Source organism: Homo sapiens, chromosome 8 (genome assembly GCF_000001405.40).
Source record: "Homo sapiens chromosome 8, GRCh38.p14 Primary Assembly".
Taxonomy (NCBI): Eukaryota; Metazoa; Chordata; class Mammalia; order Primates; family Hominidae; genus Homo; species Homo sapiens.
The window spans coordinates 37,366,146-37,855,573 of NC_000008.11; the positions used below are offsets into that span (position 1 = coordinate 37,366,146).

At 46.7% G+C, this 489,428-nt stretch overlaps 5 protein-coding genes, 11 long non-coding RNA genes and 2 pseudogenes across 41 annotated transcripts, besides 65 other annotated features; 9 read left to right on the forward strand and 9 right to left on the reverse strand.

The window, feature by feature from the left end:
• Positions 25,931-27,519: an enhancer, noted in NCBI's record as "VISTA enhancer hs302". NCBI's record gives its function as "enhancer in: limb[8/11]" and the evidence as "EXISTENCE:transgenic organism evidence [ECO:0001131][PMID:17130149]".
• LINC01605 (long intergenic non-protein coding RNA 1605) lies at positions 37,371-233,694 on the reverse strand. Of its 11 annotated transcripts, none has more exons than NR_170191.1 (7): positions 127,293-127,721; positions 109,697-109,867; positions 106,933-107,065; positions 55,196-55,424; positions 46,497-46,623; positions 44,202-44,268; positions 40,485-40,874 (listed from the first exon to the last, which is right to left on the reverse strand). It is a non-coding gene; the product is annotated as a long intergenic non-protein coding RNA 1605 (long non-coding RNA). The 11 variants fall into 11 exon arrangements; NR_121620.2 differs by lacking the exons at positions 44,202-44,268; positions 46,497-46,623 and adding exons at positions 64,987-65,031; positions 65,604-65,642; NR_170187.1 differs by lacking the exons at positions 40,485-40,874; positions 44,202-44,268; positions 46,497-46,623; ... (2 more) ...; positions 109,697-109,867; positions 127,293-127,721 and adding exons at positions 150,261-150,555; positions 150,658-150,811; positions 155,163-155,231; ... (2 more) ...; positions 187,877-188,012; positions 232,916-233,694.
• Positions 50,710-50,789: an enhancer, noted in NCBI's record as "active region_27225". NCBI's record gives its function as "activates an Ori minimal core promoter by ATAC-STARR-seq in GM12878 lymphoblastoid cells {active_cell/tissue: GM12878}" and the evidence as "EXISTENCE:reporter gene assay evidence [ECO:0000049][PMID:35858748]".
• Positions 86,984-87,561: an enhancer, noted in NCBI's record as "H3K4me1 hESC enhancer chr8:37310647-37311224 (GRCh37/hg19 assembly coordinates)". NCBI's record gives its function as "activates a minimal SCP1, AML or CMV promoter by ChIP-STARR-seq in naive H9 embryonic stem cells {active_cell/tissue: H9 hESC(naive)}" and the evidence as "EXISTENCE:reporter gene assay evidence [ECO:0000049][PMID:30033119]".
• Positions 151,217-151,737: an enhancer, noted in NCBI's record as "H3K4me1 hESC enhancer chr8:37374880-37375400 (GRCh37/hg19 assembly coordinates)". NCBI's record gives its function as "activates a minimal SCP1, AML or CMV promoter by ChIP-STARR-seq in primed H9 embryonic stem cells {active_cell/tissue: H9 hESC(primed)}" and the evidence as "EXISTENCE:reporter gene assay evidence [ECO:0000049][PMID:30033119]".
• Positions 151,738-152,256: an enhancer, noted in NCBI's record as "H3K4me1 hESC enhancer chr8:37375401-37375919 (GRCh37/hg19 assembly coordinates)". NCBI's record gives its function as "activates a minimal SCP1, AML or CMV promoter by ChIP-STARR-seq in primed H9 embryonic stem cells {active_cell/tissue: H9 hESC(primed)}" and the evidence as "EXISTENCE:reporter gene assay evidence [ECO:0000049][PMID:30033119]".
• Positions 155,019-156,218: an enhancer, noted in NCBI's record as "P300/CBP strongly-dependent group 1 enhancer chr8:37378682-37379881 (GRCh37/hg19 assembly coordinates)". NCBI's record gives its function as "activates an origin of replication core promoter dependent on BRD2, BRD4, P300/CBP, MED14 and CDK7 cofactors, with strong dependence on P300/CBP, by STARR-seq in HCT116 cells {active_cell/tissue: HCT116}" and the evidence as "EXISTENCE:reporter gene assay evidence [ECO:0000049][PMID:35650434]".
• Positions 163,656-163,868: a silencer, noted in NCBI's record as "fragment chr8:37387319-37387531 (GRCh37/hg19 assembly coordinates)". NCBI's record gives its function as "represses an EF-1alpha promoter that drives an FKBP-Casp9 reporter gene in an ReSE screen in K562 erythroleukemia cells {active_cell/tissue: K562}" and the evidence as "EXISTENCE:reporter gene assay evidence [ECO:0000049][PMID:32094911]".
• Positions 177,324-177,824: an enhancer, noted in NCBI's record as "H3K4me1 hESC enhancer chr8:37400987-37401487 (GRCh37/hg19 assembly coordinates)". NCBI's record gives its function as "activates a minimal SCP1, AML or CMV promoter by ChIP-STARR-seq in primed H9 embryonic stem cells {active_cell/tissue: H9 hESC(primed)}" and the evidence as "EXISTENCE:reporter gene assay evidence [ECO:0000049][PMID:30033119]".
• Positions 181,022-181,556: an enhancer, noted in NCBI's record as "H3K4me1 hESC enhancer chr8:37404685-37405219 (GRCh37/hg19 assembly coordinates)". NCBI's record gives its function as "activates a minimal SCP1, AML or CMV promoter by ChIP-STARR-seq in naive H9 embryonic stem cells {active_cell/tissue: H9 hESC(naive)}" and the evidence as "EXISTENCE:reporter gene assay evidence [ECO:0000049][PMID:30033119]".
• Positions 181,672-182,173: an enhancer, noted in NCBI's record as "H3K4me1 hESC enhancer chr8:37405335-37405836 (GRCh37/hg19 assembly coordinates)". NCBI's record gives its function as "activates a minimal SCP1, AML or CMV promoter by ChIP-STARR-seq in naive and primed H9 embryonic stem cells {active_cell/tissue: H9 hESC(naive and primed)}" and the evidence as "EXISTENCE:reporter gene assay evidence [ECO:0000049][PMID:30033119]".
• Positions 182,174-182,673: an enhancer, noted in NCBI's record as "H3K4me1 hESC enhancer chr8:37405837-37406336 (GRCh37/hg19 assembly coordinates)". NCBI's record gives its function as "activates a minimal SCP1, AML or CMV promoter by ChIP-STARR-seq in primed H9 embryonic stem cells {active_cell/tissue: H9 hESC(primed)}" and the evidence as "EXISTENCE:reporter gene assay evidence [ECO:0000049][PMID:30033119]".
• Positions 189,657-190,257: an enhancer, noted in NCBI's record as "H3K4me1 hESC enhancer chr8:37413320-37413920 (GRCh37/hg19 assembly coordinates)". NCBI's record gives its function as "activates a minimal SCP1, AML or CMV promoter by ChIP-STARR-seq in naive H9 embryonic stem cells {active_cell/tissue: H9 hESC(naive)}" and the evidence as "EXISTENCE:reporter gene assay evidence [ECO:0000049][PMID:30033119]".
• Positions 193,884-199,248, forward strand: LOC105379379 (uncharacterized). Of its 2 annotated transcripts, NR_188158.1 has the most exons (4): positions 193,884-193,942; positions 194,111-194,481; positions 198,536-198,627; positions 198,739-199,248. It is a non-coding gene; the product is annotated as an uncharacterized LOC105379379 (long non-coding RNA). The 2 variants fall into 2 exon arrangements; NR_188159.1 differs by lacking the exon at positions 198,536-198,627.
• Positions 193,886-194,387: an enhancer, noted in NCBI's record as "H3K27ac hESC enhancer chr8:37417549-37418050 (GRCh37/hg19 assembly coordinates)". NCBI's record gives its function as "activates a minimal SCP1, AML or CMV promoter by ChIP-STARR-seq in primed H9 embryonic stem cells {active_cell/tissue: H9 hESC(primed)}" and the evidence as "EXISTENCE:reporter gene assay evidence [ECO:0000049][PMID:30033119]".
• Positions 194,388-194,887: an enhancer, noted in NCBI's record as "H3K27ac hESC enhancer chr8:37418051-37418550 (GRCh37/hg19 assembly coordinates)". NCBI's record gives its function as "activates a minimal SCP1, AML or CMV promoter by ChIP-STARR-seq in primed H9 embryonic stem cells {active_cell/tissue: H9 hESC(primed)}" and the evidence as "EXISTENCE:reporter gene assay evidence [ECO:0000049][PMID:30033119]".
• Positions 208,581-208,630: an enhancer, noted in NCBI's record as "active region_27226". NCBI's record gives its function as "activates an Ori minimal core promoter by ATAC-STARR-seq in GM12878 lymphoblastoid cells {active_cell/tissue: GM12878}" and the evidence as "EXISTENCE:reporter gene assay evidence [ECO:0000049][PMID:35858748]".
• Positions 214,920-215,519: an enhancer, noted in NCBI's record as "H3K4me1 hESC enhancer chr8:37438583-37439182 (GRCh37/hg19 assembly coordinates)". NCBI's record gives its function as "activates a minimal SCP1, AML or CMV promoter by ChIP-STARR-seq in primed H9 embryonic stem cells {active_cell/tissue: H9 hESC(primed)}" and the evidence as "EXISTENCE:reporter gene assay evidence [ECO:0000049][PMID:30033119]".
• Positions 215,421-218,714, forward strand: LOC105379378 (uncharacterized). The gene is made up of 3 exons (XR_949681.3): positions 215,421-215,507; positions 215,633-215,690; positions 216,612-218,714. It is a non-coding gene; the product is annotated as an uncharacterized LOC105379378 (long non-coding RNA).
• Positions 215,520-216,119: an enhancer, noted in NCBI's record as "H3K4me1 hESC enhancer chr8:37439183-37439782 (GRCh37/hg19 assembly coordinates)". NCBI's record gives its function as "activates a minimal SCP1, AML or CMV promoter by ChIP-STARR-seq in primed H9 embryonic stem cells {active_cell/tissue: H9 hESC(primed)}" and the evidence as "EXISTENCE:reporter gene assay evidence [ECO:0000049][PMID:30033119]".
• Positions 228,590-229,511: an enhancer, noted in NCBI's record as "H3K27ac-H3K4me1 hESC enhancer chr8:37452253-37453174 (GRCh37/hg19 assembly coordinates)". NCBI's record gives its function as "activates a minimal SCP1, AML or CMV promoter by ChIP-STARR-seq in naive H9 embryonic stem cells {active_cell/tissue: H9 hESC(naive)}" and the evidence as "EXISTENCE:reporter gene assay evidence [ECO:0000049][PMID:30033119]".
• Positions 233,695-236,761: 3,067 nt separating the features above from the next.
• LOC105379380 (uncharacterized) lies at positions 236,762-292,440 on the reverse strand. The gene is made up of 3 exons (XR_949685.3): positions 292,170-292,440; positions 237,197-237,274; positions 236,762-236,901 (listed from the first exon to the last, which is right to left on the reverse strand). It is a non-coding gene; the product is annotated as an uncharacterized LOC105379380 (long non-coding RNA).
• Positions 238,823-239,333: an enhancer, noted in NCBI's record as "H3K4me1 hESC enhancer chr8:37462486-37462996 (GRCh37/hg19 assembly coordinates)". NCBI's record gives its function as "activates a minimal SCP1, AML or CMV promoter by ChIP-STARR-seq in primed H9 embryonic stem cells {active_cell/tissue: H9 hESC(primed)}" and the evidence as "EXISTENCE:reporter gene assay evidence [ECO:0000049][PMID:30033119]".
• Positions 244,210-244,759: an enhancer, noted in NCBI's record as "H3K4me1 hESC enhancer chr8:37467873-37468422 (GRCh37/hg19 assembly coordinates)". NCBI's record gives its function as "activates a minimal SCP1, AML or CMV promoter by ChIP-STARR-seq in primed H9 embryonic stem cells {active_cell/tissue: H9 hESC(primed)}" and the evidence as "EXISTENCE:reporter gene assay evidence [ECO:0000049][PMID:30033119]".
• Positions 244,760-245,309: an enhancer, noted in NCBI's record as "H3K4me1 hESC enhancer chr8:37468423-37468972 (GRCh37/hg19 assembly coordinates)". NCBI's record gives its function as "activates a minimal SCP1, AML or CMV promoter by ChIP-STARR-seq in primed H9 embryonic stem cells {active_cell/tissue: H9 hESC(primed)}" and the evidence as "EXISTENCE:reporter gene assay evidence [ECO:0000049][PMID:30033119]".
• Positions 265,530-265,579: an enhancer, noted in NCBI's record as "active region_27227". NCBI's record gives its function as "activates an Ori minimal core promoter by ATAC-STARR-seq in GM12878 lymphoblastoid cells {active_cell/tissue: GM12878}" and the evidence as "EXISTENCE:reporter gene assay evidence [ECO:0000049][PMID:35858748]".
• Positions 266,510-272,633, reverse strand: LOC124901931 (uncharacterized). The gene is made up of 2 exons (XR_007060886.1): positions 272,567-272,633; positions 266,510-267,206 (listed from the first exon to the last, which is right to left on the reverse strand). It is a non-coding gene; the product is annotated as an uncharacterized LOC124901931 (long non-coding RNA).
• Positions 271,006-271,530: an enhancer, noted in NCBI's record as "H3K27ac-H3K4me1 hESC enhancer chr8:37494669-37495193 (GRCh37/hg19 assembly coordinates)". NCBI's record gives its function as "activates a minimal SCP1, AML or CMV promoter by ChIP-STARR-seq in primed H9 embryonic stem cells {active_cell/tissue: H9 hESC(primed)}" and the evidence as "EXISTENCE:reporter gene assay evidence [ECO:0000049][PMID:30033119]".
• Positions 271,646-272,541: an enhancer, noted in NCBI's record as "VISTA enhancer hs834". NCBI's record gives its function as "enhancer in: limb[6/7] | other[6/7]" and the evidence as "EXISTENCE:transgenic organism evidence [ECO:0001131][PMID:17130149]".
• Positions 272,782-272,989: a silencer, noted in NCBI's record as "fragment chr8:37496445-37496652 (GRCh37/hg19 assembly coordinates)". NCBI's record gives its function as "represses an EF-1alpha promoter that drives an FKBP-Casp9 reporter gene in an ReSE screen in K562 erythroleukemia cells {active_cell/tissue: K562}" and the evidence as "EXISTENCE:reporter gene assay evidence [ECO:0000049][PMID:32094911]".
• On the forward strand, positions 302,753-302,860 carry RNU6-607P (RNA, U6 small nuclear 607, pseudogene; annotated as a pseudogene).
• Positions 309,037-309,537: an enhancer, noted in NCBI's record as "NANOG-H3K27ac hESC enhancer chr8:37532700-37533200 (GRCh37/hg19 assembly coordinates)". NCBI's record gives its function as "activates a minimal SCP1, AML or CMV promoter by ChIP-STARR-seq in primed H9 embryonic stem cells {active_cell/tissue: H9 hESC(primed)}" and the evidence as "EXISTENCE:reporter gene assay evidence [ECO:0000049][PMID:30033119]".
• Positions 309,538-310,038: an enhancer, noted in NCBI's record as "NANOG-H3K27ac hESC enhancer chr8:37533201-37533701 (GRCh37/hg19 assembly coordinates)". NCBI's record gives its function as "activates a minimal SCP1, AML or CMV promoter by ChIP-STARR-seq in primed H9 embryonic stem cells {active_cell/tissue: H9 hESC(primed)}" and the evidence as "EXISTENCE:reporter gene assay evidence [ECO:0000049][PMID:30033119]".
• Positions 323,986-324,280: a silencer, noted in NCBI's record as "tiled region #5217; K562 Repressive DNase matched - State 9:DNaseU". NCBI's record gives its function as "represses a minimal TATA promoter and a strong SV40 promoter by Sharpr-MPRA in K562 cells {active_cell/tissue: K562}" and the evidence as "EXISTENCE:reporter gene assay evidence [ECO:0000049][PMID:27701403]".
• On the forward strand, positions 327,785-328,638 carry LOC124901932 (uncharacterized). The gene is made up of 2 exons (XR_007060887.1): positions 327,785-327,855; positions 328,270-328,638. It is a non-coding gene; the product is annotated as an uncharacterized LOC124901932 (long non-coding RNA).
• Positions 328,276-328,460: a silencer, noted in NCBI's record as "fragment chr8:37551939-37552123 (GRCh37/hg19 assembly coordinates)". NCBI's record gives its function as "represses an EF-1alpha promoter that drives an FKBP-Casp9 reporter gene in an ReSE screen in HepG2 liver carcinoma cells {active_cell/tissue: HepG2}" and the evidence as "EXISTENCE:reporter gene assay evidence [ECO:0000049][PMID:32094911]".
• On the reverse strand, positions 328,600-329,536 carry LOC124901933 (uncharacterized). Its single transcript, XR_007060888.1, has 2 exons — positions 329,295-329,536; positions 328,600-328,838 (listed from the first exon to the last, which is right to left on the reverse strand). It is a non-coding gene; the product is annotated as an uncharacterized LOC124901933 (long non-coding RNA).
• Positions 329,248-329,597: a silencer, noted in NCBI's record as "silent region_19106". NCBI's record gives its function as "represses an Ori minimal core promoter by ATAC-STARR-seq in GM12878 lymphoblastoid cells {active_cell/tissue: GM12878}" and the evidence as "EXISTENCE:reporter gene assay evidence [ECO:0000049][PMID:35858748]".
• Positions 329,248-330,025: a biological region, named in NCBI's record as "OCT4-NANOG-H3K27ac hESC enhancer GRCh37_chr8:37553145-37553688".
• Positions 329,482-330,025: an enhancer, noted in NCBI's record as "OCT4-NANOG-H3K27ac hESC enhancer chr8:37553145-37553688 (GRCh37/hg19 assembly coordinates)". NCBI's record gives its function as "activates a minimal SCP1, AML or CMV promoter by ChIP-STARR-seq in naive H9 embryonic stem cells {active_cell/tissue: H9 hESC(naive)}" and the evidence as "EXISTENCE:reporter gene assay evidence [ECO:0000049][PMID:30033119]".
• ZNF703 (zinc finger protein 703) lies at positions 329,637-333,874 on the forward strand. Its single transcript, NM_025069.3, has 2 exons — positions 329,637-330,077; positions 331,000-333,874. Exons 1-2 carry the CDS (start codon positions 329,835-329,837, stop codon positions 332,527-332,529), a joined length of 1,773 nt encoding a protein of 590 aa, NP_079345.1. The 5' UTR covers positions 329,637-329,834; the 3' UTR covers positions 332,530-333,874.
• Positions 329,648-329,747: a silencer, noted in NCBI's record as "silent region_19107". NCBI's record gives its function as "represses an Ori minimal core promoter by ATAC-STARR-seq in GM12878 lymphoblastoid cells {active_cell/tissue: GM12878}" and the evidence as "EXISTENCE:reporter gene assay evidence [ECO:0000049][PMID:35858748]".
• Positions 330,026-330,568: an enhancer, noted in NCBI's record as "H3K27ac hESC enhancer chr8:37553689-37554231 (GRCh37/hg19 assembly coordinates)". NCBI's record gives its function as "activates a minimal SCP1, AML or CMV promoter by ChIP-STARR-seq in primed H9 embryonic stem cells {active_cell/tissue: H9 hESC(primed)}" and the evidence as "EXISTENCE:reporter gene assay evidence [ECO:0000049][PMID:30033119]".
• Positions 333,002-333,513: an enhancer, noted in NCBI's record as "H3K4me1 hESC enhancer chr8:37556665-37557176 (GRCh37/hg19 assembly coordinates)". NCBI's record gives its function as "activates a minimal SCP1, AML or CMV promoter by ChIP-STARR-seq in naive H9 embryonic stem cells {active_cell/tissue: H9 hESC(naive)}" and the evidence as "EXISTENCE:reporter gene assay evidence [ECO:0000049][PMID:30033119]".
• A 17,559-nt stretch (positions 333,875-351,433) lies between the features above and the next one.
• On the forward strand, positions 351,434-367,348 carry LOC101929622 (uncharacterized). Its single transcript, NR_125820.1, has 3 exons — positions 351,434-351,851; positions 361,015-361,145; positions 366,933-367,348. It is a non-coding gene; the product is annotated as an uncharacterized LOC101929622 (long non-coding RNA).
• Positions 368,616-371,281, reverse strand: LOC102723701 (uncharacterized). The gene is made up of 2 exons (NR_125821.1): positions 371,234-371,281; positions 368,616-370,653 (listed from the first exon to the last, which is right to left on the reverse strand). It is a non-coding gene; the product is annotated as an uncharacterized LOC102723701 (long non-coding RNA).
• Positions 370,362-370,571: an enhancer, noted in NCBI's record as "active region_27228". NCBI's record gives its function as "activates an Ori minimal core promoter by ATAC-STARR-seq in GM12878 lymphoblastoid cells {active_cell/tissue: GM12878}" and the evidence as "EXISTENCE:reporter gene assay evidence [ECO:0000049][PMID:35858748]".
• Positions 370,489-392,277, forward strand: ERLIN2 (ER lipid raft associated 2). Of its 7 annotated transcripts, XM_047421307.1 has the most exons (13): positions 370,489-370,862; positions 371,186-371,283; positions 371,763-371,884; positions 374,220-374,301; positions 375,627-375,673; positions 378,210-378,271; positions 378,426-378,551; positions 383,414-383,487; positions 383,649-383,707; positions 384,250-384,341; positions 385,481-385,570; positions 387,305-387,384; positions 387,770-392,277. In XM_047421307.1, exons 3-13 carry the CDS (start codon positions 371,778-371,780, stop codon positions 387,968-387,970), a joined length of 1,020 nt encoding a protein of 339 aa, XP_047277263.1. In that variant the 5' UTR covers positions 370,489-370,862; positions 371,186-371,283; positions 371,763-371,777; the 3' UTR covers positions 387,971-392,277. The 7 variants fall into 7 exon arrangements, with proteins under 7 accessions (XP_047277263.1, NP_001349807.1, NP_009106.1 ...); NM_001362878.2 differs by lacking the exon at positions 371,186-371,283; NM_007175.8 differs by lacking the exon at positions 371,186-371,283 and having other exon boundaries at positions 370,489-370,533.
• Positions 371,051-371,843: an enhancer, noted in NCBI's record as "H3K27ac hESC enhancer chr8:37594714-37595506 (GRCh37/hg19 assembly coordinates)". NCBI's record gives its function as "activates a minimal SCP1, AML or CMV promoter by ChIP-STARR-seq in primed H9 embryonic stem cells {active_cell/tissue: H9 hESC(primed)}" and the evidence as "EXISTENCE:reporter gene assay evidence [ECO:0000049][PMID:30033119]".
• On the reverse strand, positions 380,409-381,901 carry LOC728024 (STING1 ER exit protein 1 pseudogene; annotated as a pseudogene). Its single transcript, NR_003671.2, has one exon. The product of NR_003671.2 is annotated as an STING1 ER exit protein 1 pseudogene (transcript).
• Positions 391,516-397,119, reverse strand: LOC124901934 (uncharacterized). The gene is made up of 2 exons (XR_007060889.1): positions 396,782-397,119; positions 391,516-396,668 (listed from the first exon to the last, which is right to left on the reverse strand). It is a non-coding gene; the product is annotated as an uncharacterized LOC124901934 (long non-coding RNA).
• Positions 396,049-396,128: an enhancer, noted in NCBI's record as "active region_27229". NCBI's record gives its function as "activates an Ori minimal core promoter by ATAC-STARR-seq in GM12878 lymphoblastoid cells {active_cell/tissue: GM12878}" and the evidence as "EXISTENCE:reporter gene assay evidence [ECO:0000049][PMID:35858748]".
• Positions 396,188-396,508: a silencer, noted in NCBI's record as "fragment chr8:37619851-37620171 (GRCh37/hg19 assembly coordinates)". NCBI's record gives its function as "represses an EF-1alpha promoter that drives an FKBP-Casp9 reporter gene in an ReSE screen in phorbol 12-myristate 13-acetate-treated (for megakaryocytic differentiation) K562 erythroleukemia cells {active_cell/tissue: K562(+PMA)}" and the evidence as "EXISTENCE:reporter gene assay evidence [ECO:0000049][PMID:32094911]".
• Positions 396,188-396,688: a biological region, named in NCBI's record as "Sharpr-MPRA regulatory region 13802".
• Positions 396,229-396,688: an enhancer, noted in NCBI's record as "active region_27230". NCBI's record gives its function as "activates an Ori minimal core promoter by ATAC-STARR-seq in GM12878 lymphoblastoid cells {active_cell/tissue: GM12878}" and the evidence as "EXISTENCE:reporter gene assay evidence [ECO:0000049][PMID:35858748]".
• Positions 396,266-396,560: an enhancer, noted in NCBI's record as "tiled region #13802; HepG2 Activating DNase unmatched - State 1:Tss, and K562 Activating DNase unmatched - State 1:Tss". NCBI's record gives its function as "activates a minimal TATA promoter and a strong SV40 promoter by Sharpr-MPRA in HepG2 and K562 cells {active_cell/tissue: HepG2 | K562}" and the evidence as "EXISTENCE:reporter gene assay evidence [ECO:0000049][PMID:27701403]".
• Positions 396,401-413,623, forward strand: PLPBP (pyridoxal phosphate binding protein). 5 transcript variants are annotated; one of them, NM_001349346.2, is made up of 8 exons: positions 396,500-396,613; positions 399,381-399,488; positions 399,566-399,601; positions 400,135-400,210; positions 406,610-406,744; positions 409,164-409,336; positions 409,773-409,871; positions 411,828-413,623. In NM_001349346.2, the coding sequence occupies exons 1-8, from the start codon at positions 396,515-396,517 to the stop codon at positions 411,957-411,959; spliced, it is 858 nt and encodes a 285-aa protein (NP_001336275.1). In that variant the 5' UTR covers positions 396,500-396,514; the 3' UTR covers positions 411,960-413,623. The 5 variants fall into 5 exon arrangements, with proteins under 5 accessions (NP_001336278.1, NP_001336275.1, NP_009129.1 ...); NM_007198.4 differs by having other exon boundaries at positions 409,194-409,336; NM_001349347.2 differs by having other exon boundaries at positions 399,572-399,601; positions 409,194-409,336.
• Positions 396,869-396,928: an enhancer, noted in NCBI's record as "active region_27231". NCBI's record gives its function as "activates an Ori minimal core promoter by ATAC-STARR-seq in GM12878 lymphoblastoid cells {active_cell/tissue: GM12878}" and the evidence as "EXISTENCE:reporter gene assay evidence [ECO:0000049][PMID:35858748]".
• Positions 414,344-414,844: an enhancer, noted in NCBI's record as "H3K27ac hESC enhancer chr8:37638007-37638507 (GRCh37/hg19 assembly coordinates)". NCBI's record gives its function as "activates a minimal SCP1, AML or CMV promoter by ChIP-STARR-seq in primed H9 embryonic stem cells {active_cell/tissue: H9 hESC(primed)}" and the evidence as "EXISTENCE:reporter gene assay evidence [ECO:0000049][PMID:30033119]".
• Positions 414,344-415,984: a biological region, named in NCBI's record as "BRD4-independent group 4 enhancer GRCh37_chr8:37638448-37639647".
• Positions 414,785-415,984: an enhancer, noted in NCBI's record as "BRD4-independent group 4 enhancer chr8:37638448-37639647 (GRCh37/hg19 assembly coordinates)". NCBI's record gives its function as "activates an origin of replication core promoter dependent on BRD2, P300/CBP, MED14 and CDK7 cofactors, and independent of BRD4, by STARR-seq in HCT116 cells {active_cell/tissue: HCT116}" and the evidence as "EXISTENCE:reporter gene assay evidence [ECO:0000049][PMID:35650434]".
• On the reverse strand, positions 417,823-425,102 carry LOC105379381 (uncharacterized). The gene is made up of 3 exons (XR_949686.3): positions 424,686-425,102; positions 422,021-424,341; positions 417,823-418,138 (listed from the first exon to the last, which is right to left on the reverse strand). It is a non-coding gene; the product is annotated as an uncharacterized LOC105379381 (long non-coding RNA).
• Positions 420,375-420,444: an enhancer, noted in NCBI's record as "active region_27232". NCBI's record gives its function as "activates an Ori minimal core promoter by ATAC-STARR-seq in GM12878 lymphoblastoid cells {active_cell/tissue: GM12878}" and the evidence as "EXISTENCE:reporter gene assay evidence [ECO:0000049][PMID:35858748]".
• Positions 421,603-422,111: an enhancer, noted in NCBI's record as "H3K4me1 hESC enhancer chr8:37645266-37645774 (GRCh37/hg19 assembly coordinates)". NCBI's record gives its function as "activates a minimal SCP1, AML or CMV promoter by ChIP-STARR-seq in naive H9 embryonic stem cells {active_cell/tissue: H9 hESC(naive)}" and the evidence as "EXISTENCE:reporter gene assay evidence [ECO:0000049][PMID:30033119]".
• Positions 429,168-429,733: an enhancer, noted in NCBI's record as "H3K4me1 hESC enhancer chr8:37652831-37653396 (GRCh37/hg19 assembly coordinates)". NCBI's record gives its function as "activates a minimal SCP1, AML or CMV promoter by ChIP-STARR-seq in naive H9 embryonic stem cells {active_cell/tissue: H9 hESC(naive)}" and the evidence as "EXISTENCE:reporter gene assay evidence [ECO:0000049][PMID:30033119]".
• Positions 429,734-430,299: an enhancer, noted in NCBI's record as "H3K27ac-H3K4me1 hESC enhancer chr8:37653397-37653962 (GRCh37/hg19 assembly coordinates)". NCBI's record gives its function as "activates a minimal SCP1, AML or CMV promoter by ChIP-STARR-seq in naive H9 embryonic stem cells {active_cell/tissue: H9 hESC(naive)}" and the evidence as "EXISTENCE:reporter gene assay evidence [ECO:0000049][PMID:30033119]".
• Positions 430,563-430,802: a silencer, noted in NCBI's record as "silent region_19108". NCBI's record gives its function as "represses an Ori minimal core promoter by ATAC-STARR-seq in GM12878 lymphoblastoid cells {active_cell/tissue: GM12878}" and the evidence as "EXISTENCE:reporter gene assay evidence [ECO:0000049][PMID:35858748]".
• ADGRA2 (adhesion G protein-coupled receptor A2) lies at positions 430,738-478,751 on the forward strand. 4 transcript variants are annotated; one of them, XM_011544481.3, is made up of 19 exons: positions 430,738-431,389; positions 448,751-448,822; positions 462,743-462,814; positions 463,116-463,187; positions 463,343-463,414; positions 463,706-463,869; positions 464,565-464,778; positions 465,278-465,442; positions 466,865-467,063; positions 467,543-467,692; positions 467,822-467,983; positions 469,029-469,253; positions 469,409-469,625; positions 471,586-471,794; positions 472,811-472,938; positions 473,354-473,477; positions 473,976-474,190; positions 474,615-474,704; positions 474,941-478,751. In XM_011544481.3, exons 1-19 carry the CDS (start codon positions 431,124-431,126, stop codon positions 476,208-476,210), a joined length of 4,086 nt encoding a protein of 1,361 aa, XP_011542783.1. In that variant the 5' UTR covers positions 430,738-431,123; the 3' UTR covers positions 476,211-478,751. The 4 variants fall into 4 exon arrangements, with proteins under 4 accessions (XP_011542783.1, NP_116166.9, XP_011542785.1 ...); NM_032777.10 differs by having other exon boundaries at positions 473,976-474,121; XM_011544483.3 differs by lacking the exon at positions 474,615-474,704 and having other exon boundaries at positions 473,976-474,121.
• Positions 430,813-430,982: a silencer, noted in NCBI's record as "silent region_19109". NCBI's record gives its function as "represses an Ori minimal core promoter by ATAC-STARR-seq in GM12878 lymphoblastoid cells {active_cell/tissue: GM12878}" and the evidence as "EXISTENCE:reporter gene assay evidence [ECO:0000049][PMID:35858748]".
• Positions 431,263-431,352: a silencer, noted in NCBI's record as "silent region_19110". NCBI's record gives its function as "represses an Ori minimal core promoter by ATAC-STARR-seq in GM12878 lymphoblastoid cells {active_cell/tissue: GM12878}" and the evidence as "EXISTENCE:reporter gene assay evidence [ECO:0000049][PMID:35858748]".
• Positions 438,389-438,488: an enhancer, noted in NCBI's record as "active region_27233". NCBI's record gives its function as "activates an Ori minimal core promoter by ATAC-STARR-seq in GM12878 lymphoblastoid cells {active_cell/tissue: GM12878}" and the evidence as "EXISTENCE:reporter gene assay evidence [ECO:0000049][PMID:35858748]".
• Positions 443,371-443,593: a silencer, noted in NCBI's record as "fragment chr8:37667034-37667256 (GRCh37/hg19 assembly coordinates)". NCBI's record gives its function as "represses an EF-1alpha promoter that drives an FKBP-Casp9 reporter gene in an ReSE screen in K562 erythroleukemia cells {active_cell/tissue: K562}" and the evidence as "EXISTENCE:reporter gene assay evidence [ECO:0000049][PMID:32094911]".
• Positions 447,938-448,703: an enhancer, noted in NCBI's record as "H3K27ac-H3K4me1 hESC enhancer chr8:37671601-37672366 (GRCh37/hg19 assembly coordinates)". NCBI's record gives its function as "activates a minimal SCP1, AML or CMV promoter by ChIP-STARR-seq in naive H9 embryonic stem cells {active_cell/tissue: H9 hESC(naive)}" and the evidence as "EXISTENCE:reporter gene assay evidence [ECO:0000049][PMID:30033119]".
• Positions 448,704-449,469: an enhancer, noted in NCBI's record as "H3K4me1 hESC enhancer chr8:37672367-37673132 (GRCh37/hg19 assembly coordinates)". NCBI's record gives its function as "activates a minimal SCP1, AML or CMV promoter by ChIP-STARR-seq in naive H9 embryonic stem cells {active_cell/tissue: H9 hESC(naive)}" and the evidence as "EXISTENCE:reporter gene assay evidence [ECO:0000049][PMID:30033119]".
• Positions 449,470-450,235: an enhancer, noted in NCBI's record as "H3K4me1 hESC enhancer chr8:37673133-37673898 (GRCh37/hg19 assembly coordinates)". NCBI's record gives its function as "activates a minimal SCP1, AML or CMV promoter by ChIP-STARR-seq in naive H9 embryonic stem cells {active_cell/tissue: H9 hESC(naive)}" and the evidence as "EXISTENCE:reporter gene assay evidence [ECO:0000049][PMID:30033119]".
• Positions 455,662-456,235: an enhancer, noted in NCBI's record as "H3K4me1 hESC enhancer chr8:37679325-37679898 (GRCh37/hg19 assembly coordinates)". NCBI's record gives its function as "activates a minimal SCP1, AML or CMV promoter by ChIP-STARR-seq in primed H9 embryonic stem cells {active_cell/tissue: H9 hESC(primed)}" and the evidence as "EXISTENCE:reporter gene assay evidence [ECO:0000049][PMID:30033119]".
• Positions 459,427-461,684: an enhancer, noted in NCBI's record as "VISTA enhancer hs1665". NCBI's record gives its function as "enhancer in: heart[5/7] | blood vessels[7/7]" and the evidence as "EXISTENCE:transgenic organism evidence [ECO:0001131][PMID:17130149]".
• Positions 462,001-462,969: an enhancer, noted in NCBI's record as "H3K4me1 hESC enhancer chr8:37685664-37686632 (GRCh37/hg19 assembly coordinates)". NCBI's record gives its function as "activates a minimal SCP1, AML or CMV promoter by ChIP-STARR-seq in naive H9 embryonic stem cells {active_cell/tissue: H9 hESC(naive)}" and the evidence as "EXISTENCE:reporter gene assay evidence [ECO:0000049][PMID:30033119]".
• Positions 473,210-473,347: a silencer, noted in NCBI's record as "fragment chr8:37696873-37697010 (GRCh37/hg19 assembly coordinates)". NCBI's record gives its function as "represses an EF-1alpha promoter that drives an FKBP-Casp9 reporter gene in an ReSE screen in K562 erythroleukemia cells {active_cell/tissue: K562}" and the evidence as "EXISTENCE:reporter gene assay evidence [ECO:0000049][PMID:32094911]".
• Positions 475,565-476,265: an enhancer, noted in NCBI's record as "H3K27ac-H3K4me1 hESC enhancer chr8:37699228-37699928 (GRCh37/hg19 assembly coordinates)". NCBI's record gives its function as "activates a minimal SCP1, AML or CMV promoter by ChIP-STARR-seq in naive H9 embryonic stem cells {active_cell/tissue: H9 hESC(naive)}" and the evidence as "EXISTENCE:reporter gene assay evidence [ECO:0000049][PMID:30033119]".
• BRF2 (BRF2 general transcription factor IIIB subunit) lies at positions 477,123-483,716 on the reverse strand. The gene is made up of 4 exons (NM_018310.4): positions 483,485-483,716; positions 482,451-482,510; positions 480,709-481,030; positions 477,123-479,068 (listed from the first exon to the last, which is right to left on the reverse strand). The coding sequence occupies exons 1-4, from the start codon at positions 483,636-483,638 to the stop codon at positions 478,345-478,347; spliced, it is 1,260 nt and encodes a 419-aa protein (NP_060780.2). The 5' UTR covers positions 483,639-483,716; the 3' UTR covers positions 477,123-478,344.
• Positions 483,392-483,531: an enhancer, noted in NCBI's record as "active region_27234". NCBI's record gives its function as "activates an Ori minimal core promoter by ATAC-STARR-seq in GM12878 lymphoblastoid cells {active_cell/tissue: GM12878}" and the evidence as "EXISTENCE:reporter gene assay evidence [ECO:0000049][PMID:35858748]".
• Positions 483,572-483,921: an enhancer, noted in NCBI's record as "active region_27235". NCBI's record gives its function as "activates an Ori minimal core promoter by ATAC-STARR-seq in GM12878 lymphoblastoid cells {active_cell/tissue: GM12878}" and the evidence as "EXISTENCE:reporter gene assay evidence [ECO:0000049][PMID:35858748]".

Below are 489,428 nucleotides of genomic sequence, written 5' to 3' on the forward strand. Positions count from 1 at the left end.
CCTAGGAGACTTGGTCAGATGGGGCAGCAGGCACTGAATGGTACCCACTAATTTGCACAGTGCTGAAGTACTGGTAGTCTGTCTGCAGCCACTGGCTGCTTTGGGGTTTGTTTCAGGCAGAAAGAAAACAACCGGGGCCAGATTATATGCTTTAATCATTAAATACAATGATAAAGCCAGGGGTCTTTTTAATTATCCAGGTCTCTTTATTGTACAGGTGAAAACTAAGGGCCCAGAGAGATTAGGAGGCTTGGCTATGTCACACAGCCACTTAGAGAAGAGCTGGAAGTACATCTTGGTCTCCATTTTTCCTTTATCAACCTCAAGACAACCTTTTTGGACAGATCCAAATGAGGAAATTTTTCTCAAGAAATAGGATCACAGCCCAATAGGGAGAGAATGCAGAGACAAAGCACTCCCGAGCTCATGAGCACTTAAACAAGAGTCTCAGAAGAAGCCAATGATCTGATCCTCCCACTCCTCCTCCTCCCCAACTGTCTTTTTATGTATAACTCAATCCAGGTATTTCATCACATTAACTATTTTCTATCACTTTATATTAGCACTGGTATTTCAATAACTTTTATTTTTTTGACATGATCTGAGAGCTACTGATATGATTACACTCTAATTGCATTATATTAACTAAAATAAATACTAATAGGGTGTGAACCTAACATAATAAGATAGCAAATTGCTATCACAGTGCCAGGGCAGGCAAGAGAGAAAACTGCTGATTCACTCAACAAACACATATTAAGGTCCTGTTATGTGTGGAGCACTAAGGCAACTTCCTTTTTTCTCATCATCTCCAAAAACTAACTTGGTACAATAACAGAAAGTGAGGTGTCAAAGCCTCCTTGAATCTATGAATCCTTCAACCTCCATGTTTTGACTGAACAGCAAGAATCATTACCCATATATAACAGCAAGGGGGAGAATAAACGTCTCTCCCAGGAGCTCAGTGAAGTAAATGTCTAGTAACTCATCATTGCCCTCACCCTTCAGACACATAGATCCACCTTCATCCTGGAGGCCAGATAAACCCACAAGGGTCGCTGCAGCTCCCAAGTATCAGGCATGTAGAACCCGGTTGAGACAAAAGGTAGAAACTTCTCTCCCCTGCTCTCTCGCTGAGGCTCCCACCAAGGCTCTGACATCATGGTGGAGAAATTGGACACCATTTTCCACAAGTTATAATGTTTATGAGTCCAAATGTCATCTTTTTCTGAAATCATCAAACTGAATTCATGGTTGTGTAGATTAGAGAAATAATCTTGTTAAATCACAATAGTTCTAGATGTTCTACCCAATTTCCCAATGGCACTACTGTCCACATGTTTATAGAATATTACAAAATTTCTATTTTCAGCCATGCAAGATAGTAGTATCAACTATGAATCATGCTTAAGCACCATATAGATCCACTGTCTCAAGTAAATAAGTTAATATATATGTAAAGTGTTTAAGAGTGCCTGTTTGGAGGCTGAGGCAAGAGGATTGGACTGCTTGAGCCCCGGGGATAAAAAATACAGTGAGCCATGTTCACTCCAGCCTGGGTGACAGATCAAGACCCTGTCTCAAAAAGAAAAAAAAAAAGAGTGCCTGGAACATAGTAAAGGCTCAACAAACATTAGCAGTTACTACTGTTGGCTACTATGTAAAGCCTGATACCAAATGTGATCAAAATCAGTCTATAATTTCCCACACAAAATCATAATAGAAATACAGTAAGTTCAATCACTGAAATGAAACCAATGTAACGTAATGTGTTCAGTAACTCTCTAAATTGTCAACACTTTACCATGAGAGTATATCTACATGTGTGTATCCGTGATATGATACATAGAAACAATTTCTGTGAGGGGCTAATACAGTTGATCCGTCACTACCATCCTTGCCTTCAACAAGGGCAGAATATCCAGAATAGGTCTTCAGCCCATCAGCAAGATGCACTTTTCTCCACCAAGGCTCCAATAGTCTACCATGGGTTCCCTCTGATTCTTTTCATTCCTCTGCTCTGAACTCAGTTGCTCTCAACATTTTTTGAGCATTTTCAACGTGCCACGAACATGGAGATGCAAAGAAGAATAGCATCCCTGCCCTGAAGCAACCAAAAGACAAGGGCCAAAGAGCTAACAGGAATACAAGGTAGTAAGTGCTACATCCCCTAGACTGTGAATGGAGGATGGAAGAGAAGGGGAGGAGGCAAAGGGAGGCGCTTCCTAGACTGCGCAAGCACAGCCGAGGAGCCATTATTCCTGCCTAGCAAAAGGGAACACCACCCAGGAGGTAACATTTGAACTACAACTAGAGCTAGCTTACCAATGTGTGGGCTAACCACTTGTTTAAGGAACCCACAAAGCAGAAACATGGAGGAGGGAGAGAGAGGAAGAATGAGAGGGAGGAAGGATAGTTCAGCTTTGATGACTTAGAAATTTAACTAGAAAATTGGGAGGGGGGTTAATTTCAGCATGTGTACGTTTAATGTCATATCAGAAAACTTTTTTAAAAGTGTTAGTAACATATTAACAGGTGGGCATTAATACTGAGGGCCTAGAAAAGAATTCAAGTATTCAAACTGAATTTTATAAAGCAGACATGGAAGGAGGGTCAAAGAGAATGCAAACATAGAACGTCAGGGCCTGAAGAAGCACAGAGATCTCATTAGGCCAGTCTCCTGCTTTGAAGCTTGCCTCAAACTATCCAAGCAGATTACTAGCTCTTGACTTCACTCCCAGGAGCCTTTTTCCAATATTTGAAGAAGGAGTTACATCTCTTAGGGGAGCACCTTATAGCTGAGAGGCATTTGGGAAAAAAAAAAAAAAAAAAAAGAAAAAATTGGGGAAAAGCCCAGACACTAAGCTCAAGTGACCCTGTAGCTTACGATCAGGAGAGAATAGCAATTTCTTACTGTAGCTGCTTTCTTTTTCTGGCTCCTGAAATCCCATAAAGATGCTATTGAGCCTCACTGCCTGTTGGTATCTCAGACAAAGAGCTGTCACCTGAACAGAATGATTTTCCTTCCCTTGACAGTGGACTTTCTTTGGAGGGCAAGGGGAAATGGTAAAGGGATGTTCTTTGGTTTTAAGTGGGACTCTTTCAATGGAGCATTACCTTTCCATCTTGTTTTACTTTTTATCTTTATCTCTAAGTTTTTATCATCATTCTATTTCTTCTTTGTTTTTCTAGCTTCGTTGGGTCCCTAAGCCCTCCTGGCTCACAGTATCAGAACAGTCAACAGTGTTCTGACCCATCCTTCCTTCCTGCCCCAAGTCAAGCCATTGGAGTCACATTACAAAGGTGGAAGAGTTTTCTGCATCATTCCATATGATGAATCTGGAACCCCAGAAGCAGCAATTCAGATTTTCTCAGGGGCTCAGGGCTCCTCTGTTTCTCCCAGGAATCCTTTGGTTAAAGTAGGTAGGGGTGAGAGGTCAGAACTAAATTCCCATCCAGCAGGTTTGACAGGTACATAGCATGTAGCAAGACTAAAAGCCCCAATTCCACTCCCTAATTAAAAACATTTTTCATTCCAAACCTATAAAAGGCAGATGTGCTGCATTCCCTCAACCACAGATCGCTGCTCTATATTGAGTGCGGCAGCTCCAATCCTTCTTTCCCAGGGCTTGAAAATAGAAGGCCATCAAAGCAGCGTAATCGGTGTTTCTTCCTCCACCTCCTCCTCACCCCCTCTATTTCCTCTTTTGCCGAAAAATATTCATTTCCATCTTTGCAGGGGTTATGTGTTTTAAGCTTCTTACGACACCTCCATGCTGAAATGGAGTGGGATGGTAGCCCATCTTCCAGGATAGACAGAAGGCAGCTCTTATACTTTATTATTCTAAAATGCCTTTTAACCTGGATTTTTTTTTAAACAAAAAAGAAGTTCAGGCAGCAGACCTGGCTTCATCAGCCGTACCGTGAATTTATTCAGGCCCTCTTCAGTTCAGGCATCTAGAAGCCAACTCTTGGGAAGAAGAATGAGTGAAGCGCTTGCCAAGAGGTGGTCAGAAAAATGAAATAAACACTTGCTTATAGTGTTTTTCTACCTTCGATGACTCCTTTACTCCTGAAACGCCTGGAGTTAAGACACTCAGTGTGATTACCTGGTACTGAAAGTTGCAAGTCAAATTCAGAGCATGCTGCCAATGTTTATTTGTAAATCAGCTCTCAGAACCTCTGTTTGAGTAGAGGGAGGGAGAGGATCCTATATCCATTTGTTTTTGTTCATCTGTTTCCTTAAAGGGTTCTCAAACGCCTTTTGTTTGGGATCTTCTCTGCTTTACTCCCAATGATTCTCTATATTACTCAAGGACAGGATCGCCAAGCATTCCTTCAGAACTGTTTCTCCACTGGGTCCAGCGAATGCCCTGAATTCAAAGTCAACCACAAGGAGAAGGTTTTTGGTGGATAAATGTGAGGCTTTCCACTGGCTTGGGCCTCTTGCCATAGTTGAGGTGCTCTCTCGTTTTGTGCACTTTTTCTGGGTTCCAACCAAATGGTCTTATTAAATGTTAAAAAAAAAAATTGCAGTTGTGAGTGATATCAAATACAATCAATAAACCTGAAGGAAAAGAGATCCCAAGGCATTCACAAGACACTTTTAAGATTTAATTGTTCCACAGAATTTTAAGCAAGTAGTAATAAGAAACTAAATTGCATGAAACCAAATATTTTGCTCTAGGCTTCTAATTCATCTCACTTGCTGGTTCCCAAGGGCTGGTGCCAGCACTGTGCAGCCCGGGACTTTCCAGTACAGACAGGGATTGTGCTTCATGCAAGCTAAAGAACTTCCCTGTCTCTTTGAAATGCGGCAGTTGATCAAAGTCTTCCTTACGATGAAAACGCCTGGGATCAAGGACCTAGCTGGCTGAACAGGCTGAAAGATATATTTTACTAAATACAGGGCCCACTTTCTTGTTTATTTCTTAAAAGTGAAAGATCTTGAGGGTTTCTGGAAAAGTCATGGGGGAGGGGAATCTGGTACCAAGAATGAGAGCTGCATCCAGGCATTAGCAGGCACTGAGAAGCAGTGTCAGTTGCTCCAGGGAGGTGCAGCGCAGTCCTAGCAGCTGCAGAGTCTGGAAGCCTCAGGCTGCTTCCCTGTACTTCTCAAAGGTTGAGAGGACCTGTTAATGAGGCGTATCTGCTTCCTCTTGGCTAGACCACTTGGGATAGAAGGAATCCCTCAATTCCCTAAGAAAAGCCTGCCACAAACACTCTACAGACACACAGGCAAAGCACAGGCAAGAGCCCCTCCCCTCCTATCACAGTTCAAAGGATCTTTTGTCCGTTCTGACCAGGGATACCATATCACAAAACAAGAAGACACTTCACCATAGGGCTAGCAGCCGGGGGGCCATGTTTAGTACTGGCTGTGACTTTTAGAACTGTATTGCTCCCAGCACTCTGGGAGACTGAGGCAGAAGGATTGCTTGAGTCCGAGAGTTTGAGACCAGCCTGGGCAACATGGTGAAACCTCATCTCTGCAAAAAATACAAAAATTAGCTGGGCATGGTGGTGCACACCTGTAGTCCCAGCTACTTGGGAAGCTGAGGTGGGAGGATCACTTGAGCCCGGGAGGCAGAGGTGGAGGCTGCAGTGAGCTGTTATCATGCCATTGCATTCCAGTCTGGGTGACAGAGCAAGACCTTGTCAGAAAGAAGAAAAGAGAATAAAAAAAAAGAAAGAAAAGAGAAAGAAATGTATTGCTGCAGAGGTTTAGATGAGGGGAGATGGGCGGTTAGGGATGTGAGATTTGAGATTTGAGGAGCTGAGTGCTTGAGAATAGTAGGCAGTTGAGTCTGGTAAAACAAGCACAGGCTCTAGGGTTGAGAAGACTTTTACATCCTAATCTTGGGAAAGCTTACTTTCTCTAAGCCTCAGTTTCCTTATCTGTAAACAGAAACAGCAATAGTTCCTACTCCATAAAGACAGTGTGGTAGTAGTGAATAAAGAGCCCAAGCAAAGTAGCTTGGGCTATCCCTGGCACTTAGTAGGTGCTCAGTAAATAGTATATATTACTTTAATAATAATTCACAATTATGGGCTGGAATGCAATAGCATATAGAGGGAGGGCATCTGGCCCGGGGTTCAACGGTCTTGAGTGCATTAAAGGAAAGTGAGGGTCCAGTCTCCTGCCAAGAGGAGCCTCTGTGACTGAAGAGCCTCCCAGCCCCCACACCCCCCATGTAACTCTTCCCAGTGGGGCTTTTGCTTGAGTCCAAACTTGGTCTTGGCGCCTTTCCAGAGGCTCAATTCAAGAGAACATTATAGTAATAATATAGCTCCCTATTATACATCAGCATTTAGATAAAGAAGAAAAATGTCCTGTGGGTCTAAACCTAAAGTATTTCAGAAAATTGCTGCCACTAGGTGCTCAGAGATCCTGCCACGAAAACGAATGTACACGTTTCTGGTCAATACAACAATCATGCTGCAACTTCATAAAATTAACATAGATGGCTCCAAAATAACACAGCGGAATAGTGGACACCTCCGGCCTGTGGAGCACAGCAGCCCTTAGACAAGCCAGGCACCATCCCCAACCACCTGTGTGGCCTTGAGCAGAAGTACAGTTTGATGTGGAATTAGAAGAGAAGCTTGTGGAGCACTTCTCAGATTGCTTGGCACATAGTAAGTGCTTAAGCTCATGTCTGTAATCCCAGCACTGTGGAAGACCAAGGAAAGAGGATCACTTGAGGACAGGCATTCAAGATGAGCCTGAACAACAGAGAGAGATCCCAACTCTACAAAAAAATTAAAAATTAGCTGGGTGTGGTGGTGGGCACCTGTAGTCCCAGTTGCTCAGGAGGCTGAGGTGGAAGGATCGCTTGAGCCCAGGAGTTCAAGCCTGCAGTGAGCTATGATCATGCCACTGCACTCCAGCTTGGGTGACAGAGCAAGATCCTGCCTCTATTAAAAAAAAAAAAAAAAGATTGCTTTGTGTATTAGTCCATACTGTCTGAGGCTGGGTAATTTATAAACAAAGGAGGTTTAACTGACTTACAGTTCCACATGGCTGTGGAGGCCTCTAGAAACTTACAATCATGGTGGAAGGGGAAGCAGGCACAAGGCGGCAGGAGAGAGAGCAAGCAAGAGCAGGGAAAACTGCCTTATAAAACCATCAGGTCGCCTGTAATCCCAGCACTATGGGAGGCTGAGGCAGGCAGATCACGAGGTCAAGAGATTGAGACCATCCTGGCCAACATGGTGAAACCCTGTCTCTACTAAAAATACAAAAATTAGCTGGGTGTGGTAGTGGGTGTCAGTAGTCCCCGCTACTTGGGAGGCTGAGGCAGGAGAATCGCTTGAACCTGGGAGGCAGAGGTTGCAGTAAGTCGAGTTCGCGCCACTGCACTCCAGTCTGGCAATGGAGCAAGACTCCATCTACCAAAAAAAAAAACAGGTCTCGTGAGAACTCACTCACTACCGTGAGTATAATGCGGGGGAAACCCCATGATCCAATCACCTTCCTCCCTCAACATGTGGGGATTACAATTTGAGATGAGATTTGGGTGGGGACACAAAGCCAAACCATACCACTTTGTCACTGTTGTCCATTGTTATTATCATGACTGCTGTGGTCCCACTTCAAGAATATTGACATGTAAGCAAGCCTATATCAATAACAGACTTTTCAGCTCTAGAAAAAGAAACAAATAGGAGACACCACTGAGCAGGGGGATTCCATGAGCAGCATTACTGGATGTTCCTCCTTCTTCCCTGCCTTGGGATTTTGTCTGAAAGGTTTGATGTCACTGCAGAGTTGTACTTTGAAGTGTAGCACATTTCCAGTGCGATCATGATGTATTATGGTATAAATAATAAATTATAGGGGGCCTGGGTTTTGCAAGAACCCGGCGAAGCATCCTTCTACATACACACACACACACACACACACACACACACACACACACCCCACTTTGGTAAGTGCTGCTAGGACAAGAATTCCACAGAGGTTTCATTTAGAAATCATCCGCCCCCTAAGGCCACTCTCCACCCTAACTCCTTACACCGAGGTTCCGCACGATGAAGCTCCTGGATGACCTGACAAGGTCCAACCTGGGAGGGGTGCACTCTCCAGCACAGCCCAGGCTCTCAGCACCCAGCCAGAAAGCAGCTCCTCAGGCCCTCCCCTAAGTACTGCATGAAGCACAAAGCCCAAAGCCAGAGGCCCCTGCTCTCAGAGGGTCCACAATCATGCCAGAGAGGAAAGTGCACGATACAAGGCCAAGTGTATTTTAATACTGAAGAGGGCAGGCCATCTCCAAGTTCAGGCAGCATTTCTGTGCTGCTTAAAGCAGACAGGCAGGGTGCTAGAAAGCCTCTCTCCTAAAGCCAGTACTTTGTAATAATAGCACTGATGGATTCCAGTGGATTTTGAACTCAGTTATCCAGGGCTCACTTGTATCATGCCTGCATCTCTTACGCATCTGAGGAGCATGGCTGCGCTTGGCTAATTTAACATGGAGCATTCAACAAAGCCTGTTAGAAATGGGCCCCCCACAGGACCACCCATTAGGCTGCAGCCCGCAGCTGCCCTCCACCGCCCACCCCACAACTTGTGCTGAGTGAGTCGCTCCTCTCGTGCCCACCTCTGCTGTAACCTGTTCCCCAATGCCACCAGCCATTTTCCAGATCACTGAGGAGCTGATGACTTGTTCATGTCACATGATAGTGGTGCTTTCAGCTCCTGTTTTCATTGACTCCTGGTCTTCCAGGACAACTAGAAAGGAACAGATCTGTTTGCCAAGAGCCACGGCTTGGCTAGGTCCTTCCAACACCGGGATCCCTCCCGGATTTGCAGGTGGAAGGATGAATAACTTCAGAGAGAGCCTCGTGGGGTGGGAGGGGCTGGCAGGGGCGTGGGATTGCCACGTCTTCATTCCTTTGAGGATGAGAGAGTGAGAATTCCAGGCTGTGATTGTTGTCTCAGCTGTGGGAAGAAAAGAGGAGGGCCTCTCAGGCACCTGGATACACTGGCCTTCACATTTCAGAGCCGCCAGCCTGGGTCACAGGGGACCTGCCCCTCTTTCCCACCTACATGTTATTCCAGCCATAAATCCAAGTGACAAGCTTGAACTTTCCTCAATTGACATGTTTACAAGGGAAGTCCACATTTGACAGGAAAATTAAGCCTATCAATCACTTAACGAGCTCGTTAATGAATGGTTCTCTGATCTCCTCTGGTAGCTGGGTTTATTGATTAGGGAGGGGGCAGCCCAGCCCCCATCCCTTTCTCCCTATGCCCACCTCCCACCCATCCTTCCCTCTGCCAGATGTTGCTGCCCTCTGACCTCCCTCCACCACCCCCAGGCCCCCTCTCCTCCCTGAAGCTCGGCAGAGGGTTCTGGTTCAGGGTTTATCGGGAGGTCAGACCCCCTCCTAGCTCTGTTCTCTGACAGAACAAAGGGAACAGATGCAGGCTCCGGCCTGTAAGCACCCACCCAGCATATGGAAGCCATCTCCTTGGTCTCCGTAATTACCCAGGAGCTTGCTTCTTCAATGGCGTTGTTTTTTTATTGCTCAGAAACCAACCTATTCCCCAACATAAAACACTTTAATGGTGTCTCCCTCAGGGGTTTCTGGGAGAGGTCCTGTCAGGTATAAAATGTGCAGAACCCCTCTGACAGCCCACAGAGCCTTCCACAGTTAAAAGGGGGGACGGGGCCAGGGGAGGCGAGTTGCATGGTGGCAAATGGAGTCAGGGTCCTATTGCATTTGGAAGGCCCCATAGTGTTCCTGTAGAGCTTTCTAGAGTGTTATCAGTCAGGAAGAAGAGCTAGAACTGGTTAAAAACACAACCAGTCTCCTCCTGTTTCCAGCACACATGGAGGTAGGGCCTAAAGTGCAGGTCAGACACCAAGCATTGGTAGAGTAACTATTTTGTGTAAGAATAGATGATTAATGTCAATTACAAAAAAGCCTGCCACTTAGTATGCATTAAGTTAATAGAAGCAATACAGCTCTGATCTTGATGCTGTCTCCAGGGTGTCAGATCTTACAGGCTCACTGAAGGGTAGAAACTTGGAGATAGGAATTGAACAACAGAATAAGGGAGGAAATGAGCTTCTGGTTGGAAATGGATGGATCTCCAACCCAACAAACCCCTAAGCTCATGCCTCAAAAGTGAGATAATGGAGGCCTTCCTGGGTTTCTTCTCTGAAGTGTGTGCTGGGCCTCTTAGTGGAGGTTGGCAGAGCCTATGTGATCTGAACACAAGGATTAACTTCCTGGGGTGGCCACAACAAATTATTACAAACTGGGTGGCTGAAAACAACAGAAATTTATTCTCTCCCAGTTCTAGGGGCTAGAAGACTGGAATCAAGTTGTTGGCAGGACTTGTTTTCTCTGAAGGCTCCAGGGAGAATCCGTCCTCGCCTCTTCTCTCTGCCAAGGCTTCCAACAAGCCTTGGTGTCCTTGGCTGGTGGCCACCTCACTCCATCTCTGCCTCCGTTTTCCCACGGCCGTCCTCCCCACGTGTCTGTGAGTCCTCTCCTCTTCTTATATGAATACCAGTGATTAGATTCAGGGACCACCCTGATCCTGTATGACTTCAAATGCTTGCTGGCCTGTTTGTAAATATCATGTGGCTGGGGCAGCGGAACCCCTTTGACACGCCAGTGTTAGGCACCTAGAACATGGCACATTACAACTAATTACATCACCAAAGATCCTATTTCCCAGCAATGTCATATTCTGAGATTCTGAATGGACACAGATTTTCAGAAGATCGCTATTCAACCCGGTACAGAGGGCAGAACAATGGAGGAGAGAGAACACTCTGGACATTGGGGTGAAACGTTTGCTGGCCTCTTGGTGCAAGCTGGAGAAAGGCTGGAGCCTGGAGCCCTTCCAAAGAGCAGGAGGAAAGCCCGAGGAGTGAGGGAAGTGCTGAGGAAGACAGGAAAGGAATTGTACCCAGGTAAATTGCAAATACTAAAAAATATGGAGATGGCAATTTCAGTGTTTAAAATGTGCTCTGGGTAATTCCAAACAAATTTTAAGGCCATTTTCAGACCATAAAATTCTCCGGTCTAAATCAGGGACTCCCAGGCAGGCCAGGGTGCTCGGGCTGCAGACATCCCCCAGATGGCAACCGGCGGGTTTGGGAGGCTCCCACTAATCTGGCAAATGAGCGATGATTCTTCCCAATGATTGCAGAACGGCCCTTCTCAATTTCTGTAGGTACCTGATCTACTTACGGACTGATTTGCTGTACTTTTTCTTCTTTCTCTGGGGTTCTTTCCCAGAGGGTGGCTCAGTCACAGGAAACACAAAAATGACAAGCCTCACCCAATGACATGCCCCACCTTGTTAGCCAAAGGCTACTTCTCTGGGCCTCTACTTTCCAATCTCCTTCTAGCCAAGACAGCAAAGAGCAATGTGAAACCTGTTCGTAAGTATCATGTGGCTGGGGCAGTGGAACCGCTTTGACATGACAGCATTAAGCACCTAGAACATGGCACCTTGCAAAACTCCTGGGCTTCATGCTGTTCATCATCACTTCGGATGGCCTCTACCTGTGCTGCGGGGGGCATAAGAAGAGGGCCCAGGGCAGGGCAGGATCACATCAGAGCCTGAGGATACAAACATGCTCCACCTGAGTATCAAGAAATTGATTGTTTAGTAAGTTCCTATGTCATAAAAATAATTCTTGAGGATCAAGAGAAGGAGCCTAGTATTTGCATCAGATAGATCCTGTTCTTAAACCCAGCCCCATCACTTACTGGCTCAGCGAACTTGGGCTTTTATTTTATGTCTCAGAGCCTTAGTGTCCTCATAGGTAAAGTGAGAATTACAACAAATAATGTTTGTACTGTGCAGGCCAGACTAGGCCTCGATAAGGTGAATTCCCTTCTTTCCCTGCAGCTACCTGTGTTGAATACTCTACTTTATATGTGTAAATTGTCTCTATTTTCTCATGGGATGGAGTAGGTAGAAGAGCCAATGGCCACCTGGAGAATAGCTCATCAACATGTAACTGACTCTCCCTGCCATGGTGCAGTGATGGATTTCCTGGAACCATTGTACGTAAACCGGGTTTTGGAGAACTGAACTGCATTTCACAAGTTTGCCATGTCAGTGAGCCTTGTGCCATATCATTCCCTAAACACAGAAGCAGACAGCACTTCTTATATCTTGGATGTTGTATTAGTCAGGGTTCTCCAGACAGACAGAATCTATATATATGTGGAAGGGAGTTTATTAGGGAGAATTGACTCACACGATTACAAGGCGAAGTCCCATGATAGGCCATCTGCAAGCTGGGGAAAGAGAAAAGCTGATAGTGTCTCAGTCCAAGTCCTAAAGCTTCAAAACCAGGGAAGCCAACAGTGCAGCCTTTAGTCTATGGCTGAAGGCCCAAGAGCCGCTGGTGCAAGTCCCAGAGTCCAAAGGCCAAAGAACCTGGAGTCTGATGTCCAAGGGCAGGAGGGGAGGAAGCATCCAGCCCAGGGAGAAGAAAGAGAGCCAGAAGACCCAGCAAGCCAGCTTATCCCATCTGCTTCCACCTGCCTTGTTCCTGCCACGCTAGCGACTGACTGGATGGTGCCCACCCACACTGAGAGTGGGCCCTCCTCTCCCAGTCCACCGACCCAGATGTAATCTCCTCTGCCAGCACCCTCACAGACATACCCAAAAACAGTCCTTCACCAGCCATCCAGGCATCTCTCAGTCCAATCAAGTTGCCACCTAATATTCACCATCACTGATGCAAATTTTTCTTGTGTGCCTGAAAACTGAAGACGTGGTCCATGAAAAGATAGTTCAACACTGATCACAGTGGGTTCTGCTCAGAAATTTCCTCCAGGAGACCCCTTCCCCACTGCTGAGCTCAAGGAGGGCCTAAAGGGCATTTGCTCTAAGAGGCTTATGGCCACCTGGAGTAGGGTACAGCGCCGCCCCAAGTAGACCACGCTCCCGTTCATCCTCGCAGCCCCTGCTCCTGACCAGCTCCCTTCCCCTGAAGGCCTGGACTGGCCTCCCTCCTGCCTGATCTCTGGTTTCCAGTTTACTCCCACACCTCTCCACCCTATGCCTTCCACCACATCCCTGCTTCCAAAGGATTTCCTGTAAGCACAGGTCTGATGGTGACATGCAAGGCTCAAAATATACTCAATGATGCCCCATTGCCTACAGGATAAACACGAGCTCCTTAGGAAACATGGAAGAGTTTTCTCCACTTATCCCCAGGTGACCCCTATAGCTCAGCGTCGTGTCTCTCCCTAAACCCACCCACACAGCCATGTCACACTCATATCGCTATCATTTCACTCTGCAGTATGCTCTGCCTCCACCCCCTTCCTACCTTGCCCATGTTCACAGCTCCTTGTCTGCAGAGCTTCCCACATGCCCAGAAGGAAGTGATCACCTTCCTTCTGAACTCCGTGGGTTCATTTATTCTTCTCTGGTGACACCTAGACCATTAGTGACTTGTCTGTGTGGCTTTTCTCCTCGACTAGTCTATAAACTCCAGAAGGGCAGGGACCAAGTTATATTCATGTTTGTTTCCCCCTCAATACTCAGCAGGCTGGGGAGAGATGAAGTTTGTGAGCTCATGTATAAAGCAGAACCCCAGAAGACGAACAGAAATTTTGGTCATTTGAGATCTAAATGACTTAGAGAGGCAAAGAAAGGAATAACAGAGTCTGAGTCACACAGGAGAACACAGGGATTCTAGGGAGCCAGCAGAGCTGAGAGAAGCCCCGCCCAGCCCAAGGAAGGGAGCCTGGATTTGGATCTAAGAAGCAGGAATCCATTTGGGGAGAGCAAGTGAGATGAAAGGGTGATAAAATAGACCCCGGGCTGGGCATGCTGGCCACATGCCTATAATCCCAGAGGCTCAGACTCAGGAGTCCGAGGGAGGAAGATCCCTTGAGCCCAAGAGTTCAAGACCAGCCTGGGCAACAAAGCAAAACCTTGTCTCTACAAAAATAAAATTAGCCAGGAGCGGTGGTGCATGCCTGTAGTCCCAGCTACTCAGGAGGCTGGGGCAGGAGGACTACTTGAACCCAGGAGCTTAAGGCTGCAGCAAGCTAGGATCATGCCACTGCACTCCAGCCTGGGTGACAGAGTGAAATCTTATCTCAAAACAAAACAAAACAAATAAACCCAGGCATCCGATTCATCCTAGATATTTATAGACTAGCTCCTCTAAAATGAAGAAACAGTATGTAATCTCCCCAGCTCCCCACTCGTGCTCCTTCTGAGAGGCCATAAGTGAAAGGTCCCCAAGTAAGTCCACGCTCTCCCCGGCCTTTACCTATATCTCCCTCTCTTTCCTCAAATCTCTTTCTGTTTCTAGGCAACGGAGCTGCTGTCTGGTCTTTCTGCAAAAAGTCCATAATGCAGGTGCTGGACTGGGTGTGTCACGTTCCACCAGCACCGTGACACTGGAGCACAAGCAGAAGCAGCCCCTGAGGACCAGGAAGCCTCTCCATGGGCCTCCTGCAGCTCAGGACCCCCGCCCTGTTCTTGGGGAGACCGTCTCTCACTTGTTCTTTTCTCTTCCTCTTGAGCCCCTCTTTTTTTCTCCCCACCCTTTTTCCACCTTTCACCAAACAGATGTAACTATTTATTCCTTATGTCCTAGTTTTCCTGTAATTTCATAAAGTGCAAATTTGCTGTCCTGCTCCCAAATGCCGAGTCGGTGGTTTGTCATAACAGTCATCAGTAACTGTCGCTTTCTGCCGCGGGCTTAATTAACCCACTCTCTCATTAGCATGTCCGTGCACTTGTAAGGAATGAAAGCCTGATTATTTTCTACAACAGTCGCAGCCAATTACTGCATCCAAATGGAACCACATTAATCAAATCTTTAGTACGGTGGCAAATTCAGAGATATCAGATTGCAAAAGACTGCAAAACTAATATGTCACTGTCAGCGGGGCTGCGCAGGCATTTAGCGAATTGCATTAAATAGATGGCTTCGCTGAAACCGCATGAATTTAATATGTGATGGGATCTGGAAGCTATTAGTGTGACATGGCAAAGGAGTGGGAGCTTTGGCAGCTCTGGACTTTATCCATGAACTCAGGAAACTAATATGAAAACTTCTGTGTATGTGTGTGTGTGCACGTGTCTGTGCATGCGTGTGTGTGTGTGTGTGTGTGTGTATGCGCACACCCCAGCTTCAGTGCACGCATGCGCTTCCTGGGGTGTGTGCAACAAATAGGAAGTCTTATAGGTTGTAGAACAGCAACCACTGTTTTATTTGCTCAAGCTCAAATTAAAACAGAAGAAATGTAGAAGAGGACTGAGGTGACAGCAAGTATGGCCCTGATGAAGTACTTTCAACATCACTTGCAAAGCGGCCTCTCAGAAGTTCAGACCACAGGCTGCTGAGTCCCAGGGCAAGAGCATAGACTAGAAGCCAAGACTCCTGGTGTGGTCCTCGTTGCTGCCAGGCATAGGGCCATGGGACCCTGGGCTGCCACTGAACAGGCCTCAATTATTCTATCTGTAAAAGTGAAGAAAGGTCATTAGGATATAGCATACAGCTATATTAGTATTCAGCATATAGTATATAGTCCATAGTATATAGTATATAGCTGTTGACGGAAAGCAGCATTATTCTCAGAAAGCAGGAACTTTCTAAAGTGTCAATCAACGTGGATCCATTCACCTCCCTCTCTCCATCAGCTTAGTGCCTCCCCGGACTTCCCAGCCACTGTGCTCATTGAAGTGTTCACTCACCAGCACAGTGCCCACACTGCTGTAGAACTCTTACTGCGGAGATCAGGAAATACCAAGACACAAAGGATACCTCCTCCCCAATACAACTAAAAATAGTAGACTTGGGTTAGCTTTTAAGAAGGTCCTGCCCTAAATACACAACAAAAGAAAGGGATCTCTCTGTAAGGCTATTGAACTTGGGTTAATAAAGAAAGTGACTCTCCTGTAAGAAATAAATCCACTTATTTAGTAAGTAATGCTGATCATCAGAAAAGTTACGTCCACCTTAATGACTTGAGCTGCTCCCAAGAACCGTGACAGCCATAGCACTCAATCTTACATCAAGTACCTATGCACTTCTTAGGTGTCAGAAGGACTCACTTCACAGGTAAGAAGATAAAGGCAATTCCCTCACTATAATCACCACAACTTCATCATATATTTGTCCATTTTACTAGTATTTACAATTGCACACAGTGTGGTATAAGAGGTGGACTCATATACTTTATCTTGGAGTGGATTTGGAAAGGTTAGTAGTTGTTGTTGCTTTTAAAGGAAGAGAAGGGCCAGGTATGGTGGCTCATGCCTATAATCCCAGCACTTTGGGAGGCCAAGGAGGGAGATCTCTTGAAGCCGGGAGTTGGAGACCAGCCGGGACAACAGAGTGAGACCCTCTCTACAAAAAATATAAAACTTAGCCAGGCTTGGTGGTGTACACCTGTAGTCCTAGCTATTCAGTGAGCTTAGGTGGGATGATGGCTTGAGCTCCAGAGGTCAAGTTTGCTGTGAGCTATGATCACATCATTCTACTCCAGCCTAGGTGACAGAGAGAGACCCTGTCTCTAAAAAACAAATTAAATTAAAAACTGAAAAACAAAGGAAGGGAGATAGAGTGGGGGTGTACAATGAGACTTTATTTAGTGTGTACCTGAGTGCGTGTGTGTGTGTGTGTCTGTGTATGTGTATATGAGTGCATGTGTGTCTATGTGTGTACGTGAATGCATGTGTTTCTGTGTGTCTGTGTCTATGCGTGTGTGTGTGTGTGTGTGTGTGTGTGTGTGTAAAGGGAATCAAAGAGGAGCAAAGCCACAAAATTGAGTCAAACACTGGAGGGGAGAATTCAAGACTAGTAAAGAATGGCTTTTTAGACACCAACCCTTGTCACTGTATATACCAGTAACACGTATATCGTTAATGCTGTGTCTAGATCAGAGAACTGGAAGCTGAAAAGGCCTGAAGGCCACGTGAGTCTTCACACACTGCCTCCTGCACCTGCCAGCACCCAGAGGCATGGGCACACCATGGTTTCCAGGGAGGAGCTCTTGTGGGTTTTTTTTTTTATTTTTATGGATACATAATAGTTGTACATATATATGGGGTACATGTGATACTTGGATGTGAGTATACAATGTGTAATGATCCAGTCTTGGTAATTGGGATATCCATCACCTCAAATATTGATCATTTCTTTGTATTGGGTACATTCCAAATCTACTCTTTGAGTTATTTTGAAATATACAGTAAATTATTGTTAACTATAGTCTCCCTATTGTGTGGCTGATCACTAGATCTTACTGCTTCTATTTTTGCACCCGTTGATTGAGATGTTTACCAAAGATGAGTGGTGGTCAAGAAGGGTACCTCCCACTTTTGCTTCCACTTGCTCCAGGAAGGCTCTCACTCTCCGTGGCTCCAAAGGCACATTGGAGAGGTAATGTCTAGGCCAGGCCATTCAGCAAATAGAAGACAAGCAAAAACAACAGACCTTATCAGCGCCTCTCCTAACTCCCCTAGCCTGGGAAGCTCTGCCTCTGAGGCTCAGTGAGCCTGGATTTGCATGGAGGAAGGAGGAAGGGAAGGGAGGGAGCCACAAGGAGCCCAGGGCAGCTTGCCTGCTGCACAGGCAGCCAGGGAGAAAGTGACAACAGAGACAGATGAGCCCGGCAGCTAGGGCCTGCTCTTACACAAACTGCCTTCATCAGCAACTTGCCGCTACCATCAGTCAATCCTCTTGCAAAGGTACATTTGTACATTTCCTTTCCCAGTAACCCAATCTACCATCTCCTTTATGCATACATGCTCTGAGGTTTTTTAGGGGATGGCACTGGAGGTGGTGTACTCACCGGGAACCAATCTACCCAGCTATGTACTACAGCTGAATTTAAATATAGGAGGATTCCTTGCATTAGACCCAGTGAAAGAACACCAGCCAATCATTCCCTCTCATCCCCTCTCTTGTGTAAAAAAAAAAAAAAAGAGGATCAGCAATACAAGGAATTAAATGGACTCAAAATTATATATAGGTGGATATGTAGATAGAGACAGCCTATTATTAGAAATAATATGTAATTAATTAAGACATATACAGTTTTTCTGCAACTGTATAATCTCTAGATAATTTACCCAATTCATTTTAGTTCCAACAGAAATAGAACCAGAAGGGTTGTGGGGTGAAAGACAACTCTCTATTTATAACCTGCCTCCAAACACACAGCACACAACACACACACACACCTCTTACTAAATGTTTTTGGAATAGGTCCGATCCTGTTAACTTGCATTTTTAAAAAAAACTATTTGGTGATAATATTTTCTAATAATGAAAACCTTTTTCTGTTCCCAGACTACAAAGACAGATTTTTGAAGCTGACTGAGACAGGCATATTGGCAAAAACATGAACACAACACTCATTCATACAAACACAGACCTCCACACTCCCACGCAGCCACCCACCAAGCCCCACGTGCTCCATGTGCCCAAACAGAAACAAAAAGATACAAACATGCTGACATCACCAAAAAGCCTAGGATGTGTTTCCTACAGTGTTAACTGCTGTGTCCTGAATGTTTCCAATCTTGGAATTTTCTAGCATCCTTGGGCAGATGAAGAATTTCTGTGGGATTTCTCTGCTGACCAGGGGAAAGTAAGCATAGTTAGGTACGAAGAACTGAAATGGGAAGGGCAGGTTGACTGTGGCCCACCCTCCTCCTGTAGCCCAAATTCCCTGCAAAACACATCTGTCCTGAGCCCCATTCCCTCAGAACCCTGTGTTAGCTGACTGATTGCCTACCTAAACATGGTGAAACCCCATCTCTACTAAAAACACAAAAATTAGCCTGCATAGTGGCATGCTCCTGTAATCCCAGCTACTCGGGAGGCTGAGATAGGAGAATCCTTTGAAGCTGGGAGGTGGAGGTTGCAGTGAGCCAAGATCGTGCCATTGCACTCCAGCCTGGGCAACAAGAGCGAAACTCCATCTTAAAGAAAAAAAAAAGAAAAGAAAAAAGAAAAAAAGAGTTAAGAAGCTGTGCATAAGCATCCTACTGAGCACAAGGGCCTTATGCAGAGTGTGTTTTAATGCAAAAAGGAAATTTTCATAGCAGAGATTTTAAACCACATCAAAGGTCTTTGGGAGGAGATATTTTTGGTGGATGCTGCATCCCCTTCTGCATCTGTGGTCTCCACCATATAACTTCGCAGGGCTCTTCCCCACTTTGGATCCTATTTTTCCACTTCTTGGCTTGGCCATGTAATTTGCTTTGGCCAATAAACCATTAATATTTCCATTTGTTGTACCCTTGCTCTTTGGGCACTGCCATGAGAAGGACATGTCCAAGCTAGTCCACTAGTCGCAGGAGGAAGATTAGAGATGTTAGAGCAGAACCGAGGAGGCCTAGCCCCAGCTAACCCCAGAACTGCAGTGTGGTGACAATAAGTGATGGTTCTATTAAGCCACTCATTTGGGGTGTTTATTGCACAGTGTTTTTTGGCATTGGCTGACCATTGCAAGAGCCTTCTGGTATCTTTCAAAACATACCCCAAAGGTGGAGTTCACTGTCCTACAAGCATGATCAGCCTCAAAGAGCCCACCTCCTTCCGCAGTGGCATTCCACAGTGGAAAGAGACAGCAGGTAGCCAGCAGGCCCTGGGCATCCAGAGAGAGAGGGAGCTGGGGCAAGAGGATTTAACACAAGACAACCTTTGCATCTATATTTCTTGCTACAACCCTTACCCATGACCCACATGTAGCCAGAATCTAGGAACCTCATGTACCCGTCTCCCCAACCCCCGTTTACATGCATGGCTCCTGGAAACCATGCAAAACTGAGTCCAGGCCAGGTGAGTCACCCTTCTCACCACACCCCTCAGTGTATACCAGGAGCTAGGATCTTTCATCACTGGGTCCTGTTGTACCAGACCACACCTGCCTGTCCCTCAACACTACCCGCCTCGAGATAGAGACAGGACTAGGGCCAAGAAGAAAGAGAAGCTCAAGTTACAAAACCAAAATCTGACCTGAGATAAATCCCCTGGCCAGCCCTCCCTTAGGGGCATGGTGGAGGGGAATTGGGGGGTATGCAGAAATCCATCCAAGGTAACATCCTTGTGAAAGGCACACAGTGGGTTTCCTATAGCAGCAGTGGGATGCCCAGGAGAGGAGGGCCCTGTGGCACCTGGAGCACCAGCCCTGTCTTCCAGACTCAGCTCTCAGGGCATGCATCTGGCCTCAAACTCTTTTTCCTCAACACTTAGGGCCCCATCTGCACACACCAGCAGGGCAAGGGCAAGTCTTCATTAGGGACACTGGAGACTCAAGATGGTTTGTCTTCTCTGCTCTTTTAACTTAATTAACAATGTGATGGCAAAAGAGGGATAAGGGAGCTAGGGGTCCATGTTGGAGGGAAGAGGAGTCATTACCAAGCTCCTTTCAGCTGGAGCCCTTCCCGGTGGGCTAACCCCAGGGGCTAGCAGGTGCAGGGAGTCTGGCTCCTTCTTTCTACCCCACCCTCCTGGGCCACCATGAAAGGGATAAGGATTTTCTTTCTGGTGACTGAAGCCAGCTTCCCACCTTTCCCAAAGGGATGCAGCCACACCAGCGGTCAGCTTGGCACAAGACAAGCAGGGGCCATTCAAAAGATCAGGGCATTATTTGAGACGAGTCAGTCAAAATTGGACTCCAGTTAGCAGGGCAAGCCCAAGAATGGAAAGAAAGTGGCATTCAAAGGGACTTCAGAGGGACTGTTCCCCCTACTTATAGACTGAATGCTTGGATTCCCCCACAAAATGCATTTGTTGAACCTCCACTGTGGCTATATTAGGAGACGGGGTCTCTAAGGAAATAACTAAGGTTCAACGAGGTTAAAAGGGTGGGCACTGATCAAATAGAATTAGTGTCCTCATAAGAATAGACATGGAAGAGCTCACTCTCTCCCCCATAGGAGAAGCCAGCAAGAAGGCAGCCATCCACACGCCAGGAAGAGAGCCCTCACCAGGAACCCCATTTGCCCACACCTTGATCTTGGACATCCAGCCTTCAGAACTGTGAGAAACAAGTGTCTGTTGTTTAAGCCACCCAGTCTGAGGTATTTTGTTATGACAGCCCGAGCTGACTAATACACCCACACACCCCCAAATTCCATGTTTTGCTTTTTCTTTGCACTATCTCAACACCTGAATCCTTTAGCCCTTTGAGTTCCTTGTTTTGAACAGGCCAAAAAAGCTCCAGCAGCTCCCCTGCAAACTGCTTACAGGACCTTCAGAAATGGGATTTGTCCAATCTTGAATGAAAAAGCTAGAGGAAAACCTTGAAAATGAGTATGAGATTCTTAATGAGAAAACAAAGGGTGTGCTCTGGCAGAAGATATTGCAAGTTTGTCTAAAGATTGGCCAGACAGCACTTTCTAGAGCAATGAACACACCAGAGAGAAAGTTTCTTTAGAACAAATACTTGGAGAGAAACAGTCAGCATGGCCAAACCTGGCCAGAAACTCATCTGCAGTCTGTCTTGTGTGAAAAGTGTCAACTTGTCTTCAACAGAGTATGGTTTTGGTCTTTCTGTATGCTCTAAGATACAAGTGTCTTTAGATGACTCAACTAAATGAAGACTTTTTTTCCCAAAAAAAAAAAAATGTAATGAGTATTTACATGGCTTACAAGAGATGGATTCTGTGTTTTAATTTATACACTAGATTTTGTAACAAGGACATAACAATATTTTATAAACCAAAACATGCAAACTACTATCCACAGGCCAAGACCATTCCACTGTCAGTTTTTGCGTGACCCGTGAACTGAAAAATAGTTTTTCTATTTTTAAGTGGTTGGGAAAAATCAAAATAATATACTTTGTGACATGCAAAAATTATGTAAAAGTCACATTTCACTGTCCATAAATAAAGGTTTATTGGAACATAGCCCTGTTAGTTCATTCATGCTTTGGCTATGATTGTTTTTGCACTATCATGCAGTAATTGAATAGCTATGAAAAACACCAAGTATGAATAATCCTTTTCTAAGGCGAACAACTCTAGTTCACTTTGGCTCTTGCATTCTGTTAAAATAAGGTATCCCTGTATTTGTGACTCATTTTTCACTGTCCATAAATAAAGGTTTATTGGAACATAGCCCTGTTAGTTCATTCATGCTTTGGCTATGATTGTTTTTGCACTATCATGCAGTAATTGAATAGCTATGAAAAACACCAAGTATGAATAACCCTTTTCTAAGGTGAACAACTCTAGTTCACTTTGGCTCTTGCATTCTGTTAAAATAAGGTATCCCTGTATTTGTGACTCATTTCCCATCCACAGTGACTGGATAGTTTGGCTCTAACCTATTGGGAAAGAAGCTTGGGTGCAAAATCATTGTGTCTACTGTCTTTGCAGTAAAGATCAGCCCTGCGTTCCAGGTAGGGAGTGGAGAGGGAGTTCCTGGGTGGTCATTCACAAGAGCAGTAGTTGTTAAGTGAAATGCACCACCCATGCCTGCCTTCTTGAATGTCAAGAAAAGGAGTAACATCTGTTGAGACTGTTTGGAAATTCATCATGGTAGAATGGAAAACACACATGCTCTGTAGTCAAGCACATCTAAGTGCCTCTTCCATCACTTACTGTCTGCATGACCATAAATCAGTCTGTCTGAGCCTCAGTTTTCTCATCCACCAAATGAAAGTAACACCTGACTCATGGAGTTTTCCTGCTGATGATATAATGAGATGAGGTATGTGAACGAAGCACATGGTTTATTAAATGTGTCATGGCAGTTTCACTGTCTTGGGTGGTATGGGAAGGTAGATGAGAGTCCAGGCTCCAGGACAGACAGAATGGGTTCAGCTCTGCCACTTACCGGTTGTATGACCTCAGGCAAGCCACCCTGCCTGTCTGTGCTGTAGTTTCTTTCTTGGTGAAATGAACATGATAATGGATCTACTCTCTAAGTTGACTGTAAAGATTTAGTGAAGCAATTAGGAAGTGGTAGGCCCAGAAAGAGTGTTCAATAAATATCAGTTGTGATCATGACCTTTTGCTGGGGTTGCATAGATGATGCTCTGGTTAGCAGGAATACACTGGCCCTGAGTGGAGACTTCCAGCTCCCCCGACCCTGATACATCAAAACAAACTCACTTATCCAAAGGGACACTGCCCACCTTGACCACAAACCCTCAGGGTCTCCTTCAGGAGGTCAGACATTCACAAGACTTTCTTCTGGAACTAATGAATTGGCAGATAGGTAAGACCCAATAGAACTTCCTATTCTGTCTGCTCCTTGGACCCTTGGATTTGAAGAACAATGTCTAGGCAACTGAGCAGCTAGAGATTTACTGGTATTTAACTCAACTTCTGCCTGCCTGTGACCTTACCTAAGAGCAAATAAGAGAATATTTTGACCCTTACACCATCAGGACCAGTTTGACTTTCCCATACACTAAGTCATTCAGCTCTCTCTTTGTTCATGCTGTGCCACCTGCCAGAAATGTCATCCCCCATCTTCTACACCTGAGACAAAATGCTATTCATCTTTCAATCCTCAGCTTAAATAGTATCCTGCCCTAGAAACCTTCCCTCTTTCTTCTATAAGGCATCTCCTCCTCTCCTACAGAATTTTGTTCAGACTTTGATCCTACGGTAGTTTTCACATTGTGCTAAAGTTAAGGGAGTTTGTGTCTGTGTCCTTCATCTACTCAATGTGTCTTAAGAGCAGGGCCAATTTGTTCTTTGTTATCAATCTCAGCACCTAGCATAATGCCTGGCACATAATAAAGATGCATCAAACATTTGATGATTAAATGAACCCATGAATGAACAAAACATTTATTAGCAAGCAACTGGGAAGAATGTGAAGGCAATTTTTTAAAATTCAGTATGACCGAACATCTCTTGGGTACCACACAGGGACCAATGTGGTTTTAACATGCTTCCTTGAAACCTCATGCCTTCAAGATGGGTGTGTTGGCTATTTGGTTTTTGCTTCAGGTCCTCATTATCGGCTGCCCAAGTCACCTGGCACTTCCAACTTAGACCTGGAGCATTTCCCCATCATGCTCCCGTTAATGTAAATGATCTGTCATCTTGACCAGCAAGGTTAAAGCAAGGTACCTGCTAAAAGAAGGATATGAAGAGCCACAGAGTAGCATGGAGAGTTCAAGTATAATTGTTTTATATGAGAGGTCATGTTCACCTTGTGTCGGGCACTTGGGCTAACAGTTACCAATTAAAAGAGACAATACCATAAATTGTGCTAGCTTTTAAACCCCTGCTATGCCTCCCACTCCCCACCCCCTTTGATCTTAAAAACTTATCTAGACCTCTGAGAATGTGGACTCCTTTGAATTTCTTCTTTTGCCACACAGCACACACTGTGTTGGGTGTTTTTTCTGATTCTGCCAAGTGCTTCCCTAATAAGGTTCATCTGCAGACAGCCACCTGGGTCCACCCCAAAGGTGATGGGGTTTTGTTTTTGTTTTTGTTTTGCATTTCCTATCTTGAGAATAGGAAAAAAAAAAAAAAAAGCAACATAGCTGCAGTGTGCCTCTGGGCCAGAAGGGGGAGGCTGAAGGAAGTGGATTCCTGTAGGTCTGCAAAAAAAGTACATTATGGCGGGAGAAGGAGATGGTGAGGCGAGAGGGGTGGTTAGAAATGCAAAGGGGAGAAGAAAGAGGTGGTGAAATCAAAATAATTTTAATAAAATAATAATTGCAGCTATCATTTTAGTGTGCTCAGTGCTTTACATATGTAGCTGCATTTAATCCTCACAACAACTCCAGGAGGTAGGTACTAATATCCCCATTTTTCAGATGAGGAAATCAAAATGACAAAAAGGAAACCCTTCAAACTTCCAATTTGTACACTAATTTTCAGGCAGTTGGATTGCTGGGCTATAACCAAGGCAGTTCATAAGTAAATACTGGCGGCTTGAGTTTTTTTTTGTTGTTGTTTTTTTATTTTTAATGTTCACTATTCCAGGCCCCAGGTCAGTAACCGAATATGTGGGAAGCCTTAAAAATACCAATGAGAGCATTTGAAATAGCACAGCTGAAAACCACTACTTTTCACACTGGGCTCCATTCAGAGTTCAAGGTTGGACATTTCTCTCCCACACAAATTCAACAGAACAAGAAACCACAAGAATTGAGTGTTTTCCAAGTCTGAACTGGGGAATATGAACTTCAGAAAAAGGCATGAAGATAAATTTATTTGAAAGCACTTCTCTGAATACGTTTGCACCTCAGTTTCCTGGCTTCAAGGCCCTTGGATAGCCCTAGATATTTAACATAGACCAAATCACTGATGACATTCAGTAAATATTCAACAATATGCAGATTGTGGTCAATTTCCTGGTGGGGGTCTAACACTTGTTAGAATTTTCCAGATGGGCTGGGTGCGATGGCTCATGCCTGTAATCCCAGCACTTTGGGAGGCCGAGGCAGACAGATCATCTGAGGTCGGGAGTTCGAGACCAGCCTGACAAACATGAAGAAACCCCGTCTCTCCTAAAAATACAAAATTAGCCGGGCATGGTGGTGCATGCCTGTAATTCCAGCTACTCAGAAAGGCTGAAGCAGGAGAATTGCTTGAACCAGGGAGGCAGAGGTTGTGGCGAGCCAAGATTGCACCATTGCACTCCAGCCTGGGCAAAAAGAGTGAAACTTCGTCTCAAAAAAAAAAAGAAAAGAATTTTCCAGATGAATCACTTCTGTTTTATCCAGATTCCATACCATCACCAACTCCATATCTGCCCTCCCAATGAACTCCATGGATATTAGCTGATAGGTTAAACTTTCTTAGAATGTCCCAAACTGTAGTCATTTTTCAGTCTGATATATCTCTACTACCCGATTGCATGTACCCCTCCATCCAAGGTGTGTCCGACAAAGATTCTCATATGGTAAGGATGTATTCAGTGTTGCTGAAAGAAATAAATAAATGAACTTCAGCAAACTGTCTATCTCTGTATTTAGATTTGCTTTCAGCATGAGGATTTGGGATTTTTTTGGAGAGGGGGGATAGGAGTTTTTATCCTTTTTTCCCATTATATTTCAAATGAATTTGTCAAGAGGCTTAGAGTTTTATTTTTCCAACATGAATCACTGATGATCTAACAAATTAATTACCCATCCATCCTGCCTTAGTGGGTGAGGTCATGGGAGAACGGATGGGTTCAGCTGACCTCCCCTGGACTGTAGTGTCGTGGCCCCCATTTAAGAACTTGAGTTCAATGCCAAAATTGCCAGTTTAGGTTAGATTCAGACCTAAATGTATCTTATTATACACAGAGGCACACAAATGCAATATGTCATCTTTAATGGTTCAGAACAAAGCCTAAAAAAAATAGTGTCCTAGCACAGATGAATTTTATAACCTTTGATATATGGGTTTCATTATTAACAATAATTTCTGTAACTGCATCCAAATTCGGGAAGACACCCAATGAATATTAATTTTATTTTTGATTTATTTTCTCCTCCTGGTTGTTCCCTCTAGGGCAGACCTGCCTTCCCAGCGTCCCTTTGGCCCTGTGATCTTACATCCTCCAGAGTGAAATTCTCATAGTTCTGGGGACAGCCTGATTCCAGGAATATTGCACTTGAGGTTTTGCTATTCTGCTGGAAAATAAGGATTTTTTCCCCATTGCATTTTCTTACCTCTTTATATTTTACAAAGATTTCCCCCACACACCCTTTGTCATTATATTTAAACCTAATTGCAAGACAACTCTCCTCACCTAAGTCATCAACAAAGCCCAATTATTTCTAATGCATGCAGAAGGGGGAAAAAGTGCCAAACAATAAAAAGGCATGCAGTAACCTAAGCCTTTTTCACAGTCAGGCTTCAAGTTCACATGTGAATTTATGCCAGTTTTGACATTAGCCGAAAAAATTAACAGTTCTCAAAAATGAAACTCTCACAAAAGGGGTTTTGTGTTTCAAGCAGAATAAATTATAGTGTGATGTTATTAAAACACTTAGTTGTTAAGTTGCCAAGAAAATCCAGTATATTCACACAGACTCGAGGACCTGTCTCCATGCAAAGTAATTAAATTAGATTTATGGGCTGCATTACATCAGTGTTTGATAGTTCATTTTTCCTTTCTTCATATTTTGCCCTGCTTTGTTAGAGCATGTGACAGATGGTAAAAATAGTGTGAAGTTTCTTGGCCCTGTGCTAAATCCCCTTTCGGTAGTATATCTCTCTTCTGTCAGTTCTCCCCAGCGATGATAAATTAACCTCTCTCTTTGTATCCCAAGTGTGGCAGTAAAGCTCTCTTTGACACAGCACTATCACTTTATCTTAATCTGTGCTGTTTCGAGGGGAGAGGGAGATGATGCAATCGCTACCCTGAGTTTAAAGAGAAGATTTATTGTGTCAGAAAAAGAGAGGATGATTAATATAATATGCATCATTATATTTTTCATTTTGTCTCATTTGTCGTCTTCTTCTCTTGGAAGGCAAGGAGTTCGCCAGGGTGGGCCAACCTCTGGACCGCCTTTCACCTGGAGCCGGCTGAACCCGGGGGCTGGTAGGTTGGGGGAGGTCGGTTCCTTCTCTCTACCCCACCCCGCCCACCCCGCCCCTGGGCCACCATGGGAGGGGTGGGGTTTTTCTTTCTGGTGACTGAAGCCAGCTTCCCACCCTTCCCAAAGCGAGGCAGCCACACATGGGGTCAGCTTGGCATGGGACTCCCCTTTGGATGGAAGATATTCGAAAGGTCTCAGGGCACGATTTGAGGTGGGTCAGTCAAAATATGCCCTAAATCTAAATAGAACTTGGGGTCATCCAGCCCGCAAGAGACACTGTTGGCAGGACCAGAAGTAGTGCCATATATAATGTTTCTGCAGGAAGGGACATATTACTATGATTATTTCCCTCATTTATAATAAAGCTATATTCTCCTTAAGCTGCTCCTTGGCTATGAATTTCTTATATCTGGGAACTGACTTTATTCATTCTGCTCAATAAGCATTCATTAGTATCAATACGTAGCAGGCATCGGATGGATATAAAGGTGTCTAGAGGACCTATTCCTGCCCTCAGGAAGCTCACATTTCAACCAGCAGGCAGCCATTGGCCAACTGCGATGAGCATCTCTCCCTCCTGGGTCCTCCCAGCATGGAGGGTGCCGGGCCTGGGTTGGGCCCTGGGTTGGGCCCAGGGTGGGACCCTGAATCCCACTAAAGGAAGTTCCCCAAATTAAGGGTGCATTACAGATAAGATGGGCATAATTAGAAACCTAATGGGAAAGCGTCACTGAGAGCTGAAAGGGATTGTGGTTTATCTGTTTCACGAAGTGAGTAGTCACAAGCCAGTTTCTCTGCTTTCAAAATTGGGATTTTTCAAGAGTTACCGAAAGTGGGATACCTTATAGAATCCCAAACAACTGGAGTCTTTTCACCCAGTTTTCCTCACAGACTCTGAAAGAAGCAAATGGCAGGTGGCCTGTCCTAGCCATTCTCACTCACCTGTTGAATTCACTCTTTTTCTCCTTTCCTAGGACTGACCCCAACTCCCTCGCCACTCCAACCCTCCCACCCAGGAGGGGCACCAGCAGCCATGTCTGTGCTTACACAGTGCAACCCCACAGGTTCTCTCTCTCCCAGGAATTTGGAATTGAGGTAGAATAACAGCCAGTAGACTGGAAAATGAATGAGAGCACTCAAGATGCTGCGGGCAACTGAAGAAGTTAGCTCTGCAGAGGAATGAAGACAAGAGATGCCGTGAGAACTTCCTGGATCCAGACACAATTTTCCATGCACCACTGTCCTTGAGGCCCATGACATCCCTTTATATCCTTCAAATAAATTCCCCTTTTTTCTTAAAATAGATCAGATTGGTTTTTTTGCTCCCTACAACCAAAAGAGTCTTAAAACACCTCTACTTTCTACAACTCCCTAATACAGTGCTTCTATTCAAGTCAAGCTAATTTCTTTTGTTGTCCTGCAACCATGAGCCTTGCTCATTTCTACATTGTTACATTTGCTCCAGTTGATTATTTCACCGGAGATGCCCTCTCGATTCCCGTAACCTATCCTCCTCCCAACACAAGTGCCTCCTTCATCATGAAAACTGCTCCAGCCCTTCTGATAATCTCTCCCTTAGGTTTCTCCTTATATTCTCTGCCAAAAAATTTAGCAATCAATTGTATTTTGTCATGTACGCTGTACTGTAATGCTAATCTTGTCTCCGCAAAGAGATTGTGAGCTCCTTGCGGGCAACAACATGACTTCTAAGACTTTCTCATATCTCTTAGTACCAGCACTTGGTTTAACTGAAGCACCTTTCCCCAGATGAATCCATGACCATCCAGCAAAGCTGAATAGATGGAATGAAAGAAGAGGAGAACCTAAGTTTAGACAGAGCCAGAAGTGTTTCTTGGTTGCTGCTTCTCCCCAGCATGGTAGAGGTTCTTCACCATCTTGGACAGGGAATGGGACCCCATTTTCAGCAGGCTGAGAGAGGAAAAATACTGCCCTGGGATGTGGAAAAGGTGATGCCATTTGCAGGACAGCCAAATTTATTGCTGCCAGAAAAAGTAGGGTCAACTAGCAGAGATACGGGATGATGTGTATCAACCAAACTTTGGATGAACTAAGCATCCTTTCAACTTAATTTTGGAAATCTAAATATATGGAATGCATTAGCTGATTTTATTTTTGGCAGCAGACTTAACCATTCTAATCATGTTTTGCTCTAGAGAATTTTAAAATTAGTTTGCATTTCCTAAGCACACATCAGCTGGGTGAGGGCTGAGGGAGGGAAAAGAGGGAGAGGGAGATGCTAGGAGAAAGCTTGGTTAGGATTAAAACTTTCCTGGCAGATGCCTCATTAAGTGGATAATCCACATGCAGATATATGAAAGCTGACTAACATTGAGTCCTGGGGCCTAGGAGAATGTGGGAGCACAAACAGGCACCTGTCCACCAAGCCAAGATAATTATAAATATGATGCAGGAGGTAAAAAAAAAAAAAAAAGAAAGAAAAAAAAGAAAGAAAGAAAGAAGAAAAAAGAAGAAAGAAAGAAAGAAAGAAAGAAAGAAAGAAAGAAAGAAAGAAAGAAAGAAAGAAAGAAAGAAAGAAAAAGAGAAGAGCTATTTATTTACTGTTTGCATATTTTCTGGGAGAAGAACATAGCTGCAAAAACAAAATTTCTGAGTGATAGTAAATTTACTCTACTATTTGTAGAGTTGGTCAATATGTTATTAACCAACATGGTGGCAATATTAAATGACAGTGAAATCCTGGCATCCTCTCAGGGTTCAGTGTGCTTTGCAAGCATCCTTTCTTTCTTTATCCTCAGCTGGATGTGGGAGGTGATATGGTCTCCACTTCTTAGGAAAGGTGTACAAAGGCTTTTCCAAAATTCATCCTCACCCTCAAAGATATAATCATCATAGTGATTACAATTTGTGGGATCCCCTACTATGTGCTAGAAAATTACACATTATATATGACATCTTCACCACAACCCTGCAAGTTTGGTTGAATAGATATTCCCACTTCACAGATGAGAAACAGAGTCACAACATGGTTAAATAAATTTGATGCACTCACACAGCCAGAAAGTGGCTCAGCTGAAATTGCAACCCAAGGTTCTGTTCCCAGAACCTGCGTTTATTTGACAATGCCACCTCTCAAGAAATACAAGACCATGCTTCAGACTGAAGAGTGAATCACTAACAGCTCACTGTCCAATCCCCTTCTAGGTGAGGTGGGGGTTGAAGAATGCTGGGGATGGCACACCACCCAGGGCTCCTGGGACTTTTGTACTAGTCTTAGCCAAACTGCCCTGGGTTGTCAAAAAATACTGCCCTCGATGGGCCACTGTCCCTTGATGGGAGCACAGCTCTCTGGGATCCAACAAAGGGCTGATGGAGTCCAGGCATGCACAGAGCTGTTCTGGCCTTGAGCCTGAGAGCCACCACTGCCCTTGCTCAGTAGCCAGTTTGGAGAGAAAAAAGGAAATATGCAAGTTAAGACACTCTGGCCTTTGTCTCCATTAGATTCTGCCTTAACAGACAGGCTTTGGGAATCTGTAAGCCAATGGTGGGCAGAAGTTGCTGGAGGACTGAGAAAAGATAGTCAAAGGGGCTCATAAAGGCAGAAGATCCTTTAAAGAAATTATACATGATAAAACCAACATTAAATTAAGGACTATTTAAAAGAAAAAGGCAGTAGCTGTATCAGTCAGGTTCTCCAGAAAAACAGAACCAACAGAAGGTAAGTGTGTGTGTGTGTGTGTGTGTGTGTGTGTAATATATACATATACATATGAAATAAAGATGTTTATTTTAAGGAACTGGCTCACACAAGTCCAAAATCCAAAGACAGCCCAGGAGGCTGCAGCAGGAGCTGATGCTGTAGTCTTTGAAAAAAAATTTTAGATTCAGGGAGTACATGTGCAGGTTTGTTACAAGAGCATACTGCCTGATGCTGAAGTTTGGGCTTCTATTGGTCCCATCACTCAGATAGTGAACAGAGTACCCAATAGGGAGTTTTTCAACCCTTGTCCCCCTCCCTTCTTCCCCCTTTTGGAGTCCTATCTTTATGTCCATGTGTACTCAATGTTTAGCTCTCACTTATAGGTGAGAATATGTGATATTTTGTTTTCTGTTTCTGCATTAATTCACTTAGGAAAACGGCCTTCATCTGCATCCACGTCGATGCAAAAGACATGGTTTCATTCTTTTTTATGGCTGTGTAGTATTTTATGGTGTACATGTACCACATTTTCTTTATCCAATCCACCATTGGTAGGCACCTGGGTTCATTCTATGTCTTTGCTATTGTGACTAGTGCTGATGCTACAGCCTTCAGGGAGAATTTCTTATTCAGGAAACCTCAGTGTCTTCCCTTAAGGCCTTCCAGCTGATTGGATGAGGCCCACCCGCATTACCCAGGGACCTCTCCTTTACATAAGATCAACTGATGGAAGATGTCAACCACATCTACAAAATACCTGCACAGCAATATCTAGATTAATGTTTAACTAAATCATTGGGACTATAACCTGGCCAAGTTGAAATAAAACTGAATATCATATTAGGATTACCCTAACACAATTATTTTCACTCTTTTGTGTTCTCTACTAATAATTACGTATTTTACATAGTTATAAAAACTATATTACAAGAATTTACTACTTTTATTATACATATAATACATGTTCATTATAGAAAATTTGTATACATAAAAATTTGCCATTCTAATTTCTTAGGTAAGTTGTAAACCCTTTTTCATGTTTATAAGGCTATCTCCTCCATGGGATTACAGGAACCATAAGAACAGAGGCCAAGGTCCCATCTGTGTTTTTATGCCTGTCATTAATTATGGTGCCTGGCATATGTTAGGTGCTCAATATATATTGTTTAAAAGAATGGGTTTTCTTTTTTTAAATATATTTTCCACCTTTTATTTCCATCGGTATCATCCATTTAAAAAGAATAACAGGAAGATTCCCATCAGTCTAAACTGGACCACCCATGCTTTATGAAAAAGTTGGAGCATTTCAGCCGGCCCCACATGACCCACCCTGCCTTCAGTTAGAGGAGCTTCTAGTGCCTTCTGGAAGGGAGGAAAAGTCTCGGATCCACCTGGCACTCAATCCACTCAGCACTTGGCTGCTGCTGCCGTCCTGGGGCCGGAGGGAACTCCCACTGAATGCACTTCTACAGAGGAGTGTGTGGTGCAGTGAGGATGGTTACTGCTGGAGCCAACACACAGTGAACTACATACTTTTAGAAAGAGCCTCTGTCACATAGATAGAACCAAAAGAAAACCCAGAAAAAACCTTGAGAAAATATATTTAAATCTCTGATAGGTCTCTTAGCTAGCAGTGAGTTCAGTATGACAGCATAGAGTCTAAAAATATTAATTAAAAATAAGTTGCTTTGGTTAGCATTTAATCCTTCCCCAAGAATGGGTTTTCTTATGTAACACCAACACTAATTATTTGTGATAAATACATAAGAGTCTAAGTAATATACTAAAATTATCCTAGTTCATCACCTATTATTAAACATTCAGGTTCTTTTCAGGTGTGGTTTTGGGGGTTTTTTTCTGTGAAAAGTTTTACTGCTAGAGACTTCTTTTTCAAATAGAATTTTCTCTTATTTGAATAATTCAAAAAAACTTATTTACACGTTTTCCCTTGGGGCATGTTGGCCTTAAATGATCACACTGATTAGTCAAACTACTAATTAATTTAGAAGAGAGTATAAGTCAAAATGATTGTTTGGCAGATCCATTAAGACTTGAACAATAGCCTCATAATAATAGCTAGTAATATGTAGCTCTTTACAAAACTGCCCCAAGCCAAAACTGAGCTTTGTTAAGCATGGTCCCATAACTTCCCTCTATAATAATGGGGCTGGAAGTCTGAAAACTACATTTCCCAGATCTCTTTGGCAGTTGGCTTCCAGTTAAGTTTTGTCTAACTGGCAGGAAAATCAAGACAAGAGAGGAAGGGAGATGTCTTTGTTTCTCTCTCTCTCTCTCTCTCTCTTTCTCTCTCTGTCTCTCTCTCTTCTCCTGCTTCTCTCCTTTCTTCTTCTGATAGTGTTTCTTCCACCATCTCAGCTTTTTACTTCTTTTGAGACAGGGTCTTGGTCTGTCACTCAGGCTGGAGTGCAGTGGTGTGATCATGGCTCACTGAAGCCTCAACCTCCCCAGGCTCTAGTGATCTTCCCATCTCAGCCTCCCAAGTAGCTGGCACTACAGGCACACATCACCACCATCACGCTTTTGAGGCTGTAATCCACTTTCTGTGCTCTTAGGTTCTGGAAACCCCATCACCATTCTTTTGTTCCTCCAGCCCTAGATAATATCTGATTTACCTTAATTTCCCCTTTTTTGCTCTTTGACTGTCTAAGATCGTTGTAGCCTATTGCCTGTATTAAATATCCTCTGTATGAAATACATAGGTTGGTTTCTTTTTCTGACTAGACTGTGATTGATACAATAAAAACAAAATTTTTTAATGAGGAATTGCTCATCTTACTTGGTTTTTGCCCACTTTGGTCTCCAAAATCTAGACTTTTGAAGTCAATCAGGGTACACTCATCCAAAATATCCCTGTATCACTGTATTGATTGTGTTTTTGTATTTTTTACATTTTGTGATGTTTTGACATCTTAAAAAGCTTTCTGACCAAGGGGAGACTGTTCCTTCCTGGCCAGTCCCTTCTTAGTCTCAGTAAAAGACTCAGCAAGGAGTATGTTTCTTATGTACAAACAAACCAATCCCACATCTCTAGCCTCAACCACCTCCTTCTATAACTCTCACATATCAAGCCAATATTTCCTCTGTCCTAAATCATCCCAGTGCCAGGTACCAGGCAACTAGAGACCACTGCTATAGCTCAAAGCCCACCAGAATTATTCAAACTAGTCAGCCCTAATCTGTCCACTCTGCCCTGCCTTGCGTTTCCCGCAGAAACCCCAGCTCTATCTCAGGCTCTCCCCGCACTCTTGTCTTCTGCCACCTGACCCAAACCTGGTGCTTCTCCTGTGGCCCAGTATGGCATGTGGCGAATTCCTCTCTGGGATCTGTGAGTATAATCAACTTTTTCTTTTCAAGCTTTATTCTCATTCCCTCTTGCGGTCATGCCAACTTTACCACACCATAGCCCACATGAACATTCTTAGAATAATAACAGTGTTTCCTAAGCTCTATTCCTCATATTATTTGTGTCCAGAAGGATTTTAATAGGTGCTCATTAAAAAAAAAGGTTTCATAGTTAGGCCAGGCACAGTGGCTCACGCCTGTAATCCCAACACCTTGGGAGGCCAAGGAGGGTGGATCACTTGAGGTCAGGAGTTCAAGACCAGCCTGGCCAACATGGTGAAACCCCGTCTCTACTAAAAATACAAAAATTAGCTGGTCATGGTGGCAGGTGGCTATAATCCCAGCTACTTTGGAGGCTGAGGCAGGAGAGTCACTTGAACCCAGGAGGCAGATGTTGCAGTGAGCCAAGACCGCACCACTGCACTCCAGCATGGGCGAAAATAGTTAAATGAATTTGGGGCATGCTGGGTTAAAGTTCAACAAGCTTCTTCACTGAAGGACTTCTCAGAGCCTTTAATATACAAATGTGCATTTTGAATCTCCAAGAGTGTTTCCCAATTTTTTTAACCAACTAGTCTTTTATCACACAAAGTACAGTTATATATCTAGAGATGATAGCCTTTCAAGGAACACTATTTGGGAAGTGCTAGTCTACAGTAATATTTCAAAAATTATTTTAGTGTCTGTATGAAGAAGATATTAAGAGGTTAAGAATGGCTAAAGTCATATTTTGTATAAAAATCAAAGAGTACCAAAATATTGATATGCATCTGACTATACAGATTACAGAATTATTATATGTCTTCAGCTGCTCTTCTTTAGGGATGTGGCAATAACCTTTATTCCACCAGCTAAGGGAATGGTTATGGTCCAGGAAAAATGTTCTTCTGCTTTTATTCCTTGCTGTCAGGCTAGAATGTCAAGCCTCTTATTACAAGAACACTGTTACTAAATCTCAGCCTTTGCTTATTCCCTGTGAATATGGCAGTCTTTAAGTAGAAAATAGTTATCATTCTACTTCGTTTTCTTTCTTTTCTCAGGAGATTAAAAAGGGATTAGCTGTAAGAATATAAGCGGAACCTTAAAAGGAAGTTCATGGAAACCCACAAAGTAGAACACTAGCTCAGCAAGGCCTCATAAGAACTGGAATAGAGAACTCAAAGGCATCGTGAACTAAGTGTGTGCCCTCTTCTCCTCCTTCTCTCTGTCTCTGTCTCTATCTTCCTCTGTGCCTCTCTCCCTCCCTCCTCATGCCATATCTACTTCTTTCAGAGGTTGCTGCCTTGTTTTCCCCTCCCCACTGCCTGGGCTCTGTTTAACCTCAGCATGAACATGGATCACAGGGGCTGTCCCTGTCTCAACTGGCACAATTGCCACCTGCGGTCCCCAAGGGCCCCATCTCTCAGTTTTATCACTGCATGATTTCTATGGGCAGTTTCACTTCCTCCTGTGCTCAGCAAAACGCTGACTGTGAGCTGTGTGATAATAAAACTCTCCTTCTCGAACCTGAAGTTTGCATTTTCTCTCTGAGGAAAAGTATTCTGAATACTGGATAATGGGAGGAGGGTTTTAAATCTCTTTTTGCAAAAACAGAATTTTCCTTCCTTCCTAACAAAAGTTGGCTTAAAGTCCAAAATTATAAAGGCTTCTTGTTGACATGATCTGTCCCTGCTTCACCCCTTCCCCAACCTTAGACTCTCTAAGGCTCCCCCTCAGTCTTTCTGGCCCACCTACCACAGCCTTGCTGCATTCTCTTAGATTTGCACATTTACATATTCTGCCCTTTCTACCTGGAACTCACTCTCCCTTTTCACCTGGTTAATTCCGACTCATCCTTGAGATCTCAACTCTGTTGTCACTCCCCTAGGGAAGCTCTGCCTGACCCCCCTAATCATCTCATCATCAAACCCAGTCTGAAATTGGTTGGTGTGGTTATTGTACAAATTCCTTTCTTACTTATTAGTATGTGAGTCCAGAGGCCATGTCTGGTTTTGTCCATTATTGTATCCCCTGCATCAGATAGCAGAGAGCACCTGGTGGGCTTTAATAAAAATTTGATTGAATCCATTCTGTTCCTTAGTAATCATATGGTTCATCTTTAAGCTCTTTAACTAGTCTCATATAAAACAATTTTGGGCTGGGTACAGTGGCTCATGCCTGTAATCCCAGCACTTTGGGAAGCCGAGGCAGAAAGATCACTTGAAACCAGAAGTTTAAGACCAGCATGGGCAGCATAGCAAGATCCTATTTTTACACACACACACACACACACACACACACACACACACACACACATACACAATGTTAATTAGCTGAGCATCATAGCATGTGCCTGTACTCCTAGCTCTTTGGGAAGCTGAGGCGGGAGGATTGTCCAGGAGTTCAAGGCTGCAGTGAGCTATGATCACGCCATTCACTGCACTCCACACTAAGCAACAGAGTGAGACCCTATCAAAAAAAAAAAAAAAAAAAACTGTCCTTGTTTTATAATTTCCTATTCTTCTTTCATGCATATAATGCCCTCTTTTATCTATTTAAAGATATTAAATATAATTGCTTTTCTTTTAAAGGCCTGTGCTGATGGCTCTATTATCTATGTTTCCTTGATTATAAGAACTTGTCTTGTTTATTTCATTTTAATGGGTTTCCTCAGATGTTTGGCAATTTTTCATTGAGTGTTCATGTTCTCTGGCAGAAGATTTTCACATGTGGCCTGTGAGGCAGCTTTCCGCTGTAGTCTCAGGACAGAGTCACTGTTTACTCACTTCACGCTTAAAATTTTGTAACATTTTTCTCTAACACGGTTTACTTCAGTTTGTCTTGACAAAAACTCTAGATGGTAGACAGAGCATGTAATATCATTATCTTTATTTTACAACTAAATAAAATTCTGAGAAATTGTGTCTTCCCCAAAATGATGCGGTTGATATAATATCAGAGCCAAACTCAGACTCAACCATCTGAGTGCCTATCCCAGCATCATCACACCACACCACAGCTGCCCATGCAGTTGATATAATATCAGAGCCAAACTCAGACTCAACCATCTGAGTGCCTATCCCAGCATCATCACACCACACCACAGCTGCCCATGCAGTTGATATAATATCAGAGCCAAACTCAGACTCAACCATCTGAGTGCCTATCCCAGCATCATCACACCACACCACAGCTGCCCATGCAGTTGATATAATATCAGAGCCAAACTCAGACTCAACCATCTGAGTGCCTATCCCAGCATCATCACACCACACCACAGCTGCCCCTCACGTGGGTCTGCTCAGAGGTCAGCATTATCGTCAGCGTTTCCAGTTCCAAGCGACAAAAACCCAGCCCACGCTGTTCACTTGTGTTTAGGAACTTGTGTGTTTCGTTTATTTCATTTTGATGGCTTTCCTCAGATGTTTGGTGATTTTTCATTGAGTGTTCATCTTCTAACAGAAGCAAGCAAGAAAGAAAGGTAAACAACTTAAGGACGGTAGAACTCGGCCTTGACAATGGCTGGACCCAGGGACCTTCAGGCTCTCAGGATTCTCCTTCTCCATCTCCTGACTCTGCTTCTCTGTGTGCTGGCTCCCTTCTCTCCTTCTGCAGGATGTATTCTTTACATGGTGGAGGACAGGACTTCCAGAATCCCTGGATCCACATCCCAACAGCTCTGCCTACCCACCACCTTCATCCCGTTCCCCAGAAGAAAAGAGAGAATTTTTCTCTCCTACCTTCAGTTTCTAAAATCCTCAAGAAGGACTCAGGTTGGGCCAGCTTACCTGCCTGACCCTCCCCGCTGGACCAGCCACTACAGTCACGGAGATAATCATCATTGGCCTGATCTAGGTTATGGGATCCCCTCTGGGGCTGGAGAGCAGGGCCTAAATGTCAGCCCACCAACAAAATTACAAATAACTTCTCAAAAGGAGAGTACTACTGTTCTACCCTTATTACAGGAAGCCATCTAGTAGGGCTTGTGGTGAATGGCTGCCCTGTAAGGTATGCACATACAAGAACATTGGTTAGCAAAAGATATGGAGACATAGTTGTATGTTATGAACACTGGCCATGCTTCAACCTAATGTGGTGAACAGCATCTGGACTTAGGAGTCAGATAGATTCCAGGTTCAAATCCTGAAGCTGTTGTTTAAGAGCTGTGTGACCTTAGACAATATACTTAACAAGAACACTAGAATATTTGTTATTCCCTTGGGCAATATATTTAAGTTGGCAGATAATAAGCACTCAGTGGTTGCAACTATATCTCTCTAACAGCTGTACTAAGTGTATTTCCTTCTCAACTGTCCAGAAAGCAGGGATTCTCAGCCAGGATTTTGTAGAAGCTCCAGGAAAATCTTCACTTACTTCAAAATTTGTCACAAGCATCTCAAAATAATTTTTAATAAAAATCAGTTTTGTTCCTTTCACTTAGAAAGTAATTCTATTCATGAAGTTCTTTAGGAAAAGGAAGGCATGACACCAAATAAACAGAATCAAGCAACCAAAAAGGGATTTTATGGGCTGAACTGGATTGCCCCAAAATTTATATGTTGAAGCCCTAATACACAGTACCTCAGGATGTGACTGTATTTGAAGTTAGGGCCTTACAATATGTAATTAAGTTTAAATGAGGTCGTATGGGTACACTTCAATCCAATAGAACTAGTGTCACTATAAGATAAGAAAGAGTCCCCAGGGGCACACATGCAGAGGGACAGTCACATGAAGAGACAGCAAGAGGACACCCATCTGAAAACCAAGGAGAGAGGCTTCAGAGGAAACCCAACTCTGTCGTCACCTTGATCTTGGACTTCCAGCCTCCAGAATTACAGGAAAATGAATTTCTGTTGTTTAAGCCAACCAATGTGTGGTATTTTGTTATGATAGCCCAAGCTGACTAACTCATGGGTATCACAACTCTACAAAAAAAAAAAATGTAGGAGTCACTACCTTTGCTCAAGAAGGCCATCTCTATGCAAACTCTGTCACCTTGAAGCCAGATTCTGCCCTTCGCTACCCACCAAACCCATTTCGAATTCTTCAGTTGCAGAAAAAATTACAATAGCAGGCTACCTAAGCTACATGTGGCTTCCTCCATCCACAGCCAGGTGGCTTCAGAACAGCTCCTTTTCAACTCTTCTTGTCCTCGCCTTGTCTTTTCAACACCCATAGAGGTCTTTCCCTACAATGTCATGGCCAAGGAATTGCCCTTCAGGTACCAGGCCCAAGTCTCTTTACCAAGCTCTAGCAAGCTGCTGCTGTGCCATCAAGAGCCCCGGTGTCTTGAGAAATGTAACTCAGGGTTGCTGCTCTTCCGTTTGCTCATTTAATTCTCCTAGAGGTGAGTAATTTGAAAACAATGCAATTACTTGGTGCTTCTGTGTGTGTTTTACATCCATTCAACTTGAGTGACGTGAACTGAATTGACAGCTTCTGCCGGGTACATACAGATGAGTGGTGTACCCACTCACCATGCACCCCAGGAGGAGGAGCTGCCAGCCCTTGGGCAGGGGCAAAGCAGATTTGCTCCCCTGTCACATCCTACTTTCATTAGGATGGAACTCTGAAGTGTCAGCTTCTGTTTACAAATCTGTAAAATGGGGATAATAGTATTTCTTTTAGGCCGGGTGCAGTAGCGCATACCTTTAATCCCAATATTTTGGAAGTCCAAGGCAGGAGGATCACTTGAGCCCGGGAGTTCAAGACCAGCCTGGGCAACATAGCGAGACCCATCTTTACAAATAAATAAATGAATAAATAATATTTATTTTATACAATTGTTATGAGGACTAAATAAATATGTGAGAGACCTAGCAAACCTAATGTTTAATACAAACCAATTCACTTCCCATCAGTTTCTTCATCTGACAAAAAAAAGAAGAAAACAAAAAGGAAAAGAATAAACCCCCCACCATTGCAAAACGATCCAATGACGTCATATGCGGGAGATATGTATATGCATAATATCATCTGCATGGAAAGTCTAATGGTGATCACTTTTATTTATGTAATCAATAGACAGCACTTACCACATAGCACTTACCATGTGCCAAACGCTGTTCAAAGCACTTTATAAACATGAATTAATTTAATTCCTACAACAACCTTGAGGTGGCTCCTAATCTTAGACCATTTTTACAGATGAGGAATCCTGCACGGAGAAGTCAAGTGATTTTCCCAAGGTCACATGGCTAGTAAAAGGCAGAGCCAGGATCCAAGCACAGTCCCAGAAAGTTTCCACGTGCAGACATGTGACTGCCTAACCCCATTGTCTAAGTCCCGCTGGGAGGTCTGGAGGTGAAGGCTGCTTCTTTGAGGAGGGTCTTCTGCTTCCTCTCCTGGTCTTCTCCAGGCACTGCTGAGGAATCTGCAAGGAGAAACCATGACCCTGTCAGTGTCCTCAGCTGGGCTGCCATGAAACCACAGCAAGATGGGCTACTAGGGCCACAGCAGGGGAGAACAGGAGAGGGAAAAGTTGGGTGTGCCACCTGCCAACCCTGCCATCAGTCAGAGACCCTTTCTCTCTTCCCTTCTCAGCCCAAGCTCAGCTTTCAGGCACCCACTGGGGCCTCTCAGCCCCGAACCATAACTAAACAGCACCACATTTGTCACAGGCAGGGAGATCATTGCTTCTTGTTGTTGCTCAAGACTGTTTTCCCCAGGCCTTTTTTCTACCAGTCAGCATGCAAGAAAGAAGGGCAGAGTGGGAATAGCTGCTGTTATTCCACGTACTACTTCCCTCCCTCTGTGCAAAGGTGTGAGCACCCATATGCACAGAGGGCTTCACATCTGCAAGAAGAGAAACGAACACAAGAGGAGCACCAGGGCAGCACAACTGAAAGGGTGCTGGAGTTGAAGTCCGATTTCTTTTACTGGTTTGTTTATTCATTCACTCTGCAAAGATCTACTGAGTCTACGTAGTGCCAGGCCCTCCTCTCAACCTTACAAGTGTGGCAGTCAACAAGATACAGCCCTTGCCTTCCTAGAGTTTATCATTCTTAAACAAATAAGGGAATCTCAGAGAGCAATGAGCACTACACAGAAAATAAAGCAGGCCAGGTGTGAGTGGTGTCTCATGCCTGTAATCCCAGCTACTTAGGAGGCTGAGGCAGGAGGATCAATTGAACCCAGGAGTTCAAGGCCAGCCTAAGCAATACAGCAAGACTTCATCTCTAAAAGTAAAGTCTGTGTGTGTGTGTGTGTGTGTGTGTGTGTGTTTGTTTTGTTTTTTGTTATTTTTTTTTTAAAGGAAAGAAAAGAAAGCAGAGCATTGGCTAGGTGCGGTAGCTCATGCCTGTAATCCCAGCTCTTTGGGAGGCTGAGGCTGGTGGATCACTTGAGGTCAGGAGTTCAAAAGCCAGCCTGGCCAACATGGCAAAACCCTGTCTTTACTAAAATTACAAAAATAATTAGCCCGGCATGGTGATGGGTGCCTGTAATCCCAGCTACCCGGAAGGCTGAGACAGGAGAACTGTTTGAACCCGGGAGGCAGAGGTTGCAGGGAGCCAAGATCATGCCACTGTACTCCAGCCTGGGCAACAGAGCAAGACTCCTACAAAAAAAAAAAAAAAAAAAAAAAAAAAAAACAGAAAGCAGAACATTGAGACAGAGAGTGACTGAGGAGTTGCTAGGTGCAGCCACCTGAAGACCTAGAAAGAAGAGTGTGTCAGGCAGAGGTAACTCCAAGTGCAAAGACCCTGGGCTGGAAGCGCTAAGTATGTTCGAGAGATACTGTGGTTAGTGTAATTGTAGTTTAATAAACAACGGGGAAAGTCCTAGGAGATGAGGTCAAATGTCCATCTATAGAAGGCATCAAAGGCCTTTTGGTCAATAGATGTTTGCCAGTTGGTAAATTATTTACATTGAAAAATAATAGAAAACTGTTGTCCCCAGTCCTGGAGCCAGTGTGGTGGAGTGGGAAGAATTCCACACTGGGAGTCAGGAGGCTTCTAGTTAGTTATCTGGTCAGATCAATTAACATCATGAGCCTTCATCTTCTCATCAGAAAGTGGAAAAAAGACCCTGCTTTAGAGGTGCTGGTGAGAATCAACTGCAGCAGTGGCCAGGCGCGGTGGCTCATGCCTGTAATCCTACCACTTTGGGAGGCCGAAGCAGGTGGATTACCTGAGGTCAGGAGTTCAAGACCAGCCTGGCCAACATGGTGAAACCCTATCTCTACTAAAAATGCAAAAATTAGTTGGGCATGGTGGTGCAAGCCTGTAATTCCAGCTACTCAGGAGGCTGAGGCAGGAGAATCACTAGAACCTGGGAGGCGGAGGTTGCAGCGAGCTGAGATCCAACACTGCACTCCAGCCTGGGTGACAGAGTGAGACTCCATCTCAAAAAAAGAAAAAGAAAAAAATGCAGCAGTGTACACAAACAGTGGCAGCATATTATTTGGCACATGAGGTGGTCAAAAACTGAGGGGTGTTGGTATTTCTAGCCTGAGCATTATGGGACCTTGGGCAAGTTTCTTAAGAAAAAAAGGACCGATATCATCTATTGAGTAGCTACAAGGGGCAGGCCCCTGCACTGGGCAGTGTTCATGGGTTACACCTCCTTCCCGATTTATGCTGTGAGGAGGCAGGACCCAGTGATACCCAAGATTCCATAAGCTTAGACATTTTCCATGCGACCACCAATCCAGGAGAGACAAAGGATGTCATTCCAAGGAGAACTAGGACAAGAGCAGTGCCAGGCAAGGCCTGAGGAACAGGGATCTGCAAGAGTTTCCAGAAGTCCACAGGGCCTCCATGATGGTTAATATGAGGTGCTGGCTTAACTGAATTGAGGGATGCCTAGATGGCCGGTGAGGCATCGTTTCCAGGCACCTCTATGAGGGTGTTTGGGAGGAGATTGGTGGGCGAGTCAGTGGACTGAGAGACAAAGACCTGCCCTCAGTGTGGGGGGCAGCATCCCATAGGCTGTGGGTCCCAGCTGGTAGATCACAGGTGAAAGAGAGGGGATACTCAGCTCCCTCTTGCTTCCTCTCTGTGTCTCAGAGCAGGATGTCTTTTTCTCCTCCTGCCTTTGGACATCACACTCCAGGTTCTCAAGGGGATTCAGTGCATCCTGAGCTTAGGACAAGAAAAGACCTTCACCTTCCCCTCCTAGCAAAATATTTTCTTGTTTGTGAAAAAAATGTTACAAACTCAGCCCAAGTCATTAGCCTTCATTCTGTCTTTGTCTTTCCCACTGAAGACAATGCTCCTGCCCCTGCTGGAAGTTCTGAAACTTTCTCACCAGAAGAAATCATTCCCTTCTTTCTTCCCCGCCTCTTTCCTTCTTCTTTCCCTCCCTCCCTCTCTTTCTTTCTTCCTCCCAGGCTCCCTCCCTGTCCTCCCACCGCCAGAACTCTCCTTGGCTTCATCTCTACAGGAAACCTGGAGACCACGGCAGGGAAATTCTTCCAGCAGCTCTGCTCTCCTCAAACCTGGGGAGACTGATTTTCCTCCTCACCCCTCGAGGGCTTCTCTCCTGCTCTGGCACTTCCCCAGCCTTCACAAAAGAGGCTGCGGGTGAGGGTTTTTCCATTTAATTTCATTTTTCATCATTTTTACCCTTTTTGGATGGTTCACATTTGAGGGTCTTGGTGGATTAACTGGCCAATCAGATTTCATTATGAGCCCAAGTAGTTCTTATCATTAAACCTGTAATTTATTTCTTCTGTGTTTCATAAAATGTGAAATATTACCATTCTCCAGCAGCTTGAAGAGTGCAGAGATGCTCCATTAAGTTCAACACTGCTCCTCCATAAGAGGCTGTAATTATATGCGGATTTTTTTTTAACAGCTAAGTTTCTACTTGCAGATGCTAACAAAAGAAATAAGCTTTTAATCCAAACATAATTAATATGAATTACCTCCCTGGTACACCCTGGCTTTGCACCATTAAGCTTAATTTTTGTTTTGCATGATAATTGTGTTATCATTACCGTTTATAGGAGAACTCAGGGACCCTCACTTTGTTTTCAGTCAAGACCAATGGGACTGGGAATGACTTCCCTCCCCTCTGCCAGCCAGACGCCTGTCCGCCAGCCTTCCTGAGCCATCCCTCCCAGCCCCTGTGGCCTAGGGAGGCTGGGGTCACGGGCTGCATTGCCAGCCAGAGACCTTACTCCAATGAAAAAAGGAAACAGATTCCTACTTACACATTGGAGGATTTGCCACCCTAGAGACAGGCTCAGCCAGAGCTGCTGCTTAATCATCAGCATCAGCATCATCATCATCATCATCATCATCATCATTATTATCATAATTGCTATTATTGTTCCTAACAGTAATGAGTACTACACAATTTCTCTGCAGCATGCTCCAGCTACCCTGCTAGTGGTTATTTCTCACAACTATCTGGGGATCCTGGACTCTGGATTAGTTAAGCAAAGCCCCAGAAAATCTTAGATTGAGGTCCAAACCCTGGGTCTTATTAAGGATTCTGTTCAGGACTCTGTTCAAGACCAGTTGATTCTCTCTCGCCTCTGTGTGCCTCAGTCTACCTCTTTGCCTCCCACTCCATGAAAAACATTTATGGTTTTTGAATCTGAGAAGGAAACTGAAAATGATACTCTTTCTTTAATCAAAGAGTTACTAAATACCTATGGACTAGACAGTAGGTAGATAGATGGATAAATAGATAGATAATAGATATAGATAGATAGGTGATAGATGATAGACAGACAGATGATAGATTAAAGATTGATAGATAGCTATAGATGGATAGACATCCCATGACCCCTGTCATCTAGGAATTTACAATCTAGTCGAAGGAGGAATATAGACACTCAAATGTTTAAGAAAAGGAGGAATTAAATGACAACACAAAACAATACCAAAAATGACAAATGGAGCTCCTGAGAGTGTGAGCACTCATGGAAGAGGAGATTGCAAAAGTGCTCAGGGAAGACTTGGAATAGGAGCAAGAGCTTGGGCTGGACTCTGTGCATGGGGAGAATTTATGGAGGTGACTCCGTGGAGCAGAAGCTGCAGGGAGGGTGAGCACAGGCCTGGAAGAGGGAACACTCTGGGCACGGCCTTGAGGGAACCAACCCGGCTACAGCAAGATCTCCCAGCAGAGGCACAGGAGATGGGCTGGAAAGGTAACCTGGAATCAGAACATGAAGAGCGCTGAGTGCCAGACCAGGTCATGGAGAGACATGGAATAATCTCAAATGACAGGGAGGCCTTCGTGGAAGTGGTGTCATCCACTGGTCAGCCTGGGGCACGTGGCAGGTGGGTTAGACAAGGAAGAGGCCTAGGCCAGGAAGGCAGGAAACCATGGCAACCGTGGGCAGCAATGAGAGCTCAACTTGTGTGGGAGAAGAGGACTAAAAAAAAGAAATAGCTAAAAGAGAGTCCATGGTACTTACTAAGGGAAAGCAAAGAGAGAACAGAGGATGGAATGCCTGGTAACTCACATTATTTAACAGAAATGATCACTCTAGGTGCTCTGCGGTACAGAACACTCAAAACATAACACTAGGTGCCTAACACAAAGTTAGCACTCATGACTACTGGCTCCTGCTACCTATTAGTATTAGTATTAGTATTAATAATAATTAGTATTAATTTGTATTATAATAATTCAAATGCTATACTATTTTGTCCTCCCAGTGTCTCTGTACAATTGTACAGGATACTGTCTTACATACATTATATATTTGGGTAAAGGAAATTCACTAAGAAATTAAGGAATTATCAAAATGTGATTTATTTTTCAGTGGCCAAGCGACAACCATGGGTCTTCAGATTCTTTCCTCAACAATGTCACTTAAAAAATTAGATGATAATAATAAGCAGTGCCCAGCCCAGGCCCCCACATCAGTCACAAAGCCAAGAGAGTTCTCCTACATGGGAATTACATCACTCAAGGGCCGTTTGTTCACAACCCTCTCTCCCTCCTCTAGGGGGTGAAAGGAGGAATTAAAATATTTATCATTTTTCAAGCACGCTGGACCCTGAGGAGCTGAAGGCTACTGTTGAAGATCCTTTACCATGATATTGGCCCCATTTTTCTGGTCAATCTAGCCTCCAGCAGCTTGAATAGTGTATTGCTTGAAGAGAGGTTTTGCTGTAGCAAAGACTCTTCTATGAAATCCAGTCTCACCAATGACCCAGAAACTGTAAATAGGGAATAAATTTTAATTAGAAGATCAATTCGGCAAACTGGGCTCTTGGTCCAAAATAGACCAAATGAAATTTAGTGATACAATCAGTATAAAGTTTTAACCCATGAGGAAGGGAGATATGATACCATTAAGTAAATGGATAAGAATAAAAAAGTAGAAAAGCATGAAAGAATAAAATCTAACAGGAAGAGACCCACAAAGGCAGAGTGAATCACAAGGTAAACATGAAGGAGCAGGAAGAGCCGAATGCTTTGCAGTGTGGTGGGACTGTGCCTGCTATGTGTTGTGTCTTTTGAAAACAGTCAGCATGAGGGTAGAATGAGAAACTATGGGCAAGCAACACAACAGAGACCCAGCAAGGAACCATCCCATGAGATTCGAGAGTTGACCCCAACTCGGCACTGCACCCTCTTTGGAGCCAAACAGCTAACTTGGAAATGTGAATGGAGAAGTGATACAAAGAGTTGGAGAGGAGGGCCTATGAAACAACTGCAGGGCCCAGAATTAATTAGTCCAGAGTGGGAAAGTCTAGGAGAGAGGATGAATTGATTTAACTGTAGGCTTCAAGCCAATGGTAGGCTGTCTTGACCTCCAAGAATGGTGCCAACTGGTCCTCTCCAAGTCACTTGAGGATAAAAGAGCAAGGAATGGACATGCCAAACCCAGATTTATCTCTTTGTAATCCTTGGCTTTAAAACCTATGATGGTGGATGATGGGAGATTGCTTGGTGGGTACAATGTGCGTTGCTCCAGTGATGGAGGCACTGAAGGCCCTGACTTTACCACAATGCAACATACGTGTTATGGTTTGGATGTGTGTCCCCTCCAAATCTCATGTGAAATGTGACCTCCAATGTTGCATTGAAGAAGAGTGGGCTCAGCAGGAGGTGGGCCTAGTGGGAGGTGTTTGGTTCTCGGGGGCAGATTCCCCATGAATGGCTTGGTGTCCTCCCCATGGTAATGAGTGGTAATGGATGATTAATGAGTTCACAGGGGTGCCGGTTGTTTAAGAGAGGCTCGGACCTCCCTCCCCTCTCTCTTGCTCCCTGACTCACCATGTGACACGTCCACTCCCCCTTCACCTTCTGCCATGAGTAAAAGCATCCTGAGGCTTCCCTGGAAGTCAAGCAGATGCTGGTGCCCTGCTTCCTGTACAGCCTGCAGAACTGTGAGCCAAATAAACCTCTTTTCTGTGTAAATTACCCAGCCTCAGGTATTTCTTTATAGCAGCACAAGAACAGACTAACACAATATCAATGTAGCAAAGTTACAGTTGTACCCCATAAATATATACTAATTTTAAAAAAGAAAAAACAAAATAAAATAAAACCTATGAAGAGCAGCTTCTTTGCTCCTGTTTCCTTAGCCTTCCTGCCTCTGTCTCTCACACCCAGGAGTAGCCCATTTCTAGATGGTAATTTGGCTAGCCACATTCTTCCGACACCTGATATCCAAAACATCCCAGAGTACAGAGGATGGAAGTGACCTTGAGTGGCCCTTTAGCTCATCCTCTGCCTCTGGGTACCTCAAGTGTATAAGCAGGTTTCTAAACTTACTTGATATTACCAGGTAAGCATCACAGCCCATCTAAAGTATAATCTGGTCCAAAAACATCATTGTGAAAGACACCCTACAATGGCCTCTTATAACAACCTCTTAAAGAAAAATTTAAAACTAAAAGGTGTATAAAGAAACATTTAAAAAAAAAGAAAAAAGAAGATGTTCTGGAAGAAATACACAGGATTCCTCACCAGAGTCCACAGAAACAGCTAGAGAAGCAAGGCTACCTCTTGGGCCCTTGGAGGCCAGAAGTGGGACTCATACCCCCTCCTCCTCTAGTCTGCACCCTCTTTACCTTCTCACCTACTAGAGGATATGGCCAGAGGACATGAGGGGCCTGTGTGGTTCCAGCTTACCAACCCCAGAGGAAAGGGCTCTGTCACTCTCACAGGCAAGAATGGTTTGGGATCTAGGTTAAATCAGCAGCTGTGAAATCCTGCCTGCTGATGTGGTGGAATCACTGGCTCCCTAAGTAGGAGGCAGCACTGGGTACTCATCAGAATCTGGTCTCTAGAGATGGAGGACTTGGAACTGAGCATGTCACCTAACCTCCCTGTGGCTAAGTTTACTCATCTGTAAAATGACAGTGATCATACTACCTACCTACCTCATGCAGTTGCTGAGAGGATTAAATAAGTTAATGTGTATAAAGTGATCTGTATAGTGCCTGGCACACCTTTAACTATTAGTTGTTTACTAGTTCTTAAAAGACTCTTTCTTTTTGGTTGTCATGAAGTAGGCTGTTCCCAAGTCCAAATTCACACTCTGAAATTGTCATCATGGTAGAATAAATACTATTATTTATTACATAGTATTAACAGGCCATCAGACTCTTATCAAATATCCTACTGGGTTATATGGATATTTTATCCATTAGGCAGAAAGCGCAAATTCTGAAACTTATATGTTATAAACTGAATAAAAATACAAACTTATTTAGACCAAGACCTTTATAAAATTATTTAATAAAATAATCTATGCATATCAAATAATTTCTGGCAGATGCATGAAAAAAGAAAGATTTATTAAATAATCTTTTTACGTCATTGCTACCCATGGTCTCTACTTGAATTTTGTTATATTTTTCTTCCAGCTATTTCTCTATATTCTAGTGGAATTTTAACCTAATTATAACCATTCTATGTGTCATCATTTCCCAAAACATTCTCCCGCAGAACACCAATGTTCAAAGATAGTAATAGATGTTGGTTGGATAAAGGACTCCAGAGTGAAACAAGTTCAAGAAGCAATAGGTTAAGCCACAACACTTCTCAGAACCTTCAGTGCTGATGAGCATCATGAAGTCTTGAGAGGGGCGTGTGATACCAAGTATTTCCAAATATATTTGACATGGGAGTAGTGTTCCAAAAAACATGCTTGGAAAAATGCTACTCTACAATTTTGTATTCTTCTTATCACAAACATTTCTATATTTTTTCATAAACTTCCTTCACTTCTATATTAGTCCATTCTCAAGCTGCTAATAAAGACATATTCAAGACTAGGTACTTTATAAAGGAAAGAGGTTTAATTGACTCACAATTCAGCATGGCTGGGGAGGCTTCAGGAAACTTACAATCATGGTGGAAGGGGAGGCAAACACATCCTTCTTCATATGGAGGCAAGAAGGAGAAGTGCCGAGCAAAGAGGGAAAAGCCCCTTATAAAATCATTAGACCTTGTGAGAACTCACTCAGTATCTGGAGAACAGCAGCATGGGGGTAACCACCTTTATGATTTAATTACCACCCACCGAGTCCCTCCCACGACAAGTGGGGATTATGGGAACTACAATCCAAGATGAGATTTGGGTGGGGACACAGCCAAACTGTATCAACATCCTTTTAAATCACTGCATAATAATCTACTAAGAAGATATGCCATTAGTTATTTAACCATTCCGCTATACTTAGACATTTCAATTAATTTCAACTTTTGGCTAATATAAATAAAACTGCAGCTAACATCTTTTGGCATTGTAGTTTTAAAAAAAATAGACACGTGTTTAGGTTTGATTTCTTAAGACAGACTCCCAGAAGGAGAATTACTGGGTCAAAGGGTACAAATGTTTTAAGTTCATGGAACATGATTCCAATTTGTTTTTCAGCAGGTCCATATCCATTTTCACTACCCGGCAGCATGTGACAGAGCCCACATGACACACCCAGAGCAAGGCAAGTGGGCAGAAGGCTAAGAGTGGGGCCCCTGATGGCTAGTTTCAGCAGCCTGTGCAGCTGTCAGAGCAAGTGCCAACCCTCTCCTCTCTTTCACCTGCGTCTCTCTCCCTCAGTTCTTAAAACACAGACTCATCAGGGGCTCCAGTTTGTGCAATTTCTGAGCTAATCCCACAGAGTAAAGCACACACCAGTGTCCCTTGTCACTAAATCTACAGGCCACAAAAAGAGGTCCTGCTCCCAGTGGAGCACTGGTAAATGTTTAACACCCAGCAACTCAAGGGGAAAAACACCCTGATTTGTAGCATTTGCCACTTCCTGTGGTGTAAATACTCTCATCACAGCTGGTTTCTAGCTAACAACTTACCAGCATAATGTCACAGAACTTGGAACTGGACAGACATGTGCATAACAGGCTCTTGTAAGCTAGTGGGGTCAGCCTCAGACATCACTGCCTGTTTGTCTCTGGACCATTGAATTTTTCTCTCTTCTCCTCCATACTTGATTCCCCCCACCCCCCATATGTATTCTCCTCCACATCTGACCACATGCAAGATCCAGAATAGCAGAGGCCTGCTCTGGGTGCTCCCATATCCCTGAACCACAATACTGTCACACTCATACGACACTTTCGCTGCAGCTCGATTCACTAGAGAGGTCAGTGGGATTGAAATGCCAAATACCCTCGCCCACAGACAACTGAACCCTGTGGCATCAACTCAGGCTGCCCTGCTGTGCAGCTGTTCCCCCTCCTCCAGCCTCTCTGTTCTCACTACAGAGTCTTAGACTGTCTTTCTTCACACCCCTGCTCGCTGGCTCCTCACCTTCCACTCCACTTTGAGATTTACCAAGCTCCTGATCTTTCCTTTGCCTCCAGTTTCCCAGCCAGCATTCACCCCATGGATCTGATGACAAATTCCATTTTCACATGAGTGAACAAAATCGGGTGAGATTTTAAAATTACTCTTTTTCTCTCTGGCTATTCCAGAAACTCCCTTTGCCAACCCCCTGAAACCCCATGAACATGTATTCACCCACGGAGGATTGAACAGCCCCTCCACTCTGTGAGTGAGTGGACCCTGCTACCCTGCCAGCCCCCAACCCCAATACCAGATACTATTCCTGTATAGTATAGATACTATACTACCAGATCTTGCTGGGTGTTCCATCCATCTGACTCGATCACCCATGCCACCTATTCCAAAATCACAGCTGGGAATCACTCTGGCCCCTTGAGAAATCCCAGCTGTCACCCAAGCCATGCCCTGTGGGACAAGTGGAGCCTGCCATTCCTAGTGTCAGGAATCTCCATGAGAAAGCACCCTCCCCACTGCATACACACAATGTTGTCCTGAGTGCAGCTTATCTGTCCCTACTGCCTCCTTTCCCTCTCACAGTCAGTAGGGACAGCCTTATTGTTCTCTTGTGTCGGTCTCAGCTGGGAAGAGGAAGCTGGGATTGCAGAAGAGGGCAGAAGCGAAAAATGCAAGAGGAAAAGGAAAAGGAGAAAATGCTATGGCCAAATGGAAAGGAACCATCGAAGGTACTGGGATGATGGAATGTGCTATGGTCTCCAACATTCCATTGGGAGTTGCAGACCCTAAAGAACATAAATGATGTCTTTTACCTAAAAATAGAGAAATCAACGGATCACTTTTAAGATCCCTACCAGGATCTTAAGATTCCATTCCAGCTAAGAGCGTTGTTGCCCCATCCAAACACGTGTATGAAATAGTTAACAGCAATATTCTCGAGTTAAATCAGGGAGGATGCCTCACAGTGTTACAGGGAAGCATATGGATCCCCATATTTTTTACCCAAGGCATTCTATTCTAAGCTTGGGCTCAATCTGGAAGTTACTCTTCCCCCAAAATGAGTCTAGCTCAAACACCTTCACCCTATCAGAGTGTAGGGCACTGTGGTGAATATGGGGCAGCTGTCAGGGAGTAGGCATCAAGAAACAGAAAGCCAGGATCATTCAAATCCAAATCCCATGGAAAGTAAAGCTGGCAGTCGGGATTTGACTGATCAGATTAGAGGAAGCCCTTTCCTACGTATCCCAGGTAAAGATTGTTTACTTCAAGAAACCTAGAGGATTTACTTAAACACAGATAATTTTCTGTGGTTAGTAAGGAGGACCTTGATGCAAGGAACGCCATATCCCAACCAGAACCACTGGAGGAAAAAATACATCTTGCTCATCCTGTGCACAAAGCACAGAGAAAAAAATAGCCTAACGTGGAAGAAGAAAAATACAGAGTAAATCATAATAAAAATGACCCCCTCCTCCTCCTCACCCCAGCCACACATGGTTTGGTTAATTCCTTAATGAGGATGGAGTGTAATTAATATCGGAACTCCACTGTATAATTACTGCATATAATTATGCTTGAGTTAACTGTAAAGCAAATCATATATAGTTTGCATTCTATAAGTTTTCAATTCATCTTTTTGGGGGGAAGCTGGGGGGGATTTTATAATATTCTTCAATAAAGAACACCTCTAGGAATAGATATATCAGACGAATCCCTTTGGACATTTCATTCTAGACTGAGATGCCCAGAATTGCCTAATCTAGCAGCTGCACAACCTACAGAATTCTGCCTTTAAAGGCTTATTCCTGCCTGGTAGACCAGCCCAGGGAATGAGCAGCTCACAGGGACACATAAGCGACGACAGGCTAATCGGAACCTGCCTCAGAATTAAGGTCCCCTCATGGTGGCCCAGCTGCTGAGTTCTTGTGTGGCCTCTGCAGGCTGTGTCTGTGTATCCCTGGCCCTTCACCTCAAAACAGTGCATGTCCTCAACCTGGGTGTTTCTCTGTTGTCCCAGGCTCTCCACCCATCCCCAAGGACCTGAACGCTCTTTCTACTGCCTTCCTGGTTCTCAGAGTATAATCTATTACATTCAATAGAGGAAGGAATACAGCCCTCCAACTGCTCTAAAATGCAAACCACATGTGGTTAATGAAACTAGGCCTCCATATGATGATGCACTTTTCGTTTTGTGCAAGCGAGTGAGAGAGACAGAGAGACGAAGAGATCTGGATGGTGGTCTATAGAAGAATCCTAGAGAATTTGGGATGGAGAGAGTTAGCCAAATTGCAGGAGACATTTTCCCCGGCTCCCACTTTCTTCCCACTAACCACCCCCACCACGCAGGTGCTTCTTATGTGGGCCCTTTCCACAGTCTTGGAATATCTGCTCACTCCACCAGGTGCTGCTCTCACTCCCAGCACCACCCTCCCCTCACCCCCACATTCCATTCCCTGGAGTGGCTGCAAGAATCTTTTCCAGGAGCATAAGCCTTTATCTCAGGTGAGAAGACTGCTTGAAAGCTAAACTAATTAATTAATGTTGAAGAAACCTCTAATTCTCCCTTATCAACTCAACTCAATGTCTGAGGGCCCTTCCTTTCTTTGCCCTCGGAAGTGCCTCTCCCCTGTCCATCATTGGACCCTTCATCCATGAGCTTTCTTGCCCCAAATCCCTCCCTCCACTCCTGGGCTTCCTACAGCACTGGGTCTGAGTGGCTGAGCCTTTAAGCTCAGATGTCCAGGCCTGCGTCTTCTGCTGCTGATCAGGAACCCAAGCAGTGAACTCCTGACACCTTCCCTCTAGCCTCCTCACCTCTAGAACAGGGTCTAAAGATTTGACCTCCTTCAAGAATCTCTCAGGCAAGCAGTGCCCCCTCCCACACCTCAAACTCTGCAGGGAGTCAAGAGGGCTTGGAGGGCAGCCAGGTACACTGCTCACCTGTGCAGCCACCACTCCCTCCCCTCCAGCAGCCCCTAGCACCTCCATGAGGACTTACCAGATCCAGAGAAAGGGACAGAACCATCCCCATATGCCCCGCAGTCCCCCCGCCTCCTGTCCCCGCAGTCAGCCTTCAAAGGCCACCCTTAGCCAGAGTAAGTGACACTAAAAACAACGATCCCCCAGCTTCCACACGCCCCCCCTCCCCCGCCTGCCCACTGATAATAATGGGCCAAGACACTTTTATTATCATTATTAATTAGCACTTTCAAGCAATGGAATTAAATCAATATGGTGGACTGAAACTAATTTTAACAAGCCATTGAGATCAATCATTGGGACTTTTATCTACATAAATGCCACTAAACTCAGCTCGTTAGTGTAACATTAGCTGGGAAGAAAAAGAAGGGAGACTGGCGGGGTTTTAATTAGGAAGACATAAACTGAGCCACAATTTTCCTTCTTTGATTTGCTTTTAATCTCGTCTGCAAAGCTCTTCTGGTGCTGCCCAGGCTGATTCTCAGTCCCAGGCCACTTGGGCAGAAAGAGGAGGGGATGAAGTGATGAGAGTTGAGGGGTGAGTGGCTGGGAACACCCCAACATGAGTGGGGCTATCACCCTGCTGATCCTGAGCCCTGGATCCTCACAGTCAGCGCTGACCACTGCTTCCTTTATATTCACCTTTGTTTAGCATTTATTCATTTATGCATTACATGAAATTTATTTATGTTTATTGATTCATTCAATGAACAACAGACGAGCACTTAATATGTGCCAGTCACCCGCTCACTGTTCTCAGAGAATTAAAGTTAAAATGAGCAAGACGTGGTTCTACTCCCACAAAAAAACCTGCAGTCTAGTCTTATTTGCTCCTAGATTGACAGGCTGGAGAGCAAGGACAATGACTCATCTGTCTGTGTGCCCCTCCCCATCTGGCTCTGCAGAAGCCCAGAAATGCTTGGGGTGTGTGGTTAAGAAACCTCCTTCCCTCCCCACCCTTCATTTCTCTCTGTGCCCAGCACCCTGCTCCCTGCTGCCACACCTTCCCTGTTTTGTGGGTACCCAAGCCTACCTACCTCTGGTCTTACTCAGTCTCATAACATTTTTCCAGCCTGATTCCCTGACAAGCTGTGGCTTCTTATTCTTCAAGACTCCGTTCTAGGGCCACGATGTGGAGGGAGCTGGGTGGCTGGCTGCCTGGGCTTCCTCCCGGCTGCTCATTTCTGCCTGTGGGACAGCCATCCCCATGTGTCGCTGTGGTCTTCTCTCTGGTCCTGCTGGCCTCCTGGACCAAGCTGCAAGCATCTGGAAGGCAGAGACTGAACGTGAGCCACATTTCTGTCCTCAACATCTCCTAGGATGCCTGGTGCAGAGCTGGCACTCAATTCAGACCTGTAGACAAGCATGACACCATCTATGTTTACCAAAGACTGGGATAAAACCGCAACTCAGCATTTGAGGTCCACCCTGAGCACTGGAGGTTCTCCAAGTACTTCCTCCTTCTGCCTCTCAGTACAGATCGCGTCTTCTAGGTGTGCTGTGCACATTCCATCACCCACCTTCTGGCTCATCGCACTTGCTCTGCTTCCAGTGAGTCTCACCTTCCCAAATCCTACTCATGCATCCAGGCCTATCTCAAGCCTTCCTCATCCACTAATGCAGACTTCTCTGATTCCGTGAGCCTTTCCTGCCCTCTTCTTGCTTGGCCACCCATAGGGGCCTTATCACAAACTACTTTCTGCTGCTAGCTATATGCTGCACCCTGACTTTTCCCTCTGAATTTGGAATCGAAATCTTCCTATGTGGTGCTGCCTATGGGAAGCAAATCAACCCTCAGTGGAGCAGAGTGCCTGGGGTCAAATTCCAGCTCTACTGCTTATTACATTCACCGCCTTGGGTAAGTTGCTTAACCTTGCTATATCTCCGTTTCCTCACCCGTAACATGGGAACAAAACAGTACCTGCTAGGATTACTGTAGAAATTAGATGCAATAGTTCACATAAATCATTATGCCTGGCACTTAGTAGTTGGTCAGTGTGTTGGTCATTACTACTATCATAGCTGTAATTGTTACTACTATTACCAATTCGTGTGCTCTGATTTCATCTCCATCAAGCAAGCTATTGATTATAATTTGGCTTCCCTACAAGAAAAGACCCTGCTGATCTGTTAAAAGGAGGTTCAATCTACTTATTAGATGTTTCTCATTATAAATTCATAAATTGACATCCTAGATTGCATCTATCAGTCTCTTATAAGTTAGATTTAGATTAAATTAACTCATAAGTCCAGTTCACACTTGTGTATACTAGCAATCAAATTTCTGAGGCTGAGGTCCTAGATCTTGGCAACCAAACCAAGGTACCGCCAACTTGGGGCTTTGTCTGTGCAGCCAGTGTGGCTTCAGGGGCCATATGTCCTTTAGTCTCATTGTTTCACCTCTGTAAGCAAGTTACTGAAAACCTCCAAGCTTCAGTTTCCTCATCTGTAAAACATAGAAAATAGAAAAACATCTGCATCCAATGGGTGCAGTTAACGGTTAGACGAACCAATGAATGGAAAGCACTTGACCATTGCCTTCACAGCTAGGTGCTCAATAAGCATGAACTCTAGGCGCACTTAATTATCCTACTGCCTCACCATACATTTTTTATGCTTACAGTTTAAACAGTACTTTCTATTTACAAAGCCCTTTCATAGGTGTTATCTTACTTCTCATGACAACCACTCCCACCTAATAATAGAGAAGGAACTAGGAACAAACTAAGTCACTTTCCTGAATGGTGGCTGCCAGGGACTGGGGGCAGGGGAAGGGGAGATGTTGGTCAAAAGGTACAGAATTTCAGTTAGATAGGGTAAGTTCTGGAGATCTATTGTACAGCATTGTGACTATAGTTAATAATAATATAGTGTATACTTGAAAATCCCTAAGAGAGTAGATCTTAAATATTCACATCAAAAAACAAAAATAACTACATGAGGTGTTAGGTATGTAAATTAGCTTGATTGCAGTAATCATTTTACTATGTACACTTACATTAAAGCAACATGTTATACATTATAAATACATAAAATTTTTATTTGTCAATTATACCACAATAAAGCCGGAAAAAATTAAATAAAGTCACTTTGTTAAGATCACAGTTTGTAAGTTATGAGACCAGGACTCACACCCAGCTCTTCCAGGTCTTCTTCCCCTGTCTAGTGTCCTCTCTTTATAAAATATCTGCCTATTCAATAAATGAACAACAACAAAACCCCTCTGTTTTGTTTAATTACACTTTAAAACTAGTTTGAAATTTTGGCATTACTCTAAAGTCCCTTCCATGTCCTGGCATCTGTGGCCTTATTAGTCATACTAACAAGCTACCCTAGTTCTAGAGGCCGTGGACAAAAAAAAAACTGATTCACTTGCACTGTGATGACTGTGAAATGTGGGCCATGAATCTGAGAACAGACCAGATTTTCTACATCCTTTGGGCATTTTGCTGGGTGCCTCGCCTTGGGGTCATCCATCACTACAGCATCTCCTGACAAACAGCGAGACAGGTTGTGGGAGAACAGAGGAGCCCCAGGCCCCAAAGGGAGCATCTGGGATGCCTCCCTTTGTCTTTGCGGCTGCTTGTCTGTCTCGTGTAGTTAGACAAGTTCTCCAGCCACAGAAGCTTGGGGGAAAGCAAGTTTACTTCATATTTCATAGTCACAGATCTGGTAGCCTATGTACTGTGAAGTAGCTTAAACTAGAGAATTTCCTTTCTGGAGAGTCCCTACATCTGGCAGCCCCCGAAAACACATGGTGGATGGTGCAGGCCTTGATGGTAGAATCCTTGAGACAGGTGGGACTGCAGCCCCTCAGTGCTCCAGCAAGCTGTCCAGGCACATAGATCCATGGGAAGTCCCATCACTGCCTTGCAGTTCCAACTTTCATCCCAGCACTGTATTTTTACTTAGAAACTAGACGTTTCAATTGCTCTCAAGACTCAAGACTTCTTCTTAAACCAAATTTCTCACCATCCCAATCCCTCATCATCTCCCGGCCCCAAACAAAAATGTCCTGACTTCTTAGTGTCTAACAATGAAACCACCATTCTCAGGGTCGCTCAGACTCAAGACCCTGCCATTGTTTTTTTAAATTCCTTTACCATAATTCTCTAAACTCAAAAAAATAGCTGTAGATGTAGACTAGGTACTAGGTATAGACCTCAGTCACGGCTCCTCTCATCTCAGATTTGGAAATCTACAGCAGTTCCCAAATTTGTCTCCTCGATAATAGGGTCCTTCCCGATCAGTTCTACTAAATCAGGGGATGGCAAACTTCTGGAAAGGGAAAGATAGTAAATATTTTAGGCTTTGTGTCTGTACTACAAATATTACAGGCTCTGTTGCAACTACTCGGTCAGGTGTTGCAGTATAATAGCAGCCAGAGACATAAATGAATGTGCGTGGCTGTAGTATAATAAAGCTTTATTTACAAAAACAGGTGGCAGGCTGGATTTAGCCCAGGGGTTATTATATGCCAACTTCTGTTCTATATTATTCTCATATTAATCTTAAACACCATAGTCCCTATCATTTTGTAGTGTTTGCATAAGTGTAATTAGGTCAAGAAATAAGACACAAACTCCAGTCTACAGCAGACATTGTTGACACCTTGCCTCATAGTCCTTAGTCCACTGCTGAGTTTACCTGTAGCCTCAGGGTGCAGCTCCCAGGAGCACTGAGAGCTTCTGAGCTATACCCACACTCTCTGTTTCACTGCCTGAGGGCTTTCTCTAATACCTTGGAAACTGCTCAGCTCCTGTGCAAGGCAGGCCAGAAATAACCAGGAATTCAACACCATCAAGAACATCCCTCACCAGTAGGAAATGTGAACTGATGTATACATATTACACTTCCCCATCCCTTAGGAAGACAATTCTACTTTTTAAATTTTTTTTAGTTTATTTATTTATTTATTTATTTATTTATTTTTGAGATGGAGTCTCGCTCTGTCACCCAGGCTGGAGTCAGTGGCGCGATCTCAGCTCACTGCAACCTCTGCCTCCCGGGTTCAAGTAATTCTCCTGCCTCAGCCTCCTGAGTAGCTGGGTCTACAGGCACGTGCCACCATGCCCGGCTAATTTTTTTGTATTTTTAGTAGGGACAGTGTTTCATCATATTGGCCAGGCTGGTCTCAAGCTCCTGACCTCATGATCCACCCACCTTGGCCTCCCAAAGTCCTGGGATTACAGGTATGAGCCACCGTGCCCGGCCCAAGGAAGACAATTCTGAGGCACATTCTAGATGGATCCACAGAGAGTCCCAGCAGGGTTGAGAATCAATCCCAAAGCAGAAACCTGTTGGTTCAGGTATCCTCCTCAGCTTCTCTTCCACAGCTGTCACATTTTCTCACCCCCTCACATGCTTCCTAACAACGAAACCATCATTCTCAGGGTATCTAGGAGATTTGTCTCTGAGTCTGAATTCAGGGTAACTAAACTAAGACCTCTTCTGACTCTTAATTCAGGACTCCTTTTTTCCCTGTTAACTTCCTTCAAAGAGTCTACAATGGCACTTTTACTTCTGATAATATAGCAGGCTGAGCATTCTGAAAATATCTTCTGATCCTAACATTTAGGTACTGGATAAATCATGCAAACACTTTTAAATACATTTCTGTGTTTTCAAGGAAGTAAGGAAAGTCAACAAGGGCCACATACTTACATACACAAGCAAAGAGTGAGTGGAAACAGGAGTGGTAAGTGATACCCTGGAAGCAAATGTCAAAAACCCAGAGTTTTGGAGATTAATGTGTGTGATGGTTAGTGCCGAGTGTCAACCTGATTGGATTGAAGGCTGCAAAGTATTGTTCCTGGGTAGGTCTGTGAGGATGTTGCCAAAGGAGATTAACATTTGAGTCAGTAGACTGGGAAAGGCAGACCCACCCTCAATCTGGGTGGGCACAATCTACTCAGCTGCCACCATGGCCAGAATAAAAGCAGGCAGAAGAACGTGGAAAGACTAGACTGGCTAAGTCTTCTGGCCTCTGTCTTTCTTTTGTGCTGGATGCCTCCTGACCTCAAACATCAGACTTCAAGCTCTTCAGCTTTTGGACTCTTGGACCTACACCAGTGGTTTGCCAGGGGCTTTCAGGCCTTTGGCCACAGACTGAAGGCTGCACTGTCAGCTTCCCTACTTTCGAGGTTTTGGGACTTGGACTGACTTCCTTGCTCCTCAGCCTGCAGACGACCTATTGTGGGACTTCACCTTGTGATCGTGTGAGTCAATACTCCTTAATAAACTCCCTTTCATATACACATCTATCCTATTAGTCCTGTCCCTCTAGAGAACCCTGATACAATGTGGCTTTGATGTGAATGGGAAATGGGAGGCCAGGCTTTGGCCTCATGCAAGGTCAAGGAACTAAACTTACTAAGTCCTCCGCATAAATATATATCCTCATTGAAAGGGCTAACTGAAAAAAAGCAGCCTTCTAGCAAAGGAAAACTGTCTCTGTGGTAGCTCTAGATGGAAATATATATAAATAGTCTTCCCTTATAATGTGTAACCTAGATCTGTTCTCACTGGGACATCAGAAGTTTGAATTTGTACTGCTCATATGGAAAAAAATGCCAATCTGAGAAATTGAAGTCTACCTGGTTTAATAGTGCTCCCAATTTCAAACAGAAGCAGATTTTTTAAGGGGAAAAATAAAAACCACAAAGTCCTCAAATCAGATCCCACAAATTACGTTCAATCAAACAAGAGCCCAAGTAAAAATTTAAGAAGTGAAAAAAGTAACAAGCTAACAGAAGCCAGCATCAGTAGAAATGGCAAAGATCAAAGTTATGCCCACCAACAGATTTGAATACTGGGTTATCAGAGAGTGAATACAACTAATTATTAAATTATTTAAAGAAAAGAGATAAAATTGGGAAAATGGACAAAGTGCCAGAGAGTATCAAAACATGGCAAGACAAATTTTTTAATTAAAATGAAAGATACAATCATTGAAATTAAAAACTTCAAGAAAGGTTTTAACATCATTTTAGACACCATTGAGAAATAAATTTATGAAGTGGAAAAGAGCTGACAAGTTATATAGAACTCAGCATAGAGAGGAGGGGGTAGAAAATAGGAAGGAAGGTGAAGTCAAGAAACATGAAGGATAGAATTAGAATTTATATAGCACATATGTAACTGAAGTTACAGAAATAGTCAATGGGATAGAGGCAATATTCAAAGGAATAATTGAAAGAAAAATAATAAGAAATTGCCAAAATTTGTGAAAGATATGCATTCATATAAAAAACAAAATTATATGAAGTAGTATAAATAAAATATAATGCACTCCTATAAACTTTGTAGTTAAACTGCAGAAGAGCAAAGAAAATAAGAATATTTTTAAACACACAAAAGACTGATTGCCAAAAATAAAAATGCAAAAAAGAAATCAATAACTAGACTAACAACAGACTTCTCACTTGTGACAATGGAAGTCAGAATATAATGGAATAATATCTACGATGTGCCAGGAAAAAGGAACTGTCAACTATGGACAGTCTATCCAGAAAACCCACATTTCAAGTTCCTATCAGATTAAAAAATAAAATAAAATAGTTTACCACAAAGATATCCTCACTAAGGAATTTAGCAGAAGATTAGCAATGCAGGAAGAAACTATGAACAATGAAAATGTAACATGTATACAAATCTAACAAATATTGACAAAGTAAAACAAAAGTAATAATATCTATTTTGTGTATTTTAAAACAAAATAACTGGACAATGCTGAAGAGGACAGGGGTAATACAAAATAAAGCATTCCAAGATCCTTGTACTTGAGAAAATTGTAGTTAAGATTCTAATAGATTTTAGACTGTTAAAGTGCACATAATAAAATGTAAATGTTTATCTTTAAATAAATATTAATGGAGTGAATAATTTCCAAGCCAGTAAAAGGAAACCAAAATGAACAACAAACAACCCCAAAGAAGGCAAGAAGGGTGGCGGAGAAATAAAACATAGAAAAAGTAAGGTTAATAGCCTGAAACAACAGGAAGAAATTAATCTATATATAATTTAAAATTATATGAAACTTAGTATATACATAGTAAAATTAAACCTAAAGGCAAGAGAATAATGAATATATAATTCAGAACAATGATCACTCTTGGGGAATAGGAAACACAGAATTGGAAACATATGGAAGAGGAACACAAAAGGAATTCAAAAGTATTGGCTATGTTCTAATTCTTAAGTGGAATAGAGAGCACACAGGTGTTTGTTTTATTCTTCATTTGTTATATTCACATATATATGTATGTTTGCATAAATGAAATATTTCACTAGAAGGTTTTACATTTTAAACAATATCTGCAGTATTTCCATGTTGCCCTATGAAGCTTAAACTCATGGGCCTGGCAATTTAAGTCCTCCACCAGCTGGGCACACCTTCTTGCTCACTTCTGCCCAGCACAGAACATTCCCTCTCATGGGAATTCTTTGTTGTCATTTCTTTGCTCTGCATTTCCACTACCAGATTCACTCACATTTCCAATATTTTATTCATTCTGTTCCCCTCATCTTTCCTTCAATCTACAAAGCAAACGCTATAGTTCCTAGAAGGAAAAAAATAATAAAACATTATTCTCTCTTGGATGAAGACTACCTGAGTTTACCTCAGGGCACAGTTATGTCACAATGATGTGAAATAGTCCCAGGACTAGTGAACTCAGTCAGCTACTGGTGTTCACTGGAGGAGGTGTTCATTGCAGGGGGAGAGGGAGAGTCTTGTCCCTCAACTAGGCAATAAGCTCTTTGAGAACAAAGGCAGTGTCTAAGCTTCTCTTTATCTCTCACTACCTCTTTCCTAGCACCGAAGTCATAAAATGCACTCAAACAACAGCCACTGAAGAAAGGATGGCATGAGAAGAATTCTAAATTCTCATTAACAGACCTTGAGAACCTGGATCTTGAGTCTTTCAGTTGTATCCAGCCATGCATACCTTTCCTACTTAAGCCATTTCTTAAGCCTGTTCAAATTGCTTCCTGCTACTTTTTAGCCATACAGTTCTCATTAAGAAATGTGTATCCAAGACTCAAGGCAGCTCAAATTCAAGCCTCAACAAAAATGACAAATTATATCACACACCATGCACCTTCAAAGTTGTTCACAAACAATAAATTTGTGAATGGCAAAGATGTACTGGGTTGAATTAGGTACTCAAGGCCCACAATTAGATCTCTGCATGGTCAAAACTGGGATCTAAGTCTCTTGACACTCCAGGGTTCTTCTCACTCCCCGACATGCTCAGGGATGTTGCTATATAGAGGTTATAAGGTTATCTTCTCTGCTGGAACCTCATAAAGAGGCTCCTGATAACATAGAAAGAGTTTACACAGAACATGGTGGGAAGAGGCTGTTGTCCTAAAACACCAAATTGGTGGGAACTGAAAAGAAGAAGGTGAGTGTGAACTTGAGGTGGAGGAAGATCTAAAAATTCTTACCATGGCCCACTCCAAGGAGAAAGTGGGAATTATTCTCTGCTAACTCTAGATGTCCATGTGGTCCTAATGACCAGATTATCCATTAAACAATACCTTTTGCCAATAGATAGCTGGAAACCATGGCATTCGATGAAAATTTATTGAGTGTCTACTATGTGTCAGGCATTGTCCTAGGTACTAGGGTCATATCAGTAAACAAAACAGACAAAATCTGCCCTTATAGGGTTTACATTCTAGTAAGGAGATACTTGACAATGAAGTAAACAGGTCAAATGTGTGTTTTTTATTTGCTTGTTTGTTTTCTATTTTTTTGGTTTTTTTTTTTTTGAGACAGAGTCTCATTCTGTCACCCATGCTGGAGTGCAGTGGTGTGATCTTGGCTCACTGCAATCTCCGCCTCCTGGGTTCAAGTGATTCTCCTGCCTCAGACTCCCAGGTAGCTGGGATTACAGGTGTGCACCACTTCGCCTGGCTAATTTTTGTGTTTTTAGTAGAGACAAGGTTTCACCATGTTGGCCAGGCTGGTCTTGAACTCCTCAGGTGATTCACCCACCTCAGCCTCCCAAAGTGCTGGGATTATAGGAGTGAACCACCGCACCCAGCCCAAATGTGTTTTATATCAAAAGTTGATACATGCTATGGAGAAGAATATGGAAGAAAGGACATTAGGAGTGTTAGGAGGTCAGGGTAGACAAATAAGCCTTCCTTAATAAGACAATACTTGAGCACAGGCTGAAATAAAAGAAACAATAAAGAACAAATGCAAAGCAAGTTTCCAGTAGCTCCTAGACGGCCCTCCAGGCCTGATTTGTTGAGCTTTTCCTTAAACCAAGAAGATAACAAAAATGAAGAGCTGGCAAGGCTCTCTACCAAGGCAAAGTCACAGGACTGGCAGAACCTGGCATTAGCAGGCTAAAATGGTAGCTAACAAATCCTGCCTCTCAGGAAGGATAAAGGCCTCCAGGGCCAGAACTCCCCACTTTTATAGCAGAACTTTAAATTCCTTTGCTTCTTTCTTTCTCATATAGATATCACACACTACATAACACACACACACACACACCAGTTTTTAATGGAATAACTGACAACAAAACACTTCCTCACTCCTTTTGGAAGCTTGGAGGCAAACTCTTAGAATGTCTATGATTTCACCAAGTTACTCATGGGATAAATCTATCAAAGCCAAAGAAATTGGTTGGAAAGTGAAGGTTTGAACATAAGCAGTATAACACTCTCTTCTACTGAAACAAAAGGTTAAAAAAATAGTCCCATCAAATTAGCTAGCCATTCTCAGAGTTAAGTCTGTTTCTGGAAGTAAGCCAGATCCCTGTGATGCCCTTAGGAAGTTCGAGACACTAATGTGACTGTGATATCTCACCTCTCATTCATCCTCTGAATCAACATGGGCCTCCTCTTGTATGTTCTATGGAAAAAGCAAGGGGTTTTGGGGTTAGATATGGGTTCTGGGTTCAAATTATCCCAGCTCCGTGTTTTACAGAAACTTGCTTTTTGGCTTAATTTTCTTATTTTTTCTTTCTTCACTCACAATCTCCCCCACCTAGTGCATATCCCCAAGAAAAGATCTGTTTTTCTTGAATGTATTATTGTATTAACCTCCTCATGAGACCTCCAAGGGACATTCTGGAGTAACAGTGGACGGGCCCACACTGTTTTATAAGAGCTTTCTGTTCCTCTGTCTACCCTTCCTTTACACAGCTTTTAAAACCCTGTCCTCCCACGAAATTCAGCTCTGCCTCAACTTGTATAGCATGTTCAGCAAAACAGAAGACTCAATAATTCTACTTCCATATCCTAGCTAATGATGTCCACTCTCCAGGCCATCTCAGGATCCAAGACAGCTGTGGAGCTCAAGCCATCACATCTGTATTCTAGGCCAGGAAGAGAAGAGGCAGCAAGACAAGAAGAGTGCCTCCAAGCTGACCCACCTCCCTTCAAGAAGCCTGCCCAGAAGCCCCACACAATATTTCCACTTACCTCTCACTGGCTAACACTTAGTAACAAGACCACACATGGCTGCAAGAGAGACAACAAAAGTGCCTTGTAAAACATGAGGACCTGTTATTACAAAGGAAGGCAAGAACAGATGTTTGGGTGGGCCACAAATGATCTCTACCAAAAGAGTATAACAAAGAGAACAGGCATGGACATGGGAGGTCATCCAGATGTGGATCCCACACAGAATGAGGATCTCACCCCCTCCTGCTCTCATGGCTTTTCACCTTTGCCCATGCCCACCACCAGCCTGGAGGCTCTTCTGCCCTTCTTTATACTTTTTTTTAAGATGCAACTAATATGACAACTCCAGGAAATCATCCTTCACCATCACCCAGTGCCCTACCCCTCAAACCTCTGTGTTTTTGCATATTATTGTGCTTTTCTCACTTCTTATAATTAGGTCTTTACTGATTTATCAGAATAAGATCCAGAATAAGAATACATCCTTGCACTTTATTAAGTGCTACTCATTTATTCCTATTATTTCTCTTTTTTTCCTTTGTCTTTCTTACTGTCACTTTTCCATATTTTTCTTTCTCTCATTCCCTCACCTGTTCATTGGACCTAACAGGAACATTTAAGGTAGGTCACCATTCAGCTCCACTGATGGTCTATAAAGTCAAAGAGGATTCTGATCTTGAATCTATTATATTAAAGGTTCAAAGTTAAATGGGTCGTTTAGGTCCATTACACCTAAAAAGTCAATACCGCTCCAAGCTGTCTTAAGATACTCTTAGGAAATAGTTAATGCTCTAGGAGAATCTGGTCCAAATTAAGCCATTTCAGTGTCCTTGACCCTAAGAAATGACAGAGCTCCCCTTATAGAATACCATGACAAAGAGTGTGGCAAGGCACAAAAACATCTTTTGCAGGGTGTGTGTAGATTTATGTGAGTTGTGTGAGTTCTCGAGTTACATTAAGATAGCTTTTCCTAACCGAGTCTTCGAGATCACACCCCCATGGTTGGGGAAGATTGAGGAACTGGGAAGACCCTAGTCAGGAGGGAGCAGGTGGGATGCAGGCTTCCTTTCCATAAGCCCTTTGTATCCAAAGGTCTCTGCTTGTCTCTCAGCTTCATATCTTGGAGGTGGGCTACAACAGGGATTGTGGCAGAGGTGGTAAATGCATGGATGAGCTTTCTAGGAGATGAGAGCTAGCTTCAGGCATTCCACAAAAAGGGCCAAGAAGCATGAGGGAGAAATTCCCCAAGAGCAAGGCCTAAAGCCATGGAGTGCAAGCCATTTCTTACAAAGCAAATTATCAAATTTCTTATAAACTTTTAGATTGATCTCCTTTTTACGATCTTCTGTTTTTTAGTAAAGACATGTTTAAATGTCCCATATGTACCTTTATGGGCTACACAGTATAAAGAGAGACATCGCAGGTCAACACTTGCCCTAGGGGTTAAAAAGAAAAAAATTTATTCTTCCTCCTTCTCATCCTTCCTGTTCTCAGTAGTAGCTGAAATTATAATTGCCAAAGAGACAAAAATAATTTACTTTTTCTAAGAAAAGGTAATATTTAAAGTATAAGAAAAATTTTTAAATTTCCTGCCAAAAAAAAAAACTAACCAGGGCAAAATGGGAAACATCTAACATTTCGGGCTTGGACTCCTGTTCTGCCAAGTACTGAGTGACCCCAAACCAGCCACTTAACGTTCCCAAACGTCAGTTTCCTCAGCTATAAAAGAGAGATCTTAAAATCTACTTCACAGTAATGTCATGAAGATTGAAGATTTTAGACTATAAATATAAATTGCATGTCTTGCATTAAGAGTAGATTTCAATAAACGCTTTTCTGAATTTGGCAGACCCTAGAAGGCAAATATCAGAGATTTATGTTTCTTTCCCATAGCCAGATACCTTTCCCTCTATCTAAAAGAGCAGTCTGTCTTCCACTCACCCCACAAGTTAGTTACTTCTCCTAAATGCTTCAAGAAATTGGCATGGTTCACAAAATTACTACCAATAAATTTGTATTGAATAACTAATACTAAAGCACTCCCCCAAAGGTTAGGGAAAAATGGAGTCAGCTAAGTGAGGTTTACCATTCTCTGGAGCTTCCAGTTTATTTGAGGAGACAAGACCAAACCACAGAGATGGTTGGCAAACAATAGCCCTCATTCCAAGTCACTGGATATATCTATGCCATTTATATATTCTGGAGCTGGATGGGGAAGGACTACAGGGAGGGTCTATGGATCCACTGAGTCCTGTAGGAGATGAATTTGTTCCAACACTTCATTTATCACCTGATCACCAGAAGTTCCCACTTTGATTAGTGGGTCACAGTAGCATTTGGGGTCCCTAATGTCAATTCAGAGCCAATTCAGTATCTAGTAAATCCCTGAAAAGTCTGAAGATTTCCTTTCCCCCAGTGCACAGTAACCCTAGTAAATAGCTAAAGGCAACTTTGGGGAAGACTCGAAGGAATATTTACAGAATATAGTTATAGCAGTGTTGCACGTTCTTACTCAAGGGAGCCAGCCTCCCCTTCAATCAAGGGCCTCAGGTCTATGATCTGGCTTATGCCTGGACATTAATTAGGAAGCTAAGACACTCCACTGTGTCCACTCAAATTAAGATCCTAGACATCAGACCTAGAGTATTTCTGTCATGCAAAAGAAGTAATATTGTAATAGGCTGCATATTTATTTCATTCCCAATAATACAGTAATCAATTAGGCACTGCCAAAGATCCCAGCAGGTCATTCCACTTACCTCTTCTTCCTTGCTGTCCATTACAGTAATTGTGTTGACCTTGCCTCTAGTGGTAAAGAACTACTCTTAGCCACTAACTTTCCAGGATCCCCATGGAAATCAGGAAGCACAACTAGTAGCTGCGTCTCTCTGTGTGTACAAAGGAAGTCACCATAATGCTTTTCAAAGATGTTGATGCTCCCTAACATGGTTTGACTCTATGTCCCCACCCAAATCTCATCTTGAATTGTACTCCCATAATTCCCACATGTTGTGGGAAGGACCCAGTGAAAGATAATTTGAATCATGGAGGTGGTTTCCCCCATACTGTTCTCATAGTAGTGAATAAGTTTCACGATATCTGATGGGTTTATCAGGGGATTCCACTTTTGCTTCTTTCTCATTTTCTCTTGCTGCCACCATGAAAGAAGTGCCTTTCACCTTCTGCCATGATTCTGAGGTCTCCCCAGCCATGTGGAACTGTAAGTCCAATTAAACCTCTTTTTCTTCCCAATCTTGGGTATATCTTTATCAACAGCAGGAAATGGACTAATATACTCCCATCACTAATACATACTATTTCCCAATTTTTCCTCTTAAAAAAGGTACTATGTTCTAGGGCTTTTTGGTGTATATAAAGGGGATGGGGAAGAAGGGTATACAATTTGCATATGATAATTCCATCCCAATATTCCTATCTTGTCAAGTCTTGGAGTTAATCTTGAACATTGTGCCTCAACCTCACTGAATTCATGAATTCAGGCCATGTGGAGTCCAAGTTTCAATCAAGCAACCAGGCAAACTAATTTTCAGAACCACTTCTAGCATTAGATCCACCATCTCTGGTAAGTACACATATAAAATCAGCTTGGCTCAATCCAGTTTTATATTCTGTCCTTTTTGTTCTAACAGCCTTAGAATCCAATCCCACACGTTTCCCCCATATTTGTACTGAAAAAAATTAGCAACATCTTGCATTTATTTTGAAGTATAAACTTTTTTTTATTCAGGTCAGACAGAGACAACCAAGGATGGGGACTTAGAAGCTTGAGAAAAATAGGCATCCCTTCACAAGGGAGCTGGTCTAGGTGGGGTTGTTACTGGGAAATAACAGAAAGAGAAAACTAATATCATAATATCATCAGTTAGAGGGGTTGCTTCCTCTAGCAAGGGAGGCTTTAGGCTTTGGAGTTCAAGATGCTCAGTTTCAAACAAGTCAAGGTGAAGATGTGGTATGTCTGTGAATTTAAATTGTTGTCATTCTGCAACCCACACACTGAATTCCAGGTTTAATTTTCTTTTTTAATTTTTTACTTTTAATTTCTGTGGGTACATGGTAGGTGTATATATTTATGGGGTACATGAGATGTTTTGATACAGATATGCAATGCATAATAATCACATTATGGAAATGGGGTATCCATCCCCTCAAGCATTTATCCCTTATGTTACAAACAATCTAATTATACTCTTTTAGTTATTTTTTAAATGTACAATTAAATTATTATTGATTATAGTCACCCTGTTGTGCTATCATATACTAGATCTTATTCATTCTTTGTAACTTTTTTGGTACCCATTAAGCAACCCCACCTCTTCCCCATCCCCACCCCCACTACCCTTCCCAGCATTTGGTAACAATCCTTCTGCTATTTCCATGAGTTCAATTGTTTCTGATTTTTAGATCCCACAAATAAGTGAGAACATGCGATATTTTTCTTTGTATGCCTGACTTATTTCACTTAGCATAATGACCTCCAGTTCCATCCATGTTGTTGCAAATGACAGGATCTTATTCTTTTTTATGGCCAAATAGTCCTCCATTGTGTATAAGTACCATATTTTCTTTATCCATTTCTCTGTTGATAGACACTTAGGTTGCTTCCAAATCTTGGTTATTGTGAACAATGCTGCAAAAAACATGAGGGTGCAGATATCTCTTCAATATACTGATTTCCTTTCTCTTGGGTACTACCCAGCAGTGGGATTGCTGGATCAAATGGTAGCTTATTTTTAGTTTTCTGAGGAACCTCCAAACTGTTCTCCATAGTGGTTGTACTAATTTATATTCCCACCAACAGTGTACAAGGGTTCCCTTTTCTCCACATTCTTACTAGTATTTGCTATTGCCTGTCTTTTGAATATAAGCCATTTTAACTGGAGTGAGACATCTCAATCTCATTGTAGTTTGGTTTGCATTTCTCTGATGATCAATGATGTTGAGCACCTGTTCATATGCCTGTCTGCCATTTGTATGTCTTCTTTTGAGAAATGTCTATGCAAATCTTTTGTCCATTTTTTTAATTGGATTATTAGATTTTTCCTATAGAGTTGCTTGAGCTCCTTATGTATTCTTGTTATTAATCTCTTGTTGGATGGGTAGTTTGCAAATATTTTCTCCAACAACTAATTTTGTTGATTGTTTTCTTTGCTGTGAAGAAGCTTTTTAACTTGATATGATCCCATTTGTTCATATTTGCTTTGATTGCCAGTGCTTATGGGGTATTACTCGAGAAATTTTTGCCCAGACCAGTGTCCTGGAGAATTTCCTTAAAGTTTTTTTTGTAGTAGTTTCATAGTTTGAGGTCTTAGATTCAAGTCTTTAATCCATTTTAGTTTGATTTTTTTAAATGGCGAGAGGTAGGGGTCTGCTTTCATTCTTCTACACATGGATATCCAATTTTCCCAGAACCATTTGTTAAAGAGACTGTCTTTTCCCCAGTGTATGTTCTTAGCACCTTTGCTGAAAATGAGTTTACTATAGGTGTGTGAATTTGTTTCTGCATTCTCTATTCTATATCATTGGTCTATGTGTCTAACAGTACTATGCTGTTTTGGTTATTATAGCTCTGTAGTATAATTTGAAGTCAGGTAATGTGATTCCTCCAGTTTTGTTCTTTTTGCTTAGAATGGCTTTGGCTATTCTGGGTCTTTTGTGGTTCCATGTCAATTTTGGGATTGTTTTTTCTATTTCTGTGAAGAATGTCTTTAGTATTTTGATAGGAATTGCATTGAATCTGTAGATTACTTTGGGTAGATGGATATTATAATTATATTGATTCTTCCAGTCAATGAACATCATCTTATATTAGGATGCTGAATTTTATCATGCTTTTTCAGCATCAATTTAAGTGATCATATGGATTTTGTCCTTCATTCTATTGATATGATGTATCACATTGATTAATTTGTGTATGTTAAACCATCCTTGCATCCCAGGGATAAATCCCACTTGGTCATGATGAATGATCTTTTAAATGTATCATTGAATTTGGTTTGCTATTAATAGTATTTTGTCGAGAATTTTTGCACCAATATTCATCAAGGATATTGACCTATAGTTTTCTTTTTTTAAATGTGTCTTTGTCTCTTTTTGGTTTCAAGGTAATGCTGGCCTCATAGAATAAGTTTGGAATATTCCCACTTCCTCTATTTTTCAGAATAATTTGGGTAGGATTGGTATTAGTTCTTTAAATGTTTGGTAGAATGCAGCAGTGTATCTACCATCAAGTCCTGGGCTTTTCTCTCCAGGGAGACTTTTATCATGGCTTTCATCTTTTTACTTGTTATTGGTCTGTGCACGTTTTGGATTTCTTTATGGTCAATCTTGGTAAGTTGTATGTGTCCAGGAATTTGTCCATTTCTTCTAGATTTTCCAATTTATTGGCATACAGTTGTTCATGGCAGCCACTAATGAGCCTTTGAATTTCTGCAGTATCAGGTGTAATGTCTCCTTTTTCATCTCTGATTTTATTTATCTGGATCTTTTCTCTTTTTTCTTAGTCTGCCTAAAGGTTTGTCAATCTTGTTTAACTTTTCGAAAAACCAACTTTTTGTTTCATTAATCTTTTGCATTGTTTTCTTCTTTTCAATTTATTTATTCTCTAGTCTCTATTATTTCTTTTCTTCCACTAATTTTGAGTTTGGCTTGCTCTTGCTTTTAGTCTTTAAGGTGCATTATTAGGTTATTTATTTGAGGTTTTTTATTTTTTTTGATGTAGGCACTTATAGCTATAAGCTTTTCTCTTAGTACTGCTTTTACTGTATCACATAGGTTTTGGTATGTTGCATTTTCTATTATTATTTGTTCCAAGAAATTTTTCAATTTCCTTCTTAATTTCTTCTTTGACCCACTGGTCATTCAGGAGTATATTGTTTAATTTCCATGTGTTTGTATAGTTTCCAAAATTATTCTTATTATTGATTTCTAGTTTTATTCCATCGTGGTCAGAGAAGATGCTGGATATTATTGCAAATTTTTAAAATGTTTTAAGACTTGTTTTGTGACCTAACATATGGTCTATCCTTGAGCATGATCTCTATGTGCTGAGAAAAAGAATGTTTATTCTGCAGCTGTTGAATGAAATGTTCTGTATAATATCTATTAGGTCTACTTTGTATATAATGCAGATTAAATCTCATATTTCTTTGTAGATTTTCTGTCTAGAAGATCTGTCCAATGCTGAAAGTGGAGTGTGAAAGTCTCCAGCTATTATTGTATTAGAGTCTGTCTCTCTCTTTAGCTCTAATAATATTTACTTTATATGTCTAGGTGCTCCAGTGTTGGGTGCATATATATTTTAAATTATTACATCCTCTTACTGAATTGACCCCTTTATCATTATATAGTTACCTTCTTTGTCTCTTCTTATAGTTTCCATCTTGAAAGCTATTTTGTCTGATAGAAGTAAGTATAGCAACTCATGCTCTTTTTCATTGCCATTGGCATGGAATATTTTTTTCCATCCCTTTATTTTCAGTCTGTGTGTCTTTATAGGTGAAGTGTGTTTCTTGCAGGCAACAGATCAATGGGTCTTGGGTTTTTTATTGGTGGTGGTGGGTTTTTTTGTTTTGTTTTTTGGGTTTTTGTTTTTTGTTTTTTGTTTTTGTCCATTCAGCCACTCTATATCTTTTGATTGGAGTATTTAGACTATTTACATTCAATGTTATTATTGATAAGTAAGGACTCAGTCCTGCCATCTTGTTATTTGTTTTCTGGCTATTTTGTGGTCTTCTCTTCCTTATTTCTGTCATTCCTGGCTTCCTTTTAGTGAAGGTAATTTTCTCTGCTGATATGATTTAGTTTCTTGTGTTTTTTATTTTTATCTGTTGTATGTTTTTTTGTTTGAGGGTAACTTGAGGCTTGTAAATACTATCTTATAGCCCATTATTTTAGGCTGATAACAACACTGTTTGCATAAACAAACAAACAAACTAATAAAGATGCTATGCCTTAACTTTGTCTCACCCCCCACTTTTTTAACTTGTTATTGCTTCTATTTATGTCTTATTGTACTGTCTATGTCTTGAAAAGTCATTGTAGTTAATATCTTTAATTGGTTCATCATTTAGCCTTTCTATTTAAGATGAGAACAGTTTACACATCACAGTTACAATGTTATAATATTGTGTTTTTCTATGTACTTACTATTACCAGTGAGTTTTATACCTTCAGATGATTTCTTACTGTTCATTAATGTCCTTTTCTTTCCAATTGAAGTACTCCCCTTAGCATTTCTTGTAGCACAGTTCTGGTGTTGATGAAATCCCTCAGCTTTTGTTTGTCTGGGAAAGTATTTCTCCTTCATATTTGAAGGATATTTCCATTGAATATACTGTTCTAGGGTGAAATATTTTTGCCTTCAGCACTTTAAATATGTCATACCACTTTCTCTTGGCCTGTATGGTTTCCACTGAAAACTCTGCTGCCAGACATATTGGATCATCATTATATGTTATTCGTTTCTCTTCTCTTGCTGATTTTAGGACATTTTATTTATCCTTGACCTTTAGGAGTTTAATTATTACATGCTTTGAGGTGGTCTCCTTTGGGTTAAATCTGCTTGGTGTTCTATAACCTTCTTGTACCTGGATATTGATAACTTCCTCTAGGTTTGGGAAGTTCTCTGTTATTATCTCTTTGAATAAATTTTCTACCCCCATATCTTTCTCTACCTCTTCTTTAAGGCCAATAACTCTTAGATTTGTCCTTTTGAGACTATTTTCTATATCCTGTAGGCATGCTTCATTGTTTTTTATGATTTGTTCTTTTGTCTCCTCTGACTGTGTATTTTCAAATAACTTGTCTTCAAGCTCACTAATTCTTCCTTATGCTTGATCAATTCTGCTATTTAAAAAACTCTGATGCATTCTTTGGTGTTCTAATTGCATTTTTCGGCTTGAGAATTTATGCTTGATTCATTTCAATTATTTTAATCTCTTTGTTAAATGTATCTGATAGAATTCTAAATTCCTTCTCTGTGTTATCTCAAATTTCTTTGAGTTTCCTCAAAGCAGCTGTTTTAATTTTTTTCTGTCTGAAAAGTCTGTTATCTCTTTTTTTCTAGGATTGATCCCTGGTGCCTTATTTAGTTCATTTTGTGAGCTCACGTTTTCCTGGATGGTCTTGATACCTGTAGCTGTCCATCTTTGTCTGGGCATTGAAGATTTAGATATTTATTGTAGTCTTTGCAGCCTGGGTTTGTTTGTACCCATCCTTCTTGGGAAAGTTTAGATACTTGGAAGGACTTGGGTGTTGTCATCTGAGCTGTGTCTGCTTTAGGGGACACCCTAAGCCCAGTAATACTGTGATTCTTTCAGCCTCATAGAGATACTGCCATGATGGTCTTAGACAAGATCTGGAAGAGTTCTAGTTTGAACCAGTTTTGCTTTCTGCTACAGTAGTGCAGCACTGGGTTCAATGCCTCATAATTGCTGCACTCTCCCGCTCCCCGGCACATAGAAATGCTCTCTACACCACACCACTGCTGCCTGGGGATGGGGGAGGGGTGGCATCTGTGATTCAAGCCTGTTTTTCTGACCTCTTTAGTGCCTCTTTCAGTGAATGAAGTTAAAACCATGTACTGTGAATGCTTACCTGATTTTTGGTTTTTATGAAGTTGCTTTTTTTGTGTAGATAGCTGTTAAATTGGTGTCCTTCTGGGACAGACAATTGGTTGAGGCTTCTGTTCTACCATCTTGCTCTGCCCCCTCCTTCCAGATTTAATCTTTATCAAGATTGTTCCCGTACATTGAAAGAGATTCTTCTAGGGTCTCTGTAGAAGCACCTTAGTCGTCTGAACATTGAGATGAAAGTTTAAAGACTTGATCTCATTGTCATCTGTTTCAAGTTCTCCAGTGTATTTAGAAGCAGCCATTGCATACCAGGATTCTTGTAGACATTACTATTATTGCCATATTCATCAACTACCGTAGCTATTTGGTTCCCAAAGCATTGGTACAATAAGTAGTTACCACAAGCAATCATAGGTGACAATTTGTCATGTTACCACTGCATGCTATGAATTAGCAGTAGCTCATTTGCCATTGGCAAGGAGTTCAGCATTGTGTTCAAGGGTCCAAAGAAAACTAAACTAAGTCCATACAGTTTTGAGGGTCTTTTTCCTGTGACTACTTCCATTCTCAAGTATTGTACCAGTCAATGTCCAATCAGGAAAATAGACCATGGTAGGTATATCAGTAGAAAAAAATACAGACCATTGGTTATACAAGTATTGAAGGGCTAATGAAGAAAAAAAACAGTGAACTATCATAGAGATAATAACTATAGAAAAACAGCTACTACAGCAAAAGCTGAAGGAAAAAGAGAAGAGTTTAAGGTTACCAGAACTAAAAGCTTAAAGTATAAATCTCAAGATGCAGGGCTTATACTACGGAGGACAGGGCATACTTGATTGCTGCTAGTTCCTTAAGAGTTCATAAGAGGAAGCCCAGAGAGCTGAGACTTATGCCTCAGAAGAGGGGTCATTGCCTAGCTGCTGGTGGTACCTCTGATGGGTCATAATGAGCTGGTTTAGGAATGCTGAAAGAAGCTGAAGGATAGAACTAATTGCTGCATCCAGGGTGAAATATTCTCAATGAGCATTATGGATAAGTACAGAAGCAAATAAGAAAGCAGAAGTACCTTCTTCCCTCCTGTCTTCCATCTCCTTCTAGAGTCCCCAACTGCAGAACCCACCAGGAGGCCAGACAATAAAGGAGAAAGATTGTTTGCAGACTCCCAGCACTGGCAGCACAGAGCAGAAGCTACAAGGATGTACTTGAAAATAAAAGGCAAGAGCCTAATAACCAGTACAAATATGTCTTACAAAAACTGAAACAAGAAAGGTAGAAAATGTATGTTTTGATCATTAAATTTTTCACGAAAGAGGACTCAAAAATCTTTCTCCAGTCTAGGCACGGTGGATCACACCTGCAATCCCAGCACTTTGCGAGGCTGAGGAGGACAGATTGCTTGAGCCCAGGAGTTTCAGACCACCCTGAAAATATGGTGAAACCCTGTCTCTATAATAAATACAAAAAATTAGGCAGGCGTGGTGGTGTGCCTGTGGTCCCAGCTACCTGGGAGACTAAAATGGGAGGATCATCTGAGCCCTGGAAGTCGAGGCTACAGTGAGCTGTGGTTGTGCCACTGCACTCCAGCCCGGGTGACAATGCAAGAGCCTTTCAAAAAAAAAAAAAAAAAAACAGTGCCTCACCTCACATCTGTAATCCCAGGACTTCGGAAGCCTGAGGTGGGCAGATCAAGAGGTCAGGAGTTCAAGATCAGCCTGACCAATATGGTGAAACCCCGTCTTTACTAAAAATACAAAAATTAGCCTGGCGTGGTGGTGTGCACCTGGAGTCCCAGCTACTCTGGAGGCTGAGGCAGGAGAATTGCTCAAACCTGGGAGGCGGAGGTTGCAGTGAGCCAAGATTGCACCACTGCACTCCAGCCTGGGTGACAGAGCAAGACTCCGTTTCAAGAAAAAAAACTCTTTCACCATCGCAGCCTATCAAAGACAAATGGCTTCTCCAAGAGGTTCTACCAATTATTCAAGAGGGAGAAAATAATTTCAATCATACACAACCTCTACCTAACAGACAACATGAGGTTAGCATTACCTTTATATCAAACTCAACAAGGATAGATATTCTAATCCCACTCATAAACATAGATGCAAAAATCGTAAACAAAATACTAGCAAAATGAATGCAGCAATATATAAAAAAGGATAATAAATCTTACCAAATTGGATTTATTGCAAGAATGTAAAGTTGATTACGTTAGTAAATAAATTGTTGTAATCTTACATACTAAGATATTAGAGAAAACAACATTTGAACATTTCAATACATGAAGAAAAAAGCTTGATATAATTTAATATCCATTCATATATTTTTAAAAAATACTTCTAGTGCTAAGAAATAGAAGTAATTTACCTAGCATGATAAATTTTATCTATTTAAAAATTATAGAAAATATAATATTCAATAAACTTTGAAAGCTTTCCTTCTGACACATGAAACAAATCTACCTCCATTTCTTCTCAACCCTTTACTAGAGATGCCAGTCCATGCAGTAAGACAAAACACAGAAATAAAAGGGATATTGAATGAAAAAGAAGAAATAATACTGTCATTATACACCAATAATATAATTGTACACATTAAAAATCTAGAAGAATCTACAAGTGAATTATTTGAATTTGTAAAAACATTTCAAGATAGATAGACAGATATACTAAGTACCACTCTATGATAAGACAGAGTAATCTGTATTGAACTAACACTCTCACAGATAATATGTATAATATGTATATTTTTTAAACAACTATTTGGAAGTACTGAAGATCAACAAAAAGCAGTCAGAAACTGGTGAAGAGTCAAATATGAAAGAGAGAAACTGTCCAGGATATGTATTTGCCCAAGGATACTCTATGGCGCACATGGCGTGAGTCAGCTAGGACTCAAACAGAAAGGTTATGGCTTACTAGCTTAAGGAGCCAAAAAAATGGGCAGTCAAAAATAACCAGAGCAGCTGCGTAGTAAGAGGTGAAATCCTGGAGAAGAGTAAGTAATGAAGAGGGCCCCCGAATTGATGTATAATTTCACCCAAAACCCTGACCAACTCCTGAACTGCACATATGTCAGGGAGATCCGGAGAACAATGGGAAACAACAACCATAAGGCTAGGCTGAAAGAACAAGCAAGGATTTAAACTATTGCCTATTCCAGGAAGGTGGTTTAAAGCTGAGCCCAGCCAAGTTAACTACTTGCTGAAATAAAAATTAACATTCTTCAGAAAAAGATAACAAAATCCAGAATCTCTATGTCTTATCAGCAATGTCTGGTATATGTAAAATATTATTATATATGGGGGATAATTTAAAAAATGTAACCTAGAGTCAAGAAAAAAAAATTTAATGTTGTCTATAGAAACCAACCACCAGATGACCCAGATGTTAGCATTAGCAGACAAGAACTTAAAGAAACCATTAAAAATACGTTCAAGGACTTTAAGAAATTAATGTCATAATGAACAAATAGATAGGAATCTCAACAGAGAAATGAAAACTATAGAAAAGGTCCAAATGAGAATTTTAGAATTGAAAATTGCAATATCTGAAATGAAAAGATGATTAGATAGACTTAAAAGCACATTGGAGACAATGAAAGATGAGGCCAGCAAGCTTGCTGGTAACTCATTAGAAACTATCCAATTTGGACAAAAAGAAGGAAAAGTCTTCTAAGGAAGGAACAGAACCTCAATCACCTGCAGGACAATGTTAAGATATCTAACATATGGATAATTAGAGTTCCAGAAGGCAAGGAGAGAAAGAATGGGGAAACATAAATATTCAAAGACATATGGTAAAATTTTTCCAAATTTATGTGAAAAACATAAGGATCTAAGGAGTTCAGCAAACCCTTGGAAGGTTAGTTACAATGAAAACCACATGTTGACAAGTTATAATAAAACTGTTGAAAACTAATGATAAATAGATAATATTGAAAGCAGTCAGAGGAAAATGGTATATTACGTACAGAGAACCAACAATAGAAATTACGGCTGAGCGTCATGTAAAAAAAAAAAAAAAAAAAAAAAAAAACAGTGAAAGCCAGAAGACAGTGGAAAGATATATTTAAAGCTCCAAAAGGAAAAGAAAAACTATCATCCCAAAATTCTATATCAAATGAAAATGTATTTCAAAAATGATGGTTTGGATCAAAGAAAACTTCCACATATATGCACATTTAATATATGATAAAGGTGTCACTGCAGATTAATGAGAAAGCAATATATTTGTCAATAAATGATCTGAAGAACTACATATACATTTGGTGGAAAAAAAGAAATTGGATCCCTAACTCACACCATACACAAAAACCAATTCAGGATGGATTAAAGACCTAAGTATAAAAAGCAAAGCAATAGAGAGTTTCACACAGGATATAAAACCATCAGTCCCAAACTACTCACTGAGGTTCCCCCAGGACATCGTGTTGAACTCACAGCGGTGCCATGGGATATTTTAAATTTTTGAAGAAAACACAGGGATCCTTGACCCCTGTCAGACACTGAATAAATGATTAGCTCTAGACAGTTTCAATATTAAATCGAGCAACGGTCCCCTCAATGGCATTAAGTCTTTGCAAAATTAGGCTTTCAGCAGTTGCTATAATAAGAAACAAACATCCCATAAAAATCAATATGAAATAGGAAATCAGAATGGTAATATCCAGTCATATTCTAAAACTTGAGAAGTTGTACATCCCCTTAGTAAGTAAATGCAATCATTTAAGGATGAAAAAATTCATTGTTTTTCTTTCAATCAATTTGTATTATTTTTTCAAATGACTACCAAGTTGTTAGAAGATAAATGCTTATTAAGTTGCTTGGAACTAACTACCTAATAAATGGAAATTTTGGGTATTTCTTTTGGCCTAGGCCTTCCATGAAAAAATAACTGACACACAAGGGTATCATGAACTGAGAAAGTTGAGAAGCTCTGATATCGGAGAATATATATGTGACCTCAGGGTGGGAAAGAATTTCTTAAACAGGGGACAGAAAGTACTAATCATGAAAGAACTAAAACATAAATTAAAATTCCTTAAAATTAAGAACTTCTATTCACTAAATGACATCATAAAGATATTAAAAAGGCAAGTCGCAGAGTGGGAAAAAATATAAATCATGAATAAAACTGACAAAAGACTCTCTCCAGAATATATAACAATTCCTAAAAATCAGTAAGGGAAAGAAAACTTTACAGAAAACGGGCAAAAGGCTTAGACACATCATAAAATAGGAAATCTATATGACAAATAAACATGAAAAGTGCTCCTTTTCATCAGAAATCAGGAAAATACAAATTCAAACCACAATAAGAAATATAAAACTATAAAATTTCTAGAAGAAAACATAAGAAAAAGTCTTCATAATTTGGGGTAAGTGAATAACTTTTAGATAAGGCACAAAAAACTCAAAGCATAAAAAAATGATAAATTGGTCTTTATCAAAATTTAAAACTTTTTTTTTCTTTTCTTTTTTTTTTTTTTTTTTTGGTAGAGATGGGGCTTCACCATGTTGCCCAGGTTGGTCTCAAACTCCTGGCCTCAAGAAATTCTCCTGCCTCAGTATCCCAAAATGCTGGGATTATAGACATGAGCCATCATGTAAGGGAAAAACTTCTCTTCAAAAGACACTCTTAAGAAAATAAAACTACAAGCCATGGACTGGAAGAAACTATTTGCAAAATACATATCTGATAAAGAATTTGTATCCAGAATATATAAAGAATTTTTATCAATTCTAAGTAAACAATTCAATTTAAAAATGGGTAAAAGATTTAAACAGATACTTTACCAAAGAAGACATACAAATGGCCAATAAGCAAATGAAAAGATGCTCGACATCATTAGCCACCATTTTGCATTATTTAAATGTAAATTAAAATATGAGCTACCACTGCACAAAGGCACACACACACAAGAATAGCTAAAAATTTAAAAGACTGACAATACCAAGCATTGGAAAGAATGTGAAGCAACCAGAACCCTCACAGACTGCTGATATGTAAAATTTAAAATGATAAAATAAAAAAAAAACACTTTGGAAAACCACTGGTGATTTCTTATTAAGTTAAAATTACACCCTATGACCCAGCAATGCCACTCCTACACATTTATTAAAGAGTAATGAAAAATATATCAACAAAAAGACTCACTGTATGCTTTAGAAGCTTTGTTCATCATTACCCAAAACTGGAATCATTCCAAAAGCCCAACAACAAGAGAATGGATAAACTGATTTGTGTATGCAATGAAATACAACTCTGCAATGAAAAGGAACAAACTGCCAATCCATGCAGCAATATGGATGCATCTCAAAAGCAGTCCACTAAGTGAAAGAAACAAGACACAAAAGAGTGTGTTCTAGTTGGTTCCACCGGAAGAAAAGGCAAAGCTATAGTGACAGAAAGCAGATCAGTGACAGGAGCAGGGGACTGACTGCAAAGAGGCATGAAGGAACTTTTTGGGCGATATAAATGCATCTGATTATGGTGGTGACTGTATGACAGCATACAGTTGTGAAAACTCATCCAACTGTGCACTTCAAAAGGGGGATTATTTTACTGTTTTTCGTCTATACCTCAATAATTGTAAAGGCTTAAAATATTTAATTAAGGATTTAATTTTTAAATTTTTAATTAAGGAAAAAACCACAATGAGCTACCCTTAAATACCCACCAGATTAGCGATACATTTTTAAAGTCTGTTGATATCAAACACTGGCAAGGATAGAGTCCAGTAACCGTTGCAGTTTGAGTTCCCAGGAAGCAAGCTCTGAGACAGAGTTTGGTGTAGGAAGTGTTTATTAGGGATCAGCTCCTATGAAAGGAGGGGAGGAGCAGGAAGAGGCAGAGGAGCCCAGATAGACCACACTCCGGAGCCAGTGCTGCCCATCAGAATCATCCCACAGTGGTACACAGTGGCCAAGCCTTCCCACCTCCACCCCACACAGCCGTGACAATGACAATTCGAATATGTATGTCTTAGAAGCTTTGTTCTTCATTACCAAAAACTGGAAACAGTCCAAAAGCCGATCAACAAGAGAATGGATAAACTGTGATTTGTGTATGCAATGGAATACTACTTCAATGAAAAGGAACAAATTGTCAGGCTGTCCCAGGCAGGGCAAGACCCTGGGAAAGGCTGCTCTGCAGTGGAGGTAGGCTCTGCAGGAGCTGAGTTGGGCAGCAAGTCTTTCTGGAAGGGAAATCTGCACAGCACACCTTTGGGTGTACCACGGAAACATGCCTACTCTGCTGATGGCATTGTAATGTAACACAAGCATTTTGGACCCCAGTTTGGTAAAGGTGAGGATGCATGTGACCTATTACTCAGCATTCTGCTCCTAGGTATGCATCCTAGTGAAATGCAAGCCCATGTACACTGAGATAAATATTCATCACAGTACTGTCCATAAGGGCCCCAAACTGGAAACAGCTCAAAAGTTCATCAGTGATAGAACACATTACATAAATTATGGTACATTTATATCATGGAATAATCAATAAAGAAGCACAGGTCAATAAAAGTACATCTACATATACATATAAAATGTACAGAACTTTATGGATCAGTAAAAAATGAACTAGCTACACCAGTAAGCAAAAACATGGATAAATCACATTAACATAACATTGAGCAAAAAAAAAAAAAAGGCACAAAAGTGTACATATAGGATGATGTCACCCATGTATAGATTTAAAATGGGCAAACCATATGGTTTGGAAATGAATATATAAATTAGAAATCTATGAGGAAAAGCAATGGAATGATTTGCACAGAAATCAGAAGAGTGGTTACTTTGGAGGGAGTGGGTGTTCTGATTCGGGTCATAGCTCCAGGTAAAACCACCCATTTTAGCCATCCCTGGGTGTCCACTTTCTGAATATGAATCAAGCCACCTATATAGGTTTGGAGTATTTTTATTTGCATTTATTTCCCAAAAAGAAGGAGACATGTCACATATGTAATTGTTAGAGGAACTGGGCATGTTTAGCCTGAAAAAAAGAGAAGGCTTAGGGGCCATATAACGGTTGTCAATTACCTAGAGAAAAGAAAGTACACTTACCACCTGCTTCTCCACAGGGCACAGCTCAAACCTTGGAGAGAGAATTTTTTTTTGTTGTTTTGGTTTTACGTTTGTAGAGATGGGATCTTGCTATGTTGCCCAGGCTTGTCTCAAACTCCTGGCCTCAAGCTATCCTCCCACCTCAGCCTCCCAAAGTGCCGGGATTACAGGTGTGAGCCATCGCACCCACTCATTTTTTTTAAAAGTGTCTGATGATCCAAATACAGGAAATGGTACTCCAAGCTCAGCAGTCCATCCACTGGCCTGTTTCATCTGAGGCTGAAGTTAAGTTTAGTGGCTTCAACCTCTCTTCCAGTTCTGCAGCCTCAAGGTACAAAGAACTAGCCTGGAAGAGGATGGGCTGATGGGAGTCAGGAAGCCGTTCCACATATAACAGCAAAGAATGAAGGAGGACATGTTTTTGTTTTTGGATTTTGGAGGTTTTTTTTAGACAGAGTCTTGTTCTGTCGCCCAGGCTGGAGTGCAGTGGCTTGATCTCGGCTCACTGCAACCTCTGCCTCCCAGGTTCAAGCGATTCTTCTGCCTCAGCCTCCCGAGTAGCTGAGACAGATGCATGTCACCACCCCTGGCTAACTTTTGTATTTTTTGTAGAGGTGGGGTTTCACCATGTTGCCCAGGCTGGTCTTGAATTCCTGACCTCAAGTGATCCACCCACCTCAGCCTCCCAAATTGCTGGGATTACAGGCGTGTTTATTTTTTAAAATAAATGTCAGTTAATGGGCCCTTACCGTGTGAGCTCCACCCACCTGGCCATTTCTATCTGGGAAACTCCTGTTGCATTCAGTTAGGCAGTGTGCAGCTCCCAGGTGAACATGTTCTGCTACAGTCCTTCAGGCCAGGCCCTCAGGAGGCCCAGCATCTCCCTCAGAATAAGAACAGTCCTGGGGCTGCTGACTGTGGTTCCCAGCCACCCTGAAGTCCACCAGAGACAGTGCAGGGTCTTGTCTTCCAAGAACTGCCCAGGTGGATGCCCTCCCGGAAAGATGAAGAGCATTGACGCAAGGCAGGGGGTGCCAGTGCCACCGTTCCCGATGGTCACAAGGACAGGCCATGGGTTCACGGGCGTTGTCTCTTTTTTGGTTGTTTCGTGTGCCAGTGCTTTATTAGGGAATGCCGTCTCAGGAAAGCAGGAGTGGGAGAAAAGGAAGGAGCTGGGAAGAAGGGAGAGTCAGGAGAAGAGGGGACCCTGGCTGAGTGGGGCACGGCTTTATGGAAACTGATTGCTTGGTGTCAAAGGATATCTTCAAAGAGGCCGAGGGAAGCCACTCCATCTTCAAAGAGTCCACGCAGGGGAGAAAAGGAGAACAATTTACCCACTGGTGGCCGTCTCCTATTGGTCAAAGTATGTTCCCCGCCCAGGGTGTTAACCCCAGTGTGCTTCAAGGATGCACGTGCCCAAGTGCTAAGTGGGAGCCGCAGTGTTCACTTCATGCCTAAACAGCAACAGAAAACTCCAGGGTAAGAGGCAAAGGACAAGATGCATGGGCAAGAGCAAGGCATGTGTGCATCTGTTGTACTCAGGGACCCTGTGAGGAACTAGAAGAAGCCACGACAGCAGGCTCCTCGGGCAGCTGTGGCTCCAGCAGCAGCAGCAGAAGCAGCAATGGAAGCCAGCTCCAGGCTTCAAAGATCAGCACAGGCATTTTCCAGGGCCCCTCTGGCAGGACAAGTGTTCCCTCCCACTGTGATGCAGAGACAGCAGGAACTGCATGCAGCCCACAGCCCAAGCCAGGAGTCACCCTTGACTTTCTCCTTTCCGGGCTCCACATCCTTTAGTGTCTACATTATCTCATTTAAACAATCAAGCTCAATTTAAGCCTTCAACCCACATTGCTACAATCACCATGACTCAGAAGATTAATCCACCCACGTTTACCATTAGCAATGAGAGACTGTTCTGGCAGAAGGTGAGCTCACCTCAGTTTGGACAGGCTGCAGGGTGTGGGTACAAGTGATCAGGTTCTTATTCCAGACTAAGTGGAGGAGCCTGCTGTCTCCCACTGCCAGTCACCTTTCATTTCTTTGTCTGCCATCTCCCTTGCTTATAAATGATAACCTTTCCCACTGATCCCCAGGTAATAAGTAGCATTAAATTTGCCTCTCCTATGGATGAGACATGGAACTGGAAGTTTTGCCGACTTATTTAATTTATTCATCTTATCACCGTTTTACTGATAAGCAAAGCAAAGCTCGGAGTATTGAGGTAGACTACACAAGGTCACACAGCTATTTAGTAAAAAAGAGCAAGAAAGAACTCATACCACCTCAGATAACCAACTGAGTTCTCCTCCAACCTTCCACTTTTACGCCAAGGCCTTCCTCCATGGAGAAGCTGACTTGCTACTTCCTCAAGAAAAGGCCCACCTGACCGTCCAGGTCTAACTTCTTGCCTATTAAGACCCATCGCCCTCCCCAAGTTCCTCAATAAAACCAAGAGTTTTTCTCCATTATACCCCAAAACAAATACTTCTTACATGTTGAAAAATGTAAGTCACTCCATCCTCCCTACTCTTTTTTCTGCTTAATTTTTGTGATGCCCTCGCTGGTAACAGAGTATGAGGCTCAATCCGTCCTTATTTATGTATTTGCCGAGGAAGCACTGGATGGAGCTTGGTGGCTGAAGGTTTTGCGGGTGAAATCCATAAAAACTCAGCAAGTCTGATGACTTGGGAAAAGACTATTTTCGAGAGGGCATGATGTTCTGGACTTTTCAGCTCCAAGGAACCGGGTCAGCGTGCAAGCAAAGGACACAGGTCAGCTGTACGCACTCGGGGTGTAGCCCACCAAGCTCTCTCAGGCTGGGGACATAATCCCACCAGGGCCCACTGAGCATGCCCGATCCCCAGGCCCCCTCCAGAAGCACAAGTTCATATTCACCGAGATTGCCACCGCACCAGTCAAGCCCTGAATCACGCGTGTGACTCACTTGTCAGCCGATTTCTCTGCAGAAAGCTCTTAGCAGTTAATTTCTGGCTAATTTATTATCCTTCAGCTTAGCCCTACAGCGCCATTAGCTAGGAGCCTGCCACGACTGAGTGAAATATTGTCTAATTTATTATCTTATTACTCCTCTGGAACAGGATCAATTAATTACCCATTAAAGTATTTCAACTGCGGAGATTTATTAGGGGCCCTCTGCATTTTAACAGATGATTAGTTATACATGTTTGTTTGCTTGAAGAGCAGAGACTAGCAAATGAATAGAGGCAATGGGAAGAAAGAGAGAGGGAGCGAGGGAGAGAGGGAGACGGTGCGGCAGGGGGCGGCTAATGGATCTCCTCTAACTCCGTGAAAATGGAGCAGTCAATGACAAGAATTATCGACTCATTCACTTGCGGTTTTGAGATAACCATATGTACAGGGGAAGGGGAGGAGGGGGAGAAAAACCCTCACTCAACTGCTTTTTCCATTCAATAAATTCGCTTCAGAATATATTGGATTGGGGTTTGATGGCTATTTCGTGTTTTGCAGAGTGCTGACACTGGTATGATTCAGTAATTATTGTTTCTTTTAAGTTATTGCTGTAATTTTGCTCTCTAAGATCCCAATCAATTTCTGCCTCTCAAGGGCACGCTTGAAAAGCGATATTTGAAAACAGCCCTCTGATAGATTGTGCTGCTAGACAGTGGCTGAGACAAATAGCCTAATCTGGCACAAATTAGCTTGGCTTCCACAGATAGTTTTATACAGCAATGTAAATTATATTGTCAGGCCGAGTCACTTTCCTGCTTAGAGAGCAGCTAACAAGAAACCATGGAGACGTTATTGGTGCTGCCGTGCACTCCCAGGGCCGCTGCAAAGGCATTTGTAAGGAGAGGGGGAGACGAGAAGAGAGAGAGAGAGACTTTGAGTAACAAAAGCAAGGTAGTCAAGCAGAAGTGAGTTAGAACAAGGAGGCGTGGATCAGGTTCTCCAGTTCTCTTGGTTGGACTGAACTAAGCCCTGGGAAGGGGAGGCTGCTGAGTGTGCGACGGGCCAGTCCATGCCATAGGGGACCGCACGCTCCACTTGCAGGGCTGAAAGCAGGAGAGGCAGTGCTCTGAAAGCAGCCGTGAAGAGATGATCTGAACCCAATACTCCTCTCTGCCTGGAGAATTGGTTTGCACTGGACTGAGCCGGGGGAGGGATGAGGAGATGTGCTAAGCCCAGCAGAAGTAACAACGCGCTGAGAAGAGCTGGAGGAAAACCAGCTGAGCAGAATGTGCTGGCTGGGCTGCACTGCCCATCCTTGGAAGGGCCTGGCAGGATGCTCCGACCAACCCGGAGCAGGCTCCTTGTGCGGGGACGAGGCCCCAAAAGCCAGGCGGGCACTCAGCAGCGCCTGCATCCTCCACTGCTGGCTCCTCCTTCCTCTGGCTGTGGAGAGATCTCCCCTTCTCTGTGCTTCTTGACTTCCGCCCTCAGTTCAAACCCTGCCTCAGCCCCTGCTGCTGGGCCCACCCTTGAGGAACACTGCCTTGGGGCTATGTGACAGCTGCCTAATCAGATTCCAAGTTCTCAGAGGCCTGCCCTGCACACCATTGTGCTGGCAGGCCCAGCCCCCAGGGCAGAAAACATTGCTAACCTACCCAGGGGCCACAGAACCCGCTCTGGGTATCTGCCTAGGCTGGCCTGATGACACAAACGCAAGGAAGAGTCAGTGTTAGGTGGCAACAAGGTACCAGAGGTGAGCAAAGAGACGTCCCCTCCACCCATCCCAAGGCCTTGCCTGGTGGGCTACGGGGAAGGTGCTTTCTTACTGCCCTGAGCCCTTGGACCTACGTGATTGCTGGGTTTGGTTTTTTGGAGATGGTCACACAGTCCTTCATCCTTTCAGTTCCAAGCCTGCCCTGAAGCTGTAATTGATGGTCAAAGACCCATCTTTGTCAGTGACTGAATATACACTTCTAACTGAATGTGTCACATGCGTTTTAAGTAAGGGCACTCAACAGAAAGATTTCTTAAGGGAAAACAGCTTCTCCTCAAACTCCTTGTCTGATAATGGTCCAACAACATTTGCTCCTTTCAAGAAAGATTTTGTTTTGAGTTTCATTTAGTCTCACCTGCCCCATCCAGTTATCATCTGATGTTTCTGGAATACTCTCAGCCACAGCTTTCACATTCCTGCTGAGTAGTCACTTATTTCTCAATGACTCTAGGAGGGCGGTTGGTATTACTACCTCTGCTTGGCTTATTTGGGAAATGAGAGTCGCATGTGTAGATGACAAAAATACAACATAAGCAAGAATGATGTCAACTCCTCATCCAATCTGATAAAAATATCCTCGTCAGGCAGAAGGGCACTTTTATTTATTTAACCCTGCCATGTGACAGATAACACGCCAGATGCTTTACGTAATTTGTGCTTTCTAAATGAACAGGGTAACGCTGTAAAAAAAAAAAAAAACCCCAAAATGTATGACAGCTCTAGCACAATAGAAATGCATTTGTCACTCATGCTTATTCTAAAACGGCATCTGTAGGAGTGGGGTAGCTCTGCTCCAGGTAGTAACTAAGGGCCCCAGCAGCCTTGAACCTTGTGGCTCTACCATCTCCAACATGTGGCTTCCAAGCTTGTTGTGCTCTTGCTGTGTGCCAGGTCTGAAGGGGAAAGAACATGGAGGTTTGTCGAGGAAAGGGCTTTGTGGGGAGGGGGCTGCCCTGTAAGTAGACTGCATCAGCTTCTGCTCACGTTGGATTGATGAGAATTAATCATAGACACACTCCCAGATGCAATTCCTTGGCACTAGCTGAGCAGCTTCCAGAAACTATAGAAGAGAAGCAAGACTCTTTGGTGGACAGCTGGTCCTCTGTGCCATACAATCTAAGCATTATTATCCCCGTGAGATAGAGGAGAAAACTGAAGTATACTATCCAAGGTCACATACCTAGTGAGTGCAGAGCTAGAATTTAAACCAAAGCCTATGCATATTCCACTCTATCAAATTAAATCCTACAGGAAAACAAAATTGAATCAAGAACATAAACTTCCGAGTAAATGTCTTCAGTCATTCTGCCCAAGACTCAAGTTGGAGAATTGGTTTCAGAACACCTACTTCTACGTGATTTTAAAATATTGCATGTGGACCCCTGAGCCAAACTGACCTTGGAACCCAGGAAACAGATCTAGATTTACCTCTTTTAAGAGCAATGGCAGAGATTACTAGCCGGTTTTGCAATTGATGAAACTGAGGCTTAGAGAGTGTAAGTGAATTGTGTTAAGTCACGCAGCTGAGCAAGCAGTAGGTAGGACTGGAACCTCGTCTTCTCACTCTGAGTCAAGGGCATAAACCTCAGCCTTCCAAACCTCCCATCTCATTGAGACCTTTCCCACTACAGCTAGAAAAGAAATCAGAGAACATCATCCTCTCCATGTAGAAAGTCTGCTTAGAGCACCTATTACCTGAAGCTAGAAAGATGGGTGTTTTTGAGGCTCCCACTAACTCTTTCCCTAAATGGCCCCCAAAATGACAAGATTGAGGACTCCACCAGTGCAGAAGTCAGAAGAGTCTTCAGCAATTTATGCGGGAGAAGGACAAAGTTCCTCGAAGGCAAGGATTATGTGCTATTTTATTTATATCCTCAAAGCCTAGTACAGTGTCTGAAAATCTCAACACTGTGCAATAAATATCTATTGGATGGATACACATCTGAATGAATAGATGAAGGCATTCTTCAGTTTCCACTGACAACTAGTAATCAAGATGACTTTCAGACAGAGAGGGACAGGGAAAAATAAATCTCTTCTATGCATCTGTTGGCTTTTCTATAACTCATTGCATTATTTTTGTTTGTTTTTTCTAGTGATTATCATATACATTCTTAACTTTTCACAATCGACTAGAATTACTATTTTGCCTTTTCATGCGAAATATAAAAAGACCATGACTCTATAGGTCTGTTTCCCATCTCTGCCATCCTTTCTGCTGTTGCTGTCACTTGTGTCACATCTACTGTTATAAACCCCATAAGTTGATGCAATATTTTATGCTTTAAATGTGTCACATGCATTTTAAGGAAATAAATAAAAAAGGAGTATTTTATATTTACCTTTCTTTTTTTTTTTTTTCTTTTCAGACAGTGTCTCACTGTGTCACCCAGGCTGGAGTGCAGTGGCACAATCACGGCTCACTGCAGCCTCGACCTCCCCAGCCTCAAGTAATCCTCCCACGTCAGTCTCAGAATAGCTGGGACTACAGGTGTGCACCATCATGCCCAGCTAAATTTTTTTGTATTTTTGTAGAGATGGAGTTTCACCATGTTGCCCAGGCTGGTCTCGAACTCCTGGGCTCAAGAGATCCACCCACTTCGGCCTCCCAAAATGCTGGGATTACAGGTGTGAGCCAACATGCCCAGCTGTATTGCACAATTTTTATGCTCTTCATCCTTCCTGAAGATCCACTTTTCCATCTGATATCACTTCCTTTGAGCCTAAAGAACTTTCTTCAGCATTTTTTGTAGTGTGGGTCTGATGAACTCAGCTAGTTTTCTTTTATCTAAAAATGTCTCTTTTTTACTTGTATTCTTAAATAATATTTTCACTTGGATATAAATTCTGGGTGAGCAAGTCTTTTTCTTCTTTTATAATTTCGAAGGTGGTCCTTTATTATATTCTGTCCTCCATTGACTCATTGTCCTCCTGTATATACTGTGTCCTTTCTCTTGAGAATTTTTTTCATCTTTTAGGTTTTCAGCAGTTTGACTATGATGTGCCAAAGAACGATTTTCTTCATATTTATCCTGCTTGAGGCTTGCTAAGATTCTTGAATGTGTAAATTTATGTCTTTCATCACCTTTGGGAAATCAGTGAAGACTAATCTCTACTTGGTCAATATATTTCATTTTTCATATTTTATATTTTCATATTTTTCAGTATACTTTTGCTGATTATTTCTTCAAATTATTTTTTCCTACTCCATTCTCTCTCCTGTTTTGGAACTCTGTTAAACATATGTTAGATATTTCTATTTTGTCTCACAGGTATCTGAGATTCTATTCATTTGTTATTTGTTTGGGATTTTTTGTTGTTGTTGTTCTATTCTTAGGATTGCATACTTTTTATTGCTCTATCTTCAAGTTTACTGAGTCTTTCTGCTTCATCTCCATTCTGCTTTTAAATCCGTTAAGTGAATCTTCACTTCAGATATTCTACTTATCAGCTCTATTTGTTTTTTTAATAGTGTCTCTACTGAGATTTTTTTAAATTTATTTCAATCATATTTTCTCTGATGTTAATGAGTACATATAATAACTACTTTGAAATCTTATCTATGTATTCCAACATTCAGACCAAGTAGGGATCAGTCTTCAGTGATAGTGTTTTCTGTTGAAAATAGCTCACATTTTCCTGGATCTTTCTGTGTTGAATATTTTTGGATTATATTCTGGACATTGTGAATGTTGTGTTGTGGTTACTCCGGATTCTGTTATATTTCACAGAAGAGTGTTGAGTTGTTGTTATTGTTGTTGTTGTTGTTATAGTGGGTAATTAGCTTTGTTAGACTCAGATTGCAAACTGTCTCTTGGGTGTCAACTCAAATCTTAGTTCAATTCTTCTATCTTTAGCTGAGCTTCTTGGATTGTACTCCATACATGCTTGATTCAGGGTCACCAGAGATCTGCATGAAGTTTATATTTAGCAGCTGTCGTTGCCCGAATCTCTCATCTGGTTCTTCTGGCCAGAAAGACTGCAGGTTTTCTATAGAAGTTTTTAACTTCCCTATGTGGTGCTGACTGCAGCCAAAGGCCTCAGTAAGGGGAAAACTTATCCCATACTCTTCCTTCTTCCAAATATCAATATCCCTGGAGAATCTGCTCACCTTTGTTAACTCTGCAGTGCCTTTGGGTAGCTGGTATTTTAAACTTTTTCCCTAGAGTTTAAAGTTATTGCCTGTTTGTAGAGGGTTGGTCTGATAAGAGTCTGCTTAGCCATAAAGAAATTGAATTATCTCAATATATTTTGAGATGGGGCCAAAAAAGTCAGCTATTTCAACAAGACCTCTTCTCATAATTCCTTGTCCTACTGTGTTTCACAAAACTTTCACAGGTGAAAGAGCTGTATGTGGTGGGGGTGCAAAAGGACAGACTCCAATTATAAATTCAGACATTACTTGACCTTTAATATGGAACATTGCAACATCTTTAACACATTAAGAAGCACTTATCGAGTGTCCACTATATGCCAACCAGCGGTCCTAATGGATAGTACATGTCAAAGCTCTTCCAACTCTGGTTAATATGAATATATAGATTGTCCTGTACCACCTAAGGCACAATTAATAGTGATAGCTACTATTTTGAATGCCAAATGTGTGCCATGTGCTGACTCTAATCATCACAACAATTCAGCATTTTTGTCATCTCTATTTCACATAAGCAGTGTTATGAAGTGGAAAATAACCAGGTGTTGGAATCAGACAGACCTGGATTTAGCTCTAGCTTTGACATTAGCTAAATGACCACATCCTAAGGCAAATCACTAATGTCTCTGAGCCTCAGTTACCTTACCTATAAACTTGAGCATTCAAAGCTGCTATAATGCTAAGAAATAACAGGAATACAAGACCTAATAGAGAACCTCACTCAAAATGGCTACTGTTATTTTCATGGCTGGAAATAACTTAAGATTAGAATGTTTAACTTGCTCATGATCGGGAAGCTATGTTGCCACCTAATAAGTGTCAAAACTGGGTTTCAACCCATGTCCATGCACTTTCTTTATAGTTGGCTACATTATCTTCATAATTATAACCAATTATTGAGCACCTATTCATATTATGTTCAACAAATATACTAGGTGCTTTACATACCTGTAGCTAACCTTGAAACTAACCAAGAAAATTAAAAATGCAAGACCCTCAGATCAGGCAAATTTTCCCCTCTTAGAATTACCAGAATGGTAGGTCTTTAAGATAATTCTTACCTTCCCAGAGTTAAGGTCTCCCCTTGGGGGAATCAATGTTATTGATGGAGGTGCTGTCTACCCCAAAATACCCCACCCAGAGAAGGATATGCTATCTACCCCAAAATGCCCCACCCAGAGAAGGATATGCTATCTACCCCCAAATACCCCACCCAGAGAAGGATACACTGGCTATTCTGGAGAAGCTCTGTAGATGGCCACCTGGTACCCACTTTAGTCAAGAACACATTCCAATGCTCAGATGAGGTTAGAGAGAAAATGAAGTTTCAACAGAAGAATATTTAAGCCTTCCCAAGCCAGTGACAGAGACGGCAGCCTTCTGTTTCTTCCTGTGCATAAGGGAAAGTCAAACTGGGTATTATTCACACATTTTACACCTTGCATTTCAATCAAGTCCCAAGTTATAATAAAACCTCCTTTGTCAAGCCCGTCATCAGTGGTTTCAAGATTATTGAGATGTAGATATAGACCTCCCACACCCACATAGTTATTTAAAGTGATCTTTGAACTCACTTAAGAGCAATTACCTAGTCTGTTGGCCAGATTCCATCTCTCTCCTGTATAGTATAATGTATTTTATTATTTCTGTTTATTACTCCATAATTGTTGACTTACATGTTGGTGTAACATCGCAGTAATATTGTCAGATCTACTGGTATATCTATTTGTACATATATTTGTTCAACAAGTAATTATCAAATGCCTGCCTGTATCAGACACAGAAGCTAGAGATATGCATAGTTGTATTTCATATTCCCTGTCAGGCCTGACACAGTAGACAGGACTCTGGCTCTGAACTCAAGAGATCTGGACTCATGCTCTGGCTTCTTTATTGATTAAGTCAAGGACTTTGGTTAAATCTCTTAACTTCACCAAGCCTCAGTTTTTACACCTGTAAAGTGGAAATAATTCACCTGACATTTCCGACAGAGTCTCATGAGGATCAATAAAGTTATATAAATAGGAAGGGCAGCCAAGATGGCCAAATAGGAACAGCTCTGGTCTACAGCTCCCAGCGTGAGCGACGCAGAAGACGGGTGATTTCTGCATTTCCATCTGAGGTACCGGGTCCATCTCACTAGGGAGTGCCAGAGAGTGGGTGCAGGACAGTGGGTGCAGCGCACCGTGCATGAGCCAAAGCAGGGCGAGGCATTGCCTCACTCGGGAAGCACAAGGGGTCAGGGAGTTCCCTTTCCTAGTCAAAGAAAGGGGTGACAGACAGCACCTGGAAAACTGGGTCACTCCCACCCTAATACTGCACTTTTCCAACAGGCTTAAAAAATGGCGCACCAGGAGATTATATCCCACACCTGGCTCAGAGGGTCCTACGCCTACGGAGTCTCGCTGCTTGCTAGCACAGCAGTCTGAGATCAAACTGCAAGGTGGCAGCGAGGCTGGGGGAGGGGTGCTGGCCATTGCCCAGGCTTGCTTAGGTAAACAAAGCAGCCGGGAAGCTCGAACTGGGTGGAGCCCACCACAGCTCAAGGAGGCCTGCCAGCCTCTGTAGGCTCCACCTCTGGGGGCAGGGTGCAGACAAACAAAAAGACAGCAGTAACCTCTGCAGACTTAAATGTCCCTGTCTGACAGTTTTGAAGTGAGCAGTGGTTCTCCCAGCATGCAGCTGGAGATCTAAGAAAAGGCAGACTGCCTCCTCAAGTGGGTCCCTGACCCCTGACCCCCGAGCAGCCTAACTGGGAGGCACCCCGCAGTAGGGGCAGACTGACACCTCACACAGCCAGGTACTCCTCTGAGACAAAACTTCCAGAGAAACGATCAGCAGCAGCATTCGCAGTTCACGAAAATCCGCTGTTCTGCAGCCACCGCTGCTGGTACCCAGGCAAACAGGGTCTGGAGTGGACCTCTAGCAAACTCCAACAGACCTGCAGCTGAGGGTCCTGTCTGTTAGAAGGAAAACTAACAAACAGAAAGGACATCCACACCAAAAACCCATCTCTACATCACCGTCATCAAAGACCAAAAGTAGATAAAACCACAAAGATGGGGAAAAAACAGAGCAGAAAAACTGGAAACTCTAAAAAGCAGAGCGCCTCTCCTCCTCCAAAGGAACGCAGTTCCTCACCAGCAATGGAACAAAGCTGGACGGAGAATGACTTTGACGAGTTGAGAGAAGAAGACTTCAGACGATCAAACTACTCCGAGCTACAGGAGGAAATTCAAACCAAAGGCAAAGAAGTTAAAAACTTTGAAAAAAATTTAGACGAATATATAACTAGAATAACCAATACAGAGAAGTGCTTAAAGGAGCTGATGGAGCTGAAAGCCAAGGCTTGAGAACTACGTGAAGAATGCAGAAGCCTCAGGAGCCGATGCAATCAACTGGAAGAAAGGGTATCAGTGATGGAAGATGAAATGAATGAAATGAAGCGAGAACAGAAGTTTAGAGAAAAAAGAATAAAAAGAAATGAACAAAGCCTCCAAGAAATATGTGACTATGTGAAAAGACCAAATCTATGTCTGATTGGTGTACCTGAAAGTGACGGGGAGAATGAAACCAAGTTGGAAAACACTCTGCAGGATATTATCCAGGAGAACTTCCCCAATCTAGCAAGGCAGGCCAACGTTCAGATTCAGGAAATACAGAGAACACCACAAAGATACTCCTCGAGAAGAGCAACTCCAAGACACTTAATTGTCAGATTCACCAAAGTTGAAATGAAGGAAAAAATGTTAAGGGCAGAGAGAAAGGTCGGGTTACCCACAAAGGGAAGCCCATCAGACTAACAGCGGATCTCTTGGCAGAAACTCTACAAGCCAGAAGAGAGTGGGGGCCAATATTCAACATTTTTAAAGAAAAGAATTTTCAACCCAGAATTTCATATCCAGCCAAACTCAGCTTCATAAGTGAAGGAGAAATAAAATACTTTACAGACAAGCAAATGCTGAGAGATTTTGTCACCACCAGGCCTGCCCTAAAAGAGCTCCTGAAGGAAACACTAAACATGGAAAGGAACAACCAATACCAGCCACTGCAAAATCATGCCAAACTGTAAAGACCATCGAGGCTAGGAAGAAACTGCATCAACTAATGAGCAAAATAACCAGCTAACATCCTGTCATAATGACAGGATCAAATTCACACATAACAATATTAACTTTAAATGTAAATGGACTAAATGCTCCAATTAAAAGACACAGACTGGCAAATTGGATAAAGAGTCAAGACCCATCAGTGTGCTGTATTCAGGAAACCCATCTCACGTGCAGAGCTAAGCAAATGGAAAACAAAAAAAGGCAGGGGTTGCAATCCTAGTCTCTGATAAAACAGACTTTAAACCAACAAAGATCAAAAGAGACAAAGAAGGCCATTACATAATGGTAAAGGGATCAATTCAACAAGAAGAGCTAACTATCCTAAATATATATGCACCAAATACAGGAGCACCCAGATTCATAAAGCAAGTCCTGAGTGACCTACAAAGAGACTTAGACTCCCACACATTAATAATGGGAGACTTTAACACCCCACTGTCAACATTAGACAGATCAACGAGACAGAAAGTCAACAAGGATACCCAGGAATTGAACTCAGCTCTGCACCAAGTGGACCTAATAGACATCTACAGAACTCTCCACTCCAAATCAACAGAATACACATTTTTTTCAGCACCACACCACACCTATTCCAAAATTGACCACATAGTTGGAAGTAAAGCTCTTCTCAGCAAATGTAAAAGAACAGAATTAAAACAAACTGTCTCTCAGACCACGGTGCAATCAAATTAGAACTCAGGATTAAGAAACTCCCTCAAAACTGCTCAACTACATGGAAACTGAACAACCAGCTCCTGAATGACTACTGGGTACATAACGAAATGAAGGCAGAAATAAAGATGTTCTTTGAAACCAAAGAGAACGAAGACACAACATACCAGAATCTCTGGGACACATTCAAAGGAGTGTGTAGAGGGAAATTTATAGCACTAAATGCCCACAAGAGAAAGCAGGAAAGATCCAAAACTGACACCCTAACATCACAATTAAAAGAACTAGAAAAGCAAGAGCAAACACATTCAAAAGCTAGCAGAAGGCAAGAAATAACTAAAATCAGAGCAGAACTGAAGGAAATAGAGACACAAAATACCCTTCAAAAAATTATTGAATCCAGGAGCTGGTTTTTTGAAAGGATCAACAAAATTGATAGACCGCTAGCAAGACTAATAAAGAAGAAAAGAGAGAAGAATCAAATAGACGCAATAAAAAATGATAAAGGGGATATCACCACCAATCCCACAGAAATACAAACTACCATCAAAGAATACTAGAAACACCTCTATGCAAATAAACTAGAAAATCTAGAAGAAATGGATAAATTCCTCGACACATGCACCCTCCCAAGACTAAACCAGGAAGAAGTTGAATCTCTGAATAGACCAATAACAGGAGCTGAAATTGTGGCAATAATCAATAGCTTACCAACCAAAAAGAGTCCAGGACCAGATGGATTCACAGCCAAATTCTACCAGAGGTACAAGGAGGAACTGGTACCATTCCTTCTGAAACTACTCCAATCAATAGAAAAAGAGGGAATCCTCCCTAACTCATCTTATGAGGCCAGCATCATCCTGATACCAAAGCCTGGCAGAGACACAACCAAAAAAAGAGAATTTTAGACCAATATCCTTGATGAACATTGATGCAAAAATCCTCAATAAAATACTGGCAAACCGAATCCAGCAGCACATCAAAAAGCTTATCCACCATGATCAAGTGGGCTTCATTCCTGGGATGCAAGGCTGGTTCAATATACGCAAATCAATAAATGTAATCCAGCATATAAATAGAACCAAAGACAAAAACCACATGATTATCTCAATAGATGCAGAAAAGGCCTTTGACAAAATTCAACAACGCTTCATGCTAAAAACTCTCAATAAATTAGGTATTGATAGGACGTATCTCAAAATAATAAGAGCTATCTATCACAAACCCACAGCCAATATCATACTGAATGGGCAAAAACTGGAAGCATTCCCTTTGAAAACTGGCACAAGACAGGGATGCCCTCTCTCACCACTCCTATTCAACATAGTGTTGGAAGTTCTGGCCAGGGCAATAAGGCAGGAGAAGGAAATAAAGGGTATTCAATTAGGAAAAGAGGAAGTCAAATTGTCCCTGTTTGCAGATGACATGATAGTATATCTAGAAAATCCCATTGTCTCAACCCAAAATCTCCTTAAGCTGATAAGCAACTTCAGCAAAGTCTCAGGATACAAAATCAATGTACAAAAATCGCAAGCATTCTTATACACCAATAACAGACAGAGAGCCAAATCATGAGTGAACTCCCATTCACAATTGCTTCAAGGAGAATAAAATACTTAGGAATCCAACTTACAAGGGATGTGAAGGACCTCTTCAAGGAGAACTACAAACCACTGCTCAATGAAATAAAAGAGGATACAAAGAAATGGAAGAACATTCCATGCTCATGGGTAGGAAGAATCAATATCGTGAAAATGGCCATACTGCCCAAGGTAACTTATAGATTCAATGCCATCCCCATCAAGCTACCAATGACTTTCTTCACAGAATTGGAAAAAACTACTTTAAAGTTCATATGGAACCAAAAAAGAGCCCACATTGCCAAGTCAATCCTAAGCCAAAAGAACAAAGTTGGAGGCATCACGCTACCTGACTTCAAACTATACTACAAGGCTACAGTAACCAAAACAGCATGGTACTGGTACCAAAACAGAGATATAGATCAATGGAACAGAACACAGCCCTCAGAAATAACGCCGCATATCTACAACTATCTGATCTTTGACAAACCTGAGAAAAACAAGCAATGGAAAAAGGATTCCCTATTTAATAAATGGTGCTGGGAAAACTGGCTAGCAATATGTAGAAAGCTGAAACTGGATCCCTTCCGTACACCTTATACAAAAATTAATTCAAGATGGATTAAAGACATAAATGTTAGACCTAAAACCATAAAAACCCTAGAAGAAAACCTAGGCATTACCATTCAGGACATAGGTATGGGCAAGGACTTCATGTCTAAAACACCAAAAGCAATGGCAACAAAAGCCAAAATTGACAAATGGGATCTAATTAAACTAAAGAGCTTCTGTACAGCAAAAGAAACTACCATCAGAGTGAACAGGCAACCTACAAAATGGGAGAAAATTTTCGCAACCTACTCACCTGACAAAGGGCTAATATCCAGAATCTACAATGAACTCAAACAAATTTACAAGAAAAAAACAAACAACCCCATCAAAAAGTGGGTGAAGGACATGAACAGACACTTCTCAAAAGAAGACATTTATGCAGCCAAAAAACATGAAAAAATGCTCACCATCACTGGCCATCAGAGAAATGCAAATAAAAACCACAATGAGATACCATCTCACACCAGTTAGAATGGCAATCATTAAAAAGTCAGGAAACAACAGGTGCTGGAGAGGATGTGGAGAAATAGGAACACTTTTACACTGTTGGTGGGACTGTAAACTAGTTCAACCATTGTGGAAGTCAGTGTGGTGATTCCTCAGGGATCTAGAACTAGAAATATCATTTGACCCAGCCATCCCATTACTGGGTATATACCCAAAGGACTATAAATCATGCTGCTATAAAGACACATGCACACGTATGTTTATTGCGGCACTATTCACAATAGCAAAGACTTGGAACCAACCCAAATGTCCAACAATGATAGACTGGATTAAGAAAATGTGGCACGTATACACCATGGAATACTATGCAGCCACAAAAAATGATGAGTTCACGTCCTTTATAGGGACATGGATGAAATTGGAAATCATCATTCTCAGTAAACTATCACAAGAACAAAAAACCAAACACCGCATATTCTCACTCATAGGTGGGAATTGAACAATGAGAACACATGGACACAGGAAGGGGAACATCATACTCTGGGGACTGTTGTGGGGTGTGGGGAGAGGGGAGGGATAGCATTAGGAGATACACCTAATGCTAAATGACGAGTTAATGGGTGCAGCACACCAGCATGGCACATGTATACATATGTAACTAACCTGCACATTGTGCACATGTACCCTAAAACTTAAAGTATAATAATAATAAAATAAAATTTAAAAAAAGTTATGTAAGTAAAAGCATCACAATTATAAAATAGTATATATAAATGTGAGCTACTATTACAATTAAGTATTATATATCATTTCTGTTTATTACTAATTGTTTCTTTCACTGTACATTTGTAATAATTTTATGAACAGAAGCTGCTATTGTTATAATTGTAATACGTAAGCCATACATCATTATACAAAGACTTTGCTTAACGTAACAGTGGGTAAATAAATAAAGGAATTATTTGAAGGTAGCATGTTTTTACATATCTTATTAATCAAATAAAGAAGGTAACCCAGCCTTCTTGGAGCTTACAATACAGTCGCAAATACAGATCCCCGTCATTGAATTATTGGCTAGATCAGTGTTAGTAAAGATGAATGACAAGGGGCAGTAGGAGCACAGACCAAGGAGACGGCCCCAGCAGGAAGGAGGAAGGTCTCATTGAGAAAATCATCCCTAAACTCAGCTTTTAAATTAAATAGTAGTTAACAAGCAAGAGAGGGAGACAAGAAGAGTGCTCCAAAAGAGAGAGTAGTGTATTTGACAGAGCAGAATCAAGTGCTAACATTACTGACTGTAGGAACTGCAATCAACCCAGAGTGTTAGGACTGGAGAGAACCAAGGTCAGGGAGGCATGAGATAACCCTGGAGAGACTGGTAGAGGCCAGATCATGCGAGGTCCTCTAGAGCACATGAAGAATTTGAGGTTAAGGAAAAGCCACTGAAGGATATGAAACAGGAGGAATATGATCACGTTTCCATTTTTATAATGGAACTTTGACAATGAAATGGAAAATAGATCTGAAGGGTCAAGACTAAGTGTAGGAAGGTCAGTTAAGAACTTTTGCAATGATCCAAAAAACAGGAATGATGTCTTGGACTAAGCTGGTAACAACAAGGTAGACAGAAGTGTGTGAATCTACAAATATTTAAGACCAGGTGCAGTGGCACGCACCTGTAATCCCAGGACTTTGAGAGGCCGAGGCTAGAGGATCACTTCAGCCCAGAAGTTTGAGGCTGCAGTAAGCCATGATCACACCACTGCACTCCAGACTGGGTGACAGAGTGAGACCCTGTCTCAAAAAATAAATAAATAAAATAGAATAAAAAAAATTTCAGAGGTATGAGTGACTAGGGTTGGAGAAAGATTGGATATGCAGCAGTGAGGGAAAGAGAGAACTCAAGAATGATTCCAAGTTTCTGGTTTGAGCGACTGGGTATGTGATGAGGATACTTACTGAGAGTATGATCGAATCATAGAAGCAGCAGGTTTGAGGGGGAAAATAATGAGGTGAGTCTTGGAGATGTTAAGCGTGAGGTGCCTGTGGCAGAGGAAGCTAACCGTCCTCCCAATAATCATTCTGAGGGACTGCGGGTTATATGTGCTGTAGACACTCAGCTCACCTGAGTCTCTGTCTCCAACTTTCTATTAGGCAGTGCCACGTGGTTGCTTTGCAATACCAGAGACAATACACAATATAATGGCTCAAATAAGACTGAAGTGTACTTCTCTTGCACAGCATAGTCCTGAGTTTCTGGCCATGCCAGGGAGAGCAGGTGAGAAGGTGCAAAGAACCTTGGCCTTACAAGCCAATCAGACAAACTTCATCCCTGTCATTTTCCTTGGGTCATTTTAATAGATTTACTTAATTTCTTATTATTCTATCATTGGGTTGATAACGCCTAGGGCCTTCTATTTTTCATTTTCAAAATAGAACATCCCAGGTTTTAACTGACTACTCAGTCACCCAGGTAATACCACATTGCCTAACTTAGCTGTTGCCTAACTCAGCTGTTGGCCAGGCTGGTCTCGAACTCCTGACCTCAGGTGATCCACCCGCCTCAGCCTCCCAAAGTGCTGGGATTACAGGCATGAGCCACCACGCCCGGCCTACTGAGTCACTTTCTTAAGAGGAAGCGGATTGCCTTCAGCTTCCTCTCCCACTTTGAACGTGCTGGAAACAGTGCATTCAAGACATCTTTCTCTATGTGGAAAAGTGTAATACTTTAAATGGTGAAGTCACAAGACAAAAAAAAAAAAAACTAAATCTCTGGGCAACTTCATGGACCCACTTGGTCTCCCTGGAAAGCCCAGGAATTCTGGACTACGATGTGAAAGAAAACTAAACTAGTCTTAATTTGAACCATTGTACTGTGTATTCTCTTTGGTACGGCAAAGGAGTCAAGAAGAGCTGCCTAGTAGAAAGTTGGAGGAGAGGCTCATGAGAGTTGGAGAGTCTGCAGCCTTCAAAAGGCCATTGAAGTTGTGGCATGTAGACACATTGTCTAGACAAGGGGGAAAATAGAGAAAGGAGAGACTTGGTCAAAACCTTAAGGACTCCAACAAGGTGTCAGGGACCAAACCCCAAGCTAAAGAAGTAAACTGACAAGTGAACCAAAAGGCAAGCAGACCCCAGGAGAAAGTGATGTTCCAGAAGAGAGTGATCACATGCTAGCAAGGGGGCCCACAAGATGAGCACCTGTAAGATTTAGTGTCTTGCAGCTCTTTGGTGACCCTGGGGAACAATTTCAGAGACATTGGTAAAGGACAGAAGCCACATCCAAGTGGACTGCAAAGTACCTGCAGTGATGACTATGACACGGTCATTCAGAAAGTGTGGCTGGAAACAGATAGAAAGAGGTAGTAAATCTAGAGATTATGGCAGGAACATGATTTTTAAGATGGGAGCAGTTTGGCCATGTTTAAGTGCTAATGAGAAAGGAGAGCATGCGTGCAATCTGTAGTTCCAGATCACAAGGGGTGAGAAAGAATGGGATGATCTAGTGATCCAAAGTGGAGGAACTGGCCACAGAGAGGGTAAAAAAGATCACTTCTATCTTAACAGAGGGGAAGGAGTTTATCCAACTACGTATCCACTCCTCTAATCTGAGTGCAGATTAACAACTTCTTTTTTTAACTTTTATTTTAGGTTTAGGAGTACACATGCGGATTGATTATATAGGTAAATTTCATGTCACAGCAGTTTGGTGTACAATTATTTCATCAACTAGGTAATAAGAATAGTACCCAATAGGGCTTTTTCAAACCATACCCTCCTTCCGCCTTCCACCCTACAGCAGCCCCCAGTGTCTATCATTCTCTTATTTGTGTCCATGTGTGTACTCAACGTTTAGCCCCCACTTATAAGTGAGAACATGCAGGATTTGGTTTTCCGCTCTTGCGTTAGTTCTCTTAGGATAATGGTCTCCAGCCGCATCCATGTTGCTGCAAAGGACATGATCTCATTCTTTTTTATGGCTGCATAGTATTCCATAGTGTATATATACCGCATTTTCTTTATCCAGTCTACCATGGACGGGCATTTAGGCTCATTCTATGTCTTTGCTATTATGAATAGTGCTGCAATAAACATACACATGCATGTGTCTTTATGGTAGAACTATTTATATTCCTTTGAGTATATATCCAGTAATGGGATTGCTGAGTTGAATGGTAATTCTGTTTTAAGTTATTTGAGAAATTGCCATACTGCTTTTCACAATGGCTGAAGTAATTTACATTCCTAACAGCAGTGTATAAGCAAAAACCTTTTTTTTAATCTTCACTTTAGACAAGCTAGTTACCAAATCAGTCAAGTGGGACTAATAAGAGTTTTTGAACAAACATTTATAATAGTAAACTCTCTCTTATAGAATTTTGAAAACACCCTAATCAGTGGATGCTGGATGCTGAAACTGTCCACATTTTATTATCTATATTAATGTGTATATGCAAAATGCTTGCCATTCCCAATTCGACATTTAGATTAAGAGCCTCTTGAAGGCAAGAATTTGATAGTTTTTATCTGACTCCCGAGTACTTCATAGGTGCTCAATAAATATTTCAGGATTCAGTTAAAAACTAGAGACTTTACAAAGCTTTTTTATTTTTATTTTTATTTTTTTTAGATGTAGTTTCACTCTTGTCACCCAGGCTGGAGTGCCAAGGCACAATCTCAGCTCACTGCAACCTCTACCTCCCAGGTTCAAGTGATTCTCCTGCCTCAGCCTCCCAAGTAGCTGAGATTACAGGCATGTGCCACCATGACCAGCTAATTTTTATATTTTTAGTAGAGACAGGGTTTCGCCATGTTGGCCAGGCTGGTCTCAAACTCCTGACCACAGGTGATCCACCCGCCTCAGCCTCCCAAAGTGCTGGGATTACAGGCGTGAGCCACCGAGCCCAGCCAATTATTTTTCTTTGCCAAAGAATTCATCACTGGGTACCTTCAAATAGTCAGCAACCCTGGTGCATTTAAAATTTAATATAAACTTACATTCAAATTTGGGATATCAACTTGACATTTTGAATTGTTAGCATTTGAATTCTATGAATTATTACCATAGAATCCAGCCACTCTGATGTTTTAGGGGCATATCTATTAAGTAAAATCAAGAACCCAGAGCCTTTGTAGTCAGTGATAAGAGGTATAGGATTGAAAAAGATAGCAGTCAAAGAAATATTTCTGAAATTTCCAAAGCTAGGGATGGAGGGAAGATGCAAAGAACCCCAACCTGACCAGCCAGTTGGATAAGCCTTATCCCTGTGCCTCGAGTCATTTTAATAGATTCTTTTAATTTCTTATCATTCTATTGTGGGTTGACAAAGTCCAGGGCCCACCTATTTGTCTTGCCCCTGGAGTGAGTTTCTTTTTGAGGCCAAGAAGTGATTATGGGAAGGAAATATGCAGCTATGCATGCTCTGGTGCCAGTTTTTACTTAAGCTCTAAAAATCACCCTGCCATGCCTTTGGTTTCTGAATTATTAGTCTATTCACACTTTTTGCCCCCTGTCAGGAGATGGAACTAAGACACACTGACAGTTCCTGGAGAGCCGTGTTTCTCTCTTCTGGGTCACTGCAAGTCAACCTCAAGAACACAGCTCGGACGATGTGGTTGATGGGAACCCCAGTCTTCTGTCTTTATTTGCCTTCGGGAACAGAATAGGCAAGTGGCTGGGAGCATTAAAACATCACTTCTAGAGAATCACCATCCAGTCCAGTCCCATCATTTTGTAAACAAGGACACTGTGCCCCAAGATGGGGAAGCAATTTGCCCAAGGTCATGCAGCCACGTCAGCAGCAGGCTGAGGCTGGGATCTGAACTCCTGACTCCTGGGCCAAGGTTTCCCCTGGAGATCTCCAAATTAACACATTAACCCCTTTTCAAGTATTTGGTTCCAGCCATTTCTACCTTTCCTACATGTCTCTAAGAGGAGAAGAATGTACACATTCCTATCCACAGGCTCTATGTTTTTCTAAGACAAGTATTCAGTTGGGGCAGAATCTGTCCCTGAGTGACATGTACTTTCCATTTTTCCATCTTACTGTTTTCTACAAAGCCCCCAGGAGGTCACGGAGACTGGAGAACTCGCCTTAGTGCTCTGCCTTCCTTATTAGCGTCTTCACAGCACCCCTACTCCCTCTCCAAAACATTATTCCCAAATATCTAACCTGCCTGGCTCCTTTCCCATTTTGCAATGTCATCCTCTCAAAGCAAGGCATCTAGGACTGTGAGGTCTTCACAGTCCAAAGGCACATGTTGGCCAGGGAGTCAAGAGAGTCCTTGAAAGTAGCCTCTGAACTTGGAAGCAGAAGTCACACCTTTAGGGCCCCTTTGTGTCTTTCAGGCCCTTTCAAACGTGCATACACAGATAAATATGCACACACATACATAAACAAGCATGCATGTATGCAAACTCACACTTGAAAATGTGTATATACACAAAAGCATGCACACATGTATGCAACACACACGCACACACACACACACACACACACACACACACGGGACAGCTAAAAAGCCAAAACCAAACAAAACAAAACAAAAAAAGGCCCATGCAGGAGAGGAGAAAATGTCCCCTTTCTATCTGCAGGCTGCCTCCAGCAAAAGCATTCCTAAATACGATAGGTTAAATATATTGCTGCCATTACACTCTACAAGAAACACATTCCATAAAAACGAAGGTGCTGTAAATTATACAAATATGATGCTAACAAGCCAGGAAACGCGCTGCTAATGAGGTCAGCTACAGAACTCCCGCAGCGCTGCAAATCATATGCCAATCCTGCATATGAGGTACAAGAACGGCATTGGGTCAGCATTTTCTGAGTGTGTTTGTAACCTGCTGTTTGGTGTATGGTTACACAGGTAGATAAAAAGCCTCCACTTCTCCCCCCAGTGGCACCCCCACAACTTTGTTTATGTGTCAAATATCCAAGTCACCAGACGAGCACACTCTGCATTAATGTACCTGACTATTATGCCTATTGTTCTTCTGCTCAGAGTAGAGAATTAGTCACTCAGATGTGTAAATATTGGTTACAGTTTTGAAGCGTGCAAGCTTTGTGTTCCTATCAGCCCCATTCCTGGAGGAATTATGCATGCTGTTGGCACTGGGTTTTGTACACACTGTATTTGCTAAAGCTCTAAAAATCAAATAAACATGTTCTCGGCTCCTGAATTATTAGTCCATTCACCATCTTTCCCCGTTAGCGGGGGAAACAATAAACACACCAAAATATGGCATTTAGGAACTGCAACAAGATTTCTGCTTGGCATTTACAAGTTGGAGAACAATCGAAACACCCTTCCTCTGCCTTTGTCATGCAGCCTTCAGCACAGAGAGCCGAGACAGCTTTGAAGTCCCTCCTGACCTCTTAGCAAATGAGATCTTTACCTAGGGTCAATGTGCAGGCTCCATTTCCAGACAGGTGTCAGACAAGGGGTTCAGTGCTGCTCCCAGGGATGAGCCAGGGAGGGACTCAAGAATCTAGGCATTACCAGCTGGGCCATATAGCAAGACTCCATCTCTACAAAAAGAATTTAAAAACAGTATTAGCCAGGAGTGGTGGTACACACCTACAGTCCCCGCTATTCAAGAGGCTAAGGCAGGATTGTTTGAGCCAAGGAGTTCAAGGCTGCAGTGAATTATGATCATGCCACTGCAATCCAGCCTGGGTGACAGAGCAAGACTCTGTCTCTTAAAAAAAAAAAAGGGAAAAATAAAAGAATCTAGGCATCAAAGAAACCCACTCCACCCAAATTCAGAGGGTAGAGCCACATCTACCAAGAGCAGCCTGACTCCCCCCTCTTAGAGTTCTCTAACTCTGTACTCCCTGCCCAAGGTTGGGATTAGCAAAGTCACATGATACAGTTTAAAAGGCATTGTTCAAAATGGTTAGATTCACCCCATAAACCAAAGAACCCCCAGACTGGCAACTATTTGGAAGAAAAGAGGGCTGCCAGTTTCATAGGCCAATCCCATTGTTTCTTGGCACATTTTTTTCCAATACTAAGATCCAGGGCAGTTAAGGTTTAAAGCCATTGAGGGTGAGTGAATAGAAAAATTGCGAAGTTTATAGTGAGATGCTCAAAAGGATACAAGCGAACATTTAGCAGATAAATACGATCACAAAAATATCTCCTACCTCCCCCAACGCTAAGCAAGGTATTTATGGTAGAGCTTAAGTTTAGAGCCAACATCAGGGGTGGGGGGTATTTTTCTGAACCGCCTGGCCTAGCCCTAGTCTCAGACACCTGTTTATACTCCATCTCAAAGGTTTTATTGAGTCTGTGTTCTCCCCAGTCTAGGGGCCCTGCCGTGGATCTATTTGTATACACACATCACAGGTTTTGGAAAAAACTTCAGCACATAAATGCCATTATTTCCAACACAGTTGGTGTAAACCATATTTACTACCCAAACACTCAGCTAAAAATTGAGCTGCAAGGAAACAGTTGCAGCCACAGCAACAACAACAACAAAAAAGAAATCAGTGACAGCTACAAACCACAACCACAAATCAAACACATTTGTACAGTGGCCTTGAGGTGGGAAGCACAAAACAAAGGCGTAGCAAGATGGCAGGCAGCGGCGGCGGCGCTCCACACACTGGAAGGAAAATTCGATTAGTAATTCCCTACTCTAAATTAAATACAGACTGCCTGTGGGGAGCACACAGGGATGTAAAAAGGAGTGGGATAGGTGCAGAGGGAGGGGGACACAGTAAGAGAATCACTAGTTTTTTCTCACTACCATAAAATCTCAACAGTCTATGTGGTTACTACAAGGAAATCTCAGGGTCTATACAGAAAGTGCTGGGACTGTCACTGACATTCAACAGCCACCTAATATCCAGCGTCGTCCAAACAAGACGGGACATCCAACAGGCAGCATCTCTGCAAGTCAAGGCTAGACCCGTGCCCTGGAAGTGGGAATTGTCTTGCTTGTTACTCCAGTGAAGAAAGAGAAGGCCACAACATCAAAGCCACACCCACACCCCAAGTGGGAATTTTCATTCATTCCTTTTTTTTTTTTTTGACAAGCATTCACTAAGCACCTGTTTTGTAAACAGTAAAAATGATGTGTTTGGCACTGTAAAGGACAGAAATATAGGTAAGACCTCATAGTCTAATAGAGAAATAAGAAACATTCATAAGCTCAGCACAGTGACTCACACCTGTAGCCCCAGCACTTTGGAAGGCCAAGATGGGAGGATGGTTTGAGCCCAAGAGTTCAAGACCAGCCTGGGCAACATAGCAAGACCCATCTCTACAAAAGTACAAAATAATCAGCTGGGTGTAGTGGCATGCACCTGTAGTCCTGGCTACTTGGGAGTCTGAGGTGGGAGGATCACTTGAGCCCAGGAGGTCGAGGCTACAGTGAGCAGGGATCACGCCACTGCACTCCAGCCTGATCAACAGAGTGAGACCCCATCTCAAAAAATAAATTAATTAAATTAAATTAAAATAAAGGAAAATTATTTTAAGCAAAAAAGAAAATGACGGTTAAGTAGAAAAAAATGATAATAGCTTTTTTTAAACTGTCAAAAAAGCAGTATATGATTGACAACCCAGGAAGAGAATGATGTGAGCTGTAACTCCTGACTGAGTCCCAGGTAAAGAGAGAGTACTATAGGCTGGGGGCAATCCAGGAAGGTTTCAGGAGGAAGTGGACCTTGAAAGTAGACTGAACTGAGCTGGACAGAACAGAGTCAGGAGGAGCAGACTCAATGCAGGAAAATTACAGGTGTGAACAGCCAGGAGATGGGAACAAAAGTAGGCTGTCTGGGAAGTCTAAAGCGACCGTTTTGAAGGATGTGCAGATTTGTAAAGGGGAAGGGAGGCAGATAAAGTTGGAAAGGTTGTTTGTTTCTGCTGAACATTAACCAAGCTAATAACGTTGGAGATTTGATCATAGTTGAAAATTACCTGTAATAAACACTAGGCAGGCTTCAGTAGAAGATAACCCTTATTCCTGTATTCCTCATGTGTTTCCACAGAGGGAGAGGGAGTCACTGCAGAAGCAGGCACAGGACTGTGTGCAGGAGGATGGAGGCGTCTGTCTCCAGCCTGTGTGAGTCCGTCGTGAACACTTGAGCACTGGGGTCTTTCACGCCACCTCCCTTCTGGAAAGCACTAAGCCAGCGTAGTATACTTACCAACTGCCTCTGTCTCCTGTCAGGCAAAATGCATGTTCAGGGGAAGGCAGGTGAGGGCCAGTGGAAGAGGGAGACAGAGAGATATTGTTCTTCCAGGCCAGGCAGAAGGTACTTGAACTCGGTAGGAAGGTCGGCTGTTTGTAACGGGAATGAGTTGAAAATCGCCATCACCTAGAACAGACAAAGTGTGAAATATGCATTTTTCTCTTTTGTTTTATACCATTTTTATGAGACCTCTGTGTAGATGCAGCAAGCAAGCCCTTGGCTCGAGCCCTGCAGGGTTGGCAGATTTATTACTGAAGAAGAAAAAAAATGAAAACAGTTCAGCTGTCTGGCCAGGTAGAAGGGATTATCTCCACTTGAAAGAAATAGACAAAAAAAGACTTGCTGGGGTGGTGAGAAGGACCCTCGCCCTGTCCAAAGCTGTGCACCCTCCACTGCAGCTAAAATCTGCCACTAATTCTTCAAATGGTTCTTATTTCCACCTCCAACCTGGCTACGAAAACCAAACTGCCTCTCCTGCAAGTCCCCTCACTGGCTCTCTTTGTACCAAACCCTCTTGGTGCCTGTCCCAGCATGGTGGAGTTGCCAGCCTGATGCGGATGTTGATTCTTCTACCACCACCAAGGGGGTGGGCCCAGACCCGGAAAGTGCTCCCCAGCTGGGGCACCTGGTGGGACCTGGGTCTAGAGCAGCAAAGCACCACAAATTCCAGCTCCTGGAGAGGCCTCCAGTCAGGAACTTGGAGCACCTCCTCTACCTCCTTTGGCCTTTTCCGGGGCCCTACCCTACCCAGGGCTCAGCCCAGAATCAGTTCAGCCTTGAGTCAAATACCCCATCTTATTTTCAGAAATAGTAAGACTGTCAGAGTACCAAAAATGGCTGTTACAATTTACAAAATGCCCTTTCACTCACATTATCACATTCAATCAACTTTTCATTTTAACAAACTTCATTCTTACCATGTGCTAGGTACCATGCTAGGTACCAGGCATAGAAAGGGGTCATGACGACACAGCTCCAGCCCTCAGGACTCTCACAGACCAGTGGGCTGGCGTCTTAGTCCTCAGGCTGCTATAGCAAAATACCTTAGACTGGGTGCCTTATAAATAACAGAAATTTACTGCTCACAGTTTAGAGGCTGGGAAGTCCAAGATCAAGGTGTTGGCAGATTCAGTGTCTACCAAGGTTTTCCACTGCTTCATAGATGGTGCCTTCTTTCTATCTTCATGCAGCAGAAGGGGCAAAAGGGCTCCTTCAAGCCTCTTCCGTAAGGACATTGATCCTAGGCATGAGAGCTCTGCCACCTTCCAAAAAATCCTCACCTCCTAATACTATTGTACCAGGATTAGGTGTCAGCATACAAATTTGGGGATGGGAGGGGGGACATAAACATTCAGACCCTAGCAGCTGGCTTCTCCAAGCCCCCATTCAGGTAGGTGTGATTTTCATGCCTACTGCTTCCTGCTTCCTGTCCTCCCTTCCCCTCTCCAGCCCCTGCTTCCTGTCCTCCCTTCCCCTCTCCAGCCATCCTTGGAAGACACTTTTCCATCAGTTCTCTTCTCCCAGGAGCTCTATTGCTGCTCACCGTTATCAAAGGCCACACTCACCCAGAGGAGAAGAGGTAGATAAGAGAAAAGACACTTCCTACATCCCAGGACCTGAGCCTGGTGCCTTGTCCCTGGCTTCTTACTACTAGCTTTGTCTGGTCATGGAGAACTGGTTGGCTCTCCCCACTTCTGACTATACCTCCCAGTCCCCCAACCCTTGTCTGACCCCTAGAAACTGAGATCTTGAAGTCCCAGCTGGGGTTCCTTTTCTGAGACCATTGCAGACAAGGGAGGCTCAAGCCCTCACCCTCCCTCTTATCCATCAGCCTCACCCCCAGCACTGGCCTCTCCTGCACCACTGTCCTGCCAGACTCCACCTCCTTGCCCCAGACCCCTACCCTCTCTCCAGCCCCCAAAGAAGTGAGGGATGAGTGTTTGCAAAGTGCTGTGAGGAGGAAAGAAGCCAAGTACTTCCCATCCACAAGAAGAAAGCAATTTTAATTGAAAAACGGAATCGCAGATTACATGCAAATCTTTGTTGGCAAATTTCAATTACCGCCAAATTAAATGCATAGCTAAGCTAAGCATCTTCGGGACACTCCATTTAATGTTTTCCCGGGATGTGTCCACAGCAATCAGAGGCAGCATGATAGGTGTCCTTCTAAAGAATGAGCCCCCAGGGAAGAACTCCAGGATGCTCAAGCTCTAGCTGCATGGCGCCCATATTTGGACCTTCTACGAGGTTATCTCAGCTGGGAAGTGGCCCAGGAGGGAAGAAAAGAGAAGAGTTCTTCCTGGCTTTACCCCTCCAGCCTCCTGTCCTTCAAACAAAAGCAGGCACCAGCAAGGGAAAAAAGAGGAAGTATTCTAATAGTAATAATACTGAAAATTACCCTCCAAAAAATTGCCCTGTCTTGGCCTATTGTTTTACAAATGAGAAAACAGAGGCTAGAGCATACCTTGAGCAAGCTCAGGCAGCTCGCCACAGGGCCAGGACAGGAGCACAGGTTATCCATGCCCAGAAAAGGATTTCATTCCTAGATCACCCAGTTAACCCTAAAGAACAGGGCACACACTCTGCTATGGCCTGGGGATGATGATGCTGTTTTCATTCGGCTGTTTTTCATTTCACTCTCATACTCTACTTTGTATTGGCAACTGTATCAGGCACTTTGCCCCCTGCCACATGTCCCTCAATACAGTTCAACACACATACACTGGGTGCTTCTACACACCAGGCACTGTGCTAGGTACTGGGACTAGAAGACCAGAAACCCAACCACTCGTGCATCCCACAAAGCTGTAGGTCATATCCTGCAAGCACTGTGTCTTGCTGTGAGAGTGAACACTACAATCACCACATCTGAGACTTTGGTTTTAAGCTAGGCTCTCCAAGCAGATTGTAAATGCCTTAAGGAAACAACTGTGATCATTGATCTAAGCAACTCTACCCTCTAGGTCCAGCACCCTTTAGAACCTCCCATACCGTGCACTCACAGAAAGTAATACATATTGGAAAGAAATCTGTAAGATCATGGTAGTTGCTGCTCAAAAAACATGGGGATAGACATGTGAAGTATCGCCCTGCATTAAGAGGTGCCCCTTGATGCCTTCCATCCAAACAGTAAGCTACTTATCACTAAGAGATTGTTTGATGCTGGCCAATACTCATGTCTCTAGAACACACCAAGGAGCATTCACTTTGGCAATAGTCATGCCCATCACAGCACCTGTCTTGGCCTAGGGTACCCCTGCTCTGGCCTGGTGACAGACCCCAGGACCTTTTGGACACCTGGGTGTAGACAGTGTGAGAAGGAGGTGATCTGTAGGCCTGGCCCCAGAGTGGGAAGCCACACGGTTCAGGGAGCTGGAGCAGCTGCCCTCTCCAGGGCCCCCATCCTCAGTCTGATGAGATAAGCCAGGAAGAGTCTGACAGGCCAGGCTGCTGGAGAGAAAGAGAGTCCCCCTCAACAGGGCCTGGGGCTACCCAGCTAGGGCCGCCTCTCACTCTGACTCCGCCTCTGCAGAGCATGTGGGTTCTCATGGCCTTATCTGCCAGATGGCTCCCGGAGGGGATGATTTATTAGGTGCAGAAAGCTCGCTGATAAATTTTACTGCAAGTCCCCGGCAGAAGACTGGGGGTAGCAACAGCCCGGCGCAGGCAGCTCTAATGGAAAGTGCCGTCACCAAAGAGCAAAGCATTATTTATGACTGTCTGTAATGCCGTTCGGGGGAAATTCATCATCGCCTCCCTGCTCCTTGCACGCAGGGACAGCAGCACTGGGCGGGTGGCAGGGGGAGCACAGGACAGGTGGGGAACAGTCAGAGCTTCTCTGGGAATCTGCCAGTGGAGAGCAAGGCCATATTTTCCCTGGGTGACCCAACTCCCCTTGTCAAGTATCGACCTGCAATTCCCTTTACCTCCCCTCTTTTCTCCCCTACACTATTCTCAACCCCCGCCCCACTTCCACCACCAAAACACAGAGAAGAGAGAAAAAGAATAATGTTTCGCTGTTCTGCATATGGAGTGCAGATTCTTGCATGTCAGCACGGGTGAGGGCAGTCCTGCCCAGAAGCAGAGATCTAGACCAAATGACCACCCAGTTCCCTTTAAGCTCCGAGCAAGAAAGGGGATGTTCTCCCATTTTGCAGTGGCTAAAGAAGGCAAGACAGTGACCCAGCTATGCTCTCCCGCAGTCAGAGGCAAGGAGCTCACGAGGCTGGAGTCCCAACTGGACCAAGAAGCGTGTTCCCTGCCCCTTCAGCTGGATGGAGACATTTGGAGGGATGCCCTGCCCTAGCCCACCTCACTCTCACCATGTCAACAGGTGAGGTCTTAATCCCTGTACTCCCTTGTAGCACATATAGAGTAGTCATGGATTGCTATCTGCCTTACATTGGAATTATTTATGTCCAAGTCTGTCTTTATTATCAAATTAAGTGCTCCTTGAGGGCAGGGGCTGTATCTTACTACTCATTTTTATATTCATCTCAGCAGTAAGCAAAGCTCCTGCATGCACATGGTAGCCTTGATAAATGCGTGATAATAAAATTACACTGACAGGCTTAGGACATTCTGGGGCTGTGGCCTCATGTGTTCGCAGTCATCTGTCACCATGCTGGTATTCACAGCAATTTAAAGGAGTTCATCCCCCCCGCCTGTCAATCAGCATGGTATAATGGAAAGACCACTGGATTAAGAGTCAGGAGGAATGGGTTCTAGTGTTCAGTAACCCCAGACATTTTTTTAATACATAACATGGGCCAAGTCAGATTTTGCCACTAGCGCATGATTAAACGTGGGCAGCTCAGCTTACTCCTGTATGGGTTGGCGTTCTGCAGAGTAAAGGATGATAAAATCTGCTCATTCTAACTCATAGGACTTCTATGGAAATATGCGTATGATGAGAAGCAGATCTGAGTTCTAGAAAGGGAGGGAACAGCTTGTATCAAATGGTTCTCTATGCCAAGAAATGTGCTAAAGGGCTCTGTGTGTGCCATCTCATTTAAATACCTTCACAATAATTCTGTTGGGGTAGATTTTATTATTATGCTTACAATATAAATTTGAAAATGGGGTGTCAACTGCTTCACTAACTGGCTGGGTATCCTTGAGTTGAGTCATTTTCCCTCTTGGGGCTTCTTTCTCATCTGTGCAATAAAGTTGTTGGACTAGATGCTTGATAAGATCCCTTCAGGTTCAAATCCCTGTGAATCATCTAGTGATACTGTTGCCCAAGCAGCCCAGGCTGTTCTAGCCCATGGGAAGGGTGGGGTGTGATGGGTCACCAGCATTTCCAAAAGCAATGAGCTATGTATGAAGGGGTCTACTTAACTTTTTGCTTGAAGATTTCACCCCAACAAGAAATATCAAAGAATGTAGTACTACAATCCACTACAACTGTCTCCCGAGAAGAAAAGAATGTAACAACCTCAGGCCAGAAAGGAGGCAGGCCAGAGGTCAGGGGACAGTAGGCATCTCAGGAGCCCGGTCTGGGTTGCCCACCCTCTGACCATTCTGACCTGGTGAGGACATTGACAACAGTGCCACTGATGAGGCCCCATCGGTCTCTTTGCCAGCTCCCTGGCTAACGTTTTTTTCAAGAGTCATGACATATTAGATCAAGTAAATAACTTTATGGCCTCTAGTCCAAAAGATTTGCATGGAAACGGAGGCCTTCTAACTCACAGGACTTCTGTAGAAACATGAATATGGTGAGAAGCAGATCTGAGTTCTAGAAAGTGGGGAAACAGCTTGTATCAGATAGTTCTCCAAGAAATATGCTAAAGGGCTCTGTGTGTGCCGTCACACACAGAGATCATTTTGTCTTGGGTAAAATGACTTGCTCAAGATAACAGAGTTACTGAGTGGCAGAGCTACCAAGAAACCAAACCTCCTGACTACTCATCAGAGTTCCTTCCTTCCTTTCTTTCTTTCTTTCTTTCTTTCTTTCTTTCTTTTTCTTTCTTCCTTTCTCTCTTTCTTTCATTCTTTTTTCAGACAAAGTCATGCTCAGTCATCCATGCTGGAGTGCAGTGGCACAATCTCAGCTCCCTGCAACCTCCGCCTTCTCTGTTCCAGCGATTCTCGTGCCTCAGCCTCCCAGGCACACCACCACACCTGGCTAATTTTTGTATTTTTGATAGAGATGGGGGTTTCGCCATGTTGCCGAGGCTGGTCTCGAACTCCTGGCCTCAAGCAATCTGCCAACCTCGGCCTCCCAAAGTGCTGGGATTACAGGCATGAGCCACCGCATCTGGCCTAGCACTCTTTCATACACTGGACGATCATTCAGTCTAGTGGGCACCAGATGGGTCCTTTTCCATGTACGCTTCCCAGAATCCACTCTACAGGAGGAGTGGCCAGGTTGTTCCATGGAAACATGTTCGGTGGAACATGTGTTGCTCATACACATGGGAAGCCACATGTGTAAGAACCACATTGGTTGTTTTGGGGGCTTTTTTAACAACAGGGTAAGGAAGAGCCTTTAACTTTGCCAAAATATAAATTTGAGGACTGAAATTAATCCTAACACAGTTTAACATACTTTATACATAAAAAAGTAGACAAATAATAGGCCTAGTGCTAAACTTGATGAAATTCTATCAAGTCAATGAGAACACCAGAATTTAACAGACCACTACTACTACATCTAGTAAGCGTCCTTCTCAGTTATGTCTTGAAGTTTGCAACTAATTATGGAGCTTGATTTTGGTCCCAGCAATGTCACTAAACAGCGTATTTCTTGGAAACAGAATTTAGAATGTAGTAAATAAGAATAAACATTTTGGAGTCAGACAATTTTAAAGAATCACATCCATATCCTGTGTCTTTCAAGGAAAGTTACTTAAATTTTCTGAACCCAAATTTCCTCTTCTGGAAATAATGATCATTTCTTCATAGGATTATTTTAAAAACTGCTTTAGACAATGTATATCTTGTCCTAGTGAAGTGCCCAGTGCAGAATAGATGTACAATATATGATACTTATTATTATGACTCTAACTTTCCAAAAGTCAAGTAAACTCAAATATTGACCACATAACCAGTTCTATGGTTTGAATGTTTTTGTCCCCTCTCAAACTTACGTTGAAGCTTAGTCCCCAGTCCAGTACTATTGGAAGGTGGGGCCTAATGAGAAGTGCTTAGGTCATAAGGACTCCACCCTCATGAATGGATTCGTGCCACTATAAAAAGGGCTTGCAGGAGTGAGTTCACTTTCTTTTTCCCTTCTGCCATGTGAGGCCACAATGTTCAGCCCCACATGCCCTTCTACTGTCTGCCATATGAGGATGCAGCAAGAGAGGCCTCATCAGACACAAGATGCTGGTGTCATGATCTTGGACTTCCCAGACTCCGGAACTGTGAGAAATAAATCATATTTTTTATAAATTACCCAGCCTCAGGTATTCTGTTATAGCAGCACAAAATGAACAGAGACAACGAGAAATTTCAGGATAATTTATCTTCCTGGTCAACATAAACTACTTTTCTCTCTTCTTTAATTCTTAAAACCAAGCCCAAACAATATGGATGCAAGATAATTCAGACACATCCTAAAGATTGATCTCCATGAAGCATGACTTATGTTAATCCAAATGGCCAATCCCTTTGGAAATTGCAAACTCATTTCCAATATGCAAATGAATGCAGTTTTTCAGTATCTGGAACACCATGGAATGTAAGGTAGCTCAGCCATGGGAAATGAATATGGCATTTTTGGCCAACCATCCAAAGACGTAAACAAGGGCTGAAATATTTCTGTCATTTAAGTCTCTGGTTCCCAAACATAGGTTATTGGCTGGTCTCAGGAATAGTGCAGAAGAATTACTTAAGATGTTTGGTAAATATGGTGTTTCCAAGCTCCAAGACCAGAAATTCTGATTTAGTCTAAAATGGGGCCCAGGAATCTGCATTTTAAACAAGTGAGCAATTCAGATGTACATCCAGGTTGAGAACTGTTGATCTAAGCCAATGATTATTTTTCTGTGTGTATTTTATATTTCTTCACATATCTCCTGCCTCTTTCAACCTCATATTTATACTATTAAATCACAGGGAGGACAGGAGAGTGAGAACATCTTTATATTAGTCTTAAAGCCCCCTCCGCAACTTCCATTTATATTTAGAAATTCTCAAGGTGCTAGATGATACAAAATTTCTCCCTGCTTTAAGTCTTTGTATTTCATGAGAAAGCTACTTGGTATTTCAGATAGTAGTAAAGTTTTAAGACTTTAAACAGAAAATGGCAAAGAGGCTTCATCTGGTATAACACAACTGGCTGAATAGCAGGGACTGCCTGGAATACCTCAGGGCACTCTGTCTGACAAGAGGCCCAGCTCAGGGGGAAAGCATGCTGGGTTCAATTAGTGATGTCTGGCATGGGCAAGGACAAAGTCAAGAAAACATCACTTCCTTCCAGCTCCACTTCAAAGCACATTACCTTCAAAAGAGGAAGAGTATGAAAATTAATTTTTAAATGATATTTACATTTAAGGTTTCCAATCATCCTTCAGTTGAGCACTTCTTTTCCATTCTTATAATTTTTCTAGCTAAACTGAATGTGCATTTCAGAATCTGTATACTCTTGGTCCAGAGAAAGTAGGCAATAATGTGCAATGAGACCAGAAACCTCTAAGAGGTGCTGGGCCCTTTGGACAAGTGAGCACCAACCAGCACTTCCCTCCTCCCACCCCAGAATGCTTTGCAGGAAGCTGGCTTTTGTAGTTTATCTGTGTATGTGTTAACAAGGATGGACTTCAATGTGAATAAAGGAAACTTTCCCCTCTCGCTGCCTTGCCTTGAACTATTTCTTCTATCTTAAATGCCTTCCCCATCCTCTAATGTGTTTTTATTGCAACTATACCAATCATCTAAGGTCCAAATCAAGACCTAGCTATCTTCTAACAAAGATTTGATGAAATCTCTTTTCCAGTTGGAAGTATTCTCCCATCGTATTTAGGGACTTTATAAAAGCACCCCTGACCATCTGCCTTGTTATCTTAGTTAATTATATGTTTGTCTACCTCTCCTCCTAGATGGTGAGCCCCATTGAGTAGAGATAGGGACACAGTCATATTCATTGTGATAGCCTCACAGTGCTCAGTGTGGTGAGTTGCCTTTGTTAGCACTCAATTGAATTGAACTCAAAAGGCAGCTAGACTTTGTTTTGTTTCATAAAACTATAAAGGAAAATAAGGTATGGGTGAATTGTGCAAGGGAAAGTCTTCTTTGTGTTGTGTGTTCTTCCTGATGTGTCTGTGTACAGGGAAGCCTGCATGAGGAAATGCCCTAACTATTCACCCTCCAAGACTTTCCCTCTGCTTCTTGGGATAATGCAAAAGGAACACCAGCATTGGACTGCCCCTAGCTGAGGGCATGTTCAAGGAGATTTGGTTCCTCAGAAGACTTTACCAATCTGTATAGTGCACAGACTCTACTGCAAAGGATAACTTGCAGGGATTAGCAAAGTAGCTAATGACACACTTTCCCAAGACAGTGCTAGCCTGGAGATGTGGTCAGCAGAGCAGCCAGGGGGCTGTTTAGGGACATGAGGATGGGGAGATTAAAACTTCAGACTAAGGAAAGACAATGGAGGTAGCATGAGGCATATTAAAGGGAAACAGAACTCCAAGGGTTCTGGGGGAAATGAAGAACTGGGCAAGGGGAGGGCAGAACCCCATCTCAGGTCCAAGCAGCAGTTGGTTCACCACCATCCCATCTTCAGTTTGGGCAATGGAATGGAAGTGGAGTGATATGGTTTGGCTGTGTCCCCACCCAAAGACTTGGAATCAACCCAAATGTCCATCAATGATAGACTGGATTAAGAAAATGTGGCACATATACACCATGGAATACTATGCAGCCATAAAAAAAGATGAGTTCATGTCCTTTGTAGGGACATGTATGAAGCTGGAAACTATCATTCTCAGCAAACTATCGCAAGGACAAAAAACCAAACACCTCATGTTCTCACTCATAGGTGGGAATTGAACAATGAGAACACTTGGACACAGGAAGGGAAACATCACACACTGGGGCCTGTTGTAGGGTGGGGGGAGGGGGGAGGGATAGCATTAGGAGATATACCTAATGTAATGACAAGTTAATGGGTGCAGCACACCAACATGGCGCATGTATACATATGCAACTAACCTGCACGTTGTGCACATGTACCCTAGAACTTAAAGTATAATAAAAAAATTAAAATTAAAAAAAAAAAGAAACCTAATTTATTACTGTAAGGTAATAAACTTCCAAAATGGAAGTTCCATATATTAAATTCAATACTACAGTGCTCTTCTGGGGCTGTAGGGTGTGAATTTGGGTTTCTGATGCTTCTCCCTTAGTCTCCTCTCCCATTTTTTAACCAAATTAAATCAGTTGCCCTCAATTCTTTGTTATTATTGCATTTGCGCTGATCTTTTTTTAGTAAGATGTCTTTATTGTAATGAAAATAAAGTATTATTCTTACGACTTTTGGAATTGAAAAAATATATATATACTAATTATGAGTCACTAGCTTTTCCTCAATACAGTATAGGTAAGAAAATACATGATTTCTGACAAGACAATGACTAAAAAGATAAACCTATCCAAATTGTGTTATTTTCCCTCTTAGTTCTCAAAGTCATACTGGACAGAGAGTTTAGGTTTTACCAGAATAGAAAAATTAAATGAAGAAATTGAATGAACGTCTGTTGCATAACTATGTCCCATCCATTATGCCGGGCACATTTATATAGGTTATCCCATTTAGTCCTCACAAAATCCCAGAAAGGAGGATCAATTTCTCTTCTGTTCTAAAGGAGGAAATGAAGCTTCAGATGTTAAGAGACTGGCCCAAGAAGCAAATCTAACAAGTGGTAGAACCGGGATTTGAACTAGATCTTCTGATTCCCAGCCAGCATCTTTGCACTCTTTCATGGTGCCACTCTCTTGTAGGAATTTTGGCCTCTTGGGACCAAGGCAAGACAAAAGGGCAAGTCGGGGGCCAGTTAGTCAGGGTGATTTCCAAGAGCCATTCCCCTGTTCCACTGGCAGTGTCCTCTGCTCTACCCTGAGCCAAGCCTTTTAAGGGCTCCAGCCTCCGGGTGGCTGTAACTTACCCTGGAGCAATCTCCCTCTGCCTTATATTGACAGAGGGGAATATACAGAAGAGGGGGACAGAGGGCTTCCTCCTGGCCACACCCCAAAGGAGGATTGACTTACAGAGGCACAGAGAGAAGAGGTCTCCTCTCAGTGTTGTTCTAATGGGGCCCCCTCCCTTCCTTACAAGGATGCTATGAGGACAAATGAAGTAATATACCTGAAGTGTTCTGAGAGCTTCCTAAGTGCTACATAAATATAACAATGGAGTTGCTGATGCTGATCACAATAATAACTACAGTGATGATGAGCCTATACCCACAGTCATTATTTAAGGGAATATTTCAAGTGAGAAAACCCCACCAAAATCAATCCACTGAAGTTTATTTAGAAGAGAGGCTGCTAATAAAAATGTTATGGGAATGTGAGCTCTTGGGAAATAATGATGATTTTCTTCTATTAAAAGACTCATCAGATCCATTTCCAAAGTACAGCTCAGTTATTTGTGGGTCCTTTGCTGCTCCACAGAAGAAGTTCTCGTTTAAAGAGAAAGAGGAAGCTGCTCTCACTGAAGCTCCAGAATTTGGAGATACAACTGGCCTGTGTTTCTAGAGCCACTGCCAGCTATGCCCATTTACAGAGGAGCCTGCACCAGCAAAGCATCTGTTTTTTATTTTCTTCTTTCTTCTCTCATCTCCCATCCCCATCAGCAGCTGCTAAATAGCTTGAGTTTAGAGTCATTACTAATGGAACAATAATGGGCTGGTGCTGTCTTTTTCAGAGCTGGGTAAGGTTACACTACAAAGATAAATCTACCCACGTATGAAAACCCAGCATGGAGTGAACATGGAGTTACCCATTGCAGCAGCTGTCCGCTCCCACACAGTATGGGTCTGATCCCTGCTTGCTTGCATTACCCTGTTTAGAGACATAAGGATGGGGATATTAAAACTTCAGACTAAAGAAAGACAATGGAGGTAGCATGAGGCATATTAAAGGGAAACAGAACTCCAAGGGTTCTGAGGAAAATGAAGAACTGGGCAAGGGGAGGGCAGAATCCCATCTCAGGCCCAAGCAGCAGTTGGTTCACCACCATCCCATCTTCAGTTTGGGCAATGGAATGGAAGTGGAGTTATATGGTTTTGCTGTGTCCCCACCCAAATCTCATCTTGAATTGTAGCTCCCATAATTCCCAGGTGTTGTGGGTGGGACCTCATGGGAAATAATTGAATCATGGGGACAGTCCCCCTATACTGTTCTCATGGTAGTGAATAAATCTCACAAGATCTGATTATTTTATAAGGGATTTCCCCTTTGGCTTGGCTCTCATTCTCTGCTCTCTGCCGCCATATAAGACGTGCCTTTCACCTTCTGCCATGATTGTGTGTCCTCCCCAGTCATGTGGAACTGTGAGTCCATTAAACCTCTTTTTCTTTATAAATTACTCAGCAGTGTGAAAACGGGCTAATACATGGAGAGAAGACTATTCTAATGCCATTTCAATCCTGGACTTCTGAATCCCCCTGACCATGAGGCATCACCAGGAGAGAAAAAGATAACCATCAGCAGCATTTTGGAACTCAGTGATGAGTCTTGCTTCTGATTCCTTGCAAATGTCTCCAAAAAACACCATGAAGAAGTGGACTACAGGATAGGTGAGAGCTGAGATCGGCTGCAGAAGGAAACTCGCCACCATTATTTTCCTTCAAAGATGGAATTCGCCACTGAAAAAAGCTAGATAAGGAAGCCACATGGAGTGATGCTAGGCTATTTGTATTGTAGTGCCCACACTCTGGGGTTTACACAGTTGTGGGCTAAGGTGACCCAGCTTGGCCCTGGAATAAACACAAGGCAGTTTCCTGCTCACAGGTGAGGCCAAACCATGACAGGCAGACCTGGATCTTCACCAAGGCTCTGTGCACCTTGAATGTGCCATCTCCTGGTATTTGCAGCAAGAAAGGGAGGATTTTCAGGACATCTCTCCTTAGTTATCACCCTGACTCAATTCAAAAATTAGTGAAAAATGGTTGCCATTTTATTGATTCTCAGAAAGCAAAGAGACCTGCCCAATAACACCTCCTGCTCTTCTAAATTCAGCGTTCCAAGGTGGATTCAGTGCAGAACTGGATTTTTTCCCTTCAACTGAGCAAGCTAAGAAATATACATATACCATTATGTGTTTCCTGATGGTAATTTAAAACTTTTTTTATATTAAAATACAGATGTGTGATGATAGAGCATATAAAACATGGAAGAATTTTTAGCATTAAACACTAAACTTCAAATATTTAACACCTACACTGAGATGTTTCAGGCCAGGGAATCCCTGGGGACTAGTGTCCACCCCCTCTGCCCTCACTTGAGTGAAAAGGTTTCAGAAGCACTGTGCTGAGTTGAGTTCCCTGCTGCCTGTCCACTCTCTAGCTAAGGGATTCAATTTCATTATCTGTAGATGAAGCTGTAAAATCTTTAAAGTGTGGACATATTCTGTGGAGATTTGGTTCTGGAGCTTTTTCCCCAGAAGCCTTCAAGGAGAGAGGAGGCACACTTCGTTTAGAATGATTGAACCGTGGTCTGTATATCGCAGGAGGGAAAAAAAAAAAAAAAAAAAAAACCTGATTTCCAAAAGCCTCTTAACCTTGTTAATTCACAATGTTTCCTTTGCCCTATGCAAGACTTTCTCTACCTAGAAGGGTGCAATGATCGGTAGGTCCATCCCCTTCCCTTTTCCCTGTTCTCTTCATCTAAATGATGCTTTTCACTTCCACTCTCATCCCGTCTTAACAAGATATTAGGATTTCCTTCCCGAAGAAAATGAGGCCACTGTCTCTCCAGCTTCATTGTCACAGAAACCAAGCTCTTTACAAAGGCATCCACATGCAGGCACTACCACCCTCATCTTGCCAATGGGGACCCTGCCACCTTACTCTATGCTCCAAGTCCCCAAACTAGTGAATCCAGATGTCCAAGTCTGTCATGGAGTCAGAAAGACAGGGAGCCACTGGCCTGGAACTGCAACCTGATAACCAAAGAGAATCCTCCCATCCCCCATCCAGGCAGAATACAAGATGCCTGCATTGGGCAAATGCTGCTCACACTCGAAATATTTCAGAATGACTGCGGGAGGGGCCTTGTATTTCCTTAGCACTTGGGACTTTCCTAAATGCAGTGGCTAGTCTAAAATCATGTGCCTGGCTCTGCACAGTGGCACATGTTGATAATCCTAGCAGTTTGGCAGGCCGAGGCAGCAGGATCACTTGAGATCAGGTGTTGGAGACCAGTCTAGAAACATAGCAAGACCCCCATCTCTACAAAAAAATATGAAAAATTAGCTGGGTGTGGTGCCTTGTACCTGTACTTCCAGCTACTTGGGAGGCTGAAATGGAAAGATGGCTTGAGCCCAGGAGTTCAAGGTTGCGGTGATCATGCCACTGTGCTCCAGCCTGGGCAACAGAGCAAGACCCTGTCTCAACAAATAAATTATATATATATATATACACACACACACACACACACACACACACACATATATATATACACATATATATACACACACACATATATATATATATACACACATATATATATATGTGTGTCCCCAAAACCATTTCATCTGTACTTATTCAAGCCTATACCAGAGTGACCATTTGTTTAGCTAAGGGGAGTTTGGGTTTGCAGAGCAGAACATGACCTAAGTGCCATCCCTGGCTGGTGTTCAGCCAATCAGACTTTCACTGGGATTCTGATCTCATTCTGAGCTGGCCAAGTCATTCTCAAAAGAAATGGGGACTTCTCACTTATCTTTGACCCAACATCCTGGACTCAGAAACAATTTTGAACAAAAGAGAGGGAAGCTTTAAAAAGAAGCTTCAATAATGTTGGCATGCAGTGCAAATTGCCGTGTAGATGGCTTGTGCAAAGGGAATTCAATCTCATTTCCAACACTCTCAGATTAACACTGCTATGATTTATTCCTGAGCCCTAATATTATGTGTGAGGTGCTAAAGCATTTCGGTTGGGTGTCACATCCTGTCACCAGAAAGCTTAACTATTTTCAGGATAGTTCTTGAACCACAGACATGACTGTACTCAACCTTGCCCACAAAGTATGTATCCATACAATTCCATTGTCCTCAAGACAATGGAAAGAAAACATAAGATAAAGTTTTTTTAAAAACTTTTATTCACTCATTTATTTAAAAATTCTCACTGAGCTTATATTATCTGCGGACACTCGGCCTAAGATCTTTGGTCCCAGTGTGGGTCAGCAGAATGACCAGTAAAATATGCGTTTCTTATGTGAGACTTCAACTGCATTTTTGTTGTTGTTGTTTTTGAGACAGGGTTTCACTCTGTCACCCAGGCTGGAGTGTCATGGCATGATCTCAGCTCACTGCAACCTCTGCCTCCTAGGTCCAACCGATTCTCTCCCACCTCAGCCCCCCAAGTAGCTGGGACTACAGGCACACATGACCACGCCCAGCTAATTTTTGTATTTTTAGTAGAGACAGGGCTTTGCCATGTTGGCCAGGCTGGTCTTGAACTCCTGACCTCAAGTAAGCCGCCCACCTCGGCCTCCCAAAATGCTGGGATTATAGGCATGAGCCACACCGCCTGGCCGAGACTTCAGCTGAAGATGCACTGGGGCAATACACTGGAGTGACACCTTTGTTTCCTCCATCACTTTCACCATCTCCATCACCCCACCCCCATTAAACTAGACCTTACCCTTTACTCCCAGGGAAAGGACAACAGAATAGGAATGCTGACAAAAACAAACAAGAATTCTTCATTTTCCAGTTTCCAGGAGCAGCCCCTGCAATATAAGACTTCTCTGAAATACTTTTGACTTGACTGAATGCATCCCTCCAAGGTCTCACTCTGTCACCCAGGTTGAAATACAGTGGTGCGATCATAGCTCAATGTAACCTCAAACTCCTGGGCTCAAGCGATCCTCCCATCTCAGCCTCCCAAGTGTCTGGGATCACAGATGCGCGCCACCATATCTGGCTAATTTTCTACTTTTTTGTAGAGACAGGGTCTTGCTATGTTGCCCAGGCTAGTCTCAAACTCCTGGGCTCAAGCGAGCCTCTTGCCTCTCCACTGATTTTAGAAGGCAACACCTCAGTGAGATGGGACCTCACTGTATCTCCAGAAAGAGTTACTGTCTATAAACTACCCCAGGCTGAAAATCTAAGTGCAGAACCCCTACCTTCCCACTGGTGCGCACTACCCTTGTCCTCCTAAATGTGGCAAGGAGACCACATGGGAGCCTCTCCACTCACTTCCTTAAGCACAACCAGTAGAAGTCATTTTAAATGTTTAGCACCTAATCCTAGTCACACCTATAGTTAGGATAATGATTGCCTTTAGATGCAGTGGTTCCTCGGCAAGGCAGCTGTTCCCTTTCCATGAGCCCCCTTTCCCAATGAAAGAAATTTTCACCCTTCTGGCTGGAGGGTCTCAGATTCAAGCTTTTTAACCCTCTCCCCCAAACGCTATTACCCATAAGAATAGTAATCACATCACCCACAAAGTGTCTAGGAGATACTTTAGGACCCAAGAAGCTTCTGTTTCTAGGTGGTAAATCTATTTACTTTCAGCTAAGAGTCAGGTCACTCCCATATCTTCCATATACTCTGTCAGGGTATGGGGTATCTTAGACCTCAGTCTTCCCCTCTGCCAAATGGGTCGTGCAGCATAAATGGTATCCACGAGGAGACCCAGAGAGGCGAATCACAGTCTCAGAGAAGTGACCGGATGCCAGAAGTGATGATGTGCTTTAGCGATCATTAAACAGAAGGGAGCCCCAGAGAGCGGAAGGAACTCCCCCAAGTCACAGGCAGATCAGAACATAACCTAAGTGCCATCCCTGGCTGGTGTTCAGCCCATTCAGACTTTCACTGGGATTCTGATCTCATTCTGAGCTGGCCAAGTCATTCTCGAAAGAAGTGGGGACTTCTCACTTCTCTTTGACCCAACATCCTGGACTCAGAAACAATTTTGAATAAAAGAGATGGAAGCTCCTAGTTCTGCCCTGACGGAACTAGGAGCCCCGCCCCACCCCCTCCCGCAGTTACTAGATTCCCTGACCAGGGCTCTTTCCCCGACACAAAAACTCTTCAATACACAAATGCCTTCTAGTCCCATCAGGACCTGGGGATGAGAGTCCAGGGAGCCAGCACCGTCTTGCCCCATGCGGGGAGAGGGGTGGTGACACTTTCAGTCCGCCGCCAGCAGCCACTGGGGAGGCCCGGCTCCAGCACGCCCCTCCGTCCCCTGCCTGGATAGAGGCTTCCACTCCGCGTGTGTAACTCAGAGCCACATGACACTGAAATGCTAAGTGAAGAGCAATTAACTTTTGCTTCTGAAAACCCACTTTAGCTTTCCATAACTCTTCGGGGGCCATTTCAGCTCAGCCAAACCTCCCGCACATTCTCCCTAAGCAATAAATTACCTTCCTGGCTTTAATTAGCTGCTGGCGCGCAAGCGGGGCTGGGTGCTGACGTGCTGCTTTCCCACAGGTCCCATTCTGTCACACAGACTCCAGGAGAAGGCGGCGGCGGGGGGCGCTGGGCCCCCTCTGCGAGACCAGGCCTGTAGCAGACGCCTCACCTGCCCGCGGTGTGAGGGAGGAAGCCTGAAAGTCCAAGCCTCATGGAGGTTAAAGTCTAATGTAGACCAAGTCCAAGTTCGATGGAGAGCCTTAGACTCCTCCTTTAGGCCTCTTGACCCCTTAGCGATGTGCCCTCAGACCCATGTTCCCTCTCTCCAGCCTTCTCTTCCTTCAGTCGGCCCCCAAAACACACACGCATGCAGACACACCAGCCCTCAGATACCCGAGCTCTTCATCTTCCTCATTCTTGCTAGGGGAGAAATTACTGACAGAGCTTAACATATAAACCCTCCCAGGAGACTTTGCTGTATAATTGTGAGCTAAGCTTGAGTCAGAATGAATAAATCTCTAAGTACGGGGTTTAGTCACATCTGTGGGCCGAAATGTATTGGCTGAGGAAGAAAGAAGTAAAACAGCACCTTCAGAATCCCAGACACCATTCTAAGCCCAAGATTAAGATTTGGGGTGCAGCCAACCCTATCTCTAACTAGAAATGGGTCCCTCAGCAAGTCCCCTCCCTTCTTCAGTCCAGGTGCCCATGAGAAAGCTGTGACGGGTGAACCCAAGTGCCTCGGGGCCCTGCCGTACTGTGATTCCGGAGGTCGGGCATGTGCACACAAGAGTGTGAGTATGAGCGTGTGTGGGGGTTGGTGTATGAATGTGTGTGTCAGAGTGTGTGTGTGACTGTGAGTGTATGTGTGTGTCAGTGTGTGGGTGTGTGAATGTGTGTGTCAGAGAGTGTGAGCGTATGTGTCAGAGTGTGAGTGTGTCCAAAAGTGTGTGACTGCGTGTGTGTGCAGTTGTGTGTGTGTGTGTGAGACTGTAGGTGTGTGAGTGTGTGGGTGGGCATGTGAATATGTGTGTGTGTGAGTGTGTTAGGGTATGTGAGTGTGAGCTTGTGTGTGTGAGTGTGTCAGAGTGTGTGTAGTGTGTGAGTGTGATAGTGTCCGTGTGTGTGAAACTGTGTGTGTGCGTGTGTTAGGGTATGTGAGTGTGAGCTTGTGTGTGTGAGTGTGTCCGAGTGTGTGTAGTGTGAGTGAGTGTGATAGTGTCAGTGTGTGTGTGAAACTGTGTGTGCGTGTGAGTGTGTGTGAGTGTGTATAGGGGAGTGAGCAGGAAAGACGCATCCTAAAGTAGACCTTAGTGCATCCCTCCTGCTTTCTTCTAGAGACTGCAGCATCTGGGCTGAGGGGGCAGCACTCCTGGGGACCTGATTTCCAGGGGGCGGCCAGGCCAGCAGGAGCACCACCCGTGACAGCTGGCAGCCAAGGCACCCACGCTCTTCAACCCGGAGGCTCTCCCTGACCAGGAAGGGCCTGGGAGAAGTAAGCCTCTTTCTTGGTCTGCTACAGACATTTATGCTAATGGTGCTTCTCTTCCGGGCCTAGCTTTCACCTCCTCTGACAGGTAATGAACTCCCCAAGTCCAATTACAGGCCACCTCTTCCATCCTTCTTTTCTCAAGGAAAAAAAAAATTGAAAATAAAAAGTCCAAACACAGAAGGCCCACAGCCAGGCCCTGCATGTCAGGCCAGTGACAGGCAGGCTGGGCACAGCCTCCCTCTGATTAAGAGGATGAGCACCAAGCAGGCCTAGGAGCCCCAGCAAGTCCTCACTACAACTTCTCTCCACACCTCTCAATGAACAGGCAGCTTGTCAGGAACAAGGAGACGCCGGGCAGGCAGTGGGGCAAGATTGCAGGCAGGTACCCAGGCTGTCACCACCGCCAGACAGGGCCCGTGTCACCCCACCCTGCCTGCCAGCGCCTGCCCCTGCCGTCTACATCTTCCCCAGCCTTTCACACACCCCACATGGTGACAAGTGAGCACTTCCATCAGCCAAAGAGAGTGCAAGGACTGGGTGGCTTGTGCAACTTCCCTTCATCCTGCCCTGGAGTGGTCTGGTGCTAGAGGTGACCTGGAGTCCACCTTCCTCATCCCGTCTTCCCAAAATCAGTGATGCCCTCAAGAGATTTGTGGCAGGCGGACCCGGAGAGTCGCAGGGGCCTCCTAAATGGCCTGTGAGACAAACTGAGCTTTGGCTGGTACTTTGGGAATCATAGAAAATGAGCAACAGAGGCCTGCTCAGGTGCAGAAATTGACCAGGCTCTTTGAGTCAAATCACCCTGGCGCTCCTTGGACCAATTAACCACACACCTGCTCCTCCCTGCAGAGATTCTAGGCACCAGCAGAGATTCTAGGAGGGCCTCACGATTCCACTCCCGCCCCAGCATAATCCCATGCATTGAGATGTCTCACTCCAGGCCCCACAGGTAAGGCCCTTGGTGTCCTCCTGTAGGCTTGGCCTCCCTCAATCACAGGGACCAGGCTCACTCAGCCACGCCTCCCACAAAAGCCCAAGCCTTGCATGACTGAGTTGATCTCCATAACCGCTCCCTACTCGGTGATCTCAGTTAGCCTCTCCTTGCCAGTTTTCCTGGGAAATGCCCCACCTGTCACTGACTCCCTGTCTGTCTCAATAGGTGAGTGGTACTGGCTTTGAGGCCTCCCACAGGTGGAGAACCCACACACACCACACACAATTCCATGCCTTTTCCAGACCAGATGATGCCTTCTACACAGACAGCCACGTGAATTTTGCCGCTTGGAGTGGGGTAATGTTGTAGCCCCAACTCTTGCCTGACAACCAGGATTAAATTAATACTTATGTGCAACTACTGTGTACTCGGTACCTTTGGAAAAATGCCCCTTATCTTCTCCTGAGATTGGTCTAGAAGGAGACCTACTCTCCTTGGCATAGATTTGTGGCTTTGGCCATATCCAAAGAAGGCTGGGTAGAAGCCTATGTGTCCATCCCAGAGAGAAGTAAATCATCTGGGATGCCTTAAACTCAATGTGAGGTGGGAAGCGAGAAAGTGGACCACATTGACAAAGGCTGAAGGGTGAAGAATGATAGGTGAGGCAGGTTCCATAACTCCTAAAGGGAAGGGACTGCCTTGGTGGTCTTCCTGTTCCTCAAAAAAATATTTGCTGAATGAAGGAGACACAGGAATCAGGTTATATGGTGGCTCTCCTCACGTCTTCAGCACCAGAAAGACTTATTATGTGTCCTCTTTAGGGATCAATTCAACCCTCATCACCCCTAATGATTGCCCCCTAAGGAAAGAAGGCCACGAAGAAGAAAGATGCTGGGGAAATGAGATCAAGAATAAAGGATGGTGAGAGAACGCACTTGGGCCAAATCAAGAAACATGTTACTCCTCTCCACCTTACACCAGGAACTCTGGCCTGCTCAGCAATAGCCAAGCAGCTCTAGGAAGCCATCATGTGTTTCATAAATTGCAAAATTGGTACTAGAAAGAAGGAGAGAGGGAGGAAGAGAAGGAGAGTGAGAAAAATGATCCGCTCCCAACTACTCGCTAAGCTACAGAAGAACTCACAAATATATAACCTTTCATTTGCAATGTGGTAGCATCCCCCCTTGGAAAGGGGAATATAAAGTTATGGAGATGTAGATAAACAGAAACTAAATGCCAGCTCCCATCCATGACAAGGAAGAACATATATCAAATTCATTAATTATGATCCAGTTTGTGCTTGCACTGTGAAAGATAATCATTTACCATCAAAGAGATGCCCTTCCCTTATTAAAGCCGCTGAGACTCTCAGGAAGTGCTCAAGGGTTTGAAATTCTGTATTTGAATTTCACACATGCTCTTTACTGCTGGGACCAAAACTCAATCAACACTTGATAGTGCTGACACCAACATTCAAGCCACAGGGGTCTTCACTCCTTTACAACAGACCTACAGATTGGGTCTGGCTAATGCATTTGCTAATTTGTTCTCCTCTGGATTCGTGTGTGTGTGTGTGTGTGTGTGTGTGTGTGTGTATGCACGCATGTAACATATGCAAAAGCCTATATCTTTTTTCAAATGGAGTTGAGGTAGGAGTAAAAGAACCGAGGAACAACTAACTTCATCTCTCACATGCCCAAGGCCTGAGAGGAACCCAGCCGCCCAGTAGTGGAATCCATGTCTTCGCTTTCATCTCAAAGCCAAACCAACGTGAACAGGTTGCTTAGAGACCAGGCTCCTCTTTCAACTCTGGGCCCGAGCCTTTGGTCCATGCCCAGACAGGGCTTGAGTTAGAAGCTGGAGCTCAGAGGTTATTGCTCTTTCCTTCACAAGTTCTTTGGCAGTACCTTAATTCTGATTTGCCTTTTCCAAGCCTGTTTCTTGCTCTAGGATTCAGGCCGATCCAGAGAAAGTCATTGGGTTTCCTGACTCACGACACTAAGTGTTCAATGAAAGCATATTAAATGGTATTGATGCCATAGATGGACTGCAATGGACTGGAACAGATGGAATATAGTTTAGAAAGAGCCTACTGCCAACCAAAGAGACCTTTCCTTTCCTCAAGCTTCCCACTGAAAGCGTAGAGATTTCTACAGAGTCTATAGCATACTATAGCATACAGCACACATAGCCTAACATACACTATAACATATAACATAGTCTATAGCATATAGCACATGTAACATAGCACATACTATAGCATATGAATAGCCTATAGCATATAGCATACATAGCCTAACATATATTAGGTTGGTGCAAAAGCAATTGCAGTTTTTGCCATTGAAAGTAATGGCAGAATATAATATAGCATATGCTATATTACACATACTATATTGCTGTAGACCATGCTATATGGTATAGTATATGCTATGCTATGTATGCCAAATGCTATCGGCCATGCTATATGCCATAGTAATGGCAAAAACCGCAGTTACTTTTACATCAATCTAATACTATAGAATATAACATAGTCTATAGCATGTAGCACATGCAGCATAGCATATAGTATAGCATATAGCATGGTCTATAGCTGATAAGGTTTGGCTGTGTCCCCACCCAAATCTCATCTTGAATTGTAGTTCCCATAATCCCCACATGTCATGGGAGGGACCCAGTGGGAGGTAATTGAATCGTGGGGGCAGTTTCCCCCATGCTGTTCTCATGTTAGTGAGTAAGTTCTCATGAGAACTGATGGTTTTATAAGTGTCTGGCATTTCCCCCGCTGGCACTCATTCTCTCCCCTGCCACCCTGTGAAGAGGTGCCTTCTACCATGATTGTAAGTTCCCTGAGGTCTCCCCAGGCATGCAGAGCTGTGAGTCAATTAAACCTCTTTCTTTTATAAATTACCTAGTCCCAGGCAGTTCTTTATAGCAGCATGAGAATGGACTATAGCATATAGCACACGTAGCATAGCACATACTATAGCACACAACATAGTAACATAGTCTATCACATACACAGCCTAACATATACTATAGCATATAACATAGTCTATAGCATATAACACATGTAGCATAGCCTATACTGTAGCATGTAGCAAGTTCTATAGCATATAGCACATGTAGCATAGCACATACTCTAGTATGTAACATAGTCTATAACATAGAGCATTTATAGCATAGCTCATACTACAGCATATAGCATGGTCTATAGCATATAGCATGCATAGCCTAACATATACTATAGCATATAACATAGCCTGTAGTATATAGTGTATATAGCATAGCATATACTATAGCATATAAAGCATGGTATATACTGTGGCATATAGCATGGTCTATAGCATATAGCACACATAGCATAGCATATACTATAGCATATAGCATGGTCAATAGCATATAGAATTGTGATATAGCATAGCTCATACTATAGCATATAGCTTAATGTATAACGTATAGCATATAGCATACAGAGCATACTATATACTATAGCATATAACATAGTCTACAGCATATAGTGATAAGGTTTGGCTGTGTCCCCACCCAAATCTCACCTTGAATTGTAATAATCTCCACATGTCAAGAGTGGGGCCAGGTAGAGATAATTGAATCATGGGAGTGGTTTCCCCCATATTATTCTCATGGTAGTGAATATGTCTTACAAGATCTGATGGTTTTATAAATGGGAGTTCCCTTGCACAAGCTCTCTTGCCTGCCTCCCTGTAAGATGTGACTTTGCTCCTCATTTGCCTTCTGCCATGATTGTGAGACCTCCCCAGCCATGTAGAACTGTGAGTCCATTAAACCTCTTTCCATTAATAAATTACCCAGTTTCAGGTATGTCTTTATTAGCAGCATTAGAACAGATTATTACATAGAGCATATATAGCATAGCACATACTATAGCATATAAAGCATAGCATATACTATGGCATATAGTGTGGTCTATAGCATATAGGTTACATAGCATAAGATATGCTATAGCATATAGCATAGTCTACAGCATATAGCATATATAACATATAAGATATACTATAGCATATAGCATGGTCTATAGCATTTGGCATACACAGCATAGCATATACTATACCATATAGCATGGTCTATAGCAATATAGCATATATAACATAGCATAAGATATACTATAGCATATAGCATGCTCCATAGCATTTGGCATTCACAGCATACCATGTACTATAGCATATAGCATGCTCTATAGAAAACTATAGTCTATAGCCTTTTTGACCGTAGGCTGAGTGAGGTAAATCTGCCTTGAAATGAAATTTTTATGCAGTATCAAAGATAATAATAATAATGCTGAATCCTCTCACTGCCTAATGAGGTGCTGTTGTTATCTTCATTTCGCCATAAGAAACTCTGGCCAGAGAGGCGAGGTAACTTGCTCAAGGTCATACAGCTAAGAAGGGACAGAGAAGGAATTCAGAGCTGGCCCTCTGTGAATAAACTAGGTGTGGGCAGGCAGAAGGCCTGGCCCTCTGTGTGGAATATTATTTGTGTGGCACATCTTCCCAACCCCAGAGGACCCATAAGAGGCATGAATGCAACACACCCTCTTGAATTACTGACAGAGGGAATTCCTCCCTGCGATTTCTCTTGCTTTGGTATCAAGCACTGAGCTGTCCTTTTGGCTCTCTCGTGAACAGGCGAGGGCAGGTCTGACTGTGTTGAACAGAAGGGAAGGCTGAAGCACAGAGAGGTACAATACAGTGAGAAGTCCGAGGTCAGGCCCAGATTATAACTTGAGTCATCTGGCCCCATCCCCAGTCACTCCCAGCCCCAGGGCACAGCCCTGCCTCCTCCTCTCCCACCTGTGTCTGTGACCCGCCAGCCTGAGGCACTGGCAGCCTGAGGCATCAGGGATCAAGTCTTTCGGATAGAGTTCTTGACACCAGATGCTTTTGGAGTGGCCAGGCAGGGCAGGAAGGATGACTCTTGTAGGGGAAGGAAGGACACCATTTCCAAAAATAGAGTAAGAAAAGGCCGGAGGAGTAAGCAGTGTGCCCCAGAGACAAGAAGCGCCAGGTCCAGCGGGAGAGAGGGAGCTCAAAATACCACATCCAGAGAGCCCAAGGTTCCACTCGGGATCAACAAGCGCCCACTCCACCCCGAGTGCCAATTACTCACATTTTCCCACACAGCACCCAGATTTCCTCCTCCCGGCTTCATGACCTGGCCCCAAAGGCAATTTTTAAAAGGGGATTTCTATGCCTAGGCTGTGTTGTTATTTCTCCCTTCTTTCAACTCCCATCGAAGCTTCTTTCTGAAACTCTCTAAAGAAGAAAAAGTGAGATGTATAATTTACATATCCTAATGTGTATGATTCTAAAATATGACACTCTCCCTCTGCAGGGCCTCCTTCTAGCAAGCTGGTCCCTGGTCAATACCCTTGCTTGCCTCCCACCCTGAACATCTAACTGCACCTGCTACGTTCCAGACACCAGACTCAGCACTGACAGCAATACAAAGAAGTAGAAAACAAAGTTACTGCCCTAAAGAGAATTGAAGTCTAGGAAATTAAGAGTTCTTTTTCTGCCACTACAAACTCAGGCCAGTGATGACCTGTGCCTCAGTTGTCCCTCTGAGTCCTTTGGCAAACTGTGCTGTCCTCTCTCATAAAGACCAGGTAGCGGGAGCTAGCCACTCTTTCAGGGAATGATGATAGTGGATATTAAGTACCTACTCAGTGCCACGCACTGGGCAAGAAGTTTGACAAACATTCCTTAGGTCCCCAAGTGTACTCTTCAAGAGAGGTACTGTCATCTCCACTAAGAAGTCCTGCCTCTGGGAAGTCAAGCAAACTCTCCACAGTCCCCCAGCGAGTGAGGGCAGAGAGGGGATTTAAATCACACACCCCAGAACGTGGTGGAATCACCCCTGAATAGAGTGGGTAGTTGAATCACACTAATAATTGGATAAACTGTCAAGACCAACTTCCACGGCATTTACTGAACACATGCAAAAAAAACGCAATGTTTAGATTGATGGCATAAATGAGGACAACCTGGAAAGCAAATATAGCAATATCCATCAAACTTCTAAAGGCACAAATCCTACATACCAGAAATTTCATTTATGTGAATTTATCCCACTGTACAAAGATGCTCATTGAAGCACCGTTTGTAATAGAAAAAAAAGCTGGAATCAACCTAAGTGTCTATCAATAGGTAATAGGTTAAACTGGTTCATCCATAAAATGAAAGATTAATACTGTGCATTCATTAAAAAGAATGAGATATGCCTGCTGATACTATCATGAATGCATGTTTAAAAATGTTCTTTAATGAAAAAGCAAGTTTCAATATTATATGTACAGTATGATCCTGCTTACAGTTAAAAGCATTTTAGGCCGGGCAGGTTGGCTCACTCCTGTAATCCTAGCACTTTGGGAGGGTGAGGTGAGCAGATCACCTGAGGTCAGGAGTTCGAGACCAGCCTGGCCAATGTGGTGAAATCACGTCTCTACTAAAAATGCAAAAATTAGCTGGGCGTAGTGGCGGACGCTTGTAATCCCAACTACTCAGGAGGCTGAGGTAGAAGAATTGCTTGAACCCAGGAGACAGAGGTTGCAGTGAGCCGAGACTGCACCACTGCACTCCAGCCTGGGCAACAGAGCGAGACTCCATCTCAGAAAAAAAAAAAAAAAGCACTTTATATATAACATACATACATACATATACAATATATCACACTTAAAATGCCTAAAACAAGGTGACCCTTTCAACAAGCCCAGGAGGTGTCAAATGAGGAGACAAGAGCCTCCAGGAGACTAAGCCATTTCCCCAAAGTCATTCAACTGGTTCAGGGGACTCGAAGAGAAGTTTTCTGATGCTGAGCCCAGTGTTCCCCCCATCATGTGGACAGGGCTGGAGGGGCAGGCAAGGTTGAGTGAGAGTGCACGGGTCTTTCAGACTCACCACCAGCCCAGGTAGTATCTCCCAGGAGAAGGCAAGAGGGTGTAAGCCCCAGAAGTATCTGAGGCTGGAGGGCAAGGCTGAGTCACAGAAGCATGACAAGATGAGGAACAACAAAGGGGCTTCCAACAGCTTACTCAGGGGACAATCCAACGCCAGCCCCACCAACAGGCCTTGGACGCCAGCAAGGCTGAGGGCACTGAAAATTCCTACAGCCTTCTGAACTCTCAAGCAATGACTCCATCAATCTATGAATACTTGTTGAGCACCTATTCTGGAAAAGGCACAGGATGGAGCCTCAGAGGAGCCAGAAAAATGAGCCTGCTGAGCTCTCACTGTCTTCCGTGTGCTGCTGTGTCTCCTCCTAGGACTGTGTTTTCTCTGTGAGGAATGTGTAATCCCTCTTGTTGGGGAGAGAACATGCAAGTGCATAAAAATGTAATTAAACCCGCAGTAGGAGGGGCTAAGATCCCAGCGGAGTGCCAGGAATATGAGTTTTAGGTGCCCAGAGAGAGGAGGAAGGAGAGAATTCCAAATGGCTGGCAGAGCCAGGGAAGGGCATAGCCCTTCGTTCCATGGGGTTTTGAGCACAAAAGCAAAAAAAATTCTCCCTGTCTGCCAGCTATGACAGAGTGGAGTTAAAGCAGGATTTCACACTGGGGGTTGTGCCTCAATTAGGGGCGTCATTATCTGAATATTTAATTACATAACAGAAAACATCAGATTGCACCACATGTAGCAAAGGTAAGTCAACACAAAAACACAAGAAAAATGCGTGCATCCACAGATATACGTGTGTGTGTGTGTGTATGCTGGGCCACAGCGGAAAATATGTTTCTTGCTGTGGATTATGGTCCAAGTTTGAAATACACTGAAATAGAATGGAGAGGGAAATGGCCCTGGAGAAAGGTACTTCATTTAAGAAGGAAAGGAGTTAGCAAAGGTGAGGACTAAAGAAGAGAGAGAGCATGGCAACGATTCCTGGTCTCTAGCTCCCCTCCTGCTGGCGTCCTGCCCACATCCCTGGCCAGAGTATGTTCCCTCCATGCTGGCCTCCCCTATCCTCTCTGCACCCCCAGTCTGAATCCTTCCCTTCCTGCAAACTGGCAGTGATTATCCCATGGCCTTGGCTCCTCAGACCTCCCACATCTCCTAGCACCCCACACCAGGCATCTCATTCTTTAAGTGTTTCATGTGCAAGGCCAGAGAACCCTGGGCCTGGAGTAGCTGTGTGACTTTGGGAAAATCACTGAGCCTCTCTGAGCCTCTTAATCTGGCAGCTATGAATGATAACTGAATGCATCTTGTCTCTTTTATAATACCATAAACATCTCTCGAGGGAGAACCGTATCTTCCACTAATTTGGTAAACCACTGCCCATTGGTGTTGTGAGTAGTGCTAGACATATGTAGATACTTGATATTGTTACTTAACTTGGAAACTGTGCTGAGTAAAAGGAAAAAGAAATTAATTAACAAACACCAACACCATCACCTTCTATACTGGCATGATAGCAACAGCTGACACACACACAGAACAGAAGAGGCAGTTTATAAGCATGCAAGTTATATAGTTACACTGTACTCCCAACACACACTCAGAAATAAACCATGGTCTACTTGTCACCATCTTGAAATTCTTAATAATTTCTGAGCAAGAGACTCATATTTTCACTTTGCACTAAGCTTTGCAAATGCTGCAGTCTGTCTTAACCACATCTACAAAGACACACTAACAAATACATTTTGGGAATGTGTTGACTCCTTTAAAATTCTCCCTTCCAGGAGTTAGAACAGGTGGTGTTGACCTGTAAAGCGTGCATATAAAATTTCTCATCTGGCCAAGGGCAAGATTCCCATGTCAAGCAGCTGATCTCCCCTACAAGGGAGCTGCCAGACACTGGTTTGCAATGACAGGGCTTTGCTCCAACCGTGAAATTCATTTGTGTGCAATGAGTACTGAGCCCTGTCTAGTGGTTCTCACAGTGCCTCCTAGACCCACAGGAAAGCCAGCCTTTGAGATAAAATCTTAACCATCCTGCCCGCTAAAAAGAATCTACGCGAAAAGACGAAGGTGGTCCAAATCACTCCTGTTTCTCCCTACAAATACAGTCAAAGCAACACTAGATGAGCAGAAGCTAAAACACAAAGCTCGGGAGTGTTAAAAAAAAAAAAAAAAAAAAAAGGCTGAGCCTTGGTCCAGTCCTTTGCCCTCCAGAAAAGCCATGCTCAGATGGCTAAATAATACTGTTTAGTGGAGATAAGGACTCTAAGAGCTCAAATAAAAGGCAAATCGCTGCAGGAAAGGCTTGGACAGGAGGTGGAACTTCAGCTGTGCATGGAGGCAGCAGCATCAGCAACGGCTCCAAGGTGACCCCTGAACCTTGTCTGCAGGGAACACCCAGGAGAGTGGCTGCTGGAGCAGATGGAGCAAACAGAGGTGCTATGTGGGGAGTAGCAAGAAATATAAGGATTCCTCTGGGGGTTATTCTCATGATGGCCAAGGTGGCTGGACTTGATCTTATGGGTAATGAGAAAACAGATAGACACCAAGCCTGGTTCCACCTAGGGATAGAAAGCCCAAAGAAACCTACTGCAAGGCTGAACTCCCAGCAGAAAGGCCACCTGCTCCAGGAAGCAGCTCCTGCTCACCGTGTGCAAGGAGCCTGGTCCAGATTCACCACCTGAAGCCACACCAAGGGCCACACACATCCCACAGAAGGAGGGAGGCTGGGGGCAGAAAGGCCAGGTCTGCCTGTGAGAGATCCTTGCTCCACCCACCCTGGGCCTCTGCCCCTTCTGCCTGGCTTTCCAGATTCCAGCTGTCCTGCCTGGGAGGCTCCTCCAGCTGTGGCCAAATTAGTCACATCTGCCCTGGCCCCTCATTGGTTTCTCACCACATATGTATGGTACATTGCAATTTGCAAAGTGCTTGTCACAAAGATTGTCTCATTTAATCCTCAAGAGCCCTGGGAGGCTGGCTGGAGAAATGAGAATCAGGAATCCAGGACTGCAGGCATCTGATTCTAAACCCATATGCCTTTTTCAAGTATAGTGATTTCCCCTTTATTTGGGCTCATAGAGCCCTTATCTCCACCACAGTGTTATTTAGCTATCTAGGCATGGCTTTCGTGGAGGGCAAAAGACTAGACCAAGACTCAGCCTTTTTTTTTAAACACAAAAATCACAAAAAGAATCCTGGTTACTTAACTTCTGTATGCCTATGTCCTTATCTGTAAAGACCTGGGTCACTGTGATTAGAGTACTACGATTACTCTATCAGATTATTTCTTCATGTGCATCCCCACTACCTGTGATCTTGACAGTGATATGAGTCTTTGTCTACCCAGCACCTACCACATGACCCAGCATGGTTGGCCTACACATAGGCTGAGTGATGGGCTTACACCTGACATCCTTGCTCAATGGTGCAGATGGCATCAATTGCTGTCAGATGAATTTAAAAAGGAGAAAGGGAGGGAGGGAGGGAGGGGGGGAGGAAGAAGGAAGGAAGGAAGGAAGGAAGGAAGGAAGGGAGGGAGGGAGGAAGGGAGGAAGGAAGGAAGGGAGGGAGGGAGGAAGAAGGAAGGAAGGGAGGGAAAGAAGGAAGGGAGGGAAAGAAGGAAGGGAGGGAAAGAAGGAAGAGAGGGAAAGAAGGAAGAGAGGGAAAGAAGGAAGGGAGGGAAAGAAGGAAGGGAGGGAAAGAAGGAAGAGAGGGAAAGAAGGAAGAGAGGGAAAGAAGGAAGTGAGGGAAGGTAGGAGGGAGGGAGGAAGGAAAGAAGGAACGGAGAGAACGTAGGAGAGAGGCAAAAAGAGAGGAAGGAAGAGAGGGAGAGATGGAGAGAGGGAGAGAGGGAGGAGGGAAGGAAGGAAGGAAGAAAGAAAAGAGGAAGGGAGGGCATGAGGGAGGAAGAAAAGAAGGAAGGGAAAGAAGGAAGGAACAAATGAACAAAGGAAGGAAGGAATGAAGGAAGGAAAGAAAAGAAGAGGAGAAGAAGGGAGAGAGGGAAGGAGGAAGGAAGGAAGGAATGAAAAGCGGAAGAGAGAGAGAGGGAGGGAGGGAGCAGACTCCATTTTCTCCTTCGTTCCCTCTTTGCCCCATCCCAGGAGAACACAGTCCTTCTGACTTTCATGTACACTACGATGGTTATAATAGCAGTTTTACATGCTTCAAGGGACTGTGGTGCAGAGGACACAGGAATGGGTGGTGTGATCAAGTACTGTCTTAGCAAAGCACTGTGTGCAAATGAGACACTCAAGACAGCATCATTAGCATATGACAGTGCCATTTCTGGGCCATGGTCCACAAAACCTTAACAACAAGAACTGCAAGTGTGAGGACTGTGTGCAGAGAGGGTGACTCCCCAGCGGGAGGGCCAAGGGACCTCTTCTGACTTACAGAGCTGTGAAGCCCTAAGACCCCCTCCACACACACACACACACACACACACACAAACACTAACATTCTCCCTTCCCATCACCCCAGGTCAACTGCAAGACTGAAAAGTAGTGACAAAGTTCCTGCATAGGTTTCTTTTAATTAAGCTCACACACAAAAAGAACCGCTCTGGGTTTTGTCTGTTGTAACTTTTGTTCCCTGGTCTGTTTGTACTTATTCAGAAATTACATAATTTTTAAAAAAATATATTAAGTAAATATGCACATCAGCCTGTCAAGTTACCTGGGCTCACCTTCACTTGGGAACCACACTGACAGCCCCTTTATTTCTCTTACTTGTTTTTAAGCACAAAATATGTCACACCTGGAAGTAATTAGCATAATTTTTACTAATTTATAGCTAATTACACAATTACTTTTCTATGAAAGGTTCTGGAAAGACACTTGAAGTAAGTTTCACGAAATCTAGTGGCAAGAAATTGCTTGAAAACATTCTGTTAGCTTCAAACATTTAGGAGGAGGGAGGGGGAACGCCCAATAAAGTAATTCTCTCCTATTTCAGAGTGTTCAAATATGACAGGGATATAATTTCTCCAGTAATTTACAAAACAGAATGTCTAGATGTCTCTGCTAAGCCAACCTAATCAGAGACTGCTCTAGGGAAAGGCTCCAAAAAGAAGCATTGTCAAGAGCACCCAACACAGAACCTAAAAGGCACTGTTTTTTTTTTTTTTTACTGCAATTGGTTTCCTAGTAGAAATAAAACTTGGCAATGACTCTCCCTCCAGGAGTAAATCAACCTCTTGATAGAACGTGACCCCTGGCAGGTGCCTTGCTCAGCTCCTGAGAACAGGTGAGCAGGTAAGCTCAGAAGATCTGTCATGGATTCAAACCTTTGGAGCCAATAGACTGTCAAAGTGAAGTTCCAAGATGTCAAGCCTGAGTGAATACTTTTTAAAGAGTGCAAACAGAAACAAAAAATATTCTCCAGTTCAACTCATTCAACTCACATTTTTTTATTTCAATTGAAAATAATGTTTATTTTTTCAGATTATTACAGAAATATGTTTTCATTGTAGAAAATTTGGAAAACTGACCATTGGAAAGAAAGAGGAAAACTGGTACAAATCATATTACCAAAAGACTAATGTTGAAGTCCTGTCATATTTTAATCCAGTCCTTTTTTCTATGTGTGTAGATATTCCATATTTTGTTTAATCAACTCCTTACATTTGTATATTCAACTCATTTACTTTTTAAACTTTAATAAATAACAATATGATGAATATTTCTTATACATAAGTATGTGTGCTCAGCTGTGCTAGTTACCCTTTAAAATTAATATTATTTCTGTAATTTTTTGTTTTACTTATTCATTCTGTATTTGTATCATCTATCAATTTCATAGCATTTCTCTATGAAATTATAAATTATCTAGATATTATCTAGATATGTTATTATTTAACAAACATCATATCTGAGATATAGTATATCTTTCCATGACTTGGAAATTAATTTAGATTTGTAAGGCATTTTCATTTGCTGAGTGAGCTAACAGTTATTAAAGGCTTACCATGTGCCAGGCACTGCGCTCCATGCATTACACGTGATTAGTTAATTTATCATCAGTATTAAAGAGTGGTTAAGAGCATAGACCTGGAGGTGGACAGCATGCGTTCCAGTCATAGCTGTGCTACTCATTGGTTTTGGGACCTTGTGAAAATTACTTTATTGTTCTGTAGCTCAAGGATCCCCTCTGTAAATCCATATAGAGTGCTTGAAAAGACTAGCTAAAGAAAATCACAAACCTCCCAAAAACACACAAGATCAGCACTCTTATTTCCATTTTATAGATAAGAAAAACAAGGCTTAAAGATAAGTTGTTAAAGGTTCCATGAGAATAAATAGGAGTAGGCTTTCACCTCAGTGTGATTATAGAGCCCACCTGCTGAACCTCTGTGCTATCCCATCTCTCCATGTCTATGGGGGATCATTAAACTAGGTTCTTTTCTGCCTGTTTTTTTTTTCTTTTCTTTCTTTTTTTTTTCAGCATCATTTAGCTAGTTAGTGACAGAGCCAGGACCCAAACCCACTTCTTATTACTGAGTATTTTTACTAATGCACTGTGATATTGCCTTCCATCATCCCAACAGACCTTCTGTTATGGCTTATATTGGATTTTTCCTGTTCTTGCTGCTGAAGCTATCTTTCACTAGTTATCTTGCTTTTCCTCACTCATCTCTTTAGATTCATCATTGCCTAAACACTTATTTCATTATTTTCTCCTCTCTTTCACAAAAAATATAAGGTGGCTTATAGAAATATCTACAGGACAATATAAAATAAAATGAAACAGATCAGAGCAAACAAAAAGACAGAAACCTAGTTAAATAATCAGGATAATTCAACCATTATTGGCACTGAAACCAGAGACATATTTCTCCTATGGCCTTTTGTGGCCAAAGGTAGTAAGTGTCCTTAGAGAACAAGTTCAGGGGATTGTGTGGTAGCTGGTCACTTCAGAAAAAGCAGATCTACAGTGATGCTGATAGCAAGCATCTAGGTATGAAGGTCTTTGAAGCAGCACTGCCCCCTTTGGAGACACTTCCTTGATAATATGCAAGACAGTCAATATACAACTACGTTTTCCTGCTCAATATGCCAGTGGAGCCTTCTATAAGAAGGCCTGATAAGTAGACCGTGTCCTTCAGGCCACATTGCATATAAATTGCTTTTCTCGATGTAACACAGTCACTTCCAACTGGCAGTGATTAGGTGCAGGTCCAGCACTTCATCGGGTGCCTTCTGGCTCACCGTAGTAAGGACTCTTCTGCATGTCATGCTGAAGGATGCCTAATTTTCTAGTTTTTTGGCGGGAAGATGGGGTGGCAGTGGCATTGTGATGCTTCCTCTGAGCACATGTTCTTGCCTACCATGTAGAAAAAAATGCCCTGGAGAAGCTGAGCTGCACGCAGCTCCCGCCTAAGCAGTCAGGGCCATAGACAGGAGCTGTTTTCTCCCCAGGATGGGGCTCCAAGTTGTCCCCAAGCCACCGCGGTGCCCCCTCAAGCGGGTCCTGAAGGAACCAGAGCTGCTTTCCTTCTCATTGTGGATGCCATCTCAACTTACATTTTTTAAGCCCCTACTCAGTGCCTGGTACTTAATAAGAATATTTACAAAGGAAACCATTGCTGCTTTCCCTCTTGTGCTAGTCCATTTTGCATTGCTATAAAGAAATACCTGAGACTGGGTAATTTATAAAGAAAAGAGGTGTATTTAGCTCATGGTTCTGCAGACTGTATAAGAAGCATGGTGCAGGCCGGGCACAGTGGCTTACACCTGCAATCCCAGCACTTTGGGAGGCTAAGGTGGGTGGATCATTTGAGGTCAGGATTTTGAGACCAGCCTGGCCAACATCTCTCCTAAAAATTCAAACATTAGCCAAGCATGGTAGCAGATGCCTATAATCCCAGCTAATTCGGAGGCTGAAGCATGAGAATCGCTTGAACCTGGGAGGTAGCGGTTGCAGTGAGCCAAGATTGTGCCATTGCACTCCAGCCTGGATGACAGAGTGAGACTCCATCTCAAAAAAGAAAAAAGAAAAGAAGAAGATGCATGGTGCCAGCACCTGCTCCTGGTGAGGGCCTCAGGGAGCTTCCAATCATGGAGGAAGGGAAAGGGAGAGCCACAGTGTCACATGGGGAGAGAGAGTGTGTATTAGTCCATTTTTACACTGTTATAAAGATATTACCCAAGACTGGGTAGTTTATAAAGGAAAAGGGTTTAATTGGCTCACAGTTCTGCATGGCTGCAGAGGTCTCGGGGAACTTACAATCATGGTAGAAGGGGAAGCGGGCACATCTTACATGGTGGCAGGTGAGAGAGAGCATGTAAAGCGAGAATAGTCCCTTATAAAACCATCAGGTCAAATGAGAACTCACTCACTACCATGAGAACAGCATGGGGAAAACCGTCCTGATGGTCTGATCACCTCCCAACTGTAAATGGGGATTACAATTCAAGATGAGATTTGGGCAGGGACACAGAGCCAAACCATATAAGGGAGCAAGAGAGATGCCAGGCTCTTTTAAACAACCAGCTCCTTTGTGAACTCATTACAAAGGGAAGGGCGCCAAGCCATTCACAAAATATCTGCCTCCATGACCCAAACACCTCCCACTAGGCCCCACCTCCAACACTGGGGCTTACGTTTCAGCATGAGATTTGAAGAGACAAATATCCAAACCATATCACTTAGTCATGCTGAGAAGGCAAAAAGGATGCCAAACAACCAGTGAGTCTTTACTGAACCCTGATTTAGAAAGAGGGGAACGCGGGGCAAAAGGGCCAGATGCAGCCCCTGCCTTGAAGAAACTGACAAACTGGAGACCCAAGCCACACCCAGGAAGCACGTGGTCTAGCACAGCCTCAGTCCTCATCCAAGCAGTGTCCACGGGCAGCCTGGGCTCCACGTGCTGCTGACATGGAAAGACAGCACTTGGGAAGCAATAGCCCAGGAAGAGGTGATGGATCCCCAGCTCTGTATGATGGGCTGGGGGTGGGAACATTCAGTCAGGACCACACAAGGACACCGGGGAGGCAGGAAAGGTGACGATGGGTAAAGCGTTCCAAATTCCCTGGCAGGAAAAGGAGATTAGGGAGCCAGTAGCACCCTGAAAGCCATTAGACCCCTGGAAAAGCCCCCTAGAGTCCTGAGTTCTAGCCCATATCTGTCCCAGGGCTGGATATTTGGTAATAAGGAATCCACGCCACGAGACCTGTAGGAGAAGTTGTCTGAGGTCCGCAGAATTGGTGGAGAGGGGAGAAAGCCTGTGGTACTTGCCTGCGTTCACAACAGGGGTGGTAGCACGCCAACAGGGCGAAAGCTGGTTCTTGGGGGATTTTTAAAAACCTTAGCTATTGCAATGATTTGTGAGCCTTGAAAGGACCATGGAACATAGCAGGTACATGGGATAGATGTGTTAGTAAGATTTCATGTGGGGTGCGATCAGGGAATTGTCTAAATAGTCATCTGCAGAGCCAGCCACAGTGGCTCCCGCCTATAATCCCAGTGCTTTGGGAGGGCAAGGCAGAAGGATCGCTTGAAGTCAGGAGTTTGAGACAAGCCTGGGCAACGTGGTGAGACCTCATCTCTACAATTTAAAAAAAAAAAAATTAAGTGGTGCACGCATGTGGTCTCAGCTACTTGTGGGGGTAACGCAGGAGGATTGCTTGAGCCCAGGAGTTAGAGGCTGCACGGAGCTATGATTGCAACACTGCACTGCAGCCTGGGCAACAGAGTGAGACCCTGTCTCTAAGAAGAAAAAAAAAATTCAACTGTAGCAGTTAGGAGGAGGACAGCCAACAACGAAAAGACAAACACAGGTTTCTAGGAAACTTCTCCACCGAGAAGGCGGAGATTCACCTGCCAAGTAATCCTGCTGTCATCTCCCCATCTTCTTAAGGTTCACATTCCTTCCTCTCGATACCTACCCTTGCCTCTCCTGTTGCAGGTGTCCTCGTACTAAAATGTATCAGTCTGCAAGTCGGCCTTGCCTCCTGGATTGTGAGTTGGCTGAGGACCGAGGCCACAGGATACACCTTTGCTCTCCTGCCTCCTGGCACCCATCACACGGAGCAGACCCCCAGTAAACATGAGCAAAATGGAGCTGAATTGTTCTGCAACTGCGTGTCTTGCTTTGAAGACCCCTGTGTAAGTCGGTGGCAGTGAGGTATTTGGAAGATTTCCAGTTTCTGCCAGGCCCACCTCAAGGCTACTGAGACATTTTGGCAAAGGCACGTCCTCTGCCGCCCACAGGAGAGTAATGTTAATAGTTTGCACTTGGCATATTTCTTTTCACTTTTTCAAATTACTTTCACAGCTGCCGTCATTTGACCCTTGCAAAAACCCTATGAGGCAAGTAGAGGAAGTCATTAACGGCCACTCTTTTTGCAGGTTTCCTCATTCCGTCAACAGGTAGCCTTGAGAGAGCACCTGTGGCCTCGGCATTGAGCTGTTCCAACGCTGGAACGCAGAGGGGAACAGGATGTGAAAGGCCCTTCCCTCACCTTGAGTACAATCTCCGGAGACAAAACACACAAACAGCAAGATAGTTATGATCCTGATAAATGTTAGGGGGAAAAAAGGCAGGGTAGTCGTGGCTCATGCCTGTAATCCTAGCACTTTGGGAGGCTGAGCGCTATTTCCTAGCACTCCTTGAGCCTGGGAGTTCGAGGCTACAATGAGCTATGATTGCACCACTAAACTCCAGCATGGATGACAGAGTGAGACCGCGTCTCAAAAAGAAAAGAAAAAAAGTGCAGAATAATGAGAGAGCAGTATCATAGACTGTGTGGTCCAGAAACCTCTCCAAAGGCATGAAGTGGATGTGCAGAATGAACATGCATGGGTCATGTGAAGAGCTACAGAAAGCAACCAGGGTACCCAAGGCCAGGCTCACACCTCCAGTCCCAGCACTTTGGGAGCCGAGGCAGGAGGATCTCTTGAGGCCAGGAGTTCGAGACCAGCCTGGGCAAAAAAAATGAGACCCCATCTCTACAAAATTAAAAAAATATATATATCAGCCAGGCCTATTGCTGCGTGTCTGTAGTCCTAGCTTCGCAAGAAGCTGAGGCAGGAAGATCATTTGAGCCCAGAAGTTTGAGGCCGCAGTGAGTGGGTTATGATCATGCTGCTGCACTGCAGCCTGAGCGACACAGCCAGACCCTGTTTCTAAAATAAATAAAAGAGAAACCAAGACCCAAGGGGTCTAAATGACTCACCTGGTATCCCACTCCAAGTCTCTCATTTTCTAAGTAGAGACCTGGATTACAAGGGGGGGTATGGGAAATGTACACACATGCACACACATACACACAGAGACATACACAGACACATACACACAGAGACACACACAGATACACACACAGACACACACATGCACACACACACATACACAGACACACATGCACACAGACACAGAGATACACACAGATACACAGACACACACAGAGACACACACAGACACTCACATGGACACACACACAGACACACACGCATAGAGACACACACACAGAGACACAGAGACACACACAGACACACACACACACCTCCCACATCTGTCAACTCTAAAGGAAGCACCAGACAGAGAGGCAGGCAGAACTCATCATAGCCAAGGCACCTTAAGGACAACTGGAGAAGGCTGGGCCAACCCCGGTACCTGCTCTCCGGCAGCCCTGCCAGGTGCCTGGGACACAGCCAGGAAACCGCCTCTCTGAGGAGCACCAGGCCTCTTCCCAGGCTGACGTGACCAACTCGTCTGCCCCTGTGAGCAATGTTTATTATTCAACAGGGCATGATGAGACGGTTCTGAGATTTCAGAGTCGGCTGGCGGTTTCATTACAAGCAATCAGGGAAGCTTTGGACAATTAGTGGGAAGGTTTTGACAGAGAGAACGTGCACTAGCCTGGTAGCTCTCACCAGCGCCCAAGTCAAAGCGCTTTTCTTTCCTTTTTTTTTTCCTGCCACAGAAATCTGCATATTCATTCTTCTAAACATCCGGGTCGCTGGTGACTTGGTGGTCAGCCGTTCTCTCCTTCCACTCAACAGATGGTTAATTGATGCTCTAAGTCTCTCTGCCTTAGACATTCTCCTTGATCCTCTACTGGAACACTTCTCCCAACAGCCCACTTGCTGCCCCCCACGCCACACAGGCCATCACTGCATAGCCAGCCATCACCCACACTGTGAACTTGACAGTGGCTATGAAAGAAATGTAAGAGGTGGTCCTGGGGAGTCTCTGCATCTCCTAGCCCATACATTGAGTAAGGGGCTGAATTTTTGGTTTATGGCAGACCTACTACATGCATTAGAGCATTCTGGGGACTTAAACACATTCTATATTCCCCACTACAGACCTATAAGCAAACTATGATATTATAAATCCCCATTTTACAAGTAAAGACACGGAGACTGACAGTGTCTGCATCTAGGAAGTTCCTGCAACCACAAAGTTGCAGAGCTAAGATTCCAAACCCTCATCCATCTGACACAATATCTGGCATCTCCGTGTGACAGGGTGGTGCCTCTGCTCTTCTCAGCCTCCAGGCCTCAGGATGGCAGCCATGGAAATAAATGCTTCCAGAAGGAATGAATCTTGGCCACTCGAGCAAATGCACAAGGGCAAGGCGAAGGTCTCCTAGAGGTGCAGCAGGGGTCTAGGACCTGGAGGCAGGCAGGAGTGTCTCATCTTGCACAGGAAAGGCTATTTATGTCCAGGGCTTCTGTGCTGGATAGCTGGTGACCATGGCTGAGGCTAAAGCTGTATGCAAGCCGCTGCCAGCCATGATTCACTAAGGAAGCACTCCCTTCTTGATTCCAGAGCAGGGACCCTGAGCCCAAGGCATCACAGCTGGTGGAATGACTCACCCCAGAAAACCACCTGGTTTGAGGGCCCCTCCTGATTATGCTGAGAAAGGCCCTATTCACTCCGGGAAGGAGACTCGGTGCCCTCCACGACCTTTGCTTCACCAGGATGTGTTTTCCCATAGGTAAGAAAGTTGGTTTCGAGAACCGTCTGATTTTTCCATATGCCGTTGTGTGTACAGAAGAAGACACAATGGATTTTAAATCATGAAACCAGGCTCCCAGTTCCAGCCTTGCACCTAACTGACAGCAACACCTTAGGCAAGTCACTTCTCTCTGGCTCTCATTTCTCCAAGTGGCAGATGGGGGAAGTGGGGCGAAGAGAGTTGCAAGCTTCCAGCTCTGGAATTCTATCACTGCAAGCTGCTCCCGAACAGTGTTTCCCTCCAATACAAACACTGCCGTAGGTTATCAGAGGGCTGGGAGGTGACAGAGAGAGAAACATGGGAGACAGAGAAACAAGGGCACAGCCGGATGGACAGAGACAGATCGAAATAGGGGAGGCTACCTCGCCAGGGAAAGGGAGAACAGCCTGGTGGCGTGGAGAGAAAATTGGAGCCCCTGATGTAAGCAGACTCTTGCCAGAATTGCTGGAAACAAATAGTGACAGATTGCTAACACGTTACAGTGAAAATTACCAACACGATGGGACTTTTGCACCATAACTGGCACCTCTTGTTATCCCATTAACAAAGCTGATGAGACCAAATTGCTAATAGGAGAAAACGTTCATGTTGGATTATATCACTCTTGTCCTGCATAAATAACACGACCAAAGCACAGACCAGAGGCACACAGAAACCTCCCAAGAGCCAATTTATTTTAGGCACAATTGGGGAAAGCCCTGGTATGCCCCAGCCTCTTCCATGACATCCAGAAACAACCGCACCCACCACCGGCACCATGCAAGGTGTCTGTTCACATTGCTGAGCTGGGCGAGATCGTCTGTCAGTCATTACATAAAACAGGAGCCAGTGACCTTTGCGAAGTACACAAGGTACGCTGGCAGGGCCAGTGGCAGGAAGGGAGGGACAAGTGGACAGTGGTGTGTCTGAATTGTAGAGTGTTAGATTCCAGGTCATTCCCATCTGCTCCTAGAACAAACAAACACATCAGAACTCACCACTATTTACATTTTTACCACCCCCATCTGGCCACTTCCCACTATAGCCAGGCCAGAGAGAGCCCCGACTCACAATTCCATCAGCCGCAGAGTTCAAGCTGTCATCTAAGCCCAGGGAGGTGTAAGGAACAGGCCACATCTGGTTCTTGGAAGTATATGCCCAGGCATTTAAAGCGGATCTTTCCTCTTTGGGCCATGGGTGGATTTCCTGCTCAAGCAACCTTCATCTAGAGAGGGCAAGATGAGGAATGTATTTGATGCTCACTTCTCTCTCAGAAAAACCCTCCAGTTGCCCAAACCTCTCAATGCTTTACAGCAGTTTTTTTCTTCCCCCTAGGATAATCACTGACTACCCCAAGCCCCCTGCCACCACCCCCAGAGAATGCGACTGGCTGTGGGCTGTACGCCCCGGTAGTCATTCAGAGATGTAATTGGCCAAAGATTATTCTGAGTAATTGAATGGCAAGGGCTTTTACATACCAAACAGGGACTTGTCTTTGTCAAAAAAAGTCTTTACAAAGTACCCAAGTACTGGGTGTCAGACAGGACAAGTTTTTTAATCATGTTAAAATGATTTATTTAAACGTCAAGGCATGTCACCTCACTTCCTTTCATTTTTCAAACTGTTTGTGTTTTTTCTGGATGATAAATTTATCTTCAGACAGCCTCAATATGACTAATTAACTTTGAAATATAAGAACCAGATGTGTGAGTTGGAGAGTTTTCTGAACTCATGCCAGACGGGCTGATGGGTTTTTTCTTCTCCTCCTTCTTCCCTGCCTTTCACCCCCACGCGCCCCCGCCCCGCCACTCCCCCGACTCCGCATTCCCTCTCCCTGCTGGCCGCCCTGAAATTACCAAGCAGAGACACATTCAGGAAATAGAATCCCAGGACCCCAGCTAGCCATGAGCACCCACCGTTTCTGCTCTGGTTTTAGCCTTTCAGGGCCCCGTTCTCTCCCTTGGAAAGTAACCCCAGAGTGTAGGCAGCGCTGTCTTAAGAAGAGGGACAGGGAAAAGATCCCTTGCCCTTCCCCCACATAAAAGTCAGTCACGCCAAACCATGGCACACAGCAACTTCTCTTCGAGAAAGTCCTCCCCTGGTACGTGCTCCCCAGATCCGCCAGCTCCCTGCTGCCTTTCAATGAGCTCCACGCACAATGCCCAACTTGTGGGGACAGGAGAGGCAGGACTGAACCCATGGCTGAACCGTGCAGCTCCTAGGTGGAGCGCTTTTCAGCAGAGGCCAGTTTGGGGGCTAGAAGCTGCAGATGTGCGCCTGCATCTGCACACATGTGCATACATGTGTGTGCCTGTGTCTGTGTGTGTCTGTGTACTTCTGTGTGTATATACGTGTCTATATGTGCATGTGTGTCTGTATCTGTGTGTTTGTGTGTCTTTGTGCCTGTGTGTGTGCATCTGTGTATCTGGGTATATGTGTGCCTGTGTCTGTGTCTGTGTGTGCATCTGTGTGTATGTGTCTGTGTGTGCACAATCTCTGTGTGTCTGTGCGTGCATACGTGTATGTCTGTGTGTGTTTATGTCTGTGTGCGTGTGTGTGTCTGCGTGTTTGTGTGTGTGCATGTGTGCGTGTCTGTGTGTGTTTATGTCTGTATGTGTCTGTCTATGCGTGTGTCTGTGTGTTCATGTTTGTGTGTCTGTGTGTGCATGGGTGTCTGTGTGTTTATGTCTGTGTGTCTATGTGTGTGTGTGTGTTCGTGTCTGTGTCTGTGTGTGCATGTGTGTGTCTTTGTGTGTGTTTGTCTGTTTGTGTATATGTTTGTTTCAGTTGTGTGTGTTGATGTCTATGTGCATAGGTGTGTGTGTGTGTCTTTGTATGTGTCTGTGTGTGTCTGTGTGTGTGTGTGTGTCTTTGTGTGTGTCTTTGTATGTGTCTGTGTGTGTCTGTGTGTGTGTGTGTGTGTGTGTGTGTGCGCGCTTCGTTCTCAGGGACAGGATGGCAGCTGAAAATAATCCAGCGATGGCAAAAACGAGGATTCATTTTTCCAGGACTCACAGAGCAAAGCAAAAGGGACCGAGTGAAAGGCCTGAGCTCAGCGCCTCAGTTTCCCCCCAGGCTACTACAGCCTGTCCCACCGGATCTCTCTGCCAGAAGTAGGCTGGGATCATGTGAGATCACCAGTCTGGAAGTTCTTGGAGCCCTTTGAAAGCCCTTTGAAAGCCTTTGAAAGGCATGATCTCCATCCTGAGGGTTATTAGGATAATTGCTGCCGTGATTAGACCGTCGTGACCATTCTCCTTAGCATGCCTCTTAATGGCTGGGATGCCCCACCTGGGATCATCTCACTCACTTTCAAAGTCAGTAGACTTGCTCCCCACTCCAGGCCTCAAACAGGAGCATAAACAGCAGACTCAACTCCTCTCCTCTTGGGAAGAATGCCAACAGAGGCGCCCTCCTCGGCTCAGGGAGAAGAAAATCCCCCGCTTCATGCCTAAGACTCCAGGCTGCTGGTGGAAAATGACTCAGCCACCCACGAACCCCAAGCACTTGTGTTCTTGGGGGACAGGAGAAGGGGTCTGTGTGGAAGTCCCTTCCCTTCACTGCACAGCCCTCAGGGTCTTTCCACCACCCCTGCCCTCTGCAGTCCCTCCTGCCTCTATGGAGAGCCTGGCTCCCGGCTCTGTGGACAGGGGGAAGAGGTGACGGCAGGCAGGGCTCTTGGAACAGCAGGAGGTGGGCCAAGTTCCCTGGGGCCTCCTGCCCCACCTGCCTGGTAGCAGCCCTGCTTCCTTCCCACAAAATACTTCTCTTGCTTTCAGCAGGGTGTCACCTAATCCCCAGGAAGGAAGGAGTGCCACCCTTCCAAGAGGTATTTGCATTTGAGCAGGAGTTTCTGGAAACCTAGGAGGAAAAGGGACTGGAATAAAGGAGGAAGGGGGCAGAGATGGAGACAGCGAGCTCCACACTTCTCAAATCAAATCCTGCCTCATCCTGATTCCTGCCTCATCCTGATACTGAGACCCCACATCGCACAGGCAAACAGATGGACCAGCATGGGTGGCCATGGGCACTGAGGTCAGCAGTGGCTCCCAATGCCGTCCTGAGAAAGAGGCAGGGAGGACTGAACTACAGGGGAGGGGCCCTGAGCATTCACATCGGGGCACGCCACCGTCGTCCAGTGTCTGCGTCCTCCACACTGGACACAAACAGTGTAATGCCCCCAGAACCTCTTGGGGAGTGGGAGAGTGAGGTTGTAGGAATATTGAGCCCCACAGCTTTACTTGGCGTCTTCCAGCATCCCCGGGTAGCCACACAGATAGATGAGCAGACACCACCGCAATAAGCTAGTGTAAGCTTCCCCAGCCATCACTGTATCTCCAGTTCTGCAGTACAGTCCCCGCCTCCCAAGAGGGCATCTTCTCAGTACTAAATACCCATGCCACCAGGACACTTGCAGTCTGCCACCTGCAGAAAGTTATATGCGGGGCCCTGGTTGGGGGTCTTTCTCCTGCACTCCCCACTCCAGGGGAGAAATTCAGATAATTTTCTGACCATTAGTAACATTTCCTGCGATGTCAAACTAAGATAATTATGGAGCTTACCAAATCGTAGGCTCCTTAACTCACGGATGGCTGGGGAATGGGGAAGCCTGGAAAATTCGGGAAGCCCACAGGCCGGGAAATCGAGCCACGGGTGTGCTGGGACTGTCTTAGGACCGTGGCCTCCTAAGGCCTGCACCTGAGAGCATTTCTCCCTCCCTCCCCACCTCCCGGCTGCTTTTTCTCTCCAAGGGAACAAGGAGTTTGCATCTGTGGGCTGAAAGGTGACCCCTCATTCTGGCCGAGGGAGCCCAGGAGCACCCATCCACCCCCACAGACCCACCCAGTGTTTTTTGAAACTGAGAGATCTGGATTTGCTCTCCCTGCCTGTACAACCAAGCGAGCCCCCCTTGCCTTCTGCCACTAAATGAGCATAACAAGGAGAGAAACTAGACGCTGCAATCGACAGAAGCCATCGTTTGGGAGCTGTCAGACTTGATGTCTCAGAGACCCGGGATCCAAAGGCCCGTCCCCCTATACAGCTTGAGATATTTAATAAAGTAAAGCCTCGAGGATCAAGGGGCTGCAATCCTTCCCACTCCTTCCCGCAGCTCGTGCTGGAGTTCTTTAAAGCCTGCCTTGCGTCTGCCTTTCTCTCCAGAAAGCCTTTCATGCCGCCTCGCCAGACTGACACTTTGACAAGTTGCCACGAGTGACATCTGATTTGTACAAATTTCAAGACTAATAAATCTACCTGTCAAAGCGGAAACTTTAAAAGGAGCTAAGCCCAGCGGGTATAGTTTAACAGAACTCAAGTTGATGAAACTGTAGGATGAAGAAATTATATCTGTCACAATCCACCCACATTAGTTCTGCAGAAATGTTGGCAACTGAAACAAACGTCTTTCACGGGCGTTACCGAAAAAAAAAATTAAAAATTAAAAAAAAAATTTTAATCAAAAAAGGAGATTGTTAATACCCCGAGTAACAAGTAACAGTTCTATTTTGTAAACTAACACATTTTATTTATTTAATTTTTAATTTTGTTGCAGATGTTAGACGTGTTTCTCCTCCTACCTCTTAAGCTGTGTTGCTGGAATCTGGACTTTCCATTCAAGCTGGGGCCCATCAATCACTCGGCGGCTCCTGCTTGGAGAAGCAGAGGCAGTGCAGGCTGCAGGGTGAGGCAGGACTCATAGCCCACAGCCCTGTGTCCTGGGGGGGCCCTGCAGGGCCCCGCTTCCCCCCGTCCGTCCGCAGGCCCACAGCGCTGAATCATGTCCCCTTCACCCTCTGGCCTTGACCTGGACCCCAAAGTCTGGCTCCCACTCTGCGCAGGCCTGTGGGATTTTTAAGATTGTGGATATTTACGGGGAAGGGCAGCGGGGGATGACTAAGATGACAGGAACTCATAGGCCTGGCTAACTTGATTTTATTTTTATCTTCCCTTCCTGTCTCTGACAAGTCCACTTTTCTCCTGAATCATCATATCAGAAACGTTGGAGAAGCCAGAATTCACAGATCAGAGGAAGCAACTCGTGGGGGGGCGGGGGGCGGGGCTTCTGGGTGTTCCCCTATACCTAGGAAATCAAAGGACAGGAGAGTCCAAGACAAAACCCCTTGTGTTTCGCATCCTTCCCGCACACCACCTCACCCTGCAGTCAAAGAGGAGGGTCCGCTGCTCTCGCCTCCTGGAAGTGGCCTCAGTTACCCTTCAGGGTGAGCTGTTTTCTCTTTAATGGCAGCCCCAACAAGTCATAACCTCCAAATAATCACTGTTATTACTACTGCCTTCCTCCTGGGAGTTCAAAATGGGATCTCATTTGCCCTCTCACTCACACGGTTAAGAAGCAAGCAGGCAGGGACAGAAAAGAGCTTTTTTCTCAAGTTCACCTAGAGGCAGTGGCCTTGGGGTCACCCTGCAAGCTGACGATGGACCCCAGCACTTCGGGGTGGGGAGGAGGCCCTCGCTCACAGACCACAGGCTCTTTCCCCCCTTGCTCCCCATGGGGGCGGGCTTCCTCCCTTGAATCCTGGAGCTTCCGCTTAATTTTTATTTGGCAAGGACAATATCAGACACTAACACTTTCTTTTCTATCTCTTGGCCTGCTCGATATGTGAATGTGGTGATAATCAGGATAATGCCCTTAGGTGTGAGCTTTTTCTATTTCCTGATAACAATGAGGCTGGATCAGAGCTAAAGGGGGTCTTTCACTACCAATGGGGAAGAGCCCAGAAACCCAGAGCAGCTGTCTTTTAGGTCAGGACGCACAGTGCCAATCTTTCTGCAATGAACTGGGGTTACCACTAGTTCTGCCCAATTCAGTATTTCTCCCTGTCAATTAGCTATTTATTAAGCAGCTTTCATGTCTAAGACACCCTGCTCAGCATTGTGTGAATTACAGAGAAGTACAAAACACGATCCTCATCTTAAAAGAGCATGCAGTCCATATGGGGTGTTGAAATGGTGATGCAAACAAGATTAACACAGAACAAAATAGATCCTGACCAGGAACAAAGTGAGTGCAAGTACAGGAAGAAAGCATGGTGAGTGAAGGGGGCGTGAAACCCAGCCCTGCCACCAACTGTGGGGTCTCAGAAAGAACGTTCTCCCTAGAAACTGAGATGGTTGGCCAGATGATCAGAAGGCCCCTGCATTTCCTGTGGATTTTTTAGAAGAAGAGGAGCTGGGAGATTGTGAACCTAAAAACCCTTTATAAACTGTAAACAGTTCTGAGATTGCTAGTGCTGGTATTGTTGCTGTGGGCTGGGCTGATTAGGCCTGTCTTCACTGGGGGATCAGGTTATGATCCAGCACCGAACATAGCAGATGAAGGAGCAAATGAACACACAGATAAAGAAGCAAGCTGGGCCTTCAAAGAGGGATACAATTCAGTTGCACTTTGCTCACATTCTGCCTTTGGCACCCACAGCTTCAGCTCCATCTCCCAACCTCTCACCACCCCATGGTAAGCTCCAGGGCCTGCCTCATGCCAGCAGACAGCAGGCTGGGAAGGTGAGAATGCCTGGAGGCAACTCAAAGGAAAACACCGATATTGCTTTTCCAGGCCAGGGTGAAACAAAACCACAAATAAGGACAGCACATCTTGGGAGTGAGAGACCCTAGATCAGCCGGATAGAAACCCTGTGGTGGGACCAAAAGTCACCGAGCCATGGAACCTGCAAATAGCCAGGTTCACCAAGCTTACAACCCACAGGATTCGGAAAGGCATACAGGTCTGTTGACCTGTACAGATCGGTCCCAGGGGAGGAAATAGCTCTACTGAAATTTGTTAGGGAGACCATGTATTGGACACACCAAGGACACCCCATGTTCCTGCAACATAAGGATGCATCCATTATCTAACATGAATTATCAGGAGAGCCCCCAACTTATTTGATTCCTGTATTTGGATCAAGTCAGAGAAAACCCTTAAAGATGGTTATTAAGAAACCAAAGCAGGCCCATGCCTATAATTCCAGCACTTTGGGAGGCTGAGACAGGAGGATTACTTGAGGCCAGGAGTTTGATACCAGCCTGAGCAACATGGTGAAACCCCGTCTTTATGCAAAAATTTAAAAATTAGCTGGGTATGGTGGCATGTGCCTGAAATCACAGCTACTCAGGAGGCTGAGGCAGGAGGATGGCTTAAGCCCAGGACTGGAGGCTACAGTGAGCTAAGACTGCACCACTGCACTCTATCCTGGGTGACAGAGTGAGGCACTGTCTCTGGGGGGAAAAAAATGAACTTAAAGTAAAAGAAACTGGCCGGGTGCAGAGGCAGCCTGTAATCCCAACACTTTGGGAGGCCAAGGTGGGCGGATCACGAGGTCAGGAGATTGAGACCATCCTGACTAACACAGTGAAACCCCGTCTCTAATAAAAATACAAAATATAAGCCAGGTGTGGTGGCACACGCCTGTAGTTCCAGCTACTTGGGAGGCTGAGGCAGGAGAATCGTTTGAACCTGGGAGGCAGAGGTTGTAGCAAGCTGAAATCACACCACTGTACTCCAGCCTGGGCGACAGAGCGAGACTGTCTCAAAAAAAAGAAAGAAGAAGAAAAGAAAAAGAAACCAAAGCAGAGTGAGGTTTGGTGCCTTATGTACAATCACACAGCCAGCCAGCAGATTTAGAAACTGCTGGGTCGAGTTTTCCTCTGAGACAGTTGCTTTTTTTTTTCCTTCCCCTCAACAAGATGGTCCCTCCAGGGAAAGGTTCAGTTATACCAAATGTGACTAATAAAAAAAAATTGTTTAAAGGTTTTTCTGTAAAATCAACATTTCACTTTATATTTTATTGGATTAGTGTTTGCTAACCTCCAAAGTTTCTTGGCCAGCAAATTGGAGACCATTTCCCTTATATAATGAGCTTCTCCTGATTGGATGAGGTGACTCAAGTCTTAGGGAAGGCAGGAGCTCGCTGCATGACCTAGGTAGGGCCCCAGGGCAGGCCCAAAGGACTGAGGCCCAGCCTAGGAGCTGCAGGCTCATAGCACTGCCTTCTGCAACAAATGGAGGCAGGACGCTTTGCTCCCGGACACAGTCACTCCCTGGTGCAATGCTATAGCCCATTGCCTCCTATCTGGGGTCCATTACCCACCCGGCAGGAGGAACTTCAGTTTGAAAGGAGAATGGAGGCCCATCTCTTTCTACTGCCTCCAGGCAGCATTTTGGGTTTTGCAACCAAAGAGAAAAGAAAAAAATCTTGAACTGTTTTTCAAATGTTCTGGGTCTTGGCAAACCCCAAAATGCCTTTTGCCAAATGCTTTTTTCCCTCGATTTTTAAACCTCGGGTGTATTTCCAGAACAATCCAATCCATCTGCTTCTGATTCATTTACACTTAACTCATTAGGAGGCTGTTGCGTAAGGAGCAGTTTGACGTCCCCAAGATCCCGGGTGAGGGATTCTTCTTCCCCTTTTGAATCAGAGAGAGGAGACTTGCCAGTTGGGCATGAATCACAAACCCCCCAAAAAATGGAAGCCTGGCTTGAAACGCCGAGCCCCAGGGATGAGAACCAGCTTCTCTGCATCCCTACCCATCATCCATCCTTCTCTGCACTACCCATCAGATCATTCTCACTATTACAGCTGTTACTGTCATTAAGGACATAATCAACAGTCATAGATTATTGTGAGTGGTTTAGCATTGTAGTTCACTGTGTGCCATTCTTTATTCATCCACTCCAGAGTCATCTATTGAGGCATTAGACAAATGCTCCCAGACAACTGTGAACTACCAGCAGGGCCTAGGGTGGAGTATCAAATATGGGACTTACATCTAAACACCCATCTCATCTTGTTTTACTTTCTGCAAAGATTGTGAATGCTACCAGGAAAGTCCAAGGGAGGCGTGTGGGGAGAGAGAAGTTTATCAGGGTAGAAAGCAAAGCTCGAGAGAGTGAGGAAGGCCCAAACAGAAGCACAAAGAGAGAAAGCCTGCTGATTTCGGGGGCCATGAGTGACTGTTCAACCTAAGCTATAGGCTTGTGTTGCACCCGCGGGAACCTATGTATTGCATAGGCTTGCATTGTCACCCCCTTCTTTAGTGGAAAAGGGGTTCTTTTCTCCATCTTCCAGTTCTTCATTAGCATCATTCTCCAAACCACCTTTATTAAAAAAGAATGCAAAATGTGTTGAGTAACCAGCCATAAAAAGGAATGAATTAATGGCATTTGCAGCAACCTGGATAGGATTGGAGACTATTATTCTAAGTGAAGTAACTCAGGAATGGGAAACCAAACATCGTATGTTCTCTTTCATAAGTGGGAGCTAAGCTGTGAGGATGCAAAGGAATAAGAATGACACAATGGACTTTGGGGACTCAGGGGGAAAAAGGTGAGAGCGGATAAGGGATAAAAGACTGAAAACAGGGTGCAGTGGGTACTGCTTGGGTGATGGGTGCACCAAAATCTCACAAATCCCCACTAAAGAACTTACTCATGTAACCAAATACCACCTGTTCCCCAATAACCTATGGAAATAAAATTTTTTAATAGAAATATTGAGTAACAACTATATGTTCAGCCCTGCCCTATGCTGGGAACCATAGGGGACAGAAAAGGCAGATGAGGCGGTCTTCCCTTGAGGCCTTTGCACCCCATCTGGGGAAATGTGTCGTTTTCCATGACTGTATGTTTTTAGTAGGGCAGCCCTTGGCCAAATGGGTGAAGCACAGAGAAGGTATCAGAGATGTCCAGCAGGGAGAGAGGTCTCATGAGCTGAACTGGTCAGGAACAACCTCACGGAGGAAGTTGGTTTCAGAGAAGCCAGGCTGGAAGATGAGCCCTTGGCTATGCGGAGAGGAAGAGGAAGGCATATCCCTGGAAGAGGAGACAGGATGAAGGCTCTGCAGCAGGAAAGAGCATCGCAAGTTTGTGGGGTGATAAGACTCCAACTATGTGGAGGAACGAAGGCAAATCCATGGGGAAGTGGGTTGTAAGTGATTCTCCGAAGTCTGCATTTAATCGCAAAGAGCCAGCGTGAGTCACTGGAGGGTTTTGAGCAGGGAAGCATGATGGAGAAGGCATCATTTTAGGAGAGATAATCGAGTGCAAATGCACAGCGTGGACTGAGGTGAAGACAGACCGAAGGCGGGGAACCAGCTGGGAGTCTGTGGCAATCGCTTAAGCACATCACGTCAGGGATCTCAAACAAGGCGGTGACAGCAAGGAAGAAAATGAGGGAACAAATCAACTGAACTGGATGACTCAGTGGCTGAAGACCCTGAAGAAGGCAGAAGAGTTAAGGTGACACAAAAACCCAGGAGCCTCTGGAGAGAGGGCATTTTCAGCTCCAAAGGACATTGATGTAGCAGTGGCATACGTGCCAGGCAGAACTGAGTGTCTGGCATGAGTTACCTCACAATCCTTGCCACAGAAAGGCAAAGCAGGGGCTGGGTGCGGTGGCTCATGCCTGTAATCCCAGCACTTTGGGAGGCCAAGGCAGTCTAATCACCTGAGGTCAGGAGTTTGAGACAAGCCTGGCCAACATGGCGAAACCCCGTTTCTACTAAAAATACAAAAATTAGCTGGACGTGGTGGTAGGCGCCTATAATCCCAGCTACTCAGGAGACTGAGGCAGGAGAATCACTTGAACCTGGGAGGCAGAGGTTGCAGTCAGCTGAGATTGTGCCACTGCACTCCAGCCTGGGCAACAAGAGCAAGACTCTGTCTCAGAAAAAAAAACAAAAAAGGCAAAGCAGCCATTGTTATTACCCTTGCTTTACTGTTGAGGAACTGGGACATTGATGCGTTTATTAACTTGCCCCCAAATTCACCCACAGAACGTGTGGGACTCCAGCATTTAACCTCACCAATTGCTGCCCTGGCTCCCACCACTTCCCTGAGCCAAGCCTCCATTCCTCTCTCCCTCATCTCCTCACCTCTAATGTCTTAATCATCCTGAAATGCCTCTGCCGGCCGCATTACGTGCCTAAATCCAAATCATGCCTCGACTCTTTCCAGAACCCTCTGTCGCCATGCTAGCGTCCACAGACCTGCTCCCTTGAACACCTCCTCTGAGATTCACTGTCCACGCACTGTGCTTTTCCTGGCTTGGTCGGTTCCTGTGTTCACGTACTTCCTGGCTTTGCAGCTTGGCACTGGAGCTGAGTCTGAACCCCAGCCTTACCCTGAAGTAGTTACGTAGCCTTGGGCAAGTTACTCAACCTCTTCAAGTCTGTTTCCTCAACTGTCAGCTGGAGATAAAAGGGTTATTGTCAAAAGTAGATGAGAAAATGCCTGGAACATCGAAGACACTCCGTGAATGGTATCAATCAATATGATTACAGTTGTTTTATTAATAGTCTTGTGATGGACAATGTCATGTTCAAAGCTTTGGCTGTGGTAGTGTGGTAGAAATATTCTTCTGCTTGTTTTTTTATTGTTTCAACAGCTGTCTATAGCATTTTGGTATTCAGGGCTTAGAATCTGAGAATTATTACATTTATGTCACTGCATGGAGAACAAATGTGTCAGCTGAGGGAGTCTTGTCATGGTATGCTTTAGACAGTGATGTCCAGAGCAGGGCAGGGAGCTGTAGAAGCTGTACAGACACCCACAGCAGAGAGCCAGGCATGCTCAACCTCCCTAGGGAGAGGTGCCACCCACTCATCCCAATCTGGGTATATAGGACACAGCCCATGCAGACAGCTAGGCTAGTCCTGGCAACATCGCGTCCTCCCCAAACACTGCCCCTCACCTCACTAGCCCCTGAGAGGAAGATATGGAGAGGGAAAAAGAAACAGGTAGAGTTCATGATTGAAAATCAGGTCACCTTTTCCATCAGTGCCCTGTCTCCTCTCTGGGTCCCACTAAGCTCTCCCTCCCTGCCTTCCTTTTAGTCACCTGTGAGGCCAGTGTCTTGGGCACCCCTGAACAGCTCAGAGCACCTCCCCAGCAAGACAGCCCAGGCCATCTCTCTGCTGCTCCTGCAACCCCTTCAAACCCAGCTCCCACCAGCTGTGCATAGAAGATGACAACCCACAGTGAGATATGAATGCATGTTAGGCACTTAGAGCAAGAAAGACACATCCTTAACCCCCTCCCATACCCAAAAACCAATTACCAATGCAGAAAAGAAGTGAAGAAGACAAATTTTGCAGAGGAGAGGGGGCTGGTGTTTCAGCGAAAGGTATCTAAAGAAAACACCCTACTTTTGATTCTCTTTTATGGTTTTCAGATGCACATATTTCAACAAAATGCAACAAGGGGGCTCTGCAGGAGACAAATATGGAGACAGAAACAAAAAACTAGGGGGAAGGGCAAAGGGGGAGCCTCTGGGAGTGAAGAGCCCAAGCAGGCCATGAGGAGCTGCAAGGAACGTGTTCAGGGACAGGAGCCGAGGATGGGGAGAAGGTACCCACCTCCACATGACATCGAAACGCTTCCTGCAGCTCATCTGGGACGGAGTGGCCATTCACTGTCCCGGCACAGCCAGAACCCTGGCAGGACTGGCTACTGGAAGAGAGGAGACGAAAACTTGAGAATAGAGAAGGGATGCAGGACACACTTCCTGCAGCTCTATAGGGAGATGTGACCAGTGGAAGACAGAAACCCTTGAAGAGGTGACCTGGGGCCTTGTCCTTCCCCAAGCAGGACAATGAGTGAGTGAAACCTTCCTTTCCCCTGCAGCACCCCCGCCAGGGTGTTGGGGCTGCTCTCAGAGGAGAGAATCACTTGCGGATGGCTCTGCCTGCATTCAAGGGCAGCTAGCAGTGGGGACAGGTGGGCAGTTTTTCAGGCTCCATGAACTGCTCATTAATCCTTGGCCCTGGCAATTGACTTTCTTTTTCTTTTTAATGGGGATTCAAGGCCAAAAATCGGTACTCTCGCACACACACACACACATTTGAAGGGAGGGTGGCATGGGGAGTCAAACCCCAAAGCGCATCTCAGGCTTTAAACGGCACAGGCTGTGCTTGGGAAAATGTCACTGCTTGGCGGAGGCACGGGCAGCCTGGCAGGCTGGGAGAGGCAGAGAGCGGGAACCGAATTTAGGAGTGACTGGAAGGTCGACAAGAAAGAAAAGCCAACGTGCAGCGAATATACATAGAAACAAGGATGGCTTCCCAGCCGGGGCCCTTTCAGGGCACCCATGGGTGCCCCTGAGCTTGAAAAAGTGTCCCACATGTGTCCCCCCTGGATGCCATCCACACCAGGCTCATTCCTACTCCTGAGCCTATTTCTACTGATTCCGGTACTTGGAAAGTTGCTCTGCCACCCTCACTGAAACCACCATTACACACACAAATGCACACGTGCACGCACGCATGCACACACACACACACACACACGACCTATCCAATCTTCAAGGATAGGTACAGCCTCCATCTGCATTCAGACACTTTCCTGTCAAACAATATTGATCTTCCATCCTCTAGCCCTTTATGAATCTTGCCCACACCCCAGAATTTTTGAAAATTTGAGCCAAGTGTGACTTAGCGTTTGATCCTAATCTGCCCTTGTATTGTTTCCTAGAGGTTCACGTACATCTTGTGTCTCCCAGTAAAAACAGCGTGTCACCTGAGCTCAGGCACGTTGCCACCTGCTCCTCCTGCGTGGGTCGCTATGTCCAGCACATGTCAGGGCAAACACGGAAGGGCATGGGTGGTGGGCCGGCTCGATTCAGGACCTTGCGTTCCCGACTGGGCACCAAGGATTTGCATGACTGAGGACATCCCTGGCCCTGCCAAATACCCACATATCCCTCCTCCTCTCCTCTCTGGAGCAAAGCTTCTTTTCCATGTATTTTTTTTTCTACCCAAAGCTATTCTGCAGAGAGGCCCCTCTTTTCCAGGCTAGTCACTCTTCGCCTGATGCCTAATCAGATCCAGTGGCCCAGAGTTGACATTTTATATCAAAAGATGTCAAAAGCTTTATACTCAAAAAACCACAGCACATGGGGGATTAGACCAGGAGAATTTAACTCACTTAAGTGCGAGAAAGCCTGGTCAGGGAGATTACAGCTATTTACCCAAGAAGCAAATATCTCTGAACTCTGACTAGGCCATGAGGAACGGAGGGCTGGCCTGGTAATTTTATTATCTTGCAGGAAGAAAAAGGAGAGGAGAAAAGGGAGAATAAAAGATGAGAGGTGATAATCTCTGAAGCTGGGATCACTCTTGTGTTGCAGCACATGCCAGAAATAAAAGATAACCACTCTTGCAATCTTGCTGAGAGATGGCCCACTCAAACAGGAGGGCCGCCTGCCTGCTGCTCCGCAGACATGAGAGTCAAGGGGTGGCCTAGAGGGGAACACAGAGAGATAAATGTTCCAGGCAAAGAAAAATAGTGGGGGCAGGGGGAGGTTCCAGGAAAAGAGATGGGCAACTCAGAAAGGCTGCTTGTCTCCTCTCTTCCAGAATATATACATATATATATATATATATATATATATTCTAAGTCTCCAACAATCCTAAATGCAGAGAAAATTCTCAACTATCAAGTAAAGGGACCTCAAGAGTGGGCAATATGTCAGGTCAGAGGAAAGATCACCACATCACCCAGAAAGGCAGGTGGAGGAAGAGAGGAATGTGCAGTTTGAAAAAGCACATTTTGGCCGGGGAAAGTGGCTCATACCTGTAATCCCAGTAGGTTGGGTGGCAGGCAGATCACCTGAGGTCAAGAGTTCCAGAGCAGCCTAGCCAACGTGGCAAAATCTTTTCTCTACTAAAAAAAAAACAAAAATTAGTGGGGCATGGTGGTTCATGCCTGTAATCCCAGCTACTCAGGAGGCTAATGCAGGAGAATCTCTTGAATCCAGGAGGCAGAGGTTGCAGTGAGCCGAGATCGTGCCACTGCACTCCAGCCTGGGAGCCAGAGGGAGACTCCATCTCAAAAAAAAAGAAAAGGAGAGGAAAGGAAAGGAAAGGAGAGGAAAGGAGAGGAGAGGAGAGGAAAGAGAAAAAGCATATTTATGATTTACTTTGAAAATAAGAAAATTACTTGCTTTTTGAATATAAATTGCAGCAAGTAACACTCAACAAAATCTCCTTAGCTGATGGGGTATGATTTTTTTTAAAACAAGAATGAGTAGAAAACACTGATTCTAGTTTGTCTTCCCCATTTTCACAGACCGGAAAACTGAAGCCCAGGGAAGGCAAGTGACTTAGGCAAGATCACACAACTGCCTCCCAGGCAAACCAGGAAAAGAAACAAAATCACAGATACTTGTGCTACCAAAGAATTATTCTTGTTACCCCAAGTTTTGATATCCCGGAATGCCAAAGAGTTTTCCCCAAGAGCATCATTCCTGGGCTCAGCTTGCAGTTTGACCACCTGGATCCTGTCATCAGCATGACCCGGGGCCGTGGTCCTTCTTGGGAGGTGTCATGACATCACAGGGAAAAGCATAGGCTTCTGACGTCATGATATAATTCCTGGTTCCTCAGTTTACTAGCTGGATGACTTGAAAAACTGCTCAACCTCTCTCTGGCCTCTATGTTCTCATCTATAAAATGGAACCCACCTGACATGACAACCTCACAGAACTGTTGTGAGGAACTAATGAGATTATGTAACTAACATGCTTGCTATTTAGAAAGTGTTCCATTGTTTTGGCCAGGCACGGTGGCTCATGCCTGTAACAACACTTTGGGAGGCTGAGGTGGGTGGATCACTTGAGGTCAGGAGTTTGAGACCAGCCTGGCCAACATGGTGAAACCCCGTCTCTATTAAAAATACAAAAATTAGCCAGGCATGGTGCTGCACACTTGTAGTCCCCGCTATTCAACATACTGAGGCAGGAGAATCACTTGAACTCAGGAGGTGGAGACTACAGTCAGCCAAGATTGCATCACTGCACTCCAGCCTGAGCAACAGAGTGAAAAAAAAGAAAATGTTCCATTATTTTTCATTTCTCTTCTCCAGCATCATTTCTGAATACTTCAAATGATAAAACATCAAAGAGACCTCCTGAGGTCACTGGATGTTCATCTCATGGGTAAGAAAACTGAGGATGAGTGTGGGGAGTCCCAGCCTAACCTTCTGTCCCCAGAACATGCTGTATGGTGTGGCAGTGACTGCTAAGGGCTGACACCCGGCTCTGAACCTGCATCCCTGGGACCCTCCCCCACCTAACTACACACTTCAAGTTTAGAGGGTAATGCATAACCTGTGCCATTGCCTTTTAAAGATTGAATATTGATGGTGCTTTTATAGCCATCCTTACGGGAAACTGTTCTGGGGTCTTAGCAATCTTAGCGATTCTGTTCCTGGTGTCCTGAGGGAAGGGGCTTGAGCAACTGAACAAGAACTGTAGGCTAAAGGTAAGAAACGTTTTCTTCATGAGTCATGAGTGGAAAAGAGAAATCTGAATTAGTTTCCTACAGTTGCTGTAACAAAATACCACAAATGTGGTGGCTTAAAACCACAAGAATGTATTATCTTACTCTTGTGGAGGTCACAAATCTAAAATGGTTCCTAAATTCAGGGCTAAAATCAGGGGGTGGGCAGGGCTGTGTTTCTTTCTGGGGACTCAGGAGAAATCTGTTTCCTTGCCTTTTCCAAATTCTAGGGGCTGCCCACATTCCTTGACTCATGGCCCCTTCTGCCATCTTCAAAGCTCACAATGACCAGTCAAGTCTTTCTCACATGACATCACTGACTCTGGGTCTCTGGTCTCCCTTTCTTACTTATAAGGATCCCTATGATGACTTTGGACTCACACAGAAAATCAGGGTAATCTTCCCCTGTCAAGAGCAGCAAATTGGCAACCTTAATTCCATCTGCATCCTTAATCCCCACCCCCACCATGTAACATTCCATATTCTCAGGTTCCAGAGATGAAGACATGGATATCTTTGGAGAACTATTATTCTGCCTACCTGGTATTCAAACCTCCTCCCCATCCTTTTCCCCTTCGGGCTGACAGAGACATTGCTGCTTGATCAGAACACTCATTTCCTCCTCACATCCAGTCTCAGATTCCTTTCAAACACCATGCTTCCTCAGGCACCATGAATGCACTGGCCTTGGCATAGAAGCAGCATCCACTTGCTAGCCCTGAATTCAACATACAAAGCAAACCCTTGAACGCGGGTAGGGTGGTCTAGGAAATGCTGATCTTTGCAGGCCATCTCAGGGTTTTGGTGTAGCCCCAGCCAAAGACAGAGATGTGTAGAATCTTACGTCTCATCTCTGACATCAAAGGGACTCCACTGGCTACAAGGACCCATCCCAGCTCTCCATCTGGAACCACAGTTGATAGCAGGACATTTTCCTGGTCAGTTTTTCTTGGGAGATTTTTTGTCTGAGCACTAAGTTATTCCATGTGGGCAATTTTCCCACTTGTTTTGGGGTCACTGGACCATACTTCCTTCTGTCACTTTCTGCTTCTGCACAGAGCACCTGCAGTGACCTTATTCCTTGCAAGTAAAGAGATGCTTTTTCCACTGAGGGGCTCCTCCTGCTGGTCTCTGCAGAGAGAATGCAGAGTCCCTGAGGGTCAGTGAAAAGCTGTGTCTGTTTCCCTCGCCCTTAGAGGGTTAAAACCAAATGCACCTGACAACTGCTGGATAGTCCAAAACTCTACCATGCCTGACCATGAGAACATAATGGCTGCATTTGCCCAGACGTTGCAAGCCCCTGGCTCAGAAACAAACCCAACAACAGAAAAATAAAGGGTAAATAAATCTGGATGGGAATAAAAGAAAAAAACAGGGCCGTGTGTATTGAGTGAAGTCCTTGCTCTTCTCCTAACTGGACATAGAGTTGGGACAAGTCTCTTCAAGCCTTTGTGGGCCTTTCTTTCATGTAGCCTAAAAAAGAATGTTAGGCCAGATTAATTCTGAGATTTCTGAAAACCCTCATAGCAAACAGCTTTGGCTCTCACAGCCTGGAATGGTTTCAAAAGAGAGTAACAAGAATGGTGGAGGGCTCAGAATGGTCAGTTCAGAAAAGAGATTGAAAACACTGGGAATGTTCATCCAGGAAAAGAGAGGACGGGGGATGGTGATGGTCCTCTGGGTTTCAATCAGCCCATTTGCATGTGATCCCATTAGTGTAACTTTCTTTTTTTTTTTTTTTTTTTTTTTTTGAGACAGGGCCTTGCTCTGTTGCCCAGGCTGGAGTGCAGTGGCACAATCTCGGCTCTCTGCAACCTCTGCCTCCTGGACTCAAGTGATCTTCCTACCTCAGTCTCCCGAGTAGTTGGGACCACAGGCACATACCTTCATGCCCGGTTAATTTTTGGTATTTTTGGTAGAGACAGGGTTTCACCATGTTGCCCAGGCTGGTCTCGAACTCCTGACCTCAGGCAATCCACCCGCCTCAGCCTCCCAAAGTGCTGGGATTACAGGTGTGAGCCACCGCACCCAGCCAACAATGACTTAACTTTCACCAGCTCACTCAGAGCGGCAGCCTGTTTGCAAGTGTCCCCCAGTATTTCTAGAGTGACTTGGGGGTGCCTCATGTGTGCTCAACACACACAGCAGTTTTCTGGTCCCCATAGTTCTACTCTCATTGGCCTGATCCAGGCCTCTGCCAGGACACAGGGCGCTGCTACCTCTTGCTGGGGATCGCTGTCCTTGCCACCACAGAGATGCTCAAGACCAGAGAACCGCAGGCTCTGCAGTGCAGTGGAGGAGTGAGCCTCTCTCCCCGTTTCGTGTTAGTCTCAAGATGAGTCCCAGAGCTGGTTCCCCAGTGACTACCACATGTTAGTGTCAACCATTCTTTCCATTTTTGTGCATAGCTTTTTTGCTCTCCATAGATCTCTTAACGAAGTCCAATGGGGGCTGAGTAGTGAGACAGATTCTGCTGTGAGCTGTACACTGGGCCATGCTCAGAACCTCTCCTTTCCTGTCACAATTAAAGCTCAGTGACCAAGTTAGGTGTTAATGCCTGGTTCCTTCTTCCTTCAAGACGAGCTCCTTCCCAGGAGGCTCCATGATCTCTGGTGCACATAGGCTTCTAACAGGCCCATGCAGCAGTTCACCAGGCCTGCCCAGACCTGCCTGAACCAGGTCTGGGCCCCATTTGGGACTCCCTGCATATTTAATGTGTGGCAGCCTGCCATGTCAGAGAGGCACTGCGCTTAAGTTGCCCAGCGAAAAGAAGACCAGTAAGCAGAAGCTACACAATGACAGGGATTGTTTTCCTCAAATGTTGAGTAAAATCTAATAGATCTGTCTATTAGAGATTTCTCAGATGGTTGTGAGTGCCCTGTAATGTGACCCATTTAGACAGATGCCTGCAAAAGCCCTAACAGGGATGTCGTAGAGAAGATGTCCTGAGTGTCAGACATCCAGCCCTAGAAATCTGAACATCCTTCATGTTTCACTGCTGAGATGCTTGTTGGGAAAGTACCTCCTGAATTGTCCTAGAAATAGGCCCCAGGCTTCACCACCAGTTTCATTGCCCATGGAGAATAACCACCCCAAATTCCTCTTCTGAATCTTGTACCCAAGGCTGAGGCCCTCCCGGTTTGCAAATGGAAGAGTGTTGTATAATAGCCAGGACCTTCTGCAACATGGAAGGGTACTTCCACATGACTGGGTCCAAAGAAGACCCACTGGGCATCATCATACTTTTGGGAATCAAGTTTATGCAGGAGAAAAGATGATTTGGGGAGTACAGTAGCTACGCTCAAATATACTAGGGGCTGCATGAAGCAGAAATTTCATATTTTCAGCTTAGGGAAGTAAAAAATGCACAATAGGCTGGAGTCAAAACATTTAAGATTGAGCTATAGTCTCCCTGCATGCAAACTGTGGAATCCCAGACAAGTCACATGAACTCTCCAAGACTTTATTTCCTCACCTGTAAAACGAGCCTAATAACACACACATTGCAAAGTTGTTGTGATAATTATGTGAGAACATTGTGACCTGCAATTGGTATTCCCTAAGCTGAGCTTTTCAAGTGTGTCTTACCCAGCGCTCCACACCCAGTGCCTGGCATGTCACCTGCTATATATAATGCCAGCGTTCAGTAAATGGCCCTTGAATGAAATTGATGTTTCCTCAAAAGACAGAAGGCAGTCAATAGTTAAAGGTTCTAAGGAAGCTAAATCTCTCTTTAACTCAAGGAAGCTCTATCGAACAGCCAGAGCTGTCCACCAGGCTGATTCAGAGGCAGAGAGCTCTATTTCATGGAGGTATTCAATCCCAGAGCCTTGACCAGCTGCCAGAGATGCTCTAGAATGCACTCTCCCTGTAGAAAGATCCCCATAGGATGTGAGAAGCAGAGAGTAGCAAAGCCACATTAAGGTGTAGCTACAGCACTGAAAATCTGTCTCACTCACCAGGCAGGAATCTGCCTCACACACTGGCATCTCAGCACATGCGGTGCAAGCTCAGACCTCACCACAATCGCAAATTATGCCGTGAGCCTTAGGGACACTCACAAATTACAGCAAATATTAAAGCTACTCACACCAAGGTCTATTGAAAACCATGTTATCTGCCTAGACATCCCAATCCAACATGCTGCAGTGTTATGGCTCCTCACTTGTATGTTTGCAGCAGGTAAGAATCGGCATCACTCATTCATTCAACAAGCATCGATTGAGTATCTAATCTATGGCAGGCACTGCACTGGGGTGGGGAAGTGAGGGCAGTGGCTGAGTCAGGGACCAGGGATGAAAGCAGGAATAGGGTACAACCTTTCACACAACAGATTTGCTCTGCCTTAGAGACAAACATATCTATCAGGGACAGAGACATTCCATAGCAACCAAACAAATCAGGGTATAATTACAAACTGTAATAAGCAGCATGAAGGAAAAGTAAGAGGGATATTGAGGGACTATATAGAGGGCCAGTGTCAAGAAAAGGTTTCTCTGGGGAAGCAACATTTGACCTGAGAGCTGGACGCTGAGTCCACTTTAGCCAACTAAAGACTTGGGTGAAGCAGTTTGGAACAGCAGGAACAGCATTTGCAAAGGCCTGAGGCAGGAAAGTGAAGTTAGTCAAAGGACTGAGAGAAGGCGCATGTGGTTGGAAACTCTCAGCAAGTGAGGCAGAGGAGGAACTTGTTAGATATCTTTTCTATCTTATCCTAAATTCAAGAGATAACCAGCAAAGGATTTCCAGCAAAGAATGATGAGAACAGATTTGTGGCTTGAAAAGATCACCCAGAAGAAGAGAGTGGAAAGAGTGCAAGAGTGGAAGCATTTTAAAAACAATCATGGTCTCAGAATTTAGAAATAACTTAGGGTCACCATCAGAATATTGGGAGCTAGTAAAATTGAGTGTTTATATTACATTCTTCAAATTTCAGTAATAAAATGGATCCCAAAGTTGAAAAAAAAAAAACAATCATGGTCTGCCAGGTGCGGTGGCTCATGCCTGTAATCCCAGCACTTTGGGAGGCCAAGGCAGGTGGTCAGGAATCCAAGACCAGCCTGGCCAAAATGGTGAAACCCCGTCTCTACTAAAAATATAAAAATTAGCCGATTAGCCGGGCGTGATGGCTGGTGCCTGTAATCTCAGCTACCTGGGAGGCTGAGTCAGGAGAATTGCTTGAGCCCAGGAGGCGGAGGCTGCAGTGAGCCGAGATCGTGCCACTGCACTCCAGCCTGGATGACAGAGTGAGGACTCTGTCTCAGAAAATAAACAAACCAAATAATAATAATAATAACAATCCTGGTTGTCTGGAGGGGAGAGTGGTGACTTGCATGAAAGTAAGGTGGCAGCAGAGAGGTACTAACAAATACCGATTTCATTTGAGCTACCACTTACAGGAAAAGGTAAGAGAGCCAGGGGAAAAAACAATTCTGTGTGCTCAGGGAAAATTATGAGAATAAATTTCAAGGAATCCTAAAGTCTTACAGGGTCTGAAGACATATAATTAAAGCAAAAAGATAGATCTTAAGCACAGAACATTCACATAGCCTCAGGCTACTACTTAAAGAAGAAATAGAAGGAAATATACCAATATGTTAACGGCGGTTATCTCACATTAAGGGTGCTTTTTATTTCTATATTTGTGTGTTGCTGTTTTCCAAGTTTTCTACAATCATTTGTGTGTTTCTTATGTAATTAGGAAAAAGCAACCATGTTACTAATTTAAAAAATAATAATGTCATCTTTTCACTTTCTGGGCATGTCTACAGGAAAGACTTAAAACTATCCCCTGGAATTACACCTTCCTAGTGCGATCATGACCCTTCCTGGGGAAGAGGTAGAGGGGCATTCGGAAACAGTGATGGCCAATTCTCAGTCTCAGCCCCCACTGATCCTCAGGACAAAAACACATCCCTGTCATTGCTTTCTTCAATTTCCCTGATACAGTTCCTTTCTGTAGCTGACCTGCCTAGCGCTGCTCCAGAGCTGATTACATCAGAGACACATAACTGACTCACATTAAGACAACTGAATTTTCTCTTAGGAATTTGGGGTGGAGGCGATGAGACTAAGGTGGAGAATCATGAGCAGAGTTAAACAAGAATGGGATGGCGCAGCACTGGGACACAGGTGATGTGCAGCCAGCCAAAGCCACGAAGAAGCAAAAGCTAAGAATCTCCCTGAGGAAAGCCCTAGGCAGAGAACAGAACAGAAACCCAGCAGCAGTAAGAGGCCACACAGCTCCAGAAAAGCAGAGAATGCAGCTCTGGTGCGGGCTGCCCACTCCCCTTCCCCAGATGGTCTTTCTTTTCTTAGATGTCTGTGAAATGGACTGTTATGTCCTTTCAATAAATCTTGTTTACTTGAATTTGGGGAGTTTCTCTTCCTTAGAACCAAAGGAGCTTTGACTAGGAAATTTCCCTTCTATTCAACTAACAGCCCAACTTCTCATTATCTGCAAGCACACATGCATACAGAAGCCCACAGGCTAAAAACTTCCCTTTCCACAGTGCTCCCTCGATCCAAAGCCCCCCACCTTAAACCAGCCAGGTCAAGCCATGCTTCAGCTCCAAGATGGGTGCAGCTTCTCTGTACTCTCTACCTACAAGCCAAGTAAAGCAAGATCGGGCTATGGCCCCTGCCTTAAAGCCCATCCTGCATCTCCACCAAGAAACATGCAGCACCCGGTGACCTCATGCACTCTCCAAAGGCAGAAGTCTGCCCCTTGGGGAGAAGTCCCTGCAGGAGAGCCAAGGGCCTTGCAGCCACTGCTTCAAACCAGAGGAGAAAGGGAGTTTGACAGCTCCAAGGTAAAGCCTCTTTTTATTAAGACAACACAGCAAACTTTTTTAACCACAGCTGACATCACTCTAATAAATCACCATCATGTCTTGTGGGATAGAAAAAGCCAAAACACTGTCACATTTGATTTTGCTGGCCACTCACGGCTCAAGAACAAACCATGTGTTTTTAATCAACAACACTTTGTTTTGCATTTTTCAGCCTCAATACTCTTTAAATAGTTGCTTTTACCAGAGGGCTATTTTAAACCCAGGGCCAGCTTCTTTGCAGAGGACATTAAGAAACAGAACACCATGTTACCATCTCCCTAGGCTCAACCCAGGCACTTTCTCTTCTGTGATTATTATATACTATGAGGTCGTATCTGTCTGTTTCAGAGGGGGCTTTCCTCTTCCCTCCTTGGGAATTTAATTAGCTGTCTTCCCAGAAAGTTGGAGTTTTTTGGTTTCTCTAACAGGCAACCTGACTGGGTTATGGGAAAACGGCAAATTCCCAGCCAAAGGAAACAGAGAGAGTCACATCTGGGACTAGAATTCCTAAGGAGGGAAAGAGGCGGTGGCAGAGGAGGGGGACTGTCGGAGGAAAAGGAGCAATAAAACAAGATTTCTGAAATGGCACATGTCGATTTCTGCATGCAAACAGGCCCCAGACTTCTTGGAGGTGGATGTGCTCGGACAAGCCAACGGAAGCCTGTGTGGTGCTCTCCTCTGGTTTTCTGGAAATGGGTAGTATCTCAAGGCAAGAATAAGCTGTGTGCAGGAAGCTTGCAGGAAAAGGGGTTCCTTGCCTGACCACCCGATATACCAGGACCTCGACAGTGATGGGCAGCTGGGTTCATGGTGCCCAGATATTTGTTTCTAACAACGTGACTTTACAAAGACAATAAAAAGGAACTGAGACAGCCAGGCACGATGGCTCACACCTGTAATCCCAGCACTTTGGGAGGCTGAGGTGAGCGGATCACCTGAGGTCAGGAGTTCGAGACCAGCCTGGCCAACACGGAGAAACCCCATCTCTACTAAAAATACAAAAATTAGCTAGGCATGGTAGCACACGCCTGTAATCCCAGCTACTCAGGAGGCTGAGGCAGGAGAATCACTTGAACCCAGGAGGCAGAGATTGCAGTGAGCCAAGATTGTGCCACTGCACTGCAGCCTGGATGACAGAGCAAGACTCTGTCTTAAAAAAAAAAAAAAAAATACTGAGACAGATGATCCCAACCTAAAGAAAAACTCTATACTGTTTGCTGAACAGTTAACTTAGGCCCAGTTGTACGGTCCAACCAAAGAGACAGGCGTGGCTACCATGTGGTTCTCATGTCAACTACCAGCCCTCAACCCTACAACAAAATTCTTTTCCTTGAGCGAAATCCTCCAAGGTGGGTCAGATCAGGGCTTTCTTCTTCCATGGTGGTCCTAATTGTTCATCCTGTGCTGATCAGATCATGTCACATGCTGCATGTCACATGGGGTGGCCCCTAGCTGGTATAACTATCCACACTGCATGTCAGATTCATCCTTTTCAGGGTCTTAGCAGAGAGTCTAGCTGCAGAGGACCCTCAGTTGCTCAAAGCTCATTTTTTAATGAGGAGTCTTCATCAGCTAGATACTCTGGTGATTCCATTCTCTATGTACCATGCCATTAATTCATGAAATGTGCTGTAAGCTTGATCTTACTCCCTGGAAAACCAACTCTGCCAGTGTCTACTGCAAAAGTGCCTGCTCCCAAACATCTTCTGCACCTGCGGTGAGAGAGGGGCAGTAGTTTATACACATCCCTGTCATTGGCTCTAGGGAGAATCTTCCAGGCTGAGTGCTGTCTGAAAGACTGTCTCCCATTGCCCAGAAACCCTTTGTTCCATGGTCAGTTCTGTCTCCCTCGAACAAATGCATCCTCCTTTCCGTGTGCCTGTATTACCTGTCACTTTGCAGCCTCACTGGGTTTTGCTGCATTATCCTAGTCACCTGTGGGAGTTTCATCTGGTAATCCCTAAGCCCAGGTTAGGGATTACTTTTCCACTTGAGTATTATGAGTAGGTATTTAAACTCATGGCATGGGTCCTCAATGTTCCATGGCAAATGTTTTCATTCATTTGATTATCTTCAAGAATGAACTAGAAAGCTTGGAAACATAGAAATATTTCCAATATTTTCAAACTAGATAACTTGGAAATATTGGAAAACATCTTCTGGTTGCTATTTATATGGGTATTCCAGACTGGATTCAGAAGGAGATGTGTGTGTGTGTGTGTGTGTGTGTGTGTGCGCGCGCGCGCACGTGTGTGTGTGTGTGTGTGTGTGTGTGTGTGTCTAGAGGATTGCAGATTCCAGGACTGGTACCTGGCAGGAACATTCTTAAGGAAGCCTCAGTAGTTTCCACCCAAGTTTCTTCATGTGTTCATCTCCACTTGCTTCCCAGGGCCTCCTATCCATAGTCTTGGCCAGGCACACTGGGGCATAAGGATCGGGGAATGATAGAGACTTGCTCCTCAAAGTGTGGTCCATGATCGTGGCATTGGCGTGCTTGGCTTGGTAGTAATGCAGAAGTCCCACTGCCCCACACTTCTGACTCAGAATCTACAATTTTTTTTGAGGCAGGGTTTCACTCCTGTCACCCAGGCTGGAGTGCCATGGTGTGCTCTCGGCTCACTACAACTTCCACCTCCCAGGCTCAAGCGATCCTCCTGCCTCAGCCTCCGAAGTAACTGGGACTACCAGTGCATGCCACCATGCCCAGCTAATTTTTTTTTTTTAGACAGTCTCGCTGTTGTCCACCTGGGCTGGAGTGCAATGTTGCAATCTCAGCTCCTTGCAACCTCCACCTCCCAGGTTCCAGCAATTCTCCTGCCTCAGCCTCCTCAGTAGCTGGGATTACAGGCACCCACTGCCACACCCAACTAATTTTTGTATTTTTAGTAGAGACGAGGTTTCATCATGTTGGCCAGGCTGGTCTCAAACTCCCGACCTCAGGTGATCCACCCGCCTCAGCCCTCCCAAAGGGCTGGGATTACAGGCATGAGCCACTGTGCCTGGCCTGAATCTACATTTTAATAAGATCCCCAGCTGATATGTATGAACATTAAGTTTGAGACACTCTGGTATGTCTTAACCTTGGCTACATGTTAGAATCACCTGAGAACTTTGATAACACTATTGTTGTTAAGGTTTAACTTCAGATCAGAACAACCAGAATTTCTAGAGGTGGGGCCTGGGCCTTGGAATTTTACCTAGTAATTTCAATGTACACCCAGGGTCAACACTACTGATCTTAGAAAAATAATCATTTCTTAAGCATCTACTCTGTGCCCAACACTGATCAGAAGTTTTACAGAGGCCTGGAAGGGTTTCCTCCATGTCAGGGATGGCATGTCCCAGGTCCCACAGGCCCCATGCCAGAGCAGGCTTTGGAACCCAGAGCCTGAGCTCCAGACACCACCCATTCAGCTTTCAACCGTAGCAATATCCTCACATCTGAGGACTTACTGACAAGCAGAGAAGCTCCAGGGAGCCCAGGCTGGAGGTATGCAATGTTCCTCTTATGAACAGCAAAACAGGCTGAAGTGGGAATGAAACTGTGCACAAGAGCACAAATTTGGGAGTTGCTGCCACTTGCTCAGCTGGGGACCCACCCTCCCTGGAAAGGCCGGGTGTAGCAGCCCAGAGGCCAAGAGACACACCACTGGACGGAGCGCCCAGCGCCCCTGCATTGTCCCATCCGGAAAAGCCAGGCCAGCCAGGTGAAGGACTGCAGCCGGGTTTAATGGAACATTGATGAACAAGACATACTTATTAGTAAACAATAATTACAGGAGAGCAGGTGCCCCAAGGGGAGCAGGTAACACGGCGGCCCCTTTTGCTAATGCCCTCTGTGCACCAACCCTGTTTGAAATTAAAACATCCCTGCTGTCAACACAAGCGTTTAAAGAGACCTGGATTTCTGTAATAGAAGAAGTAATTCTAATGCCTGCTGTTAATTGAAGGCTTCATCATTTACAGGGTGCTTTCACAGAAACTAATGCATTTAATCCTCAGAACAAGCCTGCGAGGCAAGGATTTTTCCTTATCTCATTTTCTAGACGAGGAAACTGATGAAGGGGCAGGCCCAAGGTCACGCAGCTAGTCACTGAGTCATGGAGCCGGAATTTGAACTCAGGCCTTTGGAGGCAAGGCTGATGCCCTCTGCATTGCCCCACAGCTGCCCCCTAAACCATGCTAATAGCATTTGGTCAAAACCCCAATCCCCCCAGAAAATGTGCCCTGCACTGTGGAATTCTCTTTGCTGCTAGTCATCGGAGCCTGTATCCCTCCCAGCCCACATCCTGTGTTCTGGCTGAACTCTTGGGAGACATTCTTATTGTTCCCAGTGCTTCCCTTTTCGGAGTCGTAAGGCAGCTATGAGCAACAGTTTGGCAGCCCAGAAGAAGACCAAGGCAGGCAAAATCTGAAAAGTTTACACATAAGCATACACTCACAGAGACAGACACACACACACGCACACGCACTGCATTTCAATAGCAGCACATGTTCAGGGTAATGTTTTAAGTCTCCTCAAATTCTAGGTGGAAGTCATGAGCGAAAGAGATCATGAACGCTTCAAATATGGCTACGGAGTTATAAGCGTCATCACCAACTCACTGAAGATTAAGGAATCTGGGAACAAATTAGCCTGTTGTAGACAGTGACTTAAGGAGAAGTCTCAGGGAGGAGCCAGAGAAGCCAACAACTTTAAATCCTGTAAAGTTTTTTAATCAAGTTACACTATTATTTGAAATTGGCAGAACACCAATGGATTTAGTCCAAAGACATAATTTATGATTTTTTTTTTTTTGGTTTTCTTTTTTAAGGGCATTAGGGTTTTAGTTCCTTTTTTCCTTCTTCTTGAGGCTTTTTTTTTTTTTTGGCAATATGTCGCTTTCTTTTCTCAAATCTGTTTTCATCTAACATGTATAAAATGAAGCCAGTTCGAGGGAGCCCTCTATCCCCCTTCTCCTCATACCCCTAGAAGAGCTCACTTCTGGCCGGGCACAGTGGCTCATGCCTATAATTCCAGAACTTTGGGAGGCTGAGCAGGGAGGATCACCTGAGCCCAGGAGTTCCATATCAGCCTGGACAACATGGCAAAATCTCATCTCTCCAAAACATTTAAAAATTAGCCAGAAGTGGTGGCGTGTGCCGATAGTCACAGCTACTCAGGAGGCTGAAGTGGGAAGATGGCTAGAGTCCGGGAGTTTGAGGCTACAGTGAGCTATGACTGCACCACTGCACTCCAGCCTGGGCAACAGAGGGAGACCCTGTCTCAAAAAAGAAAGGAAGGGGAAGGGTGGGGAGGAAGGAAGGAAGGAAGGAAGGAAGGAAGGAAGGAAGGAAGGAAGGAAGGAAGGAAGGAAGGAAGGAATGGGGCTCAGCCCTGTAGCCACAAGCAACATAATTTTGTGCAAATGGCTATCAACTCCCACTGGTTCTCCCTAACCATTCAGTTATTCCCTTGCAGAGAACGAGAGTGGGGTGAATGCCAAATCACCCTGAGATTATGAACTTTTCTCTCCAAGTGGCCCCTCTCCATTCCAAGTTCCCCTGAAAGTCTCCCTCTCAGGAGTTTTGTCCTCACAGGCCTCTCAGTTCCAGGAGGCTCCAGGCCCCTCCTGGCCCATCCCCACGCCCCAGAGGCCTCTCCGAAGGCTGCTCTCCCTACACTCCCTCGCTTCCTTCCCAGGGAGCCCCCGCGAGGCTTCGGTGCCCTGGGAGCACACACATACATGCAACTCCCCTCCCACAGGCCCTGAGAAACCCTGCAGATCAAAGAGCCCAGCAGCAGGGCCAGGTGTCCGTCCTCCTCCACAGGCCACGATTAATCAGACCGCCTGACTCACAAGGAGATCAAACTCGGCACCCCGCCAGCTGTTGGTGAACGCTGGCCTTCAAGTTGCCCTCATTAAATTTCCTTTCCCTCTTGCTCTCCCTGCTGACTCCCGTCCCGTGACCATCTCACTCTTGGATCTTCTTCTCGCGCTCTTCTCTCTCTCCCCACAGGCTTGCAACTTCTGTTTTCCCCCATTTCCTTTCTTCACCCTGTCCTTCTCTTGTTCTACTCACACCCTCTCCCCCACCTACCACCTCTGTCTCTCTTCAATTCATTTAAAATTCCAAAACCCCCAAGCCCCATGCCTGGAGAGTCCCTCCTGGACATCCCACTCGGCCTATAAAAGTTCCAACAAGGAAGCAGCATGGGATGTCAGTGCCAGGCTGCAGGGGTGGCCAGCCACTGAGGTATTGAGGAGGGGACTTCAAGGCCAAGGAGGAGTCCACCAATGCCGAGCTGAATTCTCACCTGACCTTCTTGGCAGCGGGCTCAGGCCTCCGCAGCAGCACTTCCCACCACACACACACACCATTTCCAGGCTGCTAGTCACTTTTTGTTTTCAAAAGACCTCTAAGCCCTCTTACAGGGAGCTTCTCAATGTAGCCTCTCATTATTGGATCAGCTATCCAGTCCTCACCCCACCTGTCCAGTTTGCAAACCTCACCGGAAGAACCAGTTTCAACTAGAACAAGAAATGCAGTCACCTAGAAGCTGGAAAAACGGGCAAAGATCCTTTCTATTCCTCCTATCAATGCCCAGAAAAAGGAAGAATGAGAGCATTGGATCCTGACTTCCACTCGGCTGATGTGTTGCGAATATTTACTCCAGTTGTCTAAGGATTATTTTTATACACTTTTTCTTGCAACAAACACTGGCAAAAAAAAAAAAAATTTAAATAAAAAAGCAAATACAGGCTGTACAGGCTGCAGGGTACTGTCCTCTCTTTCTCAGCCTCACTATATATACATCTACGGATTTTTTAACTTGTTTTTCATTTCAGCGGTTCTTAAAGCGCACAGGCGTGAGAAAACACAGATGGGTTGGAGCAGACTACGTTGTAACTGTGCACAGAAGACATCGCACCATGTTCAAGATTTTCAGAAGTCTTGGAAGACCTCGGGATGCAGAGAGGTTTTTTGGTTTCGGTTTGGGGTGCTTTTTTTTCCCCTTTCCTCCTTATATAGTTGGAATTCGCTGCTTGTTTCCTCTCTGTTCTATTTCTATTTCCCTCGTAGCACCTGCTGCAGCTGGGAACACAGGGTCCCTTGGTCTCAGCGACAGGGTCACTGTGGCTGCCCCGGGCTTGACCCCACCTCTACCTGTGCCTGTTTCCCCAGCTGCGGGGAGGCAAGCCCGGCGGGAGGAGAAGCCATCCATCAACCTGCAGCAGCCGAGGCCCAAGTGAGGGCAGGAAGGGTCAGGGCTGGTGCGCACTTGAGCAGGTTAGAGAGGAGGAGGAGGAGGTTACAGATTGTTGAGATATCAGCGCTGGGCTTGATGGATGGTGCGGAAGGAGGAACAAGACGCTGTCCTCCCAGCCTCCTCTGGCACCAGGACAGAGCCCACGCTCCAGGTCTCCACCGACTTCTTCCCGCCCCCCACCCCATACACACACACCAGCCCCCTCCTCCTTGGCTTGCTTTTTCTTGCCTGCTTACAGCCCATCCGTCAAGCCCTGCCCTGAAGCTGACCTTTTGCAGACAGCAGACAGCCTAAGAGAACCATCTCTTGCTGAAAGCTCTCAGCAAGGGGTTTTATGAACATGGGCGGGCCTGACATGGGCACCACAGCCACTCCCCTGCCCCTCTGCCTGCCTCCTAGCTTGTGAGTGCTGTCAGCCCTGAGCAAGAAGAAAAAGGCGAGGGTGTGCCCAGATTTCTTTAGCAGTGCTCCTATTTCTCTCTCCGGGCCCCAAACACACTTCCAGCCCAGGTAGGCTCTGCCAGGTCTAACAGTCCCCTGGGAGCTGTGGGCTCTTGTCTCACTCTGAAACTCACCCATCTATACAGCCTCACCTTCACCTCTGCGTCATCTGCCCTCTTAAAGGCAGTGATGGGGATTTCAGGAAAGGCACTGTGTTCTCCTCTGGAGAAAAGCTAAAGTTGAAAAAGTGCAAAGAATGCTCATTGGCAGCATAAGCTGAGGCAAGGAGAAGTGCTCTGAGCTTGGGCAGTGGGTAGACACATGGCTGGGCAGTTGCTGGCTGGCTGGGGAATCTGTTCATCTCGCTGGGGCTCCAATTTTGGAGACCACACAGGTTGTCAGTCACGCCACGGCAACAGCACAATAGAACAGAGAGTGGGGACATGTTGGGGCAAACAGTGATGGAAGATGTTTAATAGAATTACCATTAGGCCTCGAGTTAATGAATCACAACTGCAAGAAATCATGATAATCCAGCAGGCATTAGTGACAGATTAGCTTCAAAGCTGCCATAAAAGTGCCATAATGCTTACCTAACGGCATGATTAATTCTCCCAGTGCATAATGGCTTTATGGGGGAACGAGGCACCAACAGAGGCTTGATGGAAAGCCATGCCGAGATCCCAGAGCACAGAGGGTGTTCCCACCCTGCCCAGCCCATGTGGCTTCCGCTCCGCCCGGAGGAGACTTCAGCCACTGCATTGTGGTAGACAAAGTCGAGGCTCAGGCTCACCCCAGAGCCATCTCCCCAGGAGCCCCTGCCATCTCTCCAATGCTGTGCCCCTTACCAACTGACAGTTATCCTAAGAGGACACCCCAGTCCCCAAGATGGGCCCCTCCTATGACTAGCACTGGTGCCTGGAGAGCCCCACCCCAAGTCCCCTGATCAAAGGATCCAGCATGGAAAGATCTGGAAAGACTGCTGCACTAGGAACTCACCACAACTCCGCCCCTCACTAGCTGCGTGACCTGGCAAGTCACTTGAACTCTCTGGGCTCAGGCAGCCAGGCTCTGAGTGTGCACGCTTCACCACCAGACTGCCTCCCTATCTCAGCACCTATTTATTAGTCCCTAACTTCTGTTCCAAGCATGATCTGAATCTCCTTGTATATTTCATTTCATCCACTGCCCATAACATTCCCATGAAATAGTTAACCCTGTTATCCTCACTTTACAGATAGGGAAACCGAGGCTCGGCAAGGCGAGGTAGCTAGCCCACAGTCCAACTAGGGATAGATATGGAACCAGGCAGTATTCCCTAGTTCCTTGCTTCTCTATCAGCCTCCTTCAGCCCTAATACCACCAGTTTAACCTCAGGGGAAAAGCAGCTGCTTGTGAGACACCGAACATCATCTTTTATGAAAAAGACAGGATCAGCACTACTCAATTCCCTGCCCCTTCCCCTTGGCAGTGGAGGAACCATGAGCTGGAAGGCAGGAGATACAGACTCTCCTGCTCCTGTTTACCTTGACTCTGTGGTTCCCATAGTATTACCTGGGCACTTCACCCTTCTGGATTTCTGTTTCAGCTTCTCTTTTAGAAAAAGAGAATAATAATAATAATAACAATAATAATAGCACCGTGCCTGCCTGGCAACAGGGAGCTGAGCCTCTGGGCCCCTGGAGGCTCAGATCTACCGGTGCCCAACAATCACCAGAGCCAGGGCCGCTTTGCTGAATCATCCCCAGACTCTACTTCAGAGGCTGCCACTGTGGTCCTCCCATCATCCCATAAATATGGAGGCAATTAGCATGGAGCTCAGGTCCAAAGGGAATTCTCAGAGCCCTGTTCATCTTCATAATGTTGAAGAAAACCCTCTAGGAGGCCCGCGTCACTGCTGCGGCAGGCTAGCTGCTTCTGCTCTGATTAGGGATCCAAGAGACTCACACAGCTCCCCTCCTATAGCCCTCTCCTAGCCCATAGTGCTCAGGGGCACCCACTAGACTGCCACTGAGAAGTCTATAAAAAAGACACTCCGTCCTCTCCTACCAAAGCATTAACAGGCTCCAAACTTTCCCAAGCTCTAGACTTCTTTTACCTTATTTTATTTTATTCTACTTTATTGTAGTTCACTTAGTGATAGGGTCTCTCTGTCGCCCAGGCTGGAGTGCGTTGGCACAATCATAGCTCGCTGCAGTCTCCAGCTCCTGGGCTCAAGCGATCCTCCTGTCTCAGCCTTCCAAGTAGCTGGGACTACAAGCACATGCCACCATGCCTGTTAATTTTTTTCATTTTTGTAGAGCTGTGGTCTTGCTATGTTGCCCAGGCTGGTCTCAAAATCCTGGCCTCAAGTGATCCTCCTGCCTGAGTCTCCCAAAGCTCTGGGATTACAGGTGCGAGCCATCACACCCAGCCCTATGTTCCTTTTAAATTCCAGAATCAAAGGGCAAACCATCACTCAATCAGCAAGTACTTACTTCCACAGGGCACTATAAGGAAAACCAAGAAGATCCACTTTATCCCTTTGCAGCCCTGGGTCCCAGAGTGGACATCTGCTAGCACTGCTGATGGCAGTCTCACTGCCAGTTCTGGGTGGGTTTTCTAAAGGCGACTATCTTTGTGATGGCCCATGTACCTCTCAAAGCCCCATTCTCTTGTTCGAGCTGATTGCCTGATGTATGTCGAGCTGACTGCCTGATATGTGTCAAACTGACCCTATCACCTTGGTTACAAAGCCATAAAATCCCAGGGTTGCAAGAGACCTCAAAGAGGTTTTTTCTGCCCCCTCCCAAAATCTAACCCCATCCACTATGAACTCCTCTTGAGTCAAATACATAGTTCTTACTTCAACATGCCGTGCCCAGTGAAAGCTCAATAAATATTTATTGATGGTGGTGCCCATGATGAATTAACAGCCAAAGCTATAAAATTAAAGTTTCACACAAGGAGAAACCCCAGTGAGAAAGAAACTGCTAAATAAAGTTTACAATTTTTCAAAATGACAAGTGTTCACACACACACACACACACACACACACGGCGTGGGAGACAGAAGACCACCATTCTCTAACTTGCCTATTCAAGGAATCGGAAAACAGGAAAGTCCTTCTCATAGAATATTCCTGCCTCAGTGGAGGGTGTGCTCAGCTTCTCAGAGGTCAATCAGCCTAGCCTGTCAGGATGTGCCTGGCCCTGGACCAAGCGTCTCACATTGTCTCCTTGCTGGAACCAAGAGCCAATGGAACAAAAACACAAAAACACAAAAACAAAATGGCGCTGTTTAGGGCTTTATCCAGTGTCTCAAATGGGCGAAAGTAAACACAAGGATATATCCAATTCTAAGGATGCTAAAACCTCAAGAAGGACAGACAGCTTAAAGGAGAATCCTTAACAAGATAATACGCACCTAGGAAAAAAGGCTAGGGTGTGTAGCTATAAAGAAGACAAGAACTTTGAGACCTATTGAGTAGAGACCAGTCATCACCAATCACAGCCAACCCTTGCAGCCCTTCCCCTGCCCCAATGTGTTTAGAGACATGAACACGCTGATTGCAGGTCTAAGAGCCTCCATCGTTCTTTTTAGAACCAACTGACAGAGCTAGCTTTTTTCTTCCCCCAGCTCCCTGGACTTCCTTGAACTGCAGCATGGAAGCACCAAAGCTCGCTTGCCGCCTTTCATTCTCCATCCTATGTGACTTAGCAGGAGCTCATGGGAACTGCTCAGTCAGGATCTTGTCATACCGAGCCACAGAGCTGTCTGGACATCAGGCAGAAGAGGGCCCTGCAACTCCTGATACCAAACCAGAGAGGACTGTTTACAAGCTGATCAGGTTCGTGGGCTAAAGAAAACCTCAGGCAATCTGGAACGGGGAAAACAGGGAAGGCCTTGAAGAAATGGATTAGACCAGCCCTGACAACATAGCAAGACCCTATCTCTACAAAAAAATTTAAAAATTAGCCAGGCATGGTGACACGTGCCTGCAGTCCCAGCTACTCAGGAAGTTGACGCAAGAGGATCATTTGAGCCCAGGAGTTTGAGGCTGCAATAAGCTGTGATTGCACCACTGCACTTTAGCCTGGGTTAAAAAAAAAAAAAAGAAAAAAGAAAGAAGGAAAGATAAGGAAATAGATTCGAGTTTGTGCTAATCTTACAAAGTTAAGTGAGATCATACCCCCAGATTCTCTCCCACCAGAGGGAGCTGGTTGGAGCCTGGTTTTGCATTAGCCCAAAATGTTCTGATGCAGCACACCGTGGGGCTGGTGAGGGTTGGGTGGAGCTGGAGCAGACATAGAAAGGGAAGCCCTTGAAAACCAAAGACAGTGTCTTAGGGGGACAATCACACCATGCCCTTTCCCAGGTCCAGCCCTTTGGGCAATGTTGCAAAAGATCCCCCAAAAGAGCTTCTGCCTGGAGCAGGTCAGGAGCTGCAGTGTGGGGGCCCTGGGGCTGCGCTGCCTCTTCCAGTCTTCTCCTGGACACTAGGCCATTCTCCCTTTTCCAGCTCTTGCTCCTTGTCCAATCCTCAAGAACCTCTTATTTGAAAACTATGCTAGTGGTTGACCAGGTAACCAGAAATTTAGAAGACAGAGAGAGAGGCTGGGCACAATGGCTCACGCCTATAATCCCAGCACTTTGAGAGGCCCAGGTGGGAGGATCACTTGAGCCCAGGAGTTCAAGACCAGCCTGGGCAACAGAGTGAGACCTCATCTCTATTAAAACTAAAGAGAATAAATAAATAAATTAACTGGGCGTGGTGGCACGTGCCTGTAGCCCCAGCTACTCAGGAGGCTGAAGCAGGAGGACTGTTTGAGCCCAGCAGTCTGAGGCTACAGTGAGCTACGTTGCTGGGCGACAGAGTGAGACCTCTAGAAAAAAAAAAAAAAGAAAAAAAAAAGACAGAGAGGTTGGGGGAGGGGGTAATCTATGAAGCTATGGACAACGAACATCTCATGGCATCACCCTACCCTCGGCTTGGTAGAGTTCTTCTTGCGGGAAGACCACAGCATGTCCATGGACCGAAAGAGAACACCCACAGTTCACTTGGCAACACTCAGTGGGCCCTTCCCAGCCCAGGCCTGTCTTCCCTGGCTGCTGAAGGTGGCCTCATGATTCCGCTCTAATTTTTGGTGTGTGTTCCTGCCCAAATGGGGTGTCTGATCTTGTCATGGCCAGCGTTTGCTGCAGAAGAGGACCTGGTACACTTTTATAGGAACCCAGTTCTTCCCTGGGGCTAGACTCTAATGCTGTCCAGATGCAGAAAAACAGAAGGGCCATTCAAAAACAACCGAAATATCAACACACTTTGAAAGCGGTCTGTTAGCACTTGCCATAAGCACAATAAACAAAACAATGAAACCATCAGAAAGCACCGTGAGACAGTCCGGCTTTAGGAACTTGGCTTTGATGGCTTAGAAAAGCAAAGAAAGGGGGCAGAACCAGTTCCCACTTGGGCTGAGGCTTGTTTATTCTGCTTATCTGAAGTCAGAGCTAACAATCCTCATCTCGATGAAAGGACCTAGAAGTTTCTCCCTCACAACTGGCCCCTCTGCAGAGTAAGGTGGCCTTCTGCAAGTGGTCAGTTTCTGCATGTGGCCCATAAAACACCCATTTTATAACATGACTCCGGTCTGTTGAAAGACCCTTGTTTCCTCTGTGTTCCATCAACAGATGAGTGAGCTCAACAAACAAGAGCATCTGCTGGAGCCCTTACCTGGGTGGGCTGGTGGGAGGGAACCCTGAGGCAGGGTTCCAGTTGCCCCCTCCTCAGCAGTTAGCTACCCTAACCCCAGGTGAGTCTAAGCAGCAACCGAGGGGGCTGTTGGTTCTGCCCAAGGCCCCACTGCTGAGACCTTTGTCCTGCTTTGGAGGGAGAGACCACTGGGAGAGAAATGTCACCCGTCATCCCAGCAGACACTGCACACTGTCTTCCAATCTGAGTTGCGGAGCTGGGGCTGGGGCTGTCCCCCCGGGTGAAATGAGGCCGCCTTTTCACCACAGTCACTCAAGGTTATTTCCCACTGTCTCCATGGCGCAGGCTTTGCTTAATTCCCGAAGTGGGTGCTGGCCAACTCATCTATCAAATTACCCTGCCAGTGATTTAAGTGAGCTTAGTTCATTTGGGTGCCGTCCTCTTGCCTTTTGACTCTTAGTCAAGCAAAATAGGGGATTAACCAAAGGGGCGTAGGGGGACTTGACGTGGCTGTCTGTTGCGGGAGGCTGGAGGGCACCAGAAGTCAATGTGCCCCAATGACAGGGTGACAGCCTGGGAGGCCCAGGACATGGGCTCCGGTGCTCTGCTGTGCCTTACAACCATAGGTCCCTGTCACGCATTCCCCCGCCTCCCGCAACACACACACGGTGGCCCTCAGTCTCCTAAGCCCCATGGGTAGATGAGTCAGAAGACTCTACTTTGTTCTTCCTTCCTAATTGAAAAAGGCGGGGAAAAAAACAGATGCCAGAACAAAGGCACTAAACATACCTAGAGCAGGAACTCTCCCTTCTCTGCTCCAGGCCTGAAGACTGCAGTCTGCTTTACCATCATCCTCTTTCTTCTCTGTAGAACACGTGCAGTGTCTGCCAGTTCAGTCTGAATCCAGCTGTTTCCCTGGAACAGACTGTTACCGATTCAGCAACAATCAGTAAAAATTTAATGTGCCCAATCGCCGCCCTTTAACTCCTTCCCACATCTGAACGGGTGGGGATAATCTTGAGACCCAACCCCCAACTTCCCCAGATGGCTTTCACTCTATTGTAAATGCCACTCCCAGCATGAAGGGCCTACCCCCTCCACTCCTGTCTGGCCGGATGGGGACCAAAACAGCAAAGCCCAAGAGACTTAGGGTCGGATGCCTTCCAGAGTGGCCACCTTTCCATTGATTGGCTTCCTGTGGCACAGAAACATCCATAGGATATGGATTTTTGGAGTGAGAAACCTGTGATTCAAACCCCATCTTTAGCCCACACTACCAGCCAGCCTCTCGACGGCTAATTCATCTATTGTAAGGACTAAAAGAGGTCATGTCTAGCCAGGACCAAAGCACAGCCCAGCACAGAGTACGTGCAATAAATATTAGCTGCTTTATTCTCATCTTTGCCGAAATTCAGCTGTCCATCAATCCACAGACAAGTATTTGTCAGACGCCAGTTAAGCGCCCAACACAATGGGAGTTCAAAGGATACAGATAAATAAATCAAGATCACTGCCTTGGAGGCACTCCCAGGATAATGGAGAAGATAAGCAGATCTTTAGAGACAGAAAATGCTTTGGCAACACAGAGTGACATTCTTATGGGGGCCATAGGGGCCTGTACCAGCTTAGAGTCATCCCCATGGTGCTGCTCCTTCTTGACTAGGTGACCGGGGATCAGTTACCTAACCCCTCTCAGTCTTGGGTTCCTCATCTGTAAAATGAGGAAAATAACATCTATCTCATCAGGCTGTTGTCAGGATTACATTAAATTAAATTAAATAATTCCATTGACTAATTTAATTTGATTTAAGTTAATTTAACATGACCCTTATCAGCTGTGTAACCTCCTATGGGAAATGTGGATAATAACTGACCTGTTAGCTGTATGTGGTGGGGCACAGCTGTAGTCCCAGCTACCTGGGAGGCTGAGGTGGGAGGATCCCTTGAGCCCAGGAGGTCGAGGCTGCAGTGAGCCATGACTGTACCTCTGCACTCCAGCCTGGGTGACAGAGTGAGACCTTGTCTCAAAAAATAATTATAAAATAATTGGCCTCCTTTGTAGGGATGTTCTACAGATTGTTTGTTAATACATATAAAGCTGTTATTACACTCTAGGATGTAAGTGCCCTGAGGGAAGGATTTTGGTGTGTTTTATGCACGGATACATTCCAAATAGAACAGGGCCAGGTACATAGTAAATAATACTAGTTTACTGAATGAACTGTTGAATGCCACAGGAGAACAGAGCCATTCCAAGAAGGCTTCCTGGAGGAGGCAATGCAGAAAGGTGAGCAGGAGTTATCTAAGCTGAGAAGATGGGCGGGGCTACTGCAGAGGAAATAGGCAGGAACCAGGACAGAGCACAGGGGAACAGGAAGCCTCAAGCAATCTAGTATTTGGAGAGTAAAAAGTACAAGTCAGGCAGGGGCAGGAGGTAGAGATTCTCTCCCAAATGGTCCAGTGGTTGATCTTAATGGGGCCAAACACAAACACACCCAAGATACATACCCAGGAGAAATGTGAGCATTTGGGAAAAAACAACTTCCATCGGCCCCTCCTGAGGCCTCCAAGTCACTGGGCCTGATTCAGGAGAGCAGAAATAGCATTTCCTGTGAGCCCTTCACCTCTGGGGAAGGTCCGGTCACAGGAGACCCTAACCCATCTGTCTGCGAGATTTCCAGCCCACTTGGAGAATGAGGCAACCATGCCTGTGAACTCTGACCCCATCAATCCCAGCAGGAGCTGGGGAAGAATTTACATCTTCAAAGGTCCTGCTAAATGTTAGCCAACAGCCTTCTCCCAGCCCCCAGCCCTCACCTTCTCACCCTCTGGGCCACCAGGGGTCAGGGACTAGGGTCACACCTGGCCAGGCCAGGTCAGGGCCCAGATTCCATCCAGCATCTCATCAGCAGAGCCATCCTGCTCCCTCCCTGCCACACCCCTTCCCCTCCACACCCACACTTGGACCCGGAGCTGGGAAGACAATGGCCACCGTGTAAGTGGCCTTCAGACAGACAGGGGCTCGGGCCGCCCACCCTGGAAAGAGTCCTGGGTCTTGGATCAAACCAGGGAGTGAGACAGGCCCCTGGACCAGGGTCAGCTCCAGAGACTGCCCCATCAAACAAGTTTCGGTGACCTCTCCCTGACCCCCAGTAAGCTCCAGTTGTTCCTCTGATCTCCTGGAGACGGGCAGACCTGTTAACTTTTACCAGACGCCTTTGACACGGGCACTAGGAAGAACCTGGGGGGGTGGTTTGCTCACGTGTCAGAGCTCGGGCCAGCAGTCACCCTGACCAGCTCCAGCCAGCCCTGGAGCTCAGGACACAATACCTGCCCCTTCTCATGGGCCACAGGAGTTGTGAGGACAGGGCTCTGGGCCCAGCAAGCCAAAAGGGGAGCCCAGGCCCCCAGGATCACCCCACACTGGCCACTGACTTGGGTCCCACCTCAGACTTCGATTTCCCCTGCAGATGACTCTCAGGACGTAATGGCCTCAGCTCACAGCCCTAAGCGGGGGCTGCCCTGGTGATTTTGCAGATGAGCATTTAAGAGCATCCCCCTAGAGGCAGGGGCTTGCTGTGGCAGACTGCAGCCCCGAGATCAGTGGCTCTGAGCTGCCACTGTGGACCTGGGTCCACGTGGAGACGATTTCCCAGCTGGTGCTGGTGAAGGGCCAGGGACAAAGCCATGGCACCTCCAGGCGTGCCTCACTGCCCTGCCTCTTCCATCCCACCTCCATCAAAGGTCCCCACAGCTTCTCCCTGCAGGGGAGCAAGCACTGGCAGGAATAGTAGACCTAAAGGCTCAGGAGCTCTGCCAATCATGAGCTGTGTGGCTTGGGAAAATCACTCAGCCTTTCTGTGCTTCAGTTTCCCCACTTGCAAAACAGAGTGAACAGAAGGTCTCCAAAATCCCTACGGTTCTACCTTCTCTGACCTCAAGATTCTTTCACCCCCCCCAATCCCTTTAAAACTCTTCTGTTCCTACCAAAGAACTTTATAGCCATGGGAGATTACCCAGCTTAAGCCCTTTATTTTAAAAATGAGATAGCTGGAATCATGAGCTGGGTGGCCAGGAGTGAGACGCCTCAGGGCAGAGCCAGGCCTGGAATCCAGGCCTCCTAGGACTTTGTTCTTTATGCCTGGCCTGCTCTAGGCTCACAATCCCCCCGGAAGCCACCTCCTCAGAAGGTGCACATCAAATTATTTGCCTGGCATCCAAGACTACCCACCCACTGGCCTGCCACTGGCCTGCTCTCTAACTGCCCCCGGGACCACCTCCCTCTCTAATCTGACTCACTTGCTGTCCCCAGCAAGTCCCAGGCTCAGTCTGGTCCGGGGCCTCTGCTCGGGAAGGCCCTGCACAGATCACCCCATGCCCTCCCCTTGCCTCAAAGCTTCCTCCCTAGCTGCCTCCCCGCCCTTCTCCCTGATCTCCCGCAGGCCCTGTCTCTGAGTCCTGCTTGCTCACTTCAGCTCTTCAGCCCAATCTTAAATGCACCCCACTTCCCGCCTTCTCTACACAGCCCACGGGCAGTGGGTTGCGTTGGTTAGGAGCTGCACACAGCGCCTGGCAGCCTGGGGTTGAATCCTGGCCCCACCACTCACTAGCCACACAGCCTTGGGCGAGCTACTGATTCCCTGGTGCCTCCGTTTCTTCTTATGAAAAGGGCGTAACGGGAGTTCTTAGTTCAGCCTGTCACTGTTAGGATGATCTCTGTAAATACATGCAATCACCTAAAACAGTGCCTGGCATGTAATGTGCGTGTGTGTGCGTGTGTGCATGTGTTACGTTTCATGCATATCTATTTCCCAACTGGACTATAAGTTTCTCTGAGTTCCAGTATAAAAATGTATTTCAGGCCAGGCTTAGTGGCTCACACCTGTAACCGCAGCACTTTGGGAGGTCAAGGCAGGAAGATTGCTTGAGCCCAGGAGTTCAAGACCAGACCAGCCTGAGCAACATAGTGAAACCTCATCTCACAAAAAAAAAAAAAAAAAAAAAAGATGTTTTAATTAGCCAGGCATGCTAGCATGCACCTGTAGTTCCAGCTACTTGGGAGACTAAGGTGGGAGGATCACCTGAGCTCAGGAATCTGAAGCAAAATGAGCTCTGATTGCAGCACTGCACTCCAGCCTGGGGGGACAGAACAGGCCCCTGTCTCTAAAATATATACATAGATATAAAAATAATAATGTACTTCTTGCTACCTTCTAGGACTGTGGTGATGCAAGTGAAGGAGGCATTCAAAACTGGATGGACAGTTCTATAAGAACCCTAGTGCTAGGGGTGGCTCAACACTGGGATGAACTAGCTTGGGATTGGAATGCCACCCATCAGCACAGCTGTAGGACTTCAGGACAGCACAGTCTCCCATCAGGGGATTTCCCAAGCCATGAAGATTCCCCTTAAAATTCTGAATGTCCCTTGCCATCTCCTACCCCCAAAAGAGCCCCTTACATAAATTCTGTTGCTCCACCTGCTCTGCTTGGTGCCCAGCCCCGCCCCTTTCCGCTCCCCACACCCCACAGACAAAAGGCTGTGGTTGATTGATGATGACAGTGACCCACCACTGACCCCTCCAACCCAGTCCCACTGCTGCCCATGAGGTGCTCAGTCCACAGCCTCCAGGGTTGTTTGAAATGCAGACCCCCACCCTATGGGGCTGTTGGTTTTCTTCCACGTGTGAAGTGGGATCTTTGATGTGTGCCCTACTGGGGTGTCTCCAAAGGTCTGGGTCCTGGGATCACTGCCTACAGCAGTCTACTCACCAGCCTGCCTTTATGTGGTTCAGGGCATGAGGCTAGACAGATCTGGGTTCCAATCCCGACTTTTGGGCACACTTACCAACTCTGTGCTTCTCCCATCTCTGAACCTCGGATTCCTTATTGTGAAGAAGAGACATAAGGTATAGCCCAGAGAATTACTGAAAGGTTTAAATTAGATAATACATAAAGCTTTGGCCACAAGGAGGACACATTGTAATCAATAAATGATTTTAGCCATAGTGAACAGGAGGAGGCTGAGGTGGAGGAGGAGGAGGAAGAGAAGAGGGAGGAGGAGGAAAGGGAGGAGGAAGAGGAGGAGGAGATTGAGGAAAAAGAAGAGGAGATGGAGGAGGAAGAGGAGGGGGAGAGGGAGGAAGAAGAATAAGAGATAGAGGAGGAAGAGGAGGAGGAGATGGAGGAAAGAGAAGAGGAGATGGAGGAAGAAGAAGAGGAGATGGAGGAAGAAGAAGAGGAGATGGAGGAGGAAGAGGAGGAGGAGATGGAAGAAAAAGAAGAGATGGAGGAGGAAGAGAAGGGGAAGGAGAAGGAGTAAGAGAAGGAGGAGGAGGAAAAGAAGGAGGGGGAGGGGGAAAAGAAGGAGGAGATGGAGGAGGAAGAGGAGGAGGAGGAAAAAGAGGAGAGGGAGGAGATGCAAGAGGAAAAGAAGGAGGAGGAGGAAAAGGAGGAGGGGGAGGAGATGGAGGAGAAGGAAAAGGAGGAGGGGGAGAAGATGGAGGAGGAAGCGAATGCAGAGGGATGGAGATGGAGGAGAGGAGGAGGTTGTTGTAATCATGGAAAGGCAGGGAGTTGTCTGTGAGGACTCACTTTGACTCCATTCTGTCCTTCTTCTTCTTCTTATACTAACCCCCTTGATCTTCCTTTCCCTAGAAGAGGGGCATGCCAAGCGTCTTCCTTTTGCATGCACACACACACACACACACACACACACACACACACAGAGCATGTTACCAACAGCTTTTTATTTAACTTTCTCCCTGCCCAGAGCTTCTCTTCACTGACTGTCTGGGACAAGCCAGCGCCGTGGAGCTGTCTCTTTTTCATTTCTCAGCCTCACTGGCCATTCCAGGTATCTGCTGATGGGGCTCTTGGCCCTTATAGCCAAGCTGCCCAAGACTTGACTTGCTCTTTTTACCAAAAAAAAAAAAAAAAACTATTTCCACTAAACCACTGAGCATTTCATATGTCGTAATTTTAAAGCCACTTCTTTACTCATTTCTTCCGTTTATTTGCCTAGTCCTCAAGAAATATTTGCTTGATGTGACTTCTTGGAACCAAATGTTGGTACCCAACTGAAAGGGATGGAGCCCTCCGAACTTGGAAGTTCCGCTGAGGATGAGGGCGGCCGCCATTTTGAAACGAACAGACTCCAAAAGCACGCTCCACTGGGCCTGCCCCTGCGATCTTAAAACAGATGTCCGTGAAATGTGACCCATGAATAGCAGTTATCTGGAGAGAGAGCTCTGAAGCTGATGAAACCATTAGAGCCACTGAAGGCACCTGGTAAATGCGATGCGGGGAGTACAGAAGAGAGAATCAGAAACACACCGGCACTCTCATTCCCATGAGGCCACTTACAGTGGGTAAAACGTCGCTTGAGAAGAGCGGGTAGGTGGCTGGGGCAAGCAGGAATGTAGAATCGTGTTTGCATTTGAGAGGAAAGAAGGGTTGGCCTACCGCAGAGTTCCAGCCCCATGGCCATGCATTCTCTCTCCACCACTCTCTCGCTAATCTCTCTCTCCCTCCAGATATACCTCTCTTTCTTCCTCTGTCTCCTCCCAGCCTCTTTGTCTCTTTCTACTCTCCTCTTCTCCCCGTTGACCTACCTCTGAGTTCCAGCCCAGCCCCACAAGCCCCACATTCTCTTTTTCTCTTCCCTCCTCCTCCTTCTCCTCTCTCTCTCTCTCTCTTAGGCCTCGCTCATGGGGACTTTAATGACAAGAGAAACCAGACTTTGTATACTCTTCATGGTAAGAGAATGAGGAGGGACAGATGAAAGCCGAGGATAAAAGAACGTTGCAAGGCTAGAATGAGATAACCCCATTAAAGAATGTCCATAAACATCTCTGAAAAACACCTTCCCCTGGAAAGGCAATGGTGGGGGAAGAGATTTTTTCAGGCCTCGATTCCAGGAAGCTCATAGGACAAAGAGATTTTTTTCCCTGAAAGAACTCCAGAGATGCAACTGCCTCTCTACTCTCCCGTCTCCACATCCCAGGATGTTCAGAGCAGGGACAATGGGGCCTTGATGGGGAGAGGGTCTGGGGGTGAGGAACTTAAAGAACTGAAATATAGAGACCCTAAGCAGAAGCACTCATCTACTCCCCCTGGAGCAAAATGAACCCGGGGAGGGGGAGGAGAAAGAGGGTGGGGGGAGCTTTCCAAGCCGAAGGAGTCGCTGAGTTAAATTACAGGGGCCTGGGAGGGATGATTAACAGCTCTCATGGTTTTCTGCTTCACAGCCATTACTCACGCTAAACCTGAGGCTTCTCGGTTACATAGCCCAGCGCGGGCCGACCATTTTTTCCATTGACTGAAAACACATTCCGACTGAAAACAAACTTTGGATCCCCAAGGCTTGGCAAGCCCTGGGTCCTCCTCCATATTTAATCAACGGGAAGCTAAACACTTTCAATCTGTGATGGCTCATTTGGACGGGGTCTCGGGGCTTTTGCTTGGTGCCAGATATAATAACTCTCCTTTCTCTTTTCTAAGGCCTATTTTATAATTTTGCTGTTTTTCAATGTCAAGCCCATCTTTTGAAGAATTTTTATTGGATTTCCTGCTAGACTTCAACGAGGATTTTTCTTACTTTGGCAGAAATATCAAGCAGAACAGGGGAAAAACTCAATCGTCATCTTGGAAAGTCGCGATGGCGTGTGTGTGTGGAGGGGAGAGTCCTTTGTTTGCACACAAACAGGTTTCTGGAAGGCTAGAGCCCCAGTTGCCAGCTTCGAGGGGCCCTCTAACTTCTGAGTCATGGGGTGAAAGTTGACATGGCAAGGCAGATGGATGTGGGAAGAGAGAGGAAGTTGGAACAGGATAAGGAGAGAGGCGTGAGTGTGTGAGACGGCTCAGGGCAGTTAAGATTCTACTCTCGGCCCAGGGCACAAACTCTGACACTGCCAGGCACAAAAACTGCTGGGACATTGAAGGCCAGGGAGACAGTGCCCACTCAGGGGGCAGCGGACAGACTCTTACCCAACAGCATGGCCCCCTCAGAGCTGGCAAAACCCCAAGAAGGGGCAGGAAGGCCCCGTCCCAGAGGCTGCCATTCTACTAGCATAGCCGTGGCCTGTGTGCCTGCTCAGGGCAATGCTGAGATCTTTAATTTTTCTTCACAGAGATTAATCCCCAGAGGAAGCAGCTTGCCAGTGAATGACAGCTTTTGTTTGCTCATGTTTTCCTCTCCTCCCAGAGTCAACTTTCAGAATATACCAGGATGTTCCCTCTCACTTGACTTTCTTTTCTTTTCTTTTCTTTTCTTTTTTTTTACTGGAGGAGAGGGGAGGCTCCACAGCATATTATCCAAAGGCGAGGCAGATGGTTCTTTGTCCAATAGTGAGAGAGGGGAGAGAGGGGCCATTGGTCTTCTCTTTTTGTGTTTTACGTTTTTACTTCTCATGTTGAGATGTTGTAACGGCACTTCATACCTCCTCGGCCGCTGTTGTCTTCACAATGCACAGAACATGTTCCATGTCATGTCATCTTGCTCTTCCCACACAACTCTTCTGTGGGGCAATACTGGTTTTGGAATTGCCATTTTAGAAGTGAGCAAACAAGACTCAGATCAAGTGACCCAGCTCAAGTCTCATGGGCAGGAAGTGGACAAACCAAGGTCTGAACCAAAGTGAGTGCTTTTTCTACCAGGCTACAAAATGGAATGTTGCAGGGAGCTGCCTGCCCAGTGAGTGAGTCCTCTCCTCTCCCTGTGCTGGGTAGAGTTCTCAGTGTAGATTCCCTGGGGCAGAACACACTGAGAGTTGCATGGTGATTTTTACCCCATCCACCAACTGCATATCAAAGTCTCTGCAGGCTAGATTACGAGACCAGGCGTCCAAAGCATCTAAGCCACTGCTCCCCACTCCTTCCACTTCCAGTGGCAAAAAGGACTCAAATAGACTCAATCCACAAACGTTCTGTGGAATACCCACTCAGGGCTAGAATATTGAGGGATTTGGTGCAAGGAAAAGATACCCTCCCTGCTCTTAAGGAGTTTACAGTCCAGATGAGGAGACAAAGCAGAGAACCCTATATCATTACAACTGCTAAGAACCTTGGAGATCAGCCATCTAAACCCCGTGTTTAGCAGTAAGGATATGGGACAGTTCAGGGAACCGAGGAGTGGATCAAGAGGGGCAATAGGAAACAGTGTTGCGTTTCATGCTGAAGAGTACAGTGGGGCAACTGGCGCGGTGGCTCACACCTGTAATCCCAGCACCTATGGAGGCCAAGGCAGGAGGATCACTTGAGCCCAGAAGATTGAGACCAGCCTGGGAAACATAAGGAGACTGTGTCTCTATAAAAAAATATTTTTTAAAAAATTAGCCAGGTGTGATAGCGTGTACCTGTAGTCCCAGCTACTTGGGAGGCTGAGGGTTGGAGGATGGCCTGAGCCCAGGAAGTCGAGGCTACAGTGAGCCATGATCATGCCACTGCACTCCATCGTGGGCTACAGAGGGAAACCCTGTCTCAAAAGAAAAAAAAAAGAGTGTGGTGGGGTCTGCAAGCTGGTCAGAGAATGCTAATTGGTCCAGACACACTCTAGGAGAACATAAAATTTGGTCTCCATCTTGAAGCATATATAGCACTGAATAGATGGACAGAAAGACAGGTGCCACAAAAGCAGAAGGAAGAAGGCAGACTGAAGTCTAGTGTGCCTGCGGGACAGTGAGGGGCTGGAGTCGAGAGAGAGGGAGGAGAGGAAAAAACCAAGGCTGAAAATTTGGATGAAGCCAGACCCTGGAGGATCTTCAGCAGTCAGGAGGAACATGCATGCAAAGCCAGAAAGAAGATAGTTGATGGTCAGGGTTTCAGGGCTTGCTGACCAATGAAACCCTGGTCCTGTAATTCTGTAAGCTCCAGACCATTTCCTCCACAGCCACACCTACCAACCCATCTAAATTGACAGCCCCGGAGGCTGGGGGCACACGGAGGTCCCACTGCGCACTATTCTGTGAGTCTGGATTGAGTAGCACTGCCACGGGGTTCACCTAGCCCAACACATTCAGGTCATCCGGCCGCACACCCACAGTCCACCCTTTTCTCATTCCTGCAGCCACCACCTCCATGTTTCTGTGAGCTCCCCAACCCCAGGCCCTCCTCCCTGGCTCTCCAGGACGCCCCAGGCAAGGACTGGTTTGTCCAAGCTGGAAGAGCAAAGAGTGAAAGGGCCAGGGAGGAGGAGGCTGCTTTGGGGTCAGTAGGAGCTCACATTGGCAGACTAGGACATCAGAGAGGAACCCCTTTCTGCAGGACAGCAGAGACACAGTGAATGGACATCTGGGGCCAAATTCCTCCAGCGCACGGGGACCCTGAGGGCACGAAAGCCAGAAAGAGGACCCCGCTGTGTCCCTGGCCTCCTACTGCACACTCCTGTGGCTTGAACATCTCCATCAGCTGTTGCTTTTTTTTACCTTGTACCTCACTTTACCCATTTTAGCCTAAAAACAAGAACGTCTGCCCTCTTCCTTCTTAACCAAGACTGAGATGAGGACAAGTCAGACCCTTCAGACCCATCGTTTCAGGGACCAGGTGTGGCAGCTGTTGCAGCTAAAACTCACAATGACCATAGTAATGTCATCGTTCCTCTGCTTCCAAAAACAAAGCCTGTCTGCGTTCATTAACAGCCCTTTGTTCTTCTAGCAGCTCCAGCCTGAATGAGAAGCACGTCCTCCTGGGAGTTACGTCAGCAGCCTGACCTTCCATCTTCCTCCTCTAAAGAAGCGTCCCTGCCACCCTGAGCACGAAGCCCTCGGGTTCCTAAAGGCCGAGGCGCTTCTTCTCATTTACTTCCCTTGAGGAAGAAAGACCAGCCCATCCACCCTCATTTCCCACCGAAGGGCATCGCAAATAAAGTTTGCCCACGCAACCAGGCCACCACCATTAATTTCTCTCTGCCCTGCTCTTACATTCTCCTCAAGGTTTTCAGTCCCCTAGAGAGGCTCCCTTCCCTCTTTTCTTTCCTTCCTCCAGCCCCCCTTTTCACCTCCCTCCACCATTGTTTGAGGTTAAGAAGCATGCTACGGTGTTCTATAAATCACTTGGCAAGAGTAGACGACAAAAGCAAAATATAATTCAGATTAAAGTCATCCTCCCGCTGAAATGATAGTTTCTTAAATAAATGGCGATGCTGCCTATCAATCTTGCTGGCAACTGGTCCTCTCATATTCATCTTTCTGGGGGTGATTTAGGATCCACCTGGGTCCTCCGAGAAGATTCTCCCATCATTTCCTTCCCGTCTCTCTGGATCTTGCTGCTGGGCTTGGCGCAGTTGACAAATTCTCCAAGTAATCCCTCAAAAGATTGGAGAAATGCTCCGAACGCTCCATTAAACTTATTTTCCATGCTTTAAGAGACCCAAAACTATGTCCAATAAATAAGTGTTCCCTGTGATTTACTGAAATGCTCCTCTGATTTAAAGTTATAGAGGGAAAAATATGGCGCCCCTGGGAGGGAAGGACCAGCCTCACAAGTGAGACCAGATGTGAGATTTCTGCCCGGGGAGGGGAGAAGAGGGGGAAAAAACAACCCAAGTGGTGGAGGTTTGAAAGTGACAATGTCTGAACCCAGGCTCTCGGCTTTAACATAAAAGGTCCCCAGTTGAACATTCTTTCTCACAAAATTTATTGTGGTTGTAGTTAGAGGGGGAACCATCAAAAGAGTAATTCTGGCCCTTGTTTTGCAGAGCTCTTTTGATAAATATGATACTTAGAAATATGCCTCCCACTAGACAGAAAAGCCATATAGTTAAAATGAAGTAATCTGTCAGTAAACTCGCTAGAATCAAAGCCAAAATGAAACCTGTAAAAGGAGAAGGGGGAAAAAATCTCCACTTAGAAACGTTTGAGTCAAGCAGGGGAGAAGGTAGAGATTAAGAATTGTCCTTTATTCAGATATTTTTATCTACGGAGTTAAAAGCGGAGATTTATTTTTAAAAGGGGCTATTTATGTTCCAATCTCCAACAGATGGGTCTGTGTTCCTGCCTCGCTCATGCAGCTCAGGCTCAGCAAAAAAACAGCTTCTCTTCTGAGCTGAAACTTACCCAAAAGAAGGAGGAATAAAAACTTTGGGAAACAAATGTAACCTTTGGAGCTGCTTGGTAAATATTGGAACTGTTTACTATGGAGGCCCAGATGTGTCAAAACCAAGAAACAAACAGGAACCAGCAAAAACAGATGTGAAGACTAGACATGTATACATATTAACCATGTATTACATATGCATATGTGTGCACACGTGTCACTCATGTACTGATTCCCAGAGGGCTGGATAACTTCGGCCAAGAAAATTCCCACTGGGGAAGAGACATCATCCATAGGTTATCCCAAATAGTTCTATCTTAGGAGTCCACTTCTCTGAGTCTCTCTTCACGTGATCAATCACTTGTTTAGAAAATATTTCTCATGGTCAATAACAGAAAATTTTTACATTAGCTCCACTAGTGAAATTACCCTCAAAGCATTTCTTGCACCAAAAGAAACCAGACTCCATGGCTGCATCAGCGACTGGGCTAGCCACTCTGGAAACAGGTTCCCAAGCCTTCAAGAGCTGCCAAGCCATCCCAGAATAAAGCGCCCCTCCTCACCGAGCAGCAGGCTCTGGTCTGTGCAGCTTCCACAAGGCCTGATCCCAGGAAAAGCCTTCCTGCTTCCCAGGGACTTCCCCATTCCTGTCCCCAAAACAACGCCTGAGGCTGTCAGCCTAGAGAAGGGGAAGTCCCCACCACCCCGTCCCAGGATGCGAGGCAGGAAGACATTTACCCCACCTGCGGGACAAAAAGATTAAGGCCCACGGTGTGTATACAGCCTCGGGCCAATTACAGTTTTCAAATTCTCCCACTCCCTCCACTGGCATTTGTCCTAGAGTGAAATGTGCCTAAAATGAAGAGGAGAAAGACAGAGGATAACAGAAGGGTGTCAGGGAAGGAGTCTTAAATATCAGATGACCCCAAATCTGACCCTGGTTCTGCAATAAAGTGTCTATGTGACCTGAGACCAGTGGCTTCACCAACCGGAACCCCAGTTTCTTCCATCTGTGGTGAAGCGTTGAACCAAATGACCTCCTGCTTCTCAGACTCCCAGAGATGGTCCCTTTCTCAGGCCCCAGGGCCTCCCTCCCTCCAAGGCACCCCTGCAGGTCTGGACAGAGTTGGAGGGTGTGGGGTTGGAACGGCACCTGTGTTTACAATGGTACAATCTGCAGTTTACTGTAATAAAATCATTTAATACATTCATAATTTTTTTGGCAAGGGGTTGTGTTTATGGTGAGCAAGACAGAGAGGGAATGATTGACTAGGACTGATTAAAACGATAAATCAAAAACGAAGGCGGGAGGACATGAAGAGCGCAAAGCCACAGGCAAATCCAATTTAAGTCTCAGGCTCGGTGTCTTTGTGGGAACAGCTTGGCCTGAGGATGAGCCAGCCCTGGGGGTGGGGGCCCCGGGCCAGGGTGGGAGTGATGGGGCACAGAATCTGGCAGCTCAACCCAACAGGGTTTATCTTCACCGGGCTGAGAAATAAGGAAATGGTTTTACAAGAACTCATTTCCTTGGGCCTCTGTCTTCAAAAGGATTTAGGAGGGCTGGAGAATAAAGGAGAGTGTGTGTGTGTGTCACATACGTGTGCATCCAGGTAGAATAATTTGAGCAAGACCTAGAGGGACTTTCCAGAATCAAAATTATCTTTAAAGAAAAAAACGATCCTTCAAGTAAAGTATCTGAAACTCCACTGCTAGCAAGGATTAGCAAACACTTCTGACCTTGCAAATGCTGTCCTTCAATAACTGAGTGCCTACTGCATGCCAGGCACTGTGCTGGGGCAGAAACAGATTGTTCACTTAACGAATAATGAGCAAGTCCAAGCACTGTCCTAGGCCCCAGGGATAGAAGAGTGAAAAAAGAATCCCCGACCCCATGGAACTGCTCTTGTGGGCATTTACCTCCTTGTGAATTAAGCACTATGTTTGCCCCTGGAAAAACAGGCTTCCAGTCAACAGTTGTTTATACAACAGTGTGATAAATGCTATAACTCAAAGGTGTACAAAGGGTCATTAATACTGAGGGGTTGAATTCTGATCCAGTCTTTATTATTATTATTATTCCACCCTTCTCACTCCCCGACCTCACTGTTCCATCACTCCCCACCCTGCTTCCATATGGACCCATTGTTTAACTCCCACATATAAGTGAAAACATGAGGTATTTGTCTTTCTGTGTCTGAGTTGTTTTATGTAGTGTTCTCCAATCCCACCCATTTTGCTGCAAAAGACCTGAATTCATTCTTTTTTATAGCTGAATACTATTCCATTGTGTATATATGCCACATTTCCTTTATCTAGTCATCCATCGATGGACACTCAGGTTGATTCCACAGGCTGATTTGCTATCATGATTTGCTATCATGAATATTGCTGCGATAAACATACGCATGCAGGTATCTTTTTGATATACTGATTTCTTTTCCTTTAGATAGAAACCCAGTAGTAGGATTGCTGAGTTGAACGGTGGTTCTATCTTTAGTTCTTTAAGAAATCTCCGTAATGTTTTTCATCCAGGTTGTACTAATTTACATTCCCACCAACAGTGTATAAAGTTTCCCTTTTCTCCACATCCTCTCCAACACCTGTTTAGGGTTTTTTTTATTTTGTTTTGTTTTGTTTTGTTTTTAACTTTTTAATAATCTGAGCTGGGGCTGGGCATGGTAATCCCAGTAATCCCAGCACTTTGGGAGGCCAAGGCAGGAGGATACTTTGAGGTCAGGAGTTTGAGACCAGCCTGAGCAACATAGTGAGACCCCATCTCTACAAAAACTAAAACATTAGCTGGGTGTGGTGGCATGCACCTGTGTGGTCCCAGCTACTTGGGAGGTTGAGGCGGGAAGATCGCTTGAGTCCAGGAATTTGAGGCTACAGTGAGCTATGATCACACTACTGCACCCCAGCCTGGGCAACAGAGCAAGACTCTGTCTCAAAATAATAATCGTAATAATAATAATGTGAGCTGGATCTTAAAGGGTAAGAAGAATCGCCCTTTCACAGCCAGAAAAGAACAGTGCTCCAGACAGAGGTCACTGCATTAGTGAAGGCATGGAGCTTTGGAAGGGCTTCTATTGGGAAGGGAGAGAAACCAAATGCCTAGGAAGGGCTAGGTATTACGTTGCTTGTCTGGTTACCAGCTAATTCCTTGGTTAGTTATTTAACAGCTCTCTGAGAGCACGTCTTCAAAAAAAAAAAGAGGTCAGGAGCCTGGGAATTGGAAGGCTGCGGGGAGATGGGTTGGATAGAGAAGTCAAGACAAACTTCAGTTACTTCACAGCTTTGCATAGGATGGTGTGGTAGAAAAAACTACTGACCACCAAAGATTCATGCTCCCCCAACACCATGTTGAGTTGCTTCTGGGGAGCAGATGCCCAGTCTACAATTTTCACCACCCACACCCACAACCCAGCCCATGCAGCTAGTGCGATCCACACGACTGGGTCTCACCAATGGAACATGGGCGTAAGGGTCATGCATCATGTCCAGGCCAACATGGTGTTAGTCTCCAGTGTGCTGTCTCCCCGTCCACAGAGACCGCGAAAGTATCCAATGTACTCCCTGGATAGAGACCTCTCCATGAGACTTCAGAAGCCAGGTGTTAAAGATGGTGTCATCACAAAATGGCAGCAAGGAGCTGTTCAGGGAGCCACCTTGTGATCCCTGAGGTAGGAGTATAACCTCATGGTGAGGCAGCACCTTCAGCAGAGGGCAAGTTCTGGAAAAGGAAACACAGCTATGAATCATCTACAGAGAATAAACCTGCAGCTGCAGGCAAAGGAGTTTATGGAAGGAGCTGAAGGGAGCTGCATGGAAGATAGACCACAGCAGCCACCGCAGTCCACAGTCCACAGTCCACAGTGCTGCTGGGATTCATTCACTTAGTCTAAGTCACGCCACCTGGGAACAGTTCCTGCAGGATTTCATTGGATCTCCTTTCCTAGAGAAATCAAACTCCAGTCCCAACTGTTACAACCAATACTCACCATCCCCCTCCTCTACTACCTATTCTAAATGCCCCTCAGCCCCCGCTACTGATCTAGTGGCTTACTTGGTGGGGTGACCCAAACCCACATCTTTGAGGGGACTGAGCCCAGGGTCACCGCGCCCTTCTCAGGATATGGCTGCTGTACTTGTCCATTTCCTATCAAAATTGGACGGGGGAATGCCATGAGACATCCCGGGGACAATCATATTCTTCCCTGGCCCCTGTCATGTGTCAGCAGCCCTAGTCGCCTGATCATTGGGGCCAATTGCACCTGACAGATTGGTGACATCTGTCCCAGCTTTCTCATCTCTTGGCATAAGGAGCCTGAAGTGGCCAGGCATTGGTCATAGCTAGAGCTGACTGGGATTCTTGAGTTACTCCCCATCTAGGAAGCAATACCTTTAGCCCCACATGACATTGAGAAGAAGAAATTCCTCACATGTGTCCAAGGGGATGGTGGTAAGCAGGGTCACTTTTACTTTCAGCTTTTAGCTTTTGGTCCAATATATCCTACCTGTTAGAGACACTGCAGAGCAGTCATTAACATAGGGTGCATAATGCATCCAGGAGAAAATAGTTTATCTTCACAGGGCAGTATTTCCACTAGCTCCTCAGCTACGCCTTCAAAAAGGGTGATTCCGGCCAGGTGACTCATGCCTGTAATCCCAGCACTTTGGGAGGCCAAGGTGGAAGGATCACCTGAGGTTAGGAGTTCGAGACCAGCCTGGGCAACATAGTGAAACCCCATCTCTACTAAAAATACAAAAAATTAGCCGGATGTAGTGGCAGGTGCCTGTAATCCCAGCTACTTGGGAGGCTGAGACAGGAGAATCGCTTGAACCCAGAAGTCATAGGTTGCAGTGAGCTGAGATTGCACCACTGCACTCCAGACTGGCGACAGAGCGAGACTCTGTCTCTAAAAACTAATAATTTAAAAAAAAAAAGAAAGAAAGAAACAGCTTTTTCTTCAAGTTTCCTACAACTTCCACACATACTTCTCTACATTTTTAAATAGAGGTGAAAAATTATGGAGCATTAATTAATGTTTGCTTTACAATCATGACTCCCAAGATTACTGAGCTAAATGTTTCCAGAGTTCCTGTGTCAGCTTTTTATAGTTTCTCTGTCTCCATGCTTAAGGTTGGTCACCTCTGATTGTGTCAGTGTGATCTGCTTAGATCAGCCTTTAATTTGTTGTTTCTAAATGCAGTGGGCTTGGAAACTAAATAGCCAACCATGCTGGGATTGTGTGTTAAATAATCTTAACTAGATTCAAGCAAGGGTCCCCACCTTGAGAGATCTATGAACCTTTAGTGCATGTATTCATTCCACAGTAATTTATCAAGTATGCAGTATGTGCTACTAGGTGCTGGGGATATAGCAGGAAACAAAATAAACATAAAATCCCTTCCTTCATTGGGTTTACATTCTGCTGGGACCAAGGAAAATCGGAGGCATTTATTTTACATACGCAAATGCTGATTTTGGTCACTTACTTGTTCCCTACTGTGTTCCACAGGGGTGGGATTGGTAGATAGTTGAGTGCCCCACGGGTGATATGTTACTGCTCTACTGGCAGTAAATACATGGTTTCTGCAGTACTATTAATAACACAAAGCTCACTGGACGCGCTGGCTCACACCTGTAATCCCAGCACTTTGGGAGGCCAAGGCAGGTGGACCACCTGAGGTCAGGAGTTCGAGACCAACCTGACCAACATGGTGGAACCCCGTCTCTACTAAAAATATGAAAATTAGCTGGGCGTGGTGGCGCATGCCAGTAGTCCCAGCTACTAGGGAGGCTGAGGCAGGAGAATCGCTTGAACCCAGGAGGCAAAGGTTGCAGTGAGCTGAGACTGCACCACTGCACTCCAGCCTGGGCAACAAAAGCAAAACTCCATCTCAAAAAAAAAAAGAAAAAAGAATAACACAAAGCTGATAGAGAGTTATTAGTTCTATAATTCCGACATATTGTGAATCAAATAGGCATTACTGGGCTGGGCTGGGAACTTCACTACCATCTATACCCCGATTTCCACAGGCAAATGTATTCCAAGTTCCAGGCAACTGACTTTCAAATGAACTTTTGGAACAGAACTCATTTGTAAGTTCCAGACTGCCTGTACTTCGCTATAAATGCACCGAACAGCCGGAGCATATTCGACCTAAGGGTTAGAAATGCGAATGTTGGGATAGGAGTTATTTCCCCATTCACTAACGTGGATGCCTCAGGTGACCCACCGACTCCCTCTGAATTTCAGTTCAGACCCTCATCTACTGGGTTTCACTAAGATTTTATTAAATAGACAGGAGTTCTGGTATTTTAAAAGTTCGAAGAACATTATTTAAAAGAATCACTAAGTATTTCTCAAAGCCATGAATAAATAAGGGAATGAAATGAATGAATGGGGAAACTTTCCTGACATTCCCAACACACCTCAAGTGATGTCCCGAAATGAAGAACATTTCCTGGAGGATTGCTTTCTCTTTTTCACTGTGGCTTCTGATCCAAACATTTGTGACAGAAATAGAATGAGTGCCATCACTTCTGGCGATCCCAATGGAGAATCTGGGCTTTGGCAAGACCCAAAAGAAAGAGGCATTTTAGGGGCCGGGCTCGGTGGCTCATGCCTGAATCCCAGCACTTTGGGAGGCTGAAGCGGGCGAATCACCTGGGGTCAGGAGTTCGAGACCAGCCTGGCCAACATGGTGAAACCCCATCTCTACTAAAAATACAAAAATTAGTTGGACGTGGTGGTGGGCGCCTGTAATCCCAGCTACTTGGTAGGCCAAAGAGCGAGAATCGCTTGAATCCAGGAGGCGGAGGTTGCATTGAGCCAAGATAGCGCCACTGCACGCCAGCCTGGCGACAGAGATCCTGTCTCAAAAAAAAGAGGAAAGAAGTGTTTTACAGGAGCCAGTCTGACAGATTATCAAGGCTGGGAATGGACGGAAATGGCTGAGCAGCATGCACTTGTTTGGTTTTTTAAAAAGGAAGCAAACGTGATGCTCAAGAAGAAAATCAAACCAAGAAACAAGCTTCACAAATAATCACTCACCTCCTCCCCAGGGCCAGAACAAGTTTCACTCATAGCTGTAGAAAAGACTCCCTTCTCCTGACTTCCAGGGGGTGGTGCAGGTGTGCAGCCAGCCCTGCTGGGAAGCAGTGCTAGTGCCTCCCAGCTTCTATGACAGGCAGCTGCCAAAGACCCCAGCCCCGAATCTCAAAGTCACATTGTGCTAGGGATGGCCTTTCTCCCACTGCCCTCTCTTCTTCAGCCCCACCCCTGTCCCTCACCCCTGCCTGCCTTTCTGGGAAGGAGGATGGTTTCAGGGAAATGCAGGCACCCCAAGGCCTTTCTTTGTGTAGGCTACATTAATGAGAAACTCAGAGAAGAAACTCTAGGAGACCTACGGAGCTGTCACCAAGTGCATGGGGAGGGAAGATTTATGTTGAGGACCAGGATGTGAACATACCCATGAATTATCCTTCGTGCCAAGGTAAATTGGATGGAGAAAAATATGTGTCAAGGAGGCAGAGACTGGGCTTGCCCGCAATCCTCATAGCACCTGGAGAAAGAGGGTCTCACTTAAATTCACGTAACTACAAAACTATCTGAAGCCAATGACTCTTCCAGGCTTTCTTGAATAAGAATAACTAGCATGGGTTGAGTACTTCTTGTGCTAAGTATCTTACTTGCATTAACCTTCCAAAACTCTATAAAGGTCAGTATTATAACTCTCCCCAAGTCAGAGATGAGTAAACTGAGGCACAAAGAGGTTAAGTAACTTGTCCAAGGTCACACAGCCAGGAGTGTGTGACCTGGCTCTGGTCTAAAGTGAGTATTTAACATAGAGGCACTCATTTCATCTCAATTACAACACAATAAATCATCTACCATTATTACATTTTACAGATGTTAATAGCTAACACTTTTGCACTAACTATGAGCCAGGTATTGTTCTAAGGACTAAGCAAAAATGTGCACACACTCTTTCCCACCATACTACATCATATTGTACCCATGGGAAGTACATAGAAAACTTTGAAGTAAGGAGGAGGGGGCCGATGCGTCCCCTCTCCCCTTAGAGAAGGACACATCCCTTCTCCCCCAGTGGCAGTTACCAGCATTCAAGAGCAAGACTACGGCGACCTTTAGAAACAAGAAACTTGCTCTTCATGATCATGCAAAAAAGACTCAATACTTTCTGTGGAGTCTCAGCAGCCTCTAAGAGGAACAGAAACCGGTGAACGCAAGTGCTGTGGCTACTTTTTGTTTTTAAACTTTTCAGGGGTAACCACTGTGAAACTTGGAGTGTATTTCCTTCCGTCTTTTTCTATGCATCTATAAATAGACCATAGATTTGTAGAGATACATTTTTATATTCTATCTTATTCACTTAGCATTATCTCACAACCATTTTCCTCTTTCTGGGAGGGAATGGGATGTAGTGGTTAAGACCACAGGCTAAACCATCAGAAAGCTTAGGTTCAAATCTTGGCTCTGACACTCTGTGACCTATCAATTCACTGGGACTTAGCGATTTTTTTTTCTACTTTTTTCAGTCTTATTAAGGTATGATTGACAAATTTGATTGGCATAACAGCATAAAATTGTTGAAAAATGATAAATAAAAAGAACCAAACATACTGCCTTTCCTACATGAGCTATATATCAAGCTAACCAAAGAGTTGGTGAGGAAAGCACTTCTTTTTTTTTGTAAACTTTTAAGTCCAGAGATACATGCACAGGTTTGTTATATAGGTAAACTGAACGTCACGAGGGTTTCATGTAAGATTATTTTGTCCCACTGGTAATAAGCATAGCATACGATAGGTAGTTTTTTCTGACCCTCTTGTCAGAGGCTTCTGAACCAGAGCACCTCCATCTTGAATAGATGCTGGGTAAAATGAGGCTGAGACCTACTGGGCTGCATTCCCAGGAGGCTAAGGCATTCCAAGTCACAGAATTAGATAGGCGGTCAGCACAAGATACAGGTCATAAAGACCCTGCTGATAAAAACAGGTTGCAGTAAAGAAGCCGGGCAAAACCCACCAAAAGCAAGATGGCGACAAGAGTGTGGTCAGCCTCACTGCTCATTATGTGTTAATCATAATGCATTTGCATGCTAAGAGACACTCCCACCAGGGTCATAGCAATGTACAGATGCCATGGCAACATCAGAGAGTTACCCTATGTGGTCTAAAAAGGGAAGGAACCCTCAGTTCTGGGAATTGCCCACCCCTTTCCCAGAAAACTCATGAATAATCCACCCCTCGTTTAGCATATAATCAAGAAACAACTATAAAACTGGGCAACCAGCAGCCCTCGGGGCTGCTCTGCCTACAGAGTAGCCATTCTTTTCCTTTCTTTTCTTCCTTAATAAACTTGCTTTCACTTTATGGATTCACCTCAAATTCTTTCTTGTGCGAGATCCAAGAACCCTCTTGGGGTCTGGATTGAAACCTCTTTCCAGTAACATCTTTCGCCCTCCTCTCACCCCACTTCTTTTTTTATTTATTTTTAAAGATTTAGGGGTACAAGTGCAGATTTCTTACATGCATATATTGCATAGTGATGGTGCCTGGGCTTGCAGTGTACTCATCACCCAAACAGGGAACATCATACCCAATAGGTAATTTTCAACCCTCACCCACCTCTCACCTTTTGGAGTTTCCAGTTTCTATTATTATTCTCTATATGTTCATGTATACACATTGTTCAGCTCCCACTTATAAGTGAGAATAGGTAGTATTTGACTTTCTGTTTCTGAGTTATTTCACTGAGGATAATGGCCTCCACTTCTGTCCATGTTGCTGCAAAAGACATGATTTCATGCTTTTTCATGGCTGAGTAGTATTCCATTTTATATATACCACATTATGTGATCCAATCATCCACTGATGGACATATAAGTGGATTCCATGACTTTGCTATTGTGAATAGTGCTGCAACAGACATACAAGTGCAGGTATCTTTATGATATAATAATTGCTTTCCCTTTGGGTAGATACCCAGTAGTGGGATTACTGGATCAAATGGTAGTTCTATTTTTAGTTTGGAAAGCACTTCTGTATAGAATTCCAACTCTAAGTGCAGAAGAAATGATAAAATTAGAAAATCACCATTTGGCAACCTCTGTTCCAATACTTTTAATAACATCTTCCTCGTCACCAGATTTTGGCTAACAGTCTGTTCCCAGTGATTTAGGCTTTTTCCAAGGTGACTTAGGATTTCTCTCAAATGCTCCTCACTTCCTTCTGAGCCAATGAACGTCATGTTTCTAACAGCCTAGCCAAAGTAATGTATGCTTTTTCTATCATCTTCTCAAAATTCTTTCACTGCCCAATTCCAAAGCTGCACCCACATTTTGGGGTTTGTTGTAGCAGCACCCCCCACTTCCAGGTAACAAAATCTGCATTGGTTTTCTATGCAGAGCAAATCACTATGCACTTAGCAACTTAAAACAGTACCCATTTATTATCTCAAAGTTCTGTAGGTCAGAAGTCTAGAATGGTGTAGCTGGGTTCCCTGCTCTGGGCTTTCCAAGCCTGAAACCAAGGTATCAACTGGCTGCATTCTCACTGGAGCTTGAGATCCTCTTCCAAGCTCAGTCCCATTATTGGCAGAATTTTGTTCCTTGTAGGACTGAAGTCCCTGTTTCCTTCCTGGCTGTTGGGCAGGGACTGCTCTCCGCTCTTAAAAGCCTTGAGCTTTCAGGTCCTGGCCCCATGGCTCCCTCCACCTCAGCAACAGAGAACCCCACCTCACACGAAACCCTTCTCGAACTTCAGACATCTCTGATGTCCTTTTTTGGCACCATCTGGAGAAAGCATTCTGCTTTGCAGGGGCTGACAAGTTTCGGTGGGGCCCACCAAGATAATCTCCCAGTTTTAAGGTAATCTTAAGGGTAACCCTAATTACTTCTGCAAACTCTCTTGCCGTGCACCAAAGCATGATCACAAGAGTAATGCCAGGAGATGAATGTCACTGGGGCTGCTTAAGACCTCTGCCAACCATGCTTTCCCACCAGAAGTGCAACCTGCTTTTCATAGCCCACCTGCCACCCATGCCCCGACTCCCATCCTGGGACTGCATGTTGTTCTAGCTTCTTGCCCATTGCCTTTTACCCTCTATTCTGGACAAGGAGGTTACAACCTTGGGTTTGGGAGGGCTGTTTGCTTCTTTGTTTTGAAGAAAGAAAGAAACTTAACAGTAAGGGAGAATTATTTCATTTTCCTCTAAATTTTGCATTTTTCTTTTGGCTCCCTTCTTTAATGGGGCTGAGAGAGATGGAAGCAGGTGGCCCCTGTGACAGGCAGCATTGTAGCCCCAGCCATTGGTGCAGGGGTTTGGAGTGGCTCTGGAGTCAAATCTGCTGGGTGTGAATCCCAGCTCTGCGAATGGCCAGTGTGACTTTGGGTGAGCTTTTTATCTTCCTTGTGCCTCAGTCTCCTAGTTTATAACAGGAAGATAATAATAGTGCCTGCTCTACAGGGTTTTTATGAGGCATAAGTTAGTTGATATCCGTAAAGTCCTTAACACAATACCTGGCACATAGTTAGTGAAAAACTGTTAGCTATTAACATCTGTAAAATGTGAGTAATAATGGTAGATGCTTTATAGGGTTGTAATGGAGATTAAATGAGCTCCTCTATGTTAAATACTCACTTTAGACCAGAGCCAGACACTCAGTAAATGCTCAATAAAAACAGCTGTTACAAAGCTGACCCAAGGGCTTCCTGGCCAGTGGACCAGAGGAGAGTTCCCTTAGCATCTAGATGTTAGAAAAACATGCAGAAAACCCATCAAAGTCTCTCCATTAAGTTCAAGATCAAGTCCAAACACCTTACAGAGGTGTAGAAGGTCATGCAGTATCTAAAACAGACCTCTTCCCTTTCAGTGCTCCACATTTTCTGCTCATTCCCCAAATGGAGTCTTCCTCAGCCAAGCAAAACATCTTCTGAGTGCTGCGAATCTCCCAACTTACCCCTCCCCTGGACCCTCTGCCAAGGAGGGGCACTCTCTCCCTGCCACCCCTGGCCTCAAGCTTTTTACCTGATTTGGTAGTCCACAGTCAGATCACAGATGAAAAGTCCTTTCCTCTGGGGAGCCTTCCTTGCCCCCCCACCCCCAAAAACCACACACACACAACCAACCTCCCTGGCATGCTGTGCACCCCCACCCCAACCCCAAGGTCTGCCCAAGGTCTGTCTACCCCCTCTCCACTCTCCCTTTCAAAACTCCTCAAACTGTGATGTGATGACCAGCCACCCCTCATTGGCCCCCACCATGTTGCACACTCCATAAGGACTGGCTATTAACTTATAAGTCCCCAGCACGTATCTTAGTCCTCCTTGTAGAAGGAAAGGAAGGACATGAGCATCAGAAGATGGGTTTCTGGACCCAGATGTGACTCCAACTAGCTGTGACTGTGGACCAGTCATTCCCCTTTCTGGGCCTCAGTTTGCATCTGAGAAATGAGGGTTTGGACCTTGCAATTGCTAATATACCTCTCAGCAGCAACGTCCCACAGACATCTCAGCACAGAGCCAACTTAACTTTAGGCCCCTCCACTTGTTAGGTGCTGGGTTTGGTTCAGAGATGGAGATCCTTTACAAGCCTCTTTGGTGCCTTCTAGATTCTGTAGGCGACCCCATTCCAGGGACGGAGGCTGGTGGAGATTGAGCACTCACACCCTTCCAAGTTCAAGTCCAAGGCCAGGCCCTGGTGCAGATGTATCCTTTTTTCTTTGCCAGCTTTATTGAGATATAAGTCATATACCACACCAATTCACCCATTTAAAGTATATATTTACAGATATGTGCGACCATTAGAACAGGCAATTTTAGGCCGGGCATGGTGGCTCATGCCTCTAATCCCAGCACTTTGGGAGGCTGAGGCAGGCAGATCACCTGAGGTCAGGAGTTCAAGACCAGTCTGGCCAACATGGCTGAAACCCCCGTCTCTACTAAAAATACAAAAATTAGCCAGATGTGGTGGCATGCGCCTGTAATCCCAGCTACTCGGGAGGTTGAGGCAGAAGAGTCACTTGAACCTGGGAGGTAGAAGTTGCAGTCAGCCAAGATCATGCCATTGCACTCCAGCCTGGGCAACAAGAGCAAAACTCCATCTCAAAAAAAAAAAAACAAACAAACACACAGGCGATTTCAGAAAATTTTCATCACCAAGAAGAAAACTCTTAGCCAGGTGCAGTGGCTCACACCTGTAATCCCAACACTTTGGGAGGCTGAGGTGGGAGGATCCCTTGGGACCAAGAATTTGAGACCAGCCTGGGGAACATAGCAAGACACTGTTTCTACAAAAAATAAAGTAGATAGCTGGGCATCGTAGCTCACACCTGTAGTCCCAGCTAGTTGGGAGGCTGAGATGGGAGAATTGCTTGGGCCCAGGAGTTTGAGACTGCAGTGAGCTATGATCATACCACTGCACTCCAACCTGAGTGACAGAGTAGTAAGACCCTGTCTCTCTCTCTCTCTTAAAAAAAAAGGAAGAATAAGAAGAAGTCGAAGTCTCTCATGCTTTAGCTATTACCCCAATGAGTATTCCTGCAAATCTCTCTCTCTCACCCCTTTCTCCCTTCCTACCCTTTTCTCTCTCTCTCCATCCATCCCTCTCTCCATGATTTATTTTGACCTGCGTGTGGCAGGTGGAGGAGAATAATGATCAGGAAAAAATATATATAACTGTTCTTGTAAATCTCACCCATCTTTTTCCACCCAAAGAGAGAAAGTGGTTGAAAAGCTGTCCTTTATAATAGATCAGGAAGCTGCCAGAGGAGACAAAGCAGCAGTCGCCACATCACTGCTCAGACCTCCTCCAGCCAGCGAGACAGATCCCGCACCCAGAGATGGGACAGGGAGAAGCTGGGGGCTGAGGACCACCTCCCCCAACACCTCCCTATTTACTTTCTCTTCAAAATTGCAAGTCTCTGCTCAAAGCAAGGGCATCCATAGTTCTTCCACACAACTCAGGCGAGATTTTTTTTCAGAAGCTATTTCCTTTAACAATCTGCATTCCTTGCACATAACAAAATGTTTGGAAAGGGAAAAAGCTTGAATCATTAAAACAAGGTTCTAAACCAGTTTTAAGATGGGGCAGAGAGTGTCTGGCAGGAAGAAGACGTGGTCATCACACAGGAAGCCCTGGAAAAGTAATGCAGGGCAGATGGTAAGACGGAGACCAGCCTGGAAACAGAGATAAGAGGTTAGGTTCTGTGTCCCCAAGGGAGGCCCTTCCATGCCACTGCCCAGAAAACCCTCCATCCTCCATGTGCAAGGCCCAGGCACTACAGAGATGAAGCAAGGCAGGAATCTCGCCTAACAAGAGTCTGAACCCCCTCCCACCTCTGTGTGATATGGTTTGGCTATGTCCCCACCCAAATCTCATTTTGAGTTGTAGCTCACATAATTCCCATGTGTCGTGGGAGGGACCCGGTGCAAGGTAATTGAATCATGGGGTCACGTCTTTCCGGTGCTGTTCTCGTGATAGTGAACAAGTCGCACGAGATCTGATGGTTTTATAAAGAGGAGCTCATTTGCACACGCTCTCTTGCCTGCTGCCATGTAAGACCTCCCTTTGCTCCTAATTCACCTTCTGCCATGATTGTGAGGCCTCCCAGCCATGTGGAGCTGTGAGTCCATTAAACTTCTTTCCATTTATAAGTTAATCAGTCTCAGGTATGTCTTAATTAGCAGCATGAGAACAGACTAATACACTGTGGGACCTTGGCAGTTTGCAAAGTATTCAGATTTCTGTCTCCATTTGCTCAAATGTGACTATAAGGACATGGCTCACCTTGGATGGTTCTATCTCCATAAATGCTAACCCTGTGCCTAATTTTATAAGCATAATTTTATTCCATTGTGTGGAAAAAAAATTTTCTTTACATGAGAGATCACCAACACAATCAGGACCCAGGGGCACCCAGGGGCTCCCAGGAATGCAACCAACATCCCGGGAGCCTCTGCTGTGTCTTGGCCACGATGTGACGTGTGTTCACATGTTGTCACGATTCCTCGGTATAAGAAGCATGGGTACGACTGGGCCTTCCCGGGCTCACACTCTTTTCCATGTTGAACCCACAAGATGGGCAGCTCCTAGGAGCACCATGTTCCTTCTGTGCCCCCAGCACCCACACAGACCCCATGTGTCCTGTGCTCCCCTGGGTGAGGAGGACTCCACGGTGACTTCCTCCCAGAAGCCTGACTCCAGTGTCGACGTTTCATATGCAAAATACCAAAGGGTTCTCAGTAACAAATGCACTTCCTGCCAGGGCTCAGATCTGCCTTCTTTGACAGACAGAGGGCTTTGAAACTCAAATGGGGCAAGGAAAGAGACAGAGAGTGGGTGTTTGTGAAAAGCCAGGTAAAGTTTACTTGTGGCGGGGATGGGGGAGGTGACAGGGCCACTGTCTCTGCGGGGATGCTGTGCCGTGACCAGCATCCCCACAGAGAAGGCTCCAGTCCTCTCACCCCCTCCCGCCTCCCCAGGAACCACGGGCACACTGGCCCCACGCTGGCGGGATTGCTTCTACAGGATCTGCAAAAGGTTAGTCCCTAGTAGGGTGGGATCCCACCCCCCTTATTTTTCTTTTCCCACTCCTTTTCAGAAACAGCGCCTGTGCCTCCACGTCTCCGTTACACATATCGATTCTGACAGCTCAAATTAATATGTCAGATGCTGTGATCCTCGCTGGCGACAGGCCTTTTGACCCTATCAGTGCAATCTGCTTCCCTGATTGAAAATCTCTGCACCTCAAATTGATTCAGAGTTTTATAAACATCCTGCAGCCACAATTCAAGGAAGCCATCAATGAAAAACTTAGGAGAGATTCATTTGCCTGCTTCTGCCCCCGGCCCCTCCAACCAGCAGGGCAACTAGCAAAGGGACAAAAGGAAGGCTGAGAGTTCCAGGGACCCCCAGCTGAGGTGCTCCCCCTACATACACACACACACACACACACACACACACACACCCTGCCTGCATCCAAAAATGCAGTTGAAATGAGCCAGTGATGCCGGGAGCAGTGGCTCATGCCTGTAATCCCAAAATTTGAGAAGCCAAGGCGGGTGGATCACCTGAGGTCAGGAGTTCGAGACCAGCCTGGCCAACATGATGAAACCCCGTCTCTACTAAAAATACAAAATCTAGCTGGGTGTGGTGATGGGCGCCTGTAATCCCAGCTGCTCAGGAGGCTGAGGAAGGAGAATTGCTTGAATCAGGGAGGTGGAGGTTGCAGTGAGCCGAGAACGCACCACTGCACTCCAGCCTGGGTGACAGAGCGAGACTCCATCTCAAAAAAAAAAAAAAAAAAGAGAGATAGAGAAAGAAATGAGCCAATGACAGGGTCAGATTAGGCATCAGAGACTCTAGGTGCTGTGTGACCCTGAAAGAGTTCCTGAACCTCAGAGACTTGGTCTTCTCTTCAAAAAATGACGATAATAATAACTACTCTGCTTGACCCACCAGTATTGCTGTAAGGATGGAGAGAGAGAGGCATTCTTAAAGCACTGATGAAACGCAGAGAATTGTGGCTGGTTGTTAGAATATACTGCGGAGACGGATGAAACAAAATCGGCAAAATGCTGATCACTGTAGACGCTGGGAGATGGGTACGGCACAAGGAGAGTCACTAAGCTCTTCCCTCTAGTTTTGTGTATGTTTAAAATTTTCCCAACTAATATTTTTCTTTTTTAAAAGTTTTATTTGTAATTGACAAATAATAATTTTACTGTATATATTTATGGGGTAGAGTGTGTTGTTTCAATACATGTATTCATTGTGGAATGATCAAATTAGGGTACTTAGCATATCCATCACCTCAAATATTTATAATTTCTCTGTGGTTAGCACATGTAAAATTCTTTTAGCTATTTTGAAATGTACAATACATTATTATTAGCTACAGTCACTTTACTCTGCAACAGATCACCAGGACATATTCTTCCTACGTCACTGAAACTCTGCCCCCATTTGCCAACATCCCCTTTCCCCAACCATCTCTCCCCCCGACCCACACTCCCAGGCCTCTGGTAAACACCATTCTACTCCCAACTGTATGAGTTCAACTTTTTTAGATTCCATATATTACTCACTAATTTTTAAAAAGAGATATACGTCAAACCACAAAGTATGTGAGTTTTGTGTGTGTGTATGTGTGTGAGTGTGTGTGTATGTGTACACCCACACCCAAGAAAAAGGACCATCTGTGGGGAAGAGACAGAGTTGTCTGCATAGTAATTGCCTGTCAGTAAGGATCCCTCTGTGCGGAGCCCATTCAACTTCCTCCAGTGCCTCCAGCGCCCTCCCAGGACCTCTGGCTGGGTACTTGGCTGATGGGATGACCATTTGTCCATTCACCTGCTGTATGGCACCTTGAGCCAGTGGGGTGTGGGGACTGGAGTGTGATGTGGTGACGTCAGTCCTCGGCACCCAGCACATTTTTGATTAAATCAGCAATGCACCCTGCCAACCCCTCGACCCCTCTGCTACCTTTGCCACACTCAGGTCTCCCTCCAGCCAGCCCATCAGGAAGCTTCCAGAACCTCCTGTTTTGTGGCTGCTTTCCCAGTTATCCACAGCCAGCCAGCCCCAAGCCGGGCAGAGTGGACTGGAGGAGACTAGCATCTGATTTAGGTTTCTCCATGGGTTCTCAGGGTCCAGGGATAGTCTCAGGACCCTGACCGTAACAGCAGGAGCAGGTCGTCTACTTGTCAGCAGGTTTTGACAGCAGCAGGCAGGGCAGGCCCCATGATACTGGTTCTCCTATTTCTTCCCCACACGGACAAAAGGAACACAAAATTTTCCCCCAAACTTCTCTAGGACCTAAGGGTAACCCACGGGGGTCCCTCATCACCCACTCCCAGAAAGTAGCATCAGACTCTCTCCTTCCTTTGCCCACTCCCTCTATCACCGCCTCCACCAGGCCACACTGGGGAGAAAGAGTGGATGGGAGGGAAGAGGGAAGACTGAAGAGGAAGGAGGGGAAGGGGAAGCTGTGTGTGATTCTTGTGTGAACCGAGAGACACCGACCACAGCCCACACCCACCATAGGGCCCCACTTTGGGTCCCAGGATCCATCTCAAGCCATGGGGGCAGTTCTCACCAGTCTCAGTTCCTCTTGGTGAGGGGATGGTCAAGAATGGCACAGGTCATCGGCCTCAAGGGAAGCAGACAGCTCCCTCCCTCAGGCCACCACCCTGGAGCTCTGGAAAAAGAATGGCCAGGACACCATCATCTCTTCCCAACTCCTCACCCCTGCACTTCCCAAGTTGTCACAAATCCAAATGCCTTCTGAAGGCTCTCGCTGAGTGCCAGGGAAGCAAAGAAAGAAACTACTCCCCACCCATTGTCTCCAAATAGGCAACAACAAATAGATGCAACATTCACATCTTCAAATTCAATCTGTCTAGGGGGTTCTCACTCTCCGGCCCTGCCTCCCTGGTCCAGGTGTGTGTGGTATGTGTACAGTCCAGGGGAACGCACGGCCCTGGGCTCAGACCCTGGCTGCTCCACTTAACAAATTCCTTCATCTTTCTGTGCCTCGGTGTTCTCATCTAAAAAAAAAAAAGGGATAGACTGGGCACAGTGACTCACACTCATACTATCCCAATACTTTAGGAGGCCAGGGTGGCAGGATCAATTGAGATCAGGAGTTCAAGACCAGCCTGGGCAACATAACAAGACCTGGTCTCTACAAAAAATAAAATATTATCCAGGTGTGGTGGCACAACCCTGTGGTCCCAGCTACTTAGGAGACTGGGGCAGGAGGATCGCCTGAGCTCAGGACTTGGAGGCTGGAGTGAGCTATGATCATACCACTACACTCCAGCCCAGGGAGTGATGCAAGGCCCTATCCCTAGAAAAAGTAATTAATTTTAAAAAATAAAAAAATGGAAATAATTGGAATAAATTGGAAATAATTGGAAACAATTGGAATAAATGGAATAAAAAAAATTGTATTTGCTTTGTAGGATTGTTTTGTGGACCAGCAAGTTCATATTTTTGAAGTGCTTAGAACAGTGTCCGATACATGGTAAATAAACCCTGTGAGTGAGCTCTCATCCTCCTCATCACTATTACTGTTTGTTACTGGCTTCCTTAAAATCAACCTTTTTCTTCCCTTCCTCCAAACTGAGCTTACTCACTCCTTCATCTACCAAGGAATCTGTTCTCAGAATCCAAATTCTTTCTCCAAACTCAAATATGATGTTTCTTTCTTTCAAATTCTCCTCCTCCCTACAGGCCCAACTCTCATTCATTCATGGTGCCTCGTGACCCTCCAGAAATAGGATTTTTTTCCCTTGCAAAACCAACAAAATGTCCTTTGTTCATCCATGAGCTTGTATTAATTGTAGCTGCCAGTTTACGAAGCTCTTTTTATTATTTATTTATTTATTTATTTTTAGAAACAGGGTCTCTCTTTGTCACCCAGGCTGAATTGCAGTGGCACAATCATAGCTCACTGCAGCCTCAAACTCCTGGGCTCAAACGATCCTCCCACCTAAGCCTCCCAAGTAGGTGGGACTTAGAGGCGTGCACCACCACACCCAGCTAATGTTTTTTTTAATAGAGATAGGTTCTTACTACATTACCCAGGCTAGTCTCAAAGCCCTGGTTACAAGGAATCCTCCCGCCTTAGCCTCCCAAAGCATTGTCATTACGGGCGCGAGCCACTGTGCCAGGGCTAGAAAATTCTTTTACTTACAATAAGCCATTAATCCTTGGTGGGGGCTGGGAAAGAGAAGCAGTTTGCCCCAGCCCTTTCCCTTCCCACTTACAGCTTGTCAATGGCAGAGCTGAAGTTGGACTCCTAGCCTATCTGACCGTAAATTCAGGATTCTCCCAGAACTTTACCTGCCCCCGGTGAGACACACACCTGAGAAGTAACGCTGGGCAGAGAGGAGAAGCCGTGTTCAGGACCCTTCTATTCCTCACATTTAGTGGTCTCTAGAACTGTTCATCTGAAATTTTTGGTTATTCCTAACTAAAAAGTGGTGGTGGGGATGAAGGTCAACATGGGAAAATGTTTGTGATACATCATTGACTTAAAAATAGGTTATAGGGGCCAGGCGCAGTGGCTCATGCTTGTAATCCAAGCACCTTGGGAGGCTGAGGCACGCGGATCACTTGAGGTCAGGAGTTCAAGACAAGCCTGGCCAACATGGTGAAACCTCATCTCTACTAAAAATACAAAATTAGCCGGGTGTGGTGGCACACGCCTGTAGTCCCAGCTACTCGGGAGGCTGAGACAGGAGAATCACTTGAACCTGGGAAGGGGAGGCTGCAGTGAGCCGAGATCATGCCACTGCACTCCAGCCTGGGCGAGACAGAGTGAGACTCTGTCTCAAAAAATAAAAAAATGAAAAAAAAGAAGCTATAGGCTGGGTGCAGTGGCTCATACCTGGAATCCCAGCAATTTGGGAGGCTGAGGTGGGATCACTTGAGGCCAGGAGTTTGAAGCTGCCGTGAGCTATGATCATAACACTGTATTCTAGCCTGGACAACAGAATGAGACCTTGTCAAAAAAAAAAAACTTATAAAGTATTATGTGCAACAGGGTTTCATTTTTCTGAAAATACACACATTTAAAGAAGAGGCTAGAAGGATAGACCTTCAGCTTTGACAGTGGTAAAATTCATGTTTTTTATTCTCTTGTTTATCTGTACTTTCTAAATTTTCCACAAAATGCATTATTGGATTTTTAATGTAGGAAAATTATGAGACCTGGAGACAATGGACTCAGATGTCCAAATGTTCTGACGTTTACCGGAGGCTTCAGGGCTTAGAGCTTTCTGCTTACTGAGGAGAAATGACAAACAATGGGCTCTCCCTGTTTGGGACCCTAAGCCCACAGGCCGATGGCAGCCCCTGCATTTCCAGGAAAGCCTTGGTTCCTCCTCAGACTCAGAGTGGGGCAGCCAGGAATGGGCACCACCAGCCCCACTGGGGAGAGAAAGTGCTGTCACCTGCGTTGCCATCACCAATGTGGGGCTCCTTCGGGGCCTCGCCAGCACTTGCACACTTTATTTAATTTTTTTTAATTTCCATAGATTTGGGGGGAACAGGTGGTATTTGGTTACATGAGTAAGTTCTTTAGTGGGGATTTGTGAGATTTTGGTGCACCCATCACCCAAGCAGTGTACGCTGAACCCAATTTGTAGCTTTTTATCCCTCACCCTTTTCCCACCCTTTCCCCCTGAGTCCCCAAAGTCCATTGTATCATTCTTATGCCTTTACATCCTCACAGCTTAGCTCCACTTATGAGTGAGAACATATGATGTTTGCTTTTCCATTCCTGAGTTACTTCACTTAGAATAATAGTCTCCAATCTTAAATCACTTGAACCTGGGAGGCGGAGGTTGGAGTGAGCCAAGATCGTGCCACTGCACTCCAGCCTGGGTGACAGAGGAAGACTCCATCTCAAAAACAAAGCAAAAAAAGAGAATAGTAGTCTTCAATCTCATCGTGGTTGCTGCGAATGCCATTAATTCATTCCTTTTTATGACTGAGTAGTATTCCATTATATATATTATATACACAACAGTTTCTTTATACACTCATTGATTGATGGGCTGGTTCTATATTTTTGCAATTGCACTTATGCATTTTAATCATTTAATCCACACCACAGCCTCAAGGTAAGTGGGACAGTTAATCCTTTTCTCCATCCCACAAATCAGGAAACTGAGACCCAGAGAGGCGAGGGGATTTGCTCAAGATCCCACAACAGTCAGAACCAGGGATCGACAGAGCCTGGCTTCCTGGCATTCAGTTTACCGCACACACAGCAGGTCCCATCGGCCCTGGGATGGCGCAGGATTTATGGTGGGCATGTTGAGAAGCCACACCAGCCCTCTTGTTTCCCAAATATCTCCCTCGGGTCTTTCCAGGGAGTGTCCCGATCCTGCCTGGCCTCAGAACTTCCTGACCAGAACCACTCCTGAGCCAGGTGACTGCAGAAGGGCCCGGGTAGGTTCACTGGCTAATGCAACTGTGACAAGAGACCACATGCTGGGTGGATTAAATGACAGTGAAGGATTGTCCCACAGTTCTGGAGGCTTGAAGTCTGAGATCAAGGTGTCAGCAGGGTTGGCTCCTACTGAGGGCTCTGGGGAAGGATCTGTTCCAGGCCTCGCTCCTTGGATGGTAGGCGACCATGACTTGGTGGGTAGGTGACCATGGCTTGGCGGGTAGGTGGCCATGGCTTGGCAGGTAGGTGGCCATGGCTTGGATGGTAGGTGACGGTGGCTTGGATGGTAGATGACTGTGGCTTGGTGATAGGTGACCATGGCTTGGATGGTAGGTGACCATGGCTTGGTGGTAGGTGGCCATCTCTTCCCTGTGTCTTCACATGGTCATCGCTCTGTGCCTGTCTGTGTCCTAATTTCCTCTTCTTATAAGGACACCAGTCATATTGGATTAGGCCCCACCCTAGTGACCTCACTTTAATTTAATTACCCCATTAAAGACCCTATCTACAAAGATAATTACATTCTGAAGTACTGGCAGGTTTAGGACTTCACTATTTGAATTTGTGGGGGAGACACAAGTCAACCCTTAGCAGGTAAAACCCCCTTTACCTGGAAGAGTTCCCCAAATCTCTCCTGCTGGCACTCCAGCAGGAATTGGATGTCCACCTATCCTGGTGACCTGAGTCCTGAGAAGGGTGGGAAGACAAGGAACAACAGGGGAAAAAGCTGGCAGCGACAAGTCCTGGGATTTGGGGCAGGAGTTACAACAGGAGGGAGCTGGAATGATGGGTGCCAGCAAGGGCAGGTCCCCAACAAGCTAGTGTGAGACAAGGAGGCTGGCCCAGGGCCCAGATGGCCCACAGGTCTATGGAGACTGTCATTCCACTGGCAAGGGAGGCAGGTGCACCATAAAATATTTTTACCTGTAAAGAAGGATTATTATAGGATAATTGCTTTCCTAGCAAGAAGAAGCAAAAATCAGAAAGCTCTGGGACTTTGGACTAGTCACTTCCATATCAGTAAATGAAGATTAGCCAGATGGCTTCCACCTTCCCCTCCAGCACTGATGTTTTCAAATTCTAAGACAGTGAATCTTTCTCCAAATTTCGCTAGAACTGATAAGATTTCATCTGGGCCTGGCACGTAGTAGATGCTCAGATACATCCAGCTTCCTCCCTCCAGCTGCTGCCTTCCACTCTATGGCTATCATCAACTCCCAATTCCTCCTTTTGGGTTAAAACAAGAAAGAGGAAGAAGAGGTAGCATCATTAGATGCTGGGTGTACAACGCCCTTGGAAAGAATGCCCCAGAAACCAATGACAACAGCTGCCTCTGAGAAGGAGGAGCACAATAGTGAGGGGTCAGAACTGAGAGCAATTTTCATCTTCACTGCATATTTCTTTATACCTTTTGCTTTTTAAACCACTTGGATGTACTACCTATTAAATTAATTTTACAAGGTTGCAAAAGAATGGGATAACCAGTGCACACAGAGCCCTGAGTTTGTGATGGTTCCTGGCTCCCAGTCATCTCCAGCCCACCCTCGTCAGTGAGTCGGTCCTTCATCTTCATCCTCGTGTTGGTGATGCTACTGAGCTGCTGACCCCACATGGTACCAAGTAACCCCTACGCAAATCCTATGACCTTCACACCAACCTTAGAGCTAGGGAATAGTGTTGTCCCCCTGTTAGAGGGGAGAAAACTGAGGAGCTCAAAAGACAAGAAACTACCTAAAGATCCCACCAGGTGTGTCCAGCTCCTGAAGCTACACTCTGGGCCATTAGTTCTTGCCACTCCAACCCCTTCTGCTCCACATCCACTCCGAATGTGCATGTCCTGGCCCCTCAGTATAGACCAAGGATGTAGAGAAAAGAGTTTGTGTCATTTATTTTTATATTCTCCAACTCTCCCCTTTCTCCACCCCACCAAAAAAATAATAATAGTAGCTTTCCTAGCCCTGAACAAAAATGAGCATTTGTTCAATATTTGCTGGATTGAATTAAACTTATCAAAAACAGAGTCCCCTTCCAGACCACAGCCTTCATCGTCATCATCGTCATCATCATCATCAGCAAATGTTTCATGAGGCATCTACATTGTGCTAGCATCTGGAGAAGACTTATAGATGCTTAAGCCTGGCAGATCTAGAAAGAGCTTCTAGATAATACTTCAGGGTAGGGCAGATTATGGAGCACCTCTAGAAATGTTTGCAAAACTGCCTTTTCCCTCCTCCTATCCCACACACACCCATGCACACTCATAAAATATTCTCAGTTGAGATAAGATGTTTCAGCCATAAATCCATCATGGTGGGGCAGGAGGTTTCATTTAGCAAGTACAGAGCTGCATTGCAAAGCAGTTATCAATTCAAGGAGGAAAGGTGCTCAGCTCGCCTATCTCCTCATCTCCCAGCTCTGGCGGAGACACCTGTCAGAAGGAGAGGCAGCAGCTGCCTTTCAGGTCTGACATCTCTGAGGCCTGGCTGGGATGGGGCTGGCCCCTGGGGCTGGGCAGGGTGCTTCCAGACAAAACTAGGACTGGGTGACCTCCTCAGATGGGAGCAGGGCATGGCTTTCAGAAGTAACCCCCCACCAAAAGCAGGGAATTCTCCTTCATCCCCTTGATCCTTAAGAGAAGGGGCTCGTCCTGCCCTGTAAACCAGAAAATTGGTCCTAAAGTTTGAGATCAGAAGCATTTTGCCGCTGGAGCTTTCTCAGAGAAGGGAGGTCAGTATTCCAATGCCATAGATAATAGTCAGAGAGTCATTCTCATGGGAACTAAGCTTTGCCTATCACTGTTAAGTTTACAAAACACCTGCTATGCACCATCTCATTAGCTATTATTTCACAATGATCCAGTGAGGTCAGCAGGGCAAATGCTCTATACCCTTATGTTCACTTGAGTCACAATGAGATAAACTGACTTGTTCAAGATCACACAATTTGTTAATGACGTATATTAGGTTGGATCATCTGAGGCTGCCTATAAAGATGGACAACCCCGGTCTTCTCCCTTTGACTTCAGAGGGCAAAGAGAAGGCTTGATTTGTGCCTTGGCTGGCAAAGCCCCCCAGTGGGGTAGGAGTCACTCTGTCCACAGTGACCACACACAGCTTTCAAATCCATAGGTCCCTTCATGGCTTTGGAGGAGGGGGAAAAACTGCACCTTAGACCTTCTTTATTCTCCATTCCTTTCTGTCCTCCAGGACCAATGGGGTAGGTCAGCCCCAGTGAACTCTCAAATGACCACTGAAGGAGGAAGTGAGTGCAGAGTGTGATACCACTCACATCCCAGCCCAGACTGTTTGCTCAGCTGGGAGGAGTGTTGCAATTCTTCTTCCTGCAGAGATAACACCCCTTCTCATGGCTTCAGGCATCACCTATCTCCTCTAGGCTGCGCTCCTACTTGTCCATCTCTGCTTTGACCTTGTTTCCAGGCTCCAGGAAGGACATTTGCATGTAGCTGCCTTGCCCCATTGCAGTCTACAAGCCTGAAGTCGGGGCTGTTCATTCCATTCCCCTTAGGCCCCCACTTCCTCTCACTTTCTCTCTCCCCAAGCTGGAAACCTCAGATCATTTCTAAATTCTTTCTTCCCCTTTGCATTTCAATGAACAGAAGTTCCATCAATACATTTTATCACTGTTCAGTCTCATCACATTCCATGCTTAAGGCTCAAAGAGACCTATAGAAACAGCACTGTTGCTCACTCAATGGGCAAAGGCAGGGAGGCCCAGCCCATTTGCAGTGGGATTCTCTTCCTCTCCCGCCTCTGTGGCCCTGACTCTAGACTTGGGCTCCAAGATGTTGGAATGGTGTCTCTCCCCCTCACTACCCTGCACATAGCACAGTGCCCTGGTAAACATGAGGCCTCAGAAACACTCCCTGCTCCAGGCACTTAGAACTTAAGAGTTTTTTGTTTGTTTGTTTGTTTGTTTGTCTTGAGACAAGGTCTCGCTCTGTCACCCAGGCTAGAGTGCAGTGGCGCGATCATGGCTCACTGCAGCCTCGACCTCCTGGGCTTAAGCAATCCTCCCACCTCAACCTCCCAAGTAGCTGAGACTACAGGCATGCACCACATGCCTGACTAATTTTTGTATTTTTTGTAGAGATGGGGTTTCAACACGTTGCCCAGGTTGGTCTCAAATTCCTGGGCTCAAGTGATCCCCTCCTGCCTTGATCTCCCAAGTTGCTGGGATTACAGGTGTAAACCACCATGCCAGGCTAGGAATTTAGAGTTCTTAATACTAGTCTGGCTTCTAGCATTCTCGAGCAATGGGGAAAGAAACCAGAAAACACACAGAAGGGACAGGTGTTTGGTTTAGGGACCACCTTCACTCTAGCCGGCCGCATTCCATTTTTAAACCTATCTGCTGGTATTCCATTTTTAAATGAGTCTGACTCCATCCGTCTACTCAGCCTTACTCCCTGACAGCTTCTGACAAACTTGCTCTGACTTATGGACACATAGATCTGGGTCCAGTGCAGTTTAACTCTGGAAGCAGTGCCCGCCCTCATTGCCCGAGCGAGTAGGCAAGTGGCAGGGTCTTGGGGATGAGAATCACAAGCCCTGCCTTGCCTCTCTTCTCACCAGTGCTGGAAATGCCATTGACAGGGAACAATCTATACAATGGGATGAGACCTCAAAAGCAAATGCGGCTGGGCACAGTGGCTCACGCCTGTAATCCCAGCACTTTGGGAGGCCGAGGTGGGCAGATCACCTAAGGTCAGGAGTTTGACACCAGCCTGACCAACATGGCAAAACCCCGTCTCTACTAAAAATACAAAAATTAGCCAGGCGTGGTGGCAGGTGCCTGTAATCCCAGCTACTCAGGAGGCTGAGGCAGGAGAATCGCTTGAACCCGGGAGGTGGAGGTTGCAATGAGCTGAGATCACACCATTATACTCTAGCCTGGGCGACAAGAGCAAAACTCCATCTCAAAAAAAAAAAAAGCAAATGCACCTGGGAGAACTAAATGTTGGCTTAAATTCATGCTAAGGTGTAAATGACTGCTAGCAGTGCTTTCCTGAACGCTGACTGATGATAAAGGAGGAGAAGGTGCACCCAGAGTTGATGCAGTCAACATGCTTTGGTGGACAGAGCACTGGGCCAAGTCTGGCGATGGGAGATCTAGTCTCCACTCTGCCTGTCATTTATCTGATGATTTTTAGGAAAGTTATTCTACCTCTTCGAGCCTCGATTTACAAATCTACAGCAGGGGACAATTCAGCTAGGTAATCTCTAAGGTCTTTTCAGATCTGGCAAATTGTGATTTGGCTGTTGCCTCTAGCCTACCCCCATTTGTCTTCTTAACCTCGCACTGTGCAGGTAACATGATCACACCTGTGCCGAAAACTCCTGTTGTTCAGACCAGAGTCAAACAATGCCTCCCAGGCAGATTTAGAAACCAAGGTCATCAAAACCCTGAGGAATACAGAAAGAGACAGAAGACCAAATTTCAATATAGTCAACGATCCTTTGGAATCACGGGGGTAGAGCTCCGTTAGACATGACATAAGACCCTGTGGTCACACATATGAAATTACAATCATCCCTCAGATTTGTGGAGTGAGTTACCATGAGCCATCCCCTTTCCTATCCCTTTTCTAATTTGATCTTCCCTAAAACTGTGGGAAGCAGACAGGGCAAGATGTTTCACCCCCATTTCACAGATTTAGAAATTGAGTCTCAGATGGAAGAATCATAGCAAGTGAGTGGCAGCCAAGCCTCCAATTCAGATCAAGTGAGGAGTCCTCATGTCCCAGGCCCCCATCACCCACTGCCACTTCCTTTCTTATTTTCCACCTGTGTTTCGAGATACGAAAGTGAGGGAGAAAAAGGCAGAGGGAGGCATCTCTGCCGGAAAATCTGGGTGAGCGGCGAAGTCCACAGAGGCTCAGTCGCTCCTGTCAGCTCTCTCTCCTCTCTCCTTCTCGCTGCCTGCAGCCAGAAACCTCAGACCACAACCTTCTTACTGCAGCCTCCCGCCTGGGACAGCGCCTTGTCCCCATGCCCCGTGAGGCCAGCTTGCTGCAGCAAGCCTCACCATGGTTAGCTCTCCTTTGCCCCTTCCCCTTCAGCTCTGCCCCGCCAAGGCCAGGCCTACTCTGGGATCATTATGAAGCAGGTGACCTCCGCTCATGACTAATTGTGCAAGTAGGGCAGAGGTAACAACAATCCCAGGAAAGGGGGTGGAGGCAGGGAGAGAGAGAAAAATAAGAGAGAGACAGACAGACAGACAGAAAAAGTACTGCTTTAATAAGAGGGTAATTGCCCTGTTTAGGATTACAATCTGCCAGCATTTCACTAAACTTTATGACACATGATGACAAGTTAATAAGCCAGATGCCTCACTATGTGCCTTAAGCAGATGCTCCATGGGTTACCTCCCATGCCTCCTCGTGCAGGGAGGTAACCCCTGCAGCCAGAAAAACACACAGGGCCAGCCAAAATAAAAAAAAATCCCCAGGAAGGTGTGGGAGAAGAGAGCCGAAAAGGTGGGGAAACTGGTTATTTCTGTTGTCAAAATGGCCCCAGCAATAAATCACCATTAATAATACTGTCATCTATCAAAGAGGAGCTCTGGTTGCCAAGGCCTTTGAAGTGGCAGCACCTATAATTTCCCACCTATAAAAGGTACCTTTGTGCATATGTCATGCTGGAAGATGACAAGAGCAAGACACCAAGGAGTTCACACCGTCTCCACGCCCCTCCCAATGGCGAGCCCTTGGAGTGCCAAGCCATGCCCACTCCCTCCTTCACCCGGGATGGCCCAGGGCCTGCCTGACTTCATTCACTTGCTGGAAGGCAGAGGGGCTGGGTGGAAGGAGGGGTGGGGACTGCCAGGAGTGGCTGCATGTCCAGACAGATCCGGGAGCTCCCAGCCCCTCTCACCAGCTAGCTGCGCTGTGATGGGGAGGGACACTTTCCATCCTCCCCTCAGCTCCAACCCCCAAGAGCGAAGGCCTGAGGGAGCCTGAGGTCTAAGACAGTGTCTGTCAAAAAGGGAGCCCTGCCAGGCACGGTGGCTCACACCTGTAATCCCTGCATTTTGGGAAGTCGAGGCAGGTGGATCACCTGAGGTCAGGAGTTCAAGACCAGCCTGGCCAACATGGTGAAACCCCGTCTCAACTAAAAATACAAAAATTAGCCAGGCATGGTGGCAGGCACCTATAATCCCAGCTACTTGGGAGGCTGAGGCAGGAGAATTGCTTGAACCTGGGAGGTGGAGGTTGCAATGAGCTGAGATCACACCACTGCACTCCAGCCTGGGTGACAAGAGTGAAACTCTGTCTCAAAATAAAGAAGGGAGTCCTGACACAGCATCACCAGGGAGTCTCCCCAGGTGCCCCTGCTAGGGATCGGGAAATTACGGGGGGCATGGGATGTGAGGACGCCTCACTTGACCTGAGTTGGAGGCTTGACTGCCTCTCACTTGCTGTGATTCTTCCATCTGAGACTCAGTTTCTTAATCTGGAAAATGGGGATGAAAATTCTTGCCCTGTCTACTTCACACAGTTCCACAGAGGAGCAAATTAGATAAGGGATGAGAAAGGGGAAACTAGATGGTCATAGAATCTGCATCTTGATCCAGCTCCCCAGGAAGTGAGTTTCACACACACGAAGGTTTAAGAAGCGCTGGCCGTGGTCCCTTCCCCTCTGCCAAACCAGGAGTATGAACGCTTAGAAAGGCGGCTAGGGCTGCCTCACCAGAAATTGATGGCCTCTGGGTTTTGGAGGCTGGAAGGCCAAGACCAAGACCAAGGTATTGACAGGATTGGTTCCTTCACAGGCCCCGTCTGTGGCTTGCAGGTGACTGTCTTCTCCCCGCTTCTTCACAGGGGCTCCCCTCTGCACGTGTCTGTGTCCACGTTGCCCCTTATCCAACAAGGACACATTTCTATTGGACTAGGGCCCACCCTAGTGACCTCATTTTAACCTAATTACCTCTTTAGAGACCCTATCTCCAAATACAGTCACAGTCTAAGGTACTGGGGTTATGAGTTCAACATATAAACTTTGAGGGGGACAGAATTCAGCCCCTAACAGGCCTTAAAGCTCAGCCCAGGATGAGCCCTGGCCAGACAGAAAAAAGGCCCTAAAAGCCACTTAAGCTACTGGCAACATCTGAAACTCTCATTTCCTGATCCTGGGATAAATCTTCTTCTGAATTAACTGAGCCCAGCCCTCTATTCCCCCACTGCACTTCATGGGTGATTTGTCTGTAGATTTAAAATAGCCGGGTGCAGTGGCTTACGCCTGTAATCCCAGCACTTTGGGAGGCCGAGGCAGGCAGATCACGAGGTCAGGAGTTCAAGACCATCCTGGCTAACATGGTGAAACCCTGTCTCTACTAAAAATACAAAAAATTAGACAGGCGTGGTGGCGGGCGCCTGTAGTCCCAGCTACTTGGGAGGTTGAGGCAGAAGAATTGCTTGAACCCGAGAGGCAGAGGTTACAGGGAGCTGAGATCGCGCCACTGCACTCCAGCCTGGGTGACAGAGCAAGACTATATCTCAAAAGATAAAATAGATTTAAAATAGAGGTGCCGGGCTCAGTGGTTCATGCCTGTAATCCCAGCACTGTGGGAGGCTGAGGCAGGAGGATTGCTTGAGGCCAGGAGTTTAAGACCAGCCTGAGCAACATAGTGAGACCCCATCTCTACAAAAAAAAAAAAAAAAAATTAATTAGCAAGTGTGGTGGCATGCACCTACAAAAATAAAGAAGTAAAATAAAATAGGCCCACATCCCATCCAAGAGGAGGCTCCACCTTGGTCTTGCCTCCCAGTGAGGTACTTTTGAATGTCACTTAGACTGAGAATCCCAAGATATCTCTAAAAGTGAATATGTATTGAGCATAGAGTGTACTCTGTCCCCAGCACTGTTCTGAGAACTGATATCATTTCATCTGCACAACTACCTATGAGGCAGAAACAAATAAGGAACAGGTTGGGTAATTTGCTCAAGGTCAACAGTTAGCAAGGGCCAAGCCTGGCCTGGAACCCACGTCTTTGCAATTCTAGAGCCCACGACTTCATCCCCGATGGTTTTCTGCCTCCTGTCTACATGTGGAGATACCAAGCCATTAAAGTTTGAGCGGCTCCTGCCGCCTGTGATCACCCGCAGAACTGCTAGGAGTTTAGGACTAGACTTTATCATTTTATGGAGGATTTAAAGCTACTTTTATCTGTGGGGTATTGTTCCAAAACCAAGGCCATATATTTTTATGTGTTTTACGTAAGTGCATGTGTAATTTATTGATAGCAAGGTTTGCATGCATTTGTTCTGTGAATCAGCTCGGGCTGGACTTCCTGGGAATCCCAGGCGAAGATCTCAGGGTCTCTTTCTGCTGATGGCTCTCCCTTCCACGACCGGTCCCTTCCCTTCCCTGGGCTTCAATTTCCACGTTGGTAAATGAAAGGGTTAAGCTATTTCTACAATCCCTTCCTTCTTGGGCATTGTTGATTCCTGGGAAGCCCTGACGAAGAGAGAGGACGGTAAGAGTTTACCTAAACGTCTCTGCACCCCATGCTTGAAAACTCAAAGATCAGCCCCGAAGCGTCCATGAATCCTGGGACAAAGAAAAGGACTTCAAGGCCTCATACCTATCAACAAGAGAGATTCCTGCTCCTCCAGCCCCTCCACCCCTTCACTTTTGTGCTGAGGAACCCCCCATCACCAGGAGGAAGGAAGCCTGCCCAGTAAAGGGGCACTCCCAACAGCCCACCAGCTCCTGCGCCCAGCTGCCCCTGAAATCCTCGGACTCATTTTGTCCAGCAGCCTTGACTTTGTCAGGGGTACCAGTCATGTAATCCCTGAGGTGTCTACAAAACCCCGCAGTCATGGGCTCCATGCACACTCAAGAACAATGAGGAGCTTCAAAAGCTAAGGAGGCTTTTCCCAATGCTTCCATGGTGTCTCGATGGTTCCTGAGGTCTTGATACTCTGCCATGGCTTGGCAGTTTGGAAATGGTTTCCTGGTCTGGCTGTCCTAAGGATCCCTGGTTGTGTGACTGGGAACAAACCCTTCAACCTTCCAGGCACAGTTTTCTTCTGTAAAATGAGAGGGTTGGGTGCAAGTTTCCTGAGGCCCTGGGGCCTTGTGGCTGAGTTTATCTCCCCGACTCCCTGTCCATCCTCCTATGGAAGTACTCATAAAGCATTTCACAGCCACAAGGAAAAGGCACACAAGGTCCCCCAGCCCCCACACACAGAGGAGCCACACCTGCACCCCTCCCTCAAGGCCAGGCTTCCTCTCCCCCAGCACACGCAAGTTCTTCTCGGCCTCCCAGCTCTTTTCAGCAGCTCCCCAGAATGGAACGGCCCAGCCATGGCTTCTCAGAGGACAGCTTCTTGGCAGAGCTGGGAGTGGGTGGAGTAGAGCACATTTTTTCCTTTGAGGTCCAAAGGGCTGTCAACCCTCTTCAGCTGCCCTGGGGCCCAACAGCCACAGAGAGAGATTTATGACCTGGATAGCTTTGATCCCAGTCTCCGATAAACATCAGGAACAGCTCGACCCTAAACCCCGAGGAGAAGGTTTATGGATCAGAATGCAGCCTCCTGGAGAAAACGAGCCCAGGAGGGGGTGCCCAGGGACTGATTGGGCCCTTAAAGTTCTCTCATCAACAGACCCACTGCCATCTGCCCTTGCTTTCTGGGGAAAGGGACACAGCTGGGTGGCTGAGGCCTTTGAACAAGAAGCAATGCTGATCAGAGAGAGGTGAAGATCCTGTCAAAGGTTAAACTGGGGAAGGGGTGGAGGCGGTGGGCCCAGGCCTCTGAAATTCCCCACCCTCGCTCACCTGTTCTTCCAAACAGCGTTGTCCATGTTTCTCTAAACCACACACCAAGACAGAGCAGAGAGAGAACGCACCAGATAAGATCTGAGCTGAGAAAGGAATGTTTCATCCGTGGGTTTTGTTGTCCCTGTTCTTCTTGTTGATACTGTTGTTCTTGGTGATGATGGGGGTGGTTAATTGCTTGATTATATTTCATCCCTGTCTTCTTTCCAAAAGGACAGGGGGCCAGGAGAGTCTGTGTGGTCACAAACCCTTCATAGCTTTTTCCCGTCCCCTCCACTTGACCATGTGGGATGGCAGGGAATCCACACCCTCTTGGAACATCCCCTGTTTTGCTGATTGAAAAGAGATCCTAGAAACAGCACTACATCCAAGGTGAAGGAGGGGCCAGCCAGTCTCCTCTGGATGCCACCTCAGATGGGTTGCCTCAAGTTTAAGGTCTCAGCCACATCCATAAAACTGTTCCCCTCTGTGAAGCAACTTCTGCCATGGGGAGGTGGAGAAGGATCTTCTCAAAGCAAGTCCGACAGGCAGAGTCTTCACTCTCCGGGGTCCGGAGTGTTCTATAGACATCGGGAAACATACATCCATCTAAAAAGACACCCTAATAAACCTGCAGCTATTCATTGCACCCAAGAAACCAGCCTGTGGCCCACGCATGCAGGAATAAACACATATTTGCTGAGAACCAAATTGGGTCTAATGACCCTGGCCTGTCTCGCAGGGTCATCCTGAGAAATAGCTGATGTCAGACGACGAGCGTGAGCAGCTGTTCTCCATTTGCACTCAACAAGAGAAAAGGGCCTTAAATTTCAGCGGGAGGGATTAAGGTTAAACATTAAGAACAGCTTCCTGGCTAGGAGGGTTGTGAAACACTGTAATGTGTTACCAAGGATGCTGTAGACATTCCTCTCTCAATGAGACTTTAAAGAGGAAGGAGGTTGGTGATCTGCCCAGGAGGTTTTATTAGAAACTTTATTAGGTCATCTGGTCCATCCGCCTGAAGGCAAGGGCTTGGACTAAACACCCACCAAGCAAGGCCTTTCTGGGCACAGGAAGGCCTCTATAGTCCTTCACAATCAAAAATGCTGAGAAACTCCCTGGGCCCTAGACAGTGAAAAGAGAAACCAGAGTCATCAGCGAGGCCACCCTTTGGGGCCTGATTTCAAGCTTTAGCTAGTGTTAGTCGCCCATAGCAATAAGAGGGAGAAATGTGATTTTCAAACCCTCCGGAGACCAATACAGTTATTTACCAAACAGCACCAAGTGAAGCTTCCCCACCCACAGGGAAAGGACCATTTCCTGAAAATCAGGTCGGCCCCTGGCATTCCAAGGGCAAGCAGATCACCAGTTCTGACGTGTGGGAGCAAAAGGCAAACCATAAGATCACACATCTGGCTGGGCACGGTGGCTCACATCTGTAACTCCAGCACTCAGGGAGGCCAAGGCAGGATCGCTTGAGGCCAGGAGTTCAAAACTAGGTTGGGCAACATAGTGAGACCCCATATAAACTAAAAAAAAAAAACTTAGCTGGGCACGGTGGTGTGCACCTGTAGTCCCAGCTACTCAGGAGACTGCAGCAGGAGGATCGCTTGAGCCCAGGAGTTTGAGGCTGCAGTGAGCTGGAATCATGCCACTGGACTCCAGCCCAGGCAACAGAGAGAGAGACCCTGTCACAAAACAAAACAAAACAAAACAAAACAAAACACCACATCTTATTGCCAGTGGAACAATCCACCCATTTCACAGATTGGGAGACTGGGGCCTAGATATGGGCAATGTCTTCACACAGTTACTTTGTATCAGAGTTAGGACTGGAAAACCCTGGTTAGGAGGCTGACTTTATCACTCACTACCTGCGTGACCTCAAGCAAGTCATTTAACAACCTCCGGCCCTCAGTAGCCTCTGCTACAAAATAAACAGTTTTTAATCAGGAAACCTAATACACGGAGCACTGTCATCAACTCCAGAGCACTATAGATGGAAAGTGACTGCCCTTGTTACCATCACTCTCACTTCTAGTCCTTTCTGTTCATCTAAGCTGCTGTAAATGTAGTCCTCTAACTTGGAGGGGATCCTTCTAAGTTCTCAGATTAACAGAAAAGTAAAATCTTTGATCTTTAAGACCATGGAAGGTATCTCGTTGGTCTTAGTCAACATCCCATCCAAGCCACTTGTTTTGCAGATGAGATAGGAGAGTATCCGCATACACTCAGAGAATGACAGCAGAGAACATCCCAGGCAGAGGTCGGGGTGGGGAGGAAATGCCAAGGATAAGCTTGGTTGACCTCTCAGTGAGGCTCCCTGGCCCTGGGTATAATTTTCAACTCATTAACTTGAAATCCTAGGTATGCTAAGTCATTCTTTGGTCTCTATTTCCTTAGTAGCCTCTGTTTCCACAGCCCCCAAGTTGCCTGGTTCTGGGGTTAGCACCCGGGGGTGGGAGGGTCTCCCAAAGTCATTCTTGACTAACTTGATGAACCCCGGGAATCTTCCAGTCTCTCACCATCTTCAGCCCTCCCCACCCACTCACCTCCTGCCCCGTCCCACCACTGTCTCTAAAAGGTCAGTTCCCACCCAAGGCAAGAGCAACTCAACAAAATACAAGGACATTTGGTAAGCAACTATTATTTGCAAGGCTCTGGGTAAGCAGATATTATCTGATTTGACCCCCCTGCAACCATCATGCAAGATAGTTATCATCGCCCACCTTTTACAGATAAGCAAGCCATGAATCAGAGGTTACCCAACATGACCTAGTGACACACGTAGCAAAAGTGGCAGATCTGGGGGTTAAATTCTGGTCTCTGAGGCCCCAACGTTTGAGGGGGCAGCTGCTCCTAACCCCGATCTGGGAATCCATCACTCTTCCTAAATGTTTCTGACATTGTCTGCCAGTTCTGATGCTGCAGCCCTCACCTTGACCCCAGGCCTGAGTCCCCTTCTCGGTGAAATCCGATATCCCCTGGGATCGACCGAGGCCCGTCCCTATTCCCCAATTCCTGGAGTTCCATGGTGAATAACAGACATGCCGTGGGGTGGCTTGCTGACCAAGACTTTCAAGCATCCAGATTCTATCACTGTGAGAGCCCGCTGCCTATCCGGAGGGTATGTCCCCTCACTCCATTGCCTGGGTGACACCACACCTTTGGGCCATGATATACCTGCAGAAAGGGACTCCTTGCAAGGCCTGCCCATCCTAGGGCACATCACCTGCCTGTTGTTGCACTTGGCCAGATTCCCCTTAGTCAAGCCCAGACTAAGGCACAGCAACCAGGCCTGCTAGAGGCACCTCCAGATAATGCCATGGTAGCACAGCAGTCAAGAGAACAGGGCCAGGCACAGCGGCTGATGCCTATAATCCCAGCTCTTTGGGAGACGAAGGCGGGCGAATCACCTGAGGTCAGGAGTTCAAGACCAGTCTGGCCAACGTGGTGAAACCCTGTCTCTACTAAAAATACAAAAAATTAGCAGGGCGTGGTTGTGCACACCCATAATCCCAGCTACTCGGGAGACTGAGACAGGAGAATCGCTTGAACCCGAGAGGCGGAGATTGCAGTGAGCTGAGATCTTGCCACTGCACTCCAGCCTGGGTGACTGAGCAAGAGTCCATCTCAAAAAAAACAAAGAAAAGAAAACAGACTCAGGTCAGACTAACTAGCCGGGAGCTCTTGGACAAGTTCCCTATTTACACCTTAGTTTTCCCATCTATAAAATGGAAATATGAGTACCTACCTCACAGAGTTCTGATGAGAATTACATGAGCTAATGTTTGTGAGCACTTAGACCACAGCCTGGCACCTGGTTAGTACAACCTACATGTTATTAAACAAAAGTAAAGGCCTATACTCTGAAGTTTGAAAACCACAGGCCAGGAATCCAGTCATAGGCTCGGGGAATCGTGAGGTTGAAGGGAAACACCTTTCTCCCAGTGCGACTGTCCTTGCTCCCACAGCACCCACAGGTGAGCATGCAGCCTCTGGAATACCTGTAAAGATGAGGAGTTCACTACCTTACAGGCAGACTAGCTCGATGTTAAACAATTTTAATATTTTTGTTTACCTTGAACAAAAAGCAGCCTGCCTGAGCTCTGAGTCCCAGAGCCTGCTCCCTTTCCCGTGACAGCTCAACCCCGCATTCCCTCCTCATCCTGCTCTGGGCACCCTCAGCTGTGCACCGTGATTAGCAGGCGGTTTCCATGCTGGCGGGTCATGCAAACCAGCCCAGTGCATTTTTCCCTGCTCCCCACACCTTCTCTCTCCTGAACCCCCAGGCCAGCATACCAGCACGCACACCCGTGTTGACAGCTCCCAGGGCAGCTCAGCCAGGCAGGGCGTCGTCCAGAGCCAAGTGGATGGTGCCTGGGGACAAAGTAGAGCGTGTGGACTCTGAGAAAAGCCTCCAAACACAGGGCCTAAGACAGAGAAGGGGAGGCTTGTTCCAGAATCTGCCTTAACACCACAAAATGGACAGGTGAGGGGGATCTGGGAGGCACCAAGGAGTCTTCTGCCCCTTTGAAGGGCTTGAGCATCTGGGCTGAGCAGTGCCATCTTCTTCCATTCCTTTAATCAATGTTCACACGGATGGGAAGGATAATGCCAATGCTTGGGTGCAAGTGAAACTGATATTTTTTTGGGGGAGTCAGTGACAGGATGGGTGCCCAGAGTGAAAAGAGATTTTGGCAAACAGAAGAAAGGGCACCACAGGTAAAGACTCAAATAAACTCCCTCCACCTCTTAGCTTGCCTGGAAGGACTGAAAAGGAGAAGATGGATAATATTTATTTCAGGGTCTACCATGTGCTAGGTACCGTCCTTAGCCATTGACGGAAATGAACCAACACTGAGATAGATAACATAGACTCCATTTACAGATAAGGAAATCAGGACTCAGAGAAGTGACGCAGCATGCCCAAAGACACACAGCTTATGAGGGGCGGGGCAGAAATCAAACTCAGGGCCACCTTAGTGCTAAGTTCTTTCCACTGTGTGAATAGGTCACACTGCCTCCTCGGTGCTACCAGTGCTGAGAGCCTCACGTATGCACACACCATTCATGTAGAAACATATACACACACACACTCATGCACACACACTCATGTACACACATATACACATGCACACACATACTCATGCACACACATACACATGCATGCACCAACACACATGCACACACACATGCACACACCTACACAGTTACACGCACGCACACACATATGCACCCACACACATGCACACGCACATGCACACACCTACACACCCACATGCATGCACACATGTACGCATCCACATGCATGCACACACACACACTCATATACACACATACACACACCAGTAGGCTCACATTGCCTAACCAGGACCCACAGACCCGACACCAAGGCTAGGACTCTGAACTCTGAAACCAGATCACCTGGTTCAAGCCTTGGCCCAGCCTCTGGCTAGCTTGGTTGTGTCTCTGAGCTTCAGTTTCCTGTCTATAAACTGAGGATAATAACACCTACCTCACTGGGTTTGAGGGATGATGAAATGAGTTACTATTTGTAATGCACTTAGAACACTGAGCAAGCATGTGTCATACACGCAGGAGTGTGACAGAGAAAGCGCAAATAGGCCACAGGAAGCCAGGCCAGGGGTCATCCAGGTCTCCATCTCAAAACAGGAGGGTCCAGATGAAGCCCTCACCGCTTTTCCAAGCCAAACATCCTGGAAAGGGGAAACAGCCCAGCTCAGCTTTGAGCGACACTCTCCTGAGCAAATGGCAAACACTCCCGGGCTCTCAGAGGCGGCCCCCAGGGGCTCTCCGGGGACACAGGGGCTTTGTCCCAGCTGCTTTCAAAAGGTTGAACTGCAGGTTCTAAGCTGCTCAGTGTCCAGCCCAGAACAAGGCAGTGTCCAGTAAAACAGCCTTCAGAGGGAGGGGGCCAGCAGGGCTCTGCAGAGCCCTGGCCACAGGAATGCCCCAGACCCGGGGTGAGCTTGAGAACAGACACCCCCAGTGAGGGCAGCGGGGTTGGGGGGGCAAAGGGAAGGAGATGGGGCAAAGGAAAGGAGGCAGGGTCCTGAGGGTACCCCCTAAAGGAAACTGTGAGCCAGGCCTTCCTGAGTCCAGGGCCCCCATCAGCCGCTGGTTCATCAGAAGCCTAGGCTTCTAGTGTAGCCATCGCTCGAAAAATATGCATTGCACCTAGTAAGTAACTTCTCCACTGGGCTCAGTGGCTCACACTTGTAATCCCAGCACTTTGGGAGGCTGAGGCAGGTGGACCTCTGGAGCCCAGGAGTTCCAGACAAGACTGGGCACCATGGCAAGACCCCATCTCTATAAAAAATACAAAAATTAGCCTGGTGTGGTGGTGCCAGTCTACTCGGGAGGCTGAGGCAGGAGGATTGCTTGAGCCCAGGAGGTCGAGGCTGCAGTGAGCCATGATCATGCCACTGCACCCCAGCCTGGGCGATACAGGGAGATCCTGTCTCAAAAGAAAAAAAGTAGTATTTTCTCACCCCTCATGCCCCTCCCCTCCTCCCACCCTTTTGAGTCTCCAATGCCTATCCTTCCACATTCTGTCCCTGTGTTCACATTATTTAGCTCCCACTTATAAGTGGGAATATGCAGCATTTACTTTCTGTTTCTGAGTTAGAAAATATAGCTTTTAAATTGGGCTCTTCTCTTATTCAACTATCAGGTAGGGAAGACACAAACAAGAGAGCCCAAGACAGACAGAGACAGAGATGGACAGAGAGAGACCCCTACCAGCATGCAGTGAGTGCTGGGGTTTTCCTCTTAGACATTTGGGGCCTTCTGATTTATTAGCAAACATCTGGATTCCTGATTTCCAGCCCAATGTGGAAAGGAACTGACAACTCATGATCAATTCAGTCCAGCTCAGCAAATGCTCACTGGGCACCTGCCATGGACTAGGTCTCTAGGGAGGCACAAAGATGAATTAGACATGGCCCTTACCTCTAACAGCTTACAGTCTAGTTGAGGAGACAGAGAGCAAATAAATTATTATAAAGGAGATGCAGTCACTGCTAGATGAAAGATTCAAACGAAATGCCACGGAAGCCCAGGAAACAGAAATGTGGCAAGAAGGCTGAGAAGTGCGTGTGTTTGCTTTCCGGAAAGTGATCTGGAATATTCATCAAAAGACTTAAACAATGTTCATAACCTTTGACCCAGAAATTCTGCTTTTAAGGGTCTGTTTTGAGGACATAATCAGAGGTATGCATGAAGATTTATATGCAAAGACATATTTATGTCGTTTTTAACAGAAAAACATGGGGAAAAAATCACATGTACAAGAAGCACATTATATGTGAATAGGGTGAAGAGGGGAAGTCTTTCAAGCAGAGAGAAGAGAATAAGCGAGATGTTGTGGCAAGAGCAGCAGCTTCACGGACTAAAAGGAGGCCAACATAGATGGATGAGAGAGGGAGAGAGAGAGAGAGAGAGAGAGAGAGAGGGAGGGAGAGAGGGAGGGAGGGAGAGAGAGAGAGAGGTGTAAGTGGAGATCAGAGAGCGGGATGGAGACCAAACGATGCAATCTTAAAGTTAGGGTTCTGGTGGCCATCCTCAAGGCCGTGGGAAAGAAAGCTTTGCCATATTTTCCATGGTGGGGAGGCATGATCATATCTGTGTTTCCAAAAGAGCCTCTGGTTGCCCCATGGAGAATGCATGCTAAGGCATCAGGCACCTGTCTAAGTATTGTACGTGTATTTGCTTATTTAATTCTCCTCATCTTAGGAGACAGGGAAGCTGAGACTCAGAGAGGTGAAGCAACTTCCCTAAGGTTGCACAGCTAGTAACAGGCAAAGCCAGGCAGTCTACCCCCAAAAAACTTAACTCCTGTGCTATCTGAAAAGAGGGTAGAGTATGGATATGGGCAGATCAGTCAGGAGCCACTGCAGTGCCTCGGGTGGGAGAAGATGGAAGCTGCGAGATAAGCAGACTGCAAATGAAAAGAAAGGCAAATCAGAAGGACTTGTGATAGAAGAGGGTGATAGGGAGTGGGGAGCGGGAGACAGAGTGAAAGGGAGGGGCCAGGAGTAACCTCCAGGCCTCTCGCTTGCACTTCTCTGATTTGGAGGAAACTGAAGTGTGTTAATTACAGAGACACACACACCATGCACACCCAGGAGACATAGCTGCGTATTGGGCAGAGAGAGGGCAAGAATCAAAGGAAAGATAACAAAAGGAAAGCAGCGGCTCTCTTTCAGTGGTAGGATGATGAGTTATTTGTATTTCTTCTTTATACATGTCTATATTTTCTAAATTTCTTACAACAGGTGTATATCATTTTCATAATCAGAGTAAAATTAGTTAAACCTTCAAATTATGTGTCAGGATCTGTACAGTGTTTATCCTGCGATGTCCTTGGTTGTGCTGTAGGGATGTAGGCTATTTCCATCCACAGGACACTGTCTATAGGCACCTCTTGAAGTGTATGACCATGAGGGTGTCAGTGTCAGGCAGGAAGTGACAATCACCCTTCCACAAGCCCCCTGGGCTCGCAACCCACCCAGCTCTTCAAAAGCTACAGAAGCCCAGGGATGGCAGGCTCCATTCAGAGCCAGAGGGCAGATGTTTGAAGTCAATTCTCAGTAGGAATTCCAGACCTCTCCGAGAGATCTTAGCTTCCTGTAGAGGAGCAAGTAACACAAGTCCAGCAGGACCTAGAACCAACCACACAGTGGCTGAATGACAGATGAATTCACTGTGGCCCCTCAGGGGTGGCAGGAGGGTCTTCCCTGGGCCCCTGAGAATCTCCAAATTCCTGCTTGGCTTCCTCTCCAGGTGCAAGCCCAGGCCTGGCAGGGCCAGGTGGGAAAAGGGCAGCTTCCTCGAAGACTGGGTGGGAAGAAGAGAACACACCATTCTTCTAACACCATCCCCTGCAGAACAGGAGGGAGGGTCAGAGCCTTGGGCCTCAGACAGAGACTCCAAGAGGTCAGGAGAACCCTGGCCTCTGGCCGAGTGATCAGGAGTCTGGGGGGCACCCACAGTATCCCAGGGGAGTGAAATGAGCTCCTTGTGACACTGTGGGGGGTGGGAGGTGCTAAGGAGATAGGGGCTCCATGAGACCCCAGAAGAAGATGGGAGTCTGCCTGGCAGGCGCTTCCGCAGGACACCAGCTGCCTTCGCTGCAGTTAGAGGGACTCCTGGTTTCTAGAAAGAGTAGCGGTGGCTGCAGAGTCAGCACAACTTAGTTCAAAATCAGGCTGGGTTCCATGTTAAAAAATGGTGATTCTGGCAACCATCTCACAGGGTTATTGAGGTCACAAGACCCCAAGGGGGAGCCACTGTGGTTGGCATATGGACTCATGCAGTAGAAGTATATTCACACACTATCTCTATGGGGTTTGTTGCTGGGTAATGTCTCACAGTGGCCTGTCCACAAGACCAAAGATTAAGCACACACATACAATATGCACAGGTGTCAATATTCACTTCTTTAAAACTTTTTTAAAACTTTGAAATTTTTTTCTTTTTAGACAGAGTCTCACTCCATCACCCAGGCTGGAGTGCAGTGGCTCAATCTCCGCTCACTGCAACCTCTGCCTCCCAAGTTAAAGCAATTCCCCTGCCTCAACCTCCCACTGAGTCCTAGGACTAGAGGAACCCGCCACCACGCCCAGCTAATTTTTATATTTTTAGTAGACGGGGTTTAGAGACGGGGTTTCACCATGTTGGCCAGGCTGGTCTCAAACTCCTGACCACAGGTGATCTACTGGCCTTGGCCTCCCAAAGTGCTGGGATTACAGGCATGAGCCACCACGCCCAGCCTGAGTTTTTTTTAAAAGATGAGGTCTCATTATATAGAAATCCTCCCACCTCAGCCTCCTCAGTAGCTGAGACTGCAGGCACACCCCACTGCACCCCGCAATATTCATACTTATAGTTGAACACATAAACATAATCATAACCACTTAAATACGCATATACACATGCACAACCTGTTTACTCCCAAACATTCTTGTAGTCACATGTAATTCATCATAACTTGGGACAATTTGTAACTTATGAAAGGCTTGCCACCTGAGCCTTAGCTCATGTGATTATCAAGGATTGTCTGTCTCATCATGTGTACTTTCCAAATGATGAGATAGATAATCTAATTATTACTATCCAGTTCTTAAAGGCAATACGACTGAACTCAGTGCAACTGAGAGACTCCCAAAGACACACAGTGAGTAGTTGGCAGTGTCCGATTTAAATCCAATTCCAAACAAATTCTTCTCCACTCTGCCACATATGTACCCATGACATGTAAACACTTGTATCTCCTACGCAGCAAGTTGAAGTTCTTTAGCTTCCCAAAAGAATGCTTGGAATCAGCCCATCAGGTGGGAGTAGCTATGAATGAAGCTGAGAGTCAAATAGAGAGTCACCCCCCTCCACCTTCAAGCAGACACACACAGCTGAGACTCAGTTCACCCTTCTTAACCCCCAGTCTTTATCTGGGACATTCTTTCCTCCCAGGTCACCATCTCCCGATTCCTCTCCCCTAACCAACCCCAGCCCACACACTTGCTCTCTTCTCTGATGTCCCGCTGTAGTCTGTTTTTTGCAGCTTAGCCTTCCTGGTTCTCTAGTTGCTTCTCTGTGCTTAAAATGTTAAGAGCTAGGTCTCAAAAAAAAAAAAAAAAAAAAAAAAGTAAGAGCCAGGGCCCTGCGGTCAGCCAGATGCGGATCGAAGTCCTATCTCCCACTCTTCCTAGCTGTGTCCCTGGATATGTTGCTTAACCTCTCTGAGCCGACTCTCTTTGCCTATAAAAGGAGGATATTGATAGTACATACCCCATAGTTATGAGAACTCTATGTAAAAAAAAAACAGCACCTGACACAAAGCAAAAGCTCAATAAATATGAACAATGAATATAGTTCTCTTTTTCCAGCAAATGGCAAATCACTGGGAATTGGACATATTCTTTTTGGTACTCCCTAAAGGTCCTGGCGCAGTGCTGGGCTCAACCAAGTTATTCATCAGCTATGTCAAGATGAGTTCCAACTCAGTCACAGGCTAGCTGTGGGACTTGAGGTGACGCATTTCACCTCTCTGTGCCTCAGTTCTCTGAGTTGGTGGAGCTGCGTCAAACTCACTCCTAACCCAGAATACTGAGTGGACTGGTGAACTACACTCTCAGCTGCAGCTGCAAAAGGGAGGGTTAATTGCACCAGAGGGCATGACTCAGACCTGGGGTTAGATCGTGGCTCCACCTTGAACAAGTCATGCATCTTCTCCAAGCATTCATTTTCTCACCAATAAAGTGAGGATGGCGATGACTACTTCATAGTACTGTTATAATAATTAAATGGCATAATGCCTATAAAATTCCTGGCACGTGATGGACGCACAATAAATGGCCTTGGTGGTGGAGGTTGTTATTATTATTATTATGCCCAAGAGTGAAGGAGGGAGAAGGTACCGAGAATTCAAGCCACAATGGCTATGACAGCAATGACTTAGCAGAAGAAATGGATAGTAAAAATGTGAGAAAGTGTCATTAGGCAAATCCCAGGGTTACTCAGTGTCAATGGCCTGAGCCCCACGCCCTTGCCAGCCCCCACTCCCCCAGTGAGCAGAAGGAAGCTAAGCAGCTTGTCATCCTCTGTTTGTCGATGGGAAGATCCACAGTGCTGTCTGGGTTTTAGCTCCAGCTTCTCCAGTAGAGGCGCCGGCCAGGTTAGGCACAGAGAGGCCGCTATGAAGCACGGCGCCTGTCGGGGCTAAAATCAAAACCCCTGTGCCCCTGGGGACCTGTCCGCCTGCCTGAGGCTCATCCCCAAAGAGTGTAACTGCCTGTCACTGCCCGCAGGAGACCAGCGGCCTTCTGGAGTTGCTGGGCTGAATGGGAACGGCCCAAGCTTGTCTGAGAGCTGTCCCCCAGCCAGGAGGCCCACGACACATCTGTGACCCTCAGTAGGAGGATCTAAATGGAGGAGAGGGTTAAAAGAATCTCTCAGGCACCAGAAGAGGAGTCAGGCGTGAAAGAAACCCTTTTCCCAGCTCTGAGCACTTCCAAAGCCTGCCCTGACTCCTCCCTCCCCTGAGGCCACACCACAGCTGAGGCCGACTCAAGCCTGACTCCATGCCAGCCCTCAAGTGTCGCCTTCAGTTTGGGGAACTCAGCAGCTCCAAGGTTCTGACCTTCCTGCCAGGGCCACAACAAACACCTGTCACCAGCATGAGTGCTAATGACAGGCCTGAGTGAGTGGCATTAAGGTTAACACCTGCATTAGTGACGTGCCCTTCGAAGGTCAGTGGTGCCTATTTAAGCAGCCTAGGGGGAGGACGGAGGTAGAGACTAGCCACCATCCAATCTAAGCGGGTGGCTCTATTACTTGTGCTAAAGCTCTCCCCAGTCATCCATGTAATTGAAGTAACTCAGGGGATTTTTCTCTCCTTCACCCTGGAGCAGAGCAGGAAGAGGGGGACAGGAAGGAGGCATTTGCCTTAAGTGGCCCTGCTGACTTGCTGCTGGGCAGGTGGGCTCTCCTTGCACTTAGAGGAGTAGGGGGCTTGTTGAGGCTGACGCCATGGGTCCTGGAAATGTTCTTCTGCCATTAACTGTGCCCTAAGCCCTGAGTCACAGTATGAGGTCAAATCTCTCATCCACTGCTCAGCTCCCAGGCCTGGGCTGCTCTTGTCTGTTCACTCAAGCAAAGCTTCTCCCCTGGAGTGCTCCCAGCTCAGCTTCCAGGCCTTCTCATCCTCACTGCCGCAACCTGCCCTTACCACCCTCAGAGAGCCCACCTGTCTCTGTTTTGGAACTTTAACATAGCTCATCACTTTGGGACAACAGGAGAGATTTAAACAAAAGGCTTGCCCAAAGCAGAAATAATCACCAAAATGCAGGTCTGAGACTAAACAGGAGGAAGCACTGGGCATGTTTATAAATGCCACATGCCACAGAGGTTCTTTAGGAGAAGTAAGCCCTGATCATTTTCCTTCTAGTCATTTAAGAGTCGAGAAAAATATATGAAGGTTCTATTTCGTGCCAGAAACTGAAGTAAGTACTGGGAGGAAAAAAAACACAGTGCCCCACAAAGGGAACTAAGATAGAGTTGGGTGGGTAATGTGAATATTTAAGCATCCCTGCTCTGTGGCTTTGGACAATTCCCTCAACCTCTCTGAGCTTTCTCATTTATAAAACCAAGGTGATAATAAAGCGAGGATTACATGAGCTAATAGCCTTGGTGCACAGTTTCCTGAGGCAAAGGAAACATTGAAAGACACCAAAACAGGTGCAGACAAGGAGTTCTGGAAGAAAAAAGGAGGGCGAGACTGTGGCCCATGGGGAGAAGGAGGAAGGCTTCCTGGAGGTTGAGAAGATTTGGATGCGAGGCAATGAGGATAACACATTCCCATGGAAGGAACAGAGAAATCAAGGACTCCGCAGATGAAAGAAGCCACGACAGGCTGTTCCTGATGACAGCATGCCCGGATGGCCAAGGCAATGACCTAATCATAAGAGGAATTTATACAAGGATAGCTGCTCCATTTCAAGAAAATAGAGCAGGTGTTTCAGGAGGTGGGGGGGTAGTAAAACTCCTTAGGCTGATTGCTTAGGGGTCTCTGCATGTGATAAATGCCGGGTGGTGTTATGATGGTAAGAAGATGTCAGGAATAAACCAGAGACCTCCCTGCAGATGCCATGGCCGGATGGGAAGACTGACAGTGTCTGAACGTCAGTTGGCCCCAGTGTCGTGGGATTCTCCCAAAGCCTGCCTCAAAGGGCCCGGGCACCAAGCACTTCTGTCAGCAAAACAGAGGAGGGAAAAACAATGACTCAGCAACTTTCAGAGTTTAAATTGCACCCTTTGTCTCCCACCTGCAGTTTTATTACCCATCCCACATAGTATATTTCTCCTCTTCTCACAGGCCTTTAACACACCTCATGAGACCATTTTCAAGATGGGGAAAACTGAGCTACAGTCACACAGCTTAGCTCAGTGCAGAAACCAGCAGCAGTGATCGTGGTAACAGGTCATGTTGATACTTATTGCACCCTAGCTTATCACTAGATATGTGCCAAGGGTATTAGTTCATGTCATCCTCACTTTATTATCATCTGTTTTGTAAATGAGAAAACTCAGAGAGGTTGAGGGAATTGTCCGAAGCCACACAGCCAGTTAATTGGTGGAGCAACTCTCAAACCAGCCTTTTTTGACCCAAGATACCAAGGGCAGTTTTTATCTGCTATACCCAAGTGCAAATGGGCTCAAAGGCCAGGATCTGGACTGCGGCTGCATGAGAGGGACAGTGCCCCCCGATCAGCGAAGGCTGCAGGAGTGTGTGGGGAGTCCAACATACTTCAGAGATCACCTCCCATCTTTGCAGGAGAGAGAAGTTCTCAAAGACAGGCAGGGAAGAAAGCCCCAGGGTTTAACCCTGTATCAGTCAGTCTAAAGGTGGATTTCAGAGTGGGGAGGGCCATGAGAAAAGAAGGGAAATCAAAGCAGTAAACCTTGCCCTGCACAAATGCAGGTAACCAGGAAGGCAACGAGGCCAGCAGCTGTGCAACCCTCCACTCATATTTCATAGGCGAGATGACAACAATTAGACATGTCACTCCTGAAAACCAGAAACTCAAAGCAATTTGAGATGAACTTTCAGAATGATGAAACAAATGGCCATCTTTGTGTTATACACCAAATAAATCACACCAAAATGATAGTTGTAATCCCCAAAAGTACACAGAGAATTGATTTTACTATGACACTTATCATGATGAACGGGTGCACCCTAGGACGGAGCATCTTAAGTGGCGGCTGCTTAACCCCTGTCTTCCCAGGTCTGGTCCCTTCCCTGCAGAGTCCCCCAACTGTTCTCGAGGCACCAGCACACAAAGCCTGATTGCCAGGCTGATCCCTGGCCCTGTGACATGGGGCCCACATAGGTGGGCACACCAGCAGCTTCCAAAGCATTGGGTGAGTCCAGACCAAGCTCCCACCTAAGACAGAAAGGGGGCCAGGCATGGTGGCTCAAGCCTGTAATCCCAGCACTTTGGGAGGCCAAGGCAGGCAGATCACTTGAGCTCAGGAGTTCAAGACCATACTGGCCAACATGGTGAAACCCTGTCTCTACTAAGAATATAAAATTAGCCAGGCACAGTGGCATGCACCTGTAATCCCAGCTTCTCAGGAGGCTGAGGCAGGAGAATCATTTGAACCCGAGAGGTGGAGGCTGCAGTGAGCCAAGATCATGCCAGTGCACTCCAGCCTGAGTGACAGAGCGAGACTCCATCTCAAAAAATAAAAATAAAGTAAAATAAATTTTAGAAAACAGAAAGGGGCCTCGCTGGCCAGCTGCATCTGAGTGAAGGGAGGAAAGACCTGATGTTTTCCATTAATTGCTTACTTAATCTTTTTCTTTTAACTTTTATTTTACGTTCAGGGGCACATGTCCAGGTTTGTTATATAGGTAAATTGCATGTCATAAGGGTTTGGTGTAGAGATTATTTCGTCACCCAGTTGATAAGCATAGTAGGCAATAGATAAGTTTTTCAATCCTCACCCTCCTCCCACCCTCCACCCTCAAGTGGGCCCAGGTGTCTATTGTTCCCTTCTTTGTATCTATGTGTCCTCAGTGTTTAGCTCCCACTAATGAGTGAGAACATGTGGTACTGGTTTTCTGCTCCTGCATTAGTTCACTTACGATAATAGCCTTCAGCTCCATCCATGTTGCTGCAAAGGACATGATCTAGTTCTTTTTTATGGCTTCATAGTATTCCATGGTGTATGTGCCTGCTGGGCATCATTACTTACTGCTTGTTTTCAGACGGATTCATTGAGGCTCAGAGAGGCCAAATATTACCCAGAGATTTGAATAAAAGTCTTCATGATTCCAGATGGGTTCTCTTCCCACCACATTCTGCTGCTAAGATCCTTCCCCCGACTCTGGGCTGGGATTCATTCATTCATTCATTTATTCAATCAATCATGGTCCAGCATTAGATGTCAGACACTGGGTCAAGGATGCAACAGAGAATAAGACACTATTTCTGCCTCATAGAGCTCCCCACAAGTACGGAGGGGAGGGGCAGACCATCACATAAATGAATGAAAATCACAATCCTGGTTCATTCTTCTGGGAGACATGCATGGGCTGTGACAGCATCGTAACAAGGAGCTGCTGGTTCAGGAAAAGCAGGGGAGCCTTCCCCGAGGAACTGACTGGACTGAGATCTCATGGATAACATGGTGCCAGTCAGATGAAAGGACAAGGACGCAGTGGGCACCAGGCCTGGAGGCAGCTGGCCAGGAGCAGAAAGAGGAGGTAAGGAAGGCAGGTGGCAGAGGAGGCCAAGGAGGCGAGGGGAAGGGTGGGGGGCTACCAAGCCTGCATAACAAAGGGCTTCTCTCATCGTGAAGCTATGGAAAGCCATCACCAGGATCAGGCTGGGGAGACATGAGCAGACTTATACTTCAATAGCTCACTCCAGTCCGACTCAGGGACCCTGCCAAACCTCATCAGGTCGTGGGGAGGCCGAGCTCGTTTCAGATCGGAAGCTGAGAGTGCAGAAAGCCTTGCATCCTTACAGGAATCTTTGCCTTCTGCCACCCATAGGTCAGAACAGTATGGCTTACCATGAAAGCTGCTCTAAGACAGAGAACAGAGAGTAAATAGAAGATGTTCTATAAAAGAAGCTATAAAAATCAACTCAGGACAAAATTAAAGAGAGTTAATAATAAATAAAATAGTAATAAATAAAAATAGGTGACATTTCCAAGTTATATTGTAAACAAAGTCTTTAGATCTATATTGCCATGTTCTCTATTTTGTTTTGTCAGGAGATTTTTTTGTTTAGTTGTCTAAAGTGGTTAGTCCCATCCCAGTTCTGCTTGGGCAAAAGCCTTGACTTCATAGAACTTCAGTCTTTCCTTCAACTCTAAAATATCACGATCTTCTGACACACAGAGATTCTATAAATGATGTACATGTTTATATCAGACAGTGAGTGCTTGTCAAATTCAAGCTCTGGGAATATATGATCAGCCCAACTTCAGAGAGCAAATAACAGGATAGGCCTTCTAGCCCCCATGTTGCCCAAACACAAGCTCACTGGGCTCCAGAAGCTCACTGGCTTAGAGGAGAAGACATATTTTTTAAGCAAACAGCCATAACCACTTGCCCCATGTTTGCAAAGATGAGGAGTAATGGGGCAGTGATCAGAATCTAGCCATTGTAAAATTTTAAAAGGACAAAAAGCAGGAATTAGGTAATCACTTCCCAGTAAGTTTCTTCTCTCTTGAATTTTCTAAGTTATAGGAAAACAATGAATCAAACTAGAAAGGAGAGAATTTTTTCATAATGTTGTTCTCCTGCCCAAAACACATTTAAAGGGGAACAGTGATCACAGTATAACTCAGCAAAACCTAGATACAAGCTCCTACCAGATGCCTTTAAAACAGTAATATCCAGATTTAAGTAGTAAAGGATGAGAACACATTTAAAGGGGAGAAAACATCTCGCCAATCCCCAGGGGGTTGACTTAAATTATTTTACAGTAAAGTTAATATATCCAAATACTTATCTAAGTATAAATCCATATGTTTCTAGCACTTATGCAAATATAAAATAAAAACAAACTTGCAGAATAAATGCAATTAAAACTACCAAACCTATAAAATTCAAATTAACAGTATTAGTTTACTATGATGGATCATGAAGCTTTACAGAAGCTAGGTCTCTGGTGTTGAGCTTACCAACAGAAAGATATCATTGTTCTGGTTTTCCCTCATTGTCAGCTCAATTCTTTTGACTTTAACATGATGGACCATCATTTAATCCAGAGGTCAGCAAACATTTTCTGTAAGAGCCAGACTGTAAATATTTTAGGCTTTGTAGACCATACTGTCTCTGTCACAAACTACTCAACTCTGCTGTTCCAGGATGAAATCAGCTATAGACAATACATAAACAGATGGGCCTGGCTGCATTCCAATAAAACTTTATTTACTAAAACAGGTGCCAGGCAAGATTTGACCAGAGGGCCATAGTTTGCTGACTCTAGATTCAATCCATCATCTTTATTATGTCATCATTGGGCCTTTTGCCTTTGAACAACAAATTCACTTTTAACCACTGATTTATCATTTTTATGGAACAGTTAATTCAATAATTCACTCCAAAAGTCAACCTTGAAAAATAAATTAGCAGAAAATTTTCCTTCCCTATTTACTATTCAATAATTGCTAAAGAACTTGTGTGTGTGTCAAAGAGTTACCTGCACTCCCTTGTTTATTATAGCACTATTCGCAATAGCCAAGATACAGAATCAACCCAAGTGCCCATCAATGGATGAAGAGATAGAGAAAATGTGGCATGTATACACAATGAAGTATTATTCAACCACAAAAAAAAAAAAGAAATCCTTTCATTTGCAGCAACCTGGATGGAACTGGAGGTCATTGTGTTAAGTGAAATAAGCCCGGTGGCTCACGCCTATAATCCCAGTACTTTGGCAGGCCAAAGCAGGCAGATCACTTGAGCTCAGGAGTTCGAGACCATCATGGCCAACATGGCGAAACCCCATCTCTACTAAGAATACAAAATTAGCCAGGCATGGTGGCATGTGCCTGTAATCCCTGCTACTCGGGAGGCTGAGGCAGGAGAATCACTTGAACCCGGGAGGCAGAGGCTGCAGTGAGCCAAGATCACGCCAGTGCACTCCAGCCTGAGCGACAGAATGAGATTCTGTCTCAAAAAAAAAAAAAGAAAGAAAGAAAGAAGCCAGGCACAGAAAGACAAATATCACATGTTCTCACTCATATGTGGGAGCTCAAAAAATGTGGATCTCAGGGAGGTAGAGTAGAATGGTGGTTGCCAAAGTCTGGAAAAGAAGTGGGGAGGTAGAGGACAAAGAGAAGTTGGTTCAGGGGCACAAAATACCCTTAGATAGAAGGAATAAGTTCTATTGTCCAGTATTACAGTAGGGAAATTATAATTAATGATAATTTGTTGTATATTTCAAAATAGCTAGAAGAATAGTAAGTTCTCAACACCAAGAAAAATGTTTGAAGTCATAAGCACCCCAGGTACCCCAATTTGATCATTACACATTTATACAGGAATCAAAATATCACCGGTACCCCCAAAATATGCACAACTATTACATATCAATTAAAAAATTTTAACAGAATTTGTGCAAACTGCTGTGCCTGGCATGCTGGCTCACACTTGTAATCCCAGTTTTGTGGGAGGCCAGGGCAGGAGGATCACTTGAGCTCAGGAGTTCAAGGCTAGCCTGGACAACATAGTGAGACTCTATATCTGCAAAAAAATTAAAAAATTAGCCAGGCATGGTAGTCCACACCTTGTAGTCCCAGTTACTAGGGAGGCTGAGGTGGGAGGATGGCTTGGGCCCAGGAGTTTGAGGCTGCAGTGAACCATGATCATGCCACTGCACTCCAGCCTGGGAACCTCTGGGTGACCCTGTCTCTAGAAAAAAATAAAGAATTTGTGCAAATGGATGGTTTTTTAAAAGACAGGATCTGAGCCATACACTCAGTCAGAGAGGGAGGGGTGCCTTTAGCTTCTGGGTACCTACAGTTCCCTGGAACACGTGGTGGCTCAGTTCCCTTGCTTCCTTTCTCTACTTGGACTACCTGTTGGGCAACAGGTGGTGACACCCTTTTACCCTCGTTGGACATGAGCATATTATTGAAGATGGTCAGCCTCTGCTATGTTCTCTTTATTTTACCATTTATTCATTCAAACAAGCCAATAAACCAATAATGATTCAGTACTTCCAACATGTCAGGCACTGTTCTGGGCACTTTAGATCTTCAGTGAAAAAAGACAAAAAGTCCCACTGTCACAAGTTTTATACCCAGTTAGGGAGGGTGAGAGGTGGAGCCAGACAGTAAAAATAGAAATAGTGTATTAATACATACATTGTATTTTTTTGAGACAGGGTCTCACTGTGTTGCCCAGGCTTGTCTGAACTCCTGGGCTCAAGCCATCCTCCTACCTTGGCCTCCCAAAGTGCTGGGATTACAGCTGTGAGCCAGCACACCTGACCAAATTATGTTATTTTAATGAGATCAAGTTAAAGTCTTTATTAAAGAACCTCAGAAACCACCATCTTTATCTCAGAAAATTATCTGTACTCGTGAAACATCATCCCAAAGAGAAGTGTTAAGTTTTCACCCTGGACAAGAATTCAGCAATGGTAGAGAGGGAATGCTTATTTTCTTTGGCCACTAGGACAGGTTGACCTAACAGGGGTCAGGCTTGCTCGCCAACACAGCAGACACCCCCTGCTGTCCTTTGAGGGGATCACTGAGTGCCCATGGGGTCCAAGCACAAATGCTCCAGGACTGGAGTTGGGCGACACTGGTTGGTCCATGCCTGTGACCTAGAATATGCTGCCATTGCTACTTAGATGGCCTCATCTTTGTCACAGCCCTTCACAGCATGGCCAGAGAAGACCAAAGCCAGCCTTGGAAGGCCTTGGTCAGGTCCTGGCTCTGCCAATGGTGACTCTGGACAAGTCAGCCACCTTGTTAAGAGTCTTGGTTTCCCCATATATAAATCTGGAATGACATAAATGCCTTTCCTGTCTTCCTCATAAAATTCCTAAGAGATCCAAATAAGGCACAGTGTGAAAGCACTTGAAAATTAACCTGCTGAGAGCTGGTTTGGCACCCCTAAAAAAATTAGGGTCCCTAGCAAGGGGATTTATGTTGACAAATTTAATAGCCTTGGTCCCCTCCAGACCACCTGGCCCCAGTAATTTGCACTGGGTTCCCAGTTCTAATCAGCCTTGTATCCATACAAAAGCTCTGTAAATGTAATGTGGCCATATTATTATAATTATTATTATATTATCATTACCTTTGCAATGTGTTGAAAAAACTACTGATGACCAAATCTCTAAGATGCTCACATAGTTGAATCCTCTTTACAAAAGAGAGCCCCTAATCTCTGTTCACATTCATCTTAACTTCACGAACATCATTAGTTACCAAGCCTGAAGATTTTGTTTCTCTTTTATTTTTTCCGGAAAAAATCTCTAACCTTTTCTAGAATAACAATATATATTATTCCCCATTATCTTTTGCTTTAATCAGTTTTAGGAAACTACTCCCCAGTCCTCATTTTTATTGCATTTCCTTCGGGGCTTTGGGAAAGAGAAAACAAAATAAAACTCCATGGCCCTGCAGACCATATTTCCAAAGGTCGTGAAGTTGAATATGAATGGATGAGAGAACTTCTCTCCTAAACATTCTCAAAATATGCTCCAAACAGACACACGCACTCATCCTATTCAGCAGGCAGGTGCTCAACCTCTACGGAGAGCACCGAATCAGAACACCCTGAGCAACATTCCTTCCAAAGCCCTTATTATAGATAACACTGCCCTACACACACATCACCATCAACAAGAGGCTTTACTGAATTTCTACTGAGTGACGATCACTCTACGACATACACTCTATGAACACAAACACGTAGGCGTCTCTTTATCTTTCTCTTTATCTATTTCTCCAAATGTCTCTGACCATAGACCAGTTGTTCTCAACCAAGGGCCACCCGCATCCCAGCTCATAAGCTCCTGGGGCAATAGCCTGAGGGTTTACAAAGCCCAACAATAATGTGGTTCCCAAGAGGAATAAAACATTGCCCTTCACCCTCCCCACCCCCAGCCATCAAGACACCCCACTCTCAGGAGGCAGGCACCAGCCAGACTGCCCCAAGAAAACAAGTCTCCTAAGATGACAACATTTTCAATTTGCAATTTGATTTTTTTCTTTAATATGTCTGTTGTGTGCTTTCCCCTTTGTTAAAGAGCACAAACCTTTCATTTTGCCGTTTATTTGTCTTGTGGCCGGTACAGTGAAAATGTATTGGCTTTTCAGTTAGCGATTACACATCATCACATGCCCAATTTATAACACCATGCCCCAAAGAACAGATGTAATAAAGCAAGGGCAGGAAATAGCAACCTTATAAAACAGAGCTGCCGACTCAAAGGTCTTTGCATGTGTGCAGGAAAGAAAATAGTGCCGACGCAAGGCCTGGGAACTTGTATTTTGCAAACGACTGCAGATGTTCTGGATGTGGCTCCAGTGGGTGGGTGGGACAGAGGGCAGAAAAAGCAGGAGATCCACTTTCCTGGCCCAATGACTATAGCCCTCCAGCCACAGGGCACTGCAGGGAAGGATAATTCTATCTTTGCACTTAGCCCTCCAAGAAACCCTATGTCCACCCAACCCAAAGAAAAACACTTTCAGGACCAACTTTGCAAGGTGAAGAATCCTCATGTAACAGGTCAGGCCACCTCTGCAGGCCTGTGGAGTTCTACCCAATGGTTGCAAGAGGTTCCCTAGGACTAGGGTCTTGCATAGAGCCTTCTGATGGCCACTTCCTACTGAGACCCCACTCTGTCCTTCTCAGAGACCCCAGACTGCAGGAAAGAACTACCTCAAAGACCCCAGTAAATATTGCCTTGGTTCCATGAGCATATGAACCAAAATTACATCACTTTCTTCTAATGTTACTGTTTCTCAATAAAGGCAATTAATGAAATGTAGAGCTCCATGTAACTTATTTGTACACCTGCAGTAAATCAGAAAAAGTCTTTTGTCAAAAGGAGGGGGCCTTTGTCTTTGGCTCAGACAACACAGTCCCTCCACCCAGGGCTAAAGGGCCTCCTCACCTTGACAATTCCACCAGGGGCCTCTTCCCTGCATTCACGTGGTCTCAGGCCTGCCTTCCACAGCAAGGTGTGGAATTTCATCTTCCTCTGGACCCAGGCTTATCTGGCTGAGGCATTTAGCTCTCACCCCAAAAGTCCAGGTCCCTGCCTGTAAACAGGGTGCAAGTTTTCCTGGAGACCAGGTGAGAGGAGAACACAGACAGAACGGAACCCTGCAGTGTTACCAGTGCTCCTGTCCTTCCCCTCTGTGTTGTCCCCAGAGCAACCTCCCTCACCTTCATTCCAGCCAGAGATCAAGGCAGTTTCACAATCCTTCTGCTGCCAGAAGATGTGGGGTCCCCAAGTCTTCTTTTTGTTTTTTCTTTCTTTTTTTCTTTTGGTTTTTTTTTTTTTTTTTAGAAACAGGGTCTCACTCTGTTGCCCAGGCTGGAGTGCAGTGGCCCTATCATGGCTCACTGCAGCCTCAAACTCTCGCTCAAGCCATCCTCCTGCCTCAGCCTCCTGAGTAGCCAGAACTACAGCCACGTGCCACTATGCCCAGCTATTTTTTTTTTTTATTTTTGTAGAGACAGGGTCTTGCTACATTGCCCAGGAAGGTCTCGAACTCCTGGCCTCATGCGATACTCTTGCCTTGGCTTTCCAAAGTGCTGGAAAACAGGAGTGAGCCACTGCACCTGGCCACCTGAGTCATCTTGTCTTACTCTCTGTCCCCAGCCATTCCTCGTCCCTCTACTTTCCATTTCTCAGAAGACCAGGGAAGTCCTCATGCTCGTCTCCTCTAAACCAGGCCCCCAACACCCTGCACTCAAACACCACCAGTCCTTCAATGCCCTGAACACACAACACACTCTTCCAGATGCTCAGACACTCATACAACCCACGCTCACACACACACATGCACGTACGCACTCACACACTCCCATCCACACTTGCACTCACACACGCACACATGCACGCACGTAGAGAATCCTGTTTCAACTCCTCCATCCATGCTGATCACAGAATTTGAACTCTGCACCACACTCTCCACCACCTCATCATTTTTGCCTGATAGTTTTATGTGTGTTAATCTCCTGTGTCTCCCCCAAGCTCTCCCCTAAACTCCATGAGGACAAGCCAGGAGTCTAGGCTTCCTCCATCCTTGGCTCCCCGGCATTTAGCAAAGGACTAAACCGCAGGCCAGGGATCACTGACATTTTGCGTTCACTGAGCTGAGAGAGACCCTGAAGATCACCAAGCCCCGAATTTCCTCACTCCAAACTAGACGCACTGATTGATTAATTGGTGCATTGATTGTGGCCTGGTGGATTGGCAGGATCTGAAGGCCAGAGTGTAGGACTACAGAGATTAGACATGGTTGCTGCTCTGAATTTGGCATTTCTGGGGCCCTGCTGCTGGACACCCCATGCTGGGAGGGTCACTAGGCATTGCAGTGGCCAGAACTGTATCCTGGCCTCAGACCAACCTAGGTCCCAGGCTGGCTCTGCCTCTGACTCACTCTGTGACCATCGGCAAGTTTCTCCAACCCCAGCTCTTCACTGTAAGATGGAAACATTAATAGGCTCCGTTTCACTGAGCTGCTGTGGACGCTAAGGGAGATAATATGGGCAGATCATTCAGCTCAGGGCCCATCACATAGTAAAGACCCCATACATGATCATTCTCCTCAGAGTTACAAATAAAAAGAAGAGGTAGCCAGGCACAGTGGCTCACGCCTGTAATCCCAACACTGGGAGGCTGAGGCGGGAGGATCACTGGAGGCCAGGAGTTCAAGACCAGCTTTGGCAACATGGCAGAACCCGCCTGTACAAAAAAAATTTAAAAATCAACCAGGCATGGTGCTGCATGCCTGTAGTCCACACACTCGGGAGGCTTAAGTGGGAGGATTGCTTGAGCCCAGGAGGTCGAGGTTGCAGTGAGCTGAGATCACACCACTGCACTCCAGCCTGAGTGGCAGAGCAAGACCCTGTCTCAAAATAAAATAAAATAAACATTAAAACTAAAAAATAAATAGAAATAAAAAGGTGGGGTGGTTTTGAGTTCTGGATCTGCCATCAGTTGCCTATGAATATTACTTTACCTCTAAGCTGGATCCTTTGTTTTGTTTCATTTTGTTTTGTTTTAGGATTAGTTTGTTTTCTTATTGCCAAAATGAAGATCATAAAACCTATTTCACTGGACTGTTGTGAAGGTTAAATAAAATTTCAGCTCTGCAGTACCCAGCACCTCCCACCTACCTTTAGCTAGCACCTGCAACTGGAGAGAGGAGCTGCCTCTCTAAGATCTCAAAGCATTTGTTGCTGCTCAGAGTGATTCTCAAAGCGATTCTCCCACTTTTTTTTATAAACCAGATCCCAGCTTGGCTCCGTAATTCCAGAGCTGGATTCTCATCCTATTTCACAACTTGGAAAAATTGAGCCATTATTGTCCTCACATCTCCTGAGAAAGATAGCGGGGGCTGTGCCAAGGATGACACACAGGCAGCCACAGCCGTGGGCTGAGCAGGGAAGGGGGGTTCCAATGCCCTCATCCTAAAGGGATGGGATTTTGGTTTACGGATTAAGAACCAGGGGTGTAGGCCAGGTGCAGTGGCTCACGCCTGTCATCCCAGCACTTTGGGAGGCCGAGGTGGGCAGATCACTTGAGGTCAGGAGTTCAAGACCAGCCTGGGCAACATGATGAAACCCCATCTCTACTAAAAATACAAAAATTAGCTGGGCTCAGTGGCACAGGCCTGTAATCCCAGCTGCTCAGGAGGCTGAGGCAGGAGAACCACTTGAGCCCAGGAGGCAGAGGCTGTGGTGAGCCGAGATCACGCCACTATGCTCCAGCCTGGGCGACAAAGGGAGACTCTGTCTCAGAAAAAAAAAAAAAAAAAAAAACCAGGGAGGGATGATTGAGGGAAACTTCAGAATACACTCATGGAATACCTTGAGAATCTGAATAAACAGCTTATTCATTTGTATTTTTATTTTAAAGTTTTTTTCTGATTATAAAAGTAATCATAGAAAATATAGAAAAGCAAATATATTTGTAACAACTAGGCATATATATATATATATATATATATATATGCATAACATGACTGTTAATACTTTTGCATATTTCTTTCTGGGCTGTCTTCTAGGAATATTTTAACATTGAGATCTCTGTATTAGAAATTTCACATCTGTTTTCCAGTTAGTGTTACATATTATTATACCACTCATTTCCCATCTGATTAGAAACCTCTTTAATGACATCATCTTTAATGACTCCATAAATACTCCTTCATTGGAGACCACTAATTTATTTAACCGTTCTCCCACTCTTGGCCATTTAACATGCAACCAATTTTTAACCCCAACAACCTTTGGAGCACCACGAGGTTCCGTTTGCAAATCACTGATCTGGACCTGAGGTGACCGGTCTGCAGCCCACGGCCCACATGTGTCTCCTCCCCACCGCCCCAGCTTCACAATGGGGCCATGATATAATTACAGGATGAAGAATCAGAGCTGCACCATGTTGCCTCATGGCTAACATATCCAGAATGTACATTTTAATGGCCAAAGAGCAGTGCTGTTATTCTCATGGACGTTATTCTAGTCAATAAGATAGGTGATTTAAGTTGTAGGGGAATCCGTTTTCACTAGAACTGTGTAAGATTTATTGAATGAAATATGACTCATAAATATTTTCTTTTCTTTTTTTCTTACCTTTGGTCTGGACTTAGTCCTAACTCTTTTGATGGTAAAGATCAGAAGAAACCTATTCAAACAAGCTCTGTAAAAGATAGGGTGGTTGCGGGGTATACAGAGGTCTCCAGGGAAACCAGGAAACATTGAATCAGGCCTCGAGAAGGGAGAAACCAGGGATTTGCTCACTCACTCCCTCACTCACGCATGATTTCTCTGCTCTTCTTGGGGTCCTCACTCCCTCCTCTTTCTCTCTCCTGACTGGTTTCTCTGCATCTCAGTTCCGAATATATTCAGCAAGCACATAGTCCCAAAATAGCACTCCTTGCCCCAACTTTACCTGGCCTTTCAGCACAGGCACCTAACACCAGCCAACAATTTCTTTCTGGTCCCTGGTTCAGATTTCCCAAAGAGAGGCTCTTACTGGCTTAGGTGAACGTTTTGTTCCAGTCCACATAAGGCTTTCTTGTTCTCTGGCCAGCCCACAGGCAGGCCAGTCCTGGCTCCCACACCAACACTGGGTCCAATCAGTTGTGACAAGCGAAGGCAGTGTCACATGGGTCCTGCTCACTCAGCAAAACGTGGGAGGACAGAAGATTCCCTAAAAAAGGAGTCTGGGCCAAGCAGGAGCCACTGTGTCTAATTCCTTCACCAAGAGCTATTAAGAGTGTCACTGAGTCAGTGATTGTATTTCCAGAAAGGTTCTAGAAATGCAGCCTTCAGGAATGTGCCCAAAAAACGCTGTCTGTTCCCCAACAGTCAGATGGACAAACAACATGGTTTATGGAAACCATAAGCTCTGTGTACCCTTTCTCAAGCCCCTGATTCTGGTCAGGAACTTTGAGGCTCCAGCAGGTTCTTCCAATCAGCCAGGACCTGATCTACCTGCAAGCTCATGGGAACTCCAGGAGCATCTTGGGGTTGGAGTGAAGGTGTCCTGGCAGGCATGGCTGCTGCCTCCAGGCTTCCCCAGGTCACAGTGCAGTCTTCTGGTCTGCAGGAGGCAGTGGTGGTAACTGAAAGACACTGGACCTCACACCCCAACAAAGATTTCATAAGCAAAACACAGTAAGACACTTGTCATAAGGCAAAATGTTGATACATTAAACAACACTACAATTAGAAACTTCTTATCGTAATAATATACCATCAAGAGAATGAAAAGGCAAGCCACAGAGTAGAAGATATGTGCTCTCCTCTCTCTCTCTCTCTCTCTCTATATATATATATATGCGACAAATATATTGTAACTAAAATATAGTAAGAACTTTTGAAAATAAATGTAATAAAAAGTGGACAAAAGACTTGCATGAGGGCTTGAAAAAAGAGACATTTAAATGGCTTGTAAGTGTATGAAAATATACTTAACTACAGTAGCTATTGGGGAAAGGTAAATGAATAAACAAAATGAGATACCACTATACCTCACCAGAATGGCAAAATAAAAATATCAACTGCCAATATCAACTGTTGAGGAAGAGTGAAGGTAACAGAAGCATGCTTCTGCCTGGAGGTGTAAATTGATACACCCATTTTGCAAACCTATCTGGCAGTGTCTATCAAAGCTGAACCATACATATACCTTAGGAATCAGCAATTCCATTCTTAGATATATGTCAAACAAACAGAAATGCCTGCAACATAAACAAGCATGTGTTGCAACTGGAAAACAACTCAAATGTCCATGAACAGTGGAATAAGCTGGGCACAGTGGCTCACGCCTGTAATCCCAGCACTTTGGGAGGCCGAGGTGGGCAGCTCACCTGAGGTCAGGAGTTCGAGACCAGCCTGGCCAACATGATGAAACCCCGTCTCTACTAAAAATACAAAAATTAGCCGGGCATGGTGGCAGGCACCTGTAATCCCAGCTACTCAGAGGAGGCTGAGGCAGGAGAATTGCTTGACCCCGGGAGGCAGAGGTCACAGTGAGCCAAGATCATGCCACTGCACTCCAGCTTGGGCAACAGAACAAGACTTTGTCTCAAAAAAATAAATAAATAAAAAATGACAGTGGAATGGATACATTAGAGTCTAATCATACCATGGGATATTGCACAGCAATGAGAATAAATGAATGGACTGCCGCTAAGTACAACGCCATGGATGAATCTCACAAGTGAGACATGCCAGACACAAAAAGTACACACTGAATAGTTTCATTTATGTAAAGTTCGAAAACAGGCAAAACTAATCTATGGTGTTAGGACAGAGGATTGTGGTCTTTTGGGGGTGGGGGCAGAGAGAGGGTATTCTGGGGTACTGGTAATGTTACAATTCTTGATCTTGGTGGCGGTTACATGAGTGTGTTCACTTTGTGATTATTCACCGAGCTGTACGTTTATGATTTAGGTAGTTTTCTAGATGTATATTATATATCAATTTTTAAATGTTCATTTTTTTGCAAAGGTAATTACTATACCATGTAATACATATAACTATCCCCAAACATTATTAAATTCCACGTACATGTATAACTCCTGTGGACTGGAGAGGTTAAGTGACTTCCCCAAAGTCACACAGCTTAGTTAATGGTGGACCCAGTCTCAATCCAGGTTTTAAGACTCCAAGACCAATTGTCTTTCTACTATAATGTTGCTTCCATTTATATATTAAAGCCTCACCCATAACTCCTATTCCTGGCAAGACTGATCAACTATGCCTCCACCTCACAGAAAAAAAAAATTAATATTTAAGATATTTTTTTAAGCCATGAACTAAACTTGATGTAATGAAAGCTCTCTAGTGGGCATTAGCCAAACTCAACACTCTTTTGCCTTGCATGTGTAAGTCATTCCTGCAGAAACACCTCATCAAGAAGGCACCAAACCAAGGTGCCCCCCTCCCACCAGCCTTCCCAGACAGCTGCTGCAATGCTGACCTCATGTCTGATAATATAGCCTTGGCAAGGAAGCTGTGTTGCTCTTCGCAGACCCATTGTTGCTTTAAGGATCTATTTGGTTCAACTTAAAACAAAAATAAAGAAACAACTACCAAACTGTACTAAATTAAGAGGACAGAGAGTAATCCCACTGGATTTCACTTGGACTTGATGTCCCTCTTGAGACTGTGGGTGTCTCGTGGGAAGGAAGAATAAAGAGATCTGTCCTAGGAAGAGTCTAACATCACAGAATTTTAAAGTTGAAAGGGACTTTAAAGTTCAGCTTCTAAGAGCAGAGAATAATAAAGACAATGCTAGAAAGTACCTCATAGATTCCAAAGTCTTTTTACATTTCTCCATTGATCTTCCAGGCAATCATTTCAGGTAAGATATTATACTCCTTTTAGAGGCAAGGAAATCAAAACTCAGGCAATTTGCAGAGTTACTAGTGGTGGCCTCTTATTTCTGGGCCCTGGCTGGTTGAGCTAAATTCTAAGCTCTTTCTAGCACAGCACATTATAAACCACACCCAGCTCACGGGAGACACCTGAAATTTGTCATCACTAGTTCTCAAGGAGCTTTAGAGTCAGAGACAAGTAAGATTCTAAGAAACACAACTGTTAGCTAGCCAGATTCTTGGGCTAAAGAGTTATGTTTAGCCCAGGAGTCTGGCTGGTTCCATGCTGAATGTCTGGATTTTTACAGAGATGACCATGGGTTTGTAACACACTGCACTCATAGAAAGTATCCTCCTCAAATGGATTAATGGCATTCACAGCAACCTGGATAGGATTGGAGACTATTAATCTAAGTGAAGTAACTCAGGAATGGAAAACCAAACATGGTGTGTTCTCACTCATAAGTGGGAGCTAAGCTATGAGGATGCAAAGGCCTAAGAATGAAACAATAGTCTTTGGGGACTCAGGGGGGAAAGCATGGGAAAGAGGTGAGGGGTAAAAGACTACAAATTGAGTGCTATGTACTGCTTGGGTGTTGGGTGCACCAAAATCTCACAAATCACCACTAAAGAACTTACTCATGTGACCAAATACCACCTGTTCCTCAATAACCTATGGAAATAAAAAAAAATTGTTTTAAGAAGTAAACAAAGAAGCTATTTGATTACAGTTTAAAAAAAGAAAGAAAAAAAGAAAGAATCCTCCTCAGTCAGCCCTAACTCTGCAAGGCTTAACCACTCCAAGGTGCTTACCCACTTGGGTTGTGACCCAGGTCTACATTAAAACAAAGGTACAAAGTTAGTGGTGAACAAGTGGAATCTGCATAAAGCATGCATCCCTAGCATCCTTTGTAATTTCTCTCCGTAGATGCAAGTGCTGCCCTGATAGCTGCAATTAGGTTGGTGCAAATGTAATTTGCATAAAGTAATGGCAAAAACCTCAATGACATTTGTGCCAACCTAATAAAAAAGGTCCCACCTGTTCTCTTCAGCTGACTCCTAGGAAGCCACAGAACACATCTGTGGGAAGGTGGGTGCCAGAGGAAGGGCAGTGAACACACACAGCAGCAGATCCTGGAAAGGGATGGGAACATAGTGAAACCCCATCTCTACTTAAACAAATACAAAAACTAGCCAGGTGTGGTGATGGGCTCCTGTAATTCCAGCTACTCAGGAGGCTGAGGTGGGAGAAATCACTCGAACCCAGAAGGAGGAGGTTGCAGTGAGCCGAAAGCGCACCACTGTACTCCAGCCTGGGCCACAGAATGAGACTCTGACTCAAGAGAAAAAAAAAATTGCTTTTCAACCATGAGCTTTTTTGTTCATAGCCTAGCCCCAGAAAATGACAGGGATAAAGGAGATCTCTTCTATCTACACAAATGAGGAAGGAGAACTCAGAAAGACCACTCTCCCTTATGTTAAAAATGTAGCTGCTGCAAAGAACTTCCTTTTTCAGGATTCTCTTCCTCTGCACACATATTCTAGTTTCCACCATTACAAACTCTCCTCACTGGGCAAATTGAAAATAAGTAATGGTTTCAATACTGCACTACTGCCACTACCTTAAAAAGTATGGCCACAGAGCCACTTTGGTGGGCACGGCCGGCCGGCTGGAGGCAGCTTGGAGCTAAAAGCCAAACCCCAGGTAGCCACTCACTGCCTTTTCCTCCCCAAGTTTCCTGAAGTTCTGCTGACTGCACCCTAGAGGCCCCAGCTCTTCCTGCACATGCCATGAGCTCACACACAGCCCTGGGCATGCCATGGGTTTGGCATAAAGGGCTCAGCTAAACCAGTGGAGTTGTTCTTATGGCCAGGAGGACTGGGCCCGGCTGGCTTTCAGAGAAGCCAATCCACAGAGCTTGAGTTCCAACCATTCCAAAGCCTTTCCCTATAGCAATGGGACTGTGAACAGGCGATTCCCCTGCCTGCTGCTCCCTCTGCAATCAAAAGGAAGAAAAATATCTGGGCCTGGAAAAGTGATTGCCATAGGCTACAGCCCAGCACAAAACAGCAGACACCCAGACATCCATCAAGTGCAAGTATTGACATTTATTGACTGCAGACAGAGGCTACACTACGAGCTCGGAGGGTTACTGAGGATCAGCCTCAAAGGAAGCCCCAGAAATACCACATTACCTTTGCAGAACATTCTGCAAATCCTAGTCCCTCTGCAAGAGGGTTGGCCTGAACAGCACAACTATACCAGACACAACAGAATCACATCAGCCAAGACATAAATACATACCATTATCAAAGAAGGGTCCCTTCGCACAGTGGTTCTCAACCAGGGAAGTAACTCCCACTCACAGGGCATCTGGAAATTCAGGGAGTGAGGTTTGTGTTGTCAGAGGACCTGAGAGATGCTACTCGGGGGCAGGAACCCAGGATGCTAAGCTTCCAGCGATATAGGAGATCACCTGCATAAAGAACTGTCCTGCCATAAATGCCACTAGTGTCCTTGGTGAAGAAAACAGTATACCTACCATCCCTCAACCTTAATTCTCAGCCTGATTTTGTCTTGTCACCCTTGAATCAATTTCACATTCTCAAGCAACGCCCTGCAGTCTGGGGGACTCCTTAGCATACATGAGAGGGCACTGTGCTAGTCGGTATAGATGCCGTGGGACACAGTGGTTATAAGCATGGATTCTGGATAGCTTTCCAAGGTTAAAACCCTGTATGTGTGGATGATAATTTTCTCTTCCCTCATAGATTCATAATGAGGATTCAACGAGATAATGGGCCTGCAGGGCCGTGCTCAGTAAGTATAGTGATTTTTTTCTATTTGAGAAATTTTTGTCCAGGAATCTGGATTTAGATTTTTCAGTAGCAAACACAATGTGGTAAACTGAAATGAAGACTGGGATTTAGAAAATTGAACTTCAAACCCCAGATCTACTTGTTTTACCCATGAAATCACAGGTCAATCAGCTGACGTCTCTGAGCCCCATCTTCTCACATTTGAAATGTTCAGAATAACAATAAAGCCTTCACAGGGAGATTATGGGAATTAACCGAAAGGAGGAAGTGAAAGTGACCTGACTGCTACAGTGAGTGTCAAGCACCCATCACATGTTCTATGTGGAACCACCTAAAACAAGAGCATCACATAGTGTGTGTTTCCTCCTTCACTTAGGATGGCATCACTTCCTCTGAGATTAAAACTTATCAACACGATGACATATAGAAAAATGTCCAACCTCACTAATAAAAAAAGATGTATATTAAAATATCAGGAGATCATTTTCACACAACAGTGGCGAAGATTCAAAAGGCAGATGATAATCAGTATTGGTGAGGGAAACAAGCTTCTTTATATACACTGTGGGTGGGAATATTAATTGATACAATATTTCAAAAGACAATATCGCAAGATACACCAAAAATATGTGCGTGTGTGTTTGCATACATATATATGAAGGAAATAATTAGTGCTCACAAAAAACTGTATAAAATGCTTATTGCAGCATTCTTTACAATGGATGAAAATTAGAAACAGCTTAAGTCAGCTGGCATGGTGGCTCATGTCTGTAATCCAGCACTTTGGGAGGCCAAGGCAGGTGGATAACTTGAGGTCAGGAGTTCAAGACCAGCCTGGCCAGCATGGTGAAACCCTGTCTCTACTAAACATTTTTAAAAAATTAACCAGGCGTGGTGGCCAACACCTGTAATCCCAGTTACTCAAGAGGCTGAGACAGGAGAATAGCTTGAACCCGGGAGGCAGATGTTGCAGTGAGCCGAGACTGTGCCATTGCACTCCAGCCTGGGCAACAAAGCGAGACTCCCTCTCAAAAAAAATGATAATAGACTAAATGTTCTTTAATTAAGGATTGGGTCATTAAATAATGCCACATCCATACAACAGAATATATGCAAGTCATTACAAAACATAAGATAGAGCTACACATAGTCTCATGGAAAGATGTTTGAATTAAATTATCTTTAATGTAATGGTACATAACAAATTACTGGAGAGTATATGGGATGATCCCACTGTTGCAAGAACAAATACAAATATTTTATAGAAATATTACAAGGCCCTTAAGCACCAGTGGTAATCTCTGGAGAAGAGACCAGGGGTTGGGGGAAGAAAAGATTTTCAATTTATATTTAGGGGTACATTACAGTTACAGGTACATTATGGCTGAATGCCAAATGGCCAAGTGTTAAAGTTCAGCTGAAGAGGAGGCCAAAGCCTGTGCATAATTTTAAATACAAATTTTATTATTACAATTTTGAATTAGAGCTATAGTAAAGTTTTAAGGGCTGACATAGGGTGCAGAAACAGTTTTCTTGGGCCGCCAGCTTGAAGGGATAATCCAAGGCCCTTCCTGTGCCCATTTGAGTGACTGAGGGTTGATCACTTCCACCCATGTGGGTGAGGAGCAAGATGTTTGGAGGGAAGTCCCATTTTTCTCTAACAGCGTCTCTTTTCTTCATTTTTATATTCTCTTTTATGTCTGGATCAAGGATCATGTATCATGGATGCTGTATGCGATTTTGGAATGTTTCCTCTTTTTGAAATTTTAAGGCGGCAAAGTTGACATTCTGTCTTTTATTCATCCTCACAAGATGTGAAAGATTTTCAAATGAGACTTTTTCTTGAAAGATTTCTGGCCTCGAGGGAATTAAATATTTAAAAATGAAAAACAGCTCTGAAAGGTTGTTTTATTTAATGTCATGCATGTTGCTACAACAAATAATTCTGTAAAAATGAGATTTAATGACATCAGCTAATCAACTTTAATAAAAAGTTATTAAAAGTTATTTTTTAGGATTTTATAATAGTTTTGGCTCCCAAATAGGATACAAGGATATGTTTTCCCTAAAGTTGTCTAGCTAGCATTACTCCCCTATGACTCTAATTAAGTGCTGACTCTTCCCGTATTTATGTAACTATTTGAAAGTTCATCATAATTCCTGTACGTAAAAGTAACAACACTCACTTTCACAGTTATTGCAGCTCTTTAGTCTTGCAATGATTATAAATGCACATTTTAACTTCAACCGACTGATGGAATTTGATGGAATTTACAGCACAAAAGAGATTCCCACTCCAAGTTACACCTAGAGGATGTGCCTCTATTTCAGAATGAATGTTTTGCTATTAATAAATCTCAGTGCCATACCTTGTTCATATCACTGCTATGGTTATGATCATTAGATTCAATGCAATCACATACAAGTTCAGGGATGCAAGAAATGACATTGAAGTTGCCATCAACTATACAGCCTTCTGCAGGCCAACTCCAGAGCTGAAGCCAAATAGCAGATTTGAGACAAGTAGCAAGGCCAAGGCAGACTTTTCATGCATCCCTAACTTATTCTTGCCTATATTTTTTTTTACAAGAAGCATGTATTTTCATTATATCAAAAGGATACCTGCACTTGTGTGTTTATCACAGCACTATTCATAATAGCAAAGAAACGGAGTCAACCTAAGTGTCCATCAATGGAAAATTGGATAAAGAAAATGTGGTCTATGCACACCATGGAATACTATTCAGCCATAAAAAATACTATTCAGCCATACTATTTGCAGCAACTTGGATGGAACTGAAGACCATTATCTTAAGTGAAACAACTTAAACAAAGGCAAATACTGCCTGTTCTCACTTAATAAGTGAGCTAAATAATGTGTACACATGGAAGCAGAGTGTGGAATGATGGACAATGGGGACTTCAAGGGGTGGGAGAGGGTGGATGATGGGAGGTTGCTTGGTGGGTACACTGTGCATTGCTCCAGTGACGGATGCACTGAAGGCCCTGACTTCACCACAGTGCAATACATCAAGGTAGCACAATTGCACCTGCACCCCATGAATATATACGAATACAAATAAATAAAAGATGTATTTAATGATTTTAAACATATTTTTATTAAAATCACATACACACTAGTACCCTACCCCTGAAAAAAAAAATATGGTGGAAACATTAAATTGGACCTCTATATTATTCCCAACCTTTTTGAAAAATTGTTGTTATTTGATCACTATTTGAGTGTGAATCACACATTCTCAGAGCTTGTAGTCGCTACAGTAATCAACATGACCCTCCGCACTTCCCACTCAGATCATCACAGACTTAGCTGTCTCTCTGACGTCAGTCTCCCCTCACTGCAAACCACGCTTCAACACACTGCCAAAGGCAGCTGGCTCCAACACAGACCTTGCTATGTCCAGCCCCCAACACAGAAATGACTATGTCCAGCCCCTGGACAAAACTTTCAATGCTTTATTTTCACTGACAGGATAAAGCCTAACTCCTTGGGGTAACATTTAATGTCTTCCAAAATATGGCTTTGCCCTGCCTTTTCCATCTTATCCCCAGCCACCCTCCCTTGCAAACCAAGCTACTGGCATGCTGAACTCTGCTCATCCTGTTCCCTTCCCTAGAACTACTGGTCCCGGTAAACTTGTACTCATCCTTCAAGATCCAACATCAACATCACTGCCTCCGTGATGTCCTCTTCTACCATGCCACAGTGGAATTATCTCTCCTTGCCAGTATAGACAGAGTGGACCCCTCACTAATCTGCAAATTCCCAAGAACAGGGACCTCATTGTTGTCACTTTAATCTCCAGCCCCCTGCACAGTTCTAGCAAATACCTCCTTTGAGCCAATAGAAGGACCCCAACCAATTTTGAAAGAAAGAGTGAATGAGTACGTATCATTAGTCCCAAATTTTTGTGTAAATTTTTTTAAATTTTTTGATACATGTTCTCACTCTGTCACCCAAGCTAGAGTGCAGTGGCACAATCGTAGCTCACTGCAGCCTCCAACTCCTAGGCTCAAACAATCCTCCTGCCTCAACCTCCTGAGTAGCTGGGACCACAGGTGTGCTCCACCAAACCTGGCTAATTATTTTTATTTTTGTTAGAGATGGGGTCTTGATATGTTGCCCAGGCTGGTCTCAAACTCCTGAGCTCAAGCGATCCTCCCGCCTTAGCTTCCCAAAAGTGCTAGGATTACAGGTGTGAGCCACCTTGATATTACTAGGAATGTTCTGACTAGACTGCAAAGCTAGAGTTAAAATCACTGCACCACTGGTCTTCAAGCCTCACTCTCCAGAGACCTCGGGTTCACAGTAGAGACGGACGACCACTCTGTTGTCAGGAGGAGTGGTCCCTGCACTCATCCATGTCACGTAGAGCAGATCTTTCCTGTTCCTTCATCCGGGTTCTGTGGGACAGTGTGTTCGTAAGACAGGGGGATGTTTATGCTGCCAGAAAGAGTCTGAAAACCACTGTATCACAGCAAGAGGCCCACTTATGGTGGGCAGGCTTCCTCTCAGAGGGCCACCCATCAAGTGAGAATGTCACTGAAATAAGTGTCGGCTCCAGAGTGAAATCAGAGCTCCCTCTGAAACCAACTGCATATCCCTGGGCAAGCCATGCCTCAGTTTCCCCACCTGCAAAGCAAGGCTACTGATGCCTGTCCTCTGTGTCTGACTTGGGGTGGGGTGGGAGTGAAGGGAGTTGAGGCATAACAAATATAAAATGTGTAAAGTGCATCAATCTTACATTTACAGAGTGATGTTTTTTCTTATGTGTACCCTGTGTCCCCGCCATGCAAACCAAGATATAGAGCCATTTACAGTACTGCAGAACTCCTTCGAGTCTCCTCTCACTTACACCCCCCACCACCCAGTGGCAAACACTCTTCTGACTTCTTCCCCCATAGATTTGTTTTGCCTATCTTTATTTAGACTTCAGATAAGTTGAGTCCCAGGGTATATATTCTTTCGTATCGGACTTCTTTCATTTAACATAATATCTGAAGTTTCATCCGTGCTGCCGTGTATTTATTTGGGTGCTGAAATATCCAAATAAAATACCAAACAGGCCGGGCGCAGTGGCTCACGTCTGTAATCCCAGCACTTTGGGAGGCCGAGGCTGGCGGATCACTTGAGGTCAGGAGCTCGAAACCAGCCTGGCCAAACCCTGTCTCTACTAAAAATACAAAAAATTAGCCCACGTGGTGGCACACACCTGTGATCCCAGCTACTCAGGAGGCTGAGGCAGGAGAATCCCTTGAACCTGGAAAGTAGAGGTTACAGTGAGCCAAGATTGCACCACTGCACTCCAGCCTGGATGACAGAGACTCCGTCTCAAAAAAATAAAATAAAATAGCAAATGAGGAAATTATTTAGAATGCATAAAATACAAAAATAGGCAAGACACAGTATTACTAGCTGAATCTCAGACTGTCTATAGACTGTAAGCTCCTTGAAAGTAAAAACAATGCCTATAATTCAGTTTTGTATTTCCAACCTTTAAAATTATCCCTAGCTCATAATAGGGGCTCAACAAATGTTGGTGGGATTGAACAGTATTATTACTGCATAGATAATAATCTGGCCTTTTTTATCCTGCCTTTTTTTTTTTTTTGAGACGGAGTCTGGCTCTTGTTGCCTAGGCTAGAGTACAATGGCACCATCTCAGCTCACCGCAACTTCCGCCTCCTGGGTTCAAGCTATTCTCCTGCCTCAGCCTCCTGAGTAGCTAGGATTACAGGCATGTACCACCAAGCCCAGTTAATTTTGTATTTTTAGTAGAGACAGGGTTTCTCCATGTTGGTCAGGCTGATCTCAAACTCCCGACCTCAGGTGATCTGTTCCCTTGGCCTCCCAAAGTGCTGGGATTACAGGCATGAGCTACCGCGCCCAGCCAATCCTGCCTTCTTTTTTTAACCCGAAGCCCAATGGGCCTCTCCCTACCTCTTCAACCCACACCCGCCCTGCTGAACTCTGTTCTTTGTCTTTCCTTTCTGGGCTGTACCCACATGGTCTGTCCTTGTTTGAGGCTGCGTTGTCTCCTTCTCTGGACACTGGAATGACTCACAGGCTGGAGGGGAGGGAACTGAGAGGGGGCAGGGCTGACTGGCTCAAAGACCCCGACAGAAAACTGTCAGGGAAGGGTCCTTCCCAGGGAGGGAAGGAGCTCCAAGCAGCACGCGTGGCCCCGGGGGTCAGAGAGGAAACAGAGGCGTGTCCAACAGGGCCCCTGGCCTGGGCTCCAGACCCGGGAGCCCCCTGGTCTTAGTCTGAGGCCCGTGACCTTCTCTGGGTGATGTGCACCTTAGCCAAGTTTACAGCTCACCCCAGCTGTCGGAGCACACTGTCACTCCAGCTGTTACTGAGCAATGGATTCCTGTTGCCAAGATATGGATTTGGTTTTAATAACAGTTAGTGCAAACACTGTAAATTTACTGCTGCAAGAGAGAGTTTTTGAAAACGTCCACTCTGGCTATAATTTTTCAGCCGCGCCAGCTGTTTGTGCTCAGCTCATACCTGACATGGTGCTTTGAAATAGCAATCACTGTATTTATAAGAAGGCAAGGACTCATAAATATGTCACAAGTGGAATATACAACGCCATATTTCACCATTTTCTCTTTTAAAATTGTGAGTTATGGCTGCAGAAATGCACGCCCATTAAAGGTGATATGATGTATTTTCTGCCTTGTTCAGGAGTCCATCCATCATCAAGACAATAAAGAAAACCGCACTTACTTTTTTCCTGTCGTCTGTAATTTATGATCTCCAAAAAGCTGTAACCTTTTGGCAGGCTTTGCAGAAACCACTGCACTGTTAGCAACTAAATAACCTTTTATAAGGTTTTAAATGTGTTGCTACAGTCTCAATGCACTTGCTGTATTGATCCAGAAGATCTTGGGGGGGAAAAGAAGGTAGGGGGAGGAATGGAAGAAGGTGATCTATAACAAGATCGATAACAGCATATAGATTGTTGAAAGATGCTTCTAATGATTTTTGCCAGCCATCATCTTTCAGCACGCCACTCCCTATCTCTTAGGCTTTGGTCTTGTCTCAGAATTGACTGACCTTGCCTCCCAGCTGCCTCCCTCTCTCCCTCCCTCCCATCCAGCAGCCAGACAGGGAGAAGAAAGAAGAACATATTGGCCACCACAGGCTATTTGCAGAAAAGCTCTGAGAATCACAGGGCTGAAAGGTACCTTCAAGTCTATCTCAGGATACAGATATGGAAACCGAGGCCCAGCGAGCGGCTGTGACTTGCCCAAGGTCGAATGAACCCGGATTTGGATGCTGGATTCAGTCTACTCTTTTCCAACCCTATCACCCCACCTCTCATGTTTGCCCCAGAGAAAGAGGGAGTGGAGGGAGCAGGTGAATGCATTTCTGATGAGCTTTGCAGACCTAATAAATCTGCCTGGCAACAAGGTGTGGTAGAAAGATAATGAGCCTGGAAATCACATAGACCCAGGCTGGATCTCACCCCCACCCTCACTCCCTTGGGCAGGTAACTGACTTCTCTTGGTCTCTGCTCCTCCACCTGTATGAGGGCAATCATAATTTACCTTGTAAGATGATGGAGAAGATTAGATCTTGTGTCTGGGAGACACTGAGATCAAAGACTGGTGTGCACATAGCAGGTGAACACGAGAAGTGACTGGCTATGGTGCAGCTCATCCAGCTCCTCCCATATCCACCATTTTCTGGGCTCCCTCCTCTTCCTTTGTCCTGCCTTATCCTCCAGGTCAATGGCCATAGAAACTTCCAGGGAAGAGCCAGCAATGGAGGAAAGTAGGATAATCTTTAACCACAAAATCTTTAGCACAGGGCCATTTCCCTGATTGTTGCAGAGGAAAGCACTTGGAGTGAATAGGTTGTCTAAGCCTAAGCTGGGCCAAGCTCACACAGCACGGGGACCAGGCCTGCACAGTTCCCTTTAGAGATGCCCACAGGAAGCTGCATGCATGAGCTTTTTTTTTTTTTTTTTTTTTGACTAAGTCTCCTCTGTCGCCCAGGCTGAAGTGTAATGGCATGATCTTGGCTCACTGCTGCAACCTCCTCCTCCTGGGTTCAAGCGATTCTCCTGCCTCAGCCTCCCAAGTAGCTAGGACTACAGGCGTGTGCCACCACGCCCGGCTAATTTTTTTGTATTTTTAGTAGAGACGGGTTTTCACCATGTTAACCAGGATGGTCTTGATCTCCTGACCTCATGATCCACCCGCCTCGGCCTCCCAAAGCGCTGGGATTACAGGCATGAGCCACTGTGCCCGGCCGCATGAGCTTTTAACACTACCTTCTTGGCAGTGATAATTTGCAGGTTAAAAAATATATATATGGGGGTGGTGGGGAAGGGGAGGGAGAGCATTAGGACCAATACCTAATGCATATGGGCTTAAAACCTAGATGACGGGTTGATAGGTGCAGCAAACCATCATGGGACATGTATACCTACGTAACAAACCGGCACGTTCTGCACATGTATCCCAGAAATTAAAGTGAAATTGAAAAAAAAAAAATGGGCCTGGCATGGTGGCTCAAGCCTGTAATTTCAGCACTTTGGGAGGCCGAGACAGGTAGATCACTTCAGGTCAGGAGTTCAAGACCAGCCTGGCCAACATGGTGAAACCTTGTCTCTACTAAAAATACAAAAAAAAACAAAAACAAAATAGCCAGGTGTGGTGGTACAGGCCCAGAGTCCCAGCTACTCAGGAGGCAGAGGCAGGAGAATCACTTGAACCCAGGAGACAGAGGCTGCGATGAGCCAAGATCACACCACTGCACTCCAGCCTAGGTGATAGAGCAAAACTCTGTCTCGAAAAAGAAAAAATGTCTGGGCCTGGGCACAGTGACTCATGCCTGGAATCCCAGCACTTGGGAGGCCAAGATAAGAAGATCTCTTGAGCCCAGTAGTTCAAGACCAGCCTGGGCAACATAGTGAGGCTCAGTTTCTACAAAAAAGTATATATTTAGGAGTTAGCCAGGCGTGGTGGTGCGCACCTGTAGTCCCAGCTAATCAGGAGACTAAGACGGGAGGATGGCTTGAGCCCAGGAGTTCAAGGCTGCTGTGAGCTATGATCACACCACTGCACTCTAGCCTGGGAAACAGAGAGACCCTGTCTCAAAAAAATTTGTTTTAAAATGTCCTGTAATTCAACCAGACTGCAGTACAGTGGATGTGTCTCGGCATATCCATGATCAGGGAACCATCCCACAAGACAGCCCTCCTTTCTCAAAATCCTGGTGCTTTTCGCCCCAGGAACCTGCTGCCCTGGAACATGGATCCACAAACTGCAGTCTGCAGGATAAATCCAACCAGAGCCTGTTTATATAAAGAAAGTTTCGTTAAAACACAGAAGTTCCATTCCTTGATGCATTGTGCATGGCTGCTTTCGAAATACAACAGCAGAGTAGAGTCGTTAAAACAGAAATCAGAAGGCACACCACACCTAAAATATATACTCACTTGCCTTTTGTGAGAAAATTTGTAAACCCCTGTTCTGGACTCTATCCAGCAATGCTGCATGACAGGGGAGGCTTTTTAGTAAAAAGCAATCAATAAGTAGTATGCATATGGCGATGTATTGTTTACCAAGTGTGCTCATGAATGGGATCCCAGCAATCCTGTGAGATGGAGATTCTCATTATTCCTGTATTACAGAAGAGCATACTGAGAATCAGAGAAGCAAAATAATTTACCCAAGGTCACACAGAGAGTCAGAGGTGGAGCTAGGGGTTGAGGCCAGGCCAGGTGATCTAAGAGCCTAAGCATCCCTACTATTCCACCCTGAAGTGGAGAAGCCCTGGGCTGACTCCAGTGCTACTACCCAACAGCTGGTGACCTTGGGAAGGTCACTTAACCTCTCTGGACCCTAGTGTCTTCAAATCCAAAATAAGGAGTCACAAAGCTGAGCGCAGTGGCTCACACCTGTAATCCCACACTTTGGGAGGCCGAGGCAGGAGGATCGTTTGAGGTCAGGAGTTTGAGACCAGCCTGGGCAAAAGAGCAAGATCCCATCTCTACAAAAAAATAAAATAAAAAATCAGCCAAGTGTCGTGGCACATGCCTGTAGTTTCAGCTCCTCACAAGGCTGAGGCAAGAGGATCCCCTGAGCCCAGGAGTTCGAGTCTTCAGTGAGCTATGATTGCACTACTGGACTCCAGCCTAGGCAACAGAGTCAAACCCTGTCTCTAAAAAAGAAACAACAACAACCACCAAAAAAAATGAAGAGTTGTTCATTGGCGAGCCACTAAAACACTCATTTTGATAGATGCTAAGGGACTCTCCAAGCAAAACCCACAATGCAAACAGCGTGTGAAACATCTCCTGAGGCAAAAACCCAGTTTCCCTTGCCTGATCCGACGCCTCCTCCACCCACAGACGGATCACAGAAGAAGCTCCCGGGCAGGCCTGTGGATGTGAAGGAAGGGGGTCAGGAGAGGCCTGCTTCGAGGACTGGCCCTCCTAAAGCCCCTCAAGTGCTCCTGGACCCCAAAAAAGCCCCATCAGAGGGTAGAAACATTATCAGCAGGCAGGAGAGGTTGCTGAACACACAAAGACACCTCCCACCCCACACCAACCTCACCGCCGCTCCCTGGTCATGCGGCCTCCGGAGAGAGCAGTCTGCGTTGCCAGAAAGCCCCCGCTGCCTCAGTGGTGCTAGGCTGCCTCACACCTGTTGCGGAGGTTGAGGCAGGGGCAGGTGAAAGCAGGAGGGAGAATGCTCATCCCTTTGTCATAGGAACTGCCATCTCTCTGTGTCGACGTCGCTGTCTTCTTTCTCTCTTTTCGTACGCTCTCCCAGAGCACCCCCCAAATCATTATTAACATGATCAATAAAAATGAGAAACAAGTTATTAAATATAAAATATGCAAAGTTCCTCCCAGAACTCACTGGGCAGTTCATAAATGTGGCAGCTTAATGTTGCTGCTGATGCAGGCAGCTGATGGAGCCTCACCGGCTCCTGGCTAATTGAAGCTGTTAACGAAGTGGAAGAGAGAGGTGATTACGGGTGGCTTCTTCCCACCTGTGGGAGGATCAGAAGAGCAGCCCTCGACTAAGACCCACGACAGAGTCCATGGTCCTCGTTGTGTACCTGCAGCCACCGACACCAGGGCCAAGGGCCTGGAAATTCCCAACCTACTCAGATCTCAGAGTCTCCACCTGGAGCCCACTTTACGATCCAACAGGGTCCTCACCTCTCATCTCGAGAGAAGCATTTTCTTCTTTTCTTTTTTTTTTTTTTAAGAGATGGGGTCTTGCTCTGTCGCCCTGGAGTGCAGTGGCATGATGAGAGCTCACTGCAGCCTCGAACTCCTGGGCCCAAGGGAATCTCCCCGCCTCAGCCTCCCCCATAGCTGGGACTATAGGCGTGCACCACCACACCTGGCTAATTTTTGTATTTTCCGTACAGACAGATTTCACCATGTTACCCAGGCTGATCTCAAACACCTGAGCTCAAGCCATCTGCCCGCCTTAGCCTTCCAAGTCAGGGTTTCACCATGTTATCCAGGCTGGACTCAGGCTCCTGAGCTCAAGTCATCTGCCCACCTTCCAAATAGCTGGGACTACAGGTGCACACCACCATGTCAGGCTAATATTTTAATTTTTTTTTTATGGAGATAGGGGTCTCATTATGTTGCCCAGGCTGGTCTCAAATTCCTGGCCCCAAGCGGTCCTTCTGCCTTGGCCTCCCAAAGTGCTGACGTTACAGGCCTGAGCCACTGCATTCGGCCTAAGAAATGCATTTTCACCCAGAGATTGGGGCAGGGTCCAGAAACAGTTGGTTTTAGGGTAACTGAAGGGATTCTGACTCACATAAGCTTTTGTCCTCAAAACCCATGCCAGGTAGAAACAACCCATCTGTCTGCCAACAGATGAATGGATAACACATTGTGGCATACACTTATGCTGGTGTTCAGGCATAGAAGGAATAAAGCGTCGATGCCACACACAGAGGGGCCTTAAAAACATGATGCCAAGTGGAAGAAGCCAGGGACAGGAGGCATATGATTCCGTTTTCCTGAAATATCCAGAATAGGTCAATCCATAGAGCCAGAAAGTGGACTCACAGGGAAGAACTGCTTAACGCCTGCAGGGTTTTGTTTTGGGGTGAGGAAAGGGTTTTGCAGCTAGACAGAAGTGGAGTTGCACCACATTGTGAGTGACTGAATGTGGATGAATTGTTCACTTTAAAAGGCTTAATTTTATATGAATTTCACCTCCATTTTTAAAACGGGGGGAAAAACACAAAACCCAGGCTGCTTGACCTCCCCACGTCCTATGAAGCTGTGCTCCTTTTTGTGGGCTTCTGATTTTTCCCTCAGGAAACTCGATCAAGATCTAGCTCTGTCACCCAGTTCCTTGCATGGAAGGGGGTGACCCGGTGCCTCTGGCTTCCCCCTCTTCAACCCATCCAAGCATCAGAAAGACCTGCCAGCCATTTCCCCCAGTCAGGGGGCGTAGAGGAGGAGCAAGGGAGCCTTTGGGAGGCAGAGCTCAGTACAGAAGAATGAACAGGAGCTTCAAGACCAAAGAAGCCAGTGCCGCCACTCCACTGTGGTGAAGGGTGAGCAGAAGGCAGGTGGAAGGGAGCATTATTGCAGTTCTGCTTTGCCTGGGTTTAGCTGTGCGATCTTGAATAAGACTCTTGAATTCTCTGATCCTCAGTTTCCTCATCTATAAAACAGGGATGTAGATATCAGCCTCGCCCTCTTCATGGATTTATTTTAAGCATCAAATGAAATCCTTTGTATATCTGTTATTGATAACTCTTCTAAAAGCAGTGTATTAACCAACAAGCGTTTATTAAGGAACGGCTAAATTCCTAGCAGAGGTTCAGGAATGCACAGGAAGCAGGAGTTGGGAGCCAGGTGGAGGGGATGGAGAGTAGCTATGAGGGACAATCCCTGCCTTCTTTATAGGAAGGCAAAACTAATAGAAACAAAACTACTAGGAAGCAAAGAACAGTGATCTACGATCAGTCCTGTGTATTGACACGGGAAAGATCAAGGGTTCTGAACACTGAGAATCCAGGAACCGATGTTCTAGCCACACTACTGCCAATGCTGTAAGCTACTTGGGAGTCATTTGAATATTTTGGTGTTAGATTCCTTGTTTTCCAGGTGAAAGAGTTCAATTAAAAGTCCTCGGCCGGGCACGGTGGCTCATGCCTGTAATCCCAGCACTTTGGGAGGCTGAAGCGGGTGGATCATGAGGTCAGGAGATCGAGACCACCCTGGCCAACGTGGTGAAACCTCATCTCTACTAAAATACAAAAAATTATCCCGGCGTGGTGGCAGGTGCCTGTAGTCCCAGATACTCAGGAGGCTGAGGCAGGGGAATCACTTGAACCTGGGAGGTGGAGGTTTCAGTGAGCTGAGATTGTGCCACTGCACTCCAGCCTGGCGACAGAGCAAGATTCCATCTCAAAAAAAAAAAAATCCTCAGTGCGGTGGCTCACGCAACGCCTGTAATCCCAGCACTTTGGGAGGCTGAGGTGGCTGGCTGGACCTCTTGAGGTCAGGAGTTCAAGACCAGCCTGGCCAACATGGTGAAACCCCATCTCCATTAAAAATACAAAATAATCGGGCGTGGTGGCATGCACCTGTGATCCCAGCTACTTGGGAGGCTGAGGCAGGAGAACTGCTTGAACCCAGGAGGTGGAGGTTGCAGTGAGCTGAGATTGCACCACTGCACTCCAGCCTGGGTGACAGAGCAAGACTCTGTCTCAAAAAAAAAAAAAAAAGTCCTCAAAGACTCTTTCTAGCTTTAGGAATCGGATACTTAGCCAAATTAAAAGGCAAAAGATAAACCAGGAAATACACTTTTAATAAATAAGCCAAAAGATAACTGTTTTTGATATGTAAAGAAGTCAATAGGGGTGGGGCACAGTGGCTCATGCCTATAATTCCAGCACTTTGGGAGGCTGAGACGGGCGGATCTCTTGAGATCAGGAGTTTCAGACCAGCCTGGCCAACATGGTGAAACCCCGTCTCTACTAAAAAAAAATACAAAAATTAGCCGGGCGTAGTGGCACATGCCTGTAATCCAGCTACTTGGGAGGCTGAGGCAGGAGAATCGCTTGAACCTGGGAGGTAGAGGTTGCAGTGAGTCAAGATCGTGACACTGCACTCCAGCCTCGGTGACAGAGTGAGACTCCATCTCAAATAAGTAAATAAATAAATAAATAAATAATAAGATAAAATTAAATAAATGAATAAATATTTGTTGAATAAAGGGTAAGAATTGAGAGATCGTAGGTCTGGAAAAAATTGGACAAGAGGCGATAGAAAGTGAGGTTGGCCTTGAAGGACGGGCAGCAATGGATATTTATAAATTTATTCATCTACTCAGTGAACCTGCTAGGTCTGCGCACTGCACTGGACACAGAGCTAACTATGACACTGTGCCTCGCTGGGAGGAATCGCAGGTTAGAGATAGAGGTAGACACATGCAAAAAGATAGGAATAAAATAATGAAGCTAGAACAGGGAACACCAAAGAAGAAACTGTCCATCCTGCTGGCACAGAGGGCAGCAAGAGCAGTTGTGGAGAGGGACAGGCCATGAGGACAGTGCTGGAGGGAGAGGGAGGACGGGAGAAGGTGTCCTGCAGCATGCATCACAACTCCATCACCCAGTGACCATCCCCAACTTCCACACAAAGTTCACAGGCAGGGAAACCAAGGACCTGGAAACAGGAACACCTCCTCGGGAGGGCAAATCCACACGCCTGCAGCCTGGGTTGGTGTCCCAGCGGGCTATCCCTGTGTAGCAGTCCATTCTTGCATTGCTATAAAGAAATACCTGAGACTGGGTAATTTATAAAGAGATGTAATGAGCTCACGGTTCTGCAGGCTGTACAGGAAGCATGGTGCTGGCATCTGCTCAGCTTCTGGGGGACCTGGGGAAGCTTCCAATCATGGGGGAAGGTAAAAGGGAAGCAGTCATGTCACACAGCCAGAGCAGGGGCAAGAGAGAGAGGAGGGGACGCCACACCCTTTTAAACAACCAGATCTCATGAGAACTCACTATCACAAAAACAGCACCAAGGGGACAGTGCTAAATCATTCATGAAGGATCCACCCCTATGATCCAATCACCTCCCATCAGGCCCCACCTCCAACATTGAAGATTACAATTCAACATGAGATTTGGTGGGGACACGGATCCAAACCTATCACCCTATGGCCAATGCCTTGGGCCTCAATATCCAAGTCTGCAGGAATCATGTGTCCAACTCAAACTGGGAAATGATTTTCACCTTGAGAAGAGGTGGTCCTTAAACTGGGGACCCAATAATCATGCTGTCTGCATCACAGTGCCGTCACCCCGTGGCAATGAAGGGAGAGTGGAAGGCAGGTGGAAAGGGGAGTTTCTCCCCATGTTTGGCTCCCTGACTTTAAAATGAGGTGACCTTACCTGGAGAGTTGGTGGGACTTCTCCCAAGGAGTTCCCTGAAAGCATGTCTTCTGGATACAAGAAAAGTGTTGTTGTTGTTGTTGTTTTTAATTTTTTAATTTTCACACACTTAGGGGGCAAAAGTGCAGATTTCTTAGGTGCATCTATTGCATAGTGATGAAGTCTGGGCTTCTAGTGTATTCATCATCCAAATAGTGAACACTGTACACCATAGGTAATATGTCAGCCCTCACCTCCCTCCCAGCCTCCCACCCTCCCACCCTTTGGAGTCTCCAACGTCTATTACTCCCCTCTCTGTATGTCTGTGTGTATGCATTGTTTAGCTCTTACTTGTGAATGACCACATGCAGTATTTGACTTTGTGATTCTGAGTTATTCCACTTAGGATAAGTTCCATCCATGTTGCTGCAAAGGACATGATTTCTTTTTTTTTTTTTTTTTTTTTTTTTTTTTTTGAGACAGAGTTTCGCTGTTGTCGCCCAGGCTGGAGTGCAAGGGCACAATCTCAGCTCACTGCAACCTCCGCCTCCCAGGTTCAAGCGATTCTCCTGCCTCAGCCTCCCACGTAGCTGGGATTACAGGCACGTACCACCACACCCTGCTAATTTTTGTATTTTTAGAAGAGACGAGGTTTCACCATGTTGGCCAGGCTGGTCTCGAACTCCTGACCTCAGGTGATCCACCTGCCTCGGCCTCCCAAAGTGCTCGGATTACAGGTGTGAGCCACTGTGCCTGGCCAACTGTATTCTTTTTTATGGCTGTACAGTATTCCATTTTCTGTATCCAGTCCTTCATTGATGAACACTTAGCTTGATTCCTTAACTTTGTTATTGCGAATATGCTGCAGTAAACATGAGTGCAGGTATTTTTTTACACAATGATTTCCCTTGGGGTAGATACCCAGTAGTGGGATTGCTGGATGGAACGGTAGTTTTATTTTTAGTTCTTGAGAAATCTCCATTCTGTCAGGAAGGGGGTTTTTATCTATGCAGTAAATACCAGTGTCTGCCTCAGAGCTGCTGCTGGCCCTGATCTGGAATGCATTATTTGAACACAAGCAAATGTAGATTGTCGTCTTCAAGTGGAGCTTCTCAGGGAGGTAACAAAATGTTGCCATTGGCCTGGAAGTCAAATGAGGCTCTGCATGACATGGTGTGACCTGTGATGCTGACACGCCGGCCCTCCCCTTCCATCCCAAGGAGAGAAAGCCCAGGATTGGGAACAGAGCCCATGACTTCAACCACTTCCCAGAGCACCCCTGGACGGCAAGGAATCCTCGTGTGGCAGGTCCATGGAATTGCGTTGTCCCCTCTCCAGGACACATGCACGGCACGTTCAGTCATTCTTCGTGCAGGGCTGATTGTCTACCACGTGTCTTACACTGGGAGAGGTATTGGGGGCAGCGGTGGCCTCCGAATGGAGAGCAGACCCAGGTCCAGCCTGCACAATCTTTCTGGGACTGTGGTCAGCCCTCATTACCACCCTGCAGCTCTCCTCCCCTCCACAGACACGTGAAAAGACATCGTTGTTGGCTGCTTCTGGGGGGAGTGTTTTAGGGAGGAAGTGGGACTTGAACAGTCCCACTTTGAGGGAGCAGAAGGCTTCGTTACAGGGAAAAAGGCAATCCAGGTGGGGGCATTCAGACCAACCAAGGCACAGAGGAGACAGTGATTCAGAACCCTAGGCCCACGGAGCTGCTGTGGGAGGTGGAGTGGTGAAGGCCCCTCCAACAGCTCCTGCTTATGGGTTGAGAAGACGGCAGGTACCACTCTTCGGACTTCCCCCTGAGAGGAATGATGTGAGGCCTCTTGTTAAAACCTGCTCTGAGCTCTTGCTGCTGGCAGCTCCTAGAGGACAGGGGAAACCTGAAATAGGAATGGCATCCACCCTCCGCAGTGCCCCTCGGGTGAGGTCTGGTGCTGTGGGAAAGCACCCATTCTGACCTGGTGGCGGCTTCCCCTGAGGAGCTCATCCACCTGGAGCATGTTGCCCTGTTCTGTGTTCCAGGCAGCACAGTCAGGGAAAAGGACTTAGCTCCGGGCATGCAGGGTGCCCTCCGGGCTCTGCGTGGATGCTGAAGCAGGGACCAGAGGCTGGCACCAGAGCACGTCTCAGGAGGTTCCCTTGGTCTAGTGTCCTCGCCTACTTAGCAGACAGCACTAAGTGGGGCCCTAAGGTCCACAAAAGGGACAGGACTGCCCGGAATTGCCCACAGGGAGTGAGTGGGCAAGGTAGCAGGCCCAGGCCTGCACCATCCAAGCAGGAGGAGGAACGTGGTGGGTGGGCTGCTTTGACACGGTGGTCACAGGCCTGGTCGTGGGAAGGCCAAATGTCACACTGGTTGAGTTAGACCAAAGTGCCCATTGCTTTTCTTTATTTTCATTTTCTATCTTGATAAAAGCTTGCATGTGTGTGAGTGTGCGTGTGTGCACCCATGTGTGTTTGTGCATGTGTGTGTTTGTGCATGTGTGTGTATGTGTGTATGCATATGTATGTTTGTGTGTGCATGTGTGTGTATGTTGTGTTTTACATTGCCACAAGATAAATAGAACCATGACTTACACTTCATAATTCCCACAGGGATTTCACATGCATTTGACAGTTGGGGCATGTGTCCTGATGCCATAATTTTTTCCCCATCTAGAAAGATAAAGGGGGTGGTGTTCATGTTCCCCAAAACCACAGCCCTCTAATGTTATGTCTATGCCATGCCTCCTCTCCCACTGCCTCCCAGCCCCACCAAAGGGCAGTAAATCACAGAGACTAAGCACTATTCTCAAGGCAGCTCCTGTCCATTCCTTTGGGGCAGGTGTCATTAAGAATTAAAACCAACTTCTGCCCCCAGGTACGGGGACAAATCCTCCCTCCTTAGCCACACTAACCTCCTGGAGAAGGTAAAACCCTGAACTCTGAGAAGAGGTCAGATGACTTGGACACAAAGATGGGCTTTTCAAAAAAGGCACGGGGATGGGAGTGGCTGGAAGAGAAAGCAGGAGTCCAGTGCATAATGTTATGTTTTAAACCACATGCCTTTTTCCAGACTGGGTTATTAAATTAATTCAGAACTTATGCTCACACTTAAAAGATTTCTGTCATATTTTATGAACACGATGATCTCAGAGTAATTTGCACTGGAAATGTGTCATATTAAATCAGGGGCACTAATAAACTTTATTACTTAAACTCCACATGGATCAGACATGGCAGATAAACCATCTTACTTTTGCACTCATCTTTATACCATAGAAATATGGCCCCTCCTATGGGAAAACATAAACAAACTTGATAGCCTTTCCTGTGCCCCACCATAAATGTATCCATCTGGGCTGGAGGCATCACCTGCCTGTCCTACTACCCCACACAGAAGCTTAGCATGGAAGTGGGAAGGTCTGATCCAGGCAGAGAGATTTCATCAGGGTTTTAAAATGCTTTCATTTCTGTGGCTTTATCACCTTTTGTTCACACTGGCCTGGCCTTTATACTGGGCTGTGTGTAATAGCTAAGAATGGGTTTACAGGTACAAGTATGGTATAAAAAGTACTGACTGGTGAGTTACGAGGCCTGAGTTCTTCTGGTTCTGCTACCAGCTGGCTCTGTGATCTGAGCACAAATCAGACAGGACCATGTAATAGAAAAAGCATAGGCGTTGGGATCAGAGGTTTATTTCCATTTAACAGATGTTTTTTGAAAGCGTAACATGATCCAGGCCCTTGGCAGGGCACTAGAGATGCAAGAATGAATAAGAATTCAATTAGAATCCCAACAGAGTTATTTGGGACATGAAGTTAAATTGTTACAAAATATGTGTAGATCCGAACCATTCTACAGATTTAAAGTATTTGTGATTGTTTTAAAAACTCATATCAAAACATCTAACAATAGCCAAGAAAATTAAGAGTAGCATGGAGGGACTTGCCTCATGAGATATTAAATACAAAGCCAATGTATTCAAAATGGTGTGGTGTTAGCAAGCTCGTAAGCTCATCTACCAACTTTCAGCCAACAACCCTGCGGTCATGGGAGTTGAGGTGAAAAGAAGGGAAATGATCGGAAGCCGATATTTGGAGCATGTGGACTTCCCAGGAGTCTTCACCAATGCAGGCAGCCAGGCATCCACCTTTCCCTAGGAAACTGTAAGGTTTTTTCTGGAAAAAAAAAATGTAAACCGAAGAGGTTCTGAATTCAGAGAAATGGGATCACCAAAGGACAGGCGCAAGGCAAAGACAGTACAACAGTAACAATAGGGAAATTTGGTGAAAGTTCATTCTTTACATGGAGAAACATGAAATTGCCAGCCCTTTCCTGCTCTGTTTCTGGGCTGCAAGCAGCTGAGAACGCCCTCACACACATCACCGGAATTCTGGAGCAGGAGATTGTATGACACTTCCAGGGTAGAAAGAAAAAGACCCTCACATATTAACACTAGTGGGATGCAGTGGTAACCTCATCTCCCCCAGGAAGGCCCTCCCCTACACACAAACAGCCTCCACTTAAGCATGGACACAGGGCCAAGGACCATCAGACCCTTGAGGAAATATTCTCCTAGAAGATACGATCAAAAACAAACAGGAAAAAAAGGAATTTGGAAGGAAAATAGACAAGGCAATAATATCCTCAGAGAGATAAGATGATTTCTCATCCATAAACAAAAGTAAATGCTATTAAAAAGCCCAACTTGAAAACAAGAAAGAGCTCTTGCAAATTTAAACCAATAACCAAAATAACATTATTCGGAAGGATTAAAATTAAAAGTTAAGGAAATCTCCCACACATTATGACCAAATGGCAACAAAATAGAAAATAAAAGTGAAAGAGATATAAAAATCTGGTGTAAGCACAAAGGGCTAAAATCCAAATAACAAAGAGCTAAAATCCAAATAACAAGAATTTTATAAAGGTAGAAGAGAAAAATTGTGCAAAGGAAGTTATTGATGGAAAAAATTAAATATAATTTCCCAGAATTAAAGGACATGGAGGGTACTCCAAGTGACTGTTCTAGTGAATGGAAAAAGACCAACATCAGGGAATATAACTGTGACATTTCAGAACATCAAAGATAAAGAGATGATCCCTACAACTTCCATGGGTCAAGATGGGGGTGGAGGGAGCACGTACATTAAAAGTAATAGGAATCAAAATGGGTCAAACTTCTCAAAAGAAAACCTAGATGTCAGATGATGGTGGATCAATGTCTTAAAAGTTATTGGCCAGGCATGGTGGGTCACACCTGTAATCCCAGCACTTTGGGAGGCCAAGGTGGGCAGATCACTTTAGGCCAGGAGTTCGAGACCAGCCTGGCCAACATGGTAAAACCCCATCTCCACTAAAAAAACAAAAATTAGCTGGGTGTGGTGGTGCACACCTGTAATCCCAGCTACTTGGGAGGCTGAGGCACAAGAATCACTTGAACCCAGGAGGTGGAGGTTGCAGTGAGCCAAGATCACACCACTGCACTCCAGCCTGACAGCAGAGTGAGACTCTGTCTCAAAAAAAAGTTATGAACAGCCAGGTGTGGTGGCTCATACCTATAATCCCAGCCACTCTGGAGGCTGGGGCAGGAGGATCACTTGAGTCCAGGATTTCGAGGGTGCACTCCTTGAGGTATAATTGTACCTCTACACTCCAGCCTGGGTGACAAAATGAGACCCTATCTCTTTTAAAAAAAAAGTTATGAACGCAAAAATCAATTTCACTTCTATACAATAACCATGAACAATCTGAAACAGAAATTAAGAAAACAATTCCACTTCCCATAACCTCAAAAAGAATAGAATGCTTAGGAATAAATTTAAAGGGCTGAAAGACTAGTACACTGAAAGCTACAAAATGTTGTTAAAAAAAATTAAAGAAGGCACAAATAATTGGAAAGATAGTCTGTGTTTACGGACTGGAAGATTTAATATTGTTGAGATCTCAACACTACTCAAAGCAACCTACAGATTCAATGCAATTGTTGAGATCTCAATACTACTCAAAGCAATCTACAGATTCAATGCAATCTCTATCAAAATCTCAACAATATTTTTTGCAAAACTAGGAAAATCTACCATAAAACTCATATGGAATATCTGACTAGTCAAAACAATCTTGAAAAAGAACCAAGTTGGAGGTCTCCTACTTCCTCCTTTGAACATGTACTACAAAGCCAAAGTAATCAAAATTGTATGGTACTGACATAAAGGCAGACACCCAGTGGAATATAATAGAGAGCACAAAAATAAATCCCCACATATGTGGTCAAACGATGTTTTTTAATTTTTGAGTCAGGGTCTCACTCGGCTGCAGGGGTGGAGCGCAGTGGCACCATTATAGCTCACTACAGTCTTGACTTTCCAGGCTCAACTGATCCTCCTGCCTCAGCATCCCCCATAGCTGGGACTACAGACACACACCACTACACTGGGCTAATTTTTTTTTTTTTTTAGAAACAGTGTCTCACCATGTTGTCCAGGTTTGTGGTCAAATGGTTTTTGACAAGGCTACCAAAGCCATTCAATGACAAGACCATTCAACAGTCTTTTCAACCAACAGTGTTGGGAAAACTGGATATCCACATGCAAAAGAATAAAGTTGAACTTTTACCTTATACTGTATACAAAAATTAACTCAAAATAGATCAAAGACTTAAACATAAGCGATAAAACTATAAAACTCTTAGGAGAAAAGTTTCATGACGTTGGATTTGGCAATGATTTCTTGGATATGATGCCAAAGGCACAGGCAATAAAAGAAAAAATAGATCAGTTAAACTTCATCAAAATTAAAAACTTCTGTGCATCAAAGGACACTATCAACAGAGTGAAAAGGCAACCCACAGAATGGGAGAAAATATTTGCAAGTCATATATCTGATAAGGGCCAGAATATGCAAAGAATTCCTACAATTCAACAACAAAAAAACAAACAACCCAGTTGAAAAATGGGCAAAGGACTTGAATAAACATTTCTCCAAAAAAGATAACAAGTGATCAATAAGCATATGAAAAGATTCTCCACATCACTAATTATTAGGGGAATGCAAATCAAAACCACAATGAAATACCACTTTATACCCATTAAGATGGCTACTAACAAAAAGACAGAAAATAAGAAATTTTAATGAGAATATGGAGAAATGGGAACTCTAGTGTGTTGCTGGTGGGTATGTAAAATGGCTCAGTAGCTGTGGAAAATGACGTGATGTATGAACATAGAATTACAGTAGGATTCGTTAATTCCACTTCTAGGTATATACCCCCAAAAAAGTGAAAACAGAGACTCAAACAAATATTTTTACATCCATGTTCATAGCAGCATTATTCACTATAGCTGAAAGGTGGAAGTAACCCAAATGTTCATCGGCAGATGAATGGATAAACAAAATGTGGTATATCCATATAATGAAATAGTATTTAGTAATAAAAAGGAGCCAACTACTGTTACCTGCAACAATATGAATGAAGCTCAAAAAAATATGCTAAGTGCAAGAAGCCAGGCATAAAAGGAAATATTGGCCAAGTGAGATGGCTCATGCCTGTAATCCCAGCACTTTGGGAGGGCAAGGCAGGTGGATCACCTGAGGCCAGGAGTTCAAGACCAGCCTGGCCAACATGGCAAAACCCTATCTCTGCTAAAAATACAAAAATTAGCCAGGCATGGTGGCACACACCTGTAATCCCAGCTACTTTGGAGGCTGAGGCAGGAGAATCACTTGAACCCGGGAGGCAGAGGTTGCAGTAACCGAGATGGCACCACTGCACTCCAGCCTGGGTGACAGAGTGAGAATCTGACTCAAAAAAAAAAAAGTAAATATTATATGATTCCATTTATCTGATATTTCTAAAGATGGAAAATCAGTAGAGACAGAAAGCAGATCAGTGGTTCCCTGGGACTGGGGGGTGGGAGTGGAGACTCACTGCGAATGGGTCCCTGGGAACTTTTTGAGGAGACAGAAAAAGTTCTAAAACAATTTTAGTGATGGTTGCACAACTGTATAAATTTACTAAACTCATCCAACTATACACTTAAAATAGATGAATCTTATGATAAACAAATTATACCTCAATAAAATTTGGGGGTTTGTTTGTTTTTGAGACAGAGTTTCTCTCTTGTTGCCCAGGCTGGAGTGTAATGGCGCAATCTCGGCTCACCACAACCTCTGCCTTCCGGGTTCAAGCGCTTCTCCTGCCTCAGCCTCCTGAGTAGCTGGGATTACAGGCATGTGCCACCACGCCCATCTAATTTTGTATTTTTAGTAGAGACAGGGTTTATCCATGTTGATCAAGCTGGTCTCGAACTCCTGATAGGTGATACACCCACCTCGGCCTCCCAAAGTGCTGGGATTAGAGGCGTGAGCCACTGAGCCCAGCCAATGAAGTTGTTTTTTTAAGTCACTCGAATTGGTTATTCTTTCCAACACTTAACTGTGTGACCCAAGAGCTTTGTTCTGAAATTCTGAAAGTGAGCAGAGAGGGGTTGCATGGGTGAGGCAGGCAAAATGAAAAAGATCAAATTGTCCACTGAAATGCTTTATGACACCCAGAGGAAAGAACTGTAGGCTTTGGGGGCTGCTCTGTCACAATCCAAGAACAGATAGAGCCAGGGTGGAGCCAGGGTCCCTCCTGCAATGGAGAAGTTATGAGTTATGGGCAGCAACGTCCTGCCCTCTGCAACTCACGGGTGCTATTTCTCAACCTTCCCCTGGGACATCAGAACACCAGTGCAAGGTGAAGATGGCCCTGAGGAGAATGTTTTTCCTCACTGTCCCCCTGCCAATTTGCAATGCACAAAAGACAGGAGAAAGAAGTAGTTTATGGTTAGAGGACAGTGTGTGTGTGTGTGCGCGCGTGTGCGTGTGTGTGTGCGCATGTGCGTGTGTGTGTGTGTGCAGTTAAACCCATACACGGACCCATTTGTATGTGTGAGGGGTGGGAAGTGGGAAGATAAAAAATGTAGAGTTTCATCACAATTATATTGCACATTTTTAATTATAGGGAAAAGATAAGAAGGCAATGCACTCGAATGCTATTCTTGGTTGGTTGTTAATTTTTAAACTAGGAAATGAATGTTACTTAAAAGAAAAAAAAAACTTTCCTTTTTACATGGGTTGGCCCACATGCAAATTGGCAGACAGAATCTACAAGTAAAGAGAAATGCTTAATTCAAGCTTTTGTGTAATGAAATTAATTTTAATATAAATAAGATTTTAAAAGGATAAAGACAATTTAGAATGTTAATTTCAAATTTTGCTTTGCTATTGAAAGAACTATTAGGAAACAGGGAAACAAAAACACTTTCACTGGGTTAAAACAAAAACTTTCGCTAACTTCGTTGGCTTGGAGATCAATGTTCTTTAACACAACAAGAGCAATATGATGGTTGTTGTCATCTTTGTTTATGATACCAGAAGATGAGGAAGGCTGAGAGGGCAGAGGTAGACTTCTCTGTGCAGATGAGACACCTAAACAATGCAAGTCGTTGAAGAGAATTCTTTTGCTCATATTTCCTGAATGGCCAGTTCCATATCACATAAGCCAAATATTTATAGAATTTCTACTTTTCCATTATGCTTTACAGACAAAACAAAGGGTATAATTTATTTGTATGGAAAAAATTCATTGAAATCAAATATGGTTTGAAGTCAAATGCCATTTACAGGCTATCAACCTATGTGTGTCCCAGTTTATGCATGTTTAAGATCAACAAATGTGGGTACCAGTTCTCGCATGTTTAAGACATGGAGTATAATTTCTACCTCTCATGATTGTCTGGGGAATGTTTTCTTTTTTCAGATGGAGTTTTGCTCTTGTCACCCAGTGCAATGGTGCGATCTCAGCCCACTGCAACCTCCGCCTCTCAGGTTCAAGCAATTCTCCTGCCTCAGCCTCTCAAGTAGCTGGGATTACAGGTGCACACCACCACATCCAGCAAATTTTTGTAATTTTAGTAGAGACGGGGTTTCACCATGTTGGCCAGGCTGGTCTCAACTCCTGACCTCAGGTGATCTGCCCACCTCAGCCTCCCAAAGTGCTGGGAATACAGGCGTGAGCCACCGCGCCTGGCCTGTCTGGAGAATTTAAAGGTGTAATGTCTGGTAAGGCACTTGCCAAAAATAGGATGACATTCAGTAAATTGTAGATCTTTTCCATCCCATTCCACATCTCTGCCCATTGTCCACCACCCCACCCAAATACACACACACACACACACACACACACACACACACACACACACACTTTACAAGTCTTACTCTGCAAAGCTTCACTGATACATCCCATGGAAAAATTAAATAAACCATTTTCAAGAAGAAATGCCCCACTGCACACAAGAAGACTGTAAAGGGCATTCCTGCTCCCAGGGAAGAAGAGCTGGTGACTGGAAACAGCAAAAGGACACCTTATTCCCCTGCCTTCCCCCTGTGCTGGCAGGATTAGAATTAGAAGAACCCAAATCTGGCTAGGAATCTGCTGGGTGAAAGGCAGAGCCTGGTGAACTTGGCTGATTCTGAGGTCAAGGTTGCATATTCAAGCCCCATAAGAAAGATTTATCCTGGCAACAACCTCCCCCTGGCCCTGGCCCATTCGTGGATGTTTCCCATTGCATGGAAGAGCTTTGTCAGGGGGTGGGGTAGAAAAGGCTAAACACAATCTGTTCCCATCTTCATAAAACTAATACTTTTTAAAAACACAAAACATTGTTCCTCCTGACAGTGGGGCCAGATGTCCTTTTCAAATATCAATACCTGTGAGAAGCCGCAAAGAAGCAGAGCTCTGGCGTATACAGGAGAATCACATGACACAGGGAAAACATTCAGTTGCTATAACAAGTGTCAAAATAATAGTGGTTTAACATGGTAGTTTATTTCTCTCTCACACAAGAATTCAAGCATAAAAAATCCAAGGCAATAGGGCAGCTCTGCAAGATGAGGAACCCAGGTTCCTCCTAACACACAACCCTGACTGCCTGGCATGAGGTTTCCATTTTGCAATCTAATATGGCTGCTGTAGCTCCACCATTACACACACGTCCCAGCCAGAAAGATTGGAAAGAGCAAGGAAGGAGCAAAGGCAAGGCACCACCCTTCCCTTCTGTTTAAAGGCACAATTAGAAAGTTGCACACATGACTTGGGCTCACATCCCAGTAATTAGAACCTAGTAACAGAACACAGCTACCTAGCTGCAAGGGAAGCTGGGAAATGTAGTCTTTCTGTTGGGTGGCTGGTTGCCGAGCACAATTTAGGTGGTAGATTGGTTTCCTGGGGCTGCCATAACAAAGTTCCACAAACTGGATGGCTTAAAACAACAGAGATTTGTGCTCTCATGGTTCAAGAAGCCAGAAGTCTGAAATCAAGGTGTCAGCAGGGCTGGTTCCTTCAGGAGTCTCTGAAAGAGAAACTGTCCCACATACCTCTTTTCTTAGCTTCTGCTGGTGTCTGGCAATCCTTGGCACTCCTCGACTTGTAGCTGCATCATTACAGTCTCTGCCTCCGTTGTCATATGGCCTTTGTGTCTCTGTATCTAAATCTTTTCTTTTATCAAGGCAACAGCCATTGGATTTAGGGCCCCACCCCCAACATAGTATGATCTCATCTTAAATTTGATGACATCTACAAAGTTCCTATTTCCAAATAAGGCCATATTTACAGGTACCAGGAGTTAAAACTTCAGCCTATCTTTGGAGAAGACACAATTCAACCCAACAGAGGGGCTTCATGCCAAAGGAAGAAGAGGAGAGTGGATACTGAAGAACAACCCCCTTGCCGCGGGACCCCAGGGAATCGTGCTGGAAGACAGCCACTGTGATGTCAGAATACACACTCTGTTCCAGTTTCTTGCAAGTGAACCTGACCAACATCTTCCTCTGCAGACACTTCATCTTCCAGGCACGTCACATGGCCTGTGTCTCCCAGGCTCATCTGTTCTGCTCACAGGTCCACGTCTCAAAATGCCCTCCCATGCTCTTCCCCTCAGCCAACCCCTAAGGAAGAAGCTGCTCCCATAGGCTTTTCTCCTTGCCCCAGCCCACAGTGGCTGACAGCTGTCACCCTGGGCTTCCATTATGACTTTTATGAAACCTAGGCACTTGCCCTCATGGGCCCTTCTCCCTATGAACAAAAACTAATCCTTATTAAAATTTTTGTTTAAGTGTTTATATCATGCCGGGCCGGGTGTGGTGGTACGCATCTGTAGTCCCAGCTACTCAGGAGGTTCAGCCCAGAAGTTCAAGTCCAGCCTGGGTAACATGACAAGACCTCCATCTCAAAACAATTAAATAAATAAATGTTGTATTAAAAAGCATTTTATGATTGCACTTGGTATAAAGATGAATGTATTAATGCTATGCACAAAAACATTCCCTTCAACCTAAAAGATTTTTTCGTCATCATTTTAAGGAAACTAAAGCATTTCCCCGGATCCTTAAAAGTATTATGGGCACTAGGCACTGCCCTGCCTGCTGAGCAGATAAGTCAACTGTGCTGGAAAAGATGCTGAAAGGGACAACAGAAAAAACCCCAGCCACCAAATCTTACCACAGAGTGCTGAGTAGAGAGTGTGAGTGCCATCCACCACCTCTTCCTCCCCCAACAGGGAGGATACTTTATGTGCTCTCAATACAACCTGGGAATATGCAACAAGATCTCAACCCACTGATAGGTCAGAAAAGACAGCCTCGGCCAGGTGTGGTGGCTCATGCCTGTAATCCCAACACTTTGGGAGGCCGAAGCGGGTGAATTGCCTGAGCTCAGGAGTCTGAGACCTCCCTGGGCAACATGGTGGAAACCCGTATCTACTAAAATAAAAATTTTTTTAAAAATTAGCCAGGAGTGGTGGCGTGTGCCTGTCGTCCCAACTACTATGAAGGCTGAGGCAAGAGAATCGCTTGAGCCTGGAAGGTGGAGGCTGCAGTGAGCCAAGACCATGCCACTGCACTCCAGCCTGGGCTACAGAGTGAGACTCCACCTCAAAAAAAAAAGGAAAGAAAAGAAAAGAGAAGAGAAGAGAAAAACGAAAAGGCAGCCTCCTCTCAGAGCTGTGAAATAAGCATCCTTCACCTTCCATCATTGTTGTCAAACACAACACAACTTAAAGAGTGGCCACCCATGCAACACAGTGGATACAAAGCCTTTATTAAAGGATGCGAGAAACCTCCCATCCTTCAGCATCATGAACTGTTCGATCCTTTGCCACAAATCTGAACTATCCCAAAATATACTTAATCCCAAACTAGTCTTCCTTCTTATTTTATAACCCATGTAGATTTCAAAACTATTATTTTCTAATGTATTTAGTTTCAATTCATAAACTGGTTTGCAAGACATGTTTGCTAGGGTGATCAACTCATCTTGGTTGGCTCAGAACTTTCCTGGTCTTGGCCCTGTTGCATCCCAGAAAACCTCTCTGTCCCAAGCAAACCAGGACAGTTGGCCAACCTATAAAGATATCTAAGCTTCATCATCCTCTTCTGAATTGTATGTGTTTAGACCAACAAGACAAAAATCACCGAGAAATGTTTTAAAGTAGCAATTGTTGTTCTGGAAAGTTCAAGTATGGCCCAATGCAACAGCTCAGCAAGATGTAAACAGGCACTCAATGTGGCCCAACCAGGTCCCCCTGGCTCTCCAGGCAATGTTGGCATGGGAAGGGGTGGCTATGAGTCATCTCCCTCTTTCCTGGGCTTCTCAGAATGGTCTCTTCCATAAATATTTTAGATGAAGGAGGAGGATTTGGATTTCTGCCAAAGGAGAAAAAGGATTCCAACAGTGATTCCCAAACCACAGTGCACTTAGGAATAGCCTGAAGAACTTGTTAAAAATAGACAGGTCTGGGCTCTATCCCCAGAAAGTTTAGCTTTGGAGAGTCTGAGAAACACTCTTGTTAACAAGTACCCTGGCTGATCTTGATGCATGTTATTGGTGGATGACACTTTTCAAAACTCTGGATTTGGGGCAAAGCTGTGAAAGTTGCTTCCTCTTCTGTCTGAAGTGAAGCAGGACCAGAGCTTACAAGAAAGGAAGGGATAACTGAATGCAGTAATAAAGAGGGAGGCACTTAGTGTCAGGGCTACTGTTATCTAAAAAGCACTTTCTTGTAAATCTTGAGATTGTTGGAATATCTTAGGCAAAGCATATCTGGGTTAATCAGGGTAGCTATGCTTTACATACACATACACGCTGTGTGGTACATAGATCCATACAGCTGTAATGTAGACACAGATAAAGCATACACGAGATAGCAGCCATGAGGCTGATTTGTATATAACAGGCACTTATAGGTGTTTATACATATATATATGTCATGGAGGTGTGTTTAACATATATAGTAACAAATCAGTAGTCCTGTTTTGACCGTGTTAAATCTGAGATGGCCATAAGATAGCTAAATGCAGGTGACAAACAGGCAGTTGGATCTAGGCACCTACAGCTCTGGGATTTGACCAGGGGTCAGTTAGGACTAGAAATGCAGATTTAAGGAGTTATCGGCATATAACCCCCAGGACATCAATAAAACAGAAGCCACAAGGCCTGAGGTTTTCATGCCAAGTCAAGGTCACAGGCCCTATGGCTTTACAACATAAGCTAGGTTCACTAAATGAAACCAGAAACTAGTAGAGCTTAGGCTATCCATAAACAGGAACTAGAATGTCCTTGTTCATCAGCTCAGGGTACAGCTCAAAGGCCATGTGTAGGAGTCCTTTGCCTCTCAAGGTGAAAACCCTAATTCAAGTTAACCCTCAGTGCAGAAACCCATAGGCCCTAGGCTGAGGCAAGCACGGTTGCCCCATAGGCAGGCCTCCACAACACAAGACATGAACAGGAAAACAATTTCCACAAACAACATTCCCAGGGGAGATGCACTCATGCCAAAATCACAAAATACATGAGGAAGTCCAAAACCAGGGCAAGCAACTTATAAACCCCACATCACCCTCATCCCTATCTCCAAAAAAGGAAGAAATCATATCTAAAGAGGTAGAGATAATAGAACAATCTGAAAGGGACTTTGAAATCAGCACAGTTGGAAACAGAAAATTCGGAGTCTTGAAAAAAAGCAGGATATGCTGAAATTAGTGTTTTGAAGTGATTAGAGCAGCAATGACATGCAGAATTAAATGGAGAAGAGTGGGATTAGAAGCAGCAAGACCAGCCAGGAGGCTTCATGCAATCCACCTACAGGTAATACTTTCTCTATCTCCTGAAGTCCTGTAAAATTTAACTGGCATATCTCTGATGGCCTTATGACCTCATCAACTTTATTTATTGTTTTATAGCTGCTTTCACATATATAAACCATATAAAGGAACTCATTGAACTCAATGCTCCTTGGAGTGGTGTGTTTGTGTAAATAGCAAGATAGTGCATGGATAGATAGTTGATGGGTGGATGGATGTATGGATGGATAGATAGATAGTAAGTAGAGTATGGATAGATAGATATATGGATGGACGGATGGATAGATAGATAGATAGATAGATAGATAGATAGATAGATAGATAGATCTTCCTGTATCCCCCACAGCACTTAACACAGTGTACTAGGCACATGGAGATGTTTCATAAATGTTAAATAAATAACCAACAAATGAACAAGAGTCACATAAGAAACTGATTGATCAGAACCTCTAGCTTGAACTAAAGCACAAAACGAAACTGATGGCCCACCATTAACTGATCTCCCTATGACCTAATAGGCTCCCTAAGCTGGCTGTCTTCTTCTTATCCCATGGGTACATCATCTATTAATGCATTTAAAAGTCAGCTAAATTCAATGACAGCTTTAAGCCCTGTAGCACTGATGAGAATCTTTTGCTATGTATGGGTCTCCCTGGTGCAGATTGCTATATAACCTGTCTTCCTTTTCAAATTGATTGTCAGTCCATAACCATTTGCCTATAGGTTACAGCAGGCCTTGACCTAAATCTGACTGCTGTATTCCTAATTAGATAGAACCCTTCCCCTTCCCTCTTTAAGAAAAAAATCCCTAACTCAATGGCCAAGCCTTGGGAAACAGCAATAACTTAGTGATTTGCACAAGGACACAAACCTGCCACGCTGAATAGCAGAATAGCAAAGATTTCAGGACCCCCTGAGAGGCCTAGAGTCATACTTATCTCCAAAGCAGGGTGACACTCATGATGATGACAATGACACAAAGCTGTCTTTTATTGAGTATCTAATACTGCCAGGCATCATCCTAGGCATCTTCAATACAATCTGGCATATAATCCTCACAAGAAACCAGTAAGGAAGGTACCAGCATGATGACTTAGTCCGTTTTATATTGTTTATAACAGAACACCAAAAACTGAATAATTTATAAAGAAAGGGAATTTATTTCTTAAAGTCGTGGAGGATGAGAAGTATAAGGTAAAGGGGGGTACATCTGGTGAGGGCCTTCTTGCTGGCGGGAATTCTCTGCAGGGTCCTGAGGAGGCTGAGCATGTTCGCTCAGGTCTCTCTTCCTCTTCTTATAAAGCCACCAGCCTCACTTTCATGGTAACCCATTAAATCATTAATCCATGAATGGACTCCTCCACTCATGAAGGTAGAGCCTTCATGACTCAATCACCACTTCTTAATAGTCCCTCATTGGGGATTAAATTTCAACGTGAGTTTTGGAGGTAACAAAATTCAAACCATAGCACATGCCCATTTGGCAGATGAGAAAACTGGAGATGAAAGAAGTTAAGTAAATTGTGCATTGTAAAAATCTAGTAAGTGTCAAAGCCAGGATTCAAACCCAGGTCAGTCTGAATGCAGTTTGTGTTCTTTCCACTTCCCCACACTGCTTCCTCTGCCGATGCTCATGCGCCAGCAAAACAGCGAGTGGCACTCAGCCACTTTGAGTGATTGTCTCAAGGACTTCAGATGATAGACATGGGCTGTAGAGCTGGAATTGTTTCCCAGGAAACTATAAACACACACAAGCACCAGCTTGCTCTGTTTTGAGTCCAATCTTATCCATGGCTTGCAAGGGAAAGACTAACTCAACCTGGTCTTATCATGCTGCCTCCATTTCACTCTATGGAGAATGAACTGGTCCAGCCCAGTTCCTGATTTTTGTGTCCCCATTGCGAGACCAGCTACTTACCTCCATGGCCGAAACAACTGCAAACAAATAGCTCTGAAATGTTAATGGTCTTCTTGGGGGATACAGAATAAGGCATAATAGGGAAAGACTATTCATAGCACGTTCTAGTACCTACACCATTGAAATGTCCATTACCAGTGTAGTCCGAACTCATTGTACTGGCTTGATTTTTAGGCTCAAATTAACCACAGAATTAATTATTTGAAATGATTTCAAGAAGCTTAAGATGAATTATTTCCTTTAAAATGATTCTACAAACCATATGACCATCAACAAGACAATGGGAGAAGTTGTGATCCATTCATACTGTGGAATATTATACAGTCATAAAAATAGATGAATTATAACTGCTTGCAACAACATGGAGGAAGCTTAGAAACATAATGTTGGTTGAAAAACCAAATCCCAGAAATCTACATACAATATGTGGTAATTTTTAGAGGTGTTTGTAAATTTTTTGACACCCTACCATTCCAAAGATGGAGACTAATTTCCCTTTTCTTAAATGTGGGCCAGATTTAGTGACTCATTTCTTTTCTTTCTTTCTTTTTAATTTTTTGTAGAGACAAACTCTCACTATGTTGGTCAGTCTGGTCTCAAACTATTGGACTCACACAATCCTCCCACCTCAGCCTCCCAAAGCATCAGAATTACAGGTGTGAGCCACCATACCTCGTGTAGTGACATTTTTTTTCCCCCCAGACAGGGTTTCACTCTGCTGCCCAGGCTGGAGGTGCCGTGACACAATCTCCTCTCGCTACAACTTCCACTTCCCAGGTTCAAGCGATTCTCCTGCCTCAGCCTACCAAGTAGCTGGAACTACAGACACATGCCACCACGCCTGGCTAATTTTTGTATTTTTAGTAGAGACAGGGTTTCACCATGTTGGCCAGGCTGGTCTTGAACTCCTGGCCTCAAATGAACCACCAGTCTTGGCCTCCCAAACTGCTCTTTAGCATGAACCACCGCGCCGCCCTATTGAACATGGAAAAAGTGATGGTATGTTACTTCCATAACTAAATCAAAAAAAGATATTGCCACTTCTGCCTTACTGTCTTGTATCATTTGTTCTAGAAAAGCCAATCACGACCAGATGCAGTAGCTCATGCACGCCTGTAATCCAGCACTTTGGGAGGCTGAGGCAGGCAGATCACTTGAACTCAGGAGTTTGAGACCAGCCTGGCCAACATGGTGAAACCCCGTCTCTACTAAAATACAAAAATTAGCCAGGTGTGATGGCAGGTGCCTGTAATCCCAGCTACTTAGGAGGCTGAGGCAGGAGAATTGCTTGAACCCAAGAGGCAGAGGTTGCAGTGAGCTGAGATGCTACCACTGCACTCCAGCCTGGGTGACAGAGTGAGACACCCTCGAAGAAAGAAAGAAACAGAGAGAGAGAGAGAGAGAAGGAGAGAAGGAAAGAATGAGAGAAAGAGAGAGAGAGAGAGAAGAGAAGCCAATCACTAGTCCTCAAGACCTTTAAGCAGCCTGCAGAGAGGCCCACATGGAGAAGAACTTGGTCTTCCTGCCAATATCTAAAAACAACTTGCCAGCCACATGAGTGTGCCACCTTAGAAGAAGATCCCCCATCCCTAGTCAAGCCTTCAGATGACTGTAGCCCCTACCAACATCTTGACCTCAACCCCATGAAAAATCCCAAGCCAGAACCACTTCCAAGTTCATGATCCACAGCTAAGCCACTGCCAAGTTCATGATCCATGAAAAGTTGTAAAATCAATATTTATTGTCTGAGGCCACCAGATTTGGTGACAATTTGTGATACAGCAGTACAAAACTAATAAACAATATGATACCATTTCTTTTATTTTTAAATATTTTTTCTGCAGTTTGTAGCAATCATTTTTTATAAATATCAAGAGCAAGAAATTGCTTATACAAACATGTACATGTGATAAACTATTTTTTAAGTGTGGGAATATTAAACAACCATTCCACTGATAACAACTGTAATGTTTAGATTAAATACATAAAACAATTGTGCAAAAGCATCAGAGAGCAAGAGAGTTTGGCAGGACTGGTGGGGCCAAGAGTACACAGATAAAGGAAGTGAGGTAAGCCATACATTTGGCTCTGATTTTTCCTTTATGTTACTTGCCATTTTATGATGTGGAGCAATAAAGGCTGAAGGCAGAGTAACAGAGAGGCTTGCAGAAATCTCATTAGGCTAGGGAGTCAGAGGTTGGAGTTCAATGCCCATCAATGGGGAAGGAACTTGGAAAATACTTGAGGATTTTAGTTGAGATCGCTAAAGAACTGTGCCCCTAGAAGAGAGTTAAGCTCCAGAAGTAAGGAAGATTATCCTTAGGAATCTTGGAATATCCCCTAGGCACAGTTAGAGGTAGAAGAACCCTAACAAAGCCCCTAGACCTATCCTCAATTGCATCAGCATGAAATTGAGAATACCCTATTTCCCTGCCATAAGAAAATGTAATAACCTTTGAAGGAAGATAGCTAGAGAATAAAATTTTTCACACGTGATGTCTAGATCTCAATTGAAAATTACTAGGCATGCCAAGAAATAGGATCAAATAACTAAAAACCAAGAGGGGAAAAACAATAGAAAAAAAAGTGATGCAGATATTGGAGTTATTAAACAGAGACTTTTAAATAACTATTATTAATATGTTCAAGGAAATAAAAGAAAGGACAGAGAATTTTACCAAAGAACTGGAGTCTGCTTAAAGAAAAAAAAAAAGTCAGGCGAAGGCGGGTGGATCATGAGGTCAGGAGTTCGAGACCAGCCTGGCCAACATGGTGAAACCTCGTCTCTACTAAAGATACAAAAAATTAGCCAGGCGTGGTGGCTTGTGCCTGTAATCCCAGGTACTTGGGAAGCTGAGGCAAGAGAATCGCTTAAACCTGGGAGGCGGAGGTTGCAGTGAGCCGAGATCGTGCCATTGAAATCCAGCTTGGGTGACAAGGTGAGACTCTGTCTCAAAAAAAAAAAAAAAAAAAAAGTCAAATGAAAATCTTAGAATTAATAAAATAAAACTACTGAAATTAAAAATTGAATAGATGGGTTCCATAGCAAATTAGACATAGCCAAGACAAGATAGTAAAGAACAGAGACAAAAGAATGAAAAATGGGGGAAAAAACGTAATTGGCCAGTCACGGTGGCTCACACCTGTAATCCCAGCACTTTGGGAGGCCAAGGTGGGCAAATCCATTGAAGTCAAGAGTTTGAGACCACCCTGGCTAACATGGCAAAACCCTGTCTCTACTAAAAATATAAAAATTAGCTGGGCATGGTGGTGAGTACCTATAATCCCAGCTACTCGGGAGGCTAAGGCAGGAGAATCACTTGAACCGGGTAGCAAAGGTTGCAGTGAGCCGAGATTGTGCAACTGCATTCTAGCCTAGGCAACAGAGTGAGACTCAATCTCAAAAAAAAAAAAAAAAGTAATTGATATAGGGGCATGGTTAAAAACATCTAACATATTTGTAATTGGGACCCAGATGGAGAGAAGAATGGGATAGAACCAATTTTTAAACAAATACTGGCTGAGAGTTTTCCAAAAATGATGAAAAACATCAAGCTACAGTGTAAAGAATTTCTCCTCATGCAAGCAGACACAAACACACACACACACACATACACACACACATACACACACACATAGCTATATCACAGATAAACTGCTGAAAACAAAAAACGGAAAAATCTTAAAAGCAACCAGAGGGAAAAACCCACATTGTTTTCAAAAGAGCGACAATAAAACTGACAGCTAAGCAAGAGAAAAAATGGATTAAAAAAATTGTTAAAGTGCTGAAAGAAAATAATTACCAACTTAAAATGCTATACTCAGTGAAAATATCCTTCAAAAGTGAAGGCATAGTAAAGACATTTTAGGGCAAACAAAAACTGAGAGAACTTATTGTTGGCATAGCTACATTCAAAGAAATACTGGAAGAATTTTTTCAGGCAGAAGATAATCCCAGATGAAAGCAGTAATGCAAGATGGAATAAACAGGCTAGGCGCGGTGGCTCACACCTGTAATCTCAGCACCTTGGGAGGCCAAGGCGGGCAGATCACCTGAGGTCAGAAGCTCTAGACCAGCCTGGCCAACATAGTGAGACCCCGTCTCTACCAAAAATACAAAAATTAGCAGGACGTGGCAACGCATGCCTATAGTCCCAGCTACTGGGGAGGCTGAGGCACAAGAATCACTTGAATCTAGGAAGTGGAAGTTGCAGTGAGCCGAGATCATGTGACTGCACTCCAGCCCGGGTGACAGAGCGAGACTGTATTAAAAAAATAAAAATAAAAATAAATTTAAAAAAAGAAGAAATAAACAGCACCAAAAAAGTAAAATTTCTAAATTAATATTTACTACATAAAACAATAACACTGATGTCTTACAGAGTTCAAAATATAGAGAGACTTAAATATATGTTAACAATAGCACAAAATGTATGAGAAGGGTAAATGGAGTTAAAGTGTTGTGAGTTTCTTGCATTGTCCAGGATATGACATGTACAGTTGTTCCTCTGTATCTATTAGGGATTTGATCCAGGACTTCCCACAGACACCAAAATCCACAGATGTTCAAGTCCCTTACATAAAATGGCATAGTATTTGCCTATAACCTACACACATCCTTCCATATAATTTAAATCATCTCTAGATTACTTATAATACCTAATACACTGTAAATGCTATGTAAATAGTTGTTTTACTGAATTGCTTAGGGAATAATAACAAGAGAAAAGTCTGTACATGTTCAGTACAGATGTAATCATCCATTATTTTCCCCAAATATTTTTGATCAAAGCTTGGTTGAATCCACAGATATGGAACCAATGGACATGGATGCCAATTCTAGTAATTTAAGATAGGTTATAATAAAATAATGATACATGTTGCAATCTCTAGGCTAATCATCGTGTTCACTTTGGCAACATATACACTAAAATGGGAAGAATACAGAGAAGATTAGCATGGCCCCTTGAGCAAAGATGGCAGGCAAATTCTAGGGTAATCACCAAAGAACAATAAAAGAATGTACAGTTAACAAGCTTTAGAGTAGGGAAGTGGAATCATTTTTTAAATGCATGAATAATCCAAAGAAGGAGAGAAAGGGGAAAAATTAACAAAAAAAAACCACATAGAACAAATAGAAAGTAAATTGTAAGATGATGGGTTTAAATCATAGTGTCAGTAATTAAATATAAGTGGTCCAAAGATGCCAATTAAAAGACAAAGATTGTGAGACTGGATAAAAATAAACCTCAAATATAAGGATATGAAAAGAAAAGTTGTGTGGCAGTTTTAAAACATAGCCACAAATCCTTTGGCACCCCTCTCATTAAGAGATGGGGTCTGTCTCCCTTCCCCAATCTGTGTGGGCATGTGGTTCCTTCAACCAATAGAGTACAGAAGAAGTAACACTGCGGGACTTTTGAGGCAAGAGCGTAAAAGTCTATGCAATTTATGCCTTGTTTGGTGAAAGTCACTTTTGGAGCTCTGAGCCACTGTGTGAGAAATCTGACTACTCAAGTCTGCCATTTTATAAGGAAGTCCAAGTAGGCACTACAATCAACAGTCCTAGCTGAGTCCAGTCTCAAGTTAGCCCAGTACAGGTAACAGACATGTGATTGAAGAAGTCTCCAGATTCTAGCCCCCAATCATTCACATCTTTCCAGCTAAGACTCCAGACAATGTAGAACAGATATAAAGTGTCCCTGCTAAGCTCTGTCCAAATTCCTCACCCACAATACCTATGAGCATAACAAATTGTTTGTTGGTTTATGCCACTAAGTTTTGGGGTGGTTGGTTATGCAGCAGCACAAAAATGGAAAAAGTTGAAGCTAAAAGGATGAAAAAGATACATCAAGCAAACAATCAAAAGAAAGCTTGTGTAGCTAGACAAATATCAGACAAAGTAAACTTTAAGGCAAGCAGTTTTACTGAATGATATTTCCTAACAATAAAGGGATCAATTCAATTAAAAAAAAAATTGCAAGTCTAACTTTGTATACACATAATAACGTAGCCTCAAAATAAATAAAGCAAAAACTGACAGAACTAAGGGAGAAAAATTCAGATCCACAAGTACTGTTGGAAATGTTAACATACCTAAGTAAATTTTAAAGTACTGAAGTAATTCTAAGGATATTCTCTGATGACAATGAAATTGAGCAAGAAGTGCAAAACAGAAAGATAACTAGGAAATCCCCAGATATTCAGAAATTAAGGAATATACTTTTCTAAATATGCATGAGTAAAAGTGAAAAAAACTCATTAAAATATCAAGCTTCTAGTTAACAAAAAAAATACCACTAATAACAAGAAAAGGCAAGTCACAGAATGGGAGAAAATATTTGCAATATATGTATATGGAAATCAGAAAATATTTTGAACTGAATGGCAATGAAAATAACATATCACGAGTTATTGGATGCAACTACAGCCAGGAATGGTGGCTCACTTCTGTAATCCCAGCACTTTGGGAGGCCAAGGTGAGAAGATCACTTGAGCCCAGGAGTTCAAGACCAGCCCAGCCAACAGCAAAAAGCAAAACCCCATCTCTACAAAAAATACAAAAATTAGCTAGGTTATAGTGGTGCACGCCTGTAGTCCCAGCTACTCAGGAGGCTGAGGTGGGAGAATCACTTAGACCCGGGAGATCAAGGCTGCAGTGAGCAGTGTTCATGCCACTGGACTCCAGCCTGGGCTACAGCAAGAAACCTTGTCTCAAAAAAAAAAAAAAAAAAGAAGTATTGAATCCAACTAAAATAGAGACAAAGGGAAATGTATAGCCCACTATAGCCCATGACAACTACCAATATGGCTGAAGGTGTTTTTCAACTAACAATACCAAATATTGGAAAACTGTTTGAAGTATCTATTATAACATGTACCTAAGTGGTGACATAGCAATTACACTCCTGTTATATCCAACATTAATGAGTAAATATGTGCCCCAAAAGATGTGGACAGGAGAGTTCATGGCAGGTTTCTTAATAATAGCCAGAAAATAGACACAGCACAAATGCCCATGAATAATAACATGAGTGAACAAATTGCATGGTTTATTCTACAGTGGAATACTCCTCAACCACAAAAAAGAATGAGCTACTGATGCATACAACAACACGGAGGAATCTTGCAAATAGAATGCTGCCCAAAAGACAAGAGTACATACCTAAGAATTCCAAAACTAATCTACACTGACATGTATCAGAACAGTGGTTACCTTGGGATGGGGGTGGAGGGAGGATTGACTGGGAAGGGACATTTCTAGAGTACAAATAATATTCCATGACTTAATCCAGATGTGGTTACATAAGTGTATAGAGTGTAAAAATTAGTTGAGCTGTACACTTAAAATCTGTGCAGTTTATTATTATGTATGTTGTACTTTAATTTTTTAAATGAAGCTTTTTTAAAAAAGCAAAAGGAAAATAAACATAAAATTCCAGAAAGTAGCTGGGCGCAGTGGCTCACGGCTATAATCCCAGTATTTCAGGAGGCTGAGGCAGGTGGATCACCTGAAGTCAGGAGCTCGAGACCAGCCTGGCCAACATGGTGAAACTTCATCTCTACTAAAAATACAAAAATTAGGGCAGACATCGTGGCTTATGCGTGTAATCCCAACACTTTGGGAGGCTGAGGCGGGTGGATCACGAGGTCAGGAGTTCGAGACCATCCTGGCCAACATGGTGAAACCCCGTCTCTACTAAAAATACAAAAATTAGCCGGGAGTGGTGGCAGGCGCCTGTAATCCCAGCTACTCGGGAGGCTGAGGCAGGAGAATCGCTTGAACCCGAGAGGCAGAGGTTGCAGTGAGCCGAGATTACACCACTGCACTCCAGTTTGGTCAACAAGAGTGAAACTCCTTCTCAAAAAAAATAAAATAAAATAAAATTCCAGAAAGTGGCCATTTCTGGAGCAGAGACCAGAAGACAGAAGAGGAGAGGCTAACATTTATATATACAATGCATACACCCTTTTGTATGCATCAAATATTAAGTGCTAACAAACACATTATATTAGTAAAAAACAAATTCTTCAAATATTTACCACGCATGTACTGAACTCCAGAAGAATTTTAAAAGTAAAATGAATATAAATGACTCTCACTGATGTTTAAATACATGAAGACAATTGCATTAATTTAATAAGTGCCCTCCTAACATCATGCTGATTGTACCTTCAAGAGACCACTTTGTATGACGTAGGGCCATAAGCATGACAGGCATTATTGAATGCATACTGTCTGTTGGGCACAGTTGTGAATGCTTTACATGCATTTAATTGTCATATAACCCTATGAGGCCGGTACTGTTATCACCCCAATTTAACAGATGGGGAAACACACACAGGGAGTTCAAGTGATTTGCTGGTGGCCTCACAGCAGGCAAGCAGTCGAGCCAGCATTTGAAGCCTGCTTTTGAATGGCTGTTTGGTTTCAGAGCCTACTCGCTCTACCTCTGCACCACTCTGCCTCTTTTAAGGAGCACAGCTCCCATTTCTGGGAATTTTCCACCATGCCCCTGACTTCCAAAGAGGACTGAAATGGAGTTGCAGGGTGTCCATAGAGAGAGGGGCTTGTGACATGTCTGTAATTACAATGACAATGAATTACGTTGTCATCACTGACAATAACTATCATAATAAACATTGAGCCCTCATTGTTCTATATCACAGAGTATATTAAAAAGTTGCTATGATTAAACAATTAACAGGTTTTTTAATTCCAGATCTTCACTAAGAAATAACCTGGGTCAGCCAGGCATGGTGACTCCCGTTTGTAATCCCAGCACTTTGGGAAGCCGAGGCGGGTGGATCACCTGAGGTCAGGAGTTCAAGACCAGCCTGGCCAACATGGCGAAACCCCGTCTCTGTTAAAGATATAAAAATTAGCCTGGAGTGGTGGCGTGCGCCTGTAATCCTAGCTACTGGGGAGGCTGACACAGGAGAATCGCATAAACCAGGGAGGCAGAGGTTGCAGTGGGCCGAGATCACAGCACAGCACTCCAGCCTGGGTGACAGAATGAGACTCCCTCTCAAAATTAATAAATAAACAAACAAACTAAGAAATAACCTGGATAAATTATCTTCTCTCTCTGAATTATCTTCCATCCTTTTCTGGCTTATGGCACCCACGACTTTTTTTTTTTTTTTTTTTTTTTTTGAGACGGAGTCTCACTCTATCGTCCAGGCTGGAGTGCAGTGGCGCAATCTCGGCTCACTGCAACCTCTGCCTCCCGGGTTCACGCCATTCTCCCGCCTCAGCCTCCTGAGCAGCTGGGACTACAGGTGCCCACCACCACGCCCAGCTAATTTTTTGTATTTTTAGTAGAGACGGGGTTTCACCATGGTAGCCAGGATGGATCACCTACGACTTTATAAATGCCCTTGAGTTTTTCATGATCTGTGGCTTATTTCTCCCCCAGGAAGATAGCATTTGTTTCTGATTCTTCTTCGCTTTCTTGTGGGGCATGTTACTTAGACATGGTAGGTGCTGAGGAAATATCTGTGTAATATCTGTGAAATAGCTGAATCCATACATGACAAATAAATAAAGATGACGTCAAACATCCAAGGTCTTTGCAAAACCTCCCACATATCCCTTGGCCTTGCCCGTCATATTCACTGCTGTAACCCTGAGATTTAGAAAAGAGCCTGTAAGTTGTAAGTGCTCACTCAGTACCAAGTTTTGGTTCAATGAATGAAAGCAGGAATGACAGATAATTCTGGCAGTTTGTAAAATATCTGTAGACCAAGACTTATCTCTGTGAAAGGCCTTGCTGACACTGGAATGAGTCGACATGTCTACCAACTCAGAGGGATAAGGAAAAGGCACTATACTGCTGGGTCCTGATAAGAGAAGAAGGTGTCTACAATGCTGGAGTGGACAGCAGGCTGGAGGGAGAATCATTTTGAGAAAGCCCATGTATGCGGCAGGTGCAAGTCTCCCAGGTTTGCGGTGAGCGGTTCTTACCTTGCACAGGGAGGATAGGGATGAGGGTAAATGTCTTCAGTATCTTTGAGAATTTTCTTTTTTCGTCTTTTTTTTTTTCTGAGATAGAGTCTCGCTCTGTTGTCCAGGGTGGAGTGCAGCTCACTGCAGCCTCCAACTCCTAGGCTCAAGCCATCCTCCTGCCTCAGCCTCTTAAATGGCTGGGACCACAGGTGCACCACCACACTTGGCTAATTTTTTTTTTAATTTTGTAGAGACAGGGTCTCACTGTGTTGACCAGACTGGTCTCAAATTCCTGGCCTCAAGCAATACTCCTAAGCTTGGCCTCTTAAGCCTAGCGAGAATGTTCTTTCCTCGACTAGTGAAAGTTCAGCTGTGTCTGTCAGGCTGAGCAAGTGGAGCTCCGGGGTCAGGTGGGTGGAAGAAGTTCCCGTCCTCAGTCTCCCTGCTCCACTCCTGTCTCTTTGGCGATGGGGAAGGCATGTGACGGCCTTTTTAAGGATAGAACATCACGAGTCATCTGGAACCGCCTCTTGGGGAAAGACTGTTCTCTTCCCTTAAAAAGCATGCGTTGTTCTTCCAGGACAGATGCTTGACTTCCTTCCTCCCCCTCCTCTCCACCCTTCCCTTCCCACCCTAGCCTCTCCTTCAAGCTGTCTTGCTTCCTCTTCTCTCTACTCCTGCCTTTTTCTCTGGTCCTCAGCGGGGAAAGCCAGAAGCCTAATCACAGGAGCAGAAAAAATCTCCAAACCAATACACAGAGCCCAGGAGAAATGATCTGGAGCAAAGTGCTTCTCAGGGGCTCGTGCAGCAGAAAATCAGAACTTGATCATCTGGCCTGATGTGTCTGTTCATATCCTTTGATTGCAGAAGATCAAGTTCTGGCCATCACACATGTTGATGTCTGATACAAGGCATTGCTTAGCAAAGCCCTGAACTCTGCCTCCCACCAACACCCCCAAGGCTAAGTGAGGTCAGGGGTGCTGACATTGGCCTGGCCTCATCACTCTCTGACTCTGAGACTCAGAACCTAGTATCAGGGAGATTTCATCCCCAGACCTCCTTGTCTTCTGGGGGCCTACATTCACTCATTCACAACATTCTGAGTGAGTTCTTATGTCACCTGCCTCAACAACTTTGGTTCTCCGCTTCCAATTATTTCTATCTTGGTCCATTTTCCCAGCTCTTTCTCTTTCCACCACTTTTCTCTCTGTCTCCTTCATTTCTTTCTGTTCCAGGTGCTTCACATGGCCCTGTCTGCAGGCGCCTCTCCTGTCTCTGTCTCCGGGAGCGTTCTCCTCCATCCTCCCTCCTTCCTGGGGACTCTGGGAAGTGCCTGAGTGTGGCCTTGCAGGTTGCGCCACCGCTTTCATCCCAATCCAGGTGGCTGCAATCCAGTACAGGATTTACGCTGCCCTGACCCTGAGCCGTCAAGAAGGAACAGCCAGATTAATGGGGTGGGCGGGCTGGGGTAATAATCGTTTGTTTGATGTGACAAGCCTGATAGGCGTTGATTTACTTACAGACTGATGGGCTTTTAATTGAGCACGCCATCCTAGTCACTTCAAAGGCAGGGGAAGTTGACAAGGGGCCCCTTTCACGAGGGCTCCTGGTGACTGACAGGCCCCCTCTGCTAAGACTCCCGCCTGGCCCAGGACCGGCCCGGGCAGCCCTCACCCGGCTCTGTAGCAAAGGAACACATTTTCTGTAACTCAGAAATGGCCTTTTGTCTGCTGCCAAGGAAGGCAGCCCCTGCTCGGAAGGCCTCGCATCCCTCAGAAGGTTGAGGAATAAGGAGGAATGGGGGATCCTGAGATGGGGCTGCAGAAAGGGCCTGGAGGAGGTGGGGGAGATTCCAGGCCCTTGATGTGCAAAATGGCTACTTTGTTCTGACCTCCTGTGCTGAGTCAGCCTCCTCCACCTCACTTTCTCCCCCTTCTCCTCACTTCCTCCCTCTCTCTCTCTCTCCATATGTATGTGTGTGTGTATTATATATGTATATATGTATTATATATATAATATATATCAAAATATGTATTATACATATAATATATATCAAAATATATATTATATATATTATATTTATATTATATATACATATATACTACATATATTAATATATATTCATATATAATACATATATATGAAAACATATATGTATTATATATACATATATAATACATATATATAAAATTTTCTAATTTTTAAAAAAAAATTAGAGACTGGGTCTCATTATGTTGCCCAGGCTGGTCTCAAACTCCTGGGCTCAAGGGATCCTCTAACCTTGGCCTCCCAAAGTGCTGGGATTACAGGCGTGAGCCACTGGGCCTGGCTGCTCCCTCTGTTCAGTCCCTTCTTTTTGTATTATACTTCCCAGTTCTCAGGCCCCTTCCTTCTCCCCCTCTTTCTCCTCCCACTTCCTCCTTCCTTCTCCCTCACAGGAGAGGCCAGAAAAGGTGGAGTCAGCTCCTAATGTCCCTGGAGTAGTGGCCCGTCCACAGCAGCCCCCTCCTCCCTGACAGCCACCCTTCTTCCCCCAGGCTGTAGGCTGTGAAGCCTTCAGACCAGGACCCCCTTGGACTTGGAGGTGGGGCCTTTACAGCAAACCCCTCTCTCCTATAGACAGCACTACAATGAACAGGGTCCACAGACACCCACGCTTAAGGCCAGGGACTCAGGCTCGGTGCAGTTTCTGTCCTATTCTTGTTTGGTCTGGAAGATGCTAGACCAAATGTGATTAATATTAAAACAGAGGTTTTATTCTGTTTGAAATATTAGAAAACATTCTTTATCAAGGATGTTCTGTCAAAATGGATTTGCTTTGGTTTTGTTTTGTTCAAGTCCCATAGGACACAGTCCCTGACCTCTAGGAGGAGCGACCTTCTACATCAGCCCCCAAACTTCCTCACTAAGTGGGGAGTGGGGATGGAGGGGAGATCAGTGAGACTCCCACCCTGCAGGAGCTTTGAGTTCTAAGTCAGGCCCCTTTAGTGACTGCCAGAGACTGTAGGCAAGCCCTGTTCCCGGCATTCCTCTTTTTTTCCCTGTGGTAACTTACCCAAGCACACAGAGCCAGGCCCTGGCTAGAAAGACCATGCATTCCATCCCATCATTTCATTTGGAAAGGACTTTCTTTTCTTTTCTTTTCTTTTTTTTTTTTTTTTTTTTTTTTTTTGACAGAGTCTTGCTCTGTCGCCAGGCTGGAGTGCAGTGGCTCAATCTCAGTTCACTGCAACCTCCGCCTCCCGGGTTCAAGCGATTCTCTTGCCTCAGCCTCCTGAGTAGCTGAGACTACAGGTGCACGCCACCACACCCAGCTAATTTTTGTATTTTTAGAAGAAATGGGGTTTCACCATGTTGGCCAGGATGGTCTCGATCTCTTGACCTCGTGATCCACCTGCCTCGGCCTCCCAAAGTGCTGGGATTACAGGCGTGAGCCACCACACCTGGAGGCACTTTCACATATATTATCTTAATTAATCTTTTAACAACTGTGGGAGGTAGATAAGCGCAATGTTACTATGCCCATTAGACAGATGATAAAATTGAGACTCAAAGGATGATGTGCTCCTAAGAGGCAAAACTGGGTCTCAAACTGGGGGATTCTCCTGCTTCTTCTTCCACCACCCCTCACTGCGTCCCAGTGACTATTGCCCCATTCCTCTGGAAGCTGCATTTTCTCACTCTAAACAGGTGGTTTAGAGGCCATGTATTTTTCCCCCTTTTAGGTTCTTCCCTGATTTCCCCACCCTCCTGGCCTCGGTGTCCAGAATCAGAAAGCCTCTAGCCCTCACCTTACAAGGCAGAGCTCTCCCGCTGGTGTCTGTCTCAAAGCTCACTTACAAATGTTACCTGAGAGCCTGATATTCCCTCAAGATTTGCTACTCCCAGCTCTCCTCTCATCCACAGAAGAAAGGGCCATAGGTGAGGTGCCCGGGCCTTTGGTTCTCTGCTGTGAAGAACGTGTTCACTAAAGTAGCTCATGACCTGTTGGAGGGATATTTCCCACTGCAGAGCTAAGCCCTAGGGCCAACGCTTGAGAGAAATCAATTAACTCTCCCTTCTCTGCCTCTATGCCTTGAATCTAATATTTCCACAGAAATATTAATGCCCTGAGATATTATGGCTTGTTTACACGTTGGTCCCCTCACTAGAGAGTCCAATCCTTTACGGCAAGTACATATCTTTTCATCTTATATCGCCAGGGCTCAATAGTGCAAGTTTAGCTGAAATGTTTTTTGTTGAAAGTTTTGTTGGCCCAGACTGTGTGGTGGTTCATGCCTGTAATCTCAGCACTTTGTGAGGCCGAGGAGGGGGAATTGCTTGAGCCCAGGAGTTTGAGACCAGCCTGGGCAACAGGGTGAAACCCCATATCTACAAAAAATAAAAACATTAGCTGGGCATATTGGCATGCTCCTGTAGCCCCATTGACTCAAGAGGGTCAGGTGAGAGGATCAATTGGGCCTGAGAGGTCAAGGGTGCAGTGAGCTGTGAGCACACCACTGCACTCCAGCCTGGGTGACAGAGTAAGATCTTGTCTCAAAAGAAAAGAAAACAGAAGAGAAGAGAAGAGAAAAGAAAGAGAAGGAACTAAGGAAGGAACGAACCAAAGAAGGAAGGAAGGAAGGAAGGAAAGTTGGTTTTGTGTGAAAGGCTGAATAGTGAACTGGTGGAGTCAAACAGCCTACGAGAATTTCAATCCCAGCTCCACTGCTTGACAGCTAGTGTTGGACAAGGCATTTAAATGTTCCATGCCTCAGTCTCCTCATCTACAAAATGGGACAAAAATAGTACCTACCTCATAAAGTTACATTATGAGGCTTTCATGAGTTAATAACATATTTCATCTCATCTGCAATGCGCTGTTATTTTAGGTCCAACAAAGAAAGAAAACAACTGCTGTTAAATGATCAGTGACATGGTGCCTTTTTTATCAGTGTCAGAGATGTTTAAAATGTAGGGAAAATGCATCTTAGAATTGATTAGTGATCTCTGTGTGAAACACACAGAACAGTCGTTGGCACACAGCACCTGCTATGAGAGTGAGAGCTACTGTCTGTCATTGCTGTTGAACTGAATTCTCACAAGAACCTGATGATGAGTTCACTTAATCCTCATTTTACAGATGAGGAAATAGAAATTCAGAGAGCTGAAGTGGCTTGACCAAGCTCACTCTGCCAGGGAGTACGCGAAGGCATTTAAACCTGCCTTTGAGGTGCAATAATCTATAGTGATTACAGTTGCTGGCAGCCGCCCACCAAGCTACCAGGGAGTTAGGAGCTGGGTTTTGTTCTCAATTGCATTCTCTTTCCTTAATCTAAGCTTTTTTTCCCCTCTGGTATAATTAATCTCCTTATTCCTCCCCCTCCTCCTTTTTACTTGGCTCTGATCTTTCTACCTTTCTGCTAATGGCTTCAGGTTTTACTGCATCTGCTATGAAATCGTAAGCAACCTCAGATCTTTTATGGCGGTAGAAGGAGTATAAATAAATATAAAGGCAAAAACTGGCTTTTAAAGATGACAGGTAGCAAGAAAAAAGATAGAGAGAATATGCCCACAATCACATGTGGGGTGTGTAGGCTCCACATGGACACACTGAGGGACAGCCCAGCCAGTGCCCACCCAGACACCCTGCCCCCTGGCTCCCTCCAGCCTTCTGTGAGAGCTTCTGATGCCAAGTGCCCTGATAAAATATGCAGAAAGCTCCACATGCCCCTCAAGCCAGTTGTTGGCCACACCAGACTCTTTCTCCCATGAACCAGTGAGACACTATGGCTTGGAGGGGACGTTTGATGGGGGAGGGAAGTGGTTACAATTAACTCTTCTAGAACCTTCTCTGGCTCTGTTTGGCACCTCCAAAGAAGCAGCAGCTACTTGAAAGTGTAAGTTTCTAGCTTGCTATTGCAATGAGTCTGAAGCAAAGGAAGGAATCCTGTTACCTCCAAATGGAACCCATGTAAAAGGTATATCACTGTTTTTACCATCAAAAAAAAAGTCTTGACCAGGTACTGTGCCTCACACCTGTAATCCCAACATATTGGGAGGCTAAGGCAGGAGGATGCTTAAGGCCAGGAATTCGAGACCACCCTGGCAACATAGCAAGACCCCTTCTCTACAAGAAAAAAAAATGTTTAAAATTTGCCAGCATAGTGACACACACCTGTCATCCCAACTACTCTGGAGGATGAGGCGGGAGGATCGCTTGAGCCCAGGAGTTTGAGTCTGAAGGGAGCTAAGATCACAGAACTGCATTCCAGCCTGGTCAACAGAGCAAGACACTGTCTCTAAAACAAGGAAAGGAGAGGAGAGGAGAGGGGAGGGGAGGGGAGGGGAGAGGAGAAAAGAAGAGAAAAGAAGAGAAGACAAGAGAAGAGAAGAGAAAAGAAAAGAAAAGAAAAGAAAAGAAAAGAAAAGAAAGCCTCTAGGATATACTTTATTTGGGATTTTGTAGTAGTCATCCCACAACCTTAAGTGGCTGTCACAGGTCACAGAAGGATGCCACTCCTGAATCATTCCCCCAAGTGATGAGCCCCAATATTCTGCCACTTCGGCCAGGTTTGCCACGCTCACCTTAACAGATAATGAATGAAATATGTCACAGTATCATACTGAGTTTTTTCCTCCCAAATAGGGAGGCCATGGGCCGGCTAGAGGGTTGTATTTGTGAATTTGCTTGAGTTTGTCAGGATGGGATCAGGAATGGTCAGTGGGGAGACGGTTTCTCCCAAACTTCTCCCCACTCTCCCACATGGCCTGTAACCTATTGAGTTAAAGGCTGGGTGAGGAAGAGGTTTTTAAAAGGACAATTGCATTTGGGAGGTTTGCCAGGGCAGGGAGGGAGAGCATGCCATCCTTCAGTAGCCTGAATGCAGCATACAGTCTTTCCAGTTCCGAATAAAATGTACTCAAGGCTCAGATCCATCAGACAAAGAAAGATACATCAGCAGAGGAGGGGAAAGATGAAAATGCGAGTCCAGCTCTTCATTCATGTACATGTAGTTCATCTCTAAGGCTTCCAAGAAAGCAGCCGCACACCAAATCCCTTCCGATGCTGTCTGTATCTGAGCCTCCTGTGAGATAATCCTCTTAATGGAATATTTAAGAAATCGGATATAAATCACCAACCTTTTATCTCACCTGCAGATTCATATACCATAGGACGTATTGTGTATATGTCTATCTACATATAGATGGTTGCAGCTGCTTTTATGAGTGGATATTGCCATGTTTTTAGGCTCAATATGTTTTTCAATATCTAAACCTATTTTTTTCCTGGAGATATGGGTGCAAAAATATAAATTTTAGAGCTCGGAGCCCAGAAAATAGATGTACCTAGAGAAGTTTCAAAATTAAAACACACATCCCTCTGAAAATCTTCTTTGTCATTTGCAGCCACTAAAAATGCCTATTGTTATGATGCACTCATAAATAACTTGATTTTGGCATATGCTTTTATACCATACAGAAAATGAATAAATTAAATTTGATTTACCACCTTTTTCATTTTTATTAGCACTACTCTGAAGAGTTTATGTAAGGGACGTGCCAGAGCAGTTATGCCAAATGTTTTAAGGCATTGGTATTGATATTATATAAATTAAGGTGTTTTAATTTGCATTCTTTGATTAACTAAATACTGGCAGAAAAATAAAACACAAGGGCAGCCCTGAGTTATTGCCTCTATTAAACTGCTGACATCTCCAAAAAGACGCTTTAAGTAATTCAATCCATGCGGTGGGTAGGAGGGGGATATTAACGCTCTCTTATTTGGCAAAACCTATTGGGGTTAAAGAAACCAATATCATGCTTTGCTTGCAGAGTGGTAAGGGACTGGGTGTGTTCTAAGAAGGTCTGAATTTGTGTCCCCAAGGAGAAGTTAACTAAATGCTTTTAATTCTCTGCCCTGCCCAGGCCTGAGCTCGGCGGGCTGCTGGGTGCAGGGCCCTGGAGACCTCTGCTGGCTATCTTTGCCCCCAGGGCTGAATCCCTGACAACTTGAGAAGTGACAAACTGGTTGAATTAATTAAGTAGATTCCATATCAACATAATTTTACCAGAAACAACAAGAGGAATCATCAAAGACCCTTCAGCAGAGCTGGCTGCTCCCAGTCCATCCTCTTCATCACACTTGGGCCCCCAAACCATGAAAAGAAGTTTTCTCAAAAGATGTGCAAAAGCTACTCACCATAGCAAAGACATGGAATCAACCTAAGTGCCCATCAACAGTGGACTGGATAAAGAAAACATGGTATCTATACACTATGGAATACTACACAGCCATAAAAAAAATAATGAAATCATGTTCTTTGCAGCAACGTGGATAGACCTGGGGGCCATTATCCTGAGAATCAGTGCAGGAATAGAAAACCAAATATTGCATGTCATCACTTATAAGTGGGAGCTAAACATGGGGTACACATGGAAATAAAGATGGCAAGAATTGACACTGGGGACTACTGGGGGGCGGGGCAAGGGCTGAAAAACTAACTATTGGGTACAATGCTCACTACCTGGGTGACAGGATCAACCGTACCCCCAAACCTCAGCATCGTGCAATATATCTATGTAACAAACCTGCACATGTACCCCCTGAATCTAAAATAAAAGTTGAATATTTTAAAGAAAGAAAGAAAAAGGCTATCCGAGTTTTAAAACATTTTAAAAAATAAAATTAAAAAGATGTGCCAGGAGTACTCTAACTCCCTTCCAAACCCTGGGTCTCATCACCACCTCCTGAGACTTTTTAAAAAATTTCCCATCACAGAGGAAACAGCAGCTTCTTTCTCGGCTAAGTAAATGCTTTCTTTTCCCTCCTTGCCCTCATGTGTTCTTGATTTTTGCTCTGTTTCTCCTCTCTCTCCTGTAGGACACAAGTAAACTCTGCTAAGTTCTCATCTTCTTTAATTCTCCCTCCAGATTTTTAAGAGGGAGCAGCCCTAAGGAGAGGATTACAATCGCCAGTTGGTAGCCATAGGAAAGGAATTGATCCCAAGCACAGGCTGAGACAACTGTATTTGTCTTCCCTAAGGCCAATGAATCCTCAGTGAACTGTCTGTACAACAGCCTTTACTGTTCTGTTGACATTCTGAGGACATCTGTCTTGCATTCTTCACCACGTCTGGGAAGCCTCATGTCTAGGGGCCTCATAGATACCTGCTAAGTTGACCTGAGACATCACGCAGGCATCATGGGGCTGGGGAGTGGAGTTCACCTTCTCCTGGCCCCCACATGACCTTGGCATTTTCATACAGCAATGTCTCTTGTGAGAGGGCCCCATAAGAAGCAGTTCAAGGGCACCCCAAGCCCTAATGCCCAAGTCTCTGAGTACTGTTATTATGCAATGTCCTTACCCCAGCTTTCTTCTTAAGACGGAGTCTCGCTCTATCACCCAGGCTGGAGTGCAGTGGCGTGATCTCGGCTCACTACAACCTCTGCCTCCCAGGTCAAGCGATTCCCCTGCCTCAGCCTCCCGAGTAGCTAGGATTATAGGCACACACCACCAGGCACATCCAGCTAATTTTTGTATTTTTAGTAGAGATGGGGTTTCACCATTTTGGACAAGCTGGTCTCGAACTCCTGACCTCAAGTGATGCACCTGCCTCGGCCTCCCAAAATGCTGGGATTACAGACGTGAGCCACCACGCCCAGCCCTGAATGTTTTTTTTACTTTTTATTTTTTAAGACAGGGTTTCACTGTGTCACCCAGGCTGAAATGCAGTGGTGTGATCACAGCTCACTGCAGCCCCGAACTCCTAGACTCAAGAGATCTTCCCACTTCAGCTTCCCAATTAGCTGGGATTATAGGTGTGCATCCCCACGGTCAGCTGCTGCTGCTTTTTTTTTTTTTTTTTTGGAGACCTGGAGTTCTCCTTGCTTTCTTACCCAGGCTGGTCTCGAACTCTTGGGCTCAAGCGATCCTTCCACCTCAGCCTCCCAAAGTGCTGGGATTACAGGCATGAGCCACCACCACGCCTGGCCCTGGGTAGTTTGCTTTATTTGTTCAAGGAAGAAAGCATAAATTCCAACAGTTGATAAGGAAAACACTTCTCCTTTGCCAGCCTCCTATCTCATCCTCCCTAATTTAAAAAAAATCTCACTTTCTTGTCGTTTCCCATCTTGCAGCTCTTGTCAGTTGTTTTAAAACAACTGTTTTAAAACATGTCTCCTGTCATCAATAAAGTCATCATTATGCATTTTGGCTGCAGTGATGAAAAATTCACCCAGCTTAGAGAGAGGACAGAGACCTGGGAGAGCCCATTCAGGCCTGATGGGAAGTGAGAATAAACATAAGGAAAAGGACACATTCGACTCATGGTTTTTAACTGCTGTCGCTTTTCTGGTTCTGGTTGGTTTGATTTTGTTGTTGTTGCTGTTTAGTTATTTGTACATTGGTTTATTTCTTTAAGGAAATTAAGGAGAAAAACAAACACACCCTGGAAGAAAGCAGTGGTGCTGACCTCATCAATGTCAGGCCTCGAGAGACACAGAAGGAGTGCCTCAGGATGCCCAGTGACTGTTCTTCAGCACACGGGGCAGCAAGTGACACAGACGCAGTGGGTGACACAGAACTAGAATTCTTGCTAGAAGTTTACTTTAGACATCCTGGAATTTCCACTCATCCTGACTCTACAAGCACATCAAGATACTGACCAGTCCTGATCCTTCTTCCCAGTGTCACAGAGTCAAAGTCACTCACAAAGAGTGCAGTTTGACCCCGAGGCCCAAGCCCGGGACTGATGGTGAAGAGACGAAAGTTGGGCTTCAGCTACTGGGGAGGCTGAGGTAGGGGGATCGATTGAGCCTGGGAGATCAAGGCTGCAGTGGGTCAAGATCATGTCACTGCACTCCAGCCTAGGCAACAGAGCAAGACCCTGTCTCAAAAAAAAAAAAAATGGGGGGCTTGAGCTGTGAGTCTTTGCAATGAGAAGCTGTGTAAACCAAAATGCCTAGTGAATGAGAGACTCTGCTTGACTGTTTTTTTCTTCGTAAATGGTTGATAAAGCAGAAAATTCTCAACATCTCTGCCCTTGTTGAGAAATTATATAGATGCGCCCTTTGTACCTTTAAATTTTGCAGGTAATACCTATGCAAAAAATAAATAAAAACAAGGACAAAATAAAAACAACTTTCCTGCCCTGGTGAGTCCTCTACTAACAATAATTATTTATTTCATGTTTTGATATCTTCCAGTGCTTTACAGTTCTCATTCGGGCAATTCATGATTAAGCCTGAAGATGAACCTCTGCTGACACTACCAAAATCATTTCATATATTTATTGTCTTTGACATAACCTTTGCCTTTTTATGAACATGATCCAAAAAGGTCTGGATAAACCAGAGTTTTAATTAGGTTTCAGTTACTGGAAATTCTGCTTTGTTAAAATATCTATTTGTCAATATCCTGGATTCTTTTAGGCTAGCTTTGATGTATTCCTCTCCTCCTTCTTCTCTTACTAAAGGATGGAGAGGGTGGGAAGGGGAGAAGGGGAACATGAGAAGCATGATATTTACTTAAATCCAAAGATGGAAATGCAACCACTTCCTCTATGAGCCTTTATAGTTCTCCAAATGAATGTGACCAGAAGGTCCCAGAGGCATTTCCTGTGTATTCCTGCTCACACCCCAAAGCTGAATTTCTTTCTTTTTTTTTTTAACTGAGTCTCACTCTGTCACCCAAGCTGGAGTGCGGTGGTGAGATCTTAGTTCACTGCAACCTCTGCCTCCCGGGTTCAAGTGATTCTCCTGCCTCAGCCTCCCGGGCTCAAGTGATTCTCCTGCCTCAGCCTCCCAAGTAGCTGGAACTACAGGCACGCACCACCATGTCTGACTAATTTTTGTATTTATTAATACAAAAATAATAATTATTATTATTTTTGTAATTATTAATAATTTTGTATGTTGTAGAGATAGGGTTTCACCATGTTGGCCAGGCTGGTCTCAAACCCCTGACCTCAAGTGATCCACCCGCCTTGGCCTCCCAAAGTGCTGGGATTACAGGTGTGAGTCACCACAGCTGGCCCCAAAGCTGAATTTCTAACACACTCCAAGGCTACCCTACCAATTTTCTTAAAACAGAGTTGTTCTGAACGCATATAGCTTTTGACCCAACAATTCTACTCCTAGGAATTTCCCCCATACTCATGCTAGCACACATTGAGAATAAATGACATACATATATATGACATTATATGTATACAATGACATATATAGTTATGCACTGCAGGAGCAAAAGGTTAAAACTATCTAAATGTCAGCCAGGCGCAGTGGCTCATGCCTGTAATCCCAGCACTTTGGGAGGCTGAGGTCAAGAGATGGAGACCCACCTGGCCAACATGGTGAAACCCGGTCTCTACTAAAAACACAAAAATTAGCTGGGCGTGGTAGCATACACCTGTAGGCCCAGCTACTCGGGAGGTTGAGGCAGGAGAATCGCTTGAACCAAGGAGGCAGGAGGTTGCAGTGAGCCGAGACTGAGCCACTATACTCCAGCCTGGCATCAGAGCAAGACTCTGTCTCAAAACAACAACAACAACAAAAAAAAAAAAAACTAAATATCTAGCTGTAGGGGAGTGGTTAAATAAACTGTGGCATATCCATGTAACAATGCTGTGGAACTGGAATAAATAAATAAACAAAACATAGAAGCCCATGAAACAATCTCTAAAATATATTATCTTTAAGAAATAAAAATAAAAATAAATAAAAAGCAAGTACAGAACAGTTCATATAGTATATTCCCATTTGTTTATAAAAGGGGGAAAGAGGCCAGGCACAGTGGCTCATGCCTGTAATCCCAACACCATAGGAAGCCGAGGCAGAAGGATCACTTGAGCCCAAGAGTTCAAGACCAGCCTGGGCAACATAGCAATACCCCCATCTCTACAAAAATTTTTTAAAAATTAGCTGGGTATGGTGGCATGCACCTGTGATCCTAGCTACTTGGGAGACTGAGGTAGAAGGATCACTTGAGCCCAGGAGGTTGGGAGTGCAGTGAGTTGTGATTGTGCCACTGCACTCCAGCCTCAGCGCCTGCACGAGATTCTATTTTTTAAAAAAAAGGGGTGGCAGCAATTCACAATTGCAGAAATATGGAACCAGCCCAAATGCCCATCAATCAATGAGTGGATAAAGAAATTGTGGCATGTATATATATATATATATATATATATATATATATATATATATAAAAAATACTACTCAGCCATAAAAAAGGAATGAATTAATGGCATTCACAGAAACCTGGATGGAATTGAAGACCATTATTCTAAGTGAAGTAACTCAGGAATGGAAAAGTAAACACTGTACGTTCTCACTCATAAGCAGGAGCTAAGCTATGAGGATGAAAAGGCCTAAGAATGATACAATGGACTTTGGGGACTCAGGGGAAAGAGTGGATGGGTGACAGATAAAAGACTACAAATTGGGTTCAGTGGATACTGCTTAGGTGATGGGTGCACCAAAATCTCACAAATCCCCACTAAAGAACTTACTCATGTAACCATGTAACCAAATACCACCTGTTCCCCAAAAACCTATGGAAATTAAAAATGCAGCCGGGCGCAGTGGCTCACGCCTGTAATCCCAGCACTTTGGGAGCCCAAGGCGGGCAGATCACCTGAGGTCGAGAGTTCCAGACCAGCCTGACCAACATGGAGAAACCGTCTCTACTAAAAATACAAAATTAGCCAGGTGTGGTGGCACAGGAGAATCGCTTGAACCAGGGAGGCAGAGGTTGCGGTAAACCGAGATCGCGCCATTGCACTCCAGCCTGGGCAACAAGAGTGAAACATCGTCTCAAAAAAAAAAAAATCACCACTAAAGAACTTACTCATGTAACCAAATACCACCTGCTCCCCAAAAACCTATGGAAATAAAAAAAAAGTTTAAGGGTGGCGGAAGAAAATATATATATATATATGTATTTGCCAATATGTGAAAAAATACCTCTGGAAGGATGGGCAATAAACTCAAAGCACTGATGCACTGAGAATGATCAACAGCTGGAAGAAGGTTTTTTCCACTCATAGCTTTGGAAATTGGTGCCATGGGAATGCACTTCATTATAAATAAATAAAATGCATTTTTCGACAAACTTAAAAATAATTCTAAATCACTTTTAAAGGGGGCTTGTTATGTAAATCCCCACTCTGAATGAACCATTATACTTTTGGCCATGAGTTTGGTTGGGGCCGCACTTCTCAGGCCCCCTTCTCCAAGCAGAGGCTGGCAGAGGGCCACTGAAATAAACACTCCTTGAAATTTTCCTGACATCTTAGAATTTGGTTTTATCAAATACAACTTGCGATCATCAAGTCACTTCCTGAACAGCTCCCCTTTTTCTCGAATTGTGTTTGTTTAAATGAATTTGGAGCTGCCCATCCCAGCTTGGAAGACTGGCCGAGAAAGGGGCACATTTTGGACAAGCCTAGACGTTTATTCCTTAGAAAGGGGGTCATGGAAATATCATCACCTTCATGACTAAAGCCACGGCGAGGGTCAGAACCAGGTGATAACTCACAGCCTGACACCCAGCAAGGTCTTCTGGAGGGGCTGAGGTTTCCTGTGGTTCTGGCTAGCGGTCACTCAATGCAGGGAAGGGCAGGATGCTGGGGGGCACAATGCCCTCAGGTAAGCATGGGCCCTGCTTCTTATTTCAGGGGCCTTTCACTCTAATCCTGGATTCCCCTTCCACCCAAGTGAGAGAAGGTGCATGAACACACCTAGAATAATGCCTGCACCCAGAAGCTGCTCGGTAAACGTTACTGGAAATCTGAATTTAATTTGAAGTAAATGCACTTAAAAAAGAAGTGGGGGTCAGGTGCAGTGGCTCAGGCCTGTAATTCCAGCACTTTGAGAGGCCAACGAGGGCAGATCACTTGAGGTCAGGAGTTCAAGACCAGCCTGGCCAACATGACCCCGTCTCCACTGAAAATACAAAAATTAGCCAGGCATGGTGGCGTGCACCTGTAATCCAGCTACTTGCAAGGCTGAGGCAGGAGAATAGCTTGAACCTGGGAGGCCGAGGCTGCAGTGAGCTGAGATCATACCACCACACTCTAGTCTGGGCAACAGTGTAAGACTCCATCTCAAAGAAAAAAAAAAAGTGGGTGGGCCAGCGCAGTTTCTCATGCCTGTAATCCCAGCACTTTTGGTGGTCAAGGCAGGAGGCTTGCATGAGGCCAAGACCAGCCCTGGCAACACAGCAAGACCCCAATCTCTACCAAAAAAAAAAAAAAATTAAAAATGAGCTTGGTGTGGTGGCATGCACGTGTAGTCCCAGCTACTCTGGAGGCTGAGGTGGGAGGAGCACTTGTGCCCAGGATTTTGAAGCCGTGATTGCACCACTGAGGTCTAGCCTGGGCAACAGAGCGAGACCCTATCTCAAACAAACAAACAAACAAAAAATCAGGGAGCAACTGAAAGATGGGGATACTAAGCAGGATTTCAATTACAGCCTCCTGACTTTTTTATTTCTTAATCTGCAAAAGGAGCACGCAGATGCAGAGAGGATAGGAACGTGCAGCTGCTGAATGTGCATCATCGAGAGACAGGCACGGGGCTTGCTGGCTTCCTCTGGTCTTTACCCACCATGAAATCGCCTTGAGCCTTCACCTACCAAGTGGTCCATAAAGAGTAACTGAATGCATGATTAATTGAGTTAATCAATTCAATCTAATCAATTAATGGAATAAATGGAAGCTCCCCTCACTTCCTTCTCTGCCTCAGTTTTCTCCCTCCCCTATTTCTCATTTCTCAAGATGAAAGGAAAATCTGATGGAGAAGACCAGCCCTCTGGAAAATGATCAATTTGTCTTCAGTTTCTCCTCCTGCTCTCTCTGACTTTAAGCCTCCCTCTCCTTCAGTCCCGCACTCTGTAGAGTGGAGTGGCTCAGGAACCAACTATCTGGACTTGAATCCTGGATCTACCACTTTCTAGCAGTGTAACTCAGGCAAGTTGCTTAACCTCTCTGGGCCTCACCTACAAAACAGTACCTTACCTATAAAACAGGCATAATAATAGTGCTCACCATGGTTTGCTGTGAGAAGTAAATGAGTTATTACAGGCAAGGTGCTCAATACAGTGTCTAGCAGGATAAGTGTTCAATAGATGTTATTATTATCCTGGGAGGAACACTCACTCTGCTAACCACAATTGGCTGATAAAAAGGGTTTGACGCCTCCCAGCAACATTAGCGACTTAAAAGAGGAATCTCTAAGAAACTTGAAGGTCCAAAGGAACAAAGCAGTCAGGGGTGAATGCCCAGGGCTAGCGTTGATGTATCAGGGCAGGTCAGGCTAAGGAAGGAGAACTTCAAAATCACACCTACTCCATCTCCCCGGCCTAGCTCCCCAGGAGCTGATAGGAGATAAACCAAACCACCCTCTTCAAAGCAGCTGCTCAAGGACCGGGATCAAACGCACAGGCTTGGAGACAAGCTTTGGTCCGCACTTCCTTTTGTCCCTTCCTCCCCACCACATCTCTAGAGGAAATTCTTAGGTGAGGAAAAGGAGTTCATTCTTCCTTCTTTTATCAAAAGGAGTTAGCTCTCTGTCCACACAACAACAGTGGCAGAAGGCAATAGACCAAGAACCAGGGAAGGGACCGAGAAGGACTCATTCTGTGCCCATTCTGCCAGCCTTTTGCTGTGTGTGACTTTGGACGCTCCCTTAAGCTCTCCGAGCCCATTTCCTCATCTGTCAAACAAGGATAATAACACCTGCCCAAAGGAAAGAAAATTGCTGTGAGATGCTGGACCCAAAGATGCATTTGGGGCCAGGCGCAGTGGCTCACGCCTGTAATCCCAGCACTTTGGAAGGCTGAGGCAGGAGGATCACCTGAGGTCAAGAGTTCAAGACCAGCCTGGCCAACGTGGTGAAACCCTGTCTCTACTAAAAATACAAAAATTAGCTGGGCATGATGGTGGGCGCCTGTAATCCCAGCTACTTGGGAGGCTGAGACTGGAGGAGAATCGCTTGCACCCAGGAGGCGGAGGTTGCAGTGAGCCAAGATCACGTCACTGCACTCCAGCCTGGGCAACAGAGCAAGACTCTGTCTCAAAAAAACAATGCATTTGGGAAAAGGTACTTTAACATGTTTATACAATCAACATTTTGAAAAATACAATCATCCGTGTTAAACCTTTTGGGAATACAGTGAGGTGTGATATAAATAAATAGCCCTATTTTTGTAAAATTCTTCGTTCATCAGAAACATTCACTGGGTACTAACTGCACTGAGACTGCCTGGACCTGGATTTGACACTCCAGGCTCACCTCCTACCAGCTTGGGCCTTGGGCAAGTTACTTAACCTTTCTGTGCCTGTGAAATGGAAGTAACCATAGGACCCATCTCCTAAGGTTTCTGCAAGGATTAAATGAGAGAATGCACGCAAAGTGCTTAGAACAGCGTTTGGCACTCAACGTTGGCTACTGTGGTGATGGTGAACCGCTCTGTTAGGCAATAAGTACACAAAGAGGATGAGGAAAACAAGAAGCATTCACAGTCCAGTGGGAGATCAGACAAGGAAGCAAATAGTGGCAGATGCCATGTGATAGGTGTAATAATAGAACATAATACCAACTGTGAGAATGTAGAAGAGGGAGCCTCTTGAGTCATCGGTGGGGCGGGCTTCCTGCAGGGCTGGCTGTCCTGGTCTTAGCCTGCTTGCTCCCACTGTTCCCTGGTGCCCCTCTCGTGCCCCAGGCTGTGTCTGAAGCCGGGGGATGGGGCAGACAGAGGAAGCGCCTTCAAGTGCCCTGAGTGCAGTGTGCTAAATCAGGGCTCCCGGCCAAAGCAGTAATTGCCAGCCGCTGAAAGATATTAAGCGCCAGGGAGGAAAACCAAGTTCTCTATGAGGCAGACTTTTCAGAGTTCTTACAGCTTGTAAAAAAAAAAAAAATGTAAATAGTTACCCAGTGAGATATTATTTCATGTTGTTGCCATTAGGGTTTGAGTGTTATGCAGAGAGAGGAGAGAGAGGCGATCATTCAGGCAATTCTGCCTCGGCAAGGACTGAAAACTACACATTAACCCCACACAACAAATCTACCCCCTCTAGGTCTTAACCTGACTCGAGCATTTTTTCCTGGGTGGTGAATTTTATGTAAATTGAAGTAGTGAAAAAATAATCTATACATATTCACAGTTTCTTAAAGGATTTTCTTGATGGCTTCTAGGGAGGGATGGGCTATTTTTTTTTTTTTTTAAGACACATTGCGGGCTGGGCACGGTGGCTCATGCCTGTAATTCCAGCACTTTCGGAGGCTGAGGCCGGCAGATCACTTGAGGTCAGGAGTTCAAGACCAGCCTGGCCAACATGGAGAAACCCCATCTCTACTAAAAATACAAAAATTAGCTAGGCATCATAGCACACGCCTGTAATCCCAGCTACTCGGGAGGCTGAGGCAGGAGAATCGCTTGAACCCGAGAGGCAGAGGTTGCAGTGAGCCGAGATCATGCCACTGCACTCCAGCCTGGGCAAGACAGCAAGACTCCGTCTCAAAAAAAAAAAAAGACACATTGAACTGGAGGCTGGGGAAGGGTTACTTTCATTTCTGTAGAATTCAGAGACAACCTGGGCTCTTCTGCTTGGGTTCCCAGGGCTAAATCTGGTGCTGATGTGGCTGCTCCCCTGAGCAATTGCTCCTCAGACACAAATGATGCAATCGGTTACAGCCATCATTTACCTTCAACTTTCTTTGTGCCAAGCATGAAACAGGTGACATGCATTGTCTGCTTCTGGTCTCCCAACTCTGAAGTGGCCACGCTTCCATTTTACCCTGGAGGAAACCAAAGCTTAGGGAGGTTCACTTGCCCGGGGTCCCCACAGCAGCCTGGTTCTGGGCCTGACTCTCTTCAGCTTGAACTGAGAATGATAGCAACACCTGATGTTTATTAAGCGCCTGACATACCGAACTGTCATTCTTCACCACAGTGTCATGGGGGCACTCTCAGGCAGCCCTCTCCCCTGTCCCATTTTAATGGTGGCCGCTCATTCCCAGGGCCATCTGAGGAGGACCTGGACAGTGGAAGGCCCCTGAGCCACGCATCTGCCACTTTTTTGCAGAGGGAGAACCTGTGTCATATGTCCTGAACAGGGATGTCTTACTCGGGCCTTCCAACCACATCGCCCTCCATAAACACAGCCCATCTGAATACAGAGCCACATTCCCTCCCAGGTGACAAGCCATTCCTCTGAAAACTACACTTGCCTTCAGGCCCCGAGGGCCCCATTTAGTGCTCTGTATAGGTTAGCATTTTAGCTAAGTGAATGGTGAATCCCAATTGTAATAATCATCTAGCAGTGTTTTAATTAGGCCTCTGGCCTGGCTATGCATGGTTTTTCATTTTCCCTCCTAAGACGTTTGGATGGATCCAGCCAAAGAAACCCTGCTGCCCTGACCAGCAGCTCAAAGTGTGTCCCTCCCGCCTTGCATGCTTTCAGAGGTGTGTCCTACCACTTCCCAGGAGGTGGGAGCAGGCCAATCTGTGTGCCCGTCAGTAATTACCACTGGGAGCTCAGGGAGTGAGGTGTTTTTAACAGGACAGTATAGTATTACCTAGGCAAATCCCCCATCACATCCTGCCAGTCTGTCCTTACCTCCTCTTCTCTCCCTTCCTTTCCTTCATTCACTACCTTTTTCCTTCTCTTTTCCTCTCCAAACAGAGAGTGAATATTCTATTGTCCTCTCTCTTCTCCCCTCTCTCCTTTCAGCTGCCTCCTGCTCTGTTTTCCAAATTCCTAAATACCTCTTCCCTCTCCCCTCCCCTTTTCCTCCTGACTTATTTCCCATTAATCATTTCTAACACACATCTGCTCAGGCCCTAGAAGGATCCCTTGGCTCCCTCTCACAGCTGGGCTGGTTACAATAATCAGGGAGACTTTCATCTTTCATAGCCTCCTAGGTCTCCCCTCTGCCCAGCTCCTCCTCCTCTGCGTTCCTGCAAAGGCCAGCCTCTCTGCACCCTGGCTTCCTTCTGCCCTTCCCGCTCTACACAGCAGTCTCCCGAAGGCAAAATGGCTTGTGGGTGGACACAGCCCTGCAGTGGACTTTTACAGGTGGTGTTTGCAGTGATGGCAATGGCTGCCCGCACAGAAGTCGGCATGAGAAGCCTGCCACGATGAAATAAATGAGATCACTCCCTCCCTTTTCATTCCCGCACCCCTCTTGCTGCAATGTGGGATCCATCTCACAGTCAGGGTACCCCTTTCCATTCGGCGTAACATGATTTTACCAAGATTAAAATTGGGGAACATGTAATTACAGCTTGTGTAATTTCTAAGCATTCTATAAGTGCTGCCCAAAATACAGTATGGATCCAGGGAGTGCACTTAGTTTTGGGTATGACTGATACTGCCTGGAAGTGGGGTCTGCTGTCTTCTACTACTGGGCAAGATACAGATTCGTGATAGCTATTTCTTTCTGTTTGAAGAGCTCCTTTGAAATCACCTCTCCCCATCTTGGGTTCTCAGGTCATCTCAAGGCGTCGGTCAGCGCGGCAGAGTCGGGAACCTGCCATCCTAGAGCAATACGCCCCGAGTGACAGCCCTGACAACCGGAGTGATGGATCGGGACTGGAAAAGTGGTGCTGGGAGCCAGGCAGTGACACCAGCGCGCCTCCACTGGCCGCCGAGCGCACGGAGAAGTGGGCTCCCCAGAGTTCGGCACCCAAAGGACCAACTTCGCCTCCGGAAAAGCGGCGGATCCGGAACTTGGATGTCAGGACTATGACTACGTAAAATCTCTGCCCAGGGCGAAGCTAGCAATGCACACTGTATCAGAAAGGCGCAGGGAGTCGGGAAGGGTATTGTTATTTTTAATTAAAAGTTTTTATCCCGAAATTTGCCTGGGGAAAGCAAGTGCTTTTTCCCCCGGAGTGAGAAGGATGGGGGGGCGGAGGGGTTGTGTTGCCGAGCAGCGCTTAGAGAGAGATCCCCCTCCAGGGACACCCGCCTCGCCCGTGATCTCGGTCTCTCCTCGTAGCAGCTGGGCGCGGTACAGTGAGGAACTTCACGCCCCTCAGCAGGACACGGTAAGAAGCCTGTAACACACCAGACACCGAGCCTCTAACGCAGGGCGCAGGCACAGCGCGCACAGCCTGGGGTCCCGCGCTTGGTCGCCGACCATGTCACTCCAGAAGGGAGACAAACTTGCAGGCTTCAGACAAGACGGGCTCAAAGTAGTTGGAGCTGCCTACGCCGCGTCCCGAGAACAGTGGGTGCCTCCGAGGCTCGGGCGCTTCCAAGTGAACACACCAAGGGGAGGCCAAGTAGGGGAAGGAGAGCGGGGCCGAGGAGAGCCGGAGCAGCTCTGGAGAAGGACCCGGGCTCCCGAGGCGAGGCCTGCCCCCAGGCGGCCTCTGGGAGAGGCTTGAACTCCAGCGTCCCAGAGCCCGCGCCGTGCGATCCCTCCCACCCCACCCCACCCCACCCCACCCCACCTCGGACACACACGGCGGGCGGGGTTACAGCCCCCGCCAGCATCACCCCCCACCCACCCAGTGGTGAGAAGGGAGAGAGGAGAGAGAGCGGCCGGAAAGGAGGACGGGGCGCAGAGCTCAGGGTCCCGGAGAAGTCCCGTCCCAGGCGGGGGACCCCAGGGCGAGGAAGGCCCAGTCGGGGGGAGGGGAGGAATCCCGGGAGCGGCCGAGACCGAGGCAGCGGCGGCGCGCGGCGCGGCCCCTTTAAGGCTCTCCCCGCCCACCGATGGAGCCGGCCTCAGCCCGCCGCTCTCCCCGCCCCGGGGTCCCGGCGAGAGCTGCGATTGGGCGGGCGCGGCGATCCCTTTGAAGTGTGGCTGCCGATCGCGGCTATTTGACGTGCGGCTCGAGGAAGGCGAAGGTTTTTGTGTTGCTAGCCGGGGCCAGCGGCGGTGGCGGCGGCGGCGGAGGCGTCGGTGGAGGAGGGGAGGCGGCGAGGAGGCGCAGCTCCCGCTGCACCGCGATCGACGCTGCGGAGCGAGCCCACCCGCCCCGGGAGCTCGCCTCCCCGGTGCTCCCCCGCCCTCCCCGCCCCCCCAGCGGCGCTGCCTCCTCCAAATGAGCGATTCGCCCGCTGGATCTAACCCAAGGACACCCGAAAGCAGCGGCAGCGGCAGCGGCGGCGGCGGGAAGAGGCCGGCGGTGCCGGCAGCGGTGTCCCTCTTGCCACCGGCGGACCCCCTGCGCCAGGCGAACCGGCTCCCGATCAGGGTCCTGAAGATGCTGAGCGCTCACACCGGTCACCTCCTGCACCCGGAGTACCTGCAGCCGCTGTCCTCCACTCCCGTCAGCCCCATTGAGGTCAGTCCCCGGCCGCTGCCCCCGGGCGCCGGCCCCATTCCTCCCACCGCGACCGGGACCCTGACCCAGCTCCCAGCGCCCCGGGGCTCGGTGCGACACCCAAGTCTGGTCACGCTGGCGGGCTGAGTGAGGAGGGGAAGAAAACCGAGGGATCAGAGCCCACCAGGGCTTCCCCAGGCTTCCCCGTGGAAGGGTCTCCTTCCACGCTCGCCCTTCGGAGCTCCGTGTTTTCTCTCGGATTGGATTTGCTCCTGGAGTCCCCTCTGGGTCCTTTACTTTTCCTCTGATCCCCAGTTTCCAGCCAGGAGTTGGTCTCTGCTGGGTCTTCCCCGCCCCCCACGCCGGGCTGTTTTCTTTGAAGCCCTGGCTGCCCGGGTCCCACTTCGCCTCTGTCCCATCCGGTGAGGGCGCACGGCGCCCTGGCGCTCCCGATCCCGGATCTTTCTTCCTGCCTCTTCCCTGGGTGCCCTCCCCGGGAGGGAGGGGCTACGGAGAGAGCGCCAACTGCAGCCCCTCCTTTAGAATCCGCGCTCCCCTCTCCTACCCCGCGGCGCCATCGCCAGAAACCCGTCCCAAGCGAAGTTCCCCCAAACTAAAGGAATAAGTTTTTTCCTGGGCCTGGAGGAGGGGGACATTAGAGGGAAGTGGCGAGTCACAGCCCCGACTCCAGAGACGTCACCTTCTCCCGCAGGGGTCCTGGGTGAACTCCTTCCGCAGGGCCTGCGGCGCACCCCGGGACCCAGCGGCAGTGTGGGCGCAGTTCCGCCAGCTGCCGCGCCCGGCCCGGCCCTCGCTCGCAGACCCTCTCCCCAGGCCCGCCCCGCCCCGTGGCGCCGCCGCCCAGCTCCCCGGGCGCCCCCGCTCGCCCCGCAGGCCTCTGAGTCTCACTCCTTCTCCCTCCCCCTGCTTCTGTCTCCCACAGCTGGACGCCAAGAAGAGCCCCTTGGCGCTGCTGGCTCAGACCTGCTCGCAGATCGGCAAGCCGGACCCGCCGCCCTCCTCCAAACTCAACTCGGTGGCGGCGGCGGCCAACGGGCTGGGAGCGGAGAAGGACCCCGGCCGCTCAGCCCCGGGCGCCGCCTCCGCAGCCGCGGCCCTGAAGCAGCTGGGGGACTCACCGGCCGAGGACAAGTCCAGCTTCAAGCCCTACTCCAAGGGCTCCGGCGGCGGCGACTCCCGCAAAGACAGCGGCTCCTCCTCGGTGTCTTCCACCTCCTCCTCGTCCTCCTCGTCCCCGGGAGACAAGGCGGGCTTCAGGGTCCCCAGCGCCGCCTGCCCGCCCTTTCCCCCGCATGGAGCGCCGGTCTCCGCATCCTCGTCCTCGTCGTCGCCCGGCGGCTCCCGCGGCGGCTCCCCGCACCACTCTGACTGCAAGAACGGCGGCGGGGTTGGCGGCGGGGAGCTGGACAAGAAAGACCAGGAGCCCAAGCCCAGCCCGGAGCCGGCAGCCGTGAGCCGCGGCGGCGGTGGGGAGCCCGGGGCGCACGGTGGCGCCGAGTCCGGGGCCTCCGGGCGCAAGTCCGAGCCGCCCTCGGCGCTGGTGGGGGCCGGCCACGTGGCGCCGGTGTCTCCCTACAAGCCGGGCCACTCGGTGTTCCCGCTGCCGCCCTCCAGCATTGGCTACCACGGCTCCATCGTGGGCGCCTACGCCGGCTACCCGTCTCAGTTCGTGCCTGGCCTGGATCCTAGCAAGTCCGGCCTCGTGGGAGGCCAGCTGTCTGGGGGCCTGGGCCTGCCGCCGGGCAAGCCCCCCAGCTCCAGCCCGCTCACCGGGGCCTCCCCGCCCTCCTTCCTGCAGGGATTATGCCGCGACCCCTATTGCTTGGGAGGTTACCACGGCGCCTCGCACCTCGGCGGCTCCAGCTGCTCCACCTGCAGCGCGCACGACCCTGCCGGGCCCAGCCTGAAGGCGGGGGGCTACCCGCTGGTGTACCCCGGGCACCCGCTGCAGCCCGCCGCGCTCTCGTCCAGCGCCGCCCAGGCCGCGCTCCCCGGCCACCCGCTCTACACCTACGGCTTCATGCTGCAGAACGAACCGCTGCCGCACAGCTGCAACTGGGTGGCAGCCAGTGGGCCGTGCGACAAGCGCTTCGCCACCTCGGAGGAGCTGCTCAGCCACCTACGGACCCACACGGCCCTGCCGGGAGCCGAGAAACTTCTGGCCGCCTACCCCGGGGCCTCGGGCCTGGGCAGCGCCGCCGCCGCCGCCGCCGCCGCCGCCTCCTGCCATCTGCACCTCCCCCCGCCCGCCGCCCCCGGCAGCCCCGGGTCGCTGTCCTTGCGGAATCCACACACTTTGGGCCTAAGCCGGTACCACCCCTATGGCAAGAGCCACTTATCCACAGCGGGGGGCCTGGCCGTGCCGTCCCTCCCCACAGCCGGACCCTACTATTCGCCATACGCGCTGTATGGACAGAGACTAGCTTCAGCCTCGGCGCTGGGATACCAGTAACTACAGCTCTTCCTCCACCCCAGCCCCCTCACCCTCCTCCCTCTCCCTCCTCCTCCCTCCCCACCTGCCGTCGCCGCTGCAACCTCCACTACTGCTTGACCCTGCCGGGATTCCCCACCCAGCCCTTCCCCACCGGACTGTGTATTTATTTACTATAATGTTAGCTTACAAGCTGGGAATATAAGTGCATTAACGGCCCACATGAGTCAATGGTATGCAAAAAGTCTGTGTTCTCCCAAATAATAATATTAATCCCACAAATAACGACATGATCCCCGCCCCTGTTCCTTTCTGTTATTTTTTCTTAGATATAAGTTTTACATTTTTTATTCCTTTTCCTCTTTTTTTGGTTTTGATTGGTTTGGTTTGAGGGAGAGTTGGGGTCTTTGGGTTCTTCTAGACGTTTTGTTTTCCCTTCCTGGGGAGTTTCTTGCATGAGTCTTAACTTAAAACTACGTTTCCGCCTTCTCTTTTTCCCTCTTCCCCCTTCATTCCCTCTTGTTTCCTTCCATTTGCGGTTCTGTTTTTGTTTTTTGTTTTGTTTTGTTTTGTTTTTTCCTTTGTTGTACAAGTAACAGAGAGGAGGTTTTTTTTGTAACTCATTTTGGGGGTGGAGGGGGCCACCTGGGTGGCAGGGGCCCTGGAGCTCTATTGACCTGGTACACTGCTCCGGGACTCCTCCCCCGCCACCCTCCGCGCATAGGGTCCTTGGTCTGGACCCTGCCCCCCAAAAGTAGGGCCTTGCTCCTCTACCTTGCTCTGAGCACGGAGAGCCCTGACCCCACCAGTAGGCTCGCCCCCAGAAGGGCCCAAGTGGCCGTCTACCGTCACCTTCCAGACTCCCGCCCCTAACACCCAGTGGCTACAGTGCGCCTGTCGGGGCACCTGGAGCGCTCACCTGGTTGAATTCAAAGTCCCAGAAGGCCCCGCTGGCGTGAAGCCGGCCCCTTACATTTTGCGAAGTGCATTATAGTCCTTGTTTTTCTCTCCCTCGTGGGGGCAACGACCCCTCCCCTGGCAGTAGGGGTGGGGTAGGTGACTCTCGCTAGATCCCTCCAAAGCAGACCGGTGGCGATGTCAGCGGATGTCACGAGCTCGTTAGCTGCGTTCGGGGAAGGTTGGGGCGTCAGGGAGCTCTCGGATCACAGCAGCCCCCGCCCTCTCCTAGGCCTGGCCCGGCAGAGCCCCCAGAGTGGACCCCCCAGCGACTGGGGTCTTCTCCCCACTCCTCCCTCCTTCTGGTCTGATGCGGCAGCGCGGGGGCTGCGGGGCCTGTTTGGGACGAACAGAGCTCTCCCTTGGTAAGACTTATTTTGTTAATAAATGGAATACTTGGCTATATTCACACCGTGGTGTTTTTCTCTCTTGCCTCGCCCACCCTCTTCCAGACACCTAAGCAGATGCCCTTCTTTTATTCTTGTTTAAAATGCCTTATGGTTTCCTTCTGTGATTTCCGTTCAAGGACGAGTTTAATGCCTTTCCTCAAGAAATGGGGGAGAAAAAACAAAACTTCTGCCAACGCATTACAAATAACATAAAACCACCTTTTAATTTTTTTCCCCAGTTGGTTATGTAGCTCCCAGCCTCACTTCAAAGGCCTTGACATTTCCTGGGGCCAGGGTGGAGGGTGTGTGTAAAAGTGGATTTTCCTCTGGGCCCAGATGCGACGTGCTAAGGGGGCTAAGAAGGGACCCCAGGACCCCAGCACCAAGGGCTCCGGCAGAGACTCCAGCAGCGCAGTCCTGGAGCCCGGCGGCCTGGCGGGCAGAGACGAAACGCCTTTGGCGCCACCTGGTGGCAGGAAGACGAGCGACAGGCCTCGGAGAGAAGGCGCAGCCCGCACTAGCCCCGACGGCACCTTGGTTCTTCTCATCTTCTGAACGCGAAGGATTCCTACCTGCTGTTTTTGTGGGGCGTTTCCTCTCTCCTGACCAGAGGGTAAAGGCACCTGCTGAGAGGGTTGCTTCTCAAGGCTTGGGGGCTCCCCTCAGCCATCGCTGGGTTGTCGACCTGGGTCATCTGCGCCCCGGAAACTTCGAAACAGGGTTTGGGTTTTGCTGAGAAGATGCGACGATGACTCAAGACCTTGAAGCCATTCTCAGTCCGGAGGAGCCGGGCCCCTGGGCCTGGCTCGTCCATTTTCTTGAGCTCGCACGACTGACACTGGCCTCTGCATCCTCGGGCAAGAGAGGGCGGGTGCTGTTTACTGACGTGTTGGCCAGGGAGCCTGCCCCCTGTACCATAGACAGGCCCTGCGCGAGTGTCCAAGGCGGGAGGAGAGAAGGGACAGCTCTGGGAGGCCCAGCCACGTCCAGCCCAATGCAGACTCGCTGCCCTACCCCCAGCAGCGAGAGCGGGCTGCGCCCGCCAAGGCACGGCGGCTCAGACTTCGGCTGCCCGACGCCAGGACCCCGCTCCATCGGGCCGGGGGCGCTTGCTCCCTGCGCAAGGGCCTGGGCGCGCGGGGCCAATGGGACGCTCTGCAAAACCGCCTCCTGCGCCGCTTCCTGGCCGCGCTCCTCGTGGGATCTGTCGTTGGGGTTGTGCTGTTTGCTTTTTCTGTAAGGAATGCGACTTGGGAGTTCGTGCTCTGAAAGGTGCATGCTTTTGAAACGTCTGTGGCCCGAGGTCAAGTGCAGTGCGTAGGATGGGGCCGGTTTCTCTGCGCTGTTTTTGGTTGTCCACAAACTCGACGACAGACAGGGCGTGTGTGTGTGTGTGTGTGTGTGTGTGTGTGTGTGTGTTTGTGTGTGTGTGTGTGTGTGTGTGTGTGTGTGTGTGTGTGTGTGTGTTTTACCAAATCTTTGGATCTAGCAAAAGGAAAGGGATCCTGGGGTGCTCCTACCACTGGGCACTGGGAAACCCGAATTAGAGAAAGTGCCCTGAGACCAGATCAGGGTCTTCCTGGGAAACCAGCATTATCCAATTTCTCGGGGTTCAATCTGGCCCGAATCTTTAAACGAACTAAATGTAGCGACTCGTGGCTTTATTGTTTCTTTTTCTGTTGTTTTGTTCGTTGTTTATTATTTCTTTGCCATCTTCCCTTCCTCTGAAGGCCCCTCTTTCCTTCAGAGACCCACCCCCTCACTATGTTTTTTAATGCCTGCTAAAAATGATGGAAATTGCTCCCTCTGTAGGGCGACTTAAACTTTGCTTTCTTACACTTCAAGTCTTCAGACCTCCCTATCTACAAACCAAAGGGCTCCTCTTGTTGGGAGGAAGGAAGGAAGGGACGCACAACCAGCAAATTCCCTATACCAAAAGAAACTGTTCTAAAAGGTGTTTGGCTTATACCTTAGGTGTAAGAATGCAGTTAGAGAACTCCTTAGACTACAGAGTTTCCCCCATAAAATGTATTGGTGGCCTTTGGTGACTGGGAAGTTCACTGTTGGGCCTGGTGGGAATAGGCTGCCCCCAACTACCATTGTGGCCGCAAAGGGCAGGTCACATAGTCTGGAGTGTCCAGTTCTACTCTGAAAAGATGGCTCTCCCCACCTAAGAAATGTGACAGTTTTAATAAGCTGATGAAAAGTTTGTTACTTTCAATAGCTTAATTCCCATTAAACAAAGTTGCCATCTTAATGGAGGTGGTGCTCCCCTATCCAGTGCTTATTTGAATAATTAATGCCTCCAGCAACCCTTTCTTTGAGGGTCACCTCCACCTTCCATTTCTCCACCTCCTCTTCCCAGCCCTCCTCCGCCTCTTTCTCCTAATCTGTCCCAGGCGCCAGAAATGGGGCCGGTGTTCCCAAAGCACCAGGAAGGGTGGAAGCCACAGGGCTGGAACTTGAGACACTGGACGTTCCTGGCTCCAGGTCCTATTTTCACACCTCTTGCCTGGTTATTTTTGTGGCCTTGTGGCAGCCATGGGAGGAAGGGAGGAGGAGAAAGAGGGGAAAGACTCACCCTTGGATATAGGCTGGACTCAAACAAAATCATGTGGTGTTAAGTTTTTAACTTCCCAACTGTACACCCGCAAACCCATCTCCTAAGAAATTCATAGCCCAAGCGGGAGGTGTGGGGCCCTTCCCCATCTTTCTGCAGCCATAATTGCTCTGCCCTACCTAGCATACTGTGATTGTATCTCTGGGTATATGAACTAACTCCCTCCTGATGTATGTCTGGGTTACGGTGGAATTCATCTTACAATAATCCTGTGGCTCTACACTTTATTAATCATTCTGTAGGGGAAGCTGCACTCCAGTTTTCTGTTTGATTTGATTTCATTCATCCTGTCTTTTTGCAAAATAGATGGTTGAGTGCATCCGATAATGTATGGTTTAATTTGGAGCACTATGGGTTTGAATTACCATTTTCATAATGTGCTGTGCATTAATGTGTTACATCATTTACAAAGAGGAATGTGCCGGGTTTCAAACTTTCTCCTGAAAGCCAAAGTCACCTAAAGGAAACAAAGCCAAATCACATCAACCCATCTTCTTACCTCCCTGCCAGAGAGCCTCCTGCCTCCCCAACCCCAGTTAAATCTGCCAAAGCTCATAAAACCCAACATGAAGCCTTTGTATTCACATAATGCAGGTGGGTGTCGAGGTTTGGGGGAAACTTTGCACATGGCTGCCCGGGAGCCGTCAATGGCAGTACAAAGCTCCCCCTCATTATTGCATAACAACAGCTTTGCAGCCAACCCGGTTTTCATTTTTTTTTTTTCGGAGACCTCCAGTGGATGGCTCTTCGTCGACCCTAATCCCAGCACTCCCTCCCCAATGGCTGTAATAACACCAGCTGTCTGTTACTCAAACTCTGACTGAGGAGGAAAAAGCACTGATTATCCAAATACAGTCATTAAAGGGGAAATGTGTTTTTAGGACTGTCAGAGTGATTAATGAGGGCTAGCCGTCTTTGCAAATGCACTTGTTTAGTCTAACTGGCAGCTTCTATTTTCCTATTGATTTATTGCAGCCGTTGCCGGGCCTTGGTGTGTGCGAAGTCAGGGCACTTCACAACTGGGCCCTGTTTAAACAGGAAAAGCATGCACCATTTTATCCAGGAGGGAGGGAACAGCCTAAAGTCTCTCCCTTCAGTTCAGTCTCCAGTGGCCCGGACCAACAAAGAAGACATTAAAAACCTGCAGCCCGGAAAGGGAAGGAAACTGCCTCTCCTCGGTCGTCCCTGGTCACTCGGTTCCAAGGTCAGTGGAGACGCACCATGGCCCCTGGACAAAGCCCGCCCTATTGTGACTCTCAGCATGCCCACATTTTCTCCGACAGTCCCCCGAAACCAGCTGTCAGCCCCTGAGTCCAAGTTCAGGAAAGGCACCCAGCAGAGGGAGAGGCAGAAGAGGGAAATGCTGACACGAGGTAAGGGGAAAAACATAAGCAGAGCCACCCCTGGAGTCCAGGGTAGGGCAGGGGGTGTCATTGCGGTAAATTGATAGACCAACAGCTGGTTTCCACCTTTACAAAGAGAAGAAGGTGGAGTGACCTCTATTGCAGAGAGTGATACCGCCTTCTTTCCACTTGTACATTTCATGTTTTGACAAAAGAGTTAGCGAATGACCAAAATTGAGAAATGGCAGCTTGAAAATAGAGTCCCAACTATTTGAGGATTTCACTTCCAGGTGGCCATCATCGAAGCAAACAGACTTTGCAGAATTCCTATTAGGTGCCCAGCACAATGCTGGATACCGTGAGATGCAGAAGAAAACTCAGACAAACTTCCTGCCCCATTGAGCTGGGGGAGACAAGATGCGCCCGTGAGACAGGGAGCAAGATTGCATTATACATAACTGCGTTTCTGCTGATCTGAGAAAGTGCTAAATCATTCTGTGCAGACAGCGGAGAAGAGGATAGGATATAATAAGGCGCTAATTGTGCAGATCAGATGGTCGTGCCAGCCACAGGAGCTGGAGGAGGGAGAGCTCACTGGGGCTGATATAGGGGAACCTGGGGCTCCCCAATTCCTCCTAAGCCCATGCTCTTTTGAAGATGGGTGAGGTTCTCATTCTATAGTGATGAGAAGGCTGAGCCCCTGAGTCAGTAATTTCCATTTCTAGAGCAGATCAAGGAACAGGCTTAATTAAGGCTATATAAACACATCTGAATTTTCTTCTACCCACTCTCTCCCTAATCAGCTTATACCTCCCCCACAGCATTCCCAGCATGGAAATGGTTGGTAAGTCTTCCTAAATGAAAAATACCTTTCCAGGTTTTCCTGGGATGGTGGCATATCACCAGCATTATTAACACTTCCTAAAACAGAAAAAGCTGCTAGTAGATTTAGATTACATATGAACTGGGTTGCCTTTTTCTTAAGAGAAAATAATTTGAACCTGTTGGCTGAGAGAAAAGGAAGATACTATATATATATATATATATATATATATATATATATATATATATTTTTTTTTTTTTTTTTTTTTTTTTTTCCGAGACGGAGTCTTGATCTGCTGCCCAGGCTGTAGTGCAGTGGTGCAATTTCTGCTCACTGCAGTCTCTGCCTCCCAGGTTCAAGCAATTCTCCTGCCTCAGCCTCCTGAGTAGCTGGGATTACAGGTGCACACCACCACTCCTGGCTAATTTTTGTATTTTTAGTACAGACAAGGTTTCACCATGTTGGCCAGGCTGGTCTTGAACTCCTGACCTCATGATCTGCCCACCTCAGCCTCCCAAAGTGCTGGGATTATAGGCGTGAGCCAGCATGCCCAGCTGAAAGTGACCACGTTTTATGAACTTCAAAATGGAGACAAATCGTATACGTGTACTTTGATGAGCTTTAGGGCTCTCCTGGAAAGTCCAGAACATCCAGTCACTATGCATGTACTAGAAAGGGCATTGAAATGAGTCAGAGAACCTAGATTTTATTCTGGTTTCAAAACCTAATTGCCATGTGGCTTTGAAGAAGTCACTTAGTCTCTCTGAACCTATTTTCCCATTTCTGAAATCAAGTTGTTGGGCCCTATAATCTTTAAGGCCTTTCTAACTGGAAGAGTCTATGATCTTCTAAAATGTTGGAAGAGTGAAGCATTATGATGGTGAGAGTTGCTTAGGATGCTCTGTCTTTGGCCCTCATCAAATGCAACTCTAAATTTCCTATCAGAACAGCAAACAGGGAAGACCCAGGAAAAGAAGGCTCATGACTTCACCTCAGCAATGAGTGGGTAGGGAGGGTATATATACAGAGAGAGAGAGACATGGTCTCACTCTGTTGCCCAAGCTGGAGTGCAGTGGCTCAATCTCGGCTCACTGCAACCTCCACCCCTGGGGCTCAAGCAATCCTCCTGCCTCAGCCTCCCGAGTAGCTAGAGCTACAGGTGCATACCACCATGCCCAGCTAATTTTTTGTTGTTGTAATTTTTGTAGAGACAGTGTTTCGCCCTCTTGCCCAGGCTGATCTTGAACTCCTGGGCTCAAATGATCTGCCCACATCAGCCTCCCAAAGAGATGGGATTACAGGCATGAGCCACCGTGCCCAGCCGGAACACAGGAAGAATATTGCAGTGTGGATTTTTTCACCCAGAGAACTGACTCCAACAAAGTGAATTATTAAATTTGTATTTAATTTGATGCAATGCTGAGTATAGGGTGATGTAGGGATTTCAGAGACTACGTCGGGGTGCTTAAGTGGGTTAGGAATTATTTAAAATAATTTTGAGACTGCTGTGAGGTTAAATCAAGGTCTACAAAAAGAATCAGATTTTTCATAGCCTACAGCCAGTTGCTTTTGAAAAATGGGGCAGAAAGAAAGAGAGAGAGAAAGAAGGAAGGAAGAAGGAAGGGAGGGAGGGAGGAAGGGAGGGAGGAAGAGAAAGAAAGAGAAGGAAAGAAAGAAAGAAAGAAAGAGAAAGAAAAAGAAAGAAAGAAAGAAAGAAAGAAAGAAAGAAAGAAAGAAAGAAAGAAAGAAAGAAAGAAGGAAGGAAAGAAGGAAGGAAGGAGAGAGGAAGGAAGGAAGGAAGGAAGGAAGGAAAGAAGGAAGGAAGGAGAGAGAGAGAAAGGAAGGAATGAAGGAAGGAAGGAGAGAGAGAGAAAGGAAGGAACGAAGGAAAGAAGGAAGGAGAGAGAGAGGAAGGAGGGAAGGAAAGAAGGAAGGAAGGAAGGGAGGGAGGGAGGGAAAGTAGACAAAAATTATACCACAGTTTGGGGAACCTCTGCTCTGAATGGGCAGGGAGTATCTCCACAGCTCTTTGGAACACAAAATAAAATGACTCTTCTGGAGTTCCAATCAGAGCCAAATTATAGAATGAAAACAGCAATTTGGAGAATTCCCTTGCATGTCCTTATCCTGTTTGCTCTCCTGGGTGTGTGTATGTGCATGCATGGTGTGAGCTATAATGTGGGTTTGTAGTCAGTTCACACAGGAATCATTGTGGCTGTGCTCTTCCTGCTTCAAACATGGGCACCACCAAAAATACAGAAAGGATAGGTCAGGCCCACCCTAGGGCATCTCAGGAAGCATCATTTTGTGTGTACCATGGCACAGTTAAATATACGAATATATACTGGACATTTAATTCTTAAAACAAACCTTTAGTTTCTCTTTATATGAAAACTAAAATTTATAGAGGTCAAGTAAATTGCCCAAGACTGGGCGCAGTGGCTCATGCCTGTAATCCCAGCACTTTGGGAGACCAAGGCAGGCGGATCATCTGAGGTCAGGAGTTCGAGGCCAGCTTAGCCAATGTGGTGAAACCCTGTCTCTACTAAAAATATAAAATTACAATATAAAATTACAAAAAAATACAAAAATTAGCTGAGCATGGTGGCACACACCTGTAATCCCAGCTACTTAGGAGGCTGAGGCAGGAGAATCACTTGAACCAAGGAGGCAGAGGTTGCAGTGAGCCGCCACTGCACTCCAGCCTGGGTGACAGAGTGAGACTCTGTCTCAGAAAAAAAAAAAAAAATTGCCCAAGATCTCACAGTTAAAGAGCATGAAGCCAGGATTCTAATATGGTTCTGACTCTAAAACTCTTTACACTTAGCCAAGCAGCTTCAGACTTTGTATGTTGGCAGGCCTAGATGCTATGGATAAATGGAATAAGGGTGCCTGCTCCCTGGAAAGTTCTGGCTGTGCCTGTGTGTGTTGGGACCAGTTGACTATGTACAATTCAAATGAAATTGGTCCTGCCCCAAACAAGAGCTGAGATGCTGGTCAGTGCATTGGGTTTGAGCATTCAGTAAACATTTACAGACCACTACCTACTAAGTATTTTGGTCTGCTCTGGGAATTCAAAAGATGGAGGAGATACTGGCCTTGCCACAAGGAGTTTGCAGTCAAATGGGAGATTGGTGTATAAACTAAGATATCACATTATATCTTAGCCCACACTGGCCAGGCACATTGGCTCACACCTGTAATCCCAACACTTTGGGAGACTGAAGTGGATGGATCACTTGAGGCCAGGAGTTCGAGACCAGCCTGGACAACATGCCAAAACCCCATTTCTACAAAAAATACAAAAATTAGAGAGGCCTGGTGATGCTTGCCTGTGGTCCCAGCTACTCAGGAAGCTGAGGTGGGAGAATCACCTGAGCCCGGGGAGGTCAAGGCTGTAGTTTGCCACGATTGTGCCACTACACTCCAGCCTGGGCAACAGAGCAAGACCCTGTCTCCAAAAAAAAAAAAGAGAGAGAGAGATAATGTGCTGAGGACTCTATTAATGCCATTGCAGTAATCAAGAGTATAGGCTAGGTTATACGGTGGTAACAAATTAACACACAAATCTCAGTGGCTTAACACAACAAAGTCCTCTTTTTTTTTTCCACTTATACTGTGTATCCATTGTGAATTGACGGGGATCTCTATCAGTCAGTGTTCAACCAGAGAAGCAGAAGCAGTAATATATGGAGTCATTTATTTCAAGGCGTTCACTTACGCAATCATGGCTAGCTAAGTGAGTTGGAAGTCTGTAGGGCAGGCAGACAGGAAGGGAAGATCACAAGCCAGCATCACAAGACACCCTGCTGGCTTGAGCCATGTGGAGTCTCTGAGAACAAGGAAGGCCTAAGCCCCCTTTTAAAGGGCTTGCTTCATTAGGTCAGGCCCACCCTAGATCACTTCTCTTTTGATCAACTTAAAGTCAACTGATTAGGGACTTCAATCACATTTGCAAAATTCCTTCACAGAAGCACCTAGATTCTTGTTTGATTTAGTAACTGGGGACTGGAGTTCAATCTAACCAAACCGATGCATCAGAAAGCATCAACTGTGCCACATAATTAATCAGGGCCACATAATTAATCAGGCCCACTGACTGGCAGAGGAACACACACAGAGGAAGAGCCGGAGCATCTCACACAAACAATCACATGTTGCAGGCCAAAAATGAATATGTCACCTCTGCTCACAATCTTCTGGCCAGCACTGGTCCCATGGCCCCTCCTAACTGCAAGGGTGGCACATTGCTTCTCCCTGGTGCCAGAGGAGAAGGAGGCCTGGAGGTGAGTCCACCCCAGCTGTTGTCTCGGCAGCTTCGATACTGCCCTGTCTGTGGTCATTTTACTCTCCTCCACTCTGCTTCCCAGACCTTACCAAACAGAAGCCCTTCCAAACCCACTGAGCCCTATCTACCTGGAGAAAGCTTAAAAGCTTACATCTGAAATTGTAGGAAACACAGGTGCATCTGGGGATGGACTGCTCTAGCCAGACTAGGCTGTCTCCACTAAGGTTAGGACAGAAGGCTCAGGCCTATGAGACCCTGAAGTTCATAGAAATTTGTGACCTTCTGCATACTTTGTAGTACTGAGACCTCCACCTGGTGGCTTGCAGAGGATCACCTATTTGAGCATGGAGGCAGCATATTGGCAAGCCCTCCTAACGAGAAGGATAGGCATCTTTGGTGTATTGGACTCTAACAATGCTTGCATCTGTGAAACTTACAAAAAGCAGAGGATTGATACAAAGTGATAATGATCCATGGTCACTGACAAACAAGAGCTGTCAATAGAATGCTGCTGTAAGTTCAAATGAAGAAGTCTGAGCATCGCAGACCAGATATGAGCCTTTTTCTTTCTCTAACATTTATTGAGCTCTTGCTGTGTGCCAGGCACTGTGCTGAGCACTTTGCATAGAAGCTTTCCTTGAATCCTGGCAGCAATTCTCTGCAGCAAGTCTATTGTTGGATGTATCTTGCCTAAGGCCACAAAACCAGTAAGCAGTAGAGGCAAGATTCCTACCAAGGCTATCTGGTTATAAAAACCTGTCTACCTGTGGCCAGGGCCACCCTTCACATACTATTGTGCAGGCAATGCCCCACAGGACAGCATCTGGCCAAGGGAACAACTGGGAGCTCCACAGACACCAGACCTGGGACTGCATCAGCTTGGAAGGGGGCCTTCTTCTAAATCTTCCAAAGGTGCCACGTGGCTGGGGGTAGGATAGGGGGAGCCCTGCTAACCTCTGGCCCTCTCTTCTAAAGACCATAGATCAGAAAGGAGCCCTTCAATCCCCTGATCACCTCCTGATGGTCACAGTTGAGCCTTACAGTGTGTGGAATGCTAATTGTCAATCAAAAGCAGTTCTGAAGAACCTATTATGTGTGCTAAATGCTATTGGAGGATGGAAGATGCACAGGACATGCCCCAGACATCAAACTGTTTACAATCAATAGGGAAACCCATACAAGCACATACTAGTTATGCAAAGTAAAGTACGATCACAAGTGAAGGGGACCCACATAAAGTACAAGGTATTTAGAGCATCCTCGGAGCTGGAAGGGATCATCATTCACTCAGCCCCAGAGGAGAAAGGAGAGGTCTTCGAGGCCAGTGGGGCAGCCAGAGCCAGGCCCAAGGCGGGACAGCGCAAGCTGTGTTGCGGGACACCTCTCCCACTCACACAAACCAGCTTCTGTGTGCGGAGAGCACAAAGGTACACTAAGTATAACTTAAGGAATTCAGGTCTTCAGGGCCACACGCAGAGGTGCAGCCACCCAGCAACCTGGCCAAAGAAGGGGCAACAGCCTCACTGCAGAGAAGGGGCACAATTCAAAGCCTGCCACAGAGAAAGGTAAGGCTCTCTGCACAGGTAGCATGGGGCCTGCAATTGAAACCTGTGTCACGCTCGCCGGGGCTGACTCCCCTAGTCCCAGCCACTCACTGTGGGCTCCCCTGTCCCCAGGGCCCACCCTCCTGGCTCTGTGACTGCTTCAGGGCACACAGCACAGAGAGGAGGTCTCAGGAGGCTCGTGATGGTCACACTGACAGGTAGGGCTTTCACTCCCATCCCCTCTTGATACTCACCTGCCGCCCCCGACCCCTCTCCCTTCTTTGAAAGTATTGGAGAAGAAAATGATCTTAGACAGAATCCTTCTTGGCAACCCTTGCCCCTCACCATAATCTTCCCCTTCCTGCCCCTTCCCCAGTGCCATTCTTCCCCCAACACACACACACACACACACACACACACACACACGTTCCCTCTCACTCTCACCTCCTTTCCCTCCCCCACCCCTTCCCCTCCATTTGTTTCAATGAACAGCCCCTTTTATCTATTCTGTAGGTACAAATGAAGCTGTCAAATTTGATCAGGCGCTTGATATGACAGGCTGTGGGAGTCAGGACCCCTTGAACAGAGTGGGCCTTGTCTGTCACAGTCCGCCTGACACTTCCCATAATGCCCAGACTGATGAGATTCTGAGTAGGGCCCAGCACATTTTCAACTCTATTTTGGGTGAAAACCCTTCTTGAAAGATCTTGAAAGGAGCTGGCAGTTCAGCCGCCCGGATGATTAATGAGGGTTGGCTCTGCAGGATGGATTTCTCCTGGTGCCAACAGCCGGCCTCCAAACAGGCTAGAACGTGTTGCCGTGGACTTCCCCAGCACTTCCCCTCATGGTGACACCCCCCAAAAAACCTTTCCCATTCCCCAGGCCGCCCCTCACCTCCACCACAGTCCCTCTGGCTGTGCATCTCCCGCGGCCCTCTCTCGTGTTTCTGAAGCGGGAGCAGCCTTTGCATATGGAAAAAGTTAGGCATCACGGCTGAGTGAGGCCTGGCTGAGTGAGCCAGGCCTGCCAGAAATCTGTACAGAGTGGCGGGGCGCTGAGGGAGGGTGGAGAAGAAACAGAAGGGGATGGTGACCCAGGCTCTCCTTCAGCTTACGTCCCATGCCCTGATGGTCAGGGACGGGCCTCTCTGCTTTCTCTCCATGCAACTCAGGAGCTCTAGGGACAGAAACCATGGAGTGTCTAAGGCCCCAAAGGGATCCAGCATCAAAGTCCCTGCTTTTCACTTACCCCACAGTATTTATTAAAGGAGACACTCTTGATATTTGGGCAAGACACTTCTTTACTGAGCAGGACCCTTCTGTGCAAGGTAGAAGGTTTAGCATCCTTAGTCTCAAGATACCAATTGCTTGTAATGCCTCTCAACCATGAGGACCATCAGAATAATCCAGATGCCCTTGGCGGTGGTATCAGCCTGGGTTGAGAGCCACTATTAGGGTGAAGAGCCTCCCTCGTCCCCACATGCCTTGAGAGCTACGCCCACTTCGGTGTCTCCTTCCACTCTCATTTACACCCCTCAAGCCCACTCAGCAGGGAGAGCACTTTGAAGAGGGGTAAGGAGATGAGGGTGTTCTCCCATGCACCTTTTTTTTTTTTTTTTTTGTGAGACAGAGTCTAGCTCTGTCACCCAGGCTGGAGTGCAGTGGCCCAATCTCGGCTCACTGCAGCCTCTGCCTCCCAGGTTCAGGCAACTCTCCTGCCTCAGCCTCCCAAGTAGCTGGGATTATGGGATTACAGGCATGCGCCACCATGCCTGGCTAATTTTTGTATTTTTAGTAGAGACGGGATTTCACCATGTTGGCCAGGCTGGTCTTGAACTCAAGTGATCCACCTACCTCAGCCTCCCAAAGTGCTGGGATTACAGGTGTGAGCCACCACGCCCAACTCTCCCATGCACTCTTAATGCTAACTTTCCTTCTGTGCTGGTGCCTTAAACCACCCCTGCTCTAGACTCTGTTCCCCCACCTCCTTCTGTTTCCCTGTCTTCCCAGCAGACAGCAGCTCATTCATACTTGGGGAAAAGAATGGTGCCCACAGCTTCTTTGGGGTTTCAAGCTCAGAATCCTTTGGGAACAGGTGGGTGGAGGGCAAGTGGGGTTCAGAACTTGCTGTTTCTTTTTGGAACATTCATAGATTTCTTTTTCAAGCCCAGGGTACCTCTGTCAGAGGAGAAGTTGGGTCCCTGTTACAGGGTTGTCACCATCATGGGCAGGCCATGAGGGAGGCTTCGCAAGAGCCTATGCTCCTCACTCCCCATTTTCTTCTCTCCCTCTCCCTTATGGAAAGGGAGAGAAAGAAAGAAAAAAGAAAGATGACCAGGTGCAGTGGTTCACACACATAATCCCAGTACTTTGGGAGGCCAAGGAGGGAGGATTACTTGAGGCCAGGAGTTTGAGGCCAGCCTGGACAGTATAGCAAGACCCCATCTCTAAAAAAAAATTTTTTTTTTTTTTTGTTATCTCAGTGTGGTGTCATGCACCTGTAGTCTCAGCTACTCCAGAGGCTTATGCAAGAGGATCACTTGAGCCCAGGACATCAAGGCTGCAGCGAGCTGTGATTGCACCACTATACTCCAGCCTGGGTGACAGAGCAAGACCCTGTCTCAATTTTTTAAAAAGGAAAGAAGGAAAGAAGGAAGGAAGAAGAGAGAGAGGGAGATGTAGAAAAAGGGAGAAATTCTATAGTTTCCCCGCCCTAAGCTACTGGATAGATGCTCTGAGATCATCCAGCCCACAGATGGACCCGAGACCATCCATTCATTCGTTCAGTACCATTTACTGAGCATCTACTACATGCCAGGCACTGGGCTAGATTTTGGGGCTATAATAGTGAGAGAAAAGACATGCAGCTCCTGCCTTCATGGAGCTTACAGACTAATAAGGAGACAAAACTAAACAAATCAATATACAATTATAAGTTGTAGTAGTGACAAAGAAAAAGTACAAAGTGTTGTGTAGTGCACACAGAAAGGTTACAACAACGGACCCCTCCTGACTAAGGTCAGGAAGAGTCTCTTTAGGAATGCACCATTGAAGCTGAGGCCTGATGGCTGAGTGGGGTTAACCAGGTACAGAGAGAAGAGTGTGTCAAGCTGGGGAAAGCCGCACATGAATCCCAGGCAGATTCCCCTGTCATGAAGGTGATTTCCCTTTTAGCTGTGCCTTCATGGAAGGACAAAATTCAGTAACTCAGCAAAGCCCAGGAGGAACCGGAAGAGGGAAGAGCTAGGAATGGGAAAGGAAGCCAAGGGTGGTCCAGGTTGCCAGGTGCGATGGCTCACACCTATAATCCCAACACTTTGGGAGACCGAGGTGGGCTGATCACTTGAGGTCAGGAGTTCAAGACCAGCCTAGACAACATGGTAAAACCCCATCTCTATTAAAAATACAAAAATTAGCCAGGCGTGGTGGGGCACACCTATAGTTCCAGCAACTCAGGAGCCTGAGGTGAAAGAATCGCTTGAACCCTGGAGGCGGAGGTTGCAGTGAGCCTAGATCATGCCACTGAAGTCCAGCCTGGGTGATAGAGTGAGACTTCATCTCAAAAAAAAAAAAAAAAAAAAAGGGTGGTCAAGGCATGGCATCTGAGCACCAAGGCAAGGGAGCAGGGGAACGGAGACTGAGCCTATGCAGGATGGGATCTCTCAGCAAGTTGCAAGGCAGCCCCAGGAAACAGCCTGAACTTCTCCAACTCCTACAGCTGTGGCATGGACAGTTGCTCATGCAGGCAAAAATTCAAATAATCATCACACAAATCAGTTTATAAGTACAAGGTTCTTGCAGGGAGTGTGAAGCTGGAGAGCAACTCAAGCCTTCTCTCTTCCAGAAAGATCAGTGTTTAATGAAATATACAAGAGCGTGTTTCTTACTTTTGGAGGTACATAGGCCTTCACTGGCTCCGCATTGTCTAATAGGGCCAAATTTTTCACCTAGCATTTGAGTCCCCCGCAGATGTCCCCAACGTATCTTTCCACTGCCCCTACCAGAACCAATGACAGGAGCCAAACGCAACCACTCACTGTTTCCTGGACGCTGAGCTCTAGCAGTGAGTTGCTCCTTCTTCCTCAGCATCTGCTCCCCTTCTCACACAGTCACGGCTCTCATTTTTACCCTGAGCAATCGCGGTTTCCCCTTGCTTTGTATATCCTGAACTCTTTATCTCCCTGACAGTTCTTCTCTTTGGGAGTGCCTCTCCTCTCCCTCCACTGGACCACATGTTTCTTAAAGGCAAGAAAGGCATTTTATTCCTCTGTGTGTCCTCTGTGCCTGAGACAGTGCCAGTCATGCAATGGGGCATCAACAAATGCTTGCAGTGTTCCATTCATTGAAAACCACTAAAGGGCTAAAACATGTGTCAATGCCTTTGAACTGAAGTCATCAGGTGGGTGAGGGAAGAGACCTGGGAGTGAAACTCAAAGAAGAAACAATAGAAGCCGTAATCAGAGGCCGGGCATGGTAGCTCACACCTGTAATCCCAGCACTTTGGGAGGCTGAGGTGGGCGGATCACCTGAGGTCAGGAGGTCAAGACCAACCTGACCAACATGGTGAAACCCCATCTCTACTAAAAATACAAAAATTAGCCGGGCCTGGTGGTGGGCACCTATAATCCCAGCTACTCCGGAGGCTGAGGCAGAATTGCTTGAGCCCAGGAGGCGGAGGTTGCAGTGAGCCAAGAATGCACCTCTGCACTCCTGCCTGGGCGACAAGAGCGTCTTGCGGGAGTCTTCCTATAGAAAGAAAAGAAAGAAAAGAAGGAAAAGAAGGAAGGGAGGAAGGGAGAGAGAGAGAGAAAGAGAAAGAAAGAAAGAAAGAAAGAAAGAAAGAAAGAAAGAAAGAAAGAAAGGAAGGAAGGAAGGAAGGAAGGAAGGAAGGAAGGAAGGAAGGAAGGAAGGAAGGAAGGAAAGAAAGATAGAAAGAAAGAAAGAGAAAGAAAGATGGAAGTAACGGTGATCAGGAAGGAGAGGAAGAGGGCACGCCACCTACCGAGGGCCCAGGGCCTGGCTGTTGCAGAAGACTTTCTTCTCCAGTCAGCCTCCCCTGTCCAGAACAGGAAGGAAGGTCTTGGGGAAAGAAGACTCACACTAAGGACTCTGGGCATGGCTACAAACCCTAGAGGTAGGCAGAGAGGACCCCCTGGGGACAGGGTGGTCAGTGACCTCCATCTCTACCAACTCCCCATGGCAGCTGAAATGATGCCCTCAAGTCAATCCTTGGAGTTAAGGAATGAAATCCTGCAAAAACACCATAATCCATGCCCAGGAAAGGGATGGGGGGAGAAGACAGCCCTGTTAATACATCAGTGTCACCCCAACATGTTTGGGAATAGCCAGTATCTAGAAAAACAGAGGCAGCGTCTGAAGGGAATGAGACAGGAGACCATTGAAGGGGAGAAGGAGCCAGGTCAGGCAGGCTCTGAAATAAGAACATTTTCCCAGGAAGGGCAGCTTCAGGATTGGCACCCTGGAAAGGCCTGGCAGCCAGGCAATGCACAGTGAGAGTCCAGGGCTCGAGCGCTTCCCAGCCACAATATGGGTTTCTGTGGCAGAAGCTTATCTCCCCCGCAAAGGCAACCACCATGAGGGCACAGGCTTTGCCTGTGCATTTACTGCTGTAGCCTCCATGCCCAGTCTGTGCCTGGCAGGTAATGGGCTCTCAATAGATATTTCTTGAATGCATGAATGAATGAATAAAGCAAGGTCTAGAGAATGGACCCCAAAAAGAAACTGGTCCTTCCTCTCGATTCTGCAGACAGATCCAGAAGACCTGCCCGAAGTCAGGCCCGAGTTGCTGGTAGCAATACCTGAAACGAGTCAAGTGGCCCTTCTTGCAGAGAGAGGTCCACACCTGAGCAGCTGGGGAAGGACTGCACTTTACAAACTTACCCCAGCAGCTCTTGGAACAGGACCGGGCTCCCTGCTGTCTTTTAGGATTTCTTCAGGGAGAAAAAGAATTTTCCTGGCCATCGGGCCAGAATATAAAAACAAGGCTACATAAAACAGGCCTAAGAGGGAAAGAGCAGGCCAAAAACAATACGCTTCTCTCTCCCCTTGTTTTTACAGGACCTCAACTTCTTTTCCCAGTGAGGGGGAGGAGGAGGAGGAGAGGGGAGAAAGCCCAGTGACCCTGTGCCTCCTCGCCAGGACAGAGGCCTTTGCAGGCAGGGAGTCAAAGAAAACTTTTCCAAGACTGATTACCAAGAGGGTAACTAGGTACACAGAGCACATGTGAACAGGCTCCTCGTTTCCAATTCAGGACTGTCAGATGGTGATTAATGACTAACAGCCACAGAACAGCCTTGATTGCCAACTGCTGTATTGTTAATCCTGACATTTAATGAGGCCGGACACAACTCCAGCACAATTCCACACCATCATCTGCAAATAGCACTCGACGGACTTAATTGGTTAAGTATTTGTGTGTGGGGGGCGGGGGGGTGGGGAGAAAGAGAGAGAGAATAGAGAGATATAAAGAGCAAAAGAAAGGGGCGAGGTCTCTGTAATTGTGCCCTTTGTGGGCATCTATATTTTAATGCATGTAACTGTGTTATCGCATGAGTCATCTGCGATATAACCTTGGTCCCCAACAGAAACATCCCTAATAGGGTGAAACCTCCCACCACCACCCTCCCCACCCCACTCCATCTGACCCCTACGGCGGTGTCCTTCCCACCACCATCACTGCTGCTGTCTGAGGGGCAGCTGGAAACTGGCATGTTTGTGAAGTTAAAATACATGAAAGGAAGTTGAAAGAAGAAGTTGTCTCGAAGTGGGCCAGCATCCAGGGCTCCTGAGAAGCCACTTTTTCACTGGACTCTGATCAATGGGGCCTTGGCCCGCCTGACTGGGTGGTTCCTCCTCTGCCAAGAGAGAAGTATGTTTCCCCCATTCCGGAACTCAACGCTTTCTTAGGAGATGAACAGAATTCACCTTATTGTTCTAAAAACAGAGTCCCAGGCAACAGGGACAGAGAGACTGGCCCAGCAGGGGCTCTCTGGGCCAACTGAGCAAGGTGACAGGGCCCAGGAAAGGAGCTGTTGCCTGCACAAGGGCAGATGGAGTCAAGGAATCAGTGTTCATGGGATCCTGGCTGTCCCCACAGTGTCGTGGCTGAACCTTACAAGAACAGAAGCAAGTGAAGCACAGGTAGCCAGCCACCTCAAGGGGGAAGTATTGATAACGAAGGGACTCAAAGCAGCATAGACATGGGATGCTGAGGGGCCAAGTGAGCAGAGCAGAGAGTGAGTGCTGCAAGTCCTCGGAGGGGTCAACCGGGACCCAAGCATCCAGAAAAGGCAGGGACCATGCAAAGGGGTCCGAAAAATGGGACCTTCAGTGGAAAGCACTGAGAAGACCATTATTCAGGTGAGGTTTGGGATAAATTCATTCCCACGAACTCCCCTTTGAAAGGCTCGTTCCTCTAAGCATGGATTTCAAACCAGTAGTGTCACCATCACCTGGAAGCCCTTTATTTTATTTTATTATATGTTTTGAGACAGAGTTTTGCTCTTGTCGCCCAGGCTAGAGTGCAATGGCACAATGTCAGCTCACTGCAACCTCTGCCTGTCGGGTTCAAGTGATCATCCTGCCTAGCCTCTCGAGTAGCTGGGATTACAGACATGCACCACCACCCCCAGCTAATTTTTTTTGTATTTTAGTAGAGACAGGGTTTCACCATGTTGCCCAGGCTAGTCTGGAACTCCTGACCTCAGGTGATCCGCCTGCCTTGGCCTCCCAAAGCGCTGGGATTACAGGCGTGAGCCACTGTGCCCAGCCTGGAAGCCCTTTAGAAATACAGACTCAGTAGAACTGTGGTCACTAGAGGGGTGGGGAGGGCAGGGGTTGGGGAGGGAGAGGTTGGCTAACAGATACAAAGTTACAGCTACATAGGAACTAGCAGGAATAAATCCTAGTGTTCTATAGCAGTGTATGGTGATGACCATTAACAAGAATGTATTGTATATTTTCAAATAGCTACAAGAGAGGATTTGGAATGTTCCCAACACAAAGACATGATAAATGTTTGAGGTGATGGATATGCAGATTACCCTGATTTGATCATGACACATTGTATGCAGGTATCAAAATATCACATGGGCCCCATAAACATGTACAATTATTAGGTTGTCAATTTAAAAATACAACTTTTTTTTTTTGAGACAGAGTCTCGCTTTGTCACCCAGGCTAGAATGCAGTGGCCCAGGCTCATTGCAGCCTCCACTTCCTGGGTTCAAGCAATTCTTGTGCTTCAGCCTCCCAGGTAGCTGGGACTACAGGCGTGCACCACCGCACCCAGCTAATTTTTGTATTTCTCATAGAGACAGGGTTTCACCACGTTGGCCAGGTGGTCTCAAACTCCTGGCTTCAAGTGATCTGCCCACCTCAGCCTCCCAAATTTCTGGGATTACAGGCGTGAGCCACAGCACCCAGCCAAAAAATAAAACTTGTTAAAAGGGAATGTAGACTCACAGGCCCCATCCCGATCCATGACTCTAAATCTGCATTTTGACAAAATCCCCTGAGTAAAGTTCAAGTATGAGGAGTGCTGCTCTAAATGCCATGGTCAAGAAGCCGCACACAAAAGCCAGGCCTGACCCAATTACCTAGTGTCTGGTAGTCCCAACATGTGTCCACTTTGCTACTACAAGAAACACAGCCAGGTGTGATGGTTCACGCCTGTAATCCCAGTGCTTTGGGAGGCCTGAGGTGGAAGGATTGCTTGAGGCCAGGAGATCAAGGCCAGTGTAGACAACATCCCAAGACCCGATCGCTATTAAAAAAAAAAAAATTGCCAGGTGCAGTGACGCATGCCTGAAGTCCCAGCTACTCCAGAGCCTGAGGTGGGTTGATCGCTTGAGCCCAGGAGGTTGAGGCTGCAGTGAGCTGTGATTGTACCACTGCACTCCAGCCTGGGAGACAGAGTGAGACCCTGTCTCAAAAAAAAGAATAGAGTATGTTTTTTATATGTATATATAAAAAACACTGTATATATAATATCCTGCTTTTTTTGCTAACCATTATGTTTTAAGCTTTTTTTTCCATACAGCCTCAGCATTTTGATGACTGCATGATATTCTTAGGCTATTTCTAATTTTTCTCTATTTTAAATATATATTATGATTTTTTTAAAAAATCATTTTTTATAAAATGATTTATAAAATCATTTTTTATAAAATGATTTATAAAATCATTTTTTATAAAAATCATTGTGGCTGGGTGCGGTGGCTCACACCTGTAATCCCCAACACTTTGGGAGGCTGAGGCGGAAGGATCACCTGAGGTCGGGAGTTCGAGACCAGCCTGACCAACATGGAGAAACTCCATCTCTACTAAAAATACAAAAAATAGCCGGGTGTGGTGGCTCATGCCTATAATCCCAGCTATTCGGGAGGCTGAGGCAAGAGAATCCCTTGAACCCGGGAGGTGGAGTTTGCGGTGAACAGAGATCATGCCATTGCATTCCAGCCTGGGCAACAAGAGCGAAACTCCATTTAAAAAAAAAAAGGATATATATATATATATATATATATATATAATATATATATAGTGTAGAGCCCAGGCGCGGTGGCTCACGCCTGTAATCCCAGCACTTTGGGAGGGCGAGGCGGGAGAATTGCTGAAGGTCAGGAGTTCAACACCAGCCTGGCCAACATGGTGAAACCTCGACTCTACTAAAAGTAGAAAAATTAGCCTGGTGTGGTGGCAAGCACCTGTAATCCCAGCTACTCAGGAGGCTGAGGCAGGAGAATAGCTTAAACCCAGGAGGCAGAGGTTACAGTGAGCCGAGATTGCACCACTGCACTCCAGCCTGGGTGACGGAGCGAGACTCCATCTCAAAAAAAAAGAAAAAAAAAATTGTGTATGAGTTTGCTAATTAGTTGGATTTAGAGGTCCTATCTCTAAAAAACTAAAATAAAATAATAAATGCTCCTGGGTCTCCTTTCCTCCCAGGAGACCAGGGTTCCCCATGCCTTCGCTGCCTCAATTCCCTGCATGGCCCCGAACCAGGGCTGGGACGCCTTGGGGCATGGGGCTTGGCAGGACAGCAGGACATTATTGGGCCTGAGCACTTGGGCATGGGCCTGGCCGCAGCTGAAAGGTCCTGGGTGGCTCTGCAACGCTTCGCCGCCCGTGCGCTGGAGGGCTCGGGTCACAGGAAGGGGCGAACACCTTGCTCCTGGGGTGTCCCATGTGCAGGTCTTTGTTCCCAGCCAGTGGTTGGAACGTCAGCACCCCATGCTGAGGAATTCCGTTCGTGACTGAGGCCTCATGTAAAGACCGCTGGCCGCCTTCATTCCAGCAGGCATTCCTTGCCCGCTTGATTCCCCCGCTCCAGACACCCTAACTGTGGGAGGGGCAGCCTCAGAAAGTGATAATTAAAAGCTAATGTTTCCCCTGGTGACTCTGGGCCTCGGGATGTCCCTACAGTGACCCCACCTCCCAAATCCTCATACTGAACCATCACCTCGTCCCCACCTGGGCTCCCCTGGGCTTCATTAAATGCTCCTGTGGCCTTAATCCAATCGCCCTCCCCATTCTGAAAGTGTAGGAAAGAATGTGGAAAAGAACCAAGGGCCCCGGGTTCGCATTCCAGCTCCTCTGCTTCTGTGTGACCATGACAATGCACTTCCCATATCCATGCCTTGGTTTCCTCCATATAGAATCAAGGGATTGGATAAAATGGATGATCTCTGAGGTCCTTAGCAGCCGTGACTCTCTGTGACTTTATTTCAGAGAATTATCACTGGGTCTAAATGAAATGAGATCATGGATGTTATAAAACATTGAAAACGTTTAAAACTACACACATATATGACACACATAGGAATAAGGAGTCTCCTTTTCTTTTTTAGTTTTATTTATTTTTTTGAGACAGAATCGTGCTCTGTCACCCAGGCTGGAGTGCAGTGGTGCAATCACCGCTCACTGCAGCCTCAACCTCCTGGGCTCAAGAGATCCTCCCACTTCAGCCTCCCAAGTAGCTGAGACTACAGGCATGTGCTACCACACCTGGCTAACTTTTTGGATTTTTTTGTAGAAACTGGGTTTTCCCATGTTGCCCAGGCTGGTCTCAAACTCCTGGCCTCAAGCAGTCCTCCTGCCTTGGCCTCCCAAAGTGCTGGGATGACAGGCATGAGCCACCGCACCTGGCCAAGAATCTTCTTTTCTCTAATCCCCCAGCAATATGTGTCCTTCTAGTGTTGTTTTGTTTCATGGTCTGTTTTCCCTGCCAGATTGGGAGCAACATGAGGGCAAATGGAGGTGTTTTTTTTTTTTTTTTTTTGAGATGGCATCTCGCTGTCACCCAGGCTAAAGATCTTGGTTCTCTGCAACCTCCGCCTCCCGGGTTCAAGTGATTCTCCTGCCTCAGCCTCTTGAGTAGCTGGGATTACAGGTGTGCACCACCATGCCCGGTTAATTTTTGTATTTTTAGTAGAGACAGGGTTCCACGATGTTGGCCAGGCTGGTCTCAAACTCCTGACCTCAGGTGATCTGCCTGCCTTGGCCTCCCAAAGTCCTGGGATTATAGGCATGAGCCACTGTGCCCAGCCTCTATTTTTTAAATCCCCTCTCAATAACTAACACCCACAAAGCTGCTCAGTAATGTTGACTTGGGGACAGACTGATAACCCCCCTGGCTGCTCATTCATTTAAATGGACTTGTAAGAAGCTTAACAGAAAAGTAGTTACCTTTGCTTCTTAGGAGGGGAAGGGGAAGAACCTCTTTTAAATATATCTTACTTCTTTCAAGGAAAAAAAGTAGTTTGGCCCCTCAAAATTAGTTGGATTTGGAAATTCATATGAAATTTTTAATACTGCCTTGCAAATAAACACATATCAACATGCCCAAGACTTAATTCCATTCCCCAGGCTCTTCTTAAGTATACTGTGTGCTGAATACCAAGCCTCCACTCAATAGTAAGAGAACACAGAAGAGATACTATAAAGTACTAAAATTTTTAAAGCAAACTTAGCAGGACTTAGATATCAAAATAAATATTGTCCCATTCAAAATGTCCCTTTGGAAGGATATACACTCATTCTTATATGTTGCCTTGCTCAAAACTCTTTGGAATGTTTTGAAAGCTATCTTTAAACCATCAGACTTTTAATTGACAATTACAAATCTTTATGTGGTGATTAGCAGGGGAAATGTCTCTCCTGAAGCCAGCCCTGGTGAATAAGCTGGATGATCAGGCTTATTCGGTCAGGTCAAAAATCTAAATAATGTGTGTCTTATAATGAAGTTCTTAATAAGCACATGAGAATCGTATGTAGCCTTCCAACATGAATACGCTGAAGGTCTTCTTTCTCTGAGTTGCACAGGTTCAGCTGCGTCTGTAAAAATCAGTCTCTTGACAGATCTTCTTCTACCCTGGTCCCACTCTCCACCTCCCAACCCCCATCATCTATTCTCAACACTATAGCCAAAAGATCTTTTAGAAACAGAAGTTGCTCATTGGTTTGAAAGCCCATGAGAGCTCCCATCTCATTTGGAGGAGTGGCCAAAGTCCACAGGGTGGCTTCTAAGACCTAGCTCCCTGCACCCTCTCCAATCTCCTCCCACCCCACCGTCTTCTTCAGCAGCTTTGGCTTCAGCCACATGGCCTCCCTGCCATTCCTCAAACACACTAGGATGCTCCTGTCTGGGGCCATTCTCTAGCTGTCCTCCGTTTGGAAACTTCTCTTCCAGAAATCTTCTTGGCCAGCCCCATCATTTCCTTTATGTTTTTGGTAAATTATCACCTTCTCAACGAGACATACTCTGACTTTCTATTTAATACCTCTATTAATAGTGCCTTCTTTTTCATAATGTCTTCTGCTTAATACCTTCTATTTAATAACACACAGACACGCATGGACACACTCACTCCTTAGCCCCAGGACCCTGGCCTTCTTTTCATTTCTTCCCTGGTGCTTATCACCTTCTACCATAATATCTAATTTATCTAATATTATTTATAGTATATCTTTTTGTCTGTACGCTCCTGTGAGAACTAAGCTCAGGAAGGCCAGTATCTTTGTCTGTTTAATCGAATCTCAAAAGCCTAGAACAGGCACATAGCTGGTACTCAATAAAAACATGTTGAATTGAATTGGATTGGATTGCATTGAATCGAATTGGCTTGAATTGCATTGCATTGTGTTGAATGTCCCAACTTATATAAAGTATGCTCCCTGCCTTCCAGTTGCTTGTATATCTGATTGAGAGAACTAGTGACATACACATGAAAGTGACTGAGCAGTACACAGCAGTCCAGGACTAAGTGGAACCTGCAGTGATGCTGCAGGAATCCTGGACGGATGAGTGCCGGCTGGAGGAGGAGAAAGAACCTGAGCTGAGCCTCCCATCTAGTCAAGCAAACCCTCTCCTTGTCCCCAGCATAGGTCCTGTTGTTCTGCTCACACTGGCCCTCTGCCTGAAGTCCCCCACCTTTCCTGCCCACTTACCTAAATGCTATCCACCCAAGTCCCCTTCCTCCTCACCACTTTCCCTGATTACTCCAGCCCTCCTCTGAGCCCCTGTAGCTCCTATATTTTGTTTCAGATCATTTAGCCTTTACATAGAACTGTTCTGTGTGTGTGCATGTCATTTCCCCAGCTAAGAACTACATCTTTTACTTCTCTCTTCTAAATAGGGCCAAGGGCTGGGCACAGTGGCTCATGCCTATAATCCCTGCACTTTGGGAGGCTGAGGTGGGCAGATCACCTGAGGTCAGGAGTTCGAGACCAGTCTGGCCGACATGGTGAAACCCCATCTCTACTAAAAATACAAAAAAATTAACCAGGTGTGGTGGTGTATGCCTGTAGTCCCAGCTACTCAGGAGGCAGAGGCAGGGGAATCACTTGAACCTGGGAGACAGAGGTTGCAGTGAGCTGAGATCGCACCACTGCAATCCAGCCTGGGTGACAGAACAAGACTCCATCTCAAAAAATAAATAAATAAATAGTGTCAATAAAAAATAAATAAATAGTGCAGAGAAAAGAGGAAGGTGGCTTTCCAGGAGGTAAATCTCAAAAACAAAGATACCATGGTGTGAACTGCCATGATGAGTTTACAAATATGACACCAGTACTTTTCAGCCCAAGCTGAGTGAGGCTTGTATCACCTGAAGAGCTTTTCCCAAATATCTCTGGCTGGGCACAGTGGCTTAACCTTGTAATCCCAGTACTTTGAGAGGCCGAGGCGGTGGATCGTTTGAGCCCAGGAATTCAAGACCAGCCTGGGCAACATGGCGAAATCCTACCTCTACTAAAAATACAAAAATTAGCCAGGCATGGTGGCACGTGCCTGTAGTCCCAGCTACTCAGGAGGCTAAGGTGGGGGGATCAAATGAGCCTGGGAGGTAGAGGCTGCAGTGAGCTGTGATTACGCCACTGCACTCCAGCCTGGGTAATAAAGCAAGACCCTGTCTCAAAAAAAAATCCCTGGCCGGGCACAATGGCTCATGACTGCAATCCCAGCACTTTGGGAGGCAGAGGAAGGATCACTTGAGACCAGGAGTTCAAGACCAGCCTGGGCAACAAAGCAAGACCCTATCTCTACAAAAAAATTACAAATTAGCCAAGTGTGGTGGTGCATGTCTGTAGTCCCGGCTACTCAAGAGGCTGAGGTGGGAGGACTGTTTGAGCCCAAGAAATCAAGGCTGCAGTGAGCTATAATGAGACCACTGAACTCCAGCCTTAGCGGCAGAATGAGAACCCGACTCAAAAAAAAAAAAAAAAATCTCCTTGTGGGGGCCTTACCCCAGACCAATGTTATCAGAATATCAGGGAATGTGGCCCAGACATCACCAAATGATTCTAATGTGTAGCTGGAATTAAGAACAACCATTGTATCAGAGAAAACATAAGGAGGCCAGGCGTGGTGGCTCATGCCTGTAATCCCAGCACTTTGGGAGGACCAGGCGGTTGGATCACTTGAGACCAGGAGTTCGAGACCAACATGGGTAACATACCAAAACCCCGTCTCTACTAAAAAATACAAAAATTAGCCAGGCATGGTGTCCCACAGCTGTAGTCCCAGCTACTCGGGAGGCTGAGGGACAAGAATCACTTGAACCTGGGAGGCAAAGGTTGCAGTGAGCTGAGACTGTGCCACTGCACTCCAGCCTGGGTGGCAGAGCAAGACCCCCAGCCTGGGTGACAGAGCAAGACTCCATCTCAAAAAAAAACAAAAGAATAAAGGGGTATATGAAAAATTGGGAAGCCGGCCTAAAATGCTGTAGTTGTGACTATCCCTCCTTTCCATTTTGTTCCTATGAGTTTGTCATGGGAATTTGTCTTTGTCAGGATAGCCTGGATGGATCAACTGTGGACAGATGTGACCATCCTCTGCCTAATGCTATAATGAGTAGCAAGAGGTCAGAGAAGCTATGGAGAGAGCAGACGACACCAACAAATGTGGCCAAGACCAGGGGTCATCTGCACCCACGGAATGCAGAAATGTTTGGGAAAACTAGAGGACTAGTTTAGACCAATTGACAATTTTTGTTGCAATTTCTCCCCTTCCTTGGTTGTTAGCACTCAGGTTACTCTCTCAGGCCTGCCCAGCAGAAGAGCTAAGAAGTGTGTAAATTATCTTGACGTTACTCTTTCAGGAATTCCTGGCTAATTCCTTACACTCCTCCTCCCTCTACATCCTGGGAAACTGAGCAGAAGTTGAATCTTCTCTCTTAAATGTAACCTGGCTCACGTGCACTGAAGAGCATGCAAGAAACTTGACTAACAGAATTAGCTGGGCGTGGTGGGGGGTGCCTGTAGTCCCAGCTACTCGGGAGGCTGAAGCAGGACAATCACTTGAACCCAGGAGGCAATGAGCCAAGATCGCGCTGCTGCACTCCAGCCTGGGAGACAGAGCGAGACTCCATCTCAAAAAAAAAAGAAACTTGAGTGACAGAAGTCCTCATCCTAGTCTGGTCTGTAGATGTCCTCTGCTCCATCTCTCTTCTCCTCCCTCCTTTATGAAAAAACTTAGAGAGACAGACTAAGAAACTAAGCAGCACTTCCCATTGGTTGATTTCAGAGGCACCTGTGCAGACCAGGCCTCTCCTTGCACCACCCTGACTGCACTCTCACACATGAAATATCAATATCACTATTAAAATACAAACATCACTCGTACCCCACTGCCACAGCTAGAGATGGGGCTGAAAAGCCAAGCCCCTCTGAGAGACGAAACGGGGCTTGAATTCAGAGTGAGATGGAAAAAATTGAGATGAAAACTTTTCCTGCCAGCAGGATCTGCTTATTTGGGAATGGTGGGAAGGGAAGGGAAGGGAAGGGAGGGTGGGAAGGGCAGGGAAAAGGAACATAAAGGAAAATATGTTGGCACCTAGTAGCTGAAGGAGGGAGAGAAGGGTGTGCCAGGGAACGAGGGGGCGGGTGTGGAAAGACGAGGCCTGGGTGCTGATGACAGCCTTCCCTGACTCCACCAGCTTGCCAAGACCCAGCCCTAGATCCCAGAGGGGTCACAGCTGAGGTCCCCCCTCCAGAAGCCACTACCTTTCATTTTCTTGCTCCCCAGTCTCTGTGCCCAGAATCACTGTCTGCCAGGCTCTGGCCAACCTGTAGCCTCTCCGTGCTGAAAACGACCCGCTAAAAAAGCCAAGAGGGAAGGACCCAGCACACAGCCGTGAACCACATATACACGAAGAGGTAACTCTAAACTCCAGAGCTGGGCCCAGGAGGAGGGGAAGGGTGGAGGGGGGATGAGGTTTTTCCACTTCCATTCGCAACTGTCAGGCGGGTGATTAATGACCAACAGGTTTGGAATCGCCTCTATTGCCAGATCAGTATTGTTGCCCCTGACAGCTAATGAGGTTGGACAGGCTTCTCCACACTGAGCTTTACAGGCCCGCTCCCTCCCCTGCAGAGCTCACAAGCCCTGCCAGCTTTTGTGCACCGGAATGTTCAAGCCCCACCCCCCTTCATTCCTCCAACACCACCTCCCCCCAACTCCCTGAACCACCATCTCACCCCAAAATCTTGCCCATCCACCAAGGAAGCTGGGTAGTGAGGCTTCAAGCCCCAGCCTGCTCACAGATACCCATCTGTTACACCCACACCCCCAAAAGCCCCTTTCCCATTCCCACTGGAGCTTGAGCAATGGGGCTGGAAGGAAGGAAAAAGAACCAAAGCGAACACTTCAGCCCTTGGGTTTAAGATGATGGAAGGATCTCTGAACACTTGCTTTGGACGGTCTGGCCAGCAAGTTTAACAAGGCCATTCCACAGCCAGCTGTAAAATTCAAGAAGTATTTTATACACTCACGGCTTCAATCTGGCAGATGTGCTAAGGGGGTGAGGATGGAGGAGTGAGAGAACTTGGGAAAGGTGATTTAATAACAGTTAATAATGATTTTTAACCAACCACCTTACGCCTAGATACACAAAGCCAGGTGTCAGTGCAGAAATCAACCTGGTCCTAGGTCTAAGGGTAAGGAAATACTGGCTTTGTTTTCTGCTCTCTTACAAATAATATTTACCTTTGTGCTAGTTCACATCTTGATACGGTTAAGCACGTTTCCCTGTGGTTTAATATTTGAAGGAGTTGGAGCAACATAATAAGCAAACAGCATAAAAAGCCCAGAAAGACCCCCTCAGCTTAAAAATCTATTACTTTTCAGTGTGATATAAATGTATTTTGCTTCTGCTCAGAGCAATTTCCTAGTTTACTCTTATTAAACCAGAAGACGGCTTAGCAGAGTTCTTGATTTATGAAACACATACTAGATTCATTAAAACCTTAAAAGATTTAATACATTTTATCAGGACATTAAATCTGTGCAGGCTTTTTAAATCAAATACCTGCCATATTTCATTCCCCACACCCTGCAAACTTACTTAAGAACACTAAAATGTGGACTGACAAACATTATGGGTGTTTCAGGCCTGATTTCTAAGTGGCAGTAAAGTCCTCCCCTCCAGGATTTATAGCCTGGCTTCTCCCCAAGTCTGGTCTTCCAAAGAACAACTGACTCTCCTCTTTAGAATTTGGTTCGGTAGGATGAGCTGAGATCTACATTTCACACACATATGCACACACATTTCTTCCTCTCCCATTGCATAGCCAACGTTCCTATTATCATGGGTTCTCTAGGACCCCACCCTTCAACACCACTCGCCCATCTTCTATCTTCTTCCAGAACTCCTACTGGCCTCTGCTTCCATGCAGACACACTCCTAACATCTCCTTCTCTCCCTCCCTACTCCCCTGACTCTTAGCCCATACAGAACTGTACCCATGGAACACCTGCCATGCTTTGGGAAGCAAAGCAAAGCCCTCTTATTCTTAATCCCCTCATTTTTAAGTCTATCCACACCACAGTTGTTCTCAGCTGGGGGCAAATTTGTCTCACGCACACACAACTGGGGACATTTGGCAATGCTTGAAGACATATTTGGTTGTCACAACGAGGTGGGGGTGTTGCTACCAGCATCTAGGGATAGAGGCCAGAGAATCTGCTAAACATCCTACAATGCACAAGCCAGCCCCTCTACCCCACATCGTGGAAAAAAGAGAGAAAAAGAAAGAATGAAAGAAAAGAAGGAAGGGGCAGGCATGATGGCTCACACCTGTGATCCCAGCACTTTGGAAGGCCAAGGCAGGATTGCTCGAGGCCAGGAGTTTGACACCTGCCCTGGATAACACAGTGAGACCTCATCTCTACAGAAATAAAGCCGGGCATGGTGGCGTGCACCTGTAATCCTAGCTACTCAGGAGGCCGAGACAAGATGATCACTTGAGCCCAGGAGTTCAAGGCTGCAGTGAGCTATGATTGTGCCACTGCACTCCAGCCTGAGTGAGAGAGTGAGACCCTGGATCTCAACTAAGTAAATAAAATAAAAGAGGGGGAAGAAAGAAATCGAGGGAGGGAGGGAGCAAGAGAGAGGGAGGGAGGAAGGAAGGAAGGGAGGAAGGGAGGGAGGGAGGGACGGAGTGGGGGAGACTGTGAGTGTCTAGAACCTTACCAGGCATAAGTGGTCTCCTCCACTCTCCTTCATTGCTTTCACACTTAGGATTGTGGCTCATAGATAATAGTTGTTTCAATAAATGTTTACAGAGTCAAACTAAATCTCTGTCCTAACACACTGACATTTTCCAAAATCACAAATGTAAGGGAAAAAAAATTGGATTTACAATCAGTTGATCTGCCTGTGACCTTGAGGAATGGCTGAAGCCCTCTCTCCTGTGTGTCCTTATCTGTGAAATGGAGTTGTGGTGGTATTACCCTCATGGACTATTATGAGCATTCAATGAGCTGGTGTAACTGACAGCGATTTTACATTCTAAAAGGTCATGGGATGTTTATTATTTTTGTTGACAAACACTTATTGAGTGTTTATTGTATGCCAGGAATTATGTTAGACCCTCGGGGGGTGGGACAGATACAAAGATGAATAGACAAGCTCCTGCCCTCGCAGATCTTAGCCTTGTAAGAAGCACAGACAAAAACTAGAATGTTTCAGTGTATTATAATGAGTGTCGTATGACAAGAATGCACAGGATATTGTGGACACAGAGAAGAAACACCTAGAAGGGTCTTGAAAGATGAATAAGGCCGAGCACAGTGGCTCACGTCTGTAATCCCAGCACTTTGGGAGGCCTAGGTGGCTGGATGACTTGAGGTCAGGAATTCGAGACCAGCCTGGCCAATATGGTGTAAACCCCGTCTCTACTAAAAATACAAAAATTAGGCAGGCATGGTGGCACATGCCTGTAATCCCAGCTACTCGGGGTGCTGAGGCAGGAAAATCACTTGAACCCAGGAGGCGGAGGTTGCAGTGAGCTGAGATGGCACCACTACACTCCAGCCTGGCCTGGGCGACAGAGGAAAAAAAAAGAAAAAGAAAAAGAAAAAAAGAAAGAAAGACAGATGAATAAGAGCTGGTCTAGCAAAATAAAAAAAACTGCAGAATAAGATCATAAAAGCTGCAGTTATAGGCAGGGGATCACATCATTAAAAATCTTATATGAAAAGTTAAGAGGATTTGAACTTTTTTCGGTAGGAAACTTATTATGATGTTTTTAAGCAGAAAAGGGATCCATCAAAGAACACATGGGGGTAAACTGTGGACAACACACTGATTTAAGGGTAAATGGAAGGTGGGGGTGAGGAGATAGCTAACATTAGATTATTACAATAATCCAGGTGATAAAGCCCTGAATTGCCTGGAGAGGAAAGCCCAGGGTCAAGGAATAACTACGATGGATGGGGAAGATTAAAGACAGTGGCTGAGTGTCTACCCTGGATGGTTGAGTGAATGGTGGCGTCTTTAGTGGGAGGAGGATGTTTGAAGGGAACTATGAGTTCCGTTTTAGAGATGATCTCTTTCTCCCTGTCCAAAATCCAAAGAAATGGTATTCTAGTGTGTAGCTTGTGGTTATCAATATGTATTTAGGAGCATCACCAGCGACCACATAATTAGAATATGGAGAACACAAGAGGCCTTCCAGAAAGAGACAATAGAGAAAAGAAGAGCAGTAGGGGCCGGGTGCGGTGGCTCACCCCTGTAATCCCAGCACTTTGGGAGGTCGAGGCAGGTGGATCACTTGAGGTCAGGCATTCAAGACCAGCCTGGCCAACATGGCGAAATCTCGTCTCTACTGAAAATATAAAAATTAGCCGGTCATGGTGGCGGGCACCTGTAATCCCAGCTACTCGGGAGACCGAGGCAGGAGAATCACTTGAACCCAGGAGGCAGAGGTTGCAGTGAGCCAAGATTGCGCCATTGCACTCCAGCCTGGGCGACGAGTGAAATTCCGTCACAAAAAAAAAAACAGAAAAGAAAAGAAAGAAGAGCAGTAGGTCAAGGACACAAGGACAGAGTTCTGAGGAATAGTTGAGGATGAGCTCAACTAGAGATTAAAAATAGGAAAATTCAGACAAGTAGACAGAAACCCAGGAGGGAGGGAGTGATTCACAGAGGCCAAGGGAGGAAGAGTCTAAGAATTCAGGGGACAAATCAATAGCACCACGTGCATCAGAGAAAGCGACTGAAGGGTTAAGAACAAGGGAATGGAAAGTGAGGAAGTAACGACATCAAGTGTAGGCTACTTTTTCAAGAAACTTTGCTCAAAGGGAAGGAGACAAATCAGGTAAGAACTAGAGGCTTACATAGGATCAACGGAGAGGCTTAGAGGGAAGGGCGTGGAGAAATTGCACAAGATTATAGGCTGTGGCTAAAGAACTGGTAGAAAGAGGAGATAATTAAAGGCTCTAGGTCCCTGAGGAAAGAGGAGGGATACGATTAAGAAACCAGGTGAAAAAAGATTGGCCTAGAGTAAACATGGGTTACCTTATCCTCTGAGACTCACATCGCCGTATACAAGGTATCTCTTATATACAGCAAAAAAGAAGTCTATCAATGACATAGAGAGATGTGTAAATACATATATGTAGATAAAATTTCATATAATCTTTTAAAAAAAATTCCTGTTACTGTAAGTTCAGAGTTGGAGGGTTAGAGATGTCAAAGGAAAGGTCATCCCAGGCAAATCAGGCCAAGCCAAAATGCAACTGCCAGGCTTGTTGGAACAAAATCTCAAGGTCACAGGCTACTCTTCTCATCACCCCTCAAATGCAGTAGGAACCTTAGCCAAGCCCCCTTTCTGAAGACTTCTTCTCCCTGGACTTCTCTACAAGTAAAATAAATGGGTTGGATTAAAATCATAGGCAATAACCTATCTGTCCATCAACAGGTGAGTGGATAAACAAATTGTTGTATAGCTACACAATGAAACACTACACAGCAATAAAAAGGAATGAACTCTTGATAGACTCAACAACATGGATGAATCTCAAAATAATTATTCTGGGTTTTCAAAAAAGCCAGACCCTCCCCCACAAAAAAGGGTACATACTATACAATTCCATGCATATAAAATTCTACAAAATGCACACTAATCTAGAGTGGCAAAAGAAGATCAGTGGTCTTTTGAGAATCGAAAAGGGGGTGTACCAAAGAGGGGTAAGAGGGAGAGATTACAAAGAGGCATGGGGAAATTTGGGGCCATGATGCATGTGTTCATTATACTGATTGTGGTAATGGCTTCACAGGTATTTGCAAGTCAAAATGTAAATTGTAGACTTTATGAACAGTTTATTACATGTCAATTATATCTCAATAAAGCTGTAAAAATGTGTAATCACAAAAGGACCTTTAGGTGCCTTCTAGCTGACTTTCAACTCAATTTTTTTCCTGATGGCTCTTTGATCTCTTTACCCAATGCCTTGAAGAAACATCATTAGCCCCAAGCAAATATGCTTTTGTTCTTGGAAGGCACCAATCCCGGTTTTTGCAACTGAAAAAAAAAGAAAAGAGGAAAAATTTCTGAGCCCCCTTAATAACTAAGGATACAGTTCACTCCTCTTCCCATAAGCTCACCAAAATCTTACTGGAATCAAATGTTCTAAAAGATTATTTCTATTCCCTGTTTTAGGGCCTAAAGTGAAAAAGATAAACTTTAAATCAAACGGAAACTTTTTCCAGCAACTTCCACTCTTGTGATACTGAACTGAACTGAAGCAGAAGATTTTAAGAGTTGCCTGAATCCTTTGGACCTGCTTATTGGCTTAAAAAGTCTAATTGTGAAATTGACTTAAAAATTCCTAATTGTGAAAGAAGGGGTCTCTTCTTTGGCATGGCACTCTCACTAACAATTTTCTTGGTAAGAGGACCCAACAAACAGCAATAGAAATAGAAAACTATGGATTGCTAGGTGAGAGTATTTTTTAACCTGCTTCAATCTACAACTGCAAAATGAACTGGCCCAATTTAATTAGAAAAATTTCAGTTTCTGACCACTGATCTACATTACTGAAAGGTTACATGTGAAATAAATGTGGGGTGTGTGTGTGTGTTTGTGTCTGAAATTGAATCATTTTCTAACTCATTCACTATAAAAAAGAAATAGACGGGATCATTTGAACTCTGCCTTTGCAATTTATCATCTTCGTGATCTTAGACAATCTCTTAATTTCTCTAAGCTTCCACTTTCTCCTCTAAAATGGAGTTGAACTCAAAGGGCTGACCTAAAGTTTACATAAAATGAGAAAATGTAAGGTACTGGGGCTGATACATAGACAGTATTCAATAAAGCTTTATGAAATCTGTATTGTAAATATCCATTGAGGTATAATTTCAGAAGCCTTTATCTCTTCTTCTGATAAGCCTTCATTTGGTTATTATTTAATACCATACAACTTAAAGTTTATCATTCTCTCGCCCTGTGTCACATTAATAATCTGCAATGATAACCCACAAACATGCAAGAATACATTAAGGGAATTTGCTATTTAAAACAGCAACAGCTAACACTTGGTGAACACTTAAAATGTACCAAATGTTGTATATGCTTTTCACAACAGTCCTATAAGTTTCATACCATTATTACTTTAATTTTATAGATGAAGAAACTGAGGCAGGGATAGATCATTTTTCCAATGTTACAGAATAAGAGGCAGGCTCCAGGATTTAAACAAGGCAGCCTGACTGTGAAGTATCTGAGCTAAATCACTACTCTATACTGTGAGGTTTTTTAAAAAATAAAATTTTAGCCGGGCGCAGTGGCTCACGCCTGTAATCCCAGCACTTTGGGAGCCCAAGGCACGTGGATCACTTGAGGTCAGGAGTTCAATACCAGCCTGACCAACGTGGTGAAACCCCATCTCTACTAAAAATACAAAAATTAGCCAGTCGTGGTGGCATGCGTCTGTAGCCCCAGCTACTCGGGAGGCTGAGGCAGGAGAATCGCTTGAAGGGAGGCAAAGGTTGCAGAGCTGAGATCGCGCCACTGCAGTCCAGCCTGGGTGACAGAGCGAGACAGGAAGGAAGGAAGGAAGGAAGGAAGGAAGGAAGGAAGGAAGGAAGGAAGGAAGGAGAAAAAGAAATTGTAAACATTTTTGTTAAACAAATCATCACAAATGTATCTGCTGGGTAACATAAAAATCACAGGTCTCTTAAGAAAGAGATTTTCAGAAGTACTAGATCATCATGTACTAGCACATCACGAAGTCCATCCCCCTGCCTTTAGGCACGTCCACAACTAAATAACTCAGGTCTGGTAAAATGACTCCTAAGAACAAAATCCCAAAACTTCTAGCCACAATTCACTCCAAAGTTTAATGTGAGGAAATTTTTGTGTTTTTATTATTTTTAATTGACACATAATAATATACATATTTGTGGGAAGGGGAGGGGAGACGGGTTGCCAGAGGTTGGTTAAAGGAAATTCTTAAATTACAAGTAATTTAAATACTTGATGCTGCAGGCTAGCCCCCATTTCATGGGTTGATGAACCCTAATATTTCCATTTTTCTTACTCAATTATTAAATAAACTATTAAATAAGCATGCCCAGCTGAGGTTATATCACTGAACAGGGAGAGAAAAAACTCAAGTTCTGATAGGATTGATCGAGAGATTGGCCAGCTGTGTCTGTTTGGGGTGGGGGATGCAGGGACAGAGTAGGGAGATGAAAGGCCTTCATTTATGGAGATGGGCACAGAGCTCCCAGACAGCACCATGTAACCCTCGTATGGGTTTCACCATGTAATGCTGAAACATCCCAACACCCAGAGCAAACGCAGGAAAGGTAAACGGGCCAATCCCAAGCAGGCATGCCTGGAAAAAACCACACTTCCCTTTTCCTGAGTCTTAAATCTGTCTAACACCACCAGCTTGCCATCTTCCCGGTGTAAAAGTTTTTCTTTTACTGAAGGCTATAATTAAGTGGACTCTTTCTCTCCTGCAAACAAAATATTAATAACCTCAGTGGCTGAATTAGAAATGCCCCAATGTGATGCTGGTGAATAGGGCAGGTGGAGGACAACGTGAGGCCCTTAGACTAGGAGACACAAACTCTGGATTCCGGGCCTGGTCCCACGTTGCCTTCAGTCTGTTTTTACTGGGCACCTAAGCCCCGGGGGTGCGGAAGGAAAGTCAGTCTCTGCTCTCCCGGGAACGTACAGTTTATCTAGAAAGACGAAGTGCACTAGCCCCTGTGCACTGTGGCAGGAGTTTAAAAAGCAGTGAACTCAAGATATTAAGGAAACACAAAGGAAACTTTCCTTGGCTTTTACCCTTGAACCTCGCTGAACTTCTTAGATTCCGTTCATTAAAATTAGAATAATAATTCCTTGTTAATATACTTTGTGGCGTTGCAGGATCCCAAGGGCCAAAGCTCCCAGAAAAATATAAAGAACAACTCAAGGTAGGGATTTTTGATTGGTGAGGTAATGATGCTAATCTGTACATTGAAAAGACTGTTTCATTTCAGCTGTGCTATAGGAAAGCAAACAGTTGCAACTCGCCAGTACCTTATCAAGGAGAGAAAAAAAAAAAGGCCGCGCATGGTGGCTCATGCCTGTAATCCCAGCAGTTTGGGAGGCCGAGGCAGGAGGATTGCTTGAAGCCAGAGTTTGAGACCAGAAATACCAAGACCCTGTCTTTACTAAAAATAAAATTGTCAAGTGTCGTGGCGTGCGCCTGTGGTCCCAGCTACTCAGCAGGGTGAGGTGGGAGGATCGCTTAAGCCCAGGAGTTCGAGGCTGTAGTGAGCTATGATCGTGCCACTGCACTCCAGCCTGGGCAAAAGAGCGAGACCTTGTCTCTAAAAAAACCAAAACGAACCAGGTTCGGCCTAATGCAGAAGGAAATCCGGAGCAATCCCCAAAGTCAACGCCTTGGAAAGGTTCGCCCTGGGTCTCAGTACTCCGGGGCATGCGCGTCCTGCCGCTCGCTCTCGGGGAGCTCCCACCAACACCGCCCTCATCCCCAGCCCCAGGACGGATACCCAAGACCGAGGTCCAGGACCGCACCGACCAAGTCGCGGGCGATCCCTGGCGGCCAGCTACGGCCATTGACCGCTGGGAGCGCGAGGGGCGGGGCGCAGAGCGAGCGCGGGGCGGGGGTGTGGTCTTCTCGCGTGAATTGATGGCGTCATCGAAGCGACGGCCCGGAAGGAAGTCGCGTGCTGAGGGGTGTGACGGTTTTCTTGCTCGTGGGCTCGGACGAGTACGGAGCGCCTGCAGGGACAGCCTGGTACGCGGCCCCCGCCCCTTCGTGCGCGCGCTGGGCCTAGCTGCCGCTCAGGGTCGGGGCTGACCCGTCACTTTCGGGAACCTCAGTCCCAGCAGCTTCTCTCCCTCAGCCGGCCCGCTCCTGGAGAGAGACAGAAACCCTTTTCTGTCGCGTCCTCTCCTTGCGAGCCGCAGGGGGACCGAGCGGAGGCTATTGGAGCCGCAGCCCCAGACCAGGGCGCTTGACCCTCTCTCGGAACGGGGCGGGGAAGGGGCGCGAGTGACCTCGGGGAGGGAAGGGCACTGGCAGGAAAGGACGCAACTGCAGATCGGTAGCCGGAGGCCGCCACGGTAAAATAAGCGCCTCGCAGATGTCCGCGCCCCGGTTACGTTAGACCTGGGAGGCAGAATCCACGCCCTGCGCTCACGGGCCCACGCACGCACAGCTGAACTTTGCAGTCAGTCACCATAGTTCCAGATCATTCAGCGTTCAGGATCCCACTCCTCCGCGTCCTGGTGCCTGAACGCGGTTGGACCTAGGAGCCTAGAGGCTCGCAGTTTGGGACATTGCCTTTCTCTCTGACCACGGGCTTGGGGATCTGTCAGGTGCAAAGTGCCAAAGTATATGGGGGGGAGTGTGGCTTCAGGCTTGTTCAGAGCCCTGTCCTGTTTAGGGCCAAAGGAATAACTGGGAAGGTGGATGCGAGGCCAACGAATCCTACCTTGAAACTCTGCTCGCCTGCTGGCTCTGCCACTCCAGCATCTGAAAGGAGTAAATAATGGTTTCCTTTGAAACTGCAGGCAATTAGGAGTGGGAGACTCTGACCAGAATTACATAGCCACAACTGCCTGTCATTTGGCATCCTCTGTAATTTGGGCCAAAGTACTGCAGCTGCCTCTCTTCCCTACTACTGGTAGGAAAGGTTCAGTGACAGCACATTCGTGTTCACAGGAAGACAAGGCTGTGTTCTGAACCCTACCCAGCTGGCACGGGTTCTCCCTTGAGCAACGGCTGTATCCGGAGCCAGTGCTTCCTCAGTGCGGTGGGGGCTCTAATTTTACAGTTAAAGAAAGGGGAACGTTGACTGAGAACGAGGAGGAAGCGAGTTGTAGATCTAGCCTTGTGTTCACACGACACCAGGCTGGATATGAGTCACTCGCAGGGAGCTCAGCTTGGTGAGGTCCTCTCGCTGTTGTGGCCTTTTCTCCTGCACGTTGGACCACACACATTTTCCCGTGTCTTTTCCCTAGGATAAAGGCTCACTGATGGCTCAGTTGGGAGCAGTTGTGGCTGTGGCTTCCAGTTTCTTTTGTGCATCTCTCTTCTCAGCTGTGCACAAGATAGAAGAGGGACATATTGGGGTATATTACAGGTAAGGCAGAGACAGGGAGAAGCCGGCAACTTCCTGTTAAATAGCTCCCTTTCCTGGTCATTGCTTTCCTAGCAGATTCTGCTGAACATCTCTATTTATATTTCCTTGAATAGGGGAGCCTTTTCAGATGGAGCTTTTTATGTCAGTAACCACGGGAAAGAGAATACACACACACACATATATATGTAAATTTAGAACTTCACTTAGTAGTCCAAGATGATGCCATGGGTGGTGATTAATAAATGTGTATATAGATTTAGAGACAAAATCTAAAGGAAACTGGTGCTCCTCATTGATCATCCCTAAAATACTGTTTTCTCCTACATTCCTCTGGCAGTCTTAGCTCTACATCCCTCTGGCAGTCTTAGCTCTACATCCCTCTGGCAGTCTTAGCTCTACACTGCTAGGTTACCTTTACAAAAGCCAGCTGAGTACCAGTTCTTGATGGCAACTTGAGAAGGTAGCCTACTCTGCTAATTTGGGATGCTCTTTTAAAATTAACATTTCAGCCAGCCTGGGTCACATAGTGAGACCCTATCTCTAAAAAAATAAAATAAAAAATAAAATTTTAATTGGCCGGCTGTGGTGTCACACACACGTAGTCCTAGCTACTCAGGAGGCTTAGATGGGAGGATCACCTGAGCCCAGGAGATTGAGACCAGCCTGAGCAACATAGTGAGAGCCCATCTCTACAAAAAGTAAAAAATTAGCCGAGCATGGCAGCACGTGCCTGTAATCCCAGTTATTTGGGGGGCTGAGGTGGGAGGATCACTTGAGCCCAGAAGTTTGAGGCTGCAGTGAGCTATGATCACACCACTGCACTCCAGCCTGGGTGACAGAGCAAGACCCTGTCTCTAAAAATAAAATAATATTAACATTTCAAGAAAAATGAAAGAGCCTGCAGGTTGACTTACGTCAATCAAAGCAAGCCTTAGGATAGTGGTTCCTACAATAAAGGAACCCATTATGTCACTGTTTATTTTATTGGTTTTTTTTTTAATTCTTTGCCTAATATAAAGCAAAGAAGCACTTATAAGTCTTGGGTTGCTTTCTTTTTAGTAACCTCCATGACCAAGTGTTTTGCTTTATGTCTTTATGAACTCTTCTTATATGTGCTGTTGTGATGCTTGTTTCTGGATTGCTAACAGCAAGTTCTAAAACTCTGATTGGAATTCCTCTCTCCTTTAATTCTTTCTCCCCATCATCTGCTTACATGTTCCCCAAAAAGGCTTTTAACTTCATCATTTACATATAACTTGATTAGAAAGGTAACTCTATTGCCAAAACATATATTTCAATTATTTATAAAGTACTTCAAATTATTCTTTTGGTTGGTCATGTCATTGGACTCCAGCATTAGTGCAGGTAGTTGATAACCATATTACTGGACTTAACTGCCCTAATGGATTGCCACAAGCCCAACAGATATGACAAAGTAAAACAGACTTCTTATCTTTTTTTTTTTTGAGACAGTCTCGCTGTGTTGCCCAGGCTGGAGTGCAGTGGTGAGATCTTGGTTCACTGCAACCTCCGCCTCCCAGGTTCAAGCAATTCTCTGCCTCAGCCTCCTAAGTAGCTGGGATTACAGGTGCCTGCCACCACGCCTGGCTAATTTTTGTATTTTTAGTAGAGACGAGGTTTCACCATGTTGGCCAGGCTGGTCTTGAACTCCTGACCTAATAATCCACTCACCTCAGCCTCCCAAAGATCACAGGCGTGAGCCACCGCGCCTGGCCAGACTTTCTCTTATCTAAGTATACCCATGGATTCTGCTGTCTTTTTCTTTTTTTTTTTTAGACAGAGTCTCACTTTGTTGCCCAAGCTGGAGTGCAGTGGCACAATTATGTCTCACTACATCCTCAACCTCCCAGGCTCAAGCAATTCTTACATCTCAGCCTCCCAAGTAGCTGGGACTATAGGCATACAACCACCACACTCAGCTAATTTTTTTCCTTTTCTTTTTTTGTAGAGACAGGGTCTCACTATTTGAGACAGGTTGGTCTCAAACTCCTGAGTTCATGCAATCCTCTCACCTCAGCCCCGCAAAGCGCTGGGACTGCACTAGTGGGTTCTGCTGTCTTTATTCCATTTAGCCTATGTGCCTATTTTTCTCCTTGCAAAAGCATGAACAATAGTTTTATGTTTTACCATCAGGCTTCCTAGAATATTAGGATCTAGCTGAGAGGAAGAAAGGGATCTGTAGCCATGGCTGCAGCACATGTCACTCTCTATTATATGTTTATAGGGCTGAAGGGAAAGTTGACCCTCATGATATTGATCTAACAGAGCCTTCTTGCCAAACTGAAGCTGCCTCTCTCTTCCCCCTCCTCTGCAGAGGCGGTGCCCTGCTGACTTCGACCAGCGGCCCTGGTTTCCATCTCATGCTCCCTTTCATCACATCATATAAGTCTGTGCAGGTATGCTTGGCCTCTGTGGTATGGCTGGACGACTGCAAACTTGGGCTGTTAACTAGTGCATGATTTGAAATTATTTAGCCATTGGATGAGTAAAATGCCATTCTAGAGAATGATATAAGGATAATATATACATATTATATATATATAATATATATATATATACACACATACACTATATATATATAAAATGAGGCTGGGGATTATTCCTTCAAGATAAAGCCAGAGAAGAACCTGTTCTGAGTATATGGAAAGAAAAGTCAGGGTTTATGTGTGTATGTTTTAAATCACAGGCTACCATGTTAAATGGAAAGAAAACATAGTAATTTTGCTGATTCTTATTTGAATTCAGAAATACGAACATAATTTTTGCAGTGAGTGGGGAGGAGTTAAACTAAGTGAGGGGAGGTGACATCTAAAATAGGAGTGAGGTTAGTTGTGGCAGATCTAAAGCCTGGCTAAGTTGGACTTGCCATCTCTGAAGTATGTCCAGCTAAGAAGAATAACAAGATTTTACACTTTACACTGACCCAGGAGAATGTCTTGGGATACCTGCTAGGCATTTTCCCTGTAAGTTTCATGTGCTGTTTACCAGGCTTTGTGGCTTTCAAACTGCATTCAGGTACATTGTCTCATTTGAGTCTTGTAGTAATCCTGAGAATGGGCTGAGCATGTGCTAGGGTCTGAGACAGGTTAAATAGGTAATCTGCTGTTTCAAAACTAGTACAACAGCCCTCCCCCTTATCCACTATTTCACTTTCCACAGGCTCAGTTACCCACAATAAACCATGGTCTGAAAACAGGTGACTACAGTACAATAAGATATTTTGAGAGAGAGAGAGAGAGACCACCTTCAAATAACTTTTATGACAGTATATTGTTATAATTGTTCTATTTTATTATTGTTGATCACTTACTGTACCTAATTTATAAATTAAACTTTATCATAGGTATGTGTTATAGGGTTTGGTACTCTCCCCGGTTTCAAGCATCCACTGGGGGCCTTCGAACATAAAGCGGTGCCTAACATAAATAGAAGAGGTAGAAGCAAGCACAAGTCTTAAGATGCCCAATCCAGTGTCATCTTCACTAAACCATTATTACTCAGCTTGTTGATGTGGTGGTTCACTTATAGTGAGGCTGGGGCACGGGCCTTTACTTGGCTTAGCAACCCTGTGAGGAAGGAGGATTAGGTGGGGTAATCATGTTTAATGAAGGCCATGCTCAACCCAAACAGTTATTCCAGGACAAAGGCATTTAGGATTCTGAAAAGTAAGTTACTTTGTCACTGCCCATCTTCTAGCACTTTATGTTTCCTCTGTTTCCAGACCACACTCCAGACAGATGAGGTGAAGAATGTACCTTGTGGGACTAGGTAAGGTACCCAGAATAAAGCTTTTAAGCCCAAATAAGTCAGAGAAAAGGCTGTCTGGCTGGTTGCAGGAAGAGACAGTGAAAAGGGAGGCACCCTTTCTTGGTTAATTCCCTGTCTCGTAGCTCCCTATATTGATTTGACCAGGTGATGGAGTGCAGTAGAGGAAATCATAGAAGGTTCAGGAGGGGCTAGAATGCTGTATGTGATAAGGAGTTTGCACTTACTCTATTAGAAGTGAGGATCGGCCGGGCGCGGTGGCTCACACCTGTAATCCCAGCACTTTGGGAGGCTGAGGCAGGTGGATCATGAGGTCAGGATATCGAGACCATCCTGGCCAACATGGTGAAACCCCGTCTCTACTAAAATACAAAAATTAGCTGGGTGTGGTGGTGCATGCATGTAGTCCCAGCTACTCGGGAGGCTGAGGCAGGGGAATGACTTGAACCTGGGAGGCAGAGATTGCAGTGAGCCAAGATCACACAATTGCACTCCAGCCTGGCGACAGAGTGAGACTCCGTCTTTAAAAAAAAAAAAAAAAAGAAGTGAGGATCACTAGTCACAATAACAAAGACATGGAATCAACCCAAATGCCCATCAACGATAGACAGGATAAAGAAAATGTGATACATATATACTATGGAATACTATGCAGCCATAAAAAGGAACAAGATCATGTCCTTTGCACGGGACATGGATGGAGCTGGAAGCCATTATCCTCAGCAAACTAATGCAGGAACAGAAAACCAAACACCACATGTTCTCACTTATAAGTGGGAACTGAATGATGAGAACACATGGACACATGGAGGGGAACAACACACACTGGGGCCTGTCAGTGGATAGGGGGTGGGGAGAGGGAGAGCATCAGGAAGAATAGCTAATAGATGCTGAGCTTAATACTTGGGTGATGGGATGATCTGAGCAGCAAACCACCATGGCACACGTTTACCTATGTAACAAACCTGCACATCCTGCACATGTACCTCTGAATTTAAACAATGGAAAATAAAATAAAATTTTAACGTTAAAAACAAAAAAAGAAGTGAGGATGCACAAAGGTTTTTAGCAGATAAATGACCTGATACAAGAAGATAACTTGCATAACTAAAGAGAATGTCATAAAGGTAGGGGAGACCTTCAGGGCAAAGAGATCCGAAGAGAACACTGCTACAGCGGTCCCACTGGAAAGCAAAGACAGTTTAAACTGGGATAGAGTGACAAAGAATACCACAAAGAAACACTCTGACAAATCCGGAATTGGAACATCCCACAAGATCGCAGGCCTGATCTCTTCACAAAGTGGTTGTATTTAGAGGGATGCTGGATTGGACAGAGACTTACAAGAAACATAAACAGAAGCAAGGGTGAGCATTGATTAGAACCTGGTTCAAAATTAACAGCTATAACAGATACGACAGAAACTATATGAGTCCACTCAGGCTGCCATGACAGAGGACTACACACCAAGGGACTAAAATAATAGATATTTTCTCACCATTCTGAAGGCCCAAAGTCCAAGATCCGGGTAACAGCAGGGGTAGTTTTGGTGAGACCTCTCTTTCTGGCTTGCAGGTGACCACCTTTTTGTCACATCCTCACAAGGCCTTTCCTCTGTATGTGCAAGAAGAGAGAAAAAGGTCTTTGGTGGATACCAGACCTTTTGGATTACAGCCCACCCTTATGACCTGTTTAACCTTAATTACCTTCTTAAAGGTCTAATCTCCAAATACAGTCACATTGGGGGTTAGGGCTTCAACATATGAATCTGGGGGCGAGGCATACACAGGTCAGTCCATAACACAAACTGTTGGGGAAATCTGAATAAGGACTGGGTATTAGGTGATATTACAGAATTATTGCTAATTTTCTTAGGCTTGGGAATGATACCATGAGTGTGTAGGAGAATGATTATTCTTAAGACAGTGCTCACCAAAGTAAAGGAGTAAAGTATCCTAACTGCAGCTTACTTTGAAATGTTCAGAAAAAAAAAAGGTCAATAAATAAGGTAAAATGTTATCAGTGTTGAATTCAGGTATCTGGATATGGATGTTAGTTATACTACTCTTTCGGCTTCTCTATGTTTGAAATCTTTTTATAATAAATATTTGAGGGCAAAGGGAGTGTGACACCAAAGTAATAGTGAAGACAGTTTAAGAAACATTGATCATAACATTCCACAGTAACCTTCTAAGTTCTGAAAACTTCACCTTGACCCTCCTTAGTCTTTTCCGTGCAACTGATTAATCAAAAGGCATTGCTGATTCCAAAGATATGAGTTACTCTTTCGTACTGGTCCCCAAAAGTCTCATTCATGTCTTTGTAGAGATGTTCCTAGGCAGTGTGATTTCTCAGGAGAGTATGTTGTTGCCATGAGCCCTGCAGAACCTCCCACTTGGAGATCCAAGCTGCCTTCCAACTTCCCGTGAACTCTTCTACTCCTTTTCTGCCAAGCCCCACATCTTACGCCATCACCCTGGGGGACTGCACCATATTCTAAGGCTTCCCAGTGACTTCTTGTCCATTCTCCCTCCAATAGTGGTGGTGTGATGATCTACTTTGACAGAATTGAAGTGGTGAACTTCCTGGTCCCGAACGCAGGTACGTCTTAACAGTTTATTCCCACCACCAGCTCACTTTCCCCAGCATGCCACTCCCGTGTCTGTTGTAGCACCTTGGAAAAGGAGAGCTGCCGTGTCTGAGGGCATTTTGAGTCTTGCCTTTTCTTATGCCAAGCCCTCTCCTTCCCTCTCAGTGTATGATATAGTGAAGAACTATACTGCTGACTATGACAAGGCCCTCATCTTCAACAAGATCCACCACGAACTGAACCAGTTCTGCAGTGTGCACACGCTTCAAGAGGTCTACATTGAGCTGTTTGGTAAGAAAGTCTCTCCTGAGCATGCCGTGCTTAAGCAGGGTTCCTGGAACCCCGCGTCTCTCCACTGCCTAAAGCCTGGCTGCCTGCAGGGTGTGATGGTCACTTATGGACAGGAAATGTTAAAGAATCTTGTGCTCAGGAGCTGGTCACAAAGGAGTTCATGGAGAATGCTGATAGCTATGCAACAAGATCCTTAGAGGGCTGGAGCTTTGGGCACAGGGACCATAGTGGAGTAGAGTATTCACTTCTGGCCTCAATCAGAGGCTGGAGTGGAAATGTGTTCCCACTGTTCCTAAACTATCATTCTATAATGAAGACAAGGTCCATTCTAGAAGAACCTTAGAGATTGTCCAGACCAGCATCCTCATTTTAAGCTGAGGGTACTGTGACCCAAAGCAAGAAAGTCACAGAGCCAGATGCCAATTAGTAGTGGGGCTGAAACAGGAGCCTTCCTCTCCTGGCTCTTCAGCATTCTTCTCACCATGCAACACTGAATGGAGGGCCCCCAGGAATGGGTGATGAAAAAGACATGATTCATAGTTAATTCTAGAAGTGAGATGAGAACCATAGCTCCTTCCAGTTCTCAGAACCTTTGTGATTATTATTTTTTTACTCTGTACCTGTAGCAACGAATAGAAAAACACTTTAAACAAAAAGATTCCACGTGCCTAAGTAGATATGTTTTGTCCTTTTTACCTTTTTCAAAGTAAAGGCAACCTGACTTAGCAGCAAAGGAAGGACACAGTTGGGTAACTGTTATAACTTGTTTGCAGTCAAGTATTCTGTTTAAACTCACTGCCAGAAATTCTCTAATAGCCAATGCCAAAAGTAAATGAATTTTTAACCAATAGTATAACTGTTCTTGACACTAGGACTGGAAAATGATTTTTCCCAGGAATCTTCATAAAAGGGACCCTGAGCAAGAACATTTTTCATAGCAGACAGGAGGACTCATCCACATCGCCAGCAATCATAATTAAGCAAACCGCCTTTTGCACCATTTAAGATTTAGGAAATCATCCAAATTACTTTTAATGTTTCTGCAGTAGAAAATGAATCTAAATTCATTTTATAGGGTTTGTAGTCTTTTATCTGTTTTGGATTCACTGTGCTTTTAAGAAAAAGTTGGTAAATTTGCCGTTGATTTTTCTTTTTAACCTCAAACTAATAGAATTTTATAAAATATTAATTTTCTCTAGCCATTGTCTTAGGACTTGTGACATTACATGAACATTTCAAAGCACTGAAAAAAGACAAAGGATCCCTAATGTCCCTGAAGAGGAAATTAAAATACAAAGTTGTTTTTCATTAGCAAACTTCTTACTTTCTTACAGCTAAACTTGGTAGCTTAGTGAAGTACAGCTGCTTGTATGGAGGAGCTGGGGAAATATATTTGCTTTGAAACTTTTTTATTTTTACATCTCAGTCTTGCTAGCAAGCACTACTTGGCTTAGAATCTGTCATATCCATAAAGGAGGAGCTCATGTCTCTAGTCCTGGCCCTTCAACTCAGAAGGTTCTTCTATACTTTCCTTCTCTCAGGACTCTTATAGCCCAGACTTTAAACATGAAGCTGCATAATTTTCATCACTTCTTACTCTGCCGCATCCTCTTTGCCCATGTTATTAAAGTATTATCTAATACTTTGAAGTTTACCTGAAGAACCTCTTTGTGTGTACTTAGTAATACAACTTTTTTTCCTGTCCCAACACCTTTTAATACAGTTGAATGGATAAAAACATGGATACAAACACATGGATATAGTTATCACTGAAGCAGTGTGACATAAAATAATACCTATGTATACAACACTCCTCTGTAAATAGCAAATGTAAAGTAAAAGATACACAACAGATCATTTTGTTTATCTCACTATCATTTATTAATCTATAATGTATCCCTCCTATGTATCCATGCAAGGAAGCAATACTAGCTGCCCGACTAGAGGGCAGCTCCCTTGGGTTACTTATTCAGACCCCATTTTCATTCGGATCTGAGCTGTCTTACCCGCTCACTGCAACTTGGCTTTTCCTTCTTTGAGTATAAAGTCTGACATGGGATGGCTCACCTATAGCTTCAGTGTGTTAAGTAAAGAAAGCTTTATGCAGATTCTGGTTTTTAGTGGGTCTCCTCTGACAGTAGAAAGATTCAAACCACAACCAATTCCAAGAACCCTTCTAAGAACAGAGACAGAGTCACTTCAAAGGATCTGACTTGCTATACCTAAATATAATTCACGCTGCTTTTCTCTATGACGTACCATAATATTTTGTCCAAAAATCTTGAAACATGTTATTAACTTTGAAGAAAGAATAAAACCAGCCACTTTAGAGACCAGAGACACTCAAGCACTTATCTATTCATAAAGTTTCTACACAGCTGAAGAAGTTTGCATCAAATGGACAAAAAATAGTAAAGAAAATCTAAATACAGAAAAAAAATTAGAGAAAAATCCATCTCCTAGAAAGCAGGTCAAATGGACTCAGTTAAAGACCTCACTGCATGTAGGAGAATCAATGGGAAACAACATAAAGCCTTCTGCTGGGATATAAATAGGAACCAGTCTATGTAATCAAGAAGTTACTTTGTCTCCTGATCTAAATGCTTGCCTCCAGTCTAGGGCTCAGAAAAAAAGCCTGGTTATTTGAACTGGTTGTCAATCAAGGTCCCCTTCATTTTCACTTTCTTGGCTTCCCATTCAGCCAGCTCTTGCAGTGGCCTCTTGCTCATGCCTTTGCGCTCCAGCTGTTTTTCAATCACTTTGGCATTCTGTGCATACGAGTCAGCAACTTCCCTAGCCTCAATCTCCTCTTCCTCTTCATCAATGGTAGACACAGTGACAGAACTGAACTTGCCCATGTCTTTGGTCCGTTTGGTCATCATCACCTTCTTAGGAGGCTCTTGTTTCTGAGTATATATGTTCGTTTTCCCAAAGCCCTGGCCAAACTTGACGACTGCTCCATCCACAATGAAGGTAACGGGAGCATTCTTCGGCTGGGATTGGTAGAAGAGCAGCAGTCCACACTTTGCACATTTCTTTCTGTACTGTAGTTCAATGCCTTCAGGTCTCCGCAGATACATAGTCTCTTCGTCTTCTGTGTTACAAAACTTATGGGCATGTTTGGCAGCATCAATCACACGGGACCGGTCCCGGGGCCTCATGGGCAATTTCTCTAACTGACAGTCCAGCACTAGGACCACCTGGCCGCACAAACAGTAGTACACATGGAGGGGCTTCTCGCCGTCGTCATATTCCTCCCGGTCCCGAGTGTCAGAGCAGACTACTGACCGAGACACTACTTTCGGCATGGTTTCCAGGAGCAACCTGAAAAACTCTACGCAAAGAAGAGGGTCGCGCCGAAATGACGTCACGAGCGCGCCTTGCGCCTTTTCCCTGCGGCTACCTTAGTAATACAATTTAAATGGCATTTATCAACATTTCCATAACATATAAACATCAATATTACTAAAACAACTTGAAAAGTATTTCTTTCACATTTTTCCGGTAAGCTACTAGCCCAGGGCCACAGGTTTCCACCTTGACAGATATAATTTGGTCTGAGGAATGACGTTATTAACTTATGGAGGATACGGGCCATTTAAAGTTTGGTTGGTATTCTACTTAAAATTACTTAAAATATGAAATGTAATATTTAGTTCTAGTTGTTAAATTGGTTGACCCCTGGCAGGTGTGAGGTGCCGACTTGATGGCATTTCTCCTTCGGTGCTCAGAGGCTTGTGAGAGCACATCCTATATGTGGAAACGTTACCGTCCCTTGTTTACTGATACTACTGTCTTAAAATCCTAACAATCAAGGCCCACCAGTTAAACAAGCTTGTTATTTTTGCTACTAGCCAGCTTTCATGGGCCTCCGTTTTGGCATCAGTGAAAGAGCGGAGACTTTCTCTTCCTCAGAGGCTCTTATTTGAGCACAGGTGACCACGAAAGGACCACTTAAAGCAGATGGCGGCTGACAGCAAAGGAGAGATGCAGTGTACAAGTCCCAGCCTGATTTCACTCTGTCTTTTTCTCTAAGCCCCTCCGGGATCTTATCAAGGATATCATGGGCAGAAGGCAAGGAAGAGGATTCTAAAACCTGAGAAGCCCATGCCAGAGAAGTCAGCTTTGGTACTGCTGTTCTGAGATTGCAGCTGGAAAGGAAGGTGGGGGGAGAGTCAGTTACAGCTGTTCCTACATTTGTCTGTGAAACAACTCATGTGGATTCCAGACAAAGAAATCAGGACCAAAGCAAACAGCACATCAAAAGCCTGGGGCTCGCTTCCAGAACTGTAAATTTTAATTTTCCCTTTGTGTTGTTTGATGGAGTTCCTAATAGAAACAGTCTTCCTTGGGGCTCTCCTTGACGTCAAAGTCTGTTTTTCTTTTAGAAACTTCTAAAATTACTAGATTTAATGTGCTCAGCTCTTTCCACAAAACCTAAATAGCCATTCCACCTTCCTTCTTCTTGGAAACTGTGAACCTTCCTTCTCTTTTGCTGCTATTGTCTAGGGAAAGGCTGCTGCCTCACGCAAGAAATGTGCTAGAATTGTTTGTTCTTCCTTTTTTTTCTTTTTAAGCTCTCACCCCCTGTAGGGCATGGTTAGTATTTTCAGAACAAAGGTTGAGTTTTATCTTGAGGCACAGAAAGAAAATGCCCTTGCGTTCACCATGTAGAGGGCTGCCTGCACAGGCTGCTTCAGAAGTTGGGCAGGGGATCTTTAGATTTGTGGGCTTTGATAAGCACACTCCCTTGGGAAAGTACATTCTTGAGCTGGTGATTGAGCTTGCACTTTACCTCATCCTGCCCTCCCTCATCTAGAAAGTGTAACAACTCCTTTTTCTCCATCTTTTCTTTATTCCAGATCAGATTGATGAAAATCTCAAACTGGCTTTGCAACAGGACCTGACCTCCATGGCCCCTGGGCTGGTCATTCAAGTAAGCATTGCTGCATGGGAGCAGCCCCTCTCTCTCTGACACTGCTTCCCTTCTCCCAAGGGATGTCCTTTTTGTGCAGGAAGATCAAGGCCCAGTGGGAGCTGGGTGTGTCCCTCACTACCCTCACTTTCCCATCAGCTGCTGTTTTAATCTCTCTCCAGGCTGTGCGGGTAACAAAGCCCAACATACCAGAGGCAATCCGCAGAAACTACGAGTTGATGTGAGTATACCCTCCGCCTGGGCTGTGACCACCACTGCCTCCCACCTCCCACCTCGTCCCATCCCAGAGGTAACCAAAGCTGCCAGGCTTCTCGGTTATCCCCTTGCTGGAGGATTTGCTACAGCCCATTGCACTGTAAGATTGGGCAGGCGTGTCAGGGCCACCACTGGGGCTCCCTACCTGTGATTGAGAACCCCAGGATAATCCCTGTAGAGCAGCGATGTTTTGAAAAGGGCCAGGGGGCCTTGTTTGTGTTCAGTGACTCATGCCCAAGGTGGAGACAGGAGCAAGAGACCAGTAAGTGGACAGGCAGGTGTATTTTACTAAATTATGTTTTATTTCCCACAAATGAGTTACTTGGGAGGAGAAGAGCTATGTTACTGTCAACAACAGATCAGCTTTTACCTGGGCCATCGAACAGCCTTCCAGGAGGAGTAGGAAATGGGAGTTTGCCTCTCTTCAGCAGAAGAATTCGACTTACCTGGGGATAGTGAAGCTCCTGAGTTTTCCATAGCTGCCTCACGGCTTTTTCTTCTCTTCAGGGAAAGTGAGAAGACAAAGCTTCTCATTGCCGCCCAGAAACAGAAGGTGGTGGAAAAGGAAGCAGAGACAGAGCGGAAGAAGGCGCTCATTGGTCTGAATGTGGTTCTGTGATCCCCCTTTCCAGGCAGAAAGGCTGGGGGTGGTGGGAAGATGCAAGGAGGCTAAGGCCTGGTGAGACCCCATGGTCCTCCAAACCACTTCCACAGCACAGGAGTGGCAGGTGGACTCCCAGAAACAAAGTTGAAATTGTCAGATCATGGCCAAGGATAATGAGTTTTTTGAGTTTCCACTTAACTCTTAAATGAAAGAAGCCCCACCTGTTAATTCTTTCTTTTTTTTTTCTTTTGAGACGGAGTCTTGCTCTGTCACCCAGGCTAGAATGCAGTGGCACGATCTCAGCTTACTGCAGCCTCTGCCTCAGGTTCAAGTGATTCTCCTGTCTCAGCCTCCTGAGTAGCTGGGATTACAGCGGGTGCCGGCACGCCTGGCTAATTTTTGTATTTTTAGTAGAGATGGGGTGTCACCATGTTGGCCAAGCTGGCCTCGAACACTTGACCTCATGATCTGCCCACCTCAGCCTCCCAAAGTGCTGGGATTACAGACGTGAGCCACCGTGCCCAGCCTGTTAATTCTTAATAATAATGGCTAATACTTAATTAAGCAATTACTGTGAGCCACATACTTTTCTAACCACTTAATATGTGGGTTAAGTCAACCCTCACAACCACTGTGGAGGTAGGTACTGTATTATCCTTAACCTCATTTTATCGAACCAAAGCACAGAGGGGTAAAATACCATGCCCAAGGGCATATGGCAAGTAAGGGGTGGAACTGGGGTTCAAACCAAGGACACTGGCTCTAGAAGCTATGTTCTAAGTCACTGCACCGTATTATCAACAACTAACCTGACCCCTGTCTACAGTGAAGGGCCAGGTAGAACCCTACTAGAGTACTTCATTCTTACAGAATATTCCTTTGGGAGAAGTTCCCTTGTGAAGTTAGGGCTCATGCTTCCTATGTTGGGCCCAGGTCTCCTTGGTTACTGTCTCACACTGATGGAAGGGGACTGTGCTCACTGGCATATCCCACTCTGCCCTTGTGTGCACTCACAGCTGCCCTCTGGGGGCTCTCCAGACAAGCTGGCCCACCAGGACACTCAGCTCGGGTGAAAGGTGAAATTAGTCAAACTCTGAAATGCCAGAACCGTAATCCTCACTATCATTTATTCAGAGGCAGAAAAAGTGGCCCAGGTGGCTGAGATCACCTACGGGCAGAAGGTGATGGAGAAGGAGACTGAGAAGAAGATTTCAGAAATTGAAGGTAAGCAGAAGTGGCAGTCATGCCTGAGTCCTCCTCAGACCCCGCCCTGTGGCCAGTGGGTTGGGGAGCCATTGCCTTTGCCCTTTAACTGTGCTCAAGGATGTCATGATCTCTGTGCAACAGCAGCTTTTCTCCATGTGGAGACTTGAGTTTTGAGGCTATTGTGGCCAGGCTAGCATCTGTTTTCTACTTCAGAGAGCATTTGTTCATTCAGCAAATGTGGCTGGAGTGCCAGTATGTGCCCAGGATTTTGTTAGGCATGAGAAAAAGGAAGTCCCGTAGACCCTGCTTTCTTGGAGTTCCCAGGCTAGCAGGGCCTTGGAGCGGTGGGAGTGTACTCTCAGCAGTTGGCTCTCCCCCTTGCCTTAGCTACTTCTGCTCCAAAGTTGGTCAGTGCCACGGTTTTGGGCTCAAAGTCTGTTCTCCAGGTCTATGCAGATATTAAGCCAGGTTTGAAGAAGACAGATTTTCAGCACCTGTCAGACAGGAGCTGGAGAGAAAGGTTTTCTTTGCTGGCTTTTCTGAATATCATTCACCTTCTGTTCCTGCTTCTAAGCCTGCACCTCCTTCCCACTGCCCACCTCTTACTTCTTGGGGTGGCTTATTTCAAGCAAATTCCAAGGCACAACTGGGACCTCAAGGCCCAGCTTCAGGCTACAAAGTGTTATGTCTAATTATACTCATTATTGGGCCTGTCAGGCTTTGCAGGGGCCCATAGAGGAGCCAGTTAGGATTTCACAGATCAGTGGCTCCTCATTAGGGAGCTCTTAGCAAAGCAACACGTTTTTATTTCTCACAAATACATGTCATCAAGTGCTCAGGCCAGCTGAGGGGGCCCCACAGCAGCCAGAACCCTGGCTGGACTGCAGGTTCCTTCCACGCGGGGTCACACTGAGGGCACTCAGTGAAAACCCACCCACAGACTAACCTTTCTCCCAGGCATGTTGCTACATATATTACTCACATGAGGCTGGCCCGTTCCCAAGACAAGGAGGTAAATATCAAAAATTTTCTATCAGCTTGACAGAAAGCTAGTCTCAGAGCTGATTAGGGAAGAATATGACTTGCATAGAGGAATTAAATAGGTCTTAATCCAAACACGTGTTGGTCTGGACCATGGCGTGTAATTCTCTCTCAGAATCGCGCCAGCTTAATCACTGTTAATTAGGACCTTTTTGAAATGATTGATGGAAATAAAAGGGAATTGAAGTTGGAGAGGGACTGAACTATGTTATGTTCGTGGCATTCAGTTTTAGGGTGGATCGACCTCTGACCGTACTTAGAGCCACCTTTGAGCTTTCCTGCTTTTGCTATGTAGCACAAGAGGGAGGAGTGGAGAGCTCTGGCCTAGAGCTTGAGGCAGGGTCCCACTGCTGTGCTACACAGACATGGATCTCCAAAAGAAGTAAGACAGGAAGCGCTTCTGGCTAACAGTGCTTTCTTCCATAGTGCTGTCAACATGTATGTTTGGGCCATAGCCACAGACTTGCTGTCCTTGTCATAGGGAGATGCTTTCAAAACACTTTTTCATCTTAGTTGATCCTTACAACAACTTGTACAATAGGGGAAAATGCATGTAAAACACAGAGGAAAAAGCAGTCTGCCCCAAGTCACAGAGGCAATCAGGGGCGAAGTTCCAGGGACCAGAACAGAGTCTTCCCATAGCCTCTGCACTTCCTGCAAAGAACTCAGTTTTAGCACTTCACCAAGTTCACTGCACTCCTTCCCCCTCAGATGCTGCATTTCTGGCCCGGGAGAAGGCAAAGGCAGATGCTGAGTGCTACACTGCTATGAAAATAGCCGAAGCCAATAAGGTAAAGACCCCGCACAGCCTGATAAAAAGGAGTCTTTGGGTCTGGGTCTGTATTGCAGGAGAGTTTCCAGTGTTGAGCGCCTGCCACCACCCAAAGCCCTTCATGGGCAGAACTGAGGATGCCTTTGCTGTGTGGTGCAGGTACTTTCCTTCTCCTTGGACATGCCTTGATAGAAGTTTAGTTTAATTTTGTGTTAAACATGGAAACTTTTAACTTTTGCACCTATGCTCCAAGATCTGAGATGACTGTCTCTTACAGAAATGTAACAATGAGACCACAAAAAGTAGGTAGGGGCATAAATATAGGAAAATTGAAGGGGCACCACTCCCCTCCTTCTCTAATATGGTTCAACATAAGTCTTCCATACTTTTTTTTTTTTTAACAGCTGAAGCTAACCCCTGAATATCTGCAGCTGATGAAGTACAAGGCCATTGCTTCCAACAGCAAGATTTACTTTGGCAAAGACATTCCTAACATGTTCATGGACTCTGCGGGCAGTGTGAGCAAGCAGTTTGAGGGGCTAGCTGACAAGCTAAGCTTTGGCTTAGAAGATGAACCCTTGGAGACGGCCACTAAGGAGAATTGAAAAAAACTTGATATGACTGCAAATGATACTTAAGCAGATCTTTATTTTTTAAGATGAATCAGAATGTTCCTCCCTCCCCGACTACCTTCTCTGACTGTCTTCCAGTTACTGTGGTGAAAAAGAAGAAATGAACTTAAATCCACTCCCTTTCTAGGGAAAGGAGGGTGGGGACTGATGATGGGGGGTTTTATTTCAGGTAAGCAGTTTATATGACTTCCAATAAGATTTGTAAATCATGGGCTTGACCTTTGACCTCTAGACACTAATTTTATCCTTTGAGGCTGGCTTAATTAGGGATGCTGTCATTAAGGAGAGGGAGAAATGTAGAGTGTTACCTCCAACTCATTTGATTTCCCTTACTTGGGAAAATGCAGTCCAGTGTTCTCACCTCTGCCTCCAAGGTAGGAGATGTCTGTGGGTGAGGCTCAGCAACTGAGCAAATATGTGCCTGTGAGTTTGCCAGTAGAGCTGTGAAGAAACAGCTGCAGAGAACATTTGACCTTCCTGGCATTCTTGTCTGCATGTGTGTGAGTTATTTTAGAGGTGTGCTTTCTTGAGCCCTCATAAGGAAGTACTGGTGCTAGGTTTTGCAAGATTTTGTATACACTTTGCTCCTTGCCCTAGGGCTCAGAGTGGTGGTTTCTGACTACATTTCTAGAGTCAGAGCTTGATCACCACAACTCAATTATTTCGGCATCTTTTCACCTATGCTGTGATTTGTTTTTTTTTTTTCTTCTCAAAAATTCTGTTCATTGGTTCCACTCAGCATCAAGAAGACAGGGACAAACAACTCAAGTGTCTTAACAGCTGCTGGAGTGGGATCCTTGTTATCTCTTAGCCACTGCAGGACCTGCCTGACAGGTTATGTGTGCACCTCGAGATGAAGTGTCTTTCTATTATTGTAGAGATTCTGTAGTGAAGAGGTCTGACACCATGTGTGGAGGAGGAGGAACGATCAGTCAAGAGATGTCCTGGTCTTAATGCCTGTGGCTTGTGCTGGGAGTGGGTCTGACTTAGTGATAAAAGGACTCTATTCACTAAGTAGCCTGTGTTTTTAAATCCAGGGCTGCAGGCAGCAACGCAAGTCAGGCTGAACATTCAGTCTCCAGAGACAGCTGTGTGGAGCAAATCAGAGTTCATGCCCAAGTCCCCAGGTTGGAATGGCTGTGCCAAAATCCATTCAAAGGGTTTTCTTTTTCATTACTAGGTCAGAACATTTTGAGTCACCTTGGGAGATTCAGGATGGGGAGAGCAAATTTGAACAAAAGGTTTTTCTTATATCCTGAGATTGAGGGGTAGGGGGTGTCCAACCTGTATAGCCCATGGGTTGTGTCTAGAATTAAGTGGAGGGCAGCTATCTGGAGTTAACTTGCAAGCATATTGGTGCCCTCCATGACCACCTCTGGCTTAGGACTTGGCCCTGTTATGAGCTGACCCCCACCCCCCACCCCCCACCCCCCCCCCCCGCCAACTCCTATACCCATCTTCCCTAGGTGAATCTGTGAATGGTCCTTTCTGGCAGCAATCCCTGCCTTCTTTTTGGGCCCATGCCCAGACTTCTGGTTTAAGGAATGGTCCCAGAGCTTGGGCCAGCTTGCTCAGAAGTTTTGGGAGCATTGAGCCTGCCTAGAAAGATACAGTGTTAGCTCCCCTTACTTCAAAGTTGCCCTTCTCTGTTCTGACTCCTGGGACTTCTGGTCCTGGGCACACTTTTTGCAGGCAACAAAATGTGCCTGGGAGTGATGGATTTTAATGTGCTCCAGAGTCCTTTCAGAAGGTGGTCATTTCCCTTGGCCGGGCGCGGTGGCTCACACCTGTAATCCCAGCACTTTGGGAGGCCAAGGCAGGCGGATCACCTGAGGTTAGGAGTTCGAGACCACCCTGGCCAACATGCGAAACCCCATCTCTACGAAAAATAGAAATATTAGCCGGGCATGGTGTCAGGCACCTGTAATCCCAGCTACTTGGGAGGCTGAGGCAGGAGAATTGCTTGAACTCGGGAGGCAGAGGTTGCAGTGAGCCAAGATCATGCCATCCCACTCTAGCTTGGGCAATAGAGCAAGGCTCCGTCTCAAGAAAAGAAGGTCATTTCCCAAGACTAGCATAGGGAGTATCCATTTAAAATACATTCATCTTCCTCCCATTTCCGTGCTATTAATCACTTGTTAGAGCAACATGACATGCCCAGCATCCCACTTCCCGAAAATGTCTACTCCTTCTACTCTGAGCTCTTGTTGCCTAGACCTCAGAAAACACCAATTCACCACAGTAGAACCGGGAGCAGGGATAGCTCAGCTTCTCTGAATAGCACACTTTGCTCAGGTCTTAACTTGAGGGCCTCTCCGGTACTAACATCCTGCGATAGCTTGTCCCATGAGCACAGAAGAGCCTCAGTAGAGTCAAGTCCTGCTGCAGCTGCCCCACCCCAAGTTTCTATCATTTCCTCTTTAAACAAAAAATATGTTATCCTACACATTAGTGTCAATCCAATGGTTGTCTCTTATCTGTCTAAATAGCAAAATCATGAAAATCAGCTGTTTTATTTGCATAGGACAACTAACCTGTCTGTGTAACTTTGTTTTTATTTTAACTCTTACTAGAAAATCTAATCTTAAAACATTTGAATTCTAAACATGTAAAATGTGACAGCCTGCAATTTTGTAGACAGTGAAGTAATGGCTGCTATTTATAAATGGAACATCTATCAAAATAAGTAACTGTTTATAAAATTCAGTTTTTGTAGGGTTTTCCAAGGAAAAATCACCTTGGTTGAATGTTTCTCACTCATTAAACTTTGCAGAAGTGATTCATATTCAGTACTGTTTTTAATCACTTTTTAAAATATAAGGACCGAATGCAAGGAAACCAAAGTTTATTAATAATTTTTATATAACTAAAATAAAATAGATGTGGAGGGATCTGTGATCATATAAAAAGGGAGGGTTACTGAAAGAATTTTAGCAATATATTGATTCAGGAAAAGGAGCTGTTTTATAAATGATCATTCACTGTTCCTATGGTTCTATGTATCTTTCAAACCGATACCTTTACTATTTAAAGAGCGTAAATAGTGAAAGTAAGATGGTCATACTTACTGACTTTATCTATTTAAGTTTGATGGAGATAAACTATATCTTGGCTAGTGGCTACTGTGTCTGTGAATGTAACCAGTACTTCTTTAAGCTCTATTCAGTAGGGTTCCAGCCACTGCTTTTTTGTTGTTTCTAGCCACTGTTTTTTTTTTCTTGTTTCCTTATAAAACAGGTAATAACCAATCATTTTGTGTTTGTATTTCCATTCCTTTTTATTTCTGCCTTTGTGTAGACTGATGATTAAGTAGGCAAACTACTTCTACTTTCAAAGAGCCCCAAGGGCTTAATGACCCCATTTGTAACTGAGAAATGATTCTTGTTTTAGTAATCATTCTATAAATGATACTGCTGGATTGATTGCCGTGGGTTGATAGCTGGAGGAATTGTTTTGGACAATACTAACATGTGAATTTATGTCTTAGTTTTATTTGCAGTCTTGCTAAGTAAAATGAGTCTTTGTATCTACTTTTTTATTAAAGTGAAATTTAGCAATAGTTAATATTAGGTGACATAAATAAAACATCCCAGACTAGTGAGTTAAGTACAAGATCTCTCTAAAAATAAACAGATGAAAATCTATCCCCATTATCGATACAGAATTTGTGAACGTGGCATAATTCTTGGTAGGTGCTATAGAGATTTATCATTTTAAACAGTTCACACACCACTGCAATTCTGCTCCAAAGGACAAAGATATTTTCAAGTGAACCAAAATTCATTTTGATATCAGTTCAGTGGACGAACTCCCAGTCTTTACTCTGGAAAGCTGCCCAGCTTAGGGTTGCCAGATAAAACATAAGATACCTAGTTAAATATGAATTTCAACAATGTACAATTTTTAGTCTAAGTACTATGTGTCCTAAACACTGCATGAGACATACTCATACCAAAGTATTTGTTGCTTATGTGTAATTCATATTTAACTGGGTATCCTGTATTTTTACTTGTTAAGTCCGGCAACCCTAGCCCAGGCTTTCTCAGGTTTTTTTTAACAGGGATCCCAAGCTTTTTCTATTGGTTTGAGAGCCTGCTACACAAATAATATGATCTTAACAATTGAATAGTTATGTTAAGAGTGTAGTTACTGCAGTTAGACTGCCAAAGTTCAAATCACTGCTCTACTACTTCTTAGGTGTGTGGTCTTGAATAAGTTTTTTGACCTCTCTAAGCCTCAGTTTCTTCATTAATAAAATGAGTTGCATGGCTTATATGAAATAATGCATACGAAGGGCTTTCACACTGTACCTTGCATGTATGTATTCAAAAACTTCAATCTGGAGAAACGGGCTAAAAAACATACAGCTATTAAATGGGAGCCACTAAGTAGAAAGCCAAACACGTGAAAAAAAATGGAATAAGATTACAAATGGGATAGCACATAGAAGAAGGGAATGACATTGCAATGCAGCAAACACAGTATTGAGGATACATACCTCTACAAAAATGTTGTGTAGAAAATAACCTGGTTTAAAGAAAGAAAAGAAAAGAAAAGAAGCCAGGCACGGTGGTTCACACCTGTAATCCTAGCACTTTGGGAGGCTGAGGTGGGTGGATCACCTGAGGTCGGGAGTTCAAGACCAGCCTGACCAACATAGAGAAACCCCATCTCGACTAAAAATAGAAAATTAACCGGGCATGGTGGTGCATGCCTGAAATCCCAGCTACTTGGGAGGCTAAGGCAGGAGAATCACTTGAACCTGGGAGGTAGAGGATGCAGTGAGCCAAAATCACGCCACTGCACTCCAGCCTGGGCAACAAGAGCAAAACTCTATCTCCAAAAAAAAGAAAAGAATCTGATTTGGCCCTGTTGAGAGGAACTGTCCAGTTCTGGTCTCCAATTTTAAAAATGAAAAAAATTTGAAGAAGCTAGAAAGAAAATGTTAAAACCAAAAAGAAAAAAAAAGTAATTAAGAAATAAAGCTCATAGGTTGATGCCAGAAAAGGCAGAAGGGACATTTAATGACTTCACGATTATAAAAGTTACATACTGGTAGCTAAAAAGAGGAAATTCACTTGAATAAAGGAGGATTTGTAAAGAATTTACTTAAGATCAGGCTTGCTAAATTTTCAAATGGGGAGGAGTAGTTACTTGCAAATAGAAAATAAATATTCTTCTCTGATGGTCTTCAGAAATTGTGAAGACTCTGTGCTGTTTGGGATGGTTTAAATGTCATTCTTTCTGTATGAAACCTCCCTAAGTCTTCCCTAGGTCTAGGGTTCTACTATCTCTATAGACATTTCAAAGGCCAGATGTGATGGCATGTGTGCCAAGGGCTTGCTGTCATGGGCTACTCTACCTGAATTCATTTAAACTGGGATGGGACATGGGCATTATTTCTCCGTTTCTCTTTAGAGCTAAGTAACCAGGCAACAGTAATTTTCTATTTTACTTTTTACTTTTTTATCCCCCTAAAAGACTCACAGTAGGCTCAGAAGGAAACAATTTTTAAATCCATATATGTTTTTCTCATAATTTGGATTTATTCCAGACTATGAGGGTGTTTTAAAAGCTTGATGGCATTGATGGTGAATAAGTATACTAGATTTTAGATTATTTATAAAATCTGTTTCTCTGGGCATTTGGCTTTTTAATCTTTCTCTTTTCCCCTTGGTCCTTGCAAATTATTGGAGCAATTTAAAGACAATTACTGGTGATGAAATGATTTTGGACTTGTATTTTTCAAGGATTAGGTAGTAGGGGAGGATGAAAGGTTAAATTGGATGGTTGATGTCCCAGGAAGAGGAAGAGAAGAAATTAAAAAAGCAAATAAGGAAAAAAAGGGACAAAGTGAAATAAAATTAATTCAAAAGTACAACTAAGAAGAAATTGGAATGTGAAATGACCATGGGACTGGGGGCACCATGATCTTTTTGTCTCCATTTCCATTTTCATAAGACCACAGAATGTCAGAGATGAAAAGCGAGCATATTGGAAGTAAATCGGCAGTAAAGCCTGTCTTACTCAGCCTGGTCTCTCTCAGGGTTCTTTACAGAGTAACGCCTCAGTAAATGTTCACTGAATGGATAAGGGGGTGGGAGGATGACCTTGCCTTGTAGTTCAAAGAATAGAGGTCCCTGGCTGGGCACGGTGGCCCACGACTGTAATCCCAGCACTTTGGGAGGCCGAGGCGGGTGGATCACAAGGTCAGGAGTTCGAGACCAACCTGGCTAACATAGTGAAACCCCATCTGTACTAAAAATACAAAAATTAGGCGGGCGTGGTGATGCACGCCTGTAGTCCCAGCTACTCGGGAGGCTCAGGCAGGAGAATCACTTGCACCCAGGAGGCAGAGGTTGCAGTGAGCCGAGATCGCGTCACTGCACTCCAGCTTGAGTGACAGAGCAAGACTTCGTCTCAAAAAACACAAAAAAGAATAGAGGCCCAATCTAGTAAATGAAGCTACAACTACTTGTTGTCATAGTGACGTAACACCTGGATTATACATTCCCTAGATCTGTGAGGTATTTATGGTTTTAAAATGTTTTCCAAATAGCACATTATTTGAAGTGTTTCATCTCACCCAATCCTTCCTCTACACATCCCATCACCATGATCCCCTCTGTCCTCCCCATCACTCACTGCTGGCTCGCTCCTTCCCACCTGTGTCTCTACAGCAAGCATCTATTATGCTCACACCACAAAGGGCCATTCTGGTCATTTTAAATTTTTTTATCATTTTGGTTGGAGTACAGATGTATCAAGTCTAGAGACATTTTATCTGAACACAATTACTCCTAATGTTGGCAGTCCTAGTTTGCAGATAACCCAGTTAATGTGTACCAGGGTAAATGACCAGAGACTTCCCAAAAAGAAGTCCCTTATTTTAAGGATCTGAGGTTCTGCCTAATGTGACTTTCCCAGAGCAGAAGATGTGAAATTCCATCTCTGTTCCTGGGAGTCTGGGGAAAAACTGTGAGAGGAGAGAGTAAGAATATTGCCCCTTCTTTCCGGAAAGCTCTAATAAACCCCATCACCTCAAGACAAGACCACCTGAAGAACAAACATTAGCCATTTCTCTAATATAATAGCATCCCACTTCATTAAGTTGAATTAATGTTTGAGAAACTTTCAACAGAAATTGCAGCCAAGAGTGCTTTCCTTAACAAAATTGATCTCCTTCTCCTTGCCCGTAGCACCTACTATTTCACCACCTGACTATGTAGCATTCTGTATTATTATTTGTATGGCCTGGCTCCTCATCAAGTTTATAACCATATTGCCCACAGAAGGGGACTCAAGAATCAAACTCAGGGCGTTGTGGTGCCCGTTTGTAGTCCCAGCTATTCTGTGAGGCGGAGGTGGGAGGATTGCTTGGGCCCACGAGTCCCAGATAATCTGGGCAACATAGCGAGACCCCATCTCAAAAAAAGAATCTAACTGAATGTGCTGAGCTCCTGCTAGACCATCTAAAGCTGCCTGTGGGCTGGGCGCGGTGGCTCGCACCTGTAGTCCCAGCTACTGGGGAGGCTGAGGCAGGAGAATCGCTTGAACCCGGGAGGTGGAGGTTGCAGTGAGCCCAGATCGGGCCACCGCACTCCAGCCTGGGTGACAGAGCGAGACTGTCTCAATAATAATAATAGTAATAATCATGCTGCCTGTGTCCCCTGATGAGACAGCACTGGCCGCAGGTGGCCGCTAACCTCTCGAAATAGGGATGGCCCGAATTGAGACATATGCAAGTCAACACTACACCGGGTTTCAGAAACACATACGATTTTCAAAAGAATTAAAATATCGCATTTAGTTTTTCTATTGATTGCATGTTGAAATCTTACTTTGGATATATTGGATTAAATAAAGTATATCATTAAAATTTTTAAGCTTATGTGCCTATGAGAAACTTCCAAATTACACAGTTGGATGGCGTTATATTTCTCTTGGACAGCAGTGGTCTGAAAGATGACAAAAATCACGATACGTTTGAATCACGCCATGTCTTTAGGGAAAAGAAGAAAGAAGAGTTTCCTTTCGTATCGCTTAGGGGTTCCTCGCAAGAACCATCTGACAGAGAAAAGCCCTGGCTCCCGCCCCAGTGGCTTCTAATTCTGGTCCCCGCGCCCAGAAAGCCGGGAACGGGCAAGCCTGGAAAGGCGTTTTGAAAGGAAACAGGATCCCCCGAGTATAGGATGCGTTTCTGCCTCACAAAAGTCCCTTGGGGGTGGGGGGACGGCAGCGGCTGAGGCGCAGGAAAGAGGAGAGCACACGGGGAGTGGCCCTTGGAACCAGGCGCGCAAAACCTCAGCCCCTAGGCTCCATTTCCAGGTTCGCGGGTGACCTCCCCAAGATGGCCGCCGCCTGGGGGCGGGCCTCCACGCTGCACGGGTGTTGATTGGGTGAGACGACTCAATGATGAGCAATGATTGGTTCACACGGCGCAAGCTGGGCGGAACCGGAAGATGGTGTGAGCCACGGGCTGCCGGGGGCCTGGGGCTCGGCGTCGGTCCCCGGGGGATGTGGAGAGCTGGCAGCATGTCGGCCGAGCTGGGAGTCGGGTGCGCATTGCGGGCGGTGAACGAGCGCGTGCAGCAGGCTGTGGCGCGGCGGCCGCGGGTGAGGAAGGAGGCTGCGTGGGGACGGTGGGCGGCCGCCTTGAGAAGAGGGACACCTGCGTGGGAATGGGTCGTCACGGTGACGCAGAGGGGTCTCCCAGAGAGGCGGGACTGGTCGGCCGCCTAGGGCCACCGAAAGGCTAGCGAAGGGTTTCCCCAGCCTCCTTACCTTGAGTCTGTTAGGTTTTCTGGAGATTGGCTTCGTTGGAGCAGAGGGTACCGCTACCTCGGGAAAATGACTTAGTGCCTAGGTGTCGTGGCCACTTGCGCACCGCGTCGTTTCGGGGTCGATAGCCTTGGCGGATGCGAGGGGGGCCAGGCCTGTGCCCACGGATGGTAAGGGGAGACGGGGGTACAAGAGCACCCCGCGGAGGCCAGAGACGCCCGAGATCGCGTGTGTGGCAGCGTCTCACCTGCTAAGTGCCCAAGAAATGCCAGTGCCGCCCGGAGGCCGAGGTGAGGGTGGACTGGCCGGACTTCGCTGGCATCAGAGCGGCACTTGTTTATGGGGCAGGAGGGAGAAGTCCAATCCCAAGCCGGTTAAGGGGAGCTTTCGTCTTTTGTGTATATATATATTACATCCTCTTGGACTTTGATTAGACCAAGAATCAAAATCTGCCCACCTCAGTGCAAGTTTAAGCTGAATGGTGTGGAATGAGACGGACCTTAACAGAGAGGTCACAGGTTTCTCTGATCGAGCATTTATGCTGGCTGAAGACAAGACCTGTATTATAGTCTTTCTTTGACTATTCCTTAGACGTTACCTTGAACAAGTCAGGTAACTATTCCGGCCCTCAGCTCTGAAAGCTCTGAGATCTCTTCTGATGTTAATATTCTGTGATTCTCGGTGATTCTCCAAGAAAAATCTAGGGCTTCCCCTAATAAACATCACCTTGGAGGTTCTCTCAGGGAAACTCTCAGGCAGATGGGCTGCCTGTTCGGGTAACTCTCTGGAAAGCGTCAATCATCAGCATACTCCCAGTAGTCACGACTTGGACTCAAACGAGGCTGGTTACGCATCGCTGTGGAAGGAAGGAAGAGGAGACATTTTTCTAATTGATCTGACTCCGTCACGTCCTTGAGAACACTGTGATTCTGTGAAAACTTCAGGGGATGATGGATACAAGAAGACTAAATCGTGCAAGGATAAACGAATCTCTTCTCTTACTGTTTCTATGTGGATTGGGTGGCAGCAGAACGCATAGAACCCCCGCTCTTTGTATAGTGGTCGTGAGAGGATGTCACATAGGTCTGATCCTGAATCCAGAATTTTTTGTGTCGCAGCCTTAGTTCTGCCACTGGTTCTTTTCTTTCTTTTTTTTTTTTTTTTTGTTGTGTTGTTTTGTTTTGTTTTGTTTTGTTTGAGACAGAGTCTCGTTCTGTCGCCCAGGCTGGAGTGCAGTGGCACGATCTTGGCTCACCGCAACCTCCACCTCCCGGGTTCACGCAATTCTCCTGCCTCAGCCTCCTGAGTAGCTGGGATTACAGGCACACACCACCACACCTGGCTAATTTTTTGTGTATTTTTAGTAGAGACAGGGTTTCATTATGTTGGCCAGACTGTTGTTTTTTGTTTTATTTTGAGACGGAGTCTCACTCTGTCACCCAGGCTGGAGTGCAATGGCACAGCCTCAGCTCACTGCAACCTCCACCTCCCGGATTCAAGCAATTCTCCTGCCTTAGCTTCCCAAGTAGCTCGGATTACAGATGCCCACCACCACACCTGGCTAAGTTTTAGTATTTTAATAGAGATGGGGTTTCACCTTTTGGCCAGGCTGGTCTCGAACTCGTAACTTCAGGTGATCCACCCACCTCGGCCTCCCACAGTGCAGGGATTACAGGCGTGTGGCTCACCTGGCCATGCCACTGGTTCTTAATTCACAGATTGAACAATCAATTACTTAGTTACCTAAGTGGGCCACTTTTAGAGTAAATGGGGCAGTGTTATTATGGTGTAATGATACACCAGGACTAGAATGAGTCGCCAAACTGCTAACGTTTGGGTTTCAGAAGCCAGAAGTGACCTCTCTTTTACTTAGAGTGCAGCCTTCTATTAATGAAGTGATTCTTAAGCCTCCAACATTAGTATGTCTTAGAGTCATCTGGAGAGATTGTTAAAAAGGAAATTCTCCGCTGGGCACAGTGGCTCATGCCTGTAATCCCAGCACTTTGGGAGGCCGAAGTGGGCAGATCACCTGAGGTCGGGAGTTCAAGGCCAGCCTGACCAACATGGGGAAACCCTGTCTCTACTAAAAATACAGAATTAGTCAGGCATGGTGATGCATGCCTGTAATCCCAGCTACTCAGGAGGCTGAGGCAGGAGAATTGCTTGATCACTTGAACCCAGGAGGCAGAGGTTGCGGTGAGCCGAGATGGCACCATTGCACTCCAGCCTGGGCAACAAGAGTGAAACTCTGTCTCAAAAAAAAAGGAAATTCTCACCCAGGTGATGCCGATGCAGTTGGTCAAAGACCACACTTACAGGAAATACTGCTTTAACTTGCCCGGCTCTCCTGAGAGAGACATTTCTTCTGCTGAATATTGACATCGCTAACATTGATGCATAGATTGAGATGCCATGCGCCTAAAAAACATTTGATCATGATCACCACTATTTGATATTGATCTGCCTACAGTGTTGAAAAAATGGATCTTACCTAATGCCAAGTTGAGATCAATGCCTGTCTATCCTACAGGATCTATCCTATGGGATTCATTGGGGTACTGTTCCCAAACATTCACTCATATGGCTCTTTCCCTCTTGGCAGGATCTCCCAGCCATCCAGCCCCGGCTAGTGGCGGTCAGCAAAACCAAACCTGCAGACATGGTGATCGAGGCCTATGGACATGGGCAGCGCACTTTTGGCGAGAACTACGTAAGAGCCCTTTCCTGAAGCCCTTTGGAAGCATCATGATTGCCAGGCTTCTGACTTGTTCTGTTTTGACCTTTTAGGTTCAGGAACTGCTAGAAAAAGCATCAAATCCCAAAGTAAGTAGATAGCTGAATTCTTTAATTTGTATCTAAATCTTGGCTCTTTAGTTGAAAATTAGACCCATCCTGGTGGTTGAGTTGTACAGCAGTTTTAGGGTGGTTGACTTTAGATTGGGCCAGGGATAGAAATGTCAGCTTCCTCCTTGAGCCCCAAGTAATTCTCAGCTAGATTTTTCTCTTTGTTCAGACTGTCGTTTTCTCATTGGTGGCTGTTTGGAAATGGTGGTTTCAGGAGCTTGCTGTAATCTTGGATCTTTTCAAGATTTGAAAGCTTAAATCAGTTCATCCTAGATGGGCAATATCTGAAAGATGGAGGGAATTGATGGGAACAAGGAAGGAAAACAGAACAGAAGCCTTAGATTTTTCTCTATCCTTTTACCTCATTAGGAGGCCGGGTGAAGATTGTGATAGTTTATTACATTTAAGGAACAGAGAGTGGATGTGAAAGGTGACAGGGAGTGCACGAGGCGTTTGAGCCAGCAAGGCCTCTATAAAATCTGAATTACACATGGTTACCTTTTTCCCCTCAGATTCTGTCTTTGTGTCCTGAGATCAAATGGCACTTCATTGGCCACCTACAGAAACAAAATGTCAACAAATTGATGGGTAAGATAAAATTAAATATGAAAACAAAATTGTTCTGTCATTGTATTGCTTCTACTACCCTTTGTGGAAGAGAGAGCAACTTTTAGAATAGCCCCAATTCACCATTTGTTTTTGGAATTTCTTTAGGAAAGTCTGAGTTCTTAATAAAAAGAGAAAACATCATGCCAAGAACAGAATGAATTCACCATTTTCTGGGTTATATATACTTGGAAACCTACCCAACCTCATGTTTATTATTATTTGGTGGTCTTTCAGAAAAATTATAAAGAATTGTAGCCCATAAATTTTTTTAACTAGCAAAAGAGACATTTCTGTTCTTTTTCCTTTAAATAAAAGGCTACAGTAAATAAAATACAATACAGTAAAGTAAGTATAGTAAAGTAAAATTAAGAATTATAGTAAAGTAGGCCAGGCGCGGTGGCTGACACCTATAATCCCAGCACCATGGGAGGCCGAGGCAGGCGGATCACCTGAGGTCAGGAGTTCAAGACCAGCCTGGCCAACATGGTGAAACCCCAACTCTATTAAAAATGCAAAAAAATAGCTGAGCGTGGTGGTGCATGCCTGTCAAGTCCCAGCTACACAGGAGGCTGACGCAGGAGAATCGCATGAACCCGGGAGGCAGAGGTTGCAGTGATCCAAGATCACGCCACTGCACTCCAGACTAGGTAACAGAGCAAGACTTCATCCCAAAAAAAAAAAAAAAAAAAAAAACAAGAATCATAGTAAAATAAAATTAAGAAAGACATGGAGATCTTGAGTAACTGAACTTATTTCCCTTAAGGTATAAAAATTTAAATAACCTGTATATATTTTGTAACAGCTTTATTAGGGAGGTAAGTGACTTACAATACATTGCACATATTTAAAGTATAGAATTCGACGAGTTTTGATGTATGTTTGCACCTGTGAAACCATCACAACAAACAGTGAGCATATCTATCACCCCTAAAAGTTTCCTCCTGTCCCTTGGTAATCCCTCTCTTACCTGTCCCACTTCTCTTCCTCAAGAACCACTTACCTGCTTTTGTCACTGTTAATGTACGTGAGTTTACATTTTTTAGAGTTTTATCCAAAGGGAATCATGAAGTATGTACTCTTTTTTGTCTGACTTCTTTCATTCAGTGTAGTGATTCATCATGTTCATACCTGTATCAAAGGTTCAATTCTTTTTATCATTCAGTAGTATTCCATTGTATAAGTATATTACAATTTGTTTATCCATTCACCTGTTGATGAATGTTGGGTTGCTTCTGATTTTTGACTGTTGCAAATAAGTTGCTATGAATATTTGTGTACGAGCCTTTGTATGGATATATTTCCCTTTTTCTTGGAATAAATATATAGGAATAGAATGGCTGAATCACAAGTTAAGTGTTATGTTTAACTTTTTATAACTGCAATAAAACAAACATAAAATTTACTGTCTTGATCTTTTATTTACTTTTTTTTTTTTTTTTTTTTTTTTGAGATGGAGTCTCGCTCTGTCGCCCAAGCTGGAGTGCAGTGGCGTGATCCCGGCTCACTGCAACCTCCACCGCCCGAGTTCAAGCGATTCTCCTGCCTCAGCCTTCCGAGTAGCTAGGATTACAGGCACATGCCACCACACCTGGCTAATTTTTTACGTTTTTAGTAGAGACAAGGTTTCATCATATTGGCCAGGCTGGTCTCGAACTCCTGACCTTGTGATCCACCCGCCTCAGCCTCCGAAAGTGCTAGGATTGCAGGCATGAGCCACCATGCCCGGCCTATTGATTTTCAAATGTTAAACCAACCCTGCACTCCTAGGATAAATCCTACTTGAAGGCTGGGTCTCTATTAATCTTATTATATGTCATATAAACAAAATAACTGTGTTATGGGATTTATAACTATGTAAAAGCAAAATGCATGACAACAATAACAGAAGGGGATAAACAGAAGTACACTATTGTAAAGTTCTTAAACTGTGTGAAGTAGTGTAACACACCTTGAAGGTGGACTGTTGTAAGTTAAACCCCAAAGCAACCAATAAAATAACACAATAAAGAGTTATAGCTTATAAGTCAACAAAGGAGATATATTGGACTCAAAAAATGTGAAATGGTATCTCCTTACAGTTTTGATTTTCTTTTTTTTTTTTTTTTTTTTTTTTTGAGACGGATTCTCACTCTGTTGCCCGGGCTGGAGTGCAGTGGTGCGATCTCAGCTTTCTGCAACCTCCGCTTCCCAGGTTCAAGCAATTCTTCTGCCTCAGCCTCCCGAGTAGCTGGGACTACAGGCGCCCACCACCACGCCCAGCTAATGTTTTTGTATTTTTAGTAGAGATGCGGTTTCACCATCTTGGCTAGGCTGGTCTCAAACTCCAGACCTCATGATCCGCCTGCCTTGGCCTCCCAAAGTGCTGGGATTACAGGCGTGAGCCACCACGCCCGGCGGTTTTGATTTTCATTAATAACGAATGATGTTGAGCATCTCTTCATGGGCTTATTGGCCATTTTTATGTCTTCTTTGGAAAAATGTCTAGTCAGTCCTCTGCATGTTTTTTAAATTGAGTTGTCTTTTCATTATTGAGTTGTAAATTCCAGCTAGATTAAATAATCTAACTTGAAAATAAAAGCTATAAAAGTATTAGAATAAAATGCAGGAAAATATTTTTATTTTCTTGGGCTTTTCTAAGCAAGACATAAAATCTGGAAACCATAAAAAAAACAACTAGGCCAGGCACAGTGGCTCACACCTGTAAATCTAGCACTTTGGGAGGCCAAGGCAGGTGGATCACTTGAGCCCAAGAGTTTAAGACCAGCCTGGGTAACATGGCAAAACCCTGTCTCCACTAAAAATACAAAAAATTAGCTGGGCGTAGTGGTGTGTGTCTGTGGTCCCAGCTACCTGGGAGGCTGAGGTAGGACGATCACCTGAGTCCAAAAGGTTAAGCCTGCAGTGAGCTGTGATTGTGCCACTGCACTCCAGCCTGGATGACAGAGGAGACCCTATCTAATAATAATAATAATATTAATAATAATAAATTTTAAAAGAACAACTAGCAGATTTGATCACACAAAAATTAAAGCTTTCTGCATGTCAAAGCAAAAGGGAGGCACAGAGTGGAAGAAAAATAATATTTTTGAAGAGGGAAGAGATTCATATCCAGAATACATAAAGAGCTACAAATCTTTTTGTTTATAGGGAAAAAAAATAGGCAAAAACTGGGGCAATTTATAAGGGGTAAAAATACAAAAGGCCAGTAATCAAATGAAAAATATTCATCCTCAGAGAAATACAAAATCACTAATCAGATTTGTAAAAAATCAAAAAGACTGCTAAGATCCAGTGTTTTGAGGGAGTGAGTAAATGAGTACTCCTTCGTCTTACCAGGAGATTCTAAAACCGTAGAGTCTTGGAAAAACATAAAGATTCCACCAAAAAACTATTATAACTGAAAAACAACTTCAGTAACATTGCAGGATACAAAATAAATATACAAAAATCAGTAGCATTTCTATATGCCAACAGTGAATGATCTGGAAAAGAAATCAGGAAAGTAATCCCATTTACAATAGCTACAAATGAAATACCTAAGAATAAACTTCACCAAAGAAGTGAAAGATTTCTGCAATGAAAACTGTAAAACACTGATGCAAGAATTTGAAGAGGACATGAAAAAATGGAAAGATATTCCATGCTCATGAATTGGAAAAATCAGTATTGTCAAAATGTCCTTATTGCCCAAAGCAATCTACAGATCCAGTGCAGTCCCTATCAGAATACTAGTGACATTCTTCACAGAAATAGAAAAACACAGTCCTGAAATTTATATGGAACCACAAAAGACCCATAATAGCCAAAGCCATCCTGAGCAAAAAACAAAGCTGGAGGAATCACATTACCTGACTTCAAATTATACTGTAGAGCTATAGTAACCAAAACTAGCATAAAAACAGACACATAGACCAATGGAACAGAATAGAGAACTCAGAAATAAATTTGTACATCTACAGAGAATTTATTTTTAACAGAGGTGCCAAGAACATACATTGGGAAAAGGACAATCTCTTCAATAAGTGCTGCTGGGAAAACTAGATATCCATATGCAGAAGAATAAAACTAGACTCCTATCTCTCACCATGTACAAAAATCAAATCAAAATAGATTAAAGACTTAAATCTAAATCCAAGACCTGAAACTACTAAAAGAAAACATTGGGGAAACTCTCCAAGACATTAGTCTGGACAAATTTTGTTTGTTTGTTTGTTTGTTTTGAGACAGGGTCTCACTCTGCACCCAGACTGGAATGCAGTGGCATGATCTCGGCTCACTGCAACCTCCATCTCCTGGGTTCAAGCGATTCTCCTGCCTCAGCCTCCCAAGTAGCTGGGATTACAGGCACGCCCCACCATGCTGGCTAATTTTTGTATTTTTGGTAAAGACGGGGTTTCACCATGTTGGCCAGGCTGGTCTCCAATTCCTGACCTCAGGTGATCCGCCCACCTCAGCCTCCCAAGGTGCTGGGATCGCAGGTGTGAGCCACTGCACCTAGCCATGTTAGAAATATGTAAAGGTGATGGGAGGAGGGAGCGGGGAAGGAGCCAGCAGGCATAGAAGGGGCAGGAAAACCTAACAGAACTGTTGTTTTAGTGCCATTTTCCCTTCTGGATGATCCGTTATACTCATTCAACCTCACAGCTCAATTCATTTCCATAAAGGCTTCTTGAGGCCAGATGCAGTGACTCACACCAGTAATCCCAACACTTTGGGAGGCCAAGGTGGGAGGATCACTTGAAGCCAAATACATATATGTATATTTCTTTCTTTTTTAGTCTTTCTAGTCTTGCTCTGTCACCCAGGCTGGAGTGCAGTGGCGTGATCCCGGCTCACTGCAACCTCTGCCTCCCAGATTGAAGGAATTCTCCTACCTCAGCCTCCCGAGTAGCTGGGATTACAGGCATGTGCCACCAGGCCTGGCTAATTTTTTTTGTATTTTTAATAGAGACAGGGTTTCACCATGTTGGCCAAATGGATCTCAAACTCCTGGCCTCAAGTGATTCGACCACCTCGGCCTCCCCAAGTGCTGGGATTACAGGCGTGAGCCACAATGCCTAGCCATCTCTGGCTAATTTTTTTATTTTTTGGTAGAGACAGGGTTTCACTGTGTTGGACAGGCTGGTCTTGAACTCCTGGCCTCAAGTGATCTGCCCTCCTCAGCCTCCCAAAGTGTGGGGATTACAGGTGTGAGCCACTGCACCTGACCTTGACAAAGATTGCTTGAGTAAATACTCCAAAAGCACAGGCAACCAAAGCAAAAATGGACAAATGGGATCACATCAAGTTAAAAAGCTCTTGCAGGCTGGGCACAGTGGCTCACGCCTGTAATCCCAGCACTTTGGGAGGCCAAGGCCAGCAGATCACGAGGTAAGGAGTTCAAGAACAGCCTGGCCAACATGGCAAAACCCCATCTCTACCAACAATACAAAAATTAGTGAGGTGTAGTGGTGGGTGCCTGTAATCTCAGCTACTTGGGAGGCTGAGGCAGAAGAATAGCTTGAACCCAGGAGGCAGAGGTTGCAGTGAGCCAAGATTGTGCCACTGCACTCTAGCCTGGGCGACAGAGCGAGACTCTGTCTCCAAAAGAAAACAAGCTCTTGCAGAGCAAAGGAAACAACAAAGTGAAGAGACAACTCAGAATGGGAGAAAATATTTGCAAACTGCCCATCTGAAATACTTGTACATAGCACCAAGTTCTATATCCAAGCTTTGTTTTTGTAATAAAAAATAAGAAACAATCTAATATCCATTAACGAGGAATAGTTATGTAAACTGTGATAATCTGTCCTGTGGATTGCTGCAGTTTTTTAGTAGAGATGGGGTTTCACCATGTTGGCCAGGCTGGTGTCAAACTCCTGACCTCAGGTGATCCACCCACCTGGTATTACACGTGTGAGCCACCACACCTGGCCAGTGTTAGGGTCATGGTGATGTCCTTGTTGGATAAGAATACCCTCATCCCAGAAAGTTGAAGAATTGTGGTGATATGCTAGGGAAGCATCTTGGCTTCCACTGGTCATCCTTTCTTCATTGTCATCCTGACCTGTTTCTCTCAGTTTGAACTGAGACATAGATCAAGCCTTTTACTAGGAATCTGTCCGTTACCAGCTTCTTGAAGCTTATGGATGTATATGCTGCCTGATCATGTATGTCAGCTTTTCCCTTATTTACCTTTGCTGATTAGCCAGGGATGGTCTGACATTTGAATTTGTATCTAGTAAAACTGTCACATTTGTCTTCTCAGAGGAACTGAGATTTAACTGTGTTTTTCTTTTCCTGGCATATTTTTTCCTCTAACAAGTCAGAGATTTGTTGCATGTTACTTGCTGCAATAGAGCAAATAAGGAATACTACTTTGCCTCTGTCTCATTACAGCTGTCCCCAATCTCTTCATGCTGGAAACAGTGGATTCTGTGAAGTTGGCAGACAAAGTGAACAGTTCCTGGCAGAGAAAAGGTTCTCCTGAAAGGTTAAAGGTTATGGTCCAGATTAACACCAGCGGAGAAGAGAGTAAGTAACCAGACCTGAATTGTAGATTTTTCTTCCTTTAGGATGGTTGAAGCTTAGGGAGAATGGGTGGGCCCAAGTGTCTGATGGATAAGGTTATAGAAACAAATCACAGGATCACAGGCCTCTAAGTTGGCTGTTTTATGTGTGATCTAGGTAGCATAATGGCATGCAAAGCAGTCTATGTATCATTCTTTACTACATCATGGTTCATTATATCTTAATTTTAGGGGAAGAAGAATGGATGGGGAGTTCAAGAAGGGGATTGTGACTTCGTTTTGTATTTTTGTTTTTTTTTTGAGATGGAGTCTTGCTATGTCGCCCAGGCTGGAGTGCAATGGTGCGATCTCGGCTCACTGCAACCTCCGCCTCCCGGGTTGAAGCAATTCTCCCACCTCAGCCTCCCAAGTAGCTGGGACTACAGGCGTGCACCACCACGCCTGGCTAATTTTTGTATTTGTAATAGCGATGGGGTTTCACCATATTGGCCAGACTGCTCTCGAGCTCATGACCTCTCAAGTGATCCACCCATCTCGGCCTCCCAAAGTGCTGGGATTACAGGCGTGAGCCACCACACTCAGCCTTTTTTTTTTTTTTTTTTGAGACAGAGCCTCACTCTGTCGCCAGGCTGGAGTGCAGTGGCACGATCTCAGCTCACTGCAACCTCCGCCTCCTGGGTTGAAGCGATTCTCCTGCCTCAGCCTCCCGAGTAGCTGGGATTACAGGCACGCGCTACCACGCCCAGCTAATATTTGTATTTTTAGTAGAGACGGAGTTTCGCCATATTGGTCAGGCTGGTCTTGAACTCTTGACCTCAGGTGATCCACCCACCTCAGCCTCCCAAAGTGCTGAGATTAAAGACATGAGCCACTGCACCCGGCCTGGGATTGTGTCTTTCATCTGGAAACCCCCAAAGGTCACCATCACTCCTACAAGGAGTATTTTAAATTTTTAAGACCTAAGATTATATAAATACTCTTAGATCTTAAAAAAATTACTTGATGTTGCATTGGGAGAGAATGGAAGATAATTACTGTGAGTGGGCCAGGTGCGGTGGCTTACACCTGTAATCCCAGCACTTGGGAAGGCTGAGGCAGGTGGATCACCTGAGGTCAGAAATTCGATACCAGCCTAGCCAACATGATGAAACTTCATCTCTACCATACATACAAAAATTAGCCAGGCATGATGGTGTGCACCCATAGCCCCAGCTGCTCGGGATGCTGAGGCAGGAGGATCCCTCGAACCCAGGAGGTGAATATTGCAGTGATCCGAGATCGCGCCACTGCACTCCAGCCTGGGCGACAGAGTTAGACTCCATCTCAAAAAAAAATAAATAAATAAAAAATTATGGTGAGCACCAGTCAATGAATATCTTTATGGGGCTTGGATTAACAGTGTAACATAGTGTGAATAGAAGCATGGGCTTTGAAATCAGACAGACCTTGGGTTTCAGCTACACTACTTTCCAGTATTGTAACCTTGGATAAGTTACCTAATCTCTCTGTACTTCAGTTTCCTTTTTTGGCAATGGTATCATGAGAATGCTTACTTCAGAGGGTGTGGTTAGGACTGAATATGATAATCCAGGCAACATTGTTAGCACAGAACCCTACACATGTTGTTAGCTATTCGTTAAGAATAAATGTATACAGATCAGGCATTTGATTGCAACCATCAAAGCACCAGTATTCACCAAATCTTAGTATGCAGGAACACAGTAGAGGCATCTGTTTTCTAGATAACGTCCTAGAGTCAGACTACCTGGGTTTAAATCCCAATTATCAATAGAAATCTGAAATCAACTATAGGTCAAGTCTTTATTGTATCATTTCTTGATAATTAGCTATAATATGCCCTATTTAAAGACTGAAGTAAATGTTACTAGTATCTCCGCCTAATAAATGGGGGCAAGACAATATCAATAGCTCTTATAACTGTATAACAAATAATTGCTTGCTGCAGATTTCTCTTCCAGTTGTTAATTAGAAAGTTCAGTTAAACTTTGCTAATATATAGCCAAAAATATTTAACATGTACTTTATACTAAATTTTTTGCAACTCCATTAAATTAATAAAACTATAAAAATTCTTGATTTAGAAAAGTAATTCTCAGGTTCATCTGGCATTTTGGCAATGCAAATCTTCCTGGTATCCCAAAAAAGCAAGATTTTTTCTTTTCCATGTCTCCTAGCTGTTTTCAGCTGAAATCCTGAGATGGAGGAAAGAGAATCCAACTGATAGTTCTTTTCTTGAGAAATTTAGAACCTGACCAGAAGCAGAGCAACATAGAAAACCCCAAGTATAAAGTTACTCTTTAGGACTTGAGGCTCTTTCAAGAGGTTCTCTTGTTGGGGGTCACCTCTTCTGTCGTAAGGAAGGGAGGAAAATGGAGCCTTCCTCTGGCCATTTACCCTTGCAGTATACCTGTTTTCTGTTTCTTTTCTTGAAGGTAAACATGGCCTTCCACCTTCAGAGACCATAGCCATCGTGGAGCACATAAACGCCAAGTGTCCTAACCTGGAGTTTGTGGGGCTGATGACCATAGGAAGCTTTGGGCATGATCTTAGTCAAGGACCAAATCCAGACTTCCAGGTACTGGGGGGTCGGGGAGATTGCTCGTGTGCTAAAGAAGCAGGGTGCTGGAGTGCTATTGCAGGGCTGGCTGCAGTGGGGATTGCAGAGTCATCCCAGACACTGCCTGTTGAGTGTTCTAGCCCTCTTTTGAACTCTTCTCAGAAGGAAAAGGGAAGAACAGGTTTCCAAAGCCCCACAAACCTTTTTCAACTCAACTTGAACTTGGCTAAAACATAGTCTTTAGAGAATATGAGATTTCTTCCTCTCCAGTGACTAATAGTTTTCTCGAAAGTGGGATAGTTTGCAAAAAACCCTTTCAGTAACGTCTGGCAATTTTGGCAGGCCTTGAAATCATAAGGAATACATAACCGTTGTCAGAGAAGTTCAGATTCAGACACTTTTGGGCATCGTTAGAGAAGGCAGGAGTAAAATAGGTGTCATCTCTTTCTGTCAGCTGTTATTGTCCCTCCGGGAGGAGCTGTGTAAAAAGCTGAACATCCCTGCTGACCAGGTTGAGCTGAGCATGGGCATGTCCGCGGATTTCCAGCATGCGGTGAGTGTCCTGCCAGTGCCCTGTCTGCCTCGAGGGGTGGGGGTAGGGGGTCTGAGAGGCTGACACAAGAGCAGATCTTTGCTGTAGAAGCCTTGGAAATGCCTTGGGATGGCAGTAAGGTACCCAGTGTCAGCTATTCCAGCATCTCCCATTCCCCATGCCCTTTCTTTTTTGAAAAGAGCCAGGTGCGGTGGCGCACGCCTGTAATCCCAGCACTTTGGGAGGCCGAGCCGGGCAGATCACGAGGTCAGGAGTTCGAGACCAGCCTGACCAACATGGTGAAACCCCGTCTCTCCTAAAAATACAAAAATTAGCTGGGCGTGGTGGCGCACGCCTGTAATCCCAGCTACTCAGGAGGCTGAGGCAGGAGAATCGCTTGAACCCAGGAGGCGGAGATTGCAGTGAGCCGAGGTCGCGCCACTGCACTCCAGCCTGGCTGGCAACAGAGCGAGACTCCATCTCAAAAAAAAAAAAAAAAAAAAAAAAACAAAAGAAAGAAAAGAAATGTATAGAAATTATAGCCTGACATCTGAACTTTTAAAACAAAATATAATTCCGTAAGTGTAATCTAAAGGAAATAAGAAATTAATTATAATTATAATTTCATAAATTATAAACATAATTCCATAAGTGTAGTCTAAAGGAAAATAAGAAATTAAGCTATAATTTTTGGAAAGGCATTTCATTACGTAAGTGCGTGGGCATGGCTGTATCACAGCAAATCACGATGAAGCAGCCTAAGGCTTCATGTTTGTTTGTTTTTTTTTGGAGACTGAGTCTCGCTCTATTGCCCAGGCCGGAGTGCAGTGGCGCGATCTCAGCTCACTGTAACCTCCACCTCCCAGGTTCAAGTGATTCTCCTGCTTCAGCCTCCCAAGTAGCTGGGATTACAGGCGCCTGCCACAATGCCCAGCTAATTTTTGAATTTTTAGTTAAGACAGGGTTTCACCGTATTGGCCAGGCTGGTCTCGAACTCCTGACCTCAGGTAATCCACCCACCTAGGCCTCCCAAAGTGATGGGATTACAGGCATGAGCCACTGCACCCGTCCGAGGCTTAATCTTATGTGTAGATTCACCAACAATCTTATATGTACATCAACAGCTGTAAATATCAACTGATACAGGTGTGCTAGATTGGCAACGCAAATACATGATTTTCTGAAATAGCAAATAACTTGATAAAGTTTCAAAAATCAAAATATAAACTTGCATTCCTGGAAAATTGTATTTCTTAAAACAGTGCAAAAATACATTGCATTGATAAGTAAAATGGAATTTGATCAGATAATTATAAGGATATTTTTTTCATCTACCTGACCGTGGCACATTGGAGAGGTAGGTGGGCTGTGCTGTGTGGCTGCGTCTCACACTGGACGTCTAATGTCCTTGACCCCCTCCGAGCTGAGTGCCAGCCACACTCTCCAACCACTGGAAATCCAGAGAAACCCAACTTGTTTCCTATATATGCCCTCAGAGGCAATTTTACCTCTGAGGAGAACAATCATCCTGAAGCCATCTTCAGCTGTGTTATTATTCATAGAAGGCTCTGTTTTTGTTTTTTTTTGTTTTTTTTGAGATGGAGTTTCGCTCTTGTTGCCCAGGCTGGAGTGCAATGGCGCAACCTCTGCTCACCGCAACCTCCACCTCCTGGGTTCAAGCAATTCTCCTGCTTCAGCCTCCCGAGTAGCTGGGATTACAGGCATGTGCCACTATGCCCGGCTAATTTTGTATTTTTAATAGAGACAGGGTTTCTCCATGTTGGTCAGGCTGGTCTCAAACCCCTGATCTCGTGATCTGCCCACCTCGGCCTCCCAAAATGCTGGGATTACAGGCGTGAGCCACCACGCCCCGTCCATAGAAGGCTCTTGAGAGCCAGAATGGGGGCACAGCTTCAGCACTGGCTCCATTTTATTATTTTAAACCTGGTCCTCGATACCTTCTCTTTTTTCCCACAGGTTGAAGTAGGATCTACAAATGTCCGAATAGGAAGCACGATTTTTGGAGAGCGGGATTACTCAAAGAAACCCACCCCGGACAAGTGCGCAGCAGACGTGAAGGCCCCGCTGGAGGTGGCACAGGAGCACTGAGCCAGGGAATACTGAGAGCACTAACTATGCACTAACCTAGATTTTCATTTCGATATTCCCTGTGTCCCAGCGCAGTCCTGCTCTCCTGTGACCTGTGGAGAGCACTAATGATCACGTGTGTTGATGGAAACCATCTGTGCTTAGTCTCTGACATAGGAAGCTTGCTTCAGGCAATGGCTTTGGATTGAGTTTGAGAAATTCAAACATTTCTGCAGAACAGATACCAAATCAATAGCTAGGAATCATGTTCAATATTGAATTCTGCCCAGGAGCATGAACTGATCCATGAATGCCTTTTCCAGGTTAAAATTTGGTCACTGATGCCTATAATCGTGGAAGTCAGAGGGATTCCCCTTTTTCATCTCATTTTAATAGGAAAATTCCTTATGGTTAACATCTCCCTACAAACTCCTACTACGTCGTCTAAATTGCTGCTCTGGAATAAGGTGATTTCTGCCCCCAGATTCTTCCCTAGCCGGTAGATACGTGAAGATATTCCCAACTGTGGAATGGCAGTGTAGGTAGCTTCAGGAAATGGCTCAGGTTAATTCTCAAAACACAAATTGTTGCTGGCCAGGCATGGTGACTCATGCCTGTAATCCCAGCAATTTGGGAGACAGAGGCGGAAGGATCACCTGAGCCTAGGAGTTCAAGACCAGCCTCAGCAACAGCAGGAGCCCCACCCCCCGTCTCTACAAAAAAATTTAAAAATTAACTGGGCATGGTGGCTGAGGTGGAAGAATGGAAGAATCACTTGAGCCCAGGAGTTTGAGGCTGCAGTGAGCTATGATTGCACCACTGTACTCCTGCCTTAAAAAAAAAAAAAAAATCCCAATAGTCCATGAAGGCTTTGATCTCTTGGGAAGTTCTTCATAGATGCTGTCACATTTCTTAAAGCAACCTTTTAATATGCAGATAATACCCCCCAACTTTTTTAGAGACAGCCTGTCTCTTAAAAAAAAAATTAATTTGGTAGTGAGAGCTTGTGTCACTGCCACTCTGTTTTATCCCTGAAATTAAAGGATAACATAAGGAGGACTTGGGCCTTTCTGACATCATCCTGAAGAGACAGGACTTTGCGTTTTTCCTCTGGGACCTACAGTGATGAGAATTTAATGATTATCTCCTCCACTATAATCCTCTTTAGGGTGATTTTTTAAATCAAAACCCAGTGAATCTCATTACTCCTAAGAAACGAAAGATTCCTTCAAAGCCTTTTCAGGCACATGGTTTCAACAAAGCCTGGCTTTGACATTCCTTGTCCTGAGGAGCACTTTCCAGGCATAGTTACAGCTTCCCCACTGTATTTACAAGCCAGAATTGTGCAACTCTTCTGGATCATTAATAAAGTAGCAAGATCCTCAAAAAACCCAAAAACACCATTCTCTAATAGTCATGACAAATGGCTTCAGTATGGCTTGTTTTTTATTTTCCAGATGGCTTTTTCTCTTATTTTTTGAAGCCCCAGTCTTTGATTTTACAGGTAACTTTCAAAACATCATGATGCTGCCAAATGTACTTTTGTAAACTTAAACATTATGATTCCTGTATTATTTCAGTGAGAGCTACAGTGTGATATTTCAGAGTCTATTAAATAAAAATGTGAGTTTGAATTACACCATCTGTGCCAATTACAAAGCAATTAAAAGATTTATTTTTTATGATCTGGTGTAGTGACTGAATATAACAGGTGGGGGCATTGGAACCGACGGGAAGCAGCTATGCTGGTGCCTTGGCATTGTGCCAGCCTGGCTTTGGAGGAGGGCTTCCCTGGGGTCACAGACGCAGCCAAAGCTACACCATGGGTGAGAGGGATTCTGAACTTCTAAGGGCAAGAAAAAGGACATTTCAAGAATTACAAAAATAGTTACCCCTCACTGCAAGAGACTTTTGAATTGCCTCTAGATGGCGACATTGGCTAACCTGAGGGACAAGCACTGGCTCTCCACTGTCAGTAGTTTACCTTATGAGGGACTCCTGGTTACTCAGTCTGGTGGAGGCCAGAGAGGACATGACGCTCTCAAGTGATAGTGTGACTTGCAGAGCCTCAGGGGTTCGATACCAGCTAGCCTGGGCAACACGGTGAAATCTTGTCTGTACCAAAAATACCCCGCCCAAAAATTAGCTGGGCATGGTGGCACATGCCTGTGGACCCAGCTACTCCAGAGGCTGAGGTGGGAGGATCGCTTGAGCCTGGGAGGAAGAAGTCACGGTGAGCTGAGATCGCACCACTGCACTGCAGCTTGGGTGACAAGGTGAGACCCCATCTCAAAACAAAACAAAAACAGCGAATAAGGAGGAAAGCCAGGGAAGGCTCAATCAGATCTAGATAAGGGAAGGACACCAAAGTGTGTCTAGGGTGTCCCCAGCAGGATGGGATATTTTGCAGAGAGAAAATTGAGCCAGGTTGTGAGTTTGTCTTTCGTTACGCATGATGGGTGGCAGGTTGGGTTTCTTCCAGATTTTCATGAAAGCCAGTTCCTGGAGTTTGGACGGCTTGCTCTCCTGGATTGGGCCCACCTGTGCAGCCTCACAGTCTCTGAAGGCGCTGGGCCCTTGTCTGCCCTGAAGCCAGCCTCAGAAGGCTTGAGACGCCACAAAACCTCCCAATAGTCCATCAAGACTTTGATCTCTTGGGGAGCTCCTCACAGATTCTATCACAGTTCTTAAAGCAACCTCTTAATACTCAAATGGTACCCCCCACCTTTTGTTTAACATTGATGGCATATGCAGCACTATTCTCTATATTCTCTCATTTCACCATCACAACAGCTGGTAGACTTGTGTAGGCTGATAGGCAATGTCCCTTTGTGGACGGGGCACTGGGGCCCAGAGAAGGTTCCGTGTTCTCCTTGTCTGAGGTCAGAGTGAGTTGTGGCAGGACGAGAAATAAACTCAGGACTTGACTTTCTGGCCCAGAACATGGTCACTACTCCACACTGGTATCTTCTATCTCTACCTTTAATAATTGATAAGTGGCATATTCTTAGATGTGCAGCTTTCATTTAAACGAGCCTTATTACCATAAAATAAGTGTGTGTGTTTCTATTCCAGTGGAACAGCTGAGAATTGACGCATCTTAATGCAGAACAAACTTTGAAACCACAGGCAGTGGGGGTGAGAAGGAAGGAGAGCATTAAACCCAGCCATGAGTGGGATTGGCCTCCCCTCTCGTCATCCCATCTCCCTCCCAAGCTCATTCCTCATGATTCAAGCTAATCTCACAGGCTGCAGGGCCCAGAGTGTGCAACCCTGTGCCTTCCCCCTGAAGCTGGACCAGCAGTGAATTCTGTTCCCCAAGGCTAGACACACAGGAATGAGGTCAGACAGGACATTCTTAAAATCCAGGACATCTTCATCCTTCAGAAAAGAAGTGGTCGTGTGCATCCCACCAAAGCTTTGAAGGAGGAAGTACTCGCTTACCAATTCCTGAAGGGCTGCAGTAGGAGTGGAATGTCACCAGTGGTGCAAGGGGAAAGGATTTCTCTGGGAACTGTGACTGTCTTTACCATGAAATTAGTTGAATGCTATTACATCAGCCTCATGACTAAGGACAAAAGAATCCAGACTGTCTACCAAAATGTTTTACTAATCTGTCCTCCCCTCAAGGAACACATAGGTAAAGAAAAGGGCTTCCTTTTCCACCCAGTTTGCACCAACGTGTGTAAACTATGGCTCTGTGTGGTTAAGCAGCTACTTGCAAGGTAAGGGTCCTTAAACTTAAGTTCCTCTTCTATAATCACGTTGAAGCCTCAAGGGACCGCAGAGCTAACACTTTTTTTTTTCCTTTAAAGTGCAGCACAGAGCAGCTGAAACGGCACACAGTGGGGACAGCAGGAGGGGCTTTTGGCACTTTTCTTGTATTTAGAATAAATTTTACAAGCCCACACTCCTGAGCCTTGAGATCACAGGGAGCAGAGGCCACTCTGAGTGCCGGAGTGCCTTCTCGAATGGTCCCATCTGCACCAGCTGCCTGGAGACACCGCCTGCTACCTCCATGCTATTCCAGGCTAGCGTCTCCAGCACCCGCCCTCCTAGCAGCCTTACCGCTCTCCAGCCTCAGAGCTAAGCCTGACCCGGCTGCCAATCTCCAAAATAAAATCAATGTGTGACCTTATTCACCAGATGTACGGAAGAAACAAGCACAAACGAAGGCCAACTTTGAAGCCAAAAAGGGAAGATGAGAAGTGGGAGAGAGAGAGAAAGAGGAGGGGAAAAGAAACTTGGCTAGACATGAAAGGTGTCTTGTCTGTCTGTTCCCTATTAGGCGCAATTCTCTTGCAATCTGCAGCCTCCACATAATTCTCTTGACCAGAAACTCTCTGGAGAGATAGTGTCAGAGGAAAAACAAACAGAATAGCATCTTCTGACAGCAAAGTCACTTAAAAACCTATTTGGGAGGGAAGAAGAGAGATGTGAGCACCTCAGGGGAGGGCACTCCTTCATAGCAGGCCACATGTGGAGTTACATTTGCCCTGGGATTGGACAAGGACAGGCAGGGGCCCAGGAAAGGGTTGATGTGCGAGGGCAAGGCAGTCCCAGGAAGCAAAAGCCCAAGGCCTCTACCCTCCCAGCCCCTCTGATGCCCAAGATCTACCTCTCTGTGGACGGCACACTAAATCCCACAGTGTGGGGCTTTCTACAGCCCCATGGCACACTCAGAGGAATTCAGAAGAACTGCCTTAGAGAAAAGTGGTTCCTTGGCCAGACGTGGTGGCCCCACGCCTGTAATCCCAGCATTTTGGGAGGCTGAGGCAGTAGGATTGCTTGAGGCCAGGAGTTCAAGACCAGCCTGGGAAACGTAGCAAGACCCTGTCTCTAAAAACAATTTAAAAATTAGCTGGGTATGGTGGTGCACACCTGTAGTCCCAGTGACTCAGGAGGCTGAGGAGGGAGGATCGCTTGAGCACAGGAGAGTGAGGCTGCAGTGGCTGTGATCACACCATCACACCAGCTGTGATGCACTCTAGCCTGCGTGACAGAGGGAGACTGTCTTTTAAAAAAAAAAAAAAAAAAAAAAAAAAAAAAAAAAGAGAGAGAGAAAGGAAGGAAGAAAAAGAAAAAAAAGGTGGGGGGATTCCACTTTGTCAAAACTCCGCCTTCCCACTGCTGCCGGCCACCAGCCAGAGGCTTAGAAGTCAGCTATTGCTGTAAGCCTGTGAGCCAGCAGCCAACTCCCCAGGCAGCAAAGGCCTCTTCTCCCCAGCCCCTTTGACCCGCCTTTGAGCTAAAGCAGTCTAGTCCTGGGGAAGCCAGGCCCCAACCCCCACCCAACAGGAGCCCAGTGGGGAAGGTTCTGGAGGAGTGAGGGAAGCAGGGCAGGAGAGGGCAGCCTTCTGTGCTCAAGTTTCTGGGGCAGGCATCCTGTTATAGGAGAAATTTTTTTTTTAAAGGAAGAAAAACTAATCAGAAGAAAGAAGCAAGCAAGAGCTTTTCCCTGCCTTTCGGACTTGTTTATTACCAAGATATCTGATTTCAGCAAAGGAAACCGGCACTGGAGCAAGGTTTTTATTGGCCATGAGCAAGAGGAATTCAGGGTTTGCCTTTGATTTAGGCTTCCCTAGTACATGAGGCACTGAGGGGTGCTCGCTGCTTTGATGGAGCAACCCAGGACTTTGGGGCCCCTCAAATTCCCTGTTTTCTGCAGCATTGACTCAAAGTCCGGTTGGAAACTGAGGGTGGAGCAAGCGGCAAGAGTGGAAGGTGACCTCAAAAACGTTTCAGAGGGATCAAAATAGAGGACAGTAGTTGCAAAGTTCTGAAACTAGAGCCTGAGCAAGGGCCCTGGCCCGCCCCCCTTCCCCAGGAGTGAGGGGCTGGAGGAGGCTAGGTCTGGTTTTCATGAAAGCGCCATGTTCCAGACTTGTCTCTGACCCACGGAGCTAGGCAAGCTGCAGTCGCAGGGCCGAGGCCTGATGGCTTCAATGTGTGGGGAGGATAAAGCCAGACATTTGCAGGAGCGGCCTCTGACAGCAGCGCTCCTCAGCTGGGAGGGGCAAGGGCTCTAGGGAGGGGTGAGCAGCTGGGCCACCAGCTCACAGAACTGCAGCTGATCCTCCAGGGTCCCCAGACACCATCGTGCAGAGAGAGCCGCTGTGCAGGGCCTGGAACCCCGGCCAGCCCATCTCTCCCTTGGCTGTGTGGCTGCCTTCCTCTACTGGTTTCCCCGGGAGCATCTCCTGCATGGAGGAAAAGGGAAGGTGCCCTCCTATTTGGGATGCCTTGGGTGAGCCTCTCTCTCTTGTTCTCTTTTTTTTCCTCTTTGTATCCTGTCTCTATCTACTTTCCCTCTTATCACCCTTCTCATCCATCTCCCACAAACCACTGGTGACAGGAAGATCCCCAAACCAAAGGGCTCTAGGTGGCCCTGCCTCGCTTTACTGCTCTGGCCAACCAGGTGTGTGAGGCAGGAGCTGCCTGCACCCCAGGGCGGCCAGGACAAGGGGCTGGGACTTTGGGGCCTGCGCCATCGTAGAGGGCAGCCCCTTGGCAGAACCCTCTGGTGGGGGATGGTGCGGCCTGCGTACAGGTCCCGTCCTGCTCCACGTTGGTGAGTGGGAGGCCAGGCCTGAAGGAGACACCTCTTCCCCTCCCAGGGTGTAGGGCTTCGCAGGCGGCTCTGTGTGCCCCCTTGTGACCGGTCACAGGCCTGTCTCCAAGACTGCTCACAGGCCCCAGCAGCGGAGTGTGCTGTCCCCAGCAGGGCTGGGCTCAGCCGTGAGGCCCAGGCCCACGCTGGCAGCCAGGGTGCTGGTTGGGCCTCTGAGTGGAGGCCCAGGGCCTGGGGCAGGGGTGGGGATGGGGAACAGGGCTCTCACTGTGTCCGTGTTAAGGAACCAGTCATCAAAAGGGCTTTATGCAGTCGCTTGGAGAACACATTTGCAAGGGTAAGGGCTGCAGGAATAAGGAGGTAGCCTGTGAGGGGTGTGGGGAGCTGCTACACACACACACACACAGATATACACACATACAGATACACACACACAGATACAAAGATCCAGATACACACACACAGATACACAGATACAAGTACACACACAGATACAGATACACAGATACAGATACACACACAGATACAGATACACAGATCCAGCTACACACACAGAGGTACACACACAGATACACAGATACAGATACACACACACAGATACAAAGATCCAGATACACAGAGATACACACACACAGATACAGATACACACACACAGATACACAGAGATACACAGATCCGGATACATGATACACAGATACACACACAGACACACACAGATATACACACACATACACAGATACAGATACACACACAGATACAAGCACACAGACACACACAGATATACACACACAGATACAGATATACACAGAGACACATATATACACACAAAAACATGCACACATACACAGACACACATACACATACCTACACATACACACACATATGCACATACACACACATACTCAAATATACACACAGAGACAAACACACCTACACACACAGACACCCATATACACACTTAGACACACATACACACACTTACACAAATACACATACACATACAGCCACACACATACACAAATATACACACATATACACACATACACATGTAGGCACACATATACACACACAGAGACACATACAGCCACACACATACAGGCACACATATACACATACATGCAAACATATACACACATGCACACACATATCCGCACGCACAGACACACACAGACACAGTAGTTGCTCTAAGACTCTGGCACTGGTTTGTCCGGCTTTGAATCTCAAATCTGTTCTTTATCAGACAAATTATCTTAGGCCAAGTACTTAGCCCCTTTTGTGCCTCAGTTTCCTCCTTTGTGAATGGGAGTGATCTTAAGGGTAACTACTCATGGCATTGCTGTGAAGATTAAATGTGGCCATACATGGAAAGTGCCTCACACAAAGCCTGGCGCTGGTGAAAGTTCAGGTCGGCTGTTCTGCTGGCCCCAGCTGTGTTGGGCTTTGCAGTCAGCTTGAACCTCCCTGGAGAAATGGGGTGGAGCTCTGATGGCCCAAACAGATAAGGACTGTCAGAAACACTGCCAGGCCTTCAGACATGAAACCTGATCTTCTAAGACTGGGGAGGAAGGAGGACCCTCCACAAGGCAACTGAAACTCCAAGTCCTCAAGCAAGCTCCCTTCATGGCACTCACAGAGCCCCGCTGATATAACCAGCCTGGATGTGGAGAGGGGGAAAGGCCCCGCTTCCCCTTGATGCTGCCCAAACATGGACATCCAAGCCTTCCCGAGTGTTCCCTAGCTTTCAACTAAAGACCTAACTAAAGACTGAGGCCTAAAAACAGCAAAATTAGCCCAGAGTGAAACCAAAACCAAATACTCTGGCTCACACGCCCTGGGCATCCAGACTCCAGCACACACCCAAACTCCTCAAAGTGCAGGCACAGGACAGGGGCCTGGACAGAGGGACTCCTCTTCCCACATCTCTCCCGACCTCAACCCAGGCCTTGCAGGGCCACAGGGCAGCTGACAGGGCTTAGGAAATAGAGCCCACAACTACCTGCACAGAAGCCTGGCCTTCTCCTTCTGGGTGAAGACCCAGGGCCCCCTGAGGCCAGAGAGAGAGAGAGAGAGAGTGTGTGTGTGTGTGTGTGTGTGTGTGTGTGTGAGAGAGAGAGAGAGCAGGAGAGGAAAGGAGGAAGGAAAGCACCGAGCAAGGTGGAGGAGCCGGGCGTGGTGTCTCATGCCTGTAATCCCAGCACCTTGGGAGGCTGTGGTGGGCGGATCACCTGAGGTCAGGAGTTCGACAACAGCCTGGCCAACATGGTGAAATCTTGTTTCTACTAAAAATACAAAAAATTAGCCGGGCACGGTAGTGGGCACCTGTAATCCCAGCTACTGGGGAGGCCAAGGCAGGAGAATTGCTTGAACCCAGGAGGTGGAGGTTGCAGTGAGCCTAGATAGCACCACTGCACTCCAGCCCGGGTGACACAGCGAGACTGTCTCAAAAAGAAAAAAAAAAGGTGGAGGAGAAAGGGAGAGAGCAGGGGGAGATGACAAGAGAGACACACACAAAAGGACCAGCGTGTCCCACACAGTGGCTTACACCTGTCATTCCAGTGTTTGGGAGGCCGAGGCAGGAGGATTGCTTGAGCCGAGGAGTTCAAGACCAGGCTGGGCAACATAGCAAGACCCCTGTCTCTACACAAATTTAAAAATTAGCCAGGGTCGGTGGCACATGCCTGTAATCCCAGCTACTCTAGAGGCTAAGGCAGGAGGATCGCTTGAATCCAGGAATTGGAGGCTGCAGTGAGCTATGATGGCACCACTGCACTACAGACTAGGTGACAGAATGAGAACCCGTCCCTAAAAAAAACAAAAAAAAAAGGTCAGCCCCAGCAAGCCATCAAGAGTCCAGCTGCTGCTACGAATTGAGGTTCTGTGCATGGATGGACTTTTCCAGCAAATTAAAAATCCAAGCTGCCATCAGCCTGAGCTGTGTGCTAATGAGGGCACTTCTCAGGCTACAGCATGACGGGGGTTGGGGTCCAAGTGCTCCGGGGTGGGTGGAGTGGTCTGTGGGAAGAAGGCAACAGTGACTCTGAGAAGCTGGTGGGAAATCTGCGGAGAGCCACAGCTCTGAAAACCGGGAGGCCTGGTGGGCAGCTCCTAAATGCTGGATTGGAAAACCCATCCTCAAACAGGGTCGATCTCTCGGGGCGCTAAGCCCGTTCCATGACTGCTTCAACAAAGAGCAGAAAACTCAAAGCAGAAACTGTCCAACTCCACCGCCTCTGGGGAGCAGGACTGGGAGGGCCCGCGGCCTTTTCATCACAAGCTCTTCCAGGCTAGTCCACATCTTAGCCACATGTGTGTGTTGCTTCGATAAAAATGAGTTTCTTAAACAGTGGTGAGAGCTGCAGGCAGGCACACTTTTGAGGTTGGCCTCAACCTCAGGCTCCCCGCCACAGGCCCGGCAGAGGGGGTTCCCACCCCTCACTCGCACCAGCCCCCACCTGGCCCAGTGCCCTGGGGATGACCCCAAACGCTCCAAGCTGCCCGGGGTGTTCCCTACCCCTCCTCCTGCCTGGAAGAACGCCTGCGACTTTCTCCACCAGCCGGCTCTGCGCTCCTCTCCGGTTCCCTTCCATGGCGGTTCAGGCCTCCTGCGGGGCATGGGGGTGCAGATGGGTCAGCGGAGCAGAGATCCGCACCTGCCAACACTCACCCACCGCAGGGCACCGCAGCAGGGAGCATGAGCAGGGTCATCAGGGAGCAGCAGCCATCGGGGAGCCCAGGCTCACCCCAGCTTCTCCATCAAGTGACCCCATTCCATCACAGAAAGAAGCGAGACCAAATGAAGCCCCCACCCTGACACATGTGCACGCACGCAGGCACACACGCACATACCCTCTCTCCCCACCCCAACACGTGCATGCACGCATGCACACACACATGCACACACCCTCTCTCCGCATGCACACACCCTCTCTCCCCACCCCAACATGTGCATGCACGCACACACACACACATGCACACATCCTCTCTGAGTGCCTCATCTGTGAAAGGCAGTAGCCACATATGGCATGGTGTGAGGGTTAAACCAGACACTGCACGTGACGGGCCTTACTGCCTCCCCCTCATCCTCTATATTTTATTTTCTACAGCGTGAAAGCCACACATCCACACACCCATACAAAAATGCTGGCCTCGTAACCCCTTCTTGCCCCTCTGTCGCCCCCTCTCCCTAGCCCACCCCCCATGCTCACACACACCCTTCTCTTGGCTAGAGCTGCCTCCACCTTTCTGAGACCTGAATGTCTAACACCATGGGGCTCAGGGAAAGGGGTGCTGGCCTGCGGCAGGGACTCATCATCTTGGCTGCCTCTGGGGAAAAAAGGCTGGTGATGGAGCAGCCCCTTGCATGGGCCTGGAACAGGTTACAGACCATGCCCCCAGGAGCCCTGAAACCAGATGGGAAGCCAGGCCTGGATGGGCACAGCCTCCTCAATCCCCCGAAAGGACCCTCCCTGTTATGGCCGGGTAAGGCTGCAGATAGGAAAGCCTCCTCATTCCTGATCCATCCATAAGACCCTGGGCAAGAGAGAGCCACACTTTCCCCTGAGCTCCAAGGAGCCTGGGAGCTACCAGGGGAGGAACAGGAGGAGGAAGGGAGGGTGGAGGCCGGGCCTGTAGCCCTTACCGGCTCTCTCCCTCCTTCTCCCCTGTACTCCCTCCAGCAAGGCAGATCTGTCTAAGGTGCCAACCTCTTCCCTGCCCAGAGTTTGGGAAGGCTCCCTGCTGCCCTCTTTACCCGGCTAACACCTGTTGATACTTCAGGTCAGCTTAGCCATTACATCCACAGAGAGGCCTTTCCTGATCCTCATGGAAACAGGGCTTCTGCCCCAATCCTCTCTAATGCCCCCTTTCCCTTCACAGCACTGACACAATGTCGAATTATAGTCACATGTGTTAGTGTTTGCTCAATAACTGCCTCTCAGGGCCAGGCGCGGTGGCTCATGCCTGTAATGCCAACACTCTGGAAGGCCGAGGTGGGAGGATTGCTTGAGGCCAGGAGTTTAAGACCAGCCTGGGCAACATAGCGAGACCCCATTTCCACACACAAAATTTTTGTAATTAACCGGGTGCGGTAGGGTGTGCTTATACTCCGAACTGCTTAGGAGGCTGAGGCAGGAGGATCACTTGAGCCCAGGAGTTTGAGGTAACAATGAGCCATGATCACACCACTGCACTCTAGCCTGTGAGACAGAGCAAGACCCTGTCTCTAAAAAAGAATAATAAAATAGCTGCCTCTCCTGGACTGTCAACTCCACGAGGGCAGTGACTGTGTCTTTCTTGTTTACCATGAAATCCGCAGCACCTAGCAGAGCAACAAGTCAAACTCTTTGATTTCCTCCCCAAACCTTACCCTTCCCGAGTCTTCTCCAGCTTAGGAAATGGTCATTCCATTCTTCTCATGGCTCATGCCAAACACCCAAGAGGACGTTCTTGACCAATGCTTCTGACACCCCTCTTCCCATGTGTTGGAAAATCCTGTGGGACTCCACCTGCAGACTACATCGGGATCCAGCCCCTTTTCACCTCCTTCCCCATCCCCTTTGTCCAAGAGGCCTCCACTGGCCTGTGGGCCTGGCCTCCTCACTGTCTCCTGTTCCCCCACTGGTCCCACCACTCTTGATCCTCCACAGAGACAGCACAGAGGACATTTATTTATGTATTTATTTGAGGCAGACTTTTGCTCTGCCGCCCAGGCTGGAATGCAACAGCACAATCTCCGCTCACCACAGTCTCCACCTTCTGGGTTCAAGCGGTTCTCCTGCCTCAGCCTCTTAGCCGCTGTGGTCATCGTGCAGGAAGTAGTCCTCATCTGCAGGACTGTGAGTAGATTTCATTTAAAGGATAAATTGGACTTTAATAGAGACAGAGATTATGACCCTTTCCTGCAGGAATGTCTGAATTATGCTGAGGTACCTGGTATGTGGTGGAATCAGATCACCAAAGAGAAGCCCTTACAGGCCTAAATATTTATATGCATAGCATCCAACTCTGATTCATTCCTTCATGAGCTTTTCTCCCTCATGAACACCCAGCAAGGTGTTCATGCTGCTCCAATAGGACCAGCAGCTCAGCCGTCCCCACAGGGAGGTGCAGGACAGGGACAGAGCTCAGAGGAAGCCCCGGGGAGCCATCTTGTGAGGGAGGTGGGGGCAGGGAGTCACCTTGTCATTCTGAGCTAATGGAATCCTGGAGAAATGCCACGTTTGCATTCTGGAGCCAATTATGGGCCATTATCTCAACCACTGTTGACCTGAGTCTGATTGTTAAAATCTGAAAAACAACAAGGCACAGAAGGAAATTAGAAAACCTTAGCATTAAAAGGTAAGGCCAGGCATAGTGGCTCACACCTGCAATCCCAGCACTTTGGGAGGCCAAGGTGGAAGGACTGCCGGAGCGCAGGAGTTCAGGGCTGATGTGACCTATGGTCACAGCACAGCACTCCAGCCTGAGTGACAGAGCAAGACTCTGTCTCAAAAAAAAAAAAATGGTGAACAGCCTGGGTGGGGCCCTCTGACACACCACAGAAGAGAAGAGGGCCTGGTGCTGGAAGCTTGTTAGCTGTTGCTACCCCCAGCACCTCTGCATGCTTACGGTCTGTATATTCTTCTTCTTTTTTTTTTTTTTTTTTTTTTTTTTTTGAGACAGAGTTTCACTCTTGTTGCCCAGGCTGGAGTGTAATGGCACGATCTCAGCTCCACCTCCTGGGTTCAAGCGATTCTCCTGCCTCAGCCTTCCAAGTAGTTGCGATTACAGGTGCGCACCACCACACCGGCTAATTTTTTTTTTTTTTTTTTTTTGAGATGGAGTCTTGCTCTGTTGCGAGGCTAGAGTGCTGTGGCGCAATCTCAGCTCACTGCAACCTCCAACTCCCTGGTTCAAGGGATTCTCCTGCCTCCGCCTCCCAAGTAGCTAGGATTACAGGCATGTGCCACCACGCCCATCTAATTTTTGTATTTTTAGTAGAGATGGGGGGTGGGTTTCACCATGTTGGCCAGGATGGTCTCGATCTCCTGACCTCGTGATCCACTCGCCTCGGCCTCCCAAAGTGCTGGGATTACAGGCATGAGCCACCATGCCCGGCAGTCTGTGTGTATTCTTTATCCACCCATTACTTTCTCCTAGCTTAGTAGTGAAGTTCCTTCAGGAAGTTTCTCCATTCCCGGACTCTATTAGGGAAAAAGCCAAGTGTGTCTTGGTTCTACTACCAGCTATGGGTTAAGAGTGGACATCTCTAAAGGTTTCGCTCAGAGAAGGCCAGAGAATCAAAGTTAAAAAAAAAACCACAAAGGGTGCCAGGCGTGGTGGCTCACACCTGTAATCCCAGCACTTTGGGAGGCTGAGGCAGGTGGATCACCTGAGGTCAGGAGTTGGAGACCAGCCTAGCCAACGAGGTGAAACCCCGTCTCTACTAAAGATACAAAAAATTAGCCATGCATGGTGGCGTGCGCCTGTAATCCCAGCTACTCGGAAGGCTGAGGCAGGAGAATGCTTGAACCCGGGAGGTGGAGGTTGCAGTGAGCCGAGATCATGCCATTGCATTCCAGCCTGGGTAACACAGCAAGACTCCGTCAAAAAAAAAAAAAAAAAAAAAACACATACACACACACAAGGGGAAGTGAAACTCTTGGGAGAATTTTTGTGAGCTCTTCTCCTCCCTAGAAATGACAGAGTACAGCAGTTAAAAATTTGGTCTCTAGGCCAGGCATCATGGCTCATGCTTGTAATCCCAGTACTTAGGGGGCCTGAGGCAGGAGGATCACTTGAGGCTGGGAGTTTGAGACCAGCCTGGGCAACATAGCGAGACCCCGTCTCTACAAAAAATTAAAAATTTAGTCGGGCATGCTGGCACATGCCTGTGGTCCCAGTTACTCAGAAGGCTAAGGTGGGAGGACTGCTTGAGCCTGGGAGTTCAAGGCTGCAGTGAGCTATGATTGTACCATTGCATTCCAGCCTGGGCAACAGAGAGAGACCCTGTCTCAAAAAATTTTTCGACTTTGGTTCCAGGAGTCCACATCTTGGTTCCATTACTTACTAGCTATATATTCTTGGGTGAGGTACTCTTTGGGTTCCCTGTCTGTTAAAAAAATTGTCCTAACCGCTAGGCGCGGTGGCTCACGCCTGTGATCCCAACACTTTGGGAGGCTGAGGCGGGCAGATCACTTGAGGTCAGGAGTTCGAGACCAGCCTGGCCAACATGGTGAACCCCGTCTCTACTAAAAATACAAAAAAAAAATTAGCTGGACATGGTGGCGGGCAGCTAGTTGGGAGGCTGAGGCAGGAGAATTGAACCTTGAACCCAGGAGGCGGAGGTTCCAGTGAGCCAAGACCATGCCATTGCACTCCAGCCCGGGCAACAAGAGCAAAACTCTGACTCAAAAAAAAAATAAAAATAAAAATAAAGGTCCTCACTCTGTTTTGAGAACTAAATGAGCTAATTCTTTTTTTTTTTTTTTTTTTTGAGATGGAGTCTCACTCTGTCCCCCAGGCTGGAGTGCAGTGGTGCAATCTCGACTCACTGCAGCCTCCGCCTCCAAGGTTCAAGCGATTCTCCTGCCTCAGCTTCCCAAGTAGCTGGGATTACAGGCGCCCGCCACCACACCCGGCTAATTTTTGTATTTTTAGTAGAGATGAGGTTTTGCCCTGTTGGCCAGGCTGGTCTTGAACTCCTGGCCTCAGGTGATCTGCCCGCCTCAGCCTCCCAAAGTGCTGGGATTACAAGCATGAGTCACCGTGCCTGGCTAAATGAGCTAATTCTTACGAAATGTACTCAACAAGCGCTTGGCACATAATAAGCACTCAGTGGCTGTCCACTTTCCTTATGTGACTCCCACGGTAGTTCCAATCTGCTCAGTCTCAGAGAGATCAGCTAGCAGCTAGCTCCCAGCAAAGGCAAACTTCTTTCAAGAGGGAGACGGCAGATATGAGCCCCTAGACTCTTAGGGGAATAAGGTCTCATAGAGTCCGGTAGATTATATTCTTGCCCAGATTAAACAGACTCTTTCGGAAAGTCCCCTCTCCCTTGCTCTGGTCGGAATTAATTCAGTCTTGTCTCTGTGATCGCCACTGAAGAGCTTATCACCTCTGATCAAGGTGTGTTTAATTGGTCAGGCTCCCTAGCAGATTTTTTGAGGTCTGGAACTAAATTCGAGTCATTCTCCTATCTCAAACAAACCTCAAAACAAAAAGATTTTGATGTGGGCAATTCATTCACTCCTCACTGCACCTCTGAGGAGAGGTCTGCAGGAAGCTTCCCAGGGGAAAGTCTCCCTGTGGCTCAGAGAAGAAAGCACTTAAAAAGGAACCATGGCCGGGCACGGTATACTAGAAATAAGAAGAAAAAAGGATTAAAACATGCTCATGGCAGGTTGCGGTGGCTCACTCCTATAATCCCAGAACTTTGGGAGGCCAAGGCGAGTGGATCACCTGAGGTCAGGAGTTTGAGACCAGCCTGGCCAATATGGTGAAACCCTGTCTCTCCTAAAAATACAAAAATTAGCCAGGCATGGTGGCAGGCGCCTGTAATCCCAGCTACTTGGGAGGCTGTGACAGGAGAATCACTTGAACCCAGGAGGTAGAGGTTGCAGTGAGCTGAGATTGTGCCACTGCACTCCAGCATGGGTGACAGAGCTAGACTCCATCACAAACAAACAAACAAACAAACAGACAAACATGCTCATGGCCAGGCATGGTGGCTCACACCTGTAATCCCAGCACTTTGGGAGGCCAAGTCAGGCAGATTGCTGGAGTCCAGGAGTTTGAGACCAGCCTGGGCAACATGGCGAGATCCCCATCTCTACAAAACATTAAAAAAAATTAGTTGCATGCAATAACAAACCTGTAGTTCCAGCTACTTGGGAGGCGGAGGTGGGAGGATTGAACCCAGGAGATCGAGGCTGCCGTGTTCCTGCCACTGCACTCCAGCCTGGGTGACAGAGAGAGACCTTGTCTCACACATACACAAAAAAAGGAATCAGAAAGTAAGTTCCTACCCTTGGACTCTAGTCTCAGTGACTCAGTTTCTTCATCCATACTTGCAAAATAAGAAAGTAACCTCCACTTCATCACCTCCCTGGGTGGGTAAGAAGTCAAATGTGGTGACCCTCAGGACAGTCCAGTGTTTTGTAGATGTCTCCATCAGACATTTCATTCCTAGTGGTGGGGAAGCCTCGCCTCATTAAATGTCCTTTGGCCTCTGTTCAGCCTCCAGGAGTGGGTGTTCCAGTAGAATTCTTCTTTAGACTTTGAGTGTCTTCATTTAGCCAAAGGAAATCACAGAAAAGCTATATGACCCAGGCCAGAGATCTCAGAGTCTTCCTTGCCTGTGAGCAGGAGGGCTGCACAGCCCTGCCTATGGGCTGTGGCTCTGCTGTCAGCTCTTTCCTGAGGAATGCAGCCTGGGCCACCGCCTGTGAGGGCTCCTGCTGGGGGAGTCCATTCCCCTTCTCCCTTCCTCCATTTGCAATCACTATTTATTTATCTTTGGAAGTTCAAGGAACCAGAGAGCCTGCAACTGGGGGAGATCTGTGGAGCCAGGGAGGGAAAGTGAAGAAGCCAACATCTAGGCCCCTGCCTGCCGCCAACGCCAACGGGCAAGAGAAGAAAGCCATTCCCTGCATAGTCAGGGTAGACTTGGCTGACAGGCACAGGGGCCCTAGAAAAGGCACCACCGCACATCAGCAGGGCTAAGCTCACTAAAGAATGTGGCATTCACCTTGGGGACCGCTTGGGTGGTAGAGTGAAGGAGGGGGAACGGGAGTCCTGCCCCATCCCGGCAGCTCTATTAAGCAACAGAAAGGTGAGCTTCTGTGGGGAAACAGAGGAAGCAGACCCCTGGGCTGCACTTCTTACTGCCTGTCCCCAGCCCTGGTTCCGGTGTACTGCAGGCTGTTTTTTTTTTAATTAATTTATTTATTTATTGAGACGGAGTCTCACTTTGTCACCAGGCTGCAGTGCAGTGGCACGCTCTCAGCTCACTGCAACCTCCGCCTCCTGGGTTCAAGCAATTCTCGTGCCTCAGCCTCCCAAGTAGCTGGGATTACAGGCGCCCACCACGACGCCCGGATAATTTTTGTATATTTAGTACAGACAGGGTTTCATCATTTTGGCCAGGTGGATCTCAAACTCCTCACCTCAAGTGATCCGCCCGCCTCGGCCTCGAAAAGTGCTGGGATTACAGGTGTCAGCCACCGCGCCCGGCCTGCAGGCAGCTTTATACCCACCACTAGTTGTCAAGGTCACCCCTGCCACCACCAGTCCTCTGCCTTTGGAAACCATGTGCCCCTCCCCCCCACCACACTCTCTTATTCTAATGCCACGATTTACTGGGCATCTAATGCCACTCTATAAACTGGGGAGCAGGCAGAGCCCCATTTCAACCCCAGAGATCTGCTACCCCAGCAAGCTAGGGGCTGTGTCCAAGGTCAGACAGTAATGAGAGGCAGAGCCGAGTCTGGAATAGGGGTCTCCAGACTCACTGCGCAGTGCTCTTTCCACACCCTGCTGCAAAGCCCTGCTCCTTCTCATCTACTTTTCCCTTGTCCCACTCACTGTCCCCGAAACACACACACACACACACACACACACACACACAGCGTTGTGGAAAATGTAGGAGGCCCAGTCTAGCCTCTAGCCTTGTCTGCCTTGGCCTTTGACCTCTCCTTGGCCGAATGACATGCACCCCCCGCTGAGCGAGGTCACCGCAGCGGAGGAGGGTCTGCTGCCTCCTTGTCTCGGCTGCCATCCTCCTGCGGCTGCCTCCACCGGAGCTGGAAGGAGAGTGAGAGCCGACTTCCAGACTGATCATCGTGTCAGGGGCCAAAGGAAACCTCGGAGCCTTCCACCAAGTTCAACCCAAAACAGGGCGCCCCAGACGTCTCTGTCCAAGCCCGCGGGTCCAGGAGGGCCCCAGCAGCCTGGAGACGCAAGCTGCACCGGCACGGACGAGGGAAATTTTGTGGAAGGTGGTGGTGGTCGGCTCAGAGGTCTGAGATGGGTTGCGGAAAGGAAGGGTCCTGGCCCGGGGCGCGGGGACAAGCGGGAGAGGAGTGTTGGTGCAGGGCGGGCGCGGGGACGCAGGGTCCTCGAACCAGCTGGCCCGCCCCCACTCGGCAGAGGGTCTAGGCCTGGCCGCGTGTCGGTCGGCGCTAGGGCCCCGCGGAAGGCCCGGGCGGGCGGGGACCGGCGGCGGGAGCGGCGCGGCGCGGAGCTGCCTCCATCCATGGCACGGAGCGGCGGCGGCGGCGGCAGCAGGAGCCCGGCGCGATCCGCTAGGTCCCAGCCCAGCGCCCAGCGAGCAGGCGACGCGGAGGGGCCGGGCCTCCAGTGTCCCGAGGGCCGGGCGCTGAGACTCCGGCCGCGCAGCTGGGAGCTGCCCGCGCTGCGCTGACAGCCGCGCCGACGTCCTCCCCGCCGGGGCGCTCGCAGGACATGCCCCCGGGGCGCGGCGGCGGGGACCCCGGGGCTCGCCTCCGCCCAGGGCCCCCCTCCACGCCCTCGGGAGCCCCGGGCCCCCGCTGAGCACTCCTCCCGCACGCCTGGGTCCCTCCGGCCGGCGCGCAGCCCGGCCCCAGCGCTGTGGGTCCCCGCGGGGCGATGGGTTGATGGGCGCCGGGGGACGCAGGATGCGGGGGGCGCCCGCGCGCCTGCTGCTGCCGCTGCTGCCGTGGCTCCTGCTGCTCCTGGCGCCCGAGGCTCGGGGCGCGCCCGGCTGCCCGCTATCCATCCGCAGCTGCAAGTGCTCGGGGGAGCGGCCCAAGGGGCTGAGCGGCGGCGTCCCTGGCCCGGCTCGGCGGAGGGTGGTGTGCAGCGGCGGGGACCTCCCGGAGCCTCCCGAGCCCGGCCTTCTGCCTAACGGCACCGTTACCCTGTGAGTACCCTACCAGGCCAGTTCCGTCCGAGCCGGGACTGGGGACGAAGGGAGGCGAGACGGGAGGGGTGGGAGCAGGGGGAAGGGGGCTATCCCCCCACTTCAGAGATTTCTGGACAGGCCTGGGTTCAGGCCCCCAGAGGGGAAGATTGGAGGAGCAGGGGAGAGACTGGGGCTCCAGGAGCGTGGAGGCGGGAAGGGGCTGCGGGGGACAGGCGCACCCCAGAGAAAGGCACCGCAGGCGCCCACTCACCTGCACAGGTGAAGTGGAGAGCACGCCTGCAGGGCACCCACGCCCCGGATTTCCAGCCTGGACTAGGGTTGCGGACTTTGGGGACCTGAGAAGGGTGAGAGCGGGGAATGCTCAGGAAAGATCGACGCTCGTGGCCCAGGAGGGGGCTGTGGTCCTAACCACTACGGTCGCGTCCCGGACTGGGCTGGAGGAGTCTCCGGATTTACCTGGCTGGCCTTGTCCCTTCAATTGGGGTCATCCCATCCTTGCCCCCTGGCCTGCCAGCGCCGCTTCCAGCCGGTCTCCTTAGGGCAAGGGGAGGCTGGGCTCAGAAAAGTCGGCCCTTGGAATACCGGCGCTCCTGGGCTGCAGGAGACCCTGGCGTCCCCATCCCTCTAGAGGCCCCTCTCCCACGGCGCCGTTTGTGCAGTGAGCTCTGTGCTGGGTCCCGCGTCCTTGCCTCTCCTTTGCCTCTCCTGGAAGTAACTCGAGCTTTGGCTGTTTCTCCATTGACTTCGCGCAAAGATTGCGAAGAAAGAAACGCGGCTGGGGAAGCGGGGTTCCCTCACCGCAGCCCACCCGGGCCTCCTTCCGCGACTTCCCTCTTAGTCAGGGCCTCAGTACGCCTTTGCTTTGCTGGCAGCGAGCGCTGCAGCGCCGCAGCCCGACCCCAAGCCTCCTACAAGGGGGTCGCAAGTCCCAGCAGCCGCGCGAGCATTGGCGACCCCTCCCCACCGCAGAGATTTCCTGCGCCGACCACGTGCTCGCAGCTCCACGCACGCCGTGGATTTGAGGGTCGGGCCCCCGCGGCCGCCGCTTCCTTTCCTGTCCCAAATCCAGCCTAAGAGCCGCTTCCCTTTCCCTGTCCTCCTGACCCCAGTGGCAACCGTTTCTCCACCGCCCCTTGCCCGCAGTCGGGGCTGGCCCAGTCTTTTCGATTGTGTCCAGAACAATACAGTAACGCCTCTGGTTGGGTGAGTTCAGAGGCTGCCCGCTTCCTGACAGGACACAACTGGTCAGCCTCTGACGCTGGCCGCCCGGCCTGCATTTTCCCCGGCCCGGGTGTGTGTGTGCATGTGTGTGCCTTAAGGGTGGAGGCGGTGTGTCTGCTCGCTGCCGCCTCCCTGCTGCTCAGGGTAAGGCTGTGGCCAGGGAAGGCACCTGTGGCTGTTCAGGGCAGCTCTCTCTGACTGTCCGCTGGGGTTTGAGGGTCCAGGCAGGCCTGGGCATTCCCCAGCTCACTTAGTTCTGGAGGAGAAAAATGCTTGCTCTGCGGAACAGTCGGTAGCGTCTGCGTGAGTCCCAGCTGCATAAGAATTCAGAGCTGAGGCCGGGTGCGGTGGCTCAGGCCTGTAATCCCAGCACTTTGAGAGGCAGAGGCGGGTGGATCACGAGGTCAGGAGTTCGAGACCAGCCTGACCAACATAGTGAAACCCCGTCTCTACTAAAAATACAAAAATTAGCCAGGCGTGGTAGCGCGCGCCTGTAATCCCAGCTACTCAGGAGGCTGAGGCAGGAGAATCGCTTGAACCCGGGAGGCGGAGGTTGCAGTGAGCCGCGATCACGCCATTGCACTCCAGCCTGGGCGACAGAGCGAGACTCCGTATAAAAAAAAAAAAAAAAAGAATTCAGAGCTGAGAGCTGTGCGTGCATGTGTGCACACTCTTGTGTCTGCTCATGCACATATGTGGGATGTGTGTTCTCTGCGTGTCTCTGTGTCAGGGTTAGGGAATCCTAACATATCAAAGGCAGAAGGAAGTGGGGGAGGCGGTAGATAGAAAGGCAGTTTTGCAGTACATCTTAGAATGATCAGGCCATGGTTAATTCCTATCCACGCCACTCCACAGAGAGAGCTGGGCCAGCTCTTGGTAAGAATACATTAGAACCGGCTGGCAGCAAAGGTGACCCCTAGCTCACCCTCCAATCCCAAATCCTCCCAGGCCACTGAGCCATCAGGCTTAGGATAGGATACCCTTTAAGGAGCAGCCCCAGAGCCTGGCTCTGGACTTCCCCACAGGGACACAAACAGGGCAGGCCAGGGACACCCTGGAGAGCCCACGGGTCCTTCAGCCTGGAGGGTAATGGAATCCCCAGCCACAGACTTACTGCTTAGCTCTCCCACCAGACTTCGCATAATCCTCATCCTCATGGCACCCCCCAATCCCCACCAGCTGGCTTCGGAAAGAAAAAGAACCCAGGCTCTCCTTCAGCAGAAGCTGGGCAAAGGTTCCTTCCTCTGAGGCTCAGTCCCTCCAGCACCCCCACACCCACCCCAGGATGCATCTTGAGGGAGGGAGCAGGAGAAAGTCTGTGTAGGGGCTGAAAGGGGATGATCTGTCTCCTCCCCATCAGGAAGGGTTACAGCCAACAGCCCTCTAACAACAACAAAAACCCCAGGTTAACAAGAGAAAAGCATAACTCACGTATTACTGTTACGCACACATGTGTGCACAGGAGTCAGTAAGGCTGAAATGCTCTCTCCACAGAGGAGAGATGTATGGACCGGGAGGTGGGAGGTGGCTGGCAGTTGATGGGACTCCGGAGAAGGTGAGCTGCACAGAAGCAAAGGTGGTTTTATTATGCGGATTTATGCGGATCACACCTCTCAGGTGATCTCTCAGAGCTCTCCGAGTAGATGAGAAGTCTGGGTGCGGTGACAACTCCCAGACTCTTCTCCCGCTCTATCTTGGTTATTTGCTGAGATCTCTAGGGAGGAGGTATTAAGACCATTGCCTTTATTTCGAGGAGAAGTTTTCTCCATCAGGTAAGGGAATTCCAGGGAGAGTGCCCCATCCCTGCGCTGGGGGAACAGGGGACAAGATAAGTTAGGAGGATCTTGGTTCTGAACTCCAAGTTTTGAGGCCCCTAAGGTCTCTCAGTGTGTCAAAGTGCCTGGTCTTTGAGGTATCGCTCTCTGAGCCCCTGCATCTGGGAAGGAGGGAGCTGCCGCTTCTTTTGCCCAGCAGCAAAGCCAGAGGACAAGAGCTGAGAGCCGCCCCACACAAATGGCCAGACTCATTTCCAAACTCCTCCTTCGTACTTTATTTATTTATTTTTTCCTGCCACGAACATTTTCCTTTTCACCTTTTAGCTTGTCACCTGGTGCAAATAAAACTGGAGCCATTCATTTTTGCATTTTGGCTTTATCCTCCCTCCCCATCTCCCCCACATTCCCATGGAAGACCCTTTTTTTCCTCCAAGATGGGGCCCCGGGGCACTCAGGATTGATCCTTGGGGAGTCTGAGTGCTGGGGGCTGTTCAGGCATGAAGGTGGGGTCCCTGTCTGCGGAGAGCCTCCTCCTGCACTCTGAGAAAGCCTTCCTGCAGTCAGAGGCGACCCCGTTCACAGTCCCATTTACCGCATGGAAAGCCCTCCCGCCACCTCCACCCATTATCTCAACTCTGCCTTCTGTTTTTGCATCCCCTGTCTCCCCCATCCTTTGCATATTTTTCTCTAGTGGATTTTCATTCGCAGTTTTCCAGGAAAGCTGAGCTCTTGGCTTCCTTCCTGATCCCTCTGTCCCACCCCACCCCCCAGGCTCCCAGCCCAGTCTGCAGGGCAGCTGTGGGCACCCGTGCTTCTGAACAGAGAGAGCAGGAGCCTTTGTGGGCCTCCCCCAGGGAAAAGGTCCCACGGGGGGTGGCTTATGACAGGGAGAACCTGGGTGTGGGAGGAAGGTGCAGACCACTGTGAGCCCCAGTATTACTCGGCAGCAGCTGAGGGCTGAGGTTCTCAGCTCTGGGAGTGAGTGAGGGGGAAGGGGGCTGAGGATAAGGAATTCCAGGAAAGGACTGTTTGTAGATAACTCCAGAAGGAAATCTATAAAGACCTCCTAGGACATCTGAGCAGGCACTCCGAGGATACCAGCCAGTGTCATAAATTCCCAGACGGCCTGGGCTCCAAAGGATCTTAGCGATAAGGAAGCCCAGTCCCACATCTTACAGCTGAGCAAACTGAGGCCAGGAGAAGAAGGGTGCCTTGCTGACAGTCACACAGTCGGCTGGGGCTGGCGCCGGGATGGGCATTGCATTCCTGCCAGGTGAGGGCCTCGCTGCTCACCTGGCTGAACTTGGGACCCATTAGACACAAAAGACACTTTAAAAAACCCGGTTCCTTCCCAGCAGGATCTGAGCCCTTTTGACCTGGGAACATTCCAGGCTGGGCAAGGAGAGGTCACTTTGAATTTCCCCAGAACAGGCAAACCCTCAACCTGCTCGGCCTCCCATTCAGGGAAGCGGGGGTGCCCACCACGCAGGCTGCCCACCTAGGGGAGAAGAGGCTGTCTGCCGCAGGTGTGCCTAGCACGGGCTGGGTTCTTCTGCTGGGATTTCAGTGGTCTTTGTAGGGGAAGTTGAGGAAGATGGGCCTCAGGGAAGTGGTTCTTGAGCACAGGTCTCCCTCTGGACCTCCAGCTGCTGGCTGGGACTCACTTCAGGGCCCCTCGTTACAGCCACCAGGATCCAGTTAGGGGAATTTGGGCAAAGTGTGCCAAGCGTCGTGCACATGGCCCGAGGGCAGGACAAGGATGCTGGTGGAGGGGCGGGCCCAGGCCGGCGCCTCCACCCCCTTCTCTTCCACCAGCTTTCCCCCATATGGTTCTCATAAGGTCTGGGCGCAGAGACAGCAGCCAGAGGAAGTGGCTGTGTACAGAGAGCTTTTGTGAGAGAAGAGGGGGAGGGGGAAAGAGCAAAGAAAAAGAAGGAAAGAAGAGAGGGAAGAGGCCAGAGACAGAGAAGGCCAGAGCAAGCCCAGAGACTCCAGCACCCACTCCCCTCCCCACCCAGGGGTGCAGGTCTTAGCTGCGGCACCCCCACCCGGGCTCCGGGACCTCGCCTGTTCAAAGGCAGGGGCCCAGCAGAAACCTCAGTCTCTCCTGGACTCTTCCCCACCACCCACTGGAGAAGCTGGAGGTCGCTAGCTCAGGATACAGGAATTCCACCCATCCATCCTCTGGGGCCTGGAAGCCCCTCCCCTGAGAGCTCCCTCTGCTGCAGGATGTTAGAGTCAGGGTCCCATCCTAGGGAGAGCCCTGGGCAGAGCTCAGAGCTCTCTGGGGCTCACTGGTTGAATGAAGAAAACTGCAGAGGCCATCGTGCTGGCTCCTAAGGGGGCACTTGTGACTCCGCCCCCAGTGGGTCCAAGATCCCAAATGTGTTATTTGGCCGGAGTTACTCCTGCATGTGCATGAACCCAACCACTCCTGAAGCCACCGAAGTCCCTGCCTGCTGGCTACCACGGCTCTCCCCTCTGTGATTAGGGAGGGGGAGTGGCAACCCCTCGTCCTGGGGGGAGTGTGAGAATTTCCCCCAAAGGCACAGGCAAACCAGTGTAATTTGAACCTAACCATAAATTGACCCTTCAATGCGGGTCATGTTTTTAAAGAAAGAGAGTGTTTCTAAGTTTATCCCACATGGGAGTCATTGGGAGAAGAACCCTTTCCTGATGGAGAATAAGTTCCAGCCACCTCTGAGTTGATCGCTGTCCTTCCACTCCGTGGAGGCACCGGCTGCTCCCCTCAGCAAAGTCCAGAGAGGGGAGGAGAGTTCCCGGACAGCCTGGACCCAGACACTGCTATCTTCCCCATCACCCCAGAGGTAGAGGCTGCCCCAGCCTCCCTGGGAGCAGCCAGAGAGCAGGGGCGGGGAGAGGAGGGAAATGGCCCGGGACTGGGGGACCAGAAGGAAGATCCGCTAACCGCTAGGAAGGGCTGCTCAGAGGGGCTGTTTATTTTCATTCCCCCAGCCCAGCCGCTCTGTTCTATTTACAGCTCAGACACTGACAGGACGAAGCTGCCTCCTCCCCTTCCTCCCTCCTCCAGGGGCCCCCATCCTTCCCAAACTCCAGAACATTCCTTTGCTTTCAGGACTGGGTTATGGGGGGAGGGGGCAGAGAAGCCGTGGAGTGTAGGTCACTCCAGCAGCCTCCCAGGACACTCTCAGCTCTCCCAGCCCTTTCCTGGGAGCCAGGGATGTGTGCAGGATGGATGGGGCCAGGTGAGGCACGGGAGCCCCATCTGTCACAGAGGAGCAGGCAATGGACAGGGTGGGAGAGCGAGTCCTGGGGAGGGAGTTCCAGCCTCAACCAAGGGGCCAGACATCTCCCAGCTGGGAAGGGAAGAGAAGGTCTCAGGGCCCCCTCTACCGCCTCTGTTCCTCCCTCTCCTCCTCCCTTCCCCTGCCAGGGCTCCTAGCCTTGCTGGGAATTGTGTATCAAGGCAGAAACTATGACTTCAGGCTTCAGGAGACTCAGCATCCAGGATGGGAAAGACCATCAAAGATAAGATGTGGGGTCTCCAGTCTACCCCCAGGGAGGGGCCAGCCTGCCCACGGTGAGACACACACACACACACACACACACACACACACACACACACACACACACACACGGCTCTTAGCCAGGCAGCTCTAACTAGACCCCAGGGCTCCTGCCTCCCATCCCCTCTGCTGTTAGTCTGTGCAGGTGGGAACCTAGAGACAAAGCCACCAAGGGCAGCCACATCTCCAGGAGAAAGGAAGAGGAAGCAAGACAGAGAGATCTGGAGACTGTGAAGCTTCTCAGACCTCTTGAAAGCTTCACCACCCTCAGTCTCAAACAGTGACACTGCCCCAGGCAGCAGGGGCCCTGGAGGCCACACCTGCCCACTCTGCTGATGGCAAGGGTGTTTTCTGATGAAAATGCAGGCACGTGGGACTGGGAGTTTAAGCGGCCTGACCCCAAAAATAGTACTTCCTGACTTCACTTGAGGAGGGTTGCCGAGATACAGAATAGGTTAGCAAACAGGAGGTCAAAATACAGGTTTATTGTTGATAAAAACTGTTGGAACACCTAGCTTAGAGGTTCAGCAGCCATGAGTTTAGTCAGAGCTGCCCACCCAGGGGACATCCGAGTCCCACTCCCAGCCCCTCTGAAGGAGAGCCCCCACATTAAACAGCTCTGCAGGCAGGAAGGTCTGGGGCCTCTTTGCACACTGACCAATCAGAGGAGCCATCCCTGGAGATGGGACAGAGCAGATGCCCTAATCCGTTTTCCTCCACATGGATACATGAGCCAGGGAAAAGGGGCTCCCCCGACCCCATAATGGCCTAACAAGTACAAGCGTACTCACGGGGTCCCTGTACATAAGCACTGCATGGAGTATTTGAAATCAGTCTGACCCAGGAAATGTGCAACCCATGGTCTCTAAAACGCCCTTCCAACTGTTTCCTCTTCCTCTCTGGCACCACCTCGGGTAGCTTCAGACAATGTGACCCCTATGGGTGTGGCATCCCAGAAAGGCTGTACCGTGGAGCCCGGCTCACTCAGAGAAGGATGGATGCTATCTCCTAGGTGTTGGGGAGAGAGAGGGAATTGGAGGTAGAAAGAAACTGCCGTTTGGCTTGGGGAAACCCAGGGCTCAGCAGTGAACTCTCTGTTGACCAAACATCCCCTCCATCCTGGAGCTCTGCCCCTGTCACTCAGCCAATGCCTACAGTGTATCTTCACCCCATGGGAGGAGGCAAAAGACCCAGGCTCTGCCCTTCTGTCCTTACAGTCTCCTGGAGACAGGTACCAGCTTACAACGCCGGACAGGATCAGGGTAGCAAATATAGCTTCTATGGAGGAAAGGTCAAAGATGAGTATCTGCGTAGGTAGAAAACATTGATAACTTCCATCCTTTTGGGTCTGTTTGTATTTTAAAAGAGGTCTGCGCCGCGTGTGTTGGCCCTTCCCTGTAATCTCAGCTACTCTGCAGGCTGAGGCAGGGGGATCACTTGAGGCCAGGGGTTCAAAACCATTCTGGGCACATAGAGATCCGTGTCTAAATTTTTTTTTTCTTTTTTGGCCAGTCACGGTGGCTCACGCCTGTAATTCCAACACTTTGGGAGGCCGAGGTGGGTGGATCACGAGGTCAGGAGTTCGAGACCATCCTGGCTAACACAGTGAAACCCCGTCTCTACTAAAAATACAAAAAATTAGCCGGGTGTAGTGGTGCGCGCCTGTAATCCCAGCTACTCATGAGGCTGAGGCAGGCGAGTTACTTGGACCCGGGAGGTGGAGGTTGCAGTGAGCCGAGATCGTACCACTGCACTCTAGCCTGGGCGACAGAGTGAGACTCCTTCTCAAACAAAAACAAACAAACAAACAAACAAACACTTTTTTTTGTTAGCTGGGCATGGTGGCATACTAGCTAGTCCAGAGGCTGAGGCAAGAGGAGTTCAAGACCAACCTGGGCAACATAGTGAGACCTCCATCACCACCTACCCCTCAAAGAGGTCTGCTTTCTTCACTCAAAAGTTTGGCTCCCCCCGGGGGGCTTTTAGGTTGTGCATGGAGGAAATGTTTAAGGTCAGTTGGGGGTAATTTCCCAGCCTCCACAAATCAGGGGGACACAGACACACACATAGATGAACATTCCATCCTGTTGGACACATCTCCCTCCACCTCCTATGAATGGAAGTTTGCAGATATGTGATGTATGATTTATGTTTGTAGGACTAGCCTGTTACACAAGGCTGAGTGCACAGTGGCTGTTAGGTAGCTCTGAGCAATGAATGAATGAATGGATGAATGAATGAATACCTAACTGTGGATGATTACAGCAGACTATGTTCCTTGTGCTCAAGCCAGGATGCTGTGACCCCCAAATCCCCATCAAGGTATACTGATTACCCCCAACTGTTTCCTCTTCCTCTCTGGCACCACCTCGGGTAGCTTCAGACAATGTGACCCCTATGGGTGTGGCATTTTCTTTTTCTTTTTCTTTTTCTTTTTTCTTTTTCTTTTTTTTTTTTTTTTGAGACAGAGTCGAGTCTCACTCTGTCACCCAGGCTGGAGTGCAGTGGCACGATCTTGGCTCTCTGCAACCTCTGCCTCCTGGGTTCAAGCAATTCTCCTGCCTCAGCCTCCCTAGTAGCTGGGACTACAGATGCATGCTACCTTGTCCAGCTAATTTTTGTATTTTTAATAGAGACGGGGTTTCACCATGTTGGCCAGGCTGGTCTCGAACTCCTGACCTCAAGTGATCCATCCACCTTGTCCTCCCAAAGTGCTGAGATTACAGATGTGAGCCACTGCGCCCGGCATGTAGCCCATTTTCTTAGGCTTCTGTCTCCAGATTCTGTCCCAAAGCCACAGATTCCCTTCCCATCCAAGCCCCAGTTTCTTGGTTCCCCCTGCTCACCACCAAGTTGGGGTGCCCTTGTAGAGAGGGTAGGTTAGAGAAAGGAGACTAGACCTATGAGAGAAGGCAGGGTGGAGCAGGACTCACTGCAGGTCTGTTTTCTCTCATGGCCTGGGCCTCCAGCCCTGCCTGGACAGCCCAGCTTCCAGGCTGGGTTCAGGGGCAGTCTCAGGACCCAACCCCCTAAAGCCCCTCCCTAGGCCTCCTTCTATTGCCAGTCGGTGTTCAGGGCTGACCTGACAAGCGTCCAGCCCAGGGAAGGGTGGCAGGGAAGTGCAGGAGCGGGCAGAACACCTTACATGTCCTCACCAACATTTATGTCCCTTGCAGTCAGGCTAAATGCATGTGAAGGCAGCCACGGAGGGACGGGAAGCCACAGGCCAGCCTTTCGCTTGAGGTTGTGTGTTGAAACAGGGCCTGTGCACGGCGAGCATCCTCACTTTTGGAGGTCTTACTGTCGTATCAACCATACTAAAATGTACCCACATCCGTCATCGAACATAATAATTATTGCTAATGACATAGTATGACATTGGGTAATTATGTCATTAAGCATTGGTTAATTTCCGTCTTTGCAGCATCTATATTTTAGAGGCAATGCTTCTTTTTTAGGTTTTAGGCATCTCTTTGAGCCCTGGAAATGCTCAAAGGCACAGCGGCTGCAGGGGAGGCTGAGAGCTCTGATTTCGGTGGGTGTTCGAGCCCCAGGGCTTTTTGGCATCAGCAAGCAGACTGCCCCCTACCAGTTCTGTGATGGTTTCCCTAAGACACGGCCAAGCTGCCAGTGGCAGGTGTTGGAGACAGGGCCTCCCAGACTCTGGGAACCTTTAGGAACCTAGTGATGGCCTGAACCGATGGAGGCTCCAGGATCAGACTCCCTAGGGAGTATGGATATCCCAAGTCCAGAGAGGAGCTCATTGGGTCTGAGTGGTTGGCAGGGGGCTGACATGCATGACTCTTCCCGCACATGTGAGAAACATTTAGTTCAGGCATGTGCTATGTGCCCACGTGACTCCTGCAGGGTCATCTTTGATGTTGGGGTGGTATCTGGTACGTTCCTGCGGCTGCCCAGAGCCCACAGAGCCTCTCTGTAGACGCCAGCCGCTTGCTCCCTTGGCCTCCAGCCTCATTAGTGGGAACTCTGCTTGCTTCTCTCCCACAAAATGGGACCCCAGCCGGGAGAGAGTTCTGGAATGGACTCGGTGTGCCCCCTCTCTCTGGCCAGATTTCAAACTCTGAAGTAGAGAACAGGAGACTCCAGGGACTGGCCCTCCTTCCTGTGAAAAGCTTGACATTAGGAGTGGGAGAAGGGCGTGGGAGGGAGGGAAGAAAGAAGCCGAAGATGCCTGGCCAGGCCAGCCAGGGCTCTGGGGCAGAGCTAGTGTGTGGTTGGGCAGGACATCTACCTGGCTGGCCCCCGTGAGGTTTTAGGGTCAGAGGACGGAGCAGGTTGAGGAGGCGTCTGTCTTGTGGGGGTTGAAGAGGGCCGAGGCTGACCCTATGTCTGTGTTGGATGGAGCTGTGGGTCCAAGGCTCCCTCCTTCCCTGCCCAATTGTGGCCACTTTGCCTGCTTTCCTCCCAGGGGACAGCCTAGAATGGTGGGAACATTTTTCTGCCCATTGGATGAAGCTGTGTGTGTGTGTGTGTGTGTGTGTGTGTGCATGGGCCTGCGTGCATGTTCATCCCCATCAGCAGTGCTGTAACACCCAGCTTTCTACCTGCCCATAAAAATGCCAGACCCAGCCAGGCACAGTGGCTCATCCCTATAATCCCAGCACTTTGGGAGGCTGAGGCAAGTCGATTTCTTTAGTTTAGAAGTTCAAGACTAGCCTGGGTAACATAGTGAGATCCTCACCTCTAGAAAAACTTTTTTCTTTCTTTATTTATTTTTATTTTTAATTTTTGTTTTTGAGACAGAGTCTTGCTCTGCTGCCCAGGCTGGAGTACAGTGGCATGATTTATCTTGGCTTACTGCAACCTCCACCTCCCAGGTTCAAGCGATTCTCCTGCCTCAGCCTCCAGAGTAGCTGGGATTACAGGTGCGTGCCACCACACCTGGCTAATTTTTGTTTTTAGTAGAGATGGGATTTCACCATGTTGGCTAGGCTGGTCTTGAACTCCTGGCCTCAAGTGATCCACCCACCTTGGCCTCCCAAAAAGCTGGGATTATAGGCATGAGCCACCGCATCTAGCCTCTACAAAAACATTTTTTTTTTAATTAGCTGGTCATGGTGGCGCATGCCTGTAGTCCTAGCTCCTGGGGAGGCCAAGGTGAGAGGATTGCTTGAGCTCAAGAGGTGGAGGCTGCAGTGATTTGTGATCATGCCACTGTACTCCAGCCTGGGCAATAGAGCGAAACTTGTCTCTCTTAAAAAAAAAAAAAAAGACCAGACCCCTGCACTATCTGTCTAAAACTGCCTGCCCTCCTCTCCCCAGATAGACCCACCACAAGGCACCCTCTGGAGAATAGAACCAGCAACTCAATGTCAATGGAGGCCCCTCTCTGGATAATCTAGGTCTAGAGTAAACTTCCTCAGACCTCTCCAGGTTGTTAAGGCCAAAAGATCCAACCCTGGGTATCTGAGGACTCGAATCACACAGCAATCTGCCTGAGGTCTTTCCAAGAGCTAGAAATTTGGCAAGAAGGGGGCCCCTTGGAGGAGAAGGATGAAAAGGCCTTTGCCTGGTGCCTGCATCTGCGAGTGGGTCAGAGGGTGGGGCATCAGGACCATGTTCTCTGCAGCAAGAAAATATCTCATTTCAAGACTTTCAGGGCTGGAGTTGGTGCTGGGCTAGCCAAACCGGAAGCGTGGGCTGCAGCTGCCCCCCACTCAACTCAGCCCTTGCCTCCCAGCACACACAGAGGCTGCCTCAGAGAGAGAGGGGTGGGTGGAGGGAAGAGAGAGAGAGGCCGAGACCGGGACTGCATGAAGTCTGGGCTCAGGGCAGCCTGGGGAGGGATGGGAGCCGGTCCCAGAGATAAGCTATTCTGGGCCAGAGGCTTGTCCTTGCCCTCCTCTGGGGTAGGTCCCCGATCTGTCGCTCTGCTGCCGCCCTGCACACTGACACCAGTGCCCGCAGCTGGTCTGAATTTAGGTGTGTTGGCAGAGAATAGAGTAGTAGGACATTCCAGAGTCCTAAGACTTTCTACCAAAATCAAAATGAAAGTATCTCATTAATAATTTTATATTGATTACATATAAAAATAACATTTTGGATACATTGAGTTAGATCATATATATATAAAAATATATATATATACACACACACACATATATTTTTAGAAACAGGGTCTCGCTAGGCTGGGTGAGGTGGCTCACGCCTGTAATCCCAGCACTTTAGGAAGATGAGGCGGGCGGATCATGAGATCAAGAGATCGAGACCATCCTGGCCAACATGGTGAAACCCCGTTTCTACTAAAAATACAAAAATTAGCTGGGTGTGGTGGCATGCACCTGTAGTCCCAGCTACTTGGGAGGCGGCAGTAGGAGAATCGCTTGAACCCAGGAGGCGGAGGTTGCAGTGAGCTGAGAGCATGCCACTGCACTCCAGCCTGGCAACAGAGCAAGGCTCTCTCTCTCAAAAAAAAAGAAAAGAAACAGGGTCTCGCTCAGGCTGGAGTGCAGTGGTGCAATCACAGCTCACTGCAGCCTCAAACTCCTGGGCTCAAGTGATCCTCTTGCCTCGTCCTCCCAAGTAGCTAGGACTACAGGCAGGCCACCACGTCTGGCTACTTTTTAAAAAATGTTTTATAGAGACAGGGTCTTGCTATGTTGCCCAGACTGGTCTTGAACTCCTGGCTTCAAGCAATTCTCCTGACTCAGCTTTCCAAAGCACTGGGATTGCAGGCATGAGCCACTGCACCAGGCCTAAATAACATATGTTCTCAAAATGAACTTTTAGGCTGGGCGCGGTGGCCGTATCATGCCTGTAATCCCAGCACTTTGGGAGGCCGAGGCGAGTGGATCATGAGGTCAGGAGATCAAGACCATCCTGGCTAACATAGTGAAACCCCGTCTCTACTAAAAAAAAAATACAAAAAAATTAGGGTGGCGGGTGCCTGTAGTCCCGGCTACTCAAAAGGCTGAGGCAGGAGAATGGCGTGAAGCCGGGAGGCGGAGCTTGCAGTGAGCCGAGATCACGCCACTGCACTGCAGACTGGGCAACAGAGCAAGACTCTGTCTCAAAAACAAAAAAAAAAAAAAAAAAAAAGAACTTTTATACTGTGTGTGTGTGTGTGTTTTTTTTTTTTTTTTTTGAGACGGAGTTTCACTCTTGTCACCCAGGCTGGAGTGCAATAGCGCGTTCTCGGCTCACTGCAACCTCCGCCTCTTGGGTTCAAGAGATTCTCCTGCCTCAGCCTCCCAAGTGGCTGGGATTACAGGCGCCTGCCACCACGCCTGGCTAATTTTTTTGTATTTTTAGTAGAGATGGAGTTTCACCATGTTGGCCAGGCTGGTCTCCAACTCCTGACCTCAGGTGATCTGCCTGCCTCAGCCTCTCAAAGTGCTGGGATTACAGATGTAAACCACTGCACCCAGCCAACTTTTTTTTTTTTTTTTTTGGCAACAGAGTTTTTCTCTTGTTGCCCAGGCTGGAGTGCAATGGTGCAATCTCGGCTCACTGGAACCTCCGCCTCCCAGGTTCAAGTGATTCTCCTGCCTCAGCCCTCCAAGTAGCTGGGATTACAGGCATGCACCACCACGCCTGGCTAATTTTGTATTTTTGGTAGAGACGGGGTTTCGCCATGTTTGCCAGGCTGGTCTCAAACTCCTGACCACAGGTGATCTGCCCGCCTCAGCCTCCCAGAGTTCTGGGATTATAGGTGTGAGCCACCGCACCTGGCCCAACTTTTAAACTTTTTAAATGTGGCTACTAGGAAATTTAAAATGGGCTGGGTGCGGTAGTTTACACCTATAATCCCAGCACTCTGGGAGGCCGAGGCAGGCGGATCACCTGAAGTCAGGAGTTTGAGACCAACCTGGCCAACATGGTGAAACCCCGCCTCTACTAAAAAGATAAAAATTAGCCATGCATGGTGACGGGCACCTGTAATCCAGCTACTCTGGAGGCTGAGGCAGGAGAATCACTTGAACCCGAGAGGCGGAGGTTGCAGTGAGCCGACATCGTGCCATTGCACTCCAGTCTGGGCCACAGAATGAGACTCTCTTTCAGAAAAAAAAAGAAAAGAAAAGAAAATTTAAAATGACATGCACTTGCAATGGTGTTGTTGTTGTTGTTGTTGTTGTTGTTGTTGTTGTTGTCAGCTCTCTGTTAAAGAATTTGGGGTATTTGAAGTGGGTTAAAGGCTAAAGAGTTGGGAAAATGTGAGGAATCACCCCCACCAACACTACCTCTGCCCCACGCTGGGCAGAGCTCTCAAACTGAGATCTCAGGTTTTAATATTGAGGATTTGTGGCTGGGCGCGGTGGCTCACGCCTGTAATCCCAGCACTTTGGGAGCCCGAGGCGGGTGGATCACGAAGTCAGGAGATCGAGACCATCCTGGCTAACACGGTGAAACCCCGTCTCCACTAAAAATACAAAAAATTAGCCGGGCGTGGTGGCGGGCACCTGTAGTCCCAGCTACTCTGGAGGCTGAGGCAGGAGAATGGCGTGAGCCCGGGAGGCAGAGCTTGCAGTGGGCGGAGATTGCACCACTGCACTCCAGCCTGGGCAACAGAGCGAGACTCCGTCTCAAAAAAATAAAAATAAAAATATTGAGGATTTGGGAGTTGCAGAATTTTTTTTTTTTTTGAGACTAGGTCTCACTCTTGCCCAGGGTGGAGTGCAATGGTGCCATCATAGCTCACTGCAGCCTCGAACTCCTGGGCTCAAGTGATACAATCCTCCTCCCTCAGGCTCCTGAGTAGCTGGGACTATAGGTACCATGCCACCAGGCCCAGCTAATTTTTTATTTTTATTTATTTATTTATTTATTTCGTAGAGACAGAGTTTCACTATGTTGCCCAGCTGGTCTTGAACTCCTGGCCTCAAGTGATCTGCCCGTCCCAGCCTCCCAAAGTGCTAGGTTACAGATGTGAGCCACCACACCCAGCCCCTTGTCCAACATTTAATGTAAACTCTGGGGTATAGGAAGGGCATGAACTGGGGGTGGAGTGAGGCAGGCTTTGACTTTAAAGTCAGAGCCTGTCACCTGCCAGGCATGATGGCTCGTGCCTATAGTCCCAGCCACTCAGGCAGAGGCAGGAGGATCCCTTGAGCCCAGGAGTGAGGCTGCAGTGAGCTCTAACTGTGCCACTGCACTGTAGCCTGGGTGACAGAGCAAGACCTCATCTCTAAAAAAATTTTTTTTAATTTCTTTTAAAGAGCCTGTCACCACTCAGAGGCCACCCCAGGCCCACCAGGGCCTGATGAGACCTTTAGAGGCCTCTAGAGGCCCTAAGAATGGCCAAGATTATGATTCATCACCAACACCCCATGTATGAAGTGAAATAAAACTATCCTAACTCATAAAATGAGAATAATAAATAAAATAATAACGTGAGTTCATAGAAGATCTAATATCCCATATAACGACTACTGTGATGTACTTTTTGACATATCAACATTGTGCGTGTGTGTGTGTTTGTGTGTGTGTAAGCATTTTGGAAACTCAGCCAACCTACCCCCCTACCCATCACTTCCCACCAGGAAATGTCACCACTGGGGGGACCATTAGGCAGGGACTGGACGGGTGGGAGGGATCTATGGAGTGGGGAGAAGGAAGGAAGGAGATGAGGTCTCCACCCCTCCCTCCTCCACCCCTCGCCCTAGAAAGCCCCTTCAACTCTTTTCCATGCTTCCCTCCATCCTGGCCACTGTCTTCTCCACGAGCCAATGGAAGACAGAGCAGCTGGAATGTCAGCCGTCGGGGGTCTCCCCACTGCCCCTGGTCTGTTCACCCACCACTTCCAGGAAGCTTCGAGGCTCATCTCTTTGCCAGCTCTTCTTAGGGCTTGTTCCTTCCCACTTCCCCCTCCCTTCCAGTCCAGCCTGGAGGCCGCTCCCTCAAGGAAAGGCCCAGGGCCTGCACCTCTGGCCTTCCCACATCAGTTCTCTACCCTTGAGACCAAAGAAGGGAGACCCTTTGCCTCAGCCCAGGGCAGGCAAGAGTTTGGGCGGAGAGGCTCATTAAAGCTTTCTAATAAGCAATTAACTGGGGGATGAGCCCTTTGGCTGGCCTGGATCTCCCTCCTCCCAGCAGGGAGCTTGGCAGAGAAAGGCTGAGTGGGTGGGCGGAGATGAGACACTCGGTCTCTCTCAGTCACTTGGGGCCCCTTTCCTCCTCCCCTAAATACAAACGAATAAATAAACAGAACCCCGAGGCGCAGAGGCTGAGGCTGAGGCCTGGCTTCCCCTACACTCGGGGCTCCATTGGCTTTCTGCCAAGGCTTCAGAAGGCTTAGGAGGCCAGGATGCGGCCACTGTGCACTCAGGCCCTCTGAGATGGGGGCCTGTGAGGTCCTTCGCTCACAGGTGAGAGTGTGCGAGCCTCCGAGGAAGGGCAGCTCCCGCCTGCCTCCAGACCTTCTGGGCATCCTGGCCCCGTTCAAGCCATTCTCCCCACCACTCTCTTCGGGATATTGGGTGAAGGGCTTGAGCAAGGATGGAACTGTGAAGGGCATCATGAGGGGGCACTGAGGGTCAGCCCTGTGGTTCCAGAGTGGAAACGGGGCATCACAGGGTCACCCCCACCTGCTCAGCCCACCTCCCACCTGCACACAGAGCCCCACGTCAGAGCCAGGCTTGGAGGAGACTCAGGGCAGGAAGGTCTGACGTGGGGCTGGGTGGACCGTTGGCCAGCTTCTCCCTGTAATCTCCGGAAGTAGAGGGTGGGGGCTGCTGCCTCGCACAACTCCAGGGGGCGCCATTGACAAAGATGCAAGCTGGCCCCACCAGTGGTGAAAGCGGATGCCCAGCACATAACAGCACCTTGTCCTGTCTGTGTCCTCTCTGTCTCTTCAGGCTCTTGAGCAATAACAAGATCACGGGGCTCCGCAATGGCTCCTTCCTGGGACTGTCACTGCTGGAGAAGCTGTAAGTGCTGGGGAAGGTGAGGTGGAGGAGGGGGGTGGCCGTGATGGCAAGAGGTCACCCCGGGGAGGAGGAGGAACGCTGGTCGCTGAGTGACTCCAGAACCTGCCGGCCGAGCAGGGCCCGGAGTTAGACCCACTGGGACCCTGCCCAGGGCTTGACCAACAAGGAGAAGCCACAGAGGCGCTGGTATGGAACGAGAGACCAGCTCCTCTGCCAGCCACGGCGAGAGAAGTGGGGAGCGGGTTCTGAGAAGCTCATTAACGCTCTTTAATGAGCAATTAGCTGTGAGGGCCGAGCTCTCGACTGGCCTCCCCCTCGCAGCTGGGGGCCCAGCATAAAAGGGCGGAGGGCAGCTTAAAGCGACTGACTGCGGCCCTTTTCCGCCTTTCCTACAAACAAATCAACAAACAAAGCCCCAAGGGGGCTGAGGGTGGGGAAGTCCGATCATTTCCAAGCCTCTCCCCCACTCCAGCCCACCCCACCCTGGTTCAGAGCCGCCTGGGCAGTGGCAGCCTTCAGGCTGGCCTTGGCCCTGAGGCTGCCAGCCAGGTCTGGGCGTTCCCCGCTAGCCGGCTGGAACCTCATTCCCAGAGCTGGGGCCCCTGCATCTGGTGGGGCCAGTGTGGGGAAGAGGGTTATCGAGGAGGAGCTGGTGGCTGTGAGTTGTTAGGGAAATGGGGGGATGCAGAAGCCCTGCCCTCTCCTCATGGGGAGAGTGTTCACGGGGCTCATGGAGAGGTAGGGTAAGCCCTGGGTGGGAGACCTCACTCAGCCACTTGGGCCAGTCACTGAAGCTGCCAGACTCAGGAATGTAATCACCCTCTAAGTCACCTGCTCCGTCGGTACAATCCAGGGACCACAGCCTGGACCACAATTCTGGGTCCTTGCCCCTCCACAGAGGAAGCCTGGGCCTCCCACCTCTCCTAGAGCCTGACTCTTGCTTTCTCTCTCACGCCCCCATCCCGTCTCCCATCTCTGCTCTCATCCTGCTAGGCGTTCCTAGTTCCTCCGACAGGGAGGGCCCTTGGCCCCTCTAGCGCCATTTTGCCCAAATGGGTCAGCGCAATGGGAGACACAAAAGAATAAGGTGTGACTCTCCTGCTCAAAAACAGCCCAGGCAATTGCAGTCCAGGGGAGACCACAAACAATGCCATGTATACTAGAATTAAGTATATTGGGGTCTGGGCGTGGTGGTTCTGTAAATCCCAGCACTCTGGGAGGCCGAGGCTGGAGGACGGCTTGAGCCCAGGAGTTCAAGGCTGCAGTGAGCTATGATTGTGCCACTGCACTCCAGCCTGTGTAACAGAGTAAGGCCCTGTCTCTTAAAAACACACACACACTTAGGCCGGGCGCGGTGGCTCACACCTATATTCCCAGCACTTTGGGAGGCCGAGGCGGGTGGATCACTTGAGGTCAGGAGTTCGAGACTAACCTGGCCAACATGGTAAAACCCCACCTCTACTAAAAATACAAAAATTAGCTGGGCATGGTGCTGCATGCCTGTAATCCCAGCTACTCGGGGGCTGAGGCACCAGAATCTCTTGAACCTGGGAAGCCAAGGTTGCAGTAAGCTGAGATTGCGCCACTGCACTCCAGCCTGTGTGACAGAGCGAGACTCCGTCTCAAACACACACACACACACACACACACACACACACACACACACACGGCTGGGTGCAGTGGCTCGTGCCCATAATCCCAGTACTTTGGGAGGCCAAAGTGGGTGGATCACGAGGTCAGGAGTTCGAGACCAGCCTGGCCAACATGGTAAAACCCCATCTCTACTAAAAATACAAAAATTAGCTGGGCATGGTGGCATGCGCCTGTAGTCCCAGCTGCTCAGGAGGCTGAGGCAGGAGGATTGCTTGAACCCGGGAGGTGGAGGCTGCAGTGAGCTGAGATTGCACCACTGCACTCCAGCCTGGGCGACAGAGCAAGACTGTCTCAAAAAGAAAGCAAAACACACACACACACACACACACACACACACACACACACACACACACACATAGATTAGGGCTCCTGTCAAGTTCAAAGGAGGTGTCAGCAAAGTCCAAAGAAGTGTTCACAGGTAATGGAGACACAGTATGGATGTGACATGGTGTTGAGATCTCTCATCATGACAGCAGCCTCGTGAGGGAGCCTCCATGACACCCATTCCACCGTGGAAGGGAAAGCCTCTGGCCCCAAGCCCCCGAAGCTGGGAGGAAAGAGTGATGGCCTGGCTGGGTTCCTGGGAGTGGGAAGGCACAAATCCCATATTTGGGCAGAAAGGTAGAGCAGGCTGTCTACCAATCTGGGACAAGCTGGAGTAGCAGGGCGACCCGGGATGGTGACAGTGACATTTGCACGCGGCTCCGTGACTAGGTCCCTCTAACCGTCTGCTCTGTGGCTCACAGACAGAGTGGTCCTGATGCACAGGAAGGGCTGCCACCAAGCTGCTATCTAAAAGTCTCCTTGGTGCCAGGCATGGTGGCTCACGCCAGTAATTCCAAAGCTTTGGGAGGCAGGCAGATTGCTTGAGCTCAGGAGCTCAAGACCAGTCTGGGCAACATAATGAGACCCTGTCTCTAGAAAAAATATTTTTTTTAATTAGCCAGGCACAGTGGTATGCACCCATAGTTCCAGCTACTCAGGAGGCTGAGGTGGGAATCGCTTGAGCTGGGGAAGTTGAGGCTGCAGTGAGCCATAATTGTGCCACTGCACTCCAGCTTGGGCAAAAGAGTGAGACCCTGTCTCTCTAAATAAATAAATAAATAAATAAATAGGCCAGGCATGGTGGCTCACGCCTGTAATTCCAGCACTTTGGGAGGCCATGGCTGGCGGATCACCTGAGGTTAGGAGTTCGAGACCAGCCTGGCCAACATGGTGAAACCCTGTCTCTACTAAAAATACAAAAATTAGCCGGGTGTGGTGGTGGGTGCCTGTAATCTCAGCTACTTGGGAGGCTGAGGCAGGGAGAATTGCTTGAACCCGGGAGGCATAGGTTGCAGCTGAGATCACGCCATTGTACTCATTGTACTCCAGCCTGGGCAACAGAGCAAGACTCCGTCTCTAAATAAATAAATAAATAGAAATAAAAGTCCTCTTGGGTGCCAACAAAGAGGGAAAGCAGCTAAGCATTCGAGAGCTCTGTGTCCTCTGCTCAGCCCAGGCTTGGTCTTGGAGGAAGTCTTGGAGTCGCAGGAAACCAGATGTCCTTCCAGGGGTCTTTGGAGGAAGGCAAGCCGCAGTGGTCTCTTCAGCCCCTGCCCTGCCCCTCTCAGGCTGGCACCTCCCACAATGGCTCTTCCTCCTCCTCCTTAGCACACACAAGTGAGAAGGTACTGCACAGAGCCCCTGGTGGCCTCACTGACCTCTCCCCTACTTCAGCCTTGCCCCTGTCTCCTCATCCTTCAGTCTCATGAGAGCACATTTTTCTGATGAAGATGAAAAGACGGCCTGTCCTTCTCCAGCACCAAGGCTCTGGAGGCTGCATAGCAAGTGCACCCTGAGCATGGCAGGCAATCAGAAGAACCAGGGCGGCAGCAGCTCACAAGAGGCAGCATCTGGCTTGATGCCGAGTCGTGCGATGTAGGAGCAGTACTAGAGTGGGAATTCTAAACGCTGAGTCCCAGCTCCTGCTCTGTGCTGGTCACCCCATCCATTCATTCTGTAGGTGCTCACTGAGCCCTTCTATGTGCCAGGCTCTGTTCTAGGCTTTGGGAGTGAGCACAGGAGATCAGGTGCCTGCCCTCCCGGCCCTTACCTCTACTGATAGGACCCAGAAAATAGCAAATAGGTGTGTGGTGTGTCTGGAGGCCTAAGTGCAGCAGAGAAAAACAAGGCAGGGTAAGGAGGTGAGAAAGCAAGAGGGCCAGGGGTGCTATTTTATGTAGTGAGGTCAGGAAGGCCTTGCTGATGACATGCCTGGGCCTGAGACCTGAAGGGACGAGGAAGGAAGCCTGGAGCTCTCAGGAAGGATGAAGAGAGCAGGCATTGCCAAGGCCCCTGGGTTCAGGGAATGCCTGGGGAGTCTGAGAAATAGAAGGGCAGTGTGAGCTGGCAAAGCGAGCCAGGGGGAGGTGGCAGGAGACAGGTAGGATGTGATGCCGGGGTGGCTACTGGGGTGGCCTTCGATTCCTCATTGTCAGAAGAGCTAGGGTAGATGGGGTGATTTGGGAGGTGCATTATGGATCTAAAATTCTATGATCCTTGGATGTGTGTGGGACACCCACAGCGCCCATAAGGAGAAGATAATCACAGGACCCAGTGACAGGGCCAGGCTTTCCAGAGGAGGGGCCATCTGGGCAGAAGGGTGTGCCGTGGGCAGCAGGACAGGGATGGTGCTTGTTCAGGGCTGGAGGAGCTCAGGGTCTCCAACGTGGTCACTGATCACTGCTGTATTTATATATGCAAATACTTACTATTATTATTATTATTTGAGATGGAGTCTCGCTCTGTCACCAGGCTAAAGTGCAGTGGCACGATCTCCAGTGCAACCTCTGCCTCCTGGGTTTTAAGCGATTCTCCTGCCTCAGCTTCCCAAGTAACTGGGATTACAGGCACACGCCACCATGCCCAGCTAATTTTTGTATTTTTAGTAGAGACGGTGTTTCATGTTGCCCAGGATGAGGATGGTCTCGATCTCTTCACCTTGTGATCCGCCCTCCTTGGCCTTCCAAAGTGCTGGGATTACAGGCATGAGCCATCGCACCCGGCCTTTTTCTTTTTTCTTTTTTGAGACAGAGTCTCACTCTGTCACCCAGTCTGGAGTGCAGTGGCACAATCTTGGCTCACTGCAACCTCCACCTCCCAGGTTCAAGTGATTCTCCTGCCTCAGACTCCTGAATAGCTGGGATTACAGGTACGTGCCACCACACCTGGCTAATTTTTGTATTTTTAGTAGAGATGGGGTTTCAGCATGTTGGCCAGGCTGGTCTCGAACTCCTGACCTCAAGTGATCTGCCCACCTCAGCCTCCCAAAGTGCTGGGATTACAGGCATGAGCCACCACGTCTGGCCATGAAGACATTTTTTAAAAAAGGAATTGACATGATTGTGGGGGCTGGCAGACCCCAAATCTGTAGGGCAGGCCAGCAGTCTGAGAAGTCAGACAGGAGCAGACGCTGCAGTCTTGGGGCAGAATTTCTTCTCTAGGAAGCCTCAGTGTCTGCTTTTAAGGCCTTCAGCTGATTGGATGAGGCCCACCCACATCATACAGGAGCATCTCCTTCACATGAGGTCAGCTAATGGCAGATGTCAACCACATCTACAAAATACCTGCACAGCGACATCTAGATTCATGTGTGATTAAACCACTGGGTACTATAGCCTTTGTCAAGCTGACACAAAACTAACCATCACAACCACTATCCCCCCAGAAGGAGAGGGCCCTTGGGTAATACAGATGCTGGGCCTCCCTCCTGGAGATTCTAATTCATCTGTCCCATGGGGCCTGGGAATTTTTTACATGCTATGCAGGCAATTCTCATGCTCATCCAGGGTTAGGTGCCAGTGGGCAAGATGACCCCTAGACTGAGGGCCTATTCATCAGGAATAAGACTCCATGGGCTGGCATGTAGTTGGTGCTCAGGAAACACTGATCCCTCTGTCCTGTCAAACTCAGATGTCTAGGCTTGGGCGGCTGAGGCCATGGCAACTTAACATCCCACAGTCTATGAGCAGCACGTCCAGTGGGAGGGTTGAGGCCCAGTCTGTTAACTGAAACGGAAGCTCCAGGCTGTTGCAGAATGTGTTTGCATGGCCTCCTTGGCTGAGAGCCCCTTGAGCCTTTGCAAATGGGCTGTGTGTACGTGAGGGGGTCGCCTTGTTGTACAGGAGCTGGGAGTAGATCTGCGTGGTATCTGTTTTGCAATGCAGGGTCCTGAGGCCAGCATGGGCAGGATGGGCAAGGAAGGGGCCACAGAGCGGATGCCCAGTGGGAATGTGTCAGAGATGATCATCCAGAGAGGTTGGGGGTAGGGGTGGAGATGGGGGGGCACACACCTTTATCAGCCAGATAGGATAGACAGGAAGACCTGAAACAGAGCCCTGCAGAAACACCTCCTGGGCCGCCCAGGGAGTGTACAGAAGACCCACCTTGCACGTCTGTGCCCTCTCTCTCTCCCACCACCCTCCAGCATGGCCAAGACTGTTTCTTGCCCAAAGGAAAGACTTTTGGGGCAGAGAGAAGCTGATGAAAGAGCGCTGGACTCCATTTGGTGTGAAAAGCAGCCTGGAGTGGAATCATCCCTCCTTCTTTTACCTTCCAGTGCCTCTCCCAGCCCTGGGTTACTCACCTGGAAAATAGGGCTATGAGGAATTGTTACAGGAACAGAGGAAGAGTTCCTTACACAGAACGCATGGCAGCACAGGCTTCCAGTATATGGCAGGCAGTTCCCTTCCCCTCTGAAGATTTCCCAGTTGCTAGATGTTACCCTGGCCGCCTGTCATTTGCATAGATTTGCCTACAGTTCCCAGCCTTGGGCAGGCAACTGTGTAGCTGAAATATACATGCTCCAAGTACAGCTGGTGATTCATTCCCCGGGATCCCCTGCCAAGCACATGCAATGGGGACTAGGCCACAGGAAGACTTTTCTGGGGGGCTCTGAGGGTGTCAGTCACAGTAAGATGCCTCTAGACCAGGGACCAAGCCGGCCAGGGCAGACAGCCCCAAGAGAGGCCAAGGGAGCGAGACTGCGTGCCTGCCAGCACATGGGTCTGTGTGGACACTGGCCCCCAGAGGCTCGTGCACGGCTAAAGGAAAGAGTCTGGGAAGGGGAGCCCGGTCAGCCCCGGGATGATTTGTCATTACTTAATGAGATTAATGAGCCCCGGGGGCTGGTATGCAGGGGTGCTGAGGCGCTCATTAGAAGCAGATGCTCATGGGAACGAACGAAAGTGGCGGCCTGGGGGTGGAGTGAGGCTTGCCCAACGCCAGGTGGCTTCCATTAGTCTGTGGGTGGGGCCGAGGGTGAGGCTGCTGGGCTCTGTCCCTCCTCCCCTCCCCGTCCCCAACAACACTGGGGAGGAATGCCGCAGACAAGCTGCCTGGACTCCTGCACCACTGAGGCCCAGGAGGGAAGGCTGATGTGTTCAGGGACAGCCCTCTTGTTTGCCATGGTAGCCCCCATGCCTGGCATGGGGTACATGCTCAATAAATAACCTGTGGATTGTTATCAGAGACAAGAGGCACCTGGAGGATGGGACTAGAACCTCTCCCTTCCTCCCCTAGACACTTCTATACCTGCAGGGTGTCCTGGCCCACTTCTCAGCCAGCCCCCACTTTCTAGTGAACCCTGGAAGTCTTGTAGGCCCAGGGAAGGCTGCTTTGTGGCCTCCGAACCTATAATTTGGTTTTCAAACCCACAAGCAGGGAGGTCTGTGGGGCCAGAGGGAGCTGACTCTCTGCGGCCCCACCCTGCCTGTATGTGGGTACACACACACACACACACACACACAGTCACATGCTCTTTAACTCACATGCTCTTTAACGGCTCTAGTGAGATATAATTTACGTGCCATAAAAGTTCACCCGTTTAAAAAAAAGTGTGCAATCCAATGGTTTCTAGTATATTTTACAGAATTGTGTAATCACCATAATCTAATTTTAGAACATTTTCATCATCCGCAAAAGAAACCTTGAATCATTAACAGTCACTCCTCATTCCTCCACCCCCTCTTCCCCAGGCCCAAGCAACCACTAATCTGCTTTCTGTCTATAGATCTATAAATCTGCCTGTTCTGGACATTTTATATAAATGAAATCATGCAATAGGTAATCTTTCATAACTCGATTCTTTCAGCATGGTACTTTCAGGGTTCACCCATGTTATAGCACGTATCAGCACTTCATTCCTTTTAATGGCCAGATAATATTCCATTGTATGACTACACCACATTTTGTTTATCCCTTCATCTCTTGAATATTTGGGTGGATACTACTTTTTTTTTTTTTTTTTGAGATGGAGTCTCACTCTGTTGCCCAGTCTGGAGTGCAGTGGTGCGATCTCGGCTTGCTACAACCTCCTCCTCCCGAGTTCAAGCGATTCTCCTGCCTCAGCCTCCTGAGTACCTGGGATTACAGGCGCGCACTACCACACCCGGCTAATTTTTGTATTTTTAAGTAGTGACGGGGTTTCACCATGTTGGTCAGGCTGGTCTCGAACTCCTGACCTTGTGATCTGCCTGCCTTGGCCTCCCAGAGTGCTGGGATTACAGGTGTGAACCACCATGCCCAACCTTTTTTTTTTTTTTTTTTTGACAGACAGGGTCTCACTCTGGCGCCAGGCTAGAGTGCTAGAGTGCAGTGGCATGATCACGGCTCACTGCAGCCTTGACTTCCTGGGCTCAAGCAATTCTCCTGTCTCAGCCTCCTGAATAGCTGGGACTTACAGGCACGCACCACCATGCCTGGCCAATTTTCTTTTTTGGTAGAGATAGGGGTCTCACTGTGTTGCTCAGGCTGGTCTTGAACTCCTGGTCTCAAGTGAGCCTCCTACTTCAGCCTCCCAAAGTGTTGGGATTACAGGCTTGAGCTACCACACGTGGCCAGTTTCTACTTTTTGCTACTATGCACAATGCTGCTGTGAACATTCAGCTATGGGTTCTTGTGTGGATGTATCTGTATTTCTCTTGGATATATACCTAGGAGTGGAATTTCTGGGTCATATGGTAACCCGAACTGTGAAACTGTTTTCCAAAGTGTCTGCACCATTTTACATTCCCACCAGTAATGTGTAAGGGTTCCAGTTCTCCACATCGTCATCAACACTTGCTGGAGTCTCTCTTTTTTATTACAGCTGTCTTAGTAGGTGTCAAGTGGCTTTGATTTGCATTTCCCTTACTGCTGGTGATGTTGAGCATCTTTGTATGGGCTTATTGGCCATTTGTGTGTCTTCTTGGATAAAATGTCTATTCAGATCCTTTGCCCATTTTTTTCAACTGGGTTATTTGTCTTTCTGCTATTGAGTTGTAAGAGTCCTGTATATATTCTAGATAGACATCCCTTATCAGATCTGATTTGCAAATATTTTCTCTCATTCTGTGGTTCTCTTTCACTTTCTTGATGATATCCTTTAAGATGCAATTTTTTTTTTTCGAGATGGAGTTTCACTCTTGCTGCCCAAGCTGGAGTGCAATGGCATGGTCTCAGCTCACTGCAATCTCCGCCTCCTGGGTTCAAGTGATTCTCCTGCCTCTGCTTCCTGAATAGCTGGGATTACAGGCATGCGCCACCACGCCCAGCTAATTTTTGTATTTTTAGTAGAGATGGGTTTCACCATGTTAGTCAGGCTGGTCTCGAACTCCTGACCTCGTGATCTGCCCGCCTTGGCCACCCAGAGTGCTGGGATTACATGCATGAGCCATCATGCCCAGCCTGCCCATTTTTTTCAACTGGATTATTTGTCTTTTTGCTATTGAGTTGTAAGAGTTCTGTGTATATTCTAGATAGACATCCCTTATCAGATCTGATTTGCAAATATTTTCTCTCATTTTGTGGTTCTCTTTCACTTTCTTGATGGTATCCTCTAAGGTGCAATTTTTTTTTTTTTTTTTTTTTGAGACTGAGTTTTGCTCTTGTTGCCCAGGCTGGAGTGCAATGGTGTGATCTCAGCTCACTGCAACCTCCACCTCCCGGGTTCAAGCGATTCTCCTGCCTCAGCCTCCTGAATAGCTGAGATTACAAGGCTCCCGCCACCACACACGGCTAATTTTTTGTATTTTTAGTAGAGACAAGGTTTCAACATGTTAGCCAGGCTGGTCTCGAACTCCTGACCTTAGGTGATCCACCTGCCTCAGCCTCCCAAAGTGCTGGGATTATAGGCATGAGCCACTCACCTGGCCAAAGGTGTAAAATTTTTAAGTTGTTATTAAATTCAACTTAACAATCTGCTTTGTTTCCTATTTCACCCCGTTTTGCTTTTTCTGAACTTTTATTCATCCGTTACTCCCTCCTCCTTTCATTGCTTCTGCTCACAAACTCACTCTTACACACTCAGCTCCCAAAGCCTCTGTTTTCCCAACAACGGCATAGGGCATGATTTGCTCCCAGGAATCCTCCCTCCACATCTGGCTTAGGGGAATCCTCCTGCATATTGACAGAGATACAGGGAGGGGGTGGCCTGGAGTCAAGGGGCAATGGGTAGCAGGGAGGGGAAGTGCCTTCAACACCCTGCGTCTTTCCCAGGTTCCAAGGACAGGGCTCTGTGGAAGCATATCTGCGCGTGCTTCCACAAGCTACTCTAGCTTCACCTGAGAAACGGAGGGATCAGATCAGACCATCCAGCAAAGGACTTCTGTCATTTTTTTTTTAAGAGTCTCACTCTGTCGTCCAGGCTGGCGTGCAGCAGTGGCGAAATCTCAGCTCACTGCAACCTCCACCTCCCAGGTTCAGGTGATTCTCCTGCCTCAGCCTCCCATGTAGCTGGAATTACAGGCGCCCACCCCCACATTGGCTAAATTTTTTTTTTTTTTTTTTAGTAGAGACGGGGTTTCACCATGTTGGCCAGGCTGGTCTCGAACTCCTGACCTCAGGTGATCTGCCTACCTCGGCCTCCCAAAGTGCAGGGATTACAGGTGTGAGCCACCGCACCCGGCCGGGGCTTCTTAACTTGGGCTCTATGCCCCTCTGGAAATTGTATGCATAGTGATGGGTGTAGTGAGTTTTTCTCGGGCAGAAGTTCATGGCCTTCGTAGATCTTCAAAAGGATGTGCTAAGAAAAAAAAGGCTCAAAACAACCAATCTATAGGAGACCTGCAGGTCCCAAAAATGTCCAAGTCTTATGGTAGCATTTCTCCCGCCCCGAGGGAGGACACAGCTTCTTACCCAGAGGGACCAGGCAGCATCGGCTTCCCATGGGTCCTTCAGGCTCTCAGAGCTCAGCCCAGGGAGCCGAGACAGGCCAGCTCCCAAGGGCACTCGTGGGGGCTGCCTTGGTCACCCCGAGGCTCCTCCCCAGGCGGGCTTGAGGCAAGGGAGAAGGCATGCCCACCCTCCGTGGAGGTGGAGGTGCCCTCTCCAAGGCCCCAGCATGGCTGGGCTGCAGGAAATCGAGGGCAGGAAGAGGGGCTGGGGCCTGGACGCCGCCTCGCTCCCATCTGCAGAGCATCAGTGGGGCAGGCGGGTGGGGGCTTTTGAGGGGGCCCGGGGAGGAAATGAGAATAAACACAAGTGAGCGGGGAGGGAAGGGGGGCTGCGCCTAAGCCCCTTGGCAGCCCATGAAGGGAAGTGACACAATGAGGAATGTGTTTCCCTCTGCCCGTCCCCCACGTGGGGGTGGGAGGCTGAGCCCTGAGAATGGCCAGACCCCAACAGGGGCCAGGGGGCACATGCTGGGACAGTCCCAGAGGGGCAGGCAGTGAGGATGGGGTCTGGCGGCAAAACGGTGGGGGCTGGGCCAGAGGGGCACCCCTGGCAGCCAGGATACTTATCCTGCATCCCTCTCCCTCGGCCAGGGGCCTAGGATCAGTGTCCTGGCACGGTCCCTGTGTGCGCCTCACTGGGGGGCACCTCCCAGCACACCCCAGCATGGAAGCCATCCCTCCTCTAGGGAACTGGCCCCTTCTGGTGGCCCCTTCCCTTCCTTCTCCAGGGACTTGGGGTCATGGAGGCCGGCTGAGTCCTTCGAGTCCTTCCTATGGGAAGGAGCTGAGGGTGAGGGCTCCCCTGGCCGTGGGAAGGGCTGTGCACAGTGTTTCTGTCCCCAAGCGGGACTGTGCACAAACAGGCCCCCTGGTGGGACAGTACCTCCCCGTCCTGAACACCCATTTCCTCTCCTCCCAGCGGGCAGCCGGCTTGGTTAACCCCCTCCTGCCCAGTAATCCAGAGACGTTGATGAGGTTGTGGTGGGCAGGGCCAAGAGCCTCCTCAGCCCCCCACCCCTGACCTCCTCCTCCATCTGGGCTGAGGGGTGGCAGGGCCAAGAGTCCCCTCAGCCCCCAACCCTGACCCCCTCCTCCATCTGGGCTGAGGGGTGGTAAGGCCTGGGAAAGCAAGTGGGCCCCAGAAATCTCTGTGGATCTCCTGTCTTCCCGCCACAGCCCCTTCAGACAGGGGGCCCCCACCCTTGCCTGCTCCAGGGGTCCACCCACCCTTGCCTGCTGCCTCACAATCTCCTGCCAGTGGGTGGGAGCCAAGAGGCCACTGCCTCCATCTCAGACCCAGCACAGGGAGGCCCACTGGGCTGTGAGGCCCATGAGCTCTATGGAGCCTGAAGCCTGTCCTGGTTTAGCTCAGGAAAGAGCCAGCTGGCCTTTGAGTAGGTGGGCAACTGGCCCCACCCACTCTGCCTTCTAGGCATCTGTCCCTGGCTGTGCAGGGCACAGAGGACAGGGTGAGGGAGAAGGCCAGTGAGCAGGCACCCACCTTGGTCTTCTGTGGTCCTGCCTGCCCCAAGAGCCCAGGGGGCTGCCCTGGCAGGTGTGGGGTTAGGGCAGGCAGATACCCAGCAGGTCGCCTGTGGGTGGGCACTGTCTCCTCAGCACTGTCCCTGCAGCCCCAGGGGCAGGTGAGGAAGGGGGCAGAGAGTTGTGCCTAGGCCATGATTGAATTTGAGCCACAGACTCAGGGCTGGAAGGCTGCGGACTTACCTGCCGCTCACTCCTCCAGGCCAGGCTTGGCCCCTGGGATCCCTGGGGGGTCACAGCCCCCTTCTGTCCTGTCTCCCGACACTGCGGGCTCCTGCGGAGACCCATGGAGAAGACAGGACTGAGGACCTTGAACAAGCTGTCACTTCCCTGGCTTCCTCATCTGAAGGAGGAGGCTGGACAGGACTTACACCCCTGCCCTGGAGAGGAGCCAGGCAGAGTCCACCTGGGCCTCGGCCAGCCGCCTGACCTGTTTCCTCGCCTGTCAGACAGAGAGGGGCACAGGGATAAAACAGCCATAAAAATACCCTCCTTGGCCAAGCGCGGTGGCTCACACCTGTAACCCCAGCACTTTGGGAGGCCCAGGAGGGAGGATCACTTGAGCCCAGGAGTTCAAGACCAGCCTGGGCAACATAGTGGGACCCTGTCTCTACCAAAAAAAATTTTTTTTTTTAAATTAGCGGGTGTGGTGGCGCACACCTGTGGTGCCAGTTGCTTGGGAGGCAGAGGTTGGAGGATGGCTTGGGCCCAGGAATTTGAGGTTACAATGAGCCATGATCACACCACTGCACTCCAGCCTGGATGACAGAGAGACCCAGCCTCAAAAACAAAACAAAACAAAACAACTACCCCTCCCATGCGTCCCCTCCCCTGCCCACAAAGGCCAGGCTCAAGAAGCTTCTACCTTTGCATAGCAATTTACAAAACACCATGACACCTATTTTCAAATGCTTCCCAGGGCAACCCCAGCGACCTGCAGGGCAGTCCGGAGGTGGGGCAGGGTGGGAAAGGAGGCCTCCTAACTTCCAATCCAGGACGCTCTCCATGTTGTCTGAGGCCCTTGTGATCCCATCTCTTGGCTTCTTCGTCTCCTCTCTCTGTTCTGACCAGTGCCCGCTGATGGTAGCCAGGGAGGCGGAGGAGGCCTGTCCGAGGGGGTGGTTCTTTTTTTTTTTTTTTTTTTTTTTGAGATGGAGTCTCGCTCTGTCGCCCAGGCTGGAGTGCAGTGGCGCGATCTTGGCTCCCTGCAGCCTCCGCCTCCCGGGTTCAAGCAATTCTCCTGCCTAGCTGGGGCTACAGGTGCACACTGCCACACCTGGCTAATTTTTTTTTTTTTTTTTTGTATTTTTAGTAGAGACGGGGTTTCACCATGTTGGCCAGGATGGCCTTGATCAGGGGTGGTTCTTTAATCCCACCTCCCACCCGGTGCTGAGGAGAGCAGAGGTTTAGCAGGAAGTCAAGTCCCTGAGAAACCCAGCAACAACACCGTGGTGACAGTGAGGACCCCTCCCGGGGAGCAGGGCGGCTCCAGCGGGGAGAGGTGTGAGGGCCTCTGCACTTGCCTCTGCAGGGACCTGAGGAACAACATCATCAGCACAGTGCAGCCGGGCGCCTTCCTGGGCCTGGGGGAGCTGAAGCGTTTGTGAGTGGCACGCCCTCCCCTGACCCCACCCCTCCCCTCCCGAGGGAGAAAGTCACCCCTCCTGCTCCATGCCCACCCCCTTCCTCTCACCCCCCCACACCTGCCCCTCCTTTCCGCTTGGGTGCCTTGGCTGGGGTCAAAGGAGCTGGCATTTCCAGTCCAGCTGCGGCCTGGCCCCAACCTCATCTCCTTTTTCATCCCACCCCCCAACACAAGCCCTGGCCCCACCCATGTGTTCCTCACAAGTGGACCCACGTGCTGCCACGTGGCCAACATGCTGAGGTTGCCTGTGTCTCTCTAGAGATCTCTCCAACAACCGGATTGGCTGTCTCACCTCCGAGACCTTCCAGGGCCTCCCCAGGCTTCTCCGACTGTAAGTGATGGGGTGAGAAGTGGGGAGGGGAGGAGAGGGAAGAAGTGCATAGGAAGCAAAATGTGGCCCCCAACCCTTCCACATCCCACCTGCTCTCCTCCGCCGGCCCATGGACACCCTAAGACCCCATCTCAGTTGTCCCCTGTTCCCTGCAGAAACATATCTGGAAACATCTTCTCCAGTCTGCAACCTGGGGTCTTTGATGAGCTGCCAGCCCTTAAGGTTGTGTGAGTATCTCTTCCTAGCTCAAGGACCCAGACCCCTGTCCCTTTCTCTGCCCAGGAGAGATGTATAAGTATCATGACCACCAGGACTGGTCTCACGAGTGGCCACAGCAGACAGTGCCTGAAATGCCCCCATGATCACCTTCCCGCGATGGCCCGGGGCAGAGATGGTGCACATAGACCCGATTTTGCCCCTCCTACCCTCTCCAGCTTCATCCCTCCCTGGGGCCCCAGGCCACCCATGAGCCCACACTCCCTCTGCTCTGCTCCGTGACCCCTCTGCCCACCCTGCAGGGACTTGGGCACCGAGTTCCTGACCTGTGACTGCCACCTGCGCTGGCTGCTGCCCTGGGCCCAGAATCGCTCCCTGCAGCTGTCGGAACACACGCTCTGTGCTTACCCCAGTGCCCTGCATGCTCAGGCCCTGGGCAGCCTCCAGGAGGCCCAGCTCTGCTGCGGTGAGCAAGTCCCCCCAGCTACACATCTCCCAGGGACCCTGCCTCTCCACCAACCCAGGGCCCAGACACGAGCCTCCCCTCAGACCCACAGGTTTTTACCTTTGTATTGCAATTTGCAAAAGACCACGACACTGAGTCCTGCTCTTGCATTTAGGGAGACCTTATCTTTATGTATAAATCACCATCTGAGAAGTGCTGCCCAGCACAAAAAGGCTTTTCTGTGCTGTCTTTCATTACAGGTTTGCAACAGCTCTCCCACAAAAAGAATCACATTTACTATCCCAGCGACCCTCCCTGTGAGGCGGGGCCAGTGTTATTCTCCCTACTCCGCCTATGACTGTGTGCTGGGCGTGTCCTCCAGGGCATCCCCTTTCCCTCGGTGTCCCGGGGTCAGTCCTCCATCAGCTTTTCTAAGCCCCCTTGGGACTGCTTGTTTATGTTTTCATCTGGCCCCACCTCTTGGGGTAACACGTGTGCTGAGAAAGGAGTACTTTTCTTTGTCCAAAAACCGCCTGTCCCTCCCCTTTACCCTTACCCCTAGAGACTTTCTCTTGACCCCTTTTCCTTCCCAGCTGGAGCAGGCTGCAGGCCGAGGGCCCCGCCCCGCCCCACCCCATCCTGCTGGACTCTCGCTCACACGTGCAGCCTCACATGCGTGTGCACTCGGGCCTCACGCCTGGTGTCTCCTCCCACAGAGGGGGCCCTGGAGCTGCACACACACCACCTCATCCCGTCCCTACGCCAAGTGGTGTTCCAGGGGGATCGGCTGCCCTTCCAGTGCTCTGCCAGCTACCTGGGCAACGACACCCGCATCCGCTGGTACCACAACCGAGCCCCTGTGGAGGGTGATGAGCAGGCGGGCATCCTCCTGGCCGAGAGCCTCATCCACGACTGCACCTTCATCACCAGGTATGAGCCCCGCTGCCCCTCCTCAGGCCTCAGCATGGGGTTAGGGGACCTACCCTACCCGTCACCACCCCGCAAAAGAGCTGCCCCCAGATGTGTTCCCGGGAGACTGTGCTTGTATATTTATGGAAAGACTGGACTAAGTTATCAATGGTCTAGATAGAGGCTAGAAATAAATATCTGATAGAACAAAATGATGATACTTCACATCTCTTTAGTGTTCTTACATTGTATAGAGTGGCTCCTATCTATGGCACCAGATTTAATCTCTACAGTAGACCTGCAAGAGAGATATTATTGGCTCCATGATAAGGATGGGGAAATTGAAGCTCAAAAAAACAGTATCATAAGGCCAATCAGAATAAAAGGAGTGCATACTTGCATCCCTTGTTTCATTAAAGAAAAAAGGACCTGCAGCTAGTGTTGTAGGACGGTGCTGAGGGAGGGCAACGTGGCTGGGCCCAAGGGTGACTCACGAGCCAGCTCCACCTGCCACCCGCAGTGAGCTGACGCTGTCTCACATCGGCGTGTGGGCCTCAGGCGAGTGGGAGTGCACCGTGTCCATGGCCCAAGGCAACGCCAGCAAGAAGGTGGAGATCGTGGTGCTGGAGACCTCTGCCTCCTACTGCCCCGCCGAGCGTGTTGCCAACAACCGCGGGGACTTCAGGTTTGGCCCACTCCACCCTGTAGAGGGCTGCCCAGCCCCCAACCCCACCCTTGCACCTGACATCACAGGTGGCCAGAGTTTCCCCATCCGCTGTCTCTGTTGGGTCCTAAAGATGGAGAAGACACTTCCTTTTGTCATTCAGCCTGAAGCCTTGCTATCGAATAGATAGACTTTATGTATAAACTTACCATCTGAGGCCGGGTGCAGTGGCTCACGCCTACAATCCCAGCACTTTGGAAGGCCAAGGCAGGCTGATCATCTGAGGTCAGGAGATCAGCCTGGCCAACATGGCAAAACCCCATCTCTACCAAAAAGCACAAAAATCAGCCAGGCATGGTGGTGCGTGCCTGTAATCCCAACTACTCAGGAGGCTGAGGCAGGAGAATCGCTTGAACCCAGGAGGCGGAGGTTGCAGTGAGCCAAGATCACACCATTGCACTCCAGCCTCAGCCTAGGAGACAAGAGCAAGACTCCATCTCAAAAACAAACAAACAAACAAAATTACCATCTGAGATGTGCTGCAGAAAAAGACTTTTTTTTTTTTGAGAGAGAGTCTCACTCTGGAGTGCAATGGCATGATCTTGTTGCCTCAGCCTCCCCGGTAGCTGGCCTGTGCCACCATGCCCAGCTAATTTTTGTATTTTCAGTAGAGATAGGGTTTCACCATGTTGGCCAGGCTGGTCTCGAACTCCTGGCCTCAAGTGATCCACCCGCCTTGGCCTCCCGAAGTGCCAGGATTACAGGCTTGAGCCACTGCGACTTTTTTTTAGACAGGGTCTTGCTCTTTCATCCAGGCTCCAGTGCAGTGGCACAATCATACCTCACTGCAGTCTCGAATTCCTGGGCTCAAGCAATCCTCCCACCTCCGCCTCCCAAGGAGCTGGGACTACAGGCGCAGACACTATGCCTAGCTTATTGTGTTATCTTCTGTAGAGACAGGGTCTCACTTTGTTGCCCAGGCTGGTCTCAAACCCCTGGGCTCAAGCACTGTGCCTGGCCACAAAAAGGCTTTTATTTGCTTCCTTATATTCATAGTTTGCAAAAGCTCACCCACAAAGAGTATCACCTTTTAAGATCCCAGTGACCCTCTCTGTTATGCAGGGAAGCTATTATTCTCCCCACTGTACAGCTGAGAATACTGAGGCCGAGAAAGGATAAATACCTTGCCTTAAGCCATAGCAAATAAGTGGCAGAACTTGAATTTAAACTCAGAACTCTGAAGTCCAGCCCCCTATCGCCTGTGATAGCCCGGTCAGAACAAAGAGAGTGGAACTTGGGAACCCCTGGAAGGCTGGTCTGAACCCCGCTCCTGGATCCCTCCCCAAGGCCCCAAGGAGTCCGGCCTCACCGTTCTAAAGTCGGGAGAAGGGCTGTTGTTCTGAGAAGCCCGGTTCATCGGCAACTTCCTGCCTCTCCCCCCAGGTGGCCCCGAACTCTGGCTGGCATCACAGCCTACCAGTCCTGCCTGCAGTATCCCTTCACCTCAGTGCCCCTGGGCGGGGGTGCCCCGGGCACCCGAGCCTCCCGCCGGTGTGACCGTGCCGGCCGCTGGGAGCCAGGGGACTACTCCCACTGTCTCTACACCAACGACATCACCAGGGTGCTGTACACCTTCGTGCTGGTGAGGAGAGGCTAGGGCACCCCACCAGCTCTGCTTCGGGGGCACAGGGAAGGGAGAAGCCAACCTAACGGGCAAGGGGAGCCCTATCTCCGGGCCGCTGGGCTGTGCCTCCTGTTCCTGCCTGTGCAGAGCCAGGAGCCGGCTCCTCTCCTCCAGCCGCCCTCTGCTATTCAGACCCACTGAGGCCACAGTGGGGAAGGGCACCAGTCCTCTGTCCCCATCTGGCCACCTCACGCCCCTTTACTCACCAACGCCAAAAGCAGAGTCCCACTGTCCTTACACCAGGGGTGCTGGCAGTGGTGGCCTTGGGCTGTGATGGTCTCAGCCTCCTCTGCCCTCCTAGCTTGATGAGACCCAGAAGGTAGGCTGGACTCCTGTCCCCAGGCACTGAGCACTGGCACAGAGCAGAGGGTCCCCAGGGGCAGTTCGGGGGCAGAAGGAACAGGCGAGATGATCCTCTCTCTTCCCCCAATCCCCAGATGCCCATCAATGCCTCCAATGCGCTGACCCTGGCTCACCAGCTGCGCGTGTACACAGCCGAGGCCGCTAGCTTTTCAGACATGATGGATGTAGTCTATGTGGCTCAGATGATCCAGAAATTTTTGGGTTATGTCGACCAGATCAAAGAGGTGAGACTCAGCTGGAACTCAGGAGCTCGGAAAACGCCCCCATCCCTCATTTGCTCAAGCCTCTCTCTCACTCCAGCTCCTGGGTCCCAAACCCCGCCCCTGCCCTCAGCAACTTCCCTGTCCCCCCAGCTGGTAGAGGTGATGGTGGACATGGCCAGCAACCTGATGCTGGTGGACGAGCACCTGCTGTGGCTGGCCCAGCGCGAGGACAAGGCCTGCAGCCGCATCGTGGGTGCCCTGGAGCGCATTGGGGGGGCCGCCCTCAGCCCCCATGCCCAGCACATCTCAGTGGTAATGGGGGTCAGCAGAGGGGGTGGCCCTGGCATGCAGAGGAGGGAGGCGCTCCCTCTCAGGCGTGCACCTGCCGTGCCCCAGCTAGCAAGAGCAGCAGACGTGACAAAGTTCTGAGCCATGGGGTTCACTTCCAAGTTGTCAGGGGCAGTGCTAAGGAGAGGTGGCCGGTGACCCTGGAGAAGTGATGCCAGACTCCGTGGTGGGGAACTGAGCCAAAGGGCCAGCCTGATGGGAATAAGCAGGAGGAAGAGTGAAAGGAGTAGAAGGGATGGGAGGAAGGCTTGGTGGCAGGGCAGACAGCACTCGGGATTGAGTGAAGAGTAATGGAAGTTCCCTGAGAGAAGGTGAGTGCTCCAATCTGATAACAACCACAGTACAGCATCGTGTATGTTCAAGATATTGTGCTAGGCCCTTGGGGCGATGCAAAGGGGTGAGACATGGAGCCTGCTCTACAGCTGAGTCGGGCAACAGAACTGGCATACTTAAGAGGTGAGCAAGAAGCCTGTAATCCCAGCACGTTGGGAGGCCGATACAGGAGGATCTCCCAAGGCCAGGAGTTGGAGACCAGCCTGGGCAACAGAGAGACCTGGTCTCCACAAAAAATACAAAAATTACCCAGGAGTGTTGGCATGCGCCTGTGGTCCCAGCTACTCGGGAGGCCAAGGTGGGAGGATCACTTGAGGCCTGGAATTTGAGACTAGCCTGGGCAACATGGTGAAACCCCATCTCTAAAAAAAAGTTTTTAATTAGATGGGCATGGTAGCATGCCTGTAGTCCCAGATACTCAGGAGGCTGAGGTGGGAGGATTACTTGAGCCCAGGATTTGTAGGCTGCAGTGAGCTGGTTGTGATGCTGCACTCCAGCCTGGGTGACATAGCAAGAATCTGTTCCTCTAAAAAAAAAAAGAGAGAGAGGTGGCTTTGAAAAAACTGAGGATTGAAGGGGAGGACTACAGCCTGAGCAGGCCCATTGAGAGAGATGTGCAGTCCCAAGCAGAAGGCCACCATCTCAAATGGTGGGATGACAAGGTCCCTGTCCCCAGAATGCGAGGAACGTGGCATTGGAGGCCTACCTCATCAAGCCGCACAGCTACGTGGGCCTGACCTGCACAGCCTTCCAGAGGAGGGAGGGAGGGGTGCCGGGCACACGGCCAGGAAGCCCTGGCCAGAACCCCCCACCTGAGCCCGAGCCCCCAGCTGACCAGCAGCTCCGCTTCCGCTGCACCACCGGGAGGCCCAATGTTTCTCTGTCGTCCTTCCACATCAAGGTGGGCGCTGGGGGAGGGAGAGGGGGTGGGAGAAGGGAGGCACTCAGATGCAGGTGCCTGGTGGGGGCAGTGAGAGGAGGTGGGAGGAGGGGGCTGCAAGACATCAGTGCTCTAGGGGGTCCTGGTGTCTCTGAGGAGCTCCTATGTCCCCCCAGAACAGCGTGGCCCTGGCCTCCATCCAGCTGCCCCCGAGTCTATTCTCATCCCTTCCGGCTGCCCTGGCTCCCCCGGTGCCCCCAGACTGCACCCTGCAACTGCTCGTCTTCCGAAATGGCCGCCTCTTCCACAGCCACAGCAACACCTCCCGCCCTGGAGCTGCTGGGCCTGGCAAGAGGCGTGGCGTGGCCACCCCCGTCATCTTCGCAGGAACCAGTAAGGGACTGAATTCCCCGCCCCGCCCAGGGTGCCTCTCGTGTGTCCGCCCTGTTCCCCTTTATCCTGCCCTTCCCTGGCCCACAGCCCCCCAGTGCCGTAGTGGAACTGACACAGGATGTTGGGTCTCTCACCTTTTCCCAACAGGGCAGAGGGTAGAGATACCCCATAAAGAAAGGGTCTGGAGGAGAAAAGCCTCAGGAAGACATTGCCTTCTATATCCCAGATTTGTTCAATTTCAAGAGGGCTATGAGCATAGCCCCCTCCAACACACACACACACACACACACACACACACACACACACACACACACACACACACACACACCCCACAGGCCCAATGCAGACAAGTAATGCTGAATAGGTGCCTGCTAGAAACAGCACTGTCACTGGTGCTGGAAGGAATAAAAACATCTAGGCCATAGTCCCTGCTCCCAGAGGCTACCTAAGCAGTAGAGGGTGAAGTAACCTCCCAGGGCAGCCACAGGAGAGGTTCCAGGCAGCTGCTGCACAGGCAGCCCAGGTGAGAAGCATCCTGAAAAGGCAACATGGCTCCAGCTGTCATGGCGGAGGTGGGACTGACACAGATGGGCCTTGAGGGATGATCAGGACTTTCAGAGACACCAAGGAAGGGCGGAGACCAGGGCAGAGGAATAACAACATGAGCAGAGGTGTGGTGGGTGGGAGACACCGAGTGTCTGACTCGCCACCCACCTGGGGGCCTGGCACCCAGAAAGCAGATGGATCACCTGCAGTCCCCCTTTTGTCGTTCCATCTCTCCCCCGGGACCAGCGACCCCACACCTGCCTTCTTTCTGCCAGTGATTCCACTGTTACTCCCACCATCCACGCTGACACCAGCCCATCTCTGGCCCCCACACCTCCACCTTCAGTCCATCCCTCATGCCGTCACCAGATTCACCTTCTGCAAACTGCACTTTGCACGTCAGAGAGCCCCTTCAAAGTCTTGGGTTGTTTCCCATCATCAGGACGTCTGCCTCCCTCCATGAGCCCTCTAGGGTCCTAGCGATGTGGCTGTACCCCCTTTGCCCAGCCAGAAGGCACTGCCACCCCACCGTGGGTTCCATCCTGTTCCTAGCACAGACTCTTGCTGTCAGGTCTTGCATTCTGGCCAGGGACACTCACTGAGTATCTGGTATGTGCCAGACTGTGCCTGAGCTGGGACACACCTGTGCACAGACAGTTACGGCTGTGTCCTTGAGGAACACACCCTTCAGCAGAGAGGACAGGCAGTGGACAAGTCGTTGTAAGTGCAGCTCGTTGTAAGTGAGCAGCAGTGAAGAGCAGCTCGTTGTAAGTGAGAAGCAGTGAAGTGTTTTGGAGGGCACAGGGATGAGGGACCACCCAACCTAGCTGGAGGCCAGCGAGGCCTTTCCCGAAAACCACTAAGACTTAAAGGACAAGTAAGGTGGCCTGAGGAAGGTGAAAGCCCTGTGTCCGCAACCGCGTGGGCTGTGGGAGTGTGTGGGTTGAGGCGGGTGGGTGAGGGGTCTGTGGAGCCCAGGGCCTGCTCCGGGAGCCCCTCTCCCACTGGGAACGCCTCCTCCTAGTCCTCTCTCCATCCCGCCCGCCTCCCTCCTCCCTCCTCCCTTCGCCTGGCTTCTGTTCCCTCCATCTGCATTTCTGTGTTCTTGTCCCTGAGCCCCCGCCAGCCTGAGTCCTCACCATGGAGCATGACATCACTGCTCATCCAGCACTCAGGGTGGGCCACCACAGAGGGCTCACATTTTCCACCATCATCCGCACCCACCCCCTCCAGGGTCCCCCATTAGACTGAGGCTGTCCTTGGCATCTCACCGCATGCCCCCAGCCCAGCACTGTGCCCTGCCTGGCAGGTGCCTAGTACACACCCTGTCACTGCTGCTGCTGCTGAGTCCCGGCTGAGCCCACCTCCCTGACACCCTGTGTGTGTCTGTGTGGACGTCCCTCTCCCGCTGTAGGTGGCTGTGGCGTGGGAAACCTGACAGAGCCAGTGGCCGTTTCGCTGCGGCACTGGGCTGAGGGAGCCGAACCTGTGGCCGCTTGGTGGAGCCAGGAGGGGCCCGGGGAGGCTGGGGGCTGGACCTCGGAGGGCTGCCAGCTCCGCTCCAGCCAGCCCAATGTCAGCGCCCTGCACTGCCAGCACTTGGGCAATGTGGCCGTGCTCATGGTGGGTGTGAGGAGGGGTGACAAGTCGGGGGGGCAGGGACACGGGCTGGGTGGAAAATGGGGGTGGGTGTACTCTGACCATTTGGGACCATGGAGAAATACAGAAAGGACTGCAGCCCTAATTGGGCCCCATGAGTGGTGGGATGTGGGGAAATGGCCCTTTGGCCTCTCCTACCTCTCCATCTTTCAGGAGACAGGGAGGTCCGGCCTCCATGCCTATATCCAGATAGTTGGATCTGATGGATCTGGAACTCCCGATGGATCTGGAACTCCCTAGCCTGGCCTTCACATCCTGCACTTTCTGAGACCAGATTTTTTTTTTTTTTTTTTTTTAGACGGAGTCTGGCTTTGTCACCAGGCTGGAGTGCAGTGGCATGATCTCGGCTCACTGCAACCTCCGCCTCCTAGGTCCAAGTGATTCTCCTGAGTCAGCCTCCCAAGTAGCTGGGATTACAGGCGTGTGCCACCATGCCCGGCTAATTTTTTGTATTTTTAGTAGAGACAGGGTTTTGCCATGTTGGCCAGGCTGATCTCAAACTCCTGACCTCAAATGATCCGCCCGCCTCAGCCTCCCAAAGTGCTGGGATTATAGGCATGAGTCACCGTGCCCAGCCGAGACTAGATTCTTACAAAGAAGAAAAAAATAATCTGGGAACCCTTCTCCTTCCTGGTCACCCCCTCCCTCGTGGCACGTGGTACTGCCACTCTCCAGTCCTGCAGGCCTGCTGCTGGTCACAGGCAGCACCTGCTCCCTTTCTCCTCATCTCTGGTTTTTCAGGCTGAGGGTGTGAAGAGTCCTCAGCAAAGCAGGACTGGAGGCAGGGAAGGGGCTGCAGTAGCTGGCTCCATAGGGCTGGCTTCCTAAGAGTGGACAGCCCGAAGCTTTCCTCCCTGCCCAGATGAACTAAGCACCAAAGTGCAGGACCAAGGCTGACGGGGCCTGGGAAGAGGAAAGCTGGCCTGGGGGCCTGGCGAGGTGTCCACATTCCTCACGTCCTCCTTCCTGCCCTTTCCCAGGAGCTGAGCGCCTTTCCCAGGGAGGTGGGGGGCGCCGGGGCAGGGCTGCACCCCGTGGTATACCCCTGCACGGCCTTGCTGCTGCTCTGCCTCTTCGCCACCATCATCACCTACATCCTCAACCACAGGTGGGTGCTCCTGCAGGAGGGAGGGCGTGGTGGGCAGGCATGGAAGGGGCCCCTACCCTGTCCACTTCCCGTCCTATGCTCCGGTACATACTTTCAATTCCAGCTTTGCAATGGGGGAGGGACTCCGAGGCAGGTGTAGGAAACCTCCCAGCATGGGTGCAGGGTGGACTCACTGAGGACTTGGCAGGGGTTTTTTCCCCAGGTGGGTCCACATGACTTTCTCAGCCTCTCACCCATTGGGGTTGGAATCACTTTGAGGGGTTAAGGACTCCCTACCCTATGGCCTCTGTCACATTCCCAACCATTCACACACGCAGATATGTGCCTGCCCCCCGTGGCTCTCCCAGTGGCCTTGAGACCCCATGGGCCTGACCTTGGGTTGGACGGCCATTAATTCGAGACTGTTTCCGGGCAGCTCCATCCGTGTGTCCCGGAAAGGCTGGCACATGCTGCTGAACTTGTGCTTCCACATAGCCATGACCTCTGCTGTCTTTGCGGGGGGCATCACACTCACCAACTACCAGATGGTCTGCCAGGCGGTAAGCAGGAGAAGGGGCTCTGGGGGTGGTGCTCCGAGATGAGTGCTGGCACCTAGGCATAGAGTGGGGTGATGCGCTGGAAGAAAAAGGCTGGTGCTCATAGGCCGTGGCTCCATGGCTTCCTCTGTGGCAGCCTTGGAAGGCAGGGATGGTGGGTCGTGGAGAGTGAAAGTAGGGGGTGGTAAGAACCAGATCAGAGAGAATGGGAGATGGGCTTCAAAGTGGAAATGGAGACGTGCAGTGGTGGGGAGGTGGGGGATCAGCCAGATAGCCATATCAGGGTCATGGGAAGCCCTGCAATGGGAGAGAACCCTGGGGTGAAGGCAGAGGGTGGCAGTAGGGATGGAAGCTTGGCGAGTGTATGGGGAGTGGGCTGGGTAAAGTAAAAAAGCTGGGGGCCGGAGGCTGGAAGCCTGGGAGGACACCAGCAGGACTGAAGCTCTGGGAGGGTCCAGTCGTAGTCCCCAGGTCCCCAGCCTCCGTGCCTTGACCCCGCAGGTGGGCATCACCCTGCACTACTCCTCCCTATCCACGCTGCTCTGGATGGGCGTGAAGGCGCGAGTGCTCCATAAGGAGCTCACCTGGAGGGCACCCCCTCCGCAAGAAGGGGACCCCGCTCTGCCTACTCCCAGTCCTATGCTCCGGTACATACTTTCAATTCCAGCTTTGCAATTGGGGAGGGACTCCAACGCAGGCGTAGGAAACCTCCCAAGGTGGGTGAAGGGTGAGTCTAAGGTCCCTGGGAGATCACTCTCCAAAGACGGGGGAGGCTAGGCCCTAGACTCAGCAGGTCACACAAGACCATGCAGTGGGGGACATCTTGCGGGCTTCTGGGGCATGACAAAGCCAGGGAAGGAGATGACTCCAAATGCCATGGCAAGGATCCTGGGAACCTGAGTGGCACCCCTGACTTCTGCACTGTTTAGGGTGAGAGAGCAATTCTGGCCTCTGCCCCTTAGAACAGTCATGGCCAAGTCCAAGTAGTCCCTGCAGGGACCTTGCATCCCTGGCAAAAAATTCTGATAATTTAAAGGGGAAAGAGGATGGGACAGAAACATCAAGCAAAGGGCTCTAAGCACCCAGTTCTTCCCTTCCCTTTCCCCATCTCTGGGACCCCCAATCCCTCATTCCCTCCAGGTTCTATTTGATCGCTGGAGGGATTCCACTCATTATCTGTGGCATCACAGCTGCAGTCAACATCCACAACTACCGGGACCACAGCCCCTAGTGAGCACCCCTCCCTCCCGCCCCAAGCCTACCTACCTAACACCAGATGCCTTCCACTCCACTGGCAGGGCCATCTGCCAGGTCCACCCAGCCATAACCCAACCCAAGCCCATGCATGCTGACCAAGCCGTCCTTGTCTCCGTACTCACCATATCCTGTCTCCCCAACCACCCCGGCCCCCAGCCCCACCCCAGCCATGCCCCCTGTCCTCATCACTGCTTCTGTGTCTCCTACAGCTGCTGGCTGGTGTGGCGTCCAAGCCTTGGCGCCTTCTACATCCCTGTGGCTTTGATTCTGCTCATCACCTGGATCTATTTCCTGTGCGCCGGGCTACGCTTACGGGGTCCTCTGGCACAGAACCCCAAGGCGGGCAACAGCAGGGCCTCCCTGGAGGCAGGGGAGGAGCTGAGGGGTTCCACCAGGCTCAGGGGCAGCGGCCCCCTCCTGAGTGACTCAGGTTCCCTTCTTGCTACTGGGAGCGCGCGAGTGGGGACGCCCGGGCCCCCGGAGGATGGTGACAGCCTCTATTCTCCGGGAGTCCAGCTAGGGGCGCTGGTGACCACGCACTTCCTGTACTTGGCCATGTGGGCCTGCGGGGCTCTGGCAGTGTCCCAGCGCTGGCTGCCCCGGGTGGTGTGCAGCTGCTTGTACGGGGTGGCAGCCTCCGCCCTGGGCCTCTTCGTCTTCACTCACCACTGTGCCAGGCGGAGGGACGTGAGAGCCTCGTGGCGCGCCTGCTGCCCCCCTGCCTCTCCCGCGGCCCCCCATGCCCCGCCCCGGGCCCTGCCCGCCGCCGCAGAGGACGGTTCCCCGGTGTTCGGGGAGGGCCCCCCCTCCCTCAAGTCCTCCCCAAGCGGCAGCAGCGGCCATCCGCTGGCTCTGGGCCCCTGCAAGCTCACCAACCTGCAGCTGGCCCAGAGTCAGGTGTGCGAGGCGGGGGCGGCGGCCGGCGGGGAAGGAGAGCCGGAGCCGGCGGGCACCCGGGGAAACCTCGCCCACCGCCACCCCAACAACGTGCACCACGGGCGTCGGGCGCACAAGAGCCGGGCCAAGGGACACCGCGCGGGGGAGGCCTGCGGCAAGAACCGGCTCAAGGCCCTGCGCGGGGGCGCGGCGGGGGCGCTGGAGCTGCTGTCCAGCGAGAGCGGCAGTCTGCACAACAGCCCCACCGACAGCTACCTGGGCAGCAGCCGCAACAGCCCGGGCGCCGGCCTGCAGCTGGAAGGCGAGCCCATGCTCACGCCGTCCGAGGGCAGCGACACCAGCGCCGCGCCGCTTTCTGAGGCGGGCCGGGCAGGCCAGCGCCGCAGCGCCAGCCGCGACAGTCTCAAGGGCGGCGGCGCGCTGGAGAAGGAGAGCCATCGCCGCTCGTACCCGCTCAACGCCGCCAGCCTAAACGGCGCCCCCAAGGGGGGCAAGTACGACGACGTCACCCTGATGGGCGCGGAGGTAGCCAGCGGCGGCTGCATGAAGACCGGACTCTGGAAGAGCGAAACTACCGTCTAAGGTGGGGCGGGCGACGCGGTAGACGGGCTGGCCACGCGGCTCGTTCCCCCGCTCCTCGGGGCCCTCCAAGGTGTCTCCGTAGTCAGCAGGTTGGAGGCAGAGGAGCCGATGGCTGGAGGAAGCCCACAGGCGGATGTTCCCCACTTGCCTAGAGGGCATCCCTCTGGGGTAGCGACAGACAATCCCAGAAACACGCATAATACATTTCCGTCCAGCCCGGGGCAGTCTGACTGTCGGTGCCCTCCCAGGAACGGGGAAGGCCTCCGTCTGTGTGAAAGGGCACAGCACATCCCAGGTGCACCCTCCCCAAGTACTCCCACCCCGCCTACTGTCCATGCGGCCTCACTGGGGGCCATCAGCCTCACCAGCAAAGCAGAGATGAGAGCGTGGGAACTGTGTTCTTTCCTCCCTGCCCTCTACTGATTTCAGCCCAGCCCCTGCCTAGATCCTAGGTCCCTTTTCCTCCCGAGTTTGGCTGGCACGAGAGCTAGCCCAGCACATGAAGCAGGTGATGTTAAGTCACAAGGTGCTGCTTTTCAGATCCACTATGCAAGAGGGGAGGGTGGGGCCACGTGAAAGGCAGCTCTAGACATCAACCAGTCCTGGGGGAGGGGAGTGGGAACCGGGCACAACTAGGAACAATGCCACCATTCCCACAGGAGTGGTACTTAAACCAGACAGCAGGGTTCAGAGGTGGCACACCGGGACAAAGCTGAGGCCCTGCACCTCAACAGCTGACTGCCAGGTGCCTGTGGGTGAACTGAGGGGAGTAGAGGGAGAGGGCAGGTGGAACTGGGGCAGAATCTAGTCATGCCCTAAAGCTAGTCCTGTAAACAATGGTGCCCCAGAAAGCTGCAGGTGGTGTTTGGAGAAGCAGTTACTTTTCAGTTACAAGACCCATCTCCCTAGTCTCAGCCTTACAACACCACGGGACTAAGGAAGAGCACTTCCTTGCCTCCGTAAGGCCAGAGGAAGAACCATCCCAATCATTTGATCTCCAGCTCCACAGTAGAGAGAAACCTACAAAATGTCAAACCAGCTTCCCGACTCCCAGGAGCTCAAGCCAAGCCCAGAGGCAGTGGCTGGGGTCCCTGCAGGTCATGAGGGGCCTATGCCTTTACTCCTTTTAAACACCAGCACCCGTCTTTTCCCCAACCTAAAACCAACCACCAGCATTTCACTACAGGACCAAATGGAAACCGAGGGAACCCTGGGTCTTGGGAAGAACAACAGGAAACCAAGGTCTGACCTAGGGTTCCCTCCCAGTCTTCACATCACTCTGGCCTCATCACCAAGGTGACAGAGGACACAGGGGAGGGGGAAAACCCACACACACTCCTTGGAATGGGTCCTGTTATTTATGCTTGCTGCACAGACATATTAGAAGAAAAAAAAAAGCTTTGTATTATTCTTCCACATATGCTGGCTGCTGTTTACACACCCTGCCAATGCCTTAGCACTGGAGAGCTTTTTGCAATATGCTGGGGAAAGGGGAGGGAGGGAATGAAAGTGCCAAAGAAAACATGTTTTTAAGAACTCGGGTTTTATACAATAGAATGTTTTCTAGCAGATGCCTCTTGTTTTAATATATTAAAATTTTGCAAAGCCCTTTGAGCTACTGCCTTAGTCTACCCACTGTCCTTTTGTTATGAGGTAGAGGATCTCATGACACCATACACACAAACCCATCATTGCCTGTGAATGCACGTAGGGCCAGAATTCCCCAGTTCCCGCTCCTCTGAGGGTTGATACTGCTGGGAATGCCAACCACTCCACAAGCAGAGGGAAGCCCCCTCAGGCCTGCAGGAGGAGCCGCAGCAGTGTGTCCAATTCAAACCAGCAGCAAAGAGCCTGACATTTTCCCATCCATCTATGAGGAAAGCCATCTCACAGAACATGGACATAGGCAACTTGCTCTCCCACACCAAGGGATGGGAATCTCTCCTACCTATAGTCATCCCTGCACTCCTGACTTTACTCCAGGACCCAGGGTCCAACTAATGGCAGAGCCCCTCTTGGTTCCTTCAAACAAGAAAAGCAATACCTACGGACTGGTGTACACTTCCATCCTTGGTTATAACAGGAATGTTATCAAGCTGTCAGAACAGGATGAAGTGCTCCCAGTGGATATCCATCAGGGAGGGTTAGGGACACTCGTGGCAGCCTGTCTAGCAGCCTGGGCTCTCTGAAAGTCCCTAACTTCCTGAGGGGTACGCAAATACTGTTCTATTTCACTATCAGAAATGTTCTCATCTCCAGTGACAGTGGAGACAGGGGGTACAGGGCAGATCCGCTTCGGGGACTTCAACATGCAGGGTGGCAAGAGAAGGGCAGGACTGGCCGGCCGCTTCCCCTGGGGTAAACCTAAGGAATTATTTCCCACCTCCCCTTCTCCTTGCCCCTGTCCCCACCCCGGTGGCTCCTTCTCTCGGGTCTCCACTTCTGCTGTCCCATCCCGAAAGGCAGAGCGGACCAGTGACTGGCGGTGCTGGAGAAGGTCACCGATGTGCTTCACCACAGACCGTTTGTCAAGTCTCAGAACTCGTAACCAGGCCAGCTGCTCAGCCATCCGCAGCAGCACAGCCAGCAGCTCCTGCAGGCGGGAGGACGCCGGGTAGGGCAGGTCCACATTTGCCAATTTACAAAATCGGGCAAGGGAACATGAAAGCCGATCTGCAGGCTGCAGCGACTGCCAAGCCAGGAAAGTCGCAGCAGTGATGACGGGCAAGGGATGCCTCCCGGTCACCAGCCACGTCTCATTTGCCAGCTCCACCAACTGCATTGTTCGAGACAGCATCTTCTCTTTGTCTTCCACGTATTTGGCTGGCACAGAAGGTGAAGCTTGGAACAGTTTGAAGCTGAAATAACCAAAATGAGGGTTGGATCTTAATGATATAGGGGCTGCTCTCCCACAGTGAGGAAAGACAGCCCACTCAAGATGGGGAAGCTATTCTGCCCTCAGGAATACTCAAGCTCACTGGGCAGCAAGTTAATAAAGGTAGTGAGAGAAAACAGGGCGTCTTCCGCTTGTTAGGGGAAGGTGGAGGGATGGAGGAGAGCACGAACATTTATTGGGCGCCTCCCAATCACCATTATTCTGAGTGCTTTACAACGTTCTCATTTAATCTACGTGCACGTGCACCATCTTATGTGCATGTATAGTTAAAAAACTTTCCCATAGTCATCCAGCCAGGCAGTAACCAAGCTTCAAATACAAGGCTATTTGACACCAACAGCCTCTACTTTCAACGTTATTTATCAGAAAAAAGAAAAGAACATAGCTACTTCAAATGAGAAAAGAGCCAGGCGCAGTGCTCACGCCTGTAATACCTGCATTTTGGGAGGATCAGGTGGGCAGATCGCTTGAGCCCATGAGTTCCAGGCTGCAGTGAGCTATGATGGTGCCACTGCACTCCAGGCTGGGTGAAAGAGACCCTGTCTTTAAAAAAACTAGAAAAGACTTAGCTTCTAAGCCCAGTTATGTCATTAACTAATATACTTTCAGCTTCCTCTGCAGATGATCCTGCTGAGACAGAGCTGGGCATTCAGCCACAAAGCCCATGGCACAGCACAACTCTAGGAACTGCCATGCACAGAGCACAAAACATGAGTGGTGCAACTCAGCAGCCCTGTGCCAAGACTCAGACCTATTTTCCCCAAGTCATTAGGTTGCTGTGAAGGCAAAGGGGTTTGAAAATTATAGCATTCTTTGGCGGGGTGCAGTGGCTCACACTTGTAATCCCAGCACTTTGGGAGGCTGAGGTGGGTAGAACGCTTGAGTCCAGGAGTTCAAGACCAGCCTGGGCAACATGGCGAAACCCCATCTCTACTAAAAACAAAAAATTAGCCAGGCATGGTGGCATGCACCTGTAGTCCCAGCTACTTGGGAGGCTGAGGCACAAAAATCACTTGAACCCGGGAGGTGGAGGTTGCCGTGAGCCGAAATCATGCCACTGCTCTCCAGCCTGGGCAACACAGCAAGACTCGGTCTCAAAAAAAAGAAAATTATAGCATTCTAAAAATGTAAAACAATATTAACCTTATGAGTACAAGTTTAAACTAAAGATCTTTCTCCCACATCCTTTTACATGGGCTTTGGTAAAAAAGAGATGGCCAAGGCCGGGTGCGGTGGCTCACGCCTGTAATCCCAGAACTTTGGGAGGCCGAGGCAGGCGGATCACCTGAGGTCAGGAGTTCGAGATCAGCCTGGTCAACATGGTGAAACCCTGTCTCTACTAAAAATGCAAAGAAAAACAAAAAAATTAGCCAGGCATGGTGGCAGGCACCTGTAATCCCAGCTACTCTGGAGGCTGAGGCAGGAGAATAGCTTGAACCCCGGAGGCGGAGGTTGCAGTGAGCTGAGATCGTGCCACTGCACTCCAGCCTGGGTGATAAGAGCAAGACTCCAAGAAAAAAAAAAAGAGATGGCCAAAGGTCAAAGGATTCAGGTCTAAGGACCCATCCCATCCCATCCTACTGTCTCCCACCAGGGACGTACCTGCTGCAATAGGTCTTCACCAGTTCTGCCAAGCACAGAGATGGCACATCCAGTCCCAGGAGCTTCACTATCTGCATGTAAGTGCTAGAAAACACATCCAAATCTGCATACAACAGCGTGCAGATGGCCCCCATTGTTAGGGGCCAGTTATGCTGTCGGCAGGTGATTAAGACGCAGCACCCAACCAACACCTCCTTCTTTTGCAGCCTGGCCGCTCGGATGCCAGAGTGCCGATATGCCTGTTGGTAGTAGGCAACCGCGGTATCCTCAAATGTTGGTGGCAACTGCAGAACTCGACAAAGGTCTCTCACTCGCCGGAGACCTAGGAAAAACCCACGGCAAGAGTTAGAGGGGTCAAAGGAGCTATCGTGCAACTCCTAGAAAATTCTGCTAGGACTTACTTAGATCTGCTAAACTTGCCTCAGATATCAGATGCACAAATTATGTACCTTTCTGCATAGACAGGAGTGACACTTGGTATAGTCATTCTAAAGACACAAAAACATTTGTGTAAAGAAGTCACATTTCAGCCCACTAGTTTTTGCAGGCTGGTTTGATTCAGGGCCAAGCCCAAGTTTTATCCAGGCTCTTAGAGGCTACCTCAAACATACGTCTGATCAAACCCAAACCTTATACTGAATTGCTGCCTCTCTCAGAACCATCCCTATTTGTTTTATTTATTTTATTATTTTCTGAGACAGAGTCTGGCTCAGTTGCCCAGGCTGAAGTGCAGTGGCGCCATCTTGGCTCACTGAAACCTCCTCCTTCCAGGTTTAAGTGATTCTCCTGCCTCAGCCTCCCGAGTAGCTGGGATTACAGGTGTGCACCACCAGGCCCAGCTAATTTTTGTATTTTTAGTAGAGACGGGGTTTCACCATGTTGGCCAGGCTGGTCTTGAACTCCTGACCTCAAGCGATCTGCCCGTCTCGGCCTCCCAAAGTCTGGGATTACAGGTGTGAGCCACCATCCCCATTTTAAATTCCTAATTACCATTCTCTTCTACTCTACCTCACACCAGCAATGCTGAAAATAGGAAAAGTGAAAAGCTGGGCTAGGCCACCAGGATAGTTTTCTTTTATTATTATTATTATTATTATTATTATTATTATTTTTTGAGACAGAGTCTCGCTCTGTCACCCAGGCCGGAGTGCTGTGGTGCGATCTCGGCTCACTGCAAGCTCCGCCTCCCGGGTTCACGCCATTCTCCTGCCTCAGCCTCCCGAGTAGCTGGGACTACAGGCACCCACCATCACGCCCGGCTAATTTTTTTGTATTTTTAGTAGAGATGGGGTTTCATCGTGTTAACCAGGATGGTCTCAATCTCCTGACCTCGTGATCCGCCCGCCTCGGCCTCCCAAAGTGCTGGGATTACAGGCATGAGCCACCGCGCCCGGCTCATTATTATTTTTTTGAGATGGAGTCTCACTCTGTCACCCAGGCTGGAGTGCAGTGGCGCGATCTCAGCTCACTGCAACCTCCACCTCCCAGGTTCAAGCGATTCTCCTGCCTCAGCCTGCCAAGTAGCTGGGACTACAGGTACATGCCACCATGCCCAGCTAATTTTTGTATTTTTAGTAGAGACGGGGTTTCGCTATGTTTGCCAGGCTGGTCTTGAACTCCTGACCTCAGGTGATCCACCTGCCTAGGCCTCCCAAAGTGCTGGGATTACAGGCGTGAGCCACAGCACCTGGCCTAGGATAGTTTTCTTTAAAGCCACTGTGTTGTAAAAGGTCAATTCTCACCTCGTTGCTGGCTGCGACTAACTTGTTCGTTTTCCCCTGTGCTTCGGGAATATGTTACCTCTGTAAGATAATAAACAACAAATAGTGTGCTTAGCCTTTATTCATCAGACCCCTGCCCTCCCACCACACAAAACCAGGACGCAAAATTCAAATCATTGAGCATCTGCTGCTGCACAGTTAAAGGCCCCATCTGGTTTTCTATGTCTACAAGAGGTTCCGAATACACAGAGACTGGGAAAGGTTAGGACTGCATTAAAGCAGCTCCAAGTGTTCCAAATTTCCAGTCATCCTTCCAGTACATTCCATACAGGCAATTTTCCTAGCAGCAGATTTTGTTGTTGTTTGTTTAAGGAGTTTCCCTCTATAGTCCAGGCTGGAGCACAGTGGTGCGATCACAGCTCACGGCAGCCTTCAACTTCCAGGCTCAAGCAATCCTCCTACCTCAGATTCCTGGGTAGCTGGGATTACAGGTGTATGCCACCATACCTGGCTAATTAAAAAAAAATTTTTTTAGGCACTTGTCTCGTTACGTTACCAAGGCTGGTCTCGAGATCCTGGGCTCAAGCAATCCTCTCGGCTCTGCCTCCCAAAGCACTGGGATTACAGGCGTAAGCCACCCCACCCAGACAATGGCTGCAGATTTTGAGGGCTGCACTGGTCAGAAACTTGGAAAGCAAAGAAAAGTGATGTTTTGCCAGTTTGTGCTTAAAACTATTTCAGGGTAATAATACCTGCTATAATCGTATCGGCAATCCTTCCACAATGACCAGACATGGCAAGATGAGTGGAACTTTTGTTTCTGTCTCACTTATTCAATATTTATTACACGCACCATCTATGCCCGATACTAAGTGCTGGGAAAACACAGATGAATGGCAGCCCCCATCTCCTTCAGCTCCCTCGCTCACTTTAGGTCATTTTCTCTCAAATTAAGTGTGTGCGTTACAGTTAGGAGTATGGGGGGAGCGGGGAGGCAAAAGGAATCTGATGTTAATCCCTCCACCGCCCCAGGCTGTCCCCAGGGCCACAAGTACCTCGGAGATTGCCCTCGTCGCTGAAGGTAGTGGTAAGGACCCCCTCGGTGACCACGCAGCCGCAGTCGGAGCACACCAGCTGGCTCTGCGAATAGTGCGAGTCTTCCACCAGCTCCGTGGAGCCGCAGTCCGGGCAGCGGCCTCTGCCTGGCATCTCACAACCGGCCCCAAAGCCGCGGAAGCCTTCAGAGACTCCTGGGTCTGCAACAGCAACCGTGAGGCAGCAAGAAGTAGGAGGGGACACTTCAAAGGGTTGCACCCCCGTCTTCCGGCCAGCGCGACGGAGGCATAGGCGGTTCCCTCCGCTGGGAGGCTGCGCGCCACTTCCGGTCTGTGCCTCCGCGGGCTCGGGTAGAAACGTGAGCTAGGAGAGGAGGTTCCTGGGCTGAACTGTAGCTGTCTGGTTTCCCTGCACTCTGTAGTTAGTTTTTGGGACCTAGACTGGGGTTGAATTTGGGAAAGTTTTTGCCTACATGGACACGTATAACAGACAGAAGATTGTTGTCACCCCTGAACAACCCTCCTTTTAAAGTCCTAAGGGAATCGCAGGTTGGTAATGAATGTTTAATTGGCCATAGAAGAAAGTATATTTTTTAAAGGGAGAGTAGTGGAGAGAGAGCGGGAGCAGGAAACTGTGTTCTGCTTTCCAGAGCTGCTTCCTAAAGCAGATTCCTTCCTCTCTTTACCTCCTGTTTTTCTCAACTGTAAAATGAGGAAGTTGAAAAAAAAATCCAGAGATGCAAACCCAAACGCTTTTGGAGGCCAGGCAGGAATGTCTAAAGGAGTTTGGAGTGAAAGAATATGGAGTGATGGAGACCTGGAGCGGCGCAAGCACGCAGATTCAGATGTTTTTTAAAAAACCTTGAGCTATCTGGGCGTGGTGGCTCACGCCTGTAATCCCAGCACTTTGGAAGGCCGAGGCAGGTGGATCACCTGAGCTCGGGAGTTTGAGACCAGCCTGGGCAACATGGTGAAATCCCGTCTCTACTAAAAATACACAAAAATTAGCTGGGCGTGGTGGTGCACGTCTCTAATCCCAGCTACTCAGGAGGCTGAGGCAGGAGAATCGCTTGAACCCAGGAGGCGCAGGAGGCGCAGTGAGCCAAGATCGCGCCACTGCACTCCAGCCTGGGTGGCAGAGCGAGACTCCATCTCAAACAAAATAAAACATACCTTTAAGAAGTGTCACTCCCTTCTTTTCCACACCCAGTTTTTACACGTGATATCCAAACCTAAAGACACCATCCCTTCCCTAAGAGACTGCTTTCTCAGAGTGTGAGAATCACTACTCCTTTTCAGAGACATCCCGTCCATTCCCATGGGGATCGCTCACATTGGAGGGCCAAGAGACACAATAATACCCAACGGTCCTTTCTCTTCAATTTGAATTACTTTAGTATCATAACAGAAGGGGGCTTCAGCACATTAATCGTGGGTGGGATCCGGCAGTCCAAGCCCCCCCGCCTTTTCTAGACCTCCCCACTAGCGTGAGATACAGGATGAGAGCTTATTTCTGGCTGTCTGACAGTTAAATATTAAGATACATTTGCACATGCGCACCCGCACACACACACCACTCAGAGACATCCATTAGTTTTAGTGTGGTTGACATTCTTATTTGGATGAAGAAAGTGTCCCTGAAAGCGACATAACTTGCACTGGGAACAGTTCCTTGCATGATCACACAGCAGAGCATCAGACTCCCCTCATCCCCAGTTGTGTGCAGATCTTGAACCTACCTTCACTTTTTTTTTAAGCGGGACTTTACAGAGCCCATCTACCTAGGACAGAAGCCTTGAAATCCTGCCTGACCCAACCTGATTGATTGTAAAGTGGAAAAGCAGTTTTATGATCCTGCAGCCAGCCACGGAAGGAGAAAGCTGGTTGTCTTTCCCAGTCACACATGATGTACTTACTGGGAGCCTAGGAGAGCCTGGTCCTCGGGCACACACAGGCTGGGAGGGGGCAGGGTCCAGGCCAGAAGATGGCGCCCTCTACTAAGATGTGTAAGTTTGGGGTTCTCCACTTTCTCAGGAAGAAGTCCATTTATTTGGGAAATGTATTTGCCTTGCTCCAGGAAATCTGGACAGACGTGGAAATCATCTTGGTGCCCTCTCCACTGCTCCCAGTTCTTCTAAGAGTTATCATTCCTGGTAGTGATTATCTTATTTTTTAATTTTATTTATTTATTTATTTTGAGAGGAGTCTCACTCTGTCGCCCAGGCTGAAGTGCAGTGGCACAGTCTCAGCTCACTGCAGCCTCCACTTCCCGGGTTCAAGCAATTCTTCTGCCTCAGCCTCCCAAGTAGCTAGGACCACACGCGCCCACCACCATGCCTGGCTAGTTTTTGTATTTTTAGTAGAGATGGGATTTCACCGTGTTGGCCAGGCTGGTCTCAAACTTCTGACCTCAGGTGATCTGCCCACCTCGGCCTCCCAAAGTGCTGGGATTACAGGCATGAGCCACCATGCCTGGCAGTGATTATCTTTTTAACAGATGCCCCGAGTGCCCAGGGTGGGCTTGGCCAGAGCAGAAAGCTAGTCATGGGGAGGCCATTGAACAGCAGCCCAGCTGTGGTCCAGATGTATAATGCTGACATTGAGGCCAGAGTTCTTTGTAGAGGGGAGAGTAGAGGAAGGCACTGAGGAAGAGGAGGATCTGGCACCTGAATGCAGTCCTCTTCCTCCCTCGATTGGCTGTGTACATTCTAGTTCGTTGTTTGACTTTCTCTTTGAATGGAAGTCTCTATGGGAACAAGCTGGCTTTCTCATCCTTGTGTCCCCAGGAGTACCTCCTAAAGTGAGGGCTGGCATTCAGTAAAGAGGAGTTCAACTCCCGTGAATTCCTGTCCTAGGTGGGCCTATCCAAAGCACCAAATGGGCCAGGCACGTGGCTCATGACTGTAACCCTAACACTTTGGGAGTCTGATGTGGGAAGACAGCTTGAGGCCAGGAGTTCGAGACTGTCCTGGGCAACATAGTGAGACCGCAGCCCCTCTCAAAACAAATAGCAGGGTATAGTGGTGTGCACTTGTAGTCCCAGCTACTTGGGAGGCTAAGGCAGGAGGATCACCTGAGCCCAGGAGTTAAAAGGTTGCCATGAGCTATGATTGCACCACTGCACTCCAGCCTGGGTAACAGAGTGAGACCCTGACTCAAAAAAAAAAAAAGGATGAAGAAGAAGGAGCACCACATAGACCCAGTTCCTCTGAAGCAGACCCATTTCCATCTAGAGCAAGTGACTGCTGAGAGTGGGCTGCTCTCCAGGCCTGCCTTCCAGCCTCAGCCCTGGGCTCCTCTCAGCTTAGCTGATGATGCTTTGCGACCCCGACCCAGTTTCACCGAGCCCTGAGTACAGCTCGCACGGTGGCACTGGGCCTGGCAGTTGCCTCAGATTTGGAGCCTTTCTGACTGGACTTCCTTCCCACCACTCTTTAGTGGGCACTTCCCGATGAGATAGCCTCAGGGCAGAGCATGGCCAGGGCTTCCCAAATCCCCGTGCCAAGCACCTTTCCTCACTCATATGCAGCTTCCCCTCTGCATAGTTTAGTCTGCCCCTCCCAGCCATTTCTCTCTGGGCTAAAGATTCACACGTTCAATTTCTTGAACTCCTAGGAACAAAGGCATCTGGTAACTCCAGGAAGGTGGTCACAGCACAGACCTGGTGCACTGCGTAGTCCAGGGCAACCTGACCTGGAACGCCTCTCTGCTGGGAGGCTGAGGCTCATCTGGCCTTATGGAAAGTCCTGAGAGAGGATTGAGTCATATGGCCTCCATTTTCCTTGCCCGCCCCAATCCTCCGCAATTCCAAGTAAATGATATAATGTTATATTCCTGCCCCTCAAAGCGATCCTAGCCTAGGGGTTGGCAAACTTATTCTTTTCTATTTTTTAAAAATATTTTTAATTAAAAAAATTTTTTTTTGTAGAAACAGGATCTCACTATGTTTCCCAGGCTGGTCTCAGACTCCTGGGCTCAGGCGATCCTCCTGCCTCCGCCTCCCAAAATGCTGGGTTTACAGGCATGGGCCACCACACCCAGCCATCAGACTTACCCGGCCATCATACCTTTTCTATAAAAGGCCAAATAGTAAATATTTTGGGTTTTTGGGACAATAGCTACTCTGTTGCAATTACTCAACTCAGCTGTTGTAATGTGAAAACAGCCATAGACAGTTACGTAAACAAACAAACGGTCATGGCTGTATCCAATAAAGCTTCATCTATGGGTGCTGAAATTCAATTTCATATGATTTTTTGTTTTGTTTTAAAACCAAAGTTTATTCCGGCCAACTTATCGTACTGGTATGATAACAGCTCATAGATCAGAAATGGTCTGTTTTAAACCTTCCTATCCATATTGAACACAATGATGTTGAGGTAAAAGGGGCCCTTTCTTCTTCTTCTTCTTCTTTTTTTTTTTTTTTTTTTTTGAGACAGGGTCTTGCTCTATTGCCCAGGTTGGAGTGCAGTGGTACCATCTCGGCTCACTGCAACCTCCATCTCCTGGGTTCGAGCAATTCTCATGCCTCAGCCTCTTGAGTAGCTGGGATTACAGGTGTGTGCCGCCACACCCAGCTAATTTTTGTATTTTTAGTGGAGACAGGGTTTCACCATCTTGGCCAGGCTGGTCTCGAACTTCTGACTTCAGGTGATCCACCCACCTCGGTCTCCCAAAGTGCTGGGCTTATAGGCATGAGCCACTGCACCCAGCTGAGAGACCCTTTCTCTAAATGAAAATACAATACTTATCCTATGTACTTCTGGAGGGTCCAGAGATGTGGAAGTCATGTATTCGTAAGAATCGTATTAAACAATCTTTATTTGAAAAATAGTACCAATAGTACCATACAATCCTAATGCTATCTAACTTTAATAAGAGCAATTTCAGCATCAACTAGTGAACAGTAGCTAAACTAACAGAAATCAGTCAGAAGTGCTTTAACAGGAGCAGCACTGGCTGACATTCTGCTGGGTCTCTAGGTATTCAGGACCCAGGGAAAACAGAATCAAACCGGCAGGGGTGAGAGCTGAGAGCCGAATGGTCACGTTAGAAAGGCAGCACCCCGGCCTCCAGCAATGAGCAGAGTGACTCAGCCTCCATCTCCCGTCCCTCAGGAGCACAGTGAGCTCCTGCCCAGGACCCATTTCTCGGCTTCCCTTCACCAGACTCCCACCAGATCCCCACCGGACGATGGTGGTGGCCTCTCTGGCCCTACCGGGGACTGGGAGCAGGGAGGGGAAGGGTGGCTGACGGGCATGAGGTGAGCAGGCAGCCTGTGGTCTCTGGGTGCAGCCTGGTCTGGCCAAGGCGCCTCCTCAGGGCCCGCCCCTGCCCTGGTACAGGCCTCTATATAATTTTCTTTCCCCTGACATGGAAGTTTCGTTGTGTCGCCCAGACTGGAGTGCAGTGGCATAATCTCGGCTCAATGCAACCTCTGCCTCCTGGGTTCCACCAATTCTCCTGCCTCTGCCTCCCAAGTACCTAGGATTACAGGTACCCGCCACCATGCCATGCCTGGCTAATTTTTTTTTTTTTGAGACAGAGTCTCGCTCTGTTGCCCAGGCTGGAGTGCAGTGGTGCGATCTCGGCTCACTGCAAGCTCACACCATTCTCCTGCCTCAGCCTCCCAAGTAGCTGGGACTACAGGTGCCCACTACCACGTCTGACTAATTTTTTTTGTATTTTTAGTAGAGATGGGGTTTCACTGTGTTAGCCAGGATGGTCTCGATCTCCTGACCTCATGATCCACCTGTCTCAGCCTCCCAAAGTGCTGGGATTACAGGCGTGAGCCACCACACCCGGCCTAATTTTTGTATTTTTAGTAAAGATGGCGTTTCACCATGTTGGCCAGGCTGGTCTTGAACTCCTGGCCTCAGGTGATCTGCCCACCTTAACCTCCCAAAGTGTTGGAATTGCACATGTGAGCCACTGCACCCAGCCC

Bases quoted from the DNA above. Each gene is read 5' to 3' on its own strand.
- PLPBP (NM_001349346.2), top strand. From the start codon at position 396,515: ATGTGGAGAGCTGGCAGCATGTCGGCCGAGCTGGGAGTCGGGTGCGCA. The intron at 406,745-409,163 runs GTAAGTAACCAG...TTACCCTTGCAG, and splicing joins TAACACCAGCGGAGAAGAGA to TATACCTGTTTTCTGTTTCT. The intron at 409,872-411,827 runs GTGAGTGTCCTG...TTTTTCCCACAG, and splicing joins CCGCGGATTTCCAGCATGCG to GTTGAAGTAGGATCTACAAA.
- ZNF703 (NM_025069.3), top strand. From the start codon at position 329,835: ATGAGCGATTCGCCCGCTGGATCTAACCCAAGGACACCCGAAAGCAGC. The intron at 330,078-330,999 runs GTCAGTCCCCGG...TGTCTCCCACAG, and splicing joins CTCCCGTCAGCCCCATTGAG to CTGGACGCCAAGAAGAGCCC.
- ADGRA2 (XM_011544481.3), top strand. From the start codon at position 431,124: ATGGGCGCCGGGGGACGCAGGATGCGGGGGGCGCCCGCGCGCCTGCTG. The intron at 431,390-448,750 runs GTGAGTACCCTA...CTGTCTCTTCAG, and splicing joins CCTAACGGCACCGTTACCCT to GCTCTTGAGCAATAACAAGA. The intron at 469,626-471,585 runs GTAAGGGACTGA...CTCCCGCTGTAG, and splicing joins CGTCATCTTCGCAGGAACCA to GTGGCTGTGGCGTGGGAAAC.
- BRF2 (NM_018310.4), bottom strand. From the start codon at position 483,638: ATGCCAGGCAGAGGCCGCTGCCCGGACTGCGGCTCCACGGAGCTGGTG. The intron at 482,511-483,484 runs GTACTTGTGGCC...ATTATCTTACAG, and splicing joins CGACGAGGGCAATCTCCGAG to AGGTAACATATTCCCGAAGC. The intron at 481,031-482,450 runs GTGAGAATTGAC...GGTTTTTCCTAG, and splicing joins TAGTCGCAGCCAGCAACGAG to GTCTCCGGCGAGTGAGAGAC.
- ERLIN2 (XM_047421307.1), top strand. From the start codon at position 371,778: ATGGCTCAGTTGGGAGCAGTTGTGGCTGTGGCTTCCAGTTTCTTTTGT. The intron at 378,272-378,425 runs GTACGTCTTAAC...CTTCCCTCTCAG, and splicing joins CTTCCTGGTCCCGAACGCAG to TGTATGATATAGTGAAGAAC. The intron at 387,385-387,769 runs GTAAAGACCCCG...TTTTTTTAACAG, and splicing joins AAATAGCCGAAGCCAATAAG to CTGAAGCTAACCCCTGAATA.